We start from the raw sequence: 431,207 nt of genomic DNA, 5'->3' as shown, positions 1-431,207 counted from the left end.
ATGTTTTGCTTTTCTATCGTACCGTGATCGTAACTGTATTCAGGAAATAAAATTTAACACCAATATAACACCAATTCAGTATCAATGATTTTTATACAAACTACAGGAGTTAATAGAGTGTATTGTATATATATATATTGTAGTTAATTTACATGTATTTAGTAAGTGTACGAAAATCAAGAAAACGAGCCGGTTTAGTGAAAAGGATCTATCGACAAAAAAATTGAATCAATCACTTGCGTTTCAACAAAGCTTCTTTTTCAGCCTAGTGTTTTCCCCGCCTAGCGCCAGGCTCTGGTTTCCTACTCAATCTTCTCCACTTTGCCCGGTATTCGGCATCGTCAGGTCGGAGATTTTTCTCTTCCATGTCCGCTATCATGACGTCGAGGCCTGCGCTTCTTAAGTCTACCACGGCCGCGTGATCTAGGGCCTTGGACAGTGAGGTCAAGGCATCTGTCTATTTCCGACGTAGTCAACCAGTCTGAAGCTCATATTGCGAAGCGATTTTCTGTGTTTCAATAAATATAAAAAAAGTGGATTGTATCCTTTTTTCCAAAAGGATCCAACACACTCGCACCGTCCCACCTCCAACGGACTAATGTAAAAGCGGGCGCAGCGGCGGAAAGCGCCGAAATTTTGAAACGTAATAAATATAAGAGCCTCTGGTAGAGAATACCATTTTGTACCATTTGGCGTTGAAACGCTAGGTCCATGGGGTCCCAGCGCGCACAAGTTTTTTTGAGAAATCGCGAAACGTCTGGTTGACGTAACTGACGACCGAAGAGCTGGCGGCTTCCTCGAACAACGTATCAGTATTGCGATACAACGAGGAAATGCCGCCAGCATCCTTGGTACAATGCCTCAAGGGCCTATTTTAGATATAAGCTACTTATAGTAATAATCTATAATAATATATATCCATTCTGTATATTGTTATTGTAAATAAAGAGATTTTTATTTTTCCAAAAAAATTTTTTTTTGTAGAAATTACACTGATTTTTCGCCAACACGTTTTCTGTATAATTTTATACGTATAATAGACAAAACAGAATGGTCTCACTATAGTAGTTAGCTCCCAGTAATGAGTTCCGATTCTTTTGCATTTATTTTCTCTGTTCTGTGCATCTATCAGCTTTTCTGCGAGAAATGGGCGCATTCATAATTTTAAGTTTCTACACCGTTTGTGTAACTTTGATCGTATTAAATATTGTCTACGACATACGTTGATCGGTTTTGAAAATATGAATGTTTACATTATAATCATCATATCAGCCGCTCTGCTCAATGGGTGAAATGTTTTTTTTTTATACTACGTCGGTGACAAACAAGCATACGGCCCGCCTGATGGTAAGCAGTATCCGTAGCCTATGTACGCCTGCAACTCCAGAGGAGTTACATGCGCGTTGCCGACCCTAACCCCCTCCCTACCCTCGTTGAGCTCCTCGTTGAATGTATTTGACCCATTTAAGATAACAGGAGAAAATGAAGACTAAACTATCCAATGTTATTCTGCGCATCATTTTTAATATACCTACTACTATACATTTTATTATTCGCTTGAAACATAACGCTCTTTAGCATTTTATATAAAATGTGTAAAACCCTGGGCTATGCATGCCATAGATTGTAAAGGCGTGATCACAGAGAGAAAAGTGCTAACGTTTCATCTTAACGGTTTGCAATCCTGATCGAAGATGGATGGAATTATCTGGAAAAGGATCTGACCTATTTTCCTTACATTTTGGATCTGGATTTAAAATCTATTACATACATTGCACCTGATTGATTTGAAGAGCAGTTAGAGTTCGTCTAAGTTAACTCTGCGCTGTTTTTTCAGGACAAATTGTGAAGGTAATAATCGTCATATTTTCATAGAATTTTATGATAATAATTACACACATTGTCATTGCTAAGTATGCTTGATTCAAAGTCCATATCGTGTGACTTCTAAACCGGTGGTCTAGGTTCATTCCTCGACACACCAATACGTTTTTATAAGCTAAAATAGAAAACATCTTTAAATATTTACTTATCAGTTACACTTTGAAGATGGAAAACATCATGAGGCATTTAAACGATATATTATGAGAAGAAATAACTCAAACTAATACAAAACAAAAATTGCAATTGCATTTAGTGGAATTACAGGCAAATTAATGTTAATCAAATCAAACCACACGATCCTGATATCTGACCACAGCTCGCAAACTAATTGGACTGGCAAAATTAACTCGTGTAAAGTTATACACACGCGGTTTTATTTAACGATTGCATTTTAACATTGATTGGCAATACAGAACAGGATATCGTGTACTAATTCAGAATAGATGTACGAAGTGAATGTAACTATAGATAAATAGGCATTTTTTTTTTTTTTTATATAACGATAGGCAAGCGTTTGACCACGATCTCACCTGATGGTAAGTGATGATGCGGTCTACGGTGGAGCACGCTTACCTATGAGATACCTATTTACCCTAGCCTTGAAGAGACCCAGATTGTACTCATGCAGAAACACAGACTCGGGCAGGGCATTCCACTCCTTGGCAGTTCGCATAAGAAATGTTGAAGCAAAACGCTTCGTGCGTATTTGTGGAATACCAACCATGAAGCGATGCCGGAGTGCCGATTGTCTGGTAGTCCGATGGTGAAATGGGGACGGAGGAATAAGGTTGTGCAGTTCCTCGGCACACTCTCCGAAATGTATCCTGTAAAAGATAGTTAGGCTGGCAACCTTGCGACGATGCTCCAGACTTTGGAGTCGAGCATTCGTCAGATCGTCATCATTAATGATTCTCTTGGCTCTCCTCTCAACTGACTCGAGCGCCAATACTCGCATGATCCTTTTAACAAACTCATTTCATTCATTTCTTAAACCCACACTCGTATTTTAATGTCTTTAATTATGTAGCAGTCACTTAAACTACTATTACCATCGTATTTTCAAGGAAACGCACAAACGTGTTATGTTATTTCAGTCAGTCTCAGTACAATAAGTACTGAGGTTCACTGAAGTAAGATGACAAATATGAACGATTCCGAGAAAATACGATGGCAAATGATTGTTCTCTACATCTGTAAATATTTTTTTAAATTAAATGTGAACTTAGAATGATAACCAGACATATATTTTGATGGCAGCTATAATTATGTCCTTTCTACACAAAATATTCCAAGAACGTAGTATAACCTTTTCTTTTACCACTAGCTGGCTACTATTTTCACCTCGCTGACGAGACAGAATAAGAACAAAAAAGTTTCTGGCATTTTTTTATCGCTAAATATACATTTCTTTCCACTGGCAATTAATACTCATCGAGTCAAATCTAACAGTCCTAGACACAATTAGTTTGAGTTGTTTTATCACTGAGTTCCTTTGGCCACCTCCTGTCTTCATCATCAGAATGACTCCATGTCATCATAATAATTGCATTGTCATGTATGCAATATTTCAGCTCAATCGGAAATCGGGAAGTAGGTCAAATTTATTTTCCAAGAAAAAAAATCTAGAAAATGCTACCATCTAATTTGTTGTACCACATTTCACGCAAATAAATATATTTTTATTTCTATTTCAAGATTTGACCCACACGAACAAATTAACATACTTACATACTAACCGGGCATATTAAATAAAAGCTTGTAAAAAAATAGGAAAATGGATCTAATTCTAACAGAAATTCTCTTCTAAACACAAAGTTGATCGCTTTCGTAAAAACGATTGCCTACGTCAATGCTTAGGATAATTTTACCGAGCGGACTTTAGGATCCATTGAGTTATTGCAAAATTTCAGAAGAAACGCTAAGAAAACGAACCTTTAGATGTTTCATGTTTACATATCAAAGCCTCGGCGAACGCATACATATTGCACCGTGGCTGCACCCTAACACTGCACTCAAATGAAACCACTAACGAGTCCTCTAAGAGCCACTCGCTAAGCTCCGGTCTCATTTAAATCTACGAATATTTTAGTTTTGCTTAGCAAATTAGCATAACTACTCTATAATATACATTATTAATGAATATATATTTTAAAATGTTTTTTGAGGCTATTCCCTTAAAAATATTTTAAAGGGTACCGTAAAACCACCAACTTACTACTTTAATTAAGTATCAATATCGATGTTCTTTTTGGTTTTGTCTAAGTTTTTTCTTCCATTTATGAAAATATTACCTGTTGCCCACGACTTAATCCACGTGGATTTTTTTCTGAAACACACTTTTAACCCCTTTTAAGCCTTAATAGGAGCTTTTCAAAAGCATTAAAATCATTTTTCGTAATACTTAAGATTCAGATCAGATTCAGATTCTTTTCTTCCTAGTATTTTCAATTCTCTACTCAAATCGGTCCCGTTACAAACTTTCACCCCCTTTTTAACCCTATTAGGGAATGAATTTTCAAAAACGCTAAAATTACTTTTCTCTTATTTTATGAACATGTCTTATTACGAAGTTTCAAGATCCTTACTTAATATACAACTTGATCCCCATACAAACTTTCATCCCCTTTTTAACCCTTTTAGAGGATTAATTTCCGAAAGCGCTGACATTACTTTTCTTCTATTTATATATAATATAGTTTCATGAAGTTTCAAGTACATAACTTAAAATAAAACTTGACTTCCATACAAACTTTCTACCCCTTTTTAAAACCTTAGGGTATGATTTTTTCAAAATCGCTTCTTATCTCTTGTACACTTTATAAATGTAACCTAGAGTGTGCAAATTTCAACTTTCTAGTTGCTGTTGTAGTTTCGGCTCTGCGTTGATGAATCAGTTGTCAGTAAGCCAGGTCACACATATTTATATATAGTTGGTCAAACCAATTTGTCAGTAAATAAGAACAAAAAAACTATACTCATCCTTTTCTTTTGGATGCCAGTACTAGTGTAAGACAAAGATAGTATGACTCCCTCTGTCCATGTTTGAAATGAGATAGCCCTTTGACAAACTATAGATACATTTTGCCTTGGAACTACGAACTTTAAATAAAAGTCACACCTATATTCGTAACATGAGTCACTGACAGTGTCAAAACTGACATATACGCTACCGAGAACGTAATTTACTTTCTATACATCTCGCTCGCACTTATATGCGAGTACGAGCGAGATCAATAGAAAGTAAGTTACGTTCTCGATAGCGTTTATGTCAGTGCTGGAATGGTGTAGCCACACTGGACGACTATATAGTTAATTTTGAACCATGGTTGGGAGTTTTTAGACTATGTTTGGGTAGATTTAGGGTATACTATTATATTAATATGACGGCGGGGTGGCCAAAAGCGGGGGTCGCAGTACGTCTGAAAATATCGATACGAAAAAAAGTGCCAAAAATATGTATACACGACTTTATTGCCCATTTATTAAGGTAGTGTATACATATTTTTGGCACATTTTTCGTATCGATATTTTCAGACGTGTCTGTACCTCAATGTAATAGCTTCACAGTTTAACTAGCACGCTAGCAGTTCATGAAATAAGCATTCGGACCAAAGGTACTAAAGGATAAAAATAACTTATCGTTCTTGAAATCGTATTCAATTCAAATAAAAGAATCACAAAAACCGTTCAGATCTTTATTTCACGATAGTAAACTTCTAATGGCACACAGCAGACACGAGGGTGGCTAACGTCCGTTCTCTAGCACGGTCAGTTCAAGAATGCCAGCGGCAGAGCCTGTTTCTGCCTCGTCCAGTCTACCAACATAGCGACAAAAATGCCACCTCGCACCGAACTACATCCAAGTTAAACCACTTGACGTTCCAAAGCCTTCTACCTGTCGTCTTAGTTCAGCAATATGCCAATAGATGGCGTTGCTCTCAGCAGAACTTGATGAATTTCGTTACAGTTAAATAATACGTTAATTTGATAAAAACTATGAAATATGAATTGTAACGCTGCAATACTTCCTTCAGCAGTCACGCTTAGACACATATTTAAATACGGATGTATAAAATAAAACTTGCGGATAAGATTGATCAAAGTTTTTGAGTTGCCTTTAAGAGCTTACCCCTCTGTCGGAAACCTCGGCTCATATTTATTGTATGGACTGACGTTTATCTGACATGGATATTTGGACGTTACGTTCAAATAGCCATACATTTGACGTGTCCTTCCACGACTTGGCTTCGTAGCGTAGTCATATCTCTCTATCACTCTTCCATGTTAGTGCGACAGTGACAGTTGCGTTTCGTTCGCTACGGAGCGTTAACAATTGGCAAGTACCACAACCTGAATAGTACTTACCTTTTCAACTAAATTTAGTAATTAAAATTACCACTTTGTACGTCAAACAGAATACCAGTTCAGGGTTTATTAGATATCGAACTAATCAAACATTCCGCAATTAGAATTTAATATCCTGTGACCTAAGTATCTATTAAAGTGTGTAATCGTGTATAGACCAGGAAGGATCTTGTGAGAGGATATGTGGATGGATGGGGTTTGTTTAAAGTCAATAATATAAGGCAGATAAAACAGTTTACATTGCAAAAGCTCGCTTAACCGCTTGTCTTGTGTGAAAAATAAATTACTCTCAGGATTCAACCGAGTAAAAAAAAAGTAAAAAAAAAAAAAAGTAAAATTTTATTTTTTAAACATCAGGGACAATTACATAAATTTTGTGGGTCACACTAGGCTAAGCCTGTCCCGTGACTCCACGTTTGCGTATTCTGTTAGAAACGACTTTCACATATATTTCACATACACCATTTGTCATTATCACTATTTCAGGAATCGGTCATGCATTATACATAGTTTCATTAACATCATTAGAGTATAAATGTAATCTTTGTATTTTTTTAGTATGATTTTTTCTGCTATTCACAACACAGACGAGGTTAGGACCCATGAAAGGTTTTCGTCTACCATCCATTACTTGATTGATACGAGGGGTTTTGTGAGCTGTAGACCTCTTGAACTCGAAATTTTTTTTTTTAAACTGAATTGATAATAAAATCGAACCGGGACACAAAATTCTACGGGAATCGAGTAAAGTGTCACCTGTTAAGGAAGTAAATACATCACATCTGTGTAAAGTAGTGCCTGTTGTTTACCTCTATCTTCATGTTTTTTATGTGTTTCCATGTACATTATTTTCAGAGGTTGTGCAATAAAGAGGATTTGTATTGTATTGTATTGTATTGTAGTTCCTCTGAGCCGTGAAATGTCAATAACCTGTCAAAGGTTTCAATTTACACCACAAGTTGGTGGAGCCTCCTACATTCATTGTTCCTATTATTTCGCTATTATTAGAATATTGTACTTGCCAGACAATTAATTGGTGTTCTGAAAATTAATTAATAAATTGTTAAGACCCGAAAATTATTTAAAGAGCATGGTTATAATTCACAAAATAAACTTTGGAATACCCTACGACCGTCAAACCTTTAAAAAATGATGGCAGCATTTTAGTACCGGCAACGCTCTTTTTTTATATACTACGTCGGTGGCAAACAAGCATACGGCCCGCCTGATGGTAAGCAGTATCCGTAGCCTATATACGCCTGCAACTCCAGAGGAGTTACATGCGCGTTGCCGACCCTAACCCCCTCCCGCCCCTCGTTGAGCTCTGCAATCCCTTGCAAGATGCGTGTTGCAGATGTTCATGGGCGACGGTAAAAACTTACCAACAAGCAACTCATCTAATCCTTTGCTCATATAAAATAAAATAAAAAACCTCCGTTGGCTTAACACGAGTGCATTGTGCCAAAATCTTATGCTCGAAAAAGGCTATCTTCAAGGGTGTCGCCATGAATATATGGGGGGCATATATTCATATGGCCGATGGCCAAGGGGACGGGGAAGTAATCTAGAGTAGGGAAGGGGGGTAGTAGAGTATCTAGTTAGAAATTTAGTTTCCTAGGGAGGGGGTACCCCTTTTCCCTCTGCGAGACGCCCATGGATACCTTCCTGTCTAATTATTAAATTAGAAAAACTTGGAGACTATATCTTGCGGTATGACGATGATGATGATGTTATCCTGTTATTCCTCATTAGGGACATAGGGTTCGCAGAAGAATTTACCATTTTCGCGTCAAATTGAAAATTATTTGACGCGATCTTGAGCGGCTACTTCCAGCTCTTTCCAGGCGAGTCCAGTTGAGCCAGCCTCCTCAACTGATCGCCTTCATGTAGTACGAGGCTGCCCCACATTTATGTTGCGGTATAATGTAGTCTATTACTGATATATTTAAAATAAACTTCCTATTTTTTTCGTATTTTACAGGATAATTCATATATTAATTGCGCGTTGCAAACTTACGTCAAAAAATTCATAATGCTGCTATGTCGCCCCAATATATCTTGTAATCAAATCATAATTTAATAATAATCCCTCCATCTTTATAAGCGACACTCAGTATGCAGATATGTCTACTGGGGGCGTGGCCTTTGATAGGCTCGATCCCGTACTAGTCGACCTGTACAGCTGGCACTGTTCGAGGTGGAACTATTGAAACCTCCGGCCAGCCGGTTGAGAGAGTCGTCGACTGCCGCTACTCAGGAGCTAAGCTTTTCACCTTTATCTAAACTTAACTGAAACCACTTACCTACCTTTTAGTTATTACCCCTCGGGACGTACGGTTATTATAGCGCAATCGACCAAGTATCACCAAAAACTTGAATCCTTTTATTCCGATAGTCTAACCCTAATTAGCCGACCAAGAGTTTGTTAATGTAAAAAAAGGGTATTAAAAATAAATACTTAGTTGTACTTTAATAAGCATGGCAAATAAATTGTTTATCCACTATCGGGCTTATTTGTTTGGCCTCCTTCCAATACCCTTAGTTAAAAATTTGTATGACAGCGGCACCATACTTGCCATCATAATCGTACTGAAAACAAAAATGTACAACTCTAGACTTAAATAAATCGACCGTGATATGAACCGTGATTACCTTTTGTATTGTCTTCGAGCTCCCGATATGACGCAATTACATGCATCTTGTTCACGGACATCTCTACAACCATGAATTTAAATGACTAGAAAGGAATGTAAAATAGTTAAAGGTTGACTTAATACCATTTTCCACCGCACCACAGCACAACAGTCAACCGGATGAGATCTCCTGCAGGGATAAGTCCTTTACAAGCACTTAAACCTATTTTCGGATCAGCAATACCTTGATAACTAAGCATAAACCGTTAATTAAAACGAGCGGAACGGGAGGCCTATTCTGCTTAACTAATTTTGTATTGTTTTAGTTTCAAATCTTAGCTCGTACCAATCAGTTTTTTGGAACTTATGTAGGGAATATATTTGATATTTACGACTAGCTTTACGGTTACGATAGTATCATGAGGAAAATTGCAGTCATCCGCGAAAAAATTCAAAGGGGCATGGTGATATCCTCAACCCGCGTTGAGCCTGCAGCAAGGGAAAGGGAATTAAAGTAAGCCCTTTCACGCATGAATGGAAGCCTGTGCCCAGTAGTGGGACGTATACGGGCTGACTTATAATAGTTATTATCATACTTTTTTTTGCCATAAAGGCCATGGATGAATACTTCCAGCACTGGCGCCTACGTCCAAATGCAAATAAGACAGAGGTCTGTTGCTTCCATTTGTCGAACAGGTTAGCGAAAAGAGAATTAAAAGTGAAATTTAGAGGGACACTTTTGCGCCATAATTTCTGCCCAAAATATCTTGGTATAACCCTAGACAGGAGCCTGACGTATAAAAACCACCTTAGCAAGTTGGCTGGAAAGTTGAAGACCAGGAATAACATAGTTCAAAAGCTAACAGGAACTTCATGGGGTGCCAGCGCTGCTTGTTTAAAGACGTCCGCTATGGCCCTCGTATTCTCAACGGCGGAATACTGTGCCCCCGTGTGGATGAACAGTGCACATGTGGCCGGTGTGGATGTTGAGCTTAACAGTACAATGAGAATAATCACGGGCTGCATCTCGCCAACGCCTTTGTATTGGCTGCCGGTCCTTAGTAACATAGCACCACCAGACATCCGGAGACAGAAATGCCTAATACGAGAGGTCACAAAAATTTCTGATAATTCTTCACTGCCGATACATAAGGACCTGAGCAGTCTTCAAAACACCCGACTCAAGTCTCGAAACCCACCGGCCAAAATCTTTCACACCCACAACCCATCACATCAGGACGACCAAGCGTGGATGAGAGAATGGGAGGCTCAGCACAGTGTAGACAACACCATTTTTGAGTTAGACCCAGGGAAACGGCCCCAAGGGTTCACGGAAAGCCGAGAAATATGGTGCAGACTTAACCGCCTCAGAACTGGCTTCGGTAACTGTGCGTACCTCTGGCACAAGTGGGGGTGGAGCGAGTCGGCGGCGTGCGAATGCGGACACCCAGAGCAGACAGTGCAGCACATGGTATTCGAGTGCCCCGTTACGAAATACAACGGACTAGCTGAGGATTTTAAACACCTGACAAAAGATGCGAGTATTTATCTGCAGAAATGTAAATTTTGAATTAAGTTTTTTATATATGTATAACCAGTGTGTAAACGCCATACGATAAATAAATAAATTTGCCCTTGCCTTGTTGTGGTACTTATGAATTATACGACCTTACGCCGCTGCACCAATCGGAGTGAGCTGCTAACGCTGATTGGTCCTCTCGATGCGATCAGGAGTCTGATAAGCTATCTAATTCACACTTATTGGTGCGCATGAGATGCCTGATGCCCTGACTCAAGGTGTATCAAAATAAGGCCAAAATCTTTCCAAATCATTGAATCAGAATAATTGGAGGTCCCTTCTAACTTTTGTTCTGGTTTTTGTTTTGGTCGGTTAGCACATTCACTGCCAACGTTGTCGTAGCGCTACGCACGTTTCCAAACCCAGCGTTTTCCCGCTTTGTAGAGGAAAGCGATAACGAACAGAGAATCCACTGAGCAGGTTCTGGTCTTGATATGACCTTGACGATCGTCTCAATCTTCAAAGTATGAAAATTTTAACAAATTGTAACATCAGAATCGGATACCCGGCCTCCGGAACGAGCTTAGGCCGTAAGCTGTGCCTCAAAGGGCTGGGTGATTAAATTTCGGGCCCAATCGAAGGCTTGTGAGGCAAATATTTACGGGGCTTGATGGCGTATTAACATGCTACGAAGCACTAATGCTATTACGTAGTAGTGGGTTGTTATACCTCAGGCCCAATTCAGATTCAACAACTTGTAACGGTTACGAATGAATATCGTCGCCTAGTACCCATAGTACAAGATTTGCTTAGTTTGGGACTAGGTCGATTGGTGTAATATTGTCCCCAAATATTTATTTAATTGCTTATTAAATTACCCCGCTTTCGATTTTAACTTTAGTATGAAGTGTAGGTAGCAACTAGGTAACAAAAACGCAAAAGGGTAAGTTGAAAAAAATACAAAAATATTCTTGGTACTGGTTTATTCAAACATTTTCATGAAAGATAAAAACGTGGTCAATCTTGTAATTGGGCTTCTGATTAATATTAATTTTAAGTCAGATTGAATTTAATTTTAACAATTAAAATTCCATTCCTGAATCCTAAGAACGACATTTTTTTCTTTACATTCTTTTCTTCGAACCATAATATAAATTAAGTCTAAAAAAAAACGTGCCTCGAAAAATAAAGAAAAATGTATGCTCGAATGGCGATATACCTTCGCCCTATACTCGAGTAGATGGCGACACCGTTTGATATTTAACAGTGAAAGATCATGGGTCAAGTAGCCATATCTCATTCTAAGAGTTTTAGTCGTGTATCGAAGGATGTCAGTAAATTAAGTTGACTGCCAAATTTACTTTGACAATGCGCCTCTATACTCAATTGTGTTTGCTCGAAGTTAGCAAATTAAGTCATTTAAAAGTAGCGAGCTTAGGATTTTTCAACACATGGATACATTGACGCAGTAATGCTTAAAATAACACAGCTTGAAGAATCTGTCTATTTAAAAAACGGTTCTGACTTATCCATAAAATGTTTTAGCTACAATTAAATTATAACTCATGATTGAATAATTCAACTGTTATTTTAAAAGCCTCAAACCGCTAATGAATTCGAAACCAATTTAGTACTCAATTATATAGTAAAGTTAGTTGGCCGCTTTCGTAAAGTGTATTTATAAAATTATTTGGCACAAAACACAACTCCATTTTTGAGCATTTATCTCTCATTATAATTATTTAACTGATTTTGTAGAAATACATTTCTCATTAAATCCAATCTGACAAAACAATGAAAACGGTAACATTAGAAAAATATACTAGATCCTATGAAAATTACAATCGTTAGTTAACACCAATATTACTAACCAATGATTGGGGGAATTCCACAAAAAGGTCTTCTTTGTCGGTGACGTAACGCGTATGGGAGCTACATTAAACTTGAACGCCATCTGTCAAACCCACGAACGTCATGCATATGCCAATATCTCTGGCATAAGCTAGCAATAATCATGCTGGAAACCTTTCACGGTTACTTTGATTGGCACTTAGCACCTATAGGGACCGTGCGCATTGGAGATAATTTGGCCTGAATCGGAAATATAAACATGTACATTGACACTTCACGCTAAAGCCAGTCCTGCCATCTACTGTTCTTGTGCAAAGTTAGGTTCTGCCATCTTGTGGGCTACATTGGAAGCATAAATTTCACATTTACACTTTGCGATAATAATCTGATATCTCCTGCGCTGTGCTCCAGTTTATGCACACTCCGTATAAGCGTTCTTGGCGTCACGGGCACAACATTTTACGACGCCTTTAAGGATTCTTAGCTTTATCAGAAGTGTTAAAAAAAGCGTCGTACCCGACATTTTTTTGGAATTCCCCGTTGGAGCATCTTCGTACAATTATTATTCTATAATTTAGGAATATTAAAGATATATGCTGGTGTACACTAGAGCTATATAACGACATAGCTATAATAAAATATTGTAAACTTAAAGGGAGAACCAATAAATCTTTTAAAATCAATGTATTCTTATTTAAAATGGAATCCTATTGACCGTCTGAGGGATTAGTGCTGGATATTTTATTCGAAGCGTCTTTGACCTCAAAGATATCTTTGTGATCGCATCCAATGACGACATCGTAAAACACATCTTTTACCATATCATATTATTAAGCACACGTCATAAAGCTCTAGGGTAAACGCAGCGTAAAGAACAGCCGTCTCCGGGCCCAAGCCCTCTACCCTAACAACCTACTTACATAATTACATCGCTTGGCACATTCGTGTGAACCTTACATTTACCCTCTCCGACTTAGGCGTAACGTAGACGATCGATTTTAATTCTCCAGTTGAAGCTTGGTCTATAATGGAATTAACTACGCACACGCGACTTTAGAAATATTTTCTTAGGTATATAAGAATGAAGAATTGAAAGTGTCTTAAATTATCATGTCATGTATACCGATCGAGCGTTATTAGCGAAGGTCTTCGTTGCAGTTTGAGCAGAAATGTTTTCGTATGTCCGGATGTTCTCCTCTACAGGTCATAATTCTCAACCAATTCACGTGAAATTTTGTGGGCAGATTCGATAGTTAAATCGTTTTTTTTTTCGATCCAGTTCCGGTGTTGGAAGTTTTTCAAAAGGGCAGAGCCAAACATGTAGAATGAGAAGAGTTGCAGTGGCAACTCTTCTAAAATACAAGAAGTTGTTGAAATATCTCGAAGAAATGGCTTTAATTTCACTTCATGTTTATGGATATACGATTACCGTCTACTTCATTTTTATATTATTTATCATTACGAAGTAGAAAGACATCCTTTTTGCTAGCACAAGAGATTTTTAATCTTATTTTAGCAAAAAGGAAAATCTTAATATAAATTGACTTGATTTTCACTTTACATTATTATTTTAATCATTTTACTGGAAAAAAGTTAAAGTACGTTCATTATATGATCGATTAAAAACGAACCTCTACGTCACACCTTAGAAACAATACCATAATTGTAGTATACCAAGATTGAATAAGTATTAACAATTTGTACAATCACTGAGTATAGCTTACAAAACATTATTTTCCATCTATATTTGGCACAAAAAGGGCTCTTAAAGAAAACTTCTAAGAAAGAATATGATTGTTCATGGATAAAAATAACATTTCAAGAGCTATACACTCGTTACTTTAATACTTTTGAAAGAACTTAATGACATTTACTGAGATTTTGAACACTTCTATTTACATTTATTTTATTGGAATAAAAATCCATTCCTTTTATTAAAGAAGGTATGCATAAATATGTAACATATTTAACAATGACTAAGGTATAAAAACAATATTAATTATTAATACAGGAAGAGATTTCCTCAAATTACCCACTATTACGTAAAGTATACAATATGAAGAGATACTGAAATGTTTAGCTATGATGGAGTTGTAGCTGAACTTTTTAGTAAAAATGTTAGTCAAGAGATCTTAGGGAAGCAATGATTTTTCTAATCAGATTAACAATCGGAAATATTTAGCAAGAGTCAAAGTCGACACTTTGCTTAGATTACAAGCAATCACTGTATCGTCTTTCATTAACAAAATATACAAAAATTGGATACAAATAATATGTATCACCAAAACGACATTCGTTTGCATCATCATTTTGAATATAATTGACAAAAAAATTAATGTGTCTGTTTTTGAAAATTAAGGTAAATACTACAAAGTTATATTAAATAACTTACTCGTAATAATTTTTGATTCAAATTAGACAATACACAACTATGTTCATAATTGATGTCAGTTTTTTGGTATCACACACTATAAGTAAACCAATATTTACCTACAGGGGTTTGGTCGAGATACATTTCAAAATGTCCAACTTTAGCTTTACAATTTTAATAAGTGAATTAATTTGAAAAACCTACATTATTTCTAATGGGAGACTTTAAAAACTTGGGGTTTTACTTTTATTATATTTACCATCGATCTATAAACTAGAATCGTATTAATAAGAATTGTTATTAGGACTATCATCATTTGAACTGCTCACTACACTAGTTTCAATCGTTTTGGCATCAATTACATTTGAGTTTATTTCATCTTTGCTTGAATTGTCAGTAACATCATTATCTAGAGTATAGTTTTCACAATCTACTTTAACGCTATCCTGTGTACTATCTAAGTTTTTACATTCACATTTAGAGGAACTGTCTGGGGTAGAATCTTTAGTTTCTCTGTCGGGTGGTCGAACAGTGGACATGGTGCTGGTGAGAAATGAAGATTGCAGGTTGTAGCCTGGTAGTAGTTTTGGTTGCAATGGTAGCATGAGGTCTAGGGCTCCCGTGGTTGCGGGTCGCGGTTGCAGGGGTGGGGCCGTCATCAGGGGTGGTTGCAGTGATGCTAGGGATATGGCGCCGGCTTGAGTGTTCACGATTGGACTCTCGACTGTAAGAGAAATTGAGCATTTTTATTGTATTCTATATTTCTTACCATGATTTTTCTAACTTTGTCAAGTACAATCAGACTATAATCTGATTTTTGGAAAGAAATATTTAAAATAGAAGTTTTATTTTAAGATACTAGTCATAAAAAAATCTTTGGTATTGGAATTTTTTATAGGAAGTGGGGGACATCTTCTAGGGAAAGGTTTGTCGAATATGATGCAATGCAATGCAGGAAACTAAACGTCGATATTTGACTGACCCACACGACGTCATCTATATATGTAATAATATGCTATCAAAATACATAGTTTTTCTGTTATATTTATACTGGGTAATAAAAACTGTGAACGTGCATTCTTTAACACAATGTGTATTCTGTTTATATCCATTGTCACACACACGTATAATAAACATACTCAACATACAACACTTTCGTCAATATCTTGTCAAAAAACAAATTAATTTCAAATACTTAAATGAGGACATTACCCTCAAATACCTTGCATTCTGCTCTAACGTTGATACATTACAAAAGTGATGGACGCTTAAACTACAGGAGCACTATAGTGGGACGGCTCTGCCTCTTATCAAGGGTGGGGGGTGGTTCAATGATCAGGACGGTTGGTTTACCAATAGGAGCCCGTGCTTGCAGCGGCTGCGCCGACGCTGTCGATGGTCGCGTTAGGATATTTGGCGGGCCCTGCAGCGCAAGGCTGATCATGTTCATCCCGTTAACTCCTAGGAAAGAAGGTCATGTTAACGATGTTTTATCTCAACGACACCGGAATCTCAAGTTATATAGAATATTTAACACTATTTACAATTATATTAAATGTATCAAAACATTTTTTTCACAATATCAATATCCAGAGACTATATTTGTATGGAGAAGCTGTCGTCCACTTTCCTATAAATTTACAATAACATTATATTGCGTGTGTTTTTAATACGATTACATATTCTAAGAGTAGTTAGAAGAAGGCCCAAAGACTTAACTTTCATAACACGCATTTAGTATGTACTTACTAAAAAAACATTACTTTTGATTGATGATTTTTCGTACTATAAAAATAATTTAGCTCGTAATGTATTATTACATTGTTTTTATTCAAAACGTCGCACCTACAAGTTATCACCATGAACGCAACCATTGCCGCACGATTTTTTTTAATTAGTTAGTAACAGAGTGCGTTACCTAGTTAAGTCTAAATTAAAAATTCATTTTCAATTCGTTTCATATAATTGAAAATTACGTCTCATGTAGAGATTTAGAGTTTATATTAAAATACACGATGTATGCTTAAATAACTCATCAGTATGTATCATACGTCACAAATATAAGTAAAATTTGTAGTCACGTACGAACATATTCTCTATCGTAAACCCCAACATTACGCAATTTTATTCCAGGTACTTCCATCTTTCCAGCAAATAAAGGGAATAGCGATCGCTCACAAATTATACGGCATGCGAGCATTGAATTCATGAATAATGCTTTCAGTTGATATTACCCCACGACTACCGCCATCTACATCCTTACATACGTAACACTTATACACTAACTTGACTTAATATTCAGCGCCATCTGTTCAAAACTTGAGTAACAACTAATCACTTGGATGTCTCAAAACAAAACCCTACAAGAGCTTTTTTGAAACTGTATCTTTTTCATAGCCAAGTATTTCAAAATTTATTTAGAAAAAAGTCGTTATATACTTTTAAGTATTTTTTATAAAAAGTGACTTTTTTTCTATCTAATTTTTGTGAATTCTATAAATCCTATAAGAAAGAATCTTGAAAGACACAAAACGCTTAACCCTTTGAAGGGTACAACAAGATATGTTAAGAAAAAAAAATAGCAGACTATAAAGTCATATTTTTATATTATTTTCACAAGCAAAATTTTTAGGACTGTAAAGTGGCAACTGAGGCTTTAATGAAGGATTTATACAAAATTTGTTAGTCAAAAGGTTAATTCCACTTCATTGACTCTTGCTAAAGCTTAACCACCGCCATCTGTCGCCAACAGCACTTACCAAACTTGTTCCCACCGGGAGATAAGTCCTTCAATACGACGGGGTGTTTCACCGCATTCACCCGCCGATTCGACGCAGTCACGTCACGTTTCCTTCTCGGCTGCTCCACAGGTAGCACTCGGCGCCGCTTCTTGGGAAGTTTTGACCGCGCCTGTCGACAGATGGCGCTGTTATTAATGTGAAGTTTTATGAAGGTTGCGGGGTCAAGGATTATTTTTCTGGGAGTTCAAGGACTTCTCCTTCGTTTAATAGAGAAGATAAGTGCTTTGTTATGGAATAAGAGGGAAATGGCTTTAGTTTACAATGAAAGTTTATTGTTTGAAATAAAGTGGGTAAGTATGTTGTAAATGACTTGGAAAATTCTGTAGAAAGGTTGGGTTAATTAACAATTAATATTGATGTGAATATATTAAAGATGGCCAAGCTGATATTATAATTATGAGAAACATAAACAATATAAAGTTTTAACAAATATGCTTATTTTTCGTATGAATTTTCTCCACAAAAAAGATATAAAATTAAAAACACCTAAGATATTATTTTTAACCACGTCCGTGGCAAACAAAAACTTTAATATAGAAAGTAGTTTCTTAAGCTTATATATATGAGTTTTGCGCGCGAAAGTAATTATGTATTTTAGTTTCTTTTCATCTTAAATCCGCTTAGTCGATTTAGATAAAGTATGGTATGGTTATAAAAAAAAAAACGGTTAAAAAAAAGTGAAAAGTGGCGCTGTCTGTCATTTTAGGTCGCTGAGCCAACAGAGTAAGTATGATATAGCTATAGTTTTGATGTCCGAGAAAGAACATAGAATGACCCGCACCTCACACATGACTTTCACTTCATTTCAATCAGGGTGAGCCATCTTGAAGCACGTATCAAAATCATTCAAAAGTATAACAAATTTCGAATCGGGCTCCTGTTAACACATTTGTCCATTTTCATAATTATAACTGAAGCGGAGCAATTTTCCCGCAAACCAAATTCCATTACTACCCGCAGGCCTAAAAAAACATACAGCTATTTTCACCACATAAAATTGATTCACGTACCAGTAATCAAGCGTTATGAATCAAGCTCGACGGGAAAGGTCAATAAAAAAAATTCAAAAAAATTCTATATAAAATGCTGCGTGGAAATTTGGGAGAATCTCTCTTCGGTAATAAAAATTCTAGTGCACACGTTTGTTCGTGCATTGCCCATCGGGTACACACCTACTTAACGAGTCATAAATGTTTTCTCACAAAATAAATGTCACATTGAAAACAAAAAACAAATGTCACAAAAATGTACCTCATGTTCTATCTTCCACACAGTAATTCTTTTATTCGTGAACCATGTATTTCTTTTAATTTTAAAGGTTTAAGAGCTCGGCGGTTTAAGCGTGAAGACGTTACAGACAGACTGACAGACGGAGTTACTTTCGCGGATATAAAAAGTGTGATCAAATGCGTCAATGGCGGTCCTAACATGCGGTTTCTGAACACATCATACACAGCTTATAATATGTGTGTAGATAAATCAGTGTATGTGTCGACGGCTGCTCGTAAGATTAGGCAGATCGTGAATATCGTGAAAATCTTTGTCTCGTTCCCTGAGTCGACGCGCGTAACGGGGCTCATATTTCTGGACAGTTCCCCCTTTGGACATCTTAAGCAACCTAACGAACCTATCCTACCTATTTATTGGTTTAATGTGACTACCGCCAAAGCATTACTCAGAAACATTACGATCTGCCTGATCTCAGGAGTGTGTGGGTCAGGATCCACACTCGTATTTTAATGGTTTCATTATGTAGCAGTTATCTTACTATTAATTTTATTTTAATGCAAAATAATTATTTCTTCAGGGCACAGCCGTTTACTTTCAACTGCAACAGCAACTTCTATTCTTACCCAGTTATAAGTTTTGAGAATGAGCGAGACCGTAAAACGATCCTAAAAGCACCATTTTAACCCAAATGCTTCATAAAGCGCGCCTATGAAAACTGAAACAAGAGTTTTGTAGCATTTTGATGATTTTTGAAGGGCATTAAAGCATTGTTTGTTTAACAGTCTGTTTAAGTGATGTCTATTTCACATTTTTTTTATTACAACAACTTTTTTTTTATTGTTAGACGTGATGCCCACGGCTACTTTCTATCACCGCACCGCCCGCCGTCGGCAGGGTATTCATCCTCACACCCTAGAACCCAAATGGTCGCGCACTGTACGGTTTAAGAGCTCCGGCTGTGGAATGAGCTACCTGACGAGATTTCCTGAGGGTCTACAGTATAAGGTTCTTCAAAAAAGGAATGTACAGATTTTAAAGGGTCGGCAACGCGCATGTAACACCTCTGGGGTTGCAGGCGTCCCTAGGCTTTCCATCAGGCGGGCCGTATGCTTGTTTGCCACCGTCGTGGCATAGAAACAATTACAATAGCTTAAAAATTAAAGAAATCATTTTGAGTAGCGTGAGTATACACAGACCGATGGTTGGTGGAAGTTGGACCTTCATACAAACTTTAATTTCCCGAGTCTTAAGGACGCGATATCGGGTTAGTTAAGACAATAAAAATTGAAAATAACCCTTTTCTTGTCTAACTAAAAAATATCGTAATTTCAAGCCTAGCTTGCGCCTGGTAGACCAAAAAAGTATATATATCTTGGAAGATACATTGCCAAGAAAGAGTATTTAAAACAATATAAATAAATGTTTGAAAATCTTTTAATTTGAGTTATTTCAAATAGAAACACTACTATATAAAAGATAAACGGAAATAAATGTCATACTCAAAGAAAGTGACCAAGGCCTCCAGTACCCAGGGCTGGAATAGAACCAGCGTCCCTCTGCTATCGCGGCACGTGCCTGTACCTCTCGGCCACCCGGGTCACGGGGCATGGGTTGAATTTTCTAGGTATATGGCACTTTCCTTGGCCTAGCGGTAAGAGCGTGCGACTTGCAATCCGGAGGTCGCGGGTTCAAACCCCGGCTCGTACCAATGAGTTTTTCGGAACTTATGTACGAAATATCATTTGATATTTACCAGTCGCTTTTCGGTGAAGGAAAACATCGTGAGGAAACCGGACTAATCCCAACAAGACCTAGTTTATCCTCTGGGTTGGAAGGTCTGATGGCAGTCGCTTTCGTAAAAACTAGTGCCTACGCCAAATCTTGGGATTAGTTGTCAAGCGGACCCCAGGCTCCCATGAGCCGTGGCAAATGCCGGGACAACGCGAGGAAGAAGAAGATGACACTTCCCTAGGGCTTAATTGCCAGACTAAATTATACTATTTATTTGTAGCCATCAAGGACGTGGCCAGCTGATGGACCAGGGGGATGGCAAGCTGAATATTACTGATATCGTCGAAGGCCTAGCGGAGACGGAGAGGGGCATGCATTCCCTCCTGTTCCGCTCTGGCGGTCACCATGCCTATAGCTGATTCTACAATCATCTATAGGGCAGAGGTCTCAAAAAACCACCAATCAAAGCCCGTACATGTCATGCCGTTCACGGAAAAATTACGTCAGGCTTCAATTGAGGATTTTTTTTTCAGTCTTTCCCGTTAAAGGGTTAAGTGACCCCTAATTTTTCAAAAATCAACCAGTCTATCTGTTAAACATACACATATACAACACTCGCATACTCGGCCACCGCAGAGATTGGTCACTTTTTATTAGGGTTCCGTAGTCAACTAGGAACCCTTATAGTTTCGCCATGTCCGTCTGTCTGTCTGTCTGTCTGTCTGTCCGAGGCTTTGCTCCGTGGTCGTTAGTGCTAGAAAGCTGAAATTCGGCATGGATATATAAATCAATAAAGTCGACAAAGTCGTACAATAAAACCTAAAAATTTAATTTTTTTTACGGTACCTCCCCTACACGTAAAGTGGGGGTGAAATTTTTTTTTCGCTTCAACCCTAGAGTGTGGGATATCGTTGGAAAGGTCTTTCAAAACTAATAGGGGTTTTCAAGAAACATTTTTTGATAAAGTGAATATATTCGGAGATAATCGCTCCGAAAGAAAAAAAAAATGTGTCCCCCCCCTCTAACTTTTGAACCATAGGTCTAAAAAATATGACAAAAATCGTGGAAGTAGAGCTTAAGAACGACATTAAATGAAAACTATAGCGGACATGATCAGTTTAGCTGTTTTTGAGTAATCGCAAAAAGTTTTCCCTTCATAGTAAAAAGACTTACTTTAATTAGGTACTGATTATGCAAATTTGCCTATTTGTTTAACTCGCGTGAAAGGTACCGTTCCCTTGGTTAACAATTTACTATACTTTAAGCTCCAATTTAGCTTATTGTTACGGAAGAGTAACTACGGAACCCTACACTGAGCGTGGCCCGACATGCTCTTGGCCGGTTTTTTAGTATATGAACATCTATTTCAGTTTTTACGCGTGGTGTTTATTGGAGTTGTGCGTGCTCGTTCAATGAAAAGATCGCTCCAAACTACATAGTGCAATCTCAAAAATGTACTAATCCGGTACATTTAGTACAGTAGTACACTGAGAGAAACTGAGCATAATAATGTAACGGAACTATTTGTGTGGATGTTTTGTAAAGTAGTACAATTCAAAATTTGTTATCTCGCTTACTCCCGTGCAGTGTGAAAGCCCTTCGGTCGTCTTCGCATGCGCACGGCGTTAGTTCGGTCGGATCACTAGGATCGCTTTGCTGTCCTTTTTTGTCATGCCTCACTCCCGTTCCTTTTGCGTATAGTGTACTAAAATGTACTAAGAGCAAAATTATTAGGGAATAGTTCGGTCTAGTACAGCGAAAGGAATTGCGTCTTATTGACTTTAGTACATGTACTACACAAGCCTACTGTTTGTACAATTGACCAAAAGTGCACTTGCAGTAGGTGTGGACCCTCGTTGTCGACGCCGTCGACGGTGGATTTATATATTTTCCACCTTTTAGCTATAACTGAATAAAAAGAACGGCAACAACTACGCTCCACCGTTTTGAATCCTGATGATGGCTGCGTACTTTTAACTCTTTTTTTTTAGTTTTATGTTTTTTTTATTTCGCCATACTACGCAATATATTTATAGATGATACAATTCAATACAAATATTCTTTATAGCTCACCAATATCAAAAAGATGATGATATTGTGTAGAGTTCAGAAGCGATTAAATAATTTATATAACACTAACAGTAGATTGTTAACCAAGGGAAGAAGGCTTTTCTATGTGATAGTAGTATATAAATATATTGACATCGAATTTGTTATATTATTCCTAAATGTAATTTAATATTAAACTGCCTGTACATTCTTATTAGTAATTGTAGGTGTAGTATGTAAGGTTTATTGACATTTTTTTTTATTTATTTGCTTTTTTTCTGTTTGTAACATGTATTTTAATTGTAAATTAATTTATTTAGGTAGTTATGTTTTAAAATGTCGTACGCCGGAAAGGTACATCATAGTTGCTACATGAAAAACACCCTATCACCTGTACTAAATGTATTTTATACCTATGATGAAGAAATAATAAATGATTGATTGATTGATTGAAAGGCACCCCAAAAGTTCGAGACTAATATGGTGCCTTTTACCCATGATCGTTTACTCAAAATACTTCAATTTCATTTCAGTACCCCTAGTGTAAATTTAGTCGATAGCGAAACGTGACGTACGCGTTTGCGTTAAGTCTCATTTTGTATGGGTTTTTGAACAGCGCGCCAAGCGGGACGTTTTGGAAAGTCAAAAATCTCATACAAAATGACACTTAACGCAAACGCGTACGTCACGTTTCGCTGTCGAAAATATTTACACTAGGGGTACAGATTCGAGGAAAGTAAAATACGTGTGTATTTAAAAAACACGGCTAAGTATTATACTTCAGTACCCCTAGATTCGATTTCGAAACGTGACGTACGCGTTTGCGTTTAGTCTCATTTTGTATGTGATTTTGAAAGAGCGCGCCAAGCGGGACGTTTTGGAAACTCAAAATCCTATACAAAATGAGACTTAACGCAAACGCGTTCGTCACGTTATGATGTCGATTAAATTTACACTAGGGGCACAGTTGTATTTATTGAGGGTACTTTCAATCAATAATTTAAAAATATTGTTATTTATGGAATGTGCTTACAGAATGGAAATTGTACAACATATCCATTTAAAACCAAAATGTTCAATGATTATCGTAAAAAAAGCAGAAACGTATCATTTTTTGCACATTTTTTTGAGACAAAAAAATAGTAACACACAGGGTTTAGACACAGAAATAGAGTATAAATAATAATAAAGGTGTGACCAACAACATAGTCCACAGATTACTAGATTACCTACTGAAGTACTAATTTTACCAGTATAATATATTATAGCGCTAGGTAACAATATAAAGGACATAAAGTTAAAATTAGAACAACAACGAACCACTTTCAGAGCAAGAGGATGAAAATATTGTTTTACCATTTTTAGATTATGAAGAAGAGATAATTGGATTTTAGAATGGATAGCTGCTGAAATGAAGTGACGTCACAAATATAAATAAGAATTGAGTAGGTATTTTGATGCTCAGGTGCCAAAAACTAAATATCTCTTTCCCTTCCATTGTTACATTGAAATACGAGTACATAAACAACTTTTTTCTACTGGTCGATTGTAATGGTTGAATTAAAATTACGTATAACTGACAAACTGTTATTGGGTACTTTATATGTATGGGCTCCCAACTCAACTATAATATTCATTTGGAAACGGTTTAGTCAACTATAATGAAATTGACCAATCACAGCAGAGATCGCCGCGGTCAAGAGGACGAAACCAAACGATAGCTCTAATTAATTAATTATTTTAGGTTATATAGTAGAAACAATTGCTTCATAAGTCGTAAACGCACATGTGACACCCTTAATATAGCAACATCCATAGACAACAAAAACCGCTTAGCGTTGCTTTTTAGTCTCCATAGCCTACGGTGGCCAAAAAAAACCTGTCTAAAAATTTAATTTAGCAAGGAGCAAGTACCAGGGCCTCATGAGTAACGAGGTGTCGTTGACCAACCCTCCGGGCCCCGGCGGCCGGGGCGCGTATGAGTATGAGGGTATCGTGGCTGCTCGAGTATCTTAAATAGTACTTTTGGTTTGTTTACCTATATGATTCTATTAGTTTCAATTATTATTTTTATAGACTCGTAGAAAAGTATTGTATACAATAGTGATATAATCTCGTACCTTATTTAGGCAACTCAGCAAGCATCGTTGCCTAAGCCCGGTACTCGATTGAAAAGCTCTCTATTATATAACGATTGTATAAAATACTATAAGACGTTTATGCTTTTATTCAGTGGTAATTATTAAGTGATGAATGTAAGTAACTCAATAGATATTACAATACAAACATTTCTCCTAAGTTCTAATACACACAAAATATACAAAACAAATCACAAAAAAATTCACCCTGCGAGTACAGTCACGGACTTTGATTGTTAAGACATTTTTCCCCCTTATTCATAAACCAGGGATCGGAAACCGGTATTTTTTGTATGGGAACGAAAACGTTATTTTTTCGTTCTTTGTTAATTATTTCCTTTCTAATTGGGCAATCTAATAATACGAAGTCGTTATCTAAAAACACAACCGAGTCCTATATTTAGAGTATAAAATAAACCGAAATATATGTTTATTTCAAAGTTTTTCCAAAAAAACCGGTTCCGATCCCTGTCATAAACATCTACTAAAGTTAACAAGCCGCTAATAATCGTTTGTCCCTTTCCATCATACCAATACGTCGGAAAGGGACAAACGATTATTAGCGGCTTGTTAATTTTAGTAGACGTTTATGAATAAGGGGGTTAGAGTTTACTTTACATTGGACATTTCATACCGTTAGTATAGACAACCAAGTTAGCTTGAACCCTAAATTAAAGTCCGAGAGTGTTCGGTCACGTCTGAAAATATCGATACGAAAAAAGTGCCAAAAGTGTGTATACACAACTTTATTGCGGTAGGTACTAATATTAAGGTAGTGTATACATATTTTTGGCACTGTTTTAGTTATTTTGATGATGACATTGACATATTAAATACATAGTAGTTATGTATTCTGTAGAACTAGTTTTAAGATTGTTAGCTTAACAGTCTCTTGACGTGAAACATGTATTTCATACAATTTTTTTTCTATTCTTTGACATTTTTAGAACCTTTACACCTCCAAATCTTATTAATGTCATTATTATTGTGTATTATTATTTTTCTCAGACCGTGGGGACCTTATACATCTCCAAACTTAATGTATTAACCGTGGAGACTATACGTCTCTGTCATATTGTATAATATACTTGACTTGGTACGTATGTATTCTGTAGCATTAGTTTATGAGACTGCTAGTTTAACAGTCCAGACGCGGTTTATTTATTTAGTATAAATTTTATTTTGACACTTGGAGAGACTTTACACCTCCAAATTTTATTAGTATTAGTACTCTGACATTGGGGACCTTTTACATCTCCAGATTTAATGTGTTTTTAACCATAGAGACTATACATCTCTATTGTATTGTATTAATTATTTATTTTAAGATTATTATAATGTAATGTTTACCCAGGTATTGGCTGTTGTATTTATAAATGTTGTTATGTATTTTTCATGTCACTATATGATGTTACTATAAATGTTGTATTGACTTGTAAAAGAGCCCTTGAGGCCTACTTGCAGAATAAATTTTTGAATTTTGAATTTTGAATCGATATTTTCAGACGTGACTATACCAACACTTAATATCGAAGAAACTTATCTCAACGACATGTTTTCCTCGCATGGTAAACAGACCGTGACAAACACTTTTATTAGGTGACAGAACGGATGCGGCATGACAGAATGACAAGATAAATATTTAATAGGGAAACGTAGGTCACCTAGGTAGGTTTATATATCTTTTTTATTTATATTTGTATATGATAATTATATTGTTTAGTTTTGTGTTTATTCTGTGCTAGACTTCTTTTATTGCATCTGGAACACCTACTGACATAACATTTTTTTTTTTTTTAATTCCGCTACCTAAAGGTTGTCTGGAAGTGATCGCTTTTTAGCGATAAGACCGCCTGTTGTTTACCTCTTCTTTATGTGTTGTATTATTTGTACTGTTTCTGTATTGAGGTGTGCAATAAAGTATATTTGTATTGTATTGTATTGTATTGTCACCTTGCGGGAGGAAAATACTTAGGTATTTATGGGATGAGGTATGGGTAAATATCGCATATAACAAGTTTACTGTCAAGGTATGATAAAAAAGTCAAAATTCATTGTCTCGTTTTTTTGTCCCTAAAAATGTAACGGAGTGTAGCTTTTTGTATGGGTGATTCTTAATTTTTAAATATTCATTATATAATCTACAGCTATAAAGACATAAGCACTTGACTTTCTCTATTCATTTGATAGAAGATACATATACAAGAATGACAAAGTGGTCAGAAACAAGACAACGAAAAGAATTTAGACCCAAAAACAATGTGTAATATTTATAAAAACTACGTAGATCAGCAGGCGTAATGGATGACTTTATCTACTTCATAAAAAAACTGCCACTTTTTAACACCGCGGGATAGAAAGAGACGGACATCTCTTTATCACGCTGTCACTTAGACAAGAACGACCATCATATCCGTATAGGACGAAAAAAACATTGTAGAACTTTTAAGAGAATTTTAGAACTCCAAATATATTATAAATTTACCAATATAAATGCTTGATATTTAAATTGATCATGTCTTGTTATACAAACTGGTTTCTGCATCAGTTATTTCGGTTTCATACTGAGTATTGCAAACGTTTAGTTAAATATCCGAACGTTTTGGTGCTAAATAACTGGATATTTTCAAAGCATCTGCATTGCGGGTACGGTTTAATAATCATATAAAAATAAATCAGAAAATGTTATTCCTTTGAAACTAGAAAACGCAATTAAACAAAGAAACGCAATAACTTCTAATCCAAGCCACTCCAATATTTATCTTGACACTTTGTCGTTAAAGTTCCAAAGAAAAGTGATCCTTATTGACTCCAAGTTTGTTCCCTAACGTCTCCTGTTTGCCATAAAATAATTTTACAGCCATTTTACAAATTCACAACGTAAAACCTCCGTATTTTCATCGTTAACAGGAGGCTGATTCAGTTGTAATAATTTGTTAAGAATTTGATTTTATTTTGAAACGACCTTGAAGATTGCCCACGCTGATTGGTGTATCGGAAATAAAGTACAAGTCATCACCAAAACGATCATCAAGGTCCAACCGTTCTCAAGTTATGAGTGTTGTAACAAAAACGATCATCAAGGTCCAACCGTTATGAGTGTTGTAACAAAAACGATCATCAAGGTCCAACCGTTCTCAAGTTATGAGTGTTGTAATAAAAACGATCATCAAGGTCCAACCGTTCTCAAGTTATGAGTGTTGTAACAAATACGATCATCAAGGTCCAACCGTTCTCAAGTTATGAGTGTTGTAACAAAAACGATCATCAAGGTCCAACCATTCTCAAGTTATGAGTGTTGTAACAAAAACGATCATCAAGGTCCAACCGTTCTCAAGTTATGAGTGTTGTAACAAAAACGATCATCAAGGTCCAACCATTCTCAAGTTATGAGTGTTGTAACAAAAACGATCATCAAGGTCCAACCGTTCTCGAGTTATGAGTGTTGTAACAAAAGCAACTTTTTTATTTATTTATAGGATATTTTTACAGTGTCTCCCTAGCCATTGGACAAAATTCTGTATAATTAAAACATTCATAAAGATAAAAGAAACATACGAGACCGAATGAGGCGTATCAAATTATTAACATAGAATTGGCCTCTAGACTCGAGACGAAATAAGTTAACTTTATACATATTTTCATAACGAGTGCCTACGAAATTTGCAGAATTCTGGACGTCTGGGATAACACGTTAGTTACCTATGTCGGGAAATATGAGCGTAATTTTTCTGGAATTTTAAAGCTGCTTGCCGGCAGAAAATTGGTCGTGCTTGGCGTCTCGAGGGTCATTTAACACACATAAAACGTTGATTAAGTACTTACAAGGAAAGGTACCCAACTGTCCGGTTCCGATTTGATTTATATTTATATATGTTATAGAGTAGTCTAAAATAACAGACACGTATTTTTTTTTAGCTGCCCAAACTCAACCTATTGGGAGAAATTGTCCTCCAAAGTACTAAAACGTTACTAAATCTTCTAACTCCTATAGAAAGTGATGCTCAAGCAACTTGCTAGTTAATGGCTGGTTTGAGCGTATGTTTGAAAGCAGTAAAAAATAATGAGCACGTGTTTTGTTATATCGGCTAAAACTCATTTTTTCCTAAAAATGTGTGTGTCCGTTATTTTAGACTACTCTATAACATATATAAATATAAATCAAATCGGAACCGGACAGTTGGGTACCTTTCCTTGTTAGATAATTATTTTCAATCACTTGCACGACATGTTTCGGAGAGCCTAGATATCCTTTTTCAAGCACTCACGAAATAATACTTTGCTTATTGTTTTTCACCAGCAAAGTAAACTTGTTTGAGCTGCTGAGGTGAAAAAAAAAAGTTGTTCCTGGAAAGTACCGAATAGCTTTTTCTCATTTCCAACCAATTTTCGATCATATGTAATTTAAGTACATAATATGTAAAACACTTAACTTTTCCATCAACAATAATCATACAAAAAACGATTTACCGATGAAGATTGAACGTCGATATAATATGTTGTCGTTTTTCGTGATACAATTGAATTTCTTTGAAAAATAAGCTATTAAGGCCTTTGAATCTCTATGTGAGAGGGTAATAATTGTATTTTTTTTGGCATTCAAATAATAAATATCTGACATTCTTACACACATTGGCTAAGCATTACAGTAAACTCAAGAAGGCTTACTTTTTGGTTACTGTCAGAACAATAAAATATAATATATAATTATAAATAAATAAATACATAGACAACACTCATGACTCAGGAACAAGTAACTGTGCTCATCACAAAAAAAAAATTACAATAAAAACTTGGTTTGGGTGTTCATTTCATAAACTATAAGCGATATTACAATGTAAAAAACCGGCCAAGAGCATGTCGGGCCATGCTCAGAGTAGGGTTCCGTAGTTATGACACATTTTTTTCTTTCGGAGCGATTATTTCCGAAAATATTCACTTAAACAAAAAATGTTTGTTGGAAACCCCTATTAGTTATATAGTATATATATTAACATTATTGAAAATATTTTGACACAATTTGTTGTTTACTTGTCAGTTATGCTCCGCTTGATTTTTTTTTGGATTTTTTGGAATTTTTAATTATTGTAACAGTTAGGAGCATTAAAAAATTTGTATGAAATCTGTTTTTTGCTCCTAATTTTCACAAAAATCCAAGTGCGGCCAAGTGCGAGTCGGACTCGCCCATGAAGGGTTCCGTACCATTTATGACGTCATAAATTAAAAAAAAAACTACTTATTTACTAGATCTATCTCGTTCAAATAGGGGGTATCTATGGATAGGTCTTCAAAAATGATATTGAGGTTTCTAATATCATTTTTTTTTTAACTGAATAGTTTCCGCGAGAGACATTTCCAAAGTGGTGAAATGTGTCTCCCCTCCCCTGTAACTTCTAAAATAACAGAATGATAAAACTAAAAAAATATATGATATACATTACCATGCACACGTATAGGTTTGATGAAAAAAAAAAAGTTTTTAATTTTATGGCGTATTAAAAAAACACTAGTTACTAGATCTCGTTCAAACCAATTTTCGGTGGAAGTTTGTATGTACATCATATTTTTTTTGTTTTATCATTCTCTGATTTTAGAAGTTACGGGGGGGGGGGGGACACATTTCACCACTTTGGAAGTGTCTCTCGCGCAAACTGTTCAGTTTAGAAAAACATTATATTAGAAACCTCAGTTTCATTTTTGAAGACCTATCCACAGATACCCCACACGTATGGGTTTTATTTATTGTTTTTTTTTTCTTATTTTGTGTGAAAATCTTAATGCGGTTCATAGAATACATCTACTTACCAATTTTGTACAGTATAGTTCTTATAGTTTCGAAAAAAGTGGCTTGTGACATAAACGGACAGACAGACGGACATGACAAATCCATAAGGATTCTGTTTTTTGCCATTTGGCTATGGAACCCTAAAAATCGAAAAAAGTCAAACGTAGAGACTTAGCTATTGTTAATATAAATCAGTACCCCTAGTGTAAATAAATTCGATTTTGAAACGTGACGTACGCGTTTGCGTTAAGTCTCATTTTGTATGGGTTTTTGAACAGCGCGCCAAGCGGGACGTTTTGGAAAGTCAAAAATCTCATACAAAATGACACTTAACGCAAACGCGTACGTCACGTTTCGCTGTCGAAAATATTTATTTACACTAGGGGTACAGATTATGTAAAAATATGTTCCATAATGTCAATATCCATTAGAGGAAAATGCGGACTACGTTTGTATGGAAAAACTACCGTCCCCTTTCCTCTTAATCCTGCTTTTTAATTAAAGCGAGACGGGGAAGCAATTATTGTATTTTATATAACAGAATTCTAAAGTAAAAACGCCTAAAAACACTATACAAGTCAAATGAAGATACGACTTTTTGATTAAGCGAGTTTGCTACTAAAATATACGCACAATGTGCTAAAAAGCGTAAGTATCGTTAATTTTAGTAAGACAACCACACTTTTTGAAAATTGATTGGACTCCGTCCGACATTTACTGACGGTAAGACGAAGGATATTGAAATATTATTGGGGTAACTTAAATTAAATTAATTTTATCTGTTGAAGTGAAGAGGCTGCTTAGTTTTCTTCTTAATTTCGTCAGGGTAAAGGGTAATTGGTGAATAATTTCATAAATTTTCTGACAAGACAGGAACAGAGTTATGTGTTTAAACTGGGAAAGGTATTAACTATAAAGAATAAACAGACTTTGAAGACGCAACAAGATATTTTATTTTAGGGTACAAATACCGTTGAAATGTAATTACTTAATTAGTCGCCAATGTATACAATGTACACTGTCAAATATGAAAGAATAACTCTAAAACTGAACATGCTTCATAAACAAATGTTAGGGTAACGGCGGCTATTAACGCGGGTATCAAAATCGACGTCTAACACCGCGGTGTTTACAAATACGCATTTTGCAAGCAAACAGATCTATTCTCTAAGAAATAAAGCATACACAAAACAAGCTCATTCATTGGTCTATCGTGCCCATTAGTGTGCATTTGTGTGAGTGTAACAAAAAACTCGCGATTCGTCAGTTTGTGCGACGGCGGCGCAAGAACCGGTTGTTCCATACAGACGCGTGACACCACAGGTAAGTGCACTCCAATCTTACTTAGTGTTTTACGTAATAGTTATGGCAAATAAACTAGTGCAATGCCTTTTAAGAGGTTGTGTATTGGTTTCTACACGATTTTGAATTACTTTTAACTTAGTTTTTGACCGGAAAATACGTTTAAAATTGAAAATAAAATACAGCGGTGATAGGCGCCTATTACTTCTGTGGTAAGTAATTCCGTGGTATGCCACGGTAATAGAAAAAGTGGTAGTTTTGTTATTTACTCTTTAGTTTTGGTACAAATTATCAATTTTATAATTTCTTTTATTTATTCCAATCTTGATCTATTCACGCTATTAATGAGCTATTTCCGTGGTATGGAAAGTATTCAACTAACCCTTAATTTTTAACAAAAACTTCAGCACCGATTTCCTTGTTTCTATGGGAAACCTTAATCTGTCAACTTTTTTTTATTTTGAGTTAAAACCTAAAATTTACTTGCCAGTTATGTAATTTTGTCTTTACAAGAAGCTTGTAATATACGTGTTTGATTTGATTTGAAAAAACATCTGTGTTTTATTCTTTTTATGGGTCGGAATTAGATTTAATTAAACTCCAAATTAAGCCTATTACCGATGGTATGATCATATTACCCTCGGTAATAGAATGTATAGAAATCTATTACCGACCCAGAGAAATATCGAATGGGTCGGTAATAGGCTCTTAAAGAGTTATCTATTACCGAGTGACTATTTGGTATTGTATTGAAATATCGCATTTAGGGTACCGCAAGTACAGATTTCGTTGATAAAATTTAGACTTCAGTTATCATTATCAGATTTAAATTCTTCTGTTTTCTGATTCAGTCATCACTCTGACAGACAAGGAAGGGTACCCAACTGCCAGACAATTTTGACGACCGGTCTGGCCTAGTGGGTAGTGACCCTGCCTACGAAGCCGATGGTCCCGGGTTCAAATCCTGGTAAGGGCATTTATTCGTGTGATGAGCATGGATATTTGTTCCTGAGTCATGGGTGTTTTCTATGTATTTAAGTATTTATAAATATTTATATATTATATATATCGTTGTCTAAGTACCCTCAACACAAGCCTTATTGAGCTTACTGTGGGACTTAGTCAATTTGTGTAATAATGTCCTAAAATATAATATAAAAAATAATTCCGATTAGATTTTTTTTTTTATATAATTTTATTTATACAGTAGTCCAAAATCTCAGACATGATTTTTTTTAGCTATAAGAATCAGCAATAAGAAAAGTACTGTGATTTGTTAGTTATAAACGGGTAAATTATAACACATAATATGTGAGAGACTTTATTTAACTTAATTACCTTATCAAAAATATTAGAATTAAAAAATTTCATGTTTTTATATATAGTCGAAATTTTATTAGGTGGACGTTTACCATTTCACTGTGGTAAACTTTCACTCAGGTGGTAAACGTCCAGCTTATAAAATTTCGACTATAATTTACGCTGTGCCTTATGAGAAAATGTTACTTACTTGTTTTTTTTGTGCAGCTAATTATGTCAGTGAGACAAACTCTTATCAATCTTTATAGCATTTAAAAATTACTTTATTTAATAACAGGCAGGCCTATTTGTCATATACGTCCTTAGTAAAACTTTACTAGCAATAATTTTTGTTGTTTTACATGTAAAACATTCAACTTATAACTTGTTATACAGGTACTCGTGGGTACTTGGTAAGTTAACTATTTAATAGTATTTGATTGTGCCAAAGTGTAATTATAATCTCTTCGAATATATCTCTTATTTTTAAACATACTCCTATAGTTTTATTTTTTATTTTTGTGTCATTATTAAACTTAATGACACAAAAATAATATACAGAACCCACGTCGTTATTATTGTTTTAACCCTCGGTATTAGGTTTCGAATTTTGAGTTTGGTTTCTGTTAACGAGTGCAGAAAAATCATGCCAATTGTACCCTCGGTAATGAAAGCTCAATTCGCGATAATAGAATCACAGCCTGTCCCTTGCCACGGTAATAGAAGATTTGGTCATTTTGGCTTCAAAAAATATTTTAATACATATAATAACCCAAAATGAATCCAAAAACGTGTGAAACGGAAAGTTCATTAAATGCTCTGATGAAAAAAAAAATATTCCTGGCTGTTAGACAGCATTGATACCCTTAATTTTTGGATCTCTTTTGAAAAGTTCCTTAACTACCACGGTAATAGGTGCCTTTACCCTAAATTATATACATTTATCGAGATAATATAAAAAAACACGTTTTTTTTAATACTATGTCGGTGGCAAACAAACATACGGCCCGCCTGATAGTAAGCAGTTTCCATAGCCTATGTACGCCTGCAACTCCAGAGGCGTTACATGCGCGTTGCCGACCCTAACACCCCCCCCCCCCCCCCCCCTCGTTGAGCTCTGTTGAGTTTTCTGGTGTAGTCTGAATTCGTAAGATTAAGGATGAAAGTAGTGTTCTACTTTCACCACCCGTGCTAAATTATCTCTTCATACAAACGTAGTCACAATTTTACTCTCTGGATATTATTTATTTATTTAAACTTTATTACACAAAATACAAAAAAAAATACAAATGGCGGACATAATATGGACTATAGGGCTAAACAGAAATGTGAAAATGGTGCAAGAAGAAAAGTATTAACATTATTGAAAATATTTTGACACAATTTGTCGTATATTAACCACAGCAGGGGCATACCCTACGCATTTTTTTCGTTTTTTTTAATTATTATAAGAGTTAGGAGCATTTAAAAATTTGTATGAAATTTGTTTTCGTTCCTTATTTTTACAATAATCAAAAACCTAGCTATGATTAATATGCATCAAATTATGTAAAAATATTTTCCATAATGCAATTCAGAGAGGAAAATGGGGACTACTTTTGTACGGATAAGTGGCCTTCCTCTTTCCTCTTAACAGCGATAACAACAATTACCTATGATGTGAGGAAAAACATTTTGCGTATTTTTTTGCAATAGATATTAAATTTATCGTTACAAATATTCCTCTTTCAACGATAAATAAACCCGTCCAATTACTTCAAACAATATTCGGCAATATCAAAACAAAGCTTTTTCCCAATTTCTGACGGCAGGGGAATCAAGTTTCAAACAAAGTTATACCTGCCAATAAGTAACAGAAAGCTAATAGGCAAATTGTTTTTGTTTTGAATTCAGCCCAATAGTTTTTATTTGGTAAATGTATTCACAAAAGGCGCTGCTATCATTTTTAGGGTTCCGTACCCAAAGGGTAAAACGGGACCCTATTATTAAGACTCTGCCCGCCCGTTTGTCACCAGGTTGTCCGATGTCTGTCACCAGGATCTCATGAATCGTGCTAGCTAGACAGTTCAAATTTTCACAGATGATATCTTTCTGTTGCCGCTTTAACAACAAATATTAAAAAGAACGGACCTCTCGGTGGGCGAGTCCGACTCGCACTTTTCAAGTTATTAATTAAGTGATTTGAATCAAAAGGAAATGGCAGGACAACTTGAAGGCATTTTACCTGAGAATACAAACAACAGAGTCGAGTGGACGAAACGAGGGAAGGCAAATGCCTTCTTCTTCATGGGCAAACTTTGCCCATGGGCATTTGCCCAGCACGTTACGCGTACGTAAGTTAGTGTTATTACACTAACGTACGTACGTAAGTCCTTTCGTATTCTATGTACTCTCTATTCAATCTTGTTTGACCCGTCCGCCCCAGGCTATCTTCGTTCGAAATTTAAATTTGTTACCCCACGTCCAGGCACAGATCTTCGCTCTTCCCGTAGTCTTAAGCTCATTGTCCCCCAACACCGAACGGGGGGGTACAGTCCAGGCAATCAGATTTTGGAACGTTCTCACACTCTCGATCAGACAAGCTCAGACCAAATTCACATTCAAGCGCATGTTGCGCAAGTATTTCCTTGACAAACTTTCTTCTTCATCAACTTAATGATTCACACTTGGTATACATATAATTATGTATGTATCAATATATGTATGTTTATTTGTATTAAGTATATGTATAAGTTTATTAATATATATATTTTTTTAATCTAAATAATTATTTATTTATTTCAATACAAAAACTATTACATTCTCAATTACTCTGAAAAAAAAAAAAACATTAAAATGGACTATAAACTAAATAGAAGTAAAAGTAAACAAAAAGAAAGACACAAATACAAAAATTAATCAAACAACCCGTCCCGAGCCCTCCCAGACGCAAAGGTGCCCATCACGCTCGCCGCGTTGCCACGCTGAATCGCGATAGACAGCCTCTGCATCAGGAATGACCCGGAACGAGGGTCATGACCCCTCTCCCTCAACCGCCGCCCCAATTCGCCCTAGAAAATTTAGGCCTCGGCACACCAACACCCGGACGTCTCTACCGCTAACGGGACAAACATATACCTCGACAGCAGCGCCGAGTACTTATCGCGCTTTCGGAGTGCTTTGGTTACAAATTCATTTACTTCAAAAGACACTGCAGCTACTTAATATTTTGGTTTAACCCACTGATTGACTGGTAGAGAATGCCTTAAGGCATTAAGTCCGCCATTTGTATTTTCATGTATTGTGCAATAAATAAAAAAAATACGAGTAGGCTAATCAAAATTAACTAGCTGAGAATTAAATAGGTCTATACCGTAACTACTGCTTAAGGGCTGATTTAGACGGCATGCAAATTTGCATGCGATTTAAGTTACATTGCGGTCTATTGAGGTTACCAATTCGGCCGGCCGATCAAATACCGCAATGTAATGAAACTCATTCGAGTTCTCGTACCGTGTAAATGAGGCCTAAGTCAATATTGTGAGTAGTAGCACTACGAGTTGACGCTTTACGTTTACAATAGCGACTGCGTTAACTCGATCGCAGTGAATCTCGCTCGCACTAATGAGTTGGTGTGGTAGAGAGGGAATGTGATCGAGTTCACGCAGTCGCTAACGTAAATGTCAAATGCCAACTTGTGGTAGCCGTGTATTTGACAATAGTACATTACTTTAGAGGCCGGGAAACGAAGGGTTGCAGGCTAAGTAGATATAGACGGCCGAGCGTAGCGAGGTAGGCAATAGAGCTACGCGGCCGGCAACCCCGTTTCTCGCCGAGATTTGTAGTGCTTTTCTCAAACTTGCAATGAAATAATAATAAAAATAGGATGATGATGATTGTTTCATGTGTTATTCAGTGCGTGGGGTATTGACGGGGAACAAAAGTTTGATTATTTTGGCGCTACGACGAACGCCATTATGTTTTTTTTTATGTTTTTTTTTATTATTACATTAGGGTTTCCTAAATTTTAGGTAGTAGGCACGGTTTAGAAGATACAGCCCTATAAAGATTTTTGTTTCAGCCATGCAGAAATCTTTATAGGGCTGTATCTCCTAGACCGTCCGTAGTGTAGCGCAAAAATAATCAAATTTTCGTTCCTCTTTTGATAACCCTGAAATAATAATAAAAAAACACAAACAATAAAAAAAAGCAAAATGGCATAATTTTTCTTATAGCCTTTGTATGGTTGAATGCCAAGACGTGCCACAATTTGACGTTTAAAAACAAAAGAAGGTTGCCTTACAGGCCTACAGTTCGTTCGCGTTTAGAATGCAGTAAAATCATTACAAGCCGCCGGCCTAGCGATGCTCGTAACCAATCAAATCGTTCCCAATTAGAAAATATGCCTTCAAATGATCATTGTCAAACTATATTTTCTAATTGGGAACGATTTGATTGGTTACGGGCGTAGCTAGGCCGGCCGACAATAATGATTTTACTGCATTCTAAACGCGAACGAACTATAAGTGTGTAAGGCACTATGAAATTCGTTTACATATCATCTTCACTCATCGCACCTGATATGTCGTATTTCCGGATCTAATTTGAAGTAAGTCATGTCAACATTTCATTGCAAGTTTGAGAAAAGAATATTTTTCATCATTTTTTGTAATTACTCTATGTCCATTACAGATGGTTCCATTGTGAGTAAGTCCTTACAAATAAAACTAAGCGACTGGACAATGAAAAACTGCTTTGTCACAGGCGGCCTAAGGCCTACTCATTGTAAGAAAAAGGCCAAGAAATGAGAAGGAAATCATTAGTTAGAGACAATAGGTGCAAGCCATGGGTGGTAGCGAAACAAATCGACTTGGTCATGCATATTACGCGTAAGCCTGTGCCGCGTGATTATTTTTTTTGTGGTTACTCTCCTTGGCAATGCAAAAAATAACTTACTATTTGTAGTGTAGCTCGAAGATGTATGTTTTTGATAAAAATTAGTTTAGTATGAGTTAGCACATTGTTACTGGCGAATTCTCAATAACTTAGGACTCCGGTGCAATGAAAATAGAACATTCTTACGGTATAAACAAAAGGGGAAAAAAAAAATGGAAAAAATGCTCGTTAAAAGGCGTCGTAAAACTGACAATTTCCATCCAATCTGGATAAGTGTGCCACAATCCGATTTCCTATTGTTTAACCGTTCGAGAATTGTGATCTTAGGAATTAAGGATATATGTAAACTATGTAAAGATCGTCTTAGCTAACTTTGCACCGATTTGAATAGAACAAAGCGACGGAGTGACATTATAAACGTCATATTTTCGTAGAAATTTGACTCTTTGTCATTACAAATGCAATGAAGAGTTAGCTTGGTCCGGTTCTAGCTCGATAATAATAAAAAAAAAATAAATAAATAAACGTTTATTCACATTTCATGCCTTATAAATATTTACAATATACTTCTGCCAAACCACAGAGTGGTTTGTTGGCAGACGAAGCTCCTATAATATGCAAGCATGTAGTCTATATGTTACTTATATTTTTATCTATTTAACCTCTTACCGCATGCGCAGCCCTATATGGCAATTATAATATTCAATTCTATTGATAGCTATTAAAGTTTATTTTTAAACAGATATAATACTTTTGTTTACGACATGAAGTAAGGGGTTAACGCTACAATCTGATCATACAGTATAAAAATGCAGTGCATGTATACAATTTATAGCGGTTGTATTTTACCTTTTATTTTATTTAATAGATTGTTGCTAAGTTTCTTTTTAAAGGTTCGTTTTGTTATCCTTTTGGTCTTCAAATCCGATGGTAACTCGTTATAGATCATAGGGACTAAATATTTTCTACATCTCTGGCCAAAATAATTAGTAAAACTAGGTACTAGCAATTTATTATTATCTCTGTTTCTTATTAACCTTTGATTGACAATAGGTATTTTAAACTCATCATTATACATTTGTTCCATAGCTAAGAATAACGTGACTTTTTCATGAACTGGTAAAATTTTACATTCTAAGAAGAGTTGTTCATAGGTAGTACTTTTACATTTAAATTTAGTTTTTTTGTCAACCATTAATTTCATGAATCTAATCTGCAATGCCTTTATCTTATCTAGATACGTTTTAAATGTACGACCGTAGCTTGACAGCCCATACGACAACAGTGAATCCACTAGAGCATAGTACACTGCATACATAGTGGCCCTATTTAAAACGAACTTCAGATGGTGGAATTTTACAAGTACTGCTCTTAATTTATTGCATAAGCCATTAACATGTGGCTGCCACGAGAACTTATAGTCTACAAGCAAGCCCAAGTACTTGTATTGTTCCACAACCTGAAGCTCGACACAGCCGCATGCGACCCCGGCCGGCCGCGCACTGTGGAGGCAGTCGAAACTGTGCCCCACAATGCACGGCGGCCTGTACCTATCTCTAGAGTAAGGTGACCGTATGCACATACATTTTGTTTTCGCAATATTAATAATAATACCGTTATCATGTGACCATTTAATAATATTAGTTAAGTCTTCCTGTACTCTATTTTCTATTAGGCCTAGGTCCTTATCCGCGTATATTAGACAGGTGTCATCTGCATACATGTAAACACTACAGTTTTTGACAACATTACACATACTGTTAACATGAACTATGTACCCAACTGGCCCGGTTACCGAGCCGGTCGGCACGCCGCAAGAGACATGCGCAGGCGCGCCGCACTCGCCTCCCACGGCCGTGCGCAAGGTTCGACCCTCGAGGTATGCGCGAAGCCACCCGTGGAGTGGACCCGCGATTCCACACTCTTCCATTGCCTGAAGCAGCTGGCTGTGGCCCAAAGTATCAAAAGCTTTTTTGAAATCAATAAAGACCACAACCACCTGCTTCCGCTGGTCTAGAGCCTCGTTGACCTCGTCAGTAAACCGACCCAGCGCGGTCGCCGTGCTACGCCCTCGACGGAACCCATGTTGCGACTGTGCGATGATATTATTTTTTTCTAAAAAACTACTAATTTGTGCTGTCAAGTATTTTTCTAATATTTTATTAATGACTGATAAAATGGCAATAGGGCGATAGTTTGTATAATCAGTATATGATCCTTGCTTAAATATAGGCCTTATTATTGCTGCTTTTAATAGCTCTGGGTACATAGCTTTTGTTACACACAGATTAATAAATTTTGCCAACACCGGACTAATTTTTTCACTTAAATATTTTACATCTCGAACTCTGATCTGATCTAATCCAGGCGACTTTTTTTCACTTAAATTATGAATAATTTTCTTTATATCGTTAGATTGCGCCTTAACAAACCTTAATGATACTTGACTATTGTTTATATACTTTGACCTATCTAAGAACTTGACATTACAGTTATGCCTTATATTCAATATTTCCTTAGTGAAAGTTTCCGAGAATTTATTACAGATATTCAAGATGGTATCATTTTTTGCTAAATATTTTTGTATTATTCTATCTATGCTCAATTTTTCCGTCCCTGTCCACAGATTAATTTTTTCCCATATTTTCCTAGGATTGTTATTACATTGTTTTAACTCTTCCTGCCTATACTTATTTTTAGCTTTATTTATACATTTGTTGACCCTATTCCTATATCTATTATATAGCAGTCTTAGGTTCATATCGTTAGGACTACTTTTCCACCTTTTAAATAACTTATCTCTTACTATTAACATTTTTTTAATACTTTTATTCATCCATGTTTTATCTATGCGTCTACCAGGCGTTTTTTGTTTTTTAGAGTCATTGTAAACACTAGAAAAAGCTGAGCATAACTTATCATACAATTGTAGTGGACACTCGCAGTAAGTCAGTTCTTTCCAATTAACACTGTCAAGTAGATTTTTTACTGTTTTTTCACATAAAATAGTCACAGGTGCTTGCTTACTAGTCTGTGCAGGGTCAACGACCTCGATACTCACTCCGATAGGATAATGGTCAGATACCTTGGTGGTGAGGACGTACGCGGACACAGGCCGGCCGCACCGGGTGCGCACCCACGCGTGGTCTATGCAGGTGCGGGTCACGTGGCCGCCGTACACCTCCTCGCGGGTCACGTCACTGATGGCGCATTCTAATCCTAACTCACACATGTTGTCCCTGTACTGGTTAATGACGTTGCCTGAGCTGACTTCATTCATGAGATCTATATTTGTATCGCCGATCATTATTAACTCCTGTCCAGTAGGTATTTTTGAGAGCACTTGATGTATATCTGTCACAAATCCATGTTTGTTTGTTTTCGGCGGTCTATATACGACGAACAAGTGGGTCAGCTGTTTTTTATCCCGAGAAAGTTCTCCGTATATTATCTCACTGTAGTTAGATTTAATTATAGATGCCGAGAAGCTAATACTCTTTCTTACATATACCAGTATTCCTCCTCCCCTGGATGTCTCTCTTGTCGTTATATATGTATCATAGTCCTCCAGTTTATACATCGGCAATTCTTGTTCTCTTATATTAACCTCTGTAAGCGCAATTACATCTATTTTCGCCATACACCCGCTTAGTAATAATTGTAGCTCGTTAAAGTTTTTCCTTAATGATCTTATATTGATGTGAATGATATGTAAACTTAGTTTATATAGTTTTATTTCATTGTTCCATACTTCTAAGTTCTCGTACTTTTTGTAACTTATATTAGACGTAATATGTGTAGATTCGTCGTCGAATTTGAATATTAGATAACATCCTATTTAACTCAATGTTACAATTTAAAGGAACCGTTTCAGATATAAGTATAAGTACGTCACTTCTCATCATTTAATAATGAATCTATGTCGTTGAGGGAGCGGACCACTTTTATCTTCGCGTCAGCTGGGTCATCTTTCCTTATCAGCACCTTGCCGTTCTGCACCCATACATACTTATAAGTAGGTTTCAATTCATTCTTTGCCGTCCACAACAAGTTACGTGTATACTTAGTTAAATCCTCATTTATGTATATAAAGTCTTTGTTGCCATTCTCAAATACGTCATCATTGCAGAGCTTTATTGTTTTTCTAGCGGCCAGCCACTGGTCGCGAGCCGCCCGCGATGCCATGGTGATAACAACGGGCCGCGGGCGCGGCTTGCTCGAGCGACCCTCACTTTGCTGGTTGGCGGTTGCTAATTTAACAGCGGCGGGTTTTACGCCTACCCGCTGTATCTCGCGAATTTGCCCGACATCTACTCCAAACTTGCGGGCTAACTGCTGTATAGCATTATCCAGCATGACGCCATCTTTGTCCTCCAGGCCAACTATCTCCACATTCTTCTCTTTCTCTTTAGTTTCTAACCATGTTACCCGCTCTTCCAGAGCCCGATTGCATGTCTCCAGGTGGTTGTTCCTATGCTCCAGTGTCTTTATTCTGTTGTTCGATTTGTCCCGATCCTCGATAAGTTCTTGATATTTTGCGGAGTAAAAACTTATGTCGTTAGACATATCTTCGAGGGTTTTTTCCATTTTGTATACGACAGACAGCTTTTCGTTGACCTCTCTCAACACTTTTTCCATCGTTATTTTGGAAGAATCAGTATTTGTACTCGATTGAGGCTTTACAGGTGTTTGGCAGTCTGCACATATCTCAGTCTCGTTAAAGCCTTTTATTTTTGCGGCACATTTTTTGTGAAAAGCACCCTCACATATGCCTTTACAACGGGATATATTATCGCTTTTGATTTTAGCTAACGATAATTTGCACTCCTTACACTGCACCATCATCAAGGTCTTTTTATACACTTCACTAACGTTATTACGCGGATTAAACAAATATTAATTTTTATACACTGCAATCCGAATACACGTGTTTGTGTAGGTAGATAATTAGTACAGCGCGTTATCAATGTATCGTCCGCTCGGTAGGAGCTCGACCGGCTGACTGTGAAACAATATAACAGTATATTTGATATAAAAGAAGTAAAATAATATTTTATTTAGCAGATACGTCTGCGAGTGATACTACATTGATTTGAAATGAAGGACATTTAGGAAAATGTACCTTACGGTAGATTTCACTGTGTAAAATAAAAAGTAAAGAATCGAGAGACGCCTTGGCAGCTCACGTTGGTTAAGAGTTCAGAGGACTGATGTCCGATTTTGTAATTTTTTCTACGGGATATAAAAGAAATAGCGGGCATCTGTTTAGGGCTACATTCGGTAAGTAGAAGAAAAAAAAAATGATGCGAAAAGCTTTTGGTGTTTGTATGGAAGGTTGGCCGACTTGGACGACTTGCCCCATAGAAAAAAATATTGACGTCAAATAATTCTCTACTTTTTCCTAATCAGAACATGCTACCGGATTTGCCCTTATAACGCATCTCCACTATTTTTCTTACACCTGTTTAATAAAAAATGACTAAAATCGCAAACTCTTATAACTTGTAAACTATGTCACGCGTACGTGACAAGGAGGAGACTTTTTGCCGAGACAAGAAAAGTGACGTGCCTGCTAAGTGACGCCCTAGTAATGACAATCTGCCATCGTAATTTGGTCTTTACGGCATTTTACATAAACGTGAACAGAATAAGTAGAACCAATCATGGTGATTTGTATGCTTAGAATTTGCAAGTTTAGCGAAAGTGTCGATAAAATATTGGCTTTTCTAAATTATGATTTTTATTTCGCAAATGCTGACATCCAAAGTTTTTAAAAGTAGTAGTTAAATTTTATTAATGTATTAAAATTATTTTCAATGGGTTACTCACTTTATTACTATGTTGAATCTATTTTCGAGGAACTTGGACTGTAGCATCGACTGCACCGTCTTTATTCTTCTTATTCTAGAAATGTCCGCTTTTTACTAGTTTGTCACGTCGTTCGGGTTCACACATTTTTTTTCTACTTGTATAAAACAATTGTATCGCACATGAATCGTACAACGTTTTACAGTTACCGCACTAGTGCGAAAATTAGCATATTACGTTACTGTGTCGAACATTTAAAGGGCCATATGTACTGTAAAACGTTGTACGATACATGTGCGAATAGGTAATTCGCAACTCATGTCGATTTAAAACACTACCTTCGGTCGTGTTTTAATTTATCACCACTCGTTTCGAATTTCCTATTTTTCGCACTTGTATCGTAATTGACTATTAATATGTTCGAGTCTTACGAGAATTGTTTTATACAAGTAGAAAAAAAATGTGTGAACCCGAACGACGTGACAAAGTTATAAAAAGCGGACATTTATAAAATTATATCAGCCACAAACTGGACATCGTGGTAATTAAAAAATGTTGCCAAAAGCTTCTTTATCCATCATCATTATTCGCTTGCCCTTTACCTTTGCACTTGGGGTCGGCGCAATATGTCCTTTTCTTCCATACCTCTCCGTCGCCCGTCATCTCATCATCACTTGTATTCGTTTCATATCATTTCTCATACAGCCCATCCACCTTCTTCTCTTACTTCTCTCCACATTCATTCGTAATACCTTTCTTATCATATGACTTTCATCCCTCCGCATCAAATCCCCGTACCACGCTAGTCGATTCGCTCTCACTTTTTCTCTTTCCAAAAATTTCTCTATCGATACCAACCCGTATTTTCTCATCTCTGAAGCCAGGTCCATACCCAAGTGTTAGGACCTATCCTTAGTCACCTTACGTCACATATTGCCCCATTGTAAGCTGAATGAACCTCATAAATCACTATAAGCAGGTGACTTTAATCTCGGCGACAGATTGCTGCTTAATTTATCGTATGATATAGTATGAGAGAACCGGTCCGTTCTTTTATACTATCTCTGAAGCTAGATTCACACTAGCTTCTTAGTCACCTTACGTTACATATTGCCCCATTGTCAGCTGAATGAGCCTGATAAATCACTGTAAGCAGGTGAATTTAATCTCGGCGACAGATTGCTGCTTAATTTATCGCCTGATAAAGTATGAGAGAACGGACCGTGCCACTTGCTAGACATTGAATTTTTCGGAGCAAGACTAAATGACAGGTAAGGAGTACCTATGTCGATAAATCCAATGATGCTTTCATATATTTAATTACTGATCGCTCTTAGCTTTGTTTGGAAGTGTTCTTTTTTGGAAGGTCCTATTTTTGAAAACTTAAAGTTTGTTACATAAGGAATGACTCAGGCTAGACCGGTCCGTCCGTCCATAAGCAAATAGTAAAAAAGAAACAGCGTAGTCTGATGACTATCCGAAAATACATTCCAAAAGTTTAAATTTTTTTTTATTATGTTGAATTATCATAATTTTAATATATTATTCATATATTTCTAGCTGGTATAAAAAAGTGTATGAGTAAATATCGTCCTATTTCTGCCAAAAAAGCTTCCAACACTCTCAAAGCAGATAAACATTTTTCTACTCAATTATTCAGAAAAATGACTTAAGCGCAAATCAAATCCTGGAGGCCGATTTTGTTTTAAAAACTTGTTACGGTTTTGATCCTATTTTGATATGACCTTGAAGATGGCTAACGCTGATTGGTGAAGAATGCGAAACGAAGTGAAAATCATGCGTCCCTCACCAAGACCCTCGTCAAGGTTAGGGCGTCCCTTAATCTACGATTTTTTAGAAATTAATAATAATAACGCATACCCCCTAAATAGATTTCATTTATCACGAAACAATCTGAAAATAAACCCGTGCCGACTTTCATGCGATTCTCTCATGAAAATAACCAAAAATATTTTTTGTCTCATATCGACCTTGTACGAGTATAATACTGCCAAACATTATATATAACAAAAAAAAATCTAGTGCTAACCACCAATTATCTGTTAACCTGTTGCTACTGGTGGGAACCTATAATTGGCTCTTTGTTATCTATATATATATCTATTGTACAATTTATAGCTGTTGGTTCTCCGAACAATAAATAAATAAATAAATAAATAAAAAACAATGATGCGAACACAAAACCAATGAAAAAATGTACTATTAAATGTATTATTACTGTCTGAAAAAAAATTGTCCATAGTAATTAAGTATGGAAATTTCAGTTGCAAATTGGCACGGGTTCCTGTTACAGGAATGTCCTGAATTTTGGTTTTCAGGGTGTTATGGGGTAGTATTTTTTTATAATACGTCGGTGTCAAACAAGCATACGCCCCGCCTGATGGTAAGCAGTCTCCGTAGCCTATGTACGCCTGCAGCTCCAGAGGAGTTACATGCGCGTTGCCAACCTTAACAATCCATACCCTCGTTGAGCTCTGGCAACTTTACTCACCGGCAGGAACACTATGAGTAGGGTCTAATGTTATTTGGCTGCGGTTTTCTGTAAGGTGGAGGTACTTCCCCAGTTGGGCTCTGCTCTAGATCTAGAATGGCATCCGCTGTGCTGTGCCTTACCACACAAAGCAAGATGATATTCACAATGCCCATACTACTATTTTGGACGTAGTTTAGGACTAGTATTCAGGGGGTATGCGTAGTTAATTTTAAAAATCGCAAAATAAGACAACCTTACTCAAGGTTGTATCAAAACCAGTTCAAATCAGTAACAAGTTTTTAAATCTGCATCAACTTCTTAGCCGCGCGTGTATTTGAGTGTGATAAATGTAAAGGAAATACATATATACATTTTCTTATATTTCTCGTAGGGGTGTAATTTTTGCTGAGCACGGGCAAGTTCAAAACCTAAAATTCGGACTTAATAAATAAATAATTACCTAAAAATAAAAATCATTTATTTAGGACCACAGAAATCTGTATAAAGTTAGTCAAGATTTAGTACTTAGGTATGACATGGAGGAACTTAAAAGTAAAACTATGTTAGATACTCACAATGCCCATACTACTATTTTGGACGTAGTTTAGGACTAGTATTCAGGGGGTATGCGTAGTTAATTTTAAAAATCGCAAAATAAGACAACCTTACTCAAGGTTGTATCAAAACCAGTTCAAATCAGTAACAAGTTTTTAAATCTGCATCAACTTCTTAGCCGCGCGTGTATTTGAGTGTGATAAATGTAAAGGAAATACATATATACATTTTCTTATATTTCTCGTAGGGGTGTAATTTTTGCTGAGCACGGGCAAGTTCAAAACCTAAAATTCGGACTTAATAAATAAATAATTACCTAAAAATAAAAATCATTTATTTAGGACCACAGAAATCTGTATAAAGTTAGTCAAGATTTAGTACTTAGGTATGACCTGGAGGAACTTAAAAGTAAAACTGCTGTAAGGATACTGTTTAGTTTATATAGATATTTTGTCATTATAATACATTTTTCTAGATTAAATAAGCTAACTATAGTATTAAAAGTATTTGTAACGATCGATCACGTGAAGAGTCACGTGATCGATCCCTCCATCTTAAATATTGAACGAGCATTCGGGAGGTGACATTCGAACGATGACAGTCGAACGATGACAGTCGAACGATGACAGTCGATGCAAATTACAAGTGGTTACGTTGATTGTATTATTAGCAGGTCAGTACGTTTTGTTTTGTTAGAACTCGATACAATATAATTGCTTGTCTGAGCGACAAGCGTACTACTGTCGTGTGGTTAGTTAGATTGGAAGAGGTTATATTCATTGTGCCAAATAAATGTATTTTGATCACACCTACCGTTCTTTTAATATTATGGTTAGACCCCTTATATCTCAGAAGTGGGATAGGCGAGTATTTTAACAAATCACTCGTTTATCCCGCCTGCAAAAGTTAATTAATCGGCCCTGGCACAATGAATACAATTACTGACGCATAACGACTGATGATATTGTTTGTCTATGTTTGACCACTTATTTTGACTAATAATTTTTTTATGTGAGGTTAGTGCTCACACTTAAATAATGTTAGCTTATAAGACAACTAAATAAATAAAAATAGTAAACGAAAAAATAAAATATTGTAATGTAATAACATCATAAAACTGAATTAGCTTACGTGAGAAATATTAAACGAGTGCATACGTTAAAAGTAAAACGTATGCTTGTCAGGACAGATCCTGAGTTGTTAGGACAAAAATAACAGTTACATATTTTACACTAGATAATTATAATTTCCTCCTCCTACTTGCATCGGTTTCCTCATCACTGAAGGTAGTTGCCACTTCGAGGGAACAGTTTCTCTTTGACAATTTACCGCCACCTCCATCTGTCGCCAAATGTAGGGCACCGTGGAGCCCGGATTGGTGGCGTGGAGCGTGGATTAATTTCCAATAAATCCAATAAGTAAAATATAAAACCTAAGGTGGATTGTTGCATTTTAATTAGAATATTTTCATTTTTACTTCATTATACAATTAATTTCAATTACAACGGTCTGATTTAATAATGTTTTGATTGGTTCGCAATCAGCGACGGAATATATATATAGACAACGCTCTCCATAGAAAATACCAGCCATACTGACACTGACAGCTACCCCTTCACCGTGAATATATCCTTGCAGCTTCGAATTATATTCAATAAACTAATTCCTGCTATTAAACAAAAAGTTGTGATTCATCAATAAAAGTTTTGATTGCCTATAATAAAATTCTATGCGTCAAACCGTTGTTGCGTCACAATATTTTGGCGTTGTCAAATCTTACAATAATTTTACTAAGATAGAACCAATTCATATAAATTATTGTTTGACGCGTATTTATTGTCAAGATTAGGCATGTTTATACTTTATAAGTGTATGTCGGTACATACAAAATTTGAAACGTAATGTTAATATGTATTATGTATTTTGGAACAATGAAAGTACATACAAAATTTTATAAAATGCCAGTGTTGAATGTTTCCCAAGTTTAATATACGTTTTTAGTTATGTATCAATAAAATGTAAATAATACAAAACAACAACGCAATATGGAAAGAAACCTGAAGTTAAAATATTATAAGTGAGACGACGTTTTATTTTAAAATTTAATAAATTATTTAACTATTTATCATACGACCTTTTGTTGGGATGTTACTAGATTCAATTGAACTCTCCGAGATATTTTCAGTACGTGCCATCTGAAATATTATTCTTAACTGAATATATTGTTTTGTTTTAAATATAATACATATGAAATAACCAAAAATATAAGTAAGCGTAAGAACAACCTTATCTTCAAGTCCCACTTATCCATTTTCTGTCTGATAGTAATAAATTTCTTTGAAATGTACGCTACAAATTCGCGTGTTTGGCTAGGGAACCAAGTGAATCAACCTGGTGCCTGCCTGTTTAAAGTAACAGCATTTTTGTCCAAAGAATTTTCTGTTCCGGTCAGGGATTGTGCAACCGGTTTTATTTAATACCTGTAAATAAATTCTCAAACTAATACCGCTATAAAAATAATAGCTATATTCCTATTAGAGGTATTGTTTTGATTTTGCTTTTGTTTTTACCGTTATATATAGACTATTTACAATATTAAATACCTTTATTCAATACCGCCATTCATTGTACTTGAAAGGTAAGATGTCAATCAGACACTACTACTAAATCACAACAAATAGGTCTAATACTGTAACGTCACGTGATAATATTTTGCATAGCTGGCTGAAGTGTAGTAGTAGTACCTAGATTAATATTATTTGCTTCTGAAAGTAAATTATTTAAGTAACGATGTCCTTCATTTTTATTCGCAAAGGAAAAGCCTTGCCAAAGTACTAAGTCTGAAATATTCTGACAATTTAGCAATACGAAAAGCGCAACATCTTCGAAGTCACAAATAAAGGAGTGTATTGACATTGACATGTATAACCGGTAATGGTTTTTAAGGGTAAAATGTCAAATACAGATATTGTTGTCTAATGGCAAAATCACTAATAGACATGAGTACCGTTATTGATTATACCTGTAATCAAAGCTTTAGTGATAAAAATTGCGAAATACAACTATAACCGGTTATACCTAATTTTAAACCGGTAGTCAGAAAACCGGTAACGATCCTTTGTGAAACTTGAATAAATAAAACAGGAAGTTTATCGGCAAAAAATTTGCACCGTACTTGATATTTTACATAAGAACAAGTAATTGGAGTTCCTTTAAAGTAAAATGTTGCATAACGCCATCTCATTCTGTCACCCCGTATCAAAGTATGCCCAAAAGGGCATGAGTTATTATGAAACTAATACATATAGTTACGACATTTGGTTTAGCGTATTAGTCTACAACAGTCTGTTAATTTAAATAATTATTTATCATGTTTAGGAATTAAACTTACACAAACCAATTAATCCCATTCTTCTTCTTGTGTTGTATTGAATTTTTGGTACCAATAAACGCACAATAAGGCATTTGATATAGGTTTCTGAATTAATAATTTTGTATGGGCTGACATGTTATGCCACAGAAGGCTGCTGTCGTACTAAAGCTGTCTAATTCCGCCTAGTACAGTCAATTCACTGATTTAAACCTTCACGATTTTTACACATCTTTAACTTATACAAATGGGACTTATTCGCTTAAGTTTTAAATTTACCTCCGACGTTTCAAGGACGGTGTTGTCGGAGAAGACTGGCTAAAGTTGACATCAACATTTACATTAGAAAATCGCGCGAGTTTTTCGAACTACTCGCACAGTCGATTCGTTTTCGGCACAGTAGCCGAGGGGTCATTTTTGAGCCCAAGTCAGTCTTTTATAGTTATTCTAGTTCGATGTTCGCAATAAAATGGTTTTTTTATTGTACTTTTATTGAAAATATATATTTTTACGTTATGCTTAAAGCTAGATGCGTGATGGTGTGGCAATGATGCAAACTTGCCTATTCTTTTTATTAGTTTTTTTTATTGTTCGAATTCCCTAGGTGAGCTTGAGTTTGCTCGTCTTACATTTATATGAACAAATTGAATAGTTGTTTATTCAAATAGTGATCAAATTATTGGTATAAAGAAAACGATATGATAAATAAATCAATAATAAATCTATATAATAGATTTATATACATAAATACCTTGTGATGTTAGGATAATTTTAATGTAACATGACGAGGGGAATTAAGATGATTTTTATAAGAAAAATAATGAAACCGTTTTGACGCGGCCTGAGACGTTATTTCAGGCTGCGAAAAACACTAATAATTGATGCAAATTTAGAGTTTTGATATAGTGTAGATATTTCATGCTGCTGAAAATAACTGAAACTTGTTAAAATTTCAAATCTCATATATTGTGTAGAGATTCATTCATAACGGCCTGAAACGATATTTAAGGCTGCTGATGGCGACTGAAACTCGTGATAAATTCCAATGTTTTGACATTGCGTAAGGTATCATTAGAAATGGCTTGAAACGATAATTCAATTCAATCAATTCAAATATACTTTATTCATGTAGGCCTAGCAACAAGCACTTATGAATAGTAAGACAGTATTACATATAATTATCTTAATCTAATTATCAGAGCAATTTATTGATGCTGTAAATATTATTCCATATATAATACTAATGAATATAATTCATAGATCAAATTTAATACTAAAACTTTCAGAAAATATAGTCATACAAAAAAAAATGTATAAAAAATACTAGTCTAGATTGTTTCTAGAATAAATTCCAAATGTCAAACAAATATAATAAAAACAACAAAGGATATTTCAGGCTACTGAAAACGACTAAAACTTGATTTAAAATTAATATATTTTATATAGTGTAGAGTTTTATCAGAAAGGACCTGACATGTCGCTTCCTGAAAACTCTCGGGACTTCATGAAATTTAATAAATTGGCAGGGGTGATATTTCGGGCTGTTACAGCTTGTTGGAAATGCTAATATTATAGTTTTAATGGTATTAGAAATTAATAATAAAACTTAACTGAAATCAAGGTATCCTGTCGGCTGATAGAGCTCTTTTAAAAGAACAACGTGTTTTCTACCTAATCATATTTTAAGCATATGTTGCAAAATGCCGCATCGTAATGTTTTTGTAAGGACGATTAAAAATTTGAATGAACAATGATAATATCCGAACAAATCTAAGTTTCAGTGATGGACGCAAATGACGATAAGGTCAGCAATAATGGGCGCAGAGAGAAGCGCAGCTCCGATCATAATGTCGCGGAAGTGGACGTTAACGAATGTGAGATTCGGGAACGTCCAACGCCTAAATCATCTGCCATGCCAAGTGAGGGAGCGGAAGGGAGCCTGAAAGGTAGGCAAAGCCGCAAACACTTGCTGCATGATGAAGAGTATGATTGCGAGTTACGGTGTGAGAGAGCGCCACGTTCACGAACACCAAATTTGGGTCCAGACATGTTCCGTGCAGTTGAAGCATGTCGCCATAGACGCACGGGCGCGCAAGAAATTGCGGATGGTAGTGGAGTTCCTCTTATGAAGACAACTAGCATAATTATAAGCATCCGCGACATCATGTAAGTCCAATACGGTATGGACGCATGGAGAGAAAGAGGCACTATGTTTATAGTAGTAGTTCTGATGACGACTATCGTGTAACCTCTAAACATAAAAGGTTGTACTCTCACTCTCCATGCGTCAATCGTGTCGTAGATAGTAAGTAGACTACCTGAATGAATCTGGTGAAAATACTATAAGTAAATTTCTAATCATCGTAAAGATGTTGAAGAGATGAAGATTCTCGAGTTCGATCCAATATCGAAAGATCAAACCATTCCTACATGGCTTACAAAAGTAGAGGAGTGTGCTGAGACTTACGGGTGGGCAGAGAAAGAGATTATACATTTCACGCTTCTGAAACTTACAGGTCTTGCTAAATGTTGGTACCAGGGTCTCAGCACTAACCTATACACGTGGTCAGAGTGGAAAAGGAAGCTTGTAGAATTATTTCCAAGTCGTGATGATTACACGGAAGTTTTAATAACTGGGAGAATCAACTTTTTAGTGTCACTCGTTGCCATGGTTACGATTAGTTGTCCAGGGGACAAAAGTTCATTGAAATACTGATTTTATGGTACTTAAATGAATTAAACTTGCGTTTTTGTGGTCGTTATAACCAATGTCCATAATGGGCCCCCTACTAAGCATGTTAATAGAACGGCATACAACGTCTCTTCAAACAAACTGTGCCACTGTTGTCCCTTGGACAACGGGACAGGATAACAAAACAAAAAAAGTTGATTCACCCAACTATGCTGTCCAAGAAAGCTCGATATGGAGATTCACTTGAGCAATATTACTATGATAAACGTAATTAATTATTATTTTATTATTATCTTTATTTGTCTTGGGTGTTAAGTTAGTAAAAGTAAAAAAATAAAAACATACGATGATATTGGGACGATGACACTGAAAGTCCAAATGGAATGGGTCTGAGTAATCATCATGGCTAATAGTCTAGGATATAGGTAATTTAGATTAATTGATATTTTTTGTGAATATTGCACTATTGTTATAAAATAAATGCTTTCGATTAGGCTTTGTAGACGTTAATAAATTAAATTATAATTCAAATTAAGTTATGTGAGCTGTATACTTTATGAAACTGCTAGCTTAACAGTCTAGGCGTGATTCATTTATTTAGTATAGATTTCATGTTGACACTTGGAGAGACAGTACACCTCCAAATCTTATTAGTATTAGTACTCTGACATTGGGGACCTTTTACATCTCCAGATTTAATGTATTATTTACCATGGAGACAATATGTCTCTGTTTTACTGTAGTCATTATTTATTTTAAGATAATTATAATGTAATGTTTACCTAGGTATTGGCCGTTGTATTTGTAAATGTTGTTATATTTTTTCATGTCACTACATGATGTTACTATAAATGTTGTATTGACTTGTAAAAGAGTCCTTGAGGTCTACTTGCAGATTTACTTTTAGAATTTTGAAATTCGTATTGCTTAGTTAAAATACTTTATTTTGTAATATACTGATATGAAACGAGTAAATCTAAAATGTAACCTAATGGTAAATGTAGGTGAGCAAAGGGACTTGCTCTAGCAGGATGGCCGAGCTGTAAGGATACTGTTTAGTTTATATAGATATTTTGTCATTATAATACATTTTTCTAGATTAAATAAGCTAACTATAGTATTAAAAGTATTTGTAACGATCGATCACGTGAAGAGTCACGTGATCGATCCCTCCATCTTAAATATTGAACGAGCATTCGGGAGGTGACATTCGAACGATGACAGTCGAACGATGACAGTCGAACGATGACAGTCGATGCAAATTACAAGTGGTTACGTTGATTGTATTATTAGCAGGTCAGTACGTTTTGTTTTGTTAGAACTCGATACAATATAATTGCTTGTCTGAGCGACAAGCGTACTACTGTCGTGTGGTTAGTTAGATTGGAAGAGGTTATATTCATTGTGCCAAATAAATGTATTTTGATCACACCTACCGTTCTTTTAATATTATGGTTAGACCCCTTATACTATGTTAGATACAATTGCTTAACTTACTGGACACCTACATTTTATAAGAAGCTAAAGAAAGGTGCAAGTTCGACCAGTGCTGCATATAACGACTACCGAACCTTCCCGCTATCACACTCAGGATACTATCACTACTGTCAAGCACTCTGCGATGAGTCGCGGCGGCGCGCTTTCTTACTGTGCCAAAGAAACCATCCACCTGCGCGTCCGCGAATATGCCTGACGCGCTGCAGAAGCGCAGCAGACGCAACAACACCGTGAAGGTGTTGGTAAACAGGACCCGTAGGGCGTTGATCCATCTTTGCGAATAATTAGCCCATAAGCTGCAGGTATAAAGAGAAGTACTGCTAGAAGGCTGCTATCATATTCGCACTTATCGCAAGCGCCCCACGTTCCCTACTTAATTCCATAATGCCTTCTTAATTCAGTTGATTTCTTAGTTGAGCGGGAAGGAGTGACATGCGAGATAGTTGCAAAAAGATTATTTGACTGTAGACAATGTCATTGTCAATTGTCTTTGACAGAATGAGTAATGTATATTCATGGACTTTAAATGTTAGGACATTTAGTTAATTTGTTTGTCAATACTAACAGTAAGAAAAGTCCAATGTAAAGTAAAATGTCTCAGCAATTCAAGTCCGTGACTGCACGTGGATTTGAATTTAAAACTTCAAAATGGCGAACATGATAACAGAGCTTGATCATAACAAGATGAAAACATTACAAACTGTAAACCTAAACGTCGCTGGATGTTTGAAATGAGTTGGTAGCAGCCCTAACCTGTTTGCTCGGCAAACGCCGTGTAACAGGAGATGTGTAAATTTGCACCGCCCATGTTATACGGACTGTATTTAACTTATACTGTACTTGAGCAGCGCTGGGGATGTTTATAATAAAGGTATATTATAACAAGCTGTAAGCTGCAAAGCTGAAGAATGGGCCGGCCATATCTGTCGCAAGGATGATGACCGATCGATGGGGCCAGCAAGTACTGTTCTGAAGACCTCGACTGGGAAGCCAAGGTGACATAAAACCGCGAGCCAGATGGTCGGACGATATCAGAAAGACGGCAGGGCCGACCTGGCATAGAACCGCCACATGCAGAACAACATGGAAATTCAGGAAAGGGGCATACATTCAGCAATGGACGCGAATATGCTGAGAAGAAGAAGAAGATATTACATACATACACCTTCCTGAGCAGTTTAAGCCTTCGAGCAATACCGGGAAGGGAGTCGGCATTCGCACTATTTCCCCTCTGCCCGTGCTTCGGCATGCCCAACTGGGCATGGCGTGGTGTGTGTTGTGACTCGTTCGTACACAAAAAAGATCGAGGTGTGATTTGTCTTTGACGAGTGTTATTTTCTACGTATTTGTGTCGTCATGTCAGAATTGATGATGCAACATCTAACATTACCCAGCCAGTGTTGGGTAGACCTAGATGTGTACGGGTATGTTGTTTATATTTTTGGACTTTAGAATAGAATAGAATAGAATAATTTTTTTTCATAAACACAAACAAGACACATTACATAACATAATATAACAAAAACAAAGAAAATATAAAGTGCCACAAAATGGCCACATCTCAGCATGTTGCTGGTGGCTTCCAGCGCTGATCTTCCGATGAGACCATCAAGTGAGAAAAATCACGAAAGGTAACAATCTAGAAGGAAAAAGACGTGAACAAATTCAAAAACAGATAAAAGATTAAGACTAAATTAAGTAAAGATTATTTATATATCAAGCATCGTAAACATAATTTTACCAAAAAGGCTTGGGTAATTTTAGTTATACGAGTACCAGGGAAACTTAAGTTCAATTAACATTACTGTAATATATGATAGAAAATGCAGAGCGAGGCTACATCATCTGCGCAACGTCAAGGAGTCAAGGCTGTCTGAAATATACTGGCAACCGAAAATAATTGATCATTAATTTACGACCATAATTCACGACTATCCAATCCATTTTACAAAATATCCTATGAAACTCATTTTAACACGATATGTTGCAGGACAAAGCTCATTTCGGGCGTTAAAAGCTTAAACCTTTATTGAAAACCTGACCATAAAGGGCGTACTAATGAAACGGGTATTTCCCGATGATCTCATCAATTAGAGGCCACAATCTGTTACGTCGTTAGGCGGTTACGTTCTCACTTATTAAGCTTTGTTGAAAGGGATGTATGATCGATAAGGATGGTATTGATTTGTAGCATTGAGAAAAAGGACCGAAGTTTTGTATCCCCTTGCTGGAGGTAAATACTTTAGGGAACCGCGACCCAATTGTTTGGGTCGTTAGGCGTTTATGATCTCTTGAGGGACTTACGATTAATCAGGAACTATTGATTTGTTGCTACTGACGTAATAGTACATTACGAAACAAGTTCGAAAAGTAGGAAATTACCTATTTGCACGTGTATCGTACAACGTTTTACAGTACTTATGGCTTTTTAATTCTCGACATAGGCACGTAAAGTGCTACCGCACTAGTGCGGTAAAGTAACACTATAATGAACTGTAAATAAGTTTTTATCTACTTAGGTCATAAGTTCTGTCACAGAGGTTTTGACTGATAAAAGGTAATGTAAAGCTTTCAATAAAAAAAAGTTTACCATGATTTGAAAGCTTGTTTTAAACTGATCAAAACGTAATATAATTCATTTAAATTTTAGATCGAGTCTTTAGTTACTACTTGTTTACTTTGGTTTTGTCGTTAGACGCGAATACGCGGCTGGATTGTAAAAAAATTCTACTTGACAAAAGGGAGTAAAAATCAGTGTCATATTTAAAATAAGTACAATTGTTTATTTGTAGGAACCTACTGTATTAGAACGTTATTCTATCACCAGCATTTAGTTCTCCAACAAGTCTTTACTACAGCTAATACCTTTCAAACTTAGGGTACTTTTTTTATACTGGCAAACAAGCATACGGCCCGCCTGATGGTAAGCAGTATCCGTAGCCTATATACGCCTGCAACTCCAGAGGAGTTACATGCGCGTTGCCGACCCTAACCCCCTCCCCCCCTCGTTGAGCTCTGGCAACCTTACTCGCCGGCAGGAACACAACACTATGAGTAGGGTCTAGTGTTATTTGGTTGCGATTTTCTGTAAGGTGGAGGTACTTCCCCAGTTGGGCTCTGCTCTAGATCTGGAATGACATCCACTGGCTGTGCCCTACCACACAGAACGAGATGACATTCACAATGCCCATACCTCTCTTGTACTTTTCTGTGACACGCTAATTTTTGACTATCCAACGAGTAGGTGTGTTAAAACACGTACAGTTACAATTTCGGAAATAATTTGCATCACACTTATTAGCTGCCAAAGTAAGGTAAAGTGGAGTGAAGGTCTTTTTACGACGTACCGTAAAACCACCCAACTATAGTCCAATGCTGCAACTATGGTCCACAAGTTCAAAAGGAAATTAAGTATCTATACCAATGTTCCTTGTGGTTTACTCCTAGTTAAACCTTCCATTTATAAACATACTTTGCCTTAGAACTACAAAAATATAGTAAAATACACACCTGAACGAGAAAAATTGAGTTTATTTGTGGACCATAGTTGGGAACTTTGGACTATAGTTGGGTGGTTTTACGGCATATAATATTTTTTTAAGCAAATATATTATTACAATACGAACCTTACAGTAAAACACGCATTTCAGCTGTATTACGGACTGAAAGCTGCATAATAAATGTTTCCAATCCGTCAACCACGCTGCGAGGTGCTTGACAAGCGAAGAGATTCCCGCGTTTCGTTACTGTTTTCGGTGAAATTTTCATTTTCAATATTCTTGAAAAGGTTTGCAAATTGTTTATAACATATTGTTTTTTGTATGTTTGCGTTACACTTAATATTTCTATTGTTACGCTATATAATATAGTTAACTTTAATGATGTCCGTAATCTTTTTACCTATATATTTTCTTTAGTTATAGGCAACATAATTTGGCATTCTTTTTTTTTAAAGAGGCGAGCATAACCTGCAAGTTTAAATATATCTGTACCTCTAGTGTAAATATTTTCGACAGCGAAACGTGACGTACGCGTTTGCGTTAAGTGTCATTTTGTATGAGATTTTTGACTTTCCAAAACGTCCCGCTTGGCGCGCTGTTCAAAAACCCATACAAAATGAGACTAAACGCAAACGCGTACGTCACGTTTCGAAATCGAAATTATTTACACTAGGGGTACTGTTCACAAGTACAATAAACACACAGTATATACAGGATGGGCAAATAAGAGGTATACACTCTGTTTTTGTTTTAAACATATTAAGTGCAAAAATTATTAAATATTTTTTCATAAATATATTATTCAGGGTTGTCAATTATGTACGGAAGATAATTTCGGCCAAATGTCTACCTCTAGTAGTAAGCAATTTCTCTAAAATGTTTGTGTTGTTTAAAACATGTTGTTTACTCGATTAAATTCGAGAAACAGTAACAGCGATTGGCACCCAAATTCCCCAAATTTTGCAGCTCCTGACTTATTTCTGTGTGGCAATCAAAAATTACGTATCTATGCTAACAAGCTGATGAAAATGGTTAAAACCGACCGATAACGCCGAAAATGTGCGAATATATAATGAAACTTTTGCCTTTTGTTAGTGGTGGACATTTGTCAGACATTACATTATATTCCGCATATATTTGCCAACCCTGGATAATATTTTTTTTAACTATACTTAATAATCTTTGAACTTACTATAGTTAAAATTTAAAAACATAATGTATACTCCTTATTTGCCCATCCTGTATAATAAAGCCTACTCGTAGGTGATATGCATACATCGGGGTTTTTGGTGCGGGAATGTTTTCGTGTATTTATAACTTTGTTTATTGTAAAATAATTACCAAACTATGAATTAAAAATAGACAGTAAGCTCCAAATGCGCTTAGAAATATTAAAATAGTATCGGTTTTTATAGTTTATACCTGTTTTTTGGCTAGAGTAAAACATTCCCGCACCAAAAAACCCCGATGTATGGTGATATGTATTTGCACAAACTCGTGTTTGGACCCCACACTCGACTTAGAATTCGCGTGCCTTACCGTTTAGAGGCCGTAGCCAAGATCACATTCCTAAATAAACAAAAGACAATCGAAAAGTAAATAACAAGATGGCAGATGCGACGAAATGTGACGTGATCATTTCCATATATTACATACCCCAAGGTGTGCTTAACTTGTAAATATAAGATATTGTTTCGCGATACACGTGCCCTTTGTCTAGTCGTAACAACACGTTTGTTGTGAAACATGACGGACTTTAGCCGACATCAAAGAGAAACTTCGCACGAGATAACGTGACGTCATATACACGCGTGTGAATTATAATTGTTGAAATGTTATGACCTAAATTAATTTTGTATCAAGCAAAAATGACTGCGAACGATGCTATTAAGCTTAGACACAAATTAAAAATGGAAATAATCACTGTTATGAGTGGGACTTGAACACGCGTTCACCGGAACCGGGTTCAAGCCCCGCCCAAGACAGTGAATTTTTCCACTTTTGATTTATGTTATGACCTATTTGACTCTGTGACGGGTTGTGAAATGGCCACGATACTGTCAGTTAAACCTACCAACGATTATAACAATATTTTACAGTACATATGGTGCTACTTTACCGCACTAGTGCGAAAATTAGCATATTACGTTACTGTGTCGAGCATTTAAAGGGCAATATGTACTGTAAAACGTTGTACGATACATGTGCGAATAGGTAATTCGCAACTCGTGTCGATTTAAAACCTTCCCTACGGTCGTGTTTTAATTTATCGCCACTCGTTTCGAATTTCCTATTTTTCGCACTTGTATCGTAATGTACTATTTTATGTCATTTAGTTAAGCTTCCAAAAGGCATCTTTTTAGGTACTTTTATTTGATATTTTAAAATTATTATTATTAACAAAACAAGGAAAGTATTGATTAGCACCTCAAGCTATTTTAATATTAACGAAGCTTGTAAACAAGTTGGCTAAAACGAAGTTTGTTTACCATTTCTGTATTCTCTTGGACACGTTCGAACAAGCTCTGAATATTCATCCCAGATTATAATAATCGACGGCCGACCTAACAACGGGGGTTGGTGGTGAAAATAGCAATTTAGTACAAAGTAGGCAAGTTAAACAAGTTTTTTTCATCAATATAAATAACAAGTTTGCATAATAATCCGAAAAAAAAATTACCAAAAAAAAATCACAGGCCATAATTATATTGAAGTTAATTCAGCAAATTCTCGTAATTTTGCGTGTCATTTTATGTACAGCTTGGCCGACAATATGTTGCAACAATTTTTGAGAGAAAAATTATGATAATTCGAATTATTGAGTAGTAACCAATTTTTATTTATAAACTGCTATTTTTTAAATACGTTTTAAAATTGTTCACTGCAGCTTATATTCTTGATTCATAATTTGAACAAACTGAATTAATTTTTTTTTCAAGCAGAAATATCTACGAACGATGCTATTAAGCTAAGAATATTTTTTTATAAGTTGATAAATTTACTGTCCTGGGTAAGACTTGAACTCATGACTCAGGTTCGCTAGCTCATTACTCTGCAGTCTGCTATCTGCTCTACAAAGACCTCACTTCTGAGAGGATAAAAAAAATTATTTTTCAAAATTAAAAAAATTAAATTTATCAACTTTAAAATAATTATAATATTGAGAACATTTGCGTTTGACTGTGTCATAGAGAATATTTTGAAGACAATAAGTTTTGTTTTACTTAGGATTTAGGATTCAATTTGACATCATAAAATTATAGTAAGAATTTTTTTTATCAACGTATTTTGGGTCATTCTGTAGACTATACTGTTGTCGTAAAAAATCAATTAAAATTCAAAAACAGCTTATGTATTTTGATTGCTGTCCTGGTTTTCAACTTATTAAATTAGCTGAATCTATGAATCCTAATAATGTTAACATACATGTTAATTTTCAAGTTCCTTTAAGTGTTGAACAAGTACTCAGAACGACGAGAAATCGTAGTCCAATATAAAGCATAACCTTTTACATACGAAAATTCTAGTCAGGAAAATCTCAGCATTTCCACATTCCAAACCTCAAACGAGCTTTAATACTAGTAGCCCTCAAATAAATTTCATATGTATTGAGGCCAGAAATAGGAAACCGCGTTATGATGGTTGGCCAAGCAAACATTTACTTTGTGGAGTGCTCCGGGAAATTGTGGGATTAGCATGTCATTTACGGCTAGCCTTAAACCACAAATGGCGTGCAGTGGATAACTCCTGTTCAATAATATGTTAGTTAAATATAAAGAATATAATTCTATAATATAAAGTACTTTGGGGTAACTTCGAAGGCGGGGTAATTTTGAAAATCGCTGATATCTACTACACCAGAAGAACTTTATGCATTGGTAACATTTACGCAACTGTATTGCTTATCAAGAAAATTATTAAGGAAATTTTCCGAAGGTCAAATGTAGGGAAATCCGGCATTTATTGCTGGGAATATCGTCATGGGACTTGGCCGTATTTTGTACGTTCTTGAACTCATATTTGTATTCGTGCGTGCGTCACTTAGACACAGTCAAAAAAGAAAAGTTTTACTCATGCATTACCGACCTTCTGTGAGTGGAGTATTATTTTATGTACAAAAGCAAGAATTAAAAGCGACGAAAGAGAGACGTTCTTCCCTTATAGACTGTCATCTCCACATATACCTCAATCACTTAATTTTGGTCGTATACAGGCATAATTCAATCTTATTACTTGAAACCGTTCTAAACGTCAGCTTTGTTTATTAACTTAAATAACCCAGTTACCAACTTGGCAAAGCAACGCCCTATCACAAACAATCGCCAACTACAACCACACTTTAGATCACAACTTTCAAGCACGGATGATATTCTATTTACTAAATAATACGCCTCCGAAAAACCAGTATCACAGAGGTCCATTCTGATTTGAGAATTTTTTACTGGTTTGTTCTCATTTTGACACTACCTAGGCAATTGCTCACGTTAATTGGTCTGTGTAATCGGTGCATCAACGTCTTTTGTGTGACTGATTCGTAACTTATGTATAGGCGCCATCAGCTAAATCAGAGCGGCCGTCGCCGACAATAGAGGCGTGTTCAAATAGCGACAGCGAGCAATATGGCCCGCCCACTGCCACTTAAGTCTGGCAATTCTCTGAGCTATGTCGACAACTTTGGTTCTCCTGCGGATCTCCTCATTCCTGATTTTATAACGCCGGGAAACTCCGAGCATAGCTCCCTCCATTGCTCTTAGAGTGACCTTGAGCCTTCTTATGAGGCTCATTGTGAGCGACCACGTTTCTGTGCCGTACGTCATCACTGGCAACACACATTGGTAATTGTTACATTTAGGAGTTTTGTGTGTAGTTGTGTTCTATGCTGATTTGAGAATTTTTTACTGGTTTGTTCTCATTTTGACACTACCTAGGCAATTGCTCACGTTGATTGGTCTGTGTAATCGGTGCATCAACGTCTTTTGTGTGACTGATTCTTAACTTATGTATAGGCGCCATCAGCTAAATCAGAGCGGCCGTCGCCGACAATAGAGGCGTGTTCAAATATTTGTGAGCACCTTGGCTACTTTGATATATCTGATGGCGTCTGTACAGAGAGCTGCAAATTTGCTTGGATAAGTTAAACAATAGGTGAGACCAAAGAACATCGTGTCCGCTGGCTTGGCCATCTCGAAAGGATGGGTGACGATCGGGCAGTCAAGAGGGCTTACCTAGGTCAACCAACTGGACGCCGTCCTGTTGGTCATCCTAAATATCGTTGGGCGGATAGAGTGGAGGCAGACCTCCGTTAGCTCGGCGTCAGCGAAAGCTGGCACGAGTCCGCTCTGGACCGAGAAAAGTGGCGTGCTCTTGTGATAGAGGCCAAGACTCATTTTGGGTCATTGCGTCAGCCAAGTAAGTAAGTAAGTTAGTTATACATGGAATTTATGAATGCAGTGAGTACCACTTTTTCTGAAACAATGACATAGACGGTAAGCTGAAATATATGTTATATACTAAAAAGTGACCAAACCCTTTAGAGGCAGCGGCCGGATTGGAAACATCGTTTTTAGCTCACGCAGCTAATAGCCTCCAGCTCCAGCAGCTAGTGATTGAGGTATAGAGGTCCACCTCTAGGCTATTCCGTCACGGTGGTAACGGTCCCAATTTCACGAGTGGGCATTTCTGTTTTAAAATGTATAAACCAAGCAAGCTTTTGGATTTTTTTATATTATTTTCACTCAGAATCGCAAGCTATTTGTATCCTAAGTATCCACAATATTTCATACATTCTTCGTTTAACAGTTTTATTACGGTTTTAGGACCAAACATTTTTGGGTCATTCTCGGTTAGGATAGAAAGAAGTCGTGATTCTGAGAAGAAAGTAAATAACATGAAAATTACAAATTATTATTATTATTATTATTATTTATTTTTCAAATATTTACACGGCATTACAGCATATGCCAATACACCGAATAATTAGACTATACAAATACAAAACATATATAAAATAAAAAACAGATATTCATTAATAATCACATGCAAGTGCTGGAAAGCCTATTATCCATCATCTCACAGAACCTCAGACACGCCTGGCACACATTCGCCCATCTCCCCGCAAACAAGTCACACTCTGGTGCTGATGTCAAGAGTGCATTGAGCAGCGATAACGCGCGGAGGAGTGGCGAGTTCCTGCGCGATACTGTGCGCGCCGCCGGTACGGCCAACAGTGGACGCGTTCGCGGCCTCAAGAAGACTCGAGGAATATCCGGGACGTACAACCTCAAGACTCGATCTACCAGTTCCGGGCAGTCCGAGTCACCGCGCAATATGCGACAAGCTGTAGTCAGCAAGATGTTGTTGCGCCTCACCTCTAGAGAATTATATCCAAGGCAGCCTAATAAGAATTTTGTTGGGTACAAGAATGGGAAGTACCCATACCTTTTTTTGTACAGAAATCTCAAAAAGGCCTTTTGGATTCTCTCCAGAAGTAAGGCGTATGAAGACTCGTACGGATTCAATATAATAGATGAGGCCTCAAGCTTGCTCCTCACTAAGGCGTTGAAAACCATCGCAATAGCCCCAGTGTCACGAAAATCCTTGACATTGCGGATCACGAACCCTAGTTTTCGAAAACAATCTTTGGCGAGTGTCTGCATATGCTCATGAAAAGTGAGGCGCTCATCAAAAACCACTCCAAGATCTTTGACAGAGAAAACTCTATCAATAGTTTCGGTCCCCAGTGTGTACTGAGCAAGAAGAGGGGTAGAGGAACGACTATATGTACATACACAACACTTCGCTGTGTTAAAAAGAAGCTTGTTTGCAATACTCCAGTTGACCACCGAAGCAATATCGTCTTGTAAGGAGGCACAGTCTACGCTACTCTTAACATCATAAATAAGTTTCAGGTCGTCGGCATATAGTAAACATTTTGCATACTTGACGACCGATTCCAAGTCGTTAATCATTATCCCAAATAAGAAGGGACCCAGTATCGAGCCCTGACTTACGCCGGATCTGGTATGGTACGGAGCTGAAATAAAACACCCATGTTGAACGTACTGCTGTCGATCGCGTAGATAACTGGCGAAAAAAACCAATAACTTTGGCGAGAAGCCCAAAGCATTCAGCTTGCTCATCAACACGTCATTGTCTACGCGATCGAAAGCCTTCTTAAAATCGAAATACACGACATCCACCTGATTACCCCTGTCGAGATACTCAGAGATAGTTTCTGTCAATATTAAGAGGTTGGTGTTAACAGAGCGATTTGCTCTGAAACCGTGCTGGGAGTTGGACAAAAAGGGTTTTAACTGAACTGCTAATATTTTATGGACGATAGACTCAAACAACTTCGCCAATGTTGACAGTACAGCTATAGGTCTATAATTGTCAACACTGGCAATGTCACTAGTCTTCGGGATAGGCGTAACCCTTGTTGTCTTCCACAGCTTCGGATATGTTCCAGTCGAGAGTGCTAAATTATACATAAAATGGATAGGAACTTTTAGCTGGTCTAAGCATCCTTTGACTATATACGCTGGAATATTGTCAGGTCCAATTGAACTACTAGCTTTCAGCCTCTTTATACCAGCAATCACCTCCTGAATAGATATGTTTCTAATATTAATACATTGTGCTGAGCCGGTCTGGCTACAGTTTTGAGGCGAGTTTACATCAAGTCGAGGGTAATCAGACAAAAATACGCTAGAAAAAAACTTAGAGAAAGCTTCAGCTGCTTCGACACCAGTAAATCGTTGCCCTTCGAACATGACTTCATTAGCAAATCCACCCCTGGACTTAAGAGTATTAACATGCCGCCAGAACGAGCGAGGGTCACTTTTCACCTTACTCTGAACTTGGTCCACGTAGCTATCATACGCCGAGGCAATTCTATGTTTAATATCTTTCCTAAGCTGGGCAAACTCGTTATATGTATCTAAATTATTGGTAGCCTTCCAGGACCGGTGTACACTGGCTTTCCGCGCTATGTCAGCAATCAGGTCAGCTGTGTACCATACTGGGTAGCGTCTACCAGTCTTGTTTGCGCGAACCTTTCTAGGTATACATATGTCAAAAAAAACTATAAATTATCCCATAAAAGACCTCTACTGCAGTATCAACATCTTTAGCCTGAAGAACTTCTTGCCAACTTTCTGCAGACACTAATTCATACAACGATTCATAGTTTCCTTTTTTAAAATCCCAGTCTTGCCGGGAGTCCAAATTACTAGCATTAATACGCTCCGAAGTCGGCCGCAGCGTAACTACACTTAAAGGGACTAATATCTCCAACGGCGGGTGATATGCATCCCGATTAGGTACCAATCCACCGCCCGCAATTTCAGAGACACTAACATTACGGATACGCTCTGACACCAGCACAACGTCTAATTTTCCGCCATACGCATTCATCACTTCATTCATCTCATACAAACAACACGTTGCTAAAAAATACGAGTAATAAAATAACATTGAATACTTTGCGACGTATAAAGTGGATTTAAGTTTAGGTCTCCGAATATGATCACCACACCATTTAGCTTGTCAAACATTTGTTCTACAGTTTTGGAATTATGCAATAGTTGATGTCAAAACTATTTTCGTTGTCTTATTTCGGACCTCTCTGTCACGCTTCTATTTTTGTCTTTTAACAAATAAATAAAAAAGTTGAGCGTTATTACATCTTTATAGCTGTAGCTTTCTAAAAACTAAAAAAAAAAAAAAAGTAAAATTAAATTTCACCCCATACAAAAAGCTCGACTCTGTCATATTTTAAAACAGGGACAAGTTTAATAGAAATGCCCATAAGTATCGTGCAATCTTGGAAAAACTATGTTAAATAGACCAACTAATCGCTATACGATTGGAATACCATCACAGTTCCAACCGGCCTTAAAGATCGCGACCAGTTTCAACCGCTTTGAAAATCAAGCAACTTTCGTAAGATATTGCCAAATTACGTTGTGCAAAATACAGCTTTACTCAATGCATAACAAAGTCGAAACTGCAATGAGAAAAGTTGCAAGAGTGGAAGTTTCTCTTGATATTTACGAATAGGAAGGAAAGTAGCCAAGTTTTGTGAAGTTTGATAAGGAGTTTCGCGGAGTATGATGAGGTTGCAATAGAAGTGTAAATAGGATTTTACCTTCCTATTTTTTAATAGTTAGCGAGTACAGTTTAACCTTTTGAATCCTAAGAACGCTTGGAGGCCCGGACCCGCGTATGTCCAATAACTACGTCCAAAAGAGAGGTATTATGGTTACTGTGAATGTCATCTAGCTTTGTGTGGTAAGGCACAGCACAGTGGAAGTCATTCAAGATCTTGAGCAGAGCCTGACTGGGGAAGTACCTTACAGAAAACCGCAGCCTTTCAAACTTTATTTAAAATATTACTAAAAATTAATTAATTTACGGGAAATATGCCAGAAGAAAAAAAATACATTATGCAACGAGGGAGGAAGTTAAAGTTTGGAAACGAGGGTAAGTAAAGAACCGAGTTAGCGATATTCTTACCCTCGGAGTAACACACAATTTTTTCATTACACTTGCGAAGAAAAACACTAAATTTTAAGCGAAATAATTCTTAAATACGGCAACATATTAAACATTCGTCCGCCATATTGTAATTTCTTGACAGGTTAGGCATCGAAGGCACAGACCTATTCGGCATTCAGCCACGATTGAAAATTCTGTAAAAATATTTCAAACGGTTATTAAATTAATCAAATTAAATATTTTTATACATAAATAAAAATATTAAATTATGAACGTCAGTATTTTAAAAGTAAAACACATTTACGCTACTTGGTTTGTATGAAAGGGAGCAATAGCTTTCTTTTTTTCACAATCCATACCTCCCGTGGGAACAATATAGGCCTTTGTCCTTCAGGACACCTGCATGATACAATATCTTTTTCGAGCAAGTGTGATCTGGTGAAAAACATATTAATATTATACAAATAGTGATTTTTAACAAGGAAACTGGAAAACAGTCACTCTTTCGGAGTTTAATTAGGTCTGGCCAAATGTCAAAATTAGGTAGGGTAGGTAGGTTAGCCCAAATTAGGTCATTACCTATGAAATTGGCGTTTTTGTTCATAAGTATTAGTCATGCCATAGTTTATTTATTTTAATAGTAACTTCGAAGTATTTTTTAATTTCATTAGTGCGCTACATAGCAACGATTTTACATACAATTATTTGCTACTTTTATTGTTTTATGTATTCAGAATACCGCCCTGGAAGCAGCTCTTTTCTGACGGGACAGATAAAAAAAAAATGAGATAGAAAATGTACCTTAAAAATGTCTCAGATTACTGGCAAAAATTTGTTTGGATTGAAAGTGCCATCACAAAATAATCCACAAAATTCATTGTATGAAAAATCGAATTTCGTTAAAGTTCTCCATACAAAACGTCCATTTCATAGGTAATGAGAGGGAGAGAGAGAGAGAGAGAGAGAGAGAAAATATGATGACCTAATATAAACATTACAATCATTTATTTGTTACATTTATTTTTCAGTTATTTTTTGTTTGTTTGTTTGGGCATGTGATGCGGAGGGATGAAAGTCATGTGACGAGAAAGGCATTACGAATGAATGTGGAGGGATGGAACGGGAGAGGAAAACCTAGGAAAAGGTGGATGGATTGTGTGAGAGATGACATGAAACGAACGCGAGTGAATGATGAGATGACGGATGACAGAAAGATATGGAAGAAAAAGACATGCTGCGCCGACCCCAAATGAATGGGATAAGGGCAAGCGAATGATGATGAATGATGATGATGAAATAGGAGTTTTGTGTGTAGTTGTGTTCTGTGTTTGTGAATGCTGCTTTAAAAGTTTAAACCTTACACAACTTGTGTTTTAGCTCCGGGCTGGAAAGTCTAACTTTTCCGCCTATCTTGCATAAAATGTAAATAATTTCGCATCAGCAGCGTAAGAGACAAGTTTGCTGAAATTTTAACATAAGTTTTACCAAAAACAGGGAAATAAAAAGACTGAAGTTCATTCTTCCTCTTTTATATTGATAATGGGAAACAAACAGCGAAAAATAACACAGATAATTACCATTAAAATAAGTTTTTGGCAAAAATTTCATTCTTGGTACAAACTTTTATCGCTGACTGTACTTTTCTGTCCACAGGCAACTAATACTCATCGAACAAATTCTAAAAACCCCAAACACAATTAGGTTACGTTGTTTTATCACAGAGTTCCTATGTCCACCTCTTGTCTCCATCATCAGATCAGCTCGATGGTACCATAATATTGCATTGTCACCCGACTAAGATATGTATGCAAATTTTCAGCTCAATCGGAAACCGGGAAGTGGATCAAATTTAACTTGCAAGATTTTATTACAAACAGACAACGGTCAGGTGAAAGTAAATAAAAGCTTGTAATAATAATTATAATTATACATAAGGCAAAACAATTTCCACTACTGAACTTAGATCATTATGGTTGCTCAGATTCTTCATTCCTATTGTTTATCCCGGCTTATTGCCACGACTCATGGGAGTCATGGAAGCTAGGGGTCCGCTTGGCAACTAATCCCAATAACTAGCGTAGGCACTAGTTTTTACGAAAGCGACTGCCATCTTAACTTCTATCACAGAGGAGAAACTAGGCCTTATACAAATACAAAATACAACTACCTACAAAGTTCTTTATTTCATAAAAAACTGTACATTTAATTTAAGGGATTATATCTCCCGGTAAGCAATACACGAGTATTAAATTTGCCTGTATTTGGAGGCACCGCTTTTCCATAAGCTATACTATTTACAAATATTTACCACGTATACTATTTAAAATCAATATATACTACTTATAAACAATCTACTAATTATAAGCAATAGAAAAAGTTAATTAGGATAAACAAGCTTCGTAAATAAGCTTATTATTAGGATTAATCCGGTTTTCTAACGACGTTTTCCTTACAACCCATGACCTCCTGCCATGGCTACCAACATTTAAAGACGTTCCTTATAGTTAATATAAATTAACTTTTGATAGTTCCCTTAAGGCGGTCTTCAAGTCACATTAGATGCGGATCAGCACGCCGCTGGTGTATCTACTAGTGAACATCGCTCGCTATATTCGTACATATTTCGATTATAAATAACTGAAATGTAGTCTTTATTAGAAAAAAGTATTAAAAAAACACAGACAATATATTTAAAAAAAAAGGTAAAATTATATCAAAGGTTGTGCGGTGGGCCTACCGCTAAAACCGAATTACGCAAATTGCGGGACCTTTCTCTTTTACTCTCACTAAGACGTAATTAGAGTGACAGAGAAAAATGCCCGCAATTGACGAACTTCGATTTTCGCGGTTGTAGCCCAGCTTTGCACAGCATTGCTTATAACGGCTTAGAATAAGTTTGTGCCTTATCCATTTTTGAGCAAATCGTTTTTTAATGATTCCTAAAATAACAAAAAAAATATGCTGTAATTGACACTAATCGGTTTAAAAAAAATCAAAAATGTTGTGACGTATAGTATATCGCATATAATAATTTACACTCTGTTAACAGAAAATTATCACAAAAATTGTGACATATCCAAAACTATGTTTTAGGGAACTATGAAAGCGCCCATGAGGCTGACATGTTCACCTAGAGTATCCAAAGCCTCAATAAAAATCAGATAAAAAAAAAAAAACATTTACGTTTTGTTATTTCATCAAAAACGGATATGGCAATCATGATAATACTTTTATTTCATGATTACCACTTTATTCAAAATATTTGTATGGTATAAATAGTTAACATATCTGCCTAAATGATAAATAAGTTTAATATTTCCTAAATATAAAAGTTCTCGATATTTTTTTGCTTCCTTTCGCTCTCTTGCAAGCCAATGTAAGTGGCGTATGGAACAAACGTATTCTCACCCAACGGTATAATGTATTCTCAGTCTTGGGAGAATGAGAATAAGAATGAGAATACAAAAAAACAACACCACAAAAAAAACACAACACTAACACACAAACTGCCAAAAAAAGTATTTTACTCTGAGCTAGCCTCAGGTAAACGTAAGGCTGGCGGGCAATACCTACGCTACAAGGATGTCGTAAAACGCCATCTGTTGGCCACCGGCATATCTTGCGAGTCGTGGGAGGAGCTTGCGACTCGGAGATCGGACTGGCGAGCTGCTGTCAGTACGGGTCTTGACAACTTTGAACGCACCCGGCTTGAAGATCTTGACGCCAAACGTCAGCTCCGAAAAACTCGGCCCAAGCCCTCCTACAACTATACATACAACTCATCTGGACAGCTCTACTGTGCTCCGTGCAGCCGAACTTTCAAGACTAAATTTGGATTTGCAAGTCACGCTCGCGCCCATGCGCGTAATAGTTAATAAATAATATTTAAAAACAATATTAATAAAAATAACTTGTCAGGATGTCGCCGTCGACGGATACGTCTGGGAGGACATCATCATCATCATAATGTATTAAATATACATCCCGACGTTTCGAATCTTTTACACTGTGCGGACCTATATGACAGTGAACGCTTTGGGTTTGCAGATTAACAGTCTATAATTTACTCGTCTATGGATTTACTAAGAAGCGAAGTTTGTAGAGTGAGTTCGGTGGCGGTAGTGTTATTTACACTTTACTCACTTAGTAGCTGGTGTGCGTTTAAAAGTTTGCTAGTACTACTACGTATGTTACTATCATTGAGAATGCTTTTAGTTAAAAAAATCGTTATTTACATTTATCGTTAGCATTCAAAAAATCACCTTCATCATAGTCAACATCTACGTCTTCCTGCCATAAGGGCAGTTTATCTGGTGTCGGGCCTCCTTGTGCATCAGCGACAGGATAATCTATCCTGTTTTGGCGTTGGTGTAAGTTTCTGAGCTTTTAAATCCTTCTCCACAGTTGATCTCCAGGTGGCTGGTCACCATAGTCTTCATAGTCAACATATCAGCCACAATTAAACAACTGCGAGAACAAAACGTCTTTGCCAATCGGGTATAAGAGGTAAGCTCTGATCCACAACTACCTGCCAATCTGGCTTCATCTATTGCTTCTGGGTAATGTTGACTTCCAGGGCCGGATTTAGGGGAGGCAACCGGGGCCACTGCCCCGGGGCCTCCACGAAAGAGGGGCCCCCACAATAGAAAATTCGGAAAATTTACCATTTTATTTGGAAAAAATTTGGGGCCAGGGGGCCTCCACTCCTTTATTGCCCGAGGCCTCCAGACCACTAAATCCGGCATTTTTTTTTTTTATACTACGTCGGTGGCAAACAAGCATACAGCCCGCCTGATGGTAAGCAGTCTCCGTAGTCTATGTACGCCTGCAACTCCAGAGGAGTTACATGCGCGTTGCCGACCCTAAACCCGCCCCCCCCTCGTTGAGCTCTGGCAACCTTACTCACCGGCAGGAACACAACACTATAAGTAGGGTCTAGTGTTATTTGGCTGCTGTTTTCTGTAAGGTGGAGGTACTTCCCCAGTTGGGCTCTGCTCTAGATCTGGAATGACATCCACTGGCTGTGCCCTACCACACAAAGCGAGATGACATTCACAATGCCCATACCTCTCTTTCATTGTTGACTTCTTCATTGTTGACTTCGACCGATAGTTCAGACAGTTTTAGGGTTGTCTCCATGCTACATATCTAAACGCTGCAACAAGTTGAGAAACTTCACATATTATGAGTTTATGAAGTTAGGATTTTTTTAAGCAGTTAATTTATTAAAAATAAAATATTCATAATCAAATACAAAGGTAATGCAACACAAGCTTCGTCAAAGACAAATATAATCCGCACAACCTTATTCTATATGAATACTAATACAAACCATAATTTCGCAACAAGCTTGGTCAAAATCAAAAACATTTATAAACTAACGCCCATTCTCACCCTGCACCAAACTTGGCCCAAAAGTTCCCATTCACAACACATGTTTACTTACTTACTCCGTTGGCTCAGTTACCTAAAATAAGACAAGCAAGCGCCACTTTTTTCTGACATGCATCTCGAAAATATTTGACTCGGAGTTCGTGCAATTTATTTGTCATAAAAAGGACTTGCCACAAAATATCAATTAAAATAAACAGCTAATTTATCAAGTATCTTGGACTCAACACCGTACAAATGTCTCCATACTTCAAGAACTCAAGGTGAGAGAGCGGCTTACCTTGAGTTCTTGAGTTGAGTTGGGTTGGGGTCGGCGGTTGAGGATGGTCAGAGCGTATCCTCAGATACTTCGGACATGTGACGCGACGTGGAGAGCAGGCTATGGAGAGACTCGTTGTTCAGGAATGGGTGGCAGTAAGCAATGGCTGTAGGTCAAGAGGACGTTCCCCAATGCGTTGAATGGATCAGATAAAAGCCCTTACCAACACCCCACTTAACATAATATATGCCAAAGAAGCATCTGCTAAGGAGAACTGGTGTAGAATCGTTCATCGTTCAACGTGACCACGACTGATCTGCCAAGAGTAATTCGAAGGAGAAGAAGAATTTATCAATGAACCTATTAAAAACCCTACTGACACCACAACAATACGTTATTTTCCGACATTTTTCTGCCGTAGCAAATAACAAGCACTGACAAAAGCTCAAGTGTCAGTTACATAAGTCGTGAATTTAGCGCTTGGAAAAACACCTCCGGGTGAGAAATAAATTTGCGCCCTGGGGCAGTGGAGAGTTTAACAACAGTAGGAATACATTATAGTATGATATTGTTTTGCTCTTGTATTTAAGCAAATTTCTACGTTACTTTTGCTTGATAGGGGTGATAATGCTCACCAAACCTATATAGAGTCAGGCCAAGCTAAGTTGGCAGCGATTTTGATAGCCCAGGCTGTGCAAGTATTAAGTAAACGTATAATTTCTTAGAAGTTTGACGTTTAAAATAACACCTGCACTGTCTAGGCTGTCAAAATCGCTGTCAACTTTATCTTGGTCTGACTCTAAATCGTAAAATTCATCGTTTTTGCAGTTTAGGCTTTCTGATTAATGTGCGCAACGTAAAAATTATTGCCGGATAGTATGTGCATGACACCAATGTGTAATTGTGAAATTTTTTTCAAAATGTTTTAAGTACATAATTATCTTTAAAATATTATTTTAAGAAATATAAGTTTACGAATACAAACATCGAAAAACAAAAGTTGTTTTTCTTTAGTAGTAAGGATACTTGTTTTGAGCGTAATTTTTAGCTGTATATTGTATTACTAGCTTAAACCTCTTCCGATCAAATTTTGGCATGTATCAGAATTGTGGGCACATTTTTTAATAATGTTCTCAACTTTTGGATAGGTACAGAAAACACAAATCATATCCTAAAATAATCCTTGCTCGGAATACTGTTTTTAAGTTATTTACTGTAGCTTGGTGTGAATTAGGGTCGTACCTCGTTAGTTATTCCAATTAGTGCTCAGTGCAAATTTTAATTGGGATTTTTACACTAAACACGGTAAACTCGCCGTGGGAGCATTTCATTCGTTAATAAACGTATTTAAAATGAGGAAAGGAAAAAACTTATTTTCTATTTTTTTATAAGTTTTGATAAATGTGCGAAATTATAAGACAAATATGAGGCTACATCAGATCGTGTCATAAATAAGGTAATTAATTTTGTATCTATATAAAAAAACCGTAGTTCTCATTTTTTGTTTCTGTTTCACAAAGAAACTCTCTAATAGACCAATTCGAACGTGCTCTGATATAATGACATCAAATTTATTCCGTACACTTGTACTTATCAGTACATGTATTGGCTCGGTACCACACGATAACTAAATAACATAATTACATTTTTGACAAAGCTCATGGCGGATTATCACTTATGTAGATTGGACGAAGTTTGTTGCGGATTTTATGTTGTACCTATATTTATGACGAAGCCTGTGGCGGATTATCACTTATGTAGATTGGACAAAGCTTGTTGCGGATTCTGTTTAGTACCTACGCTATTGACGAAGTCTGCGCGGTGGATTTAGATGGTGGTTTCAATTTCTTTTAATAACAATTGAAATATCATAACATAATGAACATTCCAAGTGACCTGTGAGTATAGCTCGCTCAATACATTGTCCTTTGGCATTTACCCAATAGTAGGTAAATATATTTAATTCAAGATAAAGAGTAACGAGATGTGCCATATTGCGCAAAAGTTTTTTTCGGGACGTCTTGATTTTAAGCTACGTAATCTAGTTATGCTGCGAAACTTGGAAAATCCAATTTAGGGCAAAGCATGATAATTTTAGGACCTTCGAATTCGGTTCAGTTAATATTATAATAAATATGCCTTCAATGAGTCTATCTAATTTTGCATTGTATGTAGATTTAAATATAATTATGGTAAACTCTATCTACTCATTTCCACTTTATTAACATTTCCAATACACACAATCGTAATAGAATACGTTATTTTCTCCAAAACATATTACGTCTGCGAATTCGAGAAATGATTTTTACTTGTGTAAGTCACAAGTGGAGTGATATCTCAATGATGCTACGGTGATATTTTTTTTAAACAATTTGGATAATCTTATGGTTGTATGGTCAGGGTTATGTACTATCCACTGGGATCTCGTAAATAATAATGCAGACTTACAGTTCAAGTGGTATACTTCATTAAAGTACACGGAAAATCCATACACAAGCAATACAGAAGGCACAGAAGGGTAGAACACACAGGCACAGTTTTAAAGTAGAAGTAGAACAGTTCAGAAGATAGAAATAGGTAACGTAAACAAGCGGGAAGCGAAAAGCAAAACATTAAGGTCGCAGCAAAAGAGACATGCGTTCCGCGTCGTATCATGGCAATGACTGTCAACTGACCTCTGCTGCGCGAACGCCGGGCCTAGCTACAAGACCAGTTTTCTCTAGGGCGGAGGTGAGGTCGATAGTATCGATAGTCGATACGGTTTATCGATATTGACGTAGGTGTGTATATAAGTTTAAGAAATGTATAAATATAATATAGGTATAGGAAAATGTGTAAGTGTAAATGTGAAATGTGTATATGTACCTACACCACCCCCCACCAGAGTCCCTCAGGGACGATAATAATCAGGAAATTGTATTGTACGGCCTGAACGAGTTCTTTTAGTTTCAGGTACCTGAGGTGATTCTGTCACAGGAGCGGTAGTGTCCTTGACATTGTCAAGCATAAAAGCTGGCTTGAGCCGGTCAATGGACACTGTCACTTCCTTGTTATTGAGAAGAATTTTAAAAATTTTGTCTTCTCTGACGAGTACTTTATGTGGGCCGGAGTAAGCTGGAGTGAGGGAACCTCTAATAGTGTCATCGCGAAGGAAGACATGACTACAGGTTTCCAGTTCCTTGTGTACAAATACCTTGGGCTTACAATGTCGTGAAGCAGGAACAGGTCGTAGCTTCTCCATGTAGCCTTTGAGTCTGGCGGAAAAGTCGGATATATCCGAAGTTGTACCAGCGCTCGGCTCCCAGAACTCACCGGGGAGTCTCAATGGCTCTCCATAAACCAGTTCAGCCGAAGATCCTTGCAGGTCTTCTTTGAAGGATGTACGTATTCCCAACAGGACCCACGGCAACGACTCAGTCCATCTGTCATTTGCATGACAGACGATAGCCGCTTTCAGCTGACGGTGGAACCGTTCCACCATACCGTTGCAAGCAGCATGGTATGCTGTCGTCCTTTTATGCTCGAATCCGGCCATCCTAGCTAAGCATTGAAATAGGGCCGATTCAAATTGACGGCCACGGTCAGTTGTAATGCTTGTAGGACAGCCGAACCGAGCAATCCAGGAGGACAGCAGTGCTTTTGCAACGGTTTCTGCCGTGATATCTTCTATCGGCACTGCCTCTGGCCAGCGAGTAAACCGGTCTACTGCTGTGAGGCAATACCGATAGCCCTGGGAAAGCGGGAGAGGCCCGACCAGGTCTATATGGATCTGTTTGAAGCGGGCGCGCGGTAAGTTAAAAGTGCCCAGCGAGGAAGTCACATGACGGGTGACTTTAGCTCGCTGGCACGGCAAGCAGGAACGCGCCCACTCCCTGCAATCTTTTTTAACACCTGGCCAGACAAAACGCTCGGAAACTAGCTTCGCCGAAGCGCTACAACCAGGATGGCTTAGGGAATGGAGGCTATCAAAGACCTTCTTCCGTAGAAACTTAGGTACGTAAGGCCTGGTAGCCAGTGTACCGACGTCGCAGTACAAAGGGGATTGGCTTCCAGGAACATAAAGTTTCTGCAGATGCAGTGATGAACCACTGCTCAGGAGCTGTTGAAGTTCGGGGTCGGAGGCTTGGTGTTGGGCTATTGTCTCGAGGCTTACAGGTGCTTCTAGTTCCTCAATTCGCGACAACGCATCCGCGACTACGTTGTCTTTGCCACTTATGTGGCGGATGTCTGTCGTGAATTGAGATATGAAGTCAAGGTGTCTATACTGCCTAGGCGAACAGTTACTCTTCCTTTCATGGAAGGCGAAACTGATTGGCTTGTGGTCAGTGTACACAGTGAAGTGACGAGCCTCGAGCATGTGCCTGAAATATTTTACCGCCTCGTATATGGCCAATAGCTCTCTGTCGTAGGGCGAGTATTTGGCCTGAGAGGGGCTGAGCTTTCTGGAAAAGAAGGCTAGCGGTTCCCAAGCGCCATTTTTAAATTGTTGTAGTACCGCACCAAGAGCCTTGTCGGAAGCATCCGTGACCACCGCTAGATTTGCAGTGCAATCAGGGTGCGCCAGCATCGCTGCATTCGACAAGCTCTCCTTACAGGCTTGAAATGCTTTCAACGTATCTCCAGTAAGGTTGACTGCTTGCGATCCCTTCACAGAACCTGTCAGCAGTGCGTGCAGCGGGGCTTGTATCTCGGCTGCTCGAGGAAGAAACCTCCTATAAAAGTTGATCATGCCCAAGAAGGCCCGTAGCTGCTTGATGTTAGTTGGTGGTGGGAAGTCCATGACTGCCTGAACCTTCGACTCGAGGGGTTTACATCCGGTGGCTGAAATCAGGTACCCTAGAAATGTTACCTCTTGAGCTCCTAAGACGCACTTTGAGGTATTTACCAGCATGCCGTACTGCTTCAGCCTAGCAAAGATTACGCGCAGATGTTCCTCGTGCTCTGCCTCGCTCCTAGAATATATTAGGAAGTCGTCTAGGTAAGCATATACAAAATCGAGGCCCCTGGTAAGCTCGTCGACGAACCGTTGAAACGTTTGACCCGCATTGCGTAGACCAAACGTCATAAACGGGAACTCGAATAACCCGAAGGGGGTCGTGATGGCGGTTTTCGCGATATCGTCGGGACTGACAGGTATCTGATTGTAAGCTTTTTCCAAGTCTAGTGTACTAAAGATTTTACAACCAGCTATATCATACGAAAAATCATGGATGTGCTTAATCGGGTACCTGTCAGGCACGGTGCGAGCATTTAGGCTGCGATAGTCTCCGCAGGGCCGCCATCCGTTGCCCTTCTTCGGGGCCAGGTGGAGGGGTGACGACCAAGAGCTCTCCGACGGCCTGGCTGTACCACAAGCCAGCATAATCCGGAACTCTTCCTGGGCGATTTTCAGCTTGTCAGGAGCTAAACGACGGGGTGGTAAGGAAACTGGGGGACCTGGTGTCGTGCGTATATTGTGGACTGTGTTATGGGGTATGTTAGTGTTTTGTTTGCCAGCTGGTCGAGTAATTTCGGGAAATTCGTCAAGAATTTTGTGATACCGGGACTCGCCAGTTACGACTTTAACGGAAAATACGTCTTTACAATTGGCTGTGGTGCCGATGGCAGCTATTAAAGTTAACATGTCAATCAAGCGCTTATTGGGACAATCTACTAGCAGATTATAATGATTAAGAAAATCTACACCAATGATTGGCTTGGTAACATCAGCCACTACAAAACGCCATACAAAAGATCTGCGCAAGCCAAAATCTAAATCTAAAGTTAAATAGCCGTAGGTAGCAATATTAGAACCATTTGCAGCGCTCAGATTATACCCAGTCCTAGAACGACGATCACACAGCGCCGACCGTGGATAGACGCAGAGGTCGCTTCCAGTATCGACTAAAAACTGCATCTTTGAAGTGCGGTCGGTGACGAACAGGCGACCAGTAGATGTCGATGGGCAATCGTCAGTCGCCATTATCGACTGCCCCTTTCGTTTTCCGCCGGCTTGAAGTCGCATGGTCGAACGCACTTGCTGGCCTGGTCTCCAAACTTCCCGTGGTACCAGCAGAGAGGATATTTGCGATAGTTCGACTGGGATCGTTGCCTGGATGCGTTACGCTTGCCTGGAGGTGCGCGCGCCCTGGATCTGCTACTCCTGCCCAATGCGGATGCCTGGAACTGCTGGAACTGTTTCCTTAGCTCTGCGATTTCTCTGGCAATATCGCTGGGAACTGAACTCGCAGCTCCGCTACCCACAGCGGCTACTTTCGGAGAAGAACTGGCCAAGTCGTTGACACGATCAGCTAGGTCGCAGACGTCTTCATGCGAAGCCGAAGATGGCTGGCCCGCGAGCACCATCTGCACACCGTGAGGAAGGCGGGTCATCCAAATAGACCTGATAAAATCATCTGGTACTGCAGGTCCTGCCAGGTCCTTCAGGTGCCGGAAGAAATGCGAAGGTTTGCGGTCACCGAGCTCCTCATGCATCAGCAACTGCTTGGTCTTCCTCTCATTGGAAATACCCAGTCTCTTGATCAACTCGGTTTTAAGCTTGTCGTATCTCTGTGACGCGGGAGGGTTGATAATAAGGTCCTTCACCTCGCGAGCATACTGGTTGTCGAGGTGGGAAATCACATAATTGAATTTTGTGACGTCACTGGTGATACCAGAATTTTGAAATTGACCCTCTACTTGGGCGAACCATATCTCCGGTTCTTCTGCCCAGAACGGTGGCACTTTCACTCCAACCTTAAAAACGTTTGTCGATTCTATCAACTCTGTCGACCCTGTCCCCGCACTATTTCCGGATGCCTCACTCGTACCGAGTGCATCTTTAAATTCCCTATCTTGGCTCATATTTGGGGTCACCAGTATGGTTGTATGGTCAGGGTTATGTACTATCCACTGGGATCTCGTAAATAATAATGCAGACTTACAGTTCAAGTGGTATACTTCATTAAAGTACACGGAAAATCCATACACAAGCAATACAGAAGGCACAGAAGGGTAGAACACACAGGCACAGTTTTAAAGTAGAAGTAGAACAGTTCAGAAGATAGAAATAGGTAACGTAAACAAGCGGGAAGCGAAAAGCAAAACATTAAGGTCGCAGCAAAAGAGACATGCGTTCCGCGTCGTATCATGGCAATGACTGTCAACTGACCTCTGCTGCGCGAACGCCGGGCCTAGCTACAAGACCAGTTTTCTCTAGGGCGGAGGTGAGGTCGATAGTATCGATAGTCGATACGGTTTATCGATATTGACGTAGGTGTGTATATAAGTTTAAGAAATGTATAAATATAATATAGGTATAGGAAAATGTGTAAGTGTAAATGTGAAATGTGTATATGTACCTACAATCTCAATGTTATTCGCCTCCACTTGTGACTTCTTCTTCTGCCTCGCGTTGTCCCGGCATTTTGCCACGGCTCAAGGGAGCCTGGGGCCCGCTTGACAACTAATCCCAAGATTTGGCGTAGGCAGTAGTTTTTACGAAAGCGACTGCCATCTGACCTCCCAACCCAGAGGGTAAATTAGGCCTTGTTGGGATTAGTCCGGTTTCCTTACGATGTTTTCCTTCACCGAAAAGCGATTGGTAAATATCAAATAATATTTCGTACATAAGTTCCGAAAAACTCATTTGTACGAGCCGGGGTTTGAACCCGCGACCTACGGATTGCAAGTCGCACGCTCTTACCGCTAGGCCACCAGCGCTTCCAAAACTTGCATAATTATTGTAGAGAAATTAACTATTAATTACTCGAGAAACATTAACTGCGTCGGCCCGCTAAAGTGTGTGCCCGTTGAAGCTCCTCATTATGGAGCAAAATAATGCTAAATATATTTCTGTTAAACGTTTAATGGGAAACTTATTTCAAACAAATATAATGAAAAACAAAGGGAATCTCTGTTGAGGATACAACACGAGCAATAAAATTAAAACTGTGTTTATTTTTTCAAGGTCAATCAACCGCTACCTCTAATGACTTGCTAGTAACCCATTACGTATCGAAGACGCACAAGTAGGTACAAGAAACCCTTCCATTGCGTCGACCCACTCCCTGAATTATATGTTCGAGACGTCTCTTTATATAAATAGGATCGCTTGTACATGGCTGCCATGCCTGCTTGTATAAATATTAAGATAAACCTATAATAAAAAAAAAGTTAAATTCCAATGTATTGTTCAAACACAAAATAAACGGGTTTTAATACAGTTTTTTTTTTTCTCTTTTTGTATATATTACGGTATATTTTGTCATAATTTTGCTAAATGTATTTCTGTTAAACATGTAATGGGAAACTTATTTCAAACAAATATAATGAAAAACAAAGGGAATCTCCGTTGAGGATACAACACGAGCAATAAAATTAAAACTGTGTTTATTTTTTCAAGGTCAATCAACCGCTACCTCTTATGACTTGCTAGTCACCCATTACGTATCGAAGACGCACAAGTACAAGAAACCCTTCCATTGCGGCGACCCACTCACTGAATTACATGGAGATGTTAGAGTCTTCATTTTAAATAAATAGGGTTCGTTGTATATTATCCTTCAATACCTAATCTTCTTCTTCCTCGCGTTGTCCCGGCATTTGCCACGGCTCATGGGAGCCTGGGGTCCGCTTGACAACTAATCCCAAGATTTGGCGTAGGCACTAGTTTTTGCGAAAGCGACTGCCATCTGACCTTCCAACCCAGAGGGTAAACTAGGCCTTGTTGGGATTAGTCCGGTTTCCTCACGATGTTTTCCTTTACCGAAAATCGACTGGTAAATATCAAATGATATTTCGTACATAAGTTCCGAAAAACTCATTGGTACGAGCCGGGGTTTGAACCCGCGACCTCCGGATTGCAAGTCGCACGTTCTTACCGCTAGGCCACCAGCGCTTTTTCCTCCTTCAATACCTAATACTCGTAGATATTCAATTCGTATATCGTCGGGGATAGTGCAATACCGCGTAACTAACAAATGCAGTAAGGTCCAACCTTGTACATTGTTTGAATTTCGAACTCTTACGACTTTGTTATTCCTTCACAAAATAAACGGTCAAACGGTAATTTGTCGCTTTTTAGCGATAAGTCCGCCTGTTGTTACCTACTTACTTATGTACTTTTTTTTTGTTTGTAACATGTATATTTCTTTGTAGTGCACAATAAAGTATTTTATTATTATCTCCTTTATTTCTCTTACTTCTTAAACTGAGGTTTTTTACAATATGGATATAAAAGTAAAATATAAAAACACATTAAAAAAATACAAAACACATATAAACACATTGTAAAAAACCTAACCTAGGGTGCCGCCAGCAGCGGGGCAGGGCCCAAGCTGCCGGTGGTCAGGGCTGCAGAGAGAGGAACCGCCGGACTATCCGCGCCGTGTCCAAGATCACCGCCTTCTGCATCTGACCCTTGATCCAACCACCTAGCGAGAGTCTCTCAAGGTGCTGGTCGAGACTCTTCGCTATGAGACCGTTCGCTGAAACTTATTATTATTAGTTGCGCGGTATTGCACTATCCCCGACGATATAGCAAAAGGATTAATTAGACATAAAGTTTAATGGCGTTATTCATAAACGCGTTACTGGCGTGAATTAGCTATGAATAGTTTGTCTTTTTCTGTCATTTTGACTTATGAATTTGTAAGAAAAGGATAAAACATAATTTAAATCAGGCCCGTAAAGTTTTATGAACAAACTATGTTTTGAAGAGCGTTTTTCCTTTACATATAGTCAGACCAAGATAAGTTGGCAGTGATTTTGATAGCCCAGACGGTGCAAGTGCTAAGTAAGCGTCATAATTTCATAGAAGTTTGACGTTTAAAATAACTTTTGCATTGCCTGGGCTGTCAACATCGCTGCTTACCTTAGTCTGGCTCTAAACAGATAGGCTTAAGGAGTTCCAAAAATTTATTACTAATCGTAGTAATTTATCTTCTGATTCGAAAAAAAATCAAATAATGTCGTAATCATAAGTTATCTTTTTGGCCAACTTTGCCAAGGTAAGGGTTAAAAAATGTAAACTGTAAAGGAAAATATTACAGACGAAAAGATGACAGATACCCGAAAGCATAACGGGAACGGAGACACCTTCACTTGCGCTTTGCTCTCGCTCTGTCAACACCGACGTCAACGACTACTTGGTCTCCTACTGAAATTCTGCTCAGAATTGAAGGCACATTGTTAAATAAAGGTCTTAAAAAACTACTGAAATCATAAGTCTATTTTATTTTGAATTTGACATGTTAATTTATTAATTATTTTTGTATTCATTATTTCAACTAATTTTTATTTTACTATGAATCATGATTTCATTGTTATTATGTCAATATTATTAATTATTTATTATTCTTATTATGATTGGATTTGATTTGATTTTAATGTACTTACTAACCCCTAGCTATAACGATGGTACTAACAATGTTTTATGGAATTTTGATAATTCTGAAATAATCTTCTTTTTTTATTAGTCTCGCACATACTTAAGACGCGCTCATTATTTTGACTCGATTCCTTATTACTGGTGCAAAAATCTCAATAGAATTAATCTTAGCTTTTTCGCCGTATCGAACAAAATTCATTCGCTGGTACCACATTGTGAATGCAGCAAATGACCCATAGTATTTACACCCTTATTGTATGTAAAAGTACCTTAGTACTCAAAATTTCCACAATAGGTAGAAAAAACTTGTCATACTTGTGAGGGCTCCCCTACACGATGGCCCAGCGTAGGCCAGTCTAAGGGACGGACGGCGGTGAAATGAGATAGCAATATCACTTGCTCCCTCTAACGCATACAGTCATGCGTCTCTAGGACTGGCCTACGCTGGGCCATCGTATAGAGGAGCCATAAATAAAACAACGAGCAAATTAATTCGCGCACATCATCGGTACTCGTCCTACACAAGCCAATTCTCGTAAAACAAACTACACAACTCTTTGTCACACGTTCACTAATTGTTTCCGATGCTTCCTATTTCCATCACACACTCACACTAATGAAATTATCGCGATCCATTAGGGCTGTCCCGTGTCAAGTCGCGACCAATCCAGCTCGCTCTTTGATCTCGTGTGTCAACCCTAGTTCGCTTTTTACGTTGTCAAGTGTTTCAATTTTAAAACGTCATAAGTGACGTAGACGTTGGCTGGGATACGACGTTTTTCGCAGCGAAGGAAGCCTTTAGTTCATTAGACTTGACTGTGGGATCGCTTGTCGAGTGCCATAATGAGAACAGTTGCCAATTGCTTGATTGTCTAGCCTGGCTTAAGAGTGGTTTTTGTGTTTTAAATTTGAAACCAGAGAGGTGGAAGAGCGGTGTCTCTTGACACAAGTATTTCGTTACTTAAAAAGAGACACCAACCTGCATAGTGTAAACTTTTTATTGTTACTGAATAAAATAAAAATCAGAGATGTTTCAAATCGATGCAAAAACGTTATCTTCTAAGTTTTCTCTCTCTCTCTCTCTTCTATACATTAATCGTATTTTTTTAAATTATTTATTGTGATCTGTAGATTTGAAATGTATGTAGGTACTGTTTTATTTGTGTTTTATAATAGTACATTACGATACAAGTGCGAAAAATAGGAAATTCGAAACGAGTGGCCATATATTAAAACACGACCGAAGGGAGTGTTTTAAATCGACACGAGTTGTGAATTACCTATTCGCACATGTACCGTACAACGTTTTACAGTACATATGGCCCTTTAAATGTTCGACACACTAACGTAATATGCTAATTTTCGAACTAGTGCGGTAAAGTAGCACCATATGTACTGTAATATATTTTACAGTACATATGGTACTATGAGTACTTTATGGTGCTCCCTTCGGTCGTGTTTTAATTTATCGCCACTCGTTTCGAATTTCCTATTTTTCGCACTTGTATCGTAATGTACTATTACAGTACATATGGCGCTACTTTACCGCACTATTGCGATAATTATCACATTACATATGTAACTATGTCGAAAATTTTAAGGGCCATATGTACCGTAAAATGTTATACGATACATTTGCGAATATGAAATTCACAACTCGTGTTTTAATTTATTCTCACTCGTTAAGAATTTACTATTATAAGGTTTATTTAACACTTTCGCTACCAACGTTTTTGTAGCATTACGCGGTAGCCCATCCCAGCGTTTTCCCGCTTTGTACAGGAAAGCGACTACGAACAGAGAACATTCCCTATTTATTTTTAAGACCTCATGTTTTTTATCCTTATGAAACAGTTCACAAAAAAGGAAACGCACAATAAGGTAAATTAAAGGAATTTTACGAAGAACATTTTTTCATGTTTCTGCAATATATGTACCATTTAAGCATAAAAAGTTTAAGAAAGGAAAAAAAAAATTTTGATCAGTTTTGTATTGAATATTATGTTTTTTTTTTATAAATTATTTTTTTACAATAATGACACATAATGGATATTTTTTTTATACTACGTCGGTGGCAAACAACCATACGGCCCGCCTGATGGTAAGCAGTCTCCGTAGCCTATATACGCCTATGGAGTTCCATAGGAGTTACATGCGCGTTGCCGACCCTAACACCCCTCCCCCCTCGTTGAGCTCTGGCAACCTTACTCACCGGCAGGAACACAACACTATGAGTAGGGTCTAGTGTTATTTGGCTGCGGTTTTCTGTAAGGCGGAGGTACTTCTCCAGTTGGGATATATTATTATATATACCTATATTGTTTTTTAAACTCATATGAAGTGATAAAATAATAAACAAAATAACCTATCTAACTGGCGCAGTCCGGTGGGATAATATTCCAGAATTCTAAAATAAAATACACATTAACACATGTTCTGGGAACGGCGTGTAAAAAACTAATTCGTTCTCATAGCCGGAGGCGCGAAAGCAAAACCTTTGTGGGCATGGTTTATTTTTTTGCCTTTCTGTGGGTTTGAGTACCGCTGGCCTATTTAGCGATGTCAGTGGAGTAAAATGGGAATAAGAAATGTTGATGCTGTTTTGAGAACAAATGGAAAAACTGGAATCTATTTGGTTTATAATAACAAATATTTTGTATTAATAGTATGTATATATGTATGTGTGTTATATTTATGTTATGTACGTTTGTATTTCTTCTTCTTCTTCCTCGCGTTGTCCCGGCATTTTGCCACGGCTCATGGGAGCCTGGGGTCCGCTTGACAACGTTTGTATTTATTTAATATATAAAGGTTAGTTTACTTTACTTTTCTTTTTAATTCATTGATTTTGTTTTCTCTCTCTGCACCAATTGTGTCTCTGTTTGGTCCTATGGTTGACTGGTAGATAATGCAATTTGGCATAACGTCCGCCATTTGTATATTTTGTGTAATAAAGTTTAAATAAATAAATAAATATATATTAAGTTTTCCATTAACATTATTAGTTTCACTTTATACATTAATTTCAATGTTTTTACCGAATATTAGAATGAAAAATATCGTGGTGGTAGATATAAGTTTCCACTTTTCATAATTAAAGTCACTAAAATAGGATAGCAATGACATACAGAAATAATTAAGTGCTCACTTCATACATAGGTTAAAACCTATTTATATTATGTTTTAAGCGAGCAATGTCAAAACTTAATTATAGCAAGATTATAACTTAATAATTATTAAGTTTTAAGTGAGTAAATAACTTACTAATAATAAATTTTAACGATCCTGCATAGCAATGAATATCGCCGATAGACAACATGTCATTGATGTGCAGCAGAAACAGCGTTGGGGATAGCACAGAACCTTGCGGAACGCCAGCGTTAATGTCCATGCTATCAGAGCAGCTTCCGTCCACTACGGCTTGTATGCGTCTGCCGGACAAAAAGCTAGCGAACCACTCGCATAGACCCTCCGGCAGTTCATATGATGGTAACTTTGACAAGAGACCCCGATGCCAGACCCGATCGAACGCCTTCGCTATATCCAGACTAACTGCCAATGCCTCACCTTGAATCTAAAGAAGGGCTGTTGACCTAGCTGTAAGAGCGTGCGACTTTCAATCCGGAGGTCGCGGGTTCAAACCCCGGCTCGTACCAAATAATTTTTCGGAACTTATGTACGAAATATCATTTGATATTTACATGTCGCTTTTCGGTGAAGGAAAACATCGTGAGGAAACCGGATTAATCTCAATAAGGCCTAGTTTACCCTCTGGAGATGACGGCAGTCACTTTCGTAAAAACTAGTGCCTACGCCAATTCTGGGGATTAGATGCCAAGTGGACCCCAGGCTCCTATGAGCCGTGGCAAAAATTCCGGGAAAATGCGAGAGAGAAGAGTCATTACAATCGAATCAAACATTAAATCAATATAGGGAGCGCGCATGAACTGTAGGAGGCAGCACAGGACCTGTCAGATTATTGGCGCGAGGCGTAAATGTGATGTTCATTGTTCCGATATTGCCCACAAGATGGCAGAACCTCCGAGGTTCCGGGGCAAACTGCCGAATCCGACACAAGAGCAGCTGATTCAACGGAGCCACGCCGTTTTGTCGCCTAAATAGTGTTTAGTTGTAATTTTATAAAATGTATATGTATGTTAGTCTGTAAGGTATTTGTAATATGGGCCTTGTTGCCTGAATCGAATTTTAAATAAATTTTAAATAAATAAATAAACACATTTAAAGCATTATTGATTTAATCCATGAAAGCAACATTTTCATCCTATAAAAGTATTTTATCAAAATTATTGTTTTATATGCCTCGGTAGGGGCAGGGATTTAGCGATAAGACTGCCTGTTGTCACCTCTGTCTTCATGTATTATAGGGACCGTGCGCGTTGGAGGGTCTGCCATCTTTTGGCCTGAATCGGAACCATAAACATGTACATTTACACGTCACGTGTTTTCTTGTGCATAGTGCACAAGAAAACACGTGACGTGTAAATGTACATGTTTATGGTTCCAATTCAGGCCACAAGATGGCAGACCCTCCAACGCGCACGGTCCCTATAACCCTTACTGTTAGAGGAATTTGAAATTAAACTGGTAAAATCCGATATTTGTTCCCTACTTCAAAGAAAAGTGCATCTCAAACGCAAAGCCGGACAGACCAAGACGTAATTAAAAACTTCAAGATGAGATAAAACAGGTCGAGTTCCTTTAATTTTGTACGAAATAATGGCCTGTTACAGTTTGTAATGAGTTTCTGTTTTTTACCTGTTAGAAAGTTTTATTAGGTGAAATTAAGTATACAAACACATCTTATAATTTTACAAGCCGGGTTAATATAAAAAAAAAACACTTGAAATGTAATTCATTCTCTATTATATCAGAAACTCAAGAAATAAGCCGGGATGCCAATTCAAACTTCTTTTAGGGTTCTGTACTCAAAGGGTAAAACGGGTCCGTATTACTAAGACTTCGCTGTCCGTCCGTCTGTCTGTCACCAGGCTGTATCTCATGAACCTTGATAGTTGCCGCTATACGACTATATAAAAAGTACGGAACCCTCGATGGGCGAGTCCAACTCGCACGTGTTCGGTTTTTTATACTCGTACTATGTCGGTGGAAAATAAACATACGGCCCGCCTGATGGTAAGCAGTCTCCGTAGCCTATATACGCCTGCAACTCCAGAGGAGTTACATGCGGTTGCCGACCCTAACACGACTCCGCACCCTCGCATACATTTTATATTTGATGTCAAAATGATATAATTTTGTTATGACTCTCTTGTGCAGTAGGGCTAAGATGGTCGGCTCTTTATCATTTGTCACTATGCCTAACAAGTATGTTAGCGCGAAATTGACGGGCATAGTGACAGGTGATAAAAATGGAACCAGGCTACCAGTAATAAAAAAACTATGATTAAGTCCTTACGTATAGTTATATAATTTGACCACGTTACCTGACATTCCCCACGATATTTTTAGCATACCAAAGAAGGTTGTCTTTAAAAATGAACAGTGACTGATTTGTGTCCAGTTCTTACCTGAAACAAAATAAAAACAAATTAGATTATATTTTGTAACAACACAAAAAACCTTTTATATCTTTTTTTTCACGCCTATTTCCCGGAGAGCTAGGCAGAGAAACCGGATTTCCACTTGCTACGATTCTGACATACTTCTTGCGCTTCCTTCGCTTTCATAACATTCCTCATACACGCTCACCGGTTTAGGGTGCTTTTGACCTGGCCCTTCTCCAGAATTTCCCCGATTTGATAAGAGAAAGTCCGGCGAGGTCTACCCCTTCCAGCTCCCTTTTTTAAAATATTTTTAAATTTTTCAATATTCTAAGACAATTCTAAGGTTTGAAAGTTGTACGTATGTCCGGCAATACCACAGGCTAAAGTTAATTCACAGTTTAGCTGTGCGAGGCAGGATGTTTCAGTCACAGTTGAGGAAGGGCTATGGTAAAAAGAAGCTGCAATATTAAGAATAATGCTAAATATCATTTAACAAGCATTTGGAATGAAAAAATATGCAAGTATATCCACAGTCGGCTTAAAAACTCGCTTCACTCAATCGAAAACCTGTAAACGCCTCAAAGACAAAACTTTACATTGTAAATTATAATCTACGGGAGACAGTTCATTGACCGTCAGGGTTGTCTCGCAGAACGAGAGAATGATCAAACAAATTTCTCGTAAAAATACAACGCTGCCGTTGTAGCAAATTCAGTAGTTTGGGTGAGGATGGGTTGCTAGTTGAAGCGAGATGGTAAAATAATAATCTACGGTAGATTTTTTACACATAAATATATATTATACATACATAAATAATATCTATATAGGATACTTAAATAAATAAAAAGGCCGACCCGACCCAACCGGACCCGACTCAACGTATAAAAAATATATATACATGCATACATAAATATATACCCATTGTGAAACATCATGAGGACGATATTGAATTTTGTCAAACACATGCTTGCATTGCTTGCGCAACATGCGTATTTGTTCTGCATGACAACTTTACTATTTCAAATTATAAGTAACTAGATTTTTTTGATTATGGATACATTGGAATTTTCTATCTAGAATCTTTGTCTCTTTTGATAATCAAGAAGTCTTCACTTAAGAGCGATCCAATTAAAAGTTTAAATTGATTCAATTTCTTGCACTCATTTTTAGTAAAATGGCAAGTATGGCATTTTCGGAAAGTAGAAAACCTTTCGTTAAAAAGTAGAAAGATTCATTTTCAGACCAAAGACGTCACTATTCTTTTGAAAGTGTTATAATTGAGTGGTTATAGTTAATTAATTGGCTATCTTTTTGACAGTTTGAAAACATACTCTAATTCAAATTGTCAGTTAACCTTCTTCAAGCTGTAAACTTTTTAAACAGCTACATAGAGGGCAGCACTAATCCAATACCCGCTAGAAGTGAAGCCCCAACCCCGGGCCTATTGGGAACCCGCCAAAATGTCCGCCATTATCATTTGTACCCCGATAAATAAAAGCCGATAGTAAAGTGCCTAAATGAGAGACATTAGGAACAATTATTATATATTTCTCCCTCAGGCATATGATGTGTGCTTTTCGACGCAAAAGTAATAATAGTAACACTGAACGACCCAAGCATAGAAAAAGCTTATAAAATAAGAAAATTGTTATTTTTGTTAGGCTTTATTAAGGGCCTGTTTCGTATATAAATGTTAGCTGAGAATTAGAATCTGTATACGAAAGGACTTAACTAGTCAGGATTAGGACTTATACGTAGGTACAAGAAAAGTAAATACAATAATTAGCGCGAAGGACATACGAGTATATATGAAATTTTAATTTATCGATGTTAGTTTTATAAGTTTTATTTATTCTTGGACATTCTATTATTTCATTTTCAAATTGTTACAAGTGGATGTTATTATTATTATTATTTTACTATGAAAAATTTAGCTGTTTTATTTTCTTAATTTTTCTATACTGATTTATTTTATGTTATTTTTTGCATGTCGTGTCTTCGACTGAATACTGACACCTACGTATAACCTTTTCTGTTATCATCTTGTACCATACGTATTCTGGCAAATAAAGAAATTCTATTTCATTTCAATTCTATTCTATAATAATATATAATAAATGAAATCGGTCTAGCAGAATTAAGCGTATCTGAAATTAATTAAAATGATCCTTTTCGTAACACATACGTAACAGAATAGTTGACATGTTCCTATGCTATTTAGTGTATATGCCTACTTCTCAAGTTTGTTTGTCAAGAATTCCTTGTAAACTAGTTCGTTTGGGAAAATTAAAACACATCACAAAAAAATCGAAGTTTTTTCAAAACATATTAGTCTCATTTTTGTTCAGAGTCTAAGTACAAATTGTGTTCAATAAATACGCTGTTTTAAAAGACTTCTTTTCTCGAAATAACACAACAAAAAGAAACTGCACAAAATTTCGTCACAGTAGCTAAACATTGAAAGAACGTTTACAAAACTCCTGCTCCTAATAAAACATCGTGCAAGTAACTAACTTGATTTTCCTTAAGAATCACGACATTTTCTCCCTTTCAAATTCAGTCTATACCTGACCTGCTAGCATGAGGTGCGTTCTCGCGCGCGACTCCACACATCTAACGCGACTTCATGTATGGACTCGCGCGCGAGAACGCAACTCATGCTAAACGGTCTGCAGTACTGCTGTAGTAATCTGGCGACATTACTGCCACAATTTCCAAAAATACGGGCATATTTTGACATTCGAGGCAAGATTACAGTCAGCAGTAACTGCAATACTGCTGCTGGTCGAGCCTATCCGAACGGTACATTTGTTCGTACAGAGGATTAAACTCGCGGCTCTTTAATGCCTCCCAAGCGCTCTTTTATCTGTGCTCAGTAGCTCACAAACTTACTAGTAAATTTGTAAGTTTGTGAGATTTTTTCATACCAAGTAATATTTTTATCATTTTGCACATCATTGCTCAAACGATATTCTGCAAGCAAATACATATTTGCATAAATTTGACATATTTTCGGAACCTATAAAGGTATCTTATTCTATTCTATTTAAATGAGATATTATATGATTTCTTAGCTTTTTGGATGAATACTAAACATTCCTTTCACGATTCCTTAAAAATATATTTTTCCTTCCTGGAGTTTATTGCCAGGGGCTTAGATTCTCATCGTATGCATATTGTTTGCTAAAGAATGAACTAATCTAGGTGTTAATTGTTAACTTGGTTGGATTTCTTTTGTTCAAAATTTTACGACACTAATAAATTATACTTTGTATGTATTAAGAAAGTTTTAAATTCAATGCAAGCTGAGTACATTGGGCTGCGCGAGATAGTATGTGTTACAATTTATGTATATATATATATATATATATATATATATATATATATATATATATATATATATGTGTGAATGTATGTTATGTATGTAAGTGTAAAACCAACATCCACAATTTGATTACTTGTTGCGGTTATTAAATAAGCCATAATAGAAATTTCGATATTTTAATTAGGTAGTTAATTAGTGGATGCTATGCTGGTTGTGGCTAGAAGTTTTGACACTAAGTAAATGATTTAGAGAAAAGTCAAATACCTAGATAAAAAAGTAAGTGTAAGTATTTAGTTCATGCATTGGTATTTGATTGCTAGAGACATACGTAAAAATATATATGTCAGATCTTTTTGGCTAATTCGTCTATAGTTCATGTCATCCACGATGACGCGCAGATTTGTCAAATATAACCTTTAATAACACGTTAATACGAGTCAAGGCATTCGTCTTCGTAAATGACACGATCTATAGCGGACAGAACTATAAATGTATGGCTGGAATGAGAGGATAGTGAAAAGGAGCGTATACGAGTATCCCTACTTGAGCGTTTCTTTTTTTGCCACTTTTTTAATGTGACCTTTTTTGCTTCTTTTTTAATGTGACCTTTTTGCCACTTTTGTGTTATTTTGTGTTTTAGGTTAGGAGCAAATAAGTGTCCCAAAATTTCCATACATTTTTCAAACTTTCCTTTTTGTTACTGTTATACAAAATATATAGGGTAACACGATAGGAAAAAACTCTGGGACATTTTTTTCCCATCAGCATCGAAAGAGCTCGAGATTCTGAGTATAAAAACACAAATGTTATGAAAAAAATACAATTTTCCCTACCCTACCAACCCTAACCCTAACCCTAGTTCTCTAAATCATTTTCGGCCCATCTCCATTCTTCCTTTTCTCTCGAAAATTCTTGAGGCAGCAGCTCATAAACAGATTTCCAAATTTATACACGGTAACAACCTGCTTTCTTCGTTTCAATCGGGATTTAGATCAGGGCACAGCACCACCACCGCACTTCTCAATGTTGTTGAAGATGTCAGAAATGGCATGGAGAATTCCAGAGTAACGGTGTTGGTGCTTATCGATTTCTCCAACGCTTTTAATGCGGTTGATCATGACCTACTTGTTGCGACTCTTACACATCTGAGGGTCTCATCAAAAGCGACTGAGTGGTTCGCGTCTTACCTTTCTGACCGCGTTCAGGCTGTTAAAGCCAGTGGATGCTTATCTGCTTGGTGTGACCTGAACACGGGAGTACCACAAGGTGGGATCCTTTCTCCTCTTTTATTCTCAATCTTTATTGACCAAATCACCTCCAAAATCCGCAGCTCTTACCATTTATATGCAGATGATTTGCAACTTTACGCCCATGCTTCTGTGGAAAACGTAAATTCTGCTGTTTCCCTCATCAATGACGATCTAGTTTACATAGCTGAATGGTCCAATAGCTTTGGCATCAGTGTCAATCCGGCAAAATGTCAGGCTATTATTCTGGGTAGCCATCATCAACAAGTAAAGCTTGGTGCGGTTTCTGTCGCGCCGATTTTGTTTGATGGCACTGTTATTCCAGTAACTAAACAAGTGAAAGATCTCGGCCTTGTATTAGATTCTAGCCTTACCTGGAATGACCAAGTCTCTGAAATAAGTCGGAAAGTTTCAGGAACATTGCGTTATCTCTATAAATTTAAGAATTTTCTCCCAGTAGGTACTAAGAAATTACTTGTGCAGACTCTAATTTTGCCAGTTATTGACTATGCGGACGCGTGCACGACTAATATCTCTCAGGAGTACCTCAATAAGCTAGACCGTCTTATGAATAATGGCATACGTTTCATTTTCGGACTTCGCAAATACGACCATGTTTCTTTTTATCGCCGTCAGCTAAATTGGCTCTCCATCCGTCGTCGTAGGTCCCTTAGAATCCTGAGTATTTTATTCTCCATTTTGTTCGAGCCTTCCTCCCCTGGTAATCTTAAACGTAAATTCACTTTCATCACCCCCCGTCCAGGATGTGAACTCCGTTCCTCCCGTTCTCTCAAACTCTCGATTCCTTCACACCGTACTGGTTTTATGTCTAACTCTTTCGCCGTTGAGGCAATCCGTCTCTGGAATTCCCTCCCTCTCTTTATTCGACAAGCCCCAAGCAAACCCGTTTTCAAACGACTACTTCGCAAGCATCTTCTGTCAGAAGTACTTAAATAAGGTTCACCATCATGTATATGTACATAATTATATGTATTAGTCTATCTTTTATACATTATATAAGTAGTAGTATTTAACTATTTATATATTTTTGATATTATTTGACTTCACGTTTAATTTTTTCCTTATTATTTGTTATTATTTTTTCCTGCACCAACATACACAAATGTCTCTGTTTGACCCAATGGTTGACTGGTAGAGAATGCCTTTTGGCATTAAGTTCGCCATTTGTACAGTTTTCTTTATTTGTGCAATAAAGTTTAAATAAATAAATATTTTTTTTTAATTGGCTTTTTTTCTATACAAAAGAGTGTACTTTTGAGTTTCTATTCAAGTTACAATTAAATATTCTGATATAAATTAAAATAGTACTTTTTTATCTGAAATTCACGAACAGCCATTTTATCAGATATCAAACGCGAGTTGTAATTAAAAAGTTTGATAATAAAATAACTTTAATCGGTGTATTATCTCCTGTTACAAGTTAATTTGATAATATTGAAAGCCCAACTTCAAATGGTTTTGATTGAGTGAAATAATTTGTTTTCCGTTAGCTTGAGCCGTCAAATATTTACATTGGATAATTGTTTCATTAAGTTAAGGAATTATGGAGCAGGTAATTAACTTTGAAATAGGTACATAACGTTTTGACAGCTTTGTTAAACACATCCCGTCCCCCCAACCCTTTCATAATAAATACATATGTTGGTACGGCCACTGACTTCAATACCAAATTCAAAATTTAAAATTCAAAATTCAAAGTTCAAAGTTCAAAATTCAAAATTCAAAATTTAAAATTCAAAATTCAAAATTCAAATATTTATTCTGCAAGTAGGCCTCAAGGGCTCTTTTACAAGTCAATACAACATTTATAGTAACATCATATCAATTGATGACTGATGACTCATCTAAGGTTCAAGCTTATTTGGTTTTCAATATTAACGGTATGAATTGTCCAATGGAAAGTAAACCCTTAAAGTCTCAGCAGTTACGTGAATGTACACACTACCTTAATATATGGGCAATAAGGGCGTGTATACATATTTTGGCACTTTGTCCGTGCCGATATTAATACCTTGACTGTACAATTGGCTACTTGACTGTTTTTTTGTAAATAATGTCAAATGATCTTGATTTTCCTGAGGATCAAATGTTTATATAGGACTCATGGCATTTAAGCAACACAAAGATCAGAAATGAGAGTTAAAGTCTGACGCTCGCACTCGACGATTGAAACGCCTCTAACAAAATGATAAGGTGATGTGACCTCACATCATATAAGTCTGTCCTAAATGTATGGAAGATCAAGGAAATTGCCATTTTGATCCTGAAATATTGCGTTTATGTGTATAGTTGTCGTACAATTTATTTTTAAATAAAATGTAAGGAATCGAATGGTACCATTTTCTTTTCTATTTGTGAAAGACAATTTTTTTTTTTGGGATTTCGGATCCTTGTATTTTTTTATAATCTAAATATAATTTTTTAAATTACATGTTCCAATTCCATTCTTTCTTATAATGGATGGCTTATTTTCTATCCATTTAACTAAATTTTGTTATAATATTCAACATGTGTCAAGTTATGTTATTCTAGTAATTATTGTCACTTAATTAATTTCTGTACCCCTAGTGTAAATTTAGTCGATAGCGAAACGTGACGTACGCGTTTGCGTTAAGTCTCATTTTGTATGGGTTTTTCAACAGCGCGCCAAGCGGGACGTTTTGGAAAGTCAAAAATCTCATACAAAATGACACTTAACGCAAACGCGTACGTCACGTTTCGCTGTCGAAAATATTTACACTAGGGGTACTGAAATGTATTTGTACGAGTATTAAACATGTAACATGGTTTAATTGCGCGTAAAATTTCATCCTAAATAATTACAATATTTTAATGAAAATTAAGATCTCTTTCACAAATGTACCGAGATCTTAAATGTCCGTATTCAAACATTAGTAGAAAAAATGCACATGTAATTTCAACTTACACATTTAACCTCCTATCTGAGCATATCTAGAGTCACGACTACCCCTGACTAAATTAGTACAGTCAAGGTATTAATATCGACACGGACAATGTGCCAAAAATATGTACACACTACTTTAATGTAGGCCGCTCGCTTTAAAGATTGCGCATGAAAGGGACATGATTTCCTTGCATATCGACCACCGATACTGGGAGAGGCTCGCAGAACAGTGGACGGAGTGGTGCAAACGCGTTTGGAGCATCGCAAGTTTTGTGATGAGACCAGTACCCCTAGTGTAAATTTATTTGATGGCGTAACGTGACGTACGCGTTTGCGTTAAGTCTCCTTTTTTTATGGGATTTAGAGTTTCTTAAACGTCCCGCTTGACGCGCTATTTCTAAATCCCATACTAAATGAGACTTAACGCAAACGCGTACGTCACTTCACGAAATCGAATAAATTTACACTAGGGGCTCTGGTTCGTTGCACTCGTTGACAAGAGCCAAAAACGACGACAAGACGTTATCGTTTTTGGCGTTTTCCATGTCAGTCTCGCATCGGTCTATTCAGCTACCAAAACGGTATCTCTCACGTTACACTATAAATCGTCTGCAATAGACGCAAAGGCCAATGATGACTGCGATGTATAGGCAATTAGGTCGTGTATAAATATTTTTGGCACTTTGTCCGTGTCGATATTTAAAACCTTGACTGTACCGTACGGCTGATACGTTGTCTTGTCAGGACTTGACACGTCTTGTTACACACATATAAAGCCTGACGGACGGAAGGATAATCCTATAAGCCGGCCTGAGCGTACTTTGCTAGGGATTATGTCCTAGTCAACTCGCTATATGCTAATATTTTCTCTGAAAAGGGTTGGGTCTTAGTACAGAGAGATGTATGATTATTATATAAAACAAAATAGTTTTGCCTAAATTTTGGTTTCAATCGCGTAGCTTTATCTATTCGGGAAAACATTTTTTACTTATATAATTATACTGGTGAATTTCTAATATGCCATCTAAGAAGTGTAACGTTCTTACGGTAGATATTGCTAGGGTCCCCTAAACCCATATGGTGGAAAAATTGCTGCTAATGGGTGAGGCCTTGAAGGCTCAGATGGCAGAGCGCTGGAGTATCGATCGAGAGGCCGTGAGTTCAAGTCTCACCCAAGACAGTTTTATTTTTCCACATTAAATTTATTCTAAGCTTAATAGCATCGTTCGCAGAAGTTTCTGCTTGTTAAAAATTAATTAACGTACACAGTTAATCAGATAATATTTAATTTAAAAAACCAGCGTAATTTGTTTTCTTTACATCTGCTACAGAATCCGTGAATAAATTATTTAACTAAGTAACACAGCGAATTACTTAGAGTAATGTTTAGAGAGCTTCGGGTCTGGCGTGTATTAAAGCTTAAATAATTAAAATATCCAGCATTATGAAGTTAAATGTAAGGCTTTGTCACGAAATACGACAAGAGAAATCAAAGATAAGTGGCGTGGGGGTCTTAGGTGTTGGTACGCCACATCTAGAGTTCAGGGATAGGAAGTTTAAATTGTTATCTGCTGATCATCACAGGCCTTTGCGTCTATTGCAGACGATTTAAGCATTGCTGTTTAGCCAACGGGTTTAGTGACTGTGGAGGCCGATGCGTGAGCGGCACGACCTCCCACATTTTTGGCAGAGAAAGCTCATGCCACCTGAGGTTCCAGTCCCGATTTGCTTTCTGCGACACCTTCTGCTATCTAACGTAGTAAACCAGGCTTGGTCGCATAGCTTTCTCCCCTCCACAACACGCTTGCGCCATCCATCACGGTCTTCAGCTAAAGTTTCCCAGGCATGGTGGTCGATTTCAAATGCTGACATGTCACGCTTAACACAGTCTTTTAAGCTTTTGTTATCTGATAGGTCACAGAATTTGTAACACTTATTTTGCCCATTATAATATATATTATTCAAATTCATTTGTCTCGTATATGCATAGATACATTACACGTCAAAACATTTTTAAGATAAGATTAACACTTATTATTTATGCATTTCCGATCATTAATAATAAGGAAAATACAATCAAATCATACAATGGCAGATTACTGATTACCAAACCAGAATGATAACAATAGATTTAAAAAATATTTAAAATAAATTCAAATTAAATGTCGCAGAATTCACGGAAGTCATAAATTATCATCTTCATTCACTATAAAAGATATTACCTATTTAGGCATAAGGCAGTGTGTCAGCCAAATTCGGAAAGCAAAAAGACGCCATTTATATATATGGCGCCTCGCCACTCCTGTGTTTTCGAGTGAAGGTAATATAAGAATTCGATTTAAAATTCAAATTATTTTTTATTAAATTATTTATTCCGCTCTCTTCTGGCCACACCCTAACCTCAAGTTGCATTCAGAGCATGCTACGCTTGGCCCTTAGACCAGACATTCCACTATGTACCTATACATTCCATACATATGTATACACATAGCCTTTGTCATATCAGTTCTAATAACTGCTGAAATTAAGGCTTCATATAACTAAAGATATACGGTTTGTTTATTTAATCACCCGTAATAATTTAAGGGCTGAATATATAGGTAACACTGTGCAACTTTTACGATAGGACAAACACGAAAAAAAAATCTACTCTCGCATAGGAAATGTTAGAGAGCCAATATTTATGAAACAGCCAATTTTTTGGCTTCCGTAGTCAACTAGGAACCCTTATAGTTTCGCCATGTCTGTCTGTCTGTCCGAGGCTTTGCTCCCTGGTCATTAGTGCTAGAAAGCTGAAATTTGGCATGAAAATATAAATTAATAAAGCCGACAAAGTCGTACAATAAGATCTAAAAATTTAATTTTTTTGAGGGTAGGTACCTCCCCTACACGTAAAGTGGGGGTGATTTTTTTTTACTTCAACCCTACAGTGTGGGGTATCGTTAGAAAGGCCTTTCAAAACTAATAGGGGTATTCAACAAACATTTTTTGATAAAGTGAATATACTCGGAGATAATCGCTCCGAAAGGAAAAAAAAATGTGTCCCCCCCTCTAACTTTTGAACCATAGTGTAACTAGATGCACTAGCAGATCTAGTTAACATATAAAAATAATTGGCACAAATAATCGGTCCATATCATTTTCATAAACTAAAAACCTCAATTATTATGTTCCAATATTAATCAAAATACTAGTAAATAGTATGTATATATCTAATAAATTAATTCCGTAAGTTAAATGGAATAGAAGCAAAATATTCTCACGAGAAATTCTAAACAACAAACAAAGACTTTAACTAAATCATATTTCGTAGTGGGTCGTTACTCAGAAAAGGAGATTGGTACTCGAGTTTAAAGGGTAATAAATTAGTCAAACGTATAAGGTAAAGGCATCAGTGCTGAGACATGCACCAGTGTGCCAAAAGTAGGTGTTATTATAGATTAATAAAGTATGAATTGAAAAGTAACTTAATTTTTAAAATAATTGTTTAGCATAAACCACAACACTACTTCAAAGAAGTGCTGTCTTCTGACATTAAGGGATATGCCATATGCGCCATTTTTTTGGAGCGTCACATGGTATTTTGATCAAACGTCGGCAGCCGAATTGTGATATTTTTTTAGAAGCATGTGCGCTGCTTCACGTAATTAATGCTTAATTTGTCTGGAGAAAGTGAAAAATTAATATAAATCCATATTAAAGTAAACCCTGGCCGATTACTGGGTTTGAGGCAGTAATTTTAAGGGGATCGTGGACCCAGAGGCCAGCCGATAGAGGCTGAGCATAGGTTTCAAGATTTATTTTTATTTTCAAATGCAATGTAAGTCGTTAAATCAAGCACCCTTAAATATCTACATTATTATGACTTTATTTCATTGAAATACATCAAATACTCAGTAGTCATCCTGTGGCTGACCACTGGACACTGAGATCACGGAACTTGGAACCCAATAGCCAGGCGTTAAAATGGGATGGCTGTAGACTGGGTACTTAAAGGCTGTGTCTTGGTAGACGGAAATGCTGATTACTGGCAAAAAGGGCCCTTGCATTATATTTAATGAAATATTTCCATAAGCTAAATTAAATTACGTTTTATTCTTTATAAAAATTAAACTTTAATAAATTATTGATGAGTAAAAACATTCATAATTCTTATTGATCAATTAGTGGGCAAATGAGACGTTCTTGAATATAGAAATTTCGTGGAGGGGTTGACTATTGGTGCCTTTACCCTGCGATAAGTACGAGAGACGCGTCTAACACGTCTGAAGCGTTTGCCGAAGGTTATAAATAGCTCAGTTTAAGCCAGGACCGCCATTATATTTTTGACCGTCGGATTGTCACTTTCTCTGGCTTATTCGTAGACGTAAAAACAAAGGTTGTTATTTTGACGATTGAATGTTTGACATTGCGTAGCTACTATGCTGTTCTTTGTCAATCTGTTCAATTGTTATTTTAGTGTCAATACTTACTTATTTTTGTGGATTTTTTGTATTTTAGAGCCAGTTCAGTGTCAGGTTGCATGGTCAACCTACCGAGTACACCTAACCAAACGGTGACAAGCAGGTTTACTCGGGAATCCAGTAGAGAGTTAGGTCCAGGTCGCGAGAGGGGCCTGGCGTCAGCCTTTTTACCAACACAGGTGACGATTATACCTCTTACGTTCTCTTCAAGGTCTGACAGAGGGATATGAGGGTCTCACGTGTGGACCATTAGGAGTAATCCTTACTCATTGAAATCTGTTGGTAATTGAAGAAGCGTTGTCTTGTTAAATATATTTATTTATACACATTATATACATGGTTAGGGCGCCTTATTCATCTGTACCCAGGCTTCGGCTAACACAGATGGAGGGAGGTAATCACACAGACACTAGGGTTTGCTATACCTCGGTTTTGTCGGCCGAACGTTTAGAGCTTAAATTAGGGTCCCTCACACACACACTCCTCCCTGTAAAAATAGAGGTTCGCCTCTAGTTTTACACACATTAGAATAGGTGAATTGGGGTAGAGTTAGGGTAGAGTCATTATTTGGGTGTTAGGTTTATTTATTTTCTTTCACATTTAGTTTGTTTGTATACAAAACTAAAATCATTAGTTTTAACTGTTTTTAATTACAAAATAAATTAAAATCTATCTTCAGTAGCATATGGATGGGTTACTGAGACTCGTACATTAAATATGATTGAAGGTTTATATATTTTTACATTGGGTGAGATAGGGGAACAAAGTTATTTGAGGACATACTAAATAATTTTGTTATAGGGAGCTAGTGACAGGCGGAGCAGTTCACTAGTGACAATTGAGCTTTTCTATAACTGGGGAATTAAAGGGTAAATAAAGTCATATTTAATAGACGATTGTTTTCAGTATTCCATACATTAATAGTACATTCAGATGAGTTTCTTGGCGTTTCTTCTCGTCTGAAATTAGGTTACGAAACGTTGGTAGAGTAATATTACATAGTGCTTAGGAATACCTATTAAAAATATAATAAAATAAAATGGGTATTAATTAGCTTAGAGACCCGTCTTCATCCGGGCGTGACAGTAGATAAAGTATGTTTGTACGTACTATTCTTTGCAATATTTACTTATGGTTACAATGGTTACATATACATATTTTCCTTTAGCTAGCTAGGTTAGCAAAGAGATATATTAAAAGGAAAATATAAGTTTTTAAATTACAAACAAAAAGGGCTTACTACTGTTCACGGTAACTGGTCACGGTAGGGCCCGGTAGGAGATAAATTCTAAAAAATATATATTATTTACTATTTTTTATTTTAATTGTCTAACAATAGTGTTAATAAAAATATACAGTAGGAATATTTACAAATTCATAGGATATTTAGGGATAGTTTTGAAAAAATCCAAATCGTATCAGTTTTCACATAAAAGACGAAGGGTACTAAGGTTCACAACGTAAATACACTAGACGATCACATGGCCAAATTTATTTATTTTCCTATTTTTATTTAATCCTGGTTGAATTTTAGTTAATTAGTTTAGTAGTAGATAGGGTAAGGTACATTTTTGGTGCCGGAATGACCAGGATTATATATATATAAATAGTTTATTACATAGAGTAGCCTCGTCGGCTACATTTTTGCTGCCGTAAGAAAACTGGAATGTGAACAATATGATTTGGATTTTTCTTGAATTTTTTTAAATTATATCTATATATTATAATATTATCAATATAATTTTTTCTCCTCTTGGCTGCACTCTACCGATGTAACTTGCATTGTAGGGACTAATATTACCTGAAACAAACACAAAAATACATTAGTATAAATAGTCAATTAAAATTAGCTAAAACTAAAATGCGTTATGCGAGTCCAAACAAAAAGATAGCGGGCGATAGTTTCGTTTTAATTAAACAAATGTGCATATATGTATATGTACGGATGTATACATATACGTTTTTCTACCAACATAGTGTAGAAATCCAGTGAGTGTTAAAAAGTGACTAAATTATGTTTTTAGTTTAAAAAATTAAAAATTCATGTATAAAATAAGTGTTAAATAAGTGTGTTTAATAAGTGTTTAAATAAGTGAAAAAAGTGTTAAATCAGTGTTATAAAGTGAATAAAATTATTAAAAATAAATAAAATGGAGAGGGCCACAAGGAAGCGAACGGCCGCAGCTAAATCAAAATCTACGCGTCAAAGCATACAACAAGCTACGCCATCTGTCGAGAAAAGCATTACTAAACGTATTAATCAAAAAGCATGAGTAGCTCGTGGAATTATAAAAAAGAAATCGGATGTAAGACGTGGTTTGTTCTATCACTTGCTGAAACAGACTGAACAGAAAATGACAGAGGGGCTTAGTCAGTTACGGAACGAGCTTGCAACGGCAATTAGTCCTGTACAAGTGGAAGCTATAGAAACAGCAGATGTAACATCATAGCAACCATTAGAAGATACACAGTGTACTGAAATAGTTTCAGGCAGTGAAAACGAGCTATCTGCTGGAGAGAAGAAGACTATTATATACAATATTAAAAACGCAAATATTGAACGTCCCAAGTTTAATCAAAGTTTTAGACTGATTCAATTTCAAATAGGGGATTGGGTTAAAATAAAAAAGTTAAATAAATCAAATGCTCAGCAAAAGATTACAAAAAAGTTCGAATCAATTTATGAAGGTCCTTATGTAATTGCAGCAATTCCCTATTCAAACGTATATATTCTAGTTGATCCATACACGAATTTATTCAGAGGGAAATATAATGCAATTCATTTGTCAAGATATTATAAAGGTAAATTGAGTAAAAATAGCTGATCCGGCGAACGTAATGTTTGACTGAAATTAATGATTATAAATAAAAACATTTATACTTCGTATTGTTGTGGTTCAATATAAAAAGATTGGACTAGAAAAATAATTGTTAGAATCAAATAATAGTTATAAAATAGAATTAATATTAAAATGATAAGTGTATTAGATATTAAGTCATATTTTTGTATCCTTAAAAATAAAAGTAATATTTTTGTACTTACCAAGTCTAGAGTAGAAGAACACTGGTTCTTGGGGTCGCGGGTCGAGTGTAGAGATGCTGAATGTGGTAGTTTAGCTGAAATTATTAATATTTTTATTATTATTAAGTGTTACCAAAAATGTTTACAAAAGTATTGTTATAGAAACTTTTAATAATTACTTATAAAAATAAATAACAAACGACAAATTAGGTTTAAGTTTTTTTTTTAAATGTAAATTAAATAGGTAGGTTAGAATAGGGTCTTCAATCCAGATCCGGCATAATAGTAGTCTGTATGTGTGGAAGTAACACTATTCACATATACAAGTCGCTTCATTCAATTGTATATAGAGTAAAAAATAAAATGAATGAACTTGATTTGTGTATTGTTCATAAAAATGGAGTGTATTAATCATAAAAAATACATATATTATCCTATAAGCTTGTATATTAAAGAGTTGAGCTACTTTATGTTACCCGAAGGCACAAATAGCGGTAGTGGAATTTTCGAAAAAAAAATGTTATATATATAGTTTCAATTAACAATTTTTATATTTAAACTAAAGAGAGACTAAGACTAGCAGTAATGATTTTTAGTTCATAAAATGATTTTAAAAATATATATTAATCATACATAGTATCATATTACATAATATTATCTGGAAAAATATGTTAATATCAAGTAAGCAATTTAATTACCTCAAAATAAAATAACAGGACAACATTCAGTGGCACTCGATACCTCGTTACTTGGAACATCTGAAAATTGGGAAGTATCCAGTTTAAACAGAGAACAAAGACGTTTTGTATTTATTTTCGTAGATGAAGATTTCAATATATCATAAAGAAACTAAAATTATCAATACAATTTTAATTATATATACGAGAATATCACTTGTTGGAACAAAAAAAAAATTTGGTTATGCGGAATTAGTTAGAAAATAATTACAGTAAATATTTGGTTATTGCGATGAAATTCATTAAATTTGTTTTATTTAATAAATAAATGAACAAAATTAAATAAAAAAACTGCTAGGTTAGGATAAGTATACTTACTTATAAAATGTCGTCATATAATTAGGAGGACTAATTACATATCAGCTTACTCAAAAACGCCTTACGTATCTGAAATCATATTTAAGCAAAAATTTGAAAACCGTAAAATTAATACATGTGTTAAAAATAGCTGACGCTCAAGGCGAGACGCGTTTGGCCACTTAAAGGGTCGGGAAAAAAAAGGGTCGCAGGTACTCCTTAATACGTCTTGTTTTGTGTTATCAAATTTCATTCATATTATATAGGCAATAGAGTTCACTTAAAACAAGTAAGTAGGCGTAACAACACTTTCTTCTCAGTATCTATAGTGCAAACAGAACAGACTTCAGTAGAAAAAAAGAATAGATTGTAGGCCAATGAGTTAAATTTTTTTCATCATACCTATATATAATGAACTAATAACATAATGGCAACAGGATAGTATTATAGCATAGATATAAACTAAATATGTAGTTTAAATTAACATTACGGTAAACTAATATATACTGAAATAACTGAACGTGTCCTACCTAGTTGACATTTTTAGGAAAAAACATTCTGAAAAAAAAAGAGAGTAAAGAGAATAGTGTATTACTTACCTTTAGGGTAGATTCAGGGTCACCCAACTCATCCAGCAACCCGGATTCATTTTTCTTTTGGCGATTTCATTTTTCTGTTATAAGAAATGTTTTCTTTTAACATTACAAAAGTTTTGTAATAATAATTAAAAGATTATTAAAATAAAATAACTGACAAAACATACATATAATTGTAGTTATACCTTAAATCTGCGAAGACGATCCTTGAAATTTCTTATTTTCATAGTCAAAATATTTAAATTAAAAAAAAAAAAAGGTTTTACATATTTGCACAGTTTTAATAAGTCCTGGCGAGCAAGTTCGGCCAAAAATTTATCTCCATAGTATATAACTCGTTACTATCCCAAATTATCGGGAACTCACAAATTAAAAGGTCAATCTTAGTAAGTCTCATTTTAAAGAAAATAATGTACTTACACGTCACAATCACAAGCTAGCACTTCAAAAGGAGTTTGGCTTTGTGTATAACAAATTGACCTATGGTTTATGCTAGGGGGCGCCACTAGCGCCATACTCTAGCGACGCCATAGACAAAACAAGGGAAATACTCAGTATTTACTGATGTTGCTAGAAAAGAAATTAATTGAAATAAAATATTAAATACAATTCATTGTACAAAAAAAAACATTTACCGATATATTAATAATGATCTTTGATTTATTACTGAGATTTTTTTTTAACTCGGGTTTAAGTTAATGGAAATATTCATTAAAACAAAAACATGTTGAAATAATAAAACTTAGAATGTTGCGACCAACAATGCGGCCGGTGATAAAAAAATTGAGACAATAGACGCAAAAGTTTAAGGACAAGTTGAGTGCACATGTTCGGGTCTCTAAAAAAAAATTGCCGATGCGTCGAGAGTTTCTCTACCTGGACTGTAAAATGCGTGGTGGTTTTGAGTACAAGTAAAGGATAGAATGTTATTTAATTGACCTAGATAATACAAATAACACAAGTATTTGATAAAAATGATTTGAATAGAGGTATTGGCCGAATACTGAATATTCAGCAAAAGTGGCCGAATAGGTCAAATACCATATAGTTATCAAATGTTTGTGGCATTTCTAGTATTTATAGCATACATGAAAAAAAATTAAACAGTCTAGAAATAGGTTAGTTATTACTCTTGATTACTTAAAAGTTAATTAAGTCGTTTAAATACACTTGTTACATTATCATAAAATATGATAAGTATATATTAAATATTTATCTGATACTGCAAAGCAAGAGAGGATAAAATTATAATATTCATGGTATTATTCGAAGATAATACTAAATAAATAAAATTTTAGGCTAGAATTGGCGGAAAAAAATAATTTAGCATAAATGAACAAAAATTACCAATTTACAAGATTAGATATGATATAAAAAAAAATAAGTAATACATTCAAAACTTACCAATTATTTTCTTCAGCAACAAAATTTATTACACTTCACAATTACATTTCACTTCACGACACAGGGTGAAATTCAAAACTGAGTCAGTGACAACGGTCAGTTTGATCAGAGAGAAGCTTAACACATCCCCTCTGTCACTTCCGGGACGCTTCATTGCGGGGTTGCCATGATAAAATATTGAGTATTAGTGTTGCCATGATAAGATGTAATAACGTAACCTTAAATAAAACGGTACGGTATTAACGTTATCTTAACAAACAACTTCAACTTAAATATAAACAGTTTTGTCAATACACATTACGTTTGATATTGTTATACAAGGAGGGAGCTTGGGGTTGTCTGAAATATTGTTTTTTAAACTAAGTTTTATTTGATGCATTTTAACTCTGGTTGCATATCGTGACTTTGGCTATTTGTAGAAATGGTCTGGGATAGATTGAGTGAACTGGAAAATGAAAGCCAATGAAAGATGATTAACTATTTAATTATAAGAATAGACTGATGGGTATTTGATGTTTTTGCAAGAAGTGTGTGAAAGTTTGTAATATTTTTGTATATATGGATTTTTACAATTAGACAAATGTCGGATTGCAATCAACCTGGATTTGTTGATATTTTTATTACAAAGAAATACACAAAATAGTCAACAAATTCTTATCAGTAGGCTAAAATCGTATAACGATTCGACCCATTTTCAAAGGGTAGTTTTTGTTGACTATACACTTCACAAAAAGCTAAGACCATGACTAATTACACACCTCATAGTGAATGAGATCTTTGACAGCAAAACACGATGATGACATGTCAATGAACATGCATTATCACAATTTTATATTCTAAAGAGATATTAATGCATCATTTTTAAATAAATTTTATCAAGTTATTTCAAATATGGGTTTGAGTGTGAAATGGTTATATGTATTTAATTATTAAATATAAAGATAGATAATAGTATTAAACGGTTCACAAGTAAGACCTATTTTCATATGTCATAACGGTGAAGTGTTTACAGTAGTGTAGATAATTTTAAATTTTATTATTTTTCAATGGTTCGTCTGGATGAATATTTATTATTTTTAATAGTATTTAATTGCAGACATTACATAGTATTTTTAATTTATATCTATGTTATGTTTGTAAAGATAATGTTTTGATACAAGTATCAGGATGTTATCAATGTATAATTTAAGTTTTTTTTTACATTTTACTGTTAATATGGAAGTCAGTCTGAAGTCAAATATCTGGTTCATGTATGAGACATGCTCCAAGAAAACTTGATTGGAAGGAGTGATTGGGTAATAGAATTCGGATTGAGCTTTGACTAATGGAGAATGAATATCCCAGTACTTATACCAAATGTTTTTCCTACTTTGTGAAGGGAGGTTTTGTTGGTTCATCTATTAACCGGACAATGTGGTTAAGTCGCCGGATAGAAAGATCCATAGACTAGGATGAAACCATGAGATCGAGCTACTAGAGCTTATTGGATTCACGACCCAATATCCTGCGCTGGTAGGAAAATCGTGACGAAAAGATAATCATGATACATTATTAAAATTCAGAGATCCGAGTTTTATACTGAATCAATCACAATCAATGAGTACTGGTTTAAACACACACCATACACCACACGTTTACATTTACGCAAGGGGGGAAGGAAGGGGATAATATCAACAAATTTAGGGTATAATTTTCAGTTTTATTGGAATAAGGGTTCGAGAATTATACATGTATGTGTGGAACAATACAATGCTAATTCTCGAGGGGGCGATTGTAACTAGATGCACTAGCAGATCTAGTTAACATATAAAAATAATTGGCACAAATAATCGGTCCATATCATTTTCATAAACTAAAAACCTCAATTATTATGTTCCAATATTAATCAAAATACTAGTAAATAGTATGTATATATCTAATAAATTAATTCCGTAAGTTAAATGGAATAGAAGCAAAATATTCTCACGAGAAATTCTAAACAACAAACAAAGACTTTAACTAAATCATATTTCGTAGTGGGTCGTTACTCAGAAAAGGAGATTGGTACTCGAGTTTAAAGGGTAATAAATTAGTCAAACGTATAAGGTAAAGGCATCAGTGCTGAGACATGCACCAGTGTGCCAAAAGTAGGTGTTATTATAGATTAATAAAGTATGAATTGAAAAGTAACTTAATTTTTAAAATAATTGTTTAGCATAAACCACAACACTACTTCAAAGAAGTGCTGTCTTCTGACATTAAGGGATATGCCATATGCGCCATTTTTTTGGAGCGTCACATGGTATTTTGATCAAACGTCGGCAGCCGAATTGTGATATTTTTTTAGAAGCATGTGCGCTGCTTCACGTAATTAATGCTTAATTTGTCTGGAGAAAGTGAAAAATTAATATAAATCCATATTAAAGTAAACCCTGGCCGATTACTGGGTTTGAGGCAGTAATTTTAAGGGGATCGTGGACCCAGAGGCCAGCCGATAGAGGCTGAGCATAGGTTTCAAGATTTATTTTTATTTTCAAATGCAATGTAAGTCGTTAAATCAAGCACCCTTAAATATCTACATTATTATGACTTTATTTCATTGAAATACATCAAATACTCAGTAGTCATCCTGTGGCTGACCACTGGACACTGAGATCACGGAACTTGGAACCCAATAGCCAGGCGTTAAAATGGGATGGCTGTAGACTGGGTACTTAAAGGCTGTGTCTTGGTAGACGGAAATGCTGATTACTGGCAAAAAGGGCCCTTGCATTATATTTAATGAAATATTTCCATAAGCTAAATTAAATTACGTTTTATTCTTTATAAAAATTAAACTTTAATAAATTATTGATGAGTAAAAACATTCATAATTCTTATTGATCAATTAGTGGGCAAATGAGACGTTCTTGAATATAGAAATTTCGTGGAGGGGTTGACTATTGGTGCCTTTACCCTGCGATAAGTACGAGAGACGCGTCTAACACGTCTGAAGCGTTTGCCGAAGGTTATAAATAGCTCAGTTTAAGCCAGGACCGCCATTATATTTTTGACCGTCGGATTGTCACTTTCTCTGGCTTATTCGTAGACGTAAAAACAAAGGTTGTTATTTTGACGATTGAATGTTTGACATTGCGTAGCTACTATGCTGTTCTTTGTCAATCTGTTCAATTGTTATTTTAGTGTCAATACTTACTTATTTTTGTGGATTTTTTGTATTTTAGAGCCAGTTCAGTGTCAGGTTGCATGGTCAACCTACCGAGTACACCTAACCAAACGGTGACAAGCAGGTTTACTCGGGAATCCAGTAGAGAGTTAGGTCCAGGTCGCGAGAGGGGCCTGGCGTCAGCCTTTTTACCAACACAGGTGACGATTATACCTCTTACGTTCTCTTCAAGGTCTGACAGAGGGATATGAGGGTCTCACGTGTGGACCATTAGGAGTAATCCTTACTCATTGAAATCTGTTGGTAATTGAAGAAGCGTTGTCTTGTTAAATATATTTATTTATACACATTATATACATGGTTAGGGCGCCTTATTCATCTGTACCCAGGCTTCGGCTAACACAGATGGAGGGAGGTAATCACACAGACACTAGGGTTTGCTATACCTCGGTTTTGTCGGCCGAACGTTTAGAGCTTAAATTAGGGTCCCTCACACACACACTCCTCCCTGTAAAAATAGAGGTTCGCCTCTAGTTTTACACACATTAGAATAGGTGAATTGGGGTAGAGTTAGGGTAGAGTCATTATTTGGGTGTTAGGTTTATTTATTTTCTTTCACATTTAGTTTGTTTGTATACAAAACTAAAATCATTAGTTTTAACTGTTTTTAATTACAAAATAAATTAAAATCTATCTTCAGTAGCATATGGATGGGTTACTGAGACTCGTACATTAAATATGATTGAAGGTTTATATATTTTTACATTGGGTGAGATAGGGGAACAAAGTTATTTGAGGACATACTAAATAATTTTGTTATAGGGAGCTAGTGACAGGCGGAGCAGTTCACTAGTGACAATTGAGCTTTTCTATAACTGGGGAATTAAAGGGTAAATAAAGTCATATTTAATAGACGATTGTTTTCAGTATTCCATACATTAATAGTACATTCAGATGAGTTTCTTGGCGTTTCTTCTCGTCTGAAATTAGGTTACGAAACGTTGGTAGAGTAATATTACATAGTGCTTAGGAATACCTATTAAAAATATAATAAAATAAAATGGGTATTAATTAGCTTAGAGACCCGTCTTCATCCGGGCGTGACAGTAGATAAAGTATGTTTGTACGTACTATTCTTTGCAATATTTACTTATGGTTACAATGGTTACATATACATATTTTCCTTTAGCTAGCTAGGTTAGCAAAGAGATATATTAAAAGGAAAATATAAGTTTTTAAATTACAAACAAAAAGGGCTTACTACTGTTCACGGTAACTGGTCACGGTAGGGCCCGGTAGGAGATAAATTCTAAAAAATATATATTATTTACTATTTTTTATTTTAATTGTCTAACAATAGTGTTAATAAAAATATACAGTAGGAATATTTACAAATTCATAGGATATTTAGGGATAGTTTTGAAAAAATCCAAATCGTATCAGTTTTCACATAAAAGACGAAGGGTACTAAGGTTCACAACGTAAATACACTAGACGATCACATGGCCAAATTTATTTATTTTCCTATTTTTATTTAATCCTGGTTGAATTTTAGTTAATTAGTTTAGTAGTAGATAGGGTAAGGTACAATAGGTCCAAAAAATATGAAAAAAATCGTGGAAGTAGAGCTTAAGAAAGACATTAAATGATAGCGGATATGATCAGTTTAGCTGTTTTTGAGTTATCGCTTAAAGTTTTCCCATCATAGTAAAAATACTTAATTAGGTGATGATTATGCAAATTTGCCTATTTGTTTAACTCGCGTGAAAGGTACCGTTTCATCCCTTGTTTAACAATTTACTATACTTTAAGCTCCAGTTTAGCTTATTGTGACGGAAGAGTAACTACGGAACCTTACACAGAGCGTGGCCCGACATGCTCTTGGCCGGTTTTATTATTTGTGATTTCGGGGTTGGTCCCATAGTAAAAGTTGCTCAGTATGACTTATATATTCACCCCGTAAATTATTGCAAATAACTAAATAAACAACCCTTAAATAACTTCGTATAAGATAAATAAAGTATAAGAAAAAAACGTGCCTCGAAAAATTAAGAAAAAAAAATGCTCGAATAGATGGCGATATACCTTTGGCCTATACTTGAGTAGATGGCGACACCGTTTGATATTTAACACATATCAGTAAAGAACATGGGTCAAATAGCCATATGTCGTTCTCGTCCTGTGTCGAAAGATGGCAGTAAATTAAGTTGACTACATAATTTACTTTGTCAATAAGTTTCTATACTAAATTCTCTTTGATATGACCTTCAATATCATGCAGTCACTAGGAGGAACCTCAAATTGTACTTAATTTAATGAAATTCCGTCTGCTCGTTTGCCTCCTCTACCATAAAAAAAACTATTTTAGTACGATTAAAATGGAACTTGAAATTGCAATTAACATGACTTAGAGCCGAGTGGAATTTATGAATTAATTCATAGAAACAACCAAGCGATATTAGATTACGGGCCATTTTGGTACTAGAAACAAGAATATAATTATTTGGTACTAGACACTAAATAGTGCAGCATAGAAATCACTAAGTAAGCATTATTAATTATAATACCATTATAGGACCTGTCGTCATGTATGGATCAGAGTGTTGGGCCCTAAAAGTGACGGATGAAAAGAGATTGCATGTAGCGGAAATGAGAATGTTAATATGGATGTGTGGTGTTACAAGAATGGATAGGATAAGGAATGAGTATATAAGAGGAAGTCTGAAAGTTGCACCCATAATAGAAAAAGTAAGAGCGAATCGCCTAGCGTGGTATGGGCATGTGGTGCGGAGGGATGAAAGTCATGTGACGAGAAAGGTATTACGAATGAATGTGGAGGGATGGAACGGCAGAGGAAAACCTAGGAAACGGTGGATGGATTGTGTGAGAGATGACATGAAACGAACGCGACTGAACGATGAGATGACGAGTGACAGAAAGATATGGAAGGAAAAGACATGCTACGCCGACCCCAAATGAATGGGATAAGGGCAAGCGAATGATGATGATGACCTACTTAAATTATTCAATTTATTTAATATTGTATTGTCATGAACATAATAGGTGTTATATTATATAAAGTCAGATAATGATAGCCTGTAAGAGCATATAATAGTATTATTATTCTATTCTAATCCAGACCAGTCTATAAGGTAACATAATAACATTTTACTTATCAGTAATTAAATTAAATCTAATAATATAACGTAAACAATAGGGTTTGCAATCCGGATCCAAAATGCATGAAATTATCCGGATCTGGATCTGGATCCACGGATCTTCCCATATATTTCAGATCTATCGTGCAAACTCTAGTCAATAATATTGATTTATGGTTTATTGAATTGATTTGTCAATATCAATGATTTGATTTGATATGTATAGTAACATCAAGACGTTACAATCACATATATTATGAAGCCTTTATTATAAGCATCATAATACGTAATCGAATAATCGCAATCCATTTTACAACAGCGCACTTACACTCTATAAAACAATCACGCAGCTAATCAGAATACCTAATACCTTCAAAGGAATTTTAAGCGTATATTTATTTCCTTAAGAACGAATTTGTAATACATGTCGCATTTACTTACGCCGTTTTATTACAAAGGACGTGAACACTCATTTGTATCTCTGTTTATCTACAACCCAAGTAATCAACATTTTTTGCGAGGCACATCAATTAAAAAGTAAAACCGCTGAATAATTATTTAAAAAGTAACCCTAAATTCGTTGGCGATAAATTTTAATAACGACGTCAATTATTTCTAGAGATGGGCGTGGGATAATGCAGATGAGTATGAATATCGCCAGACTAAGACTGAGTTTTTTGTCACAAATTTCATTTTTGATACAAACTTTTATCGCTTACGTACTAATACTCATCGAGACAACTCTAACAAATCCGTTCGGTATGCATTGTTATGGTCACCCCTTGTGTACATCATCAGATCAGCTCGATGGTACAATAATATTGCATAATTAACCAACTTACATATGTATGTGAAGTTTCAACTCAATTAAATAATAGCAATTGAGTCTAATACAATACAAACAATACAAATCATCTTTAATGAACAACCTCAGAACAAATGTACATGGAAACACGTATAATACATGAAGATAGAGGTAAACAACAGGCGGCCTTATCGCTACAGAGCGATCTCTTCCAGACAACCTTTAGGTACGTCTAATTTATCTTGTAAGATTTGACCCAAACAAACATAAATACATATATAACATGTTTTGTCAAAAAAATATTCATACTCGCCTTCGCTAATTGGTGACTGCGAAATGTACTGCGAGTCACATGTCATAAGGCATCTCGCTTGCACTTATTGGTGCGTGTGAACACTGCGAATCGTGTCTAACAACTAGGATTTGCAATCAGGATCCGAAATACATGAAATTATCCGGATCTGGATCCGGATCCACGGACCTTCCCATACATTTCAGATCCGTCGTGCAAACCGTAGCAGAAACAATTATATATATATATATATATATATACCTACGATGCTCTTTGTACATTTTTAACCTCCAAAAAAAAACGGTGCACATGACGGACAAATATCGGGCACGTATCTACCTAACACTGACAGTTATCGCTTTTCCATGTAAGTCTGATTATACAAGTGTATGTGACAGTCCATATCAAAAGGGACCTTATGGCAGTCGGCGCTTTCGTCACTTCGTACCGATTAGTATTGGTGCGCCGCTAATGATGGCGTAAGCGCCGACCGCCATAAGGTCCCTTTTGATATGGACTGTCACATATTAAATCGTCATTAATTATTTCAGAGTCCTCTGCATACTCATTACAATCCCATCACTAGTAACCCTGTTCGTTCAGTTTACATTTTAATGTAAGGCATTAGCCTAATAGCACTGCTAACGACTGCTCCTTTTTTTCGTTTTCTGCCTATTATTTTGTAAAAAGGATACAATACAATACAAAACATTGCGCCTCAAAATAACATTTACAGAAACGGCCAAGAGCATGTCGGGCCACGCTCAGTGTAGGGTTCCGTAGTTACTCTTCCGTCACAATAAGCTAAACTGGAGCTTAAAGTATAAATTGTTAACCAAGGGATGAAACGGTACCTTTCACCCGAGTTAAACAAGTAGGCAAATTTGCATAATCAGTACCTAATCAAAAACAGCTAAACTGATCATGTCCGCTATAGTTTTCATTTAATGTCTTTCTTAAGGTCTACTTTCACGATTTTTTTCATATTTTTTGGACCTATGGTTCAAAAGTTAGAGGGGGGGGGACATTTTTTTTTCTTTCGAATATATTCACTTTATCAAAAAATGTTTTTTGAAAACCCTTATTACTTTTGAAAGACCTTTCTAACGATACCCCACACTCTAGGGTTGAAGCGAAAAAAAATTTCACCCCCACTTAACGTGTAGGGGAGGTACCCTAAAAAAAAAATTAGATTTTATTGTACGACTTTGCCGGCTTTATTGATTTATATATCCATGCCAAAATTCAGCTTTCTAGCACTAACGACCACGGAGCAAAGCCTCGGACAGACAGACAGACAGACGGACATGGCGAAACTATAAGGGTTTCTAGTTGACTACGGAACCCTAAAAAGACATGCTGCGCCGACCCCAGGTGAATGGGACAAGGGCAAGCGAATGATGATGATGAGTATAGGCTTACTGAGCTGTGTAACAAAGGTTTGTTGCACAGCTTAGTAAGGCTTGTTTTGTGGGTACCAGATGACAATTCAGTGTAATTTCTTTTCAGTTCATTGTGTCATCTAACCTTTTTAGGTAAGATCGACCTCACAAACATCTTTACATGTCAATTAAAAATGGAGGGTGAACTATGGAAGAGGCAAGGAACAGAATCTCCATATGCAGAACTGTTGCAAAAGTATCCAGCTGTCCGCTATAAATAATAGTTCCAAATCTCTCCAGAGTAGCGCCAGAGTAGCTAAAAAGCATTATTGACGGAGTGAAGTGCGCTGTCTATGATTAGATTTTTTTCTCAAGTATTCTAGGTATTGTAGTTGTAAATAAATGGAAAACATTCATGACTCAAGAACAACTATTTGTGCTCATCACACAAATAAATGCCCTTAACGAGATTCGAACCCAGGACCATCGGCTTCATAAGCCGGGTCACTACCCACTAAGCCAAACCGGTCATCAAAATAAAGTAACTAAATATTAGCCCGTGTTAGCTTAAAAAGACCAGTCTCCACAAGTCTTTAAAACCCTACATTTACAACCAGACATCTATATCCGACAAGCAGCAAGCAAATTCGTATTGTACGAAGGGTCGGCCTGAAAACCAGCGTTGTAGTAGGTAAGCCTGCTGCAACACATGCTGAGGTTCGCTCCTTTTTAGCATCATAATTTTAAAAGTTTTTATATCTACATGTAAACATAAATTTGTGCCTAATTAAGTTTCATTTTAAGGCTTGTAATGTTTTGGAGCAATGCCTGTAAACATTTTTCAATGTGGTGTTAAATAAAAAAAATCTATGTCTATGTCTATATCAATATGCAAAGCAATCAAAGCGATCCTTGTAAAAAGCAGAAAGAAGTAAAGTAAACACGGCCGAGACTAGAACCCTTAGGAGAGCCCTCATCTGGCTTGAGGGCCATTGTTTCCTCTGTTTGAGGAAAAGTAACCTTTTTTGTCTGTGTAATGTACTGGGACTTTGTCTGTTCTAACGAGAAGCGTTTTTGGAAAAACATGTGGAACATTGCGAGAAACATGAGATATTTACTGTAATATTTGGTAGTGGTAGTAAAACACTTTATTGTACAAAAAGAAACATAAAACAGGAAACGCACATCATTTGTACAAAGGCGAACCTATGCCTTTCAGGAATCTCTTCCAGTAAACCTCATATGAAAGTGAAAAAAATACAGGTGCAAAAGCTAAGTGCGCATAAAGATTCAAATAGCATGAGTACGGTGACAGCTGTCATCTCATAGACAAAATAATTCTATCGAAATTGCAATTTACATTACAAAATTATAATGAATACAGAATGAATGCCAACATAATTTAAAATATAAATTACCTGTGTTAGTATACATTGCGAAATTAACTCAGTAGTTGATATTTTCGCTTAATATATCTTATCTTTAATCATTGTAATTTATGTGTATTAAATATTGCTACTTAGCTGTCAGACCGCCTACTGTTTAATTACTCTTAATTTAAAGTTATTTTATTATGATTTTAATTATGGTTCACAAATGAGATATATTATTATTGCGATACAACGAGGACATACCGCCGGCATCCTTGGTACAGTCAGCATCAAAAGTAGCGGATGAAACAACGCACCAAAAGTATCTGATAATCGATATAACTTTTCTAAATGGAGATAAATCTCTAAAATTAACGCCCAAAAGTATATCTTTTACAGTCTAAATTGTTCTACATATCGAACTATCACTTTTTGTTAAGCTGTTACAGAATGATACTTTTGATGCTTACTGTACAATGCCTTAAGGGCCTATTTACATTTAAGCTGCTTAGTTATAGTCATCCTCTGTATACAAGATGCCCGCGAGGAAACGGAATAATTTAACCACATATTCCTGAGGTTATAAGAAGGAACAAATTTTACACAAATTTAAGTAAATTTTTTGTGTTTTTTTTTTTCACTTTTGTATGTATTTATACATAATAAGTACATGTACTTGGAAAAGGTATGGATTAATATGATTTTTTTTTTACGTACAAACTTGTCTATTCAAAGTTTTCCTTGTTACTTTGATATCTGTCAATAAAGGACGTCTAGACTAGGTCCCATAGTGGCGACATCGCTATCAAAAAGGCGTTATGCATTGAAACACAATAAAAAAAGGTTTTTTTTTAATGGCAGTAACTCTGAAACTAGGAGAATTAAAAAAAGTTTTTATGACATTTTTGTCTCTAAATACGATCCGGAATTTACTGTTAATTTTTTTCCGTTACTTCGTGGGCAACGTGTATATCCATTATGTATATTGTTATTGTAAATAAAATGTTGATTCCTTATTATTCGTTCCAAACAAAAAAGAAAGCTTGGTAGCAAATACGAAATAATCCAGACACAATTGAAAAATGTATATTGGAATCCTTCTTTTCTCGTATGGTTGTACGCAATACCGAAAATTCCGCTTCTGTTTACTCTTGAATATAAAGTAAACTTCAGCCTACGTTTACCTGGTAACCTTAGTTCACAGACTATAGTTGTAAAGAAGATTCACTTTTAATATATAAAACTTTTACGTTTTGAACATGTTTAATGATAATCAGAAATAAAAAGAAAATTAAATTCGCGTTAGCTCCGCTAAAGTTATTATTTCATACTTAGCTTTATCAGGTGAAACAAAGCGTTTCATTCATTCATTCATTCATATTTCCCCGCATATTTAAATAGGCCCCGTAAGATGGCTACCAGCAGAGGCAGAACTAAAAGAGATTGTGAAAGTACCACTTTATAAATTTAAATTATAACCAACTATGAAAGTCCTGTGTTCAGTAAAATAATGAACAGCCATCTGACTACCAACAGCTTAGGCTGGTTTTGTTTTCGTGGTGGTATGCCGGGACAACGCGAGGAGGAAGGAGGTATTAAATTATTCGAATTTTTCTTTCTTTCTTATTTTCCTTATTTAGCTTACTAACACTTTAGTGACCATCTAGTCCACATTTTTATTTGTAAAGATATAAATAGCATGTGTGTTGCACCATCTAAGAATAAGTACTAGATAAACTATTTTTAAGAAAGTTTGTCACTCTGGTGTCCATAACTTTTTTATTCACCAGGCAACTATCAAATTGTTAGCTTTAGGTAATCATAAAGTCCACAGATGATATTTAACTCAAAATATATTATAATATGTTATATTATAATAAAATATATTATGTTTTAAGGAAGGAGCATCAGCTGGGAAAAGCTGGATCACAAATTTAAGAGACCAATCTGGAATAAAACATGGGGGCAGAGACAAAATTTTAGATATAGCCACGGATTACTACCGGACTCTTTACTCTAACCCCCTCCAGACACAAATAACAGAAATGACCTCCGACGATATCCCACCCATAATAGAGCATGAAGTGTATCTTGCACTTCGTAGGATGAAATACAGCAGAAGCCCAGGAGAAGACGGCATCACAACCGAAGCCTTAAGGGTAGGAGAGCTGGAATTAATTCCTCAAATCACAAAATTATTCAATAGCATAATCCAAACAAAAACATTTCCACAACAAATGTGCCACTCTAATATCATACTGTTGTACAAGAAGGGTGACAGGGCTGATATCGGTAATTATCGCCCTATCAGTCTTGTCTCCCATCTGTACAAAACCTTCATCAAAGTAATAGAAAGTCGCATCTCCGGCTGCCTAGATCGCCGTCAACCACCAGAGCAGGCAGGATTCAGACCAGGCCTCTCCACCACCGACCATCTACATTCTTTAAACCAAATAGTTGAAAAATGCCAAGAACACAAACTTCCACTTTACATCGCCTTCATAGATTATTCTAAAGCTTTTGACAGTATCACCCACGCCTCCATATTCACTGCCCTATTCAATCAAGAAATAGATCCATCTTACATAAAACTCCTGAGCACTATATATAGAAATAGTACCGCCACCATCAAACTGCAATCTTCTGGCCCGTCCTTCAAAAATAGAGAGAGGAGTTAAGCAAGGAGACCCGCTATCGCCGAAACTTTTTACAAGCACTCTGGAACAAGTCTTCAAAAAACTTGCGCCAAGTTGGGGAGAGAAGGGGCTTGTCGTCGGAAATCGCAGATTAACTAATCTGCGGTTCGCTGACGACATTGTCATTTTCTCTTCAACTGCTTCCGAGCTACAACAAATGCTTGAAGAACTAAGCATCGCAAGCCTCGAGATTGGACTGAAGATGAATATGTCAAAGACCAAGCTTATGACTAACAACAAACCACGTAGGATAGAGATAAATGGAGAACACATTGCATATGTCCATGAGTATATTTATTTGGGCCAATTAGTCTCCTTCCAGGCGCGTCAGGAAAAAGAGGTCGAAAGACGGATTGAAAACGCCTGGAGGAGCTATTGGTCCATGAAACACCTGATGAAAGGTAATCTTCCGATATATCTCAAACGGAAGCTCATGGACATGTGCATACTCCCAGTTCTAACCTACGGGGCACAGACTTGGTCTTTGACTAAAGCTCAGAAGTCCAAACTCGGAGTTTGCCAACGAGCTATGGAGCGTAGCATATTAGGTGTCAAATTGGTGGATCGAGTCCGGAACACCACGCTGCGCTCCAAGACACAAATCATCGATGTAGCTCGGAAAGCGGCCAAGCTAAAATGGGATTGGGCTGGTCATGTCTGCCGAATGCCGAATGAGTTGTGGGGCAAAGTCACTACAGAGTGGGAGCCCGAAAACTCGAATCGGGGATCTGGCAGACCTCACCGGCGATGGCGGGATGAACTGGACTCCTTCTTGAAGGAGTGGCCAGACATAGCACTCGACAGAGATCAGTGGAGAGATTGGGGGGAGGCCTTTGCCCAGCAGTGGGACACGACAGGCTCCAAATAATAATAATAAATAATAATAATGTTTTATTACGTCGTCAGTGTTCAAGTTACTATAGGGAGCGTGCATGAACTGTAGGAGGCAGCACAGGAGCCGTCAGATTTTTGGCGCGAGGCGTAAATTTGATGTTTATTGTTCCGATGTAGCCCACAAGATGGCAGAACCTACTATGCGCAAGAAAACACGTGACGTGTAAATGTACATGTTTATGGTTCCGATTCAGGCCACAAGATAGCAGACCCTCCAACGCGCACGGTCGCTATTGATAATCTACTAGATTAAATTGACCTCCCCTCCTCACCCCGCTCGCGTGACCCACTAATCAGTTGACATCTTTGACGTAAGATATAATGCATGCATTTAGACTCGGAGCACGTGACCGTCGAGAATTTCGGATACCTCGAAGAATTAGCCTGGCCGAAACCTCGGTGCAAATTTTGACTTCCGGGGACAGGTTAGTTCTGTCTTGAGAAACAGATAAATTTCACGCTTAAAATTGTGTACCTACTTGTCCTGTTCCCCATCAGTCGGATTCTCTGTCTTAATTTAATCTGTTTCGTTTCTGGCATACACAATACACGCAGCACAATGGGCTTAGAATATCGAGTCCTGATTTTTCCGAGCCTGTTGTTGTAATTTTCTAAAGCTTATTGTGCAAAACAAGAGCGTGTTCAAGTATTTAGTCTTTATCTTTGTTATATTAAAAGCATAATTAAAAATCTAGTTATTTAATCTTGTTGTTTATAAGATGACAATGAAAGATATTCAAATTTTCATTTGACGTTCGCATATAAAGGTTTTTACACAAAGGTATAAAATAAGGCTTGTTGTATACAATACTACATTACTCCTCCTCCCGCAAAAAAGGTCTGTTTGTCTATAGTCCGAAAAAGCCAAATCGTGATGGTGGTTTCGTCTTCCGACCCGACCGGCGCGGTGACGATTGGTCTGGTTGAGCACGGGATGGTGCAGACGGCTCGGCTGATCCTCCGTCTGATTGATCTCTGCTGGTGGAGGCCACAGGTGCCGGTGGGGGCATGGGACCGTCTGGGTGATCCCTGTTGGTGGCCGCTGTTGTCGCCGGCTGTTCGCTATGGTCGCCGCTCTGTTCATAGGCGTTAATGTTGCGTCTATAGTATGTGAAATTTTTGATCTTAACCGTTTTCTTAGGAACTTCTTCAGGTTCCGGTTGCCTAATTCCAGGCACTGGTTCAAATGTTTGTTGACTTGTGTCGATGGTCGTCTTCGGTACATGTTCATACCTCAGGCGAAGCTGGTCTGCATGTTTGCGTTTATGTACTCCGTTCGTGAGCTCTACTTCGTAAGAGTATGGTCCGTTGCGTTTAACTATTGTTCCAGGGTCAGACCCCTTATCGATAGGTTTATTAATCCAAACCTTATCGCCAGGTTCGTAAACTGGAGGCAAAACTACCTTGTTGGTAGGTCTCAGCATCTGTTTGAGGCGTGCTTTTTCCATGTTTTCTTTTACATCAGGCTTCCACAGGTCGAATGTAGTGCGTATTGGCCTTCCGAACATCATTTCGTAGGGCGATCGATTTGTTGAACGTCGTGGGGTATTGCGGTATCCCCGAAGGAAGCTGTTAAGGCGTTCGTGGAGGTCAAAGCTTCTATCACTGGCTAGCATTCGCTCCTTAAACGTGCGCACTGCGCGCTCCGCCAATCCGTTAGTTTTTGGGTGATATGGTGTTGTTTTAATGTGTGTAATGCCTGAAACTCGGCAAAAATGGTTAAAATCTTCTAAAGTGAATTGTGGCCCGTTATCACTTACAATATATCTTGGTGTTCCAAATGTAGCAAATATGTTAGTTAATCTCTGTACTGTTACCCTGGTTGTAGTAGTTTTCATCGGCACCACCTCTAGCCACTTCGTATAGGCGTCTATAACTATTAACCACATATGACCTAAGAATGGCCCCGCGTAGTCTACATGTAACCTGTGCCAGGGCTCCACTGGTATTCCCCACGGAAATACCGGCGCTTCGTTCGTGTTGCTTCTCGACTGCTGGCATAGACTGCACCTTTTTGAGAAAGTTGATATGTCGTTGTCAATGTTTGGCCAATATACGTGAAGACGTGCCAGTGACTGCATAGCTGTAATGCCGTTATGGCCGTCGTGTAGCATTTCCAGGATCTGTGGTCGGAGTGCTTCTGGTATGACGAGTCGTCCGTTCCAAAGTAAGATTCCGTCTTCATATGACATCTGGTCCTTTTTTTCATAAAACGTGTGTAGCTCGTTGGAAAGGTTTTTCTTATCTGGCCAATGCGTTATAATATAATTTTTGATAACGTTGAGCGTCTTGTCTTTGAGCGTCTGTTTTTGTAGCTCGTGTTTAGTTACGGGAATGTTCTCGAGCCTTAGATGTAGTAAATGGGCAAATTGCGGTAGCCCGGTTCTTTCCTCTAGTGTTGTGTCGTTGCATGTGATCGGTAGTCTTGATAGTGCGTCGGCCGGGGTGTTTTCTCGTGCTGCTTGGTAAAAGATAGAATATTCATAGCTGTTTAATATCATGGCCCATCTAAGGAGCCGGTTGCTAGCAATTTTGGGTGTTTCTCAATCTTGACTGAAGATCCTTTCTAGGGGTTTATGATCAGTTAACAGGACGAACTTCCTACCATAGAGATATTGGTGGAACTTAGTGACGGCATATACAATCCCCAATGCTTCTCTGTCGATAGTTGAGTATCGTTGTTCGACGTCGGAGAGTGTTCGCGAGGCATACGCCACGGGTCTCATTGCCTCATTGATTTTATGAAACAAAACCGCCCCAACTCCCTTCTCTGATGCATCACTGCTGAGATATATCGGTTTGTTTTCGTCATAGTGTACGAGTGTGTCTGATGACGTCAGGATTTTTTTGAGTTCGTTCGTTATTCTTGTGTCCTCTTCGGTCCAGTTCCACCTTTGGTTCTTTTTCAGATGTCTGTACAATGGGGCGCATCTCATGTGAAGGCTATCTATGAAACGGCCATAATATGTTAATGAGCCTAACAAGGCTCGGAGTTCCGTTGTGTTGGTCGGAATAGGCATGTTCTTAATTGCATTGATTCTTTCTTCTGTCGGATGTAAGCCGCTGGCGTCTATTTTATGTCCTAGAAAGGTGACACTTTCCTGTAACCAAGCGCACTTATTTACTTGGCTCTTCACTCCGGCGTCTTGTAGTCTCTTTAATACTGTTTTTACGCGTGTTAGATGTTCTTCTAAGTTATGGGCTGTTATAAGGATGTCGTCAAGATAACAAACAACACCCTCAATGCCACTGAGGATCTGGTGCATTGTTCTTTGAAAAACGGCCGGCGCAAACGAAATTCCAAATGGTAAGCGTTTGTAGCGAAAGTAGCCCATATGTGTTGAAATCGTTAGGTATTTCCGCGATTCTGGATGGATCATCAGTTGTAGGTATGCATCTTTCAGGTCAATCTTTGTAAACAGTTGCCCTCCAGATAATTTTGATGTAATCTCTTCAAATCTGGGAAGTGGATAATCATCGATTTGAACATGTTGGTTTATAGTAACTTTGAAGTCGGCGCAAATGCGAATGCTTCCGTTTGCCTTAATCGCAATGACAATCGGGGAGGCCCATTCAATTGGAGTCGACATGGTATCAACTGGTTCTAAAACTTCTTCTTGGACTAGACGTTGAAGTTCGCTGTTTACTTGTTCACGTAAGGCGAGTGGTACCGGACGAGGTCGGAATGTTTTCGGCTTCACGTTGTTAGGTATGTGAATCTTGGCACTATGCCCTTTTATAGTTCCAAGTTTACCGTCAAAGAGTGACTTGAACTCTTGAAGGATGATTTGTACTGCATTGTGATGTTTTGTGTCGTGCTGGGTTAAGGTTACTGCTGCAGGTGTTTTTATGTTGCACAACCTGGCTCCAGGGGGCATAGGTAGTTCAAAACTTAGGCACCAATCCAGCCCAAAAAGTGGAATGTCGTTATGTTGCGTAACGTAAGCGGTCAATACCTTCTGAGTGTTAAAAGCGTTAACTGTTATCTCGCATGTTCCTAATGTTTCAATTTGTACTTCGGTGTAAGCAATAAGGTTCTTGCATTTCTTTAGTGGTGGACGTCCAATGGTATTCCATAGGTTTTTTCCAATTACGGAATGCACTGCTCCTGGATCATATAGCATTTCGACCCTTTTTGCGTTCAATAAAGTTGGTATCATAATTTTTGTAGCCGGGTTGTGTCTCTTCACGGCAAAAGTGTGTATGCTCTGTTCATCAAAATCTTCATCGTCGCTGTCTGTTTGCCTTGTTATTTGTCTCGTGGTATTGTTCTGTTTTAACTTGAGTCTGCCACTGGTTATGCAGACGCTTGAAAAGTGGTTTTCTTTGCCGCAGGCATTACATCGTTTTCTTTTGCCGGGCAGTCATTCATATTCGTGTGAAAATCTCGTCCGCAAAACATACATGTTTTTACCTTAGGTGTTTGTCGTTGGGTAGGCCGATGGGTTTTGGGTCTTATTTTGTTAACGGTTTGTTGTTCCGTACTCATCTGAGGGTTGTTAGTTAAACGTTGGCTCTGTAGTTCTGCTTGTTCAAGTTTGTTTGCTGTGGCTATAACATCAGAGAGTTTAGCACTGTTTGTTGGGTGTTCTTTGATAAGTTCTTGCTGCCATGTGCTGTTATTGATGCCGATTACCAGTTGGTCCCTTATGCGTTCTTCCAGGGTGTTCCCGAATTCGCAGTATCCCGCTAATGATCTTAGCTCGAGGATGAATTGTGTGATTGTTTCTTCTGTTTTTCTGTGTCTAGTTGCAAAAGTAACTCTTTCTGAGAGAACGTACGTTTTTTTTCCATAATATTCGTTAAGCACCGTTTTTAAGTCATCGTACGACTTTGTAGTAACGACGGCTGGTCGATAGTAATCTACGAGTACCTTGAAGGCTGCAGGTCCGGTCCGAGAAAGAAGCAGTTGCTTTCGCTTATCCTCAGAAGCTTGTTTGTCGAGGCCGTGAATTTGTAATTCAATTTCGAAGCGCTGGATATAATAATCCCAGTCTTCGGTTTTGTTATCGAACGAATCGAATTGGAAACGATCAACGCGTTCGGCCATAGCTCCGTCGTCGTCGTCGCCAAAATGTTATATTAAAAGCATAATTAAAAATCTAGTTATTTAATCTTGTTGTTTATAAGATGACAATGAAAGATATTCAAATTTTCATTTGACGTTCGCATATAAAGGTTTTTACACAAAGGTATAAAATAAGGCTTGTTGTATACAATACTACAATCTTGAGGTCAATTTAAGAGAGGTAAGAGACACAGGGAAGAGTTTTTAATCATATCCAAAACAAGAATATATAAATAGGTGTTTATTTATAACTGTATGAGGAATGTACAGTTGAGTTCATGGATACATTTTTGCAATCGATTAAGATGAAGAAATTTATAAATTTATACGTCATATTTAATTATTGAGTTATCCGGAGTTAAGACGGTTTTGGAGAGAGGAGCATGGCGGTCTTTGGTGTCGGAGGCCAAGATCCACTTCTGCGCCACAGCAGTAAGTAAATATATTTGAAAACGCTCCTTTACCTTTTGATCTATAAGTAATTTTCTTTCTTCGCACGTTATGAGTATAATCTTGAATAGCAAAATAATAAGCTATATCCCGTATAAAGGATTTTCAGATACCATATGGTGCGGTCAAATATGCAGAGACTCGCCGAGTGCCGAGCCGCTTTTAACTATGAAAAAGAAACTTTTTTTTATATATAAAATAAGTGGAAGCCGCCCCTTACAAAAAAGGCCTTGTCAGAACAAGATGTCCACTGCCGCGAAAATATGACACCTTATTCCAAAGAATTAAGATTGACAATTGGGTATAACAATTTGGATCCTCGATACCAGAAACGGGGTCATTCCTATTGCTATAATATTTTCCACATAGGTTGGGTAAGGCTCGGAAATCGGTTAAATTTCCAAACCGTTATCATATACTTGCCGCAACACCTTTTAATTTTGGTTTCATTCCCAAAACCGTTATATTTAAACCAGTTTTTAGGAGAACATTTCCTTAAAGTTCTTGTCAGATTAACCGGTTTATAACAATAAATACCGGTTTCTTCCTATGTCGATGTCCTTGTTCACGCGGCACACCACCAGGGCGACAGGCCGTCTCGCTGCTCGTCGATTAAACCGAGTTATTTAGCTTACATTAAAGTTCCTAAAACGTTCGCGTTTTTATGAAAGTTTGGATTAAAACCGAAATAAACCGGTATTTACAGCTGTTATTAAAACCGGTTCCGAGCATTGACGTGACTGTTACCATATTTTTTTAAAGTTTCGATTGGTGTTTTGTATCTACGATCATCATCTTCGCTAGGCCTTCTAGTTTGTCATTGTGTTCGACTGCGCTACTTTCTCTTAGCAATAGGAACAACACCACAGGACGGTGGTAGTTAGGAATTCACTTTGTTCGAGCTCCAGCGACAGACAAAGGAAATATGGAATTGAGTAATGAACATTTCCGCGCTTTAAGCAACGGAGTAAGCAAACGGAATAGAGGAACAGAACCGCAAACCACATTCCACGGGTTGCCTCTTTGTCGCGCTTGTAAATTCGTACATAATTCGTTTTGGACCCGGGTATGTCCTTAAACTACGTCCAAAAGAGAGGTATGGGCAATGTGAATGTCATCTCGCCTTGTGTGGTAGGGCACAGCACAGCAGATGTCATTCCAGATCTAGAGCAGAGCCCAACTGGGGAAGTACCTCCACCTTACAGAAAACCGCAGCCAAATAACACTTGACCCTACTCATAGTGTTGTGTTCCTGCCGGTGAGTAAGGTTGCCAGAGCTCAACGAGGGGGGTGGGGTTAGGGTCGGTAACGCGCATGTAACGCCTCTGGAGTTGCAGGTGTACATAGGCTACGGAGACTGCTTACCATCCGGCGGGCCGTATGCTTGTTTGCCACCGACGTAGTATAAAAAAAAAAACATAAATATGACAGGGACACAACACATTGAACGTGGTTCGTTGTAGGTAGGTTTATACCACCGTTTGAGACTCTGTTTAATGTATTTTTCTTTCGCTGGACGCGTAGTATCACCTTAAGAAAACGTCAAATTCCCGCATTATATTGCTCCGTTATTAAGTGAAAAGTGAAAGCACAATTATTATTAATTTTTATTGTTATTTAATTATTACAATTTTATTAGAAACAGCGCATCTTTTCTGATTTCCAATCTTTAACTGGTATTTTCATAATGTCACTAATCTCTTTCCATGCATCGTTGACTTAGTTCGGTCCTTATACTCGCGGTCTTGAGGGTTCCATAGTAGACTATAATTTTGGTACATTTCTAGAAACGTCAAATCCAGATAATGATTCCAATTGGTCGCCATTATTACCTATGTCCAAAAACTGCGTGCGTTCGCCTCCTACGCTTACCCGCAGCCGACTGACGGGAGCGCGCAGAGAGTGTAGAGAAAAAGTTTCGCACAAACACAAAACTTCACGAGACCTCTTTGATGTTTGGCCATTTTTACCGACACGAAAAGGAGACAACACGAATATACGCGAGACAATACGAACAGACGAATGCTCACTCTACACTCTCGTATTCTTAGCAAGTCTCTTGATGTTTTGTTGAGAATGTGGAGCTCGCTATCAGGAGCCTTGTATCTGATGCCTGTTCGTATAACTAAACAGTTTTTGCCTTAAAAACAGTATAAAATTGATACTCTGTTCTGTTTCATTACTACTGCGTCTTAGAGCGCCATCAATAACTCAATTGAAAGGATTGAATTTAAACTGAAGAACTTTCAACGTAATTTATTTTTTAGTGGAAGCGATTTGCGCTATTTTGCTTTAAGAAATATTATTCTAAAATACATTACCGGAATATAACATTGTTATTTTTAAGGTTCCGTACCAAAAAGTTCAGCGCTTCTTTCAATTTATTTTAATAAGAAAACTTATTACTAAGAAAATTATCATATGTAATATTTTTATGTTCTACATTGTGTTCTAGTGTTATTCCTGAAGCAGTACAAAACATAAGTAATATTTAAATCTTGTATGAAGACATTATGTTAAATATTCACCGTCACCGTAACTGTCGCCTGCGGTATTTCCGGACCGATACGACCTTCAAACCTTCAAGAAAAGAGCGTACTCCCATCTCAAAGGCCGGCAACGCACTTACAACCCCTCTGGTGTTGCAGGTGTCCATGGGCGGCGGTAATCGCTTACCATCAGGTGATCCGTCTGCTCGTTTGCCTCCTCTACCATAAAAAAAAAAATATCAACTGATTTTTTACTGAGCAGAGTTAGCAAACGAAATTATCAAAGACGAACCATCTCCCCTAAGGCGGAAAGAATGAACGCAGATATATTTAAAGCGATATGTCCGTTCTGCGTGAGAATATCTTGCTTTTTATTAAAACGTAGGCTATATCATGATGATGTATTTATCTTTAAGAAATGCTAAAAACTAAGGCAAATATACTTATAACGATACAGAAAAAAAGTACCTAGATCATACTGTACTGATATATATTTTGAGTTCAAGTATAACTTTATATCAATTTACGGATCCTGTAAGAGTTGTCGCTGTAAATTGATTTCTATGACTAATACCGCTAAGAATAAGAAAAGATCACTTGTGTCTGTTCGGAAAGAGAAGAGTCGTGGAATGTATTGGGCCCCATACAGCACAGGTACAGTACAGGTATTAAAACAGTCTGTCGATATTTGCGGGGGCCCTCCACGTCAAATTTTATACCAAATAAACGTCACCGAGGTTTTCAACAGCGGGCAAGCTCTTAAAGGCGAATCCGGTTGTTAAATCCGCCAAGGCGGCGTCGTCGTCGTCGGGTTGGGCGGTGTTTCCCAAGTTTGTTTTTATTGCATTAAATCCTTTATTTTATGATGATTGGTGTATTTATTTAAACACTAGGAATGTTATTAAAGCGATAGTGACTGTCTAATTGTCTCTCTGCTGTCTGTCTATAAGCTACCTCTTCACGCTTGAACTGCTAATCAGGATATAGGATATTGGATAGTTTTTTATCAATGATCATTTTCAGACAACACAGACGAAGCAATATAGGAAGAAGCTAGTACGGCCCTTATTACACGGCGCGTAAGCGTAAGAGACGCTTCAGCGTATCGTAATACGCACGTAGAACGAGAGCCCTACGACCACTTACAAGTTTAAATTAAGAAGCCTCGTCGCAGCGTCGCGTCGCGTATGATATTTCACTCGTCATTATACGAGAAGCGTCGCGTATGATATTTCACTCGTCATTATACGAGAAGCGTCGCGTATGATATTTCTCTCGTCATTACGACATACAGGCGTAAGAAACAAAACTTCGAACAACACAAAATCTTCATCCGTCGAGAAAGTAAGATCGTCGATACATCCGCCGAAGATATCTGACGCCCGTGTCGCCATGATTTTAGCAAATAGGATTTCACTTATAACACGATTACGCTTACGCGACGCTTGGTGCCCAGGACTCTACGCGGCTCGTACTCGTAACGCGACGCCTACGCTTACACTCCGTGTGCAGAGGGCCTTAGTAAGCCTATGATGATCAGTATTTTTTAAGTTCTCGGTACAAATATCAAATGAAATAACGAGCATTAGACATGAAATTGAACATAAAATTGTTTCCTTCATATAATTTTGCAAGAAAGTAGTACAGATGTTGAGTGGATGGGATGAGACGCTTAAGTTTTATATTGGCTTAGCTGGCTCAGTAGTTCATGGGTCAGATTTACTAGATGTGGTCTTTAGAGGCATACCACAAAAATTACTACTTTTGAAATGCCCTTTTTCAGAGCAGTTCTTAAACAGGAGGTTCGATAATGCATCAGTGTATTACTTATAAGTTTAGCTGTGCTATGTATATATAATAATGGTTTCAAGAATTATCCAAATAGGGTGTCCCATATTCGAATAATTCTTGAAACCATCTACGCAATAGGCCTCAATAGTTGCGTACTTATTCACAGATTACGGGAAAAATAATTAAAAAAATCTAGACACACAGTTTTAGGGTTCTACCAGCCGACAAACAAACAAATGAAAGAAATTTTTTAAAAGAAACTGACATGATATATTGTATGTCAACTGTTTAAATAATTTATGATGTTAATAAATAAAAAAAAAAGACTGTATCGACCACGTAACAGAGCTGCAAATTTTGTCAGATCAAAATAATGAGGCGCATGTAATCAAAATGCTACATGTACCTGTGTACTTATTCTCAGAATTGTTTTTTTAAATACTAGCTTAAATGAAAGTTTTAATCAGAATATTTACGGAAACTTTTGTTCGACTAAAATTATATCTTTATTTATATGTTTTATATGATGCTCAAAATCCATAATTCCGTGTTTTTCTGTGTTTTACCGGTGTTTTCAATTATTTTTTGCTAGAATTGAGACTACATATTTAGCATATACACTGAGTTTAGTCCATCGTAGGTTTCTAATTATAAATTTGCCGTGGAAAGTATATTTAACGGCATTTTACGAAAATACGCATTTTGATGGACAAATAAATCAATAAAAAAAAATTATGGGTAATTTATAATGAAAATGAAACATATGTAACAACATAGTTTTATTAAAAAAAAATGTTTTTTTAGATACTTAAAACAAAAATCAAATTTAGTAAAATAATATTATAATTCTTCCAAAAAACAGCAGAGCCCACAAAAAATATGTTAAAAAATTGTATTGTCTTGTGTAATCTACAAAAAATTACGCAACTTTTGAGTCCTATTGGGTTCCTGAACTCAAAATTTCGTGTTTCACGGGACACCCTCATGAACAATCTTTGAAAGGGTGGCTTTCGGCCCGATTTGAAGAATGTGATATGATAACGATAAGTTCTGGTTTAAATAAGTTCTCATTTAGATATCGTTTGTATGTCGTATAATTGACAGAAGCAGCTCTATTCGGGCAACCAATGTCACTTTGACGTTAGAAATATCGTAGATAGATCTTATTGGGATCACAGCGGAATCGAAATAAACGTCAATTTTGATATGTCGTTTAGTTATCAATCTTCTAAAGACCTTTCCAAGATTTTAAACGAGTCTTGATCATTCTTCGGATCGGGTTGTTTGTCACTTCTAGAACGAAGTAATGGTATCTACGGTAAATGGATTTGGCAGGACGGCAATGGGCGGATTCCGTTATACAAAAGAGGAATACTGAGCACCTACTCAGTCGAGATTTTTAACCGTCAATTCAAAGAGTTTGGTATATTTATATGAAACACGACGTATATGCTTGTTTGGATTTAAAACATTTAAGGTTATACCGAAATTAGAAGGTGTATATTATAATATTTCATTTGATATTTTTCTGTCTGAACTGTCGAACACATTCGTGGCAGCTTTGGAATTCGTGACGTAGCGGATAAGCTGCTGGAAAGTCGCCTCCGATGGTATGGCCATATAAGCCGCAGACCAGTAGACTACGTCGGAAATAGATGCCTCAACCTCACTGTCCAAGGCCCTAGATCACGCGGTAGGCCTAAGAAGCGCTGGCTGGAGGTCGTGAGAGCGGACATGGCGGAGAGCAATCTCACATCTGAGGATGCCGAAGATCGGGCAAAGTGGAGAAGATTAAGTAGGAGAGCGGACCCTGGCCCTAGGCCGGGAAAACGCTAGGTTGAAGAAGAAGATATTTTTCTGTCTGGTTTTAAAGGTTGTATATTTAATAAGTTGTTATGCGGTTAAGCGGTGGTGGCCGAGTGGATCTGACGTCTGACTATCAATCCGGAGGTCGCGGGTTCAAATCCATCGTACCAATGAGTTTTTCGAAACGTATGTACGGAATATCATTAATTACGACTAGCTTTTCGGTGAAGGAAAACATCGTGAGGAATATAAACCTGCATGCATCTGCGAAGAATTTCAAAGCTATATGTAAAGTCTACAACTCGCATTGGGTCAGAGTGGGGACTATAGCCCAAGCTGTCTCGCGCATGAGAGGAGGCTTGTGCTCAGTAGTGGGACATATATACCTGTAGGCTGAATTCTATTCTATTATAATGTTTTGAAAGACCAAGTCAAACTTTACTCTTTTTATTTTTGTACCTCGATGTTTTATTAATATTTATTTTATACTCTTCATAATTTAAGGAATTTTATGTTTTGTTTTGTCTTTCTCGTCACGGAACAATGGTGTTCCGGACCTTTGAGAGGTACGCGGAGCCGAAGCTAACAGGTAGAGGCCCTTATGACACTTTAATGAAATGTAAGGGATACAGTCGGCATCAAAAGTAGCGGATCAAATAACGATCCATAAGTATCTACCATTCTGTTTTTATTTTATTTATCGTATGGCATATTTTACATCACTGGATTAATAAATGGTCAAAATTAATAGAAATTATAAATACAGATCAGTTAATGTTTTTAAATTTTGCCCGCTTCAGGTAGGCAGCTGCTGCATAGGAGATGGTCTCGAAATCTTCTGCGTGTCCTGGGTATTTAATGAGGGGGCACTCCAATACCACGTGGTCAATCGTCTGCTTGGTGTGACCGCAATCGCAAGCAGGGGATGTGCTCCAGCCCCATTTGTGCCATTGGTAGGCACAGTTGCCTACTCCCGTTCTAAGTCGGTTAAGGGCAGTCCAGAGTCGGCGTGGTTCTTTGAATCCAGCAGGAGGTTTCTGAGGTGTGAATGTGAAATGGTTGGAAGAAACTTGTAGTGAAACCCATTCCTCCTGCCATGCGTCTTCAAGGCTCCAAAAGTCTACCATTCTGTAACGGCTTATCATTAATTATCATAAAGTGATGTCTTTAATATAGAACAACTAAGACCGTAGGTAAAATATATACTTTTAAACGTGAATTTTAGAAATGTATCCATATTTGGAAGAGTTATCCGGGATGTCAGATACTTTTGGCGCGTCGTTTCATCCGCTACTATTGATGCTGACTGTACACGAGCGGCGTTGTCCTTGCCCGTGTAATGGGACGCACGTAGAGGCAGCACCCACCATCCTTACCAGGGTGTAAGAACTATTTTAGTGTTGATGGAATCTAAAATGCGATGGACAAAATACTGTGCTATGGGATAAAAACCGGATGTTATTTTCAGCTTATTAATACATCAGCAGTCGCTAATGGGTCTGTTGGACCCATTGGCTTTCATTATGAACTTTAATTTGTTACTGCAGCTTCTTTAACAGCTTTCAGGAATTTTCATTCATTATTTTTCCTGGTAAATTATACATATATTATGTCATAGATACGTAACTTCTTTCTTAGAATATATTATGTCGAAGTTTATCTAAGCAAAATCTCTATAGGTAGACCGTTTAAATGAGTCTTCGCCCGCGCGGTACAGAGGCGCGGGGGTAAGGCGACAAAGGGGATCGAGAGAGGAGCGGGCGGCAGGCGCGCCTAGTGTGATACACAAGAGGTGAAATGCGCACTGGACAGGTTTTGAGATATGTGACGTTATAGCGGTTAATAGTTGGTGTTTTTTTAATGGGAAAGAATATGACGTTAATTTTATTGAAAGTTTATAAAACAACAAACTTAATTAACTTTTGTACTTTTATTCAATGCAAATTATGAATATAATAATTTATAATAATATGTAAGTACGATACTGATAATGACGACTCGAAAGTGATTTATAAATTATAAACCAATCACTTATGTCTATATCAATATCACTTGAACTTGATTCTTCACTTTCGGAGTTATCGTCATCATCAGAATCGTCCTGCAGATTTATAATCAATTGTTGATACTCAATAGAATTCGGGTCCAATTTCTTCTTTCTAAAATATGTGTACACATTAAAAGCCATTTGCTTGGTTTGACTATTAAGTTTCTGTCCAAAGATAAGTCGAGGCATCTTGAGAATGTAATCTCATGTGTATATTTCACCAAGCGCCCGGAACTTATAAATACGAGTGACTGCTAACCGCGTGGCTAGCAAACTGAGCTACGGCAAAAATGCGCCTGCCGCCCGCATCTCTCTCGATCCCCTTTGTCGTCTTACCCCCGCGCCCCTGTACCGCGCGGGCGAAGACTCATTTAAGCGGTCTACCTATAAAACGGGTCACATAGAAAGAGAGAGAGAGAGAGAATAGAGATAAAACATTATTTTCTAGATTATACCGTCACTAATTAATAAACAGAATAAGATTTTAGGAACAAATGTTTGGCAATCCCGTTTAATATTTAAATATCCCCATCAGTCAATCAAGCATTTGACAGCCGCCACTGTAATAACATTTCAATCCCCCTAAATTAACAACAATAATTAATCTTCCAAAAACTTCCAGGACGCCCTAATTGGTGAAGACAAATTGTCGGAATTCCTGGAAGGAATCCGGCAAAAATGTACGAACTTTCATTGTTGTCGAGTTCCGAACCCTTTGAATGATGTGCTTAAAATACTTTGGGGGTCGTTTAAAGTATATAACTAATGATATGGGTGGGGAGCCACATTGTGTTTTTGCCAGAGAATGCATTATTTTTTCGGAAACCAGGAGGCCTTTTCTCTCTTCAGAATGACTACTAGTCATAATCTAGCTTGCCATAAAACGTGCCTCATAATTTTACTGGTAAATCAATTAGGTAGTCACTCGAGGACCTAATCTTTCCAGTGAACCTAGCTTTATAACAAGATACTAGAAATAATTTTAATAAATAAATACGTAGGACGACAGATTTGCTAAGTCCCACAGTAAGCTCAAGAAGGCTTGTATTGTGGGCACTTGGTCAACGATATATATATAATATGCCAATACATAGAAAACACCCAAGACTCAGGAACAAATATCTGTGCTCATAACACAAACAAATGTCCTTACTGGGATTCGAACCCAGGACCATCGGCTTCATAGGCAGGGTCACTACTCAGACCAGACCGGTTATCATATTGAACATGGTTTTAGAGTAAGTATAGAGGTATTGCGCTTATGTGTTTGCACCCATTAGGTACGTAATGTATTGATGACATGGAAAATATAAACAACCTAGTAATATTAAAAAATATAATAAAATAATAATGAAAAAATAAAGGTAAATGACATAACGAAAAAAGTACAAATCGATGTTTTTAGGGTTCCGTACCCAAAGGGTTCATCGGGACCCTATTACTGAGACTTCGCTGTCCGTCCGTCCGTCCGTCCATCTGTCACCAGGCTGTATCTCATGAACCGTGATAGCTAGACAGTTGAAATTTTCACAGATGATGTATTTCTGTTGCCGCTATAACAAAAAATACTAAAAACAGAATAAAATAAATATTTAAGGGGGGCTCCCATACAAGAAACATATTTTTTTTGCCGTTTTTATAAATAATGGTACGGAACCCTTCGTGCGCGAGTCCGACTCGCACTTGCCCGGTTTTTTTCGGTATGTTATGGTTCCGTACTTGGCGATAAAATTGTATTATTTCTTCAGATACTACGACAAAACAGGGGTTTAAGGTAGTTTATGTGGTAGCGAGATACTAAAACTCACTATAAGACTTCTGTTGCGTTTATGAGCTTTTTATGTTTTTTGTTAATGGTATTTTGTGCTAAGGTAATCTTAACGACCTTACATTTCAGCATGATTGAAAAATGTTGGTCACCAGTGGCCAAGCGTCTAGGTATATTTTTTTATACTACGTCGGTGGCAATCAAGCATACGGCCCGCCTGATGGTAAGCAGTGTCCGTAGCCTATGTACGCCTGCAACTCCAGAGGAGTTACATGCGCGTTGCCGACCCTAAACCCGCCCTCCCTCGTTGAGCTCTGGCAACCTTACTCATCGGCAGGAACACAACACTATGAGTAGGGTCTAGTGTTATTTGGCTGCTGTTTTCTGTAAGGTGGAGGTACTTCCCCAGTTGGGCTCTGCTCTAGATCTGAAATACCATTCACTGGCTGTGTCCTACCACACAAAGCGAGATGTATATATATAATTCAGTTTCTACCTGCTTGCTTTGTTTTTAAACAGTTACTGGAGTTGCAGACGTCCTGAGACTACTTCGGTGACTGCTTACCTCAGATGCGTCATATGTTAGTGTACCACCAACGTGGTCTAGAAAAAGCACTGCTTACCATCAGATGCGTCATATGTTAGTGTACCACCAACGTGGTCTAGAAAAAGCACTGCTTACCATCAGATGCGTCATATGTTAGTGTACCACCAACGTGGTCTAGAAAAAGCACTGATTACCATCAGATGCGTCATATGTTAGTGTACCACCAACGTGGTCTAGAAAAAGCACTGCTTACCATCAGATGCGTCATATGTTAGTGTACCACCAACGTGGTCTAGAAAAAGCACTGATTACCATCAAATGCGTCATATGTTAGTGTACCACCAACGTGGTCTAGAAAAAGCACTGCTTACCATCAGATGCGTCATATGTTAGTGTACCACCAACGTGGTCTAGAAAAAGCACTGCTTACCATCAGATGCGTCATATGTTAGTGTACCACCAACGTGGTCTAGAAAAAGCACTGCTTACCATCAGATGCGCCATATGTTAGTGTACCACCAACGTGGTCTAGAAAAAGCACTGATTACCATCAGATGCGTCATATGTTAGTGTACCACCAACGTGGTCTAGAAAAAGCACTGCTTACCATCAGATGCGTCATATGTTAGTGTACCACCAACGTGGTCTAGAAAAAGCACTGCTTACCATCAGATGCGCCATATGTTAGTGTACCACCAACGTGGTAAAAAAAGCATTTCTCTTATTACAGATATGAAGAAAAGGAAAACAAAGAGGCTTTGACGACCAGTCACATCTACTGGGTATTGACCCTGCCTATGAAGCTGATGGTTCTGGGTTCAAATCCTGGTAAGGTTATTAATTCGTGTGAAAAGCAAGGATATTTGTTCCTGAGTCATATTATATATATCGTTGTCTAAGCACCCTCAACACAAGCCCTAGCTTACAGTTGGACTTAGTCTATTTGTGTAATAATATCCTATAATATTTATTTATATAGAACAAGTTATGAATTTGATCCATATTTTTTATGAATTTTATCTTTTAATGTCAAAAGTTAGTTCAATCAGAAATGTCACAAATAGGGCCTCAAACTAACACAAATGTTGAAATCAACATTTGGAGTTAAGGTTTGGATGAGTAGGTAAATGTCAACCTTCAATATGGTACAATAAAATTAGCTGCAGAGAAACGGTACAGTCAGCGTCAATAGTAGCGGATGGACGCGCCAAAAGTATCTGACATTGTAACATGGCAAACCTGCATGGTGCAGTCACCGCGCGCACTGGCCGGTATGCCCTTTTTCGTTCGTCTTTTGTTTTCTAGGGGGAAATTTGCTCGACAATTTGAAGGCGTATCGCACAAATCAAATTACATTTATCTAATGTTATTAAAGCTTAAACGCTCTATTGTTATTTAAAAAAAGAATTCTTACTTAATGGGCTGCCTCTAACGCAGGTAAAGATTGTATATATGTAAAATAGTTTAAGTTCTGCTTGTGTTTTAACCTAATCCAAGTCTTATTTGTACGTCACTGGTTCTTGTAACAGAATGAGGCTTGGGTTAGGTTCCGACCCGAAATTTAAGAACGCACGATTGTTGCAGCCCTTTCTTCTTATCTAAAATTGAAGACTACTTATTTCTTGATAATTGCTGCTGAAGTTTTCATCTGCTTGCGCTTGGTGGGCCCGCGTAGCCTTCAGTAGCACCTGCTGCCAGTATTCATCGTTTGGCTCGATGAAGATTCAAGAATGTTAAGGCCAGTGACGATATTTTATTGTTTTGGTGTAGAGTCGCGTACTGACAGATATTAGTTTATTTTATTGTACATATTTTTTTACAATTATATTTTTACTGTAAGAACCTGTTTTTATTTAGTTATTACCGCTTTAGTTAGCCGGTTACAACATTCCGGATAACTTTTCCAAATATAGATAAACCTCTAAAATTAACATTCAACAGTATATCTTTTACCGTCTTAATTGTTCTACATATATAACCATCACACTTTATTAAGCTGTTACAGAATAGTAGATACTTTTGAAGCGTTGTTTGATCCGCTACTTTTGATGCTGACTGTACCCCCGCATACAAGCTTGTATAAACGCCCCTGTAATGGAATAGGCACCAGTAATGGGATAGTTTTTTTTTATACCACGATAGTGGCAAGCAAGCATACGGCCCGCCTGATGGTGAGCAGTCACCGTAGCCTATGGACGCCTGCAACTCCAGAGGTGTTACATGCGCGTTGCCGACCCTTTAAAAATCTGTACACTCCTTTTTTGAAGAACCTCATACTGTAGACCCTCGGGAAAACCTCGAGTATAGACAAATCTTGTAAAACAATTATTTACAATCAGTTTTTAAACGCTGGCAACATTTTACCATAATCTAGAGCCAAAGAGCTGCATAAGTTAAATTTTTCATTGGCGCCATCCCATGACTGGAGCAAAAAAACATAGTTTTAATTTATTAATAATATTGAAACTAATCGCAGAAGCTTTCACTAAATACATAGAACACATAAAGGACAAATAGGACACTCAACTTGTGACTCATAAAGAGTTTTTTTTTTTTTTTTTTTTTCAGTGAAATATCAAGAATACTCCAAATTCGCTCTTAAATATCCCATGATTGGTGCCGTTAACATATGCAAAGGAGCTAAACAAATAGAATTGCTGTCTGTACGTAACTTGAAGCGCCAAACCATGAGGATTTGCTGGCGATATCATATAATATGGTAAGTGAAGCGAGGCCGTTTACAAAACGAGGCGAGCAATTCTATTCCAGCTGTGTCAGAATCTATTGCAAGCACGTCTGGCTTAAGCGCTCTCAATATGTTGTTTTGCAGTCGGGAGCCCGACTCTGATTTCACAGTTTGTTACGGGTTTGGTTTAATTTTGATATGAACTTGAGGGTTATCCTAAAGTACCTACTGATAATTAAATATATTTAGTGGATAAAAACAGTAAAATAGCGTATGATTTTTTTAAGTAATACTTGGCTAGAGAATTAGAAAAATAATAATTAAAAATATATATATCTGTTAGTGAGATAAATTCATTTATTCGTGAGTTATCGGAAAAAATGCGAGTTAATAGTGAAAACTGAAGTGAGCGCTGCTTGAAAAAAAGTGTACTAAATATAATATGAACACCGCGATAACCTGGGCATTTATCGTTCTTACTGAAGAAAACGTTAAAAAAATCAAGATTTCATGTTAACAAATAGAAGGATCTATCCTGATAGGTTACCATTTGGAGTTTCCATTGGAGGAACTAGAAATATTGATAAAAAATTAGAATGTGTTTTATTTCTACTTTCCGATTCTAAATTACGGTCGAAAACATTCTTCTGGAATGCCCTCTCACCAAATTCAAGAGACGGATTGATGATCTCTCGAACCTTCGTGAAAGGGCGAGTATCTGAAGAGTGAGTATTTAACTTAAATCCAGTAACTAAAATGCCATACAATAAATAAATCTTAAATTACAAAATAACCGTAAATTCCAAGTACATACATCGGTTGTACGTTGTTTCATAGACTACATTTTCGCAGAATATTGGTTCATAGAAAATGTTTCCGTGGGGGTCGCAGTTCTAACCTAACCTAACCTACTTTTCTGGCAACAGTTTGTTTCCGTCCTTTTTTGCATTGAGTAAAACTCATTTAAATGAAGTGCAAAAGTTCTGAAATAATAATATTAGAAAAGAAAATTCTCGAACTAAATATACTATGAAACAATTCCTGTGCATCAACAATCAATGAAATCTGTAGCTTCTGTTTAATAAATTTAAATGTAGTGTAAAAGTTCCGAAATAATAATATTTGAAAAGAAATTACTCGAACTAAATATTATATGAAACAGTTTCTATGAAACAACAATCTATGAAATCAATGTTTAAGAAATAAAAATACATGAAACATAATTGTACTGTTTGATAAGTTTATAAATTAAAAAAATTGAAAAATAATATACTTTGAACTGGATGTCTATAAAATATTTTTCAACGAACTAAATATTCTATCAAGCAATAATATTGGAACTGAAAATGTATGAACCAAATAATATATGAAACAATTTCTGAGAAACGAAAATCTATGAAACTTCTGTCTATAAAACAGGGCCCTTATTCGACATGCTAAAAGTGACGTTTCGTGTTGATTTCCATTTGATGTGAGAAATATTTGTCGAATTGTCGAATTGCTATTATCACCACCTGTCAGTGAACAATATCCACACTAGAGGCGGGGCGTTGTACCGGAATAGTTTTTGGAACAGGTTATTTGTAATAGACTACTTTTAGCTTGTCGAGTATTTAAAAGTACGGACTTTGATTTCTGAAATAAAACAAATATGAAACTTTTATCACCTCGTACCTCCATTCTTACCGTTACTTTAGGTAAAATAAAATTTTGTTAACAGATGGTCGTCTGGGTGTCTGTTGTATCTAAAAATAATGTAATAATATATAACAAAAATATGACAATAGATTCATAGCCTTCACTCAAAACGTCACCATATTTCCGACCCTTACCGAAATAATAAGTCGATATTTGTATAAATAATCCTTATTTGTAAGACGCCTAAGCACGGCAAATACGTAAACTGCCTATTGGGGGTCATACTCGTAAAACTGGTATTTTAGACGTACTTTTGGTACGAGTAACAGAGACGTACTTTTGGTACGCAGTCCCAGCTCTAGTCAGGATTCTAGTTGTCAAATATAAGCGTGTCGAATACGTATTAGTTAACTGTCAAATGAAATTAGATCAACGGTAGACTTTTTTGTCGATGGGTATGGCTGCCATGTTTGGATTTATGACATTTAAAAGGGGATCCTAAGGCAGAGAGTAGTTTTACCTGTACGATTTTGATTCTTCTACTGGACGCAAGATGGAGTTAGCTGCCAAATTCCGATCAGGCTGACGCAACTAGGAAGAAAAAAGTTTTGTATGGAATTTGTTTCGCAAATCATTGCCAACGAAGAAAAAGAAAACGTCAGTGCTATTTATTCTGTCAAGTTTACATCAAGTCTACTGTCAGCCTAATTGCTTTGTTTGTTTTGAAGGCTTCAATGTTTTGTTCGGGTATTTCGTGTAATTTCTTTATTGTTTAGTGCAAAAATCGAAAATAGTCAACCGTGATCAGAGTAAAGAGCGAGTTTGTTACAATGCCAGCGAGAAAACGGTTTACTAAGTGTGAAATATGTGGCAAGCGAGCCACTCGAGAAAATCACGAAAAAAGGGATTTTATGGCGAAATTTCCCTTGGATGAAGACTGGTAAGTATTGCTTTAGATACTTTTGACCTTATTTTGGGTCAGCAGGCTATAAACACATCGAAAATTAGATATTTTACATTATTTTTCGTTGTGAACTAGGGATGTACTATAACTATCGATAACTGTAGTTTTATTTGTATATCAGTGTAAATAATTAAATTAAATATGTGAAATTTCCTTAGAACTAGCATGCAATATGACCATAATTAATTCGTCGAAGCTTAATAATGCATAAATTATCTATCACTTATGCATTAATGGTCATTAGTTAACATATTTTTTTTATCTAGTGATTATTAATCACATTTAAATTTTTTTTTATGGTCTAATTTAAGTCCTGTCTTTGTTTGTAATATGAGTTTTTCTTTAATAGTGCACAATAAAGAATTTTTTTATTATTATTATTTAATATATTAACCTAAAATGTAAGAAAATTAATCTCTGTTTTTATGATAAATAAAGAAATATTATAGGACATTATTACACAAACTGACTTAGTACTAAAGTTTGAATGGCATGTGTTGTGGGTACTTAGACAACGATATATATATATATATATATATATATATATATATATATATATATATATATATACCCACAACACATGCCATTCATACTTTAGTACTAAGTCAGTTTGTGCAATAATGTATATATGTATGTACATAGACCTAATTTATAAATACCCATGTCTCAGGAACAAATATTCATGCTCATCACACTAATAAATGCCCGTTCCAGGATTTGAACCTGGGACCATCGGCTTCATAGGCAGGGTCGCTGCCAACAAGGCCAGACCCGTTCTCATGATTAACAGACATATAAATACATAAAAAGTTAAAGCATTGATAAAGGGTTGTTGATAACTGGATGCCGAAAAACATGATTTATAGATGCATATTATCGCGAAATAATCAGTTGATCATCTCATTAGCAAACACATGGAATATAAACTGTAGATAAAGTCATGTTTTTCCAAGGCTGTATGTTTTCAGATGCAGGCAGTGGGCCAAATTTGTTGGAAACGAAGACCTGATACATCTTCCCATAGAAAAGTTACATTTATTCAAACATGTATGTGCACATCATTATGAAAATCAAGCATTTAATAAAATAAAAAAACACGACTTAAAAACTGTATTAAAATAATTCGGGTCCACATTAAGCCCGACCAGATAGTAGTCCAATTAAGAACTATCCACTTTATAACATGCAACTTAAATGTGGACTCGATGCTAACCTGATTTCAAGTACAAAATTTGTAGACAGGAGCCTATGTTGTTGTTATGTTAGGAGCTTATGTTGTTTATTTTATCGATATCGATAAGAATCGTAAGCGTGTAGCGTACTACACTATTTAAATCGCTTATGTTGCTACTATGGTTCTTTGACAGTTCTTTGTCGTACATTTTGGTAATGATTTGCGAAACAAACTGATTCCACTCGCTAGTATGGAAGTCCCGTCTCTTAAAACGTAGTGATTATATGCTCTTTGACAATGACATGCAGTTGCGTCGATGTAGATCTATCATAAAAACGTACATGTGACGCATGTGACAATTGTCCAGAATGAAAGAAATATCTTGACAATTAACATAAAGCAATACAATACCACAAAATGTCAACAAGAAAACAGATTTATTATAAAACAAATTATATACAAAGCTTCATTTTAAAACCAATGGTCGTGGGTTCTAACCCCGGCTCTTAACAATGTGCATCTTGTATCATGTACCGATTGCTTTTCAGTAAAGTAAAATATATTATCATGAGGAAGATGGAGTAGCCCCAATAAGGTATATTTTCCCCTCTGGGTTAGAAGGTCAGATAGTAGTGAGACAGGGAGATATAGTGAAGAATGCGGATAAACAAGCATTTATTGTGTTGTTAGGCTAGTTCTTTTTTTCAAAATTTGAAAACGAACGCAACAGCATGCTCAAAACCCCCTGTGAGTCAGAATCTGTTAAATTCAGGCTTAAGACGAAACAGGAGCTGAGCCCGTACACAAATTTGAGATTTTTAGGTAAAAGGTAAAAAATATCGCCGTCGCGCTGACGAGTGTGGCCCCCGTACCTAGCTAGAGACTATCCCTTGTGTGTGTACCAACAAACCAAATTTTAGACAAATATGATACGTCTTCTTCTTCTTTGTCGTTGTACTCTTTGCAGAGCGTCGTGGTCAACTGCTGATATCAGGCGCAGATGTTGCTTGCCGTACGATTTCTCGCCATTTTTCGCGGTTGGGGGCCATTCTGGCAAATGCGTTCAGGGGACCCTTCATGGCAGATTTGATTTGGTCAGTCCATCGCATAGGTGGCCTTTTGCGCGGTCTTTTTCCGTTTGCTCTACCCTGCACCACTAGACGCTCTATGGAGTCGTTGTTCCTCCCCGAGACGTGACCGAAAAAACTGAGTATGCGGGTCTTTACGAGAGTCGAAAGGCGCTACTTGATACGGAGTTCTTTAAGGATGGAGACATTAGTCCGAAACTCGGTCCAGGATATCCCCAGCATTTTCCTCCAGCACCATATTTCTATGGCGTCTATCGTCTTCTCCTCTGTCTTTCGGATAGTCCAGGTCTCCGCAGCGTATAAGAATATAGGAAAAACGAGGGCCCGTCCAAGCCGAACCTTCGTGGTGTTTGTGACGTTTCGGTGATACGTAGCCTATACGTAAAAACTAGCCAAGACAAATCCTTTATAATTTCAGGATTTTCTACACAGCACAGAAAATGGCACCCATATAGATCTCAATTCCGTTGTCGGCGAGTCAACAACGACACATATTCTTAATATTGAACTTAATTGGCTCTCATTTCACATTTATGTTTTAAATTAATTATAGGCATAGACATACCATATCCTATTGTAAGTACAAAGTTTCAGAGCAATCTAGCAAGTCATTTTAAAATGAGAGCGTAACTACATTTGTATGGAGAACCGAATTTGCTGCGGACGCACAATGTAGCATAATCGGATTAGGACCAACCTCGAAATCTCTGTAACAGTCATGAAATTTATTATGTATATAAATTAAAGGCCCCGTTTTCATGCCCAAACCATTTAACATTTGGGGACCTCGAGGAATCCGAACCATCTTGGAAAATGTGTACCATCAACACAACAGTCAACATTAAAACTTATTAAATTCTACACAAAAAAGTCCCAAAAGTCACAAAAAACAAGATGTATTGTTCTGCAAAGATATCGAATCTTTGCAGAACAATACATCTTGTTATAGAGAATACTTGCTGAATCTAAGTTTAACGCTTATACACTTCCAGGGGACATTCTCTTAAAAGGAAACTCGGAGGAATATGAATTCTATTTTAACTATACATTTGTACGTGGTCTACCCCAATATTAACATTTTACTCTACTGTGACTAAACCAGAAAGAAGGGTGGTAAGGGTTATGATGATTCAGTACACCCAGTAGCTAGGTATTAGGATACTGGACGGATTTTTTTAAATGACGTATCGTTAGATTCCTCTTGCCATTCACAACCTACTTTTACTTGTTCTATTAAAGAAAAATCAATACAGCCGCCTTGAGAGGACTCCGAATATTAAATCATATTTTTTCTTCTAGCGCCTAAACTATTGAGCGGAGTACAGTAAAACAGACATCAGTAGATCCACAGTTAGTATACAAGTGCTATGCAGTACAAAGTTACTAAAATTAACGGAAGAAAAAGGTTTAGGGCTAAATAATACGTCATTTAAAAAATCCGTCCAGTATCCTAAGCTACAGGGTGTCCTGAATCCTCAGTACTTATACCCATAACCCTACTTTCTGGTTAAGTTGCAGTTAAGTAAAATATTGATATTGGGGTAGATTATGTACAAATGTATAGTTAAAAGTGGATTTTTTATTCTTCCAAGTTTCCTATTAAGAGAATATCCCATGAAAGGGTATAAGGGCTAAATCTGGGTTTAGCAAGTATTTTTAAAGCAAGATCATTTTTTTTCGCAAAGATGTCTAAAACTATTTTATGTAGAATTTTATAAGCTTGAATGTTGCCTTACACGATTATTGAATAAAGAACGTAGATTTAGAGTAAAACGCGAATTTCTCCTGGATGGTCCACATTTTCCAAGATGGCTGCGGTTCCTCGAGGTCCCCAAATGTCAAATGGTGTGGGCATGAAAAAGGGGCCTTTAAGGGGCATATATACATACCAAATTTCATGACTGTTCAGACATTTCGAGTTTGATCCTAATCCGACTGTGCTAATGCCACTATGTACGTAAACTGTAACTGTACTGCGGACTCAACCTTCACGTTATATTTTTTTAAGTATTAACGTTGACATAGTAACGAAAATAATAAACACGTCAATTGAAGTAAACAATATTATTATATGCAAGAAAATTTTGCAAAATAGGTACATTAATGATTAATATGTAAAACACCATTAATTATTGAATTATAATTATGATTTTGTGTAAAAAAATATGAGACCAATTATACAGCCCGATTACACGGGCTACATATTAAAAATGATTATCATGGAAACAGTAAATATACACAGGTGAACAAAGTTATAGTAAAATAGGTGCATAATTTCAGAGCTTGCCTGGCCCACCTGTACCACCTACCACGACCACGGCCGTCTCCTACTATTATTTTTTTCTAATACCTATGGCCTTACTAGCGAATAGTATTCCATGTTCTTGATCCAGAATTTAAACCCTTAACTACATATTTGTGGCACTTAGGGTTGAATTTGAAACTCTAGGGCACTAGCGTGGCTCTATGAGAGCGCCTTATATAGGCTTCTGGTGACCAGAGGATCAGCATTGTTAACCAGCGCGGAAATGCACCCAGCCTTCTGGGCACCCTACCGAGCGACCAGAATATAGGGCAAATATTTTATGTATACGTTTTTGACTTAAGTGTTTTTATCATGTTTTATATTTAAACTTACAGAAGTCGAACTACCAGCAAAGTTTTTGAAGAGGTGTAGTTTTTATATTTCCTGGTACCAAACTGATACAGGAAATTGGAACATCAGTAAATAATCTACACCGATGACAATGAAATATAGTCACATAATACTTTAATGTTTTATTTTATTAAAGAAATCGGTAAAAAAATGTGTTTACTGAAAAAGATAAATTTTATTTTATTTGTAGTTGAATAACAAAATATGTATTTAATCTCCTTTTAACATAGGAATTCTCTTTGTGTAGGTACATATAAATAATAGGTACTTAGGTCTTGGTAAGTAATATAGACAGTACAGTAGGTCTTATCTTAATAATTTGAGATCTCATACATGCGTTCCGATATATCTGATGGCGACTGTACATACAATGGGGTCGCGTATACGAGTACAAAGAGCATTAAAATAGTTGTTGATAGACCAAGTGAGCGAGCTACTATGGTACCTATCTTTATATCAATTTTATGCATTATGTAATAGCGCAATACAGAAATTTTTTTAGACAAATGTAGTATTATTTTTATAGTAATAAAGGTTATTCATGAACCATCTCGTAATTAAAAAAAAAACGGACTTTATCTCTAAATCATATGCCTTATATTTACAGATGTGTTAGGTTACAACTTGGTTCGTGAATGTGGTTTAGATTTAGAAGCAACTTGAGACTGGGTGCGGAGTAAATTGCATCAATTTTTTTTACAATTTTGAGCGTTTATAGGAGAATATGTGGAGCGAGCATTATTCGACGTGTAGGTGTGGGTTCAACAAAAAGATCGCATGTCAATAGTTCTTTATTGTCGTTAAAATTCAATTAATAATCGCCTTTATCGACCATCAACTGTGTGGTCACTTTTTAATTGATTGACGTTGTCAGGTACAGTTTCACTACTCGCCGCCGCATTGTTCATAGCGCATTACTTATCCTATCGAATACAAGATGTCGCTGATTCCTGTAAACTTATGTTTAAAAAAAAAGACGCTTTACTCTATGCCATATATTGTAGGAAAGGAAGGGTATTCCCTGTCGTACGTCAAAAAATCCAAGATGGTGCCCAAGCCCATGGACAATAAAGTCTAGCAATAAAATCAACACTTGTCAAAATTTGACATTAGCAATCCACAGTCAGGTGACAATCAAATCAAACCGAACCACTTCGAGTTCAGAGCCATTTCAAACTATATAGTAGTAATAAACAAAGTTGATTTTTGTTTGATTATTTTTTCTATGAATGAGTTTTGATTGTTCCAAATGATAATATCCACAGTTGATAGAATCAACACTTGATACAATCAACATGCGATAGAATCAAGTGTTGATTTGATGTGGACGTGAAATTTGACAGTTGTGCATCTCGAATAAGGCCCCAGGGTGCCACCACATACATCATATGTTAGGCGAATTTGTAGGAAATTTTAAGGAGTACTGTTATGTATTACTCATGTGCCCAACACCTTGATATGAACTTTTCCACATTCTACTAAGATTCTACTATTGGGATAGTTTTGGACCTAAGCGTATGTCAATATGAAACTTATATAGACGTTTACCATCGGACGAACAATTAAACTGCCGAATACACGTATAGATTTATCACCAGAATTTTTAGAGTTTTTGAAATGTGCTCCATACCTCGATAATAAAATAACAAATCGAATCAAATGATAACAAAGTTGTACTAGTATGTTTGAACTTCGAGGGGAAGATTGTTCCTGGAAAGTAATTAAAAGCCAAGCTAATAAAATAAAGACTTGTGAAATGTGCACAGGAAATATTTTCCAAATAAAAAACATATTTTTAAAGGAATCTTGGTGGAAACATGGCGGGCTTTTACAAGAAATAGGTTGATTGCATCCATGCAGACGTTCTGGGAATGGTGGCCGCTTTCAGACGAAAGGAGTGCCTGGCGTCCGTTGGCTCGTTGGGTGGACGACATTCGGAAGACTGCGGGTCACTTCTGGATGAGATTGGCTCGGGACCGGGATAAGTGGCGTACTAGAAGAGAGGCCTATGCTCAGCAGTGGGCGAGAAAAGGCTGATATGATGATGATGAGACGTTCTGTGATTAATAAGTGGGCGTATGTTCTCATTGGCTACGAGAGAGAGGTTCGTCTCGTATATCATAAAACACAGTTAAAGTCACACAAAGCTAAGTTGGCAGAGACTTTGATAGCCCAGCCTGTGCAAGTGTTAAGTCAACGTCATCATTTCATATTTTTAGTAACACTTGCACTCTCTTGGCTGTTAAGATCGCTACCAACTTATATTGGTCTGACTCTAGTTATCATCCGCGCGGGTGTCTTTCTCGCACTAATACTTGTGCGGACAATTCAAAGCAAAATGAACGCGTGAATAACAGCTAACTGATATAGTTCCAATGTTATTCTAATATCGGTTTCTTTTCAGTGTACATTTGAATTGGCCTGTAGTGAAATGAGATCCGTAACAATCATCAAACTATTAAAAACCATACATCCATATGTCCTTAAACTACGTCTAAAAGAGAGGTATGGGCACTGTGAATGTCATCTCGCTTTGTGTGGTAGGGCACAGCACAGCGGATGTCATTCCAGATCTAGAGCAGAGCCCAACCTGGCAGAAAACCGCAGCCAAATAGCACTATACCCTACTCATTAGTGTTATGTACCTGCCGGTGGGTAAGTTTGCCAGAGATCAACGAGGGTGCCGAGTGTTAGGGTTGGCAACGAGCATGTAACTCCTCTGGAGTTGTAGGCGTATATAAGCTAAGGGGACTGCTCGTCATAGTATTATAAAAAAATATGATTAAGATTATTCTCGTATGGTTACTCTATTACTAATACAATAATAGAAGTACTTGGTACCCTGATCTGACCGATCCTTCACGATGTGTTCTCTTTGACTGCCTCGACCCAAGTGAACGAGCCAGTCCAACTAGCTCCGTGTCCCCACTACCTACCGTGTTGCCAGTAGTATAATGTTATTGTATCTAAAGTCCTCCTTATCGTTTTCGATGACGGCGACCCCAAATAAACACATTATGGACGTTGCATGAGCCCTAATGTGGCTGTCCAGGCCGAACTTGCTCTTAAATACTCTATTGCACGCGTGACAATAAAATTGGCCAGCTGCGTTGAACGTGTATACGTAGGAGGGCTTAGGTCTCTCTTTCCGTAACTGGCGTTTTATGTCTAGGCTAGTGAGGCGGTTATCTTCGAATGTTTACATCTGAGCGCTTGCGCCATCGACCCTGAGCGTTGGGAGGAGCTTGCTGGAAGGAGGTCTTCTTGGCGTTCTACCATCCATAACGGTGTCAAAACATTCGAAGATTGTATCTACACACATATCATAAACCCTCTATGATGCCTTCAAAATCCGTAAATAATGGTCCACATTACGATAAACTGTTTTGTTACAAATTTCTTATCTGTGATGATGTTGTAATTGCTTCATAACTACATCAAAATCGATTTGGTTATGATTTCAAATTTGGAACATCTTTGAAAGATACTACCTGGATGATCAACTTTTTTTTTTTTTTAATACTACTTCGGTGGCAAACAAGCATACGCCCCGCCCGATGGTAAGCAGCCTCCGTAGCCTATGTACGCCTGCAACTCCAGAGGAGTTACATGCGCGTTGCCGACCCTAAACCCGCCCGCCCTCGTTGAGTTCTGGCAACCTTACTCACCGGCAGGAACACAACACAATGAGTAGGGTCTAGTGTTACTTGGCTGCGGTTTTCTGTAAGGTGGAGGTACTTCCCCAGTTGGGCTCTGCTCTAGATCTGGAATGACATCCACTGGCTGTGCCCTACCACACAAAGCGAGATGAAATTCACAATGCCCATACCTCTCTTTTGGACGTAGTTTAAGGACGTACCCGGGTCCAATACCGGGTACAAATACTTAGTGACTAGCGTGTATGTGACGCACGATTTTCACTTAATTTTGCATCCGCCAATTAGGATGAGCGATATTCAAGGCCGTATCAAAATACCAAAACCGTAACTAGTTGTTACATCTGAATCAGGCTCCAGGTAATTAATTATTTTCAATCTCTTGCTGTGTTTAAAAAATCACTCAAAGAACATTATTTATCTCTCCCTTAGTGTTTATATAGTACATAGTTATTTTTACTCTGTGGCTGACATGCTGCTGTCATATTTAGCTATGTTTCGGTTAATTTTATTTATATTTATATGTATGTTTATGTATGTCTATTTATATTCCTTATATGTGTATGTTTATTCACTGTAATTGTGTGTGTGAATCGCTAGGCTTCATAACGGTTTAGCAACACCTACTTTTTCGATTAACTTCTCTATTTCCGCTACCCAAAGGTTGTCTGGAAGAGATCGCTTTTTAGCGATAAGACCGCCTGTTGTCTGCCTCTAAATTTAATCAATGGTTTATTTACTTGTATATTTTTACTGAGGTGTGCCAATAAAGAGTATTCTATCTATCTATCTATTTTTGTCGCTAAATTGCAGGGTCTATGGTAAGCTTTTAGGGCTTAAGAGGGCTCTTAGGGCTTAGGTGTGAATTAGAGCTAAGTCACCTTGTGTTTCTATGAACCCCCGTCTGTCAGAATTAGTGACGGCCGTCATTCACAGGCAAAGCTATCCGACCTTGTATCGGGACACACATGTCAGGACATATTTGAAGGGGGTGGAGACAAAGAGCCGTTTTGTTGGACGTAGCATACGATTCTGAACAGTATGATAAATTAACAAAATTAGGAATTAATTCCCTTGGATATAATTAAATTTTCAGAAATATGATACTTATTGATTACGTCTACTCATATCTACTAATAGTAAGCGGGTTGTTCTTAACTTCACAGGGTAATAATGAATTACATAATGATAATTCATTCTGCAAGAAATACTATTATTAAAATACGAAATTATTATTTAGGTAATAAATTATTTGCATGTCTGTAATATTCATGTAAAATATAAACTAATTATACATTAAGGAGATAGTTTGTCAATAAAAATGAAGATTTGCACACATATGTATCTTGGATGACAATGCAATACTATGGTACCATCGAGCTGATCTGATGATGGAGACATGAGTTGGCCATATGAAACCCTGTGATAGAACAACGCCACCTAATTGTGTTTGAGTTTTAGAATTTTTACGATGAGTACTAGTTGCCTGTTGAGGGAAAAGTACCGTACAATCAGCGATAAAAGCTTGCATTAAAAATGAAATTTTAGACAAATACTTTTTTTTTACGATCGTACTGTTACTACCACAGTGACTGTGGCCAGCGCTCTTCCAAAACAAATACGGAGGCAATGGGCCGTGAAATCAATGTGATTGGTGATTGCTCAGCCTGGGACATGTCCCTGGCTGACCACACGACGGAAATATATCAAGGATAGATCAACGATAGGATAAATAGATTACCTTATAATAGATTTCGACATAAATGTGATTGTAAATGTTACTTGTAGGGCCTTGCCGTCGGATTATGTCGGAGGGGTGCTGACTTGCAACGAGTGTGGTCGTACATTTGCTGCAAAAATTGGCTATATCAGTCACCTGAGAGCGCACCAGCGACGCTCTCAGCGGTAGAACGCAGTCGCTGTGGTCGAAAACGGCTAGGAGATGAGATGAGGGCCTTGCTGACCATATAACAGCAAAGATATATTAATACTCGTAAAATTGCCTGCGTTTGGTTTTGAGATGAATAGTAGCCGATAAATGGTTTTCCCCTTTGAGGCGAAAGGCGCCTATACAATTAAAATTGAGGCCTTTAGAAAATCTTGAGGCCTTTCTCTAGTAACTTCATCGAATCGAAACCTGATTTCTTGACTTTCGCTCGATAGAATGACAAACATGCGTTCTAAAGCGTTCAAAAATTGTAACAAATTATACAAAACATTTTTTTTTTTTGTAAAAACTAATAAAAAATTAAAATTGTAAAGCATGATAATCCTGATCCCGGGCTCGCAATTTCGTGCACGTCTATTCTCAGTGAGTGTGAGAGAAGAACCTGAACCTACAGGTCCTTAAGTCTTAGTTCACAAAGTTAGATATATCAAAATCATGCAAATATTGTTGTACAGTCAGCATCAAAAGTAGCGGATCAAATAACGTTTCATAAGTGTCTACCATTCTGTAACAGCTTAACAACAAGTGGTGTCTTTAATGTAGAACAACAAAGACTGTAAAAGATATACTTTTGAGCGCGAATTTTGACAATTTATCTATTTTTGGAAAAGTTATCCGGAATATCAGATACTTTTGGCGCGTTGTTTCATCCGCTAGTTTTGATGCTGACTGTACCACTGAGTACTACTTTTTTAATTTGCTTTACTTTTCTGGTTCGAATTCATATCTATTTATATTATTTAATGAATATTCATTCTCTTCTTATCGTGTAAAGGTGATCCAATTTCCTAAATTATGTTCGTCCAATGTTTAGCCACTTGTATTCCTCGGGGAGTTGCTTTAAGGAGATCATCGGTAATGCAGGTGACAGGGCATAGAGGGCACATTGTCATGTGCTGTATCGTCTGATATGATCCGCAAGAACATTCGGCGCTTGAATCGGCTCGGGTAAGATTCCCCATTATATGAGATTTTCCTTAAATCGACCGACTCCCACCCGTAGACGAATATTCATTTATTTATATTATATAAATATATGTATGTATTCTTTTATGGTTATATTTCTATTTATGTATATTTGTATCAATTTGTACGCCTCCCTACCTGCGACTTTGGAGCCGTCAGGCCTCTCTGCCACCGACGGCAAGAGACCTGATGGCTGCACTCTTGTGCCTTGGAGCCTTGGCCGCCCTTTAGCGTGGGACGCTACCTGCGTCGATACGCTAGCCCCGTCCCACGTTGAAGGATCGGCTCGGAAGCCCGGGACTGCCGCGGACCAGGCCCAGACACTAAAGCGCCGCAAATATGCGTTCCTAACGGATCAATACGAATTTGCGGCGCTTGCCATAGAAACACTGGGCCCATGGTCGAGCGACACAAAGCAATTTATGAAGGAAGTGTCGGTCCGACTAATAGGTGTCTCGGGCGACCACAGGGCGGGCTCCTTCTTTGCCCAAAGATTGAGCCTGGCGGTGCAAAGGGGCAATGCTGCTAGCATCCTAGGGAGTATTCCAGAAGCGGGTAGCTTTGGGGAGGTGTTTTATATTTAGTTTTTATAAATATATATAAGTGTAATATAAACATATTTTCTTAGTTTCATGTTAACATGTAAACATTCTTATAATTATAGAGGAATAATAAGATCAATTTGTATTCAAAACTTGCATTTCATTAATTGCAGTGGTTGTACACTTTTGTTTGTGTTTGTCATTCATTCATCGTTAATTCTTTCTACGCATTTCCTCAAAGGTTAACTGGAAGAGATCCCATACAGGGATAAGTTCGCCTTTGTTGTATTTAATTTACTCTGTAACTGTATGTTTTTCGTGTTTTTATTTATATGTACAATAAAGTATATACATACGTACATTGTTCCTAATAGTTTGATCATTGTTACAGATGTCAACACACTGGTTTTCTAAAATATCTTTCTCGCAGCCAATGATGAAGTTCGATTGATATTATATGAGTCACTTCACATGAAGATATAATGTAATAATGTTCATTGGCGTTGAAACTCTAGGTCCATGGGGTCCCAGCGCGCACAAGTTTTTTGGAGAAATCGCGAAACGTCTGGTTGACGTAACTGGTGACCGAAGAGCTGGCGGCTTCCTCGCACAACGTATCAGTATTGCGATACAACGAGGAAATGCCGCCGGCATCCTTGGTACAATGCCTCAAGGGCCTATTTTAGATATAAGCTAGTTATAGTAATCATCTGTATATATCCATTATGTATATTGTTATTGTCAAAAAATGAAACAGTTTATGTATGTATATAAAAAATAAAATAAAATAATGGGTTATTAATATGATCCTAAATTTTTATATGAACTTGATCTCAAAAGTGCCATTTCTGGTTAAAGAAATGACACTTGACACTAACAGATCATATCCATATATCCATTTTCCAGGTTTTTTCGGCTACTTTTTTGATCCCCCTCCACCTTGGTCAAATTTGGTAAGGTGATGACCCCCCTCCCCCCTCCCTATCGGACCTCGCGTAATTTGTGCACAAGCCCTAGGCTACGGCGACTGCTTACCATCAGGCGGGCTGTATGCTTGTTTGCCACTGACGTAGTATATAAAAAGAATATTCGCAACAAATCCAGATCAAATTGATAACATGTTATTACAATGAGAATACGCCTCCAGTTTTTAATTACAGAAAGTCTGCAACGATGCAATTAAGCTATTCCTTTTAACAAGCCCGCCATGTTTCCGCCGAGATAAAATATCTTTGTTATTTGGCAAATTATATTTCCTGTGTACATTTCACAAGTCTTTATTTAATTAGCTTGGCTTTCAATTAATTTTCATGAACAATATTCCCCTGAAAGTTTTGACGTACAAGTATAACTTTGTTTTTATTTGACTACGCAATATACAGTCGCCATCAGATACATCGGAACGGCCGAGGTGTTCAAAAATATCTGAACAGGAACTCTAACGCCTTGACAATACAAGCGTGTTCACATATTTGTGAGCACTTTGGTTGCTCAGAACTCGTATCTGATGACGGTTGTACAAAGAATGGATCATATTGAGGAAACTCCAAAACTTCCAATAGTGTACCAAAAATCCTATAAAATAAATATTTAACATCAGTTTTTAAACACGCAACATTTTACCATAAACAGGAGTCATGGAGATGCAATTAGACGTTTCATTATTTTTAGTCTGTCCCAAAAGCAATGGCGATTTATTGTCCACGATCAGAGAAAAAAAAAACATAGTAAGGTTTAATTTTTTAATAAAGTTGAAACAAATTACAGAACTTGTCATTAAAGGTTCGAAAACCGGTTAAATTTCCAAACCGTTATCATGTACTTGGCGCAAAACCTTTTAATTTTGGTTTCTTTCTAAAACCGTTACTTTAAACCGGATTTTAGTAGAACATTTCCATAAAGTTCTTCATTTCAAGAACAATAAAAACCGGTTTCTTTCTACGTTTGTGGTCATTGTCTACGCGGCACACCACTAGGCCGGTCGGCCGTCTCGACGCTCGTCAAATAAACTGGTTTATTAACGCTACAATAAAGTTCTTAAAACGCACGCGGTCTTATGAAAGTTCGGAGTAACACCATAATAAACCGGTATTTTTAAAACCGGTTGCGAGCGTTGATTACGACATCCAACTTTTAGCGCTCAAAGCGTTCTAAATATTATAGGTATAAGTGAAATATTTATAATACTCTGAATATTTCATGACTAGTGCCATTACTATATATATACATACTTATGAAATAATAACGTGTGATCATTTGCCTCCTAAACTGAAACAAACAACATAAAACAATAAAATATTATTTGCCACCATTATCTGATCGCGTTCACATAAACATCGACCATTAATCCAATTCACAAACAAACCAATATTTTAACGTTTCCTTTGTTCTCCACAAAATCACAAACTTAAAACAAAGAGATATCGACGCTCGAATACAGATCCTATACAGAACAAATAAAACCATTGTATGATGAATAGTTTAAATACCGCTCGCTTTTAAGCGTATTCAGGTTTTTCTAATTGTTAGAGTAAAGCCTGACCAGTAATATATGATCACGCGCCATGTTGCGGAATTTACATACGACGACCAAGCTATGGAAACTTAACAGGAGACAACTCCAAATTATAACAGGGGTGTTTACGGGCCATTATGGGGTCAAAGGGGTTTTGGCCAGGATGGGACACTCTGACAACACCGATTGTCGAATGTGTGGTGAAGAGGAAGAGACAGTAACACACCTAATGTGTGAATGTCACGCCCTCGCCAGACAAAGAATGAAGGACTTTGGAGCAGGCTATCTGGAACCAAAGGAATTCAAAAGGCTACCCATAAGCTCCATCATCCGACACATGGAAATGGTCAAAAAGGCTCTTGAGTAGCTTAGGGGGCAACTACACAAAAGATCCCTATGGGTCGAAGTGTATCCGCAAGGGCCCCCGGAAATTAGAAGATAAGATAAGATACATACGACGACCGGTTTGGCCTCATGGGTAGTGACTCTACCTAGGAAGCTGATGGTGGAGGGTTCAAATCCTGGTAAGGGTATTTATTCGTGTGATGAGCATGGATATTTGTCCCTGAGTCATGGGTATTTTCTATGTATTTAAGTATTTATATATTATATTTCTATGTATTTAAGTATTTATATATTATATATATCGTTGTCTAAGTACCCTCGACACAAGCCTTATTGAGCTTACTGTGGGACTTAGTCAATTTGTGTAATAATGTCCTATAATATTTAAAATTTAAAAATTTAACTGGAATTAATTTTTTCATACTAATATGAACTGTCATCATATACATGAGAATAACAGCGCCCTCTTGACAATGATCATATATTCCTGCTCGGGCTTTACTTGCTAACTCTAACATTTACTTGAGGAGTAAATATCTTGATTGTAATGTGGAACACGAAAGACGATTTCTTGAGATAAACTTGATTTATTGTAACGTGTTTTGTTTTTGATTTCCGTTAGTTTTAAGGGAGCATTCCTGAGCTTAAATTAAGTAACGGCTCGATTCGAAGAATGACTAAGACACGTTTAAGATCTTGGAAAGATCGATAACTAAACGACATGTCAAAATTGACATTTATTTCGATTCCGCTGTGATCCCAATAAGATCTATCTACGATATTTCTAACGTCAAAGTGGCATTGGTTGCCCGAATCGAGCTGCTTCTGTCAAAAGTGTAGGCAGTTTTTTACAATTGAACCTTACATCTTTTTATGATACAGGAGGCAACCGAGCAGGCGGATCACCTGATGGTAAGCGATTACCGTCGCTCATGGACAGCTGCAACACCAGATATTTTATATGAAAATTGAAATACCATTTAAATCTCTGTACATCCCGCACACTGGTTCCTAAAATAATATGAATGTGAATAGGATTCAATTAAATTTAAACTAATTTATTTTTTATCTGAATTTGCCTCCCGAACCACCGCAGCAGCAGCTAAATGTTCGTTTGCCAAAATTGAGAAGTACAGCATTTTCACTTAACTACTCCAACGCGATTATCCAACCAAGGGCCCATTGGATAATAAAATACCAGCTAATTCTATTAATGTTTTTACATACAAAATCCGTTATGGTATATATTAGCTTGTATTTTATTATGCAATAGGCCCTATTGCATTTGCTACTGCATAGTAAAATACAAACTAATACTACTAGTGTATTTACATACAAAATCAGTAATAGTATTAGCTTGTATTTTAATATGGAATTCTGATGTGAATTCGCACGTCGCTCCAGTGTATGAACGTGACAGCGCTATATGCCTATATAGCGATGTCTCGCTCATATCGCCTAACCATAACTAAAAAAAACTCCTGTAAACTAAATGTGTTACAACCTTATTTTGTTAGTCGGTTGAAATTGCAGTCTTTCTATCAAAAAAGTTATCAATATTAATTGATTGGCATATTAACCTTTTATGATATTTATTATAATCTAATGCTAATTAATTAAGTACCTATCTGCATGTTAGATATAGTAACATAATACTGATCAGCACGTAAAATCTAATTGTAAGTGCTAATTGTGTAATAAGAAAATATTAATGAAAATAAAATCAATTTACTATATATTTTTTAAATTATATATGTAAGGAAAAAAATACGCTTCGGGCATGACTTGCAGCCGCAACCACTGCAATCCAGTTGCTCTTAACAAATTGAGCGCAATTGTTTCGGTTTTTTCTGCGGAGTGCTCCCGGTAATGGTTTTCTATGCAAATACTTTCTATCTATGTTGCATCGGGGTAATTTTGAAAATGGCCAATATCTATTAAACAAAAAGTACTTTTTAGTATGCTAAAGTATGAAATGCTGAAATGCCGGCTGGCTTTGGAGCTTTCAAAGTTACCATAATGTACCTTAATTCATAGGTATAAGAAAAGTATAAGTTCTTATAAAACTATGTGCATTAGAGTTAGCACAGCCACTGACAAAACTGATTAACCAGTCATTTAATCAAGGAATATTCCCGGACTTACTTAAAATATCCATTATTAAACCCATATTTAAAAACGGCGACGTAACCAATCCAAACCAATATCGACCTATCGCACTATTACCAACCGTGTCAAAAATATTCGAAAAATGTATGATAAATCGTGTCTATAATTTTTTTGAAAAGTACAACATTTTGGATAAAAATCAATACGGATTTAGGAAAAATCACTCAACAATATTAGCGGTTTATCAATATATGCTGAAAATCTTAGGTCATATAAACAACAGAACATATAGTATAGGACTTTTACTGGATATGACAAAAGCATATGAAAAAGTATCACACGAAATCTTACTCAGTAAATTGTACGGGATGGGAATACGCGGCACGGCATATAACTGGTTCAAATCGTACCTCACAAACCGTAAACAATGCGTACAAGTAGACCACTTTGATAAGGACTGCCAGGAACTAAAGATCGTAACGTCAACATTGCGTCATACTACTTGTTCAATACCTCAGGGGAGCGTTTGTGGATGCCTACTATTTTTGGCATATATTAATGACCTGCCAAAATTCTTAACACTGACACAACCTGCGTTATGTTTGCTGACGACGTCTCTCTATTGTTTAGTTGCAATAACAGCTCCGAATGTAACTCACAACTTCATAATATTTTTAGTACCGTACAGAAATGGCTCGGTGAACATAACTTAGAAATTAACTTGAAAAAGACCAAAATCATACAATTTAAACCTATACAAAAAAAACCATTAGAACTAAGTTTAGACATTACAACATGTAATATAGAAGAAGTCACGGAATTCAATTTGTTAGGTATAACCATAGATTCCGGCATGAATTGGAAGGCCCACGTACAAAACATTAAAACGAAAATGTCGAAGTTTATATATGCCCTAAGCATACTAAAAAAGAACACAAACTTCGAGTGTGCATTATCCGCATACTACGCATATGCGTGCGCATGGCTTCGGTACGCTGTAGTCCTTTGGGGTGATAGTGTCGAGGCCGAGCAACTTTTTATAATGCAGAAGAAGTGTATTCGAATTTTAGCGAATGTGCGTATACCAGACAGCTGCCGTCCGTACTTTGTCCGCTACAAACTATTAACACTGCCCTGCATCTATATATTGCAAGCTGCTATTTTTGTTCGCGAAAACTCTCATTTATTTGAATTAAAACAGGATAAGGAAACAACTAGAGCACAGTATAGGAATAAATTACAACTACCTCAAACCAAACTACAAATGTGTAGAAATAGTCCACATTACAAATGTATCCTAATAACTAATAAAATTCCAGACTCGATTAAGCAAGAACCTGAAAATGCGACCTTCAAAACTAAATTAGAAATATTATTACTCGATAAATGCTATTATTCAGTTGATGATTTTTTTGATGATAATTTATAATTGCTATTTTATTTTGAATTATTACTGTACTGACTATTTATTTATCCATACAATTGTAACATATTTAAATGTATTAATAATTTGAATTTTGTGTAGGTATTTGTAAATTCGGATGATGATCGTGGCGAATAATTTTATTTTATAATGATTAGCTTAGATTTGTAAGGTATTAGTATATTGTTATTGTATGTCCTCACAGGGCGTCATGGACTGACTTACTGAATTGTATTGCAACACCTTAATAATGTATGTACATGACTATACAATTAATAAATGAAATGAAATGAAATGAAAAAAAGTAGGGGTGAACTTTCACTTTTGATTGATTTTTGGAAAATTCACCTGGTGGGAAAATTGCTAAATGGATGAGCGACGTTCATTCTAAAACATGAGCCTATATTGTAAGTGCCTGATTCCAATCGTCTGTTCTTCGAGAGTTTAAAAACGCGCGTCCGCGAACTAAGTAAATAGTCTGTCCTGTCCATCCAGGAAAAACAAACAAAATCGTAAATCCATTATATTTCGCTTTTGACAAATATTTTTCGATAGCAACTCGCACGGCAACCGTTATGAATTATTAAGGTCCAAATAGTTTGTTTAGACAAAAAATGGCTGCCAAAAATGATAGATTGGAGAGTTTTTGTGGCTGCTCATAAATCGTAGATTAGACAAAAATATATGGGTGAATTATTATTCAAATGATTTATTACTTTGTTTTTTGGTAGTTCCACTTGACTGCTTGGCTATGTCACTAATTTCAGTAGTGGATTATCTTTGGAAACCATGACTGTTTATACCCCATCTCATATAACATGGCGGGATTCTACTTGAGACGGTTATTAGGCATAAACAAAACGAGTAGTGACAACTAGATACCCAGCAAACTTTTTTCCGGTGTCATGTCTTACAAGTAACTTCTTCTAACTCCAGAGCAGAGCAGACAAGCAGAGCTCGTAAAGCAATTCAAGAATCCCGACATGGTATATGAAATAGTAATATCTCTAAAATGAACTTTAGTTACGTGACCCCCGAATCAATGTCAGATGTTGGATATTTATAGTTTTAATGATTGAAAAAGGTTTAAATACATAGACATTGCATATAGATATTGGTAGCACTCGAGTCGATATTTCATTAATAATTAATAATCACATTTTTGCCCCCGTCAAACCAGGACACAGATATGACTATAAATAAATAAATAAATAAATATTATAGGACATTATTACACAAATTGACAAAGTCCGACAGTAAGCTCAATAAGGCTTGTGTTGAGGGTACTTAGACAACGACATATATAATATATAATATATGAATATTTATAAATACTTAAATACATAGAAAACACCCATGACTCAGGAACAAATATCCATGCTCATGACACGAATACATGCCCTTACCAGAATTTGAACCCGGGACCATCAGCTTCGTAGGCAGGGTCACTACCCACTAGGCCAAACCGGTCGTCCGGACTAAAAAAATAATATTTAAGTAGATTTACAAGATTGTTCAGTATGTTTATTTACTAAAACCTTTTACTGAAACCCGTAAATGTTAATGTCGCCCTGAATAACTTTTATTATGAAACCAACCCCGAAAGCGTGAAAAAAAAAATGACTCCCATAGAACATTTCAACGTTAGACCAGCCAAAATGTAAGAAACAGCCAATTTTTTTTTTGATTTCTACCGTATGTAGGTACATAAATTTGCTACAAGTGAAGTTAACAAGCGTGTCCATAATTTTCGTTTGTTGTATATCTGTAAATCCACTTACCGAACTTGTGACGTATTCGGGCGTCTGGTTTAAAATGGGAAGCGGGTCAAATAGCTAAGACCTAATTTTTATCTAGGCTAACTCTGAAGCGGGAATTAAGTGAAATAAAATACGGTTATGTTCTGGAAGTCTTGGGTAAAATGTCTACTGAAATAGAGAGACATGATTGAGTACGATTTTTTTTTTTACTTTTACTTTTTCTCGGTGTTTATTACATTTGTTCCTGAGTTAAAGATATTTTTGTATATGTGCATAATATATAAGTATTTATATATATTTGAGAAATATATATAGTCCTCTAGTACCCACATCACAGGTCGATCAGGGACTGGATCGATTTGTAGGTAAGTTTGTTCCATATTTATTTATTTTAATGTTTATCAAGACGACGAAGCCTAAAAACGGGTGTTATTTGGCTTGGAATATTATAGAAGTTTTCGGCTGTGTTTCTACCAGAGATGTGCGAGGATGCGTAGCGAGGGATGTGTTTGTTAAAGACCAATATGATAAATAAACGCGTGGAAACGCAGCCTTATGATTGAAGACAGATTAGATACTTGTCCATATTTTTGGCAATTGCGTGACGATGTTTTATAAATTGCGCATCATTTTAAAGGGAACATATAATAATGTCATAAGACTAGCTCTTCATTTTGTATGAAAAAGTAGTAACATTTTTTGTTGTAAGGTGTCCTAAGTTACTCGTTATAAATATTGTAAAAGGTCACGTTATATAGTTTTTCACATGTATTGGGGTTTAAATTCCATCATTAAATAACCAATTAATCAATCAATCAAATTGTCACGGCATGTTTTCAATGCTATTTGAGTAATTAATTATGGTGACAGCAACATCATAAATATTTCTCACTCAAATATTAACTCAGTAATAACCATTAACGCATCGTCAATACGTACGGGTGATTCCAAAATAAGCATGCAATAATATTGCGACGTCATTTTCTCATTGACTAACAATATTGAATCAAGCGTCCAATGCCACTAGTGATGTGGCATTAAAGGTAACTATTATAAATTTTATAATAGTGACCTAATTTTTTTTTTATATTATAAGACATTTTTATTACACAAATTGACTAAGTCCCACAGTAAGCTCAATAAGGCTTGTGTTGAGGGTACTTGGACAACGATATATATAATATATAAATATTTATAAATACTTAAATACATAGAAAACACTCATAACTCAGGAACAAATATCCATGCTCATCACACAAATACATGCCCTTACCAGTATTTGAACCCGGGACCATTAGCTTCGTAGGCAGGGTCACTACCCACTAGGCCAAACCGGTCGTCAAAATAATATAAGCTTGGTACGTATACCTACTTATTTTAAACTGCAAATATCGATCCTCCTAAGGCTTTAGACACGGCCTTATTCAAATATGTATTCATATTTATATTTATTTATTCGATTCACAATAATCTTTACAATAGATTAATACAACGTAGGCACAAATTTGGAAAATATTCACAGTTTAAACATAAAACAATAAATAGTAATATTATTGATGACACATTAGGCTAGGAAGTTCGATGAAATTTGGATTATGTTCAATTATAATAGAGTTGCATTTGTATTGTTTCGTTCCAATTTAAGACAAAACAAAATCAACTCTATTTTCTACATTAACATTGTAGGTTCAAATCTCACTGACACATTTTGGAATTCTTGTATGGTTGAGCTCGGAGGCAAGATGCACGCAAATAAAAAAATAACTGCATGCGTATTCGTATAGTTTAAACCAATAAAATCAGTTACCTCATCATTATTGGCCACAGTATCTTTGCAGATGATAGTTACAGCGACTAAAAAAGTATTTTAAGGAAGTAGTCTACAGCCTCCATCGACTGCGATGACTGTATAAACCAATGACCGATCGGCGTTTCTTTCCGCATCGATCACAAATGTGCCTTGACTCCTGGGGTGGTCCAGTAGCTCTGAGAGTTCATTGTATGAGTTGGTCCAACCAGAGCTCGTCGTGCTTTGCCATGGCTTCCCGCAGGTCTCGACGCCACTCCGGTGTCATCTCCGCTCGTTCGTCCCAACAGTTAACTGGTATGATGTAGCCATTTATGTCGCGTTTAAAGGAATCCTTGAAACGGACTACGGGTCGACCAACCGGTCTTTTAGCTACCGTATAAGTCTCAAAGAAAAACAAAGTCAAATAAGTTTCGACTTGCCCAATATACATATTTTCCTACTTCCATACTTAGTATAGCATGATACTAGCAACGTGCCACATTCTTCTAATATCATAAATGAAAAAGTTTTAGGTTATATTTCATTCACAAAGTTTATAACCTACAATACGAAACTGGACACTTATTATAACCATTATTCTCCTTCAGTTGGGCCCTCAATACTGAGGATCATGACATCATGTCCTCCTGTTGAAGACCAGGTTCCTCCATAGGGTTCGGTTCCTCGTCAAGCGCATGGTCTCGTGCAGTCGTTACCATAAAACAATTATGTATTTTTTATTCATCTCTTTAGGGGTATAATCTAGTATGAAACACTTCCATGTGAACAAAGTCGGGGGCAGGGCGGACATAAAGAAACAAGGCCTACATATAAAGCTACTAACACAATTAAAATTGTTTTTAACGATATCTTCAAAAGAAATTACCCAAATGAGCTTAACCAACCTCATATCCTTTTCCCATCCCTAATTTCGGTTCGTATAAATTGCCCGAAATCCAATAAAGTTTCTCTGAAATAAAGCTGTTCCGACGCGTTAGCATTAAAATTATTTATAGTTAGGTCGTCTGCAAACCAGACAGTGGACACTTTCAGTACTTACCGTAAAATACTATACTGCCGCCAAGTCGGATAGAAACAGGATAAAAATATAATAAAAAAACTGTCAATTATCTAAATTAAAAGTCACTTTTTATTGTAGTTATTCTAAAAACCTTAGTTTGTTCTCAATCGCAACAAAATTTTTTTTTCATTTAGTTTACAGTTTTTTTTCGGTACATCCTCTTCACTGCCGCCAAGTCGGATAGAGACAGAAGGGATAACATTAGACAAAGGAAATAAAAAAATATTATACTACTTTTTTTTTTGAATACTTTGTAATTACCCGTGAGTTCCTGTAATTGGGTTTCTGTTTTACTCTTGTTGTCCAATTGTAAGTTTAAAGCTGTTGGTTCTCCTTAACATACATACATAAATAAATGAACAGCATTTACCACTCAGATTTAAGGTCGGTTTTTCGACTAGCTAGATTCGTTCGTAGTCAAAAATATTGTTTAAAATAACCCCATTTATCCCCTGTTACCCTACTTTCTATTGTTCTTAAGTTATGTCCATAGTTACGTATCAAAAATTCAAATAAAAAAAAGATTGGTTTATTTTTGGTTGTTTGAATTTCTTCTTCCATTTGGTAGCCGGAAAAAGAGCGTACCTGGGTCGCCTAGCAGGAGGACGTCCTATCGGACGCCCTAGGTATTGCTGGAGCAACATGGTGGAGGCGGATCTGCGCGAGCTTCGAGTCGACAATTGGCGAGGGGTTGCATAGGACCGAGAAAAGTGGCGTTGTCTTGTGTCGGAGGCCTAGTCTCATTTTGGGCCGCTGAGCCAACGGAGTAAGTAAGTAGTATTTGGTAGATTATTTTGCATTAGAACCACAAAATTTAAATAACAGTCAAACATGCATCAGAGAGAAATAAGTTGGTTCACTTATTTTTTTATATCTTCAGGAAGATATTCGAGTTAATTTTGGCGAATCAAAAGCTCCCAATTACAGATATTTTTGTGGTTTTACTGTAGTGTATGTGCCTTTTCTGAGCACAAAGTCCCACACTGTCGCTTGTCATGAGGACCTTTTGACAGGTTTGTTTTAAGATACAAGGAAATGTCGTCCTTATGGTAAGCGACAAAGTGGAACCTTTGACTAGACTTCAACACATTTTTAGCACACTAATATGCGTGCTAGTGTTAGTGCTAATTTTAAGCCCGAAGCCAAAGGCTAGGACTTAATTAACATGAGTTCGTAATTCTTGTACCGCCCGTGGAACACACAATGTTTTTCATCACATTTGTGAGAAAAAAACTATATTTTAAGAGAAATAATTCTTAAATGCGGTGACATTCCAAATATTCGTCCGCCATATTGTCATTTTTGACAGATTAGATATCTTAGGCACACTATCCGGCGTACAGCCACGATTGAAAATTCTGTAAAAATATAGTAAACGGCTATTAAATTAATCAAATTAAAAAAAAAAACCAATATGCCCAATTTACCAATGGGCGTAATGAAATTAAAAAAATCTATTACTCCCGTGGGAATAATATAGCCAATTCCATCCAGTATGCTGGCATACAATAACATCGTTTACGAGCAAGTGTGATGAAAATAATACCTATATCATTTATAGATATTTCTCCCTATACTCTGTATCCTTAGGGATTTAAATAAAAGTAAACAATTTGTAGATTTTCGGGTAGTTATAACATTTATTGGTTAACCAACCAAATATAAAACCACCTGGATCTGCCACTGAACGACCTGACTTTAACCTACATTATTAAATTTGATCATGTAACGTTTTCATCTACCCTCAACTGGCTTAAGGAGTCATTTGAGGGTAGATTTTGTTTACTTTTATTTAAATACCTAAAGATATATCCTCGGCAGCGCTGGTGGCCTAGCGGTAAGAGCGTGCGACTTGCAATCCGGATTTCGCGGGTTCAAACCCCGGCTCGTACCAATGAGTTTTTCTGAACTTATGTACCAAATATCATTTGATATTTACCAGTCGCTTTTCGGTGAAGGAAATCATCGTGAGGAAACCGGACTAATCCCAACAAGGCCTAGTTTAACCTCTGGGTTGGAAGGTCAGATGGCAGTCGCTTCCGTAAAAACTAGTACCTACGCCAAATCTTGGGATTAGTTGTCAAGCGGACCCCAGGCCCATGAGCCGTAGCAAAATGCCGGGACAACGCGAGGAAGAAGAAGACCTAAAGATATATCCTCAACATATTCCCAATAGCTAATTTTAACCTGAAATTGTATTGACGCAGCCCCATATCGTTTAGGTTAACATTTGCTTTGTGAATTTGTAACTATCCGAGTTAGATTATTCATGATGTTATCATAGGAATATGCCATATGCGTTGAAAGCCGTAAGGCGATGGTAATAGTTATTAACGATACAAGTGCAGAAAATAGGAAATTCGCAACGAGTGGTGATAAATTGACACGATCACTGACACGATCGAAGGGAGTGTTTTAAATCGACACTAGCTGCGAATTACTAATTCGCACGTGTATCGTACAACGTTTTACAGTACATATGGCTCTTTAAAGTTTTGACATATGCATGGAAAGTCCTCATTCCCGTACGCGTGCGGGAAAGTAGCACATGTACTGTAATATTATTTTATTTTGTAAAACGTAACTCCGGGTAAACGAAACATCATGAGGAAGCCTGCATATATCGGCGAAGAAATTCAAAGGTGAATGTGAATTTTTCAACCCGCATCGGGTCAGCTTGGGGACTATGCTCCAAACCCTCTCGAGCGTGAGAGGAGACCTGTGCCCAGCAGTGGGACATATATAGGCTGTATTATTATTCTCTTTATTTATTTTTCTTCTTATGTTAGGTTTTTTAAACATAAATATATAAATACGTAAAAAAACATATAGGTAAACATACTATATAAAACCTAACCTAGGGAGACGCCGGCAGCGGGGCAGGGCCCAAGCTGCCGGTAGTCAGGGCCGCAGAGAGAGCAACCGCCGGACTATCCGCGACGTGTCCAAGATCACCGCCTTCATCCAACCCTTGATCCAACCACTTAGCGAGAGTTTCTCAAGGTGTTGGTCGAGACTCTTCGCTATGAGACCGTTTGCTGAGACGATATAGACATTAATTTGAGCCTAAAAACAAGGATCGATTGATACCATAAATAAACATCTATATCCTATCAAGAATAAGTCCGTTTTTGGGAAAAACAAGAAACAATGTTAAAAGACTTTTCATCAGTATTTTCAGTATTAAACGCCGAGAATTCATCGATTTACTAAACAATATTTCGAACGGCGCCTCGGGTTTTAAGGTAAATGAAGCGAAAGAGGCGATGGAGCGGTAGATTCTGCAACCCGTGTACTGTGCCGTAATGTGTCTATATTATAGCACTACACAACATTATATACTAGTTAGTTTTAGTTTAGTTTAGTTAGTTATTCTTTACTTTTTAGGGTTCCGTAGCCAAATGGCAAAAAACGGAACCCTTATAGATTCGTCATGTCCGTCTGTCTGTCCGTTTATGTCACAGCCACTTTCCTCCGAAACTATAAGAGCTATACTGTTCAAACTTGGTAAGTAGATGTATTCTATGAACCGCATTAAGATGTTCATACAAAAATAGAAAAAAAAAACAATACATTTTGGGGTCTCCATACTTAGACTACTTAGCTACCGCTGGTCTGGCGCTGGTTATGTACGCTTAATACCGCGCCACGATATGATCCGACCGGACCGGTACAGGTACGTTCGGTTCGTCCGTGCAATCTTATTTACCGACAACCGGTCTGGCCTAGTGGGTAGTGACCCTGCCTATGAAGTCCCGGGTTCAAATCCTGGTAAGGGCATTTATTCGTGTGATGAACATGGATATTTGTTCCTTAGTCATGGGTGTTTTCTATGTATTTAAGTATTTATAAATATTTATATATTATATATATCGTTGTCTAAGTACCCTCAACACAAGCCTTATTGAGCTTACTGTGGGACTTAGTCAATTTATGTAATAATGTCCTATAATATTTATTTATTATTTAAACTGTAGTGTTAAGTATGTTCGTCATGTTTTATATCTTTTTGCATTAGCTTGTCTACTGTGTGACCTGAACTCTTAAGTTTCTTACTTGTTTACGCTTCATTGTTTTGAAGAAAAAAGTTTAAATTGACCAAGAAACGGGAGCCTGCAGCGAAATGTTAATATATTTTACCAATTTATACATGCGTTTAGTATCGGCACTTTAGTTGAGGTGTTACTTAAACTTTGTATGTAGAAATCTGAGTGATAAATTTTGCCACGCGAAAATATAAGTTTGTGCTTCTAAATTGCTTGCCAGGTTAGGTTTTGGCAGGTGATGGAGACAAATATTTGGCTCGAAGTTATGTTTAAATGAGTTCTTTTGTAGCAAGTTGAAAAATAACACCGGTGGTGTTGACTTACATACTTTGAATAACACAAATAATAATTTGAATTTTTTGTCATATTTATTTCTGTAGTATAATAAGTTCTTTGTGACATTTGTATTTTGTTTCTAAACTGTGATCGTTGATGAAAATAAATAAATGGAAAAAGTTCCCTATTAAAAATGTTTTACAATGTGCCCGGGTTGGCCTTGGGCCCATGTCCCCATAGCCCATCGTCGTCATGGTGGGTACGCATTAGTATTTACGCATTATCGCACATTTTTCGCTTATTTGTTTTTTATAAGGGGAAGCTAACAATCATCACACACTATACACTAAGAGCTGCGTCTCTCAATATGTAACTATATATTATGTAACAAACCGTGCCATATAATATTTTTAGGGTTCCGTAGCCAAATGGCAAAAAACGGAACCCTTATGGATTTGTCATGTCCGTGTGTCCGTTTATGACACAGCCACTTTTTTCCGAAACTATAAGAACTATACTGTTCAAACTTGGTAAGTAGATGTATTCTATGAACCGCATTAAGATTTTCACATAAACACAATAAAAAAAAAAAAAACAATAAATTTTGGGGGTTCCCCATACGTAGAACTGAAACTCAAAAATGATTTTTTCATCAAACCCATACGTGTGGGGTATCTATGGATAGGTCTTCAAAAATGATATCGATGTTTCTAATAATTTTTTTTTCTAAACTGAATAGTTTGCGCGAGAACACTTCCAAAGTGGTAAAATGTGTGCCCCCCACCCTGTAACTTCTAAAATAAGAGAATGATAGAACTAAAAAAATATATAATGCACATTACCATGCAAACTTCCACCAAAAATTGGCTTGAACGAGATCTAGTAAGTAGTTTTTTTTTTTAATACGTCATAAATGGTGAAAAACCCTTTATGGGTGAGCCCGACTCGCACTTGGCCGCTTTTTAACATTTTTACTTTAATCGAATTTAAACTGTCGTGGAATATACTAACATTAAACTAATTGTCCGGTTTGAACTCGCGTGTTTTAGTCACTCGCGTGACATATATCGGAGAGCCTACGTCTCCCTTCTCGAGCACTAACAGTGCGAGCAGCGTTCACGACGGCCGTGCTTCGCGTACTGCCGCGCGCCAGGTGTCTCCGAAACATGTCGCGCGATTGACTAAAAACACGTAAGGTTAAATCGTTAAATTAGTTTAATGTGTATTTTAGTTATCTTTTTGTCCTTTTCTCAGCCTTGATAGTTTTCCTGACTGTTATCCTGAAATCCTAGAAATTGAAGACTATCACAGGAACGGACAGCGCGATGGTCAGCACGCCGGCCAACGCGCACAGCGCGCCCACAAACATGCTCAGGTAGGTTTTGGGGGCCATGCCCCCGTACCCCCTTAGCCCACCGTCATCATGGTGGGACATTACCAGTTTACAAGACTTTTTATTTTAATACTTACGTTTTCATAACACCAAACGGGAACTTTTATACGTTTAGCTGTCAGTTTTAGTAATTATTACAAACTTTACTTTTTGTACAAGCATAATAAGATGTTTAAGTTAGTATTTTCGCATTTTCACACATTTGTCACTCATTCGTTTCTTTATAAGGGAAAACTCATGGAAAAACTAACAATTTTCTCGCAACATACACTAAGTGCTGCGTCTCTGAACATATATGTGGACATAATATAATCTACTATACCATGCCATCAAGTGTTTTAGATTATTAGTTTAGTTTACTATTCAGTATATATTTAAGTCTATTTTTGTCGTTGATAGTTTATAAATCCTTAAACTACACTGACCTGCGTATGTGAATAGAACATGGAGAAATTGGAGACTATCACAGGAACGGGCAGCGCGATGGTCAGCACGCCGGCCAACGCGCACAGCGCGCCCACGAACATGCCCAGGTAGGTCTTAGGGGCCATGTCTCCGTAGCCCACCGTCGTCATGGTCACGATGGCCCACCAAAGGCCCAGGGGGATGGACTTGAACTGGTTCTCCGGGTTGTCCTGGAACATGGTGTACTGATTTAACAATTAGAATTAATTTGGTGTGAATATGTGTGAGATTTGCAAAGTAGGCGTGAAACATACGACACCAATCATGGTAAGGTACTCGTAGGAGATATAACCAAGTTTCATGACATTTACGCTTGTTTTTTTTTATGAGAGCGTATCATCGATTGTATGGGAGCTTTTGTCGGACGGTTAGTGAGACTCTTAAGTTTTAGATATGTACAGGAGAGACGTAAAACCCTATTGTATCAGACCTAAATACCGAAAACCACAAATGACAGTTTTTTTTTTTTTTTTTTATACTACGTCGGTCGCAAACAAGCATACGGCCTGCCTGATGGTAAGCAGTTTCCGTAGCCTATGTACACCTGCAACTCCAGAGGAGTTACATGCGCGTTGCCGACCCTAACCCCACCCCCCTCGTTGAGCTCTGGCAACCTTACTCACCGCCGCCTACAAGTACTTACTGCATATGTATATTTATCATTAAGTTAAACAAAGAATCGTCCATAATAAAACAAAACCAACAATTTTAATAACAATAACAATTTCAACTAAAAAAATACACAATCAACCCGCTCCACGCCGTCTCCGGTGCAAAGGTGCCCATGATGCTGAGAGCATTTCCACGCTGGATTACCGTGGACAACCTTTGCACCAGGAACGACTCGGAGCCCCTCCCCCTTCTGCCTGAGACGACAGCCATAATTTTAATGATTTACAAACAAAACACGGTGCTCCTTGAAAACGCCTGTAAACCCGAATGGATTAATATCAAGATTTAAATTAATCTTTTACAAGCAGAAGCAAGTATATTTTCTCCGAATTACATTTTCATTAATACCTAAAACACGTTGGAAATTACACTCTAATCCTAAAGGATTAAATCTCATAATCGTTTGGATATGAAACACAATGCTTGCTTATGAGAAGCGACAACGCCTCCAATGAAGTTTCTAAAAGTTTTCCCGAGGCCGATTTTAATTAATTAATTTGTTATTGTTTTGATACTTGTTATGCCACGACCTTGACACATCTCGCAGCGTATCTCACGTGTGCAATTAAGGTCGTGGACTGAACGTAAGCGGCGAGCGGCGTGGCTGATTAATTTCATACATATGCCCCCTGGTTTGACTTTTTAGGTTTTCATAGTCACTTATCATTATAGTTTCGCCATGTCCGTTTGTCTATCCGTCCTCGGCTTTGCTCCGTGATCGTTACTGCTAGAAAGCTGCAATTTGGTATGGATACATAAATCATGTATTGCAACGGAAAGGTAAAATAAAAACTATATATACCTCATATACAAAATGTAAGGTCTTTTAAACGAATACAGGTCTCCACTCCAACAGCCATTTCTTGATAAAGTTAATATTTTAGGAAATAATTGCTCCGAATGAAAAAAAATATGTGTCCTAGCTTTTGAACCATGGATCCAACAAATATATATAAAAAAAACTTAGTAAATACTTTAAATGAAAACAATAGCGAACATGATCAGTCTAGCCGTTTTTGAGTTATTGCAAAAATCTTCTGATAAAAATACGTACAAACGCTGCGAAGGTACTCCTTTATGCTTGTAATGTACATGATACTTACTAATTAATATCCCTCGTTTGGCCTGTTCTGATAGAATGGTTACTACGAAACCCTACACTGAGCATGGCCCAAAATGATCATGGCCGATTTTTTGATAATATGTAGAGAGGAAAATGAGGACTACGTTTGTATAAAAAGTAGTTGTTCCCTTTCCTATTACCAATTTGTTCAACCGGAATCGGCTTCTCGAACTTTACCGAACGTATTATTCCGAAGTTTTTGTACTCGAGGAAGTTGTATTAAGAAGGTCACATAGGGTCCAATATAGAAGTTGCATTTTTCTTGAGTGTCTTGTATTGTATATTGCAGTCTGGATGTTAGCTTTGACATCATTAACGACTTATTGTCTAATTACTTATTGACTTATTGTCTTGTGTATATGATACTGATCTAACATGGATCTGACATCAGTCCAATATGAGCTGATGGTTCCAATTTCCTGTAATGGACCTGAATGAATTGCGCATTATGTTTTGTTGACCGGTCTGGTCTGGTACTAACCCTGCCTATGAAGCCGATGGTTCTGGGTTCAAATCCTGGTAAGGGCATTTATTTGTGTGACGAGCACAGATATTATTTGTTCTCGAGACATCGGTGCTATTTAAGTATTTATATTATATGTATATACATATATCGTTGTCTCACACACAAACACAAACCTTCTCGAGCTTACTGTTTGGCTTAATAAAAAAAAAAATTCAACCTTCAACCAAAAACGTCACTTTTGACACTGACAAATCATTGGAATGAGACTTAATAACTATTACTCGAATTGGCCTGTTAGACGACTTAATACGCATATGGTATCAGACTTTAAGGGCCAGGCCACACTGGTGCGTTGCGTTGCGTCGCGTCGTCGCAACGCATTAAATGTGCCATGTCACCAAACAATATATGTAAAACGACGCAGCGTCGACGCTGCGACAACGCTTATGCCGATAAAATGCGATGGAAGGCAAAACACACTAAAACTTCAAGTGCCATTATTTTTATTTGTAGCCTAATTTCTGAAATGTTTGTGTATTGCATACATACGTCTGCCGAAAGCATTAAGACTTAAACCGTCCGTATAGGTATATTATCTCCATTCCGTTGAGGGTAAAAATAGAATAACATGATCTTTATTAAAAAATAAGTAAAATGAATGTTGACATTTTAATATGAAAGCTGCTGTTTCAGTAAATAAGAGGAAAAAGAAACTAAGCCAGTAAATCCTACAGACGGTTACAATAAGGCATTGTAGTTACGTATCCATTGTACGGTTTGTGATCAAAGATTTAATTAAGTAAATAATATAATATTTTTCCCAGTATAGCCCAACGTGCGTTATAATGTACAATTCGTTTCAGTCTAATTAGAACATTTTATAAAACAAAGTAGCACTTTTATTATTGTTAATTGTTTCAAAAATCATCCTAATTTACTATACTAGTTTCAATTTCAAAATAGAAAAACTTTTTATCATGGGCCTTACAAGGTTAATCATGGAATTATTCGTAAAATACAGTGTGTCCCTAGCCATTGGACAAAGCCGAAATGTACATATGCATTAGGGTATTTACCTGGAACCTTCGACCTTTTTGATTATTATTTTTATTTATGACACTAATAAGCTTCTGACTTTTGAAAAATGTCATCATTATCAAATATTTCGAACAAATTGTCAAAAACACTGCCAAAGATTAACACAGTGTGTTTCTTTTTGATATCGATTATTGCAAATAACTTTTGTTGAATTTTTTTTTATCTTTTGTTCTAATTTAAAAAATATTAATGTCAGAGTATTCCTGAGAAGTAACCCTACGTGGGATTTCAGGGTTTGTCCAATGGCTAAGGTCACCCTGTATAACGCATAATGACTACACGGGTGGATTTCCTTTTTTGTGATTCGCTTTCCACTCTTGGTTAACAATCTTTTTTTTTTCTTTCTTTTTTTTTTATTATAGGACATTTACTCAAATTGACTAAGTCCCACAGTAACCTCAATAAGGCTTGTATTGAGGGTATGTAGACAACTTAATCTACTATTTGACATCACTTTTTCTTTTCGGAAAAGGGCTTTTTCTTCCCTACTAGGAGGGATCAAAGATTCAAAGTGAAAGTACAATACATCAATTTTTTTTGGTTTAAATACTTTAAATAATATTTTGGAACATAATCATTTCCTCATAAGAAGAAGAATTTCCTTGTAGGTGATGTGAAAGAAATTGTCATATGGTAGCCAAATTATTTCCATTACTACGCTTAGGATTCTATTTTAGAATCCCTGGCATATTCTGCGTAAATACGTCATTTTACTCCCTAGTGAGAAAATCTACTGTTTAAGACTTTTTAGACTGAGAACGGTTAAGAATAAGAATCATTTATTGCCACATACAAGTACATAGGAGAATAAGGTTACATAATAGTTAAAAAAAGATACATTAATAATTTATACAGATCAACCGGTATTGTATTTATTGTATTGGGCAAAGGGTTCCAGTCTCAGCGTGTGCCGGGCCGACATGCCCGGCGCTGGTTTTCAGACCGGTCCCAGACTAAGGACGGGCGATTTTTGTCGTGACACAGTGGAAACGTATCAGATATAAACTGCCTGCCTCTAGACGCCCAAGAGACTTTTATAATGTCACGTAGTGTATTACACTGAGTGTTAAAGTAAACATGCGTGCTTTTTTTCGTGGTCGAATGTATATACATCCTTATAACAAAAGAATAAAGTCCATTTTTGGAAATTTTCGTTGAAATTGGGATAAATATTTTTGTATAAGTTATTGGCTTGTAATATTTATAGGAACCTTCGAGCTTTCGTTTGCCCTTTTTTGGGTCGTTAGTTTTTATTTTTGTTACCAACATCGAAAAGTATGCAAAGTGGTGGAAAATTTATATTGAAGTTTTATTGTTTGTTTTACTTATGTAGGGAAAGGGAATGGTTTGTATATTTATATATATAAAATAGTATTCAAACAAACTGCTTTTTTTTATACTACGTCGGTGGCAAACAAGCATACGGCCCGCCTGATAGTAAGCAGTCTCCGTAGCCTATGTACGCCTGCAACTCCAGAGGAATTACTTGCGCGTTGCCGACCCTAAACCCGCCCCCCCTCGTTGAGCTCTGTCAACCTTACTCACCGGCAGGAACACAACACTATGAGTAGGGTCTAGTGTTATTTGGCTGCGGTTTTCTGTAAGGTAGGAGGCCAGGTCAAGAGCACCCTAAACCGACGAGCGTGTATGAGAAATGTCATGAAAGTGAAGGAAGCAAAAGAGGTATGTCAGGATCGTAGCAAGTGGAAATCCGTGGTCTCTGCCTACCCTTTCGGGAAATAGGCGTGATTATATGTATGTATGTATGTATGTAGAGGAGGCAAACGAGCAGACGGATCACTTGATGGTAAGCGATTACCGCCGCCCATGGACACCTGCAACACCAGAGGGATTGTAAGTGCGTTGCCGACCTTTAAGATGGGAGTACGCTCTTTTCTTGAAGGTTTACGTCTGTTTACAATTAAACTCACTGATTTCTCTTGTCTTCGAGACCCTTGTAAATTTGTACAAGTGAAGATCAATCTCAACTCAAACGATAACTTATAACTGCTGAGCTGACGTTCCTTTTGTATCGCGAGCACATTATCTGCAATATCTCATGCAATTATAAACGCTATTCTAAATATTCATGAGGTTTAAATTCGCATGAACTTAAAAATGTAGTTACTCCATTTTGGTCTTTAAAATACCTCATTATTCGTATTCACAAGCAGTGGCCTGAAACAGCTTTTCAATCATTTTCTCGACTCATATCTCATTAAAATGTAATTTAAGCCGTAATACTTATGCATACAGTTTAATTTGGGTAAATCGCTAGAGAAATACAGTTTAATCATGATATTCTGAATGGTAACGTAGATGGATTGTCAGGCAATTGAAGTGAAGTAGAAAATTTGTGGTAAAGGTGACATTCGGACAACAAATGCAACTGCATTTTAGTTGCGGCATTGCTGCTGCGGCGTACTCGTACACTGTCAGTTTTGTTGATAAAATTGGTGACTTTCATTACCGCATTACTATTGTGTATGGAGTGTGGAATCAAAAGGAGTGAAATCTCTTATGGTAGAACTGTTGCAAAAGCAAGCAAGCAATCATTTGAATGAGGTTAATCGATTTACCACCATCATTTACGAGGAGTAACCTGAAAAATTTTAGAATAGAGAAAACCTACTACTTAAGCCGTTTTTATCTTAATGCGTGTTTAAAATCTATCTGATCACATAATCTCATGATATCTGGTACCTAAGAAACTAAAGCGGAAAGTTTAATCTAAAGTTTTCCTAAACTACCCTGGATGTTCTAAAAGGGTGTCCAGAGATATTGGGGTCATCTTTATGTTTCCCTGGCCACTCTTGGCTCATAAGGCGAACAGTCATAACATGTCTGGTATTACTAACGCAAAGAAAATACAAGCGAGTAATTGTCTAAGCGCCACTTCCGCCATTCCACTAACCCGTTAACCGGTTAAACCATGGAGTGACCATGGTTACCAGTACAATTTGACACGGGGTTAACGGTTAACCGGGTTAGTGGGATGGTGCAAGTGGCGCTAAGTGATTATGCCAGATAAAGGAATAAAATAAGTTTAAAGCTAGACTATAATATTTTTTTACGTAAACAATGATGACTTATGGATGCAATCTTGTTTATATTACCTAGTTATTAAGATCACAGAATAAAGGTACCTGACAGTAACTTTCAAGTTCTCAGATTTGTAAATATGCTGACTTTAGAGATTTTTTTTATACTACGTCGGTGGCAAACAAGCACACGCCCGCCTTATGGCAAGCAGTCTCCGTAGCCTATGTACTCCAGAGGAGTTACATACGCATTGCCGACCCTAACACAACAATATGAGTAGGGTCTAGTGTTATTTTGCTGCGGTATACAGAATCATACTGTGTTTTTCTTATACTAGTCAAAAGAAAGGAGTAATTTTTTTATGTCCACTAAAGCAAAATTAATAGGACAGAGATTATAATAATAATAATATTTTTTTTTTGTTGCACACTACATAAAAAAACAGATACAATACAGAATACACAATAACACAATACAGAAGAGATAGAGATTATGTTACGGAGTTTGAGGTCCAACTTATGCTGGCTTTCTGAAGAAACCGCTCGGAAATACTCATAAGCAAAATACTACAAGACTAGTTTGACCCAGTTTCGTACCGTTATCTTTGTGACGTTTACGTATTCTGACCTGCGTTACGACTGCAGACAACAGATAGGCGGGAAAAGGGCTCAAGAGGTCATAATCGTCTTATATATGGAAAACTGGGAGGACTGTTCTAAATATAATGTTATGAGTTGCTGGGTGGGAAATTTTTTCTTAGATATTCTTAAATACGTAAAGTTATAAGTATACCTGTCTATTGTTGAGCTAAGTCAAACATACTTTTGTCTGATACGACTCACGCACATTCGGGTTTGTGTGATGTACTATGTTGAATAACCAATACAGGAAAATACTTAAAGCAAACAAAAAAAAATTCCTTTATAACATTTTTTTTTTAATTATTATTAAAAACTGATCGGCGATTGGCTCTAGTCACACCTGATGGAAAGTGAAGACAGGGCCTAAGATGGAGCTCACCGGTTCAGTAGTAGCCTATTCACTCTTACTTTAAAGAGACCGAGGTCATATTTATCAGGGAATACAGATGGCGGGAGCGCATTCCATTCTTTAGCCGTCCGTACCAAAAAATCACTTTTAAATAGAGGTAACAGGTTATAAAATAAACATAACTAAAACGCTTGTTTCAAATGCTTTAGCGGCCTCTTTTTTAAGGTGGGTTTTGCTGTGGTCTCTCAAGAAAAATTTAGTAACTTTCGATTATTAGTTATGAATTGTACTTGCTACTGCTATTTTCTATAGGTACATATATCAATTTTGGGAAACTTAGTTATTAAGCCAAAGTTTGAACTGACAACCCTCGAAGCTGCAATTTTAAAGGGAGCACAATTGCACATCGCCCGGTTACATAACATGTGCCATTCAAAGGGTGTGAAGTCTCCAAAGATAGAGGACGAGGACGTACAGTCAGATGCAGAGTAAAGGTACCCCCCTGCAAAGTTTGTACGCAGGGCGGGCACCTTTTGCTCTGCAGCTGGCCGTACGCACGATGATGAATAAATAAGAAATACTAACCTGAGACTTCTCCGCATAGTACACGAGACTGGCGAAGATGACGATGCCCAGCACGAGGAAGAACACAAGAAGAGTCAGCTCCTTGGCTGACGCTTTGAAGGTGTGGACCAGAATCTTAAGCCCTGGACTATGTCTGGTCAACTTGAAGAGCCTGGTGACAATGAAACAAAATATGGAAGTAATAACAGCAACATTTAGAAAGAGACTAACGGAAAAATTATAGTTAGGATAAATAAATAAATATATTATAGGATTTTTTTACACAAATTAGGTCCCACAGTAAGCTCAAATAAGACTTGTATTGTAGCTACTTAGACAACGATATATAAATACTTAAATACATAGAAAACACCCATGACTCAGGAACAAATATCTATGCTCATCACACAAATGAATGCTCTTGTTACTAGGATTTAAACTTATATTTTTAGTTGTTTTTGCAATACTCTAATGTGGTCTCATAATTTTGTAAGTTTCGTCTATATTTGTACCAACATGAACGCAATAAAGATATTATGATTATGTACGGAACCCTCGTTGGGCGAACCCGACTCGCACTTATCCGTTTTTTTTTCTTTGTAAGTACATTAAAATCTCATTACTCTCTAACCTGATGTAACCTTTCAATAGGTAACAAAGTGGAAATTTCTAGACAATAATATCTGACAACAATAACATCCTGCTAACTAATGGACCGTGAACGTGATACGTTAACAGTCTGAACAAAAGTTAATGTCTCGGGTAAAAAATGAAATTTTATACTTGTAATAAAAAGATATTGTGAACTTTACTTTGTTGTAATACTCGTATAAAGTTCATACAGAATTTATACAAAATTAATAGTCACTCCTACGTGCACAATAGTTAACAGCTAAAACAGTATTGGTATTGGCTTCGTAACATAAGTTAATTACAGGCTTTGATCAGAAAATTTACATATACAAGCTTTTATTCAACTTTTTTTAAATATTAATAGTTTTATTCAAGAATTTTAAGAAAAACAACAATATTTAGAACCTACGAAGCCGATGGTCTCGGGTTCAAATCCTGGTAAGGGCATTTATTCGTGTGATGAGCATGGATATTTGTTCCTGAGTCATGGGTGTTTTCTATGTATTTAAGTATTTATAAATATTTATATATTATATATATCGTTGTCTAAGTACCCTTAACACAAGCCTTATTGAGCTTACTGTGGGACTTAGTCAATTTGTGTAATAATGTCCTATAATAATATTTAATATTTAACGTGTCCTGTTAGTATTTATGTTAATTTGTTAGTGTGGATCAAATCTTGTAAGCTATATTTACCACTTCTCGATTTCCGATTTAGCTGAAAATTTGCATACACGTATAATCTGATAATACTGCAATATTATGTTGACATGAAGCTGATCTGATGATGGAGACAAGAGGTGGCCATGGGAAGTCTGTTATAAAACAACGCAAACTAATTGTGTTTAGGGTTGTTAGAATTGTTTCAACGAGTACGTGTATTAGCTGCCTGTGGAAAGATAAATAAAATAAAATAATAATAGCCAGCGATAAAATCTTGTTTATTTTATTTATAGGGCCACTTGCACCAACTCACTAATCCACGGTTAACCCGTTAAACCTGTGGTTACCATGGTTACCAGTTCAATTTGACACTGAGTTAACGGTTAAATTTTTACTATGGAGTTAGTGATAGAAACGTATTGAGACGTCACAATATACTGTAATGAATGTGTAGTATGTAGCAGTAACATAAACTACTATAATTTCACGCAAACTAGGTCATTGCTTAAAATTACGAAGAGTTATCAAATTGGTAATTATTTGATTTTACGAATATATTGCTAGAGTTGTTTTAAATTAGCCATTCAGCTGATTAATAATCACTTTTTTTTACGAACTCGGCCTTCGACAAAAATTCTCTAATAATGCTTATTTGTGGATAGATAATTGGACACATAATCACTCACACTTCAAGCCATACACAGTTTTATAGAGCCATACAAATCCATACAAAGGCAATTGAAAACTGAGCTAAGCACACGTTTTGGCTTTATTCTTAAATGAGATTTTTACGTGTGAAAATTATATGGGTTATGTATTGATGGTGTATTTATAAGCTTTGACATCTCATAGATCTAAACTAACTTATGACTGACACAAAAAACAGACTATACCGTATATCTGGGGTAAATAGGGAAAAAACTTTAAATGTGATTTACCTGATTTCTTAATAAATCTCCACAACAATTGTATCATACTAAATCTTATATTATTTTCATTAGAATGATACAATTTGAGTGGGTATATTTTAAGAAATTTTCAGGTAAATCACATTTTAAGTTTTGTCTCAATTAACCCCAGCCATCCCTATTCACCCCGGTTAAACGCTAACGCAGGGTAGAACAGATTTTATTTTATTTCCTTCGAGTAAAGCCAACGCTTTGCACTATGGATTGGATTTAAACATTATTAAATTTTGTTTCTGAATATACCAATAGCTAACACGTGCAGTGCAGCACGTGACAGTTGTGTGCGATGAGAAAATTGCTACTGCAACTACATGTGCTAAGTGGCCAGTTGTGATTGGTTCCTGATTGTACTTGTATCACTCACAGCTGAACAGACTTGGGAAATAGAACTAAAAGTCAAAATGCTAAGACTCACTAGCACCGTCCCACCTCCAACGGACTAAGGTAAAAGCGGGCGCAGCGGCGGAAAGCGTCGAAATTTTGAAACGTAATAAATATAAGAGCCTCGGTAGAGAGTACCATTTTGTACCATTTGGCGTTGAAACTCTAGGTCCATGGGGTCCCAGTGCGCACAAGTTTTTTGGAGAAATCGTGAAACGTCTGGTTGACGTAACTGGTGACCGAAGAGCTAGCGGCTTCCTCGCACAACGTATCAGTATTGCGATACATCGAGGAAATGCCGCCAGCATCCTTAGTACAATGCCTCAAGGGCCTATTTTAGACATAAGCTAGTTATAGTAATCATCTGTATATACCCATTATGTATATTGTTATTGCAAATAAATACCTTAAAGTCAAAATAATCTAATAAAGGCCTGTTTCATAAAGTCTGAGTAAAGTATTAGACAGCTAATTAACAAATAAATTAACTGCCAGATAAAACTACATCAAGGGCCTGATTCACAATGTCCAAGTAAGGTCCTGAATAAGCTACTTGCTACTTAACCGACGAATAAAGTTATTGTTGGCGTTTCACAATCTTTCTACAACTTAAGTTAGTTTTACCTGGCAATATCCAATACTTTACTAGTACATTGTGAAACTAGCCCTAAGTGAAAGAAAATAAATACTGTTAGTAATTACAATATTTACAACCAGGGGGCGTACAACCAGGAAATTAAAAAGAGAAAAAAAGCCGAATAAAGAAATGATCATTGGCCTATTGCATAATAAAATACAATCTTATAATTGTGATATTAGGGGTCACAAAACCGGTTTCACCGAAACCGAAAAAAACCGGAAAAACCGGGTTTTTCGTCGATTGAGAAAACCGCTTGCTTCTTTCCAAAATTCCTTTTTTAGAAATATTCGTAGCATCACTGACAGAAGTATTTGCTCGATAAAAATTAGCTCGTAAAAGACAAACTCACCTAAGAATTTTAATAATAGATATGAACTCCAGTATATCCGCCCGGTCCACGTTTTTCCTAATAACTGCTAGTTCCACCACCACGTCCATGTAGAAACTCAGCGTGGCAAGGAAGTCCACCAGGTTTACTGGGGATTTGATGAACTCGATTATGTTTGGGGCTACCTGTAACAACGAAAATGGGTTAATGAACACGTGGACCTTTAGAACATAGTAAACTGCCTATGTTTTTTTTTCAATTCAAATAAAAAAAAACAAGCTTTTATCGCTGACTTTTCTTTCAGTAGGCAAATAGGTCATAATACGAAAAAGTGTCTAAAACTTATGTACATCAATAAAAACTGGACAAGTGCGAGCCTGACTCGCCCACCGAGGGTTCCGCACTTTTTAGTATTTGTTGTGCGGCAACAGAAATACATCATCTGTGAAAATTTCAACTGTCTAGCTATCACGATTCATGGGATACAGCCTGGTGACAGACGGACAGAAGGACGGACAGCGGAGTCTTAGTAATAGGGTCCCATTTTACCCTTTGGGCACGGAACCCTATAAAGTAGAACGGCCCAAGTAATACTCATCGAGAATATTTATCAATTTCATACACAATTTGGTTGCGTTGTGTTATCACAGAGTTCATAATTCATATTGCATTATCACCAAACTTAATGTACCTATGTGACGGTTCAGTATCGAATAGCGGTAAATTCCACTGTGGAAGTGTGCTCATATATCCACCAAGGGATGCCGCAAGTTAAGCGCGGATGTGGCAGGCCCAGACGGAGATGGCGGGACGACCTAAACATCTTCATCAGGAACTGGCCAGAAATAACACAACCGTGGGAGCTGGGGAAAACACGGGGAGAGACATTCGCAGGAGTGGGACACTATATCGGGCTAAAAAAAACCGTCAACTGCAGAGATATACCACCTACATAGAAGTTTTTATGGACCGATGGGACGATCGTGAGCAGGTCTCACGGTCTTACAACAGGTTGTAATGTATGGATCAGAATGCTGGGCGACGAAAGTGACGGATGAAAGAAGAGTGCACGTAGCGGAAATGAGAATGTTGAGATGGATGTGTGGAGTGACGAGAAAGGATCGGATTAAGAGTGAGTATATAAGGGTAAGTTTGAAAGTAGCACCGGTAGCGGAGAAGATAAGGAGTGGTAGGTGAGCGTGGTATGGGCATTTAATGAGGAGGGATGAATGCCATATAGGAAAAATAATGTAAGGAATGAATGTTGATGGACGGAGAGCGGATGGTAGACCCAAAAAACAATGGATGGATTGTGTGAAAGAGGATATGAGAAAGAAAGGAGTGAGTGCTGAGGTGACGAAAGAAGATATAGATAATAGAGGAGAATGGAAGAGAAGAACATGTTGTGCCGACCCCACATAACGTGGGATAAGGGCAGGAGGAAGGAAAGATAGAAGTTTTTATGGGATTACTATTTCTGCAGCTAAATTTACATACAGAATAAAGGTTCGTAGTTAACTTTAAACAAAGACCGACAGTAAACTAAGAGCGGGTTTTAACTGCTGTATTATGCAGGCCGCCATACGGGGTTATTGTGACATTTAATAATGTAAACTGTATAGTGAAGATCCCGAATTAGCATTAGCTATTGCTGCTGGTTGCTTTAAATTAGAACCTGGTAAATTAATATTAAGTTCCGATAAAAGCTTATGGCCGCCATACACGGAGTACTTCGAGCAGTCAGTGCCAACAGCTTCAAGCGATCGTCGTTGGGTGATCTGCAGTTTCAATACAAAATCGTCATTCGCAATACACGAACCGCTCAAGTAGTTGCAACTGCTTCGGGCGGTTGGCTGCGCGGTGAAATATCATCATGCGGTCAAGCTGCAAAAGCAGTCCGTGTATGTTGATCACTGGGTTACTGCTCGAGTAGTCCGTGTATGGCGGCTCTAAAAGTTAAAAAAAGCTGGTGGCGGTAAGCGTTTCGGAAAACTACTTTTAACTAGTGAAAATGAGTTTTCACCAAGGCGATTCGGAAAACTAGTTTCAAATAGGGAAAATGTGTTTAATGTGTGCGGAGTAGTTCGTTATATCTACTTCTGAATTGAATGGAGAGAAACCTACTAGGCTTAAACTTAAAAGCGCACGACATACTGAGGAATAATGATATCCGAAGTAAAACTAAAATTACAGACGCCTTAACATACTCACTCGAAAGAAAGTGGAAATGGGCTGGACTCGTTGCCAGATATAGAGACGACAGATGGACCATACGGACAGAAAGTGGTCTGGGCTGCAGGGCTCCAGAGACAAAGGTCGACCACGTGGCAGATGGTCAGACGAATTAGTAGCAACGGCAGGTCCAAAATGGCTAGAGGGATCTCTATTGTTTACCATAAAGTTTAAAGTCATAATGTATTGTTTGTCCGCATTTTCGTTAGCCATAATTTGTTTTTTCTCAGAAATGTATAGCTTTTCAGGATTGCCATAAAACGAGCCTAACCTAACCTAACCTATCTATAGGATAACCTAAGGAAATTCCTGAAAAGTTAACTCTAGAGTTACGACTAATGATAATATGACTATCATTACATTATGACTTTCAATAATTATGCCAAACAAAGGGATCCGTGGCTAGAGACAGCCCAAGGTAAAGAGAAGTGGAATAGGTACCTTTGGGGAGGGTTTTACTCGAAAGAGGCCCACATATTTTTTTAAGTTAAATTCTTTTATTGTAATTTATATATTTATAATGTTTTAAGTATGTGTGGAGGAAATCAAGCTCTTTATTATTATTTTATTATATAGGTACTTATATATAGGATGATTCACGAGAATAAATTAGGACCAACCCTACACACTCAGTAAATCTCACTGGATCGTTCTCCATAGTAAGTATTTAAGTATAACATTCACACGTTTTTCCTGTTTTTAACTTTTTTAGGACAAATTCAATTATTAAAAAAAAATAACACTTGAGGAAAGTATTGTAATAGTAGGGTGATGCGTGTGGTAAATAAATTAAAACTATTTTTGTTCACTTGCACCGCTCGAATTAAAGAATTAAATCAAATTTATTACTAATATCATTCGGACACAAAACACCATTAAAATTAAGTCACAATAAATGGCAACCGTATGCAAACAATTCACAGTTCAATGCCTTTTAAATGCATCGAGAATTATTTTGCAAGAATGCTTATAACTGTTCAATACACAATGAAGTATCAATACCGATATTGTTTTTGTTTTGTCTGTGGCTTTTCTTCCATAACAAAAATATTTTGTTAAAGAGCTACGAGATTCAGATAAGAATCACACGTTACTGAATATATCGGAGTAATTTTTTTTTTCTTTTTTTTCTCTTTATTTTGGCACAGTCATTACAATAGAGCTACATTTGTCTTATATTACATATAATATTGACAATACAGTGCCGAAAACGTTATAGATTATAGTTATTAATTTTGTTGCAATGGACCTAATTAACTTAACTATAAGAAGAAGATGAAATTGAAAGAAGGAGAACGTTCAAGCGCTGACCACTGTCCCAGTAAATGGCACCATTAAACATATTTATCTATCAATCTATCTATATGTTGAACATACTTGGGATCTTTTGAAATGTTATTGACTAGTGTAACGGTATATAACATTTATACAACATACTCGTATAAATGCATATGCATGCAAATGCACGAGCATGCATATTTCTGTAAATAAATGTCAGATATACGGTTCTGATCCGCCGCTGAACTGACCCGGTCGCCGCATGAATATTTATCCCGAAACCAAATTAAATTAACCGGCGCATTTTTAATGGGCTTTGTTCGTAAAATTGTTAATAGCTTCATATGTAAATGTGGGTAGGAAGCGACTAAAATGAGGAATTAAATACCGTCAACCACCAAACATTGCCTGGCTTAAAAACAGTGATTCTCCATTAAATTGCTGTGTCTGTCGCATTCCTCTTACTGGTCACCCTCGCCATTCTTCTTCTTCCTCGCGTTGTCCCGGCATTTTTCTACGGCTCATGGAAGCCTGGGGTCAAGGCTAGGAAACCGGTTAAATTTCCAAACGGTTATTATGTTATGGTACGCGGAGCGGGAAGCCGTGACGTATGTGTGAACGTCAACCGGTCTTCGTATGAGCGCCAACACGTGTTATTTTAAATGTCAAAATTCTATGAAATGACGACGTTTATTTGACACTTGCATCGTCTGGGCTATCAAAATCACTGCCAAGTTATCTTGGTCAAACACTAAACACGACAGTAATAAGTCAGACAGAACCCTGTACTCATTCGCGCTAAACTAAATCACATTTCACTTAAACATCATTCACTAAGAATTAATTAATAACAGAACTGTCTTTTCATTCGACTTCTAATCGAATTTCAGCTCAGTCCAATTGCTCCCATTCTCACAAATCATTCGGTCAGGAGACCGATTCTGAAATTTCGAATTCTTTGATAAGGTTTTTATCTAGTTAAGATGCGATCTGATGTAGAGTCATCAGACACCTTACGCGCAACTTATATTACAATTTAATATATATATTTCGATTCTAAGAGGCGAAAAAAAAAAAGACTTTTCACGTCAGCAGCTCGAACAAGGGTAATTTGCTGCTTAAAAACAGTGACCAAAATCGCATTTTGCTTACTGAGTGAGACAAAATACCATTCAAGTGACCTTTATATTCGAATGTCATTTCAACGTGCGGGGCCTAATACAAGTTCGAAGTATTTGGATTCTTTTATCTTTGTCCCTTTCACGTCATTAGCAAAAAGAAAGAGACAAAAAAATGCATACGCAATTCAACTGTATATTGACGGTTTATATTAGACCCCCGAAATAAGTCAGACCACATCGTTCCAAAACACCCTACGAGTCTTCATTCGTAATAATTAATGAATGAAATAAAAGTTTAAAATTTAATAAAAACACCATAGCTTACGTATTTTATTATACAATCAAAACAATGAACTTATAAAAATTTACGCAATTATTACGCAGTAAATAATTGTACTTAACTACTTTTAACGATCGCTACTATAGTTTACAAATCGTAGTAGCCGCAATTCGGACCGTATCTTACAAAGTTTTTTTTTTACAAAAAAAAGTTGTCGATTGAACAGTCAATTGGTGTTCGTTAATTCATTATTTTCGTATTATTTTATTGAAATTTCTTTCGTTTTATTTTATTGCGGTAATTAAAGTTAATTGTTAGAGTACCTTCAGAAAACATGAGTGAAATTGTGATGAAGACAGATTAAATTTTTTCATGTTGTATTTTTTGATGGCTGGCTGATGTGAAAAATTTTGTGTACTACATGAGATCAAAGTTATTTACATCTCGTGCGCTCTTGAGTCCCTTACTACGCTCAAGATTCTAAATTAGCTACGCTCGTGAATCTATTATAGAATCTTTCGCTTGCACGGGACTCAAAACAAGCACTCGAAGAAATATCAAATTTTGCTCTCTTGTTGTACAAATAACTATTCTTTTCCATTCCGTTCCCATTTTTCATAGACTTTGTATGACGATAATGAAATGAAAAGAATGAAATGTGCGTGGAAATTTTGGGAAGTTTTTTTTTCTACTATATTCGATAGAACTTGTGATTCTGAATAGAAATAAATCACAAAAAATACTCAAATAAAAAAAAACGTCGCATACAATGTAAGAAAATTCTCGAAAATTCCGAGAAATACAGAAAAATGTTATGAGAGTTTCCACTTAGAAAGTGTCCGTTCAGTTTAGGGATTATTACTCGATGTCCTTAACTATCGACGACTGTTTCATTTAATATTTACGTCACTCATGATTTGGCGTCTATTTTAAGTGTCATAAAAATCTAAAATAAACATTTCATCAGAATTTTAGAAAATTCTCTTGACCTTAGCAATGTTCTACGCGAGATGCCTAATCCAATTAACTGAAGTCGTTAAAAGTTAGCGAAAGGCAATTGCAAACTTATTGGTGCGTGTGAGATACATATCAAGATGAATCAAGGTCGTATCAACATGAAATAAAAAAGAACTCAAATTGTTAAAATAGAATCGGCCTCAAGAATCTAAAGGAAATATTCGACCTTTGGCCATTTTAATTTGGTTTTGATCTTAATTAATTCTGTAAACTGTTCTGAATTTTCAAGAAATCAATTACAAGGAAAATGAGGTGGAAAGAAAATTACACTTTAAACAGGGATTTGATGTTTATAAATTAATTACTTTTCGCGATAAGACCGCCTGTTGTTACCTGGTTCTATTTTCCTTTAAATTTTATTTGTAGTTTTACATGTATGTAAAATATATAGTTATTGGTACAATAAGTATATTTACTGACCTAATTACTTACTTTAATGTACGGTACCAATCTATCTACGAGTACTTACTGAGTGATATAGATAGCACTGTTTTTTTGGAATGGGCCACTTAGAGGACATTTCCCTTATATAGCTTCCTCTTCCTTGCGTTGTCCCGGAATTTTGCCACTGCTCTTGGGACCCTGGGGTCCGCTTGGCAACTTATCTCGAGAATTGGCGTAGGCACTAGTTTTAAAGAAAGCGGGTGCCATCTGACCTTCCAATCCAGAGGGTAAACTAAGACTTATTGGAATTAGTCCGGTTTACTCACGATGTTTAACTTCACCGAAAAGCGACTGGTAAATATCAAATGATATTTCGTACATAATCCGATAAACTCATTGGCATGGCGACCTCCGCATAGTCCACATTGCAAGTCGCACGCTTTTACCGCTTAGGCCACCAGCGCTTTTTAACCGACTTCAAGATTTCAAAAGAGGAGGTTATCAATTCGGTTGTATGTTTTTTTTTTTTTTTTTTTTTTTTATGTTTGTTACTCCTTTGGTGCTTTATTTCATGCATGGTTTGAAATAATTTATCTTAAATACAGTCGAATACCCTATTGCGGGTAGGTATCTTAACAGTCAACCATAGGGCAAATCTGAAATGTGTCAAGGTGGGTGCAGTGGCAAAAAAAACATGTTACCTCCTTTTCTACATAATTAGGCGTAGGACGCTGTCTTTTTAATTTCATTGTATGAAATCTCAAATCAACAATAATCGTTCTTTCACCGGTCTCCCTCAATGAAGTCGGTTTTTTTTTTCTTAAAAATTATTTCTTTGTGTAACATTTATACATATATTTATATTTATTTATAACGGAAATGTCCACGCCAAGTTTGAATTTTATTGAAGCGGCTTTTTGTCGGCGGGTTCGAGTGATTTTTAAGTGACCTTGCGCGACCCGCATACGCCACGCCAACCCAGTGGTCGCTCAAAATGACTAACGGCCATCAGATTAAAAAAGCGGCTAAGTGCGAGTCGGACTCGCCCATGTAGGGTTCCGTACCATTTATGACGTATTAAAAAAAACTACTTACTAGATCTCGTTCAAACCAATTTTCGGTGGAAGTTTGCATGGTAATGTATATCATATATTTTTTTTACATTTTTCATTCTGTTACTTTAGAAGTTACAGGGGGGGGGGGGGGACAAATTATTTTTTTGGAAGTGTCTCTCGCGCAAACTATTCAGTTTAGAAAAAAAATATATTAGAAACCTAAATATCATTTTTGAAGACCCATCCACACGTTTGGTTTTAATGATTTTTTTTTTTTAATTTTATGACGTATTAAAAAAAACTACTAACTAGATCTCGTTCAAACCAATTTTCGGTGGAAATTTGCATGGAAATGTATATCATATATTTTTTTTAGATTTTTCATTCTGTTATTTTAGAAGTTACGGGGGGGGGGGATTTTTTGAGTTTCAGTTCTAAGTATGGGGAACCCCCAAAATTTATTGTTTTTTTTTCTATTTTTGTGTAAACATCCTAATGCGGTTCATAGAATACATCTACTTACCAAGTTTGAACAGTATAGCTCTTATAGTTTCGGAAAAAAGTGGCGGTGACATAATCGGACAGACAGACGGACATGACGAATCTTTAAGGGTACCGTTTTTTGCCATTTGGCTACGGAACCCTAAAAACAGAACCGAGCAATCCAGAGGCTTGCCAAAATGCCTGCTTCATTGAATTTTGAACCCAACCGGGCCTTTTGGCTCGGGTCCAAGCCAAGGCTAATTTAATGTTTTAAATTGAACTTTAACTAACGTTCTATTTTTTATATACTTATATAAATAGCTATTTTTTTATCCCCGACGCAAAACTAAGGCTGTTATGTTTATATTAAGTACGTTCACGAAGATTGCTTTTATATGAACAAAGTTGCGACTTATAATAATTCATACATCTCTTACAATATTATTTCGTTTTATGAAATGTACGCACTTTCGATCTACTTTATAAACATTGTTTTCTGGAATCATAATATTAATATTATTATAATATTAATATTATTATAATATTAATATTATGATCCATTTTCGAAGTTCGTCTCGGTTTCGCATACAACTGGAAGTTAATATTGAATGTATGTTGATTCCGTACAGTAAATCAATAGTAGACAGAAGAATAACAGTAACTTTTGTTAAGTTGGTTTTACGCAGACATGTTCAAATTCACTGTTCTCTTTTTTTTAAGAGGGCTTGGGCTATAGTACCCACGTTAGTCAATGCGGATTGGGGACTTCACATACACCTTTGAATTTCTTCGCAGATGTATGCAGGTTTACTCGTGATGTTTTTCCTTCATGGAAAAAGCTAGTGGTGAATATGATATTTCATTCATAAGTTACGTAAAACTCATTGGCACGAGCCAGGATTTGAACCCACGACCTCCGGATTGAAAATCGGATTTTACATGTATGATAATTTAAAAAAATATTGAACTTGAATTTACCCCGAACCCGAAATTTATTCTTCAGTGTTTTAGTTCAGACATAACATAATATTAATTAATACGGCTTCATAAATTAAATGATATCACCAGAAGAGAACCACTTATTTTCTTTGTGCCAATGCCATATTTCTTAAAGGTTATTAAAAAAATATTTACATTAACATGAGCACGTCAAAATGTTTTTCTTTCTCAGTCATTTCTCGTCTCATTTCGCGAGCGAAAAGTGCGAGCGAAGCGGTTTATTTTTAGCTTTGACAAACGTGCTTTGGTGTGTCTGGCTATTCTTCTCTATAAATCGCACGTCTCAATCAACGTGAGCATTTTCGATAGTTATATGGTTTTTCTTGTCGATTCTGTTTACGAGAATTCTTAAAAATGGTAGAGCCACAGGGGCTCTCGAGGTCTACAGCTCACGGAGCCACTTGTATATTGCTTGTTCACTGTAATATATAGTTTGACAGACAATATATAACGACAACAACAACAACAACACAACAACAATATGGCTTGACAAGCCATTTCAGTAGAAAAAAGCGGAAAATTAAAAAAAATGGGCTAATATTATAGGCTAGGCTATCGTCCCATAGAAAATTTGAATTTCGCGTCTTTTTCTACTGACAAAGTTGTTTGACCGGTCATAGATTCTTCTTACACTTTCGTTAAAATTGTAAAATTGTTTATTTTTCTTACTGTTTATTATCTCCCGACTGCAGTAAACATACCCTCCACTCCATTGAATAATTCATGGACATTCAACTCAGATTCCGCACATGGAATTACATTGATACTAATGGCTAAGTGTACTTAATGCGAGGAAACGCTCGTTTTATATACAATTAGACATGATACAGTGGAAGGAAATAAGTATAACATAAATTTTCTGCTATGAGGCCAAGAAATATGTGGGTGTGATTGTTTTGTGCGAGCGACGTAGAGGAAAATGCTCCTTATTCTTTGTGGATAGCTAATTTTATTTCAACGGTACCGTTACATCCAAGGTTTGATGCAGGTTACAGTGGTCGTGGTCACCGGTCACCCAAATCCCGAATATCATCACTATCATCATCGTCTCCTAGCCCTGTTCGGCCACGGCAACTGCTTTACCGCAGTGTCGCTGGTGCGCTCTCAGGTGGCTGAAATAGCCAATCTTTGCAGGGAATATGCGGCCACTTTCGCTGCAGTTCAGCACCCTTCCGACGTAATTATATGCGTTGGCCACAAGTGGTCTGGCCTTTAACTCATAACATTTAATCCCGAGAGATATTCCACAATCTATTCTTTACTTTCTCTTATTAACAAAAGGTTCCAAATTCAACAACAAAAAACTGCGTCTGGGTGCCAGGAGGAGCAGGAAAACAAAAGAGCCAAATTCGTTGTTTCTTTGAGTGTTCATTTTGAGTAAAGACCAAATGAAGCGTTCTATAATCTTGATACCTACTAATTTAAAATCTCAAGCGTAACCAGGTATTGAAAAGCTCAGGACGTAAATTACTTTCAGCTCGTATCTTCAGCTCTTGATTTAACAATTCTCGTACCCTTGATCCAACTGCTAGGGAAAAAAAAACATATTAAACCATTTATACTTCTTCAATATTAATTTCTTTCTTCATTCACCTAGTAAAAAATATTAATTTTTTGCCAAAAGATTTCGTCCCTTTGAATCTGTCACATTTATTTAAATTTAAGCTTTTATCTTTAAAAAGGTGTCCGAGGGTGCCCTTAATCGCAGTCCTGTGAAAACATCCGACACCAGAGCTGTAAATTAATTAGATTCACTAAAAACGCCCTCTTCGGGTAGAATGGTATTCTTAAAAGAATTTAGGACAGTAGGTGAATTATAATTTACGATAATTCAAAAGTTTCTTCATAAAGACTACTAGATGGTGTGCAAATTAAGTACTGCACCTAATATGCAATTAAAACTGCGCGAGGCCATGCGCTTGGCGAGGAATAGGCCCCTATGGAGGAATCTGGTCTTCAACAGAAGGACATGATGTCACGTTCCTCAGTACCTATTGAGGGACCGACTGAAGAAGAAGAGATAGATGTCGATAGAAGAGTCGATATTGATCAAGCACTAGCAGAAGTGCATTTTTGCTCGCGTCAAACCAGGGTTTGTTCATAATGTTGATGTATATTTCCTATTTTCTATTATTATTATGTATATTATCTATAATCCTCGTTACATTTATCAATTTCGATAGAGTTACTACCGATACTAAATAACTTATAATCTACATGAAAAGGCGACAGGTGGTCGATACGTTTTATTTGTGAAATAGTCACCGAAAAAGAACACCGCAAACAAAATGAAACCGGGTATAGTTAACAGGATTCCATTCATAAAAAGAACCGTTCCAAAACGTACCTGTATGTAACGAAACGTTGAAAACGTTTATTTAAAGTTCATTTGGTCCACTGTGGACCGGGTCAAATAATACATTGAATTCTGAATGAAGCTAAGCAGCGTAGTGATGGGTCAAGTGTTAACGCCCAAGATGGAGATCATTTTGCTACTATGTGACAGGAGGTTAGAGCCTATGAGGAAATTGTTACGGTTCAGAATATTATTCAAGCTAAAATACTAGTGGTTCCGTAAGCTGTATACTTTGCGTTAAGCTTAGAAAGTAAGCTGTAGACTTTGCGTTAAGCTTAGAAAATGAGAAAGTAAAAATTAAAAATACTTAGTTCGTTGAGTCGTTATCACAAACTCGCAATGGTCTAATCTTAAGCGCCATAGACGCTATTTAATTGGCGCTTTATGCCAAGTTCCAGATTTTGAAAAAAATCCCAAAACTGGATCAACAAAAAATTTCACAAAAATTCACGAGAATCAGTTAAGAATTGCGACCTGTAGATGAGAACATCCGGACATACGAAAGCAAAATGCCTGAGTTAAAACGGAGACCTTAGCTAACGCTTCGGCTAATTATGCAAAAAAAATATATAGTGTCCTAGAACAGAAAAAAGGAAATATCTTTCAAGGGGGTGAAAAGGAGGGTAATTATATTATAGACATGGTACATGGTAGTGCTAATTCAACGCAAACAAAATCGCGAAGAGAAGGTAATGTACAAATTAATTCTACTCGATTATCTTGTCTCGGGAAACAAGCCCGACCTGTTTGTTACTGTTGTGTACTGTGTACTGTTTGAAATGCAACAGCAAAAATTCGGCCACTCAAACCCCGGAGGAGCAAGTTAACGAGACGGCCCACAATTATCCATTATGTTTGCTCCGCGACCTAATTCGGCCATCTTTGATTTTGAACCGGAAGGTAATTTAGATTTCGATAATGGAAACAAAATACAGGTCGTGTGATTGCGAAAGGAGGAAATAGGAGGGTATTGATTTCAAAAGTGATCTTGTTTATTTGTTCTTAATCCTCAAGGATTTTATTTTATTTTTTACTCTGTAAATCAACGTCGCAAAAAGAACGTTCAGTCCAGAATAGGTTAGGTATCATGAATTTTGGTACAACAGGTGTTGGTGAAGTTTTTTTTGTTGTGTAACTCCTTTGTTTTTAATTTTAAAGGTACGTATTTCAGATAGGTGTAAATGCACCTTTTATTTTGACGAAACGTAACACGGATGAAGTTTCTGATGAGCACTGTTGATCTGAAGTTTTAACAAACACTTTAAATTTCAAACTACATTTCATGTCTAAATATTAAATTAAATAAACTGTGTTAGGTTGTAAGGCACGGATTAATATTTATATTAATTATCAGCTCCATTACAAACAGCAACACTCTTAACTATCCATCGGTGGACCTTATGCCTTTTATAATAAGATCTAGCGATGGACAGTTAACAGTGCGGGTACCTATCGTATAGTAATTAGCTGTGCTAATTAAAGAAGGAAAAATTGAAGTTATTAAGATTGAGTCAGAAAATAATGTTTCAGACATATTAACTAAGGCTCTGGGAAATGTGAAATTTATTAAATTTAGAGATAGTTTAAATATAAAGTTATAGACAAAGACATGTATAAGATTAAAATAAGTTACTTTATAAAACTTATCAGTTATTAAAACTGTATTCTTAAAAGTTGTTAAGTTGAATAGTTGTTACTTAATATAATGTAGTTGTTTTGTTGCCAAACATGTAAATGTAAGGAGGCGTGTTAATATAATGTACATTTACATTGGCAACACTCCTATTTATTTTACTCCTTGTCTTTGGTTTTACTATTCTATGTTCGTTCTTGCTCTTTGTCATGAAAAATATGTTCCCGTTTATTATTATGTTTTTACCTAAATAAAATGTGTTTAGAAAAGAATGCTCCACGTTTAATTTAGTATATTAACAATTATATATATCGTTGTGTAAGTACCCACAACACAAGACTTATTGGCTTACCGTGGGACTAAGTCAATTTGTGTAAGAATGTCCCTATATTATTTTTTATTGCTCAACCCGGCAACGGAGCGGCAGCTGACGTCCTCGAGGGTTCATCATACATAGCCGATCACTATACGAGTTATGGTCCGGGAGGCGATTGGCCATGGAAATCTGTTCCTGGCTCGCGGTCTATATCGTGTCAAATATCATTGTAATTATCAAAACAAATCTTAATTAAAGACTGCTGCTATATAAATCGCAAGTCAGACCCCATATGGAGTATTGCTGTCACCTTTGGGCAGGAGCATCTGCATGCCAGCTTAGACCCTTCCACTCAGTCTCAGACTCTGGTGTTGCAGGCGTCCATAGGCTACGGTGACTGCTTACCATCAGGCGGGCCGTATGCTTGTTTGCCACCGACGTGGTATAAACAAATAATAATTACGTAACAAATTGAAACCAAAGCTGACGCTTTTTTCTGAATGCCAAGAAATGAAAGCCAAGAATATTGGCTTCCCCTAATATTTCAAAGCATTATTACTATAAGTAGCTGTCCAAAGTATCTAGTGAGATCTTCCTGTAACTTGACACCATAATGGCATTGCTGTTCTTATTTATTTTAGGGTTCCTCATACCACTAGGGTCAAAAACTTTTTTTGGCATGAAGTAAGCTTATGCGACTCTTGAGTCAAGTCAAGCCTCACGTTTTTGAAATAGCGGTAAACACCGGTTACTTTCGGTTTTACTCCATACTTTCATAACAACCGGTTTATTCGACGAGTGACGAGACGGCCAGCCGGCCCGGTGGTGTGCTGCGTAAACAAAAACAAACTCATATAGGAAGTTTTTACTTTTTATTGTTCAAAACCGTTTAATCTGACGAGACTTTTATGGAAATTTTCTCCGAAAACCGGTAAAGTAACGGCTTACCGCACAAAACGAACGATTAAAACATGTTGCGCCAAGTAGGTACATGATAACGGTTTGGAAATTTAACCGGTTTCCTAAAATAAACGCAAATTAAAACCTAATTTTCATACAGTATCCTTATAGGCATGTTAAAACCTCCCTTTAAATTTGTATGATGAATGTCTCGGAAAAATGTAAACAAAACGTTAACTTTTGTAAATATCTACAGAAAAGACGCCATTTTACCGAACGTGTTTGAACGAAGTAAGGAAGCAATGGAAAATTAAAACTAGAAAATTGTATTTTTAATGAAAAGAGCACCAAAAAAGTTTTAACGAGGAGTGACCTATGTCAATGTACATTGTACAAATAATAAATAAGTAACATTTAAATATGATTGGACAATTGGGTACTTGACACATGTTAAATATTATAACAAAATTTAGTTAAATGGATAGAAAATGAGCCATCCATTATAAAAAAGTGGAATTTAAAAAAATATATTGTGGTTATAAAAAAATACAAGGCTCCGAAGTCTCAAAAACAATTTTTTTTTTACTTACAGACGATCTAGTGATGATATTTGGAAGTTTATTATAAAATCTTACACAATTACCCATGAATGAATTTTTAATTTTATGGAGCCGAGTGAAGGTCACAGCGGGCCTTTTTGTCAATAGTGATCTTTTTTGAAATTTATCAGGCTTCAAAGTTACGTAGAAGTCCAGTTTACTATCTAAACTAGATATAATGGAAACCCTTTGTCTCAAATGACCAATCCATCAGGAATTCAAACGGAGCCCGCGAGCTGTTAGGACTGCTATTACCAGCGCCTTTGACACCGTTTTCGTGACATACGGGCTAGTAATGTGACATATTTCGCCGTTTCTCCTACTTTTCGGGACACCTTTTTGTAGAAGTGCCAATGATAATGGAAAACTCAACGAATTCTATGCATTTGGGAACAAATGAAATTATTTAATAAATATTTTGATTTGTGTCTATGCAACAGTTTTGTTTCTGTTTTCGTCAGGTGTCTTCTGTGATTTATTATTAATAAATGTTTCTTAATTGTGTTATCTGTTATCCTATCAGCGAATGGGCCCTACAGAACACTAGCGCTGGTTTCAAAACTAACATTATGCTGAGTCGGGTCCATTTCGTAATGCATACTTATTATTGTTGCTTTTGTTGTCTGTACATGTTCTGTGGTTATAACAAAATTTAGTTAAATGGATAGAAAATGAGCCATTTTTTTTTTACTTACAGACGATCTAGTGATGATATTTCGAAGTTTATTATAAAATCTTACACAATTACCCATGAATGAATTTTTTATTTTATGGAGGCGAGTGAAGGGCACTGCGAGCGTTTTTGTCTATTGTGGTATTTTTTGAAATTTATCAGGCTTCCAAGTTACGTAGAAGTCCAGTTTACTATCTAAACTAGATATAATGGAAACCCTTTGTCTCAAATGACCAGTCCATCAGGAATTCAAACGGAGCCCGCGCGCTGTTAGGAATGCTATTACCAGCGCCTTTGACACCGTTGTCGCGACATACGGGCTAGTAATGTGACATATTTCGCCGTTTTCCCTACTTTTCTGAACACCTTTTCGTAGAAGTGCTAATGAAAATGGAAAGTTATCGAATTCTATGCGACTTTGGGAAGAGATAAAATTATTTTATTAAATGTAATGGAAACCCTATGTCCCAAATGACCAATCCATCAGGAATTCAAACGGAGCCCGCGAGCTGTTAGGAATGCTATTACCAGCGCCTTTGACACCGTTGTCGTGACATACGGGCTAGTAATGTGACATATTTCGCCGTTTGTCCCACTTTTCTGGACACCTTTTTGTAGAAGTGCTAATGAAAATGGAAAGTTATCGAATTCTATGCGACTTTGGGAGCAGATAAAATTATTTTATTAAATGTAATGGAACCCCTATGTCCCAAATGACCAGTCCATCAGGAATTCAAACGGAGTCCGCAAGCTGTTAGGAATGCTATTACCGGCGCCTTTGACATCGTTGTCGTGACATACGGACTAGTAATGTGACATATTTGGACGTTTGCCCTACTTTTCTGAACAACTTTTCGTAGAAGTGCTAATGAAAACGGAAAATTCAACGAATTCTATGCATTTGGGAACAAATGAAATTATTTAATAAATATTTTGATTTGTGTCTATGCAACAGTTTTGTTTCTGTTTTCGTCAGTTGTCTTTTGTGATTTATTATTAATAAATGTTTCTTAATTGTGTTATCTGTTATCGTATCAGCGAATGGGCCCTACAGAACACTAGCGCTGGTTTCAAAACTAACATTATGCTGAGTCGGGTCCATTTCGTAATGCATACTTATTATTGTTGCTTTTGTTGTCTGTACATGTTCTGTGGTCGTCACAAATAAATGCACATATTTTCTTTTTTATCAATATCTTATTATCTGTTGTATTCGAATAAAAAACTATTTCTAAACTGCTGCGAATAAGACCCCGTGTGTATCCGCGCCTTTTGTACTGCACTCGCCAGTCGCAGACACACAGTTCATAAAGGGCATCATTTTGAACGCCCACTGAGTTGAGCAAGCGTTTGTATCAGGCGATTCAGCTGGAACAATCTAAGTATAGATAGAATCTCGAGTCCTAGTGGGAACCATGGTTCGATTAAATTATTGGTCGTTCATGGTTTGATTAAACTTAATCTAGCTCAGCGGTGGCAGCATGGTTGCATTTTTTATCACCTTTCGCTATGCCTGTCACTTTCGCACTTACATACTTGCTAGAACGTGACAGGCATGGTGACAGGCGATAAAAATGTGACCGTGCTTAGCCCGGATGGCAGCTATTGTTGGATGCATAGTATGCATTTATTGCATACGTCATAAATGCTAAACGCAAGTAGTAGGGTATTAAGTTTTTCTTTTGTGAAATAAAGTTTAAAGTCCGTATCTGTTTCATTTGTTATTTGAACTTTTTTAAAAGACATTTTTTTAAACAGAACTCCCGAAGTGGAATTTAATAGAAAATGTACCGTTATTTCGTTATGATCAGGAAGCTATTCTTCCCCCTTAAGTAAATTATTGTTGAACTCGCTTTGCCAGTTCCAATGAGTTCACGTTTGGAGCATTCGGAAGGCAAGAGAAAAATTCTCACCAAATATACGCTAAGCTTTAAGAATACAGCATCAGTACAAAGGAGTCCATAGAGCTACAAGAGCGTGAATAAAAAAAAAGTGTTTTTAGCATACGAAGTACCGACACTTACTGAACAGCTTAATGAAATGACCAGTCTTATACCTTATTTCAAAGAGATAAGATACTTTTATTATTAGTGTGTTGATGGTAGAGCTGAGAAATGGCGTTTTTGTGTCCAGTTTCGTTTATTTAGCAGACAGGAAGATGGTGTGACAGTGCTTTGTACGTAAAGAAAGGCTTTTGTTATTAAAACGCCGTGTCCAATATCGGCGAAAATTACCAAGTGGACGAGATGTTCAAAATGAAATAAACATCATTTTATTACGGGGTAATAAGAGTGTGTGCATTTGTGCAGGTCATTTTGGACAGGTGACTTTCTTCTGAAATAGGAAGTACATAGTTTACAAAGAACTTAAAAAAAATTTCAAACTTTTTTTATCAATTCTACTATTTTATCAAGTTTACTACGACATTATCCTTCTTCAGAAATGAAGAAGATGTTCTCAATTCATCGCAGAATACATATTCCTTTATGTATGTTTTACCTTTAAGACAGCTTGGCCACTTCAATAACAAAGCAGCCTGTATAAGGCAAACAAAGGTGCAGATGTTACATCACGCTTTTTCCCATCACTTTCTATCAAATTTTGCTCCGTTTCAACAAAAACCTATCTCAGTTACTTGTACAAGATCACAAAGACCTTCTGGTTATGGTTAAGTATTATTACACGTATACTGAAAATCCTCTCACACTGCCAGGCAAAATTGTATCTTACGACATAGTTATTAAGACTGACAATAGAAAGCCTTTGTCACTATTCTTTGGTTCATGAGGAAAATGGCACACATTTGAAAAAGCTGTGTCAGAAATGTTAGCGGTGTTACTTCAGACAGTCATTGCAATCCTGACTCGAACAAATGAGTTCCCGGGAACATATACATATACGTGTCGCCGAGTTTCTTGCCGGTCCCATATTGGGATACCCTCCTGCAATTTAGAAGGGATTTAAATCTTCTCAGGACAGAGGTGTAGGATTAGAGCCGGCGTAGCTTTATTTGACGTTCATAAGCGTATTGTAATATGCCTGCTTGGAAAATAAACTATCTTTATCTTTATTTGACCGCGGCCGGTAAAACGTTCCATTTTGTCGCTTGCCATAAGGATGCCTTGATAGGTTACAAGCAAATCTTACCATAGCGACAAAGTGGAACGTTTTGCCGGTCATATATTGTTTAATGGTATTTAACGAAAGTATCCGAGTCAGTGAAGAGCTTGTGTATAACAGCTGGAAGTCATAGGGACACTTTTAATGTCGCTAAGGGTATTTAATTGTATCTACAGTCAGTATCAATAGTAGCAAATGAAACAACGCGCGAAAAGTATCTGATATCCTGGATAACTTTTCCAAATAGATAAATCTCTAAAATGTACGTTCAAAAAGGATATCTATTACCTTATATTAGTAGTCTTAATTGTTCTACATATAGAACCATCACATTTTGTTAAGCTGTTGTAACAGCAACAAGGTGTCAATAATATCTACTGTTCTACAGAACTTTTGACATCTTGTTTGATCCGCTATTTTTGATGCTGACTGTACTGTTATTTGTAAGAAACCTAAATAGATAGTATTTATAAGAAACATGACGTAATAAAATTAAAGGTTTGAAAAAAATATATTATTCTCTTAATATTCATTAAAAAAAACATGCATTTTACAAGCTAACCTAATCTTAAATTAAAATAAGTAAGTAACTACTTACACTACACTACTAAAAATATTCTGATACGAACCTGGATACCTGGGAGGCTCGGAAAACATATAAAAACTCAAAAATGCCCCTTTTCCGCCCCCGAAAACCCCATTATAGCAAATATATACGGCATTTTGCTGTATCTACAAAAAATGAAACTGCTTTTTATCTACAAATATTTAAATGTGCTTCTCTACCTCCCACTGAAAAAATACGCATAATTATATACTCACACACCCAATATTGTCCTTTTTACTGACAACCAAAACCAATTTCATGCGTTTTATACCTTGGTATAATCCCTAAAAACTATTCGACAAGGTTCAATATTCCCATTGATGTACGAGTAAACGTCTCGAACTCTCATAGAACCCAACTCGACTTCTGGATCCGTAAATGTAAGGCCTCAGTGGAAAGCGACCAGTGGTGCATTCGGCGTGCATGCAGGCTTGTACTGAGGCCACTTAGACCCGGTGCCCACTATCGGCATGGCAAAGGATCCTTCGGCATATTGCCGAGGCGTTTTCAGGCATGCCAACGCGTCGTCAGGTATGCCTAGGCGTCCTCGGGCATACCGAGATGTGCTTGGGCATTTGTTTAACATGCCCTTCTAGTCGCCGCCGTTCGACCTTCCACTCATTTTGAACCTACTTTTACAATTGGTATAGATAAAAGTAAATCGGAGCTGAAACCTCAGGTAGCATGAGCTTTCCCTGCCAAAAATGTGGGAGGTCGTGCCGCTCACGCATCGGCCTCCACAGTCACCAAACCCGTTGTCTAAACAGCAATGCATAAATCGTCTGCAATGGACGCAAAAGCCTGTGATAATGTTGCGGGTGCTGCGTAATGGTCTGGTTGGTTTCATCTACCAAGAACTTCTAACGGATAATAGTGAAGTAGGTGGCAGAAAGAAAAAAAAGGTATAAATGCGAATACTTAAATCTCAGCGCCTATACAGCTTTGTGGCATCAGTGTAGATCTGTACCCCTAGTGTAAATAAATTCGATTTCCAAACGTGACGTACGCGTTTGCGTTTAGTCTCATTTTGTATTGGATTTCGAAAGAGCGCGCCAAGCGGGACGTTTTGGAACCTCAAAATCCTATACAAAATGAGACTTAACGCAAACGCGTTCGTCACGTTATGATGTCGATCAAAGTTACACTAGGGGTACTGAGGGTCTCTTGTATTCGAACAAAAGAGAGGTAGAAATTTTGATACTTGGTTCCTATTTATTAAATTATAGAAACAGGACTTAATTGCGATTGCGTATTGAGTTTTAAATTCAACTCAAATCACGTGAGAAATGTTTTATTATGTTATGGTAATTGATTAAAATAATCATTTCTGTTCTATAATATATACACAACAATGAAGACTAGGTTCTAGATTATTAAAAAAAATCTGAATGAGAAAAATATAGTATTTGTCTTTTCTAAGAGTATGACCAGCTTCTTCTCGGAATATCTTTTAACTATTATTTTTATTAATGCAACGTCAAATACCTTATAGAAACTAGCTGACTTTTCTCTTTTAAACCATTAACGTTCAATATTTAAAAAAAAAACACGATTAAAGCCTCCTGAAAGACCAAAAAATCTTTATATATAAGAAAAAATACAAAAAGATATAACATCATCTTTATCTGTTTTTGGGGGGTAATGTTTGCCATATTTAAAGTTGCCCTATAAAGGGTAAAGCTATAGGAATATCACTCCAGGAAACAAGTTTATGTCCCACAGTACGAGACGACACTGTCAGGACACATCAGAAATAAATCCCTGAATTTATGGCGACGTTCGCAGTAAAGATAAAGAAAGTACTCACCGTAAGATCCTGATGTCAACTCAATTCATGGGAGATATGCATTAGTGACCAATGAGCGGAATTCTTCATAGCAAAAATCAAACTGTCAGAGGGATTGACCTAACTGTTTTATCGACTTATCGATAAATATTTGTCACTTAACGAAACAAAGTTAAAGTAATGAAATCAGGCTTTTGGATATACACACAAACAAATTAACGGTGTCCCTAATTAGCTGACCGCCACTGTATTTTGGTATAATAAAACAGAAAATACTTTTATGATGTAAATGAACGTAACATTTAGAGCAATATATTGTGGAAGAATCTTCTTTGAAACTGAAATAAGAATCTTTCTGTATCCATTTTTTTATTGTTTTCTTTTAGGATTAACCATTTTAGTAACATGGCACGGAAATCACTCATGAAAACTCAAGTGACATAAATGACATATGTGACGCTGACATGATTTACTTTAATACGGAGATGCAAGTTGCTTATCAAAGAGGTCAAATGTTACAGAATAATCTTTTAAGTTGATTATGGATACCTAATGCGATATTATTCCGTAACATCGATAAGTCGATAAAACAGTTAGGTCAATCCCTCTGACAGTTTGATTTTTGCTATGAAGAATTCCGCTCATTGTGCATTACTTACAATGTTTTGGGATGTTTGAAGGTTTTTAGTGATTAGAAGATGATGATGCAAAAAATATGCTGGAGGATGATCTTTTTATGTGATAGCAAACGAGTAGACGAGCCGCCTGATAGGAAGCGGTCACCATAGCCCATGGATATAAGCAACATCACAGGAGCCACCTAAGCGTTGCCGACTCTTGCTCAACCGACCCGCTTCTTGATTTTCTCAAAGAACCCCAAGTCGTAGTGCAAAGGAAATCAGGATCTATATATTTTTTTTTTCAATAATATATTAACACATGCAGTTGTGAGAAAATACATATATATTTTTAACAGAAAAATATGTATGACGACCGGTCTGGCCTAGCGGGTAGTGACTCTGCCTATGAAGCTGATGGTGCTGGGTTCAAATGTAAGGGCATTTATTTGTGTGATGAACATAGATTTTTGTCCCTGAGTCATGGATGTTTTCTATGTATTTAAGTATTTGTGTAGTATACATATCGTTGTCTGAGTATCCACAACACAAGCCTTCTTGGCTTACCGTCGGAATTAGTCAATTTATGTAAGAAAGCCCCTGTAACATTTATTTATTTATTATAACTGAAAACTAAGTATGTCTAACTAAATATGGCTGCGATCCACGCTCCGGGTCGTATTTGGTGCAGGATATTTCGCTATCTCGCGAGGAGGACGATACACTGCTAGTGTAATGAGAAATTTTGGGCAGGATGCGATATGGACGGTCCTTTTTGAATTATAATAATTATCTCCAACGCAGCAATAAATAAAAGAGAATTAGTTAATATAAATATCGCTTACTGATAAAATATCCTTTTACTAACCTCATTATTACAAAAAACCCTGACAAATCTAGCGCTCTGAAATGCTCAGGTTTTTGTACGATTATCGATGGTATAGTTCATATTTCACCTAAATTTATATGCTACAGATCTCTTATCACTAGACGACGTAGACCACTCGCATCGACCATGCCTTTGCAATCACATAGGTACGGTCGAGGAAATTGTTTATTTAGTAGTTTACGGTTCACTTCATATTGAGTGAGCTGCGGAATGCATGGAAAATTTATGAACGAATTCAAGATAAATTCGCCATGCACTTTTATGGCTGATGGTACAACCAAAATTGCTTAAACCGCAACCTGCTATAGAATCAATTTCCTCGACTGTACCTAACAGAACGCGAGTACGACTTGTGCACATTACACATGGCATACATAAATTGATTAATAAAATAAAAAAAAATCGTTTATTTCAGACAGAATCCATAGAGTGAGTATTAATAATAATTACATTACACTTAAGCTACGAGTATGTTAGTATTGTACATGCCAAATAAAAGTAATAAATAACAATAATAATAATAATTTAGTTTAAGTATCTGCCCCCCCCCCCTGGAACACCCGGCACTTGCGCATGCGTTCGAACCCAGTGTCCCAGAATGGGGCAGTCCGTTTTCTCGCTTATGACCCTCAGGATGGTGTTGTGGCTCCCGCGCACCCTGCGCATGAGTGATGCGATACGTTTACGAATCACCGCGCCAAACCCCTCCGTGTGCGCGTACGCAAACATTGCTGAGGCGCTGCAGTAGCGCGGGAGCCCCAACAACACCCTGAACGCATTGTTATATTGTACACGGAGGGCGTTAAAGGCTCGCTGCGTGTAATTAACCCACAGGTTGCACGTGTATAAATTAATGATCTAACGAAAAATTATGGGTACAACTGAATAGAGCAAGATACTAACTATGCGTGTCACACAAAAATGCCTATGACTGAATATCGAAAGAGTAGGATTTTTTTTCGGAAAGCTGACTCTGGACTGCATAGCAGCTATTAAACAGCTGGGTACGGATTAAAGAGAGACTTTATAATATAAGTTAAATGAGCTAGTACCATCAGGTTCAAATTTATGAATAATTTCATTCATAACTTGTTCATGCACTTTTGTCCTACTATACATGTGTAGTGGTAACGAGGAGTATTTGTTTTTCAATGCGGCTTCTAAATGAGGTCGTCTACACTGTAATGTTCTAGATAACAAAAAGGTCGTCTGGCGTTTGATAGATTGTGTACAGTCCGCCTGAGAAGAAAGATGACTAATAGTTTCAGATCCAGTACTAAAAGCAAATGGCTTTGATAATAAATATGTTTCTGTTTTGCTTCTCAAACTACAACCATAATATTTGAGCTTTAAGGCCAAGACACCGGATATGCGCGAGCATTATGAGTAATGTCGATTCAAAATCAAATGAGGTCGATTTTTTTGTATTAAATTAAGGGTTCTGTTATAAAATATTTAATATACATTATTATGATGAGGAAACTGAGCTCCTCCCATGAGCCGTGCCAAAATGCCGGGACAACGCGAGGAAGAAGAAGATTATGATGAGGAAACCCTTTACTCCGGAGTCTAACATGCTTTATTTATTTAATTATATTTTTCTGTACAGTAGGGCTAAGTTAGTCGGCTCTTTATCATTTGTCACCATGCTTGTCACGTTCTAGCAAGTGTGTAAGCGCGAAAGTAATGGGCATAGTGACAAGTGATAAAAATGAACCATGCTGCCACCGCTGAAATAAATATATTTATAAGTATTTTATCAACCTCTCTTGGTTTATAGTATAAAAATTGTATAGCATCATTATTTTTAATTACTTTATAAAGTGACAGCTTTTTAGGGTTCCGTAGCCAAATGGCAAAAAACGGAACCCTTATTCATTTATTCACTTAAATACAATGCAAGTTTACAGTATGTCATCACACCAAAGCACTTACACGCTAAATTATTAATTATACATAAAGAGAAAATATGTCAGAGAGAGAAATAGTCAAATAAGAAATTACAATTATTTATCGTTCACAAAAAATAATAATAATACTAAATAAAGATAAATAAAAAAATACTAATAAAACAAATCATGATTCATTCAAATTATTTAGGAACTGTTTGGCAATACAACATAATTGGGCAAATTTTCCGGCAAACATGTCAGCCTCCTCGTACTGAGTGAGCATTAAGTGCAGTAAAGATATTGCGCGCGCGGTAGGAGCGTGTCGAGCGTGGCACGTGCGAGCGGACACGCGCTGCAACAGGCCCGGTCGGCGGCGCGGCGCCACCGCCCCGCAGTTCATATCCTGGGGGACCCTCACCGGAACCACCAATCTGATCCTCTCTAGCACAGCTGGGCAGTCCAATCTGTGGTGTACGACAGAAAGATAGTGGACTAACAACAACAACTTCCTCGTCATCCGAAGCGTGTCTAGCCCAACCATCCCGGAGACAAACAATGAAGGGTACAGGTATGGATAATACCCGTAGGCTTTGCGATACAACCAGCGGGCGAATTTACGCTGTACTCTTTCCGCCATCAAGGAGTATTTAGCCTCGTAGGGATCCCAAATAACAGCCCCATATTCCAACCTACTACGGACATAGGCACTGTATAGAACCACAGCGACTCCGACATGGAACTGCTTCGACGCTTATAGATTCGTCATGTCCGTCTGTCTGTCCGATTATGTCACAGCCACTTTTTTACTTTATTAGTGTTGTTTGTTGTGGTTTTAGTTAATCGTGTATGACTTAAATAAGTTTTTTGTCAAAAATTCCATTTTCAAACTATTATCCCTGACTGTACTTTGACACAGGCAACCAATACTCATTGAGACAATTCTCAAAACCCCAAATACAATTTGGTTGCGTTGTTTTATCACAGTTCCAATGGCTACCTCCTGTCTCCGTTATCAGATCAACTCGATGGTACCATAATATTGCATTGTTACCCAACTTACATATGTATGCAAATTTTCAGCTTCATTGAAAACCAGGAAGTGGTTCAAATTAAACTTGCAAGATCACAGACAGACGGACAGACAACGGGATAGGTGAAAAATATAAGCTTATAAAAAATTTAAATCAACGATAGGGTATACGATCCGGGCACCACTTGCCATGACCGACATCATAAACATTTACAATTTCCACAAATGTTGAACATAACAACAGTTTGTGACATTTTTACGAGGCACACTTCAAACATTTCAGCACATTTTACCGTATATCTCATTTAGGAAAATGAGCCCAACTATTTCACCCTGGTAGTAAATTTGTAATAAATCCATTCGGTCTTTACGGCTTTCCTGAGAGACTTTGGTATTGAAAAACAGTAGATTGATGTCCAAGGGATGAAAGGAACCCATTTCTGTTGAGGTAGTTTGGCGCTCGAACGCAGTGAAAGCGTTAATATTCCGAGACTGAAATGGTGCCTTTCACTTGAGTTAAACACGCTACTTTTTTCGAATACGAAGAAAGTAGAATACATGTGCATTAAAAAAACACGGCTATGTAAACTTCAGTAGTATTTCTTAAGGGTACTTTAAATTAATCATTCAGAGCCCCTAGTGTAAATTTATTCGATTTCTCAATTAGTCGGTATGGGATTTAGACACAGCGCGCCAAGCGACGTTTTGGAAACTCAAAATCCCATACAAAATGAGACTTAACGCAAACGCGTACGTCACGTTACGCCATCGAATGAATTTACACTAGGGCTACAACAGGTAAAATATCGCTATTTATGGAAAGGGGAGTTCTTTCTCAGAATGGAAAGTGTACAATAATTAATTATTAATTGTTTTTTTTTTCATTTCTTATCGTATAAAGAAGAAAAAAGTACTTACAAAGAACAGTGCTCTAGAGCAGAAACTTATAATTTTCTGCACACTTTTTAGAACAACAACAACCCACTTTCAGAGCATGAGAAATGAAAAGGTACTCGATGAAAATAATTTTACATGTAGAAGTAAAGTAAATTTTATATTATTTATTTTGCCTAGTCAAATATTTTACTTACGATATTGTATTACTTTACTCTTGAGCGGATTTCAAAAACAAAATGTTGTTTTTAGGTAAGTATCACAAATAATCACAATTGATCTAATTTACCCATATGTTCATTTGCCATACCTACTGTTTAAGTATCACTAAGTTACGAAAACGTCGGACACGTGATTACCAAATTAAAATGGAGCTGGGCGGGACATGTTGCCAGGCAAAGTGATGGCAGGTGGGCCAAAATGCTAACGGAATGGTGGCCGCTTACAGACGAAAGGAGTGCCTGGCGTCCGTTGGCTCGTTGGGTGGACGACATTCGGAAGACTGCGGGTCACTTCTGGATGAGATTGGCTCGGGACCGGGATAAGTGGCGTACTAGAAGAGAGGCCTATGCTCAGCAGTGGGCGATAAAAGGCTGATGATGATGATGAAGTTACGAAAAGAACAGGTACAGACCTGAAACTTTAATGAGTGTTCAAAACATCCAAACTGCTCAATATTTTGAATATTTACAGCAAAATTTCTTTCTATTAACAAAAAATATAAAATAGTCACATTTTCAAGGTTACAAAAAACCTTTATTACAAAAGGTTTCCTTTTAACACTGGGCAGTTAGTAATATATTACCCCACATAACTCAGCCCTACACCTCAGGGTTCGGTGGGTACGCGTGGTCCGCATACGGTATTAGTTTCATTATGGTTGGAGTTATAGTGGTAAGATCGCATCCGGGTCATTACTGTCATTAGGAAGGAAATAGAAAATATTGTACTGAATGCATAAATATCTTTAAGACGGATTCTCATAGTTTTGGCGCGTTGTCCAGCTAATTGAGGGTCGTATTCGTAGCTACATCTTGTTAATATAAACATTAGGTATCTTAAAACCACCTAATAGCCCGACACTACCTACAACAATGGCTTACGAGCTCAACACTTAATTAAATACCAACACCGAATGTTATTTCAAGTATTTTTCTGTCTTATATCAGATGTGCATTGAAGAAAGGTATCACGGACTCTATGGGTTCTAAAAATAAAATAAACAACAAATCTAGGACTATAATTTCTGAAAACACAAGGCTGCTACTAAAAAGAAGATCTGAACTGCAACACAAAAAACCGCGATCTAAGGAAGAGAAACAAGAACTAGGAAACCTATATAAAAATATACACAAAATTATCAAGAAAGAAACCCATAGACTTAATATAATAGAGAAGCACCTAGCCACCAAGGGAAGCCTGAAAAAAGGATACAAGGAGCTTAAACTTACGAAAAAATGGATACCTTCCGTAAAAGAAAATGCGTCGGATAAAGAAATATTCTCCAGGTCAAAAATCTTAGATACTGCAACGAATTTTTACAAAAAATTATATTCTGAGAAAAAGAGTGCATGCCAGTATGAAACTGTAAACACTGAAATCATGATATCTCCACCCGTCTCACCACCACTCCAAAGATTCACGGACAACGAGATTTTAAACAAAATTAAAACCTTAAAGAAAGGAAGTAGTTGCGGCTTCGACAGTATTTCTAACGAAATAATCATAGCCGGAAGTTACATATTACTACCCTATCTAACTAAGCTTTTTAATAAAATACTGGACTCTAGACAAATACCCAATGAATGGGCAAAATCTGATATTATTTTATTGTACAAAAAGGGAGATCCTGGAAACATTGCAAACTACCGACCTATAAGCCTACAACCATGTCTCTACAAGCTTTTTGCATCATGCTTGGAACGACGCATCTCTGAAATAACTGAAAAACATCAACCAATAGAACAGGCAGGGTTCAGAAAATCTTTCTCTACAATGGACCACATACACGTACTGGATCAAATAATTGAAAAATATGTAGAAAAACGACATCCACTATACTTAGCCTTCATTGACTACGCCAAAGCTTTCGACACTATTTCTCACACTAGTATATGGAAAGCTTTATACGAATGTGAATTGCCGTCAGAAATAGTCGAACTCATTCAAGATATCTACAACAAAAGCGTTAGTCGAGTGAAATTGGACAAAACGGGTGCCGAAATACGTATTCGAAGAGGTGTAAGACAGGGAGACCCCCTGTCTCCTACATTATTCATCACAGTTTTACAGCATATTATGAAGAAACTAGATTGGTCAAAAAAAGGCATAAACATAAAAGGAAAATTCTTGAGCAATTTACGCTTCGCTGACGACCTAGTTCTTTTCTCAGAGACAGCGTCACAATTACAAGGGATGATAAACGAACTTAATTGTGTTAGCCGTGATATTGGTTTGGAATTAAATATCGATAAAACGAAAATCATGTCCAACAACGCTCATAGACCCATTTTCGTCGAAAATAGACAGTTAGAGTATGTACAGCAATATATATACTTAGGTAAACAACTATCTCTATCAAAGTCTAGACACTGTGACGAATTAGAAAGACGTATTACAATGACGTGGAATAAATTCTGGAGCCACAAGGAAGTTCTAAAATCTAACATACCCTTAAGACTAAAAAGAAAATTATGGACTCATGTCTCTTACCTTGTCTTTCTTACGCGAGCCAAACATGGATCTATAATGCATATACGAAAAGAAAAATTATGACTTGCCAAAGAGCCATGGAGCGGAGCATCATGAACCTAAAACTTAGAGACAAACAACGCCATACGGTTATAAGGGAAAAGACTAAAGTTATCGACGCACTATCACATTGCATGAAACTAAAATGGAAATGGGCTGGTCACGTGGCACGAATGGACAACAAAAAATGGACAAAAAGAGCCACTACATGGGCGGGACCTCCCGGTAAAAGAAAGTCAGGCCGCCCACTCGAAAGATGGACCGAAGAATTAAAAAAGTTTGCCAGCGACGATTGGGTAACAATAGCCCAAGACAGGGGAATGTGGAGTAAAATGGAGGAGGCCTTTACTCGTCAAGAGGTCCTTAATAATAATAAATAAAAATAAAAATTACTAAACTTATTGTACAAAATTACCAAAATGCATGTGAATTAGTTTGATAATTATTTAATTTAATTTAATTTATTATTGTATTATTTATTAATTTAATTATGAAATGTATTATTAAGGAATTAAATGGCTTAAATAAATAAATAAATAAATATCAGATGTGATCTGAGACTACTTTATATACTGCCCAAGGTGTGTACGCGTAGGTATACTATTTTTCTGTTCGACGGAGCCAGAAAGTGACAAGTTTGTTAGCGCAGCGGGCCGAAAGTTGGCACTTTTCGGCCGGAGAACAGAAAAATAAATAATTGACGCCCTCACACAGAATGTGTTTTACGATAAATAAATTAAATATTTTAAATATTTCGGCTTCACCAACGCCGATCCTATGAAAAGTCTTTTACTGTGTACTCTGTCGAATTATGGAATTCCTTACCGTCTTCTCTTCGATTTTATGTCTATTTTACTACATCTACTACTAATATTTTTTAACAACAGATGCACAGAGAGAGAATGAAGCCTCATTCGGAGACAACTAGCCGCTGTCAAAGCGAATTGCAAATTGCTGGTAGACAGTTGTCACAATAAAAAGACCTTGTCGCATTGCTTTAGCGAGCGGGTGCAAATATTGTTTTTGAGCAAAGCAGCGTATTCGTTCATTAACCTCTTGTCGGATTAGATATATACTCGCATTTTCTTGCCCAAAGCTTATATTTGCCGCCATTTCAATGATGGTGATTTTTAAATATCGATGAGTTCCTTACTCGTGATTTCATCGTATCTAAGACCAATTTTAAATTTCGTAAAATGCGTCGAATGGTTTTGTCAGTTCCTTTAAGTCTTCTTAGAAAAATCAATGAAGAAATATGTTTCTGCCGAATCCATTACTCATTGTTACCTACATCTCTAAATTAATGAAAGTGCTAAATTTCTAATATTGCCTTCAAACATTCATATTTTACTTGAAAACTTCTGCGTAATTTTAACAATCGTTCAAAGCTGGGGTATAAATTCACTGTTTTTTTTTTTATAAGCCACACCAACAGTATATAAACAAAGCTAGCAAAGTAACAAGTATAGTGGCCACGTATAATATCTATGCACCAATAACAGGTGTGCAACAACGCTCAAACAGTTCGAGGCTTTTTACACTACATTATTAACCACAACTATACATTAATAGATTAAGTGATTGAAACATGCATAGGAAAATACTAACTACTACTAATAGTACTATACCACAAGCATTTTAAGTTTTTTTAAACATTCTGCGCTTTAAATTTTGAATAGAATCACTAAATATGTCTATTTCGAAGTTTTGTTGAAGTGACATATTTAAATAATGCGACGAAATATAGCGCGACGACAAGACCGTGTGCTAGCTTTCGGTACTGTAAAGTTTAAACCTCCCAACAAGTAAGGTTCCGCGATTTTACCGTTTACCAATTTGTGTAACAGAGCCATGTCAAGGAAATAACTGATAAGAGTATACACGCTGTTAACATGAGCAATCATCGGCTGTCATTCCCCGGAACACATCAAAGTAACCAAATTACCAGTCTCATCTCTGACAGCCAATGAATCGCGTGAATCAGTCGATGAGGGAATTTCAATTACTTAGCGAAAATTCTCAATATTTGGCAGGTTTTATTTTATTTGCACGAAGATTAATCATATTGAAAATGAAAATACAAATGGTGCGTTCTTTCTCAATGGTAAGTACTCGTAGATTAGATAATACCTATTGCAAATCAGGTCATAGTAGCAGTGAGACGGCATTGATCCTTTCGTGCGTTCTCGGCTCCGTTCGGCTAAGCATTGCTACGAGCAATTATTAGGGTTGGCACAACTTGACGTCCCTTTGCGTTCACAACCACAGATAAGATAATGACTTGAATTTTGACAGCCCTAAATAGCCGAAAGGGATAGTGCCATACATTAAAAAGGGACAGCACGATTCGTCCCTGAATCGCTGTCAAACTTCGGTTTTATAGGAAGTCTCTATGTATATGAAAAAAGTCAATTAAAAAACCTTAAATAGCTGGTGCCACAATACACCGCGAACAAGTTATTGACTTTGATAAAAAAAAAAAAACAAATCACTGAAAGCGCACTTCACTCCGTCAATAACGTTTAAGTTCATATCATGTCCTTTGTGCTACTGGTGGTGGCGGTAGCACCGGAGAAATTTCGAACTATTATAAACAGCTGCCAGCTGGACACTTCTTTGTTCTTCCATAAGAGATCGTTCTCCTTACCTCTACCCTCCATAGTACGAAGTGTCATTTCTGTACGGTAGTGCTATTATTTATTCTGTGGTCGTGTCAGATTACAACTTGCCCATTTTAATTTTCTATGAGTTAATTATAAATCTCAACAAACCGCTGCTAAAAAGCCGCTCCCATACAATCAAAGTTACGCTCTCATTCCAAACCGACATGCTTAAATTACATGCCATCAACATGAAGTTTCGGTTTCGGTCTCTGAAGCGGTTTTAAAAATACCGGCAAATACCGGTTTATTTCGGTTTTCCTGCGAACTTTAATAAGAACGCGAACGTTTTAAGAACTTTATTGTAATCTGAAAATCTTGGTTTATTTGACAAGCGATACAACGGCTGGTCAGCCTGGGTGGTGTGCCACGTAAACATTATAGACACCGATATAGGAAAATCCGTTATTTATTGTTCTAAACCGGTTAATTTGACAAGAACTGTTCTCAAAAAACCGGTTTACAAATAACGGTTTTTCGAGTGAAACCGAAATTAAAAGGTTTTACACCAAGTACATGATAACGGTTTGGAAACTTAACCGGTTTCCGAGCCTTGCTTTATTCAAAAATTACACCCTTAAATGACATGCCATCAACATACAGTAAGTTTCACTTGTTCTCACACACCATACAAAAACTACACCCGTCACTTTCTCAGAAAACACAACTGTGTAGTTGTGTAAACTCGACGCTATTGGTAAACGCGTTGTTTCTGGGTGTCACGTATACCGATAGCGCCGAGTTTCTGGCAACAAAACACTTTACAGGGTGGTGGGGTTTAGTCTGTAGGTGGCTGGGAGAAAAATCTCCAGCGCAGCCAAGTCAGGCATGCTGACGGATACCGGGCCGGCAATATCGAATGAGGATTACCTCCACCTAAATAATAATAATTCAGCCAATACACGTCCCACTGCTGGGCACAGGCCTCCTCTCATGCGCGAGAGGGCTCGGGCTATAGTCCCCACGCTAGCCCAATGCGGATTGAGGACTTCACATATATTGAATTTCTTCGCAGATGTATGCAGGTTTCCTCACGATATTTTCCCTCACCGAAAAGTTAGTGGTAAATATCAAACGATATTTCGTACGTAAGTTCCGATAAACTCATTGGTACGAGCCAGGATTTGAGCCAGCGACCTCCGGATTGAAAGTCGGACGTCATATCCACTCGGCTACCTAACCTATGACAAAAGAAAGCGGGATATGATCATATCAGAGTCCATTTTCGGAATTAACCGAATACACCTAACCCAACTATACTGATAACAGTAACACCTAACCTAACTATACTAATAAACAAATAATAAATATAAAATTATACAATAGCTTTATAACACGAGCAATCATCGGCTGTCATCCCCGGAACATCAAAGTAACCAAATTACCAGTCTCATCTCTAACAGAGGAGCCTTCAATCAATCCATAAAGCAATTTCAATTATTTGGAGAAAATTATCAATATTGTTGGCATAAAGGTTTATTGTATTTGAACGAAAATGAATCATATTGAAAATGGAAATATAAATGGTGTTTTATTCTCGTGCACATACAAAATTATAGCTAGGAATGTTTGAACCTAGTTCTTAGGTCTAAAATTTTAGAAAGTTTCCTTACGAAGTCTTAATTATTGTCCTTTGGTGCAACTTTCAAAAATAGAAATTTCGATCCACCCTAACGCACATCTATCTCAGTCTCGCTTATGCTCAGTAAGAGTAACGGTTACAATAAACGGTTAGAGTAACGGTAAAGCCGTTAGTAACTTTTTGTACTTTTTATAGTTCGCCCTCAAAACTCTATTTTAACGTATGTATTACTTCGTATGTGTAAGCACTGATCAGTGCGAACCAAGGCTCGGAACTGGTTTTTAAAATACCGGTTTATTTCGGTCTTACTCCGAACACGAACGTTTTAAGAACTTTATTCTAACCTATAAAAACGGTTTATTCGACGACCGACGCAACGGCCGGTCGGCCTGGTGGTGTGCCACGTAAACATAGACACCGACATAGGAAGAAACCGGTTTTTATAGTCCTAACCGGTTAATTAGACAAGAACTGTTCTAATAAAAACCGGTGTTAAAATAATGGTTTTTCGATCAAAACCGAAATTAAAAGGTTTTAAGCCAAGTAGATACATGATAACGGTTTGGAAATTTAACCGGTTTCCGAGCCTTGGTGCGAACTAATTTAAATTATATTGTATTAAGCAATGAATTTAAATTCATGCGCACTGATCAGTGCTTAGACGTACAAAAGGTTAATTGAAATCCGATTACAAAGTTAGAATTGGTTTACTAAAAGCCTCCATTTAGCAAAGAATTAAATTACTAGTTAAGTCTTTGTAAGATGAAACCTTTGTTTCGTACTAATTAATAATTAATTAGGTAAGTTCCATTTCAGTCTCCAATAGCCATTGTTCTTAGTTTCAAGAGAAAGTTTGGAATTGTCAAGTAGTCGCATTCCAAGTTTCAAAATTTTAACTTAATTTGATGTTGATTACGTGGCCAATTCGATTTTTAGTTATTAGATTCCCATATGATACTGATATGATCATCATCATCATTCAATTTAAGGGTCGGCGGAGCTTGATGAAGTTGTGTCCAACTTGGTCGATCTGAAGCCAGCCCTTTAGTGTCCTGCGGGGGCAGCATGGTTCCATCTTTATCACCTGTCACTACGCCTGTCACTTTCGCACTTACATACTTGCTAGAACGTGACAGGCATGGTGACAAATGATAAAGAGCCGACCATCTTAGCCCTACTGGTACGATACGGCCCCTACGTGCTCCTTTATTTGACTCATGTACCGACTGTTCATGTACTTACCGAGCATAGGCCAATGGTTGTGGCGCCAGCGCTCGAAACGATGCCGTCATACCTTTTCCCTTTGATATACTAGATGGCTCCACTTTTTGATATTTAACAAATTTAACACATATCAGTGAAAGAATAAGAATCAAAGTCAAATAGCGTTCTAAAAGTTGTAATCATGTGTCGAATGATGGCAGTAAATTTACTGTGGCTACAAAGTTTTCTTTGACAATCCATCTCTGTTCCAAATTATCTTTGTTACTACTACTATTTCACTGGCTCAGCGACCCGAAGTGGATCTTGGCCATTCGTTCCTATCCTGTGCGATTCGACGCCATTCAGCCGCTTGTATGTCGCACAGGACTTTCTGGAACTCGTCGATTCACCGGTACCTAAGCCTTCCAACCGGACGTCTCCCAGTTGGTTGCCCCAGATTATTAAGCACTCTTGGCCGTACGATCCTCTCCAATCCTCTGCACATGGCCGAGCCAGCGAACTCGAGCAGCCTTGCTCTCGCCGATGATGTTGGGTTAACCCACCAGTTCTTCCACCTCCAAGTTCCTTCTCACTCTCCAAGAGCCATTTTCTCGTCTTGTAGAGCCTAGTTCGTTGATACTCGATAATTATGTTAGCATGCACAACCTAGCCAGAGAATCTAACTAATTAGTGTCTACATTTACTATAATCTAACATGACTTAAAGCAAAGCTAACACCGAAGTTCAGGAACAAGCAACAGCATTACTTTAAGTTGCTAACTTCCAAAATTTGCATTATTCGTACATTAAGACACGTAGAGAAACTAAGGAAGCATGAACAGATTAATTCTGAATTTCAAATTTCAAGTACTCCTAAGTACAGATAAATTGAAATAGATTGGGTATAATTTTGTCATTAAACTTGCAAGTCGCATTAGGACGCGCTCTACTTAATATTTAAAGGGCAAATCACACCCCATGCATAATGCAGGACAGCTTTGGATATTTGCATTAATTGCTTCGCGGGAACTGAACAATAGTTATTTTTTTACAAGGGGGCAAAATTGTTATTTAACTACTCGTGCTAATATTGATATCCTAGTAAGCGAAAGAGCCCAAAAAGTGGAATCTTGACCTTTGCGAGGGCTTCAAGGTACGAAGGTTAAACAAACTTTGCTTCCGAGTGAAGTGAAACACCTCTATTTATTTATATTTGTTTTTATATGGTTGAATCTACATAAAACAAAATATGCGTCTTTTATCTTCCTTTAGATATATAATTCATATGTATTGGACTGCCAAAATTGCAACTGTACATATTTTAACAAACCCACTGGCTGGATGGCAGTCAAAAATAAGCATGTTACTGAAAAGTACCCTAAGTTTGAAGAGTATTATTAGCTGAACCACAGACTTATCGGAGAACTAAATGCTGGTGATAAAATAACGCTCTTATACATTGGTACAAATAACGACCGGTCTGGCCTAATGGGTAGTGACCCTGTCTATGAATCCGATGATCCCGGGTTCGAATCCCGGTAAGCACATTTATTTGTGTGTTGAACACAGATATTAGTTCCTGAGTCACGGGTGTTTTCAATATTTATAAGTATATTATGTATCCATTATGAGCGGTGGTGGCCGAGTGGATATGACCTCCGACTTTCAATCCGGAGGTCGCGGGTTCAAATCCTGGAACGTACCAATAAGTTTTTCGGAACTTATGTACGAAATATCATTTGATATTTACCAGTCGCTTTTCGGTGAAGGATAACATCGCGAGGAAATCTGTGAACATCTGCGAAGAAATTCAAAGGTGTATGTGAAGTCCCCAATCCGCATTGGGCTAACGTGGGGAATATAGCCCGAGCCCTCTCGCGCATGAGAGGAGGCCTGTGCCCAGCAGTACGACGTATATAGGCTCAATTATCATTAGAATAATTTATGTATCTATATACGTATATATATCATTGCCTACCTAGTACAAGCTTTGCTCTGTTTGTGGCTAAGTCAATTTGTGTAAGATTGTTCCCAAGAATTTATTTATTTAATCTTAACGACAATCTTATATTGGTTCGTACAATGTGAAGACGGTCTAATAGGTATCTCAATCTGTTAAGTGACAATTAACACAGCAATAGCGGTCCATATGCTTTTATCCTAACACAATCTGTCTCGCCCATTTATAACCTCATTCCTCTCACACCTCCCTAAACATGCCAAAGTGCGACAAAGACGCCCATGTTAATAGGTACATTAGGTTATCTAGGTACTTAAAGGACCTTTAGCCGTACCGCGAGTTGGCGTTCGACATTTACGTTAGTGTCTGCGTGAACTCTGTCGTATTCGAGTTCACGCAGTAAAAAAATAAATATGCTAGTGCCTTTAAACCACTATTATACGCGGGAAAGTAAATGTATGGGAGCCCCCAAAATACCAGAAAGGGTTGAAAATATTGAGTAAATGACTTACTATGATAACAATGGACTGCATTTGAAAAAGAAATAAGAATGTACTTGTTCGAAGTCTAATAGTTTATGGGAATTTTGGAAAAGTCATCGCGCTTAGCTTCGAAGTTTTGCTTCTTGTTCGTCTGCGGGCTCGCGATTTGAAAACCACTCTTAAACCATCAGCGTCCATTCTACGCGTAACATTGTTTTGCTATTTAATGCACATTTTGATTTATTCCGATTAAAAGATTCGATCTAGTTAACGCAGTTGCTAACTTAAACGACGGGTATCAACTCATGGTACGGCTGCTTTTTGTGAGACTTAATTGACTGGAAGATCGACCCAGTTTTAGTGGCTATTTTAAAGGCATTATTGACATTAGCGTTACAAACGAAGGGCGTTACTGATGAGGTACATTTACATCATCATCGTCAACATATACTGGATGGATTTGTTATTATATGGTCATACTAAAAAAGTGCTGGTTGCCTAGAGGTAAGAGCGTGCGACTTTCAATCCGGAGGTCGCGGGTTCTAAACCCGGCTCATACCAATAAGTTTTTCGGAACGTATGTACGAATTAGATATTTACCAGTCGCTTTTCGGTGAAGGAAAACATCTTGAGGAAACCGGACTAATCACAATAAGGCCTAGTTTACCCTCTGGGTTGGAAGGTCAGATGGCAGTCGATTTCGTAAAAACTATTGCCTACGCCAATTCTTGGGATTAAGTAGGTATTTGCCAAGCGGACTCCAAGCTCCCATGAGCCGTAGCAAAAATGCCGGGACAACGCGAGGAAGAAGAAGAAGGTCAAGAAAAGAAAGAAAGCAATATGTAGTAAACTTGATAACTTTTCTGTACTCCGTCGAGTGTTCGACGAATGGTTTTTCTGTAAATATAGTATGGACGCCAGTAAATAAATTAGAAACCGGAGAGCCTTTTCTTTAACTGCGTCATTATCACTCGAATACGTAACATCGATAGCGAGACCGCGAAATTTCTATTTCCATTTTTTGCGGTTCGCTCTCAGATCACATGTAAATTACATGATGTAATTGTTGGCGACGGCGAAGCTGATATTTCTTATTTTACTGCCCTAGGTACACTTACATGAATGTGTAATATTTTATGCCACTGCTCGGAAATATGGCAATACAAGGTCTAAATCTTGACTAGAAAGTAGCACCTAGTTGTACAATTTACACCTTAAATTAGTCTAACAATGTTTTAGTTGCATCAGGTCGACCAGGTGTGGACAGGTTTTGAGTCCTCATCTCATTTGCGAAATTGGACCACCAGTTTTCTGGTCTTCTGTTTCTTCCTCTGGGGTTGCTTGCATACGTACATACGTTTATAGTCTTCATCATTAGGCATTTAACATCTTGACAGATGATTTATGCAGCGTCTGCATGCAAGTACAACGTCTCTCGTGGCTGTATAAGTCAATGCGGGATCAGCATTTGCACACGACTTTCTGGCAGCTTAAGTAGGGAACCATGTCGGCAGTAACATTAGGTGGATTGTGCCTTTTTGCGCGTTTTCAGGCAAGGATTTCGAACCATGCATTGTCGTGAATTTTCGCTATGGTACCATTCCATTCATCGCGATCTGAGGCGAGCTCCTCCCAAGTGTCCAGTCAATCGATGTCAAAAGCTACTTACATCAGAATGACTTTTGAATCATGTTACTCATATTTAGTTATCATGACTCTTGCTAGCACCAATAAATGTACAAACAAGTTAAATACCTACGGGCGAAATGCGCGTTACCTGATTGACATCAGATGTAATTCTGATATCAGTGTACATTCGAATTGGCCTGTCTCGCGTTGTGTTTCTGCATCATAAACCATAAATTTGCATTGCATGTTATTGGCACTCGGCGCTGACTGGCGCCTTTAGGGACCTATAAATTATTTAGCAGTTGTATTGGACAGTTGACGAGTCATGTAATGAGAATGCTCATAGGTTACATGATAAAGCATCCGATCATTGCGCTGGTCATTTGTTTTATTAACGCTGTGAACGTGTTCACGGACACAGCGCCATTCTCGAAATCGCCTGCTGTAGCACAGGTAAATATTATACAAGATGTTTTCCCGTTTATGGACTATTCACAGGAGGCTAATATAACAAAAAAACATTTTCCTTGCGTACCTAGCAGAATAATATTATTTTAGTATAAAATAGCTAGCGATATAGACGAGAGATCTGACGAGCAAAAACTTAAACATAAGTGTATTTTCAGAGTAACTGAGATAAACGGGTAAAACCCCGCGTAACGGCCATATCTTTTGTTTCTTTCTAATTTCCTGGCTTTACGTGGGGGCCCTCTTAACATCCTTCTGGTACGAAACCCTAAAAACACAAAACCGTCTTTCAAACTTCAAGAATGTTTGAAGCTCATATAACAACTATGCCTGACTGGAAGTTCTTGAAACACAGTTAAACAACTTTGTGCTCTATATTAAAATACAAGTATTAAAGTTTTAAGTAAACTTTGCAATATGTGTACATGATGAGCAATTTAAATGGATCAGTAAAGTGAAACAAAGTAAAAAAGCGGCTGTGATGTATGTGGGTACTTAGCCAAATATATTAGCTAATAAATAAGTGGGTAGCACTAGATTTCTTTGTCTCGATTAAATACTGTAACGAACGGACGTGTGTTATTTCTGCAACCCTTAGTCGGACGCCACCCCCTTCATCCCTATTTCTCAGTGGCGGCGAGGATGGGCAAGTGCGAGTCGGACTCGCGCATGAAGGGTTCCGTACCATTTAAGACGTATTAAAAAAAAATCTACTTGCTAGATCTTGTTCAACATTTTACCACTTTGGACACACATTTTACCACTTTGGAACTGTCTCTCGCGCAAACTATTCAGTTTAGAAAAAAAATATGTTAGGAACCTAAATATCATTTTTGAAGACCTATCCATAGATACCCCACACGTATGGGTTTGATGAAAAAAATTTTTTTTTAATTTATTGACGTATTAAAAAAAAACTATTCACTAGATCTCGTTCAAACCAATTTTCGGTGGAAGTTTGCATGGTAATGTATATCATATATTTTTTTTAGATTTTTCATTCTGTTATTTTAGAAGTTACAGGGGGGGGGACACACATTTTTTCACTTTGGAAGTGTCTCTCGCGCAAACTATTCAGTTTAGAAAAAAATGATATTAGAAACCTAAATATCATTTTTGAAGACCTATCCATAGATACCCCACACGTATGGGTTTGATGAAAAAAATTTTTTTTTTTAATTTTTATGACGTATTAAAAAAAAACTACTTACTAGATCTCGTTCGAACCAATTTTCGGTGGAAGTTTGCATGGCAATGTATATCATATATTTTTTTTAGATTTTTCATTCTGTTATTTAAGAAGTTACAGGGGGGGGGGGGACACACATTTTTTCACTTTGGAAGTGTCTCTCGCGCAAACTATTCAGTTTAGAAAAAAATGATATTAGAAACCTAAATATCATTTTTGAAGACCTATCCATAGATACCCCACACGTATGGGTTTGATGAAAAAAAATTTTTTTTTTAATTTTTATGACGTATTAAAAAAAAACTACTTACTAGATCTCGTTCGAACCAATTTTCGGTGGAAGTTTGCATGGCAATGTATATCATATATTTTTTTTAGATTTTTCATTCTGTTATTTTAGAAGTTACGGGGGGGGGACACACTTTTTACCACTTTGGAAGTGTCTCTCGCGCAAACTTTTCAGTTTAGAAAAAAATGATATTAGAAACCTCAATATCATTTTTAAAGACCTATCCATAGATACCCCACACGTATGAGTTTGATGAAAAAAGATTTTTTGAGTTTCAGTTCTAAGTATGGGGAACCCCCAAAATTTATTGTTTTTTTTCTATTTTTGTGTGAACATCATAATGCGGTTCATAGAATACATCTACTTACCAAGTTTGAACAGTATAGCTTTTATAGTTTCGGAAAAAAGTGGCTGTGACAGAATCGGACAGACAGACGGACATGACGAATCTATAAGGGTTCCGTTTTTTGCCATTTGGCTACGGAACCCTAAAAATGTCACAGATCACATGTCAATGTCGACCGAGGCAAAGCCGAGGGCTGATAACTAATTACTGGCCGAGTTGTATATACTATTTTTCTGTTCCACGGAGCCGGAAAGCGGCAACTTTATTTAAAGGTGCGACCAGACCGCAGCTTAAAAAACGGTCACGATACGGAATCGCAGTGACGCGTCGTATGCGCACCGTTTTTGACGCATGCTCCCCACACCGCTGCTTAAAATACGCTGACGCACCGTAAATTGATCTCCGTAAAAATCGCAAAAAATATTACACGGAGATCTTATGGCAGACACCACACCGGTGACGTAAAAGACGCAAAGATTTGCGGAAAAAAAAGATTCGCGTGAAGCACGTCACTGCGATTCCGTGCCGTCACCGTTTTTTAAGCAGCGGTGTGGGGAGCATGCGTCAAAAACGGTACGCATACGACGCGTCACTGCGATTCCGTATCGTGACCGTTTTTTAAGCTGCGGTCTGTTCGCACCTTAACGCAGCAGGCTGAAAGTAGACGCTTTCTACGCGGAAAGAGTTTTTGTTTAGTTTGACATTGTTATTTTTAAGTTATAGTAAGAGAAGTAATGAACACTTTAATGCATAAAGCAAATAATTATATAAATTTTTTAAATTTATTTAACGCATTTATTATCAGCGCGAACTACGCTTGCAGCCGATGACTTTTTCCGCTTGGTAGCGAAAAGCGTTTAACAACCTTTTGGAAATAAACTTTACCTATGTATGTTTTTAGGGTCCCGTAGTCAACTAGGAACCCTTATAGTTTCGCCATGTCCGTCTGTCTGTCTGTCTGTCTGTCCGAGGCTTTGCTCCGTGGTCGTTAGTGCTAGAAAGCTGAAATTTGGCATGGATATATAAATCAATAAAGCCGACAAAGTCGTAGCATAAATTCAAATTTTTTTTTTAGGGTACCTCCCCTACACTTAGTGGGGGTGAAAATTTTTTTTGCTTCAGCCCTACAGTGTGGGATATCGTTTGAAAGGTCTTTCAAAACTAATAGGGGTCTTTAACAAAAAAGTTTTGATAAAGTGGATATATTTTGAGATAATCGCTCCTAAAGAAAAAAAATGTGTCCCCCCCCCCCTCTAACTTTTGAACCATAGGTCAAAAAAATATGAAAAAAATCGTGAAAGTAGACCTTAAGAAATACATTAAATGAAAGCTATAGCGGATATGATCAGTTTAGCTGTTTTTGAGTTATCGCAAAAAGTTTCCCCTTCATAGTAAAAAGACGTACTATCCACAGTTCATCCCTTGGTTAATTATCTACTATACTTTAAGCTCCAGTTTAGCTTATTGTGACGGAAGAGTAACTATGGAACCCTACTCTGAGCATGGCCCGATATGCTCTTGGCCGATTTTTTTTTTGTAATATGGCAATTAGCCACTTTTAGTGTTTAACGGTAGCACTCTGGTTTACCGACAAACTACATATATAAATTGATAGGTATTGACTAATAAAACTCAATCTGTTTATACTACTCTAGTGTTACCCTTATTTTCCGCCTATCTCTATGAGACCCTCCACCGTCACTCTGCTCCACTCTGGAAGTACTAGGACCCCTATTCTTCAGTACTTTGGAGTTATCTATAATTTGAAAACTCGATAGTTATGTGAAATAATTACAGCCATCACAAATCAAAGGTTAATTCCTACCAATAAAATCAATCACCGAATAGTTCCCAAAGGTTTCGTAACTCATGTAAAGTTACAATGCGTTCGTTAAGACGATAGAAGTTAACAGACCAGTAAAAAGACAGACTGCATTCTTCTTAAAAGTAGCACTCTTCCGATTTATATTAGGCTGGCAAAAAAAAAAAAACTGTGCCACTAAAATCTTGCAGGGGACTTATTATAAGTTTCGTTACTTATGTCTGTTTATGTATTTTAAATGAGTAGGTAGCTTTTTCAAAAAAAAAGTTCGTTGTAGGTAACGAGGTTTTGTATTATAAAGAGTATGGACTTAGAGAGGTCTTTATAGGTTTCGTTATAAAGATGTTTCTAGTAACAGAGGTAAAATTAAAGAAAAATTCGTACTACAGAGGTAATTTGTACATATATAACGCATAAAGTTAGGTCTTATTATTTTCATCGAATTGCAGAGGTTTGTTGATAAGTAATTTCGAGATATAGAGGTGATATACGTCTATTTTTTCAAGTTATAGAGGTTAAATTTGTAATGGATAGCCGTGAAAGGAATCGTTGGTTACTTCGTCTTAAGGAGGTTAAACACACTAAAACCTGTGTGAAGCCGTGGTGAAGCCGATATTTGGCATGATAATGTTTGATAAACTAGATTTAAATTCAATGGTACATACTTATAATACAGATTTCTGTAGCGTATTTAGATAGCTGCCATACGCGACACGTCCCCAACCGACCTTTTTGTGGAAACCATAAGTAGTCTTTTTTATAAACTGATCTCTTCGAAACTAACAAAGTAAATCAGGATATCACTAACTAACCGAGAGTTGCCTAACTGTACCCCCGGGGAGGCTTGAACGATTAGTTCGGCAAACGAGGGCATTTATACGTAGCCTTGTAGCACAGCCAAGAAGTTAGGAAAACGGTATGTTATTAGTAGCCACAATATAGTAGATTAAACGTCAAGGGAATACAAAAACCCATTTTATCCGAGATAGTTTAATTAGATACCTAGTTAGTTTTAGTCCGAGCGAAAACGAGCCTGCAACATTGTTTGAGTTGAATGATGATGATGATGATAAAATCTATCTTATCCTTCCCCGGGCCTCAAAATATATACATACCAAATATCTAAATACGTCCAGTGGTTAAAGCGTGCGGAGGTAACAGACAGATAGACACACTTTCGCATTCATAATATATGTGACAGTCCTTATCAAAAGGGACCTATTATGGCGGTCGGCGCTTACGCCATTATTAGCGCCAATACTAATGCCATAAGGTCCCTTTTGATATGGATTGTCACATATAAGGAATTAATTAGTCTTTTCATAAACTGATCTACTACTAGCCGAGAGTTGCCTAACTGTAGTGCCCATTGCTGGCTTGAGAGATTCGGCAAACGAGGACATTTATAATATATCTGGCCTTGTTACACGCGCAAAAAGTATGTTAATAAAAAAGTCCAATGCGGTATGGGGTCGGAAGACCCCATGCAAATAATACTTAATTACGAGTTACTCTAATTCCCGTAGTGAAGGTGTTAAACATTACTTTCCTATCACAGAACAATGGTGTTCCAGACATTTGACAGGCGTGCGCGGAGCCAAAGCTAACACATAGAGGCCCTTAAGACACTTTAATAAAATAAATGTAAGGGGTACACCGAGCGGATGCTGCCTATGTCCGAGTCATTGCACGCACGCAGAGGCAGCACCCGCCACAGTAGCTTCTTACCAGGCTCAGCCTGGACTTGTCAGGCCTCTAGGGCTTAGGGCTTCTACGAGTATGTAGCTTCAACCGTAAATGCCTCAGCGGACTGCCATGATTAGGCAACTTCACGCCTTGAGGCAGGAGACAAATGGATACCAAAACATAAGTCTCGACCACAGTGGGGGTAGGAATTAGGGCAGCTCCTAACCCCATACACTGCTCCACTCCTTTGACACGGACTCTCAATGTAAGGACTATTGAGAGTTGATGAAATCTAAAACGAACTAGGCTGTTGTGGGAAAGCGATGGCCTAAATTCTGAGCTATGAGATTTAAAACCGGACGCCTTCGTAATGAAACGGTAAATATGCAATTTAATTTCAAAAAACCGTACAAGTGTGAGTCGGACTCACCCAACAGAAATACCAGTGAAAGTTTCAAGCGTGGTGACAGACGGACAGACGGACGGACGGACGGACGGACAGTAGATTCTTAGTAATAGAATCCCGTTTTACTCTTTGGATACGGAACCCCCAATAAAATTGTCGTTTTGTATTTAATTTTTACACATTTTTAATAAGGGAAAATCTATGAAAAAATCACACAGTATTATTATTTGTATATCGTTACTCCGTATACCATAGCAGTATGATTTTAGTACAGTCAAAGTATTAAATATTGACACGGACAAAGTGCCAAAAATACGTATACATGACCTTATTGTCCATACATTAAAGTAGTGTATACATATTTTTGGCAATTTGTCCGTATCGATATATATTACCTTGACTGTAAAAAATTAGCTAATGATATTGCCGTAAGACAAATAAGACATAAGATGACGTAAGATATTTGTGTATTTATAATTATTATATGACATTATTACGCAAATTGACTAAGTCTGTGTCAGTAAGCTCAATAAGGCTTGTAGTGGGACTTTAGACAACGAAATATTATATAAATACTTAAATACATAGAAAACACGCATGACTTAGAAACAAATGTCCGTGCTCATCACACGAATGAATGCCCTTACCAGGATTTGAACCTGGGACCATCGGCTTCAAAGGCAGGGTCACTACCTACTAGGCCAGACCCACAAGATCGTCAACTTTCCTCAATTTCGGTCCTTTAAATACTGATGCTGGTCCTTTATCGGCTGCAGGTTTTTAAACAAGTGCCTGCGACGCATCTTAGGGATTTCCTGGCCACGAACTATCTCAAACGTCAGATTGTGGCAGATGACTGACCAGAAACCCACAGGCCAGGAAATCCTTGTAAGGAAATGGCGATGGATCGGTCAAATGTCATGATTTATATATGTTCACATTTAAGATAGCAGTTAAATAATAATTAAACTGTGACAACATTATTATGTTACCCCGATGAATACAGGGGTAGTTGGGAAAATAACGTTATACTGTTGGCAACACGGTAGTTTTAGCAAGTGGTGGGGACACGGTAAATGTTGGACAGGCTCGTTCACTTGGGTTGAGGCCGTCAAAGAGGACGCATCGTAATGAACTGGTTAGGTCAGAGTACCTGCAAGTATCCCGATTGTTGTAGTAGTAATAGTTTAGAGTAACCATGCGAGAAGAAGCACTATAAGGCCGGTGCCCCACTGCAGCGCACGCTATGTACACGACCCACGTTCCTATACAAAATTTCGTGGGCTTGCCCACGGTTTGTATTAAAACGTGGGCCGTGGATGTAGCGTGCGCAGCAGTGGGGCGCCGGCCTAAATCACACGCTCCGTAGACCGGACAACCACCTGTCCAAGCAGGGTCTCCGCTGGCAATCGACTGAAAGTAGACGGTCAGGGCGGCCTCGTACCACATGGAGACGATCACTTGAGAAGGAGGCTGGCTCAACTGGACTCGACTGGAAAGAGCTGGAAGTAGCCGCTCAGAATCGAGCCAAATGGAAAATTCTTCTGCGAGCCCTATGTCCCTAATGAGGGATAACAGGATCACATCATCATCAAATTCTGAAACCACTTAGTTAATTACCTGTTGTGTAAGTTTCCCCAAAAACCAAACCTAATTAGTATTATTACGCAACGCCATTAACTCGTTAATAATGAAGATGTGTGTAGAATATTCTCGACTATAATGTCATAAAGACGAGATGTCATTACGCGCATCATTAAGATCTTTGAGCTAACGCCTCAAAGATATCAAGTTACGCTGTGTAACGCAAATGACAACTTTACTAAAAGTCTAACGCAAATTTCTCAAATAACATCCAAAATTCCTTATCATACTTCGATAATTAGGCCAATTTTAAACCTTAATCTTATAGAAATAAGGTTGGTTTTATAACGACGCTTTCAAAGAGATAAGAGCTTTCTATTTTCAATCTTCACTTAGTCCCTGGAGTAACATTGGGTAATTAATCACGTACCGTTTGACTAACTTAAGCTTGCGGCTACCCAAATTAATATCAACGTAAATTCGCCACTAATAGCCAAAAGTTAATGTCTAATGGGAGTTTAGACGGCCGCAAATTTAAGTTGGTTATCGTGAGCTAAGCTATTTGTAATTAAGACCTACAATACGTATTTGTGTGTAATCTGTTACATTAATTGGAAATGATTTATTGTATGAAAGTTTGCTTGTTGGTGAGGCTATTGTAAATGTTAATTCTTATACAAATAATTTATTTCAGAGATAATCATTCAGTAAATAAATTAAGATAATACGTCAAACAGTGAACAAATCATTACTAAAATTAAATATGAACTAAATATCTATCGTAATCATCTATCAAAGGTCCCCTAGATCTGTCCCCTGCGGAAGGGTGCCCATAACGCTGGCCACATTTCCACGCTGAATTGTTACAAGCTTTCAATCCCTTTTAAACCCCAATAGGGTATTAATTTTTCAAAACCTTTTCTTATCTTTTGTACACTTTATAAAGGCAACAAAGGGTGCAAATTTCAACTTTTAAGCTTTTGGAGTTTCGGCTCTGCGTTGATGAATCAGTCAGGATACATTAAAAAAAAAAGTTTTAGGTTATTGTATGCATTTATATAAAATACATATATATAGTAGATTATTACACTACTTGCGCATCGTATACAACAGTACAAATCACCAGATAATCAACAAAAAGGACAATAACAATAATAATAATTTCCTACTTCATTACATACGAGTACAATATATGTATTCGCTTACCTAAATTACTTGCACACCAGAAAAAGGCAAATATATCCCGACAAAGACGTATTCCTGCCCATTATTATTCCCCAACAATCCAAGTTCCAAAGAAATAATGAGATGACAAGCCTCTTTTTATTCGCGGAAAACGTCCACTTTGGATGTTCACTATATTCAGAGCACCTTATTAAACGGTATTTTGTCAATGACCATTGAAATATGTAAATGAGCACAGATAAGCTAGCTTGTATGGAAGGTACAGGTAATGCAATATCCATAGGCAGAACTGTTGCTAAAGTGTCCAGCTATCAGCTGTAAAGAATAGTTCCAAATCTCTCCAGAATAGCGCTAGAGTAGCTAAGAACCTAGGCGTATGGAGTGTGGAATTAAGAGGAGTGACATCTCTTATGGTAGAACTGTTGCAAAAGTGTCCAGCTGTCAGCTATAAATAATAGTTTCAAATCTCTCCAGAGTAGCGCTAGAGTAGCTAAGAACCTAGGCGCTATTGACGGAGTGAAGTGCGCTGTCTATGATTTGATTTTTTTGTTCAAGGATTCTAGGTATTGTAGCGCCACCTATTTATGGTTTTTTGATGACACTTTTTGGTACATGGAGATTTATTTCCTTACCTCCACTTTCCGTACCTAGGCGTTATTGACGGAGTGAAGTGCGCTGCCTATGATTTGTTCTTTTTAGGGTTCCGTAGTCAACTAGGAACCCTTATTGTTTCGCCATGTCCGTCTGTCTGTCTGTCTGTCTGTCCGAGGCTTTGCTCCGTGGTCGTTAGCGCTAGAAAGCTTAAATTTGGCATGGATATATAAATCAATAAAGCCGACAAAGTCGTACAATAAAATCTAAAAATTTAATTTTCTTTAGGGTACCTCCCCTACACGTAAAGTGGGGGTGAAAATTATTTTTTGCTGCAACCCTACAGTGTGGGATATCGTTGGAAAGGTCTTTCAAAACTAATAGGAGTCTTCAACAAACATTTCTTGATAAAGTGAATATATTCGGAGATAATTGCTCCGAAAGAAAAAAAAATCTGTACCCCCCCCCCCCCCTCTAACTTTTGAACCATAGGTCCAATAAATATGAAAAAAATCTTGGAAGTAGAGCTTAAGAAACAAATTAAATGAAAACTATAGCGGATTTGATCAGTTTAGCTGTTATCGAAAAATGTTTCCCCTTCATAGCAAAAAGACGTACACCCACAGTTCATCCCTTGGTTAACAATCTACCATACTTTAAGCTCCAGTTTAGCTTATTGTGACGGAAGAGTAACTATAGAACCCTACTCTCAGCATGGCCCGACATGCTCTTGGCCGGTTTTTATTTTTCAAATATTCTAGGCATTGTAGCGCCACCTATTTAAGGTTTTTTGACGGACACTTTGATGCATGGAGATTGCATTCCTTACCTCTACGTTCCATACTTGCTTGCTTGACGATGACGTTTAACCGACGTTTTCGCCTTTTGCGGATGCTAGGTTGCGTGACAGTCGTGCACATAGCGAATAACAAAGTGCCGCAGTATTACAGGTATTACAGCCTCAAAACTTTTGACGACCGGTTTGGCCTAGTGGGTAGTGACCCTGCCTACGAAGCTGATGGTCCTGGGTTCAAATCCTGGTAAGGGAATGTATTTGTGTGATGAGCATGGATATTTGTTCCTGAGTCATGGGTGTTTTCTATGTATTTAAGTATTTATAAAAAAAAATATATTATTATTTATATATATCGTTGTCTAAGTACCCTCAACACAAGCCTTATTGAGTTTACTGTGGGACTTAGTCAATTTGTGTAATAATGTCCTATAATATTTATTCATTTATTTATATCTGGACGTAAAGCAATAATCTACTTAAACCCTTTAATGTTTCGGTCCAACCCTGAAACCGCGAAAAAAAAATTACTGTTTCATACATTTTGCTGGTCGGATGTTGAAATTTCCTTTGGGAGAGTCCATTTTCTTTGCGATTTAAGGGTTGGCTCTTAGTATTACAACTTGACCGCGTTTCGATTCGCGATCAACTTGAAAGTGGTGACACTTTAATAAACTAAGACGAAAGGGGAATTCGTCCCAAAACCGCCTTTCCATACAAACGTAGTCCCCATTTTCTTCTCTTGATATTAATATTTTTTTATATATTCTTACACAATTTGATGTATTTTAATCATGGCTATGTCCCGACCTTTTCATTTTTTTCGAGCTTTTCTTTACCTATTGATTCAGGAGCGTTTAAAATTTTGTATGAAACCTGTTTTTTGCTCTTAATTTTATAATAATTAAAAAAACGAAAAAAATCAAACGGTTGGGCATAGCTATGACTAAAAAACATCAAATTGTGTATAAATATTTTCCATAATGTCAACATCCAGGGAGGAAAATGAGGACTAAGTTTGTATGGAGAATCGATCGTCCCCTTTCCTCTTCAGTAAGATTCTAGAGAGCTATAATTTCGTTTAATTGCGTAAAAAATGGTAACCATTTTCTCTACTGAATAGTTTAATTTATGAGCATTTAAGTGGGTAATATATTATGCTGGCTAGCGCAGAGCCTTGACCTATTTTAAGAAAACTTTTGTTTCAATGGAAAGATGTTCTAAATAATAGAAAACGGATTAATAACGAAATGCAAGTAACACATGCTTAAAAAGATTTCTTAAGGACCATGTTAAAGATGCTTCTTCAGCAGGAAAGCGCATTGATTGTGAAAAAAAAAATGTATACAATGAGAAACCAATGTAAAATGCCCTTGTTCCTCGTACATAACCGAGTTACATTACCAGCAATGTACAAGGAAAAAATATTCTTCGCACAAAACCGGGTAATGTATTAAGAAATATTTTTTCTTTGCACATTACCGATAACATTACCAGTTTTGTACGAGGATGTAAATATTCTTCCTATATTACTTGGTTTTGCTCAAAGAAACCTTTATTCCATGTACAAAACCAAGGAGGTTCTGCGAGTAAACAATAAATAAATAAATTGGCCAAGAGCATGTCGGGCCATGCTCAGTGTAGGGTCCTGTAGTTGCCCAATGAACTTAATCTATATATATATTATTATTTAAATACATAAAACAAAATCGATCGATTTTTATTGATTTATATATCCATACCAAATTTCAGCTTCCTAGCACTAACAATCACAGAGCAAAGCCTCGGACAGCCAGACGGACGTACGGACGGACGGACAGACATAGCGAAACTATAAGGGTTCCTAGTTGACTACGGAACCCTAATAAAAACCTAGTTACTGCTGCAGTTTAAAAACATTCACAAAACCTGAGTTGTCGATGTGAAACCGTGGACGCACCATACGCTTATATGTATTGACAAAACTTTCATGGACTGTTAATGTTATGTCCTCTTTAGTAACAATTTTTAAAACAATTACATGTACACGGAATAAAGATTTCTTTGAGCAAAACCAAGTAATGTAGGAAGAATATTTACATCCTCGTACAAAACTGGAAATGTTAACGGTAATGTACAAAGAAAAAATATTTCTTAATACATTACCCGGTTTTGTGCGAAGAATATTTTTTCCTTGTACATTGCTGGTAATGTAACTCGGTTATGTACGAGGAACAAGGGGTAAAATGGCGTATTAAGTGGGAAATTTATAGACCTCCTATTAGCTCCGAAATATATTTTTTTATACTACGTCGGTGGCAAGCGCTGGTGGCCTAGCGGTAAGAGCGTGCGACTTGCAATCCGGAGGTCGCGGGTTCAAACCCCGGCTCGTACCAATGAGTTTTTCGGAATTTATGTACGAAATATCATTTGATATTTACCAGTCGCTTTTCGGTGAAGGAAAACATCGTGAGGAAACCGGACTAATCCCAACAAGGCCTAGTTTATCCTCTGGGTTGGAAGGTCAGATGGCAGTCGCTTTCGTAAAAAACTAGTGCCTACGCCACATCTTGGGATTAGTTGTCAAGCGGACCCCAGGCTCCCATGAGCCGTGGCAAAATGCCGGGACAACGCGAGGAAGAAGAAGATACTACGTCGGTGGCAAACAAGCATACGGCCTGCCTGATGGTAAGCAGTTTCCGTAGCCTATGGACGCTTGCAACTCCAGAGGTGTCACATGCGCCTTGCCGACCCTAACACTCCGCACCCTCGTTGAGCTATGGCAACCTTACTCACCGGCAGGGACACAACACTATGAGTAGGGTCTAGTGTTATTTGGCTGCGGTTTTCTGTAAGGTGGCGGTACTTCCCCAGTTGGGCTCTGCTCTAATAGATCCCTTCCTACCTCCTTCGACCTCTATCTTCTACCTCCTTGACCTTTTTTCCCATTTACTTGAGCTCGGCCTTTCTTTCGTGTATTATGGAGGAAAAAGATTTCCTCCATATTACACGATTTTTGGCTATTTCATCGTTCTGTATTAACATCTTTCATGTCTTTTTTGATTGTCATCAGCCAAGTGGCAGGCGGTCTTCCACTTCCTCGTAATGTATATTTTAATAATACAGTTCTAGTATTTTTAATTAAATTTTTCTATTTGGATATCGCAAATGTTTTAACAACCAACCCCTCTTCACTTTCTCTCATGGCTCGGAAACTGGTTTTTCCAAACCGTTATCATGCACTTGGCGCCAAACTTTTTAATTTCGGTTTAGCTCGAAAAACCGTTATTTTTAAACCGGTTTTTATAAGAACAGTTCTTGTCAAAAATAACCGGTTTGAAACAATAAAAACCGGTTTCTCCGTATGAATGAATGTTCGGAGGGAACCCGAAGTAAACCAGTATTTTAGAAACCGGTACCGAACCCTGCTCCCTTTCACAAAGCGAGAGAATTCCATTAAATTTTGATTAAAAATACTTGAAATTGTGTTGCAAAATCGAATTCTGTATTGTCAGTTATATACTGAAAAGCACCGAGTTCATTATTTAAGGCTTCGTAGAGTAATAATCCAACGGACCGGAAATACCTGCAATTTATATTGTTCATGAAATGTCAGTATGCAGACGAGTACATAATAAAGACTGTCAATTTAAGTTTGCGTATTCATAGTACTCCTTTCCTACTTTTTTTAAAGCTTTTATTTAACTTGCCCTGTTAGTATGTATGGGACAAATATTGCAAGCTAAATTTGACCCACTTCCCGGTTTCCGATGAAGCTGAAAATTTTCCTACATATGTAAGTCGGGTGACAATGCAATATTATGGTACCATCAAGCTGATCTGATGATGGAGACGGGGTAATGCAATAAGCATTACCCCGATTAATACAGGGGTAGTTGGGAAAATAACATTATACTACTGGCCACACGGTAGGTAGGTGGGGACACGGAGCTAGTTGGACAGGCTCGTTCATTTGGGTCGAGGCAGTCAAAGAGAACACATCGTGAAGGATCGGTCAGATCAGAGTACCTGCAACTACCTCCATTGTTGAGTAATAGTTAGAGTAACCATACGACAATAATATTCACACAAATTATTACGTGTGGGCGTCTAGAGGATAAAATAAGCTGTAACGCCGTAACGTATGCGTATAAGAAGTTTTGTAGAGGGATTAAATACTTTACGTTTAACTTCGTAACGCCGTAAAGTAAAGTAAAAGTATATTTAACGGTATTAATCGAAGGTCAAATGTGTATAAAATATACAACTGCGTTCTCGCAAACACGTTATCTACAACAAACAAGGAACGTAAAGTATAGTGACTACCAGTCTTTACTTCTACTTGGTTTTTGACGGCTGTAAAAAAAGAATGAAACTGCAATATTCGACATTAATATTAAATGTCCTCTCTGATATGCACGGCCATAATTGTTTTACTTATTCATATAAAACCGACGAATATTTGATTTACACAAGCGAGTTTCGGATATTTATGAATCCGTTTGTTGCGCTGAAGTTGTATTTCAATATATAAATTTCTCTCACATTTTTCATTGTGAAGTTGAATTAAAAGTTTGTGATATTTATATTTTGTCTCTCTCTGGTGTTAAATGATGTCTATTTTTAATAAAAAATAATTGTGAATAGGATTAACGAATTAAAAAAATATTTTAAATTTGACAGTTTTTTTTTATAAATTTTAATAGTGTTCATTGATACGAGTATGTAGTTGTAGTAAGGCACGACTGCCTTAGCAATGTCAAACTAACATATTCACTAACGTCAAACTCAAACTGATGGTGCCCGTACAGTAATACTAATATCACACTAGAGTAACCTAACCAGACACATATACTATTTATTTGCATAAAATCTCAATCAAAACTCACAACATGTATAAAAAATTAGAACTAACTACAATTAAAATAACTCAAGCTAAAAATTTAAAATCCCTATCAAAATATTACGCCGTTGGCAGGATGTCCATGACGCAGGCAGAATTCCCGTGCAGCCCGCGTAGCCAACGTGCCTATCGCTCATGCTCCGTGGCGAACGAAACGCAACTGTCACAGTCGCACTAATTTAGAAGAGTGATAGAGAGAGATGACTACGCTACGCTACGGAGCGTCAACGATTGTAACGTTGGCTACGCGGCCTGGATTGCGATTGCAATTCTCTGGGCAAGAAAGCTGCACGCACGCTCGCCCGCTGCCTCCGTCAGCCGTTTGGCCAGCGCCTTTTGGAGCATCTGTGCCCCTCTGCCCACGATCCAACTGTCTCGATGCGACGAATTCGTATTGAGCGCCGAGATAGCAGTATTTGGCTATCTTTTGACGGTCCCGAGTGTCCGCCGCCGCACCAGCACGCCCGCTGGTCAATGGGAGGTAGGACGCCACTAGCGTGTCAGCGCAAGTGGCGACACATATATGTAATTATAACAGGGGTGATTACTGGCCATTACGGTGTCAAAGGAGTTTTGGCCCAGATGGGACACTCCGATAACACCGATTGTCGAATGTGTGGCGAAGAGGACTAATAGTAATACACCTAATGAGTGAATGTCACGCCCTCGTCAGACAAAGAATGAAGAACTTTGAAGCAGGCTATCTGGAAGCGTTTTAGACCTATGCTCGTGATTTTTGTCTATCGAGCGAAAGTCAAGAAATCAGTAGGGCTATGATGGTCGGCTCTTTATCATTTGTCACCATGCCTGTCACGTTCTAACAAGTATGTAAGTGCGAAAGTGACGGGCATAGTGACAAGCGATAAAAATGGAACCATGCTGCCACTGCGAACTGCTTTCGAATCAATGAAGTTACTAGATAAAGGGCTCAAGATTGCTAATTAAATTTTTGGCAACCGTATTTAACCTAAAACATCGGCCGTGAGCACGTCGGGCCATGCTCAGCGTAGGGTTCCGTAGTTACCATTCTGTAAGTATCACCATCGCAGCGCTTTGTACGTCTTTTTACTATGAAGACTTCTTTCAATAACTCAAAAACGGTTCTACCGATTATGTTCCCTATTGTTTTCCTTGAAGTTACCTATTTATAAAGTTTTTGTGTTATGATTTTTATCATATTTTTTGCACCCAAAGTGCAAAAGTTAGAGAAAGGGGACACATTTTGTCGGAGCGATAACTTCCGAAATATTCACTTAAAAAAAAAAACATTTTTGGAGACCCTTGTTCGTATTGAATGAATTATCCAAAAATATTCCATAGGCCCACACCATTGGGTTAAAGCGAAACAAAATACCTTTTTTATGGGAGGCACCCAAAAAAAAAAATTTTGTAGTATTTATTTCACTGTTCTGTCTCCATACATGATTTATGCATCCATGACAAATTGCACTTTTCTATCACTAACAATCACTTGACTACGGAACCCTAGAAAACGCTACGATTTTTCAAAAATTTAACTAACCTGTACTGAACCTACTGTGTCTTAAGGACGATAATGAAGTCTCTCATTTCCGTAGCGGCCACTTTGCACCGGCAATGCACCAATAACTTTACTGCAGTCGTCCGAATGTCATTTAAAACTAAAAATAAAGTCAGACCCTCAAAAGTTCATTTCGTTCCAACGAAAAATTCGACGGATAAAAACCGAACTTTAAATTAGAGTGGAAAATTGAAAATCTACTCGCCTCAAGCTACCCAGCAGATGTTTCTTGATTATATATAATACTCGTAGCTGTAGGATATAATAAAGGTTTTTTACAGCTAAACTTAGTTACTACGTAGCTATTTTCAGGGACGAAAGTCGAAAATGTTGTGGTTCTTAGCGCTTCGCGTTAGTAGGAAAAAAAACACAAAGAACTCAATAACTCAAGGAACTAGCCTGGTCTAGAACAATAGTCAATTTCTATTTGATTATTGAGAGCGTCTAAAAACCGACATATAAGTTATTTTGCTTGAAGAAAGTAAATTAACTCCTGGAGTCCCAGGTATGGCCTTGTCAGCCAAAAACGACATATCAGACCCGATATCGCGTCCGTGAGACTGTAGGCTTAGCACAGGAACGCCACGACAGTAAGTATATCACCCGCGAGATGGATTACTCATTCCTCCCTAATACCGTTAGAAAAAAAAGTAACCGGGCGAGATACTGTCGCGAGATACTAAGACTATTAATTTACATAACTAGGTACTTACCACAGATCGAACCAGGAGCTCGACGGTGAACCACACGTTACACACCAGCTCAATGTAGAAGAACGCCACATGCGGCTGCCCGTGATTCAGCCAAGGCTGACTCTCCACTATCGCCGTTTCCAGAGAGTTGTTCTCCACTGGTAAAACCAACGCCACTCGAAGGTCAGGATGGGTCTTAAGGCAGAAGCAGAGGACTGACACGCAGATGAAGAAGACGGAAAGGGCGGATATCACCTGGAACAACAAAAAATTGTGATTTAGAATAATTCCAAATGGATTATTCACGTAATAAGTTCTAAACATATTTCAATCCGTTTGGAGGATCCTCAACCAGAGCAACGTCTACAGTGAGTGAGCGACGTGTAATGCGTGTCTTTGTGCATTATGGCCGAAGGTCCAATACGTTATTTGCGATGCGCATCCATGCGAGGCCGTAGTCCAACCTGGATGCAGAGCAAAACTTGGAATTCTCACAAGTATTCTACATTGTTTCACATTGAAGTTTGAGCTTCTAAAATGGGTTGCATCATCGTAGAATCTGAAATATGATTAAACTAACTTAAAGTTCCAACAGCAGTTTAGAGACGTTATATTTGGCTTGAAATTATTGCACCAACCAGACAAGGTCTCTTTATAGCGTCGCAAAATGCAATGCTAAAATAGCGACAACAGTTTTATAAAAGCCGTTATTTGTCTCTCTGTCATATTAATCAAAAAAAATAAAAATTAACACGAAGAGGCATATTTATAGTTAATATACATAAAATTATGTACAAATGTTTTTCATAATGTCAATATCCAGATACGAAAATAAGGACTACGATTGTATAGAGAAGCAGTCTTCCTCTTTCCTCTCAATTATAATTGCTTACTCAACAATATGTAATATATCGTATCATATTTAAGATTTTACTTTTATGATACAGGAGGCAGACGAGCTTATAGATCACCTGAGGATAAGCGATTAACGCCACCCATGGACACCTGCAACATCAAAGGGATTGTAAGTGCGTTGCCGGCATTTAAGGTACGCTCTTTTCTTGGTTTGAAGGTCGTATCGGTCCGGAAATACCGCAGGCGACAGTTCATTCCACAGTTTAGCTGTGCGAGGGAGAAAGTTTCTGGAGCAACGCACAGTTGAGGACTACTAACCGATGGCGATGGAAAAAAAAACGAATGAGTGCACAATATCGACGATGATAAAAGAAACCATTGCTCCCAAAGGCTGTTGTCAAAATAAACAAAAGCAACAATAACTTAATAAAAATATCAGTGACATATTAATAAATCAATGGACAAACGTTCGGGCCAAACAATAATAGGTCAAATTGTGTTTGATCAAATAATTCAGTTGCCGCAAAGCAAATAGTGGGCAGAAGGAAATGAAAGCTTTTGTTTGAAGAGGCTCTTATTTATTGTTTGTAAAGGTTTTTTATTAAAAAGATATATTTCTGCGAATGGCGTTTTTGTAGGTTTTTGAGTATTATTTACTCGATAAAAATAAAACAATAGTTTTTTAAAGTTATATATTTTTGAAAATAACGATGATGGTGTCCACCAGGTGTTGATAACAGATAGTAATTTGATTTCAGTGGCACTATCTACGTATCGTATATGTTATGTTGCTGTAATTTTATGTATAAAAGTAGGCTACATAACATTTTTACAACAGCTACTATTTTTGATTAAATGATTTGTTTCAGCTACTAAAAAATATCTGGAATAGATCACTCTTCAACAATGAGGCCGCCTGTTGCCAATCTTAGTTATTATTTTTATTTAAGCTGCATCTTTTACTGAATCTAATAAATTTCCCATCAGAAAGTCTTTTCATTGTCTGATATAATCCAATTCATTAAAGCAACAATATTTTTATAAAGTATCGCTTACACAATTGTTACGAATGTCGTCGTATAAATAAACATAAGAAAGGGTTGACAATACTTATAGTGTTAAAAACAAAAACATTATTATTAACTTGGCCCGATAACGGGCATTAAAACAGATGTGCGATGAGGGTCGCGTCGGTGCGGACCCTCAGTTTATTTGCCATAAATGTGGGCGACTACTATGCCGTTCTAGAATCGGTTTGTATAGCCACGAGCGGCGCTGTCGCTAGATCATAGATGCTGCTTAAATCATCTGTAAAGATGTACAAGGCCTGTACGATTATTAACTAACACAAACGGGACTTAATCGCGTATTAAGTTTTAAAATTTACCTCCGACGTTTCGAGGACGGCGTCCCCGTGGTCTCGGAGACGCCACAAGTCCCGTTTGTGTCAGTTAATAATTTTTTTATTTTATTTAGAACACAAACAGTCACATATACAAATGGATTTGTAGTACAATGTAGAGTAATTAACATACTTAAGAATGATAGACCTGGAGGTTCATTATTAAGTACATAATGTTAACATACATGCTAACAGCATAAAGAAAATGAAATCCTGAGCCATACTTAAATTCTATTTACTAGTCTTCAGAGAAAAAAAAATACTATAAGTAGAAAAACAGTAAGCAGGTTTTGTAAAAATCGTAAAAGAATAAATCAGTGTTTTAAAAACATTATTATTTTACATTGTAAAAGCAAATAAAATAAATCGCTATGTTAATTTCACAGTAAAATAATAAATAAACATCATGAAACACATTTCGTTACCTACATTCCGACCACTCAGAGTAAATCCGCTTAATTGATCATCTCCGCCGGCTGATTGCTCCTTAAGAACCTTTCCAAATACTAAATCGTTCCGATCTGAGATGTTTTTCTATTCAGGGTACGTGTCTGTTAACGATTGCATGTTTGGGTATATCAAGTATACGACACTGGTACACTGGTACGATGTGCGAGTCGGATTTGGGTACGGAAGATATTCGTTACCGTTACGAAATTAAGTATAATTGGATTTTTTAAATGATTCCTAATATACCTGGAATTGAGATACTTCTACAAGTTCAAATATACTTTATTCATGTAGTTCCAGCAAGTAAGATAGTATTACATATAATTTATCTTAAGCTAATTATCAGATAAATTTATTGATGTAAATATTATTCCATAATACTATTGAATTAATATACAGATCAAATAAATACTAAGAATTTCACAAAATATCGTCAAACATAAAAACAATTGTATAAAAAATACTGGTCTAAAATGGTTTTAGAGTAAATTCTAAATGTTAAACAAATAAATAAAAAACAACAAAGGAAATGCATACATTGGAATATCCATTTCATCATCATTATTCAAATATAATAAATAATTAATCATTTCCAAAAAAACGAAACAACAGAGAAGTTCTATGTAACTATCACACCTACTCACACAATTTCACGAGAATTGGTAACACAATTTTATTAGTGTTACTCGTAACTTAAGATTTTTTTTCTTAAGTCTGACTTACGCTTGACTCTAGATTTCTAATAGATTTTCCTGTAATCTTTAGGTAAAGAACTATTATATGTTTTTTTTTTTTTAAGATTTAGACCTGGTAGTTTCGGAAATAAAGGGGGGGGGGGTAATTTTTTTGCCCATTTTCTTGACTAACTTTGAAACTAATTATTTAAAAATTATTAAAAAAAAATATCTGAGAGTCCCACAATGAGCCCTTTCATTAGATATATCACACAATATATTTTTCAAAACTTGAATTTTAAATTTTCTCGTTTACCCCCAAAAAGTGGCCCCTAGGTTTAATATTCATTTGTATAAGTTAAATGTCCGGCTTTGGGTCACAGATTTATAAATGTGTACCAAATTTCAACTTTATTGGTTCAGTAGTTTCGGAGCAAATAGGCTGTGACAGACGGATAGACAGACGCACGAGTGGTCCTATAAGGGTTCCGGTTTTTCCTTTTGAGGTACGGAATTCTAAAAAACATCTTCTTATCGTAACTTAATGCCTTTTAGATAGCCAAGATGCCATTATGGGGCATAGTCTAATATGCTTATTGATAGATATCAAAAAGCGACAAGTAACCTATGCAAAAACTAGGTTTTACAAAAAAAATCGCAAAATTCAGTTTGAGTGCTAGTTTTACCATAACATTAACTTTTACAAACACATTCAAAAATTTGAAAAAAAAAAAAAAAATTTTTGTCGAAATTTACTTAAACTCATGTAACATTTTTATCTTCTTTTGGACTCAGAAGTCCGTGGTTAAAATCTTTCGGGTTCCAAGTGTTACAACGTGTATTTTTCTCCAGCTCCAAAGCAGATTTCTACTGTTGGTTGTTTTGGTTGTACAGTATAAGGATTAATACAATTTAATATTTATTGTATTCTCCTTTGCAAACGAGAACGGAAAATCTTAATTTCCATATCTATATCCCAGTAGACTCACCAAATTACACATTATTTACCGAAAAAACCAATCAAGTGCGAGTTCGTTTATCTCGCACACCAAGGGTTCCGTACAAACTTTAAATTTTTTCATGTAACTAATAATCACAATAGACTTGTGACCAGAAGTATACTATTAGCATAATTGTGTACAGCGCCATCTATGGGCAAATTGTGGCTAACTAATTTGCGCGATCTGTATGTATGTTGGTTTTTCAGGGATAATTCTTTATCATGAGAACCGATTTCAATAATTTTTATTTTATTTAAAAGGAAGTATCTTTACTGTTTATTTTTCTTGTAATCTTTATGATAAGCAAATCGGTGTCCATTTTCCTAGCCTGGGTATCAGTTGTGTTTTGGGAATTCGCCGCCCGGGGATTCTTAGCACCCCTTAGGCCGGGCACTCGGGGCCGTGACGGGGAGTTATTCATTCATGAAAGGGGGTTTGGACCGTAAGCCCACCACGCTGGTCCAGTGCGGGTTGGTGGGTCGTCAGAGCCTCGTTCGTTGTTCAGCAGGGTATACCACGAGCAGGAGAGGTTGACTTGAAGCCCGAAAGGTGTTAGTTGGGCTCCCATTATGATAATGTTATGAGAATGTAAAAATTTCATAATTTTTCATGGTATTTTTCACTAACAAAAAAAAAATAAAAATTGTTTTGGTATGTTCAATTTGAGCCTAGAACTAGACTTTGAAATTTTGCCTCCTCTTTATATTGGGCATTTTCCATAATTAATATAAATAAAATTACACTTCCAATATGTCTGGGTTATCGTTGTTCATTACTATTCCAAATTTCAAATCGATAGCTTAAGTACTTCTCGAGATATTTAGCGATGTGACAGACGGACGGACGGACAGAGTCGCACCATAAGGGTTCCTTTTGTACCTTTTTGGTACGGAACCCTAAAAAGAACATTCTTTCCATAATATCCAATCACATTTTCATGGGAACCTCAATTTATCTCAGAATATCAGATTCATTTTCTTAACACGCCTACTAATAAATAAGATAATATTTTATTTATGGGAATCGGCCACGGGTTGGCGCGGCCTCGACTAAATATTTGCACGTCATGATATTACTTTGACATTTATACCGGTGTTTTGGTCCAAAATATGAGGAGATTGTATAGATATTTAGCATTTATTAAAATTGGTTGATGGCAAGTATTTGGCTTATTCGTATTTTTATCGTATCGTGTTGTCTCGTTTATTTTATCGAATCAATAAAGATAACAATAGTTTATTTTCCAAGTAGGCATATTACAATGCGCTTATGCGCGTAAGCGCTGCGCTTTAATGCGTATAGGATAAAGCTACGCCCGCTTTAACCCTACACCTCTGACCCGAGAAGATTTAAATCCCTTTCAAATTGTAGCAGGGTATCCTAATATGGGACCAACAAGAAACTCGGCGGGACATATCTTTTCAAAACATTAAATCTTATAACTAACATGCATTAAATAAAAAACTACAATTTAAATTAATAAGGAATAAAAAAAAATAACATAAAATGTGGTGGTGGAATGACATGGTTTTGATGCTAAACGGTTTTTGGCACTTTTGGCCGCTTGTGAATCTAACAGTGACACATCACATCACATACGGGTTGAAGAACTTATGTTAACGGCACCAATCATGGGACATTTAAGAGAAAATTTGGAGTATTTTTGATAATTCACCGACGTCTGTAAAAAAAATCCGCTTTGTACTTTAAAAGTTGAATGTCCAATTCGTCCTTTATAATTTCTATGAATTTAATGAAAGCTACTGCAATTGGTTTCAATATTATTAACCAATTAAAGCTATGATTTTTTGCTCCAGTCATGGGATGTATGGCGCCATTAATTTTCAAAATAACAAATATCAGTAAAAAATTAAACTTAAGTAGCTCTTTGGCTCTTGTTTATGGTAAAATGTAGCTAGCGATTAAAAACTGATGGTAAATACTTGTTTTACAGGATTTGTTCATACCATCCCATTACTGGTGCCTGTCCCATTATAGGGGTGTTTACTATACTCTTATTATTGGAAACATAAATATACTTATTTCCCGCCATATTTTATACACATCATCTTTTGCCAGGGTTTAATAAAAACTGTGAAAAAAACGCCACACGAAATGACGCTAGAAGTTACACAGCTATAGCCGTACAAAAGATTGTTGGAAAATCGTTGGTAGCCTATGGTGCGAATTTCTTTTCGGAAGTAGCGAGTTCAAAACCCGGCTCGTACCAATGAGTTTTTTGGAACTTATGTACGATATATCATTTGAAATTTATCAGTCTCTTTTCGGTGAACGAAAGCATCGTGAAGAAACTGGACTAATCCCAATAAGGCCTAGTTACCCCTCTGGGTTGGAAGGTCAGATGGTAGTCGCTTTCGTAAAAAGTAGTTCCTGCGCCAATTCTTGGGATTAGTTGGCAAGCAGACCCCAGGCTCCCATGAGTCGTGGCAATAAGCCGGGACAAGCGCCAGAAAGAAGAAGATTGTTGAACCTACCCCATATTCTCTTGAGAAAAAAGGAGAGAAAATAATTCCCCTCAAATCCGCACAGTACCCGAGCAATTGATCATGATCTTATAGATTTAAGGGTGTTCGGATGAACGTCCGACGGGGTTAGTAGGTATAAAAGTTGTAAATTTAAATTTTCTCGGGTAGCTTTATTTGACGTTAATAAGCGCGTTGTAATATGCCTACTTGAATAATAAACTATCTTTATCTGTTTTATGTTTCTTTCTGTACAATAAAGTGTTTTACTACTACTACTGCACTCGGATGACGACTTAAGGTGACATTCGAATGACTACTGCAGCAGTATTAATATTGCGACATTACTGCTGAGGCGTTCACGTGAGAGATGTAGTATCCTTCATGAATTGTGCGACGGATGTCAGATGATAAGATTAGATTAGATGATTTATTTCATGAAAGACAATTACATAATAAATTTGCATTGATGTCAAAAATATAAGAATTTCCATCATGATCGTCAAAATAAAATAAAAATGAAAATAATAACAATACTAATGAAATAAAATTATAGCTCCAATAAGGATTGTCAATTCAATTAGAATAACAGTAAGTAGGTAAATACTTACAAAATCCAAAATTTAAATTTTATAATGTCAAAACTTACGAAAATACGAGAACAATAAAAATAAAAACGATAAATTAATAAAATAACACAAATAATATCTCCCAATAAGAATCGTCACCACACAACAATATAAAAAAAAAACTATGAAATAGTATCTCCCAATAAGGATCATCTGTATGATAAAGAAAACAATGTCAATAACAAAAAATGTTGGAAAAGGATGGAATGTTGTAATCGTTTGCAGACATTTCTGCTTAATACAAAATTAATTTAGTATGGGTAGCGCATCGTTACTGGTGAATATCTGATATAACTTGGAACTCCGGTAGACGTTTAGGAAGTGTAATACTCTTACGGTAGATGTCACTAGGCGTCTTTCTAAGATAAATAAAAAAATAAGTTGGTGGAAATATTTTAACTGTCCTCTCGGTAGTTCAGGTGGCAGAGCGATGGGCTCCATAGTCGATCGAGTTTGAACTTCGCCCGATATAGTGAATTTTTCGACTTATAATTTTTTTCCAAACATTATTCTAACCATAACGCCCACGCTCGTCTCTTGAACCCAAAAACTACGCCATAATGCGATGATTGATGTAACAGCTCTCTGACCAAGAATCATGCTCTAAAGTATTGTGAGATATTCAGAAGAATTCTATAGAAAAGTTAATACCTTTCATGGCTGGGTTGGCTTGGGTGCCTTTGAAATGCTTTAGGTTTTCTTCATTGAAATTATAATGGTATTAGGCTTATCTAAGTATTTTTTGCCCTTGTTAGACTCGCACTCGTATAATAAGATGTTTTATCCAAATTAGAAAAAAAAAAACAAATAGTAAATTCCTTAATAGTAAAAGCCTTATTGATCTTATTGTGGGACTTTATTTGTGTAATTATGTCCTATAATATTTATTTATTTCAATTCACCGACCAAATAAAATGCGAAAGCTTAAATAGTGGCAAAGATTTTCGTCACCTAACGACAAACGCAAAGTCAAACAAAACTCACACATTTAACAGCACCAGGCCAATAAACTTCACCGCCTCCTAGCCTAGTCCGTAGTGACCCTGCCTATTAAGCAAAAGGACCCGGGTTTGAATCCCGGTAAGGGCATTTATTTGTGTCTCTCCCTCTCTCTTTTTTTTTATACTACGTCGGTGGCAAACAAGCATACGGCCCTGGTAAGCAGTATCCGTAGCCTATGTACGCCTGCAACTCCAGAGGAGTTACATGCGCGTTGCCGACCCTAACCCCCCTCCCACCCCTCGTTGAGCTCTGGCCTTACTCACCGGCAGGAACACAACACTATGAGTAGGGTCTACTGTTATTTGGCTGCGGTTTTCTGTAAGGTGGAGGTACTTCCCCAGTTGGGCTCTGCTGTAGATCTGGAATGACATCCGCTGTGATGTGCCCAACCACACAAATACCTCTCTTGTGGACGTAGTTTAAGGACGTACCCGGATCTCTCTCTCTCTCTTAGCATATTTGCGTCCACTGCTGAACATATGCCTCTTTCATGCGGTGGTTCTATGTCAGGTCAGCCCTGCCGTCTTTCTAATATCGTCCTACCATCTGGCTCGTAGTTTTTCTCGGCTTCCCAGTCGAGGTCTCCAGAATAGTGCTCGCTGGCCCCCATCGGTCAACATCTCTGTGACACATATGGCCGGCCCATTGACGATGGCGATTGCCGATGTCGGTAATTTTCGTGCGTTGGCGAATATCCTCATTCCGAATTTTGTCTCCCGGTGCGAGAATGCGTAGCGAGGATATGGAAATATGTGACTGTTTCCACCAGAGATGTGCGAGGTAGCTGAGCGGTGCGAGGATGCGTAGCGGTGATGTGTAGCGGGCTCTTCAAATAAGCGGAGCTTTTTAGGTGACGTTCGGATTCCAACCGCAGCTGCACTACTACGGCACTATTGCAGCGCGACATTACTGCCGATTGCATTAGTGCCAAAATGAAAATGTTAAAAATCCGGGCAGCATCATCGTTTATGACATTTACGGCAAAAATGTAGTCGTCTGTATTGTCACGCTGCAATACAGCTGCAGTCAACTGCATTACTGCAGAAAATGCAAAAAAAAACTATTGATCGAGAATTCTATATGGAATTGTACGCTTCCTGCAGTAATTACGCGCTACAATACTACTGCAGTCGACTGCATTACTGCATAAAATGTCAATAAGTCAATTTATCGAGAAATATATCCCTCGCAATACATCCCTCGCAACACATTACAAAATTGTGTAAAAGTAGCATAAGTAAGAAAAACATCTATTTTTTTGTGTAAAATCTTCGCTGGTCTCAGGTGTTGTCGAGGTGAATTACAAGAAATATAAAAGGTAGCAAAGTGAATAAATAGTCGTTGAGGAATCGGACGACTACCGTCAGAATATTGAATGTAAAATTGCCATAGTTAAAGTTACATCTACAGACATTGAATGACAATTGAATTTATATAATGCATTGAATATTTTAATTTAAAAATATGCGATTTGGATATAATTATAATAAGACAATTTTGATACATGAAATTAAATTATATATAAAATTATGAAGTGCATACATTTTTTATTACATTAATTAATATTAACCTACAGAAAAAAGGATCAAAAATGAATCCATTTTTGAACGTTTCTGAACATTTTGTCAATGTATTTTTGTGACACACTGTAATACGAGAATTTATCATAAAGGAAGAAATACTTATACTAAGGTAAGGTTTCATCTAATTTAAAACCTGGATTACCCAGACCGTTTGCTGGAACTTTTCTTTGAACCTAGACTTAATTATATTATCTAAAAGCGGTTTCTTTCTATCGGTAAATAACTTGATTGTGCAGGCAACATATCCAATAATAGGAAACGTTCGCCTTATTTATTGTATTTTATATTTTATTAGTCTGTGATTTCTCTTTGTCTCATACTTATAATATAAGTAAATTGCTTTGTGTTTTATAGACTAGATGGAAAACTTCGCGACTCAATTTTATTTTCATAGAATAACCAAAAATAATATTTATTTTAATATAATAAAATATATATATTAGACATAGTAAAAACAAGCAATTTTTCAATTAATATTTCACATCGCAAAACTTTTTGTCAAAACCGAACCCTATTTATAAAATTCATTTATTTACGTCGGCTGTCTTTTGGTATCTACTTACATATGTGTACCAAATTTCAACCTAACCTAATTTTATTTTCGAAGCATATTAACTATGACAGACAGACATACACACAAGTGATCTTAAAAGGAATCCGTTTTTCTTTTGAGGTACGGAGCCCAAAAAAGATGAAAGTATAACATTTTAACGAATGTCAATTGTCAACTTAGTCTTTCTTGTATGTATGTATGTATGTCACTTTATTACACATAGAGAGGTTAACAAAAAACAGACAAAATAAAACAAAAAAAATGATCTGTACAAAGGCGAACGTATCCCTAAAAGGGATCTCTTCCAGCTAGCCTTTGAGAAAATGCGAATGGATCAAACACTAAGACGTGAAAGACACATCAATATGAACAGTAGCAATATGAGAATTTTGGATACACATAAAAGTAGGACGAGAGCAATAAATAATAATAAAATAAAAAGTAGAAAGCCAGTAGTATGAATAAGCAAACATATAACATACACATAAACCTCCACAACACAAGACATATTGAGCTTACTGTGGGAGTTAGTCAATTTGTCTAATAATGTCCTATAACATTTCCTTGGATTTCACGGGCTAAATCCCGGTCTTTTAATAGGCTTGCGTGGGGATATAGATCTAACACGTAGAGGCCCCTTGGAGAGCTTTAATGTCATGTAGAACGCCTGTACAACAATTGACACTCTAGAACCGGTCGCAGCAGGCATTGGGACTATTGTAGAAAAAGTGGACAGTATAACGGTCTATGGATTGAAGTTTGGGTAAACAATGAGACTGGGTTATTACAAAGACGTCCGGACACCTGCCATGACAATGTTTTCACTAGTTATCGAGGCAGGCGGTGACTCGTCGCCCACTAGATGGGCCCCTGATACTGTCGTCGTGAAGATGAACAAGGAGTAACACCGGTGTGAGCGGCTCAGGGGTGTCGAGAGATGTGTGTCGCTTTCTACTCAGTAGCTGATAACAGCCACTGTGCCAACTCGCGACTTATACAATCTGTTATTATTATTTATTTATAGATTCAAACTCTTTTCTATAGTAGACACCAGTAGTTCAGTAGTAGTAGCATAGGAGTTTTTTTTTTCAGAGGTTGTGCAATAAAGATGATTTGTATTGTAGACACCACGCTCAAGTTTAAAAAATCGTTTCAAATATAAAGTCAGCATGTTTTTTAAATTACCAGACAGGTCATTACTGGCAGCGTTCCAACGGTGGTGGGGGGAGGGGGTGATTACGTCGAGCTAGAGGCAAGTTGGAAATGTCCTAAAATAGGGTCGAGTAATTTAGTCTTAAGTGGAGAGGTTTAATGTGAGTAACTTGATTATCGTCAAGTAAGTGAAAATTATGAAACTGAATGAAATTTTGGGGGAGAAAGAATTCAGGCATCTACTATATATAACCATCGACAGTATAAGTAAGTAAATATTCTTTATTGCACCAATAATTATACATTTTACATACAAGTAAAACTACAAATAAATTTTAAAGGAAAATAGAACCAAGTAACAACAGGCGGTCTAATTGCTGAAAAGCCATCTCTTCCAGCGAGCAAGTATAAAGACTACATTTGCATTGAAGAGGATGTATTATTTTATTATAGTACATCTTCTTTTAGATTTCAATCACAGAATATTGATCGAACTGAGCATGGCTTCAAAACAATTTCAATGTCAGTAATTGTTATATTAAAATATATTGTTATATATTATTATTACAAAAATTGGAATATTTTTAAAGGGTCGGCAACGCGCATGTAACGCCTCTGGTATTGCTGGCCTCCATAGGCTACGGTGACTGCTTACCATCAGGCGGGCCATATGCTTGTTTGCCACCGCCGTGATATAAAAAATAGTACAGTGAATGAGATTAATTTGAAAACAAAAATAATCACAATATTATTCATGCTATTATTCCTAACTAATAGAACATAGGTACTATGAAAATTTACTTGTTATTATTATTAACTAATGAACTTATGTACGAAATATCATTTGATATTTACTAGTCGCTTTTCGGTGAAGGAAAACATCGTGAGGAAACTGGACTAATCCCAATAAGGCCTAGTTTACCCTCTGGGTTTGAAGGTCAGATGGCAGTCGCTTTCGTAAAAACTAGAGCCTACGAAAATTCTAGGGATTAGTTGTCAAGCGGACCCCAGGCTCCCATTCGCAGTGGCAGAAATGCCGGGACAACGCGAGGAAGTACTAAGTAATAGTTTCTGGACCGAAATAATCTAATATACTATGAGTTCGATTCAGATCTGACGACTTGTTACGGTTTGGATATTATTTGACAACCGGTCTGGTCCGGTTATGGTTGAAAGTCGAAATGTCATGACAAATCGTTAAGTTTGAATTGACTTCCATATTCGAATGATAGCAACACGGTGCCCCAATATTCCCTACAATCATAGCCCGTTCATTTAATGCAAAGATCCCAATATTCGAGAGTAGGTACGATATCTCCCCCATATTGGCGCCCAGCTGTCCTTTATGTGAGTGTAAGCTACACTGATTGCATATATTACTTGCCATAATACCTACAATGCGGCATATAATAAATGCTAAAATAGATATTCATATCATATTCAAAATTCAAAATTCAAAATTCAAAATTCAAAATTCAAATTCAAAATTCAAAAATTTATTCTGCAAGTAGGCCTCAAGGGCTCTTTTACAAGTCAATACAACATTTATAGGAACATCATATAGTGACATGAAAAATACATAACAACATTTATAAATACAACAGCCAATACCTGGGTAAACATTACATTATAATAATCTTAAAATAAATAATTAATACAATACAATAGAGATGTATAGTCTCTATGGTTAAAAACACATTAAATCTGGAGATGTAAAAGGTCCCCAATGTCAGAGTACTAATACTAATAAAATTTGGAGGTGTAAAGTCTCTCCAAGTGTCAAAATAAAATTTATACTAAATAAATAAACCGCGTCTGGACTGTTAAACTAGCAGTCTCATAAACTAATGCTACATTCTGTACATAACTAGTATGTACCAAGTCAAGTATATTATACAATATGACAGAGACGTATAGTCTCCACGGTTAATACATTAAGTAGAATAAGTTAACTGAACTGGACTGTGTATCTCGGTGAGGACTGTCGTGGAGGAAAATGCATGTTTTATGTGTAAGTTAGTTTTAATAGAACCTTATGTAGATTTTACTCTGTTTGTTCTCCTAATAAATAAATAAAAAAAAAACAGAAAAAAAAATACCATATCATAATTTTATTCTTTTTTTAGTTATAGTAGAAGTATAAGTTAAGTTATAGTATTTTTATGTAAAGAAGCTGCCTACACTAATGCATTGGGAAACTGTAAAGAGAGCTGTAAGATTTATTAAATGAAATAAATAATAATAATAATATTTACCAAAATAATAGTAAATACACTGTTGACCAGGGGATGAAAGGCACTCATCTGCCGAGGTAGTTTGGCGGCCGAACGTAGAGAGCGTCAATAGTCCGAGGCTGAAATGATAACTTTCATCCGAATTAAACACTCTAGATTTTATTTCAAATACGGGGAAAGAAAAAAAGTGATTTTTAAAAACATCACTTAGTATAATTGTTACAGTATGTCTTAGGGGTACTTTAAATTAACTATTTAGATAAAAGTATCGTTATTATAGAATGGGTAGTAAAATTAGAATGCAAATTCTATAACAAATCCATTTAAAACCAAACTTCAATTGCTTATCGTAAAAAAGTACTTGGAAATCACTTTCTGCATACTTTTTAGAACAACAATGGCTCTCTTTCAAAGCATGAGAAATAAAAACAAATTATATGTCATAATATTCCAAATAGCTAAATTTATAGCTCTATTTTAAAATATGTATAATCTTTTGTAACCACGTTTAATTGAATTGAATTGAATTGAAATATTTATTTCGAACTTGACGTCCATAGGGTTAGGTAACAATGACTTATGTATCTAGAGTTAGTATTACAGTTAATTAGACAAAACAAACAAAACAAAACATTACATAATATTTATAAGTTTCGCGGCAGCACAGCAACAGGTGAGTGTAGCTGCACGTACCGCTTGACTAGGGGCGAGTCCCAACGCTGCGCCAGCGTCCTTAGGATGCTGTTCGTGCTGCTTCGGCTGCGAGTGAGGAGTGACGCGCATCGCTTCCTCATGATGGCGAAAAAAACAGTCTGTTCGTGCCTCAGCAAACATCGCTGAGGCACTACAATACCGCGGCAACCTGAACAGCATCCTAAATGCATCATTATATTGGACACGCAGAGCGCTATACGCCCGCTGCGTAAAGTTGGCCCACAGACCGCACATGTAGAAAGTTTGACAAAAAGCTTTGAACAATATTAACTTTACTTCTTTACTAACACGTGCAAACCTGCGGGACAACATGTTACAGCGGACGCACAGCGCCCGGCGCTCCCGCTCGATGTCCTCGATGTCAGACAGTGTGTCCGTGACCCAGTGGCCCAGGTACTTAAATTTGTCCACTCTTTTTAACGGAGTTCCACAAAGCTTAACCTCCTGCATTTGGTAACTTTTGTTACCTGATTTAAATTGCAAGAGCTCGCTTTTAGACGCATTGTACCTGAGCCCATGGGCCTCAGCATACGTTTCACAAATGCCTAACATTTTTATTAGACCCCCCATCGAGGGGCTCAGCAGCACCATAATATCATCAGCATAGCTCAAGTTGTTGACACACATGTCCTCTATGTGACATCCGACACAAGCGCTTTTGAGCTCCTCGATGAGACCATTCATATATAGATTGAACAATGTAGGAGAGCTCAATCCACCCTGTCTGACCCCGCACTGCATTATGTACTCCTCAGATAAGGCGCCTGCGCTGCTGTTTAAGCAAATAAAAAACGGATAGAGAGTACCTACCGTTAAAACTAATTTTAATAACTAGTAGTAGTAGTAGTTGGTTGCTCAGATGGCAGAGCGCTGGAGTATCGATCCAGAGGCCGTGAGTTCAAGTTTCACCCAAGACAGTCATTTTTCCACTTTGAAATTTATTCTAAGCTTAATAGCCGACGCTTAATAGTTCGCAGACGTTTCTGCTTGTTAGAAAATAATTTAGTAAATACGGTTTTCGTCTGGTTTCGTTTTTAATGGTATCAATTTTATTATTTAAGGCACCTACTTATAGTCAGTGTTCGCCGAAATGTTAATGCAATTGACATTAACCATTACAAATTGAACCGTGAAGTGTAACCGTCCGTTACGGTTTACGGTTCAATTTAAAATGGAAAATTGTCAATTGCAATTAACGTTCGGCCAACAATGCTTAAAGTAGGGGAAATACGTTCAATCATTCGACATATATGTACTCGTACGTAAGAACAAAACGACGCCTTATTACCAATGTACCCGGACCCGGGTACGTCCTAAAACTACGTCCACAAGAGAGTTATGGGCATTGTGAATGTCATCTCGCTTTGTGTGGTAGGGCACAGCCAGTGGATGTCATTCCAGATCTAGAGCAGAGCCCAACTTGGGAAGTACCTCCACCTTACAGAAAATCGCAGCCAAATAACACTAGACCCTACTCATAGTGTTGTGTTCCTGCCGGTGAGTAAGGTTGCCGGAGTTCAACGAGGGGTAAGAGGGGGTTAGGGTCGGCAACGCGCATGTAACTCCTCTGCAGTTGCAGGCGTACATAGGCTACGGATACTGCTTACCATCAGGCGGGCCGTATGCTTGTTTGCCACCGACGTTTCTATTAAAAAAATGTAAACAAAAAACTCAGAAACAAGTATTTCTCATTTGCCTGTGCCACATTATTATATGGCTTTTATTTTCTGCGTAAATTTGTCTGAATACATTTAACGCCCAAAACTGGAGAAAAAAATGGGTTTTCTCTGAGGGAATAAAATAAATAAGGGTTTCATTTGTGAAAGTTTCGAAGGTGTTAGTATTTTATTTTGAAGAGATTGGGAGAGCTGGAAATATCGACCGTCGATAAAATTAGAACAGCTGTTTCTATTTATACTTATTTAAAGTCGAATATGAATAATTTGTTTACTAATAGGTACAGTCAGGGATGTTGAGCCATTTAGGGTTAACTTGGTGTATTCCCATCTGTGCCCGCCCCACGTGACCACTGCCATACAAGAGGCGGGCACAGATGGGAATTATTTGTATGTAGCGCTTGTTCCCATCTGTGCCCGACAAGTGGACTGGACAGATGGGATACACCGTTAACTTTACATTGGACATTCCATACCGTTAGTATTGCTAACCAAAATAGCTTGAACCCTAAATGGCTAAACAATTATAGTCCGGGACTGTATCTAAATATGGCACAGTGACGTGGCTGGCGGACAGCATTTGTATAATTCGTTGTAGGATAAAGCTTAACCTTCCGCCATCTTGTTTTCTGCAGTTGACGAAAGCTTTTAGGGATTTACTGGCTGAGTAGCCAACTTGGCAATCGTTAACGCTCCGTGACGAAGCGTAGTCATCTCTCTCTATCACTCTTTCATATTAGAGTGACAGAGACAGTTGCGTTTCGTTCGCTACGGAGCGATCACTTTGCACCGCTTTTGCATTTATAATTTTAAACAGTTGGTAGATTTGACTATATATAGTTTTTGACCACTTGTCCAAGCAGTGTCTCCGCTGGCAATCGACTGGCAGTAGACGGTCAGAGCAGCCTCGTACCACATGGAGGCGATCAGTTGAGAAAGAGGCTGGCTCAACTGGACTCGGCTGGGAAGAGCTGGAAGTAGCCGCCCAGGATCGCGCCAAATGGAAAATTCTTCTGCAAGCCCTATGTCCCTAATGAGGGATAACAGGGTCACATCATCATCATCATCATATTTTTTGACAAAAATTTCATTTTTGATATAAGTTTTTATCGCTGACTGTAAAGTTTCAGCTTTATCGGAAACCGGGAAGTGGGTCAAATTTAACTTGTCCCTTAGAAGACTGCGAAAATTTCTACCTATTCGGACCAAAATTGCGCTTGCTCAAACTCTCCTTCTCCCAATTTTAGACTATGCTGACGTTTCGTATCTTGACCTCATAGAGGAGCAACTTAATAAACTTGAGCGCATTCAAAATATTGGCATTCGGTTCATATTTGGGTTACGCAAGTATGATCATGTTTCTCATTTTCGTTCACAACTCAGGTGGCTTCCAATTCGTTATCGTCGTAACTTTCATATCATGTCCCTCTTGTATTCTATTCTATTTCTTTCTACAACTCCCCGCTATCTTAAGGAGCGTTTCAGTTATCTTAATTCTGTGAGGTTGTCACGCAATCTGCTTCTTTCTGTCCCATCCCCTTCTTCAACATTTTAAAACAAATCTTTTACCTTTCAAGCAGTTTGACTCTGGAACTCCTTACCTCCAAACATTAAACGCGCTCAATCTCTTGCTGTATTCAAAAAACTACTTAAAGAACATTACCTATCCCTTCCCTATCCCTTAGTGTTTGAAATACATAGTTAATTTTTACTCTGTGGTTAATATGTTTCTGTTCTATGTTGGTATATTTTTGTTTGTGTCTGATATATTTATTATGTATGCATGTTTATCAGTCGCGGCGCGTGGAAATTTTGGCTAGGCAACTCGGAACAAAAAAAAAACGCCTAACTTAACATTAAGTATGTACTTTTTTTCATGATATAAAAGTGAAGCGTGCGCTAGTGGTGTCCTTAGGCGCAACCTTTTGCAGTTTGTGTATCCACCTTATATATAGTGTATTATATACACAAAATTTCACTGGTTTAGTAACTTTATATATAGAAATGTATACATAAAACTAAGTAAAAACATATAAAAACATTGAAAACTCTAATAATAACAACATTAACGCCTTGGTAACAACCGGGACGGGAGTGTTATCATAACATTATTCCATTTTCACCCACGAATTCTAAAACCTATTACTACAAACCTACAAACAGTACTTTTTTGAATAAACGCATGTTATCAAATTATTAAGCTTGAAACTACTCAATAATCTTGGATTTTGTAATAAAATTTATCTTTTTTTTTAAGTTTTTTACTAAATTTGGTACTAACAATAGCAAAATACAATATAATTTTACCCATTTATTCAATTCAATGTTTTTGTATAGCAATATTAACCATACGCGCGGCAAACGCCACTCGATTCAAAATTGTAAAACATTATACTCCAATATAAATCTTACCCGTTTGTATTTAAGGTTGAAATTCAAATTAAGCAGCATGTTGCCGAGTGCCTCTGTACCACGAACGCCGAAGTTCGCAAATTACGAGCATCTTTCTCTGTCACCCTAATTACGCCATGATTGGAGTAAAAAAGAAAGTTGCCCGCAATTTGCGTATTTCGGTGTTCGCGGTAGGCCCCTCAGTACTCGCGGACTTTATGAATATGTGCGTGCATTTTTCCAATATAAACCTTATATGGTTATACTTAAGGTTTTTATTTAAATGAATAACTCGATGCAAGACCGAGTTGCTTTGAAGCTAATTCGCACGGACTCTCTATAGCAAACTTTATGAGCTTGTGCGTGAGTTGACGTATCTGTGTAGTGTTTCATAAATGAATAGTCAAGCTTAGCTTCACTTCGCGCGCTCGCTCGCTATGATTACTTACCAAGTTGAAATTTTATCATTAGCGAAGCTTTAGTATCTTTTCCTTTATGTTATCAATTCCAAGGTAATGTAATACGTATTGTTTTCATTATGGATATATTTTTAATTTTAATGATGATTTATACGTTGGTTTATGTAGCAATAATTTTTAGGCAAGCCGGTGGGAATCGAGTTGTATGGAGCCGCCGCCACTGATGTTTATGTATGTCTATTTTATTTTCTTTACGTGTATGTTTATTGACCTAAATTGTTTGTATGTAAGTAGGCTTCATAACTTTTTTTTACAACACCTACTCTTTTTGATTAATTGTTTATGTTTCCGCTACCCAAAGCTCCGCTCTTTCCCGATAAGACCGCCTGTTGTCTGTCTCTATCACTAATCAATTGTTTATTCTTTAAGCTGTATATTTTACTGAGGTGTGCCAATAAAGAGTATTCTATCTATCTATCTATCTTGCAAGATTTGACCCGTAATATGAACATACATAGTTACATACACAACATTCATAGCAAGTTAAATATAAACTTACAAGCTATTACAATATATATATGTAATAATTGGCGTAGTCACTTAATTATTATAAAAGCGACTGCCATCTGATCTGACCTTCCAATTCAGAGGAGAATTGAAGCCATAATGAGATTACTCCGGTTTCTTTACGATGTTTTCATTCACTGAAAAGCGACAGCTAGTAAATATATAATGATACTTAAATATACGTACTGAAATCCCAAAAAAATCATTGATACAATGAGGACGGGGTTTGAATCCGCGACCTCCGGATATAAAGTTCCATTACCAGCGCTTTGTACTTCCTTCCTTTAAATTAATTTGTCATAACTGTATACTCGTATAATAAGCACGCCAACTAAACACACAATACAAATATCGCTAAACATTGGTACTCAGCACAAAAAACGAAAAGGAATATTAAATCCTCATCACCGTACAACCTACATAATACTAATTGTCCGCCAAATTACGAAGCTACCATTCCTAAATCATTCTACTGCAAATTATATTGAATCCACATACAAATATGAACCATAATTCATTATACTACAGTTTAGATTCCCTTGCGCTTTTAAAGGTCGCTCGGAAAGTAGACATTTCGGTTGTCAAGAACATAATTATAGGTTGCCTAGCTAGCCACCGCTTTTAGACCTCAATCTTCGAATGACTTATTTCCAAAAGATCGTATAATTTTATGATACTCGTATTTAGATACGATCTTTTGATTTTAACAAGTTGAAATGTATTTCGGACAGTCGCTGCTAAATTTAAAGTGGACGTTTTGCTCCGTATTTCTACGAGATAGTATTGTAATATGGAAAGGAAGAAAATTCATGTCGGGACAAAGTTTGCGAAATAAAATGGGAATAGTTTCGGAGTCGTGTCTTCCGTGTGTTGGTTTTTGAATGTGGGGTGGCAATAACGTTTTTGAGTCTCATTTTGATGTAGTAAGAACATATATTGTTGGTGCTAAGATTTTAAGGTGGATGTCTAGGGATGTCTTGCCGACTAGCCACCAATAGATGGCGTGATTATGCACAATTTGCGGATAGTCACGTTTTTTTCCAAAACTCAAAAAATTTCCTAAGACGTGCTGATATTTGCGTAAACAATAAAAAATATTACGTCTACTGAAACTCAACAGTATCTCAATTCATCAAACATCTCTCAAAACTGCAAAATATTGCAAATTCATACATTCACGCACACTGCCACTGTCATTCCCCAGTGTCAGTTTGTAACGACGCCCATATCCTTTTCCGGAGTTAAAAAAGACTACGTGACCTACGTGACACTTCTGGTGATACTAGAGCTGGCTCATCCCTAGGAAAAAGAAGAATAGACCTCGCCATCAAGCGGGGGAATGTAACCAGCCTCAAGAGCACCCTCAAGGTGTCCAGGATACAGATCTGAGGGACTTTTTGGTGGGTATTTTATCAGTAATCTACTTCAGTTTAGGAATCATACACTGAAATGGATGTCATATTCGATGACGATGGTCAGCGGTGTGTTGTGAATGCTTGAGATTTTGTGAGGCGATGGATGCTAGGTGCTAATTTTTATTGTTGTTATAATTGTTGATCTTCTTCTTCTCGTGTCGATGGTTTCAGACTTTCAGACTGTGCGGGACCAAAAGGTAGCGACATTTATCGCCCTGTCCGTCGCATCAGGGAGGTCCTGCTCAGAGCAGGCATGCGGGCACACTAGGCAGGATAGTATTTGTTCCATCGTTTGGGGAGTCGACCCATATGGGCATTGGGTTTCTGAGCCGCCTAGACCGACCCACTTCTGCATGTTCTTGCTGCGGTCGACCTGGGAACGAAATCTGTTAAAAGCTTTCCAAGTCGGCCACGGCTACTTATGCCTAGCCGGAAACGTTTCAGCGGGGCGAACTTAGTCGTCAGAAGGGGCGCGGGTACTTCCCATTGGGCAAGTCGATTCTGGGACGGCGATGGGACAGGATAATTGTTGATGTTTTTAGTACTTATATTATTGTAGTTGGGAGTTTAAGTTTCGTGACGCATTGGTTACGCGACAGTGCGGTTACGCATATACAATAGAAAAAGTGAGTGAAAATGATGTGACCAGGTAGCCTAAAGGTCCAGGGGTCCAGCCGCGTAAGCTGAAGACGTCAGTTCAAATCCGGCGAAGTGGTGGACCACTGGAGGGTTTGTTTGTTTAGTATGTAATTTTTTTACTTTTTCATTAGTATATATATGAGAAATATATGTACAGTCGTATAAAAATATCGAAACGGACGAAGTGCTAAACATATGTATACGCAACCTTATTGCCCATGTATTAAGGTAGTGTAGGTACACATTTTTGGCGTTTTGTCCGTATCGATATTTATAGACGTAAACCATACTAAATGTATGAAAAGTTTGACGAAGTTGAGACTGACCACAGTCATATAATTTGAGAACGACCCAAATAATATAGTTGGTCGTAGTTTGACCACTTAAAAACAAAACAATTTTTTTAGTAAAATATTTTTTTAGTTGATTTATATGTAATGACAAAATGTATGTGTCACAGTTACATGAAATAAATGTTTTCAATTCAATTCAATAGGGATCCAGATAGGGGTAGAGATACATTATTTCAGAGGCATATTCAGTAAAACGAATTTCCACGGACGCACCTAAAGTACAAAATACACGGATGTTTTCTTAACGACACTGGTAAACATTGATGTTTTGAGTCCTGTACACTACAAACAGACGAAGTGTTACCAAACATGCCAAGCGAAATAGCCAATTAATATTTGTGGAATTCGCTTTAAAACGGACCGCCCACAAAGCATCGGCAAGAGGTCCCGGATTCAAATCCTGGTGTCAACACCAAACATTTATTCAGCAAATTTTGCACCTTTAAATAACCAAAAATTACAAAATACAATTACAACTATAGAATAAATGAGATATATATATATATATATTTTTATACTACGTCGATGGCAAACAAGCATACGGCCCGCCTGATGGTAAGCAGTATCCGTAGCCTATGTACGCCTGCAACTCCAGAGGAGTTACATGCGCGTTGCCGACCCTAACCCCCTCCCACCCTCGTTGAGCTCTGGCAACCTTACTCACCGGCAGGAACACAATACTATGAGTAGGGTCTAGTGTTATTTGGCTGCGGTTTTCTGTAAGGTGGAGGTACTTCCCCAGTTGGGCTCTGCTCTAGATCTGGAATGACATCCGCTGTGCTGTGCCCTACCACACAAAGCGAGATGACATTCACAATGCCCATACCTCTCTTGTGGACGTAGTTTAAGGACGTACCCGGGTCCAAAAATATAACAATAGATACTTTATTAGAGAAGTATACAAAACAGTCCCTAAATGTCGAATTACACAAAAAAACCAGGCAAGTGCGAGTCGGACTCGCGTACGAAGGATTCCGTACCATTATTTATAAAAACAGCAAAACATGTTGTTAGTTGTATGGGAGCCCCCTTAAATATTTATTTTATTCTGTTTTTAGTATTTATTGTTATAGCGGCAACAGAAATACATCATCTGTGAAAATTTCAACTATCACGGTTCATGAGATACAGCCTGGTGACAGACGGACGGAGGGACAGGGAAGTCTCAGTAACCCTTTGGGTACGGAACCCTAAAAAAACTATGATAAAAATACTAACAACAAACACTAAAATTCTTTTGAGATGTAAAAGTCTGTAAGTGTCAGGAATAAAATAAAATAGAAGAAAATGATCATAAACTTATCCTTAGAGATCGAAAGGGTCTCCAAGACTTGAATTCTTATATAAATAATTAAAAGACAAGAAATGAGAACAGACAAGCACCTAATGACGTAACGTGTCTCACGTTAATATCACTGAAAATTAAAGTTACTTATAACAAAACATGTAGCCCGTGTAAGTTTAAATAGACCGGTCTCCACAAACAGCACCCGATCACGAATCACGACTGTAACGCGTATCTTAGCCATCCGCCGTATGTCTGAACTTGAACTATGTCTGTGCCAATTATTGGGGTTCGGTAGTCTAAGCGAATCACGAGCTCAATTTAAGGTTCCTCCTCCCGCAAAATACCGTAAAACTAAGTTACTCTGAACTATTTCTTATATTAAATATGACACTTTCTGAGCAGAAAAATAATAACAATATACAAGATATGAGCAATGATACTTATGGTTTTTCTAGAAATATATTTCAATTTTAATAAGTGAAAAAAAAAACTTGAAGCCACCCCTATTTCTTTTAGTTGTATTCTTATTACTACTGCAATATTTATCGAAAATATATGGAACTTTACAATCTTTCTCACAAAACACTATAAGATGATTTGGTTTTCTTACTTTTGACAAATTCATAAAACTATGCTTCAATTCCTAAAACAATAAGCCCAAATCCCGCCTAGGTAGATAAAATATCTTTATCTTTATCGTCCCTATAGGGAGTGTGGGGCAAGTCATGTTGCTAGACAGACGTGTACTGCGTTGCGCGCGGGAGCAAGCGAAAGTCTATTGGGAACGCATCGCTCTGCGCGCTCGATCTTTTGCAGCTGGTGGTGCGGAGGGGTTTAAGATCCACCCACAAGCGCGAGGTCATCGGCGTCGGGTGCAGCCTTAAAGAGCAACCGGAAAAATGTAAAGGTGAAGAATTAATTTTGTCTTCAACATCAAAGCTCTAATAAATTTGAAAGATTAGGTATATGCTAGAATTTTCTCGTTAATTTATGAGGTTCCTCTCTCTCCTTTCATCTTATTTCCAAAATTTTGGAGCAATTCCTAGAAAAAATATCGGTATTACCGTTAAGAAACGTACCTTTATTGCTCATTAAATGACCCTTGATAGTACTAAAACACGTTTTTTTTGTAATTACAAAGGAAAAATCCAATTTAGTAAAGGTAAAAGCCCCACATCTCGGGTCGGCTTCGCAGTAAATGAAGGACCTGATATATTGCCTACCTCTCTTTTTATACGAAGAATACGATAACGATTTCTATCACGCACCGCAGCGGAGAGGAGACGAAAGTTTTGCGGCTAAACCACAGGTGAAAGATTGCCTGTCAACAATAAATACGTTTTTGGCAAAAAAATATCACTTAAGCTTTATAATAATAATAATAATAATCATTGTCCTCCCAAACTTCAATCCATAGACCGTTATACTGTTCATTTTTACTACAATAGTCCCAATGCCTGCTGCGACCGGTTCATGGGTGTCTATTGTTGCGCCTGTGAACGGGTTCCAGCAGGCGTTCTACATGACATTAAAGCTCTCCAAGGGGCCTCTACCTGTTGGATCTATATCCCCACGCAAGCCTATCAAAAGACCGGGATTTATAGGCCCGTGAAATCTAAGGAGATACAAAAATAATAATAATAAATGCGGTTCCTCTCTCTGCGGCCCTGACCACCGGCAGCTTGGGCCTTGCCCCGCTGCTGGCGGCACCCTAGGTTAGGTTTTTTTATATATGTGTTTATATTTTTTGTATTGTTTTGTAAGTGGTTTTATATTTTACTTTTATATCCATATTATAAAAAATCCTAATCTAAGATATTAAATGAATAAAGATAATAATAATAATAAAATACTTTATTGTGCACTACAAAGAAACATACATGTTACAAACAAAAAAAAAGGACATAAGTAAGTAGGTAACAACAGGCGGACTTATCGCTAAAAAGCGATCTCTTCCAGGCTTTAATCGCTTACTGTACTTTTCTTTCCACAGGCAACTAATACTCGTCGAGAAAATTCTAACAACCCAAAACCCAAATAATTTGCGTTGTTTTATGACAGACAAAGCTGCAATCCGGCATGGATATATAAATCAATTATAATCGACAATGTGGTAAAATAAAATAATAAAAAATATTTTTTAGGTTACCTCCCCCACACGTAAAGTGCGATTTTTTTTTCGCTTTGGTGTGGGGTTTGATAGGTATTTTGAAACGAATAGAGGTCTTCAACAACCATTTTTGATAAAGAAAATAGGTATTTTCTGAAATAATCACTCCGAAAGCAAAGATCGTCTAACTTTTGAACGATGTCCAAATAATATGAGAAAAAATCAGTCAACGAAAACTATAGCGAACATGATCAGTTTAGTCTACGTGTCGTTGAGTTATTGCAAAAAGTCTTTCCATCTTAGTAAAAAGACGTACAAAGCGCTGGCAAGGTACTCCCTTTTTCTCGTTACATCATACTTAACTATTTAACAGCCCCCTTCAAAGCAGTCTATGGTGAATTGTGATGGACGGGTAACTATGGAACCCTACACTGCAACATGCTCTTTTTTATTTGTAGTCTGCCTCTTTCGCACTCATGAAAGGTTTATATAATTATGTGATGGCTTCCCTACTCTTTATTATTTTTAAAAGGGAAGAATATCTTTGTGATCCTACCGAAATAACGGTACTTTTTCTACGAAATTACATTTCGGGAGGAAATATTTTCCACTAATCTTAACAAATCACCTTGATTATGATGTCGATCGCTTCAGCATAATATATTCTAGTTTTTAGGTTTCTCTATAAAACAGTTTTATGTTTGTATAGCAAATTTTGATTAAAAAAAACCTATAGGTAAACCTAGTTTTTCATTGTGTCATAGGTATGTCATAACACACTAAAAACTCATGGCGAATGGTGAATATTTAGAAGTGGAACACGTTTTCTTTTTTGTATAGACAATCACATGGTTCTTGCTTTGATATTTAGACTAAGATGACACTTGTAAAATTTGACGATTTAAAATTACTTGTTGCTAGGCCTATTTGAAGAAAGAATATAGGTATTGACTTTGACATGGTATAGGCTGCACCCGACGCCAACGGCCGCGTGCGTTTGGGCGCAACTCATACCCCTGCTGCATAGCACCACCCGCTGCAAAAGATCGAGCGCGCAGAACTATGCGTTCGAAATAGAATTTCGCTTTGCGCGCGCAACGCAGAACACGTCCGTCTAGCAACACGACTTGCCCCGCACTGACTATACGGACGAGAGCGAGGTAAAGGTAGGAACTTAGGTGGGATTAAAGCTTATTTTGTTAGGAATTGAGGCACAGTTTTGTGAATTAGCAAAAAGAAAGAAAACTAAATCATTTTATAGTGTTTTGTGAGAAAAATTATAAAGTTTCATATATTTTCGATAAAAAGTTGCAGTAGTAATAACTGACGACCGGTTTGGCCTAGTGGGCCCTGCCTACGAAGCTGATGGTCCCGGGTTCAAATCCTGGTAAGGGCATTTATTCGTGTGATGAGCATGGATATTTGTTCCTGAGTCATGGGTGTTTTCTATGTATTTAAGTATTTATAAATATTTATATATTATATATATCGTTGTCTAAGTACCCTCAACACAAGCCTTATTGAGCTTACCGTGGGACTTAGTCAATTTGTGTAATAATGTCCTATAATATTTGTTTATTTATTTATTATTTATTTATTTAATAGGGTTGCAACTGAAAGAAATAGGGGTGACTTCAAGATTTTTTTTCTTCACTTATTTAATTCAAAATATATTTTCAGAAAAACCATATCATTTCTTATATCTTGTAGATTGTTATATATTTTTTTCCGCTCAGGAAGTGCCATATTTAATATAAAAAATGGTTCAGAGTAACTTAGTTTTATGGTATTTTGCGGGAGGAGGAGCCTTCCTCACTGCCATGGTGGGAACAACTCAATGTTTGAAAATATTGGATCACGAGCGTACGAAACGCAGCAATGTGCGATACCTTACGGCTCCCTGTGTTTCTTTTAGGGCACGACACAAAATAATTTGTAGCCCATTCGAAGTGCATGCAACGACTTTACAAAGAACATTCTGGACGGCTCTTGCGATTTGGTTTCTTATTAATGGTAGTAGGGTCGATGGCCGAGTGGATGTAACGTCTGACATTCTATCTGGAGGTGGCGTGTTTAAATCCTGGCTCGTACCTATAACTGTTTGGAGTCTGTCTGTGGAATATCATTTGATATTTACTACTAGTTCTTACAAACGAAAATATCATCGATGTATACATTGATCTTTTAGATTTTTGTTGATTTCTCAAAAATTGCTTGACCGTTTTATACCTGGAAAGTATACCCTTTGAGACAAAAAAAAGATTTTTCCATACCGGTCCAGCCGTCTTTGAGTAATCGAGGAACATACATTAAAAAGATTTCGAAGAATTGAGAACCTCCTCCTTTATTTGAAGTCGGTTAAAAAGATTAGCAAATAGCAATGAATAAATATTTGCTTACAAACGCGGATATTTTTGTCCCCAGCTGTGATTTGAAAACATTAAGCCAAGTTGGATTTAAAATCAGAGACTAACTTTTAATGAACAAAGTTTACGAATCAAATGCTTCTGTTCTGTTAATTTTGTAGCATTTGCTAAATATTTCAATCAACTGCTTAGTAAAATACGAAATCAAATCTCACCAACTAACTTACATGTATTATTGTATTATACACATAGTATAATCACTGACTTATATGTACTACGTACTATACAGGCTATCGAGAACAAATTGTGTCCGCCATCTTCGGCGTTTGACGTCTGTCACTAAGCTAAAGAATAAGTCTAGCTGGGTAGGTCCTAGCCAGACTTCTACAGTTTCGCCTCTGACTGCAAGAGGCCTCAACTGTGCCTTTCTCCAGAAACTTCCTGCCTCGCACAGCTAAACTGTGGAATGAACTGTCTCCCGCGGTATTTCCGGATATCTTCAAACCTTTAAGAAAAGAGCGTCTTCTAATTCCTCGCGTTGTCCAGGCATTTTGCCACGGCTCATGGGAGTCTGAGGTCCGCTTGACAACTAATCCCAAGATTTGGCGTAGCCACTAGTTTTTACGAAAGTGACTGCCATCTGACCTTCCAACCCAGAGTGTAAACTAGGCCTTGTTGGGATTAATCCGGTTTCCTTACGATGTTTTTCTTCACCGAAAAGCGACTGGTAACTATCAAATGATATTTCGCACATAAGTTCCGAAATAACTTATTGGTACAAGCTGGGGTTTGAAAACCGCTTAAAAAAAAGAAAAATCTTAAAAAAATCTTAAAAATCTTAAGATAAGAGCGTACTGCCATCTTAAAGGCCAGCACCTGCAACCCCTCTGGTGTTGAAGGTCATCAGGTGATTCGTCTGCTGGTTTTTTATTATAAAAAAATACATTTTTGTATAGAATTCGACAAATTACAGACAATCAAATTAACAGTTGGCAGAGGGCCTTCGAGTACGGAACCCTACATATAATCCTTTTATAACAACCCTATAATGTTTCTGTCTTCCGTCCTTTTCGCTTATTCGGAAAAAATTCCGTAAAATTTCGACTTTGCCCATTAGTGGGACCGAACGGAACTTAACCTTTTTTTATCAGGAAACGGAAGTCGGCTGTATACGCAATTTCCATAGACATAGAACTGATTAGATCTCGCATGTAATGTTTTAAGGTTAACAGGTAGGTAGAGTTTAAGTCAATGCGGCAAATTCCGTCATATGATAAATTCCGTACAAAGGCGTATATTTTTTGCTTTAAACCATAAAAAAAACCCATTGTGCTTTTGCCCGCAGAAATTAAAGGCAATCGCTGCTTTGTCAAGGAAATTATCAATTGTGATTGTGTGCTGTTTTAAAAAGAAACGCTAGCGTACGGAATTTTCCGTTTGACGGCTTTGGCCGCATTGACCTTATGTCCTTAAAGTGAGAAGAACTAAGATCAATATGTCAAATTTTAAATCCGAAATTAAATATCGGCCCGTGACCTTCAGCCTGGCCGTGCCTAGCGACCCGTGCGCTCATCCCCGGCTGCGAGACACCTACCATGAGTACTACTACGTCACAAACATGTTATCGCATCATGTCACCAGCAGCCAATGAGAGGCATCCATCGCGTATATGTCGTGATCGGCAGCCAATGGTGTAGCGGCTCGTCATCCCTGCGCGCACCAATGAAGACAGAGAATGACACTTACAATTCGAACTCTCACCGAACTACTACGTAGCTTATACGTACTTTAATTTTGCTCTTTTTTATATAAAGTTAATTTAATCAAAAACCATGTAAAATCACGAATTATACTTATTAATTCGATGAACCCGCTGCCTTTGTCATTTCAACAACCTGCCATCCACATCAGCGCAAATCCTGGCCATCAGCCCCAACGTATGTCTATACGCGCAGACAAGGGGCCCAAGTTAAAATGACACACGTTCATAGGAAATGCCACCAAAATTTAAATAATCCATGAAAGTGCACGTGACTTCATAGCATCTGTCATCTCACCTAGATACATTTTTCTTTTCATTTGTCGTTTGTCGATGTACGGTTGTCATCTTGGCTCGCAGTTGGCACGCGATTTATCGTTTTGCGTGGATTTCTCAGAGATATGTCTTTCGCAATTGTATGCGCGATAACAATCTGAAATCCCACTCGCACACAAAGGGCTTTAACGACTGTTATTTACATTAAAAGAAAGTTCTTTTTAAATTGAAACTAGATTGAGGTTAGCTTGGTTAAGCTATGTTTGCTTGTTGATTCAGTCTTTGATTAATGTCATCTAGATAGATTTTTATTTTCTTTTGTCGTTTGTCGATGTATGGTTACATCTTGGCTCCCAGTTGGTACGCGATTTGTCGTTTTGCGTGGATTTCTTAGAGATATGTCTTTCGCAATTGCCTTGAATAGTTTGAAAGCAAAATTTGTATGCGCGAGGCTCAAACGCTCTGATGTTCTTTTGCACTGTCCCACTCGCACACAAAAGACTTAAACGACTATTCTTTTCCCGAAATATTACTTTTTTTTTTATTGAAGCCAGATTGAAGTTAACTTGGTTATGGTTAAGCTATCTTTATTTGTTGATTCAATATTGCAGCATCTTATACGTTATTTTCGTTTTATGTGATCGCCTTGAAGGCTTATTCGAAAATCTAATGAACTGCGAGTAATATAAAAAAAGTTAATATGTTTAATATTCGAGCGGCCTTCAATTTTACAGGTTAATTTAAATAAGTATATATATAACGTTTAATTGAGTGTATGATCAAATGCCGAATCATAACATGCGATTCCTGAACACAAGGTAAACAGCTTATAAGTGTGTATATAAAGCAGTGTATACAACTGTACATAATTAGGCAAAAAACACTCATGTGATCTTATTGTTAAAACTCACTTCGTTCGTTTCATAAACCCGGACTCGTATTTTAATGCCGTTCATTATGTAGCAGTCACATTACCAACTTTTAAGTGACTACCCACAGGAAATTTTAGTTAGACGCTTAAACGATTTCCGTACTATAGCATGTCCGCTCTGAGACCGGGCTAAAACTATAACGACCACAAATTAAGTGAAGGCTCGAGACAGTCTGACTCCAAGTCTGCTAGATGGAAAGGGGGTTTAAAGGGAAGGGGAGGGGGAGATCAAATCCGCAACGAGCCAATTAGGCGGAGAACCATTCTCCGACATAGCTTAATGGATTAGTAAGCTCAAGTGGGCTGACCTAATCTGCCACAAAAAATATGTAATGTACCGTGTGTTACACACGAAAACAAATTTAAAAAAAAAACCGAACTAGTGCTCTGTAGGGGGTTCCGTACTTTTTAGTAGTAGTAACTCTTTATTGTACAAAAATACATATTAAAAGTAGTAGTAATTTACCGCTTTTTAGCGATAAGACCGCCTGTTGTTACCTGGTTCTTTTTCCTTTAACATTTGTTTGTAGTTTTACATGTATGTAAAATATATAATTGTTGGTGCGATAAAGTATATTTACTTACTTACAATGAGTAAGAAGTACTTAAGGCGAACTTATCCCTTTGAGGGATCTCTTCCATTTAACCTTTGAGTAGATGAGAGGAGAGAGTAAAAAGAGGATGACTGTTTAGTATTTGTTGTTATAGTGGCAACAGAAATACATTATCTGTGAAAATTTCAACTGTTGTAGCTATTACAACTATTATTAGGTTCATGAGATACAGTCTGTTGACAGACAGACAGACGGACGGACGGACCGACAACGGAGTCATAGTAATAAGGTCACGTTTTACCCTTCTGTGTTGTCTCCAAATATTATTGGCAGATAATGCCTCGTGGCATTAAGTCTGCCTTTTGTACTGTAAGATTTTTTTCTTTTGAGCAATAAAGATTAAAAGACATATAAATTATTATTTTATTATTATAAAATCGTAAATCTGCCGCTGCTGAACCCTGTGTAACAAATATCCAAATCATTGCAAACATAATCCCGGTCAGACTTGACCGGCATCGATACGGCTTGCCAAGGCTACGAGGCTACGATCACTTTACCAATTAGGCGAAGCAGAATCTAAATTTCATCATCTTGGTAACATCGAGTTACCAAGAAGATGAAATTTCAATTTATTAGATTCTGATGTAAACCGTTTAATCCACACTAATATTATAAATACGAAAATGTCTGTCTGTTACTTCATCACGTTTAAATCCCTCAACCGACTTAGTTACAAAGAAATCATCGATTTTCTGTAATCTAAGCACTGGTCTTTATTCCCAACATTACCCCATAAAATAATTCCATAGCGTAGATTAGACATAACTTTGTAGGATTTCTCGGAATTCCCGTTATATTTCGTGATTCTGTTTTCACCATCATAATCTAGCAATTATCAATTTCCTATACATTACATGCATTCCAAACGCTCAAGAAAATCGACGATATCCTTTGGAATCGAGGATAGATTAAGTCCCGGGGTAGAATATAGGATAGTTTTTATCCTGGAAATCATCACTTAAGATTGTGAAAATTATTACATTTCCACACCGAAAACAAGATATTGATACATAGGTTTAAAGATCATTTATTCCCATTAAGAATTTTACAATTCACTTATTATGAGAACATAAATTAATTACTTAGTAATAAGCGTTAAGAAAACAAGAAGAAGGTAGTTTACACAATACTCGGACAATAAGTTACCGATACACATTTTCGACTCATGCGCTGCACAAACATTTAAATAAGATAACAATGTCACTGAGATACTCGGTCTGGAAGTGGCTTAGCGCAGTTGGGTCTGCTCAATGAAGTAGTAAGTAGGTACTAAACGATTATTTACATAGCCTGGTAATTGATGTACATATGCTCAAATTGAATTATTGCCTTTAAACTTTATCAAGACGTTATAATTGTCTCTCAAATAAGGAAATTGTAAAGGGAAAAAGCTACCATTAAATTAAAGTGCTAAAATTAAAAAGGAAACTAGTATACCTTGTCTGGCAAGGGCCGAGAATGACAGATTAGTTATTAGTTTTACAAATTGGCAAAGTTGGTTTTTAATCCTTTGTGCTCATATTGATACCCGAGTAAGTGAAAGATCCCAAAATTTTTCGGAAAGTGAAATCTTGAGCGAAGGTTTTAACGTACGAGAGTTATTGGTAAAAAAAACTTTGCTATTGAGTGAAATACAAAATTTTACACTACATCAACGCGAGCAAAATAAACTTTGAAACATTACAAATCAAATACAAATGAATGCTATTAAATATTTTTTATTCAAAATCATCACTGAAAAGTCAATTCAACATGAGGAAATATAATATCTCAAGATTTGCACTGGGGTGGATAAATTTTAATTTTCTTATCGGTTTTTTGAAAAATAAAGAGAGCCTTTACCAGCTAGTGTTGCTATTTCTTTTAAATGAATAAAAAAACTAAGAAATAAAATCAACAAATGTAAAAAATAAATTGCAATTAAAAATCGTCTGGAGAAGTATATTTTACCCCAAGCTAAATTAGACATTTATGATATAAAAACAATTTAGAACTCGATAAAGTTATAACACAAACGTGTTCCAAGAAAATGAAAGACAGCAATATAAAAATGTTAGGGAATTTTGAAGCTGGAAAATTCTAGAAAAATATCATCTCAATTTGAAACAAATTGAAACTTTAGAAGTAAATTGTGAAATATTACGGTTCTAGTTTTGTTCACGTGCGAAACTGTAAACAAGATCATAAGGTATTTCATTTCAAACTAACAGGGCAATCGAACGTACACTGATATCAGAATTGTATTTGAATCATGTTATTTAGTTATCGTCAGGCCCGCAGCAATAGATTTACGCTCCCGCCCAGCTTCAAGCGGCATGAAAAAAATGTATAAACTTTAATGAGAATGTTTTGGACGAAAGCGGTGACGGCTTGCCGCGCCGCACGCTGCCCCGCTCGCCGCGCTGCCCGCCGCTCGCCGCGCTGCCCGCCGCTCGCTCACGACATCACGTGCGTCCAGTCCGTGGCCTGACAAGTACGAGCGAAATGCACGATAACACGATGCAAGTACCATTCCGATGTCAGTGTACGTTCGAATTGCTCTGTAAGACGATATACGTTTATTGTTTTAGTTTTCCATTTAGATGGTGAAAATCGTATAAGCATTCTAACGTAATGTGGGCATAACAGAGCTCCTAGTGTAAATTTATTTGATACCGAAACATGACGTCTGCGTCTGCGTTAATTCTTATTTTGTATGGGATTTTGAGTTTCGAAAACGTCCCGCTTGGCGCGTTGTTTCTAAATCTTTATCGAATAAATTTACACTAGGGGTACAGTAGTATGAATATATATATATATATACTTACTTATATGCATAGAAAACATCCGTAACTCAGTGGTTCGAAAGCCTTCCAGCCGGCGATCGGCGAGGATTTAGACCTTCATAAATACAATGCGCTGGTTCAGATGCCGCTAATAGTTTTGTTGGCGCCTCGGACATTCAACACCCGTTTCTTGGTGAAAACAGATGGAAACTAAAAATAAAATAGATAAAATAAAGGCCCTACACTCACCCCCGTGGCGCTTGTGCAGGTCTTGACTTGTTTTTCACTGTATAATTATTCCGCTTTCAATATTGAGTCCGTCTTCTAAATATTAATACATATATAAAATTCACCGCAAAATATTTCTTGTCAAATAAAATTTCCGTGTTCACAAATCCACGGCAAAATCAAGTCTCTCTGACATTTTTTTCTTTTCGTTTTATTTCCAATTTCAAAATCTTGTCTCCAAAGCGCATGCCCCAAACTTTCCCCGAACGAGATATATATATGATAAAAATGGTGTGAATGAAAAGGATGACAAATGTGTCGAACGAAACAATTTTGAGGATGCGTTCCGAAATATGATATTAAAAACTAAACACTCAGGAACAAAAATCTGAGATGAAAAAATAAATGTCCCGACCAGGAATTGTCCTGTTTTGTAGGCAGTGTCAATACCGACTAGGGGCTAGGAGAAATCGTAAAAAGTGTTTATTCCGTACAGTATTTCTTCGCATATTTTTTTTTTTTAATTTAGTGTCGCAAAAAAAATTGTACAATACGTAGTAAGTATGTAGTATTGACGACAATTTATATATTTTTTTTTTTAATACTACGTCAGTGGCAAACAAGCATACAGTCCGCCTGATGGTAAGCAGTCTCCGTAGCCTATTTACGCCTGCAACTCCAGAGGAGTTACATGCATATTCGATCAAATGCTTTCAAAAAGTATTCAGATTAGACAGATAATGACATTTTCGTACTTGAACAGGTTGGAAAACGATCATGTCAGCTCACATAAAAAGCTTATCGTTTAAGAAAATCTACTTTCTACCGTCGTTTTGCGAATAAAACTACTTAGTTCCCGCTCTTCTATTGGAACGCGCGAATTAAATTTCGATTTACGTGAGATAAATCGAGTTGAATTTTAATGAAATATTTTGAGATGAATTTATCCCTAGCTTAAACATGTTATTGTATAAATTTTAGGCTTATAGGCTTATCTAACTGGTTGTTGTGGTTTTGTTTGTGGATGGATTATGCTGTCATTGATTTCGTTTTACATTTTTTGGCTGGGATAAAATGTTTCAAGAGGATTAGCTACTATTAAGTAAAATGGGCGTTTTATGGCTCCTATGCACGATAGGCCATCATACTGGCCCACTACGATGGGCCAGCGTATATATAAGTAGAGGGTAGTGGTGTCGGATGGCTTACGGCGCGGCGGGATGGCGATGGAATGGCCACAGTGTCGGTTTTTTGTCCGCACGTCAAAGGTAGTGGGCCAGCGATGGTGCGTACGCATCTACACGTGACCCATTCTATAGTGCGCCCTGTTAACTATGGCATGGCCATCTCGCTGGTCCAGTGCTGGGCCATCGTGTAGAGGATCCATTAAGGTTCCTTACCTTAAAAGGGAAAAACCGAACCCTTATAGAATCATTTTGTTGTCTGTCCGTCCATCTGTCTGTCAAGACCCGTTTTCTCGGGAACGCGTGGAGGCATCGATTTGAAATCAAACCATATACTTAGGTCTACAGTCTCTTTAAGCTGTGGAAAATCCAAACTTCTAAGTTAACGTAAAAAAAAGGTATGACCGTTTATACCGCAAAAAACGTATATTTTTACGCTCTCAAGGGAATCAAAATGTATAGGGTACTTCCCTATAACTATGAAATTTGGCAAGTAATATCGTCTTATACTACAAGTACAAGAATATATCTAAAAACTATAAATTAGTAAAAAGGGAAAAAAAACAAGTACTTAATTTTAAATTTCTACGGAACCCTCGGCGGGCGAACCCGACTCACACTTGTCCGGTTTTTAAAATATATTTATATATAAATATGTATGCCGTATGCACTCGGAAAGTTAGGCCAAAATGGTTGTTTGGCGTTGTAACTCTAGGTCCATGAGGTCCCAGCGCGCACAAGTTTTTGTGCAGAAATCGCGAAGCGTCTGGCTGTCGTAACTGATGACCAAAGTGCTGGCTACAACGAGGAAATGCCGCCAGCATCCTTGGTACAACGCTTCAAGGACCTGTTTTAGATTTAAGTTAGTTATAGTAATACCTCTATATGTATATATCTATTACTTATGTAAATAAAGATCTTTATTTAATATATAAATACAAAAATATGAATGGAGACAAAGCACATGTGTTTGCGATCCTCAGCAATGAGATGAGAAGATTTATAAGTATATTTAAATTATGATATCAAATAGAGATCAAGACGAAGTTCGAGCACTCCTGGAGCCCGATTTTGACTAGACAACTTGTCATGGTTTTGAACAAATTTTGATACGACATTGACAATCTCGAATTTCACTTCGTTTTGCATGCAGAAATTAGCGTGAGCGATCTTCTAAGGATGCGAAGTATTAGGGTCGGCAACGCGCATGTAACACTTTAAATTACAGGCGTCCATAAGCTATAAATAAGATCAAAATTGTAACAATTTGATAAATTGTAATCGATCTCCTGGCCATCGCCCACACCTGTGCGTACGCCCTTTAAATTAATAGCAATCAGTCTCATGAATATAGTAATTAATCTTTCTGAAACGGTAATGAAATGTTATAAGAAAATTTGGCTTTGAAATTAGATATCGAAAGTCCTAATTGTGAAAGTTATTTGTGTTAAATGGAGTATGTATGCCCTTATCAAAAATGAGGGATTCCTCGAAATTTCTCTTAGTAATTACATGTCTTTTAGTTATTATAATAGTGGTGCAATAGGTTCAGAAAAAGGATTTAAAAAAAATCGTAGCACCTGTTTGGATCACAATATGGCTGCTGTAAATTTAATTAGCAATCTCGATAGCTTTCTCGAGGTCTTGGATCGATTCGAATCCTTAGTTTTTGTCTTTTGCTGGATAGAAAAAATCACGAACACAGGTCTAAAACGCTCTTAAAAAGTTAGTAAAAAAAGCTGTGACGTTTATACAATAAAGGTATTTGTGAACTACCTGCAAGTCGACACTCGGTTGTCAAGTGCTGAGCGAGCAGCTGGGTCGCAAGGCATATGACCACAAACTGTGTTTTATTTACCACCTTGTCATACAACGGAGCCAAGACGTCACAAAAGCTAAAAAGATAAAAATTGCTTCTAAAAATTGGCAATATCATGTTTGAGAGAAAGTATTGATTACTTTTTTATTTATTTCAAAGTACAAAAACTTGAATTTATAATAAATAAATAAAATATTTGGGGACAGGCCTACACAGATCGACCTGGCCCTATGGGTACTGGGCGACGAAATAAATACGTATATAGATAAATACATACTTTTATACATAGGAAACACCCATGACTTAGGAACAAATGTCTAATAATATAAATGCCCTTACCGGGATTCGAACCCGGGACCATCGGCTTCATAGGCAGGGTAACTGCCCGCTAGGCCAGACCGGTCGTCAAAAACATGATATCCATGCTCCCGGGCATGCCATCTCGTTTAGTGAGTATAATATAAGAACACAAATCGCAAGTCAGACCTCATATGGAGTATTGCTGTCACCTTTGGGCAGAAGCACCTGCATGCCAGCTTGGACCATTCGACTCAGTCCAAAGGCGCGCTGTACGAATCGTCGACGATCCCAAACTTACAAGCGGTTTTGAACCTTTAAGTCTAAGGAGAGACTGCCTCCTTGTGTTCTACCGCTTGTACAATGGGCTGTGCTCTGAAGAATTGTTTGACATGATGCCAACGGCCGCTTTCTATCACCGCACCGCTCGCCGTCGGCAGGGTGTTCATCCTCACACCCTAGAACCTAAATGGTTGCGTACTGTGCGATTTAAGAGGAATTTCCTCCCGCGAATGCTTCGGCTGTGGAATGAGCTTCCTGCCGAGGTTTTCCCGAGGGGCTACAGTATGGGATCTTCAAAAAAGGAGTGTACAGGTTTTTCAAGGGTCGGCAATGCGCATGTAATACCTCTAGTGTTGTATAAAAAAAAACACGAAGTCACTGAACCTTAAGGGCCAGGGCAGGATAACGATCAGCCACTAACACATCCTAAAGCCCTTTACAAGTTGACCTTAATTACTTAAGTCACCGTAACCCTAAATGGGCAGCCGCGAAGTTTGTTGAAAATATGTAATGCCACTGGTAGTGTACACAGTGAACTGGTTTCAAACAGTTAGCCACATCAAAATAGTATATTTTTTAAATAGTCTTTTAATATAGTTCCCGAAATGGATAGAACCTTGTTTTTTTCTAAAAATATTTACATTTGATCTGGTATCTTATTATTTGAAGAAACGTCACTTTTGACACTGACATATCCGATCCATATTAATACAATACAATACAAATCCTCTTTATTGAACAACCTCAGAACAAATGTACTACATGGAAACATACATATAAAACATGAAGATAGAGGTAAACAACAGGCGGCTTTATCGCTACAGAGCGATCTCTATATCGTATCTAGACCTAATATTTGACGTATCTTAAAGTTCGAAGCGGGCCCTATGTACGAGTATGTATTAATAAGGCATCTTTCGCACACTACTTGATGTGCGCATCACAGCGCGGCGTATCAAAATAATACAAAAAATGTAACAAGTTCTAAACTCAGAATTACGATGGCAGTTGGAGGATTCGAAAGAATGCCGAAATAGAAGAACTAATAGCCGAGCCGAATATAATAGGTGAGACCAAAGCACATCGTCTCCGCTGGCTTGGCCATCTCGAAAGGATGGGTGACGATCGGGCAGTCAAGAGGGCTTACTTAGGTCGACCAACTGGACGCCGTCATGTTGGTCATCCTAAATATCGTTGGGCGGATAGAGTGGTAGCAGATCTCCGAGAACTGAACCGAGAAAAGTGGCGTGCTCTTGTGTTGGAGGCCAAGTCCATTTTGCATCATCGCGCCAGCCAAGTAAGTAAGTAAACTCAGAATTAAATACGTATCATGCTGAGCAACTTCTTGTAACCTAACTTTAAAGTCCTATCACTTGCCTTCGTTTGGTACGTAATGAAAGTGGTATTATCTAAGAGTATAGGTATATTTACTTTTCCTAAGAGACTCACGAGATGATTAACGTTGTATGTCAATAATTCAGGTGGGCGAGTCGCGAGCCTAATTGGTCCGGCCTTAGCGGACTCTAAGCGCTCCTATTAACTACGAATAATAGACTCCGCTTAAAATAGTAGTTTTTATGTGACTGCTACATTGACATATATCTAAGGACGAGCCTTACGGGCACTAAAAATGGTGCTAGTTCAGCGGTGTCACTCACGAATTCTAGTCAATCGTGAAATCTATCGCAACTAGTTGCGACCAATCGCGCGCGTGATGCGAACTCATTCGCGTCGTGGCGTTCGACTGCACGATTGACTCGAATTCGTGTGCGTGACACCGCTGTACTGATCCCATTCTTATTGCCCGTAAGGCTCGTCCTTAGAATGGAATGCTTTAAGTAAAATAAAATAAACTATCATTTATTTCGACCATCTGGGATACTACAACAAACACAACAACATAATACATTACAACAAAATAAATTATACACCGGATTCAATCTGTGTGATACACCGTGGGCTCAAATAACCCGACAGATTTTAAAAGTGAATTATTTACCGCATCAAGAGACGAAACTGTCATACAAAGTTTTCTGAAATCGGTCTAGTTTAAGAGATAAAGACAATTCTTGTGAAAATTTGTTTCTCTAATAACTCAGTGAAAAACGCTTTTTGGCTGCAACGCTGCCACTATGTGACTTGGTTAAGACATAGGTACTGACAAACATTAAAGTTTTTAAAGGGAATTCGTCAAAATTTATTTGTGAAAAAAACAATCCTCATTCGTTGTAATGTTTTTTTCGCCAAGATGTAAAAAGAAATAACGCGTGGTGTGCAAAAAACCCACACGGCAAAAATTTTTTTTCCGAATTTCTTGCTCCTTATGACTTCAAGGATGCGTGGTTAAAATCTGTCGGGTTGCTCAAGCCCCCGGTGTATATATATTTATATTTAATTTTCTTTCTTTCTTTCTTTCACTCGATCCATATCCACTATCCCTGATGTCGCCTATGTACCGTATATAGTAAGAGATCTGTGGCCGAAGGATATATAGGCCGCTTCTTCAGGGATTAGTAGACATGAACAAGGGTTAGGCAACGAGGTTAATGTGTGACTATCACTTTTACTACTGGCTTAGAAAGTGGGCAGTGCCTTAATTCCACCAAGCTATTTTTTATATGTACATATAAAAATATTGGGCTACCTATTTAGATACTGATAGCAAACTATTTACCTATGGTAAATAGGTATCTCATAGGTAAGCGTGCTCCACCGTAAACCGCATCATCACTTACCATCAGGTGATATCGTGGTCATACGCCTACCTATCCTCCATAAAAAAACACGATGTTTTTTTTCATGATGTCGATGATATCGATGTTTTCTATGGAAAAGCAAAAAAAAATTCGCGATTTCAGGGTAACAGTTGGTCCTATTGTAAAAGCTCGATTTCGAATCGAGCCCTGCATTTAAGAGTCTCCGACAAGCTCTGCCCAATTTCACCTTCCCATACAAACGGTATCGTTCTCATTCTAAAACTACGTATTGGATAGTAATGAAACTCTGGACATACAATGACATCAGGTATAGGGCTAAAATTAGTTTATATTTCTCCACCAATGATGATATTGGTATTTAACATCAATTAAAATGATGACTGGTAAGTCCAATTCGAGAGCGGCAGCTGCGACCGCATAGCTGGCAGGAGAATGTCATGCCCGGCGACGAAGGTGGAAAATCAGCGCCCTGGTTTATAAAACAAACAATATACAGCAAAAACAAGTTTTGTGTGAAAATATTAATATCGCTGTATTTTTTTAAATATGGTATCTGAAGCTACATAAACTTATTACAGCAGATATACCTTATCCTATTGAAAGTACAAAGTTTCAGAGCAATCTAGCTAGGCTTTTTGAAATGAGAGCGTAACTACGTTTGTCTGGAGAACCGAGCTTGCTGGGGACCCTTAAAGCTTCAAGGTAGGAAATTTACTGTTTAGTTTCACGCCAAGATGAGCACTGATGGCGTAGCGGTAAGAGCGTGCGACTTGCAATCCGGATGTCGCGGGTTCAAACCCCGGCTCGTACCAATGAGTTTTTCGGAACTTATGTACGAAATATCATTTGATATTTACCAGTCGCTTTTCGGTGAAGGAAAACATCGTGAGGAAACCGGACTAATCCCAACAAGGCCTAGTTTATCCTCTGGGTTGGAAGGTCTGATGGCAGTCGCTTTCGTAAAAACTAGTGCCTACGCCAAATCTTGGGATTAGTTGTCAAGCGGACCCCAGGCTCCCATGAGCCATGGCAAATGCCAGGACAACGCGAGGAAGAAGAAGATAGTTTCACGCCAAGATGAGTAAACTGTTTTTAAAAATTCAGGTATCATATTTCAGTTTGGACTTACTTTATATTTGTTCCAAAATGAATAATTACCGAAGTAGCTAGGAAAGCTAATTGCCCTTAATTCAGAGCACAGGGTGTGAGAGATGGAGTTCACTTCAGTTATCACTTGATATGCAAAAATCAACCTTGTATGTTTGTACAATGAGGTTGGAATTAGCTTTTTAAGTTCTGATGCCGAATAAATGTGGAAAAACATTTACATAAAATGAGACGACGCGAAAATATCGTATGAAACTAAATGAGATGCGCTGAAAATGGGACTGTGTTAGTTTATAACGTTTAGCCCAGGACTGTCTCATTTTAACATAGACGGAGGCAATCATACTGTCTTTGTCTAACGCTAGCACTAGTATCCAAAAGAAAAGGATGAGTATAGTTTTCCTGGTTCTTACTGAATGATAAGTTGTGTTTGCCAGACTTTAATATAAATAGCATCTGTTCTACTCGCGACTTCGTCTGCGTACTTAGAAGGGTAATTCCACGAAACTAACGTCAGTTACCAATTCTTTCGTGTGTTCTTAAAGTTCTTCATTAATTAAGCAAATTTAAGTATCCAGATATCTACATGTACGGCTACGCCAGACATGCAGACACTTAAATATGCTTAATGAATGTAAGAACACACGAAAGAATTGGTAACTGACGTTAGTCTCGTGGAATTACCTAGAATAAGTACTTCCATATCACACACACTTCTATAGTTTTTTTTTTATGGACGATAGGCTGGCGTTTCATCACGATCTCACCTGATGGTAAGTAATGATGCGGTCTACGATGGAGCACGCTTACCTATGAGATACCTATTTACTCTAGCCTTGGAGAGGTCCAGATTGCACACATGAGGAAACACAGACTCGGGCAGAGCATTCCACTCCTTGGCAGTTTGCAAAAGGAATGTTGAAGCGAAACGCTTCGTGCGTATTTGTGAATTCCTCATCTTTTTTCACCTCTTCAAGGGATGATTTCCTGGATAGAAACTATCCTTTATCCTTTCCCGGGACGCAAACTATCTCCATATCGAATTTCATCTTAATTGGTTCAGTGGTGTAGGCTGCCTGTCCAATAAACCGGAGCAGAGCGAAGATGTAGGGAATCAACCATAGCATTGGTTAGTTCCCCACATCTTTGGTTTCCGCTCTATTTCGCCTCAGTGGACAGGCAGCATTAGGCCCTCAGCAGCGTAAGCGTATCCTAAAAAAAATATGAGTACGAGACTTGTAGAGTACCAAGCGTCGCGTAAGCGTCGCATAAGCGTTATCATTTTATACGCCTGTATTACGCTACGCCTGTCGTAATGACGACAGAAATCTCATACGCTACGCTACGACGACGCTTCGTGTGCAGACTTGTTTGAACTGTTTGAAGTTGTTCGTGCTCTTAGCGCTTTCGTTGTACGCGAGTATTACGATACGCTTACGCTCCGTGTGCTATGGGCCTTAGGCGTAAAGAGGAAACAGATATATATATACAGATAGAGTTAATATCGAATTTTAATATTAACAGGGATTTTTGTCTTTGCTTTGAAATTTCGAAAAACGCACTAAATTGATTCATGGAAGTCTTTATTATTTTAACTTACTTGTGTAAAATTATGTATTACGCCTTAAAAGGGACCAACATTTTTTTAAATTATTCTTATCGATCTGAGAAAATACTTTCCAATTCTGTTGGTTGCGTTAAGAATCGCGTTTTATTTAGATAATCTTTTTAGATTTCAATAACAACAACGCTCAGAAAGAGGATTTATGTAAAGAGGATTAAATAGGGAACGAATGACTTTGTTCGGAACTTGTCAAAAGTCGGATTGTTTCTCAGAGTCGGTCGATAAGATATCTCTTCGTGAGTACAATTCTTACTTAAGCTTTCTGGCATTTTTAGAAGAACAGCGTATCTAGATAATTTCAGTTTTAAAGCACTCGGTTGTTTTATGGGATAGACGCAGATGTACGGAAAATGACAATGACTGAAGCATAAGTACTGTCTTACCTTAGCAAACGGTGCGCTAGAAAGCTTGTCAAACAGAGTCCAGACTCTCGGCTTGAGCCTCAGCGAGGCCCCGAGCTCCCCGGCGAAGTACCTAAGCTTCTTCGTAACCGAAGAGTCAAGCGATTTTCATGACAATAATATCATCCATCCTACAGCATAAGCCAGATAGCCGTTGAGTAACTTCAAGGCGCGAAAAGGGTCACAAAAAAGGTCCACGCTACAAGCGTCAATATCAAGGACATAGGCTTGGAGCGGAGCGTGTTTTTCAAAGCTATGAATCTAGTACCTATTTAGTATGGATTGGGCATGAACTGACAGAACGGGATAGTCTTATTTTTCTTTAATTTTCAATTATTGTTTGTCCTTGTCATTGTCTCACTTTTCCTATCTGCCTACTTCTAAAAAGTTCTAAGTGGCGTAGACGACCATAAAAACGGTGGGCAACAAATAACCCCACCAAATTATGTAGGTTGTGTTTGGTATGGTGTCAGATATATTTAAACGTGTTTTTAATTTTGTCACATTGCGTATATTCCGTCCCTCAAAGTCGTACGCGGTATAGCAAATTTATACGAACCTACCATCTATGTACAAAATCAAACATGAGTGATGTCGTACCTTAGCGGGCGGTTAGCTAGAAGGCTCGTCAAACAGTGCCCAGACCCTTGGTTCAAACCAAGCGCCTGCCAGGCCCCGAGCTCGCCGGCGAAGTACGAGTACGGCACGCCAGAGTGGAGCGATTTTCATGTGAATAACATCTATATGATTACGATTGATGGCATACGGCATACGATTGATGGGCGTTGAGTATTGAGTAACTTCCACTTTAGGGCTACGCTAAAAGCGTAAATATCATACAGGCTCGAAGCGGAGCGTGTTATACAAAGTCAAATCAGTGCACGATTGGTCAATTTCAACCACCCAAAATATGATAAGTCGATCATTAAATGATTCACTGTGATTCACCGTGGCGTTCACAAGGCAGATAGTGACATTGGAACCATCTTTAAATGGTCTCATGCAATACAGTGTAATTTTTATAACTTAATTTTTTACCTGAAAAGTTTTAGGATATATATAGTTACTTTCAAGTCGACGAAGTCCGTTTGTAGCACTCTTATAATAAGGAGCTCTTGATTATGGACACAGAAGCGTAAGTATTGTCTTACCTTAGCGGGCGGTGAGCTAGAAGGTTCGTCAAACAGAGCCCAGACCCTCGGCTTGAGCCTCTGCCAGGCTCCAAGCTCGCCAGCGAAGTAAGCCTCTTCGTAGCCGAAGAGTCGAGCGATTTCCTCCTCCGAGGGCTTTTCGCTGTCGATGTCCAACTTGTCGAGTATCGCCAGGGTGTTCTGTGAAAGAATAATTAGTTCAGTTATAAGCCAACTATTTAATAAAAATATACATAATTTAGAATTATGCATAGTTTTAATTATTTTATTGTAATGGCCTGACATTTTTTATTGCGATGTAATTATTTTATTTTAAATGTTTATTCAGTTGTTTATCCTTTGCTGAAATTGTTTGTTCCTTTTTTTTAAACTTACTTCCTTATTTATTTACATTACCCGCGAGTAAATCTGTTTTTGTTAATGAATTTTCATATATCATGACCTTGTTACTTTCATTGATGAACATAGTTAAGCTTCATTGTTGAACATAGTTAAGCTTCATAGTTGAACATAGTTAAGCTTCATTGTTGATCATAGTTAAGCTTCATTGTAGAACATAGTTAAGCTTCATTGTTGAACATAGTTAAGCTTCATTGTTAAACATAGTTAAACTTCATTGTTGGACATAGTTAAGCTTCATTGTTGAACATAGTTAAGCTTCATTGTTGAACATAGTTAATCTTCATTGTTGAACATAGTTAAGCTTCTTTGTTGATTATAGTTAAGCTTGTGCTGTGTGTCTTTCTGTTTGTATCTATGCTATAAATATCTTGTCCAGGTGGCGACTTAAGAGCAAATGTACAATTTGTACAATTTAAGCGCTTCAATATTGAAATGCTTATAATAACCTATCAGGAATTCATTTTCGGATCAGGCGTTTATTTTACGAGGTGTATATTGCACAGTGTGAGTGAGTACGCTCGACGCTGACACCGACGCGGCGTAGCGTAGGCGCATAGCTACTGTCAATATACATCAGATTATGTAAAAATATTTTCCATAATGTCAATATCCAAAGAGGAAAATGGGGACTACGTTTATGTGGATAAGCGCCGTCTCCTTCCCTCTTAAAACTTTAATGCTTGTCATCAGGTATGTCTAAACCAAGTCACATAGTGTCACAGCTAAAAAGGCGTTTTTCACTAACGGCCCGATTCGAAGAATGATTAAGACACGTTTAAAAAAGATCGATAATTACACGACATGTCAAAATTAACGGTTATTTCGATTTTGCTGTGATCCCAATAAGATCTATCTACGATATTTCTAACGAGCTGCTTCTGTCAATTGTACGACATAAAAACGATATCTAAATGAGAACTTATCTAAACCAAAACTTATCGTTATCGTATCTCATTCTTGGAATCGGGCCGTAGGTCATAACAGAAACGCTAATGCACGTACTACTATACGTAGATCTAATCTAGATATATAGGCACTAGTCTGCAAGTTATTTCAGGAAACAGCCCCTAGCAGAGCGTGGGTAATTTTGCGAGGGACACTACACCCACTGCTAAAACAGCATAAGTCACGGGTTATATCTATCTATTTACTTCATTATGTATTACAGAGATAGTCGACGGCATTTAGGTAAAACTGTGTTATACTGATAAAGTTGCTTGCGGCTCGACGTTGGCTGAAATGTGTTTTGGTGAAAATTTGGTGTATAATTAATTACAGTGTGTATTTTTTTTTAAATAACATTAAGGAACGTTTTTTGATTCAGTTAATACTTTTTTCCTTTTTCAGCCTCTGAAAGAGGGTCATTGTTGTTCTAAAATGTGTGCAGAAAGTGATACGTTTTTGCACTAGAGCATTTTACTTTCCAAGTGCGATTATTTATATTTTTTTTACGATAAGCGATTGAAATTTGTTTTTAATGGGTTTTTATACAATTTCATTCTGATATTTAGCTCCCCATAGCAATACCACAATGATGAATTGGAAGTACCCTCCAGAAATTTTATAAAAAAATATAATTAGAAATGTTTAAAAAAAATACATATATTTTACTACTTTCCTCGTATTCGAAATGAAAAGTAGAGTGTTTAACTCGAGTGAAAGACAACATTTCATCAATTAACAAACTACTATAAGAACCTCCCCCCACCTCTCCTCTAACTTTACAATCCACTCTAACTGTAAAAAAAAAATTCTTCTGAATAAAGCTAAAAAATTGATCATCGCGAAAATTATTTTGAATATGATCGGTTGAGCGATTTATGAGGGTTTTTTTCAAAAATACTTTTGCTACTAGGACTTCCTTGCATGAAAATACAGATCAATCCATTATGCGTGATCTGACATGCACTTGGGTCATTTTTACATTTCATTGGGTAAGTAGGTATATATAAAAAAGTTAGTCTGGCAAACTAAATTTGTCCATAAATAAAAACATAAAACTATAGTCATCGTTTTATCTAAGATACTAGTAGGGTAAACCGTCTATTACTGGCCACTCTCCAATTACTGGCCACCTTATATCAAAATGGCTTAAATAAGAATTCTATTTATTTATTTACACAATTCAAGTACACTAAATAACTATCGTTCTGATGATTAACTTAGATTGTGTGATTATTAAACAGAATCCCTTTTAGTTTTTGTTTGAATATTGTACAAATATGAGCCAAATGGCTTGAAATAAATAAATTTTAATTTTAATTAAATTAAATTTAGTATAAGGTGGCCAGTAATTTGAGGGTGGCCAGTAATAGACGGTTTACCCTACGTCTTACGTTAAGACAAAAACATAATTCTGTCTATGTTTCAAATGAGAGAGTCCCTGGCTAAACTATATTGAATAACCAGATTAGCTGGCGTCTAGTCCGTACCAAAGAGAAATGATTGTAATAGAGAGGTAAAGTCTAAGAAAAAAACGTGCCCCTTAGTTTGACATCTATCATCAGATGTCACTGTACTGCGCCATTTGCGGTCACTCAATTGTTAAATGTCAACTTTATGAGTTACCGCAAAATGTATGGAGCTGTAAAGCGCCATCTCGTTTGCCTGTCAAATTCGACGCTCGAAATCGTCTTAGATTTTACCGAAGATAATATCTTTTGCCAAAAAAAAAAAACCAGATCATAGGCCAAATGTATGGCATCGTTTCAAGCGACGGCGCCATAACATTTAGCCTATGCTCTACTAGATGCCGCCACTTTTTAATATTTAACAAATTAAACACTTATCAGTGAAAGAATTGGGATCAAAGTCAAATGGCGTTCTAAAAGTTTTGATCATAAATAAATAAATATTATAGGGATATTTTTATACAAATTGACTAAGTCCCACAGTAAGCTCAAGAAGGCTTGTGTTGTGGGTACACACAGACAACGATAGAATAAATATAATATATAAATACTTAGATACATAGAAAACATCCATGACTCAGGAATAAATATTTGTGCTTATCACACAAATAAATGCCCTTACTGGCATTCCATCCCAGGACCATCGGCTTCATAGGCAGGGTCACTACCCACTAGGCCATATTACAACCTTGTAACTTAACCCTTGTAAAATTGTAATTGTAAGTTTTGTGGGATAGGCCACAGACCTGTCGTAAAAAATCGAAAAAAATCATGTATCGAAAGATGCCAGTTAATTTACTGTGGCTACAAAATTTAATTTGACAACCACCTCCATTTCAGTCTCTGATTTTACGCATCTTACTCAATCAATGTATCTTTCGGCCCGATTCGAATAATGATTTAGACACGTTTAAGATCTTGGAAAGATCGATAATTAACGACATGTCAAAATTGACGTTTATTTCGATTCCGCTGTGATCCCAATAAGATCTATCTACGATATTTCTAACATCAAAGTGTCATTGGTTGCCCGAATCAAGCTGCTTCTGTCAATTATACGCCATACAAACGATATCTAAATGAGAACTTATCTAAACCAGAACTTATCGTTATCGTATTTCATTCTTCGAATCGGGCCGTTTGTCCGTACTAACTGCGTACAACAAAGCCTGTACTGAAGCCTGCAGATAAATTGAAACACTGTATTAACGACGGCTGTAAACCCAACCAGAACGGTTTGGCGTGCTTCCACAGTTCTTTATGGCCGAGGGTTTGGCGTTTGTTTTATTGTCACGATGTTTCGTCGAAGAGTTCCGTTCAGTTTTTAGATATTTATGATACGGATTTGTTTTCAAGTGCGTACGCTACGAGCGGTAGTCGAGAAACAGCGACTGCGTTCTACCGCTGAGAGCGTCGCTGGTACGCTCTCAGGTGACTGATATAACCAATTTTTGCAGCAAATATTGTCTACGAACAGCTGTCAAGATTTGCTTATTATTTTTGGGGAGGGAGGGTGGGAACATTAATTGCATGTAAAAATACGCAAGTAAGTATAACGGGTTAGCACTGATTGACTAGCACGTCATTTTATCGCGGATTAGCACAGTAATATTTCTTGCTTTAATATGTACATATGTAAATTGCATGATAAATCAATATTACTACGACTTGGAGCTGAGCTGATGATGGAAACAGGAGGTGGCCATGGGAACTCTGTGATAAAACAACTCAAAATTATTGTGTTTACGTTGTTAGACTTCCCTTGATGAGTATTAGTAGCCTGTGGAAAGAAAAGTACAGTCAGCGATAAAAGCTTGTACCAAAAACTTAATATGATAATGATTATCTAATAATTGTATCATCATCATATCAGCCGTTTATTTCACTGCTGAGCATAGGCCTCTCTTCCAGTACGCCACTTATCCTGGTCCTGAGCCAATCTCATCCAGAAGTCACCCGCAATCTTCCGAATGTCGTCCACCCAACGAGCCAACGGACGCCAGGCACTCCTTTCGTCTAAAAGCGGCCACCATTCCGTTAGCATTTTGGCCCACCTGCCATCACCCTGTCTGGCAAAATGTCCCGCCCAGCTCAATTTTAATTTAGTAATGACGTGTCCGACGTATCTAATAATTTATCTTCTTACTTGTATACACTTGTTTATAAGACCATTTATTGTACCTATGTTTTACGAATAAATGATTATGATTATTATGATTATGATTACATACTCGTACACATTCTTTGCTCAAAAATTACACAGATTCCTAGTTATCTATTTTGCCTGAATCCTTACAGCCTGCGTCAATCATATCAATAAAAAATCGACCTGATTCTTACCACTATAAGGTTTAGAATTGGAAAGAGAATAAAAGTTACATATGAGATTGAAAAAAATACAACTCTTTGGTTCGATATTTCTCTTGATCATTGGGATAAGGCCACGGAAAAGTAATATAAGGTAAATCTTACCAGATGCTGTGGGAAGAATAGAAATGTTTGTGGTAAAGAAAATGAATTCTGATAATTTTATGTATCGGATTTGGATTGAGATAGGCTACAGTCACGTCTGAAAACATCGACACGATCGAAGTGCCAAAAATATGTATGCACGACCTTACGACCCATAAATTAGGGTAGTGTTTACATATTTTTGGCACTTTGTCCGTCTCAGACGTGACCGTACAGTCACGGTCTTTAATTATTGAGCTACTTATGAATACCGTAATACGTAAGTTTGCTAAAATTTTCTACAACATAAGTAATTGTGCAATTAAACATTAACCCCCTTATCCATAAATGTGTGCTGAAGTTGACAAGCCGCTAATAATCGTTTGTCCCTTTCCGACGTATTGGTATGATGGAAAGGGACAAACGATTGTTACCGGCTTGTCAACTTTAGCAAACGTTTAAGAATAAGGGGGTAAAACTCCTGGCATATTTTTAACGGGATGCACTAAGATGGATTTTAAATAAATAACACAAAGATTTCAAAAGTAAGGATAGGCCCGTTCATATAATTCCGACCGAATATTCTCGTTTGGTGTGCCTCGGTAGAATGCCACAACGCGATTGGTCGCAACTAGTTGCGTTGGACTGCACGCTTGGCTCGCATTCGGCAACTGACACCGCTGTGCTGGCACCATTCTTGGTGCCCGTAAGGCCCGTCGTTACGAAGTAATAAACATATGTAATATAACTCAATGCCCCACCTCTGAGTGCATAATTTCTAAAAGTGGCTACAAATTGAAAATATACAAAAATACTATTTTTATTTCACTAAGATTTTTTTGAGGACTTTTCGTAACTTATATTACCGTATGGCTAACTGCTCGAAAAGAACGCTGTATTTTTAACCCGAATGCGCTTCATATTCAGTTAACAATCAGCATCAAAAGTAATAGATTAGATTAAGCGTCAAAAGTACTTAACATTCTCCATTACCTTAACAAAAATGAAACAATTAGACTATGACAGCAGGGATCGGAACCGGTTTTTTGCAAAAACATCGAAATAACCATATATTTCGGTTTATTTTATACTCTAAATGTAGGACTCAGTTGTGTTTTCAGATAACGACTTCGTATTATAAGATTGCCTAATTAGAAATGAAGTAATTAACAAAGAACGAAAAAATACCGTTTTCGTTCCCATACAAAAAATACCGGTTTCCGATCCCTGTACCGATTCCGACAGTACTTTAGAACGTGAACTATGGACATAATTAAGTTTTCTTTGTTGTTGTTCACTTTTTTTTGTAATACGGTGGTAAACAAGCATACGGCCCACCTGATGGTAAGCAGTCTCCGTAGCCTATGAACGCCTGCAACTTCAGAGGAGTTACATGCGCGTTGCCGACCCTAACACTCCGCACCCTCGTTGAGCTCTGGCAACCTTACTCACCGGCAGGAACACAACACCTATGAGTAGGGTGTGTTATTTGGCTGCGGTTTTCTGTAATGTGGAGGTACTTCCCCAGTTGGGCTCTGCTCTAGATCTGGAATGACATACGCTGTGCTGTGCCCTACTACACAAAGCGAGATAACATTCACAATGCCCATACCTCTCTTTTGGATGTAGTTTAAGGACATACCCGGGTCCACTCTTTGCAGATTGTCATGGTCAACTGCTGACATCAGGCGCAAATGTTGATTGCCGTACGATTTCTCGCCAATTTTTGCAGTCAGAGGTCAATCTGGCAAATGCGTTCAGGAGTTCCTTTATGGCAGATTTGATTTGGTCATTCCCTCGCATAGGTGGCCTTTTACGCGGTCTTTTTCCGTTTGCTCTGCACCACTAGATGCTCTATGTAGTCATTGTTCCGCCTCGAGACGTGATTGAAAAAACTGATCGTTCGAAAGACGTTGCTTGATACGAGTTTCTTTAACGATGGAGACATTAGTCCGAAAGTCGGTCTAGGTCCAATGTTAACTATCTATATTTGGTAAATAATTCCAGGATAATACTTGTGGAGCATTGTTTGCTGAATGTTCACTAACTATCTCATCCAGCCGAGCGACGCCGAAGGCTAAAATAAAACACATTTATGTCAAATATTGTGTACAATCCAACGCACCAGTACATCATTTGTTCGCCTTATTACAATATACAGGTTGATTCATGAGTCGTGAACAGAACTGACCTTAGTAATGTTTAAGGAAAGTTCATCATAGTGCAAAACGTATTTTATTCTGCAAACATGGTCACCCTACATCGTGAAATTAATAAAGATAAAAGCTCTTTAACCACATGAAAAAACATTGATTATAAAGAAAATAAATTGTTGAATTTGAGTGAAAGCTCAGGTTCCCGCTTGGGTTCAGCCATCTGTCGCGTAAACGGAGGACGCTGGTTTGATTCCAGCCCTGGGCTTGGTAATTTTTTCCTTTGTATATGACATTTATTTCGTTTATAGTTGATATTTTCTTCTCTTCTTTGTCGTTACTCTTCGCAGAGTGTCGTGGTCAGCTGCTAACACCCGGCGCAGATTTCTCGCCATTTTTTCGCGATATAGTTGAGTTACGATTATTTAAAAAGTGACCCGGCTGATAACATTCAATTTGACACTTGTCACGATTTAAGTAAGTAAATAGTATCGTTATTCAACGAAAGTATTCTAATTATAGGGTAACCATTCATCGTAAATAATTTAAAACTATTTGTTTTGAATTATTATTTATTTTTTGTCATGACCCTCGTTCCGGGTCATTCCTGATGCAGAGGCTGTCTATCGCGATTCAGCGTGGCAACGCGGCGAGCGTGATGGGCACCTTTGCGTCTGGGAGGGCTCGGGACGGGTTGTTTGATTAGTTTTTGTATTTGAGTCTTTCTTTTTATTTACTTTTACTTCTATTTAGTTTATAGTCCATTTTAATGTAATAGTTTTTGTATTAATATAATAAAATCATAAACTTAAACAAAAAAAAAATTTTTTAACATTTAAAAAACTCAACGTTAACCATACTAATACGAAACAGTAGCTTATCATTTATTGAATGCGTGGGGTTAGTCTTGCTCACGTCTCCCGAATCATCCTGTATGATGTAAACTGTAATGACCCACTAACAAAAAATCGTATAATAAAGTCATTGGAATACTCATTCAATTCTTTACCGTATTTTTATGCATTATAGTCCAATTTCGAACTGTTTTTTCAGTGACAATAACGTCTGTTCGCCATACACATACAAAAGTACTGTTTGCCGTTTACTCTCAGATATATTATGTTTTGTTTATGACTGCCTTGTTGAGTAAATGTTTTATTACTGGCATTTATGGTTTTCGTACTTCAGGCTTACAGGAAACGAGAGAATTAAATAAATAAATACATCAAAACGTACGGCAGAAAACGGTTTCCACTAACTAAATTTGAACAAATCACTTTGATTTTAATGTCGATCACTTCAGTATAAATATATTCTAGGTTTGTAGGTTTCGCTTTTTTTTTATTCAAAAAAAGGACCTCAATTGGGTACTTGACACATGTTGGATATTATAACAAAATTTAATTAAATGGATAGAAAATGAGCCATCCATTATAAAAAAGTGGAATTTAAAAAAACATATTGAGATTATAAAAAAATACAAGGCAACGAAGTCTCAAAATATATTTTTTTTGTCTTTCAAAAATAGAAAGGAAAATGGTGCCATTCGATTCTTTACATTTTATTTAAAAAAACGCAATATTTCAGGGTCAAAATGGCAATTTCCTTGATCTTTCATACATTTAGGACAGACTTATATGATGTGACGTCACATCACCTTATCATTTTGTTAGAGGCGTTTCAACCGTCGACTGCGAGCGTCAGACTTTAACTCTCATTTCTGACCTTTGTGTTGCTTAAATTCCATGAGTCCTATTCCTATTTGATGCTCAGGAAAATCAAGATCGTTTGACATTATTTACAAAAAACAGTCAAGTAGCCAATTCAATGTAGGTGGCGTGCTAACGTGCCCATAATGCGCTCGAGTATTTAGTAGGAAAATAGGGTACGTTAGCAATCTAAGGGCACACCAGAGAGTGGATCAGCTACACTCCAATAACGCGAATTAAAAATTGTCTACTCCAGAGCACACAGTGGCTATTGCCTAAGTCGGTCAGGAGAGCATCTCATACGTCATACGTCCTTTTTAATGCGGTGATTATTTTTTTGAAGGGGATTGACAGATACAGCGGCGTAGTCCACGCAGCACACAGTGACGTGTCTGCAGTTGCTATTCAAATTGTACAACTTGTATAGCAAGGTTAGTGTACAAATATCCCGCTAGATGGCGCTGTTCCCTTAGCTCTAATTCGTAGATCGCGGTGTTAAGATTTTTATTGTATTCTGTCATGTTTTGTTTACTTAAATTGAAATTGAAATCATTTATTGCATATCACATAGCAGGTACAGGTGTTCTTAAATATAAGGCTGTTCATGTGACGCCCTGTTAGGGCACAGCAACATAGTTCCACATAGGGCTACATACTAATCTATTCTAAAATTGTACATATTATTTACATATATTCCTATTAATTCATTAATTATTTTACATATTAAAAAATCTATCTGACATACACATACTAATTAAAGATTTACAATCACATACACAAAAGAGATATTATGTATCTTCAAACCTCTTCTTCTTACCTCAATGAACCACCTATCTCGATTGAACAGTTATGTTTGATTTGTTCGCATATGTCACCTTTCGTGTGGTTTCAGTTTAGTATTTTCTTCTACTCGTCGACTGTAATGGTGGAATTAAGATTTCGTATACCAAACTATAATTACTTACTTTTCATATATGTATGGGCTCCCAACTCAACTAAAATATTCTTTTCAATACGCTGTAGTTCACTTAAAAAATGACCAATCATGAGCCGCCACACTCACATAGAAAATACTAAACGGTGGACTTCGCGCGTTTATGTCTTTTGTACTACATTTTTGTCTACTGAGATACCAATTGTCATTAATTATTGAGGTTTTATAGTAAAAAAAGTATTATTTTAGATGACTCTTAGAAAGAGTATTGTATATAATGATGATATAATCAAGCTTTCAATCTCGTAACTTACTTTGACAATTCAGCAGGCTCCGTTGCCTAAACACGGTACTCGACTAAAAGCACTCTATTATATAACGGTTGTATAAAATACTACGAGAACAAACTGTAACTACAATGAGACATACTATAATGGGACCACGCAATTGCATCTTCTGCTATAGCGCTTGCCTTATCTTGCAGCAAAGTAACTTAGTGGTCTAGTGCAGTAATAAATTGCAAAAATATATTGCCCATTTACGCACCACATTCTAGAATTTACTTCCTGTAGTACTGTTGTTTTGCAGCTAGATCTTTACCTTCGTACATTCTTCGTACAAATTGGGAAAAGTATTGTATTGCACTTCGGGCGATATCCGCAACCCGTCGACTGGTGCATATTTTGCGTGACAAAGGGAAAAGTATTTTACACAATTAATTACGGTGGGTAAAATTGAAATAAGTATACAGTTCTTTGTTCACAAGGGACCTAAGTTATTGTTTACCTTTTCAAGCGAGAGATTCCAAAATTGAACGAAGCAAAGTCTTCGTTCAATTTTGGAATCTCTCGCTCAGACTGGTCGACAATGTTACAAAAAAAAATTAACAACAAAAAAAAAATCCGCCCATTTAGTAATTTAATGAGTTCTTTGCACCTTAGTAAGTTACGTACTAAACATTAACCCCCTTATTCATAAACGTGTACTAAAGTTACGATGCCACTGATCATCATTTGTCCCTTTCCGACGTATTGGTATGATGGAAAGGGACAAACAATGATCAGCGGCATCGTAACTATAGTACACGTTTATGAATAAGCGGGTAGTTATTCAACTTAAACGCATTTCTATACGCCTATAGCGTTATTTTACAGAACTTCTTTGGTAATTTATTTCAATTTGAACTTCATTTTAAATTCCATCCAACTTACAGAGATTAAGCACTCTAAGCAGCTAAATCAATTTCAATTAAATTGCGGAGGAATACAAATTGCTGAGTGCGCAGAGAACCGTCCAAAAAATTTGCATTATCATCGAATTTTTTGGGTATTGCCAGTCATTTAAAAGAAGTCGGGGAATTTTATAATACAAAGGTTTAATCAATTCTATATTTTTTGATAAAAGGCCGATTTTAGGATAGGTTTAATTTAGATTCGTGCTACTTACCAATCGGAAACCAGTTAAATTTCAAACCCATCATCATCTTTCGGGAGACAAAAGCTGGACCCTGGTGAAACCATTACAAACCTAATTATAAGTTTCTCTGTGTCTAGTATAATATCGACACTCTATACTGTGTTAGGTTTTTAAGTGAATAATGATTTATTATTTATTATTTATTTATTTATCTACTTGGCGAAAAAGCTTTTACTATAAAAAGAAGAAACGGCCCGATTCGAAGAATGATTAAGACCCATTTAAGATCTTGGAAAGATCTTTAAGAGATCGATAACTAAACGACATATCAAAATTGCCGTATATTTCGATTCCGCTGTGATCCCAGTAAGATCTATCTACGATATTTCTAACGTCAAAGTGACATTGGTTGCCCGAATCGAGCTTCTGTCAATTATACGACATAAAAACGATATCTAAATGAGAACTTATCTAAACCAGAACTTATCGTTATCGTATCTCATTCTTCGGATCGGGCCTAAAGTCAATGCAGATATACTAAGCTAATCGTTTTTAGGGCTCCATAGTCAACTAGGAACCCTTATAGATAGTTTCGCCATGTCCGTATGTCTGTCCGCGGCTTTGCTCCATGATCGTTAGTGCTAGAAAGCTGCAATTTGGCATGGACACATTAATAATTTATGGCGACAGAATGGTAAAATAAAAACTAGAAAAAAAATTTTTTTGTGTACCGTACAAAATGTTTTTTCTTAATTATACGGTTTATCCTAATGGTGTGGGATATCGTTGGATAGGTCTTTTATGAAACGAATAAGTGTCCCCAACAACCATTGTTTGATAAAATGAATATTTTTGGAATTAATCGCTCTGAAAGAGAAAAATATATGTGCCCCCCTGTAACTTATGAACTAAAGGTCAGATTTTTTTAAATATATCTAAAAATAAAAGCTGAACAAGTATTTTCAATAAAAACTATAGCGAACATAATCACATTCAATCACACATTTTGAATAATTGCATAAAGTATTTTCTTCTTAGTAAACAGACGTACTATATACTATATATATTATACAAAGCGCTACGAAGGTACTCCCTTATGTTTATAATGTACATGATCCTTACTAATATCCCCCGTGTAGCTTATTCTGACAGAATGGTAACTACGGAACCCTACACTGAACATGACCCGACATACTCTTGACCCATTTTTAGGGTTCCATACCCAAATGGTAAAACGGGTCCCTATTACTAAAACTCTGTCCGTCCGTCTGTCCATCTGTCCGTCTGTCACCAGGCTGTATCTCATGAACCATGATAGACAGTTGAAAAAATCCCAGATGATGTATTTCTGTTGCCGTTATAACAACAAATAATAAAAATATAGATAATGGTACGGAACCCTTCGTGAGCGAGTCCGGCTCGCACTTGGACGATTTTGTTACCGTGCTTATATTCACTTTATTTATGTCACTTACCCTACCACATTTACTCCATTTCCAAAGGAAAAAGCCATCACTCATACAATTAATTTTTCCCACACACCCAATACTTCATTAATTCCCAGCCGTCACTTGCAGCTATAATCAAATAAGCCCGATTTATTCCCTTCCCGGGAATTCCCGCCGGGATAATAAGCGGCGTGTCCGAATCTCTCGGTCCCGGGTAATCCCGGATAATGGAATGGTGATCCTTTGTTTATGTTGCGGTAACTTGCGTGAGAGAGAGGGCAGACCTTTCAATGTGTTTCCTTCTTTTTTATGTACGCTGTGTATTTCAATTCTTTTACTCACGGCCCGATTGGATGTCATTCCAGATCTAGAGTAGAGCCCAACTGGGGAAGTACCTCCACCTTATAGAAAACCGCAGCCAAATAACACAAGACCCTACTCATAGTGTTGCATTTCTGCCGGTGAGTAAGGTTGCCAGAGTTCAACGAGGGGTGGGAGGGGGTTAGGGTCGGCAACGCGCATGTAACTCCTCTTGAGTTGCAGGCGTACGTAGGCTACGGAGACTGCTTACCATCAGGCGGGCCGTATGCTTGTTTGCCACTGTCGTAGTATAAAAAAGCTACCTGGTATGATTCTAATATCATTCTATTATCAGATTGATGTCAGTGCACGCTCGAATAGGCCTGACAAACGCAAATGTTTCTTAAAATTATTAGCAATATGTTGTAGTAAAAGAATTTTTGTCCAGGATGGCTTTCTACTCCTGTAATGAATTTCTTACTGGAAACTTTGACTGACTAATACATAAACTATTATTATTTTATTTGGAAATTGTAAAAAAAATTATTTTTTATTCTTATTATTTTATAGTGACATTGCTGGAAGTTTTAATTAATTGTTAGTTAAAATTGTTGTTAAGTGTTAATTGTATTTGTGGACATTTAATTCTGTTTGTAATTTAGTGCATGTTGCATGCTAATTGATATTATCAATGAAACCTAATTTCGTATTCCCTTGGGTACGACATAGTGAAACAAGCAAATGTATAACCATCATATGCAATATTATGTTGTATACACCTATGTTCGACGAATAACGTATTTGTATTTGTATAAAAATGTTAACGGGTTTTTAGGCCCTGTAGAAATAGATATAATAAAGAAACCGGTTAAAAAGGTAACTAAGTGAATTTTCTGTTCTCTCTGACATCACGTTGTGTCACAGTGGTTACTATGAACGAAAACAAACTGTTTACAAGAAACTATAACACGACGAAATCTCGACCCTCAACCTTATACGCAAGGTCAAAAATCGAATGCGACCCGCGTATAAAAATAAGGGTGTAGCGACTGAAAGTTGGTAGTCTTGTGACTGAGATATTTTGATGAATTTGAGAATTTCAAGGTAAATTTAAAAGGAAATTGGTCTGATAAATATCTAAAGCTAAGTTCTATCAAAGAACAATCATTTAAGTTCAAGTCTGTCTAAGCTGCATCGACTTCGACGAAACACAGAGACATCACGTGATCGCCGAGCGCTAAAACCGGCCAAAAAATGCGCCGAAAACAGATGTTTAGTATACAAATTCGGCATCAATAAACGCAAAAATTAAAACGTTCAGACATAGTTTTTTTTCCCATTCTGTTCCCAAAATTTTGTTACGATTGTTTGGTGGAGGAAATAGTATAGTCAAGTTAAGAAAAAGTATGGAAGTAAGTCGTGTAGTCGTGCTTTTTTTGGATTTGTTAGATGGCGCAACTAGATTGTTTCCCCCGAGTTGCACCGTTTCTATTATGTACGGAAGACCGTTAAATTTTAGGTATAAACTATAAAGTGCCGTAATTTTGGAGTAAATTAAAAGCTATTAGGTTCAAGCTAAGTAGTGTATAGAGAACACCTTGGTGCATAGTATATCTTAATTAAAAAGATGTGCAATGTATGATACCCTAAAAAAAATTTTTTTTTCGATTGCGGCTCGAGGATAAGTCAGTCGGTTGGTGCAATCTCAAGTTAAGCTTTTTAAAGCATTATAAACATTCAGTTAACTTTGCACGCCTGGGCAAATTATGGAACATGTATTTTTAATTATTTTGTACATTGTGCTTCGGGGGAAATTAAGAGAGACGTGAAAATTTTAAAAACGGTACTTATCTAAAGACACTACATTTGCACTAAATAAAAAATAGATTTTTTTTACCGGAAGTTTGTCAAAAAGTAAATAGAATTAATCGCAACGAACTGCAAGCGAAGGTGGTTGGCAGCACGCGGCGCGGGGCGCGCGGGGCGGGGAGATAGCGCAGCGCGCAGCTAGGGTTTGCAATATCCGACAATTTTTCGGATCCGGATACATAGAAATAGGATATCAAGAACGACTGTCAAACTTCAAAAGTGCGACCAAAAATGAAATGCAAGTTTGTGCGTAAATTGTCTATGTGAGATCAAAAATAGTGATGTCATGTTACAACGTATTAATAATCTTTCGGTGTTTGACTGCTTTATCGACTACTTATTCAAATGTGTTTGATTGTATAAAAAATGTTATACGAGTAGGTATGAAGTCGCTTCCCTTATGGTCATATAGGGCCCAAAAGGTGCCTTTGATGAAACCAGCATCATATTTTAGTATGTTGTTAAGCATGTTATTCTGACTAAAAAACCATCGGGAGACAGTTTCTAACGTGGTTAAGTCACCAGTTATGACGTCATCAAAATGGCCGGTGCCGTGTTCAGAATATTGCGTATACCACAGCAATTATATCACATGTAAGCTTGTGTGGAGTGTCATAAAAAGCAAAATTAAATGCGCTACAATATCGTTTATACATTTGACCTTGTAAATACCATAGTTTGCGAGAAATTTTAAGTTTTATTTAAATTTTCCCGAAAAAAAAATCCGTTTTTTGTTTTCATCAACTTTACTAGTAACTTTACAGGAAGACGTTGTATCAAGATATGAATGCTACATTAATAAGCTATAAAATTCCATTAAAATTTTGAAAATCGGTTTATAAACAAGCAAATTACACTATTTTTGTTCCATACCGGATGACACCACCAAGAGTCGGATGGCTGTTTCAATACAATTTGCAAGGCAAATGATGTTTAAGTAAAGGTAACTTAAAATATTTTCGATAAAAGTATTATTATCAAAATTAAGAATACTGAGATCGTTTTATTTTAATTTACTCCAGATCTAGCTAATTAAAGTTACACACTAATTAAACAAAAATATTTATTATTTTACGTATTATTTTGTCCCAGAGCATGCACCTTCGCATACGCAAAGCATAGTGTATTTAAATCCGTGTTTTACTCCCCCACACCCTGTACAGCGTTCTTTGCACTTGCAAGACAATAGCTCCTTGCAGAGGTGTACGCTGGTCCATCATTTTTCTTTCGCCAAGCCTAGTTGCAAGAATCTAGCATTTGTGGGTCGCTATTCAGGTAAATTGGTCCCAATGTGGGTCTGTTAAGCCCTTTTTATATGCTGTAGGAGAGCATCCTGTTGAAGGAATATACTCGATCGCTCTGGTTTTTCCTAAACAAGATCCTCCTCGCAGTATTTACATTACCTATTTGTGTCCCTACTGGGAAGTTATATGTAGGGTTTGCAATTAGAATATTGTGATATTCTAATTATTCGAATATCCACCAAAATAAATATCCGAATAAACTGATTTAGATAACACAGAAATAACGTTTTTAACTATGTTTTAATACAATGATATCACCCCAACTAATTTTAAATGATTACTTGATTACTATAATAGCTAACATAATGTTATCTCTAAAACCGTACTTAATAAGGAGGGTTTATATCTGGATTAGCTGGTGCATAGTTGGAAATACATCCAATGCCTCACCTCGTGTTCATTCGTCATGAAATACTAACTATGCTCTCATAACTCCACGCTAGTTGGATACTCCGAGGGCGTTGTAAGGCTACTCTAGCTCCCTTTTTTTCCTACGCTTTCATCTTCTCTATCTTCATCTCTGATAGGTCCCAGAATATTCCGCCAGAATTTCGTCTTCTTCACTAAGAACTTGTTCTTTTTTTTCTGATTCAGAGTCCAAGTGTAATACTTACCGATGTTATTCATCAAAATCTAATTATTGTCTTATAGACTTGAATCATGGACAGTCTACTGATCAGCTTGGACACTAGAACTCGGCGAAGCGCTGCTGAGCATCTTAGGGCATTTTGGATTCGAACATCTATCTCCTCTTCCCGATTACTTTAGGTAGGTCTTTTCTTTTCGATCTGCGGTGGCAGCATGGTTCTATTTTTATCACTTGTCACTATGCCCTTCATGACAAATGATAAAGAGCCGACCATCTTAGCCCTATTCATTTGGAGATATTCTAGTGGTTGATTATCAGACCAATTTTCTCTCCTTCCTACTCTACTATCCTAGCCTTGGCCTTCCGGTTGCTTTTGTTTTGAGCCTATAGCCCCAAGTCATCAAGATATCCAATGATCTAATGTTTGCATTGCATTAAGCAACATTCGCATTCATTGTATAAAGTTACTGCGTGACATGATGTACCTATCAAAATTGATGTGCTGTTAGTATTTGAATTGATTAAATATATGAAAATACTATATTTAAATGACAAAATGGTATGAAATTATTCATAAATTTCATTAGAAAATTGTTCCGGTTATAGGTCAATAACCATATTTAACGGATCCGTAATATCCGGATCTTATGACCCGATATCCGGATATTTCGGATATCCGGATCTCAAACCCTACGCGCAGCGATTGTTCCGAGACAGTTTGTTTGACACTTTTGACGGGCAACGAGCACAAATCTTTCTTCTGGCATTAAAACGGAACTATTGTTTTAAACAATATTGAGTGAACTAAGTAGTCTAACGTTTTCGTAAGTATATGGAAAAACGCGATTTTTCGAATTTAACAAACATTGAGCGTACCTGTATTTAATTTGTTGACTGTCTGTCTGCATACTCAGAAACCCTACTATTTTTGCAGTACATGCCACTACTCGTGCCTCAAGAGCCGTGCTTCGTCGGTGCATCTACGCGCGTTCCTTCTCTTGCCAAGTTGCCACTAATCACGCGCTTGTCGCTTCTGTGTATTTATTGCTCTACGTTTTTGGTACTTGATTACAAAACTGCATGTTCCGTATAAAAATGCCAATTTTTTATGGGGTGCGAATGTAAACAAAATCAAATGAATATGATTGCATCAATTTCCAATAGTATTAAATTTTCCCCCGAAGTACAACGACAGTAAAACATGAAAAACTACTTTCCGGGTGTCGCACCATGGTGCGAATTTGACATTGGATTTAGATATTTTTTCTAATTATTTACTCAATTTGCACCGAGTACATTACTTTCCCCAGACCCGCAATGGCCAAAATAGATTTTTTTTAATGTTGTTTTTTTTTTGCCTGTTCCGTAGCTTAAATTAACATAAATAACACGTGCGAATTTAGATATAAGTGTTGTAAAACGTACGCCAAATTACACCGAGTACACCTTTTTTCTCTTCTTAGTTATAACCATTACATTATTTTCAGCCGATTTCACCCCTTTCCGGGGGGGTGAATTTAGTAACGATTGTATAAAGTTCGATTTTTAGCCCATACAAAACAATCCGTAGTGATTTTATTAGTCCTTAGAATTAGTTCCTGACTTTAGTGAAATTTGAGTTAATTTGACCGTACTAAAATTGTCGAGAACGAAACCTCGATTGCCGAGATTTTTACACAGGGTTTTTTGCCAAAGCTGCAGTTGTCCTTATCGGACTAATAGGGTTGTTTCCAATTTTTTGAAACGCTTGTATCACGTTCTATATTTACTAAAAGTTACCCTAAAATTCGACTTTTATACTAAAAACGGCTTTAAATATGTTAAATTAACAAAATATATTTTGACGGATGCTTTCGCGCCCAAAACGCTCTTTGAAAATTGTGTGACGTCACAGTTTACGGTTTGACACATAACTAAACGTCTAACGCGTAAAAATAGTGTCATCTTAATGCTTGATTAATTATACATATAAGATTTAGTTGTAAATGTTATAATTTGTAAATATTATTAGTTATTTAATCTTATTATGTAAATATTTAATGTAATCCTGACTTGTAAAACAACGATTTTACCAATAAATCAATCAATCAATCAATCAATCAAACTACATACACACGTAGAAGATACGAACTGTCAACTGACATTTGTCATTTGTTGTTTATCGCCTAACTGTCTACAGTGTCAATCCGAGAGTTGTGACGTCATCAGAATCTTCAAAGACGTTTCGAGTTTGGTCACGTGACGTGTGCTAAAAGATATTTTAAAATCAATATTTACAAAAATATGGTCATTACAGGTCCCCTAAAAGTAGTTTAACATGTTCTTATAATCCAAAAGAATTTATTGGGATACAATTCTACCCAAAGATTTGTAGATGGAAATAACCCTATTTTAGGAGCCGCTCACATCAGCGCAACGGAGATATTTACCTAAAATTCTCAAAGCTGAGAAGAGGCTTTGAGGTGCCACGTTTTAAAATTTTGTAGGAATTTGACGTTATGGTGAGGCATAGAGGTACTATTTGGCAGAGGCCGTGCCACTAACGACCAGCTATGACACTGTCATGAATGTATACCTAGGCGGATTGAGTACATTTTCTCTAGTTTAGAACACCTTTCTAGCTCGGTGATAAGGTTCAATTTAGTATGGCAAAAAAGTGAGAGCGGCCTCCACTATAGGTGTAGTGAAAAAGAATGTCACTTATTTTATAAAACAATTTGACAGATACAGCGCAATAATGTCGCATCAGTAATGTAGCTGCAGTTGCCGAACGTCACTTTTGAACACACACATATCCCAGGGCCTTTATCTACAATTTTTTACTTATACCGTATGCCTACCACGAGTTTGACACTGATATATTCGCTAACGTCTGCTAACTTACTTTCTACAATTTCGCTCGCACTAATATGCCAGTACGGGCGAGATGCCAAGTTACGCACACGCTAGCGAATGTCAGTGTCAAGCTCATGGTAGCCGTACTGTTGGACCGATTACTTTCCGTATTCGAATTAAACTATTGCCTAACAACTCGCTAAGCCGATTAAGGAGCCTTTGGACGGCTTAAGAATTATTTAGTTTTGGGTTTAGAGTGTTAAAGCGGCAGTTGACGCTTTTGCATAAACTCTCTTTTTTTTAGCAAACAATAATGTCAGAATGATGAAATGGGACAAATCATGATCAGACTAAGAGCCCGATTCGAACAATGAGTTACGTTAACGATAAGTTCTCATTTAGATATCGTTTGTATTTCGTATAATTGACAGAAGCAGCTCGATTCGGGCTACCAATGTCACTTTGACGTTAGGTATATCGTAGATAGATCTTATTGGGATCACAGCGGAATCGAAATAAACGTCAATTTGTTTACGTTTAGTTATCGATCTTTTAAAGATCGTGTCTTAATCATTCTTCGAATCGGACCGTAAAGGCTATTAAAATTTACCAAACATATACAGGTTCTTTATTTAAAAAAAAAACAACTCCCCCATAGAAAATGTCACGGTCAGACAGCCAAAATGTATGAAGCAGCCAATTTTTGTTTCGCGATTTCGGGGTTGGTCTAATAGGAAAAGTTGCTCAGTATGACATATATTCACCCCATAAATTATTACAGATGACTAAATAAACAACCTGTATTATATGTATTAACTAAAACCATTTACTCAAACCCGTTAATGTTTAGGTAAATTTTCATTTTTAGAACAAGTTTTTATCGCTGACTGTGCTTTTCTTTCCACAGGCAACTAATACTCATCGAGACAACTCTAAAAACCCCAAACACAATTAAGTTGCGTTGTTTTATGACAAAGTTCTTATGGCCACCTCCTGTTTCCATCAACAAATCAGCTTGATGGTACCATAATATTGCATTGTCAGCCGACTTACATATGTATGCAAATTTTCAGTTTCATCAGAAACCGGGAAGTGGGTCAAATTTAACTTACATACTTACGGCCCGATTCGAAGAATGAGATACGATAGTGATAAGTTCGGGTTTAGATAAGTTTTCATTTAGATATCGTTTGTATGTAGTATAATTGACAGAAGCAGCTCGATTCGGGTAACCAATTTGACGTTAGAAATATCGTAGATAGATCTTACTGGGATCACAACGAAATCGAAATAAACATCAATTTTGACATGTCGTTTAGTTATCGATGTTTTAAAGATCTGAAACGTGTCTTAATCATTCTTCGAATCGGGCCGATAATCAAATAGTACACAGTGGTAGAATTATTAGAAGAATACAATGCAAAACCTAAATTAGAACTCACATGTTAGATTTACTCATATTTGTCGGCTGTTACAAAACATTCACTTACCACATTAACAAACCCTGATAAACTTTAACACGTGAATACTTAAGAGGCTGTCAATACCTAAAGTGCGCACACTGTCTATTTGTATCGGAGTAAATGAGATAGCACTGTCTCATGTTACTGGGCCTGGGCAAGGGAATAATAAGAAAAATATTTAAATAAAAAAAAGTGGATTATTAGTGTAATATTTTACTCGTTAGCGGTTTAGATATAAATGTTTTGAAATTGTGATTTTAATTGCAGACCCATAAGTCAAAACAATAAAGACATATTAAAACCGTTTAATTGTGATTTTAAGACCAATCTTTGCAATTATTTTCTATCGAGCCGATTTCGTTCAATCATGTATCGAGTACAACCACGGTCTTTGAAATATAATTAATATGAACATAGTCTTTCTTAAAAAACTGTTTAAGTAACATCAATTTCAAGGACATTGGGTGTTGACAGCCTCTTAAGTGTCCGCAGCAAGCACGGTTCTCTATACAAACGTAGTTTTGTTTATTTTTTCATGTAATAGGCAGCAATCGACCTGCCTGGTGGGAAGCAGTCATCGCCGCCGATGGACATAAGCAACAACGGAGGAGCCACTTATGCGTTGCCAACCTTTGGGAACCCTAACTACCTGCTTCTTGAAGAACCCCATGTCATAGCGCAAGGGAAACACCTCAGAAGGTTGCTCAACCTAGATTGCTCTGATACTTTGTACTTACAATAGGATAAAGTATAACTATGCCTGTAATTAGTTTATGTAGCTTCAGATACCATAGTTAAAAAATACAGCGAATGTAAGTTTTTCATACAAGATTCGTTTTTGGTATATTTCGTTTTTTAATTAAGCTGGAGCTATATAAACCATATATCTTGCAATCTAGATTGCCTAGATTTTACCCTAATTTATTTTTAATTTATTTTTTCAGATTCTCTGTACTGTACTAACACTATATGGATCTCCCTGGATTTGATACAAATAAAATAAATAATAAACTTTAAAAATGACAGGCACAGATATAAATCATGTCAATGTATGTGCAAGGTTTGATTGCAATCCAACTAGTTTTAAAATGAGATTATAACTCCGTTTGTATGGGAAGATGAAATTCGGCTGAGCTTGTTGCGGACTCTTAATGGAAACCTATCGTTATCTAGATGTTGTTAGTTCAAATATTTAGAGACCTAACTAAGACTAGATTCCCTAATTACTGGGTTGCCACATTTGGGAAATTTGGAAATTTTGCTTTTATTTTAATTAATTATATCTAGGTCTTAGATAAGTTTCAGATGAAAATTGTAGCTAGGGACAAAAGTTTTGACGTCGTTAGAATTTGTTCAGCGAATAAATTAAAGTTAGCAAGGTACCGAGTTAACAGTATCAGTACCCCTAGTGTAAATAAATTCGATTTTCGAGTTTTCATGCGTTTTTCTTTGGACGCAGAATATGGTCGCTAATTTCGTGTTACCGGCCACTGTCCGTCTGGTCCAACGGGTTAAGACGCGGACTGCTAAACGAGTGTTACGGGTTCGAATCTCGCCCGGTGACTAACTTTTGTTTTTTTTTATATGTTCAAGTTTATACATAATTTTTTAATTTTTATTGTTTTAGACAAGTTTAATTTAGTAAAAAAAATGTAGTTAAGATTATCACCTATAGACCACCATATTACAATAAATAGTTATAACCGAGCAAAGCTCGGTCGCCCAGGTACTGTACAAAGAAGTAAACCATGGTTCAATCATTATACAAGTAAATAATTGAAACATGTAGCCTATATAATAATATTACATATATATACATATAATAAATATCAATAGATATACATATATAAATATATGCATTATCACAAATAAGAAATACTTTTTTTTACATAAATAAATATTTATTTACAATAACAATATACATAATGGATATATACAGATGATTACTACAACTAGCTTATATCTAAAATAGGCCCTTGAGGCATTGTACCAAGGATGCTGGCGGCATTTCCTCGTTGTATCGCAATACTGATACGTAGTGCGAGGAAGCCGCCAGCTCTTCGGTCACCACTTAGTACTTAACCAGAACACAAGTCAGTGGAGAGCCATAACTTGTGTTCTGGTTGAGTACTAAGTATTTCTTATTTAAATAGAAAAAAAATAATGGAATAAAGTAGAAACCATTTCCTTGTCTTCCTCAGCCCTTTGATTTACCGCTCTAATAAACTACTAAATACCCCCATAAATATACCCATTAGTAAGGAATCAGTTTCATGGCAGAGCCTTCTTATGATGTTCAAGAAATAAGCTGTAGCGGATTTCAATACAGCGATCCTTACATGAAAAATAAGCAGCCGGCCTAGCCAAGGTGACAATCGCTATCGCTACGACAACGAAACGCTTTGTCCCTCTCTGTCACCTTCCATATTAGTGCGACAGTGACAGTTGTGTTTCGATCGCTACGGAGCGTAAGCGATTTGCATGTTGGCTACCGAGTCCTGATTCGATAAGCGATAAGTTGAGTTGCGAAAGTAACATTTTATGTAGTGACGTTTGGCGCCGCGCTGCATTACTGCCACGATTATGGCGTTTATTTATTTTATCAAGGAAATTGACAGATTAGCGGCAGCAACAATAACGCCGCAACAGTAATGCAGCTGCAGTTAACATCCAAACCTTACGAGTACCTTCAATGTGCCATACTTACGTCGAGGGACTCCACTCAGATGTTTTAGGTACTATATGAATTTTGGAATCAGCGTCAAGAAAAATTGCCATGACTCTTGGCCTATTGGTTATTTTTGTTAAAACGCCATTTTATATTTGAACTATCATCAAGTCACAGAAAATTACTACCAGCTGGCGTTGCTTTGAATTAATCATCGATTTTTTTTAACTTAATGCAGTTAGTTTATACCAAGACAATTCTGCAACTATTTAGATAGCACACGTAGTGCAAGTGTTATTTATACGTCATAATATCATAGAAGTTTGACGTTTAAAATAACACTTGCACTGCGTGTGCTATCAAAATCGTTGCAGACTTGCCTTAATGTGACTCTAAACACCTTTATGATGTATTTCTGTTAAAGTTGAAAATCACATCATAAAGTTAAGCTTGCATGCAAAAATCAACAACCTGTTTCTCATACAAGGTTATGTTTCCACACTATTTAGGGCCTCCGCTAGCTGGCGCGGGTGCACGGAGCGGACGAGAGGGTTAACGAAAAATAGTATGAGCGACGCTAACTGAAGCGGACGCGTGCGGCGGATTTCACCTACAAATAGCACCCGCGTGCGTGCGCACGCAGCGGGCGTCCGCGTTTGTTTTGTTTTGTTTTGTGTGTTATGTTTTGAAATTGTGATTTTAATTGCAGACACATAAGTCAAAACAATAAAGACATAGAACCGTTTAATTGTGATTTTAAGACCAATCTTTGCAATTATTTTAATTATTTTCTATCGAGCCGATTTCGTTCAATCATGTATCGAGTACAACCACGGTCTTTAAAATATAATTAATATGAACATATATTTTTCTTACTTGACTAAAACAAATAGTCTTTCTTAAAAAACTGTTTAAGTAACATCAATTTCAAGGACATGGGGTGTTGACAGCCTCTTAAAGTAACCCCAGTTTATGGTACCGCTAATCGCTTGCCACTTGTAACTTAAACACCAGCGTCTAAGCTGAAAGCAACAGATGGCTGGACAAGAGAAACTTTTACCCATATTTGATTAATATTTTTTTGCCTTCCGCCAAAAGGGAAGTTTCCTTTGGCTCTTTGCTATGGAGATTTTGCTTTGTCATTCTACCGCGATATATTGGGAAGAGAATAATGGTTTGAATATATTTAGGGGGATAAAAAACTGTTGTATCATTTTTTGAAGTTGCATTACGAGTATGTAGGTGATGTGCAGAAAAGTAAGACAAAGGGAAACCAAGGAAAACATTTTACACCTCCATATCTTATACTTCATGCCTCCAAATCTTATTAGTATTAGTACTCTGACATTGGGGACCTTTTACATCTCTAAATTTAATGAACCGTTACCATGCCATGCGTTTCGATAACGTAACCATGCTGGCAAAAAAGAAATTTGTGTTTCAGCGAAAAGTACGGGAGGCTATCGAAATTAGTCGTCTTCCGAATTTTAACCGTGATTGTGGTTGTGCAGTGCCTCCAAGCTGGAAAACTGCGTTGGATACTACATCGGTGGACAGTGTGGACGAACCATTAGCGAATGACGTAGTGAGTGTTGTGTGCAACCCATTATTTGACAATAATGCCGAAAACGAGGGTATTTATTATTTGCTTCTGTTTGTCACCTTTTGTTAAGGCTCCTCCTCCCGCAAAATACCGTAAAACTGAGTGAACCATTTTTTATATTAAATATGGCACTTTCTGAGCAGAAAAAAAATATAACAATCTACAAATGAGAAATGATATTTTAATTCAAATATGAGAAGAAAAAAAATCTTGAACTCACCCCTATTTCTTTCAGTTGTGATCTTATTACTATTGCAACTTTTATTGAAAATATATGAAACTTTATAATCTTTCTGACAAAATACTATAAAATGATATGGTTTTCTTTCTTTTTACAAATTCATAAAACTGTGCCTTAATTCCTAAAAAAATAAGCCTTTATCCCACATAAGTTCCTACCTTTACCTCGCTCTCGTCCGTATAGTCAGTGCGAGGCAAGACCTGTGCTGCGTTGCGCGCGCGAGAAACCGAAATTCTATTTCGAACGCATAATTCTACCCGCTCGATCTTTTGCAGCGGGTGGAGCGGTGAGGGATATGATTTGCGCCCGAACGCGCGAGGCCGTTAGCGTCGGGTGCAGCCTTAAGAAAACCTTAAGGTTTACGGCAAAATACATTTAAGAACAAAACATTCCAAGATGCCAAACATCGCTGTCCAAAACATCATCTGCCCCATACCGCTTCTAATGGAGCACCCTTCATTTCCAATAGCACCAGACAAGCCACCAGATTATCTAGACCCCCCATGTAACTACAAACCAGTGAATAAGCGAGTCAATACGCAGGCCATACACAAATGGACGTTTGATAAATGTGTTAGGCACATTCGCTACATGTGTCCCGTCCCGTCGCTAAAAGGATTGGATAGCTATTTGGCTGACTAGATATTTTTCTCTGAGAGTTTGTGTAAATGCTATTATTTTTAGTTTCCTTTTTAGGAAACCACGTTTGACGTGTTTCCTAAAAAACAACATGGTGGCCTAAGTTTTATTGGATCACTTTAATAGTACCTAAATCACTATAGAGGCCAGGAAACGAAGGGTTGCAGGCTAAGTAGATATAGACGGCCGAGCGACGATAGGGATGCGCGGCTGGCAACCCCGTTTCTCGCCGCTTTTCTCAAACTTGCAATCCGGACCTAATTTGAAGTTTAGAAGTAAGTCACGTCAACATTTAATTGCAAGCTTGAAAAAAGTTAATTTCATAGTCATTAGTATTACTTTTATTCATGTTTGCTCGTAAGCATTCATTTTGTCCCATACAAATCGTTATGTAAATACGTTTTGCTATTGAATAAATTTACACTAGGGATACAGAACCCCTAGTGTAAATTTATTCGACGGCACGACGTGATGTACGCGTTTGCGTCAAGTCTCTTTTTGTATAGTATTTAGAAACAGCGCGCCAAGCGGGACGTTTTGGAAACTCAAAATCCCATACAAAATGAGACTTAACGCAAACGCGTACGTCACGTCTCGCCATCGCTAATGTACACTAGGGGTACTGTACTCTTTTACTAAGCGTTCAAGTTTTATTTACTCCAGGAGACTACTGGATATCATTGAGACATCAGTCCTGAGTGCTCGCTACATTTCCTGCTCCTAATGGAACTTGTGTACGTTGCTTTTAGTATCAGACACGTGTTGTCCAGTCATTTACACATAATATGAGGTTTTCTGGTAAAAGGTACTTTGCAGCTACTGTAGTTAACAACGAATTTACCTTTTACTTGAAAAAAGAGCATGAAATGTTTACCAAACTAGTTTGTAATATCAAATTAGAAATTATAAGTAAAATTAGTGAAGTAAGCTGCTTTTTGTTCGCACTTATTTATGCTTACGAGCAAACATGAATAAAAGTAATGACACTAATGACTATGAAATTAACTTTTTCTCAAACTTGCTATGAAATGATGACATGACTTACGTCAAATTAGGTCCGGAAATACTACATATCAGGTGCGATGAGTGAAGATGATATGTAAAGGAATTTCATACAGCCTTACACACCTCGGACTGTAAAGCAACCTTCTTTTGTTTTTTAACGTCAAATGTGACACAACGTCTTGGCATTTAACCATCAACAAATATAGGTACGGTGCAATGATTTGTTGTGCATATTCGTTGCTAAGCAACGGCAGTGGCGCATCGCGCAGGCGCGCGGACCTACGCGCGTAAGGCACCGCTGGTAGAGTGGCGAGCCGAGTAGGTCGCCACAAAACAAATTGACTACATTTTTTTGTTTTACTTGCAAGTTTGAGAAAAGCACTATACAAATCTCGGCGAGAAACGGGGTTGGCGGCCGCGTATCTCTATCCGGCTTCGCTACGCTCAGCCGTCTATTTCTACTTGGCCTGCAACCCTACGTTTCCCGGCCTCTATAGTAATGTACTACTTTCAAACTTGCAATTAAATGTTGACATGACTTACTTCTAAACTTCAAATTAGGTCCGGATTGCAAGTTTGAGAAAAGCATTATACAAATTTCGGCGAGAAACGGGGTTGCCGGCCGCGCATCCCTATCCTCGCTACGCTCTGCCGTCTATATCTACTTAGCCTGCAACCCTTCGTTTCCTGGCCTCTATAGTGATTTACTATTAAAGTGATCCAATAAAACTTAGGCAACAACCTAAAAAATATGTTGTTTTTGTTCAATGTAAATAAGTTTAGTTGGTACCTACCTAACCTGTTGTTATTGTATTGATATTATTGTAAACAAATAGTGTTTATTTATTTATTTATTTAAAACTTTATTGCACAAAAGAAAAACTTAATGTACAAAAGGCGAACTTAATGCCATGAGGCATTCTCTACCAGTCAACCTTAGGTCAAAGCAGAAAAGATTGTAGGCGGTGCGTTTAAAACTAATAGAAATTGTTATTGAAAGAATTAGTCCTAATACACATAAATTAATTATAAACTACCTTGATAATGCCTCTAAGTTGATTTCTATCAAATTTTTGATTATAATAAGAGTTAGGAGCACTCAAAAATTTATAAACAAATCTGTTTTTCGTACCTCATTTTTATAATAATAAAAAAATCTAAAAAATTCAAATGTAGTTGCATAGCTAAGATTAATATATACAACAAACAAATTATTTAAAAAAAATCCATAATGTCAATATCCAGACAGAAAATGGCGACTATCGTTTGCATAGTTCGTGTCATCCACGATGACGCGCACATTTATCAAATGTAACCTTTATTAACATGATATTACGACTCAAGGCACACGTCGCCGTAAATGACACGATGTATATGGAGAAGCGGCCGTGGCCTCTTCTCTTAAATTATGTAAATAGTAAGTAAATTGGGTGAGATATGATAAACGCCTCAGCTTATATTTGACACGCGACAAATTGCCTGCCATTTCTATATCGCGGCTGTTACATGTCATATACACAGACATATACCTATGTAGTTAAGTATACGAGTATCACCTGAACATTCACTTGATTTATGAAAATAATGCTTTATAATGGCTCCTCTACACGATGCGCCATCATACTGGCCCACTAAGATGGGCCAGCGTGTAGAGAGGGTACGTACGCATCTACACGTGGCCCATTCCATAGAGCGTGCTTTCACACATCGTATGGCCATCTTGCTGATCCAGCGCTGGGCCATCGTGTAGAGCCAGGAGCCATCAAATGATATGATATGATTTATTTATCTCACGATAAACAATTTCACTTTAAAATATACGTAGCAATTTCTAACGAATTTATATTGTGATCGTCAGTTTGTTTTACCTGCCTCATATTTTTATATTTCATTCAAAATCACTACAATTGGATATCAGCAGTTACGTAATAAATTAAAAACAATTATTAACGAAATAAATTCACCAAGAAAAGGTCGTCAATATGGTAGAAAATAAATAAATTAACAATTGAGCACTTATGTCACAGAAATAATGTCACCATAAGGGTTAATGTTATAAAATGAGCAATTTTTATACACACTACAACGGGTGGGGCCTATAACATGAGCAAACAATTAACCCTTTACCAGGCTAAGGGAGATATATTTCCCACATACGGCACTTCAAACTTGTGTTCTATTTTCGATGAGTAAGACTGACATTCGATTTTTATGTTTGAACTGTTAGCCTGATAAAGTTTTGTCTTTATTTAGTGCACTTTAAAGTTTATTCTGTATTGCGAATTAGGTTACCAATGTTTTAAGTGGGGCAAGCAACGTCAATTACAACGATAATGGCATACATTAAAGATAATATTTTATTTGTATGAAAAACAGGAAATCTAAAAACTTCATCATTTTTTAAAGTTATTGAACAAGAGTGTCGTTTGAGGTAAAAAATTATCTTTAGAGATAATGATTTTCTTATTCTAAAACGTTATATTCAGACGATTTTGGACGATTTCACGGTTAGATTATACGTGCGTGCTTATTGAAAAATAGTACTTTGCCTGAACAATAGAAATTAAAATAAATTATTTAAAAAATAATATCACTGACACCAAATAACCCACTTTCACTAACCACTATAACTTAACAGCACATTTTCGTAATCCTCGCAGCACATGGGATGTCTATTGACATATCTGTCTGTGAATTCATCCCGCGTTGCGCCTATGCTTGATGCGTTCGTGCGTATGAAGCAGCTACATCTTCTCATGCAATATTCCCAGCTTATTAAATATTAATGCTTTAATGCTAGTATTAATATTAAAGTAAGGACGTTAACGTTGACGTAGTTTAGAGGATTCTCCAATTTGGGGCAGTGGGTCGGTAGAACCGATGGTCGCTGGGGCAGAAAGGTCCTGTCGAAAACGGGAGGACGTAGTTCCGACAAGGTGAACCGACGATAGTGGGGGTTTTAGGGAAGGCAACTCTAAAATATTTTGATTGCGAAGGAGGAAGGTACGCAAGAAAAAATACTAATACTGTGTACTGTGAAGGTTGGAAACTCAACTCTCAAGAGACAAAAAACTACTTATAAATACGCCACCAAAAATAAGTTCATCCTAAATTACATTTACTTGTGCAAAACAGCATAGTGCGAAACACACCATTCCCTAGAGTGTAAGCTAAGAAAGCATTATTTTATAGTGACCAACTTATCACTTCGACACTTAACTAAAACACATGCAATTTCCAACCTATTGTCGTTGTCTTAAAAGCTATTAACTATATTGCTTGTAGAACCGATGGTCGCTGGGGCAGAAAGGTCCTGTCGAAAACGGGAGGACGTAGTTCCGACAAGGTGAACCGACGATAGTGGGGGTTTTAGGGAAGGCAACTCTAAAATATTTTGATTGCGAAGGAGGAAGGTACGCAAGAAAAAATACTAATACTGTGTACTGTGAAGGTTGGAAACTCAACTCTCAAGAGACAAAAAACTACTTATAAATACGCCACCAAAAATAAGTTCATCCTAAATTACATTTACTTGTGCAAAACAGCATAGTGCGAAACACACCATTCCCTAGAGTGTAAGCTAAGAAAGCATTATTTTATAGTGACCAACTTATCACTTCAACACTTAACTAAAACACATGCAATTTCCAACCTATTGTCGTTGTCTTAAAAGCTATTAACTATTTAGAGGGCAGCGCTGTTATCTTGGTTATTGTATAGTAGTGTTGCAATGAAATGGTTCATAGTTTATCGTGTTGGCAGAGGTATTTGTTTTGCTGAATTGGTAATTTGAGTGGTGACTCTAATTCCATAAATTGCGAATGCGTTTCTGAGTCACTACACTGAAAGAAATGTTTGCATAACTGTAACAAAATTTTGGTTACTGTTTACACAAAAATTGGGACTTGCGAACTATGTGTTATATGTTACAAAACCGTGATTGGCTATCAGTGTTCAGGTACTGGATATACACTACAAAATAAGTTTGTAAATTTATGCAAAGTTTATTTTCTTATAACCGTAGTTTAGTTATTTAGTAAAGTTACAAAACCAGTTCGGCTATCTATTTTTTTCAGTGTATAATTTAATTTCATTCCGTAAACAGTATTTATTATCTGTCTGATGTCGACTGTCAAATCCATGTAAACAAAAGGTTCACACGTACATAGCTGCCGCAACCCATACAAAAGAAAACAGCGTGAGTAGAATTTACATACAATAAATTTTGTTTGTACAACAATTTTTAGCAACGAAAACTTGTATGTAACATTTTTTTGTTAAATATGATAAAAGCCTATATACGTCCCACTGCTGGGCACAGGCCTCCTCTCGTGCGCGTGAGGGCTCAGGCTGTAGTCCCCACGCTAGCCCAGACCTACATACAATATAATTACCAGTATGAATTTACAAACATTTTGTTCATGCCGACTTTCTAAAAAAATTGTATTTGTGTGGTATTTAGTTTCATTTTAAAACGTTTTACTAGTTCGTTATTTTATTTATATGGTATATCTTGCTAAAATACTTCCCCAAAATCATTTTGGGTAGTCTGATTGCAATAGAAAAACCGTTTTTAGTTGAAGTTTTATACAAAGGAAAGATTTTGGTGTGACCTATAAATAAATAAATAAATAAATATTATAGCACATTACTTACACAAATTGACTAAGTCCCACAGTAAGCTCAATAAGGCTTGTGTTGAGGGTACTTAGACAACGATATATATATAATATATAAATGTTTATAAATACTTAAATATATAGAAAACACCCATGACTCAGGAACAAATATCCATGTTCATCACACGAATAAATTCCCTTACCAGGATTTGAACCCGGGACCATCAGCTTCGTAGGCAGGGTCACTACCCACTAGGCCAAACCGGTCGTCAAAAATAATTAATATAGAGCAACAAAGACTGCGAGAAAGGAGCGACATGGTGGAGGCGGATCTGCGCGAGCCCACCTACAGAAACTAAAAGTTAAAAAAGTTACCGGTAACGAGACCGTCCAATCGAAGTTTTAACTCGTTTTCGATTCACTGTCTACTTGGGTCAGATAAAAAGATAGGCCTGTTAATATAATTAATTCCGACCGAACATTCTCGTTTGGTGTGCCTCAGTGGAATGATACAACGAGATTGGTTGCTAAGTTCGCATTACGCGCGCGATTTGTCGCAACTATACTATCCGCAAAACTATCTGGCCGGTCAGGTCATAATGCCATCTCTTTCACTCATCGTTGGTCTTAACAAGGGTAAAGGAGATAGCATTATGATCTTAGTGGCCAGTTAGTTTTGCGGCAAGTATAGTCACGTTGGACTGCACGCTTGGCTCGCATTCGTGTCGCTGACACCGCTGTGTAATAAAAATGTCCACTCATAGTCGCCACGCACAAGCGGCTGCTGCATATTAGTACATTACGATACAAGTGCGAAAAATAGGAAATTCGAAACGAGTGGCGATAAATTAAAACACGACCGAAGGGAGTGTTTTAAATCGACACGAGTTTACACATTTTCTACGGGCAATTTCACCACCTGAGAGACCTGTAAGTTCTCAACTTATCAATTTAGTTCGATAAGCTGTGAGTCGCTTCCGTAAACGAACACGTACGTTTTAAACTTGTAATTTCCCAATTTACGAAAGTAGTAAAAAAATATAGTAAGCTACTTACAACGAGTGTTTACATTTGAAAATTTATCGTAAGTCGCTTACGTAAGTGACTTACGTAAGTAAAACTTACAGGTGTAAAGGCGGCCGAAGTCTATCATCTTAATCAGAAGTTAGGAATGTATAAAATACAATCACTTAGAAAGAAGGAAAAGGAAAAAAATGAAAGGTTCAAGTATTGTTGCGTTTTTACTCGACATAAAAAGGCTTTCCCTGAACTAAAAGTTTCCTTTGGCAGAATTAATCTTTGTATTTCAAGATGTATTTAAGAAGTTTGGACCCGGGTACGTTCTTAAACTACGTCCAAAAGAGAGGTATGGGCATTGTGACAGCCAGTGGATGTCATTCCAGATCTAGAGCAGAGCCCAACAGGGGATGTACCTCCACCTTACAGAAAACAGCAGCCAAATAACGCTAGATCCTACTCATAGTGTTGTGTTCCTGCCGGTGAGTAAGGTTGCCAGAGCTCAACCCCCTCGTTTAGGGCGGGTTTAGGGTCGGCAACGCGCATGTAACTCCTCTGGAGTTGCAAGCGTACATAGGCTACGGAGACTGCTTACCATCAGGCGGGCCGTATGCTTGTTTGCCACCGACGTAGTATTAAAGAAAAAAAAAGTGGAGCCAGCCAGATTTTAGATGCAGCAGAAATTAAATTCAATTCAATTTATTCAATACAACAATATACACTATGTCTGAATATTTACTATAAATAACTTAGAACTAACAATTTATATATTAAATTAAAATAATAGAGAAAAATATTGCATAATAATCCATGTTGACTAATCAAGAAAAGACTCAAATCAACTATCTCTATACCAAATTTTAACTAAATCTGTTTAGCTGTTTTAGCGTGACAAGGAATTTTATAAAAAGTTTATCTAAGAAAAATTTTAATGTCTCCATTTCTTATATCCATCGTTGGGTCCTTGGCACCAATCCTAACCCCTAGTGTACATTTTATTCGATAGCGTGACGTGATGTTCGCGTTTGCGTTAAGTCTCACAGTATGTAGGTAGGTACTTTTATTTTATTTTATTGTTTATTAATTATGCCTATTTTGTTGTCTCAATTTTCTTTTGTGCTATTTTTATTTTGTTCCTGTAATAATTTGTGTTCTTTATGATGATTTAAACTTTATATTGTGTGTTTTTGCAGCTGCCAAATAAATGATTTATCTATCTATCTATCTATCTATCTCATTTTGTATGGGATTTAGAAACAGCACGCCAAGCGGGAGTAGGGGTACCTGTCATAGAAACTCTTTGGTTCGCAAATGGTACGGTGACTATTAAGAGGACTGTTCCCCATTTTCCTCTCTGAATATGCTCCTGTGTTTAATCTTTTTTCAATACTTTAATTAAGTATTATAAGAGTTAGATGCATTTTAATTACGAAATATGTTTTTCGCTCGTAAATTTTACACAAATATAAAAATCGAAAAAATCTAACAAAGGGGAAGCTATGGTTAATACCTATACTTATGTCAAAATATGCAAAACATTTTCCATAGCGTCAATATCCAAAGAGGAAAATGGGAGCGAAGTTTGTATGGAGAACCGGCCGTGATCTATCCTCTTAATATTATATTTCTTAAAGTCCTTGATAAGCGGTGGTGGCCGAGTGGATATGACGTCCGACTTTCAATCCGGAGGTCGCGGGTTCAAATCCTGGCTCGTACCAATGAGTTTTTCGGAACTTATGTACGAAATATCATTTGATATTTACCACTAGCTTTTCGGTGAAGGAAAACATCGTGAGGAAACCTGCATACTGCGAAGAAATTCAAAGGTGTATGTGAAGTCCCCAATCCGCATTGGGCTAGCGTGGGGACTATAGCCCGAGCCCTCTCGCACATGAGAGGAGGCCTGTGCCCAGCAGTGGGACGTATATAGGCTGAATTATTATTATTATAAAGTCCTTGATTCTACCTTTAAACTATCCATCACCATAAATATGTAAGCATAACACACAGTAAAATGGTTTCAATATGCACAGATATTTATGCTCCCTCAAATAAGGGACCGATCCCTACATTTACACATGATTGGGTCCTTAATGGTAAGGTATCTATCAATTGCCAATTCTGAAGGGACAAGTACCACGTCTTTGTTAGAGTTAAACAATACTTGAACTAGGTTGTATTTTACTGAATTTTCAAATGAAAATCGACTTTATGACTTTGATTTTATGGTAACATTTATTTTGAAGTCACAGTTAGTTTTGTTTATAAATAAATTTGGACTTTATAATGTTGGTTTTAGGGTAATATTTAGTATGAAGGAACTATTTCCTATTCATAACGGAGTTCTGCTAATGATGTATTAAGACAAAGCGATATGGAGAATGTCTTAGTATTAATTATGTAAAGTGTTGGTAGTTGGATATTCAATAAAGTAATATTATGGAAAATTGCTCACAGCTACATCTTCACGGCAAGGCTCTAAACCGGTATTAAAAATAGCGCTGAATACCGGTTTCTTTCGGTTTTACTCCGAACTTTGGTAAGAATGAGAACGTTTTAAAAACTTTATAGTAACCTAAATAAACCGATTTATTTGACGAACGATGAGATGGTCAGCCGGCTTTGTGGTGTGCTGCGTAAACAAAGACACCGACATAGGAAGAAACCGGTTTTTATTGTTCTAAACTGGTTAATCTGACAAGAACTTTATGTAAATATTCTCATAAAAACCGGTGTAAAAATAACCGTTTTTCGAACGAAACCCAAAATTAAAAGGTTTTGCGCCAAGTACGTGATAAAGTTTTGGAAATTTTACCAGTTTTCAAGCCATGGAGCATCTTAACTGTGAAATGAACTGTCGCCCTCAGTATTTGCGAACGGATACGACCTTCAAACTTTCAAGTTTGAAGGGCCGGCTTCCTGGCACAACGTATCAGCATTATGATACAACGAGGAAATGCCGCCAGCATCGGCCTATTTTAGATTTAAGCTAGTTATAATCATCCTCGTGGTATGGGCATGTGATGCGGAGGGATGAAAGTCATGTGACGAGAAAGGTATTACGAATGAATGTGGAGGGATGGAACGGCAGAGGAAAACCTAGGAAACGGTAGATGGATTGTGTGAGAGATGACATGAAACGAACGCGAGTGAATGATGAGATGACGACCCCAAATGAATGGAAAATTAAAATTAAATTAAATTATCATTTATTTCGACCATCTGGAATCATACAACAAACATAATACATTACAAAAAAATAAATAAATAAATAAGTTAATTAATAAAATTTAACAATATTCTGGTTACCGTAAAACTACACAATTATAGTCCAATACTGCAACTATGGTCCACAAGTTCGAAAGGAAATTAAGTATCTATACCAATGTTCCCTGTGGTTTACTCCTAGTTTTACCTTCCATTTATAAACATACTTTGCCTTAGAACTACAAAAATATAGTAAAATGGGTGAATCAACTTTTTTTGTTTTGTTATCCTGTCCCGTTGTCCAAGGGACAACAGTGGCACAGTTTGTTTAAAGAGACGTTGTATGCCGTTCTATTAACATGCTTAGTAGGGGGCTTATTATGGACATTGGTTATAACGACCACAAAAACGCAAGTTTGATACATTTAAGTACCATAAAATCAGTATTTCAATGAACTTTTGTCCCCTGGAAAACTAATCGTAACCATGGCAACGAGTGACGCTAAAAAGTTGATTCTCCCAAATACACACCTGAACGAGAAAAATTGAGTTTATTTGTGGACCATAGTTGGGAGCTTTGGACTATAGTTGGGTGGTTTTACGGTACATTAAAATTAGATATAACAAATTGCCAAAATTACATATCCCTGTTAGAACCTACTTATTTTACGTCTAGTGTTAGTTTACATTACATATTGCCGAATACATGGAGCGCACTGCAGTGGTTCAGATACGCACCATCCAACCTGCTTGCAAACATTGCTAGGATGCTGTTGGTGCTGGCGCTCACCCTGTTGATCAGCGAGGGCTAATAAGGGCAAGCGAATGAATGATGAATAATCCTCTAGATGGATATATACCATTATGTACATTTTTATCGTAAATAAAGGTAATGAAGGTATTTGAAGTGTTGACACAAAAAAAGTTATTCAAAATATTGTATGTCAACTAAAACGCTCATAATGACAACTTTCCGATTGTGGTTGTCAAAGTAAATCATCTGCAAAAAGTTGGTTGGCAAGTGAAATTGACACCGACATTGGCGAATTCACCCTGTGCAAATTGGCAGGGAGTAAAAGCCAGAAAAAAAAAGGAAAAAAAAAAGTGAAATTTGGAAAGTAAAACTGCGGCGAAAAGGCAAATCACCTGTTGTGGGCTGGGCTGTTTTGTAGCTGGGTCAAAATTCTTTTCGTTGTCTTATTTTTTGGCCCTAAAAAATGTGACGTAATGAAGCTTTTTGTATGGGGTGAAATTTTGTTTATAATTTTTAGTAAGAGAAATAATAATCTAAATTTCAACAGCTAGAAAGACATGCAAGCTCTCAACTTATTTATTCCACAAAAGACAAAAATAGGAGCGTGACTGAGTGGTTCGAAACAAGACACGGAAAATAATTTTGACCTATTTCTAAATTCCAGTATAACACCCATTTTCGAGAACATTTTTGACCCGGTTATTATACCTCGGTTACGCGCAAATGCGCTTTGTCATACGTTTTTCGGATCTTATGTACGATATATCATACTTAATTGATATTTACTAATCTCTTTTTGGTGAAGGAAAATGTTAGGAAACCGGACTAATCCGAATAAGGCCTAGTTTCCCCTCTGAGTAGGTCAGAGGGCAGTGGTTTTCATAATAACTAGTACAAAAGTAGCTGATCAAATAAGGTTTCATTAGTATCTACAATTCTGTAACAGCTTAACAAAAAGTGATGTCTTTAATATAGAGCAAAAACTGTGAAAGATATACTTTTGAGCGTGAATTTTAAAAATTTATCTATATTTGGAATAGTTATCCGGAATATCAGATACTTATGGCGCGTTGTTTCATCCGTTACTTTTGATGCTGACTGTATGTTAAGAGTCCACAGTAAGCTTATTTTAAAACTACGTGTTGGATGGTAATGAAACGTTGCACAATACAATATAATTAAGTATTACTTTGCCTGTAATTAGTTCATATTGCTTAACTTAAACAAGTTTTGTACGAAAAACTTAAATTCGATGTATTTTTTTAACTATGTAATGGTATCTGTATCTACATAAACTAATAGGGTTGTTTCCCATTTTTGAAAAACGCTTTTATTGCGTTCTATATTAACTAAAAGTTGCCCTAAAATTCAACTTTTATACTAAAAACGGGAAAGCCGTATATGTTAAATTAACAAAATATATTTTGCCAGACGCTTTCACGCCCAAAAGCTCTTTGAAAATTGTGTGACGTCACAGTTTACGGTTTGACACATAACTACATACACACGTAGAAGATACGAACTGTCAACTGACATTTGTCATTTGTTGTTTATCGCCTAACTGTCAACAGTGTCAATCCGAGAGTTGTGACGTCATCAGAATCTTCAAAGACGTTTCGAGTTTGGTCACGTGACGTGTGCCAAAAGATATTTTAAATTCAATATTTACAAAAATATGGTCGTTACAGGTCCCCTAAAAGTAATTTTACATGTTCTTATAATCCAAATGAATTTATTGGGATACAATTCTGCCCTACGATTTGTAGATGGAAACAACCCTATTATAGGCATAGATATACCTTATCCTATTGTAAATACAAAGTTTCAGAGCAATCTAGGTAGCCGTTTAAAAAAAAAGAGTAACTACGTTTGTATGAAGAACCAAGTTTACTGTGGACTGTTCATTCTTGGTATAAGTTATCGAAGTAGACCCCAGGCTCTCAAGAGTGGCAAAAAGCCGGAACAACGTAAATTAATACGCTTTGTCATATTCTCAACCCAGCAACTCCATTATCAGTGCGTCATGTTTGCCAAAAACATTCGGTTCCAAAAGTGACATATTAGGAAATTGCATTAGACGTAACGACTGGGGGCCGGGAAAAGGTCCGATCTTGTAAGTTATGGTCAAGCTTTTCTCCCCGTGATCTGCTATGTACGATATAAATAACGCTATGGGAGAGAGAAAAGATTACCAAGTGCGAAAACTGCGATTAAATATTATATTTTTACAAGCTAACCTGTAAATGTAAGTTATCTCAAACTTGCAATGAAATATTGTCATGACTTACTTCAAATTAGGTCTGGAAATACGTATCCGGTGCGATGAATGACGATCATATGCAAAAGAATTTCATACAGCCTTAGACACCTAGGCCTGTAAAGTAACCTTTTTTTTAAACGTTAAACTGTGACGCAACGTTTTGGCATTCAACCATCAAATAGTAGTAGATTTGTCATTTATTTTTAGCCGTGTAAACCTACGAGTAAAACAAATTAACTACATTTTTTTCCTTTTTTGTATTTTTGAAGCACTATACACATCTCGGCGAGAAACGGGGTTGCCGGCCGCGTCCTCGTTACGCTCGGCCGTCTATATCTACTTGGCCTGCAACCCTTCTTTTTCCAGCCTTTATAGTCATGTACTAAAAATTACAACTTTCAAAACCAATAAAAGGTGATATAGTGAAAAAAACATAGGTCATGCAATTGAGTACGAGTAGTACAAACATTTTTCAGGCAGGTAATGTTGAAATTTTAGATATTGACAATAAATCGTAAAATCATGAACATAACCTGCAATGTAGGTACGTAATAAAAAGACCGAGCAGACATTTTCAAGATTTGTTGTTAGACGATACATTTAAATTTAACGACAACATTCGATTTTATTATCTGTCGAAGAGCTAAATCATTGCCTTTCGTCTACAAATAAATGGAACGAAAATAAATACGATGTTTTCCTAAGGTCGAACCTTGGCATTAAAACCGAAACGGAAGATTACCAAACGGTTACATAAACTTTGTATTTTCGTTATAGACTGCGAACAGAATAAGGACGTCATTCCGATTTTCAAATTTAGAACAAAAATGGGGACCAATGAAGACGCATGAATTTAAAAATTCAATGCTGATTGGTTGTTTGACGTGTGTTTTGAACCCTTATTCTGACTAAAATCGTTACTTACAATGAAAAACGAGATAGTTTGATTTATTGTTTTTTGAATATGTAATAGTCAGTGATCGGAACTATGGGAGTAAAACTTTAACAAAACTTATCAAGCGGACGTAAAAAGAGTGCTTATAGCCTTAAAAATATTCGAATATCTATGAATGTAAATATTTTTATGGCTGTAAGTACTATACTATTCCTATCCCTATGGACATGAATATTTTTAGGGCTGTATGCACTATTTTATGTCCGCTTAATAAGTTTTGTTAAAGTTTCACTCCCATAGTTCCGATCACTGGTAATTTCAGTACGATAAAAGATTTAGTCTTAAAATCCCGTGTAGAAAATTATTATAATAAGCTGAATCGACCTAAATTCTTCATTCATTTTGTCTTTAAATAATTGCCTAAGAGTAAGAGGGTACTAAAGCATGCAGAGAAAGTAGTAGTAGATTTATCGGAATAATCTGAACGGACAAGGTATTCACAAATATGTAAACAGAACCTATGCTAATTTTGTATTAAGGAAAAACGACTGTAAACGATGCGAAATGCATATAAGGAATATGGTGGAAATATTCACTGTCAACGGGTAGGTCGCGGTAGCTCGGTAGAGCGGCCGGCTGATATCCCGGAGCCACGAGTTCGAGTCTCGGATCTCTCACTTTTTTTTCTAAGCAAAGCCTTTATTAACAGTTAAGTTAAAAACAGTAACAGTTACTGTCAAGACGTTAAAGCTCATGTTCAGATATATTTAAACACTTTTGCCGCTCCGATACATCTGATGGTGACTACATTACAAACTCAAGCCAGTTAACGACTTTCCAGTACAGTTATGTTAACGCGATAATCAGTTTTACAACCTTTTTATGTGTTCCGCGTAGCAATAACAGTTAAAACGGTATTCATAACGAATTAAATGATGTAATAATCGTTATTTTGTTGACTCTTCATTTTATGATTATCAACAGTGAATTTATAATTGTTGTTCATATTTGAGTTTGTTAATGTTTGCAGTTGAGTTATTATTTACACGTAATTTCGCGTGCGTATTATGGACACTGTCAACGAAAAAGTGTGGTAAAGTCATAATTAATATGTCGATGGTAGCGGAGCCCTAGAGGGAATTTTCGTAGTTACTCGAGCGTGTCAGATTAACGCAGCGGCTTACATGAGCGAATAACTCACGAACGCAAAGCGGCGCGGCACGGCAGCCCACAGCATTCGCGTTCGCAATGAGATCACCCACGTAGGACACATACAGTTGTGTGCAATATAATAGCAGTACACTATGTGACAAAGATCGTCTTATAGAAAAGTTTATTTTTTCCTGGATGACTTGGGTTTAGATGTAAAGCTTTGATTGGAAATAATAGGAAAGATTCTAAATTACAATTATAGTACACAATTGTATTTTTTTCGTAGGGTTTTACGTTTTTATAGGAATTTCCGATACTTAGTAAAAACAGCCGATTTTCATGATATTTTTTTTACTTCCAATATCATTTAAGTAAAGGTTACAGTTAATTTTGAACAGTATCAAGTAATGCAGAATAATTATATAAAAAAAATACAATATTATTGATCTAAAGTTATAGTTTTCCCTTAATTTACGTTTTCTTATGTACTGCTATTATATTGCACACAACTGTAGGTATCTAAGGATTGATTCACCTGCACAGCGCCGCGCCGCTTCGCGTTTGCGAGTTATTCGCTCACGTAATCCGCTGCGTAAGATATGAGTGATATCATGCTACCGTGAAGTCTGCCTTAACCACTTTTAGCCCTCTATGTTGGTCTGTTGCTTGGTAGGGGGTTTGTGGGGGTCGTTAATATCGAGTTAATCAATCGTTAAATAGTTTGTGGATTTGGTTGGTTTGGTGCACGTTGATGCATTAATTGTGCTAATACTGAATCCGATAATTATTTGTACGCATTTTGTTAATATTTCTGAAAACATATTTCCAACTTTCCAACCTTCAAATTAAGAAAATGCGAAGGTACAAACAACTGAAACAATAAATCAAAATAAACGAAAAAAAATGAGGTATCTACAACAAACGGAAATACTTACAACCATATTTTTATTTCTAATACGCATACTGCCGTAAAATAACGTGTTAAAATGTTTTGCATTCGATGTAAGAAATACGAGAAATTCTCGCGCGCCCCGACATTCGATGTGCTTCGAATAGGAATCCCGGTTTGTATGGCGCAGTATATTCGATGCCAAATGCCAAATCACATGATGAAAGCTTGCTGATGAAAATATACATAAATAACTTGAATTACAAATACATACGGAAAGAACTAACATACACATTAATATATTAGCGTAGGGAAGTATTTGTTTAGCTATAAGACTGTCTTTTCGGCTATGATAGTTTAAATTAAACTATATGCTTTATGTACAACTTGTATAGAAAAGTTAGTGTACCAATATCCCGCTAGATGGCGCTGTTCCCTCCGCGCTGATTTGTAGATCGCGGTGTTAAGATTTTTCTTGGATTGTATAAAGTATTCTGTCATGTTTCAAATTTTTCAAGACAACCATTTCGGATGAACAGTGTTATATGATTTGTTCACTTTGTTTATTGGTGTTCAAACGTGACAAACTTTTGATATTGGTGTGCAATAACAGAACAGTACCTGGGGACCGAGCTTTTCTCGGTTATAACTATTTATTGTAATATATAAACTTGAACATATAAAAAAAAACAAAAGTTAGTCACCGGGCAAGATTCGAATCCGTAACACTCGTTTAGCAGTCCGCGTCTTATCCCGCTGGACCAGACGGACAGTGGCCGGCAACACGAAATTAGCGACCATATTCTGCGTCGAAAGAAAAACGCATGAAAACTCGAAAACACGCGTTTTCCCAAACATAAGACTAATCTAGATCGATTGTATACCCCCAAAAACCGAAATCCCCCAGAAATCGTTAGAGCCGTTTCCGAGATCACAGAAATATATATATATATATATATATATACAAGAATTGCTCGTTTAAAGGTATAAGATTTATTATAATCTCATGTAAGTGAACTGTTTTTTGTTATCATGAGATTAAAATGTCTTTAAACCGAAGTATACCACCGTACTCGTTCATACGAAGAGAGAAAACGTTTTTCCACTTCTAAATATTTTCCATTTTCCAAAATATATATAAGTATTTAAATACTTTCAGCTTAGTTTTACATATTGTCTCTGAATGAGTTTCTTTAACATCTTTTGGTAGGTCGTTATACATGTGTGCACCTTCAATCAATACCCCTAGTGTAAATATTTTCGACAGCGAAACGTTACGTACGCGTTTGCGTTAAGTGTCATTTTGTATGAGATTTTTGACTTTCCAAAACGTCCCGCTTGGCGCGCTGTTCAAAAACCCATACAAAATGAGACTTAACGCAAACGCGTACGTCACGTTTCGCTATCGACAAAATTTACACTAGCGGCACTGTACCCCTAGTGTAAAATCGACATCATAACGTGACGAACGCGTTTGCGTTAAGTCTCATTTTGTATAGGATTTTGAGTTTCTAAATCACATACAAAATGAGACTAAACGCAAACGCGTACGTCACGTTTCGAAATCGAATTTATTTACACTAGGGGTACTGAAATCAGGTGATTGCTGAGAAGCTATTATGTATGACTACGTTACAGTTGAAAATTTGGCGTCAATACGTCCCACTGCTGGGCACAGGCCTCCTCTCATGCGCGAGAGGGCTTAGGCTATAGTCCCCATGCTAGCTCAATGCGGATTGGGGACTTCACATACACCTTTGAATTTCTTCGCAGATGTATGCAGGTTTCCTCACGATGTTTTCCTTCACCGAAAAGCTAGTGGTAAATATCAAATGGTATTTCGTACATAAGTTCCGAAAAACTCATTGGTACGAGCCAGGATTTGAACCCGCGACCTCCGGATTGAAAGTCGGACGTCATATCCACTCGGCCACCACCGCTTTGGCGTCAAGCAAATATTTTTTATTATTTAACATTGTTTCTGTACCACGTTTTACACCTCTCTTGGGATCACAGGGACCTAAATTTCCATTTTACACGAGCTGGAAGCAAAATGAGGTTTTATTGTTTTATAGAAATACGCTTTTATTGCGCCCCGAAATGTTGTAAAAAGTTAGAATTGGGGGCCGATTTTTGAATTTCGAGGGCTCGATTTCGTGTGGCTCCCTTCAGTTAGTACTATTTCCACTACTAGGCATTTAAATTCTACTAATACGAGTATACCTATATGTATTGTGTATTAAGTATTGTTGTGTAGTGTGTTTGTGTTTAATAATCTCCATATTTTTCTTTGCACTTCTTGTTGACTTTTGTATGAGTTCTACATTTCTTGCTACCTAAAGGTTGTCTGGAAGAGATCGCTTTTTAGATATAAGATGTTGTTGTTCTGGTTCTATTTTCCTTAAAATTTATTTGTAGAATAAGAATAGAATAGAATAATTTTTATTCATAGACACAAACATTGAAGTTTTAATGTATATAATAAATAATTAATAACTATGAATTATATTCATTAGTATTATATATGGAATAATATTTACAACATCAATAAATTGCTCTGATAATTAGATTAAGATAATTATATGTAATACTGTCTTACTATTCATAAGTGCTTGTTGCTAGGCCTACATGAATAAAGTATATTTGAATTGAATTGAATTGAATTGCAACGAAGTTTCGTTCTCATTTCAAAACTACATGTCGGATTGTAATAAAACTTTGCATATACAATGACATTTTGAGATCCTCTACATCTCTAAGGATAATTTAATATCTTTAGAGGGGGGCGGGTTTAGGGTCGGCAACGCGCATGTAACTCCTCTGGAGTTGCAGACGTACATAGGCTACGGAAACTGCTTACCATCAGGCGGGCCGTATGCTTGTTTGCCACCGACGTAGTATAAAATAAATATATATTTTATCTCTGACACTTAGAGACTTGTACATCTCTAAAGAATTTTAGTATTTGTTGGTTTTTTTTTGTGTAATATGACATTTAGAGACAGTATACATCTCTAATAAAGTATTTATTATTTCATCGATTCCATATTTGTAATTGTTTTTTGTAATTTTTATTGTTTGTAAAAATGGACATGTAAACGTGCCCCTGTGGCCTATTTGCTGAATAAATGTTTGATATTTGATATTTGACATGTATCTAGTCCTGTAATTAGTTTTCCTACTCCTCTACTGTTATCTGTCATTTATGCATTCATTATCACGAATATAAGAACATACATAAAAGGTTTCAAGAAAAGTCTATATTGTCTATTCCTCATAAAAGCTCTTGTGCTTTTAATCGCTATAACGTTACTGCGATTAATGGCTACCAACCTAACAAAACCAAAACGAATACAGTTATTTGTAGTTTTGCTGCCAACTTACAAAATATTCATTTGGTTGCATAGTAAAAATAATTTCTTCATAAGTCAGAAACACGCATGTGACACCCGTAATATAGCAACACCCATAGACTACGAAGACCGCTTAGCGTTGCTTGTTAGTCTCCGTAGGCTACGGTGGCCAAAATTGAGAAAAAAATTTCCAAAAATTTAATTTAGCCAGTAGCAAGTACCAGGGCCTCATGAGTTACGAGGTGTCGCTGACCGGCCGGCCGCGGCCCGCGGCGGGCCGGGCGCATAACAAGGTATGTTCGCGCGTCTTGGCTATATACTTTTGCTTTGTTTACCTAAATTAAGATTTATTTTTGTTGACTCGTAGGAAAAATATTGTATGCAACGTTGTATAAGTAGGTCAAAAAATTCTCGTGGCGTATTCCTTTACAATGTTCGCCTACGCCTTCGGCTCCGGCTCACATTGTAACTCACGCCACTCGCCTTTTTTGACCCTTCTTTTACAACTGTTGCATAAAATACTATTATGTAGCTCCAGTGTATAAAACAAACTAAATAGAGCAAAAACAAGTTTTGTATGAAAAACATTGAATCGCTGTATTTTTGTAACTACGGTATCTGAAGCTACATAATCTAATAAAAGAACTAGATATATATTATCCCATTGTAAGTACAAAGTTTCAGAGCAATCTAGCTAGTTGTTTTAAAATGAGAGTATGACTACGTTTGTATGGAGAAACGACCTTGAAAATTACATTGAAATTAAGTCTATTTTCAGAGAAATTGTCACTTGTTTTGAAGTAATTTCTGGAGAAAATTGATTTCGTCTAACTTTCATTTACACTACTTCAAATTTATAATAACAAAAATATAGTTTATTAAACTTGAAGTACTTTCACTTTGATTTTGATGTCGATCGCTTCAGCATAATATATTCTAGGTTTATAGTTTTCGCTTTAAACTTTTTTTTTATTTTCTTTGTATAGAAAATTTTGAAAAAAAGATAAACCCATAAACCTAGTTTTTCATTGTGTGAATAACACACTAAAAATCATGGAGATATTTAGAAGTGGAAAAACGTTCTTCTTTTTGTATAGACAAGTAGGTGATACTTATATACTTCCGTCTTCTTCTCAAACGGTTGCCGAGAAGCTACATATAAAGGCGAAGAGAAAGTCAAAAACTCAGGATTCGAATCGATACAGGCCCGCGAGAAAGATCAATATTTTCAGACGTGACCATACTATTAGTAACACGAACATCAAAAAATAACGCTATAAGACTTTAAGAGGAGACAATATTCTATTAACAAAAAACTATTTTTTTTTTCTACAAATGTCCAAAAGTATTCTTCACACCGTTACAAGTAACTCATGTATTTTTCACACAAACATTACCAAATGGCTATCGAATCAATATTTATTAGCATCACGAATAAACTGAGGGCATTCGAAAATAGATTCCTTTGATCTGACATGCGGATCAAATCTGTCCGACTGTGGTTTACTTTCCTATATACTTGTGTTATTCAATAACCAACCTTATCGTCTTTGCTATAAGATCTTTTACAGTCGCACATATAACTTTGCAGTTTACTTACGGAGTTTTGCTATTGGTTCATTCGATATTTATCTCTATGCCTATAGTCTTTAAAGGTGTTTATAGCTGCAAAATTTTACAAGCGCTTTGGGATACTTTAGTATACATTTTGCACATACTTTAAGATGTTTGTTATATTCGTTAAAATAACTTTGATAGTTTTTACATAATGGATAAAGTAAATAAATATTTGGCATGCAGGAACAAGATTTGAAAATGTTTCCTTGTTACCTTGAACATTTAATGTGGGTCAATAGGATTGTTTCCATCTACAAATCTTAGGGCAGAATTTTATTGTATCCCAATAAATTCTTTTGGATTATAAGAACATGTTAAACTACTTTTAGGGGACCTGTAACGACCATATTTTTGTAAATATTGAATTTAAAATATCTTTTGGCACACGTCACGTGACCAAACTCGAAACGTCTTTGAAGATTCTGATGACGTCACAACTCTCGGATTGACACTGTTGACAGTTAGGCGATAAACAACAAATGACAAATGTCAGTTGACAGTTCGTATCTCCTACGTGTGTATGTAGTTATGTGTCAAACCGTAAACTGTGACGTCACACAATTTTCAAAGAGCGTTTTGGGTGCGAAAGCATCTGTCAAAATATATTTTGTTAATTTAACATATTTAAAGCCGTTTTTAGTATAAAAGTTGAATTTTAGGGCAACTTTTAGTTAATATAGAACGTAATACAAGCGTTTCAAAAAATTTGAAACAACCCTATTCTAACGTTGCTTTTTTATGTGTGTAATGTTATATTTATATCCTTGTATGGCCCAAGGTCCTACTATAGGACTTATTCAGTTCGATGAAATTTAATTGATATTCAATTGGAACAAATTAGCATTTGTTTTGTTTCCTGCAGTTTTGAATTTAAATATAATCAATTGTATGCTGCACTATAGGTTCAAATTTCAGTGGCAAAGTTTCCATTAATTTCAAATGATGAAATTTGACGACCGGTCTGGCCTAGTGGGTAGTGACCCTGCCTATGAAGCCGATGGTGTGATGAGCATGGATATTTGTTCCTGAGTCATGGGTGTTTTCTATGTATTTAAGTATTTATATTATATATATCGTTGTCTAAGTACCCTCAACACAAGCCTTATTGAGCTTACTGTGAGACTTAGTCAATTTGTGTAACCATGTCCTATAATATTTTTTTTATTTATTTAAATTTTGACCGAGAATCTGTTAGTAAGTTGTAATACAAGTGGAAGTACTTTTAGCATTCCGTGGTTAACTAGCAGCCATTTTAGTTTCGCTATGTCCGTCTGTCTGTCGATCCACGGCTTAATTCAGTGATCATCTATACTAAACAGCTGCAGTTTGGGATAAGTAAGGATCAATTATGCCGACAAAATCGTATAATGAAAACCGATAAAAGTATGATTATACTTTTTTTTATTACTATGGTGTTTTTTATTTATTTAAATATTACTGCACAACATATGAAAATACAAATAGTGGAGTTAAGTATATTATGCTATATTGCCTTTATTAGAAATATTTCGAGTAGGTAGAAAAACAATATTAAAAAAAACGGTTGAAAAAATCACGTTTTTTTGTATGGGAGCCCACTTAAATTTTTATTTTATTCTGTTTAGTATTTTTTGTTATAGCGGCAACAGAAATACATCATCTGAAAAAATTCATCTGTCTAGCTATCACGGTTCATGAGATATAGCCTGGTGACAGACATACCAGACAGGCGGACAGTGGAGTCTCAGTAATAGAGTCCAGTTTTTACCCTTTGATTTACCGCAAACTACTCGTACTACTTAAGATGAAAGACGACCGCCCCGAAACCGCCTTTCCATACAAACGTAGTCCCCATTTTCCTCTCTGGATATTAATATTATTGAAAATATTTTTACACATTTTGATGTGTTTTAATTATAGCTATGCCCGGCCGTTTGATATTTTTCGTTTTTTTTCAATATTATTTGTTCATTTAATCTTTATTGCACGAAAGAGAACCTTATAGTACAAAAGACGGACTTAATTACATAGGCATTCTCTACCAGTCAACCTTTAGGCAAAGCAGAGAGAGTGTGTGTGTGTATAAGAGTTAGCAGCATTAAAAAATTTGTACGAAGCCTGTTGTTCGCTCCTAACTTTTGTTGTCATTAAAAAACGCCATAGCCATGACTAAAATATATAAAATTCTTTCAAAATATTTCCATAATGTCAATATACAGGGAGGAAAATTCGTTCGCCCTCTTTCCTCTTAAGTACTCGTAAAGCCTTTTCGAGCTGCTAAGGTCGTTCAAATACGACTGATTTGTAGAAAGTAATTCAATAGGAACGTAGCAACTGTAAAACCCTCCCAAAACTATTAAAGGAGACATTTGGATTTAACACAACCTACAATAACAGCTGAGTCACTGAATCTATGACAATGTACGGCTCATTGACATATATATCTAAGGACGGGCCTTACGGGCACTAAGAATGGCGCTAGTTCAGTGGTGTCACTCTCGAATTCGAGCCAATCGTGCAGTCTAACGCAACTAGTTGCGACCAATCGCGCGCGTGATGCGAACTCATCAACCAATGGCATTGCGGCGATAGACTGCACAATTGGCTCGAATTCGTGTGCGTGACACCGCTGTACTGGCCCCATTGTTATTGTCCGTAAGGCCCGTCCTTAGATATGTACGTTAATGGTACAGCCTCACCAGCACGCCGCACACGCCAGCTAAGCTACCGGTCACCTTCACCGCGGCCCCGAAACCTGGCCCCGCTCAAACGGTATCACCAGGCTAGGGGTCGTGGGATTGGGTAACGATCGGTAGCGAAGTGCTGGCCAACACCAGCAGCCACATCGTCATCAAAAAGACGACTATTGATCTCCCCACATCACACCATAGATGAAAGGCGAAAGCTGCCTCTCATACCTCACTTTCAGGGAGGTATCGACTGACATCCACACACATCTATGACACTGAAGGAACACAGTCTGTGAGTTCTGTTTGCAAATGAACAAACATTTGCTCAGAAAATATTTCTTTGAATTCGGAGGAAAGTGGATGACCGCATTTCTAGAAAAACGTGGTCCTCATTTTCTTCTCTGAATATTGGAATTATGAAAAATATTTTTACCTACAGCCATGTACCCCTTTGTTTGGCTTTTCATTTCATAAAAGTTAAGAGTTTCCATAAATATATTTGCAATTATCGTTGTATTTTGTATGCAAAACATAATGAAAGTCACTATTTTTTGTGTATTAATATTGTCTTTTTCTTATCAAGCAATATTATTTTTCACAACAATACTGCTTAAAGATGAAGTAGGGACCTACCTACCTACCCAGAAACTACCTGTGAAATCATTTTAAGAAAACGAATGACATGTATTCATTTTAAGCTTGCTTGCTTTGGGCTTGCTTGTGAGTTCTTACATTTTAATACGAAACTAAAAATTATTCGAGCGAAACGAACTTGGCCAAAAATTATTTCCTTACTTATAAATATCCGAATGTTCTCATCTACAGGTCACATTTCTCAACCAGTTTTCGTATTTTTTTTATGACCGGGCTCGATTATTAATTATGTAAGTAAGTAGACCTTTTGTTGTCTATTCAGATTACAGAAAAAAATCAAAATGGCGAAGGCTAAAAACGATAATTATCTTAGAATTTCCACATAATATAACTCACTAGGTATAAAAACACAGCATAGGTAGGTTGCATGTTTCCGCCACAGATGATGACGTGGTGGAATATGTTCGCATGAAGATCCGTTACGAGCTGACAGTGTGTTTGTGTCAGTTTGTGCACTAGTTTTTGTCTGTCATCTGACCTTCCAACGCAGAGGGTAAACTAGGCCTTGTTGGGATTAGTCCGGTTTCCTCACGATGTTTTCCTTCACCGAAAAGCGACTGGTAAATATCAAATGATATTTCGTACATAAGCGTCGAAAAACTCATTGGTACGAGCCGGGGTTTGAACCCGCGACCTCCGGATTGCAAGTCGCACGCTCTTACCGGTAGGCCACCAGCGCTTCAGTGATAATAAATGATTTTTTTTTAAGAATAATAATAATAATTCAGCCTATATACGTCCCACTGCTGGGCACAGGCCTCCTCTCATACGCGAAAGGGCTCGGGCTATAGTCCCCACGCTGGCCCAATGCGGATTGGGGACTTCACATACACCTTTGAATTTCTTCGGAGATGTATGCAGGTTTCCTCACGATGTTTTCCTTCACCGAAAAGCTAGTGGTAAATATCAAATGATATTTCGTACATAAGTTCCGAAAAACTCAATGGTACGAGCCAGGATTTGAACCCGCGACCTCCGGATTGAAAGTGAGACGTCATATCCACTCGGCTACCACCGCTTACCGCTTTTTTTTAAATAAAATAAATTACAATGACTTAGCTGTTGCCTTAGTCTGTGAAACTAAGAAATCGTAGCTGAATACTTAAAGCTCTTGAGTCACCGGATTCGACTTCATTTGATGGGTAATGTTCTTTAAGAAGGAATTATTGCCGGCACGTCCTTTGAAGCCTAGGTTCGGTTTCTAGGCATTTAAGTTTCGTTCCTGTTGAAATATAGTGGTAGTAGTACTAGTAGTAGTAGTAAATAACGTAGACGCAGATATAACTCGTTTCTTTTTTTATGTTTTGATGTAAGTACTGACAATTTCTTTACATATTACACAACAGCCAACAACTTAAATACCTGTTCTAAAGAAACTTTAAACCTCCAAAAACAGAGCGTAATCCCGTTATAAATAACGTCAATACACTCGCAACCTCTCTGATGATGCAGGTGTCTATGGGCATTGGAAATTCCTTAGGTACTCTCACCTACTCTGCTAATTTGGCTCCAATATTATACAAAACCCGGGACCCGGGGTTACGTCCTTAAACTACGTCCAAAAGAGAGGTTTGGTTGATTGTGAATGTTATCTCGCTTTGTGTGGTAGGGCACAGCACAGCGGATGTCACTCCAGATCTAGAGCAGAGCCCAACTGGGGAAGTACCTCCACCTTACAGAAAACCGCAGCCAAATAACACTAGACCTTACTCATAGCGTTGTGTTCCTGCCGGTGAGTAAGGAGAGCTCAACGAGGGGGGTGGGGGGGGTTTAGGGTCGGCAACGCGCATGTAACTCCTCTGGAGTCGCAGGCGTACATAGGCTACGGAGGCTGCTTACCGCTGCACCTCAGGCGTCAGAGTTAAGCTGATTCGCTTTCTGCTCCTTTTTCCTAGTTTTTAACTTTTTAAGTCCAAGTATGGTTCTTTTTAATAGTGTAATATTTGTGTAATAATGTCCTATAATATTTATTTACTTATTTTATGGTTTCCTTGACCTCAAAAGGAAAGAACGAAACCCTTATATGATCACTTTGTTGTGCGTCCGTCTGTCTGTCTATCAAGATCCTTTGTCTTGGATACGTGTAGAGTACTATAGAGATATCCAGTTGAATTAAAACCAGCCATACCAAACCATATATTCAATTTCATTACTGAAGTCTACAGTACGTTGAAGTTGAGAAAAAACCGATTTTTTAAATTAACGTAAAATAGGATACGGCTGTTTATGCCACAATAAACGTATATTTTGACATTCTCAAAGGAATCTAATTTTTTAGGGTACTTTCAGTTGACCTAAAACTATGAAATATGGCAAGTACTCTTGCCATATCGTCTTAATACACTACAAGTATAGAGAAAAACCTGAAAACTATAAATGTGTAAAAAATAAATAATAAGTTCAGTTTGTACGGAACCCGGTGGGTGAGTCTGACTCACACTTGTCTTGTGCGATTTTTTACGACCGGAAGCCGGTCGGCTCCTCGCGGACGGCCCCGGACGGACTCCATCGCTTCCGCCATACATAATGTATGTTCTCTCTTCTTCTTCTTCGTCATTCCATCATGGCTGATCAAAACAATCTGCCAGGAGAGGGCTCTCGGATCCTTTGGACACATAATGCGATCGCCACACCACAGCCTCGAACGTGACATCATACTGGGTCAAGTTGAAGGCAAGGCAGTCACATAATGTATAAGCACATTGAAAATAGAGGAACATAGTTGTTGGTCACATAATGTATAGGCACATTGAAAATGGAGGAACATAGTTGTTGGCCACATAATATATAGGCACATTGAAAATGGAGGGACATAGTTGTTGGTCACATAATGTATAAGCACATTGAAAATAGAGGAACATAGTTGTTGGTCACATAATGTATAGGCACATTGAAAATGGAGGAACATAGTTGTTGGTCACATAATGTATAGGCTCATCTTTGTTTTAACTCAAAACGTCGCATTAATGCCGCGACGTCATAACTGTCACAAGTGATCACGATAAACGAAATACATTGCCGCTTGAAAATAATTCAATAATTAACTACTTATGCTGTTGTGGTTAAGAGGCTGTCAACACCCAATGTCCTTGAAATTAATGTTACTTAAACAGTTTTTTAAGAAAGACTATTTGTTTTAGTCAAGTAAGAAAAATATATGTTCATATTAATTATATTTCAAAGACCGTGGTTGTACTCGATACATGATTGAACGAAATTGGCTCGATAGAAAATAATTGCAAAGATTGGTCTTAAAATCAAAATTAAACGGTTCTATGTCTTTATTGTTTTGACTTATGGGTCTGCAATTAAAATCACAATTTCAAAACATTTATATCTAAACCGTGGTTGAGTAAAATATTACACTAATAATCCACTTTTTTTTATTTAAATATTTTTCTTATTATTCCCTTGCCCAGGCCCAGTAACATGCGACAGTGTTATCTCATTTACCCTGATAGAAATAGAGAGTGTGCGCGCTTTAGGTATTAACAGCCTCTTAAGAGTGAATTAAAATTTTCTTTCAGATTCATTTCATATCACCTAGACGTCTAGTTTAAGTTTGTGGTTATATCAAAAATACACGCAGTATATACAGTCAAAAGATTTAATTTGTGACCCATTTCGTACCTTGACACAGTGACAAATGACATGAAAGTCGCTAGAGACCTCATACTATTGTCACTGTGAGGAAATGGGTCACAAATTAAATCTTTCGACTGTACCTAATAGAATTATGGGGAAACATTTTATCTAAAAAATGTACGAGCCTCGGGCATTAAATTTTGCATATCTAAAGGTAGATTAGGGACTCGAGTGATATAAGGTACTTGATCCTGAAAACAGACGATCGGGTCAACGTAAGGTTTTATCTGGGCAAATAGCTGAAGTGGCTCGTGGAATATATTTATAGATAAGTGGGTTTTTTGTTGTAGAAACTCGAACATTCCGATTTTGGAACTTTTTTTTTTTTTATGGTATTGAAGGCAAACGAACTGACCAATCACTTGATGATACCTAAGCAAATACCGTCGACAATGGACACCGGCAACACTAGAAGGATTACGTGTGCGTTGCCAGCCTTTGACATGGAAGTAGGTACTGTAAAAGAACGCGTCTAACTGTGGTGGAGAATATAAACACAGACATACATTTCTGATACCATATATATTTGTTTTCAACCTTCACTGTACGCTCTTACGTATGCTTTTTCCTTGAAGGTTTGAAAGTTGTATTTATGTTGGCTTGGCTCACTTAGGGAACCTACCGAATACCAAGGTCTGTAACTTAATAAAAGCGGGTAAAATAGTATTAAAACATCTGTGGTGGTGCGTCATATAGTTAGAGCTCTCTGTATACATGATTATCTATTTCACTAAACTACCATTACGCAGACTGCGCACTTTTTTGCCAAATAAATCTTATAACAAATCCAAGAAAACGAGAAGAAATCAGTAAACACTTAAAGCAATAGAGAGGCTGTTAACGCGGCGCCATTTGCATGAAAATAGATGCAGCCATTTTGAATCGTGGTTGTGACGTCATAAACCGGCGCTGATGAAATTTTCTTTTTAAGGCGGACGGTTTGCTGGATTGTTAAGCAAACAAACAAATAATTCAAAAGGAGTTTAAAGTTAAAAAAAATTGCAATAGTGTGAAAATTTAAGGAGCTTACATTTATATGAATATTGGTTGGCCTAATCCCAAATAAAGCTCAATAAGGCTCGTGTTATGGATACTAGACTGCGATGTAATATTATAGTTATATATAAATAAAGCATCCATAACTCAGAAATAAATGCGTGTGATAAACACACAAATAAAATGCCATAGTAGGATTTCAACCCGGGACCTCCAGCTTCGTAGGCAAAGTCGCTGCCGACTAGGCTACGGGGCCGTCATATTGAATATAAGGTCATAACCCAAACCAGCAAACAGTAGGTACCCGTTTTTTAGCATTCCGTGCGCTAATTTACCACCATCATACAAACAAATCTAATAACAAACCCAAGAGAACGAGATTATATCAGTAGCCACTTACGATAATAAAGACGAAAACGGGCGGCGGCCATTTGCATGGCTAATGCAGCCATTTTGAATCGCGACTGTGACGTCATAAAATGGCGCTAATGAAATTTTCTTTTAAAAGCCTGACGGACTGTTCGGTTGCTAAGAATAAATAAAAATTGAATGGGTCACTATTGTTGGCTTTGAATTATTATAATAAATAATAATAAAATAATCAATATTATAGGACATTATTACACAAATTGACTAGGTCCCACAGTAAGCTCAATAAGGCTTGTGTTGAGGGTACTTAGACAACGATATATATAATATATAAATATTTATAAATACTTAAATACATAGAAAACACCCATGACTCAGGAACAAATATCCATGCTCATCACACAAATACATGCCCTTACCAGGATTTGAACCCGGGACCATCAGCTTCGTAGGCAGGGTCACTACCCACTAGGCCAAACCGGTTCGTCGGTATTCAAGCCAAATTTTCATAAGTCACGGAAAAATCTTGCTGTTGCTCGATCGAGTACAAAAGTACAGATTTAAAGTTACGTAACTTAATCGCGTAAAATTAAGATTTAAATTTACATCCGACATTTAATATATTATATACTCTGGCAAGCTAACCTTGGCTACAGAAAAAGGCGGCAACTTAAAAAATGTGGGAAGGAAAAGTTATTTAGTTAGTGCTTCTGGGCATTTTCCGCAAGTCGACAACCATTGTGCTTATTTTGCGTGAAACGAAGTAGAGCTACTCTCACCACCCCAGCTCCTCCACGAAGCCTAAGTCTTCAGGTTGCTGCCTCCTTTAGTATGCACGGTGAGCCTAGATATTTGCTCATGTATACTTCTACCTGTTTGCAGTATAGAAGAATGTGTTTTGTTATTTCCTCTTCTTCCATGCACGCTCTGCTCATGAGGCTGTCTGTTTTACTCATATTGTGTAGGTGTTTGTTTAGTGTGTCATGTCCTATAATTAACCCAAATTTTAACGTAATCTAGGTGTTTTCCGTAGTATTTTAGTGAACTTGTAGTTCAGTTTCGGTACGAACCTAGGTACGAAGGATCGATCTCTCAAAATTTTAATGTCATGCCTCTTTCTACTCACAACGTTGGCTTGCTTAAGTATATTATCACTTTTCAGACAAAAATTAAATTTATTAGGCGCTGGTGGCCTAGCGGTAAGATCGTGCGGCTTTCAACCCGAAGGTTACGGGTTCAAACCCCGGCTTGTACCGATGAGTAGTTCGGAACTTATGTACGAAATGTCATTTGATATTCACCAGTCGCTTTTCGGTGAAGGAAAACATCCTGAGGAAACCGGACTAATCCCAATAAGGCCTAGTTTATACCCTCTGGGTTGGAAGGACAGATGGCAGTCGCTTTCGTAAAAACTAGGGCCCACACCAATTCTGGGGATTAGTTGTCAAGCGGACCCCAGGTTCCCATGAGCCGTGGCAAAATGCCGGGACAACGCGAGGAAGAAGAAGAGATAAAAAATAAATTTACATTATTTTCCAGTTCCTTCTACGGACCCAATTTGACTCTTAATCTTAACTAGGGTTTCTGGTTTTTCGACCTTTTTTATTTATTTATTTCTCGAGGCACGGGAATTCTCGACCAGTATTTCTCGAGTTTCTCGATTATCTCGAGAAATTTTGAAAGTTTCAAAACACAAGATGTTATTTAAATTTTTTTGCTTATTTTACAAATCAGACGCATAGGGAGTTGTAGGTGAGATCAATAATCAAACAAATGGTACAATAAATTGCACTTAATAATTAAAAATTCAAAACCAAACAAAACAAAACGTGTATTTCTTTAGTTATTTATAAAAATGAGACAACCCACAATATGGTATTTTTGTTAGGCAAGAATATTCAAGTCAATTAATTAAACTATTTGTCTACCTAGAGAAATACACTATAGACACGTCACGTGTGTGTGTATAAACACGCGTTTTCTTTTTACTTTTAACAAGAGATTTATTTCTCCAGTTCTTGAGGCATTAGGTTTTTTCCTCGCCTCGAAGAAATCCAAATGTCTCGAGATTTCTCGCCTCGAGAATTCTCGAGTAGAAACTCTACTCTTAACCCTGTATATACCTAAACAAAAACAACACATCAGAAGAATGGGTTAGATCAACTGAAAAATATTTGACCTGCTCACCCCGGCTATAAACAAAATGTCCCGCCCCCTTAGGGTATTTACGCACTGTGCGTTTAAATGCTTTTAAAAGACGCGTCAAAATGTACCGTGATTGTGCACTTACTGGCTTTATAAGTATCATAGGAACCCATTGTATTACTAACTTTCTTGTTGTTGTTTACCTCTACTTCTGATGCTGTTTTCTCATTGTGTTGTTTTTATTGAGGTGTGCAATAAAGAGTATTTGTATTGTATTGTATTATTTATTCACTCTGTATGAGTAAGGTGCATGGAGGTAACATCGAAAGCAGGACAATTTTGAAAATAGCAAATACCTATAAAACCAGAAGTCTTTTCTGTACTTTAGCAATAGATACTAGACATTTCATAACACTTAGTATACCTCTGTTTGGTCCCTTTCTAATAAATACAATTGTCAATATTGCAGACGTTTACGAATAACGCCAAAACTGCCATAAGACTTTTGATGTAACGAATACGCAAAATAGGTACACCTTCACGACTTTATTATTATACATTTATTATTTATTGCAATAAAGTAAAGTAAGATACAATTTTCTGACGAATCCTATAATCAGTCAGTTAAAATTTTCAGGGTACGGGTAAGTCTGTACAAATAATTATATATATTATTATTCATCGGTTAATTAATTTTTAGTGTTCCATACAAAACTTTGTTCCTGGAACACTTATGGGATCACTTCAGTCTTACAAATCAGTTGAATTCATTTTTAATAATTATTTGAACACGATTCATCTATATTATTGATACCACTCTGAAATAATAAACTCTCAATATATTTTTTGTTTTTTTTTGTCGTTTCATTTTTCTCTTTGTTATGCTTACTTATGCATTATGAATATTATGATATTCTATACATACTATTCTATTAAAGCGAAATGCGTAAAAATATCAAATTGCCCCGTGTTTTCTTGTTTTAAAACAAAAATGTAATACTTTTTTGTCTTTTTTAAAGTCTTCTAAACATTCAAGTTCTATGCATAAGTTCGATGCGTTCAAAAAAGCAGTGCGTATCATCTTCTATTTCTGACCCGCGAGACATTTGCATTCATATAAAGAACCTTTTTTCTGCTCGTGGCAGTTAAAATGGGTGGCACAGATTTTCCTGGTGTAAATTTATCGTTTTACTCATTTCCTTGTGCATTGCAAATTGGGTTGAGATATTACATCATGCTTTTGATCTTGAGTTATCAAGATTTGAATGAATATAAAAACTTTTCTGGGAAGTTTAAATTTTTTTTTTTACAAAAGACTTTTTCGTGTTTGCTTAATCCGCGTCGTTGGGTATTCATGTAATAATAAATAATAAATAAATAATAAATATTATAGGACATTATTACACAAATTGACTAAGTCCCACAGTAAGCTCAATAAGGCTTGTGTTGAGGGTACTTAGACAACGATATATATAATATATAAATATTTATTAATACTTAAATACAAAGAAAACACCCATGACTCAGGAACAAATATCCATGCTCATCACACGGATAAATGCCCTTACCAGGATTTGAACCCGGGACCATCGGCTTCATAGGCAGGGTCACTACCCACTAGGCCAGACCGGTCGTCATATCATCCTACTGATAGGGATGCATTAAAATATTTAAAAATGAGACTGATTAAATCTCCTCCAATTATTTTACAGGGAAATAGATCTAGATTTTAGACGTTACAATACATTTTTAAGAACACAAAGGTTTTAGTCTTTTAAAGATTTAAAGATTTTAACCTCTTTGATCTCGAATGAAACGATTCTTTGTAATAAACTTTAAACGGGAAATTTTACAGACTATACAACTTTGTACGATTCACGTGCGAATAGGCAATTCGCAACTCGTGTGGATTTAATACAAGACGCCACTCGTTGCAAATTTCCTATTTTAGGTTTAACTTTAAAAATAATAAATGTTTAATAAGTTTTTGGCATAAATTGAATTTTTGGTACAAGCTTTTATCGCTGACTTTTCTTTCCACAGACAACTAATACTCATCGAGACAATTCTAAAAACCCCAAACACAATTAGGTTGCGTTGTTTTATCACAGAATTCCTATGACTACCTCCTGTCTCCATCATCAGATCAACTTCGTGCCATAATATTGCATTTTCACCCGACTTACATATGTATGCAAAATTTCAGCCCAATCAGAAACCGGGAAGTGGATCAAATTTAACTTGCAAGATTTGATTACACACCGACAGACAGAAAACGGGAATAAAAGCTTGTAAAATGGGATTCCGTAGGCGGTTAGCAGACAAAAAATCTGGAAATAATTGTTACAAATAAATTAATTGCTAATTAATATACACAATAACGTATTATGGGATAATTAACGAATCTATCTAGCTTCAGTCAGGCTTGTGTTTGTCTGTGTTTGATAAATATTCAATATAAAAACAAATACACATGCTAATTAACTACCACTAACTATTAATTAATTGTCTAATATTAAAACGTTACATATGTAGCTATTACTACTAGTTTGAAAATTCGATTTTTCCTAATTAAAAAAAAAACAAAAACTACCATGCTTAAATAGAAGATTTAATATAAATTAAATATTAGCTTGAAATCATATTATATATTTAAGTAAAAACACACAACTTTCTGCATTAATATCAAGCCTGTGTAGTAATAAATGTATCAAAGTAAACACGAAATAAATTCGTAAATGTCAAACAGTTTACTCGTATTTGAAAATATACGCATTTCTACACTAACATGACTGACTGCACCGTGTAGCATTTCAATATGGATGAGCTGTCACAGTCGAGTATGATCCCATCCGTTTTGCTGTCGCGCGCCACCCCACCAATTTTTCTATAGGCTGCAATTTTTTTTATCCGTTATAAGTTTTTACCTTTAAAATCTGCCAAAAGCATGCCGTCTATGTTTGATATGGGGTTTCGTAGCCGGTTACAAAAAAGAGTAATCGCTATTTAAAATAAAAACTTGCTGTTAAAACAATGAATAATCTTGTCGATGCGCTTCTGAATTCCGCTATAATAAATAAATAAATAAAATGTTGTATTGCAGCTATTAAACAAAACCATAGATGTCTTTAAAACTAATTAAAAAATTGCTTATTTTTAACAGAATTATAATATTCATAATGGTTAAATTACTAACAATGTTTTTTTTTATGGAATTCTGATGGTTCTGAAATAAAAATATTTTATTTTATTTTATAATGAAAAATAAATCAGATTCAATGTTATTATTTGCTGTGCCACCTGTCTTTAGGAGAGAAAACCTTAAAATATGTAGTGTTATAGGATTTCATTTCGACTTTTTAAAATCGAATACATGTCGGTATTTACAAAATATGGATAGGCTGTCACGGTCCAGTATGAAACCATCAATTTTGCTATCGGGCGCCGCCGGACCAATTTGTTTAAAAGGGTGCTGCAATGTATTTTTGTTTTTACGTTGAACTTTAAAAAAAGTCTGAGGCTATTTTGCTTTTGAGGCTTTTGATTGGTCCAGAAGATGTTAGTTAATTTATATTAAATCTTCTATTTAAGCATGATAGTTTTAGTTTTCGTTTAGTTTTTTTTTGAAAATGAAAAATGAAAATGAAAAATGATTTATTTAGGTATCAAAATTGCAGCTTATTACACAGTAGAAAAGTATTACATTTTTAGAAGCATTCTATTGTTGTTGGAAAGCCTAGGAATAGTGTCCTGAGCCCTAAACTAGGTAAACCTGTCTTATAGGGATCAGGGAACCACCTCTATTTTTAGAAATGCAGCAAAGGTTAGTTGGTACACAAATCTAAAAATTGGATAATCATTTTGCTTAATTAAGTATATACGTATACAATATCAGTAATGTGTGTGTGTGTGTGTGTGTGTGTGTGTGTGTGTGCTTGTGTGATGAACTTTTCATTATATATTATTAATTTATCATACATATACCTACTGCTGGTTGTTGGTCAACAATAGCCCTTACGTATATAAGACTATGAGTGGTTGCAATATTTTGATTAGATCGCTTTTTATTGATAAGACCAACTGTTACAAGATTATTTTACCTTTAGTACGAAGAAGAAGAAAAACTTATTTAAATGCTTATCTTACAGAATCAATCTAGCCAATCACCTTACAATTTCAAGGAGTTTTTCAGTGTTAGCGTAGTTTAATTAGGAAAAATCGAATTTTCAAACTAGTAGTAATAGCTACATATGTAACTTTTTAATATTGGACAATTAATTAATAGTTGTAGTTAATTAGCATGTGTATTTGATTTTATATTAATTATTTATCAAACACAGACAACACAAGCCTGACTGTAGCTAGATAGATTCGTTAATTATCCCATAATACGTTATTGTGTATATTAATTAGCAATTAATTTATTTGTAACAATTATTTCCAGATTTTTTGTCTGCTAATATAATAGTAAAAAGCAAGGCTCGTAACCGGTTTTCAAAATAGCGGTAAATAAATAAAAAAATACAATAAATATTATGAAGACATTCTTACACGAATTGCCTAAGTCCCACGGTAAGCCAAGAAAAGTCAACAGTACAAGTATAACGGTCTATGGATTAAAGTTTGGGTGGACAATGAGACTAGCGGCCCAATTATAATTTTAAGATACGTCAAACATTTCCTTAAGATACGATATGGATTGGATATCGATTGGACTTGACGTTTCTTCAAACAAAAATATCAATGACACTGACATATCTAATCCATATCGCATCTTAAAGTTGTTTGACGTATCTTTAAGTTCGTATCGGGCAGATGGGCCCTTTAACTCGGAGTTTAAACTGCCGTGGTGAAGACGACCAGGAGAAATACTGGTGTGAGCGGCTCAGGGGTGTCACAGCATAACAGCCACTTTGCCAATTGGCTACTTGACTGTTTTATGTAAATAATGTCAAACGATCTTGATTTTCCTGAGGATCAAATGTCTATAAAGGACTCATGGCATTTAAGCAACACAAAGATCAGAAATGAGAGTTAAAGGTTGACGCTCGCACTCGACGATTGAAACGCCTCTAACAAAATGATAAGGTGATGTGACATCATCATATAAGTCTGTCCTAAATGTATGGAAGATCAAGGAAATTGCCATTTTGACCTTGAAATATTGCGTTTATGTGTATGGTTGTCATACAATTTATTTTTCGATAAAATGTAAGGAATCGAATGGTACCATTTTCTTTTCTATTTTAGAAAGACTAAAAGAAATTTTTTTGAGACTTCGGAGCATTGTATTTTTTTTATAATCTCAATATATTTTTTTAAATTCCACTTTTTTATAATGGATGGCTCATTTTCTATCCAATTAACTAAATTTTGTTATAATATTAAACATGTGTCAAGTACCCAATTCGCGTCTTATGCGTCTTATGCACTTCCACCCCTGGAGCATACATAGGTATATGAGCTATTTAATTATTATAATTTATGTTTGCGTTCAATTTTAAACAAGGCAGAGTTACCTACGCATTTATTGAATAAGTATTAAATACAAATATGTATGTGTATATAATTTTGTTATTTTGTTGTTTTGTTTCTGAAATACAGCATCATATTTACAAAGCCTTACAAAGATGAAAAAGCTCAGGTACGATAATGAATAAATAATTTCTATCTGAAGTCGTAAACATTTCAGAACTTTAAGAAGAAACATCATGCAAACTCGTTAAAAGTGTGTTTTGTAGCAATCATGAAAAGTTAAGGAAGCCTGAATATGGACAAAGAAATGTTTACTTACTTACTCCGTTGGCTCAGCGACCCAAAATGAGACTTGGCCTCCGACACAAGACAGCGCCACTTTTCTCGGTCCTGTGCGACCTCTCGCCAATTGTCGACTCGAAGCTCGCGCAGATCCGCCTCCACCATGTCGCTCCAGCGATATCTAGGGCGTCCGATAGGACGTCCTCCTGCTAGGCGACCCAGGTACGCTCTTTTTACGTTCCGATCTTCGTCCATTCTCTCAAGGTGGCCTAACCATCGGAGTCTGTGGGCTTTACTTTCTCCCATGATGTTAGGTTCAGCCAAAGAAATGTTTGATACACTTGAAATTATAAACAAAATCTCGTTGATTTTTTTTTGCTTACAGCGTGTATTTTTGATACGACCGCACAATAAAACGGTGGTCTGTTTAGGCTTTAATGAACACACTTTCATATGAATTCAACTATTTCCAATTAAGACATTTAAAAGTTCACGTATTTCACTAAAATACAAAAATATGTTAGACTCAACATGTTGTCGACTTGCTAAATCCAACAAAACAGTCATTGCGGGGCCAGGTATCTACAATAAAATACCCGACAACATTAAAAATATTGATAATGATCAGACATTCTTTGCGAAGGTAAAAAAATGGCTGACCACAAATGCATTTTAATGTAATGTTTTAATTTTGACTATGTAAATTGTATTGATTATTTATTACGTGTTATTTATTGTTTTTATTTTACTCTTTTTTTGATGATAATTATTTGAATGAATTGTGATTTAACTGACATACTTATTAATATTACACCAATGACATGTAAAATTTTAATTTTATGAATAAATGTATATGGAATATGTTTAGTACAAAATGGATGACATTTTTTTTCATATAAAACATAAAGCAAGCAATGTATCAGTACTTTGTTTTAACTCAAAACGTCGCATTTAATGACGCGAAGACACAACTGCACAAAATAAAAAATAAACAGAAGGTCCGTTCCCGCCGTTCTTGAAAATATATACCTAAACTTGCCTGACTCACTAAGGTTGCATCTGTATTAATTTCGAATTTTTAAAATGAGTAGGTAATATTAGTGAACAGACGTACATACATCGATTAGTTTATACATACATCTTATCATGCTTACATTCCTTAGATGCTTAGATGTTAAAGAGCATCAAATATCCATTAAAGGTCCCGACACCACACGTGAGGAAGACTGGAGCGTAACAACTTGTTACAACTAACTACTAACAAGATATAACTATGATATAGATCCCACTAAAAAAAAAGCATAAGTGAGCAACGCGCTTACAGCCCGACCAAGCTCTGCCCGAGAGTGCCCGAGAACGCCTGTAAATGTAAAGTCTGCGTGCGTAAATGTCACGTCTGTGTGCGTGCGGCGAAAATGGCACTTTGTACTCAGCGAACTGTCAGCTCCGGCGCGCGCCGCCGCTATTTACTTTGTGTCAACTGTCACAACTGGGCATTCTGTACGAAATACAATGCCGCTCGAAGTATTTTCAAAAATTAATAATGCACTGGTAGACTCAAAAATCTTTCCTTAAATCTAATTTAAGTTTGCGGTATTTACAAAAATACACACTGTATATTTAAAATGTTTATGTATATTGTATAATTACACATAGGTTTAGAGGCAGTGGGTAAAGTTGACGCTGGAGGGTAAACTTAGACTAATTTATTCTCTACTAACTAGATCTTAAACACACTTGGTATTAAACTTTAAGACCGAGATCATTACATAAATAAAAGACAGATTGACTAAATCCCACGGTAATCTCAAGAAGGCTTGTGTTGCGGGTACTCAGACGATATAAATACAAATACATACATACATATTTGACGATCGGTCTGGCCTAGTGGGTTGTGACCCTGCCCTGTGTTGTATGTAGTTTGTGAAGCTGATGGTCCCGGGTTCAAATCCTGGTAACAGCATATGTTTGTGTGATGAACACGGATATTTGTTTCTGAGTCATGGGTGTTTTCTATGTATTTAAGTATTTATAATTATATATTATATATATCGTTGTCTAGGGCCTACAACACAAGACTTATTGCGCTTACTGTGGGATTTAGACAATTTGTGTAATAATGTCCTGTAATATTTATTTATTTATTTACATAGAAAACACCTATGACTTAGGAACAAATATCTGTGCGCATCACACAAATACATGCTCTTTCCGGGATTCTAACGGTTTCATAGGTAGGGTCACTTTCTACTAGGCCAGACAGGTCGTCAAAATATCATTATACATATATCGGCTTCTCAAAAAAAATGTTCCTTGTTTTTTTTTACCGTTCCAAATTCCGACTTCAAAGTGATTTTAGATAATCATTTATTATACAAAAGCCGGACTAAATCACACTTAAATCAATTTAATTACTGAAACATTGCATCAAAATCTCGTTAGCTGAAACAGCGGAGCAATATCCATACCTATTATCGATAAATTAAGGTCTAAAATTGAAAATCATTCGCTTTACATGCAAATCGACCCGTGTAATTGTAAAAGCTTAGCGAACGCAGGCGAGACGAATTTCCAATACATTTTTTTTACTATATAGGAGATAAAAGAGCCCAGTAATCGCCTGGTGGTAAGCGATTACAGTCGCCCATGGACACCTGCAACACCAGAGGGGTTTTAAGTGCATTCATAATCATAAATCATTTATTTCGTGGTAAAACTTATTTTACATACAGAAGTATATATAAAAAAAATAAGATTAAATCATATTGAAATACGAAATGGGCTCTCTGGACATTCCTGGGCTTTACATTGGGAATACGCTCTTTTTTTTAATGTTTCAAAATACTCCAGTCATTTTACGGACATATTATAGCGAATGAGAAAAAAAAACAACGGGTTGCATTCCGGGAGTGCCGACAGAAGTGAAAACTTGAATATTAACGTTGTGCATTTTTGATATTTTGGAATGGTTAGGGAATCATTTTGCACGAATTGCTTTAATTATCAGTATAAAAGTACTATCATTTATGTGGTATAATACAATATTCATTTATTGCGCTATCGTAGACAAACATGACAATTTATATAACATTAAAAATCAAGATTTCAAAAGAGGAGGTTATCAATTCGGTTGTTTTTTTTTAATGTTTGTTACTCCATAAGTCCGTCATTTCTGAACCGATTTTGAAAAATATTTTTTTGTTTGAATGTACATATACAGATTGGTCCCGTTTTTGTCAAAACTCAGTTCTGATGATGGGATCCATGAGGAATCGAGGGAATTCTTCAAATTTGAAAGGCATACATATAGTGATTTTTGTATTTTCTGTAACAAATCAAGCATTTACATTTAAAAAAGTGACATTTGATGAAGTGGAACTGCTGATGATGATCAGAATGGTACTCTTCAACGATGCATAGTACACGTTTGGTGATTTGTCCTCTTCGCTGTGTTTGTTAAGCAAATTAGATTTTCAAGACAAAGGACCATGGGCAACTTTGTATGGAGCCTGGACCCAACGCCAACAGAAATGAGAGTAAGGTCATTAGATAGGTATTTCTATGCACTTCATTTTGTTCTATGGGCACCAAGCGGAATTCCATTGCAGAACTGAGATATTGGTATTTTAGCCAAAATGTCGTCACCCTTATTACCTAGGCAATAGAGTCCAAGTAAGTAAATTAATTAGTGCAGGGTAGATGTTCGCGCACCGCCGGGCGAGCACGCACTGAATGATTTGCCGCGCTGGCCCGGCGGTGGACTATATTGCCTAGGTAATAAGGGTGACGACATTTTGACTAAAATACCAATATCTCAGTTCTGCAATGGAATTTCGCTTGGTGCCCATAGAACGAAATGAAGTACATAGAAATACCTATCTAATGACCTTACTCTCAACTCTGTTGGTATTGGGGCCATTTTGACGCATAGTCCTTTTTGTCAAGTTCGAGTTCTGACGATGGGGTCCATGAGGACTCGAGGGAACTCCTCAAATGTTAAAGGCATATATATAGTGATTAGTATTTTCATTAACAAATCAAGTATTTACATTTGTAGAAGTGGCATTTGATGAAGTGGAACTGCTGATGATGAAGAGAACGGAACTCTTCAATGATGCATAGTTCACGTTTGGCAATTTGTTCTCTTTGTCAAGCAGTTAGGTTTTCAAGGCACATTTTTATATTTCTATCCTATTTAGATTTTTTCATAATCATCTGGTGCTTTATTTCATGCACGGTGTGAAATAATTTATCTTAAATACAGTCGAATACCCTATTGCGGGTAGGTATATTACCAGTCAACCATAGGGCAAATCTGAAATGTGTCAAGGTGGGTGCAGTGGCAAAAAAATACATGTTACCTCCTTTTCTACATAATTAGGCGTAGGACGCTGTCTTTTTAATTTCATTGTATGAAATCTCAAATCAACAATAATCGTTCTTTCACCGGTCTCCCTCAATGAAGTCGGTTTTTTTTTCTTAAAATTATGTTGTGGTCTGATGAAATACATGTTGATCTTTTCTGAGCCGTTAAGCATTCTATTTATATTGAAAACAAAACTTATGTACAAAACTTATTTCGCAGATTACAAAGGATTATTATTGTTTATTCAATAAATAAATAAATAAATAAAAAATTATAAAGTTACAAAATACGCTCTCTAATCTCTATATTCTGCAAATGCGACCGTATACAGATATTAATGAACACGAAACAGGTGGAAATTCCGTCATCTCCGCGACATAAACATAAACTTTACCCCCTCTTGGGCCCTCAGATTTCCAGTTCTACATCATTATGCTGGCTCGGAATCCGGAATATTATGCGTAAGTACAATTAATACACTCTAGAGAAAGATAAACTGGTACTGTCTGGAGATGTCTATGTGCCGACATACGCTTTATACTCTGCAAGAGATAACTTTTTGACATTGTTTATATATTTGACATTTATTAAAGCACCCTAAACTAACGAGCGTGTATGAGGAATGTCATGAAAGTGAAGGAAGCGAAAGATTTAAGGTAGAAGTACTAGTGCTCGACGCTGCACTAGTCACCGACATGGGCACTTTATTTCATGGTAATATAGGTTAAATTTGAACAACGAAGATTTTTCTGTATTCGAACTTAATCCTTGTCACTTTGACATAAAGTGCCCATGTCGAGTACTAGTGCAGCGTCGAGCACTAGTACTTCTACCTTATGTCAGGATCGTAGCAAGTGGAAATCCATGGTCTCTGCCTACCCCTCCGGGAAATAGGCGTGATTGTATGTATGTATGTATGTATTTATTAAATCTTTATTGCAAAAATCATGAAGGTAGAAATGGCGGACTTAATGCCTTAAGGCATTCTTTACCAGTCATCCAATGGGTAAGTAAGTAGTTGCAGCGTCTTTAAAAGTAAATGACTTTTTGTTACCAAGACTATATATGAATATAAACTATATATTGATAAACTTACACATATAAATATATAATATAATATGATTATTACGACCACCAAGACGATATCCTGACCTGACCTGTTTATGTGCAATAAAGTGACATACATACATACGATATCAGTAAAGTCTTACGAAAGTAAGCGTCTGTTTCGAACAAACTAATTTGAGGCCACGTAATCGGGACTTACTGGCAGTTCCTAAAGCGCGCACTGTGGCGTACAGGGACTCACGACCCGATTCGAAGAATGAGATACGATCAAAATAAGATAACGATAAGTTCTGGTTTTGATAAGTTCTCATTTAGATATAATTTGTATGTATGACAGAAGCACCTCGATTCGAGCAACCAATGTCACTAGGACGTTAGAAAAACCGTAGATAGATCTTATTGGGATCACAGCGGAATCGAAATAAACGTCAATTTTGACATCGATAATTTAAAGATCTATCCAAGATCTTAAAAGTGTCTTAATCGTTTTTCGAATCAAGCCGTTTCTTTGCATATATGCATTAAATTACACTTTAGAACAAGGAAAGTTGGTGACGTTGTATAGAAAGGAACGATGACAGAAAAATTAAAGTTTTCATTGCCTAATTGGTAACAATTTTCAGTATGTTCGTCGTAAAATAGCGATTTTAGTTTTACTCGTGTTTAACCTTCGTTTTAGTTTAATTGAGGAAAAGCGTAAAAGTCGACATCAGATTACAGACGTTTTATTTTTATCTTTGCGAACTTGAGATACTTGTTGTAACATGCTCAGGAATAACCACATTTAAGAAACTTGGACTCGTAATGTAAATGCATTGTATTTTGAACTTTACCATATCCCAACAGAGTCCAGATTTTGAACAGCAACATATGTGCACTTGATACTGTTTACTTCTTAAGAAGCGCGGCAAAGAAAACGCCTCAACTCGAAAACTCAATGCATTCGATTTTGAACTTTACCGCATTCAGATAGAATTCTTACTTGACTGACGATGATTGCTGAGTCACTCTTGTCTTTATGAACCTATATCGAAACAACGCATTAAACACCAAACTCAACGCATTACGTTTTGAACTCTACTGCATTTAAATAGAAAGTTGCGATTTGAATAGCATTCGATTTTGAACTTTACCTCATCAAAATAGAGTTCATACTTGACTAGCGATGATTGCTGAGTTGATACTATTTTATCCTTAAGAACCTATATCGAAACAACGCATTAAACACCAAACTAAACGCATTACGTTTTGAACTCTACTGCATTTACAGAAAGTCGAGATTTGAATAGTAGGGTTTGAGGATTTAATACGTTTTTGTTCTAATGAGGAAAGGTCAAGACTTGAAAGGGACCAATAAGCTGAACCTATAGCGGTTGGTTGCGTATTGAGATGAAAGCTTTTCATGGAAGATGCTTTAGGTACAAAGAGATTCATATTCATCGTGGTAAAGTGACGTGATCGTTCATACAATATGAGAAAACGTTTTCCCGCTTCTAGATATTTTCCATTTTCGAAATGAAACCACAATGAAAAACTAGGTTTATAAATGTTCCTTATTAGGGTTCCGTAGCCAAACGGAAAAAACGGCACCCTTATGGATTCGTCTGTCCGTCCGTATGTCACAACCACTTTTTTCCGAAACTATAAGAACTATACTGTTGAAACTTGGTAAGTAGATGTATTATGTGAACCGCATTAAGATTTTAGAAAACACACAAAAATAGAAAAAAAAAATTTGGAGGTTCCCCATACTTAGAACTGAATCTCATTTTTTTTTTTTCATCATACCCATACGTGTGGGGTATCTATGGATATATGTATATTGAGGTTTCTCATATCATTTTTTTCTAAACTGAATAGTTTGCGCGAGAGACACTTACAAAGTGCTAAAATTTGTGCCCCCCCCCCCCCCTTGTAACTTCTAAAATAAGAGAACGATAAAACTAAAAAAAAAATATGATTTACATTACCATGCAAACTTCCACCGAAAATTGGTTTGAACGAGATCTAGTAAGTAGTTTTTTTAATACGTCATAACGTCAATACGCCTTTTTTTTTTCTAAATTAGCAAAAATTGAAAATTCAAATTCAAAAAACAAAAACTTCTTTTTTTTCTAAAAAGCGAAACCTCGTATACTTCAAAATCAAAGTGATTTGTTAAGATTTAGTTGGTGGAAACCGTTTCCTCCCGAAATGGAATTTCATAGACAAAATTACCGTTATTTCGTTAGATTTAAAAAGCTAGTCTTCCCTCTTAAAGGTACTGTCAATCGGGGTGAATATGGATAGCTGGTGTGAATATGGCCAAAACTTAAAATGAGATTTACCTTCCAATTTCTTAATATCTACCCGCACAAAATGTATTTTACAAAATAAGGTTGAAGTATAATTACTAGTGCAGCGTCAAGCACTAGTACTCGACATGGGCACTTTATGTCAAAGTGACACGGATTAAGTTCGAATACAGAAAAATCTTCGTTGTTCAAATTTAACCTATATTTCCATGAAATAAAGTGCCCATGTCGGTGACTAGTGCAGCGTCGAGCACTAGTACTTCTACCTTACTATTATTTTCAATCGAATGATACGATTTGTGTAGGTATTTTTTAAGAAATTATCAGGAAAATCACATTCAAAGCTTTGTCCTTATTCACCCCAGCCATCCCTATTCACCTCGGTTGACGGTACTTAATTGAATGACTAGATTCAAACCAAGCGAACTTTGCTTGCATTTGCAATTGAAAAGTGTGCCAATGTCTTCATTAATGTTAAATTCATATGAAAATATAGTCGTTTAAAGTTTCTTATTATTATTATTTAAACTTTATTGCACAGTAAAAATATACAGTTACAAAAGGCGGACTTAATGCCCCAAGGTTTTCTCTACCAGTCAACCTTTGGGCCAAACAGAAGCAAAGTTGGTGCAGGGTATGTAAATAACACTAAAAACTTAATTTACAGTTTCTTCACTTTGCACATTTTCCTCACTTTGGTGCAAATTTACTTTGGTACATACGGTGCTACTATACCGCACTAGTGCAATAATTAGCACATTACGTAACTATGTCGAAAACTTAAAGGGCCATATTATAATATATATGCTTTAAAACGTTGTACGATACATGTGCGAATAGGTAATTCGCAACTCGCGTGTCGATTTAAACTCCTCCCTTTGGTCGTGTTTTCAATTTATTGAAACTCGTTGCAAATTTTCTACTTTTCGCATTTATAACATGATTTTCTATCACTGAACAATTAGTAGAAACACAAGTTTTCACACTTTTCTGTAACTGGTTGTTCAAGGAAAGCTCAAAAAACGCATTCATTCCAAAAGCAATTACCCCTATCTTGAACTCCGCTATCTTAGTTTCGATAAATATTGAGATCATATTTCAGAGACGAACACTGCACTGCGACCCACGGTGAATGTGTGCATGTGTGCTGTTTGTGGCCACAGAATGAGCGATCGGTTCATATTACATATACGCGGTGTATCACGAGGGACCCCAAAGATTTGAACCACGCATTTCTGAGGCCATTAGAAGGAAAGAATGTTATTTGAGTTTAGGTGAATACCGTCAAAAAATTATATTTTTTTTCCTTTTTTCGTTTTATAATTGACCTACATACAAATCAAAGGTTATTAGTGAACTTCTCGCTTTATGAATTTTTACTATTTCTTCTTTAAACCTAGTTTTTGAAAGTGTTATAATTTAAGCACAGGTCCGCTCGAGCATGGAATACTGCTGCCACGCTATGGGACGGTTCCGCCAAATATCAGCTGGCGGCCTTGGACTCGATAGAGCGCCGGGCTCATAGACTTTTTGGCGATGACCCATCTATCAAGTCAAAATTACAGAGCCTTGAGCATCGCCGTCGAGTTGCTAGTCTATCGGTGTTCTATCGGATACATTTCGGATAATAACCCTCCCTGTTGACCTCCCCTCGTTGACCTCTGGCAACCTTACTCACCGGCAGGAACACAACACTATGAGTAGGGTCTAGTGTTATTTGGCTGCGGTTTTCTATAAGGCGGAGGTACTTCCCCAGTTGGGCTCTGCTCTAGATCTGGAATGACATCCGCTGTGCTGTGCCCTACCACACAAAGCGAGATGACATTCACATTCACAGTACCCATACCTCTCTTGTGGACGTAGTTTAAGGACGTACCCGGGTCGAAATTTGACCCAACTAACAAACTTACAAATTTCATATATTCAACATTAAAAGTCATGTGCATTACAAAAGATGTTAGTTGGATGTAGTCAGTACATGACACCCGGGTAGGGCGCATAATGTTAGTACTTATGAGGTACCTAATTACCTACTTATATACTATAGTACTTATAAATTCATGCATATCTAATTTAACATCTTTACAATATGATAAGAAGCTAATAATTAAATGTCATATTCGCTTATCAACGTTTATTAACAGTAGGGCTAAGATGGTTGGCTCTTTACCATTTGTCACCATGCCTGTCACATTCTAACAAGTATGTAAGCGCGAAAGTGACGGACATAGTGACAAGTGATAAAAATGGAACCATGCTGCCACTGCAGGACAAGTTAAATAAAACCATATAAAAAGGGAAATGCCTGTAGACGCAAATAAACAGTATGCCGAACAAAAGCAGTAGAAATTGTACAAATCTACACTTTGTTCCATTAGAAATATTGAAGGTTCATATTTCAAAACGAGGATGGTTTGCGGCGAACGTAGGTGCATTGGTGGAGCCACTAGATTAGCGATTAGTAAACGTACTAACGATAGGGTATAAATGAATAGTTTCTACTTTTCTAGTATCGTGAAATGACTATATTAAAAGATATAGTCGACGACCGGTTTGGCCTAGTGGGTAGTGACCCTGCCTACGAAGCTGATGGTCCTGGGTTCAAATCCTGGTAAGGGCATGTATTTTTGTGATGAGCATGGATATTTGTTCCTGAGTCATGGGTGTTTTCTATGTATTTAAGTATTTATAAATATTTATATATTATATATATCGTTGTCTAAGTACCCTCAACACAAGCCTTATTGAGCTTACTGTGGGACTTAGTCAATTTGTGTAATATGTCCTGTAATATTTATTTATTTTATTTTATTTATTTATAGTCGGACAGACACATTTGTCAGTAGAAAAAGGCGCGAATTTCAAATTTTCTATGGGATATATATATAACCCCTCGCGCCTATTTTTTTTTAATTTGCCGCTTTTTTCTGCTGACGGGAATGGCTTGACAGACTTTAACTATTTCGTTGTCATACAAAGAGTAATGTTAATATATAAGAATATTTATTTCGATTAACATTACTATACAATTTGTAGAATACACTATAAAACTTAAAACCTAAATCTAAAAATAAATAATACTAAACTTAAAATAAAATACTAAAAAATATCCCCCTGCGGCATGGTGCCGTAGATACTGGCAGCATTTTCTCGCTGTATTGCAAGACTAATTAGAACAAAATGTAGATATTAACTATAATGATGAGTCAAAATTGAACGTGCAGCTAAATAAATATATATTTTGGGGCAATTTTACACAAATCGCACTCCCTAAAAGACCGTGTACCTACTTAATCTTTCTGGTTTAGCCCAAAGCTTGACTGGTAGAGAATGTATTGTCAAATCATGTATTGTGCAATAAAGATTAAATAAATAAATAAGAATTCGACAATAAGTTACAAAACAACGAGGAGCAACAAGGGTGCGGAGAATTAGGGTCGGCACCGTGCATGTAATTACTCTGGAGTTGCAAGCGTACATATGCTACGGAGACTGCTTACCATCAGGCGAGCCGTATGCTTGTTTGCCACCGACGTAGTATTTAAAAAAAAAGCTGAATAAGGCTTGTGTTGTGGTTACTAGAAGAAAAATGTTGATGATTATAAAATCTATTTTAGGTCCTCCCTTGGAACTCAAACTGTCTTCATACCAAAATTCATCTGAATCGGTTTAGTGGTTTTCGTGATGAGGTAGCAGACAGACAAACAGAGTTGCTTTCACATTTGTAATAATAGTAGGAAATGCAAGCTTTCATATTCATATTTTATTGCGAATCATATCATATTCATATCATATTCATAGTTTATAAAGACATTGTTACCTCTGATGGCGAAAATATTTGTAATTTATTTAACAGCCACTTCCATTCTGTGTTTGAAGTTTATAACAGAAGTTCTACTGATACGGATAATTTGGATGCACCAACTAATCCCTTGATAGATATGAACTCTATTGAAATTAGTGAAGATATTGTAACACGATACCTCCAATCTGTTAATATTAATAAGGGTACAGGACCTGACGGAGTCCACCCACTTATTATTAAAAATTGTTCTACTTCCCTAACAGCTCCAATTACAATAATTTTCAGAAAATCTATCAAGGAAGGTTGTGTTCCGGCCATTTGGAAAAAAGCCTGGATAACTCCTGTGCCAAAGAGTCCGGTGAGCCGTAATATTGAAAAGTATCGACCTATATCTAAATTATGTCAGTTTAGCAAACTTCTAGAAAAAATAGTTACTGACCAATTAGCTGCTGTTGTGCGACACCATATAATACCCAATCAGCATGGGTTCTACAGAGGCCGTTCAGTTGATACAAATTTGTTAACCTTCACGAATGACATATTACAAGCTATGGATGATGGATTATCTGTGGACGCCGTGTATACCGATTTTTCCAAAGCATTTGACAAAATTTGTCACTATACCTTATTATGCAAGCTTTGGGAACTCGGTATACACGGTGATTTGTTTCGTTGGATTAAGTCATATGTAGAAAATCGCACACAGTCGGTGGTAGTATCAGGGTTTATCTCTCAAAGCAAATATATCAGCTCAGGCGTCCCCCAAGGCTCCCATTTGGGGCCTCTATTGTTTACGTTATATATAAACGATATCGTAAAATGTATATCCCACTCTCACGTTCTTCTTTATGCAGACGATGCAAAAATCTATAAAGTTATTCGTAATTCTTCTGATTGCGAACTGTTACAAAATGATCTATGTAATTTTGAGCGCTTCTGTAGAGAGAATAATTTGTTTTTAAACATAGAAAAATGTAATACAATTAGTTTTACTAGAAAAAAAACACCGTCTTACTTTAATTACAAATTATGTAACCAGGACCTGGTAAGAGTAGGGGAGATTCGTGATCTTGGGGTAGTCATTGACGAGAAATTATCATTTATACCTCATATCGATTCCATTTTAGCTAAGTCTTTTAAACAATTAGGTATGATCCTGCGAATTGGTAAACCTTTCAGGAATACATTAACACTTAAAATTCTTTATAACAGTTATGTACGAAGTCGGCTTGAGTTCGCATGTGCGGTTTGGAAACCCCATTACAGCATTCATATTGACAGGATAGAGCGATTGCAAAAAAAGTTCCTAAAATCCCTTGATTTTAAATGTGGTATTGAATACAAAGATTATGTGGAATCCTTAAACCGTCATAAAATGCAGTCACTAGAGTGTCGGAGAGACTGCGTTGATTCTGTTCTATTATTTAAAATAATAAATGGTTATATTGATGCCCCTAGCTTGTTGAAAGACATATGTATAAGAGTTCCAGGTAATAAAGAGCGCCGATGTCGTCCCAGATACAAGCATTTATTCTCCATTCCATGTAGTAGAACTAACTATTCTAAAAATATGTTTATTAAACGAGCATGTGCCCTCTATAATGATCATAACATTGTTAAAAATGTAGACATATTTAATTGTACCATAAGTTCATTGAAAACAGTATTCAAGACTAGTAGCATATAAATCTTAACGCGTATATAATAAGTATTATTATGTCATGTTTGTCGATACTTCATACTTATTCAAAAGTTGTTATAAATGTAGAACGTGTTTTACATTGTGCTTTTCACTGAGTGTTTTGTAAATCTGATTTCTCAAATTCTGTGTAACCTCTTACTATTTAGCTGAACCTAAACGTAGATAGGTACTTTTCGTGCTTCTATATAAAGATATGTTTAACAAACATGGAAACTATAGGTCTACATTAAGACAAGAAACTGTAATAATATTTTTTGTATGACCGTTTGTTTCATATTTAAATAAAATAAAAATAAAAAAAATATTTGTTTTAACTCTTATCTGTGAGAGAGCTTATTGTGACACTAGATCGATCTGCGTAATACTGTCTTATTATAATATATATCTTATTTTTAAAAGATAAATTTAGTACACTTTTAAAAATTTCATTCTTTTTTGACTAAAACTAAATGATGGTTGCGGAGCAATCGTAATCATGACGCAATACTAAAACTAAATGATGGCGGCGGAGTATGTATATACTCGAAGTCTTCCCTACTCACCCTGGAACGTCTGGAAATCGCTGAACTTAGCAAAGAGATGAACTTAGAAGCGTGTGCCACGGAATATGTTGGTCTAGGCTTGATAATCGTATGTATTTACAAACCTCCACCTCAATCGGGCCAAGAGAATAATTTTCTTGTATTTATCTCGAAATTGCATGAACTTTTGAACCATCCTACATTAAATCAATACAGAGTACTAATTTTAGGAGATTTTAACATTGACTTGTTAACTAAAACCAATGAGAAGAAAGTATTACTCGACTTAATCAAATCAGCAGGCATGAGATCATTAGTCAATTTTCCTACCAGAATTTGTAAAACAACACAAACATGCATAGATCATGCCTATACCAGCATTCCCGTAACGGACGTCTTATGTGTTAAACCGTATGAAATGTATGTATCAGATCACAAATGTATATTCGTATCGTTAGAAATTAAGAAGTTACTACAGTCTAATAGTGTTATTATAAAACGAGTTTTTTCGAGTATGAATGTTGATGAGTTCAATCGTAGCTTATTATTCTATAACTGGGACGCATTGTTACTTAAACACAAATGCCCTAATAAAACCTTTAATTCGGCATTGGATGTTATAATTCATTTTTTTAACATACACTTTCCCGTAAAAAAATATCCCGTAAAAAATGTATCAAAATCCTGGCTTAATGAAAGTGTTGTAGAAGCCCGAAAACGAATGCGCGAAACTAAAACTAAGATTTTATTGAACCTTTCATCAAATGATAACTGTGAATATAACGAACTAATTTCAGTCGAAAATAACTTCATCAACGAACTAGGTAAGGCACGCAGAGACTACGTAAATAAGTCAATAACAAATAGTAACAACATATGTCGGACGGCATGGCGAATAATCGCCTCAGAGACGGGTAAGTGCGATGGCAAACGTAATGCACTAGATATTTTAATAAACAAATCTGCCGGCCGGTCAGAGAAGCAGCGTGCAGCCGCAGCGGCTACTGGGCTAAACCGGTTCTATGTTGATGCGAATAAAAGTGTCAACACGCTAACCAACATTGTAACTGCGCTTTCCTATCTACGTACGTACATCGCTAGACACGCATACATTATTAGTATCGAACCATGTTCGCGGCAACAGATAATAAGAATCGCGCAAAAAATCAAACGTAAAGACTCGCAAGACATTAATGACATGACAACTAAATTTCTAGATATAATACCGCAGTTTTTTTACAATATACTATGCGACTTATTTAATAAATGCGTTGACTGTGGGGTTTACCCTGCGAGTTTAAAAAAGATAAAAGTACAGCCAATTTATAAAGGCAAGGGAGAAATGGATAACGTAAAACACTTTAGACCCATATCCCTAATCCCAATCTTTTCAAAAATATTTGAACGTGTGTTGAGCGATGTACTTATGTCGCACTTCAATAAAAACAGGTTAATGAACAAGCAACAATATGCTTACCAGCCAGGTAGATCGACTATCGACGCTGCCCGTGACGTAACGTCTAGAGTCACGAGTCATCTAGAGGCGAAACAGCAAGTCGCGGCCATATTTTGTGACCTCTCACGTGCCTTCGAACTGGTGCACCATCCACTCCTCTTGGCGAAGCTGGACCACTACGGTGTGACTGGTAACCTTCACCGCATGATCGCATCTTTTCTTGAAGGCCGTAAACAGCTAACATCTGTCAGGGGAGAACAATCGGAACTCCTGGAGCTGGGGGACAGCGCCGTGCCCCAAGGTTCTATAATGGGAAATAACCTTTTTCTCATCTTAATGAATGATCTCTCTGAAGCATCCAAAGAAGCTGAGTTCGTCCTCTTTGCCGATGACGGTTGTGTTATTGTGGCAGCCGAAAACTACGACCAACTTAAACTGAAACTGGGTAGAGTGATGGACCAGGTTGCAGCGTGGTTCGCAGCGAATGGTATGGCCCTAAATATCGAGAAAACCAATATCGTCCACTTCGGCCTACGTGGGGCAAGAGAGCACACCCTTAATATCACCTGCAATGGCCTACCGGTGCCGCAAGTGGACCAAGTCAAATATTTGGGGCTGACTATCGACTCAGGCCTATCGTGGGGACCGCACATCGATGCCCTGTGTGATCGCCTCGCTGCCGCCTGCTTCGCGCTCAGTAGACTGCGCCAAAGTTTACACGCCGACAACGTCAAAAAGGCCTACTTTGGATACTTCCACTCCATATTATCCTATGGTGTGGAGCTATGGGGTGATGCCGCTGACCGTGAAAGAGTTTTCAGATTACAAAAGCGCGCGATCCGCATAGTGGCCGGCGTCAGGTGGGATCATCCAGCCAAAGAGCTGTTCATAGGTTACAAAATCCTAACCTTACCTTCCCTTTACATCCTGGAGGTCGCAAAGCAGGTGAGATATAACTTGGAACAGTTCCAGTCTAACGCTCATGAACCCAAGTATCACCTCAGGCGTGGCCAGGAGCTCCGTGCTCCTCGTACGCGATTGGCTAAGGCTAAAAAGTGCCTCAACTACATCGGTCCGAAAATTTACAACCAAGTGCCCGATGACATAAAGGCTGCTAGAAACAATAACTTGTTTGTAACGAAACTGAAATCTTACTTAGTCTCTGCTGCCTACTATTCGTTGCACGATTTCATATAAGTATGTAATAAAATATGCAGTTAAACATCCATACTCGGACTCCAATACAAATTAATTATGCATGTGTTGTGATATACCTATAAACTATAATTTTTTTTAACCAAATTATTGTTTTATATGTAGAATAAATTATCATTGTAATTTGAATGTTGTGACGTGTAAAATTATTATTTTATAAATAAATAAATTAAATTAAATTAAATTAAATTAAATTAAATTAAATTAAATTAAAATAAAACATACAATTCTAGTAAGTCGGTATTTTGTCTAGAAGTTGGACCAAGTAGTGAAAATGTTATAAGTAATCTACTCACAAAGCCCTTTCCAGCCACATGACACATTTAAAAGAAAAAAGTAAAAAAAATGTACTGCCGACCATGGACCTAGAATACTAAGGACGTAGTTTCGCTAAAACGCAACTAGGATTCCATCATCCACCAATTTTCTAGTATTTACGCGTGACACACTCACATTGACAGTTATCTCTATGGCCTCATCCACCAATCTGCCGTCAGTCGAATTGAAACGTCATAAGTTAATCAATTAACACATTATCTTTCGTAAAATACGATATTAATCCATGATGTTGTACCTAAAGTGGAGGGCGATCTCACTTTTTTTGCCATACTAAATTGAACCTTATACCCGAGCTAGAAAGTTGTTCGTACCAAACTAGAGAAAATGTACTCAATTCGCCTAGGTCTACATTCGTGACACGCACACATTGAATCCTTCAGCCATTGCAGTGTCACAGCTGGTCGTCAGTTGCGCGGCCTCTGCCAAATTGTTCCTCTATGCTGCCGACTTTATGACGTGACAGTACCACCACCATTTTCGCGCTTGTCATCTCATATATTTGTATTCAAGACATCAAACTGAATACATTGATACCATATTCACCCATATCCGAGAATTGCAAGATGACATGAACGAAAAGTAGCCTAAAACCTGATTTACCAATATTCGCCGTTCTTATGGCCACTAAAGCGCCATGCGACTGCATACGGCTCGTCCAATATCGCAGGCAAATAAACAAGAATCCCTCTGTATAGCGGAACGCGCTGTTCAAGCGTCTCCCTGTATAGCGAACGCTGTTCAAGCCGTTTGCTGAATGTATAAACGAAAGACAACAGTATCGAGTGTCCAAAAGAGCATTTAGGGCATTCCAATACGTGTGTAATGTAAGTACACGACGCTACTTTTTACAAGCTTTTATTTTTTATTTTACTTTCACCTGACCGTTGTCTGTTTGTAATCAAATCTTGCAAGTTAAATTGGACCCACTTTCCGGTTTCCGATGAAGCTGAAAATTTGCATACGTATGTAAGTCGGGTGACAATGCAATATTATGGTACCATCGAGATGTTCTGATAATGGAGACAGGAGGTGGCCATAGGAACTCTGTGATAAAACAAGATAACCTAATTGTGTTTGGGGTTTTTAGAATTGTCTCGATGAGTATTAGTAACTTGCGGAAAGAAAAGTACAGTCAGCGATAAAAGCTTGTACCAAAAATTAAATTTTTGCCAAAACTTATTAATACTTCTTCGACGACCGGTTTGGCCTAGTGGGTAGTGACCCTGCCTACGAAGCTGATGGTCCCGGGTTCAAATCCTGGTAAGGGCATTTATTCGTGTGATGAGCATGGATATTTGTTCCTGAGTCATGGGTGTTTTCTATGTATTTAAGTATTTATAAATATTTATATATTATATATATCGTTGTCTAAGTACCCTCAACACAAGCCTTATTGAGCTTACTATGGGACTTAGTCAATTTGTGTAATAATGTCCTATAATATTTATTTATTTATTTAACTTCTGATAAAGTTACGAAGACGATATTTGGCATGTAAACATTTGATAAGTAATGTTTAAATTTAACGGGACATAATATATAAATATAGTTTTCGACAAAAAATACCTTTTTGTGGAATGCCCCGGAGTGCTTTCTTGGTTCAAGTTGTTCAAACAGTTCAAATTAGAAGGCTAAAAGTATTAAAAATATATTTAGAATGAAGATGGTAAATAAATTGTAAAGTGTACGTGTAAGTAAAGTGGTAGGCGCAAAGACTACGGTGGCTCTGGCATCTAGAGCGAATGGAAGGCGATCGGGCGGTGAAAAGAGCGATTGAGGGAAAACCGACAGCACGCCGCCTGGCTGGTCGACCAAGGTATCGATGGGCGGATGTGGTGGACACGGATCTGCGCGAGCTCCAGGTTGAAGACTGACGAGAAACTGCACAGGACCGGGATCAGTGGCGAGCAGTCGTGTTGGAGGCCAAAACACTTTACGTCGCTGCGCCAGAGTAAGTAAGTAAATATTACGGTAACAGAAGAATATTTGTTTTAAATAAGCTACAAGCACAATAATTTTTAAGAAAAAAAAAACCGACTTCAATGAGGGAGACCGGTGAAAGAAAGATTATTATATTATATTAAAAAATGTCTTGTAAATCTAATTTACTTAACAAACACAGCGAAGAGGACAAATTGCCAATCGTGAACTATGCGTCGTTGAAGAGTTCTATTCTGATCATCATCAGCAGTCCCACTTCATCAAATGTCACTTTTTTAAATGTAAATGCTTAATTTGTAAAAGAAAATACAAAAATCACTATATGTATGCCTTTAACATTTGAAGAGTTCCCTCGATTCCTCATGGATCCCATCATCAGAACTGAGTTTTGACAAAAACGGGACCAATCTGTATATATATATAGATTCAATCAAAAAAATAATTTTCGAAATCGGTCTAGAAATGACGGAGTTATGGAGTAACAAACATTAAAAAAAAAAAAACATACAACCGAATTGATAACCTCCTCTTTTGAAATCTTGAAGTCGGATAAAACTAGGTTTTAGTTGTAGATCTGTACCCCTAGTGTAAATAATTTCGATTTCGAAACGTGACGTACGCGTTTGCGTTTAGTCTCATTTTGTATGGGTTTTTGAACAGCGCGCCAAGCGGGACGTTTTGGAAAGTCAAAAATCTCATACAAAATGACACTTAACGCAAACGCGTACGTCACGTTTCGCTGTCGAAAATATTTACACTAGGGGTACTGAAGTCTGTGTATTCGGCAGTTTTTTAATTGGATTGAGAGCTTAAGATTGAGGTTAGCTGAGACCGCAGAGCTTCTAAGGCACACTTAGTCTCATATGTCTGTGTTTTGTCTGTGCTGTATTTTAATTGTGTGTTATTAAAACGCAAAGCGTTCTTTATGGGAAACAGTCTGCTATTCCTCCAGAGAGGTGCAGGGATGCGTGGCGAGGAATGTGTATGTTAAGGACCAATAGAATCACTGCATTTACCTGTCCTCACTCAGTGCCAAGCCTTGGCGACCCTCTACATCTCTAAGGATAATTTAATATCTTTATTATATTTTATCTCTGACACTTAGAGACTTATACATCTCTAAAGAATTTTAGTATTTTATGGTTTTATTTTTTTATCATAGTTTTTTTTGTGTAATTTGACATTTAGAGACAGTATACATCTCTAATAAAGTATTTATTATTTCATCGATTCGATATTTGTAAAAAAAATTTTTAATTTATTGTTTGTAAAAATGGACATGTAAAAGTGCCCCTGTTTGCTGAATAAATGTTTGATATTTGATATTTGTGAAGAGATCTAATACACATCTTTCGCTACGCATCCTCGCACATCTCCGGTGGGATCGCAGCCTTAATATTATTGATAACCTATTAGAAGGCCTATTATTCCGTAACTGAACTCCTGCCTGAATAGTTTTAAAATACAATCCAATGAATTTTTGACATTAATTGATATTGATATTTTATTTTATTTCTTATTTCTACAGATTTTTTTTACTCCTTACCTGTCTGTGTCATTATTAAATTAATATTTATAGTTTTAACATAAAATACTGTATCCCTTTACGGCCGGGAAAAATATTTTGCAAAGATTCATAAAAAATGCATGTGAACCGTTTTCAATTGTTATAAAATACGCGTATAAAATGTTTAAAAAAATACTAGTGTCCTTTATCATAAAAAAAATCGCGTGCACGAAAGTGACGTTCAGGAACTATCTGGAAATGCACGAACGTGCAAATTCATTTAGTTTTGTAAAATAATATGACTAAAACGCAACATTTTACAGAACAAAGCATGTGTACGCTGCACATGCACGTAGCAGAAGTAATCAGTATTCAATTTAGCATAATTATCACAATTTTCTTTAAGAATCCACATCTTAACGATTAAAGAATGATTAAAAACAATAATCAACAATTGTAAAGTACTCTCAATTCAACTACATCTAAAGGAAATGCTTGAAAAAAATATTTTGACGTGTAACGAACACGTTGCATTTAATACAACGAGTAATAGCCCTGCTGAAGCAGTCTGAAGCAGTCTGAAATTGGCGGGCTTTTGGAGATTTGGTATCGTCAAATTGTAGCATCATCTGAAACTTCACTCAGACGTCTCAGACATGCTTCACTACGTCGTTTTCTTGGTGGTTTAACCAACATTTCTAAGATTTTGAAGCGAAAATCGAGTAAATCCAGTAGTTCGCACCTAGGACGGCCTATCGTATCACAATCAATTTAGTATGCCCTCCATTTCATGCACTCACCAAGCTAATATCCATAAAATGAATATTGATTCATTCACATAAAAAAAAGAAAGAAAGAAAGAAAGAAAGAATTTAGTTTCAGTGTCCATCTCCTTGTTTAAAAAAAGGTATATCAACGCCTCCCATGGGTTTATTAGTTCATAACTATTTCTGAAGCTGTAACATACACGTATGACCGAATCTTTATCTTCCATCTCTTGACAACCTTAATGCTGATCGTTCCCGAGCAGTTAGACAGTAGGAAAACATATTTGTTGTCTTTCCTCCTAACTAGTGACACTAGGTCTGTCACCATCAGCAGACTCTCTTTAGATTTACATCGCATAGCATTGTCGCCTTTGAATGTCAAACTCGATCTGTCAGGAAACTCAGGAATTCGATTCACCATTACTCTACCCATGCTGTGTAAACCGCGTTGAGTTCTTCCATAATTTATATATTTGTAAAGATTATATGATGATATAAACAACTACTTTAGCGTCCTAAAGTAGCTGTTTATATTATCACTTCGTAACGTGACATTATGATCGAAACGTCAGGCCAAATAAGTGTACGCAATTTAATCCCGTTTTCGTTTAAAAATTATAAGAGATAAATTGTATTAGTTTAAATCGGCTGGAGTGGTACAAACGCGTTGTGGAGGCAAGATTTGTAATGAGACCTGCGGTGGCAGCATCCAACCATGCTGCCACCCCTGGTAATCCGCTCTCGTTGATAAGAGATAAAAACGACGACAAGGCGTTTCAGTACCATTTTTCACAAACCTCTCATGCCTGCGGTAAAACATGTCGGTCTACTCAGCCACCAAAACGGTGTCTCCAATCTCTAGTCTGCAATAGAAAAGGCCAATGATAACCTGTGTAACCCTGTGTATGCTGTAAGTGGACCAGCAGCATGGCTCCATCTGGTTGGAGTCCATCCAAAACTACAACTCCTCAAACCCAAGGGTATAAGAATACAAGGACGTGCTCTAACGACACTTGAGCATTTGCGCTATCGACCCTGAGCGTTGGGAGGAGCTTGATGGAAGAAGGTCATCTTTACGTTGTACCATCCATAACGGCGTTAAATCATTTGAAGTTAACCGCCTCACAGGCTAAGACATAAAACGCTAGTTACGGAAAGAGAGACCCAAGCCCTCCTACGTGTACACGTTCAACGCAGCTTGCCAACTTTATTGTCACATGTGCAATAGGGTATTCAGGAGCAAGTTCAGCCTAGCCAGTTATATTAGGGCTCACGATAGAGAATGTTCATAATGTTTATTTAGGGTCGCCGTCACCGAAAGCGATGAGGAGGACTATATAATAAAGTTGTCCTGTGTATGCTGTATGTTGACCAGCAGCAAGGCTCTACCTGGTTAGAGTCCAGCCCCCAAAACTCCAGCACCTCTTCAAACAGCGGCCCACAGACATTTCACTGTGGTGTGGCGTGGTACTTCGCCTTATAAGTAGATTGCGCAAAGAGGGTCATGATTTCCTTTCATATCGACCACCGAGACTGGAAGAGGCTCGCGAAACAACAAACACATTGTGAGGGGAACATTTGTGATAAGACTTGGTTCGCCGCACTCGCTGACAAAAGGCGAAAAAGGCGGTTCAATACCGTTTTCTGCAAACTTCTCTTGTCAGGCCTGCGGTAGCCCATGCCGGTCACGCATCGATCTATTAAGCCACCGAAAACGTCCCTCCGGTGTACATCATAAATCGTTTGCAATAGACAAGGCCAATAATGAACTGACCTGTGTATCTCTGTGTATGCTGTAAGTGGACCAGCAGCAGGGCTCCACCTGGTTGGAGTCCAGCCCCCAGAACTCCAGCTCCTCTTCAAACAGCGGCCCGCAGACATTTGTGGGGTAGTGGAGTTTGCCGGTCCTGGACAAGAAATAAGTTTTTATTTTAACCATTAATTCGACCCAATACATATAGGTTGCGAGTTCAAACCTCCTCCGTGCTCAATATTTACAAATATTACATTACAATGTATTTAAGAAAAAAACAAAGGGTGTCCGCTAATTGGCTATTTAAGAAAAAACCGGCCAAGTGCAAGTCGGACTCGCGCACGAAGGGTTCCGTACCATCTATAAAAACGGCAAATTACGTTTGTTGTATGGGAGGCCCCTTAAATATTTATTTTATTCTGTTTTTTAGTATTTGTTGTTATAGCGGCAACAGAAATACATCATCTGTTAAAATTTCGACTGTCTAACTATCACGGTTCATGAGATACAGCCTGGTGACAGACGGACGGACGGACAGCGGAGTCTTAGTAATAGGTAAAAACGGACAAGTGCGAGTCGGACTCGCCCACCGAGGGTTCCGTACTTTTTAGTATTTGTTGTTATAGCGGCAACAGAAATACATCATCTGTGAAAATTTTAACTGTCTAACTATCACGGTTCATGACATACAGTCTGGTGACAGACGGACGGACGGACGGATAGCGGAGTCTTAGTAATAGGTAATAAAAAGGGTGTCCGCTAAGTGGGATAGTGCTAGTGGCCCTTAAACGATGAAAACAGAGATATCTGATTTGTGGAGTCATGCGTGTCATATATTTTTGTGCCTTTTTTTCCTTTCTTCTTTATTTAATGTTTCTTTTTTCCTTTTTTGTGATTTTTAGGGTTCCGTAGCAAAATGGCAAAAAACGGAATCCTTATAGATTCTTCAAGTCCGTCTGTCTGTCCGTTTATGCCACAGCCACTTTTTTCCGAAACTATAAGAGCTATACTGTTCAAACTTGGTAAGTAGATGTATTCTATGAACCGCATTAAGATTTTTACACAAATATATTGGGGGTTAACCCATACGTGTGGGGTATCTATGGATAGGTCTTCAAAAATGTTATTGAGGTTTCTAATATCATTTTTTTCTAAACTGAATGATAAACCTAAAAAAATATATGATGTACATTACCATGCAAACTTCCACCGAAAATTGGTTTGAACGAGATCTAGTAAGTAGTATTTTTTTTAAAACGTCATAAAATTAAAAAAAAAATTTTTCATCAAACCCATACGTGTGGGGTATCCATAGGATAGGTCTTTAAAAATGATATTTAGGTTTCTAATATCATTTTTTTCTAAACTGAATAGTTTGCGCGAGAGACACTTCCAAAGTGGTAAAATGTGTGTCCCCCCCCTGTAACTTCTAAAATAACAGAATGAAAAATCTAAAAAAAATTATGATATACATTACCATGCAAACTTCCACCGAAAGTTGGTTTGAACGAGATCTAGTAAGTAGTTATACATTACCATGCAAACTTCCACCGAAAATTGGTTTGAACGAGATCTAGTAAGTAGTTTTTTTAATACGTCATAAATAATAAACCCTTCATGGGTGAGTCCGACTCGCACTTGGCCACTTTTTTTCAACGGAGCCCCGCCGTTCTATCGGAAAATGTTAAGGTGTAAATGCATGTTGCTGACCTTTATTATTATTAATGAATAGTATCTCCATAGGCAGCATGTTTCTCTTTTTCCTACTCTGTGTATTAACCCCTATAAACAACACATGATACGTTCATAAACCTACTTTTCTCATGTAATTTTATTATAAATCACAACTTTGAAACTTAATTTTAAATAGTGGAAATGTAATCATGTAACGTATCAACTTAAGCCTTTTTTCTACTAGGACTGCAAAATTGTGCGAAAGTTTCACTTGCAATAGGGAATTTTGCCCCTCGTCAATTTCCCGCTTAATTAGAAGGCGGACTGTACTTTCCTCATAACAGTTGTGTTAATTATTCAATATGACTGTAGGTGTACAGCTACGTTGTGGATTAAACTATTGACAGACAACGCATAGTTTGAACTGACATTTTGTATTTTGGGGTTTATTGTACTTAATGTAGTAAATTTTAGAAATGGCTAAACTTGTTGTTTAATCATTTCACCACAGCAACGCGAGAAATATACTTATTATCATATCATCATTTAAAAGTAAATTCTATCAGCCAACATGAGGAAACAACTCAAAATTGGCATCAAATTACTCAGATAAATTTCAACTTTCTCATCAGTTTTTGAACAATCGTCGCCCTTTCGCCGCCGCAAAGTCGCGTTCAGTTTTATGCCGTGTCGTACAGCTGCGTTCATGAGTCGTGACCCACAAATGGTCTAGCCGGAAGATCAGCGCTGACTTTTGGGTTAGCATTTATGCTGAGGCGGACCATTTCGTGGTAGGTAAACTATTTATTTATTCTATGTTTAAAAATGTCTTTCTTTTGTTATGCTATACTTTTGTATGTTATACTCGTAGTTTATCACGAATAAATGCGATGAATTTTGATTTCTGATTGATTTCTGAAGAGGGCCGTGTGAGCTGGTGTGGAAAAAAAAGCTATAAATACAACATAGTCATATCTTGTGAGGTTAATATACCTACATCAGTTTAAAGGCATATCCAGCATTATGTTCTAATAAGGAAAAAAAAAGGTAAGGTAAGGTCAAAAAAAAGTTTTGTGACGCGAAAAATATTTGGGCTTTGAACACCCATCCCCAGTTTCCATTAGGTATACTAAAACTTATTCCAAATCCTAAATATTGAATACACTTTACACTATTTATAGCGGAATTAATATTTCATGCTAATTAAGGCGAAGTAATGAATAAAGTAAAATTTATGGTACGTAATTTTTCCAGCCCTTAATTTCAATGAACTAAAACATTAATAACGTGGTATGCTTATAACGACATGTAGATGAATTTCACTGACAAAAATTTAAACAAAAATAACATTCATTCGAATATAATTCTTGCGACGTATATCTCCGCGTACAATATAAACATCAAAACTTTGCTGAAATAAATACACGTTGTAATAAATCATACACAAACAGGCGGTTATATAAACAATATTTTATTTGTGCTGTTTGACGGATTTCCTTTCGTTTTTTTGGTGATGCGATAAGCCATAGCCTTGATGTAATATAAATTTAATAGTAGTAGGTAGGTATATACAGTATGTTTATTAACTAAAACCATTTACTCATCCCGACCTTCCCGATGGGGTAGGCAGAGACCACGGATTTCCACTTGCTACGATCCTGACATACCTCTTTCGCTTCCTTCACTTTCATGACATTCCTCATACACGCTCGTCGGTTTAGGGTGCTCTTGACCTGGCCTTTCTTCAGGATTTCCCCGATTTGATCAGAGAAAGTCCGCCAAGTTCTACCCCTTCCAGCTCCCTCTTCTACTTCTCCCTTACTCGTATACACTCTCTTTGTTAACCTTCCATTTACTCAAACACGTAAATGTTTAGGTTAGACTGAGTAACTTTTACTATGGGACCAACCCCGAAATCACGAAATAACCTAGGTTATTCAGTGTGAGGTGAGGTTACTGTGTGTGAGGTTACTCATTTACGGGTTTGAGTTAATAGTTTTAGTTAATATACATACTGTATAATAATTATACTCAAAGTCAAAACAATCACTTATTTGAATGGTATATAAGCCTCGTGTTGATACATGGTTTTTCACGAGGTAGTACCCGAAAGATTTTAATAATGTATTCCTGATCTTATGTTGAGAGTCAAATGTCCTGTAAACTTTTTGGAATTAAAAAAAAAAGTTGTTACGTGTATGGGATGTATTCTAAATATTATATCCTCTTTTAATAGATGTAAATAATTAGCAAATAACGTTTCGTAAATACTAGGTCTACGTAAAAGAGTTAATATTCATTTTAAGTGACAGGTTTACTAACAAAATTTGATTTTCATGTACAAATACATTTAAAAAAAACTAACAAAATCAAACAAAAAAAAATATTTCGTGAAATTGTCCTAAATTCGTTAATTTTTTTCCTTGGTTAAAATCTTTCAAATTAAGCCCGCAAATTCGTCTGCGTGGAATGATGATGATGATTGATCAAAAAGCAGCCAAGTGCGAGTCGGACTCGCCCATTAAGGGTTCTGTACCATTTATGTCGTATTAAAAAAAAACTATTTACTATATCGTTTAAACCAATTTTCAGTGGAAGTTTGCATGGTAATGTACATCATATATATTTTTTTGATTTATCATTTAATTATTTTAGAAGTTACAGGGGGAGACAGACATTTTACCACTTTGGAAGTGTCTCTCGCGCATTCTATTCAGTTTAGAAAAAAATGATATTAGAAACTTCAATATCATTTTTGAAGACCTGTCCATAGATATCCGACACGTATGGGTTTGATGAAAAAAAAAAATTGAGTTTCAGTTCTAAGTATTGGGAACCCCCAAAATTTATTGTTTTTTGGTGTGAAAATCTTAATGCGGTTCACAGAATACATCTACTTACCAAGTTTCAACAGTATAGTTTTTATAGTTTCGGAAAAAAGTAGCTGTGACATACGGACGGAAAGACAGACATGACGAATCCATAAGGGTTCCTTTTTACGGCTACGGAACCCTAAAAACTGCCCTATATCCTTTGCCGTGTAGCCTCTACCTAACCTAACCTAATCGGTTCAGCGGTTTACGTTTTGGCTAAAAAAAATTAATACGTAAGTATAAGATGTACAAGACATAAATAAATCTAAAATTAAGGACCTTTTTTTCAAATGATTGATAAAACCATAAAAAGAAAAGATCCTTGCAATCTTATTTCATTGGCATGATCAAAAATCAGATCGACAGAAATGTCAAGTGTTATTTTTTTCTATAAAGTACAGTCAGTCGCGACAGCAAAGAATTTAATAACGCGCAATAAAATTTTCCTGTAATACGCACTGTGTTACGGGACTGCGACGTTTAGTATTTTTTTTTAATTCCACTACTGACATTGAATCAATAAAGAAATAAACAATAAATTATGTGCAAAAAAAGGTTTACAGGTTTTAATGTAAGTAAACAATAGTTTGTGTCACCTTTTCAGCTGTGTACAAACAGCATGTAAATTCATGAAGGCATCTTATAAATAATTACATTTTCAAACCTAACAACTATTTACAAACAACTTTATTAAAAATTATTAACCTTTTGAACGCCACGCCTATCGCACGCGGCGCGTAATCGTGAACCTTGTCGGTATTAGGCTGTAGCTGCGCGCGTATGACGTCTTTGGCGGTCAAAAAGTTAAATAATTGTTTACACATTTACACAGTCTGTTATTCCACGTTATTTAGAAAAATCTTGAGTACTACAGAAGCACCGATTAAGAAGCCAATTTCTAAGGGTTTGCTTAAATTGATTGCCTTCAAGAACTTTTATTTGAACTAGTAACTTGTTATAGATCATAATTAAATACTCATATTAAAAGATTTATTTTATATAAATGCTAGTCATACATCGTCGCTGATTGGGGAGATATTTATATATAAAACAAGTCTGAACGCTTTACGAAATAATATGGAAATCGCTTAACAAAAGTAATTTTTTTATTACATATGCATGCTAAAGGCGTGATGTTGAACTGTTTGAACAAAGGTCTACAACTCCTACATGTAGGAGCATTTGCAATTACACGTAAACATTCCTTTTTGAAGTTTGAATGCTCTTTCAACATTCACCAGAGCTACCCCATAGGATGAGGCCAAAGTTCAGAATGGATGCTACATGACCATGAATGGTAAGCTATAAGTGCAGCTTCAGAAGATACAGACTCGCGTAACTTTTTATTTTATTTTATTTATTAGGAGAACAAACAGAGTAAAATCTACATAAGGTTCTATTAAAACTAACTTACACATAAAACATGCATTTTCCTCCACGACAGTCCTCACCGAGATACACAGTCCAGTTCAGCTTACTTATTCTAATTATGATATGAATATCTATTTTCTATTGGCGCAAACTATTGGATGTTGGTAAACAAAAACAAATAAATTATAGCATCTTATGTGTAAAGGCTATATTTACAAATAATAATTAACAATACAAATACGGCAAATACAAAACGATCGAGCCGTGAACATATTGATTTTATATGTTCTTTTCCTTTCAATTTCAATTTTAATAATGTAATGTAGCAAAACTTTTCTGGTATGTTTTATTTTTTTGTTCCTTTTTTATGTGTGTTTTTTCTGTTTCGTTGGCGTATGTGCCGCCACTATCATAGTTTTACATCAGGTCCCCATTGAAAACCAGCGCCACGGATTGCCATGGCATTATGCTGAGTGGGGATCCTATTTTAGCGTCCAATGTTTTTTTTTTGTCTGTAACTCTGTATGTTCTTCTTATATATAATGTGTTTGTGTTGTGGCGTTAAATAAATGTATTTTTCTCCAATATGTTCGGAAATGTTCACCTTTTTGTAACAAACATAATACGGGAAGTTCTTCGTTATGGTCAAACTCAAATTAAAAAAAATCAAACCATTATTGTCGTGTTTTAGTGGGTGGAAAATTTATTACTGTATTGTTTTTTACTTTTTAAAAACATGTATCCTACTAAGAACTAAAAAAACGCATACAGTCAATTAATATAGCTGCGGGCCACGTCTACACGACCAGGTTAGCATCATTTCAAGCTCTAGGATAGAGTCGTGTAAGACCGACGTGTATGATCGATTGATCGTGCGAATACTGCTTAATAAAATCAAAGACTATATAACTTATTTTTTTTTTTAAGGATCTAATGCGTTTCCACGCAATCCATACAGCTTATATTGAATGAGCGAATATTGAATGGTACTGCGTGGCAGAATAGTTGCGCCTTTAACTTTAAAAAAATAATTAAAGAGAGATTTTTTTTTTGATGTGAACGTTCGATTTGAGTGCTGGTTCATGTTTAAATTATGATTTTTTTACCTGATTTCCTCGCATGTTTGGAGAAAAGCACTATATATGCCTCGGTAGGAACAGCAATTCGTGGATTTGTCTCATCCACGAATTGCCCTTTCCCGGCCTCTGTAATAATATACTATTCTTTCTTTCTTTCTTTCCAGTTTAGATATGTGTCGAAAACTAATAGAAAACGCAAAAAAATTATAACGCTACGTTTCCAAACAGCGTGCGTAACACCACCCAGTCGCCTTCAATTATACAGGGTGTAACGAAGTGTGAGATCGTGGAGCCAGCGAGCCGTCGCGTCGCCATCTGGATTATAAGTATGGCGATTTCATTTTGGACGTGGAGTGTGCGAGCGGGGCACCGCTCGCATAGCGCTGTCTTGTTCACACAAGGTTAGAGCTTTTGTTCTTCATTACTCGCCAAACAATCGGACAGAAATGTAAACGTGCGTAGATCTTTTTTTTAAAGTACTTTCAATAGTAAAATATTTATGTACGACCGGTACCTACAAATGTAATGAATAAAATAATTAAATACTAAAGTAATAAAATTATGTAAGTAGTAGTAGTAAAGTAAGTAAGTATATAAGAGCCTCGGTAGAGAGTACCATTTGGCGTTGAAACTCTAGATCCATAGGTCCCAGCGTGCACAAGTTGTTTGCAGAAATCGAGAAGCGTTTGGTTGACTTAACTGGTGACCGAAGAGCTGGCGGCTTCCTCGCACAATGTATCAGCATTGCGATACAACGTAGAAATACCGCCAGCATCCTTGATATAATGCCTCAAGGACATATTTTAGATTTAAGTTAGTTATAGTAACAACACTGTATACATAGACTATCCCAACAAGGCCTAGGTTACCCTCTGGGTTGGAAGGGCAGATGGTAGTCGCTTTCGTAAAAATTAGTGCCTACACCAAATCTTGGGATTAGTTGTCAAGCGGACCCCAGGCTCCCATGAGCTGTGGCAAAATGCCGGGACAACGCGAGGAAGAAGGATGCATAGACTATGTGTACTGTTATTGTAAATAAATTTTGTTCTTCTTCATACAATGAACATGTCGAAAAATGTGTAGAATTTTTGGAATGATTTTTCTTATTAGGATCAAAATAGCTCATCATTATGAGTAGAAATAACACTAAAATGTAAAAATTAAAAAATAGTGTGTACAACTTTTTAAAAAATACCCTGGCGACGCATACGCATCATAAAACAATAAAATCTTAAAATGCGGCGCTTGCTTGCTTGCTTCCCGAATCTCGCGCTCATCCCGATACTTCGCGCGTAATGAGTTTGCTTTAGCGCTAGCTTATTCTATAAGGTCGTGTGCGGCAAAACAAGTTTTACCGTTTAAAGTAAAGAAAAAAAAAAAAAAAAAACAAGAATTAGTCGAAGAATCATAACTACACTATTAAAGTGTGGATTTAGAGGCTTGCATCGGTCATGCAAATGCCTGTACAATGAAAATGTTTGTGAAAAAAAGAGACATCTTTGATACGATTTTCGCTGCTATAAAAGTTAACTAATCGTGTAACGGCAACTACAGAAAAGAAGTCGATGCCATGAATAACCAGTTCACTTAACAATACTTTCACAAGTTTTGTAATTGCTGAGATAAATCAAGATACCTGACGCAAAAATTAACAATGCGTCTTAATTTAGGCCAAAGGCGACCATAGCCCATAAATTCATAAGCTAAAGTAAATAAAAGCCGAAAGCCATTTAACTGCAGCCTTAACGATCTATATCCGATTCATGGCGGTTCAATATTTAACGAGTACATAAATCGAGTCAAACTCACATTGCTACAGAATATTCTATTCGTATTCGAAACTGGTTATCTTCCTCATCTTATCCTATTTGTACAACATTTGCACTCTAGTCTCGTAAGGAAAAGCAAGAATGAAACACCCTGTTTAATAATAAATGGTATGTAATTTTCTACTGAACTTAAGAGTCCAAAGCGGTGTATTCCCATCTGTACCCGCCCCACGTGACCACCGCCATATAAGAGGTGGGCACAGATGGGTATGATTTGTATGTAGCGCGTCCGATCTAGCAATCTGTGCGGTGGGGACAGATACACTTCACTTTTGAATTTCGAGTGCTCGATTTCGTGTAAATTCCCTTAATATTATCTCCACTGCTAGGCATTTAAATTCTACTAATATTAATTGAAAACGAGTGGTCAATACCACTAGATTCCCAATTTCTCTTGCTCGTATTTTTAAAATATCAATTCGCCGTTTTCCACAGATTTTCAAGTGACGAATTTGAGCGCTCGAAATTCAAAAATCAGCCCCCAGATCGCTTGCCTTCTTTCTAATGCTAAAAAAACAAACAATAGCGTGAGTCATCCTGCCCCGTCCTACCCTACGTATAATTTGTGTGTCATATTTGAATCCTTATTCAAGTTGGCGACGGTCCCACGTCACCCTTTGCGTGTCATATTCGATTCCTTGGCTTACAAGTTGGCGACAGTCCCAGACCCATTCAAATAACCCCATTCAGACATCACGCAACAATATCACAATGGACCCGAAAAGTTATCGTTTATATTGTCAAATCGAATTTATGAAGGAAATCACACTTAGTCGTGTCCAGGATCAATGGGAATGGTTTTCTGTTGACTGATGTTTTATAGAATCTATTCTATAGTCTGTATCTTTAGGTATTTAAAAAAAGGTAAACAAACAATTTGTACATTTTCGGGTAGTTTTAATATTTGTTGGTTAACCAACCAAATACAAAACCACCTGGATCTGTCTCTGAACGACCTGACTTTAAACCTACATTATTTGATCATGTAATGTTTTCATCTACCCTCAGCTGCCTTAAGGAGTCATTTGAGGGTAGATTTTGTTTACTTTTTTTTTTTGTTTTTTTTTTTGTTTGTTTTTTTTTTTAAATACCCAAAGATACAGACTATAGTAGTTCTCTACGCTTCTTGCCCTTTAAAGAAGTACAGCCCGAACTTTAAGATACGTCAAATATTATGTCTAGATACGATATGGATCGGATATGTCACTGTCAAAACTGACGTTTTTGTTAAGATATCATTCTGATATTCTTCCGGTTCGAGCGCCATCTTAATAGTTAGCTTCGCTTTAAAGTGGCCTTTTTGCCCACTAATATTGTTTTTTAAATGTAATATCGATAGCTTATTATACAGTAAATTAATGTAGTAGTATGCAGTGAATGGAGAATTAATCTTGAAACGCGTTTAACCACCATTTTGGAGTCAACGGCCGGTAGTCCACGTGCTACTTGTAAAGTCCAGCTATCGCTTTACAAGACCTAATAAAATCACCGTACACTGTCTTGTACTAACCGTACAATTTTAATCGTATTAAAAGCTACTAATACCTTGATACTGGCAAAACAGTCCCACTGGACTGAAGCCATAATTTAAAAAAAGTGAAGTCATTCTGATGTCAGTATACGTTCAAATTCGCCTTGAAATTGTCTAGAAGCGTATGTTTAGACCACAATAAATCTTCGAGATAGGCAAGTGTGTTCTAGATCCCACTGCATTTTCCTATTCCTATAATAAGTTGTAAGTAACACTACACAAAGCAAAAGTTAACAATAGCCAGGGATCAAGTTGAACAAGTTGGAGAGGTCAAAGTTTATTCGCTGTACCAGTTGCTGTCCTAAAGACTTGTGAGTCGAGCGCACAGTTCAGCCCACACACAGAGGAGATACAATTGCGTTCTAATACACTCGTTCTTGCCATTTAGTTGAATGGAATACTTTCGATCGAATCGAGCGGTTTATGTATCTTTGCTGGGACCGAAAGTTAAAACATTGGTCTGCACAAATATTATAGATACAGCCAATAAAATATCTATCAATATATTAGCGGTTTTAGGCTGCGTTTTCACCAGAGAAGCGCGAGGATGCGTTGCGAGGAATGTGTTTGTTACACACCAATGGAATCACTTCATTTCACCTTTCCTCGCGTGAAGTGATTCTATTGGATCTTAGCTTGCCGAATTTCACCTTCCCACACAAACAGTTTCATTCTCATTTTAAAACCACGTGTTGGATTCTAATGAAACTTTGCAAATACAATGACATGAGGTATATCTGGTCCAGTAGGGTTAAGATACCGTTCTAACAATGTAAGCGCGAAAGTGACGGGCATAGTGACAAGTGATAAAAATGGAACCATGATGCTACCGCTGTTATTAGTTTATTTAATAAATCTATTTATTGACAATAACAATATACATAATGGATATATACAGATGAATACTATAACTAGCTTATATCTAAAATAGGCCCTTGAGGCATTGTACCAAGGATGCTGGCGGCATTTCCTCGTTGTATCGCAATACTGATACGTTGTGCGAGGAAGCCGCCAGCTCTTCGGTCACCAGTTACGTCAACCAGACGTTTCGCGATTTCTCCAAAAAACTTGTGCGCGCTGGGACCCCATGGACCTAGAGTTTCAACGCCAAAAGGTACAAAATGGTTTGTTAGTTTATTTAGCTCCTGTTTATAAAACAAAGGAAAGAGCAAAAACAAATTTTGTATGAAAAACTTGAATTCGCTGTATTTTTTTAACTATGGTATCTGAAGCTACATAATTTACATAAACTAGTTACAGGATACACCTTATCTTATTGTAATGGCAAAGTTGCAGAGCAATCTAACTAGTCGTTTTAAAATGAGGGCGTAACTACGTTTGTATGTACCGAGCTTGCTGGGGACCTGTATTAAACACATCCCTCGCAACACATCCTCGCACATATCTGGTGAGAACGCAGCCTTATAAGCAAATTAATTTTCTTATTTCGTATAAAAATAAATATAAAAGTAAAATGTTATGGCTCCTCTACACGATGGCCCAGCGTAGGCCAGTCCAAGGGACGCATTTATGCGTTAGAGGGAGCAAGTAATGTTGCTATCACATTCCACCGCATAGCTGCGTCCTTTAGACTGGCCTACGCTGGACCATCGTGTAGAGAAGCCCTTATACGCAAAATCATTTTTAATTTCGTATAAATACCGCAACAAGTTTTTACATCAGATTTTGCGTAGAAGCGGGCTTCTGTTCGCCTCACCTCGAAACATAAGCAAAGAGAACATGTCAGGTGGCCTGACGTCCAAAAGTTATGCCAAAACGCTTGGCCAAGTGAAAAGTTTTGACAAGTACTTAACAATATTATCTGCCCCCTGTTATCTGGGGTTTGGTATTGTGAAATATAATTTATATACTGACTGTAGTTTCTTGCGGTAAGTTTAGAGTGGTGTCTTGGGAAGCGTTAGTAAGCTTAGACTTGAGGTAACGTATCTATAATAAAATAATTCTTTGAAAGTTAAATAAAAACAGCCAACAGATACAAACATCGAAATAACATTTTTAGTACAAGCTTTTATCGTTGATTGTACTTATCTAACCATAAGCAAATAATACTTATTGAGACAATTCTAAAAACTCCAAACACAATTAGGTTGCGTTGTTTCATCACAGAGTTCCTATGGCCACCTACTGTCTCCATCATCAGATCAACACGATGATACCATAATATTTCATTGTTACCCAACTTACATATGTATGCAACTTTTCAGCTCAATTGGAAATCGGGAAGTGGGTCAAATTTACAAACTTGCATACTAACAGGGTAAGTTAAATATTCTTCCTTGTCGTATCCTCATGGCTGAAGGACGTGACGACTGTGGACACTCTTCCCCAGTGCTCTCCAAGCCACTCTATCTTGGGCCCAGATGCTAGCCTGTAAAGTGGTTTTCGTGTCTGACGTTATTCTGCCCGACCAAAGCATTGCCATTTGTCCACCCCTACGCTGCCTTGCCATGCGGCCAGTGATTATGAGCTGTTCCAGACTATCTGGACCTGTCCTGCTCAGATGGCCGAAGAAACCAAGTACTCATTGGGTGCAAACAGTGGAGAGCCTCGATTTAATGTTAAGTTCGTCGAGAATAGATGCATTTGTGCGGCGTTCAGTCCACAAGATCCGGAACATTCTCCGAGTTAAATAAAAGCTTGTAAAAAGTTGTATATGCAACTATAAGAAGAATGACGTAATCTTGCGTAATGCATGTCTAGCAATAGACCGCCTACAGTCACAGTCATTGGAAACGCGCATGTGATACCTCTGGTGTTGCAGGCGTCCATAGGCTTCGGTAACTGCTTACCATCAGGTTGTTTGCCACCGATGTGGTATAAGAAAAAATAATAATAAAAATCAGTCTACCTATAATCAATTATTTTCTCAACTGTTATATACCCCGAAACTAGTCCCAAACTGCCCTCCCGCTGCGGTGACCGAACTGTCACAAGTTAGAGAAAGTAGGCACAGATAATAAATCAATAGTTCCCAATGTGGGTTCTAAGCCAAGTCGACTGGGTTTAGTTTAGACTGGCCGAGCGGACTGTGTTTTGATTACTTATAATAGACGTGAAATGTTGGTGACGGAAATATTTCGTTGTATAGTTTTTTTTTTCAATTAATAAAACTTTTAATAAACAAAAATTTTCTTTGGAACAGAACTGCTTGTCCGGAACTGCCCATACAATATTACTGTTTCGGTGGCGGAATCTTAAAGGCCGGAAACGCACTCTCTGGTGTTGCGAGGGTCCATGGGTGGCGGTAATCGCTTACCATCATCATCGTGATCCGTCTGCTCGTTTGCCTCATATTCAATATACTCTATGGTTTGCCTCATATATCATAAAAAAGAAAAAAAGCATATGAAGAATGCATTACTTTATGAGACTGCTAGTTTACCAGTCCAGACGCGGTTTATTTATTTAGTATAAATTTTATTTTGACACTTGGAAAGACTTTACACCTCCAAATTTTATTAGTATTAGTACTCTGACATTGGGGACCTTTTACATCTCCAGATTTAATGTGTTCTTAACCATAGAGACTATACATCTCTATTGTATTGTAGTACTTATTTATTTTAAGATTATTATAATGTAATGTTTACCCAGGTATTGGCTGTTGTATTTATAAATGTTGTTATGTATTTTTCATGTCACTATATGAAGTAAATGTTGTACTGACTCGTAAAAGAGCCCTTGAGGCCTACTTGCAGAAGAAATTTTTGATTTTTTTTTTGTGGTAGAACTATTCGCTGTCAACTGATAAGTCAAGATTGGTCCAGTTGGTAGATTGGCGGGCTGGTATTCCGAAATCTCGAGTTGTAGTCTGGCCTAAGATAGTGAGGTTTCTACTATTCCTTTATATCTAAGCATTGAACTGTCACAAGTTACGGAAAGCGGGCACAGTATAGTGAAACACACCCAAATTTCAGTAGAAAAAGGCGCGAAATTTTAATTTTATATGGGCAGGTCACATCACGAGGATGCCAGATGAAAAACGGACAAAACGATTAACTGCCTGGAAGGGACCAAGTGGGAAACGAGGATCTTGGCGCCCCCGCGCTCGCTGGACAGACGACATATAGAGAATGTCCAGCAACGGACTCAGAGGCACAAGACCGCGAAAGGTGGAAGACGTTGGATGAGGCCTATACCCGAAAGGGATCCTAACAGCTGTATTAGATTAGTATAGAATACTTTTGCAAGTTTAAAAATAGTTTGTCAAAGTTACGGAATATAAGTTACTACGCTGCCTTTTTCTACTGACAAGGTCGCTGTTCCAGAATATAAAACAATAGTTCCCCATGTGGATTCCGGTCCTGAGCTAAATCGACTGGGTTTCATAGAGGTGCAATAATTGTAGATAAAGTGGGAGCAGGGGGAGATGACCGAATGAAATGCTCTTACGGAACATTCAGTGTAAGAAAAGGTGTACCTACCTCCTTTCGAAGAAGCTCGACTTAAACATCTGGACCAAAAGCGCCTTCAACGGAAGTCTCGACCTAAGCCGTCCCACGCATACACATATAACAATCAAGGGCAGCTTTATTGTGCACATTGCACCCGGACATTTTAGACTAAGTTCGGTTTTGCGAGCCATATACATGCTCATCAGACGAAAGTTTGGTAGGTGAAAAGATTTTTTCAAGCAAAAGTTTTACTTATTACATACAGGTGTAACAAACATAGCAGAGATCTGTTTAAGGACATATCCGATATCGTGTTCTTGTTAGAAAAAGGCAGAAAGAAAAATTTTTTGACGCGAAAAAAAATTTTTCGTCTATAGGGCAGGTCGTCCAAGTCGGCTAGGGCTAACCTTCCATACAAAGGCCAAACATTTTTCTCAACAAAAAAAAAAAGTTTCCTTCAAATTTTCCTAGTCAAAACACGATACCAAATATCGGCTCGACTCGAAGAATGATTAAGACAGGTTTAAGACCTTGGAAGGATCTTTAAAAGATCGATAACTAAACGACATGTCAAAATTGACGTATATTTCAATTCCACTGTGTTCCCAATAAGATCTATCTCCGATATTTCTAACGTCAAGGTGATATTGGTTGCCTGAATCGAGCTGCTTCTGTCAATTATACGACATAAAAACGATATCTAAATGAGAACTTATCTAAACCAGAACTTATCGTTATCGTATCTCATTCTTTGATTCGGGCCGTTAAGCCCCTGTATAACGTACTAAGTACAACTTTATATATAATTTTGATAATATCGACCTAATCAACCGGAATGTATGAAACAACAAAATTATATTACGTAATTTCGCGTTTGGTCCCATACCAATACCTATGCAAACTTAACAACAAAACCTTTAGGTATAGGTATATATGTATTTCTTGTTTGCAACAACCCTGTTAGTTACCTTGACGAGGGTTGGTTTTTTCCATTTGGGCTGTTGGACAGGTTTAGGGTTATCATTCCCTGGCGGTTGGCGATACCTGTGATAATAAATAAATAAATAAATATTATAGGACATTAGTACACAAATTGACTAAGTCCCACAGTAAGCTCAATAAGGCTTGTGTTGAGGGTACTTAGACAACGATATATATAATATATAAATATTTATAAATACTTAAATACATAGAAAACACCCATGACTCAGGAACAAATATCCATGCTCATCACACGAATAAATGCCCTTACCAGGATTTGAACCCGGGACCATCGGCTTCGTAGGCAGGGTCACTACCCACTGGGCAAAACTGGTGTGATCAGTGCCGGATTAAGACATTTTGGTGCCCTAAGCATTTCTAGACCATGGTGCCCCCTCATCAAGATTACATTGAATTTTCTTGGTAAATTGAGTGACGTTTATTGCCGCATTACTGCTGAGAATAGAATTTTCAATCCGTCACATCATTTTATCACCGAAATTGACAGTACTGCAGCAGTAATGTTCCAACAGTAGGTTAGGTCAAGTGTAAGCAAATTCGAAGTCCGTGCTTCGCATAAGGGCGGAGGCCGAGCCGACCATTGTCCAATTGTAAGCGAAGACGTAAGACATAGGCCGTACTCCGCACAGGCAAAGGCCGAGCTTCAGTAGGGGCCACGGGTACCAACGGCCACAAAATCACAAATGTCTTAAATAGCAAATTATTGTTTACGAAAACGGGACTTAATTGGGTAAGTTTTAAAATTACCTCTGACCAGACGTTTCAAGGACGGCGTTGTCCCCATGGTCTCGGAGAAGACTGGGTAAAGTCGACATCATTATCTTGACGTTGGAGGTAATTTTAGAACTTAGTCAAACGCGATTAAGTCCCGTTTTCTTAAATAATAATGTGTCACAATTAGGCCAATACAATTTTTTCGAATTTGGACCTAAAAATACGTATAATCCGAGTTTGCTCCATTCCAGGAGGTGTGCATAAATGTTTCCTCTTTTTCAGTTTTTTGCTTGTAAATCGAAAACGGTACGGCCGACAGAAAATTTGTTCTAATTAAAGTATTATTAAAATTTATATCTGAGGATTCGAAATGTAATTTAACTATGTTCTTGCAATAAAATATATTGATTGATTGATTGATTTAAGGTACCTTAATATGTATTCGTAGTAAATTGTAGAAAAAGGTCGACATTTTTTATTTTTGGTAAAATCATGTTAATAATCAGAAAACGCTTTCTTACCAGTGTCTGATCCACCAAGTGCTATTGTAATTGATAGTGGGTTCTTTCTACATCGGGTGGTTTGGCAATCCAAAGGAAAAAAATATCTCCTAAGGATCCCAAAATATGACACCTCCTGGGATCGAGCAAACTCGGATTACACGCATTTAGGACCAAATAAATGTATTAAAACAATTTCCAGCTTGCTGGGAATTAATTCCTCAAAACGCTATTTTTTGATCTAATTTGATTGGCCTAAAACGTGAAAATCAGAGTTTTTAAAGGAAAAGTCTAAGGCTAAACGCGCAGAGCGTTCGGTCGGCGCTTACGGATGAGGCCAAAGGTCGAGCTGGAAGAAAGCAAGGCTTGAATTTGAACAATGGCGAGGTATGAATAGCTGGACGTCCGGAGCGTCCGATCGCGGCGCGTTATCATATAATACAACCAATGGCGAGGTGTGAGCAAGGCAGCCCAGCTGAGAGAGAGCACAGCATGGATTTGGATCCATGGCCAAGCGAAAGTGAGACAGTTTGCATAAAGTAGAAGGCCTGGCGTCGCATAAGACCTAACACCGAACTGCAAAAGAGTGGCTTGAAATCACGGTCCTCCTACTGCTCGGCTTTGGCCTAACTCGAAAGCGCAACTTGATAATGCTTTTGTTTTTTGGCCTTCGCGGGGCCCTTTATAACACTTTGATAATTAGGTCGCAGGATCGCGGCTCTGCAGCAACTCGGCCTGGCCATCTGACACATCTGGTGTGCAAGAGAGCAAAATACGCTACAAAATCGGTAAACTACGTCGAGAAAATCGGTTGGCCACAAGCCCGACGGTAAGATTTTTTGGCCATGAGCTGTGATGGCCTCCGCGTAAGGTTGGAGATGTGCTTACGTGTTCTCACTCTCTTACGACCCTTCGTTATTATCAGATGGGTACTTGCACACATATCAAAAAGTTTCGTGTACATAAGTATTACACTACGACTGCGATGCTGATGCAGCCTGCGCGTTTTTTTTTTCCTTCGATTTTGGTGCCCCCCCTACACGTGGTGCCCTAAGCAAGTGCTTATTTTGCTTAATGGTTAATCCGGCACTGGGTGTGATGTGTGAACATGTGATGAAACTTAAAATTGCTTTTCTACTCATCGACTGTAATGATTGAATTAAGATTTCGTATACCAAACTATAATTGCGTACTTTTCATGTATGGACTCCCATTTAACTATAAGATTCATTTCGATACGCTGTAGTCAACTGTAAAGAAATTACCCATCACGTGCCGCCGCGCTCCCATAGAAAAGACTAATCGGGCACGGAGCACGAGTCGGGACTCGCGCGTTTATGTCTACATTTTTATCTACTGAGATACTTACCAATTTTCATTAATTATTTAGGTTTTATAGTAAAAAAAGTATTATTTCTGATGACTTGTAGTATACAGTAGTGATATAATCCAGCTTTTCAATCTCGTACCTTACTTAGGCAACTCAGCAAGCTTCGTTGCCTAAACACGGTACTCGATTGAAAAGCTCTATTATATAACGATTGTATAAAAGACTATTATACTATTGTGAATTATAGGCTATGTATTTCAAAAATAGTAGAGCAAACTTTAGGTAGGATTGAGATAAAAAAAAAAACAGAATATTTTCTCCCAATCGATAGATTAGATAGATAGATAGATTCATTTAATTCTTATTGGAAATGTACATTATATTTTACATGTCAAAATAAAATGCATTCACAAAAAGATCGTCACAACAAAATAACAACAATAATAATAATAATAACTACGAATTGGATTAAATAAAGAATAATAATCTTAAAATAGAAATAATAAGACCACTTGTTTAATAGCAAAAATAAAATAAAACAGTAAACAAATAATAATAAAAATAAATAAATATCGTATTTGATTTAAAAAATGTACCCTCCCATAGAAAATGCCAAGTTCAGACAACCAAGATGTATCAAACAGCAAATTTTTTCGCGGTTTCGGGATTGGACTCATAGTAAAAGTTGCTCAGTATGACCTATATATTCAGCCCGTAAATTATTGCAGATGACTAAATAAACATCCTATATATGATATGGATCGGAATTCGGATATGTCAGTGTCAAAAGTGACGTCACTTCAAACAAAATCGTCACTTCTCACACTGACATATCCGATCCATATCGTATCTACACCTAATATTTGACGTATCTTAAAGTTCGAATCGGCCGCAATGTATTCTCAACAAACAGGAAACGAAACTTACGGATAACTTTATTCCAAACTATTTCAATTTACAAACCGTTCTGAAATTGAAAATTTCTCCTATTTTATTATCTGGGAGGTCACATTCAACTTATATTTTGACATCAAAATGATAATATAACTAAATGAAGCCCGTCGCTTGTGAATTTCGCTCGTACTTTTTACATGTATTGGTGCGAGCGAGACGAACGAGTGACTGACATCATTTATTTAGATATAATTTTGAAAATGTAGGATTGAATTGAGCTCTCGGTCCGATTCGATATTTAAGATACCTCGATACTTAAAGTTCGAATCAAGCCGTCCGTCGGTGTCGAGAGAAATTACAGTTTTCAATTTCTTTTAAATATACAATATATTTTAATAAAGAGAATTGAAAGCTACTGGACATTATGTCAGACAGATGATTTCTGACAAAATACATTATATATTAGCAACTTTTTCGTCGCAGTATTGTTTTGACGACCGGTTTGGCCTAGTGGGTAGTGACCCTGCCTACGAAGCTGATGGTCCCGGGTTCAAATCCTGGTAAGGGCATTTATTCGTGTGATGAGCATGGATATTTGTTCCTGAGTCATGGGTGTTTTCTATGTATTTAAGTATTTATATATTATATATATCGTTGTCTAAGTACCCTCAATACAAGCCTTATTGAGCTTACTGTGGGACTTGGTCAATTTGTGTAATAATGTCCTATAATATTTATTTATTTATTTATTTAGTATCGGCAAAATTAATATCCGTTTTTTTTTTTAATGTTATATAGTTTTAATTTTTTAACGGCATGCATTAATAATTCCGTCAAATACCGATTATTCGTGATGATTATCATTAGAGACTGATTACTTATAAAACATCGTATTTCACTCAACCGTGACAATTTACTTTCTTCATAATCAAAGTGCTGTCATAACAGTTCAAAAGGTTTCATTTATATTTTATTCGTTATTGAAGATTTTCATTCAACAGAAAGTGAAAACATTAATATTGTGTTGGTTGTTTCACTAAGTATATAGGTAAATTCGATCGTGAACGATCCATTTACTAAATAAATAAATAAATATTATAGGACATATTACACAAATTGACTAAGTCCCACAGTAAGCTCAATAAGGCTTGTGTTGAGGGTTCTTAGGCAACGATATATATAATATATAAATATTTATAAATACTTAAATACATAGAAAACACCCCTGACTCAGGAAAAAATATCCATGCTCATCACACAAATAAATGCCCTTACCAGGATTTGAACCCGGGACCATCAGCTTCGTAGGCAGGGTCACTACCCACTAGGCCAAACCGGTCGTCCAAACCGTTTACTTAACTGAGTAATGCTGGCCCCGCGCACACCTCCTAGCCGTAACTTTGACTGGTAGAGAATTCCTTATGATATAAAGTCCGTCTTTTGTGTAAGGATTTTCTTTTATGAAATATAAGTTGAATATAAAAGATAAGAAAAAGGGGATATAGTAGTAAGTGACACTCGCCTGACACGCTAGACGACACCCAATCACTCCCATTTGTCCCCCCACCCGATCTGTAGTGTTGTAATCCGTCAATCTGTCAATTGTAGCAAATGAAGACGGGGAAAAATCGCCAGATGGGACTCTTTTCCAGTAATCTGAGACGTCTGGTATTCATATAGGGAAGTGGAAAATTTTCCTCTAAAACGAAGATTCAACATTGCATCTTTGATCTAAAATATAATTTGTACAGTCAAAATCAAAAGTAGCCGATCAAACAAGGTTTCAAAATTCATTCTGTAACAGCTTAACATAATGTGATGGTTCTATATGTAGAACAATTAAGACGGTATAAGATATACTTTTGAATGTACATTTTAGAGATTTATCTATATTTGGAAAAGTTATCCAGAATATCAGATACTATTGGCGCGTTGTTTCATCCGATACTATTGATGCTGACTGTACCTACGTCGTACCGATAGACGGACATGAAACTAAGGGATTCATGGGAAACTATTCCAATAAAAATAACTACATTGTATATATTGGGATGTAATAAAAAAAGAGACAGAAAACAAAATTATTCAACAATACATAGAAAAAATTTGTCTAAACGGTAAAGAAATCATAAAACCTCAGGAAATAGCATCATGTTTTAATAACTATTTTATTAGATTATCGGACGTTAAAGATAAGAAACTAGATAACCAAAGGAATACAGAGTATCCTAATAATTCGACTTATAATTATAATAGTATGTTTTTAAGTCCATATTCAGAATACGAAATAATGAATATCATTACTTCATTAAATAATTCGCATGCAGTAGGATTTGACGGTATTTGCACATACATCATTAAGCAATGTAAATCTCAAATTAGTGCAATTATAACACATTTAATTAATTTTTCATTCGAAAGCGGCACATTTCCAGAACTACTCAAAATGTCTATAGTAAAGCCACTGTTTAAAAAAAATGATAAAAAGGATATGGGAAACTATCGGCCCATTACTCTGATTCCAATATTAGCAAAAATTTTTGAAAAGTGCATGCACAAAAGACTTACCAGTTTCTTAAATAAATTTAACATAATAAAATTAGAACAAAATGGCTTTCAAAAACATAAATCGACGACACTTGCTGGGTTTAACCTAATTCACCACATCGTTAAATGCATAGACGAAAAAAAACATACTACAGCTATTTTTCTAGATATGTCCAAAGCTTTTGACTTTGTAGACCATTCGTTACTTTTAGACAAACTAGAAAATTATGGTATAAGAGGTCTTGCACTTAAATGGTTAAAAACCTACTTAAAAAATCGGAAACAGTGTGTAGAAATTGTTAAACTCAACGACTTTAATGAAGAAACCGGCTATAGATCGGAGCTAAAATGTAACGACTTTGGTGTACCGCAAGGTAGTGTACTTGGGCCTTTATTATTTATTGCTTATATAAATGAATTACCCGATATAATTCAATATAAATCTGTTATGTTTGCTGATGACATATCCTTTATTGTTACATCAAGAAAGACTGAAAATATTGAGGAACATGAACGTAAAGTTAATGAGACTTTAAGAAATGTTATAGAATGGTTAGAAAGACATAATTTACGAATTAATATGAGTAAAACTAATTACATACAATTTAACTCCAAACTTGGCGAAAATGTTAAGATTAATGTAAACTACGGAGATGAGTCAATTCAAGAAGTGCAAAATGTAAGTTTCTTAGGGATAGTTTTAGATAAACACTTGGATTGGCAAGCACAAATAGAAAAGATTCGTTGTAAACTAAATAGATTTGTTTATGTACTACGCAAGTTAAGACGCTCATCGGGTTTACATACGGCGTTAACCGCGTATCATGGGTATATTAGTTCAGTGTTAAGATATGGGCTTATTTTGTGGGGAAACTGTACGAATTTTAACATTGCATTCGTAGCACAGAAAAAATGTATACGTGCTATTTGTAATCTAGCCCCATACAAGACATGCAAACCATCTTTCAAAAGACTTAGGATCTTACCGCTGCCATGTTTATACATCTTAGAAATCTGCATGTTTGTAAAGAGGCATATGTATTTATTTACAACAGCTGAAAGCGCCTCTACCAGAAATCAACGGGATCCTGGAAGGTTGGTTCATAATTGTGTTCCCAGGACAGCATTATATTCGAATCATTGTTTCGTTATGTGCATGAAACTTTTTAACAAGTTACCAAAATCTATAAGAGAACTGCCTGTACATAGATTTAGAAACAAATTAATGAAGCTATTATCTGATAAAAGCTATTATAGTGTAAATGATTTCCTCTCTGAAGATATACAGCCAGAGTTGTAGTAGTTGTAAGATTTTTGCATGCTAGTACAACCTGTTTAGTACAAATAGCAGAATAAGCAACCAATTGTCACTTACCACCTAAGACACTTTTGTACCTACTTATTCTTTGCAAATAAATAAATACAATACAATACAATACAATACAATACAATATAAATTTAAATTCAGGAGTATATCCTTGCTCAAAAATAAGCGTGATTTAAACAAGAATCACTCATACAAAATAACTAGGAATTTCCTCATATTTTCTCTTAATAAAGTGGCTTTAAAAGCTTCTTTATTTAACATTAAATCCTGTAAAGAAATGAGCACTCAATTAAACAAAAGGCACTCCACAAGACAAAACAAAAGAAAATCGCAGTCTCTGTAAATACGAGTACTTGAGAGTAACCGACGCTTATTTACATTCTTTGGAATATTTTACGCTTCTTTCTTACTTTAGGAGAGTGCAAAGGAGGAAAAGAGATGTTAAAAAATGTTTTCTTTTTTGAAATGAATATAAACATTTTATTTATTTATTTTTATTTATTTAAACCTTTGGGAAACAAACAGGCAAAAACAACACACATAGTTAATCAGATTACACATCCACAAGCCAAACAGTTTCCACTAATGAGTAATAACAATTATGTTGCTCAAAAATTAACATTAATATCAAAACATGCAAAACTCAAATAACTCTAACTGTTGAAAACAATATTAAAAAATTGGCAAGTATGCTGAAATATACTAACTAATCAATATTAATATTAGCTGTACTTTTTATTGCAGAAACAAACTGTTGTAATGATAAATATCAGCTTTTTTTTCATTATAAGTTCTACACGCTCTAGCTAAGAACCTATTTCTTGCATATCTAGTACGACCAAAGTTAATTGCAAATGGGTTTGTGGAGCGAGTTCGCCGATCAGGACATCGAATTGAAATTTTAGACAAAAGATTGGGACAATCTATAAGGCCATGTATGATTTTAAACAAAAATATCTGATCTCGAATTTCTCTACGGGTTTGAAGAGACTCCAAATTGTCAGGGCAAAAAGATTTAAATTAATATCTCATTGTTCTGATAAATTTGTTCTGAATTTTTTCAATTGTGTTAATGTGAACATTGAAATGAGGATTCCAGACTGTAGTAGCGTATTTTCTAAGTTGGACACAACATTACGTGTTACGCAAAAGCTGTAGTCGTCCTGTCTGAACTAGGAGTAGTAACCCTGCCTATAAAACCGATGGTCCCGGGTTCAAATCCTGATAAGGAAATTTATTTGTGTGATGAGCATAGATATCTGTTCCTGAGTCATGGGTGTTTTCTATGTTTTTAAGTTTAGTATTTATATGTATAGTTATCTAAGTACCCACAACACTAGCCTTATTGAGCTTACTGTGGGACTTAGTCAATTCGTATAAGAATGGCCTTATAATATATATTTGTTTATTTATTTTATAAAATCACAGATATTTTCCCCATTTCTCTCTCAATAAAATCAATGTCATTCGTCATCAAATGCCGTCTGTATCTATATCTACGATAAGTAGAACCATTAAAGATGTAAAAAGCACTCAAGCTACTTATTCGGGACATGAATTATATATTCAATCCAGCGTATATTGATACAATGTTTGAAAAAGTTAACACTTATACAAACATAATAATGCTAAAATACAGAATGTAACAAAAATAGGGGCGATCCGTTTAAGGGCATACTCGTATTCGGTATGGTGTAGGAAATAGTATTTTATGCAACAGTTGTATAAGAAGGGTCAAAAAAGGCGAGTGGCGTGAGTACGCCACGAGAATTTTTTGACCTACTTATACAACGTTGCATACAATATTTTTCCTACGAGTCAACAAAAATAAATCTTAATTTAGGTAAACAAATTACAGCAAAAGTATATAGCCAAGACGCGCGAGCATACCTTGTTACGCGCCCAGCCCGCCCCGGGCCGCGGCCGGCCGGTCGGCGACACCTCCTCGTAACTCATGAGGCCCTGGTACTTGCTACTTGCTAAATTAATTTTTTGGACAGTTTTTTCTCAATTTTGGCCACCGTAGCCTACGGAGACTAACAAGCAACGCTAAGCGGTCTTCGTAGGCTATGGGTGTTGCTATATTACGGGTGTCACATGCGTGTTTCTGACTTATGAAGTAATTATTTTTACTATGCAACCAAATGAATATTTTGTAAGTTGGCATCAATGCACTTAGTTTAAAACTGTATTCGTTTTGGTTTTGTTAGGTTGGTAGCCATTAATCGCAGTAACATTATAGCTTATAAAAGCACAAGAGCTTTTATGAGGAATAGACAATATAGACTTTTCTTGAAATCTTTTATGGATGTTCTTATATTCGTGTTAATGAATGCATAAATGACAGATAACAGTAGAGGAGTAGGAAAAAGTAGAAGGAACATTGTTTAGACGAGAAAGTTTTTGACCTTTGTATGGAGGTTCGGCAGGAATAGCCTGGGCCAGTCTGGCCGCCGACAGAAAGCTATGGTGTAGGTGTAACATGGAGGAGGCCTACGTCCAAAAATGGACAAACCCACATATAAACACACATAATGAAACTTAGTTTTAATTTCTTTTTTTTGTATTGTAAATTTAAAAAAAAAGTGTTATCTCTATATATTTGTAACATTTATAGTTGGCTAATAAAAGGCTTTTATTATTATATATTATTATTATGGAGGTTCGGCCACTTTGGATAATCTGTTTTGCGTCAAAAAAAAATCTTCTACGACTTCGTCTGTGTAGAAAATTATCGCCATACAGAGGTACAGTCACGTACTAATAAAAATATATTAATAGGGATTTCTTTTGGAGAGCGCTGCTGGCGTGGCGGTAAGAGTGTGCAAAGCGGGTTAAGTCTAGACGCGATTGATTTATTTAGTATGAAGGAGGATGAGCTAATTGGGCTATTTAACGAATAAAGGCAAGCGATATATCACCGGATAGGATATTCTAAGTTGTAAAACTTTTACTATGGCAGGTACTCCCTAATTTTTGTGTGAAAAAAGTGAGTTGAAACTTGAAACGCGACTATATATTTTTTTAAGATACTAATTGTAAGTTCCTGTGTCACAGATCTTGAAGGTTTTGCTATTGTCTTTTATTCGTTTTCTTATATATATTTTTGTGTCATATATTTTTTAGGGTTCCGTAGCCAAATGGCAAAAAACGGAAGCCTTATAGATTCGTCATGTCCGTCTGTCTGTCCGATTATGTCACAGCCACTTTTTTACGAAACTAAGAACTATACTGTTCAAACTTGGTAATTAGATGTATTCTATGAACCGCATTAAGATTTTTACACAAAAATCGAAAAAAAACAATAAATTTTGGGGGTTCCCCATACTTAGAACTCAAACTCAAAAAAAAAAAATTCTTCAAACCCATACGTGTGGGGTATCTATGGATAGGTCTTCAAAAATGATATTGAGGTTTCTAATATCTTTTTTTTCTAAACTGAATAGTTTGAGCGAGAGACACTTCCAAAGTGGTAAAATGTGTCCCCCCCCCCACCCCCTGTAACTTCTAAAATAAGAGACTTCCACCGAAAATTGGTTTGAAGTAGTTTGAACGAAATCTACTAAGTAGTTTTTTTTTAATACGTCATAAATGGTACGGAACCCTTCACGGGCGAGTCCGACTCGCACTTGGCCGCTTTTTAAAACAGAGTTTTGACAAGTCTCGCCATCACGAACGAAGGTAAGGGTACGGAGGTCAGGTAGCAGTTGCTCGAAAAACTACTACGATTAGTTGTGAAGCGGACCCCAGGCACCCATGAGCCGCGGCAAAAATGCCCGGATAGCGCGAGGAAGAAGGATTAGTAAGGATTTTTGTGATTTCTCCCGCTACAGATTACGCGAAACCATCCGTTTTCCGAATAAAAGTTGTTGAATGACTAGAACCATTACACATGTAAAAGGCACTCAAGATACTTACTGATGAATTATACATCCGACGGCCATGGCCATTGATACAAATTCAGGATTTCACGCGGTACACAGGCTTTGATATATTATTATTTGCTTTCAGGGGATTTAATCTCGTATACTTAAGCTTTTTGCCGGCTGTAGACACTCCTAGAGACTCTCGCAAAGAGGCCCGGCACCGCTTCTATCCAATCGAAGAAACGCGAGACGAGAAGGGAGCAGTATGTACACAATCGTTCTCGGACTGTCTCGGGATCTCCCGACAAGTGTGTACAGCCGGTCTTAGATTCTCTCCGAGACCACAGGGACACTGCCGTTCTGAAGAAGTCGGGAATTTAAAAGCTATGTGGCTATCAACAGTTCGGCACTCACATAAACGCTATCGAGAACGTAACTTACTTTCTATGCATCTCGCTCGTACTCGCATATAAGTGCGAGCGAGATGTACGAAAAGTTACGTTCTCGACAATGTATATGTCAGTTTTGACACTGTCAGTGACTCATGGTACAGGTACTAGTGTTTTGATAACACTATTGGAAAAATCAGAAAACTATAAATTTGTAAAAAAAAAATAAGTCAAATTTGTACGAAACCTCGGGCGTCCCGCTTTTTGTGTTGTGTCAATATTTTTTAAATATTCAAAAATTATTATAATTAAATTATTAATTAAAGCCTCGAAAATTAACAAAATATGTAAAAAGTCCTTTACTTCCCTTTATGATAGAAAATGTACGAAATAAGTTTTTGGCAAAAAAATATTTTTGATACAAGCTTTTGTCGCTGACTGTACTTTTCTTACCACGTGCAACTAATACTCGTACTCATCAAAACAATTCTAAAAACCCCAAACACAATTAGGTTGCGTTTTCATCACAGAGTTTCTATGGCCACCTCCTGTATCCATCACCAGATCAGCTCGATGGTACCATAATATTGCGTTTTGGGTTGTCACCCGACTTACATATGTATGCAAATTTTCAGCTCAATCGGATATGAGGAAGTGGTTGAAAATAGGTTTGCAAGATTTGAAAAAAAAGTTACATACCATGTTCGTATGTTATGTTTTACAAATATATACATAAAGGCTCTAGTATGTACGTAAAATATATGTACCTTAAGTATATATATAGAGGTGGAAGTGGTGGTGGCGTTGTTAAATGCACACTCACAGAGATAACGATAAACACGAAGAGTGACGTGATCAATCACTCTTAACGACGCGTTACATAGATGCCACGCAAAATATTAACGGCCATGATTTATTTCTGAACCAGCAAGAAATATTGAATGATAGGAAATTTTGACGTTCATGAAAGTTACTTTTCAAACTGGCCCTCACGACTAACTCTTTGTCTATTGTTAGTAAAACCGCACGTGCTCTACCTGCCAAAAATAATTATAATTGGCATCTGAGCGCGGGCTGGTCCAACGCTCATAAAACCGGTGTAAGTGCGCTTTCCGATAACGCGCCTTTGTTACGCATATCCATGGCACATTTTAGTCTACGTAGCGTTCTGTAGCGTTCGACTCGCCAGCACTCAGTAACCGTAGAGGGACCACACACACAGCTTCGCAACATATTTTTCCAAGTTCATTTTGAATCTTTTTGAAATTTGCATTGGAGTTGTAATTCAATAACTGGTTAAAGTGACTTTTTTTATACAGGTAAGTAGCATGTGCGGATTTACTTACAATAGACAATGAGTTAGCCGTAAGGGCCAGCTTGAAAACTAACGACTATACAATACTTATTTTTTATTCTGTATTACAATGTTAAAAGGTGATGAAATAGGAATGTGGACGAAGTGGTCCTGAGCCAATAACATCATGAAAATATAGTTTAATTCAACTTGTATTGTTACAAATTAGCGCGGTTTTAATAAAGATGCAATGCCAATCCGTAACATACTGGATCGAGCATAAATATCTACACTCGCCGGTAACAAGCGATACAACAAGAGAAATTCAGTCCAACAGGATTATCATGCACGGGACTAACCTGAGGTAGCAGCAATGGTGGAATCCTCTCGATGTGACTGGTTCTTCTTACGATTAGCACCTTTTCCTCCTTCACACGCCGGCCGGCGGTACGGTTAACAGTCTTAGGACTTTTGTCACGCGCGATATATCACTAGAAACTTAGGTTTGGTTGCTTAATCCATAAAAAACGATTTTAATCGGTAGCGGTCGATCCGCACGCCTTGTGCGTTTCGTTAGTTCTCTCTTTTGCCACCAGAGGCGCTCTGCTGATGGCTATCCTTAGCATGTCGTCCGATCATTTACGGGCGATCCTATTGGCTTAAATTTCAATATTGCATCGCTGTGAAGTGCGTTTTGACATTGCATCGATAAACGGTTTGAAGCGCGCGGAATATGATTAATTATTTAAAAACTAAACGTTAAGAACGGAACATGTATGCTGGCTAGACTTTCAATATTTTGTCGTTTCATGCGTTGCTCTCACTTTTACATAGGTACTTGTCAGCCGTCCATGACCACGACTAGTGTCCCTATTAATAATATCCATACTCATATTAAAAATGTGAAAGTGTGTCTATCTGTCTGTTACCTCTTCACGCTTAAACCGCTAAACCGATTTAGTTGAAACTTTGTATAGAGATAGATCGAGTCCCGGGGAAGGACATAGGATAGTTTTTATCGCGAAAATCATCCCTTAAGAGGGTGAAAATTATCTTACTTCCAGCCGAAAGTAAGATAATTGATGCATCGCCTGATAATTGATGTAGGCTTTTTTTTTATACCACGTCGGTGGCAAACAAGCATACGGCCCGCCTGATGGTAAGCAGTCTCCCTAGCCTATGGACGCCTGCAACTCCAGCGGTGCTACATGCGCGTTGCCGACCCTTTAAAAATACTGTATACCCTCGGGAAAACCTCATCCACAGCCGGAGCGTTCGCGGGAGGAAATTCCTCTTAAATCGCACAGTGCGCGACCATTTAGGCTCTAGGGTATGAGGATGAACACCCTACCGACGGCGAGCGGTGCGGTGATAGAAAGCGGCCGTTGGCATCATGTCAAACAATTCTTCAGAGCACAGCCCATTGTACAAGCGGTAGAACACACACAAGGAGGCAAAGTCTCTCCTTAGACTTAATGGTGCAATGCCGCTTGTGAGTTTGGGATCGTCGACGATTCGTACAGCGCGCCTTTGGACATATGCTCAAATTGAAGGATTGCCTTTACACTTCGTCAAGGCGTTATTATGTCCTTCAAATAAGGAACTTCGTATAGGGAATCAATAAAAAGTAGATTGAATAAAATATAAGCCAACCAAATAACTAATTCCACGCCGAAAAAGCTAAAGTAATATTATAAATTGCGAAACTAACTCTGTCTGTATGTCTGCCTGTACCAATTTAGATGGACTATACGTGAAAATGGTCCAAAAACCAACAGAGTTGAGAAATAGGTAATAAGATACGTATGTATGTATGTTTATCCTATAATTTTTATATGTCTTTATATCCTCTACTTTCTGGTACCTTGTTGTATATGTTGCTACATTTGTCACCCTCTTCTCACTTTCTCCTCTCATCTTCTAAAAGGTTAACTGAAAGAGATCCCTTACAGGGATAAGTTCGCCGTTGTACTTAGCTTTTTCTAATTGTAAGTTACTATTATTATGTGTTTTAGTACAATAGTTTACTATTAATAGTACCTGGGCGACCGAGCTTTGCTCGGTTATAACTATTTATTGTAATATATAAACTTGAGCATATATAAAAAAAAACAAAAGTTAGTCACCGGGCGAGATTCGAACCCGTAACACTCGTTTAGCAGTCCGCGTCTTAACCCGCTGGACCAAACGGACAGTGGCCGGCAACACGAAATTAGCGACCATATTCTGCGTCGATAGAAAAACGCATGAAAACTCGAAAACACGCGTTTTCCCAAACATAAGACTAATCTAGATAGATTGTATACCCCCAAAAACCCCCATATACCAAATTTCAGCGAAATCGTTAGAGCCGTTTCCGAGATCACAGAAAAATATATATACAAGAATTGCTCGTTTAAAGGTATAAGATTACTATTAATATTACGTTTTCATACAAAACTTGTTTTCGCTCTATTGTGTTTGTTTTATAAACTCGAGCTATATAAACTAATTACAGGACTAGATATATCATTTCCTCATTTAATTGTATGTGCAGTTTCATTGCAATCCAACACGCAGTTTTAAAATGAGAAAGAAACTCCGTTGACATGGGAAGGTGAAACTCGGCCGAGCTTGCCGGGGATTTTTAAGTTTCAACGTTTTTTATCGACGATGGTCGTCGCCCCAGGCCTCCAAAATATAAGATTAATCCCCGTAAATCACTCGCAACATATGTCCGCCTCACTAATGATCTATTGAAAGAGAACTTTTGCAAACAACTTTAGTTTGGAAACATGGATTAGCTGGACTTCCTTACTTTATTACGTCGTTTCTACAATTATTTACGAACACCTGTTCTGTATATATATTAAAAAAGTATCACAATTAAAGAAGAAGTTAAAGAGTTCCCGTTTCATGTGTAAAAATTTTGGGAAATTTCCGGACTGTCCCTTGAAAAGTTTTAGTTTTTCGTTTCAATGAGTCTGTCCAAGAACTGATCCTTTGAAAACCTGTGAAAAAGTAGTAGTTTAGACCTACGGAAACACGCCAGGGTGCTGCTCGAAGAACCCATTCAGCATGGGGTCATAGTTAGCGAGCGTCTCCGTCAGCAGCGACAGTATGAGTCAACAATCGCAACACTTGCCTGTAGTAGTTGAGGACCTCCGCGAACACGTCGGGATGCCGGTCGAAGAACTCATTTAGCACGGGATCGTAGTTGGCGAGTGTATCCTTCAGCAGCGACAGTATGACTAAACAGTCGCAACACTTGCCTGTAGCAGTTGAGCACTTGCTTGAACACGCCAAGATGCCGGTCGAAGAAGTACTTATTGAGCACGGGGTCGTAGTTAGCGAGCGCTGCAGCGCTGTTGGCCGCGACAGAATGACTCAATAGCCTCAACACTTGCCTGTAGTAGTTAAGGACCTGCGCGAACACGCCGGGGTGGCGGTCGAAGAAGTACTCGTTAAGCACGGGGTCGTAGTTGGCAAGCGCTTCTGTCAGCCGTGACAATCGTGTGGCAGGGATCTTTTTTAATGTCGCTTTGTACGTCTCGTATCTGTGAAAAAAGTTAGTTTACGTCAATATTTACTAAAAAAAAAACATTTAAAAATGTTTATTTCAAGGCCCTGTATGTGAGGGGAAACATCTTTTCATGATTAAGACTAAATGCGGGAATGACGTTTGCTTCCACATTTGTTACTTCTAAAATAGAGAATCGCAACGTCATGCTCTCTTGCAACCCCACATTATGTTTTGGTATTTTTATTACCTAAGGATTTAAAACACAATTGTTAATTAATTTGTACTTATTTGAAGAAAAATATATAGCAACCTCAACTTCATTTGGCTTGTTCTTCCAAACTAATTAGATTTTTTTTAAGTAAGTACCAATTTTGTATTAAATCTTCATAATAAAAAAGTGCCCAAACGCAATGCGGGGTTGCCAGAGAGCATGACGTGAATCGTATCTTCAGTAAGATCTTTATGATAACCTTTACTGCGTATTTGCGGTAAGCCATAAATTAATATTTACTACTTTGGAAATCTGATCTTACCAGAGAAAATTACATATCTTCATATAAATGTTGAGTGAGTTAAAGCTGTATGAAGTATTTCATTTCACATCATGCTGTTATACGAGAAGATGAAGGCTCACCCAAGGAAAGGGTGGTGTGCAATGCTATCTGAACTTACGAGCATTGGTCCGTCTCTTCTGGGACATTTGCGACATGTTCTTGTAGATATAATAATTAGGGCTACAATAATTGTAACTGTGGCCCTAGTGAAAAAGGGTACAAGTCTCTGGCAGCGCAGGTGTAAAGGGGTGTAAGTTCTACGTAACACTTATGCCCTTATACACCTAAACTGCCAGAGACTTGTACCCTTTTTCACTAGGGCTTAAGGGCCACAGTTACAATTATTGTAGCCCTAGTGAAAAAGGGTACAAGTCTCGCGAAGCTTAGAAGTAAAAGTGCATAAGTGTTACGTGGAACACCCTTTTACTCCTGCGCTGCCCGAGACTTGTACCCTTATTCACTAGGGCCATATTATTACGTAGATAGCCCATAAAGTTTGTTTTGTCTCCGATGGAAGAAACACTCAGACCTTTAGAGAATACTTCAGTAGGTATCAAAAATCAGATTATAATAAAATTTATACATGTTTGTGTATTAGAATATTATCTAAAACTAATTTAACTATATAATTACATAATATAATCTTGTGCAACACCAAAAATCAAATTATTTTTGGATTAAATTATAACATAAATAATATTTCGCGGTGATTTCATTTAAAACACTCCGACAAAGGTCAGTTTACTCATTCCAAAGATACTCCTAAACCCTGGAAATTTATATGAAAACCTATTTAATTGTAATTTAATTTTATGGTAAAGTTGTTATAAGCCTTTTAAATAGCGGTTTACGACCACTAAGAATTAATATAAATCCTCTACAATCCTAAACTCGGTAACCTTTCTGAAACGGGTAAAATACTAGTTATTTACCGTTTTATTTTAGGTAAGTAAGTAGATACAATACAAGGAAGAATATTAATAGGTAAATAAAATTATACAAGTGATTTAAAATATTGGCACCAATAATCATCATTGTTATTTTCAATACCGTCGTCTTTAGCTTTTCGACACGGCTTTCTACCAAATACTTGGATCCGCTCAGCAACCTAATCTCATGAATTAGCGCAGAAACTTATTTGTAGTGTCTTTGTTGTCCAAAAAGTTTACTGGGTAGGTGAGGTGATTATTCATTCATTCGGTTTTTGTCTGTTTGTTGTCTTTTAATTATTTATATAAGAATTCAAGTCTAGGAGATCCTTTACATCTCTAAGGATATTTTAATGATCGTTTTTACGGTTCCGTACCCAAAGGGTCAGACGGGACCCTATAACTGAGACTTCGCTGTCCGTCCGTCCGTCCGTCTGTCACCAGGCTGTATCTCATGAACCGTGATAGCTAGACAGTTGAAATTTTCACAGATGATGTATTTCTGTTGCCGCTATAACAACAAATACTAAAAACAGAATAAAATAAATATTAAATATTTATGGGGGGCTCCCATACAACAAACATATTTTTTTTGCCGTTTTTATAAATAATGGTACGGAACCCTTCGTGCGCGAGTCCGACTCGCACTTGCCCGGTTTTTTTTATTATAAGTTATCTCTGACACTTCGAGACCTTTACATTTCTAAAGAATTTTAGTATTTGTCGTTTGTATTTTTTATCATACCTAGTTTTTTTTGTGTAATTCGACATTTAGAGACTGTATACATCTCTAATAAAGTATCTAATATTTAATTGATTCTATATTTGTTATTGTAAAAAATTTACATGTAAAAGTGCCCCCGTGACCTATTTGCTGAATAAATGTTTGTCTGTTTGTTTATTGGTCCGAACAAGTCTAGGTTTTAGGCTGTTGTGTTACAGCCATAAAATTATTGCGTAGGTGGAAACAAATAAATTCAGTTTATGGATCGTTAATTCAGTGTCGATTAATTGGTCTCTGGGCTACGGGTAAGCGGAAAGATTACTTTGACGAGGCAGTTTTTTAAATGTATAGAAAATACAATAAATATTTTGGAACGAGTGTGGCGATATTTTTGACAAAATCTTTTTTTTCTGATATCAATCTTTCCATTCGCAAAATTTACCCATCGTTTTTTTTTCTGTAGCTTATTCCCCGGTTTCTTTATTTCCCAGTAGTAACAATCCCATTCTCATAATTTCCCTATCTTTATGTATCCGAATTGATAATTTCCCACCCTCTTTTGTTCTTAGAAACGGGGCTTCGTTTCTGTTCGCATTGTTTCCTAATCTTATATTTATTTTGGGTGCCTTCTTGTTTATGATTACTTTAGTACTAGGTGTATAAGTAAACTAGGGTTTAAATACCTCGTCAATAACCACTGTAGATTGGATTATGCAGGACAAGAAATATTAAATAATTGTTTACAAAGTAGAAACGACATGAAGAAGACCATTGGTCTGTGTATTGAAATTAAAAAGTAACTATATTAGAAATAAGACAACCCCACATAACTATTTGAATTGCAACTCTCAACTCTGACAAAAAATATGTAAGTACTTATAGATTTCACCAAATTAATAAAAAAAACGTCAAGGAAAAAATTGCATAGAAAATAATATTCGAAAAAATATAGAAGAGAAGCTAATTAAGCTATTGTCAAGAAAAAATATCGGTAAAATATGCTAATGGAATTATCACATTCGGTAAAAATAGATACCAATAAAATAAGCTTCGGCAAAACAAGCGAAAGGAAACAAAACGATTGGTAAATTTTGCGAATGGAAAGATTGCTATCAGAAAAAAAAAATATTTTGGCAAAAATATCGCCATACTCGGTGGCTACGCTAGCCCACCTATCCAGATGTATGCGGTAGACGTAACCGGCCCAATCCCATTTGTGCCGAGTGATTTTTTCACCTACGTCAGCAATTGGAGTTTTAAAGCGCAACATGATGTTTCTTATGCGATCGGTTCTTTGAACTCCTAAAATGCTGTGCTCAATAGCGCGTTGGCAAACCTTCAGTTTGGACTTTTGAATCTGCGAGCTGCGGCTGTCGTGCATCTAAAAACCTGGTTTGCAAAATTTCACTTAGCCCCCTCATTGCACAATGTACTGTGTTTATTCAAAGGTTTCTCAGAGAAGTGACTTTCAAAAGTAGTCTAACAAAAGTTCCACTTTACAATCTCAACTGTAATCAAAGTGCTATCAAAAGTTAGAAAGTAGAAAATGAAAACAGTTGAAAAGGAATTGTTTTCGATTTGTGGACCCAACAATAACACGAAAATACTCTAAAAGAGTGCACAACACAACTAATAAGAAAAGTTTTTTGCAGAAATCGCGAAGCGTCTGATTTACGTAACTGGTGACCGAAAAGCTGGCGGCTTCCTCGCACAACATATCAGTATTGTAATACAACGAGAAAATGCCGCCAACTTCCTTGGTACAATGCCTCAAGGGCCTATTTTAGATTTAAGCTAGCTATAGTAATTTAAGCTAGCTATAGTAATTCTCTGTCATACTGTATAATATATTTGACTTGGTACATACTAGTTATGTATTCTGTAGCATTAGTTTATGAGACTGCTAGTTTAACAGTCCAAACGCGGTTTATTTATTTAGTATACATTTTATTTTGACACTTGGAGAGACTTTACACCTCCAAATTTTATTAGTATTAGTACTCTGACATTGGGGACCTTTTACATCTCCAGATTTAATGTGTTTTTAACCATAGAGACTATACATCTCTATTGTATTGTAGTAATTATTTATTTTAAGATTATTATAATGTAATGTTTACCCAGGTATTGGCTGTTGTATTTATAAATGTTGTTATGTATTTTTCATATCACTATATGATGTTACTATAAATGTTGTATTGACTTGTAAAAGAGCATTTGAGGCCTACTTGCAGAATAAATTTTTGAATTTTGAATTGAATTTCGTATGTATCTATTATTTATATTATTAAAGAAACTTTAGAAAAAGGGTGTCGATAATACACGTGAGGTTTTCTTATCTAGGGTCATCGGCTTCATAGGCAAGTTACTACCCACTAGGCCAGACCGATCGTCAAATTTACATGTATAAAAACCAGGGCCCGTACATTTCATGCCGTTGACGGAAAATGACGTCACGCTACATGGAGTGATCCCAATAGGGAGCGTGCATGAACTGTAGGAGGCAGCACAGGAGCCGTCAGATTTGGCGCGAGGCATAAATGTGATGTTTATTATTCCGATGTAGCCCACAAGATGGCGGAATCTACTATGCACAAGAAAACACGTGACGTGTAAATGTAAATGTTTATTGTTCCGATTCAGGCCACAAGATGGCAGACCCTCCAACGCGCACGGTCCCTATTAGTTTTTTCACAATAATTCATTTGTCAACCTCTTTAGTTAACTGCACTGCTAGCATGACTTACCGCGACAGGCTCGACAAGAGACAGATCGGCGCGACTTGAGGGCTTGTCGCGGGGTGGCAGCACAACTCACACGCGAGAGACGCGACAAACTCGAGATCGAATGTCACTGTCACAAAATGATAGAATATCGCGACTTTGAACTAAAATCCGTAGCACAACTGCCATTTTCGAGACAAAATATTCTCTCGTCTTTACGTCAAACCGCGAGTCGAAGTCTACGCGACATTAAGAACGCGATTTGCTCTCGCGGGTGGTTAACTTGTACTTTTTTTACATAATTCATGAAATAATTCACATTCGTAGGACCGCAAGCCGGTTGGCTACTGGCGGATGCGGACGGCTCCGGTAGGACTCCATCACTTCTGCCTTATGTAATAATATGTCCTCCAGCGCGGCCCGATTCCGGCCGGTCGGTACCTACAGTTTTTCTCTTTTATGTAACAGGATCGTATCAGGCTTAAAATTATGCTTTGTTTGAAATCTATCAGTCATCACCTACTAAACCATTCCGTCACTGGCCAACACCAATATTTTGAAAGTGTCGTTAGGCTCATGTCAAGTTACGGTGTGGCTGTATATATACGGTCATCATAAGGTAGAGATCGTGGCCGTGTTGTAGGCGCTTCTCTTCGTGCTTGACAGGTCTTGGACGGTCATGGTATGATACGTTGGGCATTATGAAGTGGGCCTAGGGAAGACCTTAATGACGGCTTCAAGGTACCTACTTTATATTTGTTTCATTGCAGGTAAAAATTACAGGAATTTAGGACAAAAACAATATTTAAATTCAGAGTATATATTATTGCAACTTATATCAAAATCTTCTAGAGGTACACTAAAAAATAGTTTAAGCATCTTCTACATATTTTCAATTTTTCTTTTTCTTCGACATGCGGCGTAGTACAATCAGATCACCTTGGAAAGAGAATCGGTTTGTTAACAAAACAAGAAATTATTTTGACTAACTATGAAATAAGCTTTTTATCTTCATTTGTCAAATTTAAAATAGCTATACTTATGAAAACACACGTTATTGGCACAAATAAACCTACAACACAAAACAAGTGTTCTGTAAGAGATCTTGGGATTCAAAGGGCTAAAGCGCTCACACATCCTACTTAATTCAGGATCCTAAATCGTAAAAATGTAATCGAATTTAGTATGAGTCTGACTGCAGTAATCAGGAACAAATAATTTAGGATCCGAGGTAGGACGCCAGTCAGGTGTTGCTTGCTTTTACTTTAATACGATTGCATGACGGGAGATTCGAGAGAAATTGGTAATTCTTACACTCATACGTATCCCGATAATACTATTTATTTATACCTAATTTAGTAAAAAAAAGAAGATACAGTGACTGCGATCATAAGTTAGGTTAGTACTACCTCTTTCTCCTCAGACTTAGGAGCCTTGCTTAGCGCGGAGACAGCCCCGCCTTTGATACCTTCTTGCCTAGTGTTTTCTGACTATCCACTTGAGATCTCGATATCATCTTCCTGTTAACAATAGCTTCCATTGGATGTTTGGGATAATGCAGGACTTATTCTGAAAAAATTTAAAATCTACTTACAATAGGAATATGTGAACCAAACCAATAATCACAATTCCGGGAATTTTAATTAACTATTTATATAAGAAGATATTATTATAAGTTTAATTAAAAATACATTAATAAGGAATATGAATTTTCATAAATGCTATAAAAGTGAATATATAAAGTTCTATTACTTACATATTTTCCATATATATTCTCGTAATAAAATGTTGACAAAATTTGAAATTTCCTTGACTTTGACAGGAAAACATAACCATCGACAAAAAACTTGATTTTTACCACCGAAGAACGAATGAAATAGCGCAACCCTGTTTCCGATTCAGTGTTGTCACATGTAAATAACAATTATTTTTTCACTTTGATTTCATCGGGGAACACTGACTAGTCGCGCCGCGACTTTGAGTTCTCTACGCGACTGTTGCAGTCGCGGGTGTCAGTTGTGCTACGGAAATCGACAAATTTGACAGCTGCGGGAATGTCGACTCGAGTCGCGGTCCTTCTCGCGGATGTAAGTTATGCTAGACCTGCTGATATAGATACTTGACAATCAGTACAGAAACGTCTAACTAACTTTCATCTTACTGTCACGCAACAAAATAATAGATTGTTAGTTTATTAAATGATACATATTTTCGATTATTAACAGTATTTTTTTACGCGTTAAACACTGCCTGTATGTAAGATTACGTCATTTTTACGTCAGGGCCCTGGTAAAACACATTTAAAAATAGTAGTTTTTACTACACAAACTTCACTGCTACGCGCTACGATCGTAGCGTAGCCGATAACACGGGAAAATCGTATTTAGTGAAAAGCGGCTACGAATAAAGAATCCGCCTAGCGGGTTGCTGGCAGTAAATGTGTTAAATAACAAAAATGCCTGCTGATTTCCTGTGTATATAGTTTTAATCACTTATTTTTAAAGAGACAATGCATTACGCTTACCACCCGGATTCGGGGATGGACCCGGGTGTTATGTTGGTGGAATTCTTTGTTATTCTTCCAAACAATTATTCAGCAAATAGGCCACAGATGCACTTTTATCCCACAACGGCCACCTCTTTTTCGTATACCTACAATAATATTACAGTCGAGTTCACAAGTAATTTGAGCAGCGTGCACTAAGGCCGCTGCTATACGTTTGCATTTGTTTGACATGCACGCCGCACGCCCCGCCCCTAGACCGCGGGCCAGGAGCATATTTTGTCATTCATCGCCTCCCGGCTGATACTTTGACTGATTATAGTTTAGATGCCGTTTTAACTTTAAAAAAAACCGTCAGCTGGTTGTATCGCGGTGGAATGACCGTCAGTTCTGAACATGGCATGTAAAAAATATGCACCTTATCACTTTATGTGCGACAAAGTATGCGTAATGTCTAAGAGCGGTTTCGCACTACGTCCGATCCGAACCCGTGAAAATATTGATCCGTAGTAGCCGTAGAACTATTTTTATGGTAAGTTACGCACTGGATCCGAAAGAAATCGGATGACGGAGATCGGGTCTAGTGCGTAACTTACCATAGAAATAGTTCTACGGCTACTACGGACCATATTTTCATGGGTTCGGATCGGATTCGGATCGGACGTAGTGCGAAACCGCTCTAAATTGCGTAATCCGTTGATGGCTTTTCAGGCGTTACGCCTGATGAAATGCTAGATGCAAAATTTCATGATTTTATATTGCTATCATAAAAAGTTATAGTGCTTATTTTTACATGTTCATGCAACCAGCTGATGGTCTTACCACCGCGATATAACCGGCTGACGATTTTTTAAATTAACAATAGCATCTAAACTATAGTTTCATTTGACAAAGTATCAAACAGGAGGCGACGCACGTGTTTTAAGTGTTTAGTGGCTGCCATTCCTCAACCCACCAACGGAGCGGCAGCTGACGTACATGAGGGTACATCATACCTAGCCGATAACCACTACATGAGTTTTCGGGCGGGAGGCGATTAGTCATGAGAATCTGTTCCTGGCTTGCGGTCTACCCGCTGCACGCCAACTCGAGCGTCCACTCAAGCCTTACACTAATCGTAGATTTTATTTATTATTCAATTTGGAAACTCTATTTTATAATGAAGACAATAATTTTACCTTCGTTCCTGAATTAGTCAGATCTGCATTGTTTGTTAAAATTGTGAGTAGAAAACTTAAATGGAAACTTAAATAATGTATTTCTTCTCTTCGTTTGCTGTTTGTCGACGTACTATTTATATATTTTTTTCTAGTCTCCAGAGGACGTCAAGTATTTTGAGATAGATTAAGGACGGGTCCATATTGGGTTGCATACAAGTTTAAGTCAAATCTTTGATGCGCATAACAACTTGTGTCATAATCATCATTGGGCAAACAAATGAAAAGTCTATTTATATTATATTGTGTCATACATTTTTAGCCATAATATTTGATGACATACACAGCAGTTGTCATATATTTTTTGTGCATACCTAACGAACCTAACCTAAAATTTTATACGAATTAAATTGATGACTATAAAAATTATGACATAACTAATTTATGACAAAAACCCAGTTATGTTCAGGAATAATTCTGAGTAAAGATTTTTATGACTTACAATTTTATGCATAAAGTGTTATGATTATTAAAAGTATGACTGAAGTTGTTACGACCAGAGGGAGTCCCATTAAGGACAAATAAAATCAAAACAGACCTAGGTACTTATATGAAAGAGCGTAGCCGTCTCTTCATGGAAAAACGGCCTTTAAACAAAATATTTACAGTATTTTTTTATTATGAGCCCTCATCACAAGTATTTCTTTTAAGTTTCATGTATATCTGTTATTTTCTGAGATATGATTTTTTTTTAACTTTTTATAAATAATTAAAAAAAAACCCACACTGGCTAATGGGATTTACTTAAACTTCTGATACGGTAAACTATATAGGTTACAATGTGCAAAAAAGCAGCTCGATTCGGGCAACCAATGTCACTTTGACGTTAGAAATATCGTAGATAGATCTTATTGGGATCACAGCGGAATCGAAATAAACGTCAATTTTGACATGTCGTTTAGTTATCGATTGTTTAAAGATCTTTCCAAGATCTTAAACTTGTTTTAATCATTCTTCGAATCGGGCTGTAACCCTATAGTCCTGCTCATGGCCCATGAATTACCTACCTTTTAAATACCAAGTCTCTTATTTAGAACTTTCATCTCAACCCACCTGATGCCACCAACGTTCAAAATAATCCGATTCTCGCCATCCATGGCGGTTTACGCGCACAAACACATTACAATCACAACACGTTTCACAGCCTCACTACGTCACTAATCTTACCAATAGGTCAATCTTTCAACTGAGGTGACTGGTTATTATGGTCAGCTTTAGACAGAAGGCTTGGCTGTATGATGTTAACCCTTAAATTGATAGAAAACACCAGGGTAGTAAGTTCCTCAGAGCTAAATAGTAGCAATCTGGTTTAAGAAAATACGAAAGGGTTAAGTAAAACTAGTTTTAAACCTCGCAACGTTTTAACCAAACACCTCAGATAAAGTAAACCTTTAGTACCTTAAGCTCACGATACTACGCGAATGTCGATCGGAGTTCGCGAACGCGCCGCGACGCGACCGCCGACTTGGGCGGGCGGTTGGGCACTGATCCCCCCACCTGGGTGCACTGCGGTCTGCGCCTTGGGTGTCTATTTGACATGTCTGGTCTGTAAACTAACACAGTTAAAGGTTCGGTCAGTAGGTAAGTTAGGGTGCCGTCAACAATACAGGATCAACACGTGGTGGATGTTTTCAATCTTTTCTGCTTTGCCCTGAGAGCATAGTTTGTTCAACCCAATATCAAAGCTCGGAAATTAAGAAGGAAAAAGTAAAAAGTGCGTTTTTATATTGTTGTATACGTTAAATTATTGTATGTATGTATGTATAAACTCTTTATTGTACAAAACACAAAACATAAATATGGCACAGGATAAGTACAAAGGCGAACTTATCCCTTTAAGGGATATTGTTTGTTGTAAAGAAAGCGTTAATAATAAGTTTTTGACAATAATTTCATTGTTGATACAAGCTTTCGTCGCTGACTGTACTTTTCTTGCCACAGGCAAGTAATACTCATCGAAACAATTGGGTACTTGACACATGTTGAATATTATAACAAAATTTAGTGAAATGGATAGAAAATGAGCCATCCATTTTAAAAAAATGGAAATTAAAAATTTATATTGAGATTATAAAAAAATACAAGGCTCGGAAATGTCAAAAAACAATTTTTATTCTTTCAGAAATAGAAAAGAAAATGGTACCATTCGATTCCTTACATTTTATTGAAAAATAAATTGTATGACAACTATACACATAAACGCAATATTTCAGGGTCAAAATGGCAATTTCCTTGATCTTCCATACTTCCAGACTTATATGATGTGACGTCACATCATGTTATCATTTTGTTAGAGGCGTTTCAATCGTCGAGTGCGAGCGTCAGACTTTAATTGTCATTTCTGATCTTTGTGTTGCTTAAATACCATGAGTCCTATATAGACATTTGATCCTCAGGAAAATCAAGATCGTTTGACATTATTTACAAAAAACAGTCAAGTAGCCAATTCCCAAGTAAAAACCCCAAACACAATTAGGTTGCGTTGTTACATCACAGGGTTCCTATGGCTACCTCCCGTCTCCATCATCAGATCAGCGTGATGGTACTATAGTATTGCACTTACATATGTATGCAAATTTTCAGTTTAATCGGAAAAGTGGGCCACATTTAGCTTCCAAGATTTTACCCACCCATACATGCTAACAGCAGCATGGTTCCATTTTTATCAATTGTCACTATTCCCGTCACTTTCGCACTTACAAACTTGTAAGAACGTGACAGGCATGGTGACAAATGATAAAGAGCCGACCATCTTAGCCCTACTGCGGTGGCAGCATGGTTCCATTTTTATCACTTGTCACTATGCCCGTCACTTTCGCACTTACATACTTGTTAGAACGTGACAGGCATGGTGACAAATGATAAATAGCCGACCATCTTAGCCCTACTGCGGTGGCAGCATGGTTCCATTTTTATCACTTGTCACTATGCCCGTCACTTTCGCACTTACATACTTGTTAGAACGTGACAGGCATGGTGACAAATGATAAATAGCCGACCATCTTAGCCCTACTGCGGTGGCAGCATGGTTCCATTTTTATCACTTGTCACTATGCCCGTCACTTTCGCGCTTACATACTTGTTAGAACGTGACAGGCATGGTGACAAATGATAAAGAGCCGACCATCTTAGCCCTACTGGTCAAGTTAAATAAAAGCTTCTAAAAATAAAAGTGAACAGGCAGGAAGTGGCACAGGATCGGGACAGGTGGCATTCTCTCGTTTTGGAGGCCAAGACCCTCTTTGGATCACTGCGCCACAATAGTTAGTTAGTTAGTTTAAAAATAAAAGTTCTTGGAGCCTTAGGAAAAAGCTCTAAAAGTGACTGGTAGAAAATGTCTTGTAGCATTAAGTTGACCTTTCAATACATTAAGTTTTTCTTTTCGGAAACAAAGTTTATATAAATAAAGGTGTTACTCGCCAAAAGGCAATGTTGCGCAGAGATGTGCGTAGCAGCTACTTCTTCTTTTAAAATATGGCCTCCATAAAATCTATGATTTTGCCAACTGTCGTAGTAACTCGTGTGTTAAGTGCTATGTGTGCACTACGAGGGTTGCTACTTATATATCCGGAAACAAAAAAAACAAACAAACGTACACGGCTGAAAATGGTTTTATTGTTTTTCAAAGTATTCCCCTTGATGATCTATGCACTTTTGCATTCGTGTGAACCAATTTTTGAAGCACTTCTGCCACTCCGCCTGAGGTACCTCCATAACGTCTTGTTTGAATGCGTCGACAGCATCTTCAGCGGTCGAAAATCGTTGACCGCGTAATTTATTTTTTATATTGGGAAATAAATAAAAATCATTGGGTGCCAAGTCAGGGCTGTACGGCGGATGACCCGTTAATTCCACATTTTGACCTTCCAAAAATAGAGTTGTTTCGCGTGACGTATGACAGCTGGCATTGTCATGATGAAGAATGATTCTTCGTCGCTGGTTAGTTTTACGAATTTGTTCAAATACTTCCGGTAAGCAAATAGTCGTGTACCAATCTGAATTAACCGTTTTACGGTATGTGGGTTACGGTATGTGTATTACTCGTATGTGTGTTATGTAAAGTGTGCTCGTAGATCATGCCGTTGTTCGGTAGTTGCTTTTAGTAAAGAGATAGCTGGACTTTACTAAAAGCCACGATGGATCGCCGGGTGTAGATTAAAACATGGTAAAACGCGTTTCAAGTTTAGTTTTTCATTAGCTGCATACTTGCACGATAGTTCACTGCATACTAAGCTAACCTAATATTCGAAGATAACCGCCTCACTAGCCTAGACATAAAACGCCAGTTACGGAAAGAGAGACCTAAGCCCTACGTGTACACGTTTAACGCAGCTGGCCAACTTTATTGTCACGCGTGCAATAGAGTATTTAAGAGCAAGTTCGGCCTGGCCAGCCAGATTAGGGTTCATGCTAGACAACGTCCATAATGTGTTTATTTGGGGTCGCCGTCATCGAATACGATGAGGAGTACTATACTAAGCTATCAATATTATACTTTAAATAACGTTAATGAGCAAAACACAAAAAATATTCTCGAGACGTCTTCGCCATCTTGAATCTCAACGACAACTCCTGCGAAGCAGCTACAATATAAAGAAGTGAACTGCAAACAAATTGAAAGATACGCCAAGTAAACCCTTCGATTCTATTTGGCCCTGAGAAAGAGACGGTACTTCATCCGTCGTACGTCATGTCTTCTTTCTTCCTAGCGTTGTCCCGGCATATTGCCACGGCTCAAGGGAGCCTGGGGTCCGCTTTGACAACTAATCCCAAGATTTGGCGTAGGCACTAGTTTTTACGAAAGCGATAGCCATCTGACCCAGAGGGTAAAACTAAGCCTTGTTGGGATTAGTCCGGTTTCCTCACGATGTTTGCCTTCACCGAAAAGCGACTGGTAAATATCAAATGATATTTCGTACATAAGTTCCGAAAAACTCATTGGTACGAGCCGGGGTTTGAACCCGCGACCTCCGGATTGCAAGTCGCACGCTCTTACCGCTAGGCCACCAGCGCTTCAATAGGTACCTTAATATATGGGCAATAAAGTCGTGTATACATATTTTTGGCACTTTTTTCGTATCGATATTTTCAGACGTGACCGTAATTCAAATTGTCAGGTACTTCCAAAAACCACCCATATTTCCGTCTTATTAGAGTTCATATATTAATAGATATTTGTAAGAGCTTGGCAAATATACACTGAAATAAATATTTATTTAAATTTTCGGACCCGGGTATGTCCTTAAACTACGTCCAAAAGAGAGGTATGGGCAATGTGAATGTCATCTCGCCTTGTGTGGTAGGGCACAGCACAGCAGATGTCATTCCAGATCTAGAGCAGAGCCCAACTGGGGAAGTACCTCCACCTTACAGAAAACCGCAGCCAAATAACACTTGACCCTACTCATAGTGTTGTGTTCCTGCCGGTGAGTAAGGTTGCCAGAGCTCAACGAGGGGGGTGGGGTTAGGGTCGGCAACGCGCATGTAACTCCTCTGGAGTTGCAGGTGTACATAGGCTACGGAGACTGCTTACCATCAGGCAGCCGTATGCTTGTTTGCCACCGACGTAGTATATAAAAAAAAAAGACATCATACGACACTGACACACTTAAGTTTTCTCAAACATCCAGTTGCAAAAGATTATCTCTAGATAACATTACGACACTTCACTATCATCTACAAGAGGAAATCCAACTGACATCCGAAATTCGATAAAACATGATAAAGATTATCGCGTCACTATCACGTTGTATTAAAGTCCATTTTACAATGAACATTTTTACGGTCGAGTTCACAAACATCTCTACAAGCCAACGCTCCAAATATATATATACACGTCATTATTATCAGTGTCTTCGAAGCGTGGATATATAGTTATGGAAGGTTTGCTTGTACAGATGTATTTGAACTCGATTGTTCAGTGTAAATCGTTATTTCATCTTAAAAGAATGTCAGTATTGTTTTAGTGTTGGGGGAAATATGTTGGGCAAAATAATTCTGGTCGTTATGGCTGTGGGTGTGACGTCTCTGCCGCAGACGCATGAGACGAAGAAATTCAGAGTTGGGATAGAATATGACCGTAAGTACTTTTTTTTATACCACGACGGTGGCAAACCAGCATACGGCTGGCCTGATGGTGAGCAGTCACCGCAGCCTATGGATGCCTGCAACTATGGACCCTTTAAAAACCTGTACACTTCTTTTTTGAAGAACCCCATACTGTCATTCCACAGCCGGAGCGTACGCGGGAGGAAATTCCTCTTGAACCTCTAGCAGTACAGTCAAATAGTACGGCTTGGCCGTTTCGTTGCTGGCATATGGCAATCCCGTTATATCACTTTCAGAATTTTAAAGACCTATGTTAGATGCTAAGTACTTTGTACTACCTAATTAATTACCTATACAAGTACACCGCGGGAGTGTTTTTTTCTTTTTTTTTATACCACGACGGTGGCAAGCAAGCATACGGCCCGCCTGATGGTAAGCAGTCACCGTAGCCTATGGACGCCTGCAACTCCTATGTTACATGCGCGTTGCCGACCCTTTAAAAATCTGTAGGTACACTCCTTTTTTTTGTTTATAGTGACAGTAACGAAACGGCCAAGCCGTATTGTTTGACCAAGCGTGCGGGATCTGCTAACTTTTTAGTGTAAAAGCTCTATGTACCTGTTAGTCTTGGCAACACTTTACATGAAATGTTTTTCGTGGGATCTCTATTTCTTGGCAGTTTGTTAACAATTTCTCTCTCTCAAAAAAATTATAATAATAAAATAATAATAATTCAGCCTATATACGTCCCATTGCTGGGCACAGGCCTCCTCTCATGTGCAAGAGGGCTCGGGCTATAGTCCCCACGCTAGCCCAATGCGGATTGGGGACTTCACATACACCTTTGTTGAATTTCTTCGCAGATGTGTGCAGGTTTCCTCACGATGTTTCCCTTCACCGAAAAGCTAGTGGTAAATATCAAATGACATTTCGTACATAAGTTCCGAAAAACTAATTGGTACGAGCCAGGATTTGAACCCACGACCTCCGGATTGAAAGTCGGACGTCATATCCACTCGGCCACCACCGCTTCTCTCAAAAAAACGTAATAAAAAAAATCTGAGGTCCTCAGTAGAATGCTGTTTTGCTGTGCAATTAGTGTTTTTTTGTTGCGCAATTAGTTTTTAGGTTAGATAACTATTTTTTTCTGATCTTTTATAGTACATACCCCATACACTAAAAATATTACCGGATAATGTTCCAGATTCCTTGCCAATGGTGGGAGGGTCGGACCGATACCGACATCGAAACAATTACGACCCGTTCTTCGTCACTGTCACCGCTACCGCCAAGGTAATTATTACAGTTTTACCTATAATGTCTAGTAATATGTCAAATATATTAGTCTCAATTATTACATTATTTCCTATAATGTTTAGTAATATGTCAAACATATTACATACTCTCAATGTCTTACCCCCGACGGAACGGACACGCAATAGGGTGTATTGGGGTAATTTTTAAAACAACGAATGTCTACTAGAGTCTGTGCGGAAAGAGAAGAGTCGTGGAATTCAATGTATTGGGCCCCATACATTCCACGACTCTTCTCTTTCCGCACAGACTCTAAAAAAGAAGCGTTTTCTGCTATATAAGGTGCTAACAAGTTAGCTACCGATATTTTATGAGATGGTACTTTACGTTAAAATAATTAACTTATAATATAAATGAAGAATATTGTCTACTATTATTCTGTCCTTCATTTTATTCGAAAAGGAAAAGCCTAGCCAAAGTACTAAGTCCGAAATATTCTGACAATTCAGCAATACGGCAAAGCGATATTCGAAGAAATAAAATAAAGGAGTGTATTTACATTGACATGTATAACCGGTAATGGTATTTAAGGGTAACATGTCAAATACAGGTATTGTTGTCTAATGGCCAAATCGCTAATAGACATAAATACCGTTATTGACGTACCGGTAATCAAAGCTTAGTGATATAAATAGCGAAATACAACTATAACCAGTTATACCTAATTTAAAACCTACTACTAGATGTCACGAATGTCGCGACTGACGAAATGTGTATTGCTCAACAATTTACATCTAATATAACAACCACAAGGAGTTGAAAGTATGTAGAGTTTCGGTTAATACGATTATAATATTAGCTGAAAATTGTTAAGCATTCGACTTTTCGTTCGTCGCGACATCTATTGTCAAGTAGCAGAACTGATAAATCCACTGCTTGACGCTAGATCTGAACTACGAAAATGTACGCATTGTAATTTATCATTCCATTTCAGAAAAACTACGTAATATCATACCTCGAAGTCTCCGCCACAGTGGACACATCAGGCGAAGTGGATTTCTGCGTCACATCGGGTTCCACGGGTTCCCGAAGCATGGTGTTCCGGCTGGCGTCGAACCGTTCCGAGTTCCTGTCTTATTCGTATTTGGCGTACGGAATACGGGAGGACGAGTACAAAAAGGTGACGGCTGTGTCGTGTGGCGGGTGCTAGGTTAGTTATAGTTAGTTAAGTTTTAGAATTTAATAAAATACATGTTTGATTCAACAAGCAGAAATTAATAAGAAGAATTGAGTCATATAACGTTAAAACGACCGTCTTTCTTTCTTAGAGTTTTGTGACAAAAAATCAATCTTTTTTAGGTATATTTTTCAAAAGTATACCTAAAAAACCTTATTTCTTGTCACAAACCCCTCTTGGGTATGGGATTATTTTTATTCTTTCGGAGTGATTGTTTCCGAAAATATTAACTTCACCAAAGCTTTCAGCTGCCCCCCCCCCCCCCTCTAGAGCTCAAATTTTACATACAATATATGCCCCACTGCAGCATCCCTCTCCTCCAGGCCTCCGACGATATCAGCTTGCCCCCCTAGATTGCAGGCTGGCTACGCGTTACTAGCTCGCCCCGGCTTCCTTAACAAATTATACACCTAAACCTTCCTCGAGAATCAGAATCTCTCTTTTGATAGGTTCATAAAAACAGCATGAAAATCCGTCCAACATACAGACAGACAGATGCGACGGAAAACTTTGTTATAAATATGCGTGGATGGTATTATTTTTATATTAAATTCCTAAGCAATATCTCATCTTTCTATCTTCGAAACCATGCCCGTCTGCGTATAATATAATATTATTCAGTTTTATACCTCGTTAACTTGTTAATAGTTATTATTATTTTATATTTGTAAGATATATTTTCTTATTTTCTAGATAATAATATTCTCAACAGGGCCATCTATCATGATACGCACGTACTAAATACAAACTCAAGTTACGTGCCGGAAAGCTTGGTTCAGTAATAACTGAAAGTCAGCCTATCGGCATTATAATTCAAAGCATAGTCCATAGATGGCGCTTGTTGTCTTAATGTAGGTTTTTGTTCTTTATATTGTCAACAGATGGCAGTACAAGTTACAGTTAGAAAATAAAAATTACCATGAACCAAGTTTCTTTTTGTTATTTATTTTCGCTTAATTTCGCAAGTAAGTTCCAATGTCCAGGTTTAGTTAATTTAGAATTTTGAATTATATACATATTATCAAAGATATTATCTATTCCCTCACGTCCGTGGCAAAATGCCGGGACAACGCGAGGAAGATGATGATAAAGATAGAATTTCTTGTTACAGATAGCGAACATCATAACCCTACCGATGAAAAACACCTCTTCGAACAACTGCAATGAAAGTATTTTAACATTAAGTTTTATATTGATCCAGTTATGTTTAGTTAGATGAAAGTATTCAATAATTTTATGCATTATTTACTTAATCCTAATTTAAATTTTAAGGAAATAAAATAAGTGAAAATGTTTTTGGAGTATTTATTTTCATTCTTCAACTATTTATCGTACAAGCAATATAATATTATAGTACGGTCGCGTCTGAAAATATCGATACGGATAAAGTGCCAAAAATATTTATACACTACCTTAATATATTATTACGGGCAATAAGGTCGTGCATTCATATTTTTGGCTCTCTTTGTTCGTATCGATATTTTTAGACGTGACTGTACCTAACCTTCTAATGCCCAAGGTCCGACCTATAGGACTTTAGTTCGATAAAATTTATATCATATTCAATTGGAATATTTGAATTTGCTTTGTTTCTTTCAGTTTTCAAACAAAGCAAAATCAACTCTATTTCCTACACTCTAGGTAAAAATTTCAGTGACAAATTTTGGATTTTACATGTGTATGGCTGGGTCTTAGGAGGCTAACTTAACTTTTCCAGGTTTCTATATTTTCTACTTATTATGAAAGTACTTCAAATTAAATAAGATACCTGATATAGAGGTAGCTTAATTATGTCTCCAAGAATGGGACATTTAATTTGCGTTAAGAGGGAAGAATAGCTTTTGCATCTAACGAAATGACGATAATTTACTATGAAATTCCATTTCGGGAGGAAAATGTTTCCGCTAACTAAATCTTAACAAATCGCTTATTACGATAAGCAATTAAATTTTGGTTTAAATGGATTTCCATGCTGATATTTAACTTTCCATTCCATAAATAACGATACATAATAAATAATAAGAAAAATAATAATCGCTTTGATTTTGATGTCGATCGCTTTAACACCATATTTTCTAAGTTTATAAGTTTTGCTGTTTTGAAACGAGTTTTTTTTTGCAAAATTTGAAAAACAGGAAAACCTATAAATCTAATTTTCTTCCCTTTTAAGTGTCTTAGATGAATATTAGTAACGTTCGTCTATGGGTCCGTTTTACAAAAAGACGGTAATAGTAATTATATGAAACATTATTTTACATAATTTTATTATGTTATATGTATATGAATTTCTTAAAAATTATCTACGGTTTGGACAAAGTCATAATTTTACTAATAATATCCATATACTGCTTGAGCGCCCCATCAGTGCTAGTGCCATTTCCACACTTGTCCACACTGACGCAGTCCCCAAAACCGTCGCGGAGCAGACCGGGTGCGCACACGCAGCCTCCAGTGCACTTTTTACTACAGATGGGGGTAGGGTTGTCACATGAGGGCTCGCAGCTAGCTAGGCACAGGTCGTAGACTTCATTCTCATTTAGACATGGTTCTGAAAGCAAGAGACAACGTCAGTGTGCCCCCGATCTTATGCGTCTATTTAAATCAGATTCCATTCGATTTTTCACTCGATCGTTAAAACAGCGGTCATATTTAATTCCAGCAGGCAGCAATTTTGCATAATAGGTAACTCTAGAAGAAGCAGTTCCGTCAAATTTTATGAGACATGAGGGTGTGATACAAACACAGGATGGATGGATCAGGATGAAAACAGATCTCATTACACAATCTTGCTTAGCACTTGATACAAATGACAACCTTATAGAAGAAACTCATGTTGATTATTCCATGCTGACATCTGTTCTGAGGTATCTTAAAGAAGCAAGTCATATTACAAATCCATGCTAGCAACCATTAACGCTAGTCACTTAACAACTGGACCTTTTTTGAGTGTTAGGTATTTGTTTTCTGATCTCTTACATATCCTGATTTGCTGAAGCACCCCATAATGCAGGCAAGACCACAATGATAGATCGGGTTAGTACCATATAACTACTACTCACCAACAGGACATTCGTCCAATATCATTTGCTCATCTTTTGATCCCTGACAAATTCTGACTTGCAGAAGCACCCCTACAGGCAAAACTACACATAGTCAGGGTTGGTACAATCTAACAGTCTATTCAGCACCAACAGGACATTTGTCCAATGTCGCAGTCTTCTCATCGCTGACGTATCCAGACTTGTACAAGCATCCTACTACAGGCTAAACTACACTTTACTCTCCTAATCATCATAACCCGTTACACTCTGTCTACTTACCAATAGGGGAAACTGGGCATTTATCCAACGTGACACATTTGTTCGTCTTCTGATCCCTGACATATCCTGACTTGCAGAAGCACCCCATACTGCAAGCTAGACCACAGTTCAAGGGCTCAGGGTCAGTGCAGGTGCGCGCGCAGGCTGTGCCGCAAGCGAGGAACTCCTCGTTAGCTGAGCAGATCGGGTTGGTTTCTGTGAAGCAATAAATTACGAAAAATCATTAATGGGTAGCAGCGTTTGTGTGAAATTGATGCGGAGTTCAGATCTTAGAATTGGTCATGTCATGACGTGGAAATCATAAAATAATCGGTTAGCCACATCATGAAAATGGTCAGACATAACAAAATCACTCTGTCCAGGCCAATCTTCTTCCTCGCGCTGTCCTTGTCCATCGGCTTAGGCACTAGTTTTTACGAAAGCGACTGCCATCTGACCTTCCAACCCAAGAGGTAAACTGGGCCTTATTGGGGTCCGTCCGGTTTCTTCACGATGTTTTCCTTCACCGAAAAGCGACTGGTAAACATCAAATGATATTTCGTACATAAGTTCCGAAAAACTCATTGGTACGAACCGGGGTTTGAACCCACGACCTCTGGATTGAAAGTCGCATGCTCTTACCGCTAGGCCACCGGTACTTTTTAGGCCACCAGTGCTTGTGCAGGCCAATGCAGACTGTTAATGCAAATTCTGCTCCGTCCATACACGATGATGTCAGCTTACAACCCTATGGGTCTCACGGACTTGTTTGATTAGAAACATGTGATCTGAGGCTTTCTTTTTTACTGGCCAAGGTGTGTATACTATTTTTTTTGTCCGACGGAGCCGGAAAGCGGTTTCGTTTAGCGCAGTGGGCCGAAAGTTTACGCTTTCCGGCCGGAGAACAAAAAAATATATAAGCTTCTAAAATAAATACGTACCTCCAATGCACTCATCAGCGTTAACACACTCCCCAGCATAGTCCCTCAGAAAAGCAGATTTGCAGCCACCAGAACAGGTCATAGGAACCGGCCCAGGGTTGGAGCAGTTGAAGGGGTAGGCGGTACTGCAGAGGATGTAGTCTTCATTTCGAGGACATTCTTCTTTCTTATTATATATACATACCTCCAATGCACTCATCAGCATTAACACACACTCCAGTATCGTTCCTCAGAAAGCCAGACTTGCAGAAGCATCCCTCGATGCAGTCATCAGAACAGGTCACAGGTACCGGCCCAGGGTTGGAGCAGTTGAAGGGACAGGCGGTGCCGCAGAGGAGGTACTCTTCGTTTGGAGGACATTCTTCTAGAATGGGAAAATAATTATGTTTAAAGCAGCAGAGAAAGCGGTAGACTGAGACTAAGTACATAGTCTGCAATCATTTCCGCTTTGTCCTAAGGTTTGACTGGCAGAGAATGCCTCATGGCATTAAGTTCAGCTAATGTAAATTAAGTTTTCTTATGTGCGATAAAGTTTAAATTAATTAATAGACCTGGCTGTCCTAGTCGATAGTGTCCCTGCCTATGAATCCGATGGCCCGGGAAATCCCGGTGCGCGCAAATATGTAGTTTAGTAAAGAGCACGGATTTATTTTTTCCGAAGTCACGGTGTTTTCTATCCCCAATTTTTTCTTACTACCTTCTTAAGTACTAAATTAATATTTAATTTAAGGCCAGTAACTGTAATGCCATACAAAAAAAAAAATCGACATGTTCAAATGTCTCATCTTCTAAGTGGTACCTTGATAAATGCTATAAAATTCTGAATCTAACACGTGTCATTTATTTTTCAAAATAATGTTGACTTCCAGCTATCACAATAAATGATAAGTTTGATTTACAAACAGAATTTCACGACCTGTCTTCGAAGTGCCCACGTAGCTACTAAAGAATTTAACGATCTGTCGTCAACCAGAAACTTCCACAGATTTACGAGAAAAAATAAATGGCCACGAGATAAAAGCCACCAAGCGTGAACAGCCACGGACCAGAACTAATCAGCCTAAGTGGTTTTTACTACCTAATTGGATTCTAAATGCTTTGAATCGAAGTTTATGAGTGTAGATTGAATTCCGTATTCAATTTTACCCGTTGTTTTCAAAACAAGTCACTATAAAGTGTTTATTTGACTACCACCTACTTGTGAGATTCGTAATTTATTGCATAATAAAAATCAAACTTTAAAGAAAATCTATGTGACGCCTGAATTTCCTACACTCGAGATCAATGAAAACCGAATTTGTTATGAGTGACCAGTTTTCATTGCTTTGAGTTTTGTATCTGGGGGCACGATATTTCTAAGAAGTAGAGTTTGTGAAGTTAGGTCTTGTAGAGTTAGAAGCTCGGCTCTACAAGAGATCTGATAACATTTTAAGCCTAAAAATATTGCTAATAAGAAAAGATGTGGTTATTTTCATTACTCGTAGGATGTGCCTCTGGCGTGATGTTAAGTAAGTATCTTGTATAAGTTTTTCGTAAATGAGATCGACAAGATAGTTTATCCGTATAAATATATGTATTAAGAATCCCTTAGAACTTTATTACAATGCCTAATAATAGTAAACTTGATTTAATTCTACCGGAACTAAAAGTTGATACATACATACATACATACATACATATAATCACGCCTATTTCCCGAAGGGGTAGGCAGAGACCACGGATTTCCACTTGCTACGATCCTGACATACCTCTTTCGCTTCCTTCACTTTCATGACATTCCTCATACACGCTCGTCGGTTTAGGGTGCTCTTGACCTGGTAGTTGATATTTTCAAAAAAGACCGTTACTACACATCCATACAAATTTACAACAATATCCCTAGTTTAATTAAATTAGAGGAAAATAACCATTTATTTCCACCCTGTCACGTAATGCACATACATATATAATATTCGTACCTACTATCTCGTTAAGTATAATCCAATATTATTAGTTTAAGCTGTTTAAAGATTGTACTATTTAATAATAATATTAAGTATTTTCAGATATTTAAGAGAGTTAGGATATCTGATATTTGCTCACCTTATTCAGGGTCCCATGTGATACCATATGATATGTATAAGAACTAAATATGTACCATGGTTTGCAAGAAATAAATACTGAATACTGAATACTAATCAGTACAAAATCAAGGTGATTTTGACGTCAAGATCTTGAAAGGAGAAGAAGGTTTGGGAACGCTTGGGAAGGTTTCCCATGGGACCGATACCGATAAATACACACTATAGGCGATTTTGGGCTTAGTCTCATGGGAGAATTCGTTTAGTATTACCATCTTAAGTATCTTAACACATTTTTACATTCAAAATCACGCCCTTAAGTCACCCAGTATTCCCCCCTTGAAATAATTTCAGCACATGACTGTCCGTACGGCGAGAACTACAGATCGTGCATGTTCTACGAGGAGTACACATGTTGGACGAGCAAAGACCACAAAGTGAGGAGTAGAACACCAGCTAGGAGGCTCGATCACTGCTGGGGCGGCTGTGTTTGCAAGTACATACTTATATTCATCAGTTCATCATTATTATGTTAGCCAAAAGACTTAAGCCATCAAAGACTGTCCTTATGGTGAGAACTACAGATCGTGCATTTTCTACGAGGAGTACACTTGCTGGACGAATAACGACCACAAATTCAGAACTAGGACACCAGCTATGTGACTCGACCTCTGCTGAGGCGTCTGCGTTTGCAATTAATCATTAAAGCTAGTGCTATATCTGCCCTCTTAACTCAGAACTACAGATCGTGCATATTCTACGAGGTGTACACTTGCTGGACGAGTAATGACCAGTGACAATAAAATGAGGAGTAGGAGGCTCGACCACTGCTGGGGCGGCTGCGTTTGCAAGTAATCTCTGTCACTCTTATAACTATAGAACTACATATCGTGCATGCTCTACGAAGAGTATACTTGCTGGACAAGAAATGACTACAAAATCAGAAGTAGGACACCAGCTAGGAGGCTCGATCACTGCTGGGGTACCTGCGTTTGCAAGTCATCATTTAAGCTAGTGCTATCTCTGTTACTCTTAACTTAGAACTACATATCGTGCATGTATTTTGAGGAGTACACTTGCTGAACGAGCAACGACCACAAAGTCAGAAGTAGAGCACCAGCTAGGAGGCTAGGTCATTTTTGGGGCGGCTGCGTTTGCAAGTACTGACACTCTTTCACCGGCTCATCATTATTAATAATAAGAAAACCAGATAAACAATTGAATTAGGCTATTGCTGTTACAGAGGTTATTCGCGTCGGAGCAGACAGAATAAGTTTGTCACAAATATCATTTTGATAGTTCGTATTTTCCAGTATCTATTTTAAGAAACGCATATAACCAATTTCTAAGGCCAAAGTGATCCCATAAGTGTTCCCCGTGAACAGTTTTGTGCGGAGTCTAATGATTTACAACCACGTATTTTGTAGGCATGAAACAGTACGTGCTTATCCTGACGGACCGTGTGTGGCAGCATACAGCTGCAGAGACCAATACTTCATGAAAACCCTGGCTAAGTTGCCCATGGACTTTGTTTATTTTAAATAAAATAAAAATAAGATTATCTACTGCAGATAATAAAACATGTTTAAATGGAAAAACCGCCGTATGTATCGATTTATCATCATTATTTATTAGACATGAAGATTCGAGGGGAAGGGAGGTTTCTGAAGAAACAAACAGTCAGTGTTGTCACATCTACCAACTTTCTACTACTACTACCCTCGGCCTGAAATCTACCTATTTTTCAAAATGGTACAATTGTAAGTAATTCTCAATACATGTGACGGAACATTACATAATTTCTAACGAATTTAGATTCGATGTAATCAAAACTTACCAAAGAAACAGATTATACAAGCAGATTCATTACCTACAAACAATGGAAATCCTCATTTTTGTTTCGATTTCTTTAATAAACATGTGTACTAACATCACAATATTAAAGACTAATAAATAATTTGAAACATTTTATACACATTTTTAATCATAAAAATGTACTTGCTACTGAGTGGTACATCTACCTGTTTTTCATTTTAAAACCACCCATTTCTACCTATTTTTGCACCCTGTTCTACCACTTCGGCAACATTGTATGTGACAACACTGCAAACAGTCATCCTTGCCCCTCACGTCTTCACTGAAAGAAATGGTTTGCATAACTGTAACAAAATTTTGGTTACTGTTTACACAAAAATTGGGACTTGCGAACTATGTGTTATATGTTACAAAACCGTGTTTGGCTATCAGTGTTCAGGTACTGGGTATACACTACAAAATAAGTTTGTAAATTTATGCAAAGTTTATTTTCTTATTAACCGTAGTTTAGTTATTTAGTAAAGTTACAAAACCAGTTCGGCTATCTATTTTTTTCAGTGTTCGCGCCATATACCGACCCACAGTACAGAACTGCGTTTGCCTGCTTCCTCAGGGCTGGAACCCAGGATTTTCGTGGTTGAAATATAAACCGGCATATTTAATTGTTGTTTGTATGACGCAGTTTGATTATTTGTTCTCTAAAGAGGAAAAGTAACGTAATTCTAATTTTGCTCGCATGAAATGGTCCGCGTGCGACCATTAACCTCCTGCTGCCCGGTCTTCGGCCTCACCCGCTAGCGCTGGCTGGCTAGGTTAAATTCGGGCGCGCTTGTTGCGGTCTCCATAAACTACAATTAATTAGGAACTATATTTCTTACTAACTTAAGAACTATATTTTTAAGTAATCAATATTTGGATTCTAATAAAACTTAATTACAATTAAACTTACCTTTGGCTATATACACCCCTACCACTAGGGTCACCACACAACAGTAAATAAAAACAATATTTCCCGTGAATTTCGTCATTTTTCAAAACGACCACTTTCAGTGATGTTCAGCGATAGAATAACACACAAAATTTAATGAACTAGGCTGCCAAATGACCTTTTTCTGGTTGAATAGATATCTGGTGTGTAAAAAATGTGACATCCTTGAATCGTCGGTGCGTTACAATGTAGAACAAGATTGAGCAATTTAATTGATAAAGTGTTTTGCAATTTTTGTTGTTTGTAAAAAGTATAACAAACAATAATGGGGTGAATGGGGACAAATCTAAATTATGTAAAAGAGTTGCGTTTTATCCACGTAAGAGCTTTTTTTGACCATTTCCATGTGTCATCCGGCACATGGAAATGGTCAAAAAAGCTCTTGAGTAGCTAATGGGTCTTTCCTAAGGGGGCAACTACACAAAAGATCCCTAGGGGTCGAAGTGTATCCGCAAGGGCCCCCGGAAATTAGAAGATAAGATATCCACGTAAAGCTAACGGGGCTACCCATAATACTTATAGATTTCGATGAAATTCATATAATTTTTTAAATTCTATTTTATTTTGAATAGTATATATATATATTTTTTTAATTCATGTTAGTTATAATCAGAGATCGGACAAATTTGCGTCATTGCTCGCAATAATGTGGACATGACTCCAAAATTAATCAAATATGTAATCATTTAATTAATTTCTTACTTAACTTAAATTTTAATTCCTAGTCAATAAATACAAAAGTTTGTTAAAGTATAGATTTACTAAAGAAAATAATCAGTATTTTTTCCAAATTTTTTGCAGTCAGTCTATTTCTTTTTACATCAAAAATATACTTAAGTGCTGAAAAACTCCTCTCTTACTTGACTTAAATTTTAATTCCTAGTCAATAAATACAAAAGTATGTTAAAGTATAGATTTATTAAAGAAATAATCAGTATTTTTTCAAATTTTCTGCAGTCAGTCTATTTCTTTTTACATCAAAAATATACTTAAGTGCTGAAAAACTCCGCTCGCACTCCACTGATGTTAATGGGGCAAACTTAAGTAGTTTTATAGGAATATTATTATTCCAGTATAATTCAGAGTTTATTTTCTGTTCTAAGTTGTGGGCGATAACCTCAAAATCGGGATAAACTAAACAAAGAACCCCCATTACCATCAGTGGAGTGCGAGCGGAGTTTTTCAGCACTTAAGTATATTTTTGATGTAAAAAGAAATAGACTGACTGCAGAAAATTTGGAAAAAATACTGATTATTTTCTTTAATAAATCTATACTTTAACAAACTTTTGTATTTATTGACTAGGAATTAAAATTTAAGTCAAGTAAGAAATTAATTAAATGATTACATATTTGATTAATTTTGGAGTCATGTCCACATTATTGCGAGCAATGACGCAAATTTGTCCGATCTCTGGTTATAATTATAAGATACAACGTTGTGGAAAGATGTTTCTTGCCGGTCCCATATTGGGATACCCCCCACAATTTAGGAGGGATTTAAATCTCGTAGCTTAACTCAAAAATATATGGTATATGTATGTATTATAATACTATGTATTTATGCATGTTTATTGATAATAGTAGTGTTTAGGTAGTGACGTTTATCTCTCTGTACTAATTTTCTTTTCCGCACCAATTGTAAGTTTCTGTTTGGCCCAATGGTTGACTGGTAGAGAATGCTTTAAGGCATTAAGTCCGCCATTTGTACTTTTTTGTATTGTGCAATAAAGGTTAAATAAATAAATAAAATAGGCCCTCGAGACATTGTACCAAGGATGCCGGCGGCATTTGCCCCGTATCGCAATGCTGATACATTGTGCGAGGAATCCGCCAGCTCTTCGGTCACCAGTTACGTCAACCAGACGCTTCGCGATTTCTGCAAACACTTGTACGCGCTGGTACCCCATGGACCTAGAGTTTAGACCCCCATGCAAGTTAAACAAAATCTTCACCGAAACCAATTTTAACCTCGACTGAACCATGGATCGATATAAAGCATAATATAATACATTGGCAAACACCGTATGTTTGTTCGCCACTCAATCAGGTTAAAGTGCATGGGCTACTTTACGAGATTAATACATGTATAAACATGTACAATGGTCGTATGACGGATACGGACTTTGAATATCTGATCTTGATTCGATATTGGCTTGATTTTTGGTATCTCATGAATTGTGAATTGGTATGAGCGAGATTCATTAGTATAATGTCAAGATTAGATATTGAAAATCCGGATTCCGTTTGATTGGAGTGAAATGACTAACAGATACTTTTGAACGTGATTAGTACAGATTTAAGCACCTCACAGACGGAGCGATAATACTTATAGATTTCGATGAAATTCATATAATTTTTTAAATTTTATGTTATTTTTAATAGTATTTTTTTAAACGAGCAATTTTCTTATATATTTATTATAATTGAAATCTCGGAGACGGCTCTAACAATTTCCATATGGGTTTAATTTACTATATAGGGGCGAAAAATTGATCTAGCTAGGTCTTATCCCCTGGAAAACGCGCATTATTGAGATTTTATATAGTTTACGAGCAAAGCTCAGACTTTTAGATATTAATATACCGAAATAGATCTTATAGTATAGCTAAGCTTCACACACGACAACGATACCAAAATATTTATAATTGCCGTCATAAACCTCGTCGCCTAGCGAGCGCAAGATTTTAATGCCCGAAATATACAGGGTGATCAATCCAAAACGGTCAGTATGGAGAAGTCAGAAACTATGAGAGATAGCCACATCTGTTCTTAGGAAACATGGCTTCGATTTTAAATTTGATAATAATGACATTCAGTCTTTTTTTAAATCTCTCATACATAACCGGGAATCGAACCTGCTCGAAGTCATATAAACAATATAAGGTATAAATTCTGCGAGTTTTTTCGTTGTTATTGTTGATAATACGAATCTTAAGAAATTTTTTTTGGCTTTCTGCGCACGACAATTTACTTATTTTTACA

The 431,207-nt window shown here is 36.9% G+C and overlaps 4 protein-coding genes and 2 long non-coding RNA genes across 8 annotated transcripts; 2 read left to right on the top strand and 4 right to left on the bottom strand.

Moving 5' to 3' along the window:
* Positions 1–11,367: 11,367 nt before the first annotated feature.
* Positions 11,368–412,137, bottom strand: LOC133526205 (potassium voltage-gated channel protein Shaw-like). Of its 3 annotated transcripts, XM_061862725.1 has the most exons (12): positions 411,980–412,137; positions 411,635–411,738; positions 401,816–401,965; positions 369,816–369,948; positions 283,623–283,802; positions 238,530–238,763; positions 182,629–182,792; positions 179,013–179,163; positions 170,997–171,221; positions 17,383–17,533; positions 15,977–16,084; positions 11,368–15,347 (listed from the first exon to the last, which is right to left on the bottom strand). In XM_061862725.1, exons 2-12 carry the CDS (start codon positions 411,676–411,678, stop codon positions 14,908–14,910), a joined length of 1,980 nt encoding a protein of 659 aa, XP_061718709.1. In that variant the 5' UTR covers positions 411,679–411,738; positions 411,980–412,137; the 3' UTR covers positions 11,368–14,907. The 3 variants fall into 3 exon arrangements, with proteins under 3 accessions (XP_061718709.1, XP_061718708.1, XP_061718710.1); XM_061862724.1 differs by lacking the exon at positions 411,980–412,137 and having other exon boundaries at positions 411,635–411,913; XM_061862726.1 differs by lacking the exon at positions 411,980–412,137 and having other exon boundaries at positions 170,997–171,206; positions 411,635–411,913.
* LOC133526519 (uncharacterized) lies at positions 101,791–105,356 on the bottom strand. The gene is made up of 4 exons (XR_009800741.1): positions 104,830–105,356; positions 104,473–104,532; positions 103,796–103,869; positions 101,791–102,553 (listed from the first exon to the last, which is right to left on the bottom strand). It is a non-coding gene; the product is annotated as an uncharacterized LOC133526519 (long non-coding RNA).
* LOC133526547 (uncharacterized) lies at positions 407,666–408,968 on the bottom strand. The gene is made up of 2 exons (XR_009800748.1): positions 408,618–408,968; positions 407,666–408,430 (listed from the first exon to the last, which is right to left on the bottom strand). It is a non-coding gene; the product is annotated as an uncharacterized LOC133526547 (long non-coding RNA).
* A 4,323-nt stretch (positions 412,138–416,460) lies between the features above and the next one.
* On the top strand, positions 416,461–420,001 carry LOC133526218 (uncharacterized). Its single transcript, XM_061862746.1, has 3 exons — positions 416,461–416,660; positions 417,834–417,922; positions 418,878–420,001. Exons 1-3 carry the CDS (start codon positions 416,561–416,563, stop codon positions 419,091–419,093), a joined length of 405 nt encoding a protein of 134 aa, XP_061718730.1. The 5' UTR covers positions 416,461–416,560; the 3' UTR covers positions 419,094–420,001.
* Positions 420,002–420,411: 410 nt separating this feature from the next.
* Positions 420,412–428,825, bottom strand: LOC133526661 (serine protease inhibitor swm-1-like). The gene is made up of 4 exons (XM_061863354.1): positions 428,185–428,825; positions 423,545–423,724; positions 422,441–422,635; positions 420,412–421,668 (listed from the first exon to the last, which is right to left on the bottom strand). Exons 1-4 carry the CDS (start codon positions 428,261–428,263, stop codon positions 421,421–421,423), a joined length of 702 nt encoding a protein of 233 aa, XP_061719338.1. The 5' UTR covers positions 428,264–428,825; the 3' UTR covers positions 420,412–421,420.
* On the top strand, positions 424,497–427,018 carry LOC133526715 (uncharacterized). The gene is made up of 3 exons (XM_061863436.1): positions 424,497–424,868; positions 425,775–425,916; positions 426,848–427,018. Exons 1-3 carry the CDS (start codon positions 424,820–424,822, stop codon positions 426,963–426,965), a joined length of 309 nt encoding a protein of 102 aa, XP_061719420.1. The 5' UTR covers positions 424,497–424,819; the 3' UTR covers positions 426,966–427,018.
* Positions 428,826–431,207: the final 2,382 nt, after the last annotated feature.

The sequence above is a fragment of the Cydia pomonella genome, chromosome 16, assembly GCF_033807575.1.
Source record: "Cydia pomonella isolate Wapato2018A chromosome 16, ilCydPomo1, whole genome shotgun sequence".
NCBI classification, from domain to species: Eukaryota; Metazoa; Arthropoda; class Insecta; order Lepidoptera; family Tortricidae; genus Cydia; species Cydia pomonella.
The sequence above is the reverse complement of the archived record's forward strand: the minus strand, read 5'-3'. Positions and strand labels throughout refer to the sequence as shown.

Bases quoted from the DNA above. Each gene is read 5' to 3' on its own strand.
- LOC133526715 (XM_061863436.1), top strand. From the start codon at position 424,820: ATGTGGTTATTTTCATTACTCGTAGGATGTGCCTCTGGCGTGATGTTA. The intron at 424,869-425,774 runs GTAAGTATCTTG...AAATAATTTCAG, and splicing joins TGCCTCTGGCGTGATGTTAA to CACATGACTGTCCGTACGGC. The intron at 425,917-426,847 runs GTACATACTTAT...CGTATTTTGTAG, and splicing joins TGGGGCGGCTGTGTTTGCAA to GCATGAAACAGTACGTGCTT.
- LOC133526218 (XM_061862746.1), top strand. From the start codon at position 416,561: ATGTTGGGCAAAATAATTCTGGTCGTTATGGCTGTGGGTGTGACGTCT. The intron at 416,661-417,833 runs GTAAGTACTTTT...ATAATGTTCCAG, and splicing joins AGTTGGGATAGAATATGACC to ATTCCTTGCCAATGGTGGGA. The intron at 417,923-418,877 runs GTAATTATTACA...ATTCCATTTCAG, and splicing joins CTGTCACCGCTACCGCCAAG to AAAAACTACGTAATATCATA.
- LOC133526661 (XM_061863354.1), bottom strand. From the start codon at position 428,263: ATGACGAAATTCACGGGAAATATTGTTTTTATTTACTGTTGTGTGGTG. The intron at 423,725-428,184 runs GTAAGTTTAATT...TTCCCATTCTAG, and splicing joins AGGGGTGTATATAGCCAAAG to AAGAATGTCCTCCAAACGAA. The intron at 421,669-422,440 runs GTAAGTAGACAG...TCTTGCTTTCAG, and splicing joins ATGCCCAGTTTCCCCTATTG to AACCATGTCTAAATGAGAAT.
- LOC133526205 (XM_061862725.1), bottom strand. From the start codon at position 411,678: ATGGATGGCGAGAATCGGATTATTTTGAACGTTGGTGGCATCAG. The intron at 401,966-411,634 runs GTGGGTTGAGAT...CTTTTTTCACAG, and splicing joins TTGAACGTTGGTGGCATCAG to ATACGAGACGTACAAAGCGA. The intron at 369,949-401,815 runs GCAAGTGTTGAG...TTTCTTGTCCAG, and splicing joins CAGGTCCTTAACTACTACAG to GACCGGCAAACTCCACTACC.